This window comes from Mus caroli, unplaced genomic scaffold, assembly GCF_978045245.1.
Source record: "Mus caroli unplaced genomic scaffold, Mus_caroli_1 scaffold_20, whole genome shotgun sequence".
Classification (NCBI taxonomy): Eukaryota; Metazoa; Chordata; class Mammalia; order Rodentia; family Muridae; genus Mus; species Mus caroli.
In genome coordinates this window covers 22,425,665-22,880,000 of record NW_028227275.1, presented here as the reverse complement: position 1 = coordinate 22,880,000, position 454,336 = coordinate 22,425,665, and the positions used below count along the sequence as shown (strand labels likewise).

The following is a 454,336-nucleotide window of genomic DNA, read 5'->3' as shown; positions in this document are numbered from 1 at the left end:
ATATATATATATATATATTTCTTTATTACATTTCAAATGTTATCCCCTGTCCTTGTTTCCCCTCCAAAAATCCCCTCCCCCATCCCCCTTCCCTTGCTCACCAACCCACCCACTCCCTCTTCCTGCCCTGGCATTTCCCTACACTGGGGCATCAAGTCCTCACAATACCAAGGGCCTCTCCTCCCATTGATGACCAGCTAGGCCATCCTCTGCTACATATAGAGCTGGAGCCATGAGTCCCTCCATGTGTACTCTTTGGTTGGTAGTTTAGTTCCAGGGAGCTCCGGGGTACTGGTTGGTTCATATTGTTGTTCCTCCTATGGGGCTGCAAACCCCTTCAGCTCCTTGGGTCCTTTCTCTAGCTCCTTCATTGGGGACCCTGTGCTCAGTCCACAGCTATGAGCATCCACATCTTTATTGGTAAGACTCTGGCAGAGCTTCCCAGGAGACAGCTATATCAGACTCCTGTCAGCAAGCTCTTGTTGGCATTCACAATAGTGTCTGGGTTTTGTGGTTGTTTATGGGATGGATCCCCAGGTGGAGCAGTCTCTGGATGGTCATTCCTTCAGTCTCTGCTCCACACTTTGTCTCTGTAACTCCTTCCATGGGTATTTTGTGGTGAAGGCAAGAGAGATGTTAAAAAATTCTCACAAAACAGACTCACACTCAGGATGTATTTGAATTACTCTTGTTTTGCATTTTTGTTTTTCAAGACAGGGTCACTGTGTGGTCCTGGCCAACCTGGAGCTCACTATGTAGACCAAGCTGGATTCAAACCTACAGAGATCTGCCTGCTTCTGCCTCCCAAGAGCTGGGGTTGTTGGTTTTAACTTGAGTGCTTTGCTCTCTACTGCTCGCTTTGGTCTAACTCTGTGCGTGAAGTTAAACCTAAATACAGGTTGGTCTCACTTCCCAGGCAAGGATCTGTCCCAAGTTATCGTAATTGGAGGGCAGGATTGGAAAGGTCATCTGAGTCCCTTGGGCAACCCAATGTAATGGGAATGTCGGGGCTTGCTTCGCAGAGGTAGGCTCCTGCAGTGTCGCCCACATGAGCCTCAGTAACTGCTGTGAGGTATGAACTGCTCTGCTTAAAAGGTGTCTAATGATTCCCCAGGCACAGGGGAGACACGGCATGATAGTACGTATATGCTGGTCCCAGGGAGTGGCACTATTCGGAGGTGTGGCCTTGTTGAAGTAGGTGTTGTCTTGTTTGATTAGGTGTGTCACTGTGGAAATAGACCTTAATACTCCTAACTGTTTAGAAGCCAGTCTTCTAGTGGCCTTCAGATGACGTAGAACTCTCAGCTCCTTCTGCACCATGCCTACCTTCATGCTGTCATGCTCCCGCCTTGATGATAATGGACTGGTAAGCCAGCCCTACTGAATGTTGTCTTGAGTTGCATTGGTTATGGTGTCTATTCATAGCATTAAAACTCTTAAGACACATGGCCGTGATCAAAGGCCTTTGAATCTGTGTCCCTAAGCACAAGTGAGGGGCACCCACACACAAACTGCCCTTTCCTCACTTTTACTCCCCCTCCCACCCCCGGGTCCTTACCTTCAGTACTGGGCTTGGCTGTCAGATCCACTTCTATAGTGATGATCTAGGATCTTTCAGCAGTCATCATTTTCTATCCCATCTCCGGGGCTTCATTGCTCACTGCTCCCCACCCCTTCTCCAGCCCCCACCCAGGAGTTTATTTCAGTTCTTCTGAAGAGGTGGCTCCATCAGGCCCCCACATGTGTTGAACAGCCCCTCAGCTGCCAAGTTTCCTTTTCATGAGCTTGAAACTAAGAATTCAGAGTTGTTCAGTGAGATCAGATAAAAGCCATATCTGAAAGACACGTTGTTCAGGCAGACTTTGTAATGGGGATGGGGGACAGGTAGGTTAGGGTCTCCATTAGCATTGTCAGGAAAACATATCCGGGTATTAAGAGCTTGCTTAGAGGTTCTACTAGCAGGGCACAGCTATTTGAAGGTTCTTTACAAAACCAGCCTTTTTGTACAAGTGAGCAGCCTTGGGGAAAATGCACACATCAAGGAAGATATACACATCTCCGTGAGAGAGAAGAAGGGGGCACCTCCCTGACTAGATCAGCTGAATGAACCCTGGTGATTACTGGAGTGACAGATGTCAGTCACAGCCACATCATGGCACAGACAATCCATCACGACTTAGAAAAGTAGGTCTTCTACTTACTAGCTGTGTAAACTTGGTCTTGGACAAATTCCCCACCAGAAGTCTCAGACTTTAATTCCATTTTTTAAAAATTCCATTAAAAAAAAGGCTAATGAATCATTGACTCAGGTAGATAATGCACAGACAGGGCTTGGTACATAGTAAATAACAACAATGACCATTACTGGCTGCCATGCTTGCTTCTTTAGCACAGATTTAGTCACCAACATCATAAGAACCTTAAAGTGTCTAAGGCTATCGAACGTTCACCAAGTGGAATGCAAAATAAGTGTGCACTTTATAACACTATTTGAATATTATTGAAAATCACAGTGGGCAAAAATGTGTGGCGGCGTGGCTCATGTGAAAGCTAGCACAGCGATTTTCTGGAAGTTGCTTGTCCAGTGAACATGGCAGGTCACACATAGGCTGACCCAAAACTTCATAGAAACTCAGAACATTCATAGCTTGGGGAATAAATGGAATGTGATGCTGGTTTGGGAGAATCCCTTCCTAGGGGACTCATGAACAAATATCCACCTCCCTTTTTAAGGCTCCAAAGACAAAGCAAACTGTAATCACACCAGAGTCTAAGTTGTGGAGCCTATGAGTTTATTGGACTTTCTGAGGAGCATGGGTAAGGAGAACATGAGTGTGAGTGACTCCAAAGCAGATACCACCAAAGAGTCTCAGCCCAGCATGGAGGATGGCTAGCTCCATAGGTGCTTTCTCTTCAGTTAACTCTTCCCAGTTTATATACTTTAGCAACTCCCAGGGCCCTAATGTCACAAGTAATTGAGGCAGATTTGTATACAGATGGGTGTGGGGTGTGTGTGTAGGAAGCAGCTGCCCACATCTCAGGTGAGGGAGGCTCCAATGACTCCTCTGTCCTTCCTCCTAACTGAGGGGACATCGACAGTCAACAGGCCCATTAGTGGTCTCCTGCATGCAGGCTCAGCAGACCTGATGAAGATGGTAGGTTTGTTGTTGTTTGGTAGACTGTATTCTACTATAGCCAGAAAGATGTGAGAAGGTATACAGAGCTTGAATGGCAGCTTGATCAACAGACTGTGAGCTCTAGAGCTCTATGGCCCTGGCATGACTTCAGGGTCCACTTCATTATAAGAAGGGGGTGGTGCTCAAACATTGCATAGCATTTTATCTCATGATTAAGCAGAAGCAATTACGTTAACCTATCTCCAGCAAGTGGACATTCAGGTATGTTGCAGACTGTCGATTTTGTTTAGGAAATTTCTTTTTTTTTTTTTTAAAAGATTTATTTATTATATGTAAGTACACTGTAGCCGTCTTCAGACACTCCAGAAGAGGACGCCAGATCTCGTTACAGATGGTTGTGAGCCACCATGTGGTTGCTGGGAATTGAACTCTGGACCTTCAGAAGAGCAGTCGGGTGCTCTTACCCACTGAGCCATCTCACCAGCCCTAGGAAATTTCTAAACAAACTGCAAAGAACTCATAGTGTATTTCATTATGCGTATGTGAAATTGCCCTAGAAATTCTAGAAGTCTAAAAGTTCTTCTGGTATATAGACATAGAAATACACCTGATTTTCCGGTGTAAGATTATCTTCAACAAGACCACATATTGCCTAATCGCTCTTTATGTGGTTGTACCAATTGAGACTCATCAACAAGGTATGAACCTTCGTAACGTTTCATCTTGACATTTGCTCTCGCAGTCTTGACATGTTTTCTTCTTATGCTAAGTAGCTTGTATAAAAGGCTACCCTATGTGCCTTGTAGAGAGTGGATCCCATTTATTTGTCTCTAGAATATAAACTAGGAACCAGTATGCTTTTATTCATTCATCCATTCATTCATTTATTCATACAATTTTGCTACCTTCTATTTTTCTGATTCAAAGATGCTCTCTGAAGAATAGTAATGATTTCTTTCTTTCTTTCTTTTTTGTTTTTGTTTTTTGTTTGTTTGTTTGTTTTCGAGACAGGGTTTCTCTGTATAGCCCTGGCTGTCCTGGAACTCACTTTGTAGACCAGGCTGGCCTTGAACTCAGAAATCCGCTTGCCTCTGCCTCCCGAGTGCTGGGATTAAAGGCATGCACAATCACGCCCGGCCTGTCTACAAGTTTTAAGATTTTTTTGTACTGTTACCTGCTTGCTGCAGAAGTCAGCTTGATTCTTGTGTGTGTATATATATATATATATATATACATATATATACATATAAATGTATATATATATGTATATATATATGTATATATATATACATATATATATGTATATATAATATATATATTAGAAGAAACAGGTTTTAAACACTCTTGAAAATGATCATATCATCTAAAAGATGAAAGAAAACAGGCCTCACACCACCCTTAAATACACCCAGAAAAGAAGCCGCCGAATACGGTGAAGATTAAGCAGGTGTGGAAAGATCTCTAGCAAGGGCACCCTGGCCAGCAAATCTCCCTCCCACAAAGGAGGCAGGGTGCCAAGGTAAATGACACACCCAGCAGGGAATGCCAACAGCCCCTGTTGGAATAGCCTCGAGAAGTTTGAAAAGGACTTTGTTGGCCAACGGGAGGGAAAACAAGAACTCACATACATCGCCAGAGGAAATATAAACGGTTACAACCTCTATCACGGTCAATTTGGCATCAGCCTTTAAATTTAAACCGTCTGAAGCCTTTTGACCCTGTAGCACTAGCACTCTCCTCTACAGGAATACTATTCATCTGGAGATGAAATGATATGTGTCCAAGGCTGTTCATCACTTTTAATTTTTTTTTTTTTGTAATAAGAGAAAGGTTGGAAGCAAATTTAATTTCCATTGTCAGAAGACTGGATGGGTAAATGATGGCATAGCCACAGAGTGAAACACAGTACTCTAAATGCAGGCATGGGGACATTCTTCAACATACAATGAGAGATGGAAGGTCAAGGTACATGTAAAGTGTCTGGTGATTAATAGGCTATCAAGTATGATACTCTAAAATACCCTGGGAGATACCCAAGTGGTTATGTCTGAGTTATGAAAGAGGTGGTAAAGGATAGTGGGTAGAAATTTATTTGTTTATTGGTTGAGATCAAATCCATGGCCTTCGATGTACCGGGCAAGCGTTTTTTTATCATAAGCTATATCCCCAGACTATAGTTTTTACATCTTTTGAAAACAAATTCTACGCTTTTCCATTTTTAGATACAAATGAATTCAGATGGATCTACAAGTTCAATGTAATCCCTATCAAAATGCCAGCTACCTTTTTTTTTTTTTTGCACAAGTTAATTTTAAAATTCAGATGTAAGTGCAAGGCACATATGTTATCAAAATAACCTTGAAAAAAGATAAGGGTTGAAGGAATTGTGCTTCCTATTAGTAAGTAGATTTGTTTAAAAAGGCAAAAAACAAAGCCAAATATCAAATTTCCCATTCTATTTCTTTAAAAAAGAAAGAGCCCTATGTCTTGTCTCACCACGGCCAGCTGGAGTCTTCCTCTCTGCTGTAAGTCACTATGGCCACCTTCTTTAGACTAAAGGGGACGAATAGAAACTTTGTAATCAAACTACTTGGCTTTTTTATAGGTATTAATGAACCAGGCAAATAGCTTCATTCTCCTGTGCCCCAATTTCTTCTCACTTAAATAGGAATCGCTGCTTCAGTATTTATTTCATAGGTTTGTTGTGGGAGTCAAATGAGTGACTTCCTGCTGAGTGCTTAGAACTGTAGCTGGCATTAAGTAACCGTCTGATAAATATAGGCAGTATGATTATTCCTTCACTTTGCTTCTGCATATTAAAACTTAGTCTAGGGGCTGGTGAGATGGCTCAGTGGTTAAGAGCACCCGACTGCTCTTTCGAAGGTCCCGAGTTCAAATCCCAGCAACCACATGGTGGCTCACAACCATCGGTAATGAGATCTGACGCCCTCTTCTGGAGTGTCTGAAGACAGCTACAGTGTACTTACATATAATAAATAAATAAATCTTTAAAAAAAAAACCGTAGTCTTACTAATAGTTTGCTTTGAAAAATTCTAGGTTTTGCTTTTTAGTTTTCTACTTAGTTTTAGTTGAAGTTTTTGTATGTCTTATTTCCTCCTTGTTTGTCTTGTTTTGTAGCTAGATTCTCCTACTGAATGCTTAGATAACTCATTGTAAACCTTTATTCTTTTCTGGTAAATACATCTATTAGAAAATTATAGTTTACTGCCAAGATTGCTTTATCTACAGCCAACATTTTTTTTTGTATGTAGTTTGCTGTTATTTCTATTATCTTTCAGTTCTAGTACTTACATTTCTGTTAATATTTTTTTTAACCTATCAGTTATTGGGAAGTTTCGTTTCTCTCTCTTTTTGTGGTTGTTTAAAGAATTATCTTCTATCTCTTTTTAAAGATTTGTTTTCTTCTCATTGTGCTTCTGCATGTGTGTGCTTTGTGCATGTGTGCATGAGCATGCAAATGTGTGTGTGTGTGTAATATGTCACATGTCTGTTAGTGCCTGAAGAGGCCAGAAGAAGATGTCAGACCCCTTGGAACTAGTCACGAGCTGCCTGACTGAATTTGGGTCCTCAGTGAGGACAGTAGGTACTGCCGAGCAATCTCTCCAGTCTGCCCCATCTTTTATAAGAAGTGAGGAGGGAGAAAGGGAAAGGGGGGCAGAATGAGGAAGAGAAAGGGAAATGAATTGTTACTTCTTTTCTAATCCACCGCTCAACTCAGATTTCATGTCTGCAAACAGGGCAAAGGAACATAGTGTATACGAGGTGCATTTGCCACCTTCTGCTTGCTATGCTGCATCTGGACTTACTTAGATCCATTCCTGCCAGAATATCAGTACCCAGAAGGTGGGAGCTTTGCGGACTGGTCTGTGCACTGCCCTCATCCTGGCACCCAGAGCAAACACACCGAAGAGGAAACAGGACTCGCAAAAACTGTTATTTAAATAAACACCAACAACCCAAAGTCTGCACAAAGCTCCATGATTCCCCCATGAGTGAAGACGGACAAGATCGCCACAATGGTGAGCACTGGGTGGCTGCTATTACCTCACAATTACTATCTGGCAGGAGTGTTTGAGAGCAGGCTGGGTTTAAGATGGTAGTTATGAATGACAGGGTTTGGGAATGCTAGCCAAAGTGACATACAGGCATTCGTGAAGGAATTTCTTGTTCATTAATCTAAAAACAACAACAAAACAAAACAAAACTATACACAACAACAGTTTGGGCCTTTTATTTTCTACTTAAAGAATCCTGGCCGGGCGGTGGTGGCGCACGCCTTTAATCCCAGCACTTGGGAGGCAGAGGCAGGCGGATTTCTGAGTTCGAGGCCAGCCTGGTCTACAAAGTGAGTTCCAGGACAGCCAGGGCTATACAGAGAAACCCTGTCTCGAAAAAAAAAAAAAAAAAGAATCCTTTGGTGTGTATTAGTTCCTCTTTAGCGTTGACTGAAACACTATTGATTTGAATTCCTTCATTGAATCAAATGCAGAGCCACTGAAGAACGGAGTTGGTTGTAAATCAGCTCAAAGATTCCAGTTGGAAAAAAAAAATCAGTGAAGAAACTGGGCCTCATCAGACCTCACAGATGAGGCCACTCTAGGATACCTGGCTCAGGCTCTCTTAATGTCTGAACTCTCTAACCTATTTGCAGACTGGGAAGTCTGTCTGCACCATCTATGCAATCAGTGACCCGGAGCGGGAGGAAACGGTGTCTCATAAAGCAAGGTCATACCTTCTTCAGTCCTCTCCCAGCCTCCCAGGGTCTCAGATGTCAGTAGACACATTGCCCCCAGCTGCTTAACATAAATCATTATAGTAGTCTGCACTGACCATGCAACCCTCAGCTTCAGGATTTGTTTAAGAGCAGGTTAGCCAGTGGCTGGCTTGTTGAGTGTGACAAGAGGGCCCATCTTCTTATTGAAGTATGTAGAATAAAGGGTGTAGGGCCTCCTTCTGGGAAATAATTTTTACAACTTAAATTCTTAATCTTAAGGATTCCCACTTAAGTCCATTTCCATTGACTGGTCTTTTTTGGTAACAATTCAAAAAAAAAAAAAGATGGTGCGTTTTCTTCTTCAGTCTCCAACACTGATGCTCTAAATGAAGATACAATTTCAACGGTATCCTTTCTGGAAGCTGTTGTTGTTTACTGAGCAGAATGGTCCTCTGTACTGAGATGCGGACTTGCTTCTCTGAACTGAATTTTCCATGGAAATTGTCCAGCGCTTCTCCGATTCTCAGGCGCTTTATCTGACAGTCTTTTTTTTTCCTGCAGATAATGGCTGGCAGCAACCCACAGCGCAGAGGTTATACGCTATACTTCTGAAAGAGCCCTGAATGGAGCCATTGTGCCCCTGAGATGGTCTGCATGTTTGACTGAACAGAGAGCAGGGTGTAAAAAAAGGCACCTTGTATGCAACTGTTGGCGAGGTTGCGGAGTGAATGAAAAATCTCCAGAAAGTCTGGGCAGTGCCGTTCAGAGGGAGCAGGGAGCTCTCTGGAAGTACTGTTAGCTCAGACATTCCAAAGCGGTGAGGCAGCCTCAGGGACTAGGCTCCCTCCAGTGGCATTGACGGAGGGAGTGAGCAGGGAACATTGATCTGGAGACTCTCTTTGCAAAGATTTTTTTTTTTTTTTTGGTTTTTCAAGACAGGGTTTCTCTGTATAGCCCTGGCTGTCCTGGCACTCACTTTGTAGACCAGGCTGGCCTCGAACTCAGAAATCCGCCTGCCTCTGCCTCCCGAGTGCTGGGATTAAAGGCGTGCGCCACCACGCCCCGGCTCACCTTTGTAGCTGTAGCGGGTGGAGCCTGCAGGTCACCATACTTGGGTGATCAGCTTGCTACTTATGGGACCTACATTTGTCTTGGGTCTCAGTAGTGCATAGGCTCAGCTGGAGGGTTTGATGTTTACTGCCTAGATAGCCACCACTTTGCAGCAATCTGATTCCCACATCAGATTTAAAAGAAAGAACAACCAGCCACAAGTTTGGGGGGGGGTACCAGGTGATGATGATATCTGGATGACTAGATCCATTAAATGAGCTATACAAATCATGGTGTAATACTTACGTTAAATAAAAGCCCGATCAGCTTATCTATTTTTGCTGACCTCGCCACTTACCTGCCCACGTCTATGGTTGGAGTAAATGACCATTTATTTGTTGTTGGTCTGAAACGAAAATCTTGATACTTAACGAACAAAGAATTTCCCCCAAAGTCTTCTGCTAAACCCTTCCTGAACCAGCTTTAGTGGGAAGCAGTAACATTAGTTTTCATTAAAATCCTAGTGGTAAGAAAACAGCAAAACAGTGTAAGGATCGGGCTGGCAGATTTTTCTTATGGGCAGAATTCTTTGGCTGTCTTGTGCATTCTTGCTCCAGCCTCTCCAGTGCTCTGGAGGCTCCAAGGAGGGGAGATCTCATTTAAGAAGGACCTAAACTGAGCAAGAACCTGTGGGAGGCAGCCATGATCCAGTTACAGGTACAGTTGGGGAAGGATGAGGGCTGGATGCATCCTTCTGTGTGTCTCGTTCTGGCTAGGGCATGGTGGCCTCCTCACAAGATGGGGAGTTAGTATAGCAATATTGAAGATCTCTGCATTAATTAAAGTCATGGAAGAGAAAGACAGGCTGTGGTGTGGAGGGTTGATTTGGTCCATAGAAAAGACAGACTTGAGATGTGGGCCCTAAAGAATCGGTCCTAGTTGAATGTGGGAGAGGATGTCAGGCCTGGGGTATCTGCAAAACAGGCAGGCAACAAAGGAGAAGGCACAGGTTTAGGCAAACGGGAGGAGGTTTGGGCTTTCTCCAGGTCTCTGGCTCTCCTAACTGCAGACAGGGCATAAAACTTTTGCCAGTAGCCAAGGACGCTCTATGCAAAGCCGGCAGTTTCTGGCAGCTGTGAAAACCCCCAGATTTGCTTCAAAAAACCAAACAGGCTCAGTTGGTTTTTTTCTTTTTAAGAGGTCACAGGCATGGGTGATCACACACAGCAAGAGGGGTGTCTTGGGGCACAATGATAGATAGCGTTTTACAAGTACTCGCGAAATGAATGGATGAATTAGAGACGAGAGTCTCGCCGCCCACACCTACTAGAGTAACTTTGCTCAAGTCACTTAGTAACCTCGGGCCTCAGTCTCCCGGTCTGTCACCCAGGGATGGTCAGCAGGAGGGGACGCAATGCGAGAGGACCTCTTGCACCCGAGGTGTGCAGAATTCCCGCCCTCCCGGGAGCAAGGTGATCCATCGCAGCTGTAAGCCGGCTCCCTCCTGGATCTGAGACAAGAGAGTGGCTCTTGGACTCCTTGGCCAGGAGGGTCTGGCGGGGGTCGCCCGGATTGCTAGGGTGGGGTGGCAGGGTGGTGGGGGCGGGCCCCATCCAGCCGAGTCGGGGGCGGGCCAGGCACTAGCCGCTCCCCTGGTCGCCCGGCGGCCCGCGGTGGCGCTCGCGGCCTCTCACCCCGCGGGCGAGTTCTGGGAAAGCCCGGCCCAGGGCGGGGGCCCGCGCCGCCCCGCTCCGCTCGGCTCCGGGCAGCGCGCACTGCTGGGGCGAGGGACGCGCGGGCTGCGCCCGGAGCGCGGGCGGGCGGCGGGGGCGGCGGGCTGGAGCGGCGGACGGCGGCTGCGCGCCCCGCTGTGCTCCCGGGCACTTGCCCGGCTCCTGCTCGCTCCTGGGAATCGGCTGTGCGGCTGACACTCGGTAGCCCTGACTCTCCACGACTCTGGAGACGCACGCGAGTGGACCAGGTCCCCAGGGACGCGGCACTCCCGCCCCGCCGCACGACTGGCTGGAGATCTAAGGTGAGCTTGAGACTCTGTCGCTTGGTCCCCGAGGACCGCAGATCCCGAGAGCTGGGCTGGGTGCTCTCCAGGCTGTAGTCGTTCCCGGGCAGCAGCCTAACTTTGCGGCGTACCTGGTGGCCCAGCCAGCGGCTCCCGCCTCCCAAGGGGACAGCCGGGGCAGCCATCCCTTGGGGAATGCGAGGCTGGAGGTCACCCGGTTACCCTGGCCTCGGCTCACCATTTCATGCTGTGTGTGAGTAGTGTGGAAGTGGCCAGCACAAAGCAAAGTAGAAGTCCCTTTCTCAGCAACACATTTCAAGGAAAGTTCTCAGACATTGTTTCCGGAGAGATTTATCTGCGGAATCCTAGGAAATACAGTACAGGACCCGTCTCGCTCTAACTGGTGACTTCGAGAATGGCTATGCTTTTTCTTTAAAGTCCTTCTAAATAACTCAGATACTCAATTCTTTGGCTACGGCTCGTGTTACGTGCTCCCCCCCCCCTTACATGTAAGCCATGGCACACTTGGTTCAATTGACTAAATCAATTTGTATAGGAAATATTGGTCATTAAATGATTTCAGTGCATTAAAAAATAAGCTCTTTGAATAACTAGAGTCGACTTGGCTGAAAACTTTTTTGTACATAGTTCACAATTTGATCAGCGTTAGTGGGGTTTCTCAACTTTTTTTTGTAACAAGACGCCCCCTGTAGGGGCAGGGTGATGCCAAGGTCACAGAATAGGCACAGCTAAAGCTGGGAACATTGGAACCCAGAAAGAATAGTGGAAAGCCAGTCTTGGAACGTGTTTGCAGGTGGTTCCCTCGATGCCAGTACAGTTTCCTAGTTGTCAAAGGAGGGAGAGCCCGCCATCCCTCAATTACTATACACAGTTGTGGTTTTTCTGAAACATGCTTGACAGAATGCTCTGCAACGAAGGTTCTCAACCTGTGGTTCGCGACCCAACCAATCGTTTTATAGGGATGCCGAATGCCACCAGAAAACAGAGATTTACAATTCAATTCATAACAGTAGCAAAATTACAGTCATGAATAAGCAACAAAAATGATTTTACGGTTGGGAGTCACCCCAGCATGAGGTTAAATACCGAATAAAGGGTTGCAGCATTAGGAAGGTTGAAAAACCCGCTGCTGTAGAATATGTTTTCTTCTTTCTCATTGATTTCCCCCAGCCTCCCCAGTGGCGGTTCTAGATGCTAACTAAACAGCAGCGTTCACCCTCCAGTACGTTGGCCCAGCCTGAAACAGCCGGCATCCTCCCTCTGCTTTGATTGCTGAAGCCGCTTACATACCTCCACGGATCTGTGTGCTTTATGCAAATAGCACGTTTTTCTCGCCCACGGTATTTGCTGAGACTTTCCTGGCCTGATCCCCTACACCTTGGAGGCTCTCTAGAAATAATTGTGGGCAGGCATTAAACGTTAAGACTCTGGGTACAAAGTAAAGCTTTATTTTAGAGGAATTATTGTAACCACAAGGATTTAGAGAAGCATTTACCATCCATACATCCTTCACTTACAGCCTCCAGGGGAAATTTACTTTCTACTTAGGAGCGCCTCCTGGTCCTCTTTGGCTCCAGACCAGGTAAAAGGTGAGATTAAGCTGGAGGGACATTCTTCTCCAGTCCTTCTAGTAAGACAAGCTCCTGGATGGGTTCCAGTTTGACCTTTGTCATAAAAATTTTATACTTTAACAGATGGGGCGAAGCTAGCGTCCAATGAAGGTGGTTGGTTTTCTTTTCTTTTTCTCACTCTCAAGTTTCTTTGATCTTTCATCTCATACTGGATAGCTCTTGGATGGTGTGTGCAGTTGGTTACAAACTTTGAAATGGATAAAGAAAAAACTGAAAGGGATTGGGGCACAGTAAGAGGTTTTCTAAGTAGAGGGGACATTTTTGTAAAGTATGGCTGTTTCTCTCTCTCTCTCTCTCTCTCTGTCTCTCTGTGTGTGTGTTTGTGTGTGTGTGTGTTGGCAGTCCCTGCCTTCCACAAGCAGCCTGCACAGGACAACTGTTTCCATCCTGGCTCTTACACTTTCCTTGGGGGCTACCTGATAAGTGATGGAAGATACTGATGGGATGTAGAGAAGTATGTAGCTTCATGAACCTTGGGTGGAGAAGATGGGAGCTGCAGATTGATGAGATGGGGAATGGAAAAAGAGGAAGGATACATCCAAGTGTACCAGCTGTGGGGCCTGGCAAGGAAGTTAAGGCTCTTCCTTATCCCCTTGGCTTCCTGGATGAAGAACTCGGGCTTGTTAATTCAAAGTTAATTCGGTTGAGTTACGGCTTAAGTAGGTTTTCATGGGCCAGATCGGGAGCATAGCTCTCTGTGGCTGTATTGTCAATATGGTAGCCACTAGGCACATATGGTTAAGTTTAAATGAGTTAAAATAAATGAAATTAACCACATCTAAGTGCTTGGATGCTACATGTGGCTGGTAGACAGTGCAAACACGGGGCCCTGCTATCATCTCAGAAATGCCTGCCCTAGAGAATTGTTTCCACAGAGTTAACCTCCAAAGGGAACTGGTTTCCAAATGAAATTTAACTGTAAATTTATAGAGTTTCCCATTTATAGTCCCCTGTCTGTGTTGATGAAACAACACTAGACAGTGTGCCAAGCACTTCATCTGTTAGCTTCTTCCATTTGTATGTCATAGGGCAGAAGTGCTAGCCATCTGATCCCTTGCCTGTATCCTTCCGTGGATTTAGGTTTGGCGACAAAACTTGGTCTAGCCTCATGTGACTTTGCAATAGTCTTTCCTTTCCTTAGCTAGTAACAACTTCTTACATCTTTACTTCAGAAATAGTGGACAGTGGAGTTATGTAATACTGGGTATATGCACTCCTGCGTCAGTGGGTCTCAGCCTGTGGATCACGCTCCTTTGGAAAACCCCTGCCTCCAAAAATATTTACATTCCTTCTTATAACAGTAGCAGATTTATAGTTATGAAGCAACAAAAATAATTTTATGGTTGAGGGGAGTCCGCACAACCTGAGTAACTGAGTGAAAAAGACGCAGCATTAGGGAGGTTGAGAACCACCACCTTATGTGGACGCCATCAAAATGACTTCTACATGGTGGCTAGTTTCTCAGTTTCTACTGAGGAATATAGACTTCCATTATTAAGTCCATTTTGAAGATGAGAAAATATAGGTAACAGAAGATGAATGTGTTTTGAGTCACAGCCTAGACTCAATCAAATCAGGCTGTCTCCAGAACCCATTCCCTCGGCTTCTGTGCGATCCTGCACCTGACTTTGAGCTCATGGTCCATACATGCAACTGGGTCAAACTTAATAGCGTTCACTCAGTTCATTGGGAAGTTTCAGATAAGGCTATATCTAACTTGTTTAGTGGTTGAGGTTTCAAAGCTTTGACTACTCAAGCCACCCCATCAGGCATGCATAACAATTGTGTGGTTTGACCCTTCTCTCCGTTTGCCAGCCATTCTTGAATTGTAGCCATTATGGCTATATGGGAACTGAAAGAAGAGATATCATTGTGGATAGCAGAGACACCACTGGACTGTGTTGAGTCCTGTGGCACATGGGGACTTGCGTATCCATAATTGTTGTGGTGGAGGGGATGGCTTAGCCTTAGTGTAAAGCAAGCTTAGTGATGACAGGACCATTTTGCTGGCCCACCAGGGTCCCCAGGCTTTTCAGACCTTTTCATAGGGTCCAGGTCCACCTGGCTCAATAAGAAGTCTCTCCAGGAATTCACATGAATTCGTTCTTTAAGGTCAGATGGAGCTGTGGGGTTATTCTAGCTAGAGATAGGAATGGACTTCTTATACCTCCTTCCCCTCTGAAATCTCAGGTCTCGGTGGTTTCTTCTTGGCTTTTGGTAAGCATATCCTCTCTTTTGCACACAAGGATATGTTCTCAGTGCTCTGCTCTCTGCGTGTTTCTTTTTCCCAGGACTCTGCAGGACCCATCTCTAGCCAGGGAACACAAGTTCCTCTTGAAGTCCCTTAACGCTCTTTGTGTTTTCTCCCAACCAGTTATCATGGCTGAAAGGATATGTTCAGACACCCCTTTGATCAAAGGCAGAGACTTCAGATGAAACTTACCTGGTTAAATCTTGCCCCCAGCCAGTTCTATAACCCTGAACAAACAATTGTTTTGTAAGGTAATAAAAATAATTTCTCAGGGTTGCACTGAGGGGTAAGTAAGAAGATTCATCTGAAGCACTTTGCAGCTTTGCAGAGGCCCTCGCGTGTACTGACAAGTTCGCTCCTAGCATTATGGTTTCTTGGCTGTGAAAGTCTGTAGTTTGGGGTTTGGGAGGTGTATGTGGGAGGTCAAGGATACTCAAGAGCGAGTCTCTGGAATCTGTGGATATACCACTTTAGATGACCAAGTGGACCCTGCAGATGAGTTTAAAGTAAGACATGATTCTGGATTTCTGTGTGGGTTCAGTCTAATCACACAATCCCTATAAAAGGGAGATGGAGGGCCATTATTTGTAGGGAGAGGTGATGTAAAAAGAGGTCAAGGATGCAGGCAGAGAGCTGGTGAAATATTGTCACAGCCTGTGTGGGTGTTTGAGTTTGGTTCTAGTCTGAAAGGTAGAGAAAAGGCAAGAAAATGAATTCTTCCCTAGAACCAGCCTGGAAGCCCATCAGAGACGTTCGACTTCCAGGGCTCTGCAGTAATACATTTGTAGTATTTAAACCAGTCAACGTGTAGTCATTTATCATAGCAGTTTAGGAATCAGAAGGCAACATGGAAAAGAAAATGAAACAGATGGACATAGGAGGCACTAATTGGTTAGGTATCTTGCCCAGGGTCCCACAGCTATCACAGGCACAGCTGTGTAGTGGGTCCAAGTCTCCTTGCACTCTTCACTGGGAGCCTCAGGGTTCCCAAAGCAGGCACCTCTGCAGAGCCCAGGGCCTTTGCTTTTGAATGTCCTGCCTCTGTGTGTAAGGGAGAGGCAGTGTTTGATTTGGTGAGAAGGGCAATGTAGCTGGTTTGTTTTCCCTTCAGACACTGATTTTTGAAGTCCTGTTAAGTTCTTGTCATTCTTCTGTCACTGTGCTTGACAGCTGCAGCCTGAGGGACAGGCTGGGTGAGTAGAGGCATGCACCCCTTCCCCAACCTCTGTTCCTGCTGAACCTCTCTCCTCACCACAGGCTGCTGGCCCTGGTATGCCCCACCCCCAAGGCTCTACTGGCCCACGGCTGCCTGTTTATTGGATTTGCCTATTCTGAACTCTCCTTCCAGCCCGGAATTCCACCTCCCTTGGCCCCTTTGCTCCTCAGACTGGAGCTGTTTAGTGTCTGGGTGGGGATCGGGGTCTCTTAGGTCTTTCAGTGACCGGCAGTCTTTTCTTTTGATTTTTTTAAAAGATTTATTTATTTATTTTATGTATATGAGTACACTGTAGCTGTAGTTGTGAGCCTTCATGTGGTTATTGGGAATTAAATTCTGGACCTCTGCTTGCTCCAGTCGACCCCACTTGCTCCAGCCCAAAGATTTATTTATTATTATAAATAAGTACACTGTAGCTGTCTTCAGACTCACCAGAAGAGGGCATCAGATCTCATTGCAGGTGGTTGTGAGCCACCATGTGGATGCTGGGATTTGAACTCAGGACCTTTGGAAGAGCAGCCAGTGCTCTTACCTGCTGAGCCATCTCGCCAGTCCCTTCTTTTGATTTTGTTGGTGATGGTGTGCTGCCAGGCTTCTGTTGAGTCTGAAGCATCTTAATTCTGGGAGATAATTATTCAGGCCAGGGTTTTTGTTGTTGTTTGTCTGTTTTTAACAGTGTTCTAGGAGTGTTTGGCACCTTAGCCTGATGAGTGAGGCACCAGCAGTGGAGACCTCAGCCTTTCGTTCTGTGTCTCTTGCGTGGCCCTGTGATTACTTGCTTTCTATATGGGACTCTGCCTTATATTTTACATGAAGGGAGGAATGTGTGTGTGTGTGTGTTTATGTATGTGTGTGTGTGTGTGAGAGAGAGAGAGAGAGAGAGAGAGAGATCTCATCCTAAGATACGCTATGTTTGATCTTTAATCCTCAGATTTAGATGTGAAAGAAATATAATTCTTGATTTTTCCTCATCCCCATTTTATACATTTGGGTTCTAGAGGCAAGTTGCTTAGACTGTTTATATCCTGGCTCCACTGCTAATAACTGGTGTGGCCTCCTTCAAAATATGTGGCTGAAACTCCCCAGTGTACACAGTGGAGGGTAGGAGTTTTACTTATGTAACAGGTTGTGAAATCGAATGGGATAATTCACACAAAGTATTGAGAACACCACCTACTATAAAGTAAGAATTCAACACATATTAGCTAGCATGAGCTTTTGTAGACCCAGCAGTATAGCAGGAAAAGAGTGTAACTTCTCTTCATTGCAATGAAGGTAGCTGAGGTCTCTGAGGTCTCAAGGTCTTCTGCCCAGAAGTACAGTGGCTGCCCCTTGCAGCGGTTACAGACCTTTCTTAGAACCCCACCAGCCAGCCAGTTGGCAGGCCTGTGTATGTAGTATACAACGATGATTTCAGCTTCCCCCTTCCCCAGCTTCTGCTCCAAATTTGGAATATAATATAAAGTCTGCCCTCTAGCTTTAAGGTGCAAAGGTTTACAAATGTCCTCCCCACCCCCCAACCCAGATGGTGGTATCCCTTCAGTGAGGTCGGGAGCACAAGGGTGAGAGCCAAGTACCTGGGGAAACAAAACAGTGTTGCCAATCTTCATAGGACTAATAGATAGGACTGGCCAGTTAGTGCCAGCCAGGTTCATTATCAGTGTGCCTGAGACCTGTTGTATCTCTCTGCTTGGTGGTGAGAGTGCTCTGGCCACAGCCTCCACCACCCACCGCTCACAGTAACCGTGAAAGGTCTCTTTTAAAGGGGGTCTGTGGGTGCACCCTCACCCAGAAGTCAGCTGGCAATTGTGTATTTGTATTTCTTGGTAGGAGCAACTAAGCTACATTGTAGTATTTACACAGTGTGGGTTCTTTATTCAGAATCAAAAGAGGCAGAAGCAAGGAGAGACTCTGTTTTGATGACTTCATTGTAAGTTTAAACTATATAATATTACTGAGTATGGAAAATCCAGGGAGTGGAAAGAAAATCATCTGGGAAAAACACATGTGACCCAGAGCATGCTATACACGTCTGGGATTAAAATATCATGTAGCAGAGCTTTAATTTGAATATCACCGGAGTTGCTTCAAATGCTGTCGTTTCTAAAGAAAGTGCCCATTCATTTGCTATTCTGCAAAACAAGATCAGACTTCGTTGTTGATCATCTTTTCACCAGGGAAACCCTTGCTGGGAAGAACTGCAGGGTTCCCGCCAGCCTCTTTTGTCAATCTCTGGGAGGTGGATAATATTCACGGAAGTTAAAGACTCTTGGCCTGAGATTTTTGTCTCCACTTCTTCACCCACAAAGGCAGAATGAATTCAGAGGTCAGGGCAGAGCCTGAGTTCTTTGTTCGCTGCTCAGCAAGCTGGTTGGTTCTGGACTCTGCCTGGCTTACAGGGTTTGAGGTTTTTCTTTCAGTTGTGGCTTGGGCATGATTTTAAAATTCATAGTGGTAGAGATTAGTAAAACTAGAAGTGCTTGGGACAGAAGTATGTTGCATTATGTTTTGAATCTCAGGGCTAAGGAGACAGCTTAGGGACAGGGTGTTTTGCCTAGCATGCATGAGGCCCTGGGTTAGATTCCTAGTACCATGATAGACAGGGGCTGGTGTTTGAGTCAGTGCGAAGAAGACAAGAACTTCTAGAATCTGCATGGAATGCTGCATCTGTGCCAGGAGCTTTCCAGTGATGCATTTCTGGAGGATCACGCAGCAGCAGCAGTGTGGCACCCTTGTGTGTTGGCCAGTGACGTCTCTTAGATCTATGTTTTCTGACTGCCCAGAGCTGAGAATGGTTGGGGATTCTCCAATGTCGAGTTCACAGGATGGCTAGCGACAGGTGAAGCCTGTTCATATCCCAGACAGGCAAGCCCAGATCAAGTTAGTTACAGGGCATGAGGGAGCGTGCTTATTTCCAGCCGTGCTGCGTGTTTCTAAAGGACGGTCACCATCTCAGCAGCAATCATGCCTTAAAATATCTCACCTGTTTAAGAGGTAAACAATCTTTAATACAAGTACAATTCTATGTATTGTCTTTGTGTGTGTCTGGAGCATGGGGGCATGTTATGTACGCACATGCACGCCTGTGAGTTTGAGGCTACAAGTCCATGCCAGGTGCCCTTTTCAGTCTCTAGCTTCCTTATTTATTTATTATTATTTTTTCGAGTCAGGGTTTCTCTGTGTAGCCCTGGCTGTCCTAGAACTCACTCTGTAGACCAGGCTGGCCTCCAACTCAGAAATCCACCTGCCTCTGCCTAAGTGCTGGGATTAAGGGCGTGTGCCACAGCTGCCAGGTTATCTTCCTTATTTTTGAGATGGGGGTCTTCTAAACCTGGAGTTCACTGAAGCTGACCAGCCAGCTCCAGGGATCTGCTCATCTCTATCTCCCCAGTTCTGGGATTATATGCACATGCCACATTTCTGGTTTTGTTCTCCTCTTCTATCTTTTTCTTCCTCTCTCCTTCCTTCCCTCCCTCCCTCCCTCCCTCCCTCCTTCTGCCCCTCCCTCCCTCCCTCCCTCCCTCCCTCCCTCCCTTCCGTCCTTCCTTCCTTCCTTCCTTCCTTCCTTCCTTCCTTCCTTCCTTCCTTCCTTCCTTCCTTCCTTTTTCCCTCTTTTCCTGGGGATTAAGCCAGGGCCTTGCATATGCTCTGCCATAGATCACAAAAATTCTCCCACAATTTTATTATTATTATTTTTCATTTTAGTACTTATCTTTCCAAGAAGCCCAGGCTGCCCCATACCCTTGGGCTTAAACAATCCTCCTGCCTCAGCCTCACAGACTATAAGGTGCGTACCACCATGCTTAGCTTGTCTCTCTTTAGTGGACAAAGTCCTAGAGGTGAAGTTAATAGTTCAAAAAGCACTTTAAAAAGTGACTCTCCATGGGTGTTGTCGAAAATGCTTCCCCCCCCACCCCCCCCCCACCCCCGAACCGTCAAAACCAAGCCTATCATTCAGCTCTGTTGCTGGGGGGTGCTCCAGAGCTCATGGCAGGAAGGTTGTTTAAACCAGGAGTTTGCAGCTAATCTGGGCAACATGCTGAGACCCCCATGTCAAAAGGAAAAAAAACGGTATCGATTTTTCGATTTGCATCTCTATTCCTAATGTATATCTGTGGCTTTCCCAAGGGATGCTTCAGCAACGGATTCCAGTTTTGTGGGATCTCTCTTATTTTCAACCTTTGTCAAAACTTGGTATTTTATAATTTTGAAAGTGCATTTCTGTAGTAGCAATGAAAGACGTTTTATCTATCCCACCATCAGTTTGCTTTTCTTAATTACTTAATTAATTCACTTCATTACTTAATGATGCTTTCTGCTCTGTGTCTTTGGTCTTCTTTTTCTTTCCCTCCCACAGTATCTCCCCATGTTTTTAGTGGATATTTGCCTGTGTTTCTCGTTTCCAACAAGCATTTTCCTTGAGCTTAGAAGCTGGCTAACTTGGGAAATAGAAGTACAATAAGGAAAGGAGTGAAAAGACACCTATAATTCTACACTAACCTTATGGACATTCAGCGCATGCTTTCTGTAGTGTTTTTTCTAGTTGGGGTGATGATGCCGCATGCCCTTGTGTCTGTCTTTACTGAACACCACTCATCAGTATGAAACAGATTGCATTTATCCCACCCGTGTGGCCCTATGGGTAAACGTTAATGTAAGGATACATATTTCAGGGCTCGAGAGATGACTCAGGGGTTAAGAGCACTGGCTGCTCTTTTAGAGGACCTGGGTTCAATTCCCTGTACTCACTTGGTAGCTCACAATGGTAGTATGTAACTCCCGTTCTGGCAGATCTGATGTGCTCTTCTGCCTTCGTGGGCAGCAGGCATGCATGTGGTGCACAGACATACATGCAGGCAAAACGACCATACACATAAAAATAAATATATATTAACCAATCATGTTTGTAAAGTCTATAACCAATACAGATCTTGTATTTAAAAACAGAATACTGTTTCAAATACTTATGGTGCTTTGTTTTGTTCTTATGGTGATTTAAAATATTTATTATTATCATTTATGTGTGTGTGCGTGCGTGTGTGTGTGTGTGTGTGTGTGTGCATATGTAGGTCAGAGTACAACTTTGTAGAGTCTAGTCTCTCCTTCCGTCTTTTTAGGTTTTGGGGACTGAACTCAGGTCACCAGACTTCTTCAGCAAGGTCTTCTCCTGATGAGCCATTTTTTCAGCCAATGGTATTTTTTAATTTATAGCAAAGTTTACCTTTGTATCGCCCGATAGCTGTTCCTTGGTGATTATTTTCTCATACTCAGCTCTCAGCTCTTAATTAAACTAAAATTGCATTATTTCTCCTCCTCTTCCTCCCTCTTGTCCCTCCCATGCACCCCACTCCAGCTCCCTCGCTCCCTCTCAAGATAGTGGTTTCCTTTCATTTGTTATTGTCATATGTGCGTGTACACACACACACACACACACACACACACACACACAGAGAGAAAAGCTGGGATCAAGTAGGTTGTGCAGTCTCTGATGGCCTCACCAACTAAACAACAGCCAGGCACCTCAGCTGTGTGTTCTGTTCAGCACAGGGGAGGAGGCAGTCTCTGAAGGAGAAAGGAGGTCTCTGTAAGGGAGCGGTAAATACCAGCAAACATGTACACACACACAAACACACACACACATTAAAATAAATACTTAGTTAATAATTTTGCATTACTGCGATGTAACCCTGTGCGATTCCTAATCACACACTGTATATTTTAAAAGTCAGCTCAGGTCTGAGGTGTCTGTCCTTTGATTTTTGGACATATTTTCACTTGGCCTTGTAATATCTCTTTAATATCTCACAGGGAAATTTCTCTTTGCTTGTGCTTAGTCTAACACTCCACATCCCTTCTTGTTTAGTATTACAATGAACTTACATTAACTTTGAGACAGTTGCCAAAATCTTTGAAATTTGTTGAAATTCTTGTTGGGATAATAATAAACATATATTAGTTCAGAATCTCCCATAGTTGGTCTTCTGTCCTGGTGTGTTTCACTTCCTCAAATGTTATGTCTATCTATCTATCTATCTATCTATCTATCTATCTATCTATACCACTTAAAGTTTATAGAATTCTTCATAGTCCCATCTTCCTTACTTATACTTTTGAAATGTGTTAGAATTTTTTTTTTATATTTTTTTTATTACGTATTTTCCTTAATTACATTTCCAATGCTATCCCAAAAGTCCCCCATACCCTCCCCCCAACTCTCCTACCCACCCATTTCCACTTTTTGGCCCTGGCGTTCCCCTGTACTGGGGCATATAAAGTTTGCGGGTCCAATGGGCCTCTCTTTCCAGTGATGGCCAACTAGGCCATCTTTTGATACAAATGCAGCTAGAGTCAAGAGCTCCGGGGTACTGGTTAGTTCATAATGTTGTTCCACCCATAGGGTTGCGGATCCCTTTAGCTCCTTGGATACTTTCTATAGCTCCTCCATTGGGGGCCCTGTGATCCATCCAATAGCTGACTGTGAGCATCTACTTATGTGTTTGCTAGGCCCCGGCCTAGTCTCACAAGAGACAGCTATATCAGGGTCCTTTCAGCAAACACTTGCTAGTGTATGCAATGTGTTAGAATTTTTTAACTCTATTTTTATTTTTCTTTAGTTAAGATTTTCATGAAGGGGATCAATGGAATTTGTATTCTTCATTTTTCCTTTTCTAAGTCCTTCTATATCCCCCAACATGTCCCTCCACACCCCAACATGTCCCTTCTCACCCTAACATGTCCCTCCACACCCCAACATGTCCCTCCATACCCCAACATTCCCCTCCACACCCTACCATGTCCCTCCATACCCCATGTCCCCCCATACCCCAACATGTCCCTCCATACCCACAACATGTCCCTCTCCAAACTTCATGTCTTCTCGAAATATGTTAGTATCCTTTACCTAATCAACTTAATTTTCTTGTAGGTAAAGAATTATGTTATCCCCAAGTTGTTACTTCTTCTTCTTCTTTTTTTTTTTTAATAAAGATTTCATTATATCAGAATCTGAGGGTGAAAACAGTGGTTCTCTTTGTGTTAGTCCTGAGCTAAGGAAAATGTCTTTTGTATTTATTAATCAAAATGACATTGGCTTAAAATAGTTTAAAGCTCTTTGAAAAAATAGTGTCATATTCCAGATTTTTAAATGAAAGATTATTGACTTTAATCAAATGCCTTCAGATGATTTATGCATTTTCACATTTGACCTACTTCTGTGTTATGTCTTGTTAACAAATGCCCTGCTGGTCAACTATGTGGTTAGGGCTGTTTATTATCATTTTGTTGATGCATTATGTCTCTAATGCAGAGATATTAACCTGGAACCCGTTTAGATTTTCCTTTGGAGTTCAACAAAAATAGCTCTAATAGAGCCATGCGCACTATGGGTCAGAATTAAAATTAGCACAGGGCTCCTGAGTGTGCATAGATTGAATTCCAGGAGATCCCTGGTGCTTTTCTCAAAGTGTGGGCAGCTTCAGATGTGGTAGTGAGCTGGGGCCTCTGCCGAGGGAGGCAGGTGGAGCATGAGGCTAAGGCTGAGGCTTGGTTCCCCCGGCTTGTGCTCTCCTTTAGAAGTTTTGGCTAATCAAGGGTAATCTCTAAAGCTGCCTTCCTGTGAGATGAAAATGGAATTTTTCTCCCCCCTCCCCCCGCCCCTTTTGAGAACACCCTTTCTTCGTGTTCCTCACAAGACAGGCAGCATCAGAACTTTCCTGTTAGCTGGTTAGATACCATCCTTGAATCATGGAGAGCTGCTTGAATGTTATATTTGAGAAATGGAGTGTTTGCCTTCTTCTCTGGAGTAAAGGGGCATTAAGAACAGAGCTGCAGGGGTCTGGAGAGATGGCTCAGTAGTTAAGAGCACTGACTGCTCTACCAGAGGTCCTGAGTTCAATTCCCAGCAACCATATGGTGACTCACAACCATCTGTAATGGGATCTGATGTCCTCTTCTGGTGTGTCTGAAGACAGTGAACTCACATTCAATCAATCAATCAATCAAGCAAGCAAGCAAGCAAGCAAGCAAGCAAGCAAGCAAGCAAGCAAGCAAGCAGAGCAGCAAACCCGAGCAACACAATTAGAATCCACTACCAGCCAAATTCAGTATAATTCCAGTTTGGATGAAAGGTGTGTAAAAGTGTGTTACTACGGCATATAGAGAGGGGAAAGCTATGAAATTAAAAACCTGAATGTCAGCGTCTGTAGACCTGAGAAAAGACCCTAGCACTTGGCTGCTCCCTGGGGTCCTTCTAATGAGCTGAGGAGAATGAGCATGACCTGAAGGAGTGGGCTGATCCTCTCGTTGTCCTGCTTGCTACCTTCATTCACAGCTTCACACGCTCTTGGCACTTTTTAAAAATAATGATACCAACCGAGTTCTTCCTCCCCCACTTCTCCCTTTTCCTTCTCCTCCTCCTCCTCCTCCTCCGCCTCCTCCTCCTCCTCCTCTTCTCTTTTTGAGACAGAGTTTCTCAAATGTTCTGAAACTCACTTTGTTGACCAGGCTGGCCTTGATCTCAGAGATCCACTTACCTCTGTCTCCTGAGTGCTGGGATTAAAGGCATGAGCCATCCCTGCATGGCTTCAACTTCTTATTTCTAAAAACCATAATGAGAAAGTATTCTCATCCATATCATACCTGTGTATTGAGTGGTTATTTTGAGTCCCTACTATGTGTCAAGTACTGGATGGGCTACAGGTGAGAAAGACCCTCTGTTGCTCGCCCGAGCTGACCTGAGTGGGTTGAGAATGCCAGAGAGGACATGGTAATTTATTATGAACTAAGATATGAGAGTATCTTTCCCTTTCTCAGTATTTAAGATTATTTTTCTTGCTTATGGCTTATGGAAGGGTAGCATATACAGAGAGCATAACAAGAGAGGAGTCATTTAAACATAAATTCTTTTTAAATCTTTATTTTATGTATGTGAGTAAACTATAGCTGTCTTCAGATACACCAGAAGTGGTCATCAGATCTCATTACAGATGGTTGTGAGCCACCATGTGGTTGCTGGGAATTGATGGACTCAGGACTTCTGGAAGAGCAGTCAGTGCTCTTAACTGCCGAGCCATCTCTCCAGTCCAAGTTGTAAATTTTTGAAAATGTTTTGCCAAGGGGGCTTGACTACATCTCTGTGACTGGACTCATGGGAAAGACCTTTCTGTTAGCACTATTTCCTTTTGTAAAGCATTTACAAGTTTTCCCTTCTGCAGACATTTCTTTTCAGTCTGAAGGATTACGAAAGTAATGGCTGCTGGAACTGAACAGCATCTTCCAATGCATAAAAGTAGACTGTGCTAGGAGAGGGGACTGTTCACCTTGTGACCACAGAGGCTCAAGAGAAAGCTTGGGTGAATGCCCAGGTTTTCAGATGCTATGGTATAAGGAGTAACTAGTCTCATAAATACTTCATTATTGATCTATTGCTTTCTGACTCTTTGCAGTAGAGAACTGTGATGGTTCGAATGGCCCCCATGGGTTCATATATTTGAATGTTTATTCACCAGGGAGTGGAACTATTTGAAAAGATTAGAAGGATTGGGAGGTGTAGCCTTGTTGGTGGGAATATGTCACTGGGAGTAGACTTTGAGGTTTTTAAAGCCCATACCAGGCCTAGGGTCTTTCTCTTTCTGCCTGTAGATCAGAATGTAGCTCTTAGCTATTGCTCCAGTGCCAGGAGCTCTGCCATGCCCCACCAGGATAGAAATGGACTAAGTCTCTGAAACGTAAGCCAGCCGCCAACCAAATGCTTCCTTTTATATGAGTTTCCTTGGTTATGGTGTCTTTTCACAGCCACAGAACAGTGACTAAGACAAGGACTTTGACTGTTTCTGAAATGAGGATTTTTTTGGAATGTCTAATTCTATATCCAGGAGTTGCCCTCAGTTCTCTTACACTTCAGGTAGGGAGTCAGGGTCCAAAACCTGAAAATGCCAATGTATATACCAAAAAAATCTCAGTTTTAGCTTAGTGTTAAATGACCCGAGGATAGAACAGGCTATCTGTCCTGGGGTTTTCTGATGCAGAACATAGAGTAGAGAGGAGGCCATACCTGACTTGATGAAAGGTCATCCTCCTGTGGGGTAGATAAGTGGACCAGTTTTTGGAAGGCCTGGGGGTACTAGTTGGCCAGGTGGGAAGGATAGCTTTTGAGACCTTCTCTTTTCTTTTTCACTCTCTAAAGGTGTCAGGGCTCCTCGCTTTCTTGAGCTGAGTTTTACTTTTCTATGTGATCCCAACGCTGTCTGCAGTGCCTGCCTCATTCCTGGGCTCCAGAGCTGCCAATCAGGCTGCTCTTAAGGCATCTCTCTTGAATCTGAAATTGAACTCAATCTTTCCCAAAGCTGTCTCTCCTGCATGCTCCACTGCAGGAACCTTTACCAAATCCTTTGCTGAAGCTGGACCTTCACTCCCACTAGGACCTTGGATTTTTACCACTGAGAATTTTTCCTCCTGATCTCTCACCATCTTGATGCTTTCTATCTTGACTCTTGTCTTTTTCTCTTTTTTTCTTTTAAAGATTTATTTATTTTATGTCTATGAGCACACCGTTGCTGTCTTCAGACACACCAGTTCCATTACAGATGGTTGTGAGCCACCATGTGGTTGCTGGGCATTGAACTCAGGTCCTCTGGAAGGGCAGTCAGTGCTCTTAACTGCCAGAGCATCTCTCAAGCCCTCAACTCTTGTCATTTTCTATTGACTATGTACCCAGTAAAGATAGGCCTGGTTCTTGTTGAATGATCATCTCTGTTTTCTCCAGCACTCACCCCAGATAGAGCCTGAAACAAGGGTCCTCAATAAATACTCTCTTAATTGTGCACGTGGAGATGCCTGCATATTCTACCTCCTACCTAAATACCTCTTTAATCAGGCAGGCCTAGATCTGATCCAGCTCTGCCGGTTACTGACCCCATGAAGCTATTTTTAAAAGTATTTTGAGATAATCGCCGATTTACAAATCAGGATAGTTTTAATCTCTGTGCATCCATCACTGATTCAGTAGAATGGGTATAATTATAATATCTAGCTCTCAAGGTTTTATTGAGACTGAGTAAAATACAGTATGTGAAATTTGCAGTAGTGTTTAATACAGTGTGGTTCATTGTTATAAGGTAAGACACCCCTTGGGGTGTGGAAGTTCATCAGCACAGCTTTTGGGGTGTGTGCTTTATCTTTGAGAAGATAGGGTTTTGTGAAAGGGTCAGCTATCGGGCATGAAAAACAAAACGAAACAATCCCCCCCCAAACCCAAACAAACCATGGGTTCTGAAGTTGCAAGATGGGCTTAAATGAAAACCCAACCACTTAACAGCTTCAAGACTTTTCAAAATTTGCATAGTTGTTTTCAACCTCAGTCTCAAACTAGCTAAAACTGGGGTAACAGTGCATCTCACTAGGGCTTGTTGTAAGGTAGACAAGGGGATCTGTGTTAGCTCTTTTTCTGCTGCTATGATAGAATCCCCTGACAAAACACAACGTTGGGTAGGAAGGGGTTATTAGCTTACTGTCCCTAAGGGATGCAGTCTGTCATGGTGGGGAAAGAGGGTGACAGCTGGAGCAGGAGCTTGCCTGGTAACCAGGAAGCAGAAGAGAGCTTCATCCAGGTATAGGAGACAGAGGGAGAACAGGAAGTGGGCCAGGCTCTAAAACCACAAAGCCCACCCTCACCGAAGGACTTCCTTCAGCAAGGTTTCCACCCCTGAAAAGTTCAGTGTTTAAATGCCTAGCCTATGGAAGACATTTCTCTTCTCAGCACCACAGCACCGACTCCCATTACTATGCCGATTTATTTATTATTTCTTTTGTCATGTTCTTTGTTCTAGTGATATGCTCCCAGGTTGCCTGTATTTGCAGTCTTGTTCTCGGCCCGCTGTAACATTTTTACCACCTCCTTGGGTGAGGCCTAAGTCTCTATTTCCCAAAAATGTCTTAAGTTATGAGATAGTAAAATAGGTGGTATAATGATCTCAGTGGGCTGGAACATTGGTCCTTTGTCCAGGAACCTTTTTAGTTGGTGTATCAAAGCAGCCAAGAGCGAGGAGAACACCTGAAGGCAGTTCGTCTAGCCCATGGCTTCTTAAACTGTGAGTCATGACCTCATATGGGGTCACATAACTGAGATTAAGAAAAACAAAAAAGGTCACCACAGTAAAAGGTTCCTGAACACTGAACCACAACAATTTAATTCAAAGTCAAATTAATAATCAATCTAAGGTGGTTCTGGCAGCATTCACTATGTTGCATTGCATAACCTCACCATAGTCTTAGGCCAGCACACACAGCACAGGTACCTTACACAGGATATGTCCTCACTCCACACATCACCAGTCAACTGTATCAACTCAGGTAGAACTCAAAATGTCATAGATTGTTATGTTTTTACTGCATATACAAGATTTACTGCTCTGATAGAAATATTGTTTAAAGAAAAGAAAAAATTTCAGTATTTTCCTACTGCCACCCTTCAGTATGCACACATCAAATTAGTTTACCTTTGGCTTGTATTATGATTTTAAATAATGCTGTTTGAATTGCCGACTTGCGGTTCACTAAGAAAAAGTTAAACGAATTTTGGCTTGAGATAAGCATAAAATTTCCTACAATTTCTGAAATGTCTCTAAACAAACTTCTGTGTGTGTGTGTATGTGTGTGTGTATTTGTGTTTGAGTGTGTATGTGTGTGAGTGCGTGCATACATGTGTTAGTGTGTGTGAGCATGTGTGTGAGTATATGTATATATGTATATGCGTGTACACGTGTGCATGTGTGTGTATGTGTGTGAGTATGTGTATATGTGTGAGTACGTGTGTTAATGTGTGTATGTGTTCATGTGTTTATGTGTGTGTGCAGGCATGTGCTCGTGCGTGTGTATGAGTGTATGTATATGTGTGTGTAGCACAATTCTCAGCATTAACAGCTAGAAAAGAAAATATCAGTTAACTCTGAAAAGTGTTAAAGATGCCCTGTGTCCTGCAATATCCAATACTCGGTTAATGTTGAATTCTTTGTGCAAAAAGTAAATATGAGCATCTATTTCATTAGTATGCAAATTTGGTTTAATCTTTACTAAATGGTAAGATTGAGTGTGTACCAGAGATTAGTTTTGCATACTGGTTTGATTAGTATACCTGTTTGATATACATATATACCTTCGATCATGTGAAATTTTCTTAGGTATAGAAAAAATCAGATTGTGACAACTAGGAAAGTATTGGGTGGTGGGGACACAGATAGAGAAGGGCTGTGTGTGAATGTGATGACTGTGGAGTCTTTTCTGGATTCCTGGGGGGAAAGGTGCCAGTTAACTGGGATGAAGAGGTCAGGTAGGGAGAGGAGGGGAGGAGTCTGGCCTTGTGCTGGTGTGCTGGCTCCGCTGGGCAGGAAGTCGGGAAGTCAGGACTGCAGTGCGAGGGAGAGGCTGTTTCTGGAAAGAGGCACTGGGGAGTCATTCGAAGAGGTGATAGCTGAAGCTGTGGGTGGGAGTGGATGGGCTGGGGCAGGAGTGGCTCTGCTATTTGCAATCATTAACATTGTTGGCCTTAACTTGAGATAAAAAGAATAAACACATGCTTGCTGAAGTAGGAAATAGTTCTACTGCCTTCCTGGGTCTATTTAACACATCAAAACCAAGTTCTACAGGAGAAACGGCTCCTACAAGAATTTCAGGCTTAAAAATACAGGTTCCTTGATGTATTTTTAATCACAAAACAGTATGTGGATATACTTTTATTCATAAAGAATATAAATATTGTAGATATCATAACAGTCTCCATTAGTGCTTACCAAATCCTGGTTTCTTTGTCAAATGTGGCTACTGTGTGCCTTTTGGTGGGCATACATCAGGGCTTCTCTATGTATTTATATGGGTTTGCACACATGCACATAAGGATATACTTCTGGCTTTCATGTAATTGTTTTTTCTATTAATGAGCTCATGGTATGTTTTGCTCTCCCGTTTATTTGTATTTTAGAGTGTGATGGTGTATCCTGAGATGTAGCTCAGAGAGCTAGGAGTGCTCGCCCTGTATGCAAGGGAGTGTTTGTTGTTTGTTTGTTTGTTTGGTGGACAGAGACTAGAGTCATTCAAAAGTGAGAAAATACTTTAATATGCTCTAGCTGTAAGGCATTTTCTTGACTAGTGATTGATGGAGGAGGGCCTGACCCTTGTGGGTGGTGCCATCCTAGGCTGGTGCTCCTGGGTGCTATAAGAAAGCAGTCTGAGCAAGCCATGAGGAGTAAACCAGTAAAGAGCACCCCTCCATGGCCTCTGCATCAGCTCCCGCCTCCAGGTTCCTACCTTGACTTTCTGTCTTGATTCCCTTCAATGATGAACCATGATGCAGAAGTGGAAGCCAGATAACCCTGCCCTCCACAAGTAGCCATGGCGTTTTATCACAGCAATAGTAACCCTGACTTGTAACCTAGCACGTGCAGAGCTGTCGATTTGATTTCCCTGAATGGTGAACAAAAAAAAAAAAGCAAATAGATGTATTAAAAACTTAGATGGACTAATATGGTTTAGGAAAATTTTTAGGTGCATTTGTGTAGACTTGATCAAAGAGTAAAACCTGTCACCGTGAGCATGGATGTGCCATGGTAACCACTAACTTCCGTGTGGGTGGAAAATACCTCATTTCCAATGCTTTTACTCATTCCCTCCTACAGATATTCGTTCCCAGCTCACTGTAGAGCAGGCAACTGTTCAGAAGAGGAAGGCAAGCATCTATAAGATACCCAGAGCAGAAAGAGACACACAGGAAGAAAGCAGAGATGAGGGTGCCACTTTTTGAGGTTGCCGAAGTAGCTGAAAGAAAGCTGGGCGCTTTCCAGGATGCAGAAGTAGAAGGGAGGAGCTGAGCCATTTGTTTGGGGTTAGTGTAGAAACATGAATGATTTGGGACGAACTCTAATCATTGCCACTTGGTGTCTTATGCCCGTCACATCCGAGGGGACAAATACTAATATGCCGTTGACCTTTTAAAGCTACTTGCCGTGTTGACCAGACCTTCCCAGAGTCCAGAAGCTGGAAGTATTGGAGGTTTGAGGGAGAAGCAGGGGAGAAGACTGTGTTGATGGTTTGCAGTACCCTATTTCTATCCCCCCTGGTCCACGCCAAAGCTGGAGGAAAGCTGATTCAAAGACTGGGGAGGTCTGAGATACTAGTCTGTCTACAAATGTACAATTTGTTCCATTTTTTTTCTGGAATGCTTGAGATTGAGGCAGCTCCAGCAAAGACTGCAGAGAAAGGAGATGAAGGGCCTGCGCTGGCTTTGTCGCAGTTTGATGATATACTCTAGCTGTCTCTGTTTCTGACTCTGCTTTTCCAGCCTTAAGAATCATAGCACATCTTGAGCAAATTGGGTGCATGTCTGCAAACCACCAAGGCCTCGTTTCCTCCCTTTCCTTTCTGATGACCGACTCCTGGGATTTGGAGATTTCATTAGGTGCTAATCTGCAGGGAGTCCAGCTGGTTTCTTCTTTCTCTTGGTACCCTGCTCTCCCAGGCTAGGGAAGCTGCTTGGTGAATTCTCCTGGGTGATTCGGAATTATCATTGTATTCCTTGTGGATCAAACCTGGCTGGAATTTCTCTCTATCTCTCTGTCTAGTTCCCTGTGCCTGACCAGTCCTGGCCCAAGTCCTCTCTTCTAGCTGTCTAGTGAACTCTGGTTTGCCTTAGCTTCTTTTACTTCTACTGTAGCCAAACTCCACTCACCCTCTGGGCTACTAGACTGATGAATGGGCCCTTTGTCTGCGTAGGCTCCACCGGTGTGTGTGTGTGTGTGTGTGTGTGTGTGTGTATGTGTGTGTGTGTCTGTAGCTGTTTCTCCAGCTGCATATTCCAAACCCTTGCTCTGCCTACTGCGTCTCCTCATGGCACACTGAGTATCCAACAATAGATGCTCAGTGCTTTCAGCGTTTGGCGCACTTCTCCTTACAGTAGGTTGCTCATTGTTCTGCATCCCACTTTTCTCTGTTCTGTAAACCTAGTTTAGACACGGATCATTCTAGAAAGCCTTCCGTGCCTATTCTGGGTCAGATTCCCTGTGTCGAATCAGAGTTTTCTGTTTCAGGCCTGTCTCCCCATTGCGTGATGTCACTTCTCTTTTTGGAGCTGAGCCCAGAACATAGTATAGACTGGGGTCTCAGTTCACACTTACTGAACACCACTGACCCAAGGCAGTGAGCAACTTTGTGGCCTTCTTCTAGGTTTGCCCTCCTGACTTCCAAAGCACAGCTTGCTAATTTGAGAAAGCTCCCTTCCATTGTTCTGTGTCAGTTTAATTCTATTTGGATGGTCTGCAGGTAGATAGTGTTCTCTGTCTAGAAAAAGGAGCAAAATGAGGAGACACAACCAGGGCAAAGTCACAGAAAGAGCCCTCCCCGCCCCCCACCCCACCCCAGCCTGGGGTTTTGCAAATGGCCCTTCTTTCCCATGAAGCACAATGGCCCTCCTGCTGTGTGGCTTCTTCCCTTTCATCAAGGACCTTGGCATACTCCATCTCAGCCAACCTTTCTTATGAATCAAACGAATGAGGCCGATTGGTTGGTTTATCCTATATGCAGTCGTTGAGGGTTTTTGAAGGAAGTTCTGGTTCTAGTCAAGGGAATCCAGGAAGTCACAGGTGTGTAAATAAATAATTTCCAGTGGTGGCAAGCACTAGGGAAACGGGGAGGGGGGGAGGGAGGGAGGAGAGGGATGCTGCCAAAACTCATGGGTTGGTGGGGAGGGGCTGCTTTCCCAGGAGGCAAAGCGCTTCTATGATGGCAGTCAAACAGAGGTCAGAGGGTGAGACGGAGTGCGCCAGCTGATCCCCGAGGGGCTTGCTGAGGTATCAGGATGCAAGCTACAGCTAGAGCCCTGAAGAGAGATCTGTTCCAGCATCCTTTGGTGCTCTCTCTTCATCATCTTCACCGATGAGTTGTGTCAAAGACAAGACTTGGATTTATCTAAGGTCAGCAGGGCCTTGGAAGCATTTACCGACCGCAGACTCTGAATCCGAGGATGTCCAGACAGTCTAGAAAGAGAGATACCCCTGGGGGCCTGAGAGGCCTTGTCTTATATAGTGCTTTCACCTAACGACTCCTTGAGGTTAAATTTTCTCTTTTCCAGGTCATCAGAGACAAGCCAGAGGCACCTTTCCCAGTGTAGTTAATAATATCCTGCCATGTTTTCTAACTGTGGTAAAATAAAATTTCATCTTTTAGCCATGTTAGAATATACAATTTGTTGGCGTAGTCACGTTATTGTGCAGCTAATTCCTTCCTTACCCACTTACTGATCCCACCTTCCCTCTCTCCCTCACTCCTATTCTTCCCTCCTTCACTGTAACCCAGGCTGGCTTGCAACTATCTTTTTAGCCCAAGCTAAATTCAAACTCACAGCATCACAGCAATCCTCCTGCCACAGCCTCCTCAGTACTGGGATTATAGGCATGATCCACTACTTAGAGCCCCCTTACTTTTCCATCATCCAAACTGAAGCTCCCTACCCACTGAACAGCAGCTCCCTGCCATGGTTCAAAACCCACATGAATCACGGATAATGAGGAAACAGATGTCATCTACAAAGCCTCATCCCCGATGGCAGAGCCTCCTAATGCCCAGTGCAGCGTCTTTCGGTGTGGCCTGAGGGACACTGGAGTAAGGACCATCTGGTAGTAATGGTGAGAGGATGGGAGCCTGCTACAAGTGCATGGCTTCCTTCCTCTGCCTCCATCAGTGTCTTGGGTTCCAGCCAAGCCACTCTCCATAACCTGTGTCTGATGGAAAAGCGAGGGTCCCTCGTCTCAGCCTCACGGGAAGAACAGTGGTGAAGATGATTCATCCTGCAGGGAGGCGGTAACTCAGAACAGGCTGCTCTGGAGAGGCAGCTGCATGGATTTGATTCTCCACCTTAGCCTTTGAAGGGTAACTGCGCGTGTCCAGAGTGCTCCATCGAACTGCTCTTCAGTTTCTCTCCAGGAGGAAATTCTGATATTGACGTGCTGCCCATGAAGGATGAACAATCAAATCTCGTCTCAGGAAATATTATTTATTTTTATCATTTTAGTAACGTTTTAGTTAGCGAACACAGTTCATCATAACATTTCCATGCATCCTAGAATTACACTTTGTCTTTTTTTGCATTACCTTCCCATTGTCCTCTTCTGTCTCCCTCTCTCCTTTTTTTAAATTTTTTTTTCGTGTATGTGGGTACACTGTCACTGCCTTCAGACACACCAGAAGAGGGCATCGGATCCCATTACAGATGGTTGTGAGCCACCATGTGGTTGCTGGGAATTGAACTCAGGACCTCTGGAAGAGCAGCCAGTGCTCTTAACCACTGAGCCATCTCTCCAGCCCCTCCCTCTCCACTTTTGCTGATCCCTTTCTTTACCATAAGTTTAGCACCTTTCTGCTTTCATGGTGTATATATTCCTTTTCTCTCTCCTGGTTCCTTCTCCCCCATTCCCTTCAGACTTCTTTTCTTTCATAATCCTCTTTCTAATGTTAGGTTATGTGTATGTACATATGCATTCATGTATGAAGGCACACATGTATGCATGTGTGCACACATGTACACACACATCACACATACACATATGCATGCACACTCACACACGTACATACATGCACATACATGCACAGACACACACACACACACAAATATAGATTCTGCATATGTGAGAAAGCATGACATTTCGTGGTCTTTCTGGGTTTTTTAGTCACTTTTCTCATTGCTGTGATCAAATACCTGACCCAAAACAGTTTAAAGAGGAAAGGGTTATTCCATTTTATAGTCTGAGGGAATCATTCCATCACGGCAAGGATGGTATGATAGGAATAGGAGGCTAGCTGGACACATTGCATCCTCACCCAGAAGCAGGAATTTAACAAGTCTCACTCCTATATTGACGTTCCCCCTTCTACAGGTTCTTCAACCTTCCCAAATAGTGCTACCATCAGGGAATGAAGAGTTCAAATACGCCAGCTGATGGAGTGCATTTCACGTCCAAACTTCAATACCAAATCTGTTTGTTTATTTGTTTTTGAGACAGGGTTTCTCTGTTACCTTGGAACTCTCTTTGTAGACCAGGCTGGCCTCAAACTCATAATGATCTGCCTGCCTCTGCCTCCCGAGTGCTAGGATTAAAGACGAGTACCACCCCGGCCCGGTTTCAGAATTTGTGTTACTTTGGTTACCAAAAAAACTCTTTAGCTCCATTCATTTTCCTGCTGAATAAAATTCCATCATGCATATGTACCATATTTTCTTTGTCTGTTGATGGACACCTGGGCTGTTTGTGCATCTTGGTGGTATGAATAGTGTAGCAGTCATCACAGATATACAGCTGTCTCTGTGTGGACCAACAGAGTCCTTCAAGTACATTCTCAGGAGTGGCATAGTTGGATAATATAGTAGCTCAACGTTTAGGTTTTTACTATTGATCATAGTGGTTACATCAGTTTATGTTCCTACAAGGGGTTTCTTTTCCCTCATATCCTTGTAAACATTTGTTCGTTCTCTCTCTTCTCTTCTTCTTCTTCTTCTTCTTCTTCTTCTTCTTCTTCTTCTTCTTCTTCTTCTTCTTCTTCTTCTTCTTCTCTCTTTCTCTCTCTCTGTCTCTCTCTCTCCCCCATATATGTTGGTTATTTTTCTGTTGCTGTGATAAAATACCATGACCAAAGACAACTGAGGTAGCAAAAAGGTCTTATTTTGGTTTACGGTCCAAGAGGGCTAGCTAGAGTCCATCACAGCAAGGAGAGAAAGATAACAGTCGCTGAATGCAGAGGAAGGGAGAAGCTGGCTGGTTGCCTTTTCATTCACACAGGAAGCAGGGAGAGAAATAGGAAGAAAAGGCAGGCCATGAAACCTCAAAGCCATCCCCCACTGGTGCACCTCCTCCAGTGGTCACAAACAGTGGCCACTAAATGGGGACCAAACATTCAAATATGTGAGCCTATGGGAGGCAGTTCTCATTCAGAACACCACATTTTGTGTGTGTGTGTGTGTGTGTGTGTGTGTGTAGATGTGCATGTAGGTATATTCTCCACGTTCTTTTTTTGAAACACAGTTTCTCACTGAATCTAGAGCTTATCCAATTAGTTAGATTCTCCAGCCAGTTAGCCCTGTGGGTCTTTCTGCGTTCACTTCCCTACTGCTAAAATTAATAGTTGTCTGTGGCCACACAGTGCTCTTTATGTAGGCACATCAGATCTGAATTCAGGTTCTTGTATTCGTCCACAAGTCGTTTGTCCACAAGACCATCTTCCTAGCCCCTGTTGTTGGTTTTCTTAATGATAGCCAGTTTGACTGGAGCAAAGTAGAATCTCAGTGTTGTAGTAAGTTTGCTTTTTTTTTTTTCTGGTAACTAAAGATGTTGAATACATTTTCAAATGTTTATTGGAAAATGTATTTCTTCCTTTGATAACTGTTTATTCATTTCATTAATTTAAGACCATGGAAGGACTTCTGATGAATACAAATTAGCAGAATTAATATTGTAGAAAAGGCCATATTATCAAAAGCAATCTACAGATTCAGTGTGATCCCCATAAAAACTCTCCATGACTTTCTTCACAGAACTTGACATGACAACCCCAAATTTCATGCGGGATCACCAAAGACAGTGACTCGTCAAAGCAATCAATCCTCAGTAGAGAGGTATCAGAGCACCTGATCTTAAATTATACTATGGAGTTATACTAACAAAACCAGCATGGGATGACTGGCACAGAAACCGACACATAGATCAATAGAAGAGAGTTGAGGATTCAGGATAAACTCACCCAGCTATAGCCATCCAGTGCCCGGCAGAGCTGTTAAAAACATTGGGGAAAAGATAGCCTCTTCAATGAATGATGCCACAAAAGCTGTTAGCCATACAAAGAGTCTGAAACTAGATCCAAATCTCTCACTCTGAACAGGACAGCAGATGAGATCATTCATCACTGTAGAAAACATGATACAGTTCAGGGCATAGAGTGCTGTCTGATTTGAAGGATACATTTTTATTCTTTGAGAAATTCATACTTACATATGATGTATTTTGATTGTATTCATTCATCCTTTAGTCACTCCCCCTGGAATCCATCCTCTAACCACTCCCAACTTCATGTCCTGTTTGGTTTTTATTTGTTTATTTTGTTTTTCCTTCACGGTTAAGTTCAACTTATACCCATAGGTGTGTGGGAATACACTGGTGCATGGTCAGCCTAGCATGCACCATACCCTTGAAGACAACTGCTTCCCCTTCTCCCAGAGTGCTCTTCTCTTCTCTTCTCTTCTCTTCTCTTCTCTTCTCTTCTCTTCTCTTCTCTTCTCTTCTCTTCTCTTCTCTTCTCTTCTCTTCTCTTCTCTTCTTTTTTTTTTTTTTTTTTTTTTTTTTTGGTTTTTCAAGACAGGGTTTCTCTGTGTAGCCCTGGCTGTCCTGGAATTCACTCTGTAGACCAGGCTGGCCTCGAACTCAGAAATCCACCTGCCTCAGCCTCCCGAGTGCTGGGATTAAAGGCGTGCGCCAGCACGCCTGGCAAAGAGTGCTTTTCTTAAATGTCTTTCTAGAGGTGGGTTCAGGTGGAGGGGTTCCTGCAAGAAGAACAAAGTGACTACTACTAGTGTGTGTGTTGCCGAGCCGTGGGAAGCGATGAGCTAAATCGGGTGCTGACTCTTTTTTTTTTTAACTAAGTTTTTACTGGGGAATAAGGGCCTTCAGAGTTGTCTGAGAATGTTCTAGATGTTTGGATCCTGTAATAGTTTCAGAGAGATGCTCACATAGACTCTGGCCAGAAACCTTTGTAGAATGTAGCTTGGCAGGAAGGAAAATGGAGGGGCTTCGGAGTGATGTTCAGGACACAGAAGAAGTCACGAGACCGGGCTTGTGGGAATTGGGGCTGGACCACTCCGAGTGAAGGGCGTGTCTATTGGTAGATTGGACAGGCTGATCTTGATCAGATCAGCTTCAAACATGGGTTCACATCCTAATTTAATATGAAATGTCATCTAAACCTGACAAATATGCCTTTGATAAATACCAGTTAAACCATTAGAGTACTTGTGAGTGAGTGTATATATGTGTGTATATATTTACATGTAGGTGTATGCGTGTGTATATGGAGGCCAGAGCTCCACCTCAAGTGTCATTCACAGCCACTGACAAACTCTTTTATTTTTTTTTTTTCCTCAAAGACTGGGTCTATAACTGGGACTTGGGCTTACCAACTAGCCTGGGCTTAGCTGACCAGTGAGTCCCAACCATCTGCCTATCTCTGCCTCCTCAGGATTGGATTGCGAGTGCATGTGCACACCCAGCTTTTTATATGAGTACTGGGCATTCAACTCTTGTCCTCAGCAAGAACGTTACCAACTGAGCCATCATCCCAGGCCTCTTGAGAGCACTTTTATGGAACATTTGTACTCATTTCCTGTTAAATAGTCTGACACATCTTATTTAAAACATATTTATTAGTCAGTCACGTAGCTGGGTACGACTTTAGTCTTAGCTACCTTACATGGAGGCAGGAGGGTCCCTTGAGGGGATTATTTTGGGACCACTTGGGCTATAAGACAAGACTCTGTCTCAAACTTACCCCCCCACACACACAAAGTATATTGTATGAGTGAGTGAATGAATGCATTATAACTGTTGGTTCTTCAGTGTGCTCATAAGAAAGGTGGGAGCCTATTATGACTTCAAAAAGGAAGCAATGTTTACAAACACAAAACGTGTGAGCCTTTGCTTTAGGGAGGCAAGGCAGTGGGATTATTTCATGATATCCTACTTTTCCAAAGGGCACTGATAAATTGGGTAGAGAAATTGTTGCCAAGCAATGCTCACGCATGCCAGCACTCAGGAGGCAGAGGCAGGTGGATCTCTGAGTTCGAGGTCAGCCTGGTCTACAGGATGAGTTCCAGGACAGCCAGGGCTACACAGAGAAACCCTCTCTTAAGACAATAACAACAGCAGCAGCAGCAGCAACAGTGAAGAGTCAACAACAAATTGTTGGTGCTTGTATGGATTTAATTATGCCTCCAAAGTATTCTTTTAAAGAATGGAATGGCATTATTTACTACCATATCTAGGAATAGAATGCTTTTGTTTATGAGGAAAGAATAGAAGGGAGATATAATATAATTAGGATTAATGCTGGCATCTTTTCTTTTACCTATCACAGTTTTTGTTTTGTTGTTTGTTTTCAAATTTTCTGCAATAAATGTGTGCTACTTTTATAACTTGTATAAGTCTCTTTCTTTTCTTTCTTTCTTTTTTTTTGGTTAAGAAGTTAGTGTGAAAAGTGTTATAATAGCTTTTTAAAAGCTTGCCTTTAAAAGAATAAAATTCCTGGCATTGTACAATCACAGTAGCTATTTGAAATAACGGCAAACCACACTCCCCACACTTCCTGTATCAGGAGCCTCGTCTTCCCAGTCACAGCACAGGTAACTTGGAGGGGAGTCAACACACCCAAGCACTGTGATTTGGTAGATCACAACTCCCCCCACCCCAATCCCGTTGGGGCCTTGGGAAGGACCTGAGGGCTGGTGGTACAGGTTGGAGAAGCTAGCTGGCTTCAGACTGTGGACTCTGTCAACAGTTCTCTGTATATTTACCTTGGGATTACACCATCTTGAAAAATATCAGAAGTGCCAACGTATTAGCCTGAAGATGAACAAACAAGGAACCCCAAGCAAAATGATAAAATGTCATTGCCTGCTCTTCTTCCCCGGATAGGTTATAAGTCTGAATAGTGTTGTCTCTCAACTATGAGGTACAGCTCAAATGAACTTTGAGTTTTAACGAGGTGTTCTATTTGCATTTTTAACTCTACTCAAAACAGGCCATGTGAATGACATCAACTGTTTGAGTCAGCTGTTGGCCCGGGCATCCACCCAGCATTTGAGGTCATCGGTGGCATCTGTGAACTGCAGGGGCAAATTTTTTTAGCTTGTTAGCTAGAGGGCCCCTCAGTGCCTTCACTGGTGCTAGTGTTAAGTAGACTATGGGTCTGAAGAAGATACATGGCTAGAAATGACCATGTAGTACATGATATATGTGGGTTAAAATGCCTTGCATCTGCCAGGGCTTTGTAGGAGAACTCCCATGAGACTGGAGAGTTATGTAATCTGGAAAATATCTTGTTCGCTGTGATGATGACTTATAGCCTAGGCATAACCCACAGAAGAGGGTGCAGTAGGCACAACCATGAAGAAGCGTTTGCAGAAGCCAGTTCACACCTTCTTTTGATGACATAGGATCACCTTACTGAGACACTGCAACGTGAGAGTGTGCTAGAGAAGGGCAGTTCTGTTGAGTTTATCTCCTCCAGGCTGTGTTTTCATCACATGTATTTTTAATTCTTTGGAATTACACTCAGAGTAATTGAAGAATGACTCGTAAGAAGGCTGGCTTGAGGAAACATTCAGCCACTGGGCGTGTTGTGTTGTTGCTACCTGTCAATTAATTAATAGCTGCTCACAACAGGAGCCTGTAGTTACGCCAGGAAAGTGGTGCCACTTGGCTGCTGGGGAAATTCATGATTTAGATGCACAGGACATGTCATGCAAGACCCTTAAGGCAGCAGTTTCAGGTTCTTCCTGCTTTTTACTCCCCTTCGTGTCTGGGTTTCCAAAATGTGCTGTCTTACAGAGGAATGAGAACTGCCCAGTGCCTGAGGAGTTCTGCTGGCCCTGCTGAGATCAGGATCTGAAAGGGCATCATGATAAACACAGACTAAAGCCAGCCAAGGACCTTCTATCTCAACTGAAAGAAATGACTGGCACTCCACTATCCTCAACTATTTTCGTCCAGGCCTTCCTCATGAGGGTAGCCACTCTCTGAGAGGGCCTCCCTGTTGGCTTCAGTCCATGTTGATTTCCACCAGTCCTAGTTGTGTTTTTTTTTCTTTGTTTTTAAATCACAAGCTATACACACAAATAGTCACAGACCTTATATGCATTATTGAATGGAATGGCCCCCATACTTAGGCTGTCGAGACTATAATATTTGATATTTTATGGCTCTCATTTTTGTTTATAACTATGTAGTGACTTAAGATTGTCCTGTGCACAGGGATTATGCCCCTTCTTTTCAGCTGGTGTGAGACCTTACAATGTGCTAGTCACTGAGCAAACCCATAGAACTTTCAGAATAATTTGGTTGCCCTACTGTATAGGTTAAGGACAATGATTACATCTTAGCAAATGAATGATCTACATACAGCAGTAAGTGAGCAACTATTTACTGAGCCTTTTAATTATAGTGCTAGAGAATTATTTAAGTAAAATAGACATGACTCCATGTCAGGATGCATGTGATAACTCCAGAAAGTGGTCATCATGATGAGAAGAAGGGGATACTAATTATTTTTTGAGGGTTCCATGAGGAACAATTTTCCCCCTATTTTACAGATGAACACACCAAGGCTTAGGGGAATCTGAGCTGTCCAAGACTTGTCTGTTAAGCAAGTGGTAGAGGCAGGCTCTGAAGCCTGTTGTGTGTGTGAGTCTTTAAAAATTTCAGCAGTATATCATGTAGTTGAACAGGTTGCTTGCTGTTTCTGGTGGTTTGAGTAAGAATGGCCTCCATAGGCTCATGTATTTGAATGCATGGTTCCTAGTTGATGGAACCATTTTGGGAAGGACTAGGGGGTGTGGCCTAGTTAGAGGAGGCGTGTCACTGGGAGTGGGCTTTGAGGTTTCAAATATCCAGGCCAGGCCTAGTCTTTCTCTCTTTCTGTCTTCAACTTGTGGATCAGGATTGTAACTTCTTAGTTCCTGCTCCAGCATCATGCCTGCCTGCTTGCTGCAGCAGTCTTCCATCTGCTATAGTCACCATAGCGCTCCCTGCTACGGTGGTCATGGACTCACCCTTTGACGCTATAAGCAAGCCCCTAATTAATGATTTCTTCTATAAATTGTATAAGTCATGGTGTTTATGCAAGGAGTAAAATAGTAACTGAGACACCATTCAAAGTTCGACTGCTGAGCGAGCAAGCAGAATGGAAATGCAGTTTGTGACCTTCAAAGATGGCAGAGAATTGGGAACTACGCGCGCCTGTGTGGCTTCCGCATTAATCAGAGCGGAGAAAGTTTTAAGCTGAGTGTAGTGACTCATAACTGAATTCTAAGCATCTTGGGAGCCTTGAGGCAAGAGAACTGTTGAAGATGGAGGATTGCTGGAGACGGAGGACCACTGGAGATGGAGGGCCACCTGATATACATAGTGAGACCATATCTCAAACAAAACACAAAACAGTCAAGTAAAGTATTTTCAGTGCTTCTGAGAGAATGCCACTTGGAATCCTTCCACTTTATGTTTCCACTCCCTCAGCCCCTCAGGTAGATTCTATCTCCACAGCTCAACTTTGTGTGTTTGCAACAGCACTGGTCTGTAGAACTTGATACCAGTTTGAATATGTTCTGTGTACCTAAGCTGTCTAGTATAGCGGTCACTAACTCATATAACTCTTGATTACCTGGAAAGGCAGTGGGTGCAACCAAGGAGGCCAGAGAAGGTCCTGCCTTCTCTTGTGCTGGAGTCACAGGCAGATGTGAGATGCCTGGTACGGACACTGGGAACTGATCAGGTCCTCTGGAAGGGCATCAAGCACTCTTGATCACCGAGCCATCTCTTCAGCTCCAAGTTATAGCAGTTCTTAGAAAATTATTTATGCAGTGGTTTGTGGCTGCTGGGGTACAGTGGGAGGGAGTTGTAGGGTGTAGCCCTCTGTAGGTTACACATGCTCTAGTAGGCAGCACCATATACATGCACACACCAGCATCACTCACCAGACTCTGTGGGCTAAAAAAACAAAATGCATGAAGTTGGAAGGAAGATGTGGGGGCTGGTTCTCAGAGGACTCAGAGGGGTGGAAGGCTCCCTTTCTGTGGCTTTTCTTTTTAGTTTTCTGGAAGGTGGGATTTTTAAGTTCTGACTAAGCCCATTTCATCCTTCCCACTTCTTTATGGTTAGTGCTTTTTCTGTCCTGAGACAATGATCGGTGTCTTAACGTCATAAAGAGATTTTTAATTTCCTCCTGGAAGGTTTACCTGTGGACTTTCTGCTTGGGCCTGTAATCTGTTGTGAGTTAACCTTGTGTTTGATGGGGTATAATGGCCTTATTCCAACAGAGTCTCATGAGCAGTGTAGCATCAACATCCTGTCCCTCTTCCTTTGACTTCAATCTGGAGCTGGATGCTCACAGTTCTTATTATTTCTGGAGAGATGACGGTATTACTGTACTTACCAGAATGGCTTCCATTTCTTATGACTTTTACAACCATGACTTAACCTGATAGGGGCAATATTTTTGTGAACCTCCTTACTTTTGTCCATTTTATGAAGGTATAAGATGAAAATTACTTCTGTAGCATTTTCATCTATGTCAGCCAACTCCCCATGCCAAACATGCACGGCATCTAAAGTTGAGGTGTTTAGGTCTTTGGAGTCTTATGCCTGACATTTCAGACTCTGAAAGATTTCTAATGGAGAAAGTTAAAGCTCTGAGGGGTTAAACTTTTGTGGTCTTGAACAAGAACCCAGAGGAGTGCACCAGAGCCTTGGGGGAAATGTTTCAAAGCTTTATTTCCTGTGAGTTATGGAATTTCCATCGTAACAGTTCAGAGAAAGGAGGTCAGGAGAGAGTGGAGCTGAAGACACTTGGAAGAAGCAGCAGAGGGGACCGACTTGTACCATCCAGTGTTTGTGTGTGGGCATGTGCACATTGTACCCATGTGTCTCGTGTCCACGTGACAGGGAGATAGAGAGGGCAGACTCTGAGAGCACAAATTCCTTCTTTAATCTCTTTGCATAGTGGGTCTGGGGGAAGAGAGTGTATAAGTAAACAACCATCCCCTGGTTGGCTGGCTGTCATCCACAGATCCTCGAACAACTCAGTAAAACCCTTTATGCTTAAAGACGCAAGCGAAACTGCTAAATTCTGAGTCCAGCATTCATGGTTGCCTTAGCGCCTCTTTCTCATGATGGTGAAATCTACAAGCAGCTTTCACTGTTATTGGCAGGATAAAATGTTCTCCTGAGAACCTCAGACAAGCTCTCATCTCTGCACTGGGCATTCTCCCCCCCTTATCTGTTGTTAAGTATGCTGTTCCCTCTATTCAAAGTCTCCTTGGCTATAAATAATTGCTGTCTTTCTGTAAAGTCTCAGCTCAAATCCTCCATCTGTCAAATCGTTGCTGGTCTTCCGGTCAAGAACCATCTGAACTATGCACACTGGAACAGGTGCAAAAAACTGTTTTCTGATAACTAAGGCTTATTGATTGATTGATTGATTGGTATATACTAATTGTACATGGTGCTAGCTTTTGTAACGCCATTTTCATACAAGTCTGTAACATTCTTCATGAAATTCTCATGTTCATCTCATCACCTAAGATTGATGTCTCAGATCCAGCCATCATGTCTTTCTTCAGAGTAGCACAGAAGAAGATGTGAGATGCCTGGTACGGACACTGGGAACTGATCAGGTCCTCTGGAAGGGCATCAAGCACTCTTGATCACCGAGCCATCTCTTCAGCTCCAAGTTATAGCAGTTCTTAGAAAATTATTTATGCAGTGGTTTGTGGCTGCTGGGGTACAGTGGGAGGGAGTTGTAGGGTGTAGCCCTCTGTAGGTTACACATGCTCTAGTAGGCAGCACCATATACATGCACACACCAGCATCACTCACCAGACTCTGTGGGGGCAGGGAGTCCCTTGTACCTTCAGGGACACTTATCAGAAGTTGCAAACCACTTTTGCTTATATCTCATTAGCTGTAACATAGCCACATGGCCACACTTAGATACAAGGGGTAGCCATAACCCTGCCCTGAAATTCAGAGTTCATTTTATTGAGAATAATCATAAGCACAGATTTCCAGAGAGGGAGAGGACCATGAGTAGGAGTCTCTGTCACCCAAGTGATACTGTGCTAATGTAACTTTTAAATGAGATAATACATACTACAGTTTGAGCATGTTTTTACACATAGTTCATGTTCTGTTGAGCATTAGCCATCGTTTTTATAATTAAACTTGATAGACAGCCATCCATGGGCTGGGCGTGGTGGCGCACACCTTTAATCCCAGCACTTGGGAGGCAGAGGCAGGCGGATTTCTGAGTTCAAGGCCAGCCTGGTCTACAAAGTGAGAGCCAGGACAGCCAGGGCTACACAGAGAAACCCTGTCTCAAAAAACCAAAAAAAAAAAAAAAAAAAACCAAACAAACAGACAGCCATCCATTCACTCAATCTTTTCAGTATATTTTGGGCTTCCTCAATGCTGACTGTTGCTGCTCTATTGAAATCCTTCAGCAACATATGAAGAAGACCACCACTCAAGATGCTTTCCCCTTTGTTAAACAACTCTGCAAGACAGGGAAATCTTTACAAGGTTGGCTGAAGACTTCCTTCTTTAATTCATATGCTTTGGCCCTTATCCTGCCTCTGGAGACAACATGAAATTAGCCTTTATTCATCTTGAGACTTCAGATAGGCACACACAGCAGTCAGGACTCCCACTTCATTTTCTGGCTCTAAGCATGAAACTCATCATCTCATTATTTATCTGGCACGGGGTGGGCGAACCTCTTTTATAAAGGGCCAGATGGTAAATATTTTTTGGCTTTGTGTGACACGTGGTCTGTGTCACAACTCCCCAATTCTGAAGTTATAACGTAAAAGCAGACATAGATGTGACATAAATGAACAGATGTAACTGCATCGCTGCAATAAAACTTTATTTATAAAGTCTGGTGGCGGGCCAGTTTTGGACCTCAGGCTGGAGTTTTCAACTCCCTGTTTTAGCCCATGAAAAATCATTAACACCATTATTCTTGGCTGATGTGCCCTTATTCTGATGCTAAAAGCTTCCCACATGTCACTCCCCAATTCCTTCTACCTTTTATCTGTTTTTCTTATCTTATTGCTTTGTCTATGACTCCCAACACAGCTTGGATCTCCATGGCTCTGTCTTGTGGTTATTCATTCTCCTAATCATACTGTCTACCCCCAATAATTCTCTAGCTTAGACATACTGCCTTGACATGTTCCCCTGATATTACATATCCTTAGGCCATACATTCTTTGAACTCTTCTGAGGTGGTCCTTTTCTAGTCTCCCTCATAAGCATGTCCATGTAAGAAAAAACAATCAATCCTATTTTACATCCTTTTGGTTATCAAAGCTGTTAGAGTATGGTCCACATTTGGGAGGTTCTAATGTTGTTTAGACAGTATCATAATGCTCGCTTGTAACTTTAATCCTCATGTTATTTGACTACTTCTTTAAAAGTCAATCCAGGGCTGCCCAAGAGCGTCTAGATAGAAATCAATAGTTGTTCGTTGGCTATCCACTTTTGACATATGTAACATATACGTTTCTTCCTAATATTATAAGTGTGGAAAGGATAATTTAAGCATGATAACCAGTTGATGGACATAAAACTGATATTTTAAGGAGTTGGTTCCAGTTATAAAACAGAAAGAAAACCTAGGCAGACCTGGTGAGTTGTTTATTGAGAGTAAAGTCAACACCATGCCACCATCACAGCAGAGTCACTGAGCTCTGACTGTTCTTTCTTGTGCACAGAATAGAATAATAGATGCACCGCCTGGTATCTTTCAAAGCATTTCATTCACAACCTTATTTTTGAAGGTAATTTTACTTCTATTTTGCAGGAGGGAAACTCATGTCCTGACTATACAGTGTCATCCAGAGATTCCACGCCCTGTGTTTGGCTGCTTTCGTGCAGTATTTCCCTTCACAATGCTCTTCTCTGAAGGTGTACTCCACGTCATCACTTTGCTGACTCCTCCCGGTCTTAAATGATGCAGCCCAGTTACCATTGCCAGGAGGCCCACTGTGAAAACTAATCTTGCCTCATGTCCACCATCTGTTTTAGGTGTTTCGGTGTCCTCAGCCCTGTTTGTAACATACCTTGACTGGTCATTTATTAGCTCATAAAGAAATCAAGGGCAAGATGCTTGCCTCATTTAATTTTGCACTCAGTAAACATTTGTTGAAAAAAAAAAAAGGACTATCCTGAGACGGAGCCAAGGCCAGGGAGTCAGTTCCCCCGTGATGCTTCCCATTCCTGACTACAGCTGGAAGCAAAACAAAGATCATTGCTTCAGTGGCCTGTCTGCAATCTCCAGCCTTCTGAAACGAACTCAAATAAAAGATACTCCCAGCAGCCGTGTGTGTCTATAAACAACAGAACCTGAAACCATGAGGTCTCAGACTGGATGTTAGAGAAAACAGCACAGCAATTAAGGAAAACTTCTGGAGTTAGGCTTCTTAGATCTGAATCCTTCACTATTCCTTTATTTAGCTTTTCTAGGCCTTGATGTCCAGTTTCCCAAGTATAGAGAGCAGAGTTTACTTGGATTATCTGTTGCTATACAGCAATATACGACAAAATTTATGGTGAAAGACAACGAGCATATAGTATTCCATATAACTCTGGGTAGGAATTTGGGAGAGGCCTTATATGATTCAGGGTCTATCTCTTTCTCTTCCCTTTCTCCTCTCTTTCTCTTGCTTTTGATTTTTCAAGACAGGGTTTATTCATGTAGCCCTGACTGTCCTAGAATTCACTGTGTAGACCAGGCTAGCCTCAAACCCACAGAGATCTGCCTGCCTCTGCCTCCCTAGTCCTGGGATTAAAGGCATGTGCCACTACTGCTGATGGCCGAGTGTTTCTTTTTTTTTTTTTTTTTTTTTTTCGAGACAGGGTTTCTCTGTGTAGCCCTGGCTGTCCTGGCACTCACTTTGTAGACCAGGCTGGCCTCGAACTCAGAAATCCGCCTGCCTCTGCCTCCCAAGTGCTGGGATTAAAGGCGTGCGCCACCACGCCCGGCGGCCGAGTGTTTCTTATGAGGTTGCAGATGCTGGCTGCCATTGTAATTACTGGAAGCCTTGACTGAGGCCAGAGGAGCCTTTCTCAAGATGATGCACTTGCATGCCATTGGCGGGGGTTGGGGGTGAGTCGGGGAGGGGGGAGGCTCAGCAGCAGCTGAGCCAGAGCCCCATGACCTACTCCCAGAATTCCTCATGTTTCCTCCCTCATCACATGGGAATTTGTTTGATTCTGTTAGGGTTGCATGCAGGTGCTGGCTGTCTACTCTACAGTATAATATGCAGCACTAGGAAAAGGTTCAATGTAGTTAAAGAAAAAGGACGAAGCCATTAAATTAGCTAAGCTATTTAAAATACTACAGCTTCATAAATCAAAGTCTTTTATGTCAACTTATATTCTACTGAACAATTTCTTACTAAAATGAAACCAAAGAGATATTTTCTTTAAGTGTGTACTTTGTGAGGGGGGAGGGGACAGAAATGTTGACTAAAGATGCATTTTGGAATATTTAAATTCACTGTTAATTTCTTTCCTTTTTTTTTTTTTGGTCTCATATCTTCTTTGTTTACCTTTTGGTTTTGTAATTATTAATGATCAGAGTGTACACCTTTAGTCTGCCTTTAAATAACCATGTAATGATTCATATAGAAATAACCTTGTAGGATTACTGTTCCAGGTCCCTCCTCTTGACCTTTGTTCTGCCCAGACAATTCACTTCAATGTTTATAAGAAATCCTACAACACACAGTCACTATTTTTGCTTTAAATGATGAATTATCTTGCTAAGTGATTTAAAAAATGAAAAAAAAACATGCACATATTCAACACGTTTAGCCTTTCTATTCCTTTATAGGTAGACATATCTAGAATTTTTCTTCTGCACAAAGGCCTTCCTTTATTACTTTCTGTAGTTCAACCCTGCTAGAATTATTTTGGCTCTGCATGTCTGAAAAAGGTCTTACTTCATCTTCATTTGTTGAAGACATTTCTTTGCTATAGAATTCTGCTTAATAGTTTTTCTTTTCTTACTCTATTCTTTCCTTGCTTGAATTGTTTCAGATGAGAATATATTGTCTTACTTTTGCAACTCCTGTCTTATGTCCCTGGTGCCTTTGGCCATCCTGAAGTTCTAGCTTTTTCCCTTTTATACACACACACACACACACACACACACACACACACACATACATACACACATACATAACACATACATACACACACACATACACACACCACACACACACACACAAACACACACACACACACACTATTGGGTTCTACTTGGGCCTGAAAACTCTCTAAGCAGTGAGCTCAGGTATTTATTTACACTGTTCTCACTTTATTTTTATTTTGCTTCAGATATCAACATTTTGTTTTTACTGTTTATCGTGTAAAAACTAATATTTTGTCTTTCTGTCCTGCTTGGATTTTATTTGATCCACTAGGATAAATCTGATTTTTGTACTCCGTTTTTGCTGGAAGCAGAAATTCTGTGTTGTCTAGCCAAAATGATACATGCTTAAAATATTCAAGCTAACTTTTGATTGCAAAACTCTCTCCTCAGAATTGACCTATAGTTTTCATTAACTTAAAATTATCAACTCGATGTTGAAAACCGATTTAATGCCATAATGTTTGACATTATCTCTTTTCTTACAGGGCACAGAAAACACTCAAACTGGAATTTTAAATCCCTGCACATTAACAATAAGCCACAAGTCGCAGAATGTGATCCCGAACAAAATCCTTCTAAAAAAATTAGCTTCAGGCAACAGAGAAAAGAAGAAAACGGACCTGTTGTTTTGAAATACTGGTGTTAAACAAACTGTTCTTGTAGGAAATTACAACTGGAAAGTTTTCTTTGGCTCTTAATATACCTGAATGAAAGGAACTGTCAGCTTGCTTCGCACAAAGACTGGAATTATCTGAGATTATCTGTTGTCTGGAAATGACATCCAGGGAAGGCAACACAGAAGAATAGCTGAATGAACGACAGTGGTCAAGATGACGTCCGAAGAAATGGCCGCTTCTGTCCTCATCCCTGTGACTCAAAGGAAAGTGGCTTCTGCCCAGTCGGTGGCAGAAGAGAGGAGTGTAAAGGTCTCAGATGCGGGGATTCCTCGGGCACGTGCTGGCAGGCAGGGTGCACTCATCCCTCCTACCATCTCACAGTGGAACAAACATAAGGAAGAGTCTTCTAGAAGTGATTTGTCCAAGGTCTTCTTAATAGCGAGGGGGGAACTAGCCGGCGATGAGAATCACAACGAAGAGGGCTGGGAGGAAAACGCACCGGACTCTACGGAAAACCACGGGATGAACTGCAACAGCTTCGTGCAAAGCCACCAGCACCAGTTTCCCCAGAGCCAGCTTTGTGAAGCCCGTGACTCTGTCACAGAAGACCCGTGTTTGCAGCCTGGAATTCCTTCTCCACTGGAAAGGAAGGTGCTCCCTGGAATTCAACTGGAGATGGAGGACTCTCCCATGGACGTGAGCCCTGCGGGAAGTCAGCCTGGGATCATGGAGTCCAGCAGACCTCACTCTGACCGCAACACGGAGGTATTTCACTTCCATTATGAAGCTGACAGGACAATGTCGGATGCTTTTCATACCCTGTCAGAAAACCTGATTTTGGATGACTGTGCAAATTGTATTACTCTTCCTGGGGGGCAGCAAAATAAAAATTGCATGGCGTATACTTGCAAACTGGTGGAGTTGACAAGAACCTGTGGAAGTAAGAATGGGCAAGTCCAGTATGAGCACTGTACCTCCATGCGCGATGAATACCTGTGCTTTGAAAGCTCCTGCCCAAAGGCCGATGAGGTCTGCTCAGGTGGTAGCTTTTGCGAGGACAGCTTTGCTCACGGTCCTGCTGCCAAGACTTTTCTGAGCCCTCTGGAGGATTTCTCTGACAATTGTGAAGACGTAGACGATTTTTTTAAAAGCAAAAAGGAGCGGTCCACTTTGTTAGTCCGGAGGTTTTGTAAAAATGACAGGGAAGTTAAGAAGTCTGTGTATACTGGGACCAGAGCCATCATGAGAACTCTGCCTTCTGGCCGTATTGGGCCGGCTGCTTGGAATTACGTTGATCAGAAGAAAGCTGGTCTCCTATGGCCTTGTGGGAATGTAATGGGAACTCTGTCAGCAATGGACATAAGGCAAAGTGGGAGCCAATGTCTGTCTGAAGCCCAGTGGTGCCTGGTAAGAGTTCGGGTCTCCTCCCATCACCTTTTTTGGTCTTATTTTTCCTCCTTTCCTTCACCCTCCTTTAGGAGTTTTGGATAGAGCGGGTCATACGGATATAGGCCTGGAACTTGCTATGTACATGGCCTAGCTTGTCCTTGAACTTGTGATCCTCCTGAATTTTGAGATTACAGGTGTACCTGTTTCCATTAGTTCAGTAAACTTGATTTTTCAATATTTATATTGCTGTAACTAATGGACAAGATAAAGCAAGATCTGTCAAAATATGATTCTTGCAGGAGTCATTTGTAGTTATTGGGATTTAGATATTACAATTCATAGGTCTCAAGTCTCAGTTGACTCTGCAGTAATATAGGCCATGCAATACACAGAGGCCTATATAGGGAATGGAGAAATTGGAGATTTTCTGATGACAGAAAAATGGCTTTGTCTATTAGCTTTGGAGAGGCATTCCCAAGTCTTTTTTGTGTTTTGTGATCCACTGTGGCCTTTTGCTTTACCGTCCTGAAGGAGCTTAAATCCGTCTTTCCTCTCTTCTCCCTTAGACTTATTTATTTGTTTTTTTGGGAGGTGAGTGTGCTGTGTACGTACCTCTTCAATGAAGTCTACGGATGTAACATAACACTTTAAATGCACCAAATGCAATGGCACACATCAGTAAAGGAGAAAATTATGTTGATTTGCATGTATGAGACACAAGATGATTTTGAAACTGTGAGATGGTAATTTAAGTGCATCTGTCTTACCATACTGCTCATTGCTACCTAGGAATGTGATAGCCTCTGGATTTAGGAAATTCCTCTAATCTAGTCAAATTGAGGCAACCATTCACCCTAAGTAGGCATAATATTGTAAAATATCCACCATGACCACGACATGATGTGAAAAATCTGTGTTATTTTTATTGGTGACACAGTTACTTCTGCTTCTATCTAACTTTGTTGTAAACGTTCACAATTAAAGAAATGCTAAATTTCTACCTAAGATGAATGCGAATAGTCTTTTTTTTTTTAATTCCCATCCAAGTTTCCGGGTCCTCTGAATGTTTTACATGTTTGGTTTTCTCTCTTTAACCGTTACACACCCAGGTGACCTTCTCTGGACTGATCTGCACTGCTGGAGACATCACTATATACTTCGCCTTTTCATTGTTTCTTTTTCTTCTTTTCTTTCTTGTGATAGAGTCTCATGTAGCCCAGGCTGGTCCTGAATTTACTACATAGCCTATGCTGGCTTTGAACTCCGGATTCTCTGTTTCTAACAAGTGCTGGGATTACGGGATTGCCACCACCAGCCCTATCACCTATTCTCTTCTATCCTTGCTAAACATTCCTGCTTCCTTCAGCGATTCTCTCTGGGAAGTTGTTTCTAGAACGCTCACATTTCAGTTTTTCACAGTTCTTTATTAACCTAAAGGAAGCTTCCGAAGGAAGTTAGAGTTGGCTGAGAGTTTTAGGCTGATTATCAGGCTGACTATGTTTCCTTCTGGCTCCCCCAACCCCGAGGCTGTGCTGCAGCAGCTTCTAAACACCTGCACTGGTCAGGCCCTGGACTGGTTAATTTACAGTTGAAAGAAACCAAACTGTCTCCTCCCGGCTTTGTCTCTTGAGGCTAGGAGCGGTCCCCACAGCTCTGCTAGAGTGGGGCTCAGGAATGTCTCTTCCCTTTGTGTCTGCTACCCTCCTGGAGGCTGTGAGCATTTTTATTGGCACTTATGGTATAGCTGGGCTGGCTCTTTTTTCTTTCTTTTTTTTTTTTTTTTTTTTTTTGCCACACTGTCTGAAAGTCACGGGTCTTCCCTAAAGTATAGCCTCTTCTTCACATTTGTCCTTTAGAGTCTGGTGGAAATGCTTAGCAAAATTAGCACAGCTGAAATATATTCACTTGCCTTGGGTCTTGTGAATTATGCCTTTCATCTGAGGATGTGGTACCCCAGCGGGATCCCAGTCATACACTCCCATTCTGTTTTTCAATTTTTTTCATGTGTATTCTGCCTGGCTGCTCAGCCAGGTTGTAAGAATCCTGTGCTCTTTTGTCTATATAATGTAAACATAATTCCAAATGCATAGAAAAGAAGGGCTATGACATGGTTGGAAACAGACTCTAGAGATGATCCACATTTAAATCATGGCTTGGAATCCATAAGTGATTGACAGGTCCTAATTACCTTTCAAGGGAACCAGGCATAAAGGTGCCATTGTAGGCCACTCTGCTGTGAGATGCTATCCTCAGCACAGTGCTGAAAGTAGAGAGTGCTTCTGTCCTCCCGACCTTGAGCTTCTTACTTAGTTGTGGACTCATTCTCACCTGGTCCTTCTCTTTGGTGGCCTCTCAGGGAAATTTATAGCAGTATAAATTCTAATGTTCAGATGACTCCATATCTGCAGGCTTTGCGTTCATTGACATCTACGGGATACCAATTGAAAGTATTTGGAAAACCAAATTGCTAGTACTGTAGTGTGGTGATAGAGAGCTTGCCTATTACACATACAGCCCCGAGTTTAAATTCCAGTAACTACAGCCTCCCTCCTACCCACAAATATTTAAACAGGCCTGACACCATAGATCTATAATCTCAATTACTTAGGAGCCTGAGGCAGAACTATTACTGTGAGACCCCATGTCAAAATAAATACAAGAAAAGCCTGAGGATATAGCTTAGTGGTGTGGAGTTTGCCTAGCATGTTAGAGGCCGTAGGTTCAGTTCCAAGTAACAGACACAAGCACACACACCTCTTATTAGCATGTACAGCTGTGTTTTTTGGTCATTATTCCCCACGCAACATAGCACAGCACAGCACAGCACCTATTTACAAAGCATTTACATCATGTTAGTTGCATTTACATCATGTTAGTAACCTAGCGGTGGTTAAACGTGTATGCAGGGGTGAATATGTAGCATGCACATATTAACCGATTTTATATAAACGACTTGAATACCTGAAGTTTTGAGTTTCCGTGGCTGTCCAAAGAACAACGGTATTACCTCGGCCCATACCATATTGCTCAAACAGTCCTTCCTGTGCATTGCTGGCATGTCTTATTCATTTAATTAGTTCTTTGGCATCATAGTTTTTGTTTCTGGGTGTGTTGGTCAGAACAGCCCAGTGAATTTATATTTTCACAGCTGTGTGGAGAGAATGGGTTTGGATGAAGACATTAATGAGGATTCATGCTTGCTGACTAACCAGATTGTTAGCCTACTCCTGCTTGTAAAACATTAAAGCTCCCCTCCCTCATACATACTCCCTCTTGCTCTAAATCTATTGGCTCGACAAAGTAGAGTTAGGCAAGTGGCTAAAGTCTGCAGGTTAACCATTTGACTAAGCGTGTTTATCCTTTTTGTTGTTGTTATTTTTAAATAGTATTTTAAGATTTATTTATTTTATGTATGCATCATCTATTTGCATGTACACCTGCAGGCCAGAAGAGAGCATTTGATCCCATTGTAGATGGTTGTGAGTCACCACATGGTTGCTGGGAATTGAACTCAAGACCTTTGCTGAGCCATCTCTTCAGCCTCTTGGTTTTGGTTTTAGAATTCTCTCCCTGGCTAAACCTTGTGGTGTTCAAAAGCCTCAAGTTATCTTTCAGGTGGATTCAAGCACAGAAAGCGCCAGTTTTTGTTTTGACAAACTTGCCCATGTTAGCCTAGCTCTACTCCGTAGTGGTGGAAAGAGATCTGGGCAGCCAAGACAGAAACATCACCAGCTCTCATGTTAGAACCTCCAGGATTTCCCTTCTTTGATCCATAGAGGGGTCACTCTACATGAATACATACGGCAAACCAGAGAAGATTCATACTGAATTGAATAGGGAATCATTGAAGAAGATTTTATAAAGGAAAACCACCCAAGTTTTAAAATCTGATTAGAAAAACTTTCCTGCCCCATCTCTTCCTAAAATGTTGGTTCTTTACTGCCAAGCACAGAATGCTAAACTTAAGAGGCAACGAGCAATTGAGCAGTAAAACATTTGTTGAGATAATAGTGTTGGAGGAAGAGAGGGAGGGAAGAAGAGAGGGAGAGAGGGAGGGAAGGAGAGAGGGAGGAAGTGAAGGAGGAAGGGTGTGTCTGTATACTGGGAATTGAACTTATGGCCCCTGCTTGCTAGGCAAGCAGTCCACCACTGAGGTATTTTCAAATGGAGCTAAACCAAACCTTAGGAAAAAGCTAACTCCTCTGATGTGTGACTCACTGCTGGTAAACTCATGTTCTAAGCTAAAGATGTAACTCTTATAAAGGACTCGGTCATTTGAACCTCACTGTCCAGCCTTTGAAGTAGCAAAAAGGCCTTATTTTCTGCTTTGAGCATTTGGTTACCCTGGAGATCAGTGACAATTTGATCAATGACATGATTACAATTTCTTCGGGTGCTTAGACCAAGCTGGAAGCTCCCTGGTGGCTTCTTCCTCTACTGAAGCTTCAACAGCATCTATGACATGGGGTTAGGACGAGGTTACCCTTTCCTGCTGATTGTTGCATGTGTGAGAAAGAGCCGGTTCCACTAGCCCCATACATTTATAGTCAGTACATCAGTGCTGGGTTGTCTGAGGCCGGCCAGCCTGGGGAGGATGGACCTGCGCACCTTGATTAGCTGACCGAATGATGCATCCATTTATTTCCTTATCTCTGTAGTTACTCTCTTTGGCTAGGTTTTGATCACCTTGATTAGCTGACCGAATGATGCATCTATTTATTTCCTTATCTCTGTAGTTACTCTCTTTGGCTAGGTTCTGATAAAAGGTGGAGTAAAAACCTTCCACTTGGACTCTGGTATGAGAGAGTCTGGTATGTATTTCTGCTACTCTTATGATGCTGGGACAGGATCAGCCTTAGGACTTCCCCTCCTTTGCTACAGTTGTCCTACGTAAATGGAGATCTCAGCTTCAGAGAGCCATCTCTTGGAATGGCCATTGGTATGTAGCCTGGAAATGATCTGAGCCAGTGGGCAAGGAAGGACAGGCCATCAGGTGATGGCCTGGTCTCATCCTTGCCCTGCACTTTGCTGTCTGGGACCTTGGGATACCATGGATTGATTGCCATAGTCATGAGCAGAGGGAGTTTCCCTCTCGGGGAACATACAGACAGCAGACAGTGGGGCTCAGAGACATCTTAGGGTGGTGGGGAGGCTTCCGTCCTGGTGACCAAATGATTCAGCATTCAGGGACTTGAAGCATCATTGCAGGGCTGGGTGTGACTATCTTCTGCCCTCCATGACACACTGGTGGCTCGTTCCTCCCTGAAAAACTGTTCTCAGAGTCAGAGAGCTGACTCATGCTCCAGCTCTCCAAGGCTTCAAGAAACCCACATGATGCTCTCTTTGGTGGTCTGGATACATGAAGACCTCAAGAAGGCAAAGTCCTAACCCTTATCCTAGGTCCCTGCCTAAACTCTAACCCCTTACCTTGTGAAAAATCTAGCCACTCAAACCCTCAGAAAGCTCAGCAGAAACCCTCCTCAGCCTTCAGCAACACCAAGAGCTGCAGGTCTCTCAGGGGTAGGAAGTGCCCCTTCTCTTCTGAAGCACAAAACCTTATCTCCTTGGTTGGCGCAAGGGTGCTCGATACCTTCTCTTTTTATACAGTTTTGTTGAGATACAGTTTACCCACTTATATTCAAAGATGATTGTACCTTCACCAGTCAGTCTGGAACACTCTCATGCCTAAGAGAAACCCTAAGCCCTTTAGTATCACCACCACCTGCCTTGGCCTCTTCCTTAATCCTATACATCCACCATTCTTCCTGTCTCTATAGAATACGCTATTGTGGATTTTCATACACCTGGACTTGCAGAGTATATGATATTTTGGGGGTGGCTTAATTCAGTTGCCTCAGTATTTTTTGACCAATCGACACTCTAGCACATATTAATACTTCATGATTTTTTTTTGTTACTGTGCCATTGTACTGTATTGTATTTATCTATTTATCCACTCATTAGTTGCTGAACATCGAGCTTTTTCTGCTCTGAGTCTATGACTCTGTGTAATGCTTTTGTGTACTTGTTTCTTCTCTGAAGGGTAAAGGATTGAACTCATGGCTTTTTCCATGCCAGAAAGGTGCTCTAGCACTGAGCTGTAATCTCAGCCCTATGAGCATTCAAACACAGGCTTTTGTGAGAACGTACATTCCCGGTTCTTGTCAATGTATACCTAGGAGTGGTGGCAGGTTCGTATACCTATACGTTTGACCTTTTCAGGGGTCAGCAGACAGTTCCTCCAAGTATCTGCCTCATGCCCACAGTGAGGCATGATGCAATGATGTCTCCATGACCCCAGCAGGCCTTGAGATTGTCTCTGTCTTTGCTTGAAGCCATCCTACTTGGATATGAAGTGATAGTATCCTTATAGTTTTTATTTGTACTTTTGTGATAGTGAATCCTTCCCAGCATTTCCTCATGTGCTTGTTAGCCTTTTGCATTTTTTATGGAGAAATTTCTAGTCAAATCCTGGAACTGAACCCAGGACCCCACACATACCAGACAAGTACTCAACTACTAAACAACCCTGGCCTCTTTTGTCCATTTGAAAATTGAGTTGTCTTTCATTTTGAGTCCCTTTATATATTCTAGACATAAGTCCATGATCAGTGTCTTAGTCAGGGTTTCTATTCCTGCACAAACATCATGACCAAGAAGCAAGTTGGGGAGGAAAGGGTTTATTCAGCTTACACTTCCACATTGCTGTTCATCACCAAAGGAAGTCAGGACTGAAACTCAAGCAGTCAGGAAGCAGGAGCTGATGCAGAGGCCATGGAGAGATGTTACTTACTGGTTTGCTTTCCCTGGCTTGCTCAGCTGTCTTTCTTATAGAACCCAAGACCACCAGCCAAGGGATGGCACCACCCACAAGGAACCTCTTCCCCACCTCCCATCACTAATTGAGAAAATGTCTTACAGCTGGATCTCATGGAGGCATTTCCTCAAGGGAGGCTCCTTTCTCTGTGATAACTCCAGCTTGTATCAAGTTGACATATAAAACCAGCTATATGATAATATATACGTATATATATTCTCAAATATATATTATCACTATATATATATACATATATATATGTATATATATATATATATATATATATATATATATATATATATAGTGAGAACATGGCAAAGATGGTTCATAACTTTAATACCCATGGAACTTGATAAATATTTCCTTTAGACACCAGTTTATTTCTCCTCCTTCTTAATCTTCCTCATGTCGCTCCACAAGCAGCAGTTTTTATTGTTTTTCTCCAGAATCTTACCTGTCCCCTAAACGACCCTCAAGGGCAGTTTGCACCGCTTTGCAGTCTCCTCTCCCCATTCACCCTCCCAAATTTTTATTACACAGATTACTTTTCTCGTTAAACAAATTGTGTTTCCCAGAGGGATGTTTGGGAAGTCATGGTTTGAGTGTGCAAGTGTGCACGCCATCAGAAGGACATAACAGCTTGGGTGGAGGTCATTGCTTCATGATAAAAATACTCTGTCATGCACAGGTGCCACATAACCTAGAACTGTGGTGAATCATGTAAGGTGTCCAGGGTGCAAAACTTAAGGAGGCCTCACATGTGGCAACCTTATACTCTCCAGTGACTGCCTCCTTAAAACTTGAATGCTGGGCAGCTCAAGTGTCTTTTGTTTGTTTGTTTGTTTGTTTGTTTTTTGGTCCCAGCCCTGGCAACAAGGGTTTAAGACAGCCTGTGGTTATCATCATTGTTTGAGAATGGTCTCCACAGGGTCCCATAAACCTTGGCAAGGATAGCCTTAAAACACAAGCCAGAGTGGCTCTTACAGTTTTTAAAGGTTGAAAAAAAAACACTAAAGAATACTATTTTACAGCATGTGAAAATTATATAAAACTCAAGTGTCTGTGCTGGCAAAGATTTTAATAAAGGTTTTTGGAGCGCAGCCACCCTCCTTCCTTTCCACACTGTCGACAGCTGCTTCCACGCCGGAACAGGGGAGCCTGCGTGCTGTCAAGGCAAAACCAGCCTTTGTTCTTTGGCCTTTTACAGTAGAATTTTGACTTTTCAGGTGAAGAGACTGGTCTACACCTGGCCACTCCCTATCTACCCTTTCTTTGGGTCTGAGCTTTCGGTCCCACCTTCTCAGAGGTCTTCTGTGCTAGCCTGACTCCCACCCTGCACCCTGATCTAGAATTCCTCTGACAGTCGGAATTCCTCGGACAGTCAATTCCTCTGACAGTCAATTCCTCTACATAATTCTTGAGTGTCTCCCTGGATTACAAATAGAGGAATACAACTTATACCTGCTCCCATTCTCTCACTCTGCTTCAGTTCTCTGTCTCTCTGTCTTTCTATCTCCCTGTCTCAGTCTCTCTTTCTCCTCATCTTCTCTCTCTCTCTGTTTCTCTCTGTTTCTCTCTGTCTCCCTGTCTCTGTCTCTCTGTCTCTGTCTCTCTGTCTGTCTCTCTCTGTCTCACTCTCTCTCCTTTACAGGCCCACTGCAGGCTTGTTAGCCAGCCTTTTCTTGACAAAGCTACGAAAGGAGCTTATTTTGTGCTCTGCCTATAACAGAATTGGGATTTTTCCACTGAAATTCAAAAGGGATCTTTTTCAGGCCTGTAAACCCAGACAGCATGCTCTCACCTCTTCAGACTTGGCCAGAGAGACAAAGAAGGGTCAGATATGAGTCTCTTTGTCTCTGGCACCTTTTCTCAATTGGCTGTAAAAACTCTGGGAGGCTTTCCAGAGGTGGAGACAGGGAAAAGAATCCTCCTTCTAGAGTTTTGTTCTGCTCTTCAGACAAACAGACAGACATACAGGACCTCCCCCCCACCCCACGTTTTTAACCAGGCAGTCTATGTATGGACCAGGAGGAATCCTGTTTCTGATTTCAGGGCAAAGGACATTGAAGTGTGCTTTACGTTGGAAAGATTGTTCTTGGGGTTTGGAAGGTGTTTGGCCGATTTCCTCAGTTTGTCTGGTACTCTTGACAATAGTCCTGAGACTGGCCTCTTCTGAAAACCAAAGGCCATTAACTGCCATTAGCTGATGAGTGGCCCTAAAGAAATCACTTTAGTTCAGGACTTTGTTCACGTTGAGTATAACACACAAAGGCAGCCGTGGCTTCTTTGTCAGAAACTCTGAATACAATTTGCATGTGTAGTTTAGCCTATTATAAATTACACATGCCCTCCTGATTCTTGAAGCTCATCAGCCTATGACATCTGATTTAAGTTCCTACCCTCAATTTGGGGCTGAGAGAATATTCTACTTCTCCCTGAAGCAGCATCTCGAGCTTTGACTGGAGTTGAACCTTATCTCTCCCTGAGAGCTAGTGAAGTTCCCATGTTCATCATGGGCTAAGTCTCCAAGGGCACACATGCAGTGAGAAGCAAACACTCATTCCAGATGTGGTGGAACAAGCCTGTAATCTCGTAGCTTTTAGGAGAATTGAGAGTCTGAAGCCAGCCCAGGCTACATAGTGAGATGAGACCCTGTCTCAAACACAAAGACAAGCATTTGCTGGATAATGGTGCTTGCTCTGTGCTGGGGGTGAGGTGGGGTCGGGGAGGCTTTTTCATTTGTCATAATGGCTGTCTATAAGGCAGACATAATCACTATTCATACTAAATACTTAGTATTTAAGAAGTGACTCTATCCTGGTCTGGCTGCCTCTGAAGTTTATGTCCTGAGCCTTTTCTCACAAGTTCTAGAAAGTTCTGATGCAACTCACCTCTCTAACTTGGCAGGGGTTCTGCTCTCTTGTTAAATGTGCAAATGCTGAGCTACTCAAGAACCAGGACCTTTCTTTAAATGTGAGCTGGGTGTGACCTTTGGACGAAATGGGAGAATGGGGAACAATACCAGTTCTTATTGTGAGAGGCGTGTTGGTTATTGAAATGGCTGGGATTTCTTTTTATGATTCAGCCAGTGAGGGGGAAAATAACCAAGCCCACAGTCTGATTTTTTTCTGAATTGCTGTCATTTAGAAGTCCATTTACCACATTTTATAAGTAAGTAAGTAAGTAAGCAGGAACAATGTCCAAAGCAAACTCCACACACATCTGAGTCACATTCTATAGCTTCTTCATGGTCTTGCTGGAATACCCACGAGCGCTGGCAATGCAATTTAGAACTTTGTCATTTGAAAGTTTTCCAGGATCCCCTAGAGTTCTGACCAACTGGCCTGGGCACAGGAACATGACTTGGTCGCTTCTCTTTGCAAAGTCATGCCTTTACGACGAGCTTGTTACTGCTTTCATTTACAAGGTCCTGAGGCAGGAAAAAGGTTGGTCCTGCATGTGTTCTCCGGCATCTGGCAAGCACTAGCAAAGTCTCTCTGCAAGGATAACTTTGTTCCTTTCATTTCATGCAGAGTGTGGCACAATGGAAGACAGGAACATAGAACTACCCCAGAGGCATGGAATCGAAGCAGCCACAGGATATGTGTCTTTCATAATGCTGTAAGCCCAGAGTCAACCCTGCCTCCCAAGCCCGATTCTGGGGTTCTCTTTTCATGGTACTGGCATGAATGAATAACTTCAACTTCTGTTTGAGATTAGAGAACCCTTATCATCTATGCTTATTTGGGTCTCGACCCTATACTTCAATAAGGAATCACTTTGCAAGCAGGCCATGCTGAGTAGCTTAGCTTCAGAGAGATTTAGCATCAAATTATAAATGGTGACACTTTAATAGTGAGCTCAATGTGCCTCGAGAGCCAGCATGTAGGAGTCTGGCAGCTGGAAAGCCCCGTGGCTTCAGATTTTCCAGATTGTGAACCCTTCCATCAAGTAGGAACTCTTTCGCTTTGAAATTTTCTCCTCTAGAGCAAGGGGAAAGTTCATCTGAGTTCCAAAGGGTTTCATAGAAAATGCATTATTCTGCTCTTTAGTGAGGCTTAGGTTTTCGGCTCAGGGTGGATCCTTTAGTTCCTTTTTTAATGGCCACAAACCCAACAAGGGCACCATAATGGGAGTGTAGCTGTTTTGTGTGGTGTGTGTGTGTATATGTGTGTGTGTGTGTATGTGTGTGTGTGTGAAGCAAATGTCATTATTAAGGAGACTATATTTTCCATTTTTTTTTAAAAAGGGGATGGGGAGCTTTTTATTTCAGAGGAAAGGAAAAAGAATATTTGAAATTAAGAATGACCTAGGAAATCCAGAATAAGTAATTTCAGAAGCTTATAATCGTGGCACGATGGGTAAAAAGATTTAAGTAAAACCCTGTCTGTTTAATGCACTAGACACATCAGTAGGTGTAGCCTAGCCTGGTGGATCATCCCTGTATTTCCAGTTCTTGGAAGGCTGAGGCAAGAAGATTTCTAATTCTGAGCTAAACCTGGATGACAGAGTGAGATACTGTTTTAAAAAAAGAAGTTAGATACCCTACGCTGAAAAGAGGCGTTGTCACATAGCTGTCCTGTGTGAAGACGTGTCTGCAACAATCTCCGTGAATGGGTTGCTTGCTTGCTTGTTTTTAATCAGTTTTGTGTCCTTGTGGCTTTTCCAACCCCATTTGGCAGCTACAGTATTTAGGAAATGTGAAAATAATGAAATGGATAAAGTCTGTCCGTGAAGGTATGCTCCGCTGTTCTTCAGGGTCACCTTGAAAAGCTCCCTTTGGTTTCTGTTTCAGCTGTTAGTAAGCAAAACATCTTCATGCTCTGAGGTTGGGGTGAGTGTGTAAACAGGCTGTTCCAGCATTTGGGGTGGTGCTGGCTGCGTCAGATCATCACTACAGTGTCTTCAAAGGGTGGGTTGGTTGTGTTGGGGTGTCTTACCAACTGACTGGAGGTACAAGGGGGAACTTTGGAAGTGTTCTGAGCCAAGGTCAAGTGGGAAGCTCTGTACACAGCATGAACTTCAATACAAGCTTGGCCATGGCTTCCCAGTCTTGCCTGTTAATTTTCTTGGATGGACAGTCCAAAGGCAGCTCCAATCCAATAATACAGCTTTGACTTGGACTGGGAACATCTTGGAATTTAGTCCCATTTCCCTGACCTCCTTTGGCTTTGTACTTCTGCACAGGGCACAACACACCTCACCATACATGGTCATGCTGGGTAGCACCGCATGGATCAGAGGTAGAAAAGCCACCAAAGCCAAAGGCTACAGCTGCATTTCTTCTGGTTTCAACTTTTACGTGCTCAGCACAGAGGATTCCATTGAGAGTTAAGAGCCCCAAATAGAAAGATATTCAACTGGCCTTAGCACCTGCTTTCCTAGGTGACTATAAACATGTGTTCAATAACAATGATCTGTGGAATTTGTTCTAGCTGAAGACTATCTTCCATAAACTTAATCAGCCCCTCATTTATTTTCACTTTTTATTAGCATATATTCAATATCCAAAGTGACGTGTCTCGTTATTTTTCTATAACACAAGTATTGTTGTTTAGCTGTATTCAACCCTCCATTGCCCTTCTTTCTCCTCTTTCCCCCTTCTATATCACTAAGTCTCCCATTTACTTTCCTATCCCCTACTCTCCCTAAATTTTATTATTTTAATTTTTCATTAATTTATTTTTTAAATTAATTTCTAAGTTGCTTATGAAATCTCCCCCTGAAATTTATCATGAGAGAAAACATGTGGTATGCATCTATGTCAGACTAGCCTGATTCATTTAACATGATGTTTACAGTTGTTTGCACTGACCTGTAAATGGCACAATTCTGTTTTTTCTTTGAGCTGTTCGTTTTACGGGTGGATAAGGCCCAGGTCAGGTAAAGTTGCATCACCAGTATTGGGAAAACCTAGAATTAAAATTTGAGTCTCAACTCTAGAGTAGGATAAAATTAGAAATTTTTTTTATGTCATCTGCCACGTAGGAGATGCTCTGTTTGTGTGGGCAGATTCTGAACATCATGACTTTAGGACTCCTGGGATACATAGACTCCTATGCACTGCACCAGCCAAGGAAGAGTTCACTGTGGGTTACTGTGATGGTGGTGGTGGTGGTGGCTGTGGCAGTGTGTGTATGTGTGTGTGTGTGCATGTGTGTGTGTGTGTGTCCTTCTTCCATTTCTTCTATTCCTTCCCAGAACGTCAGTAACCTCGGTTGGTACATGGTTTGTCAAGTTTGTCTGCCCTTTTCTGGTTCCTTCTGGCTTTCACAGTATATCCTGCCTTCATCAATTTTTTCCTCAGAGGATGGGGTAGGAGGTTGAGGGGGAACGGGTGAGGGCAGGAGGAGTGGGAGGGGGGAATGGGTGAGGGCAGGAGGAGTGGGAGGGGGGAATGGGTGAGGGCAGGAGGAGTGGGAGGGGGGAATGGGTGAGGGCAGGAGGAGTGGGAGGGGGAATGGGTGAGGGCAGGAGGAGTGGGAGGGGGAATGGGTGAGGGCAGGAGGAGTGGGAGGGGGGAATGGGTGAGGGCAGGAGGAGTGGGAGGGGGAATGGGTGAGGGCAGGAGGAGTGGGAGGGGGAATGGGTGAGGGCAGGAGGAGTGGGAGGGGGGAATGGGTGAGGGCAGGAGGAGTGGGAGGGGGAATGGGTGAGGGCAGGAGGAGTGGGAGGGGGAATGGGTGAGGGCAGGAGGAGTGGGAGGGGGGAATGGGTGAGGGCAGGAGGAGTGGGAGGGGCATGAGGAGGGTTCTTTGCTTCTTCGTTTTGAGTGTTCTTGTAATAGGGTTGTATGTATCGCAGGGTGGCCTAGCATTTGCTTTGTAGATGAGGATGACCTTGGACTTCTGATCCTGCTGCCTCTACTTCCCCAGTGAAGGGATCACAGGCAGAGGCTACCTTGTTTGACGTCTTACTGGGGATCAAACTGGAGGCTTTGTGCATGGTAGGCCCAGCCTCAGCTCCCTGCCCTCTGTGCTTTACACGGCTGGCTCATCTCCTTGCAATAGCATTGTCTGTCCAGTAAGTACTTGGAGATGTCCTTTTAATCTGAGTGGGAGCAAGCCCACGTGACTCCTCTGATTTCAGAGGCCACTTGCCATTTCCTATTAGCCATTTCTGAGTGCAGCCAGGTTTTGTGAGTTCATTTCTCCCCCAGTCCAGTTTCTTTCCAGCTTTCACTTGGCAGTTATTGCTCTCTCCTAAGGACTGCAGTTCTACAAAGCATGTAAAACAGCTGAAGGGATCCCTCCCAGTCTCTCAAGAGGATATTTCCCTTGTTCTTTTTCTCTTATTTATGAGAAGCAGAGCCAAATGTGAGACACAACCCAGCAGGAGGGACTAGAAGAGCTAGTATTGTCTCGGCTGCAAAGAATGGAGCCAGGACTCCAGGCTCATGAGACAGCATTGAGAGGACCACTGAGACCATTGGCTTTAACCCTTCATCTTGTAGAGAGGGAAACCAAGGCTGAAAGCAAGACAAATAGCCTTGTCCAGGTCTGGACAGGCATCATTTTAAGAGCCAGGACTGGTACCCTGTTTGATCTTAAGCCAGCTTCCTGTTCTGTGTGAGAATATCAAACACTATTCTTGACCCATAGTGTGTGGAGTTGAAGTGATGCTATTTAGAGCTTGAAGTTGCATACTGTTTAAGACTAAGATTGGGAGCCAGTATGCCTAGGTTCAAATCTGACCTGACCCTATAGCAGCTCTATGATCTAGTACAAATCCCTTAACTTCTCTGTATCTCTATTTCTCGGGGCGGGGAGGGGGGGGAGGGGTAATCATTTCACTCACTCTTAAGGTTGTTGAAAGGAAACATATTTTCATACGTTAAGTGTTAACATCTGTTTGCAAAGGTGTGTTTTCCCTTTAATTTAAGCATCTAATTGTAATGCCTGGCGTGGCGTGAATGTTTTCCTCTGGTTCTTGAGCTCAGTTTGAACCACAATATTGTATCACCTCTCAGGAAACAGTTTCCTCTAGGGGGTTCCCCGATGGAATAACATAAATTGTGGGAGACGTTCTTTAACCCACTAAGAGCCTTGGGAGACTTGGTATGGTCTGAGGAGGGTTCCGGGAAGATGGGGTACTGGCTCTTGGGTGAAGGCAGAATTGTTTCTCCTTCACCATGAGAAACCACTGCTCCCCCACAAGAAAACCCCTTGGTGGGAGCAAGCCCACATGACTCCTCTGATTTCAGAGGCCACTTGCCATTTCCTATTAGCCATTTCTTTCCCTCCTCCACTTTTTACTACTTCACATAAAATTTAACTGATGCAGTTACTGCCAGGAGAACAGGAATTTTCCTGTTTTGTTTTCAAGCCTATTATAAAAACCCTCCTTTTGCACTTGCAGAAAGCTGTTTACAAGTTCTGTTGATGTGAGACAGAGAGCGGCTCCACTGTTTATGTAGTTGGTGATTTTCAGTAATGACATAAGCAAATGTATATAAGCTCCCAGCCCTAAGCAAAGCTGGACTTCAGCAAGCCCTCGGCCAGCCATATGGGTCTCCTCTCTTGGCCACCCACACATCTGCCTGTCTCTTCCATCCCAGGTACCACAGAGTAAGTCTTCTCTCACTTCTCTGCTGTCCGATACAAGGAGCTTTACCCACAGGTACTCTGGGGAACAATACATTTGTAATGAATGCCACTGATGTATGTATTTCAAAGGGCTTCATTTTTATGTGAACCTCTCCCCTAAAACTACAGGCATTTTATTTCAGTTGCTTTTAACTTTATATAAGGACAGAGTGCATGCTATCTTTTAAGACTTTTTTTTAAAGCCCTTTACATTTCTTTTTGATGTGCATTGTTCTATATTGCTGTAGTTGTTTGTGCGAATACATGGGTTTCCTCATGTATTTTCCAGCCGATGAATATTTAGATATCTTAATAAATATAAGCCCCCTTTCCGTGAACATTTTTTAAATACGTTGCATGTTATGTAGTTTCCAGAATTTCTCTTTCCCAGAGGATTGGAATTGCTGAAACACAGGGTATATGAGGGGTGTAATTTGGGAGATAGCTGTGACCTGTTTTTCAACATTGTATCCCTTAAGCCTCATCCTCTCCAGTGATGTAGGGAAGAACAGGCCAGCAGCCTCTCTGACAGGTGATGCTTTCCTTTAAATAGTACTTCTCTATGGTCGATTTGAAGAGCATTATCACATCTTTCATGGGTTGTGTGTGCTCCTTTTTGTATGAATTGCCTCAGCTGTTTGGTCCATTTTCTGTTCCTGCTGCGTTCCTTGCTGGTTTTTTTTTTTTTTTTTTTGGTTTAAATAATATACATTCCTAGCGTTGTCTATTTTTGTTTGCACATATTATTAATATTTTTCAGTTTTAAGTTGTGTTTTTCTTAATCTTTTTTTGAGAGTTAAATATATATCATTTCCCTCTCCCTTCTCCTCCCTCCAAACTCTCCTTGCTCTCTTTCAAGCTTATGACATCTTTTTTTATTAATATACGTATATACAAATACATATTTCTAAATGTGTAAATGCAACCTTCTCAGTCTGTATGTTATTTGTATGTATGTTTTCAGGGCTGACTGTTTGGTATAGATAACCAATTGGTGTGCTCTTATCCTACACAAAGAACCTCAGGCAACTAAGAAATGCTAAGGGCAGCAGAAAATAGTCTTTCGTAAAATTTAGTTTGCTACTATTCTTATTCTCATTAAAATTCGTTTTATGAGCAAAGGACAAAAACAGAAACCACAACCACAAACAAACAAAAGAAAGGCAAGTATGAACTGCAGCAGACCTGAACTCAGAGAGATGCGCTTGAAAACAAGCAGACGAAGGGGTGATGTGTGTACTGCAGACAGGTGTTTATGTTTGCTCACAGCACAGGCTGCCTCTGAAACACCAGGAACACACATATTCTCCTAATGACAGAATATATGGGCTTATTTACATAGTTTGTTACTAGTTAACAAAATTATTGCCACTCAGAATGGGAATCCCATCTACATATACATCCTATTTTTAAATTAAGACTACTTGAAGAAAGTACCTTTAGAGAACTGATTTGTAGGCACTCATAAATGCTCATTGAGCTCAAGCCACCGCTGATGATCGTCTGAGTGTGAGCATGCTCAGGATGATTTTCACACAGAGTCAACTATAAAAAAACCCACAACAGTATCGGAATGTCTTATTATTCTCCCACACATAAAAATCCCCTTTTGTGTGCCAAAGTATCACCTAATCACTACAGCAGTTCCAAACATAGACTTTGTTCCATCTTATTGTAAAACTGACAGAGGAAACAGGGGAGAGCTGTCTAGTCCCCCACCTCCACCCCCCGACCCCCCACCCCTGTCTCAGAGTCTGAGCGCACAAGTATAGGAAGTCAACGGAAATCCTGAAAATTGGCTACTGCACATGTGTGACTTTGAACCAACAGGAACTAAACTTATTTTCATGCCTTTTCATACTAGATGTAGATGAAAACATAATTCTTAGTCCATCGCTCAGAAGCCCTAATACTAAACATGTCTATTTCTGTGTCTATAATCAAGAAGCTAGCAATAGATCTTTGCTTTTTTTTTTTATTGTTTCATTTATTTACATTCCAAATGTTGTCCCCCTTCCTGGTCCCCCCTCCTCCTCCCTTCCCCCATCCCCACCCCCTCACCAGCCTGCCATTCCTAAGTCACCAACCCCGTACCTCCCACCCCTGTATCTTCCATCAAGTATCTACAGGATTAGGATCCTCTCCCACTGAGACCAGACAAGGCAGTCTTCTGCTACATATGTGCCTGGAACCACGACCAGCCCATGTACGCAAGCGTCTTCAACAAATGGTGCTTGTTGAACTGGTGGTCTGCTCACTGTGGGAGAACGCAAACTGATCCATATTTATCAACTTGTACAAAGCTCAAGTGCAAGTGGATCGGTGCCTCAATGTAAAACCAAATATACTGAATCTATTAGAAGAGAAAGTGGGAAATAGCCTCGAAAGCATTGGCACAGGGAAAAATTACCAATGGCTCAGGCTCTAAGATCAACAATTGACAAATGGGACCTCATGAAACTGAAAAGCTTCTGTAAAGCAAAGGATGATGTCAACAGGACAAAACAGCAACCTACAGATTTGGAAAAGATCTTCACTAATCCTACATCAAATATTAAAAAAATGGAGCACAGAACTAAAAAGAGAATTCTCAACAGAGGAATCGCCAATGGCCAAGAAGCACTTACAGAAATGCTCGACATCCTTAGTCATCAGACAAATGCAAATCAAAATGACCCTACACCAGTCAGAATGGCTAAGATCAAAAACTCAAGTGACAGCAGATGCTGGCAAGGATGTGGAGGAAGAGGAACACTCCTGCATTGCTGGTGGGATTGCAAACTGGTACAACCACTCTGGAAATCAATATGGTGGTTCCTTAGAAAACTGGAAATAGTTCTACCTGAAGACCCAGCTGTATTGCTCCTGGGCATATATCCAAAAGATGCTCCACCATACCACAAGGACACATGCTCCACTATGTTCATAGCAGCCTTATTTGAAATAGCCAGAAGCTCCGAAACAACCCAGATGTCTCTCAACCAAAGAATGGATACAGAAAATGTCGTTGTTCATTTACACAATGGAATACTACTCAGCTATTAAAAACAAGGACATTATAAATTTTGCAGATCTTTGCTTTTGAGCCATGCACTTGTCCATATGCTTCAATAGCCTGGCTGCTATTCAAAGACATGGATAGGCTGTAGGTATTTCTGAGAGCAAGTTCTGAAGCTCAGAGCATGGTAACCAGTGAGAACTTTCTTTAAAGTCATGTTTTCTTTGATACATAGCAATGTAACTTACATATCAAATACCACAATAGTTAAAATGCAGTCTATGATAAACATGTTTTTAGTAAGAAGCTTAACACGTTGCTTTTCGCATGCAATCCTCTAACCTATTGGGATGCTTGATACTGTATGTGATGTAAGGCAGAGGTCCATTTTTGTCTCCTTCCATATTAATATCCGTTTTCGAGCTTTCTTCTGCCATCATGCCACTCCCTGAATTATTCCTGAATCCGTACATGCATGGCTCTTCTCCAAGCTCTCAGCCCTAGTGTGATGGGCTTTTCTCATCACTATGACAGTGTTGGGAGGAAGGCCTAGCATCTTCCTTTCAGAGGCATCATTATTATGAAGTCCTAGCAGCTTCCTTTCAGAGGCATCATTATTATTCTTGAAAACTCTCTCTCTCTCTCAACTATTATTGAAGCCCAATGTACCTACAGAAGAATATATTAACTGTAAAAAGTATAAATGTCAAAGTATTTTACAAATTAAACACAGTAACTTAGTAACTTAATCAGCAGCAAACCCAGCAAATAGAACAGTCACTCCCTAGAGGAGTGGTTCTCAACCTTCGTAATATTGTGACCCTTCAATACACATTTCCTATGTTGTAGTGACCCCAACCATAAAATTATTTTTGTTGCTACTTCATAACTATATGGCTACTGTTATGAATTGTCATGTAAATGTTTTTGTTTTCTGATGGTCTCAGGTGACCCCCGTGAAAGGTTCATGTGACCCCCATGGAGGTCACAACTCGTAGGTTAAGAACCTCTGCCCTAGAGTCTTCCTTGTTCTCTTTCTAGCCTTTCCTTTCCTTTTTCTCTCCTTGCCACAAAGGAACCAGTCCTGCTTTCAAAACTGTAGACTCATTTGAACTTTACGTGAGTAAATCTCCATTTTGTATGTCCTCTGTATTGTATTTGTGAAATTCAGCCATATTGTTGCGTGCATCTTCAGTTTATGTGTTCTCATGGCTACTTCCTATACCAGTTCATGAATATCTGACTTTTTTTTTTTAAATCTATTCCTCTGTTGAGAGTCATTTGGATTGTCCTGGTTTGAGGGTATTTTGAATAGTGCTGGTCTGTTTCTTAGCAGCCCTAAACCTTTACACATGTGAATTTCTTTATATCACACCCTATTCACTCCAGTACTTAAGATCACAGCCATTTAAAGTCTAGGTATGTGTCCCTCCCTTTTGGGAAAAGTTCTTGGAGTGCCAGAATCTACCAAGTTCTCACCGGCTGGACATCTACAAACTTGTATCCTGTGAATTGATCTCTTAAGTGCCATACTTCAAAGGTTTTTTGGAAACAAAAACAAAATAAAAAAGCCCTAAACCAACTGGACAAACAAACAAATACACAGAAAAACTGGAAGACTGGAGAGTTGGCTTAGTGGTTAAGAATATCTGCCTTGCAAATGTAAGGATCTGAATTTACTCCCAGCATCCATGAAAGAAAGCTGGGCTGGTCTTGCCTGCAGTCTAAGTGCTGTGGGGGAAAAGACTGGAGCATCACTTGGGTGTGTTAACTACCAACCTCATTTCAGATTCAACGGGAGACCCCATTTCAATGGAATAAGGTGGAGAGTGATAGAGAAGGATATGTGATATCCTTCTCTGGCACACACACATGTGCATTTGGAACACACATACATACACACAGTGACAATTTTAGCATAATTGTTTTCTAGCAAATATGAGTTAACAGGCTATAGACTGGACTGTCACACCTGTCTGCAGGCAACAGCTCTTGAGATCAGCTAAGACCACATAACAATATTCTTATCTATCTATCTATCTATCTATCTATCTATCTATCCATCCATATGTTTTCTCAAATATTACATCCTGACCACAGTTTCCTCTCCCTTCTCTCCTTCCAGACGACTGCCACTCTACACTTCTCCAGATCCACTCCTCCTCTGTTTCCCTTCAGAAAAGAGCAGGCCTATCTTCCCTGTCTTCCCTAAATTTGTTGGTCTAGTCTCTACCCCTTGAATTCTTTTGCTTTAAGGTTTAATCAGGAGCCATATATTCTTATCTAACAAGGTAACCAGTCTGACCAGAAAAATGCTTTGCACAGAGGTTCCCTGTGCAAGCTCATCTGCTTGACGGTCTCTGTGAGGGTGACTGTGTGTGTTTGTGTAGCTCAGTGTTGTTCAGTCGCTGTAAACACAAAGTACTGATAACACCCAAAGGATGATGGTTGCTAGTCCCTAAATCTTAACCTTTGAAGATGCAATAAGTAGTTAAAATGAGATAATTGTGATTTTTCTTTCCCCAACTCTTCCTTCTTAGAGAGTGAAGGGAAGGCTGGGAAGGCAGATGAGGTACAGTCCACCAATATGTTGGTTTGCATTGCTTGACTATAAAATTGGCTGTGGAGTATTTTTCATTAGTAATTTATTTTACAGATGTTTTTGAAGAAAGTTAAAATGCTGGTAAAATCACATCCAGGCATTACATTGCAATTTAAACACACTGCTATTTTATTTCTTTACGCACAAAGGCAGACAATTTTCCCCCTTTCCTTTCTTCCTTTCTCTTTTTAATTAAAAAAAAAATAAATAAAAGGTAAGAACATCCAAAGCATCTTTTCTTCTTGGGCTGCAGAGTCAATTGTTGCTTTGGGAATAAAGGGAGTGAGCGTATCTCATTTCTAGTTAGCCAGTAGGTGCCCTGAAACACAAAGAGCAGCAACCTTTGAAGACTGAAAATATCTAGCGGTGATGTGTGACTCATAGTATTTCCCCAAGGATTCATTTTCATTTTTATTTTATTATTCTCCGACTCCATGACTAAAGTTTTATTTGGTACTTGCAAATTGAAACAGGCTGGACTAGAAGGAGCCACTTACTGTTGCCCATGGATTGTTCTGGGTAGGTTTGTAAATCTTCCACTGAACTTGAAGTGTACTGTCTCAGGGGACAACTCTAGAGGGAACCATTCTGGAAGGACCTTCAATTCTTGCATATGGTGATGGCGTGAGTCACATGGGCTGTCTAGCAAGCACTTAGGAGTCAGGCACTCACCTCCTGGCTGCCGTGCTAACTATAGCAGCGCTGCCATCGGCAGCAATTTTTCTTGCTCTCATTCTAGTTTTCTCACCTGAAAACAGAGGATGATGAAAACCACGACTCGTTCAGAGAATTGTGAGGATGGGATGGCTGCAAGAACTGTATGCATGGCAGGTAGAAATTGCTCAGCAAATTCAGCCACCACTATTATTGTTATGCTTTCCTCCAGGACTTCTAGTAATAAGGGCTGTGCTGGAGCAGACGGGTGTGTGCACCCTGAGTGAGGGAGTGATCTTTAGCACCTGAGGGATCACTACCCTGCCACATGGTACTTGTTTATGTAGGTCACCTTCCTTACACTGTAAGCCTCTGGCTAGAATAACCAGTTCTTAAACATTAGCTTTTGGATTCCCAGCATGCTGCAGGTACTCAAGAAAGACTAGACAGCAATGGAAATGAAGAGGGGGAAAGTTGGATCCTGGCCTCTCCATGGAGAGGGCTCTGTCTTAGAACTGTGTTCAAAATCACAGACTGAGGAAAGAGGGGAGGGGTGGTGTTTCTGCCAGAAATTAGAGGTGTTTTGGTGCTAGCCACAGAACCAACAGCCACCCTTCTAGTGTCTGAATGAGGGTGAAACTTGGTAAACAGAGGGATTCCACTTTATTAAGTAGCCATTTTATGACTGTGTATTTTATTTTTATTATGCATGTGTGTGTGTGTGTGTAGTGTGTATATATGTTGCGGGATGAGAAGGTGGGAGTCCCTGCACTATAGTATTTGTGTCAAAGGACAACCTTGGGTGTCAGCGCTCACCTTCCACCCTGTTTGAATCAGGGTCTCTTTGCTGTTTGTGCGGCTGGAGATTTTCCAGTTCTGCCACGAATGTTATGATTAGACTTGTGTCCAGGTTTACCTGGGTTCTGGGAATGTAAATTCTTCATAATTGGGGAGCCAAGACCCTATTCAATGATACCTTTCCCAGGTTACCTCTACTGCATCTCCCAAACTCAGGCATCCCTATGCACCTATAGTTATTTCTTCTAAATCACTAAAGGTAGAGTGATTGATCCAAGGGGCATAGGTATATTTTAAGATCCATGATTACCTCTAAGAAGGATTTGTGCAATCCTTATTTTTCTCACCTCTATGATACACTATCTGAAAGGAGCAACTTCTGGGAGGATAGATTTATTTTGGCTCACAGTTTGAGAGGACACAGTCCATCATGGGAAGAAAGGTGTGGCAGCTGAGGTTCTCAGCATGGTGGGAATTTGACGCAGCTGCTTGTTACATAGTACTGACTAGGAAACAGAGAACCTGGGGCAGGAAGCAGAGCTGGGCTATGATCTCCAGTACTTACTCCTGCTTCTGCCCCAGTGACCCACTTCCTTCAGCTGGGCTCCATCTCCTAAGGGTTTTGAACTTATCACCAGCTGCAGAACAAGTGTTTGGAAATAGAAGCCTGTGGGGGATTCACATTCACACAGTAACAATTAGCAACCAGCCTTCTACTAAGTGTTGCTCCTGGCTCTTGGCACATCCTTTCAAAGGAGACCTAAGAAAAAATTGTTAGTTGTCTATTACTATGTAACAAATAACCACAAATGTAGTGACCTTGAAACGGTGTGAATTAACGGTGTCCCTCTGTAGTATATTGATCTTACACATGGATGTATTTTCTGCTCTGGTTTCACCAGGCAAAAGTGGAGGCATCAGCAAAGATTGAACATCTCCCCTGGGCATTGGCGTCCTCTCTCAGACTCACGGATGGTTGGTAGAATGCATCTACTTCCTTCTCCTGCTTTCTACCCACTAACTTAATTTTCTGTAAATTCTGGAAGAACGGACTGTTACTCACTTTCAGTAGCAACAGAGAAATATTTTAAAGTGAAGATTTAACCCTCTTATTGCTCGCTACTGCATGTTAAAATACTTGCAAAAAATTGTCAAGCATCCCACAGACACTAAGTGTTGTAAGTGTATCTTTTTGGGAGATGGGGAGCATGGTCAGGTCCGTCCCTGCTTCTGTAATTGAAATCTTCACCAATGGAGATGTTAGTAACCATAGCAACCTCTCATATCTGTGTTCTGTGGAATTCTAGTCCTGGAAGATATTTTTTGAGCTAAACATTCCATGATAATTAAGTGTGGGAAGCATGGGTGTCATATTCGCTCCACACCTTTCTGGGACATTGTGGGGGTACATAGACGTTGTCAAGTTCTTCCTTGAAGAAAGAGTTTCCATCAGTTGTCTAGATTTTCTTTGTCTGTGGAACAAGAGTCTCTTTCCTCCATTGATTAGGATTCTGAGCGAGTCATCTGAAGGCGTGGCCAGAGAGCCTGAAGGTTTGTGCTCTGGTGATCTAGAACGTACTCTCCAACCTGCCTTTCACGCTAATCCTCTCCTGATAAAATAGGAATGGAGAGTTGATCTTCCTGCAGAGCCTCAGTCCTAATTAATAGACAATTCTGTCATTTTCTATAAAAGGATAAGGGAAAAGTTTCTAATAAACACAACCTTGATGACTAGAAATAACAATAGGAACAAACAAAAAAACAAGTGCCCCCCCCCCCCACCCAACACATAAGTCTCCAAGGTTGGTGACTACTTGCAAGGGAAAGAGGTGAAAGAAGTTTGAATGGACACACAGACATGATGAAGAGAGAAAATTAGACATGAGAAAAAGGAAGAGTAATGAATTGGGTGTAGAATTGCTTCTGAGACTGGGACTGAGGTCCAGACAGCCAGAGGTGGGTACAGATCAACAGTCCCCACCCCGTGGTATCAATAGAAATGTACAGGAAGTGTTATGGTGTCATGTGACTCATGAGGTCTGTTTTTGGAGAGAGAAGGACGAACCTTCAGTATTCCAGGATGGAGATCTCAGAAGAGGTAGATGGTATTGTTTTGGGGTGCAGAGATAAAAATGACATGCCGCAGTCTAGCAAAATAGTGAGAAGTCTGATGGAGCTGGCGGGGAGATCACCATGGGATGTGGAAAATGATATGTTGTTTCGTGTATTAAAACTATTTGCATTGGATGCTAATCTTATAGACTCTGGTGCTGTTGTTCTGGATGGACAAACATCTTTTAACAACAAACATCATTTAGCAACACTTCCATCTTGCTCAAGGGTTAATTTATTATATTGTCAAAATATTTGACTTTATATTGCTTTTCTAGCTCCACTTTATTTATTCAGTGTGTGTGTGTGTGTGTGTGTGTGTGTGTGTGTGTGTGTGTGTGTGTGTGTAATGAGTGGTCCCTGTTTGAAATCAAGCACTTAAGTGCTCACTTTTGCTCCTTGGTGCCTTCTATGTGCCGTCTTTATGGATTTCGATGAAAGTATCTGGGTTTGTTTAAACTATGCCGAATTGTATTGCAAGGGCTATTTGTGCATTTTGCCTGCCTTTTTGAAAAGGCAAGTAAAGTCAGTATCCTTGTGGTCTCTTGCTCCTCTTATTTTCATGCTTTTAATGATTGCAGGAAGTATGTCAGTCAGGCCTTTGATATGTATAAGAGGTGGCATGGCTTTGAAATGGAGGCTCAGTGTGTGTCAGCCTGGGTCAGGTGACATTGCTTGTTTAGCCCTCAGCCTCATGCAGTGGAGGTGACCATGCTCTTTCTTTCCTAATGTGGCTGTAAGTCCTAAGTGGTGGTAGGTATATGACCGGAACACATGTCACCCAGTACACACTCAGTGAAGATGGATTACATCATCATCATCATTTTTGGAAACGCAGCTAGATAAAGTTCTCAACCGATAGGAGTGTTCAAGGTTGTGGCCATTTGGAAAGTAATAAGCACAAAGAATACAGGAGAGCATCAGAAATAAGATTCCCTCGCTTTAAATGTCTGTTTCTTAGTTTTGTGAACTTGGCAAGATTTTCATTTCCTTGTGCCTTGAAGAAATGAGTACTCTGTGGCTTGCCTTACAAGAAAATTACAAGGATTAGTGAATTTATATTGAACTCTTGGACTCTCTGATTGCAAAGCAGGAAATATTTTTTGCAGCTGGGATGCATTACTGCTAGCATGAACCTGGGCACAATTACCAGGTTTCGTCTGTTTTTTTTTTCTTCTGCCCCTTTTCAGCTTTTGTGAACTTCTGTGTTTCTTTGCTGTGTGACCGAAGGGATTGTGGGATATTTGCCTTTGAAGTTTTGGTGGAGAGGAAGCCATGGGTGAAGGTGCTAGATGTTTGGGTGGCATGGGATAAGCAAAACTCATTTTTTTGGTTTTGTTTTGGGGTGAGCAACCTTACCCAGTCTTGTTTCTCTCCGAGACAAACTGGAGAAATCAGCTGTGCAGGAAGATTGTAACAGATTGGGCTCCTCTCCTGGAGATAACACAATTGTGTTTTCTTCTGTCGAGAGAAAGTCATTAGCCAACGATAAGTGAGCTTTTATAGTTACTAACAGAAATGTAGTGCTGGGGTTGGAGATATGAGTTAAAAGCACCACTTCCTCCTGAGAACCCGGGCTCAAGTCCCAGAATCAACATGACAGTCCACAACCATCTCTAGCCCCAGTCCCATGGGATCCAAGGGCACTAAGTATATCTGTGGTACATAGACACACATGCAGACAAAACCCATACATGTAAATTAATACATAAAAAGTAAAGGCGATGATAGTCTTGAGAGCGTTATTGTTTTGCCTGGTTCTGTATATCTATCTGTCTTGTTTGTTTATTTGCTCATTTGTTTTTCTGGTGCTGGCAATGGAGATGAATTGGACTCTAGGATAACTAGGAGGGGTGGCCTAGACATGGAGACCAGGAAGAGGGTGGGGAGGGAGAATACTGTGGAAGAAGTACCAGGGAAATGAAGGGAAGTGAGGACACCAGGGAAGATAGTTATTTAAGAGAAATGGCACAGATCACCCCAGAGCAAAGGAGGCAAGGGCTCCACCCAGTGAGCTACATCTTTAGCCCCTAGAGATATCTAATTTGTCGCACATTAAAAACTAAAGTATGGAGGTTAATTCTGTGGAGGGACATTCATGAGAAAGGGTTGGCACAAGAATTAAGAGTAGAACCATTTTTTTTTCCCTTTGAGACAGGGTTTCTCTGTATAGCCCTGGCTATCCTGGAACTCACTCTGGAAACCAGGCTGGCCTCAAACTCACAGAGATCCAACTGCCTCTGCTTCCCAGTGCTGGGATTAAATGAGTGTACCACAATCACTGGGCTAAGAGCAGACTCTTGAGGCAAGCCATCCAGACTGGAAGTCATTCTCAGCCTCTTCATAGCCATGTGCCTTTGTGCAGATTTCAGGACCTTGGAGGAATAGCTCTCAGAGGTGTAAGGAATAAAATAGTTAACAAATACATAGAATTTGTTATACTACTTAATTCACAGGGTAAGCACTGAGTGCTTGTAGGTTAGCTTTTGTCATTTTGAGCTGTGGGTTCTGAGTGTAAGCCCTGGTTTTAGATGGCTTGAGTTTGGATCCCAACTCAAAAAAAAAAAAAAAAAAGTTCTGCTTGTAAGCTAACCTCAATGAGTATTTTTGTTAATTAGTTACACATCTTGCATCTACTTGGTCAGACTCATGGGAGAATTAAATGAGAATTTTCAGAGCATATCCTAATTTCCAGTGTGCCTGGTAGATATGAAATACTCAATGTATGTTAGCTATTGGTCTCTTGGCTTTTCTTTAGATTTCAGTGACATCTTTCTTAGCCCTTAAGGAGAAAGTTGGAAAATCTGAGTGTCTTGGGCTTCTGGGAGCTGGTATCCACCTTCCACCTCTGGAAGATCCTTCCCAGATTGTGAGCTGGCTGCTGAACAACACAGTCAGTCATTTCTGAATTCACTCTAGAGACCACGGTGTTCTGCAGCAGATCTTGGCAACACATCAGGTTCCAGGAAAGTACATGAATCACCATAGGACTCCCGACGCTGCACTTCTGAACCTCATAAAAACATGCAGTGCTGTTACCAGATAGCCTAATACCCATCTTCCCTGGTGTCCTTGCTTCCTTTCATATCCTATCTCCCTCCTTCTCCCCCCTCTACATTGTTCTCCTTTCTTCCCTGGTCTCTATGTGCAGACCCTTCCTCCTACCACCTTCAGCCCAGACCCTAAACAGTTTCAGTCCCTTCCTACCTGGACACCACTTTCCTCAACCCCCGCCCCACCCCGCTCCCGCCCCTCCCCTTCAAATGCTTGCTCTGCTGGCAGCACTCCCTGCATGTCTGCTTCAGTCATCACTTTCTCCGGCTCTGCTTCTTTCCTGTAAGGCACTGTTGTTTTTAACTATAGACATCTTGGATCCCAATGTCTCTGTGTGTGGAAGTTCTATCTGCTCTGGGAAAGGTGGACATTTGGTTTCCTGGGAGGAGATAACTGAATGGCCATGTCTCTGTGACTGATACAGGATAAAATCGTTGCTGTAGTATTGCCATATCTCATTGCTATCTCATATCTCATTCTAGACTAACACTTAAAATAGAGCTTGACACTTAGGTGGTGCATACATTTAATCCCAGTACTCAGGTTATAGAGACAGACAGATCTCTGTGACTTCAAAGCCAGTTTACTCTATACAGCAAGTTCCAGGCTAGCCAGGGGCCCATAGAGAGATACTACCTCAATAACAAAAAAGAAACAAACCAGCAAAAAAAAAAAAAAACCCAAAACAAAACAAAAACAATAAACAAGCAAATGAAGAAGTAGTGAGGTTTCTATAGTATTAGGAAATTAGCAGCGGCTGTTAAATCAAGGGGGATTAGAAGAGGATGGTGTATTCTAGACAGAGTATCATGTACCAGGGTCCCACGGTGGACAATATGAACTGAATAAAACCCAGAGATATAGGGTTAAGAGTGGGGAGGCAGTTGAGGTAATTCAGGAGTGAACAGCAGAGGTCTCAGCATTGATTTGATTACATCACAGCTATTGACTTGGCCTGTACTTTGTCACCTTGCCCGCTGTATTTCTATATATCACACATTTCTGTCCCTATAAAATGTCTTTGTCTTGTCTCTAACTCAGAATGATGATATTGATGAGACCAGAAGCTAGTTAGTGTGGCAATTAGTTTTCATTGTCAACTCAACTACATAGAATCTCCTGGGAAGACAAGAGTCTCCATGAGGGATTGTCTAGGTCTCATTGGTCTATGGAGAACTATCTTGATCAAGTTATTTGATGTGAGGGGACCCAGCCTGCTGTGGGTTCAGCATCCTTTCTTGTTTTGGGTCTTGAACTATAACAAGTAGAGGTGAGTCGAGGAAGCATGCATGCATCCATCCTCCCTGCCCTTGACATTGGAAACAGTGGCTCTAGTCCTGGCTTCGTCGTCTTCTTGAGGAATAATCTTGGGCAAGTTATTTATTCTCTCTCTGGGCTTCTATCTGAAAAGGAAGCTTCCATTAATGAAAATGGCAACTGTGGTAGAAGTGCTGAGTGCTACCCATGGCTGTGTGACTGGCTTGTGGTATACTCCTGCATCTTGAAAGTGGAGGAGCTTCGAAGACATCACAGTAGGGGTTGAAGAGCTCTTCAGTTGCAATTGGATCTTGATAGAGCCCTGAGCATTGCCTGAGATGAGAGGCCAGTGAGTTTCATGAACTGGTCTGTAATTTCCTTGAAGAATGATCTGAAATTTTTTTCCTTATCCTTGTTCTTTCCTGGGAACACATGGCAGCCATGTCTACAGTCCCCACTCAGCCTTCTTCAGGGGAGCCATTCATCTTTAGGTCTTCTAGTTCATCTCTTAAGGTCATGATTTCATTTGTCACCCTATTTCTCATTCAACCTGGTTTTAGTTGACACAAATTCTGGAACTTTGTCCCCTTTGGTCACTGAACTATGATTTTCCGCATCTCATTATCCACAAATCTAGTTCCAGACCCTTGGGTTGCACTGGCTTGCTGATTCATGTACCCTTTTCTGCCCCTGTGACCTCTTGGAACTGGGATCACTCTTCACTCCTGACACTTGCTGGCTGGGATAAAACAACTTTATTTTCTACTCCCAGATCCACACTCATTCCTGACCTTCTGCATTATAAGTTGGAACTCGTGCTGTTTCTACTTTCATTTCCTTTTGGATAAGAGGCATGGCCCTTGATTTCCCACTTCCAGTTCTAGATTGACATATCAAAACAAAATTCCCCTCCCCATGCCTCACTATATGCTTTGCTGTTGTTGTCTTGAGTCAAGATCTCACACCATAGCACAGGTTGTTTTAGAACTCCCAAAATAGCCCAGGTGAGCCTGGAACTCGTGGCAGCCATCTTGTCACAGCCTCCTGAGTGCCGAGATTGCAAGTGTAAGCCACTACATCAGGTTTTTCTGTGCTCTGGTCAGGCAGCAGGCAGAGAGCTTGCTGCACTGTTTGTATTCACTTTGACACTGTGCATTCTTCAAAGGCTGCAAACCATTCTTAATTATCTCTGTGATTCAGAACTGGGGCAGGACCTTACAAAATAAAAGAAGGCCTTTAATGAATGATTTTTAAAACTAATTAATTTATGATCTTTTGAGAAAAGACCAGCCAGTCTGAACTACAAAGAGAGGGTGTTTGGCTGCTATGGAAACTATGGGCAACTCCTAGAGATGGCTATCTATGGGGAGGCCCCTTCAGCTGTTGAACTCTTTGAAACAACCTTCCTCTCTGCCTGGGGATGACTTTCTAGATAGTATTGTGACATAAAACTAATGTGTTCAGCTTTTCCTCTTCCTTTGACCTATTAAAGAATGTATCTGCACTTCAGTGTCCTGTTTTGTTTTGTTTTGTTTTTCTGGTACTCTGGCTAGCTGAGAGAGAATCCAAGTTCATCTATTGCATAATAACAAACATGTAAAAGAGAAAAAAGGCCAATGCAGATAAAGTGTGAACCTGGAGACAGTCATTATACAAAGATCATGGACAAGGTGAACAGGGGTTGGAGAGGGAAGGGAAGGGGTGGCATATGGGACGCTCTGGTGTTCTATCTGAAAGAAAATAAGGATCTACCTTAGCAATAGATTCTCTCTGTCTTTAAAATAATGTCTTTGTCCTTTGCAATTAGCGCAGTCTTCAGCATGTGGAAGACTTTCAGAGAATACTTACTGATTTTTAATTTTCTAAGAAATAGTTGTGACTGTTGGAATTATATTCTTACAAATACAAATGATTATATGCAGCTTACAAGCCACCTCTTCAGACTATTTTTGGTTTGGGAGCATGATCTCTGAACATCCTCATTCTGGAATGGTGGGAATATTATGGGAAGGCAGGGAAATAACTCCCAACACACTTCCAACTTCACAGTCCAATGGTCATGCTCTTGTGTGCAACTGCCGTTCAGGACCAAGGACAGCATCCTCTCCTCTGGAGTCTCCCCTCTCCTTTCCCAGCTGCTGCTACCATGCTCCTGGGCACACATTCAACATTCTGGGTCCTGTACTTTTCATTGTACCTGTTCTGTAACCTTCCCACAAGGAGTCAATCAAATAATTTCTTTTTCAGTTCTATACTAAGGCTGCAGAGCCCTGCTGGAGACAAATGGCCTTAGATGCCACACAGTTCCAAAGTCTTGCATCAGTTCTGCCAAGAAGACTGAAAATGCCCAGTGCCATCATTCTATACCTTAAGCCCAATGGTGACTACTTTGAACCTGTGTCACTTTAGTCCTGTGTCACCTAGCTTTCTCCTTCAGTTTTAGTATGTGGCTTTGTCTTCTACTTCTAACAGGAAACTGAAGTTTACACAGTCAGAATTCCTTAATTACCCTCTACTCTTATGCTTGGTCCACGTGTGAAGAAAAGTTGTCCTTTTGGTCTTCTTAAAACAGAATTCTCTCTGTGTGTATCTTCTTCCTCTCACATCCTTCAGGTTGCTCACATATGTACTGTATGGGATCCTGGCAAACATTTCGGCCAGCATTCCCAGACAATTGTGAGATTCCGTAGTCCTGATTTAAAAGATGGTATTATTCCAGGCCTACTGAATCAGTCTTTGGCAGTCAGGCTTTGGAATCTATCTATCTATCTATCTATCTATCTATCTATCTATCTATCTATCTATCTATCTCTCTATCGAACAAGACCCCTTGCCATTTGGGAAGTGTTATTTATAAAGGCCTGCCTTTGATTGTTCTTTCCCTCCACTGTCCTCTGATGATGAGTCAGAAAGTGCAGTCCAAAATGTTCCCATAACTTCTATAATTAAATGTTCAAGGTGCGGCACGTATAGAACAGCAAAGTGGATGATTTGAAGAGTATTTAACGGAGGGGGTATTTACAGAGGTGTGGCAGTATGTAGGACACACATGAGCATCAGGGCAGTATCCCAAGGCTGGCACCAGGGGGCTGAAGAAGAGCTAGCTGACTTGTAATTAGGGCCCAGTTCCATTAAAGGTGTTAAACGTTGCCCAAATATACTGGAACTAAAGTTCTGCTTAATTCAGCATTCCATGGGTAATCCTAAAATGACTTGGAAGAAGGAATGTGTTCTTCATCATGTAAGATGTCTTCTTTAAAGTAAGAACTGTGTAAAGCATGCTTACCAGAACAAGCCCGTTCCCTAAGGATGGAGGAACTGTGTAGCTGCAGGCTTCAGCCCCAATCTATCAAATTGTCCTATGACATCAGTTAAAACTGTTAGTGAGCTATGAAACCGAAATATGCATGGTATGATGATAATCTATCTTCTTATCTCACTGAATATTTCTTTTGAGATAAGGTTTTTTTTTCTTTTTTTTTTTTTTTGTCCCAGGATGGCCTCAAAGTCACTATGTAGTAGAAGACAATCTTGAACTTCGGATTTTGCTGTAGTCACCTACCAAATTCTGGGATTACAGACATGCGTGCCAGCTCTATGTGATGCCAGGGATCAAGCACAGGGTGTGTGCATGCTACACAAGTACTCAGTAAACTGAGCCATGTCCTTAAGCCCCTCAGTTTTCAAACAACCAGGATGCCTGGATGAAAAATCCATGACATAAAATCAATCAGAAGTCTTTTATTTTTGAACTGAGTGTGAACACACCTGCAATCCTAGCACTGAGTATGGTAGACACACATATAATCTTAGCACTGAGTGTGGTGGACACACGTGTAATCCCAGCACTGAGTGTGAACACACTTGTAATTCCAGTGCTGAGTGTGGTGGGCACACCTGTAATCCCAGCACTGAGTGTGAACACACTTGTAATCCTAGTGCTGAGTGTGGTGGGCATACCTGTAATCCCAGCACTGAGTGTGAACACACTTGTAATCCCAGTGCTGAGTGTGGTGGGCACACCTGTAATCCCAGCACTGAGTGTGAACACACTTGTAATCCCAGTGCTGAGTATGATAGACACACCTGTAAACCCAGCCCTGGGTGTGGTGGGCACACATATAATTCCAGTGCTGAGTGTAAACACACTTGCAATCCCAGTGTTGAGTGTGGTAGACACACCTGTAATCTCAGCACTGAGTGTGAACATACCTGTAAACCCAGTACTAAGTGTGGTGGGCACACCTGTGATCCCAGCACTGAGTGTGAACACACCTGTAGCCCCAGCATTGAGTGTGGTGGACACACCTGTCATTTCACCATTGAGTGTGGTAGACACACGTTATCCCAGTGTTGAGTGTGAATACACCTGTGATCTCAGCATTGAATATAGTGGACACTGGGTGTGGTGAACACATATGTAATCCCAGTACGGAATGTGGTGGGACACACCTGGAATTCTACCACTTAGAAAGGGGAGAACAGAAGACTGAATTCAAAGCCAGTCTTGCATATATATACAGTTTGAGGCCAGCCTGGGCTACATGACCTTCCCTTCAGAAAAAGGAAGGAAGGAAGTCAGGAAGGGAGGAGGAGTTGCTCTTATTTTTAAACACTAGGTGTGAGGTGCTTATTTTGTTGTTAGTGGAGGGTTTCTGTCTTTGCTCCATCAAATGCTTACTAATAATTATTGCTAATAATACCAGCCAGGTGGTGGCAGCACACGCCTGTAATCCTAGCACTCAGGAGGCAGAGGCAGGTAGATCTCTGGTTCAAGGCCAGCCTGGCCTATTGAGTGAGTTCCAGGACAGCCAGGTCTATACAGAGAAACCCTGTCTCAAAAAAACAAAAACAAAAACAAACAAACAAAAACAAAAAAAAAAAACAAAGAAAGAAAGAAACTAAGAAACAGAGAAAGAATGAAGAATACCAGTGGAGCAAGGCTCTGACTATGTACTCTGATAAGCCAGAGTCCAAAAGACTAGGACAGGAGGACCACAGAGTTGGAGACCACCCTGGGAGGCTTGTTGAGACCCCCATATTCCAACAAAGAAGTGCATTGCAGCTGGCATTTTTCTCTTTTACCCCCTATTGCCCAGGTACTAGGTTGTTAGTGGTGCTTGTTAGTGGTGCTTCCTAAGTGTTCCCAGCAGGTCACACCAGGGCACAGATAAACACTTTTTTTGGGACAAAACTTGTAAGCCTTTCTGCAACCAGAAACATTTCCCCCCACTACTCCTGCTGCTTGCTTTGACTGGGGAGGCTTCTTTCTGGGTCATCAGAGGTGGAGAATCAGGACTCTATATTGCTTCAGTGCCGCTAAGTCCCATCTCCTCATTTCCTGTCCCCTCTCTACCTTCAATTACCTCTCTCTCTCTCTCTCTCTCTCTCTCTCTCTCTCTCCTTCTTTCTTTCTTTTTGGTTTTTTGAGACAGGGTTTCTCTGTATAGCTCTGGCTGTCCTGGAACTCACTTTGTAGACCAGGCTGGCCTAGAATTCAGAAATTCACCTGCCTCTGCCTCCCAAGTGATGAGATTAAAGGCGTGTGCCACCACCACCTGGCATGATTCTGAGCATTTTCTGAAAGGACCTCCCCTTTACTCCCAAGCAGTTCACGATGACAGTTTATCTTTAAATGGACGGCATGCTTCTCTCATAGCATTGCATTTCTCTCTATGCAGTAGCTGAGGATGCCAAACAGTATTTATATTGCATTTTCTCTGAGCGAACACTGTCTTATTTACAAATAACTGCCTTGTGGGTGTGTACGTGCTATGCCCAGGCCGAGCAGAGCTCAGTGAGGATGGGTGCTTATCCTGAGTGGCGTCAAGGAAAGTGGGTCTTGTGTTAGCTCTCAGACGATGGACAGAAGGAGGTCAGAAATGGAGATGTGCCTAGGGGAGGCAGAAATACAGAAAGAGTGGATAGGGGACTGTGAAGAGGACAGAACATGCCAGAAATTTCCACCACTCGATGACGAGGAGCCAGCCAACTGTTTCAGTTCACCGACTCTTTCTGCTCACTTCCTTGAAGGTTTTAAGTCAGGGGTGGCACTACTGGGCATATTTGATGCTGTGGTCTGCCCACCTCACCCACAGCAGATATTACTCTAACAAATCATAATACCATCGTCTTCATCCTACAGCATTTTTACCATGTTAACCTGCCTGCCGGGGCTGACATGCAACCCAAGATCCCTTTGTCTTATGGCCTGGTTTTAGTCAACCTGGTCAGGTTTTACTTTAAGTGAAACCATTTTATGTGTCACTTTGTTGAATGAAAACTTGAAATGAACGTTATAACAGCATAATATAATTGTTTGGCTACAACATAAGAGCATCCTCTTAGCATGTCCGCTTCGCAGTGATCGTCTTTGGGAGATGACATTTGGTCCATTTACCCCAGGCTAATTGCTTCGATTCCTCAGATCACAATTTTGCATCGACCAGCTCTACTTTTTTCAGAACTTAGCATTGATTTTCCTAAAGGATGCTTTTCAAAATACCAAGCGAAGCAATTATATTAACAATTTCTAGTCCTTTCTTATCAAGAAGAAAATGTGTCTTTTGATAACGTGGGGTCTGCTGAACACACTGTTTTCCTTTAGGATAATATGAGTGCTGGCTTTCCTGGCCTCTCTTCTTGTCCCCTGTGAATCTTATTTTTTCCCTTGCCCTTTTCTCCTTTCTCCTCTTGGCCTAAATCTTATCCTTTAATAACTGGGAACAATGGCTCTGGCCACATGTGTGGCAGAGGATGGCCTTGTTGGACAGCAGTGGGAGGAGTGACCCTTGGGTCTGAGGGTATTCGATGCCCCAGTGTATAGGGGAATGCCAGGGCGGGAAAACTAGAGTGTGTGGGTGGGTGGGGGAGGACCCTCATAGAGACGGGGGAGAGATTGGATAGAGGTTTTCTGAAGGGAAGACCTGGAAAAGGGAAAACATTTGAAATATAAATAAAGAAAATATTCAATAAAAAATATATTTGGTTTCGGACTGGGGGTGGGGGGGCGGGGGGGAGGAGAATAACTGGAAACAAGGCTGACAAGATGGCTCAGTGGGTACTAGCAAGTGGCACATGTTCGCCTGAGCCCCCACTTCTCTCTCTCTCTCTCTCTCTCTTACACACACACACACACACACACACACACACACACACACACACACACACACAGTTCCCAAACCCCGTCCTCATTTCTGAAGTCTGCCTTTCCCCAGGATGCTGTATTGTGTGGTTTTGCGCTCACTTTTGCTGGATGCTGATGATGTGGGGACCTGCCATCTTCTCCAGCTCGACTCAGAGACCCTTCAGGGCAGCCTGAGCCTGTTCTATCATTGTCCACCACAGTGTAGGAGACAGCGACATCCTTTCCCAATGGTGGACTAGGTAATGACACACAGCGGCAGCAAATTATCTTTACAGCTCTGGGCTGCTGGCGTTTATCTTCTCTTCCTAGGAATTGCTCTTCATGCTGCTTTCCTTGAGAAAATATAATTGGTGTAAAATTAGATGGCAAATCCATATTGGGTAGCCATTCATGTGGAAAGGTGACAGCTTGTTCTGACTTTAACACTGGCTCTGGCTCTTGCAGTGATAACAGCAATGGTATCCAGCTGTTTCTATCAGAGTCTACCTTCCCTTGAGTAAAGGGAGTGCTTGGGGCCTCTGACTGGAAACATGGCATGTCATGGGACAAATATGCTGGCATTTCTGTTAGGACAGCAGGTGATATCCTCTTCCTGAGGGAAATGGGAGAGAGCAGGCATGTGGAAGGACCTGCATCATGACCTAGGATGAAGGGCCACACTGAGCCTGTATCCTGCTATCAAAAGTTCCTTTCCTCTGAAACATCACGTTTTGCCTCATTCTATAACCGGGTGGAAGCCAGTGCACTTACTGTGTGGCAAGAAGAGTTGGTGTCCATTTCCTGAATCAAGCTAAACTCTCATTTATTTAGATTTTTTTCCCCAGAGGCACTATGAGATAGAGGCATTAGAACCTGGCTCTATGGGAGAGGAAACAGCTGTTCAGGGAGGGTAAATGGGATGCTTGATGTCATTGCCTGGTCAGTGGTAAAGTCTGAGAGCAGAATCCACATCCTTCAGACCCTAGAGCCTATAGTTCTCCACCTACATGCTAAACTGCTACCATTTCTGCCCGGGAGAGTCCCATAAAAAAGGCACCCAGGGGAGCTCTGTATCTGAGGGTCCTGCTGCCTCATCTGCAGTGCAGTGCACTGTTTTCTTTTTTCCTACCAGTAGATGGAAATAGAACTGAATGTTTCAGCGAGTCCTAGAAGGATTGCTGGAGTCTCTCTCTCGGAGCAAAAGGAGGGGGAGGAGAAGCAAAAGAAAACCCTCAGGAAAAGCTACAGTGAGAGGATGGCCGTCAAACCAGAGCAAACACCCCCCAGACACACACACACACACACACACACACACACACACACACACACACACCCCTGGCGTCATGGTCTGATGATGGTTTTAGCCTGTTAGAGGCCAGGGAGCCGGGAGCAGCCTCTGGCAGCTGTGGAATCTTGTGAGCGTGGCTGGACACTGCCAAGTAGGGGCTTTCTTTGTGCTAACCAAGGTCATTTTCTAAAGACTTTGTCCTCCATTGTAAGCTGCTGCTCTGGGAACACAGTCTTACCTCAAGTTTGTATGTCATGTCGCTTCTAGAAAGTGTGGCTTTGAGAAGAAAACAGCTAAAAGAGTATATGAGTGGATAAAGAATAAAGGGACCCCTGGTCTCCTCTTGTCCAGATGTATTCCTGAATAATACTTTACATAGACATTCACACTCTTTCTATGCACATGTGTTTACCATGCACTGATATTTTTAAACCATGTTATAGCTGCCGAGCTGCACATGCTTACTGCATAGGAGCACCCTTGAATATTATTAGTGCTAGCTGGTTCCTTTCAGCTCTGGTGGCTTGACCCTGGGTTGGCACTTGGGCAACATCTGGCGACATGGGCTGGCAGGCACTATGTACTCATCTAGTGAGCAGGGGGAAGTTGCTAATCTTCCTACAATATGTAGGTCAGTTCCCTACAGCTAAGAATTTCCACGCCTTACACTTTTGCGCTTTCTGAGACTTCATTTCTGGAAGATGAAGATGCAAAGACAAAGTGTCTGTGGATAAAGACTTCATTTTAAGTTAGAAAAAAAAAAAGGAATGATTGGGCTATTGAGTGGCTCTGGCGATAGAGACGCTTACTACACAAGCCTGACCTCCCAAGTGTGATCTCCGCAACCCACTCCCAAAAGTTGTCTCCTGACCTCCACATACACTCCGTAGTGTATGTACACATGCACACATGTACACACACAAACATGATAACAGTAATAAAAATTATATTTACATCCCATACTTCACAGATCTCTCAACCAGTTTCCAAAAACAAAAGAACTAGAAGCAGAGGTGTTTAAAGTTCAGAGTAAACAAGGATTGTGGTGGCAGACCTTAATCAGAGTGGATACAAACCTCTTTAGTCTTTATTCCTGTTAGTGTGCAAGCTTACGGGTCTCCTTAAATAACTTAAGGACATTTAAACATAATTTAAAACATTAACAGTTTGTGCCGGGGGTTGTCACCTGTGTCTCTTGAGGGATAACTAGGCAATATACAGGCCCTTGATATATATTTTTTCTTTTAATTGAAAAGCAAATATTATAGATTTTGAAGCTTTTGATAAACGCCATTATGAGATAAGTCAATTTATGTTGAAACATTTTCCCAGGAATTTAGCATAGCACTGCTCTGCAGGATTTAGTCCCTAGAACCCTCACGTGTAGAAACGAGCACACACTAGTGATGTTAGTGACTTTCCTTTCAGCATTTCAAACCCCCTCAGGCTGGGGACCTGGTTCCCTGGTACAGCATCTGCTTAGCCTGTACAAGGCCCTGGATTAGGTCTCCAGCACTCTAATAAACAAAATAGAACAGTCGCCCTTTGGAGATCAGTTTAATCCATTGTTCAGAAGTTGATGGTAAAGTCTCTAGGTCTCCACTCTTGCCACTGTCTTATGGTTTTCCATGCAAATTAACAGCACCCCCCAAGCCCCACAAACGACACCTTGAAGATTGTCTCTGTCTTATTTAAAAGTTGGTAAGGCCTAGGACATATTGAGTTCTTATCATGTTTCATATTTAATACTTTTCCCAAATCTGGTCTTCAAAACTTCCTGACTTCTGTGGAAGGTAGTCTTCTTATTTTTAAGAAAATGAGCTTTTTGGAAACAGACTTACTTGGGTACGTTATCTGTCTGGGACAAGTCAGAACCCCAGTCTGTAGTTCTATGGGCTGTATCACTACATGTGATTTCCAAAACACTCACCCCTGGGCAGACAGTTTCAGTATTTCTGTATTGGTGGCTATTAACTTTATTTTGGGGGGGGGAATAAAAATTATTCCAAGCTGTATTTTCTTTCAAGAGATTGTCCTTGGACTTGAGGGGAGTCATCAAATTTCACTAGAGTGGAGTAGATATTTATATCAGAATACTAAAATAAAGTTACTGGAGCAAATCTGAGGTTACTAAGCTCTGCCACCCCAGACTCCAGTGCTGAGCGTTATTTGAAATGAGAAAGCATCAGTGTCCCCCTGGAGCCTGCATCTGATGTGATATTAAGGAGAGCTCCCAGATATATTTATTTCTCTTGGTTCAATTCCAAGAAGCTGCTGGAACTGTCAGTTTCCATTACGAAAGCAGCAGGTGTAAAAAATATTATCTTCAGTTCTCTACAACAGAGCCAATCCAAGAACTTTCCAGAAAAATGAAAAATTCCTTGCCCAAGTCAAATATAATCTCTGTGAGTCTTCCCCCCTCCAGGTGTGTGTGTGTGTGTATATGTGTGTCTGAGCGTGCACGCACATGTATGTGTGTGCATGTACTTGCGGGTATGCGTGCATGCCTCTGTTTGTCTCTGTGTGTGTGTGCGCGTGCGTGTGCACTCATGTGTCCACATTAGACCTAAACTAAAGTTGTGTTTAAGAAAAATATTCCTACGTTGGTTCTGAGATGCTCACTCGGAGATGTAGCAGCTTTGTGCGTTCTCTTGTCTTCTAGCTTTAGGGGTGTCTCCAGAAGCCATAAGCAAAGGGCATTCCTGTCTTCAGTAGAGTGTTCGGGGGCTCATCCACTATCTCATGAAACTCAGTCTACTGATGTGTTTTCAAACAAGTGCACCATTGATGTTACATCAGTGACCGGGAATACCAGGTATGAAGTGTGTACAGCTAGCTCAGCTCTGTTCTCCCTTTGCTTGGTTAGGGCCCTTCAGCCTTGGGAGTTTTGTTGAGTTCTTTGGTCTTTAAGGAAGACATAAACACACTACCTTTGATCTCTTACCAAGATTCCCTTCCTGGCAACACCCGTTTAAACCCTGTGTTTAATTTTAGTTCATACCCACAAGAGAAGGCTTTAGACCAGCACAGCCCTCCCCTTCACAGTGACTGACTATCAGCTGCAACAATTCCATGAGTCGCTCACACTTGTGGGGTTGGTTGGGCATTCTGTTAAAGTCGGACAAAAAACGATCTGGGTATTCCAAAGTTCCAGTCAGTCTTTGTGTGAGGCATGAACAAGAAAGTGCTGTGTATCTCTGGATTCTCAACTGTCCCTCTACCTCTAGATTTTATTCATAGTAATTTATTTTATTAATATAATATAATGTTTTCTTATATAATGTAATATTTATATTTTACATTATGTTGTATATTATAATTTATTCTAGTATATAATGTATAATGCATTATATTGTGTAATATTACTAATAACATATTAGTAATATAATATTAACAGTAATAACCATAGGTGTCTCTAAAGTGTTTCTTCGCATTATTCTCCAGTCCCGTCTACTGGCCGGCACACACTTCTCCAGGGTAGTCTGCTTCTTCTCATCCTTGCCCTAGCCAGCTTACTCAAAAACAAACAAAGAAACAAACAACAACAAAACAAAACTGACATCCATCGGTGCTTCTCTAGACACAAAGTTGTTATTTTGTTTTTTGTTGTTCTTGTTTACTTATGTTTACTCATTGGGAATTTTTGAGCCTACAGGAAAAACAGAAACTTAGAGCCAACAACTAAGGGCCACTGCTTAGACTTACAAGGGTCAATGTTTCTCATTTGTCAAAAAACAAAACAAAACAAAAAGAGCAAGCACAACTTTTCAGGAAATAATACTGATATAGAGATGTTAGGAGACCCATCCCTTCCCCTTCTCCCTCCCACCTGGGCAAACCCCTATCCAGATAGTTGCTAGGTGGGCATTGGGGAGGCCCCCAGTCAGATTGCAATAGGAAATAACGTTTCATTCTGCTTGCAGGTGGGAAATACAATTTCCTTCTTGTTTTTCCTGTCTACTACTAAGGTTGAACATTTTTCATATTTATTAGCTATATGATCTGCTTCAGCAAATTGTTTCTTTGTCTATTACCTGTTTGATTGATTTTACTATTGGGTTTGTAAAAGTGTCTGAATATTTTGATTATTCCTTTGCCTCCTATATTCAGATAGCTACTTCCAGCCCATAACATGTTTCCTATATTTGTTTATACACACACACACACACACACACACACACACACACACACAGTAGATATTTAAAATTCATTTACTTTTTCTTTATGGCATTTGTCATAAATACGTATATGTGTGTATTTGTGTGTCAAGAATTTCTGCCTTATCCTACAGCAGTAAAGGTATTCTAAAAACATTTTTAAAGAGTTTCTTTTCACACCACAACCTTTCATTTATCTGGAATGTACTTTTATAGTTGGGTAGAAATTTATTTTGATTCCCAAACTGATTGGCTCTATTTCTGCCTTTGCTGTAGTGGAACAACTTGCTTATGTGTGTGTGTGTGTTTTCTTGTCTTATTGCTTTGCCCACTGTCTCCAACACTAATATTACACACACACGTCCTCAGCTCTGGCTAACTCTCACCGAATCAGTCACAGCAATGTGGATGTTATCTCAGCTTTACAGATGATGTGACTGGAACCACACTGCAGAACCACACAGCTAATGGATCAATAACACAGTCTGAATGGAAACCCATCTGAGCCATGTCAGAGTTTAGCTGTTCCTGCCCCTCGGTCACGGCTGACGTAGGAGAAGCTAACCCTTCTCACCTTGCCTGCTTGCGCCCAGATTCTGTTGCTAATAAGGAGGGGGGAAGTGTTATGGAATTGATGCCAGAGAAGCACTTGCAGTTAGTCTGAACAAAACTAATAGACATTGTTTAATTTAGACCTGCCAAAAGTAGATCAGAGAATCTTATTAAGTATGGAGTCGTACTTATTCCAGTTGGTGTAAGCATTCACTCAGGTAATGTTCCACATCTCAGTGGAAACTCAGAAACAATGGATCTTCATAGCGTTAACATTCTGAGAATGAATAGAAATGTCTCCCTCCCTCCCTTTCTCCCTACCTCCATCCCTTCCTTCTACCTTACCTCTGTCCTTCCCAGCCTTCCCAGCCTCTGATCATAAAAATGCAGAAACAGCTTACAAAGGCATGCATAAAACAAGGTAGGCTGCAGATATGCTAAAATCAGGGCAAACGGAGTACACATGTGGCAAATTAATAATTCTTCCTTAGAGTCGTTTCTTAGTTTGACCGCAACCCGGCCTTAAGCTTCCTAGCAACGGAATCGAAGAAAACCTGTCCAGCTGTGCATTTCATAGTGGGCACGAGATGGAAATAGAATAGTCGCTGATTCGGAGACTGGAGAGAAACGTTAGGGCATTGGGCTACAGGTGGGCTGCACTCATTAGGGTCTTCTCAGTGGTGGGAACTGATTTTGCATGATCTGCGTTATTCTATGCAAACTCCACCTCCTTGAGGGAAAGTTTATTCTTTATTGTGAACAGTACCTAAAACAATAGGTGCTCATAATATGTTTCTGGAATGAATGTTATTTATACCCATCTGTAAAAAAAATGTTGGCTGGAGTAACATTTGTAATAATTATAGCTCTAGACATTATCAATGAACTACCTAGAAATGACATTTTAGGAGGTATTTTTTTAGTTCCATGGACAACATCATCAAAAATAACTCAATATTTTAGTAATAAATTTAGCAAAAGCGGTGCACAGCTTACCCACCGGAAACTACAGAGCACCGTGGGAAAGCCAGTGGGGAACCGGGGAACAGATACACAACAGCAATTCTGTGTGAAGCACAAAAGCTGAAACTGTGGCTGGGTGGCTTTTTTTTTGGGGGGTTCTCTGGCTTGATTGAGTGCTGTACTTTAAAGCTATAAGAAGAGGGGATGACAAGGCCAAGAAGTGGGAGTAGGTGGGGAGAGAGTGGGGGGAAGGGCATGGGGGACTTTGGGATAGCATTGGAAATGTAAATGAAGAAAATACCTAATTAAAAAAAAAAGAAGGCGTGAGGACATGGCTCAGCAGTTAAGAACATTGGCTACTTTTAAGGAGGCTGTGAGTTCAAATGCCAACTTATAACTGTCTGTAACTCCAGTTCCAGAGAATTTTATACCCTCTTCTGGCCTTGGTGGGCCCCAGGTATACATGTGGTGTACAAATATGCATATAAGCAAACACTCATATACATAAAATGAAATTTTAAAAGGTTAATATAACACGCACACTCACACACACACACACACACACACACACACACACACACACACACACTGCTTGGCAGCCTTAGGATCAAACTAAGGGCCTCAAGCATACCTGGGACGTACCTGCCCTCCCTTTCCCCCCACCCCCACCCCCAACCCAGCTTCTCTCCCAGCCAAGAAGAGTGTATATTGGATAAAATAGAATCATGCTATATAGAAAACTGCTTCAAATGTTTAACAGTGCCTAATTATATTAAGGACATTCATCATTACTGATAACACACAAATCTGTATTCGGATATCCCATGAATTGGTATTCTCATACATAAAATAGGTATCTGCTATCATTGTTAGCTGATGTTTATTCAGCTTATAGCATGTGCCTGTCACGTTTCTGAACAGCTCTGTAAATATTATCACATTTAATGCCCATGGAGCCAGGGAAGTTAACCCTTTTGCCCAGTGTTACTCTCTAGCAGCGGAAAGACCCAGAGGCAGGAGCCAGGAGCAGGAGCCCAGGGCCTGGGCAGTCCATGTGTTCTCTACTGTCCTCCTCTGATCTTCTTTCTGACTCCATTGTGGTAAACCCTAGTGTCCACTAACTAGCTGGAAGCATTTGACCCATAAATATGGAATGAGAATATATTTTGGGAGTCTCAGGGTACCACAATTAAACAAGTGTCCCCATTTTAAAATAACCTTTCCAGGTGGCAATCTTAGAACGTCACAATAATCACATACAAACTAGATGTGGTAGATCCCACCTATGATGGCAGTGCTTAGGCTATGCCTCCAAAACCAAACAAACAAAAGACAAAACCCAAGCACAGTTTGCAAGGTATTTGCCAAGTGTTGGCTTCAGAAAATGAACTCCTCAGACAGAGCCTAGGCACTAACACGATTGGCTAACAGGCCTTGTTTCTACCTCCCAGACTTTCACTGTGCCCGGGGAACTGAGGGGTTTGTAGTTAGGACCCTGGGCTGTAAGGTCCACGGTAGGGTTCAAATCCTGCCTTTATAACAAAAGGTTAGCATGTTGGAAAGATGAAGAAGACTGTCTGTGAAGATGCTCGGAACTCTGTGGGGTATACAGGATGCTTTTAAGACTAGAAGTAGGTGAAACACACGACCTTGTAAGGCTGGACTTGAGATGAGCAGTGCATTTGCACAAGAAGCCACTGCCATCCATAATGCAGAGCTCTGAGTGGTAGCACATGCCTTTAATCCCAGTACTTCAGAGGCAGAGGCAGGCAGACCTCTTAAATTCAAAATGAGCCTGGTCTACATAGAGTTCTAGGGCAACCTGAGCTATATAGAGAGACTCTGTCTCAAAAGCACTGGACAGCAAGCTGAGTCTCTATGCTCAGACTACTGTCCCCTATGCCCTGTGGGCTATTTATTCTTCTACAAGAGCAGGTGATTGGGGTAACAGTTGCCCTGCGATACACTTTAATACAAGCACCCAATGTATTAGTCTGGACTAAAGGAAAGATGTTTCAGTGTCCTTTACTGAAGATGGGTGTCAGTGTGGGTCAGGCTGTCCATTATGTTCCCTGGTTCTGGAGACTCTCAGTTTATAAACCTAGTGCCAAGAAAACTGTCCACAATTCTGCGTGAATCCTGCTGTTGATTCCAGCTGGACAGTTTCAGCCCTACACCTTGGGTTGTTTAGCTTAGCATTCCATCTGCTGAGCACCTCAGGGCTGAACGCGGTGGTCCCTAATGGCGGGTTTCCTCAAACAACTCAGGCCTCAAAATCTGTCTTAGAAATAGGTATTGTTTGTGTACTTTAATATAGAAGCGCACCAAGCTTTTTTCATATCATAAGTAGGATAAACTATTCCTGCAGAGTGACACTGTAAATCAGTATAGACCTGTAGGAACTCACCTCTTTACTGCACTCTGCACCCACAGTCTGGTGTCTCTTCTCTGTCCAGGAATGCTATAATAACAGCTAGATTGCTAGGGGCCTACCCCGGCACCAGGTGTGGTTCTAAGCTTTTTTTGTGTGTCCGTGTTTACGTATAACAACGTTGTGCCGAGGAATCGTTTAATTGTTTTTGTTTAAAAATGAAGAAAGTATGGCAGCTCACTTAAGGAGCTCAACAAGGATTTGCAGCCAGTGAGATACCATCTCTATTCAGTAGAGGGAGGTAGGAGGGGGGAAGTCAGCTTAGGTAGCCCCAAATTCCCTCATTCTTTGGAATCTTACTAGCAGGAAGATATTGTCCAGCAACCAAGAACAAAGAGAAGAAAGGAACGAGAAACCTATGCCTACAGAGTTCTGGGAGATCACTCTTGACTTGACTGTCCTGAGACCTGCTCTGAACTGATATGGTTCTCCTGGTCTTAGGAGCCTTTGGGATTTCAGAGACATCATCCCACTTTGTAGTATGTGTGTGGTAGGCCTATGCTTGCTGGGATATCCCAAGATCTTGCAGACTTAGGCATGTTAGGAGGTCACATTGACTATAGGATATTCTATATGTTCACTGACATTCCACAGGGGTGCCTGGGTTCCAGGATTGGTAGTAATGGAAGAACCAGTCAGCCCCTTTGATTGCAAGACTTAACCAGATCCTGGGTGGTAGTATGTTAGGTAGGTACCCTGTGCTCATCCTTCTTAGCTCTGAATGCAGAACTGGCCATATGGGTATGTAGGACACTATAGTGGACAGTCATGACACTATAGTGAACTAATCTATGGAATGGCTGAAAATAAGCTGGCATTTATCAAGGTGCACCCTTAATTTGGTCATATTGCTCAACCGGAAAGCTAGTCAGATTCAACATGCAGATGTCTCGGTGTGACTTAAGTAACATGACAATTTAAAAAAAATTAGACTGCTTTTAAAATTATCTCACTCTGTCAACAAATATTTATCGGGAGCTCTCACCACCACTCACATGCCAAGAAGCTGATGAATACTGTGAGTATAGCCTTGAGCAAGTTGATCAGACCTTGGAATAGGACGCTCAGGAGGGAGGGTGATTATGTGGTCCTCTGCTTCCAGTGTGGGCAGCTACTAGGCTAGGGAAACCTGGTCCCACTGGATCTTGCTGGCTGGCTCCACCTTCAGCCTGGAGGTTATGTCCTTGCTCGAATCAGGTTTTTTGGACTCGTCCTTTAGGAATTGCCTTTGCAGCTGCTCTGAGCCACACAGGAAAAACCATCTCACTGTGTTATTTTATAGCCACACCTAGCTTTGTGACCAAAAAAGGTATTGCCAATTTGGTGACCCACTTTGTTCTCCAGAGTTGGCTCTGATTGACTTGCCTATGAGCCAGAACTACATCCACTCTTTGAGGTTGGATATTTACCACTGCTGAGCCAATTATCAGTAATTTGGATCATTTTGAAGTGATTTCTTACTGACTGTCAGGGTGCTTTCTCTCCGTGGTAACACTGTGTCCAATTTCTCTTCTACCTCCTGCCTCTCTCTTTCCTGATAATTTGGAATCCTTGGGAGGGTTCCAGGGCCATACACCTAAAAATGTACACTTACTAAAATTGAACATTTAGTTTCTGAGGAAACTTTCCAAGTTGGTCTCTCAGAATTGCTCTAACAAGAACTTTTTTGGAATAATGGGCAATGTAGTAGGTTTTAGAACCTCCCAGGCCTGGCTTCAGTGTCTCTTTCCCAAATGTTTGATCTATGTAGCCAGTTATTTCCCCTGGCCTTAATTTCCTCATCTGTGTAATGGGACAGTAACATTCCTTGACAGGTGAGAATTTTCCGTCTCCTAATGCAAATCCTAAATGGAATCAGTTATTATTATTGACACATTGGACTGAAACCTCACATAGTGCATGCATTCAATCTTTAAAAAATAAAAATTTATTTAGCAACCACTTCTTTTGAAATCATGTACACGCAAGCTGAAAGACTGAGGGTGTAGCTCGGCAGTGGAGTGTGTGCTCAGATTGTGCAAGGCCCTGGGTTCCATCCGTAGCACCGAAAGAGGAGGGGAAAGATGGGGTGGAGAGGAGGAGATGAGAGCCAGGAGAGGATTATGCTGAAGAAACTCCAGAGTCCATCCCAATGTCACTGAGACCCAGAAAGAATAGTGAATCAACCAGGGTCATGCAGCTGGTTGGCATGTGACAGAAGAGAATCAGTGCAGAGCATTTTATGTGGCTTCTGATTTCTCTACCTTTGGAGCCCTGGCTTCCTTGTTCGCAGGTCAAGAACACTGAGCCAGGAAGCTTCCGAATAATAAGGACTTGAAGTCTGCATTTGGGAAGAAGTTAGCACACACTTCCCACATCTTTGTGAAGTTAACCTGTCACTTTACAGCGTACAAAGCACACCATGGTTGTGTCTCTCACGAAGCTGGCAGGAACAGTACAGGGTGATGGCCAAGACACTGGTCAGACACACTTGGTCCTTCCACCGCACGGCAGCTTGCCGTCCTTAACTTCTCTGAGTTTTGGCTCGTTCATCTGAAGGACATAAATATCAGTATCGACTCTTAGTGTCATTGTGAAGGCTATAGGCAATGCTACTACACAAAAGTGATGTTGTCTGGCATGTGCTGGGCGCTCTCTAAAACTGAGTATTGTGATCAATGACATTTTTTAAAAGTCTCTCTATGGCTTCCCCGTTATCTCAAGCTAATATCTTACTAGCTGTGAGATCTTAGCTGGTCTTCCAAGCAGATGATAGATGATGTGGGCCAGGTCTTTCCTACCCTCTCGAAGCTCTTTCTCAGAAGCATGAGACCCTTCACCTCTGGCGTTCTACCTTTCTCAAGGATGATAACATCCTGAACGGATGGATAGAGGATGGATAGAGGCTGTCCATCAGAAGCAGAGTCACAGCGGGGAGGGAGGTAACTCAGTTGGTGAAGCCCTGAGAAGGCATGGGATCTGAGTTTGAGTCCCAGCATACACATGAAAAAGCAAAGCACAGTACTGTACACTTGTCATCCCAGGGGTGGGGAGGCAGAGACAGGCAGGTCCTTGGGGCTTGAGGCCAGCCAGCCTAGCTTCACTGGCAAGCACCAGGTCCCAGTGAGAGACCCTGTCCCAAGGAACAAGGATCTGCATAGCGCCTGAGGAACACCATCTGAGGCTAACCTCTGGTCTCCATGCTTCTACATACACATTTGTAAATCCCATCACCTCCAATCCCCCGCACCGCCCCGCCCCAAACACACAGAGGATTAGGAATTCTATCCCTGAGTTTCCTCGATTATTAACAGATACAGGAAAGACGGAGAATGTTGACTTTAGCAAACACTGCCATTCCCAGGAGATGGCCGATTTTTTGAAGGCATTACTGTCCTTGGGCTCTGATATTCTGCTCGTATCATCACTACTTGGACACTATGTCCTCTGTACATCAATATACTAGGCTCTGCTTGCTGCTCTTTCCTATTATTGTTTGACTGAGAGTATGAATAGTTGAGTTTCCGAACATTTCTGTTTAGAAACTATGATATACTTGAGACCAGAACAATTCAAATGAACCAAAAAAACGAGAGGCCAAATTAATATAACTCAAGGGTAAGTCCCCCTCACCCCTCACTTCAGTGGAGAAATTGTATTTCCTGGTAGGTCTTGCCTGCTCTGACTCTGGATCTCAGCCCTCCCTCGATTCTGAATCTTACATCACTTCGTTTCAGCGAATGTAAACACTCATCACCCCGCTTGCTGCAGGATTCTTCTCTACCAGCTGAGACTGAGCCTCCTTTGCTCAGTCCTTGTGGTGATGAATGGTTTCAGAGAGAAGTGCGGCAGGAAGAGTCCTTGCACTGATGGAAGAGGTGAGGCGGCTCCACGTGAGATCCTGCAAAAGGATTAAGATTTGGCACCGGGCTGGGTTTCTATGCAGCCTCTTAGGCAGAGAGCCCCAGGAGAGGGAAGCAGAGTGTCAGCTGGGGTTTGCACACTCCCAGCCAGCCTTGAAGGGTGGTTGGCTCTTTCCTTTCTCTCTCTCTGTCTTTTTTTCTCTGGGGTACCCAGACTTGCCTTATTGAAGGATGAATCTGGATGCTGGAGCTTTAAAGGAGACCAGGTAAGTGTTCTCATTATCTGACGTCCCTTAGGATTCTTAATCACTGGAATCAGGCTGCTTGCTCCTTCCCTGGTGCAGTTAGTAGCCAAGTAGAATTCCTCTGAGACATTTTGCTGAGAAAACCAGCAAAGTTTCTTTCAATGTTAAGGAAGTTTCTAGAGTGTTTTAACCCATAAAGCTTCATTGGAGAGGTGCACACTTCTTTCCATGAAATCACAGCCATGAGATTGCCACTCTCTTTTCTTTCTCTCTCTCTCTCTCTCTTTCTTTCTTTCTTTCTTTCTTTCTTTCTTTCTTTCTTTCTTTCTTTCTTTCTTTTCTCTTTTCTTTTTGTCTATAGGATTTTGAAAAAAAAAGATTCTGAGGGCTTGTGAGATGTGTATTTGGAGGGTTTTATTTTGCTTTCATCGATGCCTGCAGTGTGTTCTGTGTCATTTTGTTCAGTGAAAATGTCTAATTCATTATGTGCTCTAGCAAACTAGTTTTTGAATAAGCTGCTGTTTTATGTAGACTTGATTTTGAATTCTCTCATGGGTGTTTGGCAACTATGATATTGGTGAAGCAAAACCTGAAGTCTGAGCAGTTTTAAGAAGAAAGACCCCCCACTGACAAGGTTTTTGCAAACACCTCTGCTGTCTTGCCTCATCAAACTGAGTGACAGGCTTTTGGATGTTCCAAACAGATTATGTTTTTTTTTCCTTCAAATTTTCAGTATAAATATCAATAGTTTGTGGAAAGAATGGTCTGATTGATCTGAGGAGTATAGTTTTTTACCTATATGCATTAAAAGCTTTATAAATTTTCTTGGTGAGATTAGCTCAATAATGGATCTTTACAAGGGTAGTTTTAAACTCAGCCCCAGCTCCATTCCAAATGCTGTTTCTTTTCTGTTTTTTTTTTTTAAATCAGAAGTTAAAAATAACCCTAGTATAAAACTTGAAAACTGTTTTGTTTCTCTCTATTTGGCTAATTTTGTTGCAAAGTGCTGTGTGTAAAGAATTTGAGTTATGAAGACTACTCTTACATTGGCTCACAGGAGTCTATCTGCAAACGCCCATAACGTTCTGTGAGAGCGTATGTTTTATGGTTGTTAGGATTAAAATTATCAGTTAAGCACTCCTTTCTGCAGCCCTAGGAGAAAGGAGACAACCCTAAGGAAATAACTCGAGAAATTGGGCTCATTTTCTGACACAAGCTTGTGTCTAAAGTCTTGTGAAAAGGGGGTATTTGACAGCTTGCCGTCTGTTGAGTGTGCAGGATGACATGATAGGAGCAAATGTCTGTGGTCCAGTGTCAGGCGGAAAGAGGTAGGCACTCTTAACCATGTTAATTTACTGAAAATAAATAGATGTTCTCATTAGATGTAGAGGATCAATTATGGCTCTGGTTGTGGGAGGCTATCTGAACATCCGCTTCTTCTTATTGTTTTTGTTTGATGAGTCTTTTTTAGTTCATGTAATCCTGTTTTTCTCACGAGAACCCAAGAAGCCATGTACTCTCTTGAATTTTACATTACTTAAGCATTTTAACCATTGTGAGTATTTTTATTTAATGGAGAGGCTGCCAGTGATAGTTTCGGGAATTTGGTGGGATGTCTGTAGATTTACATCTTCATCTGAGAAGAAGTGAGGACAGCTTTAATCTTTGGAGGAAAGAAAATTATTCCAAGAATTAAAACATGAAAACGTAATTGTGATGTGTCCAGTCTTCTTTGTTATTTGAGAATCTAGTCTGAAAATGCTTTTCATAGCTAACAGTTATAAAGACATGCTTTGAGCGTGGAAGCGAGTGGTAAATCCTGATGTTGCTTTGTTCACCATCAGACAGATAACATCTTAAGAAATATCTTTAGTTCTCAATTATTTTTAGAAGACAAAAACAAAGCATAAATGATCTGGAGTGTTGCTACATTCTCATTCTATCCTCTCCCTTAGCTCTCCTTTTAGAGGACGGGAAAGTGGCCAGGTAAAAAGACTGAAGAACAATTGCTGGGAACATCCAAGGATGATTGATAGCTCTCAGTTTTCTCCTTTCCTTCTTAATCCTTTCTTGGTAAAGATTCTGTTTATTGTTTTATTTCTATTGAAAGAGTAAGGCAGGCACTGGACTGCAAAATAATACAAGTAGGAAACAGGGAACCATGAAGAGTGTCTTCCATGGGACAGTCTTTGAGAGAGTTTTTGGAAAGACATTAACAGTACTTTTGGAAGGTATTTGTCCTACCTTTAGTTTTTATCAGCAACATGGCAGAGTTGCTTAAAATATCACCTGCCTGGTTCTTGTCTCAAATGGATGGGGAAAAAAAAGATACATAGGTAGGTGATTGATAGATAAATTAGGTAGGTAGGTAGGTAGATAGATAGATAGATAGATAGATAGATAGATAGATAGATAGATAGATAAGGTAGGTATGTAGATAGGTAGGTAGGTAGATAGATAGATGGATAGATAGATAGATAGATAGATAGATAGATAGATAGATAGATAGATAGATAGACAGACAGATAGACTGACCTGTGTTGTCCATAGCCTCCATGAGACTGGTAGAACTTGAGTGTCCTAGTGAGACCCCAAGACAGAAGAACAATGAGAAGTCATTTGAGTTTCTCAGAAATTGAAGACTTTCTTGAGGCAGATGACAAAGAAGCATAAAGAAGACAAGGTCATGAAATAGATACTAGAGCAATGGGTACACAACATTAGACAAATGCTAACAGAAAATATACAAGAGGTAGAAAGAGTCAAAAGTTAATGAAAATATTCCAGTAGGGAAGGGTTACGGGCCACCTGACCAGGATAAAGAGATTGAGCTCAAAACTAGAATCAGGCTGGCTGAGTTAGAAAATTAGGCCAATTAGAAATAATGAGGGTGTTTACTCACTTATAGATTTGCAAAACAGCTCCCCAGGCTGAATTAGGGCGAATGATCATTTCCTGTGCTAATGCTTCTACAGAACAGAAGCAAGAGCAGCGTCATGGAAGGTGCAGGGTGTCTGTGTATGAACCACTGTGGTTTAATGACATGCTGAATGGCGGGTTAACAGCTGAATGTTCAGCAAGAACAGAAAGTCAAAAAAGTGTGTGCATGGTGAAAGAGTAACTACAAAACCATCAGCGGATTTCAGTGATCTAACCCAACTAAGAGGTTGCCTGCCGTACACCTATGGGAAGCAGAGAGTATGATGACATTTGAAAATCTGCGAGGGGTCTCTGATGAAGAACTAGATTCCTTTTTCTACCTTTTGTCCAGTAGGAAAATCAGCTCTTTGCTCAGGATCGTCTTTGTTCCAAGTCTCATGGGAAACCCCTACGTGTCTTACTTTATTGAACCCTTTAAACTCTGGAAGTAGGATTATTAGCTAGAATAATTGTCATTTATAGCTGCAGTTCAACCTGGGAGAGGGTTCACAAGAAAGGGGCATTTTGAAAAGAAATAAACAATTCAGATGATAAACCTGGGAAATCCAAGTAGGAAGTCCCCCACCCCCAAAACTAATTTAAGGAGCATCCCTTGAGACATTGATATTGGAGCAGAACTAACACTTACGAGGTCTTCTAGAGGAACTGACCAGGAGGAACCAGCCCCTATTCTTATGGAATCTTTGTAGATACAGAATACACATTGGCGGATGTAAAAAGGAGCCAGGAGGCACCACAGATCTTTGCCCCTTTTCTGCAGACTCTGTCAAATGAATGCCAATCTCAAATCTTCTTTAGAAGCAGAGATACCAGATCAAGTTGCAGTCGATGTACAGAATGTTCTAGACCTAGCTGACAGACTGGATTTGAATAAATCACAAGGACAGGCTGGCCTTCATCCAAGAGTTATAAAGGAATTCCAGAGTGAATTCATGGGACTGTTGGTAACAAGCAACTGATTTTTACCTTCACAATTCCAGCAACCCCTTCAGCCATAGTTGCTGAGTGGAAAAGTGCCTGGCTCCTTTTCTCTGGACATAAATTAGAGCGTGTGTGTAAAATATACTAGATGGAGTCATATATTTTAGATAGCAGTGGTTTTTAAAGTCCCAAGCCCCATATTTCACCATGTTGGATGACTTTGAGACCATTTCATTCTTGAAATTGCTGAGCGTTACCAGCCCCTTACAATCACGTAGAATAAGCTTATTATAATTCATGTGAACTGAGTAGCAGAAGCACAAAGAAGTGACTGGCCAGTAGTTGGTGCTTTGAGAAGTTATTCATCATTCAGGGCTACAAAGGGGAGAGGACTGCCGTGGTCTCAGAAGTGGATGTTCCCCGTCAAGTAAGTTATGAAACGGCACGTGGAAGAGTTGAAAGATCTCAGCATTTGAGCTCTGTGTACTCAGGCCCACGGCTCCATCAGTCCCTGCTTCCACTTGTCCCCAGACCATCTTCTGGTCATTTCTACTCTAACTTAACTCTGCGGCCCAGGCGCTCTGTGTTCTTTTTTCCTGTATGTGGTTCTGATTCTCTACTGCCTGTGACCTGCTGTATACATAGCAGGAGTCTTTGGGGAGGGGCCTACACGGAGTCAGTAAGTTTAAATGTTGTGCTGGGCAGGACAAAAGGCTCAGTGCAGATGCTGGTTGCAGTCAAAAGCTAAGAACAGTAAACAGGAGCTGTGACCTGCACTCCCAAAGGTCACTCAGTCATTTAACAGATATTTTTTTTTGAGCTGGAAAAAAAGGCATTGGGGTTATAAATATGAATGAGAGAGCCACTCTGAGAATGGGAAATACATAAACAATCACAGTAGAGCAAGATATCTCAACCTCAGCACATGTGATGTTTTGAGCCAAATAATTATGTGTTGAAGGGGCAGTCCATTATAGGATGTATAACAGCATCCCTAGCCTGCACTTACTGCATGAGACCAGTGTCCTCCACCCCCCCATAGGTTTAACAACCAGAAATGTCTCCATTTTCGGGTCCTCTACTGGGAAAACCACCCCTAGCTGAGAACCACTGGAGTACGCCATGTTGGTTGCCCATGTTGAAATGTACAAGCTGTGAGGTGCTTCTAACCCAGCCCAGGCATAGCTTGTCGGAGGAAGTCACGACATGGAGGACACCTGCAGGATGAGAAGCCTTAGGGCCTCTTGGAGGAAAAAGTCAGCTAGGCTTGGAGTCTTAGAGTGAAGGAGGAAGTCCTGGGCCAGCCTGGGGCGTTATTTTTAGGGATGGTGGACTGAGATTTTTGAGCCCAATATTATCTATCCCCAGTTCACACTCAGAGCGTCTTTGGGAGTCACATGGGTGATGTGCTTTATGTCTGCTGTTCACGAGTGGTTTAGCAGGAAAGAAATGACAGTTCAACTCTCTTCTTACTGAAGTTCCAATAATTCTGACTAAATTAACTACAGGTTCTAGCTAAAATGTAGACCCTTAGTTAACTAGATGCAGTTAGACCGAGATTCAAATCCTTGTTACTAGTAACTTGTCTTGGCTTACTACAACTTGAGTCCCATTGCTGATATGCACACATCATTTTGGCAATGGCCAGTCGAAGCACCTTTTCTCTCTCCATTGCTCCCATAACTGGCTCCTTTTAGAGCCGTGGTTCTCAACCTTCCTGATGCTGTGACCCTTTAATTCTTGTTGTGGTGATGCCCTCCCCCAACCATAAAACTATTTTTGTTGTTACCTCATAACTGTAATTTTGCTACTGTTATGAACCGTGGTGTAAATGTCTGATCGGCAGGATGGTCTTAGGCGACCCCTGTAAAAGAGTCACAGCTCACAGGTTGGTAGCCACTGCCTTAGAGGGTGATCCGTTTGGATTTCTGCTGGCAGGGCCTGTGTGCACTTCCGGGTTCCGCCTGGAAGATTATGGAACAGTGACTGTCCCTTCTGGGCAGGTGCATCTTGTGTTTACCCAGCAATCTTCTGTGATCCTCCCTGTGGGCTCCTTGGTTACTTCAGTGACTTTTCAATTCATGGCAAGAAATAGTAAATGGCATTGGGCACTTGTGGTGTTCCAGCAGCGGGGACATATAGAAGAGGGAGAAGCAATAAAAGATGGAGAAAGTTGATCAAGTATCCCTAAGATCATACTAGCTGATAGATATTATAATATTGTAACATACAATATAATATAATGTTGTAGCATATAATATATTGTATATTAGATATTATGGTATATTATACATATTGTATAATATATATTATAATATATTTATGTAAATACTCTCAGAAAACTTCTGATCCAGCAGCGGCTCCTCACTTTACCAGTAATAACCATGTTAGACATCAAGTAACTAAGGTATGGGTGCAGTTGGAAGCCCACCAGTGTGTTGGACTCTGTAGCCTCCTACTTCTTCTACTTACATAGAAGAATCACCCACCAAGATGAATGTGTCTGCTCTGCCATTAGGCCACAGTCACTGGGTATGTTGTCAGTCTAAAAAGCAGGTCTGGACTTGGGAAAATTCCAGGAGAAATGATGAGGAAATCCCCATGTGTTCTGGGGGGCTTCAGGTGATGTGGTACATCTTTTCTGGTGCCATTACATCATGGCCCTCCTTCTTGGCTTGCTGTGAGGACCCTCATTCCCCATGTCCTCAGAGTTCTCCAAGCTGAGGAATCCAGGGCAGAGTTCTAAAGCTCAGGTTTCTGGGTTCCATTGCCTTTCACTAACAGTACAGTTTTGACTGGGTTGCTGATATATTTGCAAAATGCTAAACCACTCATGAACCCTACTTGACCTTCACTGCAGGTTGCACTGGGCATGAAATAGCACATTGGCTAGAAAGGCATGCCATAGAGGTGTGTGATGTACATTTGGAAGGAGGTTCCATCTCATCAACAGGAAAACCCTAGGAAGCATGTGTTTGTTAAAGAGTAACTGACTCTGATGGAATGGATCCAATCTTCTCAACAGGCAAGCTGCTGGAAACTATAGTAAAGGGTGCTCTATGGCCTTTTGAATGCTAGTACTATGGTTGCTATATAAAAGAGCATCTTTTATAAGGCTGTGGGGAGCAGGGCTCAATTATAGAGAACCTACCTATGTGCACAAGGCACATCGATAGGTTTTTTTTCCTAACCACCATAAATCATTAAAGAAACAAAACATAATTGAAAAGTTCTAGCCAATTAACCTTCTTCCTCTGATGATGAAACAGGGGATCAAAGGTATTGATGATTGGTTCTTATGCAAGCAGAGTGAAGCTAAGGGGGTTTGACATGCCAGTGAAGGCTCACTTGCACTGCGTATGTTGGAAAAGAGGCGCTCCAACATACTTTTTCCTTTAGCTCTTCCAGTCACTTTTGATCTAGTCTCCCAGGAAAGCTCATCACATCCTTAGAGGCTGAAAGGGAAATTAAAAAAAAAAACCTGACAGTGTTGTTTCTCAGTCTTAAGTGGTTGGGAGACAGCAGTGGCCAGTTTGAGACAGCAGACAGTGGTCCTGTTTTAATGTAAGGACATAGGTCAGTTTGGAGCAGATGGATTGGCCAGGCATGGCAGAGTCTTAGGAGAGCTGCTGTCCAACAGGTATTTAGTTCTCACCTGGAGACTTAGGAAGAAGGTAATGCTATGCTGCCGGCACATTAAACTTGGTTGAAAGTACATGAGGAGAGTACAGAGCAAAAGAGGAGACTTGCTTGGCAATCACCATGTGTTTTGTTTTGAGCCAAGATCTCATATAGCCCAAGATGACTGCAATCCTCTTCAAACTACGTAGTCAAGTGTGGTTTTGATTCCGTACCCTCAACTTCCCAGGTGCTGGGATTACAGGGCTGTGCTGTCGTGCCTGGCTTTGTTCCTTTTAAATAGAAAGTCATTGTTGTGTAGTCTTTCAAGCATAAAAATACAGAAAAAAAAATGGAGTTCTTGTGCCCTTTACTTAGCTTCAGCATTTACCAGTGTTAGCTTCTTGTTTCATCAGCCCCTCTACTGAGCATGTCATTTCTGCTGGAGCAATTAAAACAAACTTCAGATTTTATATCCTACTTTATATATAAATCCTGGCTTGGAATTCTTAGTACTCCTGCCTCAGTTTTGCGTGTCGGTAGGATTACAGTGTGCACTGCCACACATGATTTGAAATTGCCTTTCTTCTATTTCTTCTGTCTTGGCTTCTCAGTCATCATAGTTGATGCTGCTCAAGGTTCTAAGGAGAAATTTGAGTACTAGGCTACCTAAGAAAAGTATAGAACCTAGTATGGCAGTCTCAGCTATAATTCCAGCATTTGGGAGGTAAAGGCAGAATATCAGGAGTCCAGTGCCAGCTCTGGCTGTGTAACAAGTTGAATTCCACCCTGGACCACATGAGACTTTGCCTCAAACAAACAAACAAACAAACAAACAAACACTCCAATCCTAAAGATAACATTGAGTTTCCTTACCAGCACTGGGGCATGGTACAGCATGTATGATCCCATACCTAGCCATCTGAGAGATGCAGGGGAAGTAGAAATGTCTTTGCTCGTTCCTGGGGAGTTTGTCATGCGGTTGGAAGGAACTAACAGAAAGGAACAGATTCACAGAAGCGGTGCAGGCGGGAAGTCAGGTACAGCTCAAGCCCCACTTGGCTCAAAGCCCAGCTTTGACATTTAACAGCTGCAGGGTCCTGAACAAGCTGCTCTGCACTGCTGAGCCTTGTTCCTAATTTTTAAAAGAGGGAGGAAAACTCTGCTGTCTTCAGGATTCTATGAAGAGCAGGAGTGTGGCCCTGACGTTAGGCACTGGAGCTGACTGGAGCCCCAAGAGAGCTGCTTTCTCCTGACAGTGTGTACCCAAAGTCACCAGCATGACTGAGTGCTAGTTCTGGGCTCATTCCGTTGGATACTTTGGCTCATTTGAGTTGTCTTCTCAGCAACCCTGTTTTATATGTCGACACACTAAGGCTCAGAGGACCAGTTTGTGCATTATGACCTAGGCAGTGAGTTAGGAATCTAGCCTGAGTAGACTGATTCAGAGTTGAATGTTAAACTGTTAGACTGTTTTGTCTCCCAATAGGTTAAAAAGTTTCAACTTCTTTTTTTAGGATATTCTTTGTATCCTTGTAAATTGTTATCTGGTTGGTGGAATCATCAGGAAAATTAATAAAACATTTGCAGATAATAAATGATCAAAAGTACTTGTTTTTATGGTCATCATAAATAATAAATTATAGGAATGATTAGACAGTCTGCATACTTATTAAATTGTGCAGAGCCAAATAAAAATCTGACAAGAATATGGAAAAATAGTGAAATTAGCATACATTCAAGCTTTTATGGTGAGGGAGGGAGGGTAGGACCCAGTGGTTCCCCCATAAAGAGAGCTAAAGTCATTCCCTTGGGAGGTTGGGGAGGGGTTCCACACTAGACCTCCTGATGAGCCACTTAACATGGTGAGTATTTGAGTGGTCACAAAGAAAATGTATATGTCCCCAACCACTCTAAGTAGCCTACGTAAGAAGTGATAAAAATGTTGTCCTGACCCAGGTCCACGCACTCAGGGTAAGTCTCAGCATAGCCTCTGTGTGCTTCTGCGGTCTCAGATGCCACTGGCCTTTGCACCTCATTGTTGATTCCCAGAAAATGGGAGCTCATAAAGGGCATACATTTTAGGTGTGTTTGATCAAGTTCACAAGACAATGTAAGACCCCGAACAGTACCAAGAGACGTCAAATGCTGGAGTGACCAAATCCTGCCTCCCTCTTATGTCTGGCAGGATTACAGCCTTTCCAACCCCTACCTCCTAGAGCAGCCAGGATCCTGGGGGAACCGCTAAGGCAGCAGGGTGGGCATGATTCAAGGGCGCTCCTTCCACAAATTAGGACCCCGAGGAATGAAAGCAAAGAACCAAGAGGAGGGGCGTTGCACGTGCTCATCTGGTCCAGGTAGTTAGGTAGTTACTTCTGCTACCTGGATTTCCTTGAGCAAGAAGCTTGTCTCCAACGTCTTGAACCATTTGGTGCTAGAGCTTCTAACTGCTCTTTGGACTATTTCCCTTCTCTGGGAGTTAGGTGCTTAGCGCTTGGGCTCCTGCAGGCAGGAGAGATGTTCAAGGCCACTAACACCTTGTGGTGTGTTTGTGGTATACGTTCTTTTCTCACACCACATATAGACTCCTGGGAAGATGGGTATGAGTGAAAACGGTCTGGGGCAAGGTAAATGAGTCATTTACCTAGCTAGGGAAGGTGTGAAATGTGTCCCATGAGAGGCTTCTCCTGTGGGATTGGGGGCTCAGAAGAAAGCAACTGGAGATTGTGACTTAACCATAGTGACCAGAAAAAGAAAATAGCATGTGTAAGAATAAGTGATTGGCAAATACTCAGCCCTAAATGGACATTCAAATCACCTGCTCCAAGGCTTGGGGAACCTTGTTAAAGAGAGGGCAGAAACGGCGTTAGAGGAAGAGCAGCGTAGAACACTGTCTTCCAGGCGTGACTTGTTGGCTCTTCCACTCTCAGACTCAGCAGTGGTGACTGATTATCTGCATGGGAGTAAGATCTCTGGGCAGTTAATGTTTGCTGGGGAAGGGAGGAATGTTTTCTCCAGTGTTGTAGCTGCTGGTAACTTGCTGTGCTCCTCTAAATAAACCCTAACTCATACATCTGTAAGCAACTGTAATGAAACTTACTGGGTCACAGAACAACAAAAATCCAACAAGAAAGCAGAAGGGGGAGTGGTTAGGAAGATAAAGTTGATCAATGCAAGTGGAAGGGAGACAAGAGAGGGCAATGAAGGCTAACTATGGATAAATACATTATTATACGTGTATGAAAATGTCATAATGAAATTCAGTATTTGTATAATTAATATGTGTTCATGAAAAGTCAAAACCCCTAGAAGTGAGAGAAAAGAATGAACCCCTGATGTTGGGGCCCCACAGGGAGCTATTTCTGCAATATTGTCAGGCTCTCAGAACTCGCCATAGAGGAGACAGCCTGGGAACATGGCCTTGACCTGGTAATGAAATGGGGTCTGGGACAAATGACACAGAAGAAGCATCGCCAGGACTCTGTTGCCTGCTCACCCACCCTGTGCGAGCAGCTCATGGCTCGCTGGTGTATTTTCTCATGAATGAAACGAGGACTCCACAACAGACTTTTTTGTCCTTTAGTTCTGGGGTATTTTTAAAGTTGAGGTGGTGGTGGGGGGGGGGGGCAGAGAATCAAGTAACTACTGAGACCAGATTTCAGTCCTTATTAGGTTGTAGAATGGGAACAGAGACAGAACCTGGTATTGAGAAAGAATTCGGAGAAATATTTGAGAAGAGACAGCTTTGATATTGAGTAGGAAGACCTACAATTCTAGTCAGTGCCAAGCCCAAGCTACCAACAAACAAGACGTGAATCACAGGAGGATTCTAGGGAAGGGGAGAAAAGTCCTTTCAGGAGCTAAAGGGCATTGAAAACAAGCACCTGAGGCCTCCCCTGGGAGGGGGCAGTTGTTCGGAAGTGTGGGGATGATGAGTCACTGTCACAGGAGAATATTCCAAGGTGATGGTGGTGTCCAAGAGCTGAAACCCGTGAAAACATAGGCCAGGAAGATGAAGCATGGAGGTTGTTGTTACCTGTTCTGGGTGGGGGCACTGGAGGAGGCTGGCTTTCCAGCCCAGAAGGCCAACTGAGAAGGCACTGTGTAACCTTTAGCCACTGGGAAGAAGTGATGTGTGTGCATGTCTATGTGTATGTCTCTGTGTGTACATGTCTTGGTGTCTATCTCTCTGTGTGTGCATGTCTGTGTGTGTTGGTTTATGACAGTTAATGTTTGTATGGGGCACTTGCCTAGAGTTACCTTGGCTAAGAGATAGAATCACTTAGGAGACTGGAAGAGCGAGACGTCAGATGAGTGGTGGTCCCTAAAAACTCCCAGAGTGGAGAACAGAATGGGTCTTCTCTCTTGTGGCATGGAACACGAGCCAGATGCACAGTCAGGCACTGTCTCCCAAGTCACACAGCAGCAATAACAGCATCTGTTGTCTGCCAGACATCAGGCCAGGCCCATTAGCTGCCTGGTCACAGATGTCATAGAAACTCATCAAGACAGAACTATATATTTATCCCCATTTTGCTGTATATTCCAGGGAGCCTGACAGCATTGAGACTCAAAACTAGTAGTTGCAAAGATAAAGATGCCTACCAAGTTTTCCAAGACCTCATTCACATGACACAGTAAGAGTCCTTCCCCAGTCCACAGCAGGTGCTTCCCTTGCCGTACTTACAGTAATTCATTACTGTAATACAGTAATGCAGTAATGTGGAACATAGAAACTCCAAATACTATGGTTTTGAAACATTTACTTTAGTAAAAATAAAAAATGATATTTCTCTTATCTTTAATTTGCCTTTCTGATAACTCATGAAAGTGTCCACTGTGCTTGCTGTTGATCCTCCCAGGGGAATTGTCAAGCCCCGCTGTGTCCCGTGGGAAGACAAGGTGGTCCGACACGCTTAAGTCACCTACCCAAGGTCACACAGCTTGTTAGTTAGCAGAAGGGCCAAGGCCAGAATGGAAGAGCCAGTTTGATCCTCTCAGCTCTCCTGACTGTCCCCACCCTGTCACCCTGAGCCTTTCCATAGTGCAGACATGAGAGCTTCCTTTGTCCCAGGGGCTGTCCAGGAGAAAGAGACCCCTGTTTGAGATGAACAGCAAAGGTATTTTTCTACTCTGCTAATCAAGATTTAAGAAATCGGCGGAGGTGACCTAAAATCAAGTATATTATCTCTTCCAGGGCCATGTCCTCTCCCCCACGTACACACACACACACACACACACACACACACACACACGTGGACACCCACTAAGACACACTATACCTCACACATGCAAAACAGCTAAGAATAAGATGAGTTCAAATAACTCAAGCCAACAGTTGGTTGAAATTACAGACTCCAAGGCTAGTGGGCTCAGTGCCATGGTATTCTGATCCCATCTCTGCCAGCAGACTGGTATCTCCTTTTTAAAAGAGAAGAGGCATTTTGTGTTCAGCAATAGTTACAGCAGGCTTTTCAGTGTGTCGATTCCTTTTGGCCCTCTCTAAGTAAAAGTGAAGAGCTAGCTAATCTTTGCCTTTCTTAATGCATGGCCTTCCTTGATGGGCTGACCATTGTCATTTGAGAGAATTCGTGTATGATTGCTTAGCCGCCTTGTGTTGCCCGTAGCAACTAAGATTTATTTTATAAACACATACACAACAGCCACTCTACAGCAGGCACTGCTGCCCGAAATAATGTGCAAATAGCCTCTAGCCTTCCCCTCCCAACCCTCAGGGGAGATTGAGATGAGGGGTTCTGAATAGCTTACATGAGGCCACCTAGCTGGCCAGTTGAAGCAACAGGCTTAGGATTCAGGTAGCCTGACTCCCGTGTGTTCCTAAAGAGTAGTGGAGAGTTTCAATTTCTTCTACCGTAGAGTTCATTGTCTCTCTGCTGGACTTTTCTCACATAGACACCGAGCCTGCAGTTCATGCATCCTGTGACCTTGGGGATAAGAAAGAACCCAACCAAACCACAGCAAGCTTTGGGAAATGAGTCAGAGCCCATTTCTGTTGATGATTTATTTTGTAAGGGAGATTCATCCAGTGAATGAACACGTGGACCATGGCTGTCTGTGTAGCTCCTGTTGGCCAGCCGGATACCAAGAGCTATTTTGCTTGATACTCTAGGACATTTCCTTTCAATACCCGCAAATTCATATATTAGCATTTATGCCTTCAGCCCACTTCTGCATCTGGGGTTGTGGACTCAACTGCACTTCACCTCTTGTGCATTTGACCCCTTATGCTAAAAATAAGGGTGGGATGAGTGTATGGATTTCGCATAGGACAGATGGAGGTTTTGCTGGAGGAGTGTGGTTTACGCTTTTCAACAGCTGCATGTATGGAGCAAAATCGTTCCAGTGACCTATTTTCAGATCTTGACACATACATTTGGCTAAAAATTCAGCATGCACTTTCTCAAGAAAGAAGTGAATATAAACAACCTCATACATTACCCCGTACATCGGAATCCTGCATTGTTAATGGTTTCTCGTTGCCCTGCCATATAGTATGCTGGCCAGGAGACTGAAAGTCCCTTTCTAGGCTTTGTGGTGATGGGGACTGTCGGAAGCGACAGCCTGTGTTCCTTAGACATCATCCTGCAGACCCTCACATTTTGCCAGAGGCTTTTAAGGGTTCAGTTCCCCAGTGTCTCTCAAGGCAATGGTGCTGAGGATGGGACCTGAAGCGGGTCACCTGATTCAGACCAACTGAGGTGGGTAATGTTTGGTGAACTGTGAGATGCTAGTGTGTGGAGGCTCTCCAGCACTTCTCTTGTCTCCTCCAGCCTCATCTACTGCCCAGACACCAGTGCCCTGCTTTTGATCTCACCCCATAGACCTCTGTTATGAGCTTCAGGCTCGGATTCCCTGTGTATTGGGACCTCACCAGTGTACCTCCGAACAGTGTGGTAACTGCTGGTCTCCAGGTACACCCACAAAACAATTGCTGAACACATTTTCCTAGTGCCGCCCCCCCCCCCCGAAACCACTGTGGTTACCTTAGTTCTTCTCAAAAATGCTGCTGTTATCTCCACTTTGTTCATCGATCGATCCCAGGCACCTAGAATGATCTCTGTTGCTTGGAAGGCACATAGCATCTACTGAGTGAATGAAAGTCTCTCATTTCCTGCTGAATTGATTGGTTCCCTTCCTTAGCCTCATGGTCAAGGCTATTTGTTACTGTGTTCTTTCATAATTTGTGGCAGTTTCCAGTGATTTGTTTTGTTGTTGTTTGCACACACACACACACACACACACACACACACACACTTGTGTTCTTGACTTGTCCTCTCATTTGCAGACTACTTTTCTTTTCCATAACTGCATCAGATCAACAGTGCCCCCCCTTTTCATTTCCTGTCCTTTATTTCTTCTCTCTCCTATCCTCTTTCCCTGCAACCCCCCCTTTTTTGTTTGTTTTTGGTTTTGCTTTTCTTTTTCCTTTTTCTTTTTCTTTTCTTTTCTTTTTTTTTTTCAGGCTGGCCTCGAACTCAGAAATCCGCCTGCCTCTGCCTCCCAAGTGCTGGGATTAAAGGCGTGCACCACCACTGCCTGGCCCCTGCACCCTCCCTTGCTCCCTCTTCCTTTCCCCCTTTTTCCTCCATTCCCTCCTTCCCTCCTTCCCTCCTTCCCTCCTTCCCTCCCTCCCTGCCTGCCTCCCTCCCTCCCTTCCTCTTTCCTTCCTTCCTTAAACAAAACTATAATGTAGAACTAGTATTCATACTGAGAGAACGTGATTCTGCACAGAGGAGCACATGCTATGAGCACTTGGCTGGGGTGGTATTTTACGCAGTACCAGTTCAAGTAGGTGCTTGCAATGCTGATTTTTTTCTGTGTTGGTAAAGATGGCCCCACCTTGCCTCCTTTATTTAGAGCACAAAAATAAGTGGAATTGATAAAGGAACAAAGGATTATGATGACGGGTAAGGTTAAATAGGAACATTCGTTCTCCTTGAACACTTTTGCTGTATAGGCCAGGGTCACTTTAAATTCAGGACCTTCATGCCTGATACAGGCATGTATCCCATGCCCATCTTGAGATGGTAAGAACGCTTGAAGTCTTCATTGTTTGTGTTGATGTCTTGAACCACCCATGCTTTGAGCCCCAGACACCATGAAGATGTTAGGAGGAAGGAGGGGATGTTGCCTGCTGGTCTTTTTCATCTCTTTGAACTGGGCTTTCTCTACTTCTATCCATGTTAAGTGGATTTCATATGACAGCTCCCTTAGGGAGGAAAGTTCTATTTTCTTTTTTAAATCTACAAATTAGCATTAAAAATACAAATACAAAAAAAGTACATTAAAAAGTCTATAAAGCAGCATTAGTCAAAGATGCTGGTTGGTCACTTTCCAGGGTTGTCATTATCTGTGTGTATAATGCTTTCAAGGAGCTGCAAGACATTCGACAGAGTGCTTCAACCTCTGTAGTCGCTGCTGGTAGGACATCCATGCCATGCCTCCCCCTGTTGTCGCTGGTAGTCTGTTCCCAGCTCTTGACTTAGAGTAGATTTTTGACTCCTATCATCATGCCTGCCCTGATCCCCTACTTGGGCATCTGCCTGCTCCTCTTCACTCCCATTACTACCAGATCAGTGATGGTGGATGGTGTGTCTTCCTTGTCTACACCTGAGCTGACATCACGGAGCACAGGGTGCAGTTCCCAGTCACCTATTAGAGGGAACCCCTTGTATGCATTAGCCTTTAGAGAATCAGGTTGCCTTGTTTTGTATTGCCTTATAAAAACAGCTTCATTTGTTGTCTCATTTGATGGTTGCAGTTGAAATATAGAAATATCTGGGACATCCATACCCAATAGGCTCGCAGAGTCACAGGCAAGCAGAACCTGGGTCGCTTGCTCCTTATCTTGCGGTGGTTGCCCTCTGCTTTTGATTTGTGTTTCTTGGTGTGCTGTTTTGCTTTGAATAGGTATAAACTTGTGCCCCCTGAGAATGAGTCAGGAAGAAAAAATAAAAACCTAACGTCTCCTTTGAGATTTGTAACAAGGTGCTGAAACATGACAAAAACTCTCTGGGTGTTGGTGAAAAGAACTTTGGCTTACTCTTGGCTCAAATTTCTGAGTTGATCTCAACAAACAAATGGTATTTGTTAAATTCAATGCATTCCCACAGATCAAAGTAAATGCATATGCTAGGGAGAAAGTGTGATAAAAAAAACAAACAGATAAAATTTGAGAAATTGGCTACTTGAATGAACAGAAAATAGACTGTGTTTAAAAGAAAGACATTTTAAATGAAAGCCTCTGCCTTCGTGACCGGCACACCCTGCCATCTTAAGGACATGCTAGTCTTGTTTCTCTGTGCCAAAAATCACAAGACCTTCCACTCTTGTTCTCATGCTCTATTCAGAAAGTCCTGGGATTTTTTTTTTCCTGGCTCCTTTGATGTCCCTTAGTTTGATACACTGGGCACTGTGGGTGCCATGGGCTTTTACGGTGGAACAGAACTGGAGTCGGGGGACCTTTCACACAGACTTTAGGGTTCTGTAGAATCTGTTGGAAAGTCCTAAGTGCCTTTGAGAATTAAGTCAGGAGAAGATGGCTCAGTGGATGAAAGCTGCTGCTGTGCAAGCTGGAGGATTTCACTTCAAATGTCCTTGAGAATGGTGCATCTCACTGTGACCTGGTCATGGAGAGGAATCTCACAGAGTCAAGTGAAGTTTTGAGAGCTTCTAGGGACATGGAGAAAAGCTGATTAGCACATTGTATGGAAAAAGCAGAACATAAGTTTTATATATCACCACCACCGTGTACAAATGCAGGGTTGGAGATATTAGCTGGTGTCTTTTTAATTTTATTTTATTTTTAATTAATTTTTTACACTCCATATTCCATTCCTTGCCCCCCTCCATTCATCCTCTGTCTGCTCCACATCACACCCCTCCTCCCTACCCCATCCCATCTCCACATGGATGTTTCCCGCCCCCCCCCCCTCACCTGGTCTCTAAAATCCCTGGGGCCTCCAGTCTCTTGAGGGTTAGGTGCATTATCTCTGAATGAACACAGACCCAGAAGTCTTCTACTGTATGTGTGTTGGAGGCCTCATATCAGCTGGTGTATATTAGCTGGTATCTTTTACCCATCTTTATTTTTTAACTTTTCTGTAAGGATCGTGAATTGTGATCATTAGATAAGGGGTGTATTGCAAGCAGAAGTATCATCTTTGCTGGTAATTTTCAGTTCCTTTTTTCATGCTACCTCTGGCCCTTGACACTTCTCTAGCAACAGTGCTTTTCAACCTTGGTTAGCTGAGGGAGCACCTTTATGCACTGCAGGTTGCTTAGCCTCTTATGCAATGTACACACAGCTTAGCCTCTGTGCCATGAGATGCCCATGACTTGTCCTCAATCAAGACAACCCAAAATTCCTCCACACAGCACAAGTGTCCTCTGAGGTGATCCTTTGTTTGGGAACTACTATTCTAGAATCATGTACTGATAAATTTCAAAGTGCTCAACCCTGGGACACCCCTTCCTCAAGGTAGCACGGGCTGTTGTTTGCACAATAATGAAGTCTATGAAAATCTGCATTCATTCACTTGCCCATAGAACACTTCCTCACCAGAGAAGTGTTGGGTCTGAGAAAGACATGGCAGTAGGTAGTGCTAGCCCTTCCCTCTGCAGGGTGGGATGCCCTAGGAGGAATTCAACTGCTTATAAGCCAAAGTCTGAGGCACTAGCAGTTCTGTTCACAAGAAGGAGGTGGATGCTGAATTCCCAGCCTGAGAGGAGAATGAAAGCAGAAGGGCCATTGACTAGACACTGTGGAGCCTGAACCAGAGAACTAAAGCTTCTTACATTCCTGCTGTCGGGGTGCAGGCTTGTCCTCAGAGCTGGGGGCAGCTCTCAGCGTGTGGGTGGAAGAAGCAGGACCTCAGGTGAGGAGATCGGTGAGTGGGTAGCTGGAAAGCACTTGCAATGCCTCATGGGAGCTTGAATTAAGATGGAGACATATATACCTGGCATGGAAGTGAAGACGGAAAGAGAGAGGACGTTCCTCTAGGAGAGATCTGGGGAAGTGAGTGGTACTTTCAAAATGATCAGTGTGGGGAAAGGCTTCAAACACTTGTTAGTTCCTGAATGACGTATTTGTGATCGGCAGTGTTTATAGAGGCTTGTGATTGTCAGTTGCTTTTATGGCATGATTACCGATACTATCTCTGATTTATATGGTTCCTCATCCAGGAACAAGACTCTAATCCTGAGAGAAATTTTTTCTTATGGGAAAATATATCTTGTTTTATTGCAGTGTCCTTTATGATAAACTTTCTAGAAATAATGCGTGGAAAAAGACTCCCTCTGCTATTGGAGTTTGCTTTCTCTACGTATGGGTTTTCAAGCCCTTGTCTTCCTCCATAGCCAATGGCTAATTTATTTTCATCCTCTGCTAGAATAAAAATAAATAAATAGAATAGAATAGAATAAATATATATTAATATATTAATAGAATATAATAAAGCTTGAAATGTTTTTTTCCAAAATAATGTGTAGAGTACAAGAAATATAAATAGAGGATTATCAAGATAATGGTTCATTCATATAATATATAGTTATAAAATAAATTATTACATGTATTTTATGAAATAAATTATTCGGTTAGGTTGAATGATATAAAATTTCCATTTTATATGTCAAACCAGGCAAGTAGCAGCAATTTCACATGGCCCAGCCAAATACTAATGTTGGCTATAAAGAAAATTTTTGTGAAGTGAATATTCTATTTTTTTTTATTGCTTTAATTTTTTTTTCAGAAGTTCCTTTCCCTGAAGACAGAGTCGAAAACTTTGGCTGTGCATCATGTTGGGCATGGCTGGAATTCAACACATTATTTTTGCTTAGAATCTTGTTTCCATTGGAACAAGAGTTCTCAACCCTGGCTGCTCGGAGAATCCCTGGGGAACATTCAGAATACTGATCCTACCCAGGGCTGATAAGTCAGTCCTCTGGGCTTGCTATGTGGTGGGGCAGGACTCAGCCCTGTCCAGCTTTGCTCTTGACGGTGGCACAATGGTGCAGCCAGGCTTGAGAACTGCTGTACCAGGGTCCTGCTTCTACACTACCCCCTGACCTACTTCTTCGTTGTACTTTGATCTTAAAAGACCCAAAGACAAAGTATGTAAAATCAGCTTAACTTGGTCAGCTCCTGTTTTGGTTTTCATTCAACAGAATATTGATTGAGTAGCTATTAGGAGCTTGATCCCATGGCTCGATATTTTTGGAAAATTGTGATAGCCTAGAGAAAAGTTTGGCTCCCTAAAAAGCCAGGCGATTAAGCAAGATATCCAGAGACAAAGCTATAGAGGTGGGAAGCGGATTAGTGGCTGTGTTGGTTGGGCTGGTGTGAGTGGCTGAGGGGTGGGGAAACATGGGCTGATTGCAGTGGTCTGTATTGTGTGGGGATGGTTGCTCAAGTCTTCAAATATATTAAATTCCATTGACTTGTATACTTTAAGGGAGTGGATTGTATGGAATGTTAATTATGTCTTACGAACGCTCCTACATTTTAAAGCCCAAAGCTATCTTTTCTGGGAAGTCTAAGGACCAAATAAGTGATTTAGGAACAGCAGAGGAGATGCTGTGTGTAGTAGTCCATTCCTTTAGAGAATGGCGGAGCTTAGAGCACATCGTCACTAAAGCCAAAAAAAAATACATCCTACTTGGAGACATCTATTACTGCCACCTATATTTCAAATAGATGCTGAGTGTTCCAAGGGATAGGAGGTCCTAGAAGGCATGGAGGTTCGAAGTGAGGCAAGCACAGGAATTTTCTGGGCACTTACTGCCTTAGGCACTTCAGCAATCTCCATTACTCATTGCACAGCCACCTCCATTATACCAAACTGAAGCGAAGGCACCCAGAAGGGACCTGGCTCAGAGTCATGGTATAGGCTAAGTGGTGGCACGTGGAGCACCTAAAGAGGGGGGGAGGACTCTGATGGGAGTGTGAAGATGAGCATGTTGACATGACTGCGGACAAGGAAGTATGGGCGTGCCAGAGGAACAGACAGTACAAAACAGCAGGCTTGGCTCAGTTAATAGTGGAGGATGTGGCCACAGGGTGCATAGAGAAGGCTTCCAAGCTCTCCTGACTAGTCTAAAGATCCCCAGTGCATCACTAAGGACAGCTGGATCAAAGCAGGGCGTCAGCGGGCCATGCACAGTGTTCTTAGTGTGCACACATGTAACCTACCTAAACGAGTGTTTGTCTGGATCTGCTTCAGCATCTCACCTGGTATGGGTATAATCACAGGACCTGCCATCTAGCTCCATGGCATGACCTCCGGGGGACAGCCACCAGACAGGAAGTCCCAGTAGCCTGAGGCTGTTGCAAAGTCTCCTTAGGAGATGCCTTATGACTCTCCATTCCTTGTGGTGGCAAAGCCCTGGCTGAGGGGAACATCTGAAAACCAGGCCAAATGCTCAGAACACTTAACGTCCAGAGAGTCTTGTGGAAGTGGGGAGATGGGAAGAAGAGCCTGTTTCCACCACCCCAAAGAGGAACAAACAGAGTTTCCATTGTTCCCTTCCTTCTATATGGGATACCTACCCTAAAAATGGGATAGGGGCGAGGACAGAGGAGTTTGTGTCCATCTAGAGTCTCAGGCTGATGGCCTGGTTTCTGATCAGCTCCTGAATGTCAGTTGTGGTGGTTTTTAATCCCTGTGAACTGGGTCCCCTCCACTCTCTTAGCTTGCTCTATCACAAGCCAGGTCATTCATGATATTTTTTTCCCCCAGCCTCTCATCCTGTTCTGACTTTCTGTCCTTCTCAGAAGGACAGAAAAAGCCTCAGTTCCTCATTTATAGTGCAGGATTATTGTCTCCACATCACCTCCACTCTTGACTCCACAGAGAATCTATTCTTTACCTATTCATTTTCCTCTCGACCCAACCCTGGTCAATCCCATTATACCCCATCTCACTAGTTTACCCTTTCGGTCGCTGCCCTTCCTCCTAGTGAAGTCAGCTTGTTCTGCTCTTTGACCTGCTCTAAGCCTCTCCCTTCTCACTTATTATCTCCTGTTTGTTCCTCTTACACGCCTGCCTCACCACCTCGGGTCATGAAAGAGGTGTGAAACAAAACAAGTGTGAGTCACAGATTAATCAGCAATGTTTGGATATTTCTTGAGGCAGGGATGAAGGGCGATAATTGGGATGATGTCCAACCTCCCCCCCACACACACATGCCCTCACCCCCAGGGAGAGCAGCAGGTGTCCCCGAAGCACAGCAATCTCCTATGTGCTTGTCCTCTCTTCTTCCTCTACCTCTACTTCCCTCCATCCTGGAAAGTTCCTTTCTCTGAGTCTCTTAGCCTACCCCCACCCACACCCTCTACCGCCATCCCTTAACCACTCACATCCAGGAGCTCATTTAGCCTCTTACTTGCTTGGGTCTTTATATTCTGTTCTGTGTCTGAAGCAGAGATAAGAACTACGATCATTTTCACACAGGGAGGGGGAGCTCCGGTTGATTTTTAATGTGTGAAAAGGACACAGAGCACCAGCAGGTAAAGATTGTCAGCTTGACTCTGGAGTTCCGAGGGATGTGCTCAAGCAGACGTGTAGAACAAGCAATGGTGGAGCTTGTTGGATAAGCTGGTGGAGCTCCTAATTCAGCCAGCTAGAGACAGTTTTTCCTTTTTGCCCAAGTGAGACTGCGTTTGCACGGCTTAAAGTGATGAATTGAAAAAGAACGATTCGGGGAGGTGGATATCAAAAGAAAGAGCCCTTGGGCTCTCCTCAGGCTCTCCTCGTTCTCTCTTACTCTCTCCTTTCTCTCTCTCTCTCTCTCTCTCTCTCTCTCTCTCTCTCTCTCTCTCTCTCTCTCCTCTTACTCTCTAGCCTTTCCTCTTTCTCTCTCTTTCCCCCTTCCCTCCTCTTGGCCATGGCCCGTTTCTCTCTTTTCTTTTACCTTTTCTCTTTCCCCCTGCCTTTCTACAATAAAGCTCTAAAACCATTAAAAAAGAAAGAAAAAGAAAAAAAGAAAAGAAAGAGCCTTTGGTATCACCCCTGCACAGCTCCCCAAAGCTTGTATTCCAGATGTTTGTCTCTATTCCCTATTCTGTAACATGTTACCTTTACTCTTGAGACACAAATCAGACACAAATAAGGGATGGAGATGTGTTTATTCCTGTATTTCCTGTATTCATTCTCTCTGTCTCTGTCTCTCTGTCTCTGTCTCTGTCTCTCTCCCTACACACACACACACACACACACACACACACACACACACCCTCCCAAATGCCAAAATCAAGTTCTTTTGCAAACTACTACATGCCCATGAAGTGAATGGCCAAGCAGGAACCAAGGTTGGAGTTCTTGTAGTGAGCATAGAGAACTTTTAAAGAAGAAAGTGTATAAGGGTTATCCTCCCTGTGAAACAAAAGCTGGTTCTGCCCTTGGGCTTTTAGCGATGGCTAAACCCTCCAGCTGAATTATATTTGCTTCTGAAATACCATCAGTTGTTAACGCAGAGCAGCTTCTGAATTACTGAGATTTAGGCAGGAATGTAACACAATAAAAAGCAGAACAAAACCAAACTACAAAACAGCCTGTATTCCGGGCTCGGCACTGTGTGGTCATTGCTTCTTACCCACTCTTCTCAGTGATCCTGTACGTCACCTGGCTCACCCAGCCCAGGCACTCATACCAAAGGTTGGCTGGCTCTGCACTGACTTTGATTGCTCCCTCCCCGCCTTTGGCATGCTGGCTTCAACCAGTAACCACAGCCAGATGGCACAAGCCAGCTAAAATCCAAGGATTATTTCATGAGTTCCAACTGTATGCAATATAATATGCTGTATCACTAGATTAGCGAGGGCTTACCCATGAGTAGTGATAGCACTGAGTTAGCCATGTTTAAAATTCATCCTATAAAATCCTATAAAAGCACACCCGTATGTTCCCCCCTAGAATCTCTCAGAAAACATGACAACGCATAATTATTTAGGGCTCCCTTGAAGCAAAGAACAATAGTATTTTAATTTGTTGCGAGAAATTCAAAGAATCTGGAGACAAAGAAACTCTTAAGTCCGCTTTGTACACATTCGAGCTTCACAACATTATTTTTTATACCAAACACTGTCGCCTGATTCTTTCAACAAAAGACCTCTTTGTTTTGATAGCTAAGGAAAACCTTAAACTCACTAAGACAACAGAGCAGGCTTTTAAAATTATAAAATGTAAGAGCTAAAATGCTGTATTTGGGGACTGTTAAGTTAGAAAAATATTTAAGTTTTGTTAATTATTAAGTAGTTTGATTTTTTTTTAAAAAAAAAGGTTTCAGTTAATTTTAGGGCTTTTTAGGGCATTTTCTTTGTACATGTTAAGCCTATGGGGGTCTTTGGAGGGTGGCCATATCTTTCTCATCTGACTACCTCGTGAGGACAGATGATTCGAGAGATAATAACTTTCTCATACCCTTACGTCCTCTCAGGGCCAAGTATGTTGCTTTTGACCTTTGGCCCCTCAGTATATCAGTCCTGAGCTCATGTGCTCACATGAACCCTTGAGCTGTGATAGGGTAGAGGCATGCCTCAAAGGCACAGTCAGAGTCCCCAATGCATTCTCACCAACTACAGCATCATCTTATTGTCCCAACCATCACCACCATTATTATTGTTGTTGTTGTTGTTCTCCAATGCTTTCAAACCTCCTTGGAGATTTCTCTTTCCACTGCTATCTTCCAAAGGTAGAAGAGTGCCCATTGCTTTTCCGGTTTATACCTTCAACTAAGGGGAGAGCCCTGAGTCCCTCCTCTCCCTGTGGGGTGTCTCTGGAAGTTTTTAATCACTGTTAGTGCAAATGAGGTCATTTCTAGCTAGAGCCTGATAGGCAATAGGCACACTACATTTTGTACTTTCTTACTGTGTGTGTGCACGTGCATGCACGTGTGTGTGTGGGTGGTGGTGGTGGTGGTGGTAGTGGTGTGTATGTACAAAACATAAAGAAACTGTCAAGTTCCAAGAACTCTTAGCTCCATTCCATTAGTGCCTCAACAGCAGAGCCTGTGTCTTGTGTGAGTTTTTCTGTACCCAGCCCTGTGCTGGAAGGTGACAAGAATCTTCTGGCACAGGAGATAGTTTAGCCTTCATCTTACTCATCTGGGAGTTTGTTTAGATAATATTTGCCAAAACCTGTGCAAGTCCAAAACATACCTAGTTTCTGAAAAGAGGAGAATTGTGCACATATTCTCATTCATTGCCAGAGCTATGAACAATTGTTAGCTGCTGGGAGAGGGAAAGACAGCTTTGGTAAGAGTGTAGCTTGTGGCAAGTCAACTGTCCTCTAGTGAAAGGCCACTCACCCAAGATTATTTGGGCAGCACAAATTGGCCTTGAAGGGTGGAAGGAAGGAAGGAAGGAAGGAAGGAAGGAAGGAAGGAAGGAAGGAAGGAAAGAAGGAAGGAAGGAAGGAAGGAAGGGAGAGAGAGGGGGAAAGAAAGAAAGAGAGAGAGAGAGAGAGAGAAAGGAAGAAAGGAAGGAAGAAAGAAAGGAGGGAGGGAGGAAAGAGAGAGGGAGGTAAGAAAGAGAGAGGGAGGGAGGGATGGAAGGACAGAGGAAGGGAGGAAGGAAGGAAGCAAGCAAGCATATGAGGTCGAATGGTTAGGAAACAGGGCTGGATACGGGAAAAGGTGGGACAGAGATGAGTGGATATGAACAAAACATTTACAAAACTCTCAGAACACCTTTCTCTTAAAATATTAATCTCTTTTGAAATAAAATGCATTTTTTCTGATAAAAAGAAAATATTTATGAGAATCAGTGGTTTTGAGTCAAACTGCGTCCACTTGAAGTGCTCAGAAGGTTTCAACCATATGGAGCTATTTTTTATACACTGTTTTCTCTGGTTAGGACATTTCTGCCTCTCCCGACTTCCCCTGGCTTTGTTATTACCTGCAAATTGTGCTAAGGTGTTCCCTCTTAGAAGCAGTCTTCATGGTTGGCTATGACTCTCCTGCTTCTGAAGCATGGCGTGTGCACACATCGTAGAACATATCATATGTCATACACTTTGTAAGCATCCATAAACTTCCCACCTTCCCTCATGCTAAGTAATGTTCTTGAAGATCAAAAAGAAAGAAAGAAAGAAAAAGAGAAAGAGAGAGAGAGAAGGAAGGAAGGAAGGAAAGAAAGAAAGAAAGAAAGAAAGAAAGAAAGAAAGAAAGAAAGAAAGAAAGAGAAAAGAGAGAGAGAAAGAAAGGAAGAACCTAAATGACCATTTTATCAGGAGCTCCTGGCAAGTTATTGGGTACAAATATGCATCCAGCAAACCATTTTTGAATGAGAGAGTGAACAGAGTCCAGACAGGGAAGGCATTCTTAGCCATAGATTTCTTCTTTATCCATGTCTGCACTGGATATGGTCAGAGATTCTCCAGAAAAATCCTCTAGACAGGAACTCTGGTCTAGCTGTTTGACTGTGGAGTTGTCGCTGTGTAAAAGACCCTAAGATATCCTCTAGGGACAAGTTATGATCACCTTTCTCCCATTAAGCCTTTGAATAAAATGCTCTTCCTCTCCCTCTCCCTCTCCCCTCTCTCTCTCTCTCTCTCTCTCTCTCTCTCTCTCTCTCTCTCTCTCTCACACACACACACACACACACACACACACACACACCATTTAGACATTAATACTGTTATGACTATCAGATACAGATAAAATTGGATACAGAATTTATAGCTAATCAATCTCTTTGAATCTTTACTTAGAATGATCCAATGACCATCTCCATTAACGAGACAACTTACCTGTTTCAACTAGATGGTGGCATTTAAGGGTCCAGTATGGTCAGTGTGATGCAACAGTCACATTCCTACTGTCCATCCTAAAGCCTCCTTTTATTTTGCTAGACATCTTTGCTTGTCAAAACAATATGTTTTAATAGGTTCACCTCAACTACAGGCTGTCTTTAGGCAGAACGGGATTAAAGGCTCTGGAGGGACTAAGACAAAGCAAACCACAGCACTGGCCCACAAAACCTAGAAACAGACCAGCAGACAGGATGAAAATCCCCAAAATCAATCTACAGAGCCAAGCCAGCTGATATTCTTCAAAGTACCCCAGGCATCAATTGTACAAAGGCCAACCTCACCAATGAATGGAGCCAGAGAAATATGATATTGATAAATCTACATGGATAAAAATGGAACTTCCCTCCTTCTTGCCGTATGCAGAAATCAATATATATATATCTGGGACCATGCAATTACTAGAAAAATAAAAGAAGCACTGAGATATCCCTTACGGGCAAGGATTTTTAGATATGGTGTTAAAATAAAGTTGTGGGATAATAAAGGCTGCATGGCAAAGTGAACAATCAGCAGAAATTAGCCAGGGGAATGGATCTCCAATCTAGCAAGGAATTAATATTTGAAATACATAAGAAACCAAAAAGCCAATAACAAAATAATAGTCACCCAATTATGGCAGGCAAATCACTAGAATATACTCTTTTCAAGAATTATTTTATTTATTTATTTTGTGTATAAGAGTGCTCTACCTGCATGCACATCTGCACATTAGAAGAGGGCATCAGATCCCATTACAGATGCTTTTGAGCCACCCTGTGGTTGCTGGGGATTGAACTCAGAAACTTTGGAAGAGTAACCAGTGATCTTAACTGCTGAGCCATATCTCCATCCCCTAAAATAGTCTTTTTTTTTTCATTTAACATTAAATATCTTTTTGTTTGTTTGTTTGTTTTCTTTTCTTTTTTTTTGTACCCTGGAGCCCTTGACTCTAGCTGCATATGTATCAAAAGATGGCCTAGTCGGCCATCACTGGAAAGAGAGGTCCATTGGACTTGCAAACTTTATATGCCCTAGTACAGGGGAACGCCAGGGCCAAAAAGTAGGAGTGGGTGGGTAGGGGAGTGGGTGGGAGGGGATGGGGGACTTTTGGGATAGCATTGGAAATGTAAATGAGGAAAATACCTAATAAAAAGTATAAAAAAAAAGAAAAGAAAACAAATAAAATAGTCTCTTTAGAGAAAGAAAAATATTTATTTTGACTCACAGTTTGAAAATCCAGTGTGTCATGATGGGGAAAGCATGGCATGGTGATGGAGAAGTGGGCTGTGGTGAGAAATACAGCCAGGCAGGAAGGAGCATGGGGCGGCTTGTTCAGGTCTTGGTGAAATAGTCAGAGACAGCACTAGAGGCAAGATCAGGCTATCCATCTCCAAACCCTCCACCCCCCACCCCGCAGAGACCCATTGGCTCCAGGTGACCTCACCCTGCTTCCCAAAGGCTCCACAGCCTCTCAACAGTGCTGCCAGCTGGGGAGCAAGTGCTCCGAAATCATGAGAATGAGCATTGGTGCGGCCATACTGGAAAACAGCATGGAGACTGCTCGGAATAGCTAATCTTTCATCTGATTCAGTTATTCCTACTTTTGGATATACACTGTGATGATTTGTACATGCTTGGCTCAGGGAGAGGCCACACTATTCAACAGTGTGGCCCTGTTGGAGTAGGTGTGTCACTGTGGCTTTCAGACCCTCCTCCTAGCTGCCTGGAAGTTAGTCTTCTACTAGCAGCCTTCAGATGAAGATGTAGAACTCTCAGCTCTGCCTGCATCATGCCTGCCTAGATGCTGCCCTGCTCTTGCCTTGATGATAATGGACTGAACCTCTGAACCTGTAAACCAGCCCCAATTAAATGTTTTCCTTTAAAAGACTTGCCTTGGTCACGGTGTCTGTTCACAGCAGTAAAACCCTAACTAAGACACTCACCCAAAGGAAATTAACAGCATATTAAGGAGAAACCCGCAAAAGTGTGTTTACCAAGGCATTACCTACAAAACATAAGATGACGAGCCCAAGGAAACATCCATTGATGGATGAGTGGATAAAGAAGTTTAATATGCACCATCCAGCCATAACCAAGGATAAGAGCCTGCCATTTGCAGCAAGGTGGGTTGACTAGGAAATAAGCTAGGCGGAGACAGAGAAATGTCACATGTTCAACCTCATTGTAGACATTGAACCAATTGACCTGAAAGGAAAGGAGAGCAAGGAAGGGAAGACCAAAGAAGAAACTCAGCGGAGATGGATAACAGTTTCCAAAACACAGCTTGGAAGAAGGAAGAAGCTCTGTGTGTTGAGGCTGAGTCAAAAGACTTTTTGCAGTAACCTGTTATGTATTTTGAGATGAATTAGGAGAGAGGCACTCCAAGGCCCCAAATGCCAGTGATCAGGAGCAGCCATTCTGGTTACCCTGATTTGATCCTTACGTGCTTTGGACACATTACTGGGGTCACGTTCTGTGGCATCCCACACACATGTAAACTTATTTATTTCGAGAGGAAAAAAATAAAGCATATGTCACAATAAAAAAGAAGTCGAGTAGAGAAATGGGGTGTTGGTCCAAAGGCAGTGATGCAGGCAGAGGGGCCCTCTGGACTGTGAAGACAGAGCCAATGATGGTTCTTCCCAGCTGGCTAGATGGAGGAGGATGTGAAATGGCTCGAGGGCAGCAAGGAGTAACACATGAAAGGAGTAACACACAGAGAGTACATAGCCTAGTCCTAGGATTGGCTTTGATTCCTTCTTTCTGTTCAGAGCCTGCAGCATCCCTGAGCAGTGGGATGTCCGGGACTTTCTGTCCCTCAGAGCATCCCATGTGTACGGACAAGCAAGCATGAAGCTCTAGACTCTGAGCTAGGGAACACGGTTACAGCGTGTTTGTGGAACTTTGTTTTTATCTTGCAGGGGCTTTGTCCTCATGTGTTTCACTAGATGACCCACTGCTCCTCAGAGCTACAAGAAGCCTGGCAGGTCAAGCCTTTAAGTCCCGTCTGTAAGGCCTAATTCACCTCCTGACATCACAAACCTAACAACATAATTCATTTGTCCTAATTTGATTTTTTTCTTGTCCAGAGGCTTCCTTGGCAGCTAGGTCTTCTCATTATGACATGATTCATCCCTGTGGTAATTCCCATTAGAATAAGTATCTCAGGCGTGATTCATCTCTGCAGATATTAAGCTGGAAGTTTCCTTTATAACGGCCCATTACATTCACAGCCATGAGTAACATCGTTCGGCAAGAGATGCCCCACCCTCTAGCTGACACTTGTTAGTTTTGCCCGTGCTGGATTTAAACTCAGAGCTTTGAAGCATGAGCAATGAATAGGATTTAAGCAGCATCCTTTTGCAAGGATTATCTGAGGAGCACAATCAGAGATGAAAGATAACATAAGAGTTTCCTTCAAGTCCATGGTTGTAGATCTGAAATGCTGGTAGGGGTCAGAATTCTGTGGAGAGCTGGTTAAACACAGACTGCTGTATTTTTGTTTCAGAGTTTTGTTTTGTTTTTAAATATGGTATGTTAATTAATTGATTGATAACTTTATTCATGCATTCAATATATTTTGAACATATTCACACACACACACATACTCCTCTTCTTAACTCCTTCCAGATCCACCTCCCATTTGCTCACCTCCTTCCAACTTACATAATTTTTTTTTGTTTATTCGGTTTGTGATATATATGAGTGTGTGGGGCCATTCATCAGAATGTAGTTGGCCTACTGGTAGCCACAACCTTAGAGAAAATGGACTCCTCCAGCTATCAACTATCAACTTCCCAACCAGGAGTGGGGATTCAGAAAAGGGGATTCACCCGTTAGAGGGTTGACTGACTTGATCATGTGCAGGTCTTGTATAGCACAGTGGATGTGAGTTCATGAATCCAGGTCCAGAAGACACTGTTTCCCTTGCATGCTGTCCAATCTTTGTCACTTCTGAGATGATCCCTGAGCATTGCAGGGATGAGGTTACACAGATGTCCCTCCCATTTATGGCTGAGCACTCTGGAGATACTTATTTTCCGCCCCTTTTTGTGAGTTTCTGCATTAACTGCCATCCACTACACTCATGCCTACTGAGATATGAATTTAGAGGGCAGTTTGATACTATGTCTATTTAACAAAAATAGTAGTAGTGGATTCAGCTGTGAGGTCTATGAGGGCCTCCCTTGCAGGTTATTGACCAGATTTTCACTACCAGGCATGTGTTTCCTCCTGTGGAAGGGATCTCAGGTTTTTGATTCAGCACATCTGGGATTGCAGTCCTGACAAGTCCCAGGCAATACTGCCACTGATGGTCTGCTGCCCTTATTTTGTGATCCAAGGCTACATAAAGCTATAATTATTTCTCCATTGTACCCTGTTTCTGCTATTTCCGGTGTGCTCCTGTGCTGGGAGCAAGGGGTTCAATAAGCAATGGTGCCAACAGCTTGGTAAAGGAGCAACCAGTGACTTCTGTGGCTCACTATAAGGTTTTGCTTTGAGTGTGGTTGTAGCACCGGAAAGAAAATGCTTGCCTTGCTGATGACCAGATGAAGGAAGCAGTGTGGACCGGAAGGAATTGTGGGGAAAGGGTATTTGTTGCTGTGAAATTCCCAGATTGTCACCAATGGGACGTCCTCTTATAGTCCCGAGAAGCTTCCCACGGTAAGGAAGCTTCGGTTTGCTTCCTGTAGGAGTCGGTGCAACAACTCCAGCGAACTGGCATGGTGCTTGCAAAGCTTTTATTTTTGGCTCTTTGGAATTGTGTTTGGTCAGTGTCTTGTGCTTGGTTGAAATACTCTCAGGAGAATGGAATTCTCCACACAGACTCTGGAATGGAATGTGGAATCAAGAACAGAGGAAACACAGACTGCTGCCAAAATGTGGCTCCCCCTCCTCTTCGTTAGGTCTGAAGCCACTGCAGTCGCCACCCCTCCTGTTTTTCTTTGCCCCTAGGCAATTTGATAGTCTTTTAAATCATTGCCTTTATGAAAACTCCATGAGAAATTGTCTTCAACCTTTGAGAATTCTCTAGAACCTTCTAGAACACTGCTTTTAGATTCCAGCCATTGAGAGAAGCCAACAAAAGGGAATTCCAAACCAATGCACTATATGCATCTTTTATTATATTCTGGAAGGGATATTCCCCACCTTACTATTTACCTATTAACTTATGATTAACAGAGCTCTTGATTATTTGTTTTTCTAGCCCAGGATACTCTGAAAAGCATTAGTATAGGGGAGGACAGGGTGCTGTTAGAAGTAGATGTACTGTCACTGCTAATGTGATCACCGACGTTGACCATCACTGATAGGAAGGAGGGAGCATAAGAGTCAATCTGAATTAGAGAAGAATGATCATCAAAATAAGCAAAATTGGTCTGAGAGATGGCTCAATGGTTAAGAGTGCTGGCTGCTCTTCCAGGGACCTGGGTTTGATTCCTAGCACTCATATAGTGGATCATTATCATCTGTAACTCCAGTTCCAGGGATTCTAATGCCTCCATGGGCATCTGCAGGTTCTGCATGCATGTGACACACAGGCAAACAAACACGTATACGTGTAAAAATCAATCACTCTTTAAGGCCAATTAATACCCTCCTGCCCAGGCTCAGCTGAGTGTATGGCTGAGAACAGAAACTCTTAAAGGACTTTGGTGACAGTCTAGGCTGCCCATCTTGTGTCAACAGAAAGCATATTGAGCCAGGTATGACCACATAAGCTTTTAATCTCAATAATACTGGGGGTCTCTGTGGGTTCTCGTCTACATAGCAGGTTTCAAGTCAGCCAGGTTTGCCTACTGAGACCCTGTCTTGAGAGTGGAAGAGATAGAGAGTGAATGGTCTCTATGATAATCTTTTTTTTTTTTTGAATAACTAATCTCAGTCATTCATTATAAAGTCTATAAGTCTAACAATGTTTATTGGATTAATTTGATTTAGAAAAGGCAATTCATAAATCCATATGCTGGGTTTAACGAGGCTCTTTGATCCTTCCAAATAATCATTTTATGGATATTTATAATTAAAAATGGATAAGATTAGTATTCTTTACTCTACACCAATCAATCAACATACAGTGAAATAGTACTTAAAACTATTAATGCTTTTCTCAGGACTGGCCACAATTTGTTAGTAACAATGACAGCCTTATTTGGCAATAGCTGTTCTGAATACTTTGTGGGGATCTGATGTAATTTAATGTGATTTTTACATCTAATGTGCATCAAATAGAGTTGATAATGTCATCTGTGGTTCAGATGAATCCAGTGGATCCATGACCCCAAAAGTTGAGAGATTCTCAGGAAGTTTGTGTTGAAGATGTATTAGAGAGACTCATTCATGAATCAGGGGGTGTTTGTTGAGATATTATAACACCAACCACTGCTCTGGACGTATAGTGAGGAAAAACAAAGTCCCCATGAGCTGAGCTTCCAGTAGGAGTAAAGAGAGGGGATCTCTTCGGTGGTTGTTTCTTTCTTTTCCGTCTATAGCAAACTGCCCAGGGATTCAGCTTGGTAATTAGAGCCCTGTGCTAAAGTTATAAGATCCTGACACCAAATCTTAACCATGCGCACCTTATTTCTAAATGGTGGTCATGGCAGGACCTCTTTAATTAGCTCTTCTGGGGCCTACATAGAACTCTGTCTCAGTGCTTGGCTCATTTTGTACACACCAGAAATGTTGATGTAATAGCAAGCGTGGTGCAGTCAATGAACCCCTAAGTAGACTAAGTATACTTAGTATAAGCGTTCTTCCTATTGGAAGATTTCTGAAGGTGTGTTGGCAGGACCTAAAACATCATTTTCTATAACTCTGGTTCCAGAGAAACAGCTCTGGAAACAAAACTGTACAAAGTTGACTCTTTTTGGTCATTTCTTCAAGTGAAGACAAAGTCCCTTCTCTCTGTAGAGAGGAACAAGCTTTCTTCCTGAGTAAGGTCTGCTAATGTGGTATGTGTGGCTGCATTGTGCCTCTTAGGGATCTTCAGTCCTTGGCTGTGTTCCCATCTGCATCATGGTGCCATCTTTGCCTTCACTCTACTTATTTTATTCTGTTTTGGATCTAGACTCCGTGCCTTGGTATTGGTTTCTTCATGGCATCCCCTATGCAAGAATGGCACTAGCAAATGGCTTTAAAATATTAAGGTCATTTTGTTCCAACCAACCCTGGCAGCACTTGTCACAGTGGGATGAGTGTAATTCTGTGGAGAGGTTCATTAAGTGGCTGAAGTGTGCTTATACTTAATACAGCATTGATCTTATTATATAAATCTTAAATCTCTAAAAGTTGACAATGGCTCAATACAGACTCTTAGGTTAGTTTCCCATTTTGTTTTTTTGTTTTTACTTACAGAAATATCAGCAAGACCTAAAAGACATTCAAAACATTTCTTGAGAATATAGAACACTATGCTTTTGTTTTCAGGACTGGAGTTAGAGTACAGGGCCTTTTCATGCTAGGTAGTTGTTCTATCATGAGCTATAGCTCCAACCCAGTCCGCGATTTTAAAAAATATAATTGAGGTGCTGAGCATGGTGGTACACATCTTTAATCTTAGCAGTTGGGAGACAGAGACAGATGACAAATTTTGTGAGTTTGAGGTCAGTCTGGTCTACATAGTGAGTTCAATGTGTGTGTGTTTATATGTGTGCATATGTTCATATTTGTGAGTGCAGGCTCATACATGCAATAGTGTATGAGTGTGGAGGTCAGAGGACAACCTTGGATGGTAGTTCTTTTTTTTCCCAATTATCTAAACTAATTTACTAGCTCTACATCTTTTTTTTCCTTTTTTTAATTAGGTATTTATTTCATTTACATTTCCAATGCTATTCCAAAAGTCCCCCCCACCCTCCCCCACCCATTCCCACTTCTTGGCCCTGGTGTTCCCCTGTACTGAGGCAGTTCTTGTTCTGCACTTTGTTTAATGCCGATGAGGGTCTTTTGTTGTTTGCCACTGTGTACACAAAGTGAGTTGGCCTGTGGGCTTCAAAGACTTTCCCGTGTCTGCCTCGACTCTTACGCTAAGGATTACAGGCATGCATCTGTCTCTGTGTGGGTTCTTTGAATGTGAACTCAGACCATCATCATGCCTGTCAGCTGCCAAGTGTTAATGAATTTATTTGGTTTGCTTGCTTCCTGTCAGCTTCCCTATTGACACGGCACTTCTTCGTGGATTGCCAGTAGTCTGACAAGGCTCGTTACGTGTTCTCAGTAAACACAAATGGATGGTCAAACAACTGAAGGAAGGAGCACATGGCTATTTAGCAAGCTTGGTGGCTATATTGTGACATGTTTATTTTATCTCAAAAATAATATTGACCCATGTAGGGCAGTAGTCTGCCTTCTTTTCAGCACATTCTCTTACCACATTAATCACGCGGGATAAAGTTTATATGCTTTTTCACTTTGTGATTTCAAAACTATAAATCCCCATATAAAGGAAACACTTTTGGTCATCCATTAGTCACAACTTGACTATTTTAAAAGTAATTTAGCATAAGAAGGAAAAGTATGAATAACAACATCAGTGTTAGTATTGCTAAAACCTCTTGCCAAATAACAACAGGATCTTGAATCCCACAACTGAGCTGTGTGACTATCCACAGCAGTCATGTATTTGCTCCATGACTGTGTGAATTATCTGGCTATTTTCCTAGTCTAGATCTACTAGTATCTACGTAGCCATGTAGATAGTCTAGTATCTATGTCTTGAACGTCTATGGCGCAACTGAATTGGAAGTGGAGGACCTGGGAACACGGATGGTTTCTCTGTGAGGCTAGATCTCCGCAGAACATCAGCTGGGATGACAGGAACAAGTGAGCTAGAGTCTCCTTTGCTAGCTGGCTAATGGAGGCTTCTTCACATGGTAGTCGTTGTAAAGCCTGAAGCAACAAGAGAGAGCAAACCCCATTACAAAAACTATTTTTGTAAGGTTCTGCTTGAGTAAGTTCCCATCACTTGCAAAATGGCAAGGCTAGCCAAGGTTAGCAAGGAGAGAATGAACAGCAAGTTTTATAGCTGCCACCACTGTTTTATAGTCAGCAGCCACCACTATCCTGTCACCACTGGCTAAGTGCCAGATGCTCTTTTAATGTGTTATCTTTATCAGAGACTGTAATTCTAGTCTCCGCTTTATGAGGCAGATATTCCCAAGTCCATATATTGCAGAGAAATTAACTGAGCTTCAGAATGCACAGCAGGGATGCATCTGAGGAAAATCACACAGCTGGGAAGCAGGGCAGAGAGCTAGGAGTCAAAGCAACACACCAGAGCCTTAGTAAGTATTGAGTACTGCTCCAGAACTCCTTCCTTTTTATAAGGGAGTGATCTGGTAAGATGTAGTGACTTGGTTTGGCATGATCCCCATGTCTACTACCATACTGTCCATAGCTCGGCATTTTCCTAATAAACATTTTGAATTTGTTGGTTGAATATTGGTATGCCTGAGGCTCATTAACTCAGATCCTCTTTCTGGGCTTTGGTGGTGAGGGTAATAGAGATGGTGGCAGGTTAGATGTTCATTCTTAGAACGCTTCACTTTCTACTTAAGGTGAGTCACAGCCTTCTTATTCCCTTTTATTTTTTTTAACTAAAATATAATTACATCACTTCTCCCCTCCAATCTCTTCCATGTATTGCTTTGCTTCCTCTCAAATTTATGGACTGTTAGTGTGTGTGTGTGTGTGTGTGTGTGTGTGTGTGTGTGTGTGTGAGAGAGAGAGGGGGGGGGGGGAGGGAGAGGGAGAATGTATGTATACATACACATAAAAACATAAATATGTAATCACAACCTGCTGAGTTCATTGTGTCATTTGTATGTATTTGATCTCAGGACTGACTACTTGGTATTGGCGAACTAATTAAGGGTCTCAGCCCTGGGGAAGACTAATCCTGCTCACAGCATTCCCTGATGCCCATAGTTCTTTGTCTAGGGGCTCTGTAAGATTTTCTCCTTGCACTTTAACATGTCCATTGCTGTTGCCCTTGTTCAGGTCCTGTGTAGGTAGACATATTATTGCGATATCATGGGTGAAGCTTCCTTGTTGTTTCTAGGAAACACAATCTCACAGAACCACAGACTCCTGGTTTTCTGACTTAACCATTCCCTTTTCTAAGAGGTTCCCTGAGCCTTTGGTGTAGGACTTGTGCTATAGGTGTATCCATCAGGGCTAAGCACCCCATGATCAACCGTTGCCTACGTTTTGACCAGCTGTGTTTTTCTATAACGAGCTCTTGCAAAGAGAAGCTTCTTCGAGGAGGGATGTGAGCTACACTCACTCGTGGGTCTAATGCTAAGTATTTAGGATACATTTAGGATGCTCAGGTTTAGTAGAGTGGCAACAATTGGTTCTCCTCATAGATCCAAAACTTCAGTAGTCCCATGTGCTCACCTAGGTTTTAGTACCACGCCTTCTTTCCCTCCTGTTGAGGAAGCCTGAAGTCTAATTAGAGAGCTGTTGGTTACTGCTAAGCTATGAGTGCCACTGTTGTACTCTTAGAGATATTTTGTCATGCTAGTCATTGTAAGTTCGTGGACATCACAGCAAGGTTAGACTATTGGTTGCTTTCCTCCCTTGGCAGCTTGTATAGCATGGGGTGAAACCCTTTGGCAGTACAAACTGGCTTTCTCCATATACACTCATTTAACACAGAAAGAGCACAGATCGGACATATTGGAAAGGCTCCATGCATACTTATTGTATAAATCTACACCCTCTCCATAAATCACTGAAAGAAGGAGCCGCACCAATATATGACCAATAATGAGATATTGGACAAATATGATAACTAAAGAGAGGTAGACTGGTGCCGACCAGTAAAACATGTTGCTCCATATGACAGTAGAGAAGTCCTGCCACGTGATAATTTGTGGCAAGCTCAGTGCTATGAGACTATTCAGGTTTGAGGAAATGTTGCAGCTTCACATGTACATATAAACTTCACTGATATTGAAATAGTGTTTGATGAAGCCAATCTGATGCCTGAATCTGACTCGAGGCTGCCACATTACCACCTTCCTATAGTAGGTACTTATTGGCACTTTCCTATTGCATGGTAACTTTCCTGAAGGCATGGTAAAAAGAAAATCAGAGCAGGTGGACATGGAAGTGTGGGATAATGAGAAATGAACTTCAAAAGAGTTGTGGGAGTGGGGAGAGTATGTCAGGGATTCCACCAGGATTGAGGAATTGTGAACCGAAGTCTATTGGCTATGAACAAATTGTATTGTACCAAGCTTCATCTGTAGGTTAAGTGTTCCTTAGAAAACAATTATTGGTCAAATAACATGAGAAACACTCAAACATGCAATTAACCAAAACAAAATAAATGTCTTTACAACATTAGTGGTTGTCTTTAATATTCTGTTGGGCTGATTAAATCCCCAGATGAGGCCTATTTACTGTGACTATGTTTCTGTGACTAAGAAGTCTGTATGTCATGTCATTCCTTCTATTTTCTAAGGGTTTGGGAAAAGCACATTGGAAAAGCCGGAGAAGGACTGAACGGGCCATTAGATATCTATGAAAGTATTATAATAAGTATAGTTCATAAGGCCATGATTGTGGGCACAGTAAGCCTTTGGGGCAGCTTGGCATGAAAAGAAAGTAGGCAACCTATAAGTAACTGGGAACTGTCTGTTCATCTTTTTAAACAAAACTCTTCTTCTGAGAACAAACAAATACCAAGTGTTAAGGGTTGCAACCTCTAACGGGTTGGAACTCTTTGCTATAACAGTTAAGGCACTCTGTGATCAGGCTGTCTGGCCTTCCTCATTGCAAATTATCACCTCCCCCATCTCTGCTCTGCCCACCCTGCTCTGTTCGCTATTGACCGGACAGAGTCTCCATTTTCTAGTCTCATCACGTGGGTTCTCTCCCGAATTACCTCCTCCACTCATTGCAATTTAAGTCACAACTGCTCTCCAAGGCTAAAGTTGAGCCCTGCTTTTCCTATGGAGACTTTCTTAGTTCTCCAAAGGGATTCCTGCCCTTGAACATCTGGACTATCTACTCCTGAACTTGTGAGGGACTGACTGTGGTGTGGATTGTTTGTATGGTTTGGTACATAGGACAGGGTGACAATGGAGATTTCCCTCCTTCTTTAAGGACATCGATGTCTAAGAAAAGACAGACATTGAGAAGAAAGTCATGTCCTAAGTTCTGCATTTCCCAGATAGGGTTAGGATGACATTGTGTAGCCACACATAAAACACAACAATAAATCATGCTGAATAACGTAGACTTGCTCTCTGTTAACAATCTCTCATCATTTCGTGAGGAGTGCATTCTCTCTTAAAGAGTTACCCAACTGTAATGGGTGCTATTTCTTAACACAAAGTCAGGTATGCCAGAGGAGTTTCCTTAGTGGGTCCCACAATATCCCTAAGAACTGAGTATTATTGGCCCCACTTTACAGAGGAGGATCCTGGCTCAAAACCTTCAAGTAACTTACCCTTGTTGTGTTCATGACCAGTTCTCTGACCAGTCAAATCATAACTAGGTATCTATCCCACACATATGACCTCAGAATCTGGACACAATCTCAACACACCATTCACTTGGACACACTGATCTACAGAACTCTAATGACAGAGAGTAAAACTAAGCATTCTTATTCAAACTCCAAGTGACAGGGATGTATCAGCATGCAGAAGAAAGCAGAGTAGAAATCTATGTTTTTCTAGTTTGAATGCTGTGAGGGTTTGGTTTTATCACAGGGTTTCATAAGGACCTAATACTGGGGCCTCTTAAGAGCCACAGTTAAAGGTGAAATTTGGACTGTACAGCACCATGAAGAGACATCCATTGCCACAAGCGCATTGTAGGTCTGTGATCTCTGTAAGATGTTTGATTTCCCCAGACCTGACACAGTAACTGTGAATAAAGCAAAGCAAGCTGTTCAAGGTGTCATGATGAATTCACTGTCAAGTAGCGTCCCTTCCTTCCTTCTTTACAAAGCTACAGATGTCCCTTGGTGTGACATTTTTTCCATGTTGTTCACATACAATCTCAAAGACTCTAAAAAACTCCAGGACATCTCAGACAAACCAACAGTTCCTCCCTGCAATATTGTTGAACTCCACAATAGCCAGGCCTCTTCTTCCAAGCAATGTGGAGATAACTACAGTGCAAGCAGAATGTTGTACCCTTTGTATCTGCCCATATGTTTCTGACACAGCGAATCACACTGAGTCCATGCATGTTGTGTCTGTGTCCATGCATGTTGAAGGACTACATTAGAATAGGCAGAAGACATGGTTGGGAATATGTTCCAATCAGAGCATCCTTGGTGTTCAAGTATAACCGTTCAAGGGAGAAGGATTCAAGAAAATGTCAGAACTGGAATACTGGGCAGGGACTAACTCTTTAAATGTGGAGAAGAGGGAGGAGGAAGAGAATAAAATGGTCAAAGGCTCAGATGCTACCTGATAGACAGGAAGCGGATATCCATAAGGGAAGCCTTCCCCACACCCCTTTCATCTTTGCCTTACTTTGTTCATGGAACAAGAATTCCCTATGGAGGTCACAGATGGAAACAGGCAGACTTGGTCAGTCATGTAGGAGAGCCCAAAAGGATGAGAGAAATGTTTGTCCTTGTGGCTCTACAGGAGAGCAATGTTCTCCTGTGGAGGAGGAGAAATTTGAGCTGAATATATTTTTGGTTGGTGCAACTCTAAGTGTTCTGTTTGATAGCAGAGTTGTTTGAATGGCCTATTTCATAACTACACAGAGCTTCTCCAAATAAATGGTGTCTGTGGAATGTTCAGGTTAATGCATGAGCGCAGAGCTCAAAGGTGTTTGTGCTTAGACCGACTGAGCCTTCTTTCTTAATAAGTCATCTTGGCATCTTGTCAACAAGTTAATTTGCTTTTCTAAGAAACTAGATGAATACTTCCTGTGCTTTGTGCTATTCACAGATCTACAGTGCCGTGAGAAGAGGGGAAGAAATAGAAGATACGGTTGGATCTCTTCTCCATTGCTCCACACAGCTCCCAAACTCTGAGACAGCCCATGGAAGGATTGGAGATGGTCCCTGCTTAAAGCAGTGTGTACGAGACACTGAATGTGAGTTCCGTGCTACCCTCCAAAGGACATCCATAGCTCAGTACATCACCGGTTCTCTCCTAGAGGCAACTACATCTTTAGGAGCAAGAAGTGGCCTTCTCAGCTCCTTCGGAGGATCCACTGGACGAATAATGCTGAAAGGTAATGTCTGGAATTTCATTTTCAACTTTTCATATTTGCCTTTAGAGAATAGTCTATGATCATAAGCCAGTATGCAACTGCTGGTGGAAAATTGTCATAAACTCTAAGAAGATGAAAGAAGATGAAGCAAAAGTAACTGTTTTAAGTCCATAGAATAATTAAGTTCCTTAAAACTTAAACAAATACGTATTAATATTTTAAAGTTCATTTTTTTCCAAAAATAAGTAGATGGCTAAAATTTTACCTTTGATTTGTTTTTTATTTTTATTTTGCATGTGAGGGTGGGTGAATGAGTGCGTGTGTGTTACAATTGTGTGTCTAGAGATCAGAGAACAATCTGTAAGACTTTGATCTATCTTTCCATCACATGGATTCCAGTGATTGGACTCAGGTCTTCAGGCTTTGTGGCATCTTTCCTAAAGAACCATCTCATTCATCTTTAAAACTTAAACACACACACACACACAGAGGGTAGTTTCTTCTTGAAATAATCCATGAGAGATGTCAATTAGTCTGACAAGATGTTATCAAGTAAATATGATCATATGACTGCATTGAAAATCAGCAGCACTTGGCAAGAGAGTGAAACCTAGATATTCCTTACATACAAAACCAATAGGTTTCTGATGACAAGAAAAGAAAAGAACCACTCTTCAATGTGTCCCACTGTAAAAGCCCAGAAAGGCAGGGGTACCTCAGAGAAATGGAGGCCAGTGGAAAAGGGTGCTGAAGCATCCAGACTTCCCTGTGACTTCACATGATACACAGGCAGGCCAGTCAGAAGAGGCAGTGCACTAGAGAGTCTCGGAGACTTGCTCACTACACAGCTGTCACAAACTGCTTGGCAGCCTTCCCTGGCAGGAAGCTCCCAACCAGACAGGGACCATGCAAGGTTGTGTTTCACTGCCTGGGGGCTGCCCGAGAGCTCCATCTGACATCCGGCTGCTCTGTCACAGAGAGTGATGCTGTCCCTCTACCACGAGCCCTCAGACCAGAGCTATCCGCTGGCTAGTGAGTGACCTTGCTCCTTGATCTTCAGCCTGGCATGCCCTACCCTCACGTTCACCCTTGGCAGGTCTAATAGAAATAGTACTTCCTCCTGGTATACCATATTGAGTGCTACGTTGGATGGTTTTCTATCACCTTAACTTGTGGGGGATCGGCTTTAAATGAGGACTACTAGGAAAGCACACTATACAGGAATAGGAATCTGAAACAGTAATATGGAGGAAGTTGGTGCTAGCGATGCATCGCCACCCTCAGGGAACATACACTGTCTACACAGTAACCACCACCACAGGGTTAAAGGTTTCTCTGCTCTGATGGGCCCCCAGACACTAGCAAGTCAACATTTTCCATGGTGCTCTTCTCAAGACATTAAGCCAAGATTAGCATGTGGAATTGGCATGGTTTCAATGTGTTTGACTCCACAGCAGTCAAACATCCTCATGTGAGTTCACCATCCCAAACTTACCACATACTGTACACCCTGTAGACTGAAGGTGTTATGGAAGATCCCCCTGAAGTGTTGCCAGTCATCTTGCTTGCTGTATGTATATTTACAAGGAGGCAAGACTTGTATGCATGAAATAGTTAGAGACTAATACATAATTGTGGCGAGTATTATATAAGGAATGTAAAAGACTCTAAAGTGTTCAAAGGGAGGAGATGGAGTTATGTCAGACAAATGAATCAGCCTGAAATAAAAGAAGTCAGTTAAGCTATTTTCTTTCTTCTTCTAGGGTTCCAACTAGGAGTGCAAACAGTGCCCCTTAGATCTGTGAAAGTAAAAACTGGCCAGCATACCTGCTGCTGTGATAGTAACTTGATCTTGATTGCTGTTGTACTTCCTTGGTCAGAATAGCGTCTCATGAGCTATGCTAGCCCATTAGCTAACGTAAGAGCTTTCAGTTGCTCTCTTAAGCAAGAGGTGGAGTTTAATTTGCTGTTTATAGCTTCTTAATGGTTCCTAATAACTGTCAAACTGCTAAATACTACCGTAAGCTGGTTGACCTTTTTTCCCTCCTCTGGCCTTATTTCTATTGTTTCTAGTTTGCTATCTTATAGGCTGATTTCAGCTTCAAGGCCCTCTTCCATGCAGTTTGCAACGTTTCAAAGTGCCTTTGTTAAATATATGTTTCTTCAATAGGCAGCGGGAAATATACATAAAAACAAGTTAGTTTCTTATCACATACACACACACATATACCAATAAGCCACTCTATGGTGTATGTGTATTTCAAAGCATTACATTGTACAACAGCAAATGCATGTGATTTTCATTAATTTAAATTTCCAAAGGAATGCCAGCTTGGTCTACAAAAAGAGTTCCAGGCCAGTCATGGCTGCGTTGTGAGGACCCTGTCTCACAAACTATATTTAATTTAGTTTAAAAAATAATATTTAAAGAAGAAAGCACAAACACACAAAGCTTCAAAAGCACAAGGTAGGGGCTGGCGAGATGACTCAGTGGTTAAGAGTGTCGAGTGCTCTTCCAAAGGTCCCGAGTTCAAACCCCAGCAACCACATGGTGGCTCACAACCATCTGTAACGAAATCTGATGCCCTCTTCTGGAGTATCTGAGGACAGCTACAGTGTACTTACATATAATAAATAAATAAATAAATAAATCTTTAAAAAAGAAAAAAGGTATTGTCAGACTATGCCGAATCCTGATCTTGCTTAGTAGGTCTGGAACCACGAGTGATTCAGTGAATCTGGAGGCGATGCCTGAGGGCTCTGCTTCAGTTGGCCCCCTCTATTATTGTTCAGTATGTGCCCTGTGGCACGGATTTGGTCAGCAGCTTCCAAGTTTAAAATGCTAATGAAAGATTGATCATAAAGTTCAAGGGATATAGCACTGAGGAGGCTGAGGCACCAAGATATTTAGTTTGAGACCAGCCTCAGCTCCATACCAGACCCTGTGTAAAGAAAACCAGGAAGCAGAAGAAACTGGTAAAGAAGGCATAAGACACATTCAGTCTCCAGCTTTCAAGCAGATTGTGTTCTGTAAGGTCATTTCTCAGGAGTTGTGCAAGCCTTTGGACACTCTCTCAGAGAAGCAGCACTAAGTATGGGTTAGTTCCTAGACTTTAGTTCTCAGAATCCCCTTCAGTCTTTGCACAGCAGAAATCTACACACTCTAACATGGGATGTTGAAAGTTGATCCAGCGGGGTGTTGGGTGGGAAACATCAGAAGTGGGTTAAATGGCATTTCCTGTCAAGAAGAAATTATGGTCACTAAAGATGAGTGAAGAGTTAAGACTTGTACTGGATTTTGGGACTTACTTTCAGCCAGTTCTGAGATTTTACATGGCGGCAGCTCTCGTTCTTGGTTATGGTCAGCTGAACTTCGATGCTCATACCTGGATAGAAGAACTGGAAAATTCCCCAGTTACTTTAATGAATGGAGCAGAGTGAGAGAGATGGAAAAGCACGGGATCTTTTCCCTGGAGAAACAAGGGAAGGAAGAGGGTCAAAGGGTGACCTCTCCCAGGGAGAATTCATGTTTGAAGTCTGTGAAAATGAAGCGGCGGGGAGGTGGAAACAAAGGAGGAGACAGAAAATCCCACTTGTACAAGGCACATGGTCTTGGTGGCAGAGGCAGAAAGTACAATGGCTATTATGGAAGCCGAGACAACGGCAGATGTGGAGTTAGTGGGCAGACTCAGTTTTCCAAGAGGACAGTTCTGGAAATGGGTAGTGAAGTAGCTGTGTGGGATTGTACTTAATGCCTGTGAACACTACTCAAAAATGTTAGGGGAGAATCGCTAATGTTTTTTGATATTTTACCACAATTTAAGAGAGAAAGTGAGGTGTGTACAGGGAAGGCTCATGCTGTGCCGGTCTTTCTTCCCAGGCGTACATGAGCTAATGAAGATCTGTGGAACCCACTTGCTAGAAGTGGCTTGGGTTACAAATGGGGATTGGAGCAACCTGAAGGAAAAAAATTGGGGCAAAGGCTGTCTAGCAGCTCATCATCACCATGCCCACGTCAGGAGGCGCTCACACAGGGCTCTGTAGACTTCCAGCTTTGCCGTAGCTTATGGGATGGTCTGAAGATGGCCAACAACCAGACTATAATCAAAGCTGGCTTTAAAAAGAAAAGGTTCCAAAACTCAGAGATATTAACAATTTATTTGTTCATGCATACACATGTATGTGTATGCATACATACATAGGTATGCTGAAGGAAAGTGTCAGGTCTCCCGTTGCTCTCTGCCTATTTCACTGAGGCAGAGTCTTCCCCTTTCATGTTTTGGGCCAGGCTGGAAGCCAGAAGGTCACAGCAATACTCGTGTCTCCATACTTCAGAGTCTGGGTGATAGGTGTGTTTTTTTGTTTTGTTTTGTTTTGTTTTTTGAGATTTTTATCAATGGTTATTTTTTTTATTAGATATTTTCTTTATTTACATTTCAAATGTTATCCCTTTTCCTGCTTTTCCCTCCAACCTCCCCCCCCATCCCATCCCATCCTCCCTCCTCCTGCTCACCAACCTACCCACTCCCAGTTCCCTGTCCTGGCATTCCCCTACACTGGGGCATAGAGCCTTCACAGGACCATGGGCCTCTCCTCTCACTGAGGTCCAGCAAGGCCATCCTCTGCTGCATATGCATCTGGAGCCATGGGTCCCTCCATGTGTACTCTTTGCTTGGTGGTTTAGTCCCCAGGATACTGCCCCACCTGGGGATCCATCCCATATACAGTTTAAAAATCCAGACACTACTGTGGATGCCAAGAAGTGCTTGCTGACAGAAGCCTGATATAACTGTCTCCTGAGAGGCTATGCCAGTGTCTGACAAATATAGAGGTGGATGCTCTTAGTCAACCATTGGACTGAGCACAGGGTTCCCAATGGAGGAGCTAGAAAAGGACTCAGGGAGCTGAAGGAGTTTTCAGCACCATAGGATGCCAATTTTGCTGCACGGGAGCTGGGATCTGAACTCCAATCCTCGCGATTTTGCAATGTGACAGTTAGTTTTAATGTCAACTTGGTACATGCTTAGAGTCACATGGGAAGAGAAAACCTCAATTGAGGGCATTTTCTTGATTTTTGTTTGATATGGGAGGGCTCAGTCCACTGTGGGTGGTACCACCCCTAGGAATATGGTCCTGGATCGTAGAAGAAGCAGGTTGAGCAAGCCACAGAGAGCAAGCCAGGAAACAACATTGCTCCACGATCTCTGCTTTAGTTTCTGACTCCAGGTTCCTGCCTTGGCTTCCTTCAGTGCTAGAGTGTGATATGGAAGTGTTAAGTAAAATAAACCATTTCCTCCGCGGGTTGCTTGAGAACATGGTGTTTTATCACCGTAACAGAAAGCAAACTAAATTTCAGGGTAATTGCTCTTAATTTGTTGGGCAGTCTCTCCGTGCCCTCAAGAGATGTGTTCTGGCTCTCTGTCTTCTCTGCCCTGGAAGCAGCCCTCCTGCCTCGGCCCCTCACCCCTGAAAAGGTACGCCTGCTCCAAGTTCGTCTCTACCCGCTCCCTGATCAGGAGCACCTCTCTCAGGAGCACCTCTCAACTGCTGAGTCGTCCGTCCGCTGTCTGCAGTGGAGTTGAAGCGACCACAGATGCCAACAGATGAGAGCCTCAGCAGCTTGGCGGTCCGGCAGCCTCTGACTTCACTTATCTATCCCTAGCCGCAGTTTCCAAACCAGCGCCATTTCCAAGGACATCGACACAGCTGCCAAGTTCATTGGAGCTGGGGCTGCGACAGTTGGGGTGGCTGGCTCTGGGGCAGGGACTGGGACTATTTTGGGGAGTCTCATCATTGGCTATGCCAGGAACCCTTCACTGAAGCAACAACTCTTCTACGGGATTCTGGGCTTTGCCCTCTCAGAGGCCATGGAGCTCTTTTGCCTTTCTCATCCTCTTCGCCATGTGAAGCAGCTGTCTCCACTTCCACCTCCCATGGTTCTTTCGTGTCTCGTCTGCCCTGTATGTTCCTTTTCCTGTACTTCCCCAAGAAGTCTGGGGAAAGTGCTTGGCTCAGGGTTTGACAGAGAGAAGACAAATAAATTCTGTATTAATAAGAAAAAAAGTGAGAGAGATGTGTTCTGATACAAAGCATTGATCAGCCAGGATATGGCCTTAATTGCAAGGGTGAGCTATTTATAGATGGACAAGGGCAGCGCCTATGCTTTAGTAGAGCGATTTCTACTACTTTGACCCAGTTAATCTTTCTCCCTTCCTGTCCGTTTGTCACACCCCTCTTCCCGCTCTCCTCATTAGAATCTCTCTCCGGGTTAACATGGTGGAAATGGCAGTCAAAAGAATCTTTAGCTTCAATAAACTCACAAAGTATCTGAGTGCAATGGCATCTGTTGGTACAAACCTGGAACCCCAGCCCTTGAGAGGCCCAGGCAGGAGGATGGCAAGTTGGAAGCTGGCCTGAGCAGTATTAAAAGACCTGTCTCTCCCAAAGCAAAGACAAAATTATCTCCATCAGACAAGATAAAAAAAATGAGGAGAAAGGGGTAAAGTAATCCTTAGGAGTACGCAGTGCTGAAAGAGGAAAGTAAAATAAAGATGTAGTGAAGAGAATTTCTCAAACCACGCAATTGAAGGTTCTCACGGGTGTACATGGCACCCGCTGACAGAATGCACAGTGCCACAAACACAGCTGCCCCTTCTTACATTGTTTGTAAGTGACAAGATTAAATATGACAGCTAACCAGTTCAAAGTGTCGTAACTGACATGTAAAGTATGTATTGGGAAGGAAAAGCTCCACTGTTCATTTTTAATAATTTTGTATGTCTGTCTGTACATCTGTGATTAACTAGTCAAGGTATAGCTAGACTACAGCTAGAACAGTGATATAAAAAACAGAGTGTGATTTACAGAGTGAATCTTACTTGAAAATAGAGGGTATTTTGCTTCTGATGGAAAAGTCTAACACATTTTCAAATTATATATATATATATATATATATATATTTACTGCAATAACTATATCCTATCAGGTTCTTTTTCAAGAGTTAATAGCTCTGAATATTAAAACCAGAAATCATAGTAGGAAAGCATACACATTTGAAGTGCATGACTATAGCTCACAAATAGCTCTGTTTATAACGGCTGTCTCACTTGACTTCCTCCTAATCAAAACAGTTAGCCCTTGCAGGCCTACCAGGCTGAGAAGGTATGCACATAGCTCCAATTCCAGGCTTTTCTGTTTGTTTAAAGAAACGACCTGACTTATTAGTTTTGCTATCTTGAAATTATTTGTTGGATAAAAATATATCTTAATGTGATGCTGAGTATATTTCTGTAGCAGTTAATTAATTAAGAAATATTCGTTAGGGGTCCACTGTGGCCTAGAGTCATGTCAGCTATGGGAAGAATGCTAATACATGAGGAAGTCTGCAGTTTGTGGACCATCGTTTCCCATACCAGAGAAAATGGAATGCTTGGTCTTGGGCCAGCTGAAGGAGCCCTTACCACCCTAAGTGAGAAAGCACTGGGCTGTTGAGCTGAAGTGGGGCCATACGTCATAGCGTCAGGAGTTTGATGGGCACATGACAAAATGCCTCTGCTGTGGGGCCTGGGTAGTCAGGTATCATACAAAGAACAGAATCTACCCCCTGGGAAACCTCAGCATCTGGCCAGCTAGCTGTGATCCAGGAATGAGCGTGCCAGAAGATGGGGCCCCTAGCCTGAGGGGGCAGTCCGCTCTTCTTCATCTTCATTTTACCCCCAGAAATTGCTTTGTGGAAAGAAAACATTCTGTCCTGAATCTCAGTGAGAGTGTTGATGCAGCGGGAGGAAGGATGAAAGGCAGCAGGTCCCATAACAGAAGGTCCTATGAATTCTAAACAGGGAACCCAGAAAGGTGATTGGTGAGAACCATAGTGCCAAAGCAGCGCTAGCAGTTTCAAATTAAAATGCCAACTCATCCACCAGAGTCATCCCAAATGCTACACCAAGATCTAATCGAACAGTGACTGGATGCAAAGGCTCTCCCCCCAAACCTCGCTAAATAGTGAGAGCGGAAACAGTTCTAAAAGACAAATTTTCAGGGTCGCTAATGAAATGTTAAAACAAACAAACAAACAAACGAACAACCAAAAACACTCAGAATAAAGGAGAGGCAAATGTAATCAGAGAAGGAACATCACAGCTGGGTTTCACCGGGCGGATCAAGAATTGCTTCTGAACGACGAGCTAAAGAGAGAGCCTAAGCACTGTGTCTGAAGCTACAAAGACTCAATAGGTAAACGAGGCTGACAACACAACCTAAAACGATCCGGAGTATGGGTCAAATCTCCCATCAAAGCGGTTATGGCCAAGAAAGGCCGTTCATGTGTCATCCACATATTGCACGCACTACACTTGGAACTTTGAAAAGAGGCCAATGTGAAGATGTTGCCGCGTTCAAGCCCCTCATTTCCAGTATGCCCATGGCCAGTAGTTATACTGAAGACCCTTAGGGATTCACAGTCAAATGAAATCAGGAGAGAGGAGACAGAGAGGCTTTGTTGAAATGAGATGATGAAAGATGTTCACGCATGAAGGAGTGTTACTTCGGGCTCACTTGGTCCTGTTGGGAGTACCAGTCTCTCATTTATGCTGTTGTGGAGGTGGCACTGGACTTGAGCCTCACTGTCTGGGGTTTGAGTCTCTACATCCCTGCTCTTACTTAGAGCTCTCCTTTTTCTGAACTTCAGTTTCTGCATCGCTCAAGTGGAAACCAGACCAATAAGCCTAGTTGTTTTCAGGGCTGGGTGTGATGATGCACACAAGGAACTCAGTATCTGCTAAGTTGCCAATCAGTCTTGAGACAGTAACAGTCACTGATGGGGATGGGGATGCTGCTGCCACTCTTTATTAGGGTACCACACTTGCCACCCCTCTACTAAGTCCACTAACTCCTGTGAGCTCAGCCATAGCATGCACAGAGAAGAATAATGCCTCCCGGGTATTCCTGGCTGTGGGCTCTTGAACTAGCAACTTAAAGGGCACTGAAGAGGAGGTTGTCCAGTGGCTTCTGACAGCCACCTGTAACTACATTGGATCGTCCTTCGTTTTCCTGCATTTAGCCATTCATTCATCCGTTTACTTAATGTTTATTGAACAACTTCTCTGTGCCAAAACAACAGCAGTAAGCAAGATGTGGCCTTGACTTTCAAGACAGTGGAGGAGATGAACGAATGAGAACTAAGCCTGCATCTTTAGCATAGTTAGGGGTTGTATCTGAAAGGTGTATAGCACCTAGGATCACGGAGAAAAGTCCAAAAGCTGTGCTGAGTGAAGTGTGGGGATTCTAAAACTACTTGAGAGCCTAAAGCAATAAGAACAGGATTTAACAAGGGGTGGGGGCAACCTCTGGCCTACATTAGGGAAGTCTTTTTGTTTCTACTTAATTCTCTGCTGACTATCTGTTCCCACAACAGTAGAAAATGTACTATACACTCACTGCTGGCATTGGGAACTGTGCTGGCTAGGTCTTATGTCAGCTTGACACAGGTTAGAGTCATCTGGGAAGAAGGAACCTCCATTGTGAAACAGTTTGTCCTGTGCATAATTATGTCTGTGGTGCATTTTCTTGATAGGTGATTGATATGGGGGAATCTATCCCACATTGAGCAGTGCCAACCATGGGTGGATGGTCCTTGATGGTATAAGAAAGCAGGCTGAGCACTTAGGAGGGGAAAGCCAGTAAGCAACATTCTACTAGAGTTTCTGCATCAGTTCCTGCCTCCAGGTTCTGCCTTGAGTTCCTACTCTGACTTCCCTAAGTGATAGAATATGACCTGAGAGTTATAAGGCAGAATAAATCATTTCCTCCCCCAAGATGCTTTGTTATTGTGTTTTAGTACAACAATAGAAACCTTCACTAAGACAGAAGTGGAGCAGAGACTGAAGGAAAGGCCATTCAGAGACTGTTCCACCTGGAGATCCATCCCATATACAGTCACCAAACTCAGACTCTATTGTGGATGCCAACTCGTGCTTGCTGACAAGAGCCTGATATAGCTGTCTCCTGAAAGACTCTGCCAGAGCCTGACAAACACAGAGGCGGATGCTTGCAGCCAACCATTGCACTGAGCACAGGGCAACCCATGGAGGAAGTGGAGAAGGGACTGAGGGAGCTGAGGGGGTTTGCAGCCCCATAAGGGTCAACAGTGTCAACCTGCCAGAACCTCCAGAGCTCCCAGAGACTGAACCACCAACCAAAGAGTACACATGGAGGGACCCATGCATGGCTCCGGACACATATATGGCAGAAGATGGCTTTGTTGGACATCATTGGGAGGAGTGGCCTTTGGGTGTGAGGGTGTTTGATGCCCCAGTGTAGGGGGATTCCAGGACGGGAAGACGGGAGTGGATGGAAAGAGGGAGTGGAGGAGAACCCTCATAGAGGCAGGGCAAGGGGGGAAGGGATGGGGGTTCGGGGGTGGGGGAGATCTAGAGAGGGGATAACATTTGAAATGTAAATAGAGAAAATATCCAATAAAAGAAAAAAAAACGACAGAAGCTGAGTCTAGAATTTGTCATTGGCACAAAATTTAGCCTTAGCATTAAATTTGTGTTGTATATTTTAGTGACAATAACTTACTCATTACAGTAAACATTAAATGAATTGTTTGGCTTTTACTACATGAAATTAATCCTTTTTTTGAGATTTCAGATTGTTTTAAAAGATTAGAGCTCACTTAAATAAGGTATGAAAATTCTTGTCCATGGGAATCCTTATAAAACATAATGGAATATGTTTATAATCTATATGTTTATAATATGTTTTATAATGGGTCAGTAGCAGATAATTGGGGAAGAGAAAGTCCTCAAGATAGCCTGAGTCATGAAGTTTAAACTTCAGTCAAAGCTGAGTCTTGAATAAATAATGAAGAAATCAATAGTACAGTTAAATTGAGAGTGCTTTGTTTTGTTTAACTGAATTCTACTAGAACATAATTAAACTATGTGCATGCAGGAAAGTCTAAAATATTTGCCAACTAAAAATACATACCTACTATTTTAATTTTTTCTTTTTTTTTTGTACAGCAACTCAGTTTATTATATGCAGATTCTTCTGCATCGTTGCTAACAGTTCACTGATCCAAAATTACTAAAATACTTAAAAAACTATACATTATGTAAACAAAACATAAATAAGACAGTATTGTTCTTTGTACATATATTTAGTACAGATTATTAGGGATTTAAGGAATATGTACAATTTTACACCATAAACTGCATTTTCTTAATGCATATATATATATATATATATATATATATATATATATATTCGTTTTACAGAAACAAAAATGTCACTAATGACACAGAATACTACTATACTGTAGATATACCACAACAATCCAAATTCATTTAAGTCTTCTTAACTGTGCATTTTTTTCTGACAATAAATGCTATTTAAAAAATGTTTTCTATGTACTAATCAGCAAGCAATTTCCTGGAAACATAAACAAGTTTACGTTTCAGTATTTCTGAGGCCGTCAGTGTGTATATTGTGAATATTGCCCGAGTTTGCACTCAGTCACACTCTTGATTAATAAATAAACATCTAAATTCCAATTTCAAGCACATGTTCTTGCAGATGATTTGGGATATCAAGAGCAAGGGAGTACAAAAACATTTTAGAGACTTTGGAAACACAAGTTCCAGACTGTTGACTTCTAAGCATATAACACGCATATTCAACTCAGTTTCCCAGCCAGTGTATACAAAGCCAGTATTTGATCCTAAGTCTGGCTGATTCTCAAATCCATGGTCTTTACCTCTAAGATAGGGCTTCTTCAATTTTTCCTTCCATGACCCATTTTTGTCTGAGAAATTTTATAAAACTGTGGATATATACATATACACACATATATTTATATATACCATACATATATGAAATATATATGTGAAATATATGGTGTACTATAGTTTATATATATATATGGTATAATCTTATACAATTACTAATGATAAAGAATTTTTGTTTAGAATAATTATTTTTAAATGGTATGATTATATGTATGCTAAGGTAAAAGCCAATGTGTACACTAATAAAATTGAATTATTTTTAGATAAAGAATTAAATATAGGCTCCATACTTGATACTTCAAACTACAGAGCATCTTCAACAGTATTCATATCTGATTAGTATTTTGATTTTATAACTGTTAATGCTGAAAATAAGGTGTCACATTAAATATATGCTATAAAATAGCAGGATATGTTTAGGACTATCTCAGAAATTGTTGGAAATTCTGTCTTAACTCTCAAAGCTAAATTTTAAATCAATTTTTTTTAATGAAAAGAATAACTGCCTGTGACTCCAACTATGCAGGAACCAATACCTGCTGTGCCCTCCTCAGGCACTACACACATGTACACACATGGGAGAGAGAGAGAGAGAGGGAGGGAGGGAGAGAGGGAGGGAGGGAGGGAGGGAGGGAGGGAGAGAGAGAGAGAGAGAGAGAGAGAGAGAGAGAGAGAGAGAGAGAGAGAGAGAGAGAGAGAGAGAGGCACTTTTAAAACATAGATTACCAGGAGCTGGAAGGATGGCCCAGTGGTTAAGAGCACTCACTCCTCTTCCAGAGGACCCAGGTTTGATTCCCAGCATCCATATGGTGGTATTTTATCACAGCAACAGGAAACTAGACTAAGACAATCTTCCAGCCCACACCCACTGGTGGCTTTGAGTCCATCAGTTTTATTTGGACCAGCCCTAACTGCATCAGGGAAGCAAATTTATTCTTAGTAGGTCAAATCTAGGGCCTGCGTGTTTTGCTTTGACAGCTGCTATATTTTCAAAACTGGAAAACTTTTTATTAACAAGTAGCTTTCTAACCCTTCTGGCAACCCAGTGCCATTATCCCTGCTTGGCCTGGTCAGCAGGTGCTAACTCACGTCCAAAACACATCAGCCTCATTTTCACACCTGCTGCTGCTCAATTTCATACCTGCCTAGCCCTGCAGACACCCACATTTGTCGAGTCTTACATTACGTCGTGGCTGTCTCTTGTGCTGGGGAATGCTTCAGTTCCAGGATTCAGGAAGCTAGACCAGGAGTTGGGGCAAAGAGGAGACAAATCATACACATGGGAAGGTTGTCTTGACACAGGTTTGCACATACAGGCTCCCTGGAGATCCAGGTGAAGAAGTGTGAGATTGTGAGGGGATAATGTGTACAGAGCCTGAGGAAGTGGCCCAGTGTCACAGCGAGAGGGAAGAGCCATTTGGCTGACTGATGAGGCTACACAGCAAAGAGTGAGAAAAAAAAGCTTGGCCCTAATGCCTTAGAGAGCCCGCCCATGCAGCCTTTTGCACATTGGATTTTAGGGAAGTCCTACCAACAGTGAGTAGCCTGTGACCTAGAGCCTGAGAGACAACCCCGGTGAGAAGCGTTGCCATTGCAATCTTGATTATTCCTGCATTAGGATTGGGTGTGCTCTGAAGGAAGATGTAAGAGTCAGTGTGAGCCCTCTTAGTTTGAGTTGGCATGGAGCAGTGGTTGGAAAAAAAAAACTAGTTTAGAAAATTCAGCACCACTGGGGAAAAATGAAATATAATGAAAAATACAGTTGATTTAAGAATGGGGCATTTTTACTACAACATGGCACTCTTGTGAAGAAAAAAAAAATCCGCATCTGTGCCAATAGCATCTACCCTGAGTACAGCTGCGTGCTTCTAGCGTATCTGCCTCAGCAAAGCATCTGGGAGCAAAGTCTCCTTGGGACTGACATAAAGCATAGATCTTGCCCAAATGTGGAAAACCTTTAGGGACGCTAAAACCATTAGGGATCTGTAACCCTGACTTGAACCAAGCAGAATAAACAAACCCCTGCCCAAATTGGAACTCGCTGGATGCCTTGCAGAGCTATCCAAGGGGAAAGGCTGGAGCCTCCAGGGTCTTTGAGTGGGTTAACATCTTGTTTCAGTCTCTCGGCCTGAGTCTTTTGAGAATGTGTGTTTCACTCCGTCCTTTGAAATATTGTAACATCCTCGTTGCCAACCCATGGATACTTGGAACTCTGAACCAATAATATATACTTTTTTCCCCCCTTTGTGAAAGTGGGGTGTTAAAACTAGATTAGACCTAGTGGAATTGTGATACAAATTCCAAGGTTGGAAAGGCTCCAGAGAGCATTCACATTTTCCATGGATGGAGTTTTGCTACAATCCCAACCTCTATTTCTATTGTCAAGACCCTTTGTCACTTTTCCCAGCTTTATAGGTTAGTTTTCTATATGCCCAGCAGAGAGAAACTTTATGTATAGTTTTTTAGAATCTGTTCACCCCATTTTTAAAAAGAGAAGAAGAGAAAACTGGACAGGCAGTTTGGAGAGTTGATTCATCAATAAATAGTCACTTTTGCCTGCTGTGAGCTATAGACTATGTTAAGCACTGTTTGCGGACCTTAGAGGGAGCTGGTAAAAACGAAAATAATGTCCTGATGTTTACGACTTATCAAAAGGTAGAAATGAGACATTTAAATAGGAAACAGGGCACAGAGCAGCTCCAGACTGAGCCCTCAATGGTTACAGACCCAGAGCTCACAGGAACATGGTTTGAATGATTCTAGAGCTGCATTCAGCCCTTATTTAACTCTGATTTACCTGCAGGAGATGGGTGTTACAATTATGGGAAATACCTACATCTATCTGCTCAGACTCCTTTTAGCTAAGGATGAAACAGAAGAGAAAGACACTTCTCAACTCCTGGAACTGGTAATTTAGTTGACAGAAGTGACTATGTGAACAAGTGACTATATTGTTGTGTGATGACACCAAAGCAAAGATCAGTAGTTAAGAATGTAGGATTTAGGGCTGGTGAGATGGCTCAGTGGGTAAGAGCACCCGACTGCTCCTCCAAAGGTCCAGAGTTCAAATCCCAGCAACCACATGGTGGCTCACAACCATCCGCAACGAGACCTGGCGCCCTCTTCTGGAGTGTCTGAAGACAGCTACAGTGTACTTACATATAATAAATAAATAAATCTTTAAAAAAAAAAGAATGTAGGATTTAGGGGGAAAGAAAGAGTAATAAAATACACATGGCATGAATGTAGAGGCGGGACTTTTGGGGGGAGAGGAAGAGGACCAATAAGAGAGAGCAGGGGAAAGGAGTCAGTGGAGGAGCGGAATTAATTAGAACAAAGTAAAATGATATATATACATGATATATATGAGCCATATATGGTATATATCATATAATTATATATATATTAATGTACTTAAGTACAATGTTCATATGTAAATATGTGAAATGTCATAATGAGAGTTTTTACTTTGTGTGCTAACTTTAAAAATAATTTAATTAAAAATCAAAAAAAAATAATTTAAAAATTAAAAACAAATATACTTGTAAGCTTTTTTTTTTTTAAGTGAGATATGATGAGACTTCTAAGTACATTCATAGAGTGATCTGGAAAGATCACTTAAATCCTCTCTTCCTGCATTTAGAAATAGCACAAGGAAAGCTTTAGTGGTAGGATGAGTCTCAGGAATGGGGATAGCAGGGAAGGAACATAGAGGGCCTGGGGGGAGGTCTCTGGATCAGTGGTTGGGCACTAGGCCATGGCAAACCTCAGGACAGGGATTTAAGATAGCCACCCTTCCTGGATCTTACCTTCAGCGTCCATTTCTCCCATCCATAGCAGGACCTTCCACAATTCCAAGGGGTATCAGCCATGGTCAGAACTTTCCCTGCCCTAGGTCTCTCCATCTTCCCAGAGAACTCAGGAGGGCCATGTCTGTGTGATCCTGCTCTGACTCGGCCCTGAGGACGATGGTAATTTTAAGGGAGAAATTCTGTTTCCTATAAAACGAAAGAACACTTGGAAGGCAGGGAGAATGGGAAGACGGGATAGGAGAAGACAAGTGAAAGGGAAGAAGGAAAGGGGAGACCATGACACGTAGATTCACTGAAGCAGACATGTTCCAGAAAGCTCAGATACCAGAGACCACCTTATCAAAACCCGACTCACAGACCCAGCCTTGCGAGTGGAACTCATTTGTCAAACTTCAGCTCTTCTCCTCCCTGCTTCAGACTGTATGTATATAAGCTGTCTGAGAAGAATCTGCCTATGTGACTTCCATGACTGCCATGTCCCTTCTGGAACCTACTAACTTACCCCACAGAGGACTCTGGGTCTTTGATCCCTATGTCTGTGTCTATTCTGCTCTACAATGGGGTCTGATAGTGAGCCCAGAAGGTGACATCATCAGTTTGTTGTGGCGTCTTAACCCACTCAACTCAGCTTTTGAACCTTTTATCTAAGCTAATCAAGAGCACAGACTCTTAAACCCAAATCAAACAATATACCTACCATTTATTGACTGGGGCACCATCTGCCATTCACTGTTCTCAGTGCCTTACAAACACCAACCATCTAGTAACTGGAAATGCAGTCCCAGAGCCAGCAAGTCTTTGACTTCACCTGAGGCATCAAGAGTCAGGAGATGCCTTTTTGATGTTTGCAATAGAATCTCTCGATGATAATATTGACTTGTTTATGCCACTTCATTGCACAACTGTAACCTTCTCTCCCTTGCCTGTGGCACCAACATTCCAAATTCCCTGTGCTGATGAAGCATTTGGAGTTACTCTTCAATGCCCAGGGTTTACAGTCAGCAACTACGAAACACAGTCCAAGTTCTAGTGGATTATTATCCAATAGAGGAAGCAGAGCTGTGGGATGAGCCCCTTCAGGGCAAAAGGTTACAGTAACTACATTGTATTGATCAGCTGTCAGAAAATATATAATCTCCTGGTGACTTTTATGCTTACATCTGTAAGTATATCTTCGAGCCTTGTTACTCAAAGTTATTCTCTTCTTGCTCCAAACTGGATTGTTCCAGCCCACAATCTGAAGTCCTATTAGGCTTAGTAGGTCCCCCTAGACTGTGTGTGATCTCTCTCTCTCTCAAAAGGGAAATCCCCGTGAAAGAAGTATGTGCCCAGTGAGTAACTTACACTTCAGTGGAATGAGGGAGCCACATAACTAGTGTGTATCAATGAGCTGCTTCGTCCTTTTCCGACTCTCATGTGCTTACACAAGTGAATATTAACATGTGCCCAGGGTCTAGGGTCACCTGGCTGGAGTTCACATGGAAGCATGCAACCCTTCCATTATTGGCCTGGTCGCTGTGCTATTTCAGTTATGTTCTGTGTAATTCTCAGAACAACCTAGTGATGTGACTGAAACTAAAACTTTCACACTTTAAGTTGGTGTCCCTAAAACACTATGAAAAGAGCCTGAAAAAAAAAAAGGAAAAAGACCTGATATCTTTGAGCCCTGTTTATCAAAGTTATTCTCTTCTTGCTCCAAACTGGATTGTTCCAATCTACAATCTGAAGGCCTGTAGTTAGGCTTCGTAGGTTCCCCTATTTTAGATGACTGTGTGTGGTATTTCTCACTCTCAATGGCACTAATAGAAGGTGTGGCCCTGTTGGAGTAGGTGTGTCACTGTGGGTGTGGACTATCAGACCCACGTCCTAGGTGCCTGGAAGTCAGTCTTCTCTTAGAGGCCAGCAGGTGAAGATGTAGAACTCTCAGCTTCTGCACCATGCCTGCCTGGATGCTGCCATGTTCCCGCCTTGATGAGACTGGACTGAACTTCTGCACCTGTAAGCCAGCCCCAATTAAATGTTATTCTTATAAGAGTTGCCTTGTTCCTGGTGTCTGTTCATAGCAGCAAAATCCTAACTGAGACATAAGTTGCTACCAGGGACTAGGGTTTTGCTGTGATAGGCCTGACCATGCTTTTGTTGGAAGAGTGTGCATTTTGGGACTTTGGATTTGGAAAGCAGTGGAATTCTTTAAATGAGGCTTAATGGGTTATCCTAGTAAAAATACGGAACACTATTACTGAGAGTGATTTGAATTGTGCAGACCTTGCCAAGAGGTTTCAGTGAAGAAGAATTTCAGTACATGGCCTAGAGACTGTTTTTGTGGTATTTTGGTGAAGAATGTGGCTGCTTTTTGCCCTTATCTGGAGTCTACCTGACGCTAAGGTGAAGAGACTCAGATTAATTGCATTGACAAAGAAGTCTCAAAACTCCCATCATAGACTTTGTTCTCTGGTTAAGTCTCATGAAAGCGTTTTAAGCAAGTGTAGCAAGCTGAGAAAGGAAAAATATAAAATATATGGTTTGAGTATTAAAAGGACATTAGGAAGTAAATTGGAGTGAATCCTGTGTTCTAGGAGATAACAGTTTAAGGGAATGGAACTTTGGGGCAAGATCCTACCCAGCTCAGTTTAGATCCAGGCATGGTGGTACACACCTTTATTCTCAGGAGATAAAGCTAAGCAGATCTCTGAGTTTAAGGCCAGCCTGAGACAGAGATAACTTCTAGGTGAAGAAAAGCTTAAATCCAGGGATAGTGGTACACACCTTTAATCCCAGGAGATAGACATGTAGGTCTCTGAGTTCGAGGTCAATTTTTAGAGCAAGATCCAGGATATCCCAGTTTAGGCAGTGAAGGAATTGGAAAACAGAAAGCTAGTGATAATGTAATAGAACAAGGGGGCCATGTTCCACCTTCTGCAAGCAGCAGAACTCAGCAGCTTTGGCCATGTGGCTCTGGCTTTAGAGTGAAAAATAGAAAAGACTGCTGGGACAATTATACTGATTAACGGGAGCTAAGAAATTAGTGGATAAGAAGAAACCAGCATCACTGAGGTGAAATCTTCTGGGAAGTGTTTTCTGAGAGTATAAAGAAGCTAGTTCCAGAGATAGCCAAAATTGTACCTTATGCTGCAGCTATACTTGGTAATGTGTTAGAGCCACCCAGGTGGTACTGGTTTTGAAGGCATGAAGAAGTCATGAAGAACAGCTGAGGCTTGGCATGGAAGTCCACTGGTGAAGGTGCAGCCTCAGTTGTAGTTGATGGCCCAGGGCTGAAGGAGTCATGCAAAGGAGTTGAGGTTTGGCTCCATGAAGAGAGCCTATGAGAGGCTATTGATGAAGCCTAGTTGTCATGGAAGACCCCATTGTATTTGAGATGCCAGTACCATTGGATGATCAAGAACAGCAGCACCAGTGGATCAACCTGAGCTCAGAGTGCTACAGAAGGCAGAGCTACAGAACTGATATCAACCCTTTGGAGGAGCCCAGAAGATCATTTGTGCATCCCAGACATTGAAACAAAAAGCTATAACACTGAAATTGCCTTGGAGACACCAAGATGTTCAAGATGCCAGAGCTGTGGGCTATCTGCTGAGGAAAGTTGCTAACAGGCAGTGGAACCAGCCCAGGGAAAAGAAGTTTGTTGCATCAACAAAGATGACAAAGGAGTTGGAGATCTGAAAACCACTTTGACATTAGACATTGAGATGCAGAGTTTGGAGTTTGACCAGCTGGTTTCCTGTCTTACTTTGAGGATTACAGTTAAGTGATTGAATGAATCTCAGAAGAAACTTTGAGCTTTGGACTTTTAACATTGTTGAGACTGCTATACACTATGGGGACTTTTAAAGTTGAACAAAATGTATTTTTAATTATGTTATGTTTAGGTATGGTTCCCATAGACTCATATGTTTGAACAAGCCTATGGGGGCCAGGGAGTGGAATGTCATGGTTTGCATATGCTTGGCCCAGGGAGTGGCACTATTTGGAGGTGTGGCCTTGTTGGAGTAGGTGTGTCACTATGGGTGTGTGTGCTTTAAGACCTCATCCTAGCTACCTGGAAGCCAATCTTCTCTTAAAGGCTAGCAGCCTTCAGATGAAGATGTCGACCTCTCCACTCCTCCAGCACCATGCCTACCGGAATGCTGCCATGTTCCCGCCTTGATGATACTGGACTGAACTCTGAACCTGTAAGCCAGCCCCAATTAAATGCTGTTCTTATAAGGATTGCCTTGGTCATGGTGTCTGTTCACAGCAGTAAAACTCTAACTATGACAGCCTTGGAAAGTCTAAGCTGGCTGAGAAGAATCGCTGATATAACTGCCATAACTGTCATGACCCTTCCAGAACCTTTCCATTGAACCCATGGAGGTCTCCAGGTCTTTGAACCCTTGGGCAGTGTGTATTCCACCCTACATACACACACACAAGATACGTTGGTAGATGTGAAGAGCTCAAGAATGTTGACATGTACCATTCTCCTGGTGATGTTTTGCACTCTAAGCTAGGAGCCACAAGAAGTTTCCAGAGATAAACATCTCTTCCGAAAGAGCTTGATGATAGGGCTAAAGAACTCGGAAATGGACAAACAGGATTTGAACTTGGGTCCATCCCGTCTTAGACTCTATACCCATGAGCACTCTTTACTTGACATGGAACCTTAGGAGGATTCTGGTAGAAGGAGGCATCTGTAGCAATCAGAGGTGCCAGGCTCTTGGGCTCAGCCCTGGCTTGCACAGTGAGCAGTGGCTGCTGGCCAGCAGGGACTCACAGACACCAGATGCTGGCAACCCGGACTGTCCACATCCAGCTGGAGGAGCCAACACTGTTCTTGTGTGTTCTGGTTGAGCCCCAAAGAACAAAGCCAACAGCTGTCTTTTCAGGTCCGATGGCTGTTTTATACCAAATCAGAAAAAAAACTGACCCCAGGAAGTAAGTGTGAGGCTTCTCCCAGACTTGTATAAATGGTGTTGTTTTCTTTACACAGTCCACTGGGCTGGTCTCGAGCCTCCTCCTGCCTGGCGTTGCCATCAGGGACATCATCTCACAGGACCAAATGGCCTTTCTGGGCCACTACACTTTGATTTAGTGAATTTATAATATTCCCCTTATTCTTTTGTAGCATAGAACAATCAGCAGCTGATAAAAACACATGCAGGTGGAAGTTAGGGGAAAGCTGAGGCTGCCAAAGGGAAAGGACCAGCCCTTGAGACTAGAGGTTGATGGATAGTCACAAACATGGCCCAGGACCTAGAAGAAGAAATAAGAAATGCGTCTGGGCCTTGGAGTCTGAGAAAATGAAGCTGTTGGATTTATTTTGTAAATGAAATCTAGATGGAATTTGATTGCCTTAACTCTGAGAGGCTGGAATGTCCAGATTTGGTCACAGTAAGAAGTTCAAAATCAGAATTGTATATTCGTAAGCCATTTGCTTAGCTGTGATGGTTACAACTTATGTTGAGCCTTCTTAGGAAAAGACTGTGATAAAGGAAGGACTAAGGACTACAAACTCAGGATGAGGAGCAGCAAGGTGGCCCACAATTTCGTATTATGGCCGTGGAGTAAGTAAGAAGCCACAGTAATATAGTGGTCTGACCTAGAATTCAAGCAAAGCACATGATGTTAAGCATGAAGCTGTAGAGCCCCAAGCTTCCTCCATGAAACAACCATATGATGATCTGAGTGCGTCCAGCCTGAGGTTCTCAAATATATCATCAGCCACTTTTTTTTTCACTTTTTTTTTAATAGCCGTTCTTTTTCTATTTAAGTGGAGTTTAGCTTTGTCAGTAAAAAGCTTTTGCTTAAATAATCAAGCATAATCATGAACACACTGGCTGCATAATTTAAACATAAAATAGTCTCTGCCCACGACTAGCACATTTATATTATCTAGGTTGAGTTCACATAGTATGCCTTCTGGTCACTTTGTTACCATTTCTGTTCAAAAGGAGGAATGAATAATCTTGAGTTTGCAGATAAGTTAAATTCTGGTGCCCAAATCCTGAGAAATGGTTAAGAGCACGGACTTTGGAGCCACCAACATCTAGCTTAGAATTCAGGTTCTTCTCACTCCCTATGGCTATTTGGACAATTAGCTGGTGCTCTCTGACTTTGCTCAGCTATAAGATGGAATGTTACCCTCCCTTGGTAAGATTAAGATGCCTTAATTTTTGCAAATAATAAGTGTAGTGCTTAGCTGAGTGAGAGGCTTTCAAATATCAGCAAGAGCTATGTTATCAGCGCCATTCTTTCAGCCTTCTGGGGGAAAGCAATAATGTCTCTAGGTCCCTATGCATTTTTCTCATTAAGTGACATTGACTTATTTCTGCAGTGGCCTGTTTGTTCTAAGTCAGAAACAACAATCATAGTTTACCTTTATTCTGTAGAGCGAGTTTTAACTGCTATTCACTGTCACAGGCTGAAAATATGAGTATGATCACAATGATGATAAAGAGGGTTTTTTGCATTAATATAAAGATGTGTGTATTCCTTTTTCAAAACTCAAATGTTTTCAAAATCCCAGATTGTTTGTGACTTGAAGACATGGCTACTGTTCCATCTAAATTGGTCCTCTTTTCTTGTCTAACACCAAGGCTAAGTTAGAGCCAAAATTTCAAATAGACAATAAACGTTCTTCTCTGATCAAAATTAAACACATAGTGTTGTCAGATCAAAATAAGTGCATGGGTTGAGCATGAACGTCAACCCATTTAGTATGCTTATCAATAAAATAATAGACAAACCCACATCCTTTCAATAGACACAGAGGAAGCATCTGACAAACTCTAACATACTTTCCTCGTGTGTGTGTGTGTGTGTGTGTGTGTGTGTGTACATATATGTATATACATGGAAACATCTTCAAGCTGGTACATTTATCTATATAAACTGCTCAGCTAAGTCTATGCATAGTGATGGGAAATGCCCAAGCAGATATTCCCACTCTAACGTTGTACTGGAGGTTCCCATACAGGAAAACTATATGAGACTATGAGGTAGAAGGAATCCAGACTGGAAAAGAGAAGTGAATCTACTATGTTCAGAGATGCCATGATTCCATGTTTAGATGGAATCACGCAGTCCACCAAAGCAGTACTAGAACAGGAAGTTCTCAGTCTACGTAGGCATTTTTTTCCTCTTTTACTGTGACATGGAATATAATAAACCCAAGCAGATTGCTTGTTACAGGGTTATGAAAAATATATGTTATCATCTACAAACAGCATGGACTGTTAAAGAGCCTTTTAAAAATAAAGATAAGATTAGATTAAGGGTTAAAGAAATGCATAATGTGTGGGGATTTTTATATTAGAAAAAAACTATGTTTTCATATCCTAATTTTATAGTCTCTCTCTCTGTCTCTCTGTCTCTGTCTCTCTGTCTCTGTCTCTCTCTGTCTCTCTCTCTCTCTCTCTCTCTCTCTGTGTGTGTGTGTGTGTGTGTGTGTGTGTGTGTGTGTAAAAAGCCACAGCAAAAATATTAGGAGAGAGCTGGAAAGATGGCTCAGTGGTTAAGAGCATTGACTAGTCTTCCAGAGGTCCTGAGTTCAATTCCCAGCCACCACATGGTGGCTCACAACCATCTATCTGTAGTGAGATCTGCTGCCCTCTTCTGGTATGTCTGAAGATAGCTACAGTGTACTTATATACATAAAATAAATAAATCTTTAAAAAATATATATTAGTAGAAATTTTAGTGAGTGAAATATTGGTCATTTTAATTCTATTCCTGTTTGTCTTTATCTTTTCTGTAGTCATGCATTATTTCGTCAGAAAGCAGGGTCAACAGAATGTTTCCTAGAATTGAATATTGTCCAGTAGTTTTTTCTGAGGGTTTTCTGTCTAGTAGACAATTTAACTATGTTTTAACTTTCATTCTAGAGATTATTTTATTTATTTATTTATTTATTTATTATCTTTTTCATGTGCGTTGGTATTTTTGCCTACATGTATGTCTATATGAGGATGTCAGATCCCCTGGGGCTGGAGTTACAGATGGTGGGGGGGAACCGAACTTGAGTCTTCTGGAAGAGCTGCCAGTACTCCCAACCACTAAGCTATCTCTGCAGCCCCTAGAGATTATTTTAAGTTATGATTTGGAAGTAATAATGCTTCACTCATTTTATGAATTCATCTTTGTCAGGAGAGGCTGCAAACAAGCCAGACACCTTCTTTGTTAGATCGATTTTGTTACTCTAAAACCAATAACAAGAAGTAATGGGGGAAACTCACACCAATTTACTAACCTTTTCTAAGCTTGTCACTTCCCTACAGAAGCAATTTCTAGCTCTGCCTGAGAGTTGGTATTTTTAAGCCAATTTTAACTTCTTTCTAAAAAGAAATCAATGTCCTTCTCTCTGTGCCTCATTTTATATAATTGGAAGTGCGCCATTAGATACTGCAACCGAGAACCTGAAGTTTAGCTTTTTAAAATAAAGTAACTGTTTATGAAATTCACTCAGTTTTTCAGAGTTAAAAATAGAGTGTATACAAGAAGGTTTGCCTGTTTTCTTCCATAAGTCAACTAACTACTTTTCTTTTTTTTTTTAATTTTTTTTACATTTATTTATTTATTTATTATATGTAAGTACACTGTAGCTGTCTTCAGACACACCAGAAGAGGGTATCAGATCTCATTACGGGTGGATGTGAACCACCATGTGGTTGCTGGGATTTGAACTTCGGACCTTTGGAAGAGCAGTCAGGTGCTCTTATCCACTGAGCCATCTCACCAGCCCACTACTTTTCAAAAGGAAAATTTAGTCAATCATTTAATGTATGAGTGTTTTGCCATCCCATATTCTCTGCACCGTGTGTGCCTAGTGCCCGGGAAGGTCAGAGGAGGGCACTGGATCCCGGGCACTGATGTTACAGACTGTTGCAAGCTGCCATGGTGTGGGGGGAGGGGGCTGGGAACTGAACCTAGGCCCTAAGAAAGAGCAACACATGCTCTTAACTGCTGCACTCTCTCCATCCCCACCAATATGTATTGGAAAAAATATGAACGCCCCAAAAACTGAACCTGTTTTTTGATTGGGAGAATATTGGAGTTTTGTTCTATGGATAAATTTTCCAGAAACATTTTAATTTGTTTTTTAAATACTGTTATTTGTACATTATTTCAAAAAAAACAAAAAACTAAACTAAGCAGAACAGAACTCTGTGTCCTGGACAGATATGAAAACCTAGGCCTACCATTACAAACCTCTCTCTCTACCCCTCAATGACATCGCATGTATTGTTTTATGTTTTCTTTTTTTTTTCATGTAAACTCATGAAAAAACTTTCCATTTCAATACAGATTCATTTACCTCAGTCTATGTTCTTGCAAGAATATTTGTTAGATAAAATACTAGAATTAAAATGGCTAAGGAGACACGCCTACAATCTTGACTCGTCTTGACTTGCCTTCCAAGCCATGCATAGCTCCCAGCTATTGACAGAGTGGGAATGACAGAGTTTCAGAAGCAAAGTCATAAACAGGGTCTCCTGGGGTTTCTTCATATGTCCTTTAAAGTTGGAGTTGGAGATTAGAGAGAGAATGCCTTCTAACTTCAGACTCTATAAGGAGAAATCTAACTCTCCAACTCCACTTCTTACCCAGGAGGGAGGGAGGGAGGGAGGGAGGGAGGGAGGGAGGGAGGGAGGGAGGAAGAGAGAGAGAGAGAGAGAGAGAGAGAGAGAGAGAGAGAGAGAGAGAGAGAGAGAGAGAGATTCACTTCATAGAAAATCAGGAGACTATGTCTCCTCTGCAAAAGATCCCTCAAAATGCTTGGTGTGAAACGGGCATATTTCCAGAGTTAGAACAAGGTTAACATTTTAACCCCATCTCTTTAGAGCACTGTTATCTTTAAGAAAATGGCTTAATATTTCCTGTTCCATAGTCTATGGAATGGAGATTCCCACACACAGTACATGTTTTCTATGAGAATAAAGCCTGTTATGTAATGCTAATAATATTAATATTTGGAAAGGGAGTACTAGGACAAGTAGCTATCATTTGAGGTGCATTCCCTGCAAGCACCGTGACAGGCAGAGAAATGAACCATAAAGAGGTGAAAATGAAAACTTGGTCCAGCTTGACTTTGTCAGGCTGAATTAAATGTTGAGAGTCTGACGTCAGGCAGTTGGTTGCCAGCATATTTAAAAACAGTACAGTGTGGGGGAAAGTGTCCTGGTGTACTACAATCCCTGGTGCACAAAGAGGCATAGTAACATTGAAATGCAACTTAAAATACATGTCACTTCTTCCAAGAGAGGCCTATGGCAGGATCTGGCATGGCTTCAGTCACACAGATAACATAGAGATCATGTAGGCTATTAGCCATCTCTGGTCCTGGCTGTGGGAGCTTGGGGTAGCCTCTGTCTAAACAGATAAAATAAGGATCATTTAGACTATTAGCTACCTCTGGTCCTGCTGGCCCTACAGATAACACAGATCACAAGGCTATAAATCACCTCCAATTCCCAGCTCTCTGGGTGGAAAAACAGGTTTTGCATCCCTTCTTTTGAAAGGGCAATCTGCATGCTTAGCATTCCTGGTTTCCCTGGTGATCTGTGGGTACAAGGACCTCCATGCTCCCAGCATAGCCAAGCCAAGAGTATCCTGAGTGGCTATGCTTTAATCACTATTATAGAAAGGGCTACCATCTTGGTTAGCACACACTCCCTAACACTACACCTTCCCAACCCACGTTTATCTAAATTTTGTTTGAATGACTGTTTTGCTTGCATATATGTGTGTGTACCTTGTGTGTGCTTGGTGCTCAATGAGGTCAGAATGGCACATTAGAACCCACTGGAGTTAGGTTCCATTGTGAGCTGGTGTGTGGGTAGTGGGAACGGAACTTGGATCCTCTGGAAGAGCAACAGGTCCTCTTAACAGCTGAGCCACCTCTCTAGAACCAAGAGGCTCTTTTCTTAACTGCAGGATTTCTCAAACCCTTTAATAATTCCCACAGGGAATATGATGTGCTATCACCAGCAGCCCTCAACCTTGCTGTCTGTCTCCACATCCTTTACAGAGGGATCAGTGTCTCTTCACAGTGTCTCATTACCCTCAGCTGTCTACAATGGGTCAGCCAGGGCCTTCAGATTTTCTGAAGTTTATGGTTCCAAGAACTTCTCCTGGGCTTCTAGGAATCTGTGTGCAGAAGGCAGGGGAGAGCGGCTGTGCCTGCTCAGGAGACAGTAGTTTGTCCCTCATGGCTGAAGCCTATTTTAAGAGATGGGGTATCATTGTAGAAAACAAGGAAGCGCCAGAATCTGGGTGTGCTCAGGAAGAAACGAGTATGTACGCATTTAGATTTCTGGGTCTCATCATCTATCTAAGTAGCTCCTTGCCTTGGGAGATGAGAAGTCCAGGCCAAACCTTTCTTTTGTGAGATGTTACTCCCAAAAGCTTCAGCATCCTCAGAGAGCACTCCGCTCTCTCCTTCCTCTCTGGTGATCACCAAGGAGACTTTGTCTGCTAGGACCATTCCCAGGGGCAATCTACAAGACTCTGAATCAGGCATAAAGACCCAGGGGATGATCTACATTTATGAGTGTTTCCCAGGAGTTACTTTCTGTCTAGTACATTTTGAAAATCTCCAAGCCTATAGGGGTTGCATGAGAGAAAACAGTGACTTGTTTAGCACAAAATCTCGCCCAAGCACCTTAAGCTGAGGTTCAAGAACACCAGCCACTTCCACTTTGCAGAGTGGTTGTTATTTCTTTTTGTTTGTTTGTTTTGTTTTGTTTTTGTTTTTGAGACAGGGTTTCTCGGTAAAGCCCTGGCTGTCCTGGAACTCACTTTGTAGACCAGGCTGGCCTCGAACTCAGAAATCCACCTGCCTCTGCCTCCCGAGTGCTGGGATCAAAGGCGTGCGCCACCATGCCCGGCGGTTGTTATTTCTTAATGAAAGAGAGTGAGTTTGTTTTTTCCTTCTATGCGTCACGTGGCCATCACAGTTCCAGAGTAATGCCATCACACCGGGAGGAAACCATTGCTGGGGGGTGGGGGGGGAGACAGGGAGATACCACAGCTCTTACTCTCTGTAAGGTTGGAGCTATGTGGTTGTTCCAAAGACCCAAGAATCTAGCTTATCAGCAGCCAGCTCTGGAATTAGCAAAAGGGTGAGTTAGAACCTGAAGATTCTGGCTTCTCGCTGAGCACTCTGCCTCCCTACACTAAGGAGCAATCGTGTGCGTGCTCAGTGATTAGAGGCCGGCCTTCAAGTCGAACAGCACCTCTCAATGGATGCAAGAAAAATGATGTCAAAATTTGTCTGTTCATTTACTATGTGCCTACCGTGTTCTAGCACTCTGATGTTAGGATTTAGTAAATAAGAAAAGATCACTGCTCATACAGAACAGCCTTTCTTAGAATCTAAAAAATAGTTTAATATTAAAAAAATTAAAGAAAGTGAGTAAAAATATCTTTACCTTTGTTTGAATCCACTATTTCCTGTAAATTATTAATCTGTTATGCTTTGTATAAATCCTGTATCACATACTTTAGACAGTTCTGATTTAAAACATGGGAAATTCCTATGAATTCACAAAGGACCCACCTGAGTGTCTGCAGGCTACAGCATGACAATTAAAGAGACACTTCAGGCTGAGGGAGAGAAGACGACCTTCTGGGCCACACTCTCACCTTTAACGTTGAAAGAGGTCATTTTATTTGATCCCTCCAAGTAATGTGACAAACAGAATTGCTTCACACTAACCAAAATCTCTTGTAATGTGTAAAACTGGGAAGTCAAGGTGACAGCATGCTGAATAATGAGGACATGGGATTTGAAGGCAAATAGATCCTGTTCAGATGTCAGTTCTGACTTACTGCTTATGTCACCTTATCTGAGCTCTTGGGAGTCAAATCTGGATGATAATATGGAATCTCCTGGGAGACAGTGAGATGGCTCAGCAGGTAAAGGTCCGTGCCATCAAGCCTGGTGACCTGAGTTCAATCCCTGGGACTCACATGGCAGAAGGAGAGAATTGACTCTTGCAAGTTGCCCTCTGACCTCCACGTGTGTGGTATAGAGCACACTCACGCCCACATACATTTAAAATAAATATAAATGAATAAATTTTGAATACTGACTCTCCTGAATTTCCATAGAAAGTATAGGAACCTTTTACTTGAGCAAAGAATCACAATTTGAAGTTACTTTGTCTCCTGGTGTCTGTGTCTGGACTGTGATAGTCTCAATATTCAGCTGTAGAGTGAGCATTACAGAAGACTGTGTGGCTGAGCCTGAAAGTGAGGTAGATAATTTTAGGTTGAGTTTTGGGTTTTGAGCGAAAGACCTGTAGTTCATCTGGCCTTGAACTCGGTACCTTCCTGTTTCCATCTCTCCAGCCCCAACCCAAAACTAGGATTATGAGTAGAGTAGAGTAGAGTAGAGTAGAGTAGAGTAGAGTAGAGTAGAGTAGAGTAGAGTAGAGTAATGAGTTGCCACACATAGGTGGGGAAGATAGTTTTATTCATCAGAAACTTTCTAAGAAGGTTTTTGCAAGAGACAGCTTACACTCCCTGTGGGTGCACAGGTGAGAAAGATTAGAAGTGGTGAGCTCCAGGTCTCTAAGGCAGCATCAGGCTGTGTAGAGGGAGGCTGCGCTGATAGGCTGATGAGGTAGGAGGGGATAGCATGTGAAGAGGAAGGCTGTGAGCAGGAGGGTCCAGCAAGGATGAGAGAAGGAAGAATGTAGTACCTGCTCAAAGCGTGGGAACTGGTGATAGAAAACTGTGTCCCAAGGATACTTGTATGATGTTACCTTGTGATTATATAAACTCCCGGTGTATTCCTGCCTTTAGAAAACTTGTGGGAAAGCCCAAATATGTTTCAAGCCTTGCAGCCTTGATCTGTTTTCTTTGGACATGATGTCACAGGCCATTAGATCTATTGTGATTACTCTGATTATGTTTCTTTCTTTTTTTTTAAAACTATTTTATTCTCATCTCCATCAATCCTACTTATCAACAGATCCATCATTGTGAACAGTGATTTGTATCTCAGGATATACTGTTGTTTCAAATATATCATCTTATTTATGCATTTTGTTTCATCATCTTGTCTATTACATATTACACAAGTTGTTACTACAGAAGATTTACTGTTATTTCCTCTGTAGAATACTTTATTTTGAAACCATGTTTTCAAGTGAGATGCTTCTGAGAAAAAGCATTCTGTATGTGACTCATTCCACTGTACATAAAGTATCGGTACCAAAAAACTGTCCCTGGCATCTAGCTTTAGTGTGATTCAATTTCCAGGAAGCACAGCTATTTTATAAACTATTCAAAGAATTGAACTTTGGGGTCACAGTGGCTAGATTCTGGGATACATGTTAGACTTTTAAAAATATAAGGTTAGAGGAACCAAGTGATAATCCCCAATTTCTGCTACAGTAGGTTTTTGGTGGTTTAGTCCAGGAGACAGATAAGTATAAAGTGAGTCCCTCAGTCACCTATCTGACTTTTAGGATTAAACAGATGTGGTCATGTGGCTATGATAGAATTTATAGGGAAAACAAAACAGAAATTGTTACCAGGAATAAGTTTAGAACCATCTAGCGTTGTATCAGTGGAGGGCAAAGACAGTGGAACCTTAAAGATTTTTCTTTTTTTTTTTTAGTTAAGGTCTCACCACTCACTGTTAAGCCCTGGCTGGCTTGAAATTCACTGTCTCATCTAGACTGGCTTTAAACTCACAATCTCCCTGTCTCACCTTCTCTAGTCCTGAAATTATAGATGCTCTCCACCACACTGAGTGATTCCGTGGTAGAGCCATTTGTGGTGCTACACCCAAAGATCTCAGCAAGAGAGAGTGAAAGAGTTGAAATCGGAAAGCTATGAAATTCCTTCTAGAACTGGTAGCTGCCCAGCACTTCCAGCTTGGCAGAGGTGGGAGTCTAGGAGTGTGGTGTTATCAGGAAGACAGATGGGCCTTATCTTAACAAGGACCACTTAGACCTTTAATAACAGGAGGCAGATATGATTCTGGTTGCATAGCATATGATCTCTACTGTAGCAGTATGAGAATATAAAGATGTCCAGGAGGTCTGCTATGAGAAAAGACATGCACAAGATCGAGATTGTGGGTAGTTTGGATCACATAGTAGTGTTTCCAGAAGAGGTTCCAAGAATGCTAGTTGTACAGAATGATCAACTAGATATTAGATAAAGTGAGTGTGGGTGATGCTGGCCTAAGATAATGCAAATGGGCTCTTTACCGAAAGCCCTTCAGAGTCTGTGGTAATGTACCAGTGTGCCTGAAGTATCTCTAGGAAGAGATTGTGTAACATGAATGTTTAACCTTTCCCAAAGTTGTTTAACCACAAAGCTGGATGTTCTCCCAGGGATGGGGATATAGCTCAGCTGATGGAGTACTTGAGAATACACATGGTCCTGTGTTTGGGTTCCAGTACTACCTAAACACCTGCAATTCTAGTACTCAAAAGAAGCAGAAGTTCGGGGTCATCCGCAGGAAAATAGCAAATGGCTTAGTTAAAAATGGGGAATGAATGAATGAATGAATGAATGAATGAATTTGGGCAGATAGCTAAGCTAAGAACTAGAGTAGAAAGGTAGGAAAGTAAAGAGAAGTGTGTGTCTGTTCTATTAAGGGAACTGTGCGAACCTATACATCCCTGCCTTCGGTTCTTCTCCCTGTTGCACTTACCACTCCTACCTCGTATTCCTCTGCCACATTCTTGTTACCAGGGGTAACATGAAAAATAGCTAGTCCTCGGTGAAATAGAAGCCTTTGCAGGTGTGGGGACGGTAGAATATACCATGATGCTTTGAAACTGTGTTTTAGAGGGTCTATGCATTTTTTAACAAATGTGCACATCCAGGTGCAGTCTTCTGTCCTCAAACTCGTCTAGCTGTGCACACACTCGACCTTATTTATCTTAACTCTGATGACTAACCAAGAAAGATAAAGAAGTGGATGATCTATAAAATTTTATAGTGAGCTTGTTGGATAGTGATGTGTTCAATTAATGATGCTTCTGCCTCCACCTCCCAGGGATGTGGGAGAACAGATGTGAGGAAGGTCTCTATGTGTGCAAGTATGACAGTTTAGGGCTGCTCACTAAGCTTAGACATCTGTAAGGTTTTGGCTGGCTTTCCAGTAAATATCTATTGTCAGGGATCCCAGTCTTGGTATAACCATAATTTTTTTTTTCCAGAACGCCAACCGGGCACCTCTATGGCCAATTCCAATTCTGTTCCTTCAAGTTCAGCTGGAATCAGCAAGGAGCTGATTGATCTCCAGCCCCTCATTCAGTTCCCGGAGGAAGTAGCCAGCATCCTAACAGAACAGGAACAGAACATTTACCGCAGGGTCCTGCCCATGGACTACCTCTGTTTCTTAACCCGGGACTTGAGTTCACCTGAATGCCAGAGATCACTGCCCCGTCTCAAAGCATCCATCTCAGAATCCATCCTCTCGTCTCAAAGTGGAGAACGCAATGCCCTTGAAGACCTTGTGATGAGATTTAACGAGGTAAGGAACTACTTGAATGTTTCTGTATTTGAGCCAACATGTATTATTCTTAAGTGTATTTCTTGTCTGGGTTTGTCTGTCTTTGATATCTCTCCTACCTGTCTTTGTCTCTTCTATGATGGTCAATTTCCTTCCCAGGCCCTGAGATTGCCCACCATACTGCCTTCTTCCTCCTCACTTCACCCTAACTGCCTGCAAGTCTGACAGAATCTACAAGTATTTCAATTCCTAGCCTCCCTATCCACCCATTTCCAACAGTGTTTTTAAGACCTGTGTCTTGGTTGTGAGCTTTGACAGCATAGCACCGGGCCACATCTATCTGCATATCTCCCTTCTGTCCATCAGCACTTCTCAGAAATGTAAAAGGCCAGCCTGCCCGGAGCTGCTCATCTAAGGAAGCATGGAGGTAGTTCCCAGGGAGGGATGAATCACTCCACTCCTCTCTCTGTATCCCTAACATCTTCAAGCCCAGAAAGCCACCTTAAAGCTCTGAGAAATGCCAGAAGCCAGGTCTAAGAGCACAGTGAGCGTAGAGTTTGGAAACACTAAAGGTGGAGCTTCTATATGGCATCCAGGGACGGAGTTGGGGGTGAGAACCCGATGGTTGCTGTCTCTATGGCTGTGGGGCACTGCGCGTGCAGAAATAAAGGGGTGGGAGACCTGCCTCCTGCCAGAGCTTGGGCAGACTGCAGTGGGACCCCATGGAACCACCCTGGACGGGCATCAGGCCTCACAGGCCACACAACCCCTCTCCAGGGGATGGGGAAGGCTCAGTCTCTGATTCTCAGGCACCACAGAACACTGGGGTATCACCAAAGAGCCGGTCTTGGGGTCCCTGGGCCTCATGGTAGCCTGGGACGACTAGTTCTTGCTCTTGGACATCCCAGAGCGCTGTAGGTCATGGAAGAGCTGAGAAAGGACCCTTGGGCTGACTCTGGCCAGGGATCCGAAGGGGGAAGGTAGGGGGAGAGCTCTAGCAGGTTACTGCAGGGAGGGGAGAGAGTCTGCTAGCTAGGCAGCCTCTGTGGCTAGGGCTCAGGAAGGCCTCTCAGTGGGAGGTTAGATGCGTGGCTCAGTTACTACTTTTTAATATAGATATTATAGGTTCTTGGTTGGTTGAATTTTACGAATAGCACAATTTCTGATTTGACTCACTAGTAAGCTCCATCTAATGCTAAGAAGACTCTCATTGTGGGTCATGGCTCTCTCTGGCTGGCAGAGGGTCAATCAGCCTTTGTTACATGTACCCGTACTTACACTTAGCCTCAGTCTGCAGCCTCCATAGCTTTCCAGCAAAGACCCTGGCAATGGTGGTGAATATCATTGACGAGGATGAAGCCCAAGGGATGAAGAAAAGCATTAGAGGCTAAGTCCAACTGACTTCATGTACAGATGTGTCTCCAAACATCATTCCTCAGGAAGAGGCCTGTGTCCACAGGCCTGGCAGGCAAATGATCACCATATTACATGCACCACATGTCTTCACATTAAGGTACCCTGAAGAAGCTTTCCCATCCTCAGTGGGTAAACTAAGGTGCTAGGAGATGGGTGGCTGTTGTGAGATCCAAACCCATATAATCTGGGCTTTCACCTCTCCAGTGTCCTGCATGTCACCTGCATTGAGGGTGATACTAACTACAACTACAGATTTCCATCCCACCCCAAACTAAGACAGAATTACAGGGAATCCACAGGAGCTTGCAAACCACACTGACCCAGAGTTGTTGATTTTTTTTTAAGCAAATCTCCTGGTGGTCTTGATTTCTTACTGATAAAAATGGATGGGAAAATGAAAGTTCCCATAAACAGAGTGATTTTACTGTTTCGTGACTTATTTGAAATTTCCAGCTCTCTTTACTCTCACATCTTTAAGACCCTGTTCTTTAAAAAAAAAAAAATTAGACCTTAACTTACAAGTGAATTGCCAGAAGTTTAAAAAAATCTAATTTTAAACAAAACTTGGACTTTTTCCATCAATCTTGGGAGTTGATGATGAACCAGCGATTCCCTGACGCAGAGCAGAGCTAGAGATGGGGCACCCATAGCCGGGGTGAGGTATGCTTTGGGCTATCTCTGAAAATAGTTTAGCTGCAACTTCAGAATGTAAACAAGATTTCTGGGAAAACACTTAAACTACTTATGAGAAGAGAGTGTTTTCAAGTATTCTCAAGCATCTATTTTCATACAAATCAAGGGCAAAGTGATTAAAACTTCAGTCTGTACCGTCATCAAAGGCAGATTCCAAGGAATTTCCACCAACCAGCTCGTAAATAGCTAATTCTGATCACTTTATACTGAAAGGTGGAAAGGCTGTGTAACATCCAAAGAGAATGATACCAGAATGACTTTGAATTACTTATAGTAGACTGCCTCCAAATTAGTGTGACTTTCTACAAAGAAATGAAAGGATGCTGAGAGGGGTGGGGAGGAGACAGGTGGATTCCGGATTCTTTCAGCCTTGCTGAACTTAAGAGTTCTAGATTCAATGATACACCCTGGCTCAAAAGATAAGGTGGAGAGAAATTGAAGAAGACACTAGACACCGACCTCTCCTCACCCCACCCATGCACACACACACATAATCTGCATATACATATGAATATACACATGACCATGTATACGCACCACACAAAAAGGGAAGGAAACCTCACCTATTTGTGGAAGTATCTTTTATTTGCCTTATGGAATCATCATCTCCCAGACCCACTGCCTCTATCTGCTAACCTAGGCCTAGACCTGGAAGCTTCTAGCCTCTGCACAATCCAATCTAGGCCTAGAATGTTTCTAGTCTTTGAGACTTACTGCTCAATAAGATCAACCTTTATAGTTCTTTCTGAAGTCTGAAGGCTGGTTCAACTCAGCTGCCAGGCTCCAAACTCCTCTCCAAGCTGACTGATTCAAACTGGCTTCTCTCGGCTTCTGACTGAATTGCTCTGCTTGGCCCCATACTAACTTGAGCAATATATTCTAATTCTCTGGTTCCTTAGCATTCTCTGGCTCATTCTGTCTTCTCCTGTGTCTAGCTTGTTCTCTCTAACTGTATAACTGTTCCAGTAAAACTGCCTCCTTCCCATCTCCCTCTGCACCACTCCCTCTTACATTGCCTCGGTTTCCTCTTTCCTCATGAGAGTTGGACATATCTTATTCTGTCAGATCTTTCTCTGATGTGTTGCTTTGTCTCCCTCTCACACATCATTTTCAAACGTGAGTATTTCCTTCTATAAACTAACTTTACCTTCATTGTTGGGGGTTAAAAGAGCATAGTAAGGATGCATCTGTATTCCAGCCAGAGCAGTCATATTGCTAGATTAAAGTACCTCTACACCGATTTTAGTAGATGCTCTGAACCAGATATTTTCCCATTTTTTAACCGTGCTCCTTTTATAGCTGTCCTGAGAAAGAAAGTGAAACTTAGACAGCAAAACAAATAATGATGGTATTCTTATTTATAGAATTGATGTAAGAGTTGGAGGATTGAGGTAACTGGGGAGCCCCATAAGGACACAACAACCATCAACATTGTATGTAGAACCACTGATGCATTCCAAAGTTATTAGGCAAAACGAAATGTGATGAGAGATGGGGTATTTGCATCCCCAAGCAACTTTCTACGAGATCCTGGATAATCACAGAACAGAACAGCGGAGAAACCCAGCCACAGATACCACCTCCAGGTTTCTTGGCCAGTAATGATGCATGTCCTCTTCTACCCTTACTTAATCTGCTTTAAAGAGGTGTGATGTCACCTTTATGTGTTCTTGCTGCAGGAGCGAACCAGAATCTAGGAATGGGAAAATGTCAGACATGCTCGGGTTCATGGTCAGGCAATGCTTTTGAACATGTCGAGGTCATGGAAGTTGAAAATCCAAGCTTTAGTGAATACTGGAGGGGCGGGGGAAGTGATGGGAAAATCCCAATAAGGTATTCAGTTGTATTAGTTATTGTGTTAATGTTTATGTCTTGGTTTTTATACTTCACTATGATTATGAACAGTATTAGCATCCAGGAAGGGTGGAGAGTGTAAGTGGAAACTGCATACTATTTCTACAGCATTTGTGTAAATCTAAAAATTATTTCAAAATAAGTTTTTTTTGTTGTTTTGTTTGTTTGTTTGTTTGTTTGTTTTTTGAGACAGGGTTTCAAGACAGCCCTGGCTGTCCTGGAACTCACTCTGTAGACCAGGCTGACCTCGAACTCAGATATCTGCCTGCCTCTACTGGGATTAAAGGCGTGCGCCACCACACCCGGCATCAAAATAGGTTTTAAAATAACACAATGAGTACAGAAAGATTGAGTCATTTGCCCAAGGTCACACAGTAGCTAAATGGATATCAGACCCTGGGTTTGTCTTCAGTCTGTCTTTCCTCACTGCCTTTCTGCTTTTTAAATTATGAAGTCAACTTTCTGGTCAATCTGGAAGTGCTGGTTCACAATCTAATTAGCCTTGAGCTCGTCCCGTGCTTTTCCCTAAGTCTCTTGTGCCTTCATCCTTTTTTATTATCGCTATTTGTATTTTTTATCTAATTTTCTAATTACTCCTGCCACAACCCTGTATTCTTTCATTCATCTGTACAAGACATCTCTACTGCACGCCTACTGCATGCCTACTGCATGCCTACTGCACGCCTACTGCATGCCTACTGCATGCCTACTGGGCTTTTGCCTCCTTTCCTTTCCTCCCAATGGGAGGCCAATTTTAAAATAAGAAATTAGCAATATTTCACCATGGAACTTAACACCATTAACCAAAATGGTGTTTTGGTCAAAATAAGAAACACTTATCTTCGAGAGAAGGAAACAAATTGCTTAGTGCATCACAGGACCCTAAAGAGACAAAAGAAGAGACCGTCAACCATCGAGAGTACTAGCCCCAGGGAGAGGCAGATGAGTCTATTGGTGCAGTCAGTCATCCCGGGCCATTTATTCAGCACATCTCAGGAGCAAGCTAGTTGGTGGATATGCTCTAAGGAAAGTAAATAAGAGTCTGCAGCTGCCAGACGCTACCACGGGCAGACACAAATAGCTACCAAAAAAGGCAGCGAGTGCATGCAGCGTGGAGTGCCGCAGACAGTGCGGGTGGAGGTGCTGAGGTGGGAGACTGCAGCCCCTTCTGTTGAGCTCTGGAGTCTAGGGCTGGTCCTTGAGTAGTAGACATTACAGGGGAGAAATTGCGGGGCAGGAGGGATACTTGAACAGGAAGACAATCCACTGAGCGCTCTTCCGTCCTGAACAAGACTTCCTGGTGTAGAAAGGTAGCTTGCTTCTAAGTGGCAGCAGAACGTATGCGCTAGATGTTGCCCACATCCTAGCCGCTCTGTACATATGGACTTATCTGTAATGAGGGGGAAGGGGAAGAGAATTCCTGCTGCGACATTGCGTAATGTTTGTTCTGAGGAAAGTATGGCTAAAATGCAGCTCTGAGAACAACCATGAAACAGCTGGAAAGGTTTTGCCACTTGAGAGAGGCCAGGAGATAAATCACTCCAGCATTTCTTCCTGTGCCCTTTTCCCAACTCTGTAAGACTAAGGTGTGCATTAGCCAGACACCTGGCCCTGTTTTCTCCTTGAGAATACCCAGAAGCCCAAGGGGACAGGAAAGTCCTTTACGCAGTCAGGCACCAGATCTATACTGGACTCAGCCCTGCATGCTTGGTCTGAGAGACAGATCTTTCTGGGCCTTCTTAGGTTGGACCTGTTCCTCAGGCCCGAGTCTTGACCTTAAGCTCCCAGGAGCCAATGTTCCCTCTCTCCCTTTGGAAGAGCCTTGCTGCCTGCCCACACACGAAGCCTCTTTCTTGGAGAGTCTCAAGTCATTTTCTTTTCACCCTCTTTTTCTTTCTTCACCCAGCTTCTGCTGCTAGCCCACATTCCCTTTGATCTTCCTTTGTTTTTATTCCCCTAACAATAAATTCCCAAGCCGTTTTCCTTTTCTAGAAGAGACAAAGAGGTACTTCCCCTGTGTCCTCACCACAGAGATCATAAGTAGCTGAGAAGAGTGGAGCGGAGACTGAATCCTGCCTTCTCCACTTTTCCCTTCCCCCTTTCTCAGCACACCCATGCTGTAATACAGGGCAAGGGGGAGCTTTCTAGGGTCACAGCTCCTAGTCTTTACTCCCCAAACCTTATGTCCTGTATAATACAGCCTCCACCCTTGTGTGCTGATCACCTGTGATGACTGGTTTGCAGGACCTGTTCCTAAAGTGACTCCACAGCCTGTCACTGAGCACATATGCCCATACTTTCTTCCATGTCATAGACAGTTGCTCTCTCCTGGGGAGTCACATTCAACTTCAAGAGGCCATTAAGTGGACGGTGTTTGCTTCTTGGGTAGTTCTAGGCAAGGCCACTTGTCTGGGCTCCCCCTTCTATACCACCTGGTGTGAAGGCAGGTACTAGGTCCTTCATTGACACCTGCATTAGTACAGGGACCCCAGACTCCTCTGGATCCCGGCTGGCTGTCTTTACCCACGTGTGGCTAACTGCGTCACTCACCAACCTGCCTCTCTTGGCTCCACAAACCTGGTGGCCCAGAGCAACACTCTGGTCTCGCTTATTCCTTCCACTTGGTAGAACTCATGAGCTACATCAGTCCAGCAATTCAAAAGCCACTTGTTTTTTTAGACAAAAAAAAAAAAAAAGTAGGCACGGCCTTATTCCTAGGAAGAAGATAAACGAGTAAAATAAGCCATATTTCTAGAGAAAAGCAGTTCTAACTGAGACCTGTCCTCCACGCACAGCTCCCTAATCCCTTCTGTACAGTACTTCCCAAGTGACAGCTATCCCTACAGCAGATTCTGACTCCCAGGAGGCTGCCTTGTTGTCACTGAGGACAGACTATTCCTCCAGAGAGGCAGAATACCAACCACAGGGTGGTGGTGAGGTATGGTCCTGCACTGGGAATGTTTTGGGAAAAATAGTTCTGAACTTACCTAGACAATTGTGTTGAGAAGCGTTTCCTACCAGAGTCTTGCCCTGTTTTTGCAAAAGCTGTCAGCTGGGTAATCTGCTGTATAAACTGTCTTCCTCAAATGAATACACATATAGGCTGGTAAAGACATTTGAGGAAATAAATTTCAGCTCACTGGCAAATCTCCCCATGGGGGGAAAAACATGTCTCCCATGGCTACAAGTCTCCCCAGAAGTGTCCTTCTCCCCCCAATACAGTATTGACTGGGTATGGTAGAACACACCTGTAATCTCAGCTGCTCAAGAGGTTGAAACAGAAGAAAACACTTGAGCCCAAGAGTTAGAGGATGGTCTCAGCAACAAACAAGGACGCCATCTAAAAACAAACAAAACACAGCACAGAGGTCCATGGCAGCACAGAGGTCCACCCTGCTGTGCAGCATTATGTAAGCAAGCTTATCTGTTGGTGATTATCTGTCCTGGAGCTGGCTGAGAGCAGATCCCCTCACTCACTGTAGCCTTTAGTAGTGGCCAATGGACTGTCACTTGAGGGCAGCTTTGGAGACTGGCTGCCTGGATTCAATTCACCTTGCCCCGTTATCTTATCTGGAACCAACTACCTAATCCCTCACCAGTCTTAGCAATTAAATTTCAGGCCTTATGCATGCAAGGCAGACACTATGCTAACATGCTAGCTGGCTTTGTGTTGTTGCGGCCAAATACATAAGAAATGTAATTCAAGGCAATAGGTTTGGTTTCAGATGGTAGGGGCCCCAGTCATCTGGTTTTATTTCCAGTCCAGCATAAGATGGCACATGGCAACAGTGGAAACATGTTCACCTCATGGCAGCCAGGAAGCAGGGAATGCCTACATATCTCCTTTTCCCTTTTCCTTTCTGTCTCAGACATCCATAGCAGGCCTTCGTTTCAGGAAACCTCCTCACTGGCACACTTAAAGAGGTAGGGCATACCATAGCGGTCTAGATACATCTCAGTCCAATCAAGATGAAACATCTCAGGTGATAATAGTACCTGGCCCAGAGAGGTGGTGTAGGGAAGGCACTAAGCCGAGAGTGAAGGCACAGTGGGTGTTCAGTGTTAGAACAAAAATTTAAAAAAAAAATAGAAAAACAACAACAACAACAACAAAAACCTAAGATAACTATTTTTTTTTCAAAGTAACTATCAGGGGCTGGAGAGATGGCGCAGTGATTAAGAGTGCCGACTGCTCTCCCAGAGGTCCTGAATTAAATTCCCAGCAACCACATGGTGGCTCACAACCATGGGATCATATGCTCTTTTCTGGTGTGTCTGAAGACAGTGACAGTGTACTTACATAAAACTAAGTAACTATGGTATTGGTATAACGGTTCTTTTTTTTTCTTGTATCTTATTTTATTTATTTTTTAAAAAAATTTTTATTAGGTATTTTCCTCATTTACATTTCCAATGCTATCCCAAAAGTCCCCCATACCCTCCCCCCTATTCCCCCACCCACCCACTTCCACTTCTTGGCCCTGGCGTTCCCCTGTACTGAGGCATATAAAGTTTGCACGACCAATGGGCCTCTCTTTCCACTGATGGCCGACTAGGCCATCTTCTGATACATATGCAGCTAGAGACATGAGCTCCGGGGTACTGGTTAGTTCATATTGTTGTTCCACCTATAGGGTTGCAGATCCCTTTAGCTCTTGGGTAATTTCTCTAGCTCCTCCATTAGGGGCCCTGTGATCCATCCAATAGCTGACTGTGAGCATCCACTTCTGTGTTTGCTAGGCCCGATATAACGGTTCTTAACTGAACACTGAAAAAGTGTTATGTCTGAATTTGGTTATCTTCTGCTAAAGGAAACCATCTTCTTCCCAAGAGGATTCAGAGCATCAACCTGACTTCAACACTCTTTGAGTTCACCAGCCTCCTTTTCTGATCCTGGAAACACAGCACCTCCTTCACACTGGGACTGGAAGACACACAGAAGGGGCCTTCTGGGGGCATGCTTTCTGATGTCTAGCAGGTGCATCCAGAAACACTTCAGTCCTGAGACTGGTTAGAATATGAATGGTATTGGTAGAAATAAAGGTAGGCAAGAACTGTGACATATGCTATAACAATCATCATTATTATCAGAAGTAGTAAAAGTGACTCAGAGAAACTGCAGCAGCCCTTTGGGACCTTGGTCCCCCAGTGAGCAGGTTACCTTGGTGGCCTTGAATATGGTAGGAAAGATCACATAAACTTTAGTCAGAGGCTGAGCGTTTGAGCCTCTCTTTGACTGTATGAGCTGACCCTATTAGGATATTTCATTCAGCTCTTTGAAAACCCACTGTCTCAGAGATCTTTGCTGCTCATATAAGAGCCAAGGAGGAATGTATTTATGCTTTGCCAGGGATCTGCATTTGCCCAAAATATTTAAACAACCATAAATCCAACACTTCTTGTGGGCATTTTTTGTTCAAGTTTATGTCTCAACTGCTGCCTTAGACACTAAGATACATTATAATGCACACAGGCAAACCCTCTGCCCTGGCAGAGCTTATTATGTTCCAATGATGCCTTAAAAGCATCCCAGATGTGCCCACATCAGAACTATTGCCTCCTCCCTCTCGGTTCACATAACACCCCATGTCTTCTCCACATCCCACGACGTAGCCATCTTCCCCCATACCCATCCTAGTCAACAGTATCTCTTTCTTCCCAGGTACTCAGGCCAATCACCTAGGATTTATCCTTCGTTTACTGTTTTCCTGAATCCCCAGTGAGTCCTATTCGTTCTTCCTAAAACATGCTTCCTAAACTAGACAGCTCTTCCCAATCCCTCCACGTTGGAGGCAGCCAGCACTGCATCCTATCCGTCCTGCTTTCATGCTAGCCTGCCCTGGAGCCTACTCTCAACGCTGTAGCAAGCGTGATAAGTTCATAATTGTAAACATCGTGTTCTTTTGCTGAAGGTCTCCCCAACGGCTCAAGATCCTGTTTGAGTTTGCTTCCTCCGACCTTTCCAGTCTTAACTGTATACTACCCCACCCTTCCTCTCTCTGACTCTGATCCACACACACAGAAATCCATTTTCTTTTGAATATGTTGCTCTGGTTTCATCCACATAGCTTCTGAACTTAGTGTTCTGTCTGCCTAGGACCTGTTTCTCTGTGTTATGCCACACCTGTAGACTTCTCAGGATCAAATTTTACTTTAAGGAAACCATTGTCTTGCATTGGCTTTTTTACCCTTCCCCTATCTCTTTAGACTCCATCCCCCTCCCCCAACTTGCTCATGTCTATTCTCTCTTTCTTTACATAGTCCCACATATGTAATACAGGTTCAATAAATAAGTACTGGATAATTTAATAACTAATGATGTCACTTGCTGTTATCAATTATTTATTGAAACAGATGCTGTTAAAATACAGAGAAAAACAAAATATGCCTTTTTTTTTTAACCACCCTTAAGGATTTACAGTCTAGTTTAAGGGTATATAAGGCATAAAATACTGAATAAACATATGCATGGATGAAAAACCAGTGCCAAGCACTAACAATTATGGGAAAGGTGGTAGAAAGCTAGCAGTCTGGGTTAATGGGAAGAGGAGGGCTCTACTGGGACGCCTGGGCTCCAAATCCTTCTCACTGTGGGACTCTGGGCAAGTGTCATAGCTCATCTTCACTGTTATATAGACTGGCTTTGGCATCACCCAGGAGACAAGCCTCTCGGAATGCAGGTGAGGGCCCTTCCAGAGAGGTGTAACCAAGAAGAGAAGACCTACCCTGAATGTGAGTGGCGCTGTCAATGGGTTAGAGTACCAGATTGAGTCAAAAGGGGAAAGGGAAGAATGTGCTCTGGGTATCAGCATCTGTGTCTCTCTGCCTTGTAACCCTGGGAGACTCACGTTCCTGCCTCCATGTCATCCACCTTGATGGACTTTAAACTATGAGCCCAAATACTTATCTTTTATCCGTTATTTGATCACGGCAATAAGAATAATAATTGACTCAGCAAGTAAATTTCAGCTCCTGTTTCTTGCCTCTGAAATGTGATAGTTTTGTTGGTTTTACCATTCACCAAATGTTCTTTCTCACAAACTTTTGAAATCCATGAGCCCACACTCATCAAACGTGTTTCTCTGAGGTAAGATACTCATGGAAAGCCTTCCTCAGTCTAAGCCACATTGATAATGATATACAAAGCAAGTTATCACATCAAAAAGAAAGGGAAGCTGGTTAATTTGACAACTGCTTGAGGATATCTAATTTTTTTTAAACTTTTAAAATGTATTTATTTATGTCATGTATATGAGTACATTGTAACTGTCTTCAGACATACAGAAGAGGGCATCAGATCCCATTACAGATGGTTGTGAGCCACCATGTGGTTCCTGGGAATTGAACTCAGGACCTCTGGAAGAGCAGTCAGTGCTCTTAATTGCTGAGCCATCTCTCCAGCTCTGATGACATCTAAATTTTAATGATATACAAAAATATATTTATTGGTACATAATAATGACTAGAATATTTTAGTGTATGAAAGGGATTACATACTTAGTTTGATCCAAGTTTTTAAAATAAACGGTTTCTGAATGTATAGCTAGATAATGTATTCACATAGTAAAATACTTGCCGACATTTTAGCAATTGCTCTCTTTCTAATGTTTTCCTTTGTATTTTATCTTATGAGTATTAGTGTTTGCCTGCATGTGTGTTTGTATGCCACATGGCCTCTAAAGAGTCCAGAAGATGGTGTTGAATACATGAAGCTGGAGTTACAGACGATTCTGAATCATGGTGTTGGCATTTGGAATCAAGCTCAGGTCCTCTTAACCAATGAATCACATCTCTCCACTCTTCAGCTCCACAGTCTCCCTCCCTCTCCCTCTCCCTCTCCCTCTCCCTCTCCCTCTCCCTCTCCCTCTCCCTCTCCCTCTCCCTCTCCCTCTCCCTCTCCCTCTCCCTCTCCCTCTCCCTCTCCCTCTCCCTCTCCCTCTCCCTCTCCCTCTCCCTCTCCCTCTCCCTCTCCCTCTCCCTCTCCCTCTCCCTCTCCCTCTCCCTCTCCCTCTCCCTCTCCCTCTCCCTCTCCCTCTCCCTCTCCCCCTCTCCTTTTTTCTTTCTTTTGGACTGATAGTGCTACCCATACTATTTACCCCTTTTTTAAATCTTAATTTTTTTCCTTGATGTGGTATTATTATATAAGGATATTTTCATACAAATATATATTGTATGTTGAATATATACCATGTAATCCCCCAGCCTCCCTCTTGTCCCCTTGCTCTTTGTTCCCTCAAACTGTTTGGCCTTCTACTTAACTGTCATATATACATACATTGTTTCATAAAATCTCGGAGCCACAAATGAGAGAAAACAAATATTTGTCTTTCTGAGACCGGTATAATTCACTTAATATGATTATCCTCAGTTGCACTCATTTTCCTGAATAACAATACATGTGTTTTGAGGAGTACTAGAGAACAAAACAGCATCCATGCGAGACAAGAATCACATCATTGGCTTACCACCCAGTCTCTGTCAATTTTCCAGTGATTATGAAGAAAGTTGCACTCTGTGCCTTGTACTGAGTCAACAACAAATAAACACATTATGTTACTTTTAATATATATATACATATATATATATACACATATATACATATATGTGTGTGTGAAAAAAAATATATATCCTCTTCCTCTTTCCCCTTTCAAACACTCCCATATACCCCTCTACACTTATTTCAAATTCATGTTGTTAGAGTTGAGTTTTTGTAATGGATAACCAATTGGTGCGCTCTTCCCTGGGGAAGACCATTTCTCTGGCTCTCAGCATTCTTTAGTGCCCACAGTTCTTGATGTAAGCTTGAGGCTTGAGGCCTCACGAACTTTCCCCATCCACTTTAGCATGTATATTAGTGTTGTCCCTGCTGAATTCATATTTCAGCATCATATTGGTAAGACTTTATGGGTGTAACTTCTGACATTACCAGGACACAATCTCAAGCAAACTCCCTGATCCTCTGACTCTTAAGATTCTTTAGCTCTTAAAAAATCTTTCTCTCCCCTCTTCTGAAATGTTTCCTAAGCCTTAGGTGCAGGAGTTGTTTTGTAAATGTAGCCATGATTGATTGGTGGTGGTTTTCTGTGATGGTCCCTGTTGCAAAAAGATTTTTTGCTATTGCTGTTATATTGGTTTTTGACAAGTGGTGAGAGTTACCCTTACCTGTGTGGTATAAGAAAACTGGAGTCTAGTTAAGGATTATGCTGGCTTGGTAAAGTGGTGATTTGTGGCTTCTCCTCCAAGATTCCTGACTTCAATAACCCTAAATAGTTGTCTTGGTTTCCAGGACCAGGCTTGCTTTCTCCCTTATTGAATAGGTCTCAAGTCCAACTAAAGAGCGGTTGGTTGCCACCAAGGGTATGCATGCCACTTCTGCCTAGTCACTGTTGTGACTCATTGCATCCGAGCAGGAGAGGTCGGTTGGTTGCTCTGGTCAAGCTTCTATGGCACCATCTGATACAGTGAAAACTGGTCCTTGGGAGCAGGTTTTCGGGTCAGTTCTAGCTCAGGGACCTTTGGACCCTGCTGCTGAAGTTATTGTTATGCTGTTGTTATCAATAGAGATTTACCTTCTACCTCTGCGGGGCAACCAAAGGCAATAGCAATAGTCTGTAATGATTTGGGAATCTCTTGGACAACCCTGACTTCAAAAGAGGACTTCTCAGGTCTGGGGTCAAGGTTTTTGTTAGATGATCTTTGGCTCTTGGAGAGAGCATGATCAGCCTAGCTGAGAAAACATTATTTAAACTTTATATGTATATACAGACTTATGAACCCTTCATGGGTTTTTTTTTTTTATCACATTTAGCTTTCACACAACACTGAAGAGAGAGGAATCATTGTATGTTAGTTATTTTTCTATCAATCTGATAGAATGCCTGAGAACAACTTAAGGCCCGATTTATTTTGACCCAATTTTAGGGGCTTAAATACATCTTTGCAGGGAGATAGAACAGACCAGTTCATACCATGGTGGCCAGGAAACAGAGAAAAAGTAAACACAGCCCTCCAAGGACATGTCCTCAGTGATGTTTGCCTCCAGCTACCTCTTGTCATAGGCACTCCTCAATCCATTCAGGCTGACAAACAAGGTTAACCACTGCTTTATTTTGAAAATAAGAACACTGATGTTCAGAAAGGTGACAAAATTTGCCCAATACTACACAGCCACAAAGTGTCTAGGCCAAGAGGAAGCTCAGATATCAAAGCCCAAACACGGGAGCTAGAGAGATGGCTCAGCGGTTAAGAGCACTGACTGCTCTTCCAGAGGTCCTAAATTCTTATCCCAGCAACCACATGGTGGCTCACAACCATCTGTAATGAGATTGGATGCTCTCTTCTGGTGTGTCTGAAGACAGCTACAGTGTACTTAAATATAATAAATAAATAAATAAATAAATAAATAAATAAATAAATAAATAAATCTTAAAAAAAAAACCAAGCACTTGGCATGCATATAATATGGTATCTTACAAAGTAAATGTGTCATGGAAAGCCATGGATATAGAAACTAGGACACAAAATGTTGTTTGTTTGACTATTTTATGAGTGACCCAGTGAGATCAGGATATGGTCTTCCAGCACAAGTCCCATGGGATGTTTGCACGTATTCTGTGGAGAAGCAGTACCTAATGTGGTCTAATGCATAAGCCACACTGGGAGCAATGAGAAGGAAGATGTTGGTTGGGATTTCCCCCATCTCCCATTGTTATATCAATGCACATGAGGACTCTCCCATTTGAGCATTTCACAAAAAGTCCGAGTGTCATAAGGTCAGTGCTTGCTATAGAACCAGCACTGGGAAGCCCTATGGGTAAGAAGGAGATTGGCCTAGGTCTTGAGGCCTTGCTTGTCAAAGCAGCCTGCCTACCAGGCCCTTGAGAAGTAGGGAAGTAACAGGGAGAAGGTGGAGCATTCCATGGGAGGTCAGAGCAGGACAGATGCCAAGGTTAGTGAGATATACATTCCCCTCATCCTAACTCATGGGTCTGCCCATGTGAGTCTACAAAGCGAGATCCTAATCCCATTGTTCAGATTCCATCCGCCTCAGGCAACAACAAGTTTCATGCCTTCCCACCACTCATCACACTTCAAAAGTTATACTGACAGTAAAATTATGTGTACATCATTAGGGTAGGAACAGAAAGCCTGCAGACTGGTCTTAGACTGGATGCAGCCAAGACAGTTTTCAATACATCCAACCTGTATAATTATTCTTCTCCTTCTCAGGAGACCACAGTCGCCATTATGACTCAGGCAACCCAATCCATGGTAAAGATGCATAACAAAAGAGACTTTTTCCCGTTGCTGGGCATATACAGTTCAGGATATCATATATGGTATCCTAGGCAAGCTCTATCAACTGAGTGACATTCAGTCCTATCAAAGATGCTTTCAGTTTATGAGTATTTCACACATGTTAGCCTAGTATGTTATTTCTGGTCTTTCTCTAGCCCTGTAGAACACACATTTCTTTTTTTTTCTTTCATACATAGATCCTAGACTTTATATATGCATGAATATATATGACATACAAGCAAAGGGGGTTATTTGGTGTTTAGGGTTGAGATGGGTTCAAAAGGAAGCAGGGAGAACAAAAGGAATAGTGGGATGATGCAGCTGTTTGAATCCCCCATTGGAATAAGGTTGTACTTAAATGTCTCTCACATCACCAAAGGATTTTACCTCCATAGTAGCTAAGCTAAGAGTTGACAGTTCGGCTATGACAAGGAATGAATTATAGGCATGATTATTTGGATAACAGATGTCCTGCTATGGTCAAAGCTATTTGACTTGAGTGATTGTCATCATTCTCAGCCCTCAGGGAACAGGTTACATTCATCTAAGAAATGGTGTGTGTATTAAGATGGTCTATCCATGAAGTCATTTATCAACTGTTTCAGTGAACAATGGTTCTGCTTGGAGGGTGGCACAGATATTAGGTGAGGATAAGATTCTGGTTCATTGGCTGTGATGATTTTGAAAAGCATTCATCTCAGAAAAAGAGTAACTTATAAGGCCCTCTTCTTCGAAATTGATACAATAGTTATAAATATCAAGCAAAACATTCAGTCTCACTCTTTCTTGTTCTCTTACAAGTCACCTACCAAATTAATTGTCTACATTTCTTTTGGCTGTATAAATAATTTTGAAACATGTAAGCTGTTCTGAAAACCATTGTATAGTGTAAAAACATCAGATAAACAATCATACTAATAAAGAGGCTGAGATAGGAGAAGCATGATTTCAAGACCATTATGTGGTACACAGCAAGACACTGTCACATACAGAGAAGCAGAAACTGTATATGGATTGTACAATATTGGACCTATTTATCAAATTACCAAATTAGAGAAACCACTGGATGACAGCCAACAAATTTCTAATTCCTCATATTTTTCAATTTCAATTGATTAGATATGTTGGTAATATTAATTTTCTTTTTTTTAAATTTTTAATATTAATTTTAATATTAATTTTAATATTTTTTATTTTTATAATTAATAAAAATAAAAATTAATAAAAATAAAAATTAATATTTTATTTTTTAATATTAATTTTAATATTTTTATATTTAATATTTTTATATTTTTAATAATTTTAAATTTTTAATATTTAATTTTTAATATTTTAAAATATTTAATATTTTTATTTACGTATTTTCCTCAATTACATTTCCAATGCTATCCCAAAAGTCCCCCATACCCTACCCCCCCTTCCCTACCCACCCATTCCCATTTTTTTGGCCCTGGCGTTCCCCTGTACTGGGGCATATAAAGTTTGCGTGTACAATGGGCCTCTCTTTCCAGTGATGGCCGACTAGGCCATCTTTTGATACATATGCAGCTAGAGACATGAGCTCCCGGGTACTGGTTAGTTCATAATGTTGTTCCACCTATAGGGTTGCAGATCCCTTTAGCTCCTTAGGTACTTTCTCTAGCTCCTCCATTGGGAGCCCTGTGATCCATCCAATAGCTGACTGTGAACATCCACTTCTGTGTTTGCTAGGCCCCAGCATAGTCTCACAAGAGACAGCTATATCTGGGTCCTTTCAGCAAAATCATGCTAGTGTATGCAATGGTGTCAGTGTTTGGAAGCTGATTATTGGATGGATCCCCAGATATGGCAGTCTCTAGATGGTCCATCCTTTCGTCACAGCTCCAAACTTTGTCTCTGTAACTCCTTCCATGGGTGTTTTGTTCCTAATTCTAAGAAGGGGAAGAAAAAGTGGCTATTACTTGCTGTTATTTTTGTTGTTAGAGGTGGAATTATTGTTGAAAAATTACTTTCTTGCTTTCTCTAGGGTGTAGTTTCTTTCCTTGTGTTGGTGTTTTCCATATATTATCCTTTCTAGGGCTGGATCTGTTAAAAGAAACTGTATAAATTTGGTTTTGTCATGTAATATCTTGTTTTCTCTGTCTATGGTAATTGAGAGTTTTGCTAGGTATAGTAGCCTGGGCTGGCATTTGTGTTCTCTTTGGGTCTTTATAACATCTGCCCAGGATCTTCTAGCTTTCATAGTCTCTGGCAAAAAATCTGGTGTAATTCTGATAGGCCTGCCTTTATATGTTACTTGACCTTTTTCCCTTACTGCTTTTAAAATTCTTTCTTTGTTTAGTTCATTTGGTGTTTTGATTATTATGTGACGGGAGGAATTTCTTTTCTGATCCAGTCAAAACACACATTTCTTAAAACTACCAAAACAACAATGACAACAAAATTAAGCAACAAGAGATGCATGTATAAAATATTCAAAGTGTTCAATGGTTGAAGGACTCATCTCCTTACCCGAGAATGAGGGATCCAGGTTAGAAATGACTGAACAATAACCAGAGGAAGCCCACAAGGAATATAGCAGGGAAGGCATATCAGGTGAAGAATCCAACTCGTTCAAATATGCTAGGCAAGATGTACATTGTAGATTGAAGGAAGAACTGAATGTAGAAAACCCAGCAGAAGAGAGTAACCACAATCTATAGGTTACAAGGGGATGCTGGGATGATAGCAAAGTAAATGGAGGAAATATTCTTAGATGTTTAGAGCAAAGAATTCTAGTGTGCCAGTGGCTGATTGAGTAGCAAGGCTGCATAGCAGGAGACTCAAGATTGACTCAGGCTTTCCACCCAGGACATTTAGAATAAGTGGGATATCTGTGACATCATTCAGATAGTTACAACGATGATCTTGGGGATACACTGTGTTATAGACATTCATGGGTTCAATTTCTGCTCCTCCCTTAATTATTAGCAGGGCCTTTGAACTATTTATCTGAGTTTATTCCATCATCTGTGAAATAGGGCTAAGTAGTCTCCTTATAGCAAGTGATTATTAAAGTTTAGTAAGACAATGAGTCTTTAGTTTAGGATAGGTCCTAAACACATAGAATAAATAGAATATGTTGTTTCTGTTGTCATGAATGTTACTGCCGTCACTATCATCCTTTGAAGGTGGGGCCTACAGGGTTTACAGTGTTTGTAAAGCATCTGCAGGGAATATGAGCCTAGAGATCACATACTAGACTTGGGCAGGTGTGATTGTAGAGTCTGCCCTATAGAAGGGCTGGCTGCATGAGCTGGGGGGAATCAATCTGTTCTTTGAGACATCAAGTATAAGAGAGATCACAGGCTTCAGTGAAAAACTTTAGTTACACCTACTACCATGGTAGATACCAAAAGATGCAGTGAGCAGAGGAGTGTGGGCATCAGAAGAGAGTCAGACTGAGTAATGGAAATGGAGACAGGAAGGAAATTACAAGCTGTGAATCACATACTGAAGCTGAGACCTGGGTGGATGCAGAGTTCAGAATGGCTAGCAGATCAGAGGGTGGCCCAGAATTTTCTCTCTTCACCTTCAGACTGGCCCACCAGAAGTGTATCCTGAGCTGACATTTGCAGGAGGATTTCTACAGATTACACCAGAGAACACACACAAAGACATGCACACACACAAACATAGACAGACAGACAGACACACACACACACACACACACACTGTATACAACAGTTAAAGGAACAGGATACAGGTACTGATTTCTTTCTCTGATTCTAGTACTTTGGAAGCAAGGAGATCAGGGGTCCAAGGCCATCCTCTACTACATATTGAGTTCTAAGACAACCTGGGCTACATGAAATCATGTAATAAAAAGAAAGGAAGGAAGGAAAAACAAAGGGAGAAAAGAAGTAAGGGAGGGGAGAAGAGAAGGAGGAAGAAAGGTAGGGACACTTTTGCTTAGATGTGTGGCCTTTAAGGTGGTAAGGTAGATACATTTCAGCATTTGAAGGTTGAGCATGGAAATGAAGTTGAACCATTTGTGACTTTGAACAAGCAGCCTTTGGAGGTATGAGCTTCCTGAACTAGAGGTTTGTGGAGTCTGCTGTGTGGCCTCAAATCTGGGATTAAACTCATGACTTGGATTAGAAGTTTGTCCTAGATCAAACTCAATCCACCCCACAGCCTGGTTTTGTGCATCCCATGAACCAAAAACAGTTTTCGAGAGGGAATGATGAGGAACAAAGGGATTTGGGGGAAGGGGAAGGCTGGCAATGATGTAAACACAGTATTCCTGTATGAGAGCCTCGAAATTTTCAATAAAAAGTCTGTTTTGAGACAGGTTAAAACTATAGTAATCCAAAATTACATTATCCATAAATAAAATCTTACAGGAATGCAACTGTGCTTACTTGTTCTTGTGTTGTTCATACTACAATGGTAGAAGAGAATACTTGCAAAAAAAAAAAAAATCAAGTAACTTGCAAATCTTAAATGCCTGTTAAGCATTTAAAGAAAAATGTGGGCCAACCCCATACCCAAGCCATCCAGTGGTCCTTTTTACCTGTGTAAGATTCTGTGAGAGAGAAAGATTTTACCTTTTGGATGGATGTTCTCAATTAATTTCTCTTGCTGTGACAGATATCTTAAAGAGAAGCAACATTAGAAGAAAAGATTTACGCAGCTTACAGTTCTAAGTTGCCATCCATCATAACAAAGAAGTCACAGAGGCAAGTCTTTGAGACAACTGATCACACCATAGTCAAGAGCAGAGAAAAACCAATGCATCCATGCTGTCTGCTTGTTTGCTTGTTCAGCAGACTTTCTTCACTTCTATACAGTTCAGGGCTAAGCCTGGGGAATGGTGCTGCCCACAGTTGGCTGGGGAATTAACAATCAAAGGAATCCCCCACAGTCATGCCCTAACAACTCAACCTAATCTAGATAATTACTAACTGTCATAACAAAGATCATTGTCACCATCAAAGCAGACTGCAGTATTAGAAAATAAGCAGGCTGTGAAGTGGAAATAGAGAGCCTGGGGAAGGTGGAGTGAGTGGGTGCCTTTGCTGACCACCAAGGTGTTTGCAGAGTGGGGTAGGAAGATGTAAGTTTATCGGTGGCAGAGAAAACAGAGAAGCCTTTTCTGTTCTTGATGAGCAGCAGATAGTACTCATAATATCTGCTTTATTTTACAGCCTAGTTAAATGTATCTGTTGTCGCATCTCTCAGCAAGAGGGGATTTTCTAAATGTTCTTGTTTACAAATGTGCAGAAGATTTTTGCACATAAAGTCATGCTTTTGTTGGCCAAAGAGAATGAGCACTTGCTGGTTCTCTGGCAATCCTAACAAAAATACTGAAGTGTATTTATACTCGGGGGCCAAGACGCATTTCAAAATGACGCTGCTCAGACACAGGATCAACCTTCCTCTCCTGTCTCCACTGGGCTCAACCACCCTGAATCTACTCCTACAAGTATGTTAGCTGACAAAGCTCACTGCAATCAGTCACATAAACACAAAGAGGCTTCCCTGCTGGGATGCTCTGTGGATTGCTCACCAACCACTGAGGGAGGTAAGCAACCCAAATCTACTGAAAATATTGCTCAAAATTGGCTTTTCAAACACGTTCTTTTTTTTTCTTGTATTTTACAGTGTGGTTTTTATCAACATCACGTAACAGTCACAAAATATTTGTTTCTCACGGTTTTTTTTTTTTGAAGTGTAATGATATTCAGGACTGAATTACAAATCACACACAGGAGCTTAGTCATGGCTCTTTACACAAGGCAAGAGACTCGGGAGGTGGTTAAATGGAGGTAACTTCTGGCTATCTGTGCCAATGGGAGAAGCAGATACTCTACTCATAAAAATCCACCCAGAAACAATAGCATGCGTTGCCTCATAGTTTAGACTATCCTTTTCTGGGGTGATTATTCAAGAGTTGTTAAGAAACAGCTTCATTCATCTCAATTCAGCATTTATTCTTTATCTCCATGGTAACCATCTAAGATAATTCTGTGGTCTTAACTTTTTAGTAGGTACTTACAGGAGGCCCAGTGGCATCCCTGCATGTTACCCACATTTGGCAGTTGTTGCCACGAGATATGTGTCTTGCTGTCTCCCCCTCCAATCTGTTTAAGGCCTTCTCACGCATCAGCCTTGATGCCTCTCTGTCAAATTCTGTGGGACGTGGCAGAGGCTTCACAGTTCCGGAGGGTACTGCACAGAACATCGGCAGTCACAGTCAAGAGTGATGGGTGAGAGATTTGCATTCAAATCCCAGGTTCACCACTGTCCACCAGGAAGTTTCCTACTCAGTGTGTGCATCTGTAAAATGGCCCAAATGATGTCTATCTAGGTACATAGGGATGCCATAAGGACCTCAAAGAGAATTTAAAGAAATGTATTTCGACGTGACTAACCATAGTCGAGCACTCATTAAATGGCTAATAAGGAAAACAAATCTAAAAGGCACTTCGACTCACTTACTTTTAGAACAAGCAAGAAAAAAAATTCCTTGCTTTAAATATTGTCATATTTTAAGAATCTTGATGCCTTTGTCATAGAGAAGCTACCAAGATTTTTATAATTATTTCTTTTATTTTTTAATGTTATTCATGTGTTTATTTTCAGGGTTGACTATTTGGTATTAGATAATCACTAGATAACCAATTGGTGTGCTCTTTCCCTTGGGAAGGCTATTTTTCTTGCTCTCAGCATTTCTTAGTTCCCTGTAGATTTTTTTGTGTAGAGTGGAGGCCTGGTGGACTTTCTTGCATCCACTTTAGCATGCCTACTGGTGTTGTCCTTGTACTGCTGTTCGTGTGTAGCCAGTCATGTTGGTGAGACCTTATGGGTGCAACTTCTGACATTCCTGGTAGACACAATCTCACAGCAAACTCCATGACCCTCTGGCTCTTAGAATCTTTCCTCTCCCTCTTCCCTGAAACTTTGGTGGGTGCAGGAGTTGTTTTCTAAGTGTAGCCATTAGGAATGGACGCTACAGCTTCATATTTTGTTTGGTTGTGGTTTTCTGTAATGGTCTCCATCTGTTGCAAAGAGAAATTTTCTAGGATAAGGGTGAGGACCACACTTATCTGTGGGTAGAAGGACAAATATTTAGAATGTAGTTAGGGATTGTGCCGGTTTAGGAAAGTGGTGGTTGGATGTTTCTCCGCCAATATGAATGACTTCACTAGCCCTGGGTAGTTGGCTAAGTTTCCATAAAAGCTATCAAGATTTGGAGGAAACAAAGACCACATGTTGAGAAAGTGAACACGCTTCTGTGGGCTCTTTGAATGATTGAAAGCATGCTGCAAGTCTCAGCGTCGGTTCTACTGCCTGAAGCTGGATCTGTAGAATATAGAAACTGGACTGAAAGCTTCTTCAACAGTCTTCCTCCATGCCTCCTTTCAAATGTTTAAAAACAAAAACAAGCAAACAAAAACAAAACAAAACCACCAAATAAACAAAAACCTCAGTAGCTTATAACTACATTCACTGTGGGTGTGAGGCTGAAAACATAGTTGATAGCATGAATAAAAACGCCTATTGTAGATATACCAAGAAAGTGATGTGTCATCTCCTTTACCCACTCCACTCTTACTACATGGTCATCCCCTGCTCCAGAGTTGAGAATGTCTAAAGAAGGAACAGACAGCTGATCCAGAGCATATGGCCTCCAACGAGGCCACTCTTGTTCTCACAGGCTTGGTATGATCAATAACAGAAGCTGAAAGCACAATAATACGCCACATGAATTATTTTAGTGAGCCACGGGCTGCAGGTAGAAAGGTGCTCCTGTGAGGTTTACGATGAAGTAGCTGTGAGCTGCCTGCCACGGATGCTGGGAACCAAACTCAGATTCTCTGCAAAATCAACATGTGTTTTCAGCCACTGAAGCCTCTCCTCAGCCTTGTATTTTGAGTTTTGACAAAGGTATATGTTGTGTAACGAGCACCATAATCAAGATGGTGAATGCCCTGCCATTCCAAGCATTCCCTCTGTAGCTCATCCCTCTCCTGATGTCTCCCTTCATCATTTGGCCTTTTCTCAAAGGGCATACAGATATCATCATAGAACTTCTTCTGTGTTATCACATGTATCAATAATTTGATAGTATCTGAGCAGTATTCCATTGTATGGATCTGCCACAGTTTATCCATTTATAAGTGTGGGGGGGACATATGGCTTATTTTTCATGTTTGTATAATTACGCCACCAGAAACATTTTGAAACAGACAAATGCAGCTTTTCATTTCTCTTAGGTATTACGCAGTGTTATGTAAGGTGGCTGTGTCGTTTGACAACACAGCAATAATGAGTGACACGTTTGTTACTGGACATTCCCACAAGCACTTCTGCTGTTACAAACCTCAGATTCTTTTTCTATAAATGGGACAGTTATTAACCTTGGTATTATAAAGACATTAAAAAAAAAACCCAGCATACACAGAAGTGCTTGGTACACTGTAAAGTGCTATTATCAACTGAACACTGTACATGGTAGTGTTCATGTAAAACATGTTTCTCACAAAAGCTAAGTGCTACACTACAATGCCTGCCCTACATATTAGCAAAGTGAGTTATTCCAAATCTAAAGCAGCAAAACATGTTTCTCACAAAAGCTAAGTGCTACACTACAATGCCTGCCCTACATATTAGCAAAGTGAGTTATTCCAAATCTAAAGCAGCAAGTGGGTTTGCCTTAGATGCATTCAGAAGTTTGTGTTGGCTCTTGTTTTTGAACTTTTGTAGAAACATAAGTGACCAAGATATAAATCATCAAGTGCGATCCAATTTCTAAAGAAAAATGAGCCTGGGTGAGGGACATTAGCAGGAATGGCGTCAGCACAATAGACAGCATGACATGTTACAACGACACCAGTGCAGCCCCCACCAGGTTGTCTCCTCGGTGATCGGCATCTAGAATGCTGGTTCAGTGCCAGTAGGAGGCTGTCCAACATGGGCGGCTATAGTGGGTTGGGAGACATTGGGTAAGGAAACAGAGCTAAAGATTCAATTTCAACCCTTTTCAAATTAGAAATTTACTTTTCCCATTATAGAATCATAAACGTGGAATAAGTAAAAAAGCTGAAAGCTATTTCCTTTGCATCTTAAAGAATTCTTTTTTAGTATCTCACAGAGATGGTGACGTATAGAAACACCTGTAGATCTTTTAGTATATGTATGGATCCAAAAAGAGATAGAAACAGCTAACATTTCAGGACAATGGGCATGCCTAGGTAAGTCTTGGTTCTTAATACTATTGTCTAATATAAGGAACCTAAGCTCTTAAAGAAAAGCTGACTTTGGTATGGAGGAGACACATAAGATTTAGAATGAGCCTGGGGCCTCTGGAAGGCGCAGACAGTAAGGAATCGTTCACACTGAAACGCAGTGGTGGGACACTCAAAGAGAGACAGCAGACAGATGTGGCTTTGGCTCCCTGTGTCCAAAGCTGGAGCAATCTCAAGCAAAGCCAGGAATTGAGTATATCCTAGAGTATAAGATAAAGGGAAATAGAAAACCTTTATTTTGAACATTTTGCCCCACTGAAAATCCCCTCTGAGGAATTTCAGTTTAATCTTGAAAGTTTTAACAAGATATGTTTGTCGAAGTCTGTTGGGTTTTGAGCCTAATGAGCCTTACATGAAATATTTACAATGAACATTTTATTGCTTCTCACTAAGACACACAAAGAAAAGATGATTGTAGGTATCAAAGTGTTTGTTTCTAAAACTGAAAGAAATACAGAGGACCTTTTTTTTTTTTTTTTAAGACAGGAGATTACCATTTCAAACGTCAGGCATGAAACCAAAGGTTTGTCCTTCTGCCAAGTTAAAGACAAAATCCAGCTTTAGTGTGTTGTTTCAAATGTTGCTTAGTTTTCCCTTTCACCTTAATGAATTAGAGCAAAGAACATCAACTTGTAAATGTTGTTTAATGTGACTCTTTAATACTTGTTGAATAGAACTGCTGTGTGAGTAGAACTGGTCTACACAATAAACACCTGGACCTTTTACCAACCTCATTTCTGACGGCATGCACTTTGACCCTGCTGGCCAAGATATAAGTGACACCATTACATCCCATGTAGCTAAATACCCATCCTTTGCTTTCTACCGGGCTTCCTGTAAGAAAGATTCTGACAGCATGTGTTACATTCAGATTGAGAAAGGTCTGTGCCAGCCTGAGTTAAGAATTCCACCACCACCATCCTCTAGAAGCTGGGGCTTCCCATAATGCCCTCCACCTCACACCCTCTTGTGTGTCTCCAGAGCTCCCATACAGAGTGGATTATGGCTCTGTCATATATTCTGCCCGCAACTGTGACCCTCTTTTCTACAGTGTGTTATGAGACCCCATACTAAATATTTATCTACGCCACCTTCTCTCCTAGACTCCTTTATCATTTAACATATTTTTCTATACAGCAAAACATAAAAGTACAAATGGGAATATTTACCTCATATTACAGTTCTAAGTAGAAATTGCTATCTTATATGCAATTAATTGTTCATAGGTGATTTGGTAGCCTAACCTACCTTGGTGTGCATGTGTTTGCAGTTCTAGAAGGTTGAACCCAGAGTTTCAAACATGCTAAACACATCTGTAATACTGAGTTACAAGTCCAGACTCTAAATAAGATATGGAGTGCTTCTGGTTGAAATGAACTTTTTTGTCTCTTAGTTTCTGATGAGCCCACACTATACTTCTGGAATAAAATGTAATCGTCCAGAACACCTTGGTTACTAAAAGTGCTTGATCTATAGCATCATAATTATACCTAAAGCCCCACGTGGACTTGCTAAGTTGCTAGATCTGGGTCTTCATAAATATAAATAAATAGATATAAACAGCTTATGGGTGTAGCTCAGTTGGTAGTGCATTTACCTAGCATGCAAGCTCTTGATTTAATCCCCAAAACCTGAATGTGATGTTCCATCCCAGCATACAAGAGGTGGAGGCAGAAGGAAGAACCAAGGTGCAAGGTTTGTCTTGTTGACATAGACATGACATTTCTATTTTAAAATAGGAAACAAAAAACAAAGAACAAACAAAAAGCAACAGAATAAAACAAAGATGTGAGGGTGTGTCTTTCTCCTTCCTGGACTGTCAGTCCTCTGTGCTAATGGTGGTGATGGAGAGAAGAGCACTTGGGCCCATATTTGGCTGCCCTTCCCAGGAACAGAGCAAAGAGCAAAACAAGCTTAGTGACTTGTCACAGCACGTGAAGGCCGAAGACTTATTAGTCCCTAGTTTGAAATAGTTTCACAGAGTGGGAAGGACAAGAAGCCTCAGATCTTTGTCTAAGTCCTTCCACTAAACCAGCTGTTTTTTCTTTTAGCAAAGGCAGCTTTATTGGCCCTTATTTTTCTTTCCAATAAATAATAAAATGGCAGCACCGAACTGTTGCTGTCTTATTTATGTTTCCTTCTACTTGCAGAGGCAGAAAAGGTACTTTAAGGAAGCTTTCAAAAGTCTTAGAGTAAAAAGTACTAGAATCTTGGAAAGGAGAAAATAGATGCCACTGACTACAGAGTTGGTCAGAGCGTCCTGAAAACCTAGGCAAAAAGAAAAGTAAGGTGATATGTAATGATCTCATTGGGAAAAGGAAGGAAAGAAAAGAAAGCAAAGGCAAAAAGGGGGCAAAGAAGCCATATCAGAATCCACGATGCCTCCTATAGCTCCTGGAGATGTGTGCTCTGAGGCTCATCGGAAGGTGTCTTCCAGGCAGAAGGGTTTGCAGCAGGAATGTCCCTTGGACTGTGTCTAATACTGAACCTTAGTAGAGGATGTATCCAAAGCATGACTCCAAGTACTCAGATGCACTCATACAGACCTGCCAAGGTATACTGCTCGCTGACAGTCTTTCTTGGCCAAGGGATGAGGCCTAGAGAATCTAAGGAATGGATGCCTGGCGTGAACCTTGGAGCATCTTCCTGGAATTCCATACGCATTAGCCAGAGTCTCATCAAGTGTGATACGCTACAGAGAGTTTTATATTGATATTCCTGGCAAGCCCCTTTGCATGCTAAAGCAATCCAGACTTGTAAACATCATCCATCCCACCAGCTTTCCAGTTTCCAGGCCACTGTTGTCTCGAGGCCAAGGAGCTGAATTTTTTTGGTAACTCATAGTAAGGTGAGAAGGGAGGAGACTTCATTTCCTACTCTATGAGATGTTATATTGTTGATTTCTTTGTGTGTGTGTAAGTATACATTACTTTCTATGATAAAATTTAAATCCAGGACCCAGTGATGGGACAAGGAAAGAGAATGAGACTAAGGATCGTTGCATGGAAATATATTTGGTAATGTCTACTTAACACATGAAGCATAGACTAGTTTTGTCACATCGATGTTATTCCACAGATGGTTGAACGACTGAAGAAAGGACATAGAAAACGTCTGGTGGTAGATGCTATCTGGCCACCTCATCTAGCAAGCAGACCTTCTTTAAACCTCTTCACTCTGGTTAAGGCAGAGCCCCTACACCCTTTTCAAGATGGAGCAGTCCCAAGTGTATCTTTGGGTCCCTGTCAACTAGAATAACATTTCAGAGGTAGGCTGCTAAATATGGCTCCTCCAATCCAGCCCAATTGGAAACATAAGCCCTGTCTACATTCCTCAGCCAGCCAGCACTTGCAGTAGCTTTTTGAGGGAGTGCCTCCAATACCATCCACTTGTTCATTCAGTCATTCATCCGGAAATGCTGATAGGGTGCTGTGCATTGTTTTAGGCTCTGGGGAATCCTGTAGTAAAAGCCAAACAAAATTCTGACCCTTGTGGAACTCACATTTTAGGTAAGTGAAGACATGATAAGTTGCAAAACCACAGCGATTGATGTGTATTGAGTAAGACCTGATCAGATAATTAAGATTCCTATCTCCAATTGAAAATGGTCTCTGTCACCTGCCCTCTCTGGTGTGTTGTCTGGCGTGATGCAGTAAGCAGAGCCCAGTCTCATCCACCACTTTCCCAACAGCAGGACATCACCTATGTCTGCTCATGAGGAATGTCAGACACAGCAGGCAGAAAACCATCCCACAGAATGAAAAGCCTGGGGGCTGGTGAGATGGCTCAGTGGGTAAGAGCACCCGACTGCTCTTCCAAAGGTCCAGAGTTCAAATCCCAGCAACCACATGGTGGCTAACAACCATCCGTAACGAGATCTGGCGCCCTCTTCTGGAGTGTCTGAAGACAGCTACAGTGTACTTACATATAATAAATAAATAAATCTTAAAAAAAAAAAAAAGAATGAAAAGCCTGTAAGCTTTGGAATGACATGGGGACATGAAACTGAAGGGACGATGGCAACTTTAGGATGAAAGAGACCAAAGAGACCTGAGAACAAAATCCAAATAAGTAGCAGCCGCTACAGCATCTGGGAGCTCACTGCAAATGTGGACTCCTCCTCTGCCCACATCTCACTCTCTGAGGAGTCACGATTCTCAATTGAACAAGACCCTCAATGACTTCATCTAGGTCCAAGGCCCTACAGGCAGATTCCTATATTTATCAGAGTAACTCAGAAAACCTTTATCAGAATAATTTCTACTCTCTTCTCCCAATCTGTTGAACTAGATCACAAAACTACAGACTCCACAGTGTGGAGTGTGAACTTGGACAATTTTTTTAAATATCTTTCCCAAATGGTTCCATTGTGTGCTACATTTAAGAATCCCTGGTCGCTAGATGGTATTGCCATTTATGAAAGTATCCGAAGCCGTTCTACTCAGAGTTCAGAACACAGATTAGCGAGCTGCATATTAATTATGTCACCGTGATTCCTGCTTTGAGCGCCAGTCCGTGACCCCAAGTTAATACGGCAATGCAGTCATGGAATGTAGGTAAATACTGCTGGCTCACATTACAGGAGCTTTCTAGAACATTTACGTGGATTTGAAAAGTACTTCTCAACGGATTGTTTGTTCAAACATCATTCTCTTTCCAATCCATGTTTGGCATAGAGTTTAATCAGATTTACAGCGGTGAGTGTTCGTTGTAAGGTTGCATGTTTCTTTTCTTCCAGGGCATGTAAACCAGGACATCTGGGTTTCATCATTAAAATACTAGACAGGTCCAGTGATTTTAGGAAATTTAGGCCAGATTTTATTCGCCGCAGGTGTTGGATGTATTTAATAGAAGGATGGATCCACTTATTTGTAGTTTAAAGGCTAAAAAAACTACGCATACCAATTTTATCTCTGCAAAGTGATTAACCAAACATTTACACTTTTTTTTTACTACATCACCAAACGCTTAGAAAAATAGGAGGAAAGAGAAAGATGTTTCTTTGTTAGCTTTTTATGAAAATATGCACTATTCAGATAGTTTTCACTTTGTATACCTCTCATCAACCAAGCAAGACTCGATTTTGTTTTCTTCTTTACACCTGTAAATTTGCCTGTGATGTCTCTTGGACCTAAAAGCAGTATCCGTTATTACTAGATTCTTTCCGTGCTTCAGGAAAAAAAATATAAAAATGTAGAATATGAAACCTGGGCTAAGTATAATGTAGGCATATCCTCTGCCTGAGTATAGAAATGATGTTGTCTAGTAGCAAGCTTGGGAGGACACTACCGAGCCAGCAAGGAATACGTAATACGTCGCTTGAAAGATGTCCTTTACAAATGTAAAGACACAGCAGGGCGTGGTGGTGCATGCCTATAATCCCAGCATTGGGGAGGCAGAGGCAGGTGGATTTCTGAGTTTGAGGCCAGCCTGGTCTACAGAGTAAGTTCCAGGACAGCCAGAGCTACACAGAGAAACCCTGTCTCAAAAAACCAAACCAAACCAAACCAAACCAAACAAAAAACAAATGTAAAGACACAGCACATGACATGTAGCCGCCTCACTAATCCAAATGCCACAGTTAGAAATCCAGGGATCCATCCCATAATCAGCCTCCAAACGCTGACACCATTGCATACACCAGCAAGATTTTGCTGAAAGGACCCTGATATAGCTGTCTCTTGTGAGGCTATGCTGGTGCCTGGCAAACACAGAAGTGGATGCTCACTGTCAGCTATTGGATGGATCACAGGGCTCCCAATGGAGAAGCTAGAGAAAGTACCCAAGAGCTGAAGGGATCTGCAACTCTATAGGTGAAACAACAATATGAACTAACCAGTACCCCGGAGCTTGTGTCTCTAGCTGCATATGTATCAAAAGATGGCCTAGTCGGCTATCACTGGAAAGAGAGGCCCATTGGTCGTGCAAACTTTATCTGCCTCAGTACAGGGGAATGCCAGGGCCAAGAAGTGGGAGTGGGTGGGGGAGTGGGTGGAGGAGCGGGTGGGGGACTTTTGGGATAGCATTGGAAATGTAAATGAAATAAATACCTAATAAAAAAAAACAAAATAAAAAAAAAAAGAAATTCTTGACTATGCAGTTGTTATTATTAACAAAATTGGCTAAACTTCTTCCTGGGTTGGTTTTTTTTTTTAAGTATTTATTTATTTTTAATTAGGTATTTTCTTTATTTACATTTCAAATGCTATCCCAAAAGTCCCCCATACCCCCCCACTCCCCTCCCCCACGCCTACTTCTTGGCCCTGGCATTCCCCTGTACTGAGGCATATAAAGTTTGCAAGACCAAGGGGCCTCTCTTCCCAATGATGGCCGACTAGGCCATCTTCCTGGGTTTTTAAGGATAGAAAGTTTCCTTTTATATATTGTTTCCTTTAAATCTGTTACTCATAACCTACCTTTAATCTGAAGACAAGGGAAGGGGACCCCGTGTTTAGTAAACACTAGAGCTGAGCCAGCACCCCTGGAGTCCTCACTGCATCTGGTACAGAACTTCTGCCCAAGTCAGCAAGCCCAAACTGCAATCCTTTGTTGTTTGGGTTTACTCTGAAGGTTTCTTTTTTCTTTTCTCTTCTCTTCTCTTCTCTTCTCTTCTCTTCTCTTCTCTTCTCTTCTCTTCTCTTCTCTTCTCTTCTCTTTTCTTTTCTTTCTTTTGCTTTCCTTTCCTTTCCTTTTCTCTTTTGTAATTGATGTCATCTTATAATGTTTCAATGTTGTGTTTGTCTATCTGTTTCTGTCATGTGAACTCTAGACATTTCCATGAAAATATTTCTTCAAGGTGATTGCCTGAACCAGGTATAAAACCTTTATCCCTGAGGCTAAGGTTTACTAGTCTATAAGGGAAGCTTGGCTGACTCTTCCATACTTTGTTGTAAGGATTTGTAGAACCCTTGCATTGCTGTCACTGTAAACAGCCCTGCCCTGCCCCAGGCCATCTGTCACTTTCACAGGACTTGTCAGCAAGACTCTAACCTTTGATTGATTGCCCTGATGAGAACAAGCAGGCTTCCTCCGATCACTTTTAATCTTAGGGCTGATGGCCGCAGTCTCCAACACAAATCCCCTTCCTCTTTGGATCTGAACATCATGTCAGCCTCCCTAGGATCAAGGCTTTGAATCAAGCTCTTAACCTTGGGTGTGCCGGCGGAGCTCCCTATTCACTGTGGGTGCTGACAGCCGTGCCCTCCCATTTTGAAGCAGATCCTAACCAGAAGGTTCTCAGGGCCTCTTGCTGCTGCCTTCCTCCCCCTGTGGAAGCATGGCGAACCCTTTGGTCTCTTTCATAGGTAATTAGACAAATGGTAGCTTCTTCATTAACTCCTTCCTGTTTTTCATGGAGTTTCCTTTTAGGAAGGTCCTACCTCCCTCCACCCTCCCTGGCCATCTTCCCCTATAGGGCACAGCTGATTTTCCTCTCTGGCTGGAGCTAGAGGCAAAAATTGAAGCCCCAGCATATCTGAAGTTTTGCAGACAGGTCTGTCGTCAAAGCCACCTCTTGGAGGTACACATACTCCAGACAAACACACACACACACACATCACCACCACCACCAGACTGCTGAGAGCTGTGTCCTGGAAGGTCCTGAGCAGGAAACTCTGGTTTGTATTGCCCATTGTCCTAGCATTTGCCCAGGCATTGCCACTAACTTAAGGTGGTTATCTGTAGCGGGTGTAGCCACTCCCAACCCTCATCACCTCTCTCGACATCGGCGCTTCCTGGCATGCCTCACTTCTCCCATTTGAGCCTATATCTGAGGACCCACAGAGGAAGAACAAGTGCATCAGAGCTTCTTCACACAGAAGTTTAGCAGGTTATACCTACAAGATGTTCAGAGATCAGAAGACCTGGAGTCTAGCCCAGCACTGACACTTGCTGCGTGACCTTTGTAAGACATTTAACCTTTTTTTTTTTCTGTTTGTCTATCAACAACAAAAAAGGAAAGAAAAGAAGGAAAAGAAGAAGAAAGGAAGGAAGGAAGAGGGGAGAAGGAAGGAAGGAAGGAAAGAGGAAAGGAAAGAGAGGGGAAAGGAAGGGAGGGAGGGAGGAAGGAAGGAAGGAAGGAAGGAAGGAAGGAAGGAAGGAAGGAAGGAAGGAAGGAAGGAAGGAAGGAGATGTAAGGCCTTTTTAAATTGCAGCATTCTAAAGTCCTTGCTGAGTCGTTGCTATATCATAGACCTTGGTAAGATCTGGTCTGGTTTTTGTGTAATTGCCTCATGGTTGCCTTGACTACAGAATGACAGCAGCCTGTGTGCCTCAGTCTCCTCACTTTGAATTATAAGGAAAATCTTCCTTTGTGTCTTGGATTTAAATTTTTCCCAGTGACACACTGATCCTGAATCTGTAGCACCAATTATAAAAGGCTATGCTGCCCTTCCTGACTTCCCAGCCCTTTACAGCTCTCCTGCCCCAGGCAGTTTTCTAGTGATGAAGAAATGTTTCCAGGAGGCCAGACGCAGCTATCAGAACTTTAAGCCTGCCAGCGGGCAGGAGCCCTGGGATGTGTCCACACCAGGTGAAAGGTGCTCAGAGAGAACCGAGGCCCTCATTTCAAGCTCTTCTAGCTCCTAAAAGGAAGAAAAAAAAATCACGTAGCCACAGGAACAGGGGACACACAACTAAACCCTCCTTCTTCGGCATCTTAAAGGTTCCAAGAAATTCTGCCAGAAAAAAAAAAAAAAGTCTTATTCTAATCCCAGTGTTTCCTGAACTTACACGGCCGCAGACACTTCTCCACAAAATGTGGACCATCTGGTAGAGTATGTTCCCCGGAGCATGGTTTGGGAAACATTACATCAGAATACTGCTGACCTATTTCTGACTGGGGTCTTCAGAGAGGAATGGGATAACAGCTGCTGGGAGAGTCACCAAGCACCTTCTACCTGGAGAACATGGGGGAAATTTAAGTTTATTGTGTGTGAGAGAGACAGGGATGGGGGGTGGGAGAGAAAGAGACCTCAGTCCGAACTGCACCCTGGTATATGGTAGCTGGAAGAAAAAGAGGACGCAGAAGAGATGGAAGAAGAAGAAAAGTGGAGCAGAAGCACATGGCCTGGAGAAACTGCAAGTTCTAAGGGGTCTGATAGATGTGGGAGATGGTAGTGTAGTGGTAGATCTGCCCAACCTAGGCGCACAGCATGTATTCATATTAACTGAGTTGTGTTTTGATTGTTGGGGCTTATTTGGGATGGAGATTTACTGCAGCAGGTAGCCATCAAACAACTTTCAGGAGTGAATCTGAGATGGGGTATTGGGGGGAGAATGTGTAGTGTGTGTGTGTGTGTGTGTGTGTGTGTGTGTGTGTTTGTTCATTCATGGAGGTCAGACTGTCTTTTCTTGACAATTCTTTACCTTTAAAAAATAACCAAGAGAAAACAAAGAAAAAAGAAACCCAAACCCACATTTGTTTGTTTATGTGTGTGTGTGTGTGTGTGTGTGTGTGTGTGTGTGTGTGTGGTATATGTGTGTGTATGTGTGTGTATGTGTGTGTAGTCATGTGCCAAGGTACTTGTATAGAGGTCAGAGGACAACTTGTGAGTGTCAATTCTCTCTTAATGTGGGTCTCAGAGATCAAACTCAAGTTGTCAGGCTTGGCAGCAAATGCCTTTGCCCACTGAGCCATCTGGCTGGCTCTCCAACTTCATTATTTGAGACAGGGTCTCTCACTGAATGTGAAACCCATCAGTTAGGCTAGAATGGCTGGCCAATGAGCTACATGGCTTCAGGGGATCCGAACTCCTCTCCTGAAGCTTGAGTAACAGGCATTTTAACCCCTGAGCCATCTATCTGCCCAGCCCTAACTGGTAGACCCCCCACCCCGCTCTCTTCCTGTCTCCCTTTACTTCCTCTTTATCAGCCTCTTCAAGAGAAAGGAAGAATCATTATCCCGGAGGCTCTTAATCATGGAAGGAGTGAATCTGCAATGGGAAAGAAAGAGAGAAAGAAAGAAAGAAAGAAAGAAAGAAAGAAAGAAAGAAAGAAAGAAAGAAAGAAAGAAAGGGAGAGAGAGAGGAGAGAAAGAGAGAGAGAAAGAAAGAAGGAAGGAAGGAAGAGAGAGAGAGGAGAGAAAGAGAGAAAGAGAGAAAGAAAGAAAGAAAGAAAGAAAGAAAGAAAGAAAGGGAGAGAGAGAGGAGAGAAAGAGAGAGAGAAAGAAAGAAGGAAGGAAGGAAGAGAGAGAGAGGAGAGAAAGAGAGAAAGAGAGAAAGAGAGAAAGAAAGAAAGAAAGAAAGAAAGAAAGAAAGAAAGAAAGGAAGGAAGGAAGGAAGGAAGGAAGAAAGAAAGAAAGAAAGAAAGAAAGAAAGAAAGAAAGAAAGAAAGAAAGAAGAGAGAGGAGAGAAAGAGAGAGAAAGAAAGAAAGAAAGAAAGAAGGAAAGAAAGAAAGAAAGGAAGGAAGGAAGGAAGGAAGGAAGGAAGGAAGGAAGGAAGGAAGGAAGGAAGGAAGAAAAAGTCTGTGTTCCACAAGGTTTACAATGTTAAGAGGGAATCACTTATTATTTTTAGTTATCAGTACTGGTTGGCATTTATTGAGTAGCACTTGGCTCTGTGCACTGCATGTCTTTTCACATACTATCTTTTCATTATTCCCATTAAAATAGAGGGCATCTGATTGTACCTAGTTTATAGGTGAGGAATTTGGATCTCCGGGTAATTAGAAAGCTTACTCCAGGTTCCAAAAAATAATGAGAGGCAGAGCCAAGAAATGAACCTTTCTGGTTTTGGCTCCAAGTCCTGTGTTCTTTGCCACCTGGTACAATGTCCTATCTCCTGCGCAGGTTCTCTGCCCATGGGAAGAGAAGCAAAGAGGGTGGGATTCTCTTTGTCACATTTGTTCTTTCCTGTGAATGCCCAGATCACCCTGTGTACATGTACCGAACGAGCTGGCCGCTCTTCTCAGTGGTCTAGAACATATCCCCATGTCTAGCAGGGACAGGGGGGAATTGATCTCTGGGAAATGTCAGTGTCTTTTGTTTCTTCCCACAGATCTGTCTGACAGGAACATCTGCCAACATGCGCAGGCTGGGTTGTTCCTCTCCCTTCCCCTTCTGACTGATTGTTGGTGTGGGCTGAGACGTAGCCCCAGCTTCCTGCTCAACATGTGCACAGCAGAAGCTGAAAGTGTGTATTTCATACCAAGCTACGTAATGTAATGCCTTTCTGGACTCCCTTTCACATACCTGTGGCCGGTGTTCACCTACACTGGACTCAGCAAGATTCACAACACATCTCCAAAGCCCTTGGTCCCTCTCAGAACTCCTGACAAATTTCACTTATTCCCTTTTCTCAGGAAGTTTGGCCTCTGGGCAAAGTTTCTTCAATCAAGAGACTCAGCCAGGGAACCTTTGAATGAATGGGCCAAACCCATTCCAGAGAGAGAGAGAGAGAGAGAGAGAGAGAGAGAGAGAGAGAGAGGTTTTTCTACTATCTTCATTCTCCAGCACTGAAGTATCTCAGGAAAATAGAATCTCGATGTATTTCCCTAATAGTAGGGAAAGAGCATTGGCAGGCGATTGTAACAGGTCACAGGTGATTGTGATAGGTCTGGGATCAATAGCCTTGCCTCACTTTTTGTACCACAGGCACCAGTGCTGTGCTCAAGTATATGAGTTGTCTTCTGAGAAGGGCATCGCTAACAGAGAGTCAACTGCTGTGCTTCATGCCTAACACAAAATGAGATGCATGTCTGTGAGCACCTCCCACTCATGTCAGACCTGTGCTGGGAGGCAGGAGCAAAGTGATCCTGCTTGAGGAAGCTCCTGCTCCTGTGAGGGGCCCTGACCACTATGCAACCTTATGTTGGTACAGAGGGTCTCTGAATTCTCTGTGAATCTGGGTGGGCTTCCTAGAGGAGATGGTATTGGACTACTGGAAACATATTGGATGGAGGGATGGAGGTGAAAGAGTCAGGGACTGGAGATAGAATGGGTGTGCGGGGGCTTTGAGGCCTTTCAATAGATATGCCCAGCTCACTCTTCTATATTCAGAACTGGAAATGGATGTTTGAGTCTGGCTGCAGAGATGGTAGGCAGGAGCAAAGCTGATGAAGAACGGTATCTGTGGAAAGGATGAAGCAGAGAGATTCAAAAGCAGCACCCATGAAACACTGGAGTTCAAAAACTAACTCAGACAAGCAAAGTCTGGCATGGGGAGTCCTTGGAGCAGGCCTTTCTGGGCTGACCCCACCTCTGACACTTACTGTGGCTCTGTGGCTAAACCTCTCTTGCTTTCCTTTTTTTTTTTTTTTTAAAATAAACCAAGAGAGACAATGACAGAGCCAGCATGAGCTCTTTGAGACATGACTCTGGGAGTAAGTTGCAGACTGCACTCTCTCACATGCTTTCTTCTGCTCATTCTTTCCTCTTCAAGATTCTGGAACTAGGGGAGTCCCTGCCCTGTCTAGGAGGTCAGAGATAGAAGAGTGACTGAATGGAGCATTAATGAGCAACCAGCAGGACCAAAGGTCCCAATCCCTGTACCTTCAGAACACAGGCATTTTGTTTCTGAGTGAGATCTAACCAGTTGCATTTCTCAGAGCTTGTAGCCTCCCCAAAGCGGTTGCTAAGGGGCGTTTTTTTAAGCTATGAGCTCAGAATGGCTTTACAAGGTTCAAAGCTATAAATAATTCACTGTTAATTCCTATAAGAAAGAAGGAAAGTATCAGAAGTATACTGGTAGTTTAAAAACGCATCTTTCATTTTCATTTCCTAGTTCATAAGGCATGCTTGCATAGCCATTCTGAACACTGAGTTCCTCATCTTAAAATGGGAATAGTATTAACATCAGCTTGCAGGGCTGGGGTAATAGAAGAAATGTTATGCTTTTCATTAATACATGTCTAACACATCTAGCCTATTATTCTTATAATTATGATCTTTAAACCCAAAAAGGCACTGGGGATGTAGCTTTGTGATAGAGCACAAACAACATGTATAAGAACCTGGCTTTGATCAATACATACTTCTATAAAATAAGGTATGTATGAGACGAGTCTTATTTTTGAAGTCCATTTCAATGATTAGCTTCCGACTGAATGGCCCATTCAATTTGACTGGCTGTAGTAAGAGGGAAGACATGTGAGAGAGTGCAGCCTGCAACTTACTCCCAGAGTCATGTCTCAAAGAGCTCATGCTGGCTCTGTCATTGTCTCTCTTGGTTTATTTAAAAAAAAAAAAAAAAAAGGAAAGCAAGAGAGGTTTAGCCAGAGAGCCACAGTAAGTGTCAGAGGTGGGGTCAGCCCAGACAGGCCTGCTCCAAGGACTCCCCATGCCAGACTTTGCTTGTCTGAGTTAGTTTTTGAACTCCAGTGTTTCATGGGTGCTGATTTTGAATCTCTCTGCTTCATCCTTTCCACGGATACCGTTCTTCATCAGCTTTGCTCCTGCCTACCATCTCTGCAGCCAGACTGAAACATCCATTTCTAGTTCTGAATATAGAAGAGTGAGCTGGGCAAGAGTAATGCTGCCTCAGAGCTGCTGGGAATTCTTCTAAGCCTGCCTCATTAAAAATGATGCCTGGGTATCCCAGTAAGAATATGTTCAGTAGTTGATATCAAATCACTATGTAACTGTGGATACAGACCTGATTTCTGAGTATTTAAGGAATTTATAGCTGAAGAATTCAGGGATAAACAACTGTGTTTTGCTAACTATGGACAAGAGATCCTTCCAGCAGTAGGAACATGGCCAGAATGTGCTCTTACCCTCTAGGAAGTTAATAGTACAGAGAAAATGGACATGCACACAACTGGACTAGTCCCAGGGAAAAATATGCAGCCTGAGGGTTCTTTTGTTCACTCCAGTCCTTCCAGCCCGAATGCCTTAAACAGTTCCTAGCGAGTGCATAGTCATGCAGAATGTGTGGAAAGAATGATGCTGACAGAGATGTGAACAGCTTTGGGAGGCATCTTAGTTAGGGTCTTATTGCTGTGAAGAGATACCATGACCAAAGCAACTCTTCTAAAGGAAAACATTTAATGGCTTACAGTTCAGAGGTTTTGTCCATTATCATGCTGGGAAGCATGGTGGCACACAGGCAGTCATGGTGCTGGAAAAGAAGCATCAGGCTCAGCAAGCAACAGAACAGAGAGTGAGCCACTGGGCCTGGCTTGAGCTTCTGAAATCTCGAAGTCACCCCCACCTGCTGCACCACACTCCCACTCTGTGACACAGTTCCTCCAACAAGGCCACATCTATTACAACAAGGCCTCAAGTCCTAATCCCTTCAAATAATGCCACTCCTTATGACCCATGGGGCCATTTTCATTCAAACCATCACAGGAAGTCGACTGGGACCCGGCACAGGTAGAAAAACCAGACTTCCAAAGATGTAGCAAATGAAAGTGGAACCTTGTACTAATCCAGTGAAATATTATTTAATTCATTATTTGTGATTTTTCTTCCACAAGTATCCAAGATGTAGTGTTACTGGTCCAGCATGGTGCACATAGCAAGTATTTGTTAAAAGAGGGAGAATTTCCTTAAACCAAAAAAGAAAAAAAATTGTCAAGATTTGTTTCCAGTTGTGTTTTAGCAACAACTCAATTAAAAACTGCTCAACGGCCCCCAAATAGACTTTTTTTCTAACATAAGGAGTAGTTGCAGAGTTTCAGGTATGGCTGGGTCTAGGCACCTGAATGAATGAGATCAGATAACTTATAACTTTAAAATTCCATTCTGTTCTTTTTTTTTTTTTTTTTTTTTTGGTTTTTCGAGACAGGGTTTCTCTGTATAGCCCTGGCTGTCCTGGAACTCACTTTGTAGACCAGGCTGGCCTCGAACTCAGAAATCCGCCTGCCTCTGCCTCCCAAGTGCTGGGATTAAAGGCGTGTGCCACCACCGCCCGGCTCCATTCTGTTCTTATCGAGGAAAGAAAAGGTAACCTGAGAGTTTCCTGTTAGGAAAGAATTGGGGTGCTCATGGATTCTTCTGGTCTGGCCAGAAGGTCTATAGTTAAGATGTGAGACTTAGCAATTCTTTCTTCTGGGTCTCTGAGGTCTATATCTGGAATTCAGCCACTCCATCACTCACATTACAAGGTTAATTGTAGCCATAGCAGCAGCTGCTGCCATGGTCACCCAGAAAACATCCATCCAGCTCCTCTCTACACACAAAAGGCCACTTCACTCTCATAGTAGCTTTATGTGAAGAGCATTGTGCCCATTTTACAGAGGAGGGAACTGGGGCTCAGAGTGGCTAGGCAACTTACCTCTGAGACTAGGAGAAACAGTGGAGCTGAAGGTCAGGTGCAGCTCTCTTCACCTCAGATGTCTGTGAAATCCACTCCTGCTCCTTGCTGTTTCCCTCTGGCTTCTTCTTCCTGTTTCCAAGTAGCCCCAGGTACTTAGGATAATGAGGAGGCCAGAGCATCTGGCACGAAGTACGAGACTATGTCACAGGCACTGTGCTGGACCTCTTCCCAGCACCCCAGGGTACCAACAAAGGACACTGAGTGCCTGTACTCACTCTCAGACTCTAGTGCAGTTAGTGAGTTTATCTAAAGATGCAGATTTTCAGGTCCTTCCCTGACCTTAGAGGGTCTGATTTCTTAAGTCTGGGTGAGGCCTTGGATCCACATTTGAACAGACATTACCAACACCAGTGATCCCCACGTGAGTGCCCCACCTTTGAGAAGCAGTGACATGTGTGGGCTGCCTCGGTCTGTCTAGGGCAGTAATGAGTATACTCTCCATATAACTTAGCTACTGGAAAGCAGCTTTGTCTGACTTCTATATAGTTCACCATTGGAGCCCAGTCTTGGCCATTAGAGTGACCAGATACCCATTGGGAAAGGTCCTTCTGACTACATCTATACTGGCATGTTAAAAAAAAAAAACTCTTGGCAGAAATTAATCTGTCTCCTTTTTCTGGACCTGGGAACAGCAATAGGAAGTGCTTAGGCTTTTCCCAAATATAATTCCTGAGCCCTGAGAATCCTCTCTACCCACGGCCTCCTGGGACTCTGGATGGCCCCTCCATTGGCCAGAAGCACCAAGCATCCCCATCCTGGAAATGTGGGAATGATGGTCTCTGTCCTTGAGAACTCAGGGTCTGCTGAGACAGAGCAGACTCATGTGAAAGTCAGACACACAAACATAACAAAAATAAACTGGATGTACGTGCGTGCAGTGAGAAGCCAGTACAGCACAACTGTGGCCGTAAGGTCCTACACTAAGCCACAGAGAACAGGAAGGAACTGAATGGAAGGTGCCAGGTGACCCAGAGAATGCCTTCCCATAAGAAGTGTGTGTCGTTCATTTGTTCCTCTACTTGCTTCATCTCATTAGACTTATAGATGGTAGATAATAGCCAGTCACTGACATGGCTACTCACAGTAAATACGGCCGGCTTAACATCTGCCTTCACGGGAACCCACCACCAAATGTGTGCTAGGGTCAGGGTGATATAAGGCACTGGCTCCTTTCTAGATCATTCATCCTCTGTAGACCCATGCCTCCACGTTCAATGACCAAATGGTCCCAAGCCCATTTCCAGGTCCATAAATCCCTACACATGGTCCAAAAAGGAAGTCAGTGGTGCCTTAAAAACAGTGATGATTTTGTCAGGTTCCTATAGGCAGTCTCACCCCTTCCTTCTGGGGCCCGAGGCACAAGAACAAAAATGGTCTAAATGATTGGCCTTTTCAATCTTCCCATCTTGATTTATAGCCCATCCAGTAAATAAACATTTCAGATCTCTAGTTCAAGTCTGTCCATACACCACGGTCACCTCATGGCCTCTTAGGGTTTACAGTCAGCCAGAAAAGCTGAGACACATAAAAGGTATTCATGGTGCTGGAAATGGGCTCGGGACCGTCTGGTCATTGAACGTGAGAGATATGGGATCTACGGGGGATGAATGATCTAGAAAGTAGTCTGTGGGCAGTCATGTCCTCTCTACTCACAGACTTCTCACCAGAGGGAGCACAGCTAGACCAGTGTCAGTGAGGGTCCTTCTGGGGTATGCGTCTTAGAGGTAAGATCTTGATGACAGATCTAGGGAAGTTCTTCCTAAAGGATAAGGAGAAATGAGCTAAGTTGGGTAGGAGGGAGCCTTCCATAGGAGGAGTAGCATCCCAAGGTTCCTGAAATGGACAGAAACCTGGTTTAACTCTAAAAGTAAGGGCATGAAAAGTGAGATAAACCTGGAGAATGGACTTGAGTCTGTGGCCAAGAGAAACATCTTACTGTATAGAAGACAAAGTGAACCAAGGAAAGATCACTTTGAATGCTGCAAGAACATTCCTTCCTGGTTGAACTATGAGGCAACGAATGACATGGTACTTGGTGTGGGAAGAGAGAGCAAGATGTTCAGTCTGGCTAGGCCTAGAAGACAAGGATGGGAATAACAAAAGTGAAGTTGCACATGCTTGCATACCACTATAGTTATACCCACGGGGAAGGTTGAGGCGTAAGGACTGTAAGTTCAAGGACAGCTTAAACAACTTACTGAGACACTATCTAGAAATAAAGAACGGGCATGAATGTTAGCTAATGGTAGAGGGCTTATCTAGCATATGCAAAGCTTGGAATTCAATCTTCAGTATTGGAGGAAAAGAAGGTTGAAAGGGAGAAAAGACGGGAGAGAGGGAAGGAGGGAGGGAAGAAGGGGGGAGGGAGGGGGGAGGGAAGGACTTGGAAAGGAGCATTTGTAGAGAAACTTTAGGCTATAGGCATGATCCATGGGTTAGGATCATCTGAGTAAGCACAAGCCTTCAGGGATAAGCTCTTAAACTGGAGGGGCTTAGCCATGGGAAGTGGTTTTTGCATAACCATGCATGAGTCCTGGAGTCCTGGTTAACTTTAGCTCCCAGGATCTATGTTATGCCTACTCTCACACAGAAACTCTTACCGACAGACACATAAATATTCAGTCAACAAATTGTGTGTGTGTGTGTGTGTGTGTGTGTGTGTATGAATTGATCCAAGAATCTGATTCTCTGCTTATTCATACTGACCATTGAAATAAGGCTAAATAATCTACTACATGTAACATTCCTGTTTTCTGGGCATTCCCTATAGTAGAGCAATCGTGCTGTATGTGTTCTCATGTTTTCCTTTGTGACTGATATGGTGAAACGTTTTCTGAGCTGGTAGCACCCTTCATCGCTACTTGGTAAATATAACTTCCATTTATGCTGTGGGCTACACCTGATACCACCGAAAATTTTTGTGGTTTTTTTAATCACTTATTTTGTTTCACTGGTAACATTCTTTTTTTTTTTTTTTTTTTTTTTTTTAAGATTTATTTATTATATGTAAGTACACTGTAGCTGTCTTCAGACACTCCAGAAGAGGGCGCCAGGTCTCATTGCGGATGGTTGTGAGCCACCATGTGGTTGCTGGGATTTGAACTCTGGACCTTTGGAGGAGCAGTCGGGTGCTCTTACCCACTGAGCCATCTCACCAGCCCCACTGGTAACATTCTTACCACTTAGCACCAATAAAATCACAAATATACTATGTCATCATAAGAATTGCCCTCCAAGTTTGTAAGCTATGTGGTGTGTTTAGGCTACGTGCGGTGTGTGTGTGTGTGTGTGTGTGTGTGAGAGAGAGAGAGAGAGAGAGAGAGAGAGAGAGAGAGAGAGAGTTAGTTTATGATAACAGTGCTTATATAATCTCAACAACCAAGGGCCCTGGGGACTCACACTCAGGGATGGAACAGTTGGTTTAAATTATGTTTCCATGTGAAATACAGTATTGCTATTTTTTCCCTAGCATGTGGGAAAGTGTATGGGAAATGATTTGACTGATAGGAAATAAATCTGTGTGCGTGATCAGGATTGAGACACAAAGGAGGGGTGGGTTCTGCTTCTCTGGGAGGAAGGCCGCTCCTGGGTGAAGTTAACCCTTTCCATTCACTGCCTGGTAGGAATAGTCAGAATAATTCAAGTGACTTTCAATACTGGCCGAAAGTCACAGGACTCAGCCAGGCAGTGGTCTCAGGCAGGAGCTGGGTGACTCTGAAGAACCATTTTAAATCTTCAGAATCCCATTTCTACTTGGAAAGAAAAGTTTGACTTGGTTCCCATTCTAGGTTAAGGTCCATCAAACACAAACCAAGCTAAAGGAAGAATTGGCTAGCTGCACCAAACCGAGACCAGTCTTTGTTGGCAAACATTTCTTCTTGGTCCAGCAGAGCCAAGGTTTCATGAACTGACTGTTACATGGTGAGGAAACGGGCTTGGAGAACAAGCAAGGAGTTTTGCTGGCAGCTACAGGGGAGCTCAGATTAAGAACCCCATAGACTTCCTCGGATGATGTAGGAAGGGTTTGTCTTGGTGGCCTGATTCCAGGTCTGTTCGGATTTTGCCTGCAGCTAGCATCCCCCCAGAGCAAGGAGATAACAGAGGGGCATACTCAGGATGTCCTGGATGTTGGAGTGACAGGTTTTACTTCAGCTTATATTGGAAAGGAGTTGGCAGGTTCTGACTCCAGTGCAACAACCACCAGAATGTAGCCATGTTTAATCGGTTCAGCTTATATTGGAAAGGAGTTGGCAGGTTCTGACTCCAGTGCAACAACCACCAGAATGTAGCCATGTTTAATCGGTACCCCGCACCATTGCCACCATTTTCTTTTTTTTTTTTAATTGGCTATTTTATCCATTTACATTTAAAATGTTGTCCCCCTTTCCGATTTCCCCTCCAGGAACAATTCTGGGTTAAAAATGTTAAGGTTGATAGATGGCCCTATCCCTCAACTTGGGGCCGTGCATTTCTACTGGAGGTGGTCTCTACAGGTTCTATCTCCCATTTGTTGGGTGTTTTAGCTAATGTCATCCTTGTTGGGTCCTGGGAGCATCTAGCTTCCCTAGCATCTGGGACTTTCTAGTGGCTACCCCCAGTTCCCCATCCCCCACTGCTACATGTTTCTATTCAATTTCCTGATCCTCTGTACTTCTCTCCTGTCCCTTCCCATACCTGATCCTGCCCCCACCTTTTTTCCCTTTCCCTCCTCTCTCCCTCCCAAGTCCTTCCCTTCCTCTACCTCTTGTGATTATTTTGTTCCCCCTTCTAAGTAGAATTGAAGCACGCATGCCCTGCTCTTCCTTCATCCAAAGCACCATATGGTCTGTGGGCTGTATCATGGGCATTTTGAGCTTTTAGGCTAATATCCACTTCTCAGTGAGTGCATACCATATATGTTCTTTTGTGTCTGGGTTACCTCACTGAGGATATTTTCTACTTCCATCCATTTGCCTGAGAATTTCATGAAGTCATTGTTTTTAACAGTTAAGTAGTACTCCATGTGTAAATGTACCCCACATTTTCTGTATCCATTCTTCTGTTGAGAGACATCTGGATCATTTCCAGCTTCTAGCTATTATAAATAAGGCTGCTATAAATATCGTGGAGCATGAGTTCTTCTTATATGTTAGGGCATCTTTTGGCTGTATTCCCAGTACCAAATCTAAGAACACATCAAATTGATCATTCACCATGATCAAGTAGGCTTCATCCCAGAGATGCAGGAATGGTTCGATATACAGAAATTCATCAACATTATAACCATTTGCATATTTGTTTCTGTGGAGGGACAAAAAGGTGTTGAACATCTATCCTATACATTGTGGTTTGGGATGGGTCTTGTTGATGGTAGTTTTTCTTTAATTATCTTAGGGTTACTTTCTTGATTTCATTCTATCTCTATCTTCAAATGTATAGCTCCAATTTGAGTGCTTAAGACAGTGTTTCTCAACCTTCCTAATGCTTCGACCCTTTAATACAGTTCCTCACATTGTGGTGACTCCCAATCATAAAATCATTTTCGTTGCTATTCATAACTGTAATGTTGCTACTGTTGATGAATTGTAATGTAAATATCTCCATTTGCCAATGATCTTAGGCAACCCTTGTAAAAGGGTAATTCAACCCCCAAAGGGGTCTCAACCCACAAGTTGAGAACCACTGGCTTAAGAGGATCCACCCAGGACCATGTAGAAAAAGAAATGGTCACATTTCATCAGCTGAATAAAAGAATACTAAGCTGAGAGTCCTAGTTTTTAAGTATTATAATCTCATCAGAAAGTTTTTTTGTGAATAAAAACTCTGAAACATAAACTCTTTTTTTGTTAATTTGTTTTATTCTTGTTTTTTTGTTGTTGTTGTTTTGTTTCATTTCTTTTGTTTCCTTTGTGATACTGGCTATCAAACCCAGGGCCTGGCAAGCCAAATATTCTAGATCTGAAAAACTGGCATTGGACATCCCCCTATGGTTGGTGCTGACACTAAACATCATTAATTCTTATTGTTTCCATTTGTGGGCAATGTGCCCTCTACCTTGAACTCCTATGTCCTCAGATGTCTGGGTCACCATGAACTCTGTTCAGGTCACACTCTCTCACAGACTGAAGAAAGAGTTGTTCCTTAGGTTTCAGCTCTGTTGCTAACATGTCTTGCAATTAATATGGTCAACAGCAGACTACTGGTCACCCTCCCATGAGTTAGCCAAGATGGAGCTCAACTTGAAGAGCTGTGGCCAAGCACCAGGATGAACAATAGTGAAATAATTTCAGAGCAGAAAGAGATCATTTAAATACCAAATGTCAGAAATGGGATGTAGATGTGAATTACTAAATTTTATACTCTGGTAGGAAAAAAAAAAAAAACAAGTCACAGTAGAAGAATGTAATCCTGGATTTAGAGCCAGAAAACATTCCTGTGTATTCATTCACACAACCAACAAATGTCAATCCCAAGTCTAAGGCAAGCCTTTGCTACCTATTTTGCCTGAGGATCTTCAGCAGCCTCTTGGGGTACTTGGGGTACTAACCATCCCTGAGTCTGTTATGAGAGGTATATGAGATGTCAGAGTCAAAGTACTTAGGATGGCTCCTGGTACATAATAATTATTAGCTTTTATTCTTCTAGTTGTTTTGTCATTTGAAGAATATAGTAGATTAGTATGTGTAAGAGATTGTTCCAAGTTTGAGGACTCCTATAGAAGCGGGAGAGGAAGGATTGTAGCGCCAGAGTGGTGAAGAACACCATAAGAAAACCCACAGAATCAACTAACCTGGGCCTATAGGGGCTCCCAGAGCCTGAATCAGGGAGCCTGCATAGGATAGACCTAGGTCCTATGCATATATGTTACGGTTGTGTGGCTTGGCCTAACAGGGAATCAGGAGCTATCTTTGGCTCTGTTGCCTGCATTTGGGACCCTTTTCTCCTACTAGGCTGCCTTATTTAGCTTCAATAGGAGAAGAGGCACCTAGTCCTACTGCAACTTGATATGTCAAGGCTGGTTGATACCCGTGAGAGGCCTCTCCTTTTTTCAAGAGAATCAGAGGAGAAATGATGGGGTGAGCTAAGAGGAGGGGAGGGGAAGGGAGGTAGAAGGGAAGAACTGTGTGGAGAAGAGGAAGGGGAAACTATGAAGGGGAGATAAAGTTAATTAATTCATTAATTCATTAATTAATTTAGAAAAAAGTGATTGTTCCAAAATATTTTTGTATTTTTGGTTTAGTATTACATATTTTAATTTTTTAAGATTTATTTATTTATTTATTTATTTATGTGTGTGTGTGTACATGCATGTGCACAGAGACACTTATGAACATGAGCTTATGTCATAGAAGGCATGTGACGATCAGAAGACAATGGTAGAGATTTTATTCTCTCCTTCTACCATTTGGATACTAGGGATCAAAATTAGGTTGTCAAACTTTGATGACAGGGAGGGGCTGCTACTTGCTCAGCCATCTTAACTGCCCTGATATGTCTGATACATTTCTTGCTTGATAAATGTTTTCAATGTATGGGCTAAATGCATTGACTGCCTTTAATCTTCATGTCCACTAGCCATATTTCAAGACTATCGAAGGGACCTATTTTTTTTATATATATAGTCTTAAGGAATCATGTAGATTGAGAGTGATTTTATGGTTGCCTTTTCCAACCTTTTATTTCAGATTGGGGATGAAGATGCAGACCTATTGGTTCTTCAGGAGCCATATCAAAGCAGCAACGGATCTGAGTTTCATAGTAGAGCTCCTTGCTTACTTCTTTTCCTAGTTCTCAAATTGATTTTTTTTTCTTTAAATATATATAGAAGTCAAGTTTCTAGGCTATGTCTTCAGTGAATGTCTGCCATCCATCTTCCAGGTGAGCTCCTGGGTAACATGGCTGATCCTCACGGCAGGCTCCATGGAGGAGAAGCGGGAAGTCTTCTCTTATTTGGTGCACGTGGCCAAATGCTGCTGGAACATGGGCAACTACAACGCTGTCATGGAGTTCCTGGCTGGCCTCAGGTAACAGGTTCCTCTTTCTAGTCAGATAGCTCTGAATCAGTTCTCTGGACAGCCAGCAACACTTACTGGGATAAGCTCCACGCCCTGGTCCCTCAAAGAGAGAGGAGGAGAAAGGAGAGGGAAGGCAGGAGGGGTGTGTGTGTGTGTGTCCAGGAGTTGAAGGAGCAAAAAGTCCTACTTGGCTGGCTGTAGTCATCTCTACTGTCTCAGAGATAGATGCGCACAGTCTGAGAGTTCCTTCCTAGTGACTCCCTGTCTGCTCACCACTTGCTTTTTAAGGGCCTCTCACTGCATAGTTACCTAGTATAAAGAACAACTCTAAGGAGCAGGTGTCTACTTTTGACCCATCTTTCCAAGGTGTCCCACATATGCTCACTTGGCTACTGGTGCCTGGGTAGAACCTGACGGTGTTGGGAGTGTATATTGGAGAGGTTTCTTTCCCTCATTTTGAACCTGGTGGAAGTGGAGAGAGAAACAAAGAAGGGTCAAGGACAAGGTATTATTCCTAAAAGCTTACCTGCCGTAGCCTTCTTCTAGCTAGACCCCCCTCCTCCTAAAATTTCCAAAACCCTCTAAAATAGCACCCCCATCAGGAGGCAAGAATCTCCCCACATGTTTAAATATATCTGTCAAAAGTGTGATTCACCCTCTGAGTGAATTCAATTCACTCAATTTGCAGGTTTTATATCTAGTCCTGGGGTCCTCTCTCTTATGTTCAGGGGTCACCTCATCTAACAGGCAGGCTTTTAATGATAGCCCGAGCTCAATGACCAACTCAGCTACCATTCAGGCCCAGATCCAGGGCATTGAGTCAGCCCACCCCAACACAGACCCCATCTATGAACTACTGGAAGATGTGAAGGGCCCAGGTCCTGCAGATCCAAAGCTTCAGGGTCTCAATGACACAGGGCAACAACAGGGTATCTGAAAGGAGTCCCAGTGAGCAATCAGTATTAATAGTGTAGCCAAAGCCAGAGGCCTTGAACCCGACCAATGACTCATTGCAATGGATTCAAGTAAAGATGGGTGCACTGTGGGACACACGGTGACACACTACAGCTTCCAAGACGAGATGTTTGGTTTGGGGAGAGGGTTTTTTTGTTTGTTTGTTTTTTTATTTTGGAGGGGAGGTTGCAAGGGCAGAGGGTGGATCTAAAGGGAGAAGATGAGTGGGATTGCGGTGTGTTGATGTGAAATTCACAAAGAATCAATAAAACGTTCTTCGAAAAAGCCAAGGATCTAGTCCTGATTTTGTGTAAAATAAAATTGTTTCCTCTCAAAAAGAAAATAAGTAATAAATAGCCCAAGCTCAGTTCCTTCCATAGCTTCTACTGTGGCTGGACTCATGAGAGATACCCTCACTGCCTCGTTAGTTAACCCTGTAAAGGCAGAACCCATCTACAGAGCCAGCTCTCTCTGAGTCTTTGGGCAACTCCATCAAGCTGCCCATATTTAGGTGAGAGTTGCACAGTAGGCCATGATCCACACTGCCCAGGATGAGTGTCCAAGGAGTCCACTTAACACACCCAGCCCCTGAGGCTGAGTTCATGCTTTTCACATAAACCCTCTCACAATACTCTCTATGGGGATGTTTCCAACTGTCTGGGTTCCCCGTGTGGGATAAAGGAGGGCAAGAAAGCGTCGTGGGCAGGGCAGTCCCGACACCCCTTATGATGCCATGAGACTGCTTTTGAGATTGCCAGCTACAGTGTCACCTGTTGATCTCAGCAGCAGCTTCAAACTAGGAAAAAATCCATTTAATATGTTGTTCTGTGAATCATACATCGAAACAAGGTCCCTCGGGTGGTGTGGAGCTAAGGTCAAACTTCATTCTGCGGAAAGTTGTTGCTGCTAGAGTCTAAGCTAGCAGGCTTCGTGTACACCTCTGAGGGACTCAAAGATCGGGAGGGATATGTAGGACAGGCTCTCTGTGGACAAAGCCTGATATATTTGTACAAACCACGTGTTCTGGTTTCTTTTCTGTTGTTGTGATTAAAACAAATAAACAAACAAAAACCTCTGAGCAAAAGCAACTTAAAGAAGGAATGTGCTATCTGGCTTACTCTTCCAAGTCATAAGTCTGTCACAGAGGGAAGTCAGGGCAGGAACACAAACAAGAACTTGGAGCAAAATCTTGGGAGGAATACTCCATGCAGGTTTGATCTTGCAATCATATTTAGCTTTTTTTAAGCAATATTTTATTAATTATTTGAGAATTTAATACATTGTATTTTGAATATATCCATCTTTCCCCCATCTCCTCTTATTGCCATCCTCCTCCGTCTTCCCATCCCTCCTCCCATCCATTCCCATCCAACTTAGATATTTCTTCTTCTTTTCTTTTCTTTTCTTTCTTTTTTTTTTTTCTTACCACATAGAGTCCAGTTGTGTCACCCAACCAAAAGTAGAGCCCGACTTGGAATGTGGTCAGCCTACCAAGGATCACATCATTAAAGAAAACTGGCTTCCCCTCTCCCAGCAGCTACCCAATGCTATTAGCTCCTCGACTAGTAGTGGGAAATTTTTGCCTACTTTCCACCCTCCCCGCTGGGATTTTTTTGTCTGGCCTGAATATGCACAGCTCTCCTGCATGTTGTCACAATTGCTCATGTGTGTGACTGCCCCTTTTTATCTGGAAGACAATTTTCTGACCCTTTTCTCTCCTACAGTGTTTCCACTCACTCTTCCATGAAAACTCCCGAGCGTCGGGAGAGGGCTAGGATATGTCTCTTATTCTCTTATTTTGTCTTTTGATCAATCAAGGGTCTCTGTGCTTATTGTCATCTGCTACAAGAAGTTTCCCTGATGAGGGGTGGGAGATGCTCTGATCTAGGGGCATAGCAACAAATCATTAGGAGTCATTTTATTATGATGTCACAAAACATTACTGATGGGTTCCTTCCAAGGTCTGTGATCTATCCAGTCACAGGATCTTGGCTCCTCTCCCATCTCATGGAGTGGGCCTTAAATCCAATCAGGAAAGGGTTAGTTACTTTTATACCATCTGTGCCACCGTGACACCAAATGAAGATAGAAATCCTAAATAAATAAATAAACAAACAAACAAATAAGAACACAGGGGGAAAACCTATGAAGTGACAATAAACTTTATGGAATGTTGTCTACATAATGTAAACTACACTGTCACCCCTTTAGGCTTTTTAAAAAAATGTCATTTATTTGCAATAGGTCAAGGAAAGTTCTAAAGATGTGGCAGTTCATGGACCAGTCTGACATCGAGACCATGCGGAGCCTGAAGGATGCCATGGCCCAGCATGAGTCTTCCGTGGAGTACAAGAAGGTAGTGACCCGAGCCTTGCACATCCCCGGCTGTAAAGTGGTCCCCTTCTGTGGGGTGTTCCTGAAGGAGCTCTGTGAGGTGCTTGATGGTGCCTCTGGCCTCCTGAAGCTCTGCCCACGGTACAGCTCCCAAGAAGAAGCTCTGGAGGTGAGCCTTTCCGAGCGGGCAGCCCCCGAGAGGCTCACCCAGCCTTCTATGTACTCACTGTACAATGGGAAGTCACTTTCTGAGTCTAGAGCAAGCCTTGGTATTGTTTATGTGTAGAAAGAGGTCCTGGAAAGTTCTGGAGAAAGCAACACCAGCCGTTTGGGAGTTGATATTGTTACACCAGGCTTAATGTGCTATTGTTGAGCACAAGGGGGGATGTGTTGCTGGATTTCTGTTGTTTTAATTGCAAAAGTTGATTAAGTTTTTGCTATTGGGGACAGCTATCTCGATTTAGATGATGACATCAAATGAGACCAGTAACTTACAGATCAGTGGAATAAGTCAGCAGTGCCTTCTCCTCATTCATGTACGTGTGAATGTACGTGCCATCCAGACACTCTGGGCTCTGCCCCTTCTGCCCCCACTCTCAAGAATGGTGTGAGCTTTAAGTCAGGAGATTGCACACTGAGTAAGGGGCACCAAGAGGCTCACAAGATATAAGGAAACCTCCCTCTGGGGTGTTTAAAGGTGAAATAAAAATGTTTGAAATGTGTTAGGGAGATTTTTGAGGCATTATGTATTTGAAAATCTAAAACCCGAATCCAGAGTCCTTCATGTTCTCATCTGTGTAGATGGCCACACTCAATACTGACCCTTACACACACACACACACACATACACACACACTCACATTCAACACACATACACTCACACCCACACATACATAAAGATACACACACTCACACATACATACACATACACACATGCACATGCCATGCACACACACACACTCACATACACCCACACATATATAGACACTCACACATACACACTCACACACATACACACATGTACAAACTCATACACACTCAACACACACATACATACACATGCAACACTTACGGAGACACACACACACACACACACTAGCATCCCTTCTTATTTGAAGTGGGAAGACTCAAAACTTCAGCCTATCTCATGTCACCCGGGAAGAGAAGCATCACATGATCTAGGAAGACTTGAGATCCCCTGATATGGTCTGGTTACAGACACTGGCTGATATTTCCTTGGTCTTAGCAGCTGGTATTAAAAGTCCAGTAAATAAAAGAGGCAGCTTTAGAAGGCCTCCCATCCTCCACTCTCCTCCGCTCCCTGCAGTGGAGGACCACTGCCTCTTGACTGGTTTGCAGCTCTTCCCTCTGATTCTGGAAGCTTCCTGATCACGAGCAAGCCACAATCGTAGCTTTAAAAAACATCAAGAAGCTACTGTCTTCCTGTAGCACACATGCACAAGGCCACCAAAAGACAGCTTTTAAATGTTTTTCTAGAGTCGGGTCACTTCATCTTGTTCCATGTCATGGAGATCTTTACTCATTCTCTTCTCAATTCCCATTACAAGCATAAAATGAGTGCCCTCCTCTGTGAAGTGGCTAACCTTGTCCCTAGGGAGCCATGAAATAATATTGCTTTTTGGGTTATAAATTCACAGTGCAGTTTAGATTCCTAGAGGTGCTGGAGTTGTCACAGCAAGGAAGGAGCAAGTTCTGGGATTTCATGGGGTGAGGTGAAAACAATAGGAAATAAAGCTTTTCTTGGAGTCTCTTGGCTCCATTTCAGTGAAATAGGCTCGGAGGTTGTTATTTACCACTGTTTTGATTTAGGTCTCCTCGATGTAGGTTGTTCAGACATGGTAAGTTGCAACAGTGTATTCTTGAACTCTTTTTCTGTAGTTTGTAGCCGATTACAGTGGACAAGATAACTTCCTACAACGAGTGGGACAGAATGGCTTAAAGAATTCAGAGAAGGAGCTCACGGTCAACAGCATCTTTCAGGTCATCCGGAGCTGCAGCCGAAGTTTGGAGATGGAGGAGGAAGACAGCGCCAGTGAAGGGAGCGGCTCTAGAAAAAACTCCCTGAAGGACAAAGCCCGATGGCAGTAAGTCCCAGCATCGGCGTGTCTGTGGGTGGGTGCCGCACCAGCGTGTCTGTGGGTGGGTGCCGCGTCGGCGTGTATGTTGGGTGGGTGCCTGTCTTCTTTGCTCCTTGACTAGTGTTCTTCCTACTCAGTTCAGTTACACAGAAAAAAAACTGATCAAAATGTGTCACTTTCATGCTTAACCAAGGCTGCTTCAAACTTCACTAATTCTGAGCTCGAATTTACCTTTCCTATGTTGCTCCCTTGTTCTTAAATTACTGCATACATTTAACTTTTTCCATAAGTTGTAGCCTTTTTAAAAGAAAATGATTTCTTTATTTTTTTAAACTGATAGTAAAATTTTAGAACTGTGCGTACTAATGGGGTATATATTATCCCTATAAAAATAGCTAAGGCTGTCCTGCCATTTCGAAAACATCAATAACTGAGTTTCAAGATTGGAATCCCAATCTTTTATTCACTTTATAGTTTTTGTAATAGTGGCTTCTATTAAATTCTGGGTAGGGTGCTGGGGAGGATATTAAAATATTTTAAAATATACCAGGGTCCTAGGTATTGAGTGATACTCAAAATCAGTACTTTCATAGGTCCACCTGAGATCTGCAGTTCTAACATCTCATTTTGAGTAACACTGCAAAAGGGGATATTTTAGTTAGGCCTACACACGTACCAAAAAAAAAAAAAAAAAAAGATGAGGAAATGAGGAAGAGAGGGAGAGGGAGAAGGAGACGAAGAAGAAGACGACGACAATGACAACCAACAACCTGTCCTAGAGGCTGCAATATGTTACACAGTATACCCTTTTGTCCACACATCTTTACTTGCAAATGCTCATTGCAATGAGGCACTGGTCTGTTTCAAGGCCTCTGACTTCTGTTACACTCTCTGCACTGGATTCCCTACACTATCTGTACTGGTTCCTCATTGGATCTCCTATCAGGTATCCTGTTGTTGCCCTGTGTCATGGAGATCCTGCAACTTTGGACCTGCAAGACTGGCCCTTTCATATGCCCCAGAAGATCATAGATGGAATAGACATTAGGATGGGTCAACTCAGAGCCCTGGATCTAGGCCTGGGATGTAGTTGAATTAGTCAACCTGCCACCTTTTCTGGAGCCCCACCACCAGGGTGAGCTCTCCAGCACTGCAATGGCTAAATCACCCAAAGGCTGCAGCCAGCACGGGGGAGGGTCTACTCTCCTGGTGCCTTGTCCTCAAGCCTGCTCACCAGAACCTTTGCCTGTGTTGTGCTGCCCAGGGAGGTGCAAGGCCCACTCTCCTGAGCTGCAACTAGGGGATTGAGTACAGCTCTCCCATTCTCATTACCTCAGCCCAGCTTTCCTGCACTGTGAGGGTCAAGGAGGCGGAAGACACCTCTCTCTTGTTAACAGTACTCCTTGCCAGGTGAGGGCAGGGTTAGGTCTCCTGTGCTCCTGCCCTTGGAGCTGTTTCACCACAGTCCTGACACCAAGCAAGGATGTCGTAAAATAGCTTTAAAATAGTTTGTTTGTCTTTCACTAGAAACTGTAATTTGTAGATCAAAGCGTATTCCTTTGTGTGTTTGTGTTTTGTTTGATAAAGCAACTGTGGATCTTTGTCTTCAGCGTAATAATTTTTGAAAGTTATTGCTTGGTTAACATATAGAAAATGGGTTTCAATGCAACATTTCATAAATATATACCATTATACTTTTTATTATATTCTGTTCTAATTGGCTCCCTCAGTTTTCTCCTCCATCTCTCTCCTTTATAACTGACTATGCTCAAACAGCCCCTCCTCTGAGTTCAAGACACTTTTATTCCATTACTCTATCCTCACCCCCATCTTTTGACATCTTTTTCCATTTTCCTTGGGGCTTTACTATATCTGTTGCAGAGGTCTTTCCTTGGTTAGGATTCTTTTCTTATGTGTTTTGGAGGTTTGGTTTTGTTTTGGGGGGGCAGGGGCATGTCTTTTGTTTGTTTTGAAACAGGATCTCACCATGTAGCTCTTGGTGTCCTAAAATTCACTGTGTAGACCAGATTGGCCTTGAATTCACCAAGATTCCCCTGACTGCCTCTGAAGTGCTAGGATTAAGGGAGTGAACCATCAAACCCCATGCCATAGGTGTTTTTAAGCAGCTCTAAATGAGAGGTTTTTTTCCTGATTTCTTTCTTCATAATTTTACTACTGACATAAAGGAAAGCTACTCACTGACTTTGGTATATTAATGTTGTATCCTGCTACTTTGCAACGTTCATCCTCTTGTAATATTCCCATTGGGAATATTGATCATTTTTACCAGTAAACTTTGAAATGTTAATTCAGCATTTTACCTAGTTCAGTGGTTGAAGGAGCTGAGTGTTGGCTGTGTAATTCTGCTGTAGCCCATACTTCTGATGGCTTAAGTGTCACTTCTGCCTTTGTGTGAGCACCTTCTGACTGGGGATCTCACTTTTGAGAACCGGCACCTCCAGTGTCACCACAAAACTACATCATCCAAGAAAAGGAAACAAGGAAAGCCCAATGGGATTGCCATTCTTGCATATAAATCAGAAAATTGGGAAACCACTATCAGTTTTGCCATTGAGTTACAGTTTATTTAGGGTCAAAGTTGTAAATAAATCCAGTGGAGGAATAGAGGAGCCAGAGGGGCAAATGGGGGAGAAACAAGATTAAATAAACCAAAGAAAGTGTGGGAGTCAAAAGTGTAATGAAGGGCAAGAGGGAAAAGCACGAAATTAGAAAAATAAAATAAAGAAAGGCTCTATGATCATGAGCAGACCCGTGACCAAAGGGATAAGTGAGAAAAATAAATAAATAGGAAAAATTAAAATCTGATAGTTTTTTTTAAGCCTGTGGGTCCAAAACACTACTAAGAGTGCAGTAGAAAGAAAAGCTAAAAGGGAGACCAGAAAAAGAAACTGTCCAGAAAAAACATGGGTGACAAAGTTGGGTAGATGTATAAAGGGGAATAAAAAAATGAATACACAGCAGGGTGTGTTTGCACACGCCTTTAATCCCAGCACTCAGGAGGCAGAGGCAGGCGGATTTCTGAGTTCGAGGCCAGCCTGGTCTACAAAGTGAGTTACAGGACAGCTAGGGCTATACAGAGAAACCTGTCTCAAAAATCAAATCAAAACAAAACAAAACAAAAAGAATACATAAAGATACACAAAGCCTTTTAAAACACAATAAAGTGAAATAGTCATAAAAGCATTTAAAGGGGGATTTGGTGCCCAGTTCTTCTCCTCCATGCTGGGATCTTGTCTGGCTTGTGCTTGAGCTGGTCTTGAGCATGATGTCACAATTGCTGGGAGTTCATGTGTGCCCAGAAAACATTGTTTCCTTGAAGTCACTCACCACTTCTGGCTCCTAGAATCTTTTCTTCTTCGGCAAACATCCCTGAGCCATGAGGGAAGAGATGAAGGATCGACATCCCATTGAGGGCTGAACATTCCTATGTCTCTTATTCTCTCTCATTGGCTAGCTGTGAGTCTCTGTGTCAGGTGGAGTCTACTGCAAGAAGTTTCTCTGATGAGGGATGAGGGATGAGGGATGAGGATCGAGGGATACACTATATGGGTATGGCAGAATAATACTATTGGTTCTCCACTAGGGCCCAGAGGAGATGTTGATGTTTAATTACTGCTGGCAAGGAAAAGGTCAGTTTTGTTCAATGGAGTGACTTTGGTACACTGAGCACACTCCAGGGCAGACACTACACCAGTAGCAGTTAGCTAACACAAACTGTGTCAGGGAGTGGCAAAAATTTGTGTTGGTAGGGGAGGGGCAGGAGAATCTGGGAGGACTTGGGAAAGGGGAATGAACATGATCAGAGTGCATCCTGTCACAGCCTTACAGAGTTAAAGAAAGCATTTAAAAATAGAAAAAAAGGAAAAAAGAAAAACACACAGGAGGAAAAAAAAAGATGAAGAATTAGAGTGAATTCTGGGACATTGCTGGTTATATAGATCGGGGGAAAAGGTAAGTCAGATTTCAGGGTATATGCAACAGGGAGACGGTGGGTCAGACCCGTGGATATTTTACTTTCTTAAGGTTTATGCAACCACTGGTCCTGTTTGGGGCAAGCATCTGATCTTCTCTTTTTTGCACACCAGGGCCCTCTGCTGGCTACACTTGGCTTTGCAGTCTACGGTCTAGGCACTTTTCTCCAGTCCTCCCAAGAGTCCCCATTCACATTCCGTAGGATAGTTAATGTAGCTCAGAGGTTTCTCCCAAGTTCATTGAGAGTAGAAGAAGAAGTCATTCTACTAAGATTTATACAAGTAGATCTATCTTTGTGCTTTCAAAATCCACTCAGCTTTAATTACCTTGCTGGAGGGATTCAGCTTTGGCTATCAAGGGTTCTACTGCAACTCCATGCCAGCGCGGTAGCTCCAGAGGTTGCTCAATTTGCTGACTTTTGGCTCAAGGCTGTTAAGGGCCAGACTGGTTCTCAGTTGATGGGCTCTGCTTCCAGCCATTGAGGGCAGAACCACCTTTTCCTATGCATTTCTCTTCCTGGCCTTCTGTCACGTGCCAGCATCCAGCCTTCACATTCTCTACACTACCCCCCAAATTTGTCTCTTACGCTTGCGGCTAGGGCCAGTTGATTCTGATTCCTCGTCTTGTGAGTCTTCCCTTTTCTTTAGCTGCCAGGGTAGCCCAGTTTTCAATGACAGACTCCCTTGGGATGGGAGAGCCCTTCAGAGCTGGCTGAATTCTCTTCCACTGCTGGCTCTTCCCACAAAAGAAGTCCCCATCTCAGCAAGACCTACAACTGGATTTGAGACTCACGAGAAATGTGGATTTGTCTGTGGTTGGGACTGCCAGTATCTTCCCTCCAGAGCCATCTGACTGTATACCTTCCAGATGACATTTCTGTTTCTGCTTTCCTGTGCCAGGGATCCAGGCCACCAGTGCTGTGCTTAGTGTGTTGGCCTTCTGTTTCTCTGCACCTTTCAGCGATCCTGTTGCCACTTTTATGGATTTCCAAAGCTCTACCTCTCTTTTAGTAATTCTCTCTCTGTCTCTTTGTCTCACTCTCTCTCTGTCTCTCTCTCTTTGTGTGTGTGTGTCTGTCCATCTGTCTGTCTGTCTGTCTGTGTCTGCGTCTCAGGGAGGTAGCTTCTAGTCTGCATCTGACACGGAAGTTACCTCTTATAAGAAATTTATTTCCATTTTTCTATTTATTCCTTTCCTTTTTTCCTCATCACTTAATCACCTATAGCCTAAGAACATTCTTTTTCACTGTCCACTTTCCAGATCCTGTTGTAAGCATCCTGAGAATGGGGGAAGAAAACCGCAAAGATGCAAATATTTATTTCACAAAGCTGGAAAGACATATTGAAATCCTCACTTTCAGACCTTTGTCCTAAGGAGTGGAAGTAATTTCCTGGCTCTTAAGTGACTGCTACTCTAAAAGGAAGCCCTGGATGCATGGCAGAGAGGCAGGATTTCATAGGTTTCCCCGCAGCCATCCCAGTAACCACTGTTTCCTTATTTGCCTCTGTCCAGAGCATCTTGTGAAAATGCCCCGTTCAGAGTGTCTTAGCTCACAGTGTTTTTCAGGTCCTAAAGGACAATGGAACTGGGCTTTATTGAATTTAAAAACAATAGCCTCCAGCTCTTGTTCATAAGTCAATGCCCAACTCAGTGAAAAAAAAAAGATAAGAAATGAAGAAAAAAGGAAAGAGGAAGAGAGGGAGGAGGGAGGGAAGGAGGGAGGGAGGGAGGGAGGGAGGGAGGGAGGGAGGGAGGGAGGGAGGGAGGGAGGGAGGGAGGGAGGGAAGAAACCAAGCAATCTATCTTATGATCCTTCAGTTTACCCAGCATGCAGTGTGTTAGAATTCCTCTCAAAACCTTTAGCTACTCCTGCCAGAAAACTCAATGGGAGTACTCATAGAAACCCCAGAAAAAGCGATCATCAAAAGCTTATATCCAGCTGGGTGGTGGTGGCGCACCACCCAGCACTCAGGAGGCAGAGGCAGGCGGATTTCTGAGTTCGAGGCCAGCCTGGTCTACAGAGTGAGTTCCAGGACAGCCAGGGCTACACAGAGAAACCCTGTCTCAAAAAAAAAGGAAAAAAAAAAAAAAAGCTTATATCCACAGGGCTGGAGAGATGGTTCAGCAGTTAAGAGCATTGGCAGCTCTTCCAAAGGACCCGAGTTCAATTCCCAGCACCCACACAGCAGATCACAACTGTCTATAACTCCAGTTCCAGGGGATCTGACTCCCTCTCTCTCACCCATATATACACCAGACAGACAGGCAAGCAAAACACCAATATCTATATCTATCTCATGGCCTGACACTGGGGAGATGACTAAGTATGTTTGCTATGCTAGCATGAGGATCTGAGTTCAGATCTCCAGCATCCATGTTTAAACAACAACATAATGTGCCCATAATCCTGGCACTGAAGAGTTGGAAGCAGGATTCCTGGGACTTGCAGACTATCCACTTTAGTTGAATGGTGAACTCCAGGTACAGTGGGAGACCATGTCTCAAAAACTAAGGTAGAGATCAATTGAAGAAGACATTACCAACCTTTGGCCTCCACACCCAATCCCCACCCCCTACTCCTACACACACATCCAAGGTCTCAGCAGAAAATGAATAGAATGAAGAGACTACCCGAATGCCATTGACGGCATATGGTGTGCTTATAGGTCCTCTGTACAGATGAGGAAGCACCTAGAAAGCTGAAGACACTGGCTTAAGTGATAAAGAGCACAGCTAGAGCAGGAAGCTGAGCAGAACTTCTGCCCAGCAGTACTGAAGACATCATCTATATCCTAAGAACATTGCTGGAAAGCAGCAATCCTTGGCTTCTCTTCATACTACTTCTTTGGACTTGGAACAGTTCTTGTCTTAGTTAGGGTATTGCTGTAATAAAATACCATAACCAAAAACAACTTGGGGAAGAAAGGGTTCATTTTAGCTGACAGCTTGTAGTCTGTTATCTAGGGGCTTCAAGGAATGTACTCAAGGAAGAAATTGATGCAGAAGCCATGGAGGAAGCCTGCTTACTGGCTTGTTCTTCATAGCTTGCTCAGTCTGCTTTCAGACACACCCAGGGCCATCTTTCCATGGATGGCACCGCCCACACTGAGTTGGACCCTCCCACATCAATCATCAATCAAAGAAAAAAAAAAAGGGCACCACAGGTTGCCCTTAAGACAATCTATTGGGGATATTTTCTCAATTGAGATTCCCTCTTCCCAAATCACTCCAACTTGTGTCAAGTTGACATGAAACAAGCCAACACTGGTCTCTGTTAGAAAATAACTGACTAAATAAATAGCTAGCTATAACTGAGAAAAAGGATAAGTTAATTAAAAGCACAAGTTTTGCAAAAAGGTAAAACTTAAAAACACTGTTTTTTTTTAATCACTTGGAGTAGCTGTAACAAGTCATATGGAAAGTTGATATTCTTCTGTTTTAAAACATAACATTTAGTCTTTATCAGTTGGTGATTCCTGTTCAAATAGTCATTGTAAATTTCTATAAAGTAATAAACAGTTACAAAGAAAATATATAAGCATGTTGACACACAGGCTTTTCATCAGGTATCCCTAGAAAATCGGTCAGATATCAGTTTCTGGTTTCTAATACCGAATACCATAGAAGCTCTTCAAAGGAGGGGTTAAAACCTTCTTTCCGTTTTCATGCCTAAGAATGATGAGGTGGTTTCTCTGCTGGCTGACTACATCTTTGATCTGGTTAACATTGCTTGATTCATACATAAATCTTATTTTTCCATCTTATCCATTTTCATAAACCCACAAAAAAATTGTCTCCCGGGGGACACAGGCTCAGAACTCCATAAAATCCACTCTGTCTTATCAGAGACAAAAGATGCTAGTAGCTTCCTGCTTAAAATGAATTTATTTCATTACAAACAATTGTCAATTTTATTTTGGAAATTAGCCCTTGGATGAATTCTTTTTAATGGAATTATTACCATCTGGCATTAGTTACCTTTGTATTTGAAAATAAATACTGATGCCAAGAAAGACTGCCTCCCTGTACCCCCTACATATGTGCATAGCTTACCTCATCTCTGAGAAGCACAAACAGACTTCAGAATAGCCATGTCTTAGTTAGGGTTTTACTGCTGTGAACAGACACCATGACCTAGGCAAGTCTTATAAGAAACAACATTTAATTGGAGCTAGCTTACAGGCTCAGAGGTTCAGTCCATTATCATCAAGGTGGGAGCATGGCAGCATCTAGGCAGGCATGGCACAGGCAGAGCTGAGAGTTCTACATCTTCATCCAAAGGCTGCTAGTGAAAGACTGACTTCCAGGTAACTGGGGTGAGAGTCTTAAGCCCACACTCACAGTGACACACCTACACCAACCAGGTCACACCTATTTCAACAAAGCCACACCTCCAAATGGTGCCACTCCCTGGTCCAAGAATATACAAACCATCACAAGCCATATCTTTTTTTTTTTTTCTATTTAGATACTGTTTTTTTTTCATAATACCTGTAGTTTTTCACTGGAAACACTTTGTTACATTAAATTAAAATCACAAATTCTGTGTCTAAATTACCAGGTTATGTTTTAATCATTATCAATGCTCACAAACTTTCAACTTTAGTTGGTTGGTTGATTGGTTGGTTGCTAGGTTTCTAATATCATCCTTGAGTAAAAAGAAGCAAGCTCCTTTAGGTAAATGGCTGACTGTGGGATGGAAGCAGGGAGCGAAGCCGGGAGCCTCTTACAGTGCCACAATGTAGCGAGTGCTCCAAAGCAGATCAACTAACCATCCACGCAAACAGATCTGAGTCTGTGAAAGAAGCACAAGCCAAAAGAGCTTCTAGTGGGACCAGATAAATAAAGTAGGATTAAGTTATAACTCACTCAAAGCATTAGCTAAATATCCATAAGTCCCTACAGTAAGTATCTGGTCTGTAAAATTGATAAGGAAGCAAACAAATGGGGGGAAGAGATAAATCCCCTGTGCAGAAGAATTCCAAAAATGTAACATGTAGCCTCTCCATTCCCTAGGAGGTGGAAGTGTAACACCTCTCTCCTTCAGTGTAACCTGGATTTAGTGATTTGCATCTAATTAATGTATATGGAAAGAATCTTTAGAAAATAAACTAATAATAATAATAATAATACATTGGGGTATGAAGAACACTACCTCAGTCATGTTTAAGGTCCGCATCAGTGGGTTGTCATGTTAGAAGTATGTGCAGTTTATAAAGTGTGATAAGGATATTGTTTTATTGCTGTTCCATTCCTCACCCAACCCCATAATCTTGGTCTCATTTTGAGCAAAACACCAGACAGATCCTAACTAAAGCTTCTTCTACAAAATGCCCAGTCGTACTTCTCAAAACCGTCACAGGCACCACAAAGCATGCCCGTGGTCAGGTGCCTTGTAAATATAAATAAGTTACCCAGTGTTGTTTAGCATTTTACATTTCCCATGCTTTCTTGAATTTATAGCAGAATGAGAAATCATCTACTGTGTGTGAAGAACAGGCTCTGTGTTGGTCCCCTTCTGGTTATAAGACTTGTATCTTTTTTTTCCATCAGGTTTATAATTGGAGATTTGCTGGATTCAGAAAATGACATCTTTGAGAAGTCCAAAGAGTGTGACCCCCATGGATCCGAGGAGTCACAGAAAGCCTTTGACCATGGGACAGAGCTTATCCCATGGTATGTGCTGTCCATCCAAGCGGATGTGCACCAGTTCCTATTGCAGGGGGCCACAGTCATCCACTATGACCAGGACACACATCTCTCGGCCCGCTGCTTTCTCCAGTTGCAGCCTGACAATAGCACGTTGACCTGGATGAAACCTCCCACTGCCTCCCCAGCCGGCTCCAGACCCAAGCTCGGTGTGCTTAGTAACATGGCCGAGCCCGGCAAGTTCCCATCCCCAGGCAACGCCGGGGTGAGCGGCCTGGCAGAGGGAATTCTGGATCTGTTCTCAGTGAAGGCTGTGTACATGGGACACCCTGGCATTGATATACACACTGTGTGTGTCCAGAACAAACTTAGTAGCATGCTTCTATCAGAGACGGGGGTCACACTGCTCTATGGGCTTCAGACCACGGACAATAGATTACTGCACTTTGTGGCGCCAAAGCACACCGCTGAGATGCTTTTCAGTGGATTGCTGGAACTCACTACAGCTGTGAGAAAGATAAGGAAGTTCCCTGACCAACGACAGCAGTGGCTTCGGAAACAGTATGTCAGCCTCTATCAGGTAAGGGGCGCATCCAGCCCTCTCCCTCGAGTTGTGCAATCCTCAGGAGCATACACTTGGCATTTAAACTACTAGGCTCCCAGCCCTGTCAGTTACTCCGATGTACCCGTGGGAAGCTTTCCTTAGCCTCCCAGGGCCAGCCGGTTTCCCTGTCTAAAAACTGGAGATGAGCTGAACTTGTGTCTATGAGAGTCGATAGAGCGCACAGTGTGTAAAGACAAAGTGTAAATTGATATGCATGTCTGCTCATGGTGGCGGGTCCTCTTGTTATCCTGTGTGAAAACAGTGACAGATCAGTGCATTTCTCAGATCTGGGAAGGAACCCTTCAGACAGGCGTCTCCCCAACTGAAGGTCTCAGCTGAAAGCATCATTTCAGATAAACTAACTAGACCAACCTTTGTGATATATATATATATATATATATATATATATAAACATTAGAATATTGAGTGGGTGACTTCCACATACATGTTAACACACAACACTCTGCCATGCACTAGTACCAAAAGAAATTACTTAGTTTTATTAGTTACATTTTTTGAATATCTGTGTGATTTTTCTCCAGAATTGTGTTAACAGCCCTGTGAGAGCATTGCTTTATTCCAAGTTTGGAAAAATGTACATAGAAAATAAAAAATATTTTTTCAACTTCAAAATGCACTATAATGAAAACCAGGGAACTATGTAATGATGCTGATGTGGATGGTGGAAGAGATATGGTCCCCATAACTTTGTCAAGGACGTAGTCAAGGGCAAAGCTAGGGCTCACAGTTCTGAGTATTTAAATGGAGTTGTGGGCAGCTGGGAAGATTAAATATAGCAATATCAGATAAGCATCTTGGTTATAAGCAATGGACACAAATTACTCGATATATGCCTTGGGGGGAAAAAGCTTAACCAAAGGGTGTGAATTAGTTTTATGGTCTTCATAGAACAGAGATGTCAGCATGTTAAAGTACATGAATTTTTCTAAAAAGATTTTGTTTTCGTTTTTTGGTTTGTTTTTCCCAGAGACAGGAACTGGCTGTCCTGGAACTCACTCTGTAGACCAGGCTGGCCTCCAACTCAGAGATCCACCTGCCTCTGCCTCCCAAGTGCTTGGATTAAAGGTGTGTGCTACCACTGTTCGAGTTTTGCTTTATTCTTATTTTTTAATTAATTATGTATCACTGTGTGTCTGTATGTGGGTGGTGCATGGGCAGGTAGGGGCCGGTCAAGGCCAAAGGCGTCGAATCCCCTGGACCTGGAGTTATGGGCAGTTTTGAGTCACCGTGTGGGTGCTGGGAAGCAAACTCTTGTCCTATAGAAGAGCAGCCTGTGCTCTTAACCACTCAGCCATCTCCTCCAGCCCACACGAAGAATTTTTTTATTGACTCTCTTTCCTAGCAAAGAATTTTATGATCTGCATATTATTTTCAATGAATCAAAATCTATTTACAAGAGCTAGAGAGATTGCCAGTGGCTAGAGCACTTGTCACTCTTGCAGAGGCCCCAAGTTCAGTTCCTAGAATCTACATTAGGAGGCCCACACCTGCCTGCAACTTCAGCTTCAGGGCACCTGACAACCTCTCCTGTGCTCGGGGGCAATGGCACACATGTGCACTTGTTTATACATGTGTGGACACACACAGACACATATATTCATTTTTAAATTATTTACAAATACCTCCTTGGAAGTATAAAGGAGGGCTACCCTTAAAAATTTAGAGTGCACAAATTAAAAAACAAACAGTAGGTAAGTAGATAGATAGATAGATAGATAGATAGATAGATAGATAGATAGATAGATAGATAGATGGATGGATAGATTGATAGATAGATAGATAGATAGATAGATAGATAGATAGATAGATAGATAGATAGATAGATAGATAGATTTGAGGGGAGTACTGAAGATTGACCCAGAGTCTCATAGTTGCTAGACGATTTCCCCAGAATCATAATTTTCTGTTGCGGCCTGCCCGCAGTCCACAACACGAACGGTTCAACTGAGAATGGCAGTTCGAGCTGAAAAGAGAGGAATCTAGACGGGGCGGAAGAAAGAATGGAGCTAAGACAACATTCTGATCAAAGCTCAATTTTACTATTTCCAGACACTCAGTTATAAAGGAAAGGGGAGGGAACCCAATTTCCCACCAAGTAACTCAGGGTCCAGTAGCAGGACGAACACGTGTGTGCCTCCAGGCAGCAAAGGCAGGGTCCAGCAGTAGGAGTGGCAGGACGAATGAGCAGGTAGCTCCACCCTTGAGCAAGCAGGTTCCAGGCTGGGGGAAGGGAGGCCACAATTTTCAAAGTCTTAAAGATTTCTGAAGTACCTGCTAGGCAAGCACTCTACCAACTGAACTACACCCCAGCCCTTAATATGCAAAGTCTTAATGAATTTTCCCACAATGATAATTTCTGAGTCACCTCTAAGACCAAAATGGGAAGTGTTTTGGGTTTGATTTGGTTTGGTTTGGTTGGTTTACCCCAGCTGATGTTGAAGTACATTGATGACCCAGGGTGTGATCAGGACAACTGGGAACACAATCAGATCCTTAACAGGAAGTTCCTAGAGTCTGAAACAGAACCACATGGGTGGCCAGATCACGCGTCTGGAAGCACTTGAGCTTACCCACATGGGAATTCACTGGGACCATTAATACGTATTCCCTGTTGCTGCTTGCTTGTGTGTTCAGCATACGGTTCTTTTCAGGAGGATGGACGGTATGAAGGCCCAACCTTGGCACATGCTGTGGAGTTGTTTGGTGGTAGGCGGTGGAGCACTAGAAACCCCAGCCCTGGAATGTCAGCAAAGAATGCTGAGAAGCCCAACATGCAGAGAAACAACACCCTGGGCATAAGCACCACCAAGAAAAAGAAGAAAATGCTCATGAGGGTAGAGTAAATTCCTTTATTAAGCATCATGCCCACCCAGTCTTCTACCACGACCGTGTGGCCTACATTGCCATAAGCCACCTTAAGTCATTTGAGTTAGGGACAAGATAAATGATAAAACAGTGGTAGCAAGGGCTTGCCACAAACCTCTCAGGTGCCAGGGTCGGTGTCAGGAATCAAGCAAACACCAAGGAGAAACCAAAGTTCTTTAAAAAGCTGCATTGGGCCGGGCATGGTGGCGCACACCTTTAATCCCAGCACTTGGGAGGCAGAGGCAGACGAATTTCTGAGTTCAAGGCCAGCCTGGTCTACAGAGTGATCCAGGACAGCCAGGGCTACACAGAGAAACCCTGTCTCCAAAACAAAAAAAAAAAAAAAACAAAACAAAAAAAAACCCAACAACAACAAAAAAGCTGCATCGGCTTAAAACATAGTACATGGTAAATATGACTCATTGATAAGTCACCTTCAAAGTGCTATATCAGTAGAGAAAATATGGGGCTGAGAGGCAGGCAGTAAGGGCCTCAGGGCAGCAGACACACTGTGGGTCTTGTAGTGTGTATAGGAGTTTTCCCAACACAACACAAAGCACCTGCCACGGAGGAGAGAGCAGAGAGGTTAAAGGTTTTTCTTATTCCTAACCGTCTATGTGAGAGGCTAAAGTACAAGTCCCATGGCAGGACTGGAAAAAGAAAAACGGTTGTGGCAGGCATGATGGCTCCCTCCTGTAATCCCAGTGTGTCAGAAGCTTAGGCAGGAGCATTACAGTGAGTTCAAAGCCAGCCTGAGCTACGGAGTAAGACATGTCTCAAAATAAAATCAACCGAAAGTAAAATAAAGAGATCACATTTATGAAGGCGATATGAATGATGAGTGCTGTATATGAAACAAATTAAGATAAGCAGCACTGTATATGATTGGTTATATAACATATTTTCATTAGGACGTTTCTCTCATAGCTATCTAAAACAGTCCTACTCCTTTCTCGTGGGAGGTTCGTAGAACTTTATAGCTTCATATTGTGTATGTCCCCACCGACTCCAGGGCTGTGCATCCCCTTCTCAGTCTCCTTTTCTGGGGGGACGGTGCGTGAAAGTGAAGAACACACTGAGTAAAATGACCTGAGCTCACTTGGGCAGCCTTACCGTAGGTTTTTACTGGTCTCACCAGGCAAGACAAGATTGAGGACACAGGTTAGAAAGCAGAAACCTATCTGAGCTAAGCATTCAGGGAGAACAATATAGTCCAGGAGCCATGGAAACATTTCTGTTCCCAGGGAGAGAGTGGAGAAGTGACGGACGATGAGATGGCTACCCGCAAGGCCAAAATGTACAGAGAGTGTCGCAGCCGGAGCGGCTCTGATCCTCAAGACGTTAACGAACAAGAAGAGTCGGGTAATGAATGCAGAGTGCTCACATCTTTTTTTTTTATTATTATTATATGCAAGTACACTGTAGCTGTCTTCAGACACTCCAGAAGAGGGCACCAGATCTCTTTACAGATGGTTGTGAGCCACCATGTGGTTGCTGGGATTTGAACTCTGGACCTTTGGAAGAGCAGTCGGGTGCTCTTACCCACTGAGCCATCTCACCAGCCCGAGTGCTCACATCTAAACTTTTTTGTTTTACTTTTATGTAAAAAGTAAATATTTGGCTTTGTACTTTGATTTTAATTTGATATCATAGGAATAATTTTTATGGCTCTTTTAAAAACATTGATGCATGCACACACACATGCAAGTGCCTTTAAAGGCCAGAAGAGAGCATCGGATCCCCTGGAGGTGGAGCTCCAGGTAGTTGTGAGGTGTCTCATGTGGATACTAGAAATGAGACTAGATTTTCATGTAAGACCCACAAGTGCTCTTACCTTCTGGGCCATCTCTCCAGCCCCTGATGAGAATTCTTAAGATAATTTCTTTATCTTGGGAAGATATGAAACCCAAGAGGTATTTCTACAAGTGCACTCTACTTGAAAGAAAATGGTCACTGGCTTGCCATTCTTGCTAGATAATATTAGCTATACAGAATACAACTGACTGGATGGTAGTGCTTTTAAAAATGTCATGGCCACACCCATGACCAAGACATTTATATATTCTTTGCTGAAGCCTTGGGCATCTGTGTGCTTTTTTAAGCTCCCAGACAATGCTAGCTTATAGCCAGCTGACACCCACCAGACTGGCCCATTCATCTAGGTATTTGTTTCTTACACAAGAATCGTTTGTGTAGATTGTTTTGATGATATTTAAGGGAAAGCAGGAGCGAAGTCATCACTTCTTTTTTTTTCCCTTTGATCCCTGCAGAGGCCAATGTCATCACTAACCCTCCCAACCCCCTCCATTCCAGAAGAGCCTACTCTTTGACCACAGCTGGGTCCCCCAACTTGGCTACCGGCATGTCATCTCCCATCAGGCCAGTCTCTTCCCCTGTGCTGTCTTCTTCAAACAAGAGTCCATCCAGGTGGGGCCTTAACATGATGAAAGAGAGGGAATCTCTACATCACTCCTGCTGTGTGGAAGGGCCTGTGCCGCACTCCCTGTGCAAAGTCTGTCTCTAGTTCTAACTCAACAGTTAAAGTGAAAACCAAAAACCCTAATTGAAAATTATTCTGATTTTCCTGAATCTGTAATCGTAGTCTCTCTTATTGCTGTGATCCCATCTAATTGTTTGAGAGAGTAACCCTTCCAAGGTCAGAGACAGTCGTCGAAAGCTAAGCCATGGTTCTCTAAATCTGTACCGTCTAGCTGACTGGCCACTAACTACTCCTAGGCATTTAATATCAAGCACCAATTATTCTAAATTAAGCTGGAAAGTCAGTTCCTTAGTCACATTTTCATTGCACCACAACTACAGGTGGCTAATGGCTCTGAGCTGAATGCTGCAGATAGAGGACATGTGCGTCCCTGCAGCAGATAGAGGACATGTGTATCCCTGCAGCAGGTAGAGGACATGTATGTCCCTGCAGCAGGTAGAGGGCATGTGTGCCTCTGCAGCAAGTTCCTTCAGGTAGTACCAGGCTAAGGGGAAACAAACTTGAGTGTGAGCTGCCTGACCTTACTGATAGTTGTGAAACGTGTCAGACATGTGTATCTGACACATGAATGGAAGCTGTGCTTGCCTGGCGAAGTAATTGTAAGTATTCCAACAAATCGAATATGTTTATCTCACCCCCAAAGCTGGGATTGTTGCAAATGATGGTGTAAGGACCCTAGACATTAAAAAAGAAGAAGAAAAAGAAACAACCTCTGTCTTTGCTGGTGGTGGCAGCACATACCTTTAATTTCAGCTGTTGGGAGATGGAGGCACTGTGGATTGGAAGCTGGTCTGGCCTACAGAGCTACTTCCAGACTTGCCCACGCTATAGAGTGAGACTGTGTCTCAAAATCAACAACAATAATAACTCAACAGTTCAATGCAGAAGTAATTACAGAATAAAAAGTCACCAAAGGGAGCTGGATGGCCAGAGACATGTGCGAGATCCAGGCAGAGCCCACATAAAGCATATACTGTACACTGTGCCAGAGGAGTGGGTCTCAGCACACAGACGTAGGCTTTGGCAGTGTTCATTCCTCCACACACTGCACACGAGGGCCCAGCTACAGACTCGCTCCACAAAACCAGTCTCCATTGCTTTGCACTTGCTAGTGATTCTGTCTGCATTCAATTATCTCTTAAAGGGAAGTCTCCTCTCCCAATGAGTGACGAAAGCTGGACTTTAGTCTTTGTGCATTCAAAACCACAATTGGTAAAAACGGGCCAAAGTCTAGATGACTCTCCGTTTTACTCTCACAACTTTTCCGTAAATTCAGATTTATAACAAAACTAAAATCTGAAAATAGATGGAATCCTTTATATTTCAGCCCATGCAGAATCCTGGATGTATAAAACAGACATATCAGCTGGATTAAGTCTGTTTTCCTTTTATTTAAGTCACTTGTGAGCAGGAAAAGGCAGAACGGAGTGAAGGAGGGAAGCCTTTGGGACAAGAAACTAACATGCAGGACCCAAAGTCAGATCTCAGCCCCAGGGGGAGAGGGGCCAGTCCCTCCCGACAAGACAAGTTCTAAGACACAAGGAAGACAGAAGTAGCAGCAGCCTGAATTATGTTCAAGGAAAAGTGAGCCTAAGTCCTACGTCTAAAGAGAGAGAGAGACTAGATACAGAATTTTCTAGACAAGAACCAAGGGTGGAATTTAAAAAGAGAAAGACAGGCAACTCACTGGTGTAAACGCAGTGTGTTTCAATGATAACTATTTATGTCTACCTGAACTTGTACGGTAAGCTGCCCACCACCACACACAACTGTAAATCCATATGTTTGTGATGCCCTCCCATCAGAGAAGTGGCTGTCAGATCTTAAGACTAAGTAATTCTCCATGAGCGAACACTGGTAGCAGAATTGAGAGTAGACCAGCTACTCAGTGTCCTTTGTACTCTCTCATAAATTAACACTTGAAATGCACCCCCAGAGAGGGGAATCTAAGCCTTCCTCAAAAAAAGAAAAAAGAAAAGAAAGAGAAATACCCTGTTAATTGATTTGACTGAAAGCCACAGACAAAACATTTCTTCTACTACTTTTTGAGTAATCCACACAGAAAATAAAAAGTGTGGTGAGCCAGCCATCCTGAATATTTGCCTGAGAGCGATGATATTTTTATGGTGACTGGATGAAGCCTTGGCAGGTGCAGATGGGCTCCAGTGAAGGATTGGCTTCCTTCCAGTCTCCGTATTTTTCTGACTCACATTTTCCATTAATAATAAAAGCTCTTCCCTGTTTTCATTGAAGAACTGGTTTAAAAAAGGAAAAAAGAAAAACATTTACGCATTTCAAACCTCCTAGATGCATTTCCATAATTTAGAATACAGAAAAGAACATGAATTGTTTCCCACAGATTATGAAGGAAGAATTTGGATATCTTTTTTTTTAAAACACGACTTTTCTTAAGACACACCAAATTTAAGAGATTCCCCATGACTTATCAATCTGTAATTTTAAAGAACTGTTCCATTAATGAAGGAGTATTAATCCCAGCACTTTGCCCCCAGTTAAGTAAACTGGGAATACTTTTACCAGTCCATATTTATTCCCTCTGAGAGTAAAGGATCTTGGATATAGCATCATCTCCCCATTGCACATAGTGTCATCTGAGACTATTTGTTGAGGCAGAATGGCTTGGGATCTGCACTTGCCAGTGACTGCCATGTTTCTCTGCAGTGCCTGGAGCAGCAGCAGCTGGCATGGGCGAATCCGAGGAGGAATGAAAGGTTTCCAGAGCTTCATGGTCTCCGACAGTAACATGAGTTTCGTTGAATTCATCGAGCTGTTCAAATCATTCAGGTAGGACACGGTCCTTCTTCTTACTCTTCCTCAGACCCACAGTTGGAAGGCAACCCTAAAAGGGAGGTGTTTTCCATTCTCCTCAGCATCAGGAGCCGCAAGGACCTGAAGGACATCTTTGACATCTACTCCGTACCCTGCAATCGGTCTGCCTCGGAGTCAGCCCCACTCTACACCAACCTGACAATCGAAGAAAATACCAGTGATCTTCAGCCTGACCTAGGTTGGTTTCACAATTTACCATTTCCCTTTGAGAGCTTTCTCTCCAAAAACCAAGGTAGGAGATCATCCAGCCATGTACACTTTCAGTGTGTCACTCATGGTGTGCTGCTACCTGGAGCTTGGTGAAACTGAGAATTATTTCCAGTCATTTGATGTTGAAGGGTAGGTAGGTCCTGTGGGAAATCCATCACCACGTGGTCTTTCGGCACTTTGTTAAAATTGGGGTGTTTAACTAAGAATGTTCCAGTCCCTCTGAACACTTAGCACCCTTTTCCAACCATTTCCAAGTGTCCATAAAGAATGGACTGTATCTTAATTGAGAAATAACAGTTTCTCTCTTACCTATAGGTAAGCGCTCGCTCAGGCCTAGGCAGTGATTGTCTGTGCTTTGTCAAGGGGAGTCTTTGGTGACCTCAGCAGAGTTCTCCTGGATGGACATCTAGAATGGCTTTCCTTCTTTGTAAACCAGAATGTCTCCTTCTATCCTACTTATAACATTTTAACTACCCATGAACTTTAAACTTGTTCTTTTTCTTCTAAGTTCTTGATAGAACTATAAACATGAAAGAGCACACACACTCACATGCACACACACATATACACAAATATACACACATGCACACATATACACACATGTGCATGCATACACATATACATTAACCTTTTTCATGCACTTGCTTCATAATTATTTATAACCTTATGTTGTCCTTGTATGAAATATTAACTCTTATGTAGCTCTCAAAACATGAATACCTATAAACTAACCAAGTAATTGTATCTTTTAGATCATTACATTTTATCTTCTAGATTCATTGTAGGTTTCTGGAAAATGAGCAGAAATCAGAGTTCCCATACCTGATTCTGCTACCTTAGAACACTTCAGATTAAAATGTAAAATGACAAAATAAATTAAATCAAAAATAAATGTAAACTGACACTGTGATGGCTTCTTGCTGAACTAAACACACTCTTAACACAGGGTCCAGCAGTTAGTCTCTTTGATTATGTGCCAAAATTGATTTTAAATTGATACTGATGCAAAATATATATACAGATGTTTATAATTACATATTTAAGATACTGAAACCTTTAAGATTACATTTATTCTGCCTCTGCCAATGAAAAAGCTTAGAAGCAGTTATTCTCAAAAGAAAGAAAGGAAAAGGGAAGGAAGGAAAGAAGGAAGGGAGGGAGGGAGGGAGGGAGGGAGGGAGGGAGGGAGGGAGGGAGGGAGGGAGGGAGGGAGGGAGGGAGGAAACCCAGGACTGGAGATGGGTCAGCAGTTGAAAATATTTGCTGCCCTTCCAGAGGACCCGAGTTCAGTATCCAGGACCCACATCAAGAGGTTCACCACCCTCTGTAACTTTAGGTCTAGAGGATCTGACACCCCTGGCCTCCCAGGGCACCTGCACTCATGTGCATACCCACCTCCAACTCCCCTACATACACATAATTTTTTAAAGTATTTCTTTCAAATCTGAATTTGGGAGAGATGTGATGGTACATACCTTAATGCTTGTATTGTACTCAGGAGGCAGAAGCAGGTGGATCTCTCTGAGCATCTTTCCAGTCCCTACATTCATTCATTCATTCATTCATTCATTCCTTTTGCTTTCTCTTTACTGTGGGAAACCAGGGACTCACACCAAGTCTGCACATTATTTGGACAGATTAGAGCTTCATCAGGGCACTGACTTCATAATACTGATGAACTCTGTCAAGGAGGCTTCTGAATGAACTGTGGGTGGCTGTGTTTCAGATTTGCTGACTAGAAACGTCTCCGACCTGGGGCTGTTCATTAAAAGTAAACAGCAGCTTTCTGACAACCAGAGGCAGATATCTGATGCTATCGCTGCTGCAAGCATCGTGACCAATGGTACTGGGATTGAAAGCACGTCCCTGGGCATATTTGGAGTTGGCATACTCCAGCTCAATGACTTCCTGGTAAATTGCCAAGGAGAACACTGCACGTATGATGAAATCCTGAGCATCATCCAGGTATCACATGTATGGCATGTATGATACATAATGTATGGCATGTATGATATCACATGTATGGTATATATGGCTACACGTGTATGGGATGTATGACATATCATGTATGGCATGCATGGTATCATATGTATGGCAATTATGATATCACATGCTGGCATATATGGTAACACATGTATGGAATAGATGATAACATGTGTATTGCATGTATGTTATCACATGTATAGCATGTATGGTAACATGTGTATAGCATGTATGATATCATATGTGCGGCATGCCACTTGCTGGTCTAATACTTTGATGTTAAGAATTTTACCTAGTCTATATTTTTCATATCTGGGGTAGAAATAGAATTTTTTTAATGTCAAGTCCATAGGTATTCTTATAATTATCACACGTTCTAGAGCATCTCTGACTCAATGACAATTACAAGGAAGTTGTGCTCAATTACTTATCACTGTTCTAACACATACAACAGTCCAGAATTTCAATCTGTTACTTATCATGTATTTGTTAGCTCTTACTCTGCAATCCATGTTCCAAGAGCAGGGAATATAGTATTGGATAAAGTCTCATTCTTCTACACAGCTTGCTTTCTGGTGTGCGAGGCAAACACTAAACAAATATACACAATTTCAAGAGTGAGCACGGTCAGAAAAGGGTGATAACAGGAAGGCTGAGCTGGAGAAGGGCATTTGGGCAAAGCTCTGTGTGAGTAAATCATTGGAGGTTCTGAGAGAAGAGAATCCTCAGAGAAACATGAACAGCTCACTCATACCCTGGGGCAAGAGTGAGCTGGGGGTTTATGAGGAGCATCAAAAGCTACCATGATGATCAGAGCCAGGCAGCACAGGCAGATGCAACTTCAGGCAGGAGTCCAAGGACTAGCTAGCTCTTCTAGGACTTTGAGACCGCAGGACGGACAGGGGTTGACATCTGTCCTTGTGAAACAAGAAGCTTTAAGAAGTTTTAAGCAGGAGGGTGCGTGATCTATGCTTCAGAAGGTCTGTGTGAGCCCATGTGGCGAGGAACTGTGCTGACAAAAGATGGAGATGGGTGGAAACTGTCCCAGGAGCCCAGGTGAGGGGTGACAGCTACAGAGAGTGAAACTTTACTGTGGCAGGGTCACAGGTAGCAGAATTAACTTAATCTCCTGATCTGGAATCCGTGTAATCTGTGGAGTAGCTGTGTGACCCTTGGATTTAACCCATATTGATGCTAAAACTGAGGGTTCACTGTGACTCCACTGAGCGTATGTTTGGTGGGGCTGCTCCAAGCGAATCATCGAATCACCGCACCCCACCTCCCACTGCTGGACGGGAGTAGCCTTTATTATCCTCGCCGTCTCCTCAACTAATACACGCGCTGTGTTTTCATATAAATCAGCCTTATTCTTTTCTCTCGCTACCTTTTTTTTTCTCTTAAATAAATATGCTTGGTATAATAAGCTCATGTGTAATAAATATTTTCTTTTGGACTAAAAACCTACATCTTACCACTACATAACTAAAGTCCTTCAAATATTTGGTTGAGACATCTCCTAATGAAAACAGAACGGTTTTATTTTTAATTGTGTGGTGCTATTTTCTCCTTCTTAGTTTCCTTTGCCTAAAAAAAAATCTCTTTTTAAAAATTCCCTTGCAGAAATTTGAGCCTAGCGTCAGCATGTGTCATCAAGGCCTACTGTCATTTGAAGGGTTTGCAAGGTAACTCCTCAGACCTTCTTATCGAATCCCTCAAGAGTGCACGTTGCTCTGACGCAGCCTTTAAGAACATGTGTTTCGTTTAGGTTTCTGATGGATAAAGACAATTTCGCCTCAAAAAATGATGAGTCACGGGAGAACAAGAAAGAACTGCAGCTACCCCTCTCTTACTATTATATAGAATCTTCACACAACACCTACCTCACCGGCCATCAGCTCAAGGGGGAGTCCTCTGTGGAGCTCTATAGCCAGGTACAGAGAGTGTCGCCGCGGTGTGACTTTCATCACTGAACCCCCAGACTCCTGTAAAGTATGGCGTGAACTATGCAGAGCCATCAAGTGTGGGAAAACAGGCTACACACAGTGGTGTTGTCTTTGCTTCTTTCTGCCTCCTTGTTTGTTTGCTTTCCCCTCAATCTATACTTACCCTGCACTGTAGGCAAAGAAAAAAAAAAAAAAGAAAGTGTTTGTTTGAGACTCAGCTTTTAGATCTCAGTCGGATCTACCCCTACTAAAATTAAGACTTCCCCTGGGAAAGCTATCCAATCATTTCACTAAATGCTGAATAAATCAATATATACTGTGGTGGGAAAGCATAGTAGGAAATGCGGCTTTCTTGCAGAGCTAATCCCCCAAAGTTGTTTGTTTTGTTTTGCTTTGCCATTCCTTAGACAAGCCATCCATCCCTATGGCAACCAACTAAAGATAAAGCTGCATGGGCTGGAGGCACTTTCCTCCAGGCTGAAATCCATGGGAATGTTCTGGGAAACAGTGCAGTGGGCTCTCTGGACTGGGAAAAGTACATCCTTTGACCCAACCACCAGCCAGCTCTCATGTCTCTCATGTCTCTCTCTCTCTCTCTCTCTCTCTCTCTCTCTCTCTCTCTCTCTCTCTCTCTCTCTCTCTCTCTCTCTCTCATCCAGGGAATGCAAGTGTGTGGTTTTGTGCTTGTGAGGGAGTACAAGCTAGGAAACAAATTCTATCACAACCATACACCCCCAGCTGTGAAATCCCTTTGTTTTCCATTTTGGTCCAGTACTTATGGTAGACTATGACAAGGTTTTCCCCCAAAGTTTGTTTAGCACAGAATGGGCGTGGTGGTACACACCTCTCTCTAATCCCAGCACTCAGGAGGCAGAGGTACACATATCTTCCTGAGTTCGAAACCAGCCTGGTCTAGAGTGAGTTCCACAACATCCAGGGCTCTGTTACACAGAGAAACCCTGTCTCTAAACAAACAAACAAAATAAAAAGACTAGAATGTACTTTTTTTTAATCTCTGAATTCTGAGGAATTTTTATTAGGAAATGAAAATGTGTCTTCAGAGTAATGGTTTTCAAGCTAGGACTCAGCCAAGGGCCTTCAGCTGCTTGTGCTGAAATGAGTAAGCCACTGCCAAGAAGGGGCTTTACCCAGTTCTGCTACGGGACCACTGACCCATCTTTTATGCACTTCACATATTGGACATTTATTTTCACAAGGAGCTCCAAAGTCAAGAGAAAAAAAAATTTTGTGGAACAAGCGAGATGGTTCAGCGACTTAAGGCACTGACTACCAAACCTGATGACTGAGTTCAATCCCTGGAACCCATGTGGTGTAAGAGAGAACTCCTCCAAGTTGTCCTCTGATCTCCATACATGCTATGGTATTCATATGTGCACGTACACACACATACACACACACACACACACACACACACACACACAATAAATAAGTAAACAAACAAACAAATGTAGATTTTTTTAAAAGTTTAAAATCCATTGTTCTATAGGAAATAAATATATATTATATTTTAATTGCTTTACATAGTTTATATGTACATTCACATGTGCATATTCATAGTTATATCTATACGTATATACATTGTGAGTCCAGTCTTCACAACAAAACAATCAAGGACCATTTCTGATCTTTGATTTCCAACTCATTGTTAGACTTCAAGAATTTTTAAATCCCTTCATATTTTACCCCACGCAGAGATTACCTCAGCTTTTGACTAAGGCACAGAGGCCCTCACACCTCACAGGGACTGCCTGGTGTGATTAGACCGTGGGAGGAACCCCTTTGCTTCATTTCTAATCCTCTTAGACTCTCTCAGTCCTCTCAGTTACTTCCCATATTTTCTCTCCTGGGCAGATGAAAAACAAAAACAAGCCCTGTTCTCCTTACCTGGAATTTCCAGCCCTAGTTTCCCTTTTCTACCCTAATACAGAGACATTAAGTTGTACAGACTTTATCAAAAACCTATAATCTTTTCATGTTGAAACCCCTATTACCAGTGGCTGACCAGTTTGTTCAGCTCATCAGAGAGAGGAAGCAGTCTCACTTGCAGCTAACATACTGATTACATAGCTCTCTTCAGCTATGGAAATATACCATAGACACGGTGGCTACCAACCGAAACTGATGGGCTTGGGATGTGGGGAATAAAGGCCACAAACTATACCACATCCTAGGAAGAACCTGTGGAGAATCTTGCATTAAAAAATCCTGTACATCCTGCTATGTTTAGTTGAAAAAACTCTTAGAGGCCAAGACATTCCAACAATGGATTACTGTTATGTGGAAATAATTGCATGTACTCTCGAGTCACATTATATCAGCTCAATTGCAGATAATCAATTCCTTGTCTTGGGCCACCTTTTCACCATGTGATGATTTTAAAGATAGTCTACAGACAGGTCTAGGGAAGATAAGATTGCTCCAAGCAGATGTTACAAAGCTGCAGTTCACAAAAGTGTGTTGAGAGTCCTCCTGCTTCCAGCCTAAGATCCAGGGTAGTCAACAGATGCCGCCTCATCTGCATCACTGGCAGGTTCTTACAGCAGTCTGCTGAAGAGGCAAAGCTTGGTGGGTGGATGGGTGGGTGGGTAGGACAGTGTGTGAGTGACCACTGGTACCCGCTATGCCTAGGGAAGAGGGGAACCTACAGGCTACTTACTTTCTCTGCTCTGGATGCAGTTCCAGGCTTACATGGCCAGGTGAATCTTTGACAACTCTTTGCTTCTATTCTTACATGCTACATTTTGATAGCAAAGTTGTTTTCTCATTGCAGAATTTGGGTCTTAATGGAAGAGGTTATATCAACATTGGACATTGATTTATATAAATGTTTACTCACCTTATTAGGAGGTCAAGGCTTTAATTCAGCATCTTCACCTCTACTGACAATTCCTTAGACAGAGATTATGCTAATTATATTTTTTACATTTGTCTCTTATTGAAAATAGATTCTTTTCTCATACAATATATTCTGATTATAGCTTCCCCTCACTCAACTCCTCCAAGTTCCACTCCCCTCACCTCCAGATCTACTCCCTTTCTGTGTCTCATTAGAAAAGAATAGGTTTCTAAAAGATAGCAACCAAACATGGAAAAATAAAAATATAGTAAGATGAAGCAAAACCTGTCATATCAAAGTTGGACACGGCAACTGAACTCGGGAGAAGGAGACCTAAGAACAGGTGCAAGAGTCAGAGACCCACTCTTTCTCACAGTCAGGAGACCCATCAAAATATTGAGCTAGTAGCTGTAATGTATACACAGAAGACCTGGCTCAGAGCCTTGCAGGCACTGCTCCTGCTGCCTCGGTCTCTGTAAGGTCATATGTGCTTTGCTTAGTTGATTTGGAGGGCTATGCATCCTCCATCCTCTCTGGATCTTACACTCTTTCTGCCTCCTCTTCCACGGTATTCCCTGAGGGAAAGGATTTGATGGAGACCTGAGATTTAAGACTCTCACTCCACATGATGTCTGGCTGTGAGTCTCTGCATCCGTTCCCCTCTGCTGCCAGAGGAAGCCTCTCTGATGATGACTGGATAAGTCACGGATCTATGAATACAGCAGAATATCATTAGGAAAAAAAATTGTTGACTTTTTTTAAATCAGTAGTGTCTGGACTATCTAGGTCTCTGAACTATGTAGTCTCTAGTTCTTGGCTATCCATGCAATGTCGGGTGTAGGTTCCTTCTCGTGGAGTGGATCTTAGGTCAAATCAGACCCTGGTTGACTACTCTTACAAGTTATGTGTCGTTACCTTAGCATTCTCTACAGGCAGAGCAGATTGTAGGTCAAAGGTTTTCTGACTGGGTTGGTATCCATGTTTCTCTTTCAGTAGCCTAGAGAGTACCTTCCCACACCAAAGAGTCTAGAACATAAGGGTGGGGACTCTACTTAGACACCAGCTCAGCTTTTCTATGTTCAATGAGTTGTATGAGTGTTGTCCACCTCAATGGGACCCCACTGTCAGTTTGCAGAGAGTAACCTTTTGTCTTAGCAATAGCCTGGGTGATTTGGGGATTTCCATAGGACCCTCTTCACTGGGAACTCAGTTGAATACAACCTAGTCCTGCAAATGGAAGCCTTGCCTGGCTACAAGACACAGCCAGGCTCCATATCCCCCATTACTAGACCTTGTTAGGATCACCTTCATCCATTCCATGAAATTTCCACTGCACTAGGTTTCCACACCACTCCTCAAATGCATCCCAATTTCTGACATCTCTCCCCACATTCTCTTTTCCAACTCTGCCTCACCAACGCCTTATCCCCACTCCTGTCCCCACACATCCCCAGTCTGCTCACAAAATCTGTTGGGTATATACCCAACATTTCTGTCTATTATGAATAAAGATACAATGAACATAGTTGAGCAATTGTTTTCACAGTCATTCTTCAGATATATGCCCAAGAGTCTTGATGTAGATTGATTCGAAACTTTCTGAGGAACTTCCATATAGATTTCCACAGTGTCTGTACAAATTTACACTCCCGCCAGCAATGTAGAAGTGTTGTTGGACATTTAATAACTCTATTGGTTCTTATTATGACCTGGCCAGCTCCTAACAATCAGGACAGAGTCGTATTGACTTATTTAATCAGCTTTAGCACAATTACTGGATGATTACCCCTAAATCATTTTTCTACACTAGACTGGCTACTTCCCAGCTATGCTCAGTTACTTCCCAATAGTCATCCTGTCTGTGCAGGACTTGGACCATCAGGCCATTACCTGGTTCTCCATCTTCTTTTCTCTCTCTCCTCCCTCTCCTCTCTGCCTGTGGTTCCTACCTGTGGCCCCCAAGGCAGGGAACTGAAGCCCCATCTATCTCTATTCTCTCCAGTAATTGGCCATTGGCCACTTTTATTTAAACAGTCAGAGAATGTAGGTAAGCGAAGTTTACACAACATCGTTCGGTGTACTTTTTTTTTCTTTTTTTTTTTTTAGTTATTTTTTTTTATTCAGCCACTTTGCTGAAGGTGTTTATCAGCTGTATGAATTCCCTGGCAGAATTTTTGGGGCTAGTTATGTATACTATCATATTGTCTGCAAATAGTGATGCTTTGACTTCTTTCTTTCTAATTTGTATCCCCTTGATTTCCTATTGCTCTAACTAACACTTCAAGTAGAGCATTGAATAGATAGAAAGTAGACAGCCTTGTCTTGGTCCTGGAATTGCTTTAAGTTTCTCTCCACTTAATTTGATGTTAGCTATAGGTTTGCTGTATATTGAGGTATGCACCTTGTATCCTTAATCTTTTCGGGACTTTTATCATGAAGGGTGTTGGATTTTATCAAAGGCCTTTTCTACATCTAATGAAGATGGTCATGTAGGGTTTTTTTTTCTTTCAGTTTGTCCATATGGTGAATTGCATTTACTGATTTTCGTATATTGCATCCCCACATCTCTGAGATGAAACCTACTAGATCATGGTGGTTGATCTTTTTGATGTGTTCTTGGATTTGGCTTGCAAGGGTTTTATTGAGTACTTTTCCCAGCCATGTCCATAAAGGAAACTGGTCTGCAGTTCTCTTTATTTGTTGAGTCTTTATGTGGTTTGGGTATCAAGGTAACTGAGGTACTATAAAACCAATTTCCTCCGGTTTTTATTTTGTGGAATAATCTGAGGAATATTGGCGTTAGCACTTCTCTGAAAGTCTGGTAGGATTCTGCTCTAAAACTGTCTGGCACTGGGGCTTTTTGTTTGTTTGTTTCATTATTTTTGTTTGGTTGGTTGGTTTGGTTGGTTGGGAGACTCTTTTAATGACTGCTTCTATTTCACTGGAGGATTTGGGTCTATTTAAAGTGCTTATCTGATCTAGATTTAGCTTGGTAAGAAGTAGCAATTGAGAAAACTATCTGTTTCTTTTAGATTTTCTAACTTGGTGGAGTACAGGGTTTTCAAGTATATTCTTATGATTCTATGGATTCCCTCAGTGTCTGTTGTTATGTCTCCTTTTTCATTTCTGATTTCGTTAATTTGGATATTTTTATCTGGCTTTTAGTTAGTTTGGATAAGGATTTGTCTATCTTGTTGATTTCCCCAAAGAAACAACTGTTTGTTTCATTGATTCTTTGTATTGTTTTCTTTGTATTTTATTGATTTCAGCTCTCAGTTTGATTATTTCCTGCCATCTACTCCTCTTGGGTATGCTTACTTTTTTTGTTCCAGAGCTTTCAGGTGTGCTGTTAAATTGCTAATATGGGTGAAATTTCTCCATTTTTTTTTAAATGTAGGTACTTAGTGCTATGAACTTTCCTCATTGTACTGCTTTCATTGTTTCCCATAAATTTGGATATGCTGTATAACCATTTTCATTGAATTCTAGGAAGTCTTTAATTTCTTTCTACCTGTCCTTGCCCATTTTTCATTCGGTATAGAGTTGTTTTGTTTCTGTTAACTTTTAAGTTTTCTGTTGTTTCTGCTGTTGTTGATATCCAGCTTTAATCCATGGTGGTCTAATAGAATGTGATCAATTTTCTTATCTATTGAGACTTGCCTTGTGTCCAAGTATGTGGGCAATTTTGAAGAACATCCCATGAGGTACAAAGTAGAAGTTATATTCTTTTGTGTTTGGGTGATGTGTTCTGTAAATCTATGTTAGATCTTTTTGGTTTGTAACACATATTAGCTCCAGTATTTTTCTGTTTAGTTTTATCTGGATTATCTGTCCTTTGGAAGAGGTCTACAGACATCCTACCTGGTTTTCTGGCAGGTGTGGTCTGCTAGAGATGGGGGATAGGATACGCCCAACAGTGAGGGGAAGGTGGTTGGGGGAGGTTGGTGGGATACACAGAAGACTGGGGGTAGGGGGTGGAGTTGCAGTTGGTATTCTGTTGCCGAGCTAGGGAGGAATGAGACTTGGGTATTGTGTCTGGGGAAAACACACAGAGAATGGCTTCTAATTTTTAGACATTTCATATCAAAGAATGAAGGACACTTTTAAAAAGAAAAATGTCATGTTCTTATACTTGCTTTAGCTTCAAAATTTTCACTTCTAGTAAACAGTTTTCTTACTTTGATTTGTTCTTTCTATCCCAAGCCCATATTAATTGTGATCTTTGGTCAAAATGAAAATATCTATGTTTTATTTAATATTTGTAACACAAATGTTGACTGATGTGAACTGTGTGCTTGGTTCAGTTTGAGGCTTTATCTCCCAGTGCTCATCTGAGATGGATTCATTCATTGATCACACAGGTCCTCCTGCAAGGATGTAGAAGCATAGAGCTGGACTGCTGGGACGGAGATGATGGGATGCCCATCATCTATCATGGGCATACACTGACAACCAAGATCCCCTTCAAGGTAATGCTTCCCATCCAATCACAGGACATTCGTTTCATTGAAGTTACCTGCTCTACTAAACTGTATCTTAAGTCGGAGGACCTTGCCCTAGATCTGGAAGACTTTCAGAGTGTTTGCAGTACATAGTGGCGTGAACAGGCTCTTTTTTCTAGGATTTGATCTAGAGCTCTTACTACATCATTATTCAACTAAAATTTAAAAACCGCTACCTCATGTTGGAACATAATGATATTGCTGATATTTATCTTCACATGGTGTAATGATAAATAAAAATGGGGGCTGTTCTCTTCCTAGAGAAATTAAAGTCATCAATCCTGCTGTCTTTACTGACAAAGGGAAATATTAATAATTAAGTAATCACCATTATAAAGTAGAGAGCACTACTTTCACCTGGGAAGATAGATCTCCTGGAAGACTGGCCTTATTAGATAATTTTATAATCTACATAGCTTAGTAGTTTAGCTATGCAGTTACTCCTCACTCAGAGGGTCTAAGCTATGTAACATCATTTTTCTCTGAGCTGTGGCTAGGCTTGGAAGGAATACTATTGTATGAAATTATATGAGATAGTAGCTAAAATGCATTTTTCTTTAACTCATTTTCTATTTGTCATTCATAAAACTCTTGCATTGTATATTAGTAAATGGCTATGTTTATAGATACACATTAAAAGACGTGCACTGTTTTGCTCCAAATATAGTATTAAATGTTTTAATATGTCTTGGGCTTCACTATATCACATACTATTAAAAAAAAAAGTCTTTTACTTTCAGTATTCTTTCTTAACATATACTGATTATTTTTTCCATTTTAAAATAGTAATAGTTGTTCCTTGTAGTATGGGAACAAGACTCAATATGAATAGTTTGATGTCTTTATACAAAATGGCCTAGTTTCTTGCTTAGTTTACAAACATATTTGGCCCTCCTTAGCAATGGGTTCTACATCCATGGATACAACTATACAACTACAGGTCCAAAAGTGGGGTAAAACTGTGTGTATAATGAATTTGAATAGACATTTTTTCTTGTCATTATTTTGAACCAATGTGTTCACGTTGTACTGGGGATTCTAAATATCTGATGATTATTTGAAGTTGGTGTAGAGACAGATGTGTGGAGATGATATGTAAATATTATGCCATTTCTTTTTAATGTAAAATCTAAGCATTGTATAGATTTCAGTATCTTCAGTGGTCCTGGAATTAATTTCCCATGAATCTAAAGAGATGCCTGTACTTTTAAAAAGATAAAAGCCACTTTTATCCAGAATCTGCTGGATGCAGCAGTTAAGACACTCTCTGTGGCTGAGGACCAGCCTTCTGATGATGCCGACAGACGCCTGACTCTAATGAGCTGTTTGGGTCTCACAGGAAGTGGTGGAAGCCATCGATCGCAGTGCCTTCATCACCTCAGACCTGCCAATCATCATATCCATTGAGAACCATTGTTCATTGCCTCAACAACGAAAAATGGCAGAAATTTTCAAGGTTAGCTCCATCTAAGACACTATTATCTCTTAGTTGTTATTGGTACCCACACAGATGTAGACCACAACACAGCTGGACATTAGCCATGAAGCATGCACTGTTAGTGTTCTACAGACCTGAAAAGTGACAACGCTCAGAGAGCTTTGGATTTTATTTAGGACGGTCCCTCCTTTTTGTCTATAAGGATATAGGTATTGTTTTCTGGTCTCCTGGCCCTTTTCAGGAAGCCTTGGAAGGTAAGAATAGAGCAGCTCTCCCATACTCCTGATAATACCAGATGTCACCTGGCAGTTGTACATGAAAAACCCGAAGCTGTTTCAAGGAAAGTCACATTGTTGTGTGTGTGCCCCAAACTATAGATAGGGATTTAGCAAGTTAGACCATTCAGAATATTTTCTCTATTAATAGTAAGATTCCTTATACAAGGGAAAATTAATGCAGTCAGATTAAAGAGCAGATTTCCATAAGACACTTCGCCCTTCTCCAGTGACAGAAGCATTTGTAGAAATACAGTTCTCATGGAAGGAGAGACCACTAACATGGGAATGTACTCCAGTCTGAATACCAAGAAAACTTTGAATTTTCATATTGCCTTAGCCTATACATTGGCTTTTACTTGTTTGTTTGTTTGTTTTGTTCTTATTTATTTAAAAATAACTAGAAATAAAAATTGCCATATTTTCTATCCTTATCTTAAGTAATCATCCTATGTCTACCCCCCCACACACACACCTACGGTCTCCTTAAGAGAGACATTCTGCTTCAGGCACTAGCATTGTGAAAATGCAATCTATTCTTAATCCATGGTTGGAATCAATGCTCCTTCCCTGTTGCCTCTTATCTCTTCTGTCTGTCCCCAGGTTTCTATGCTCTGTGCTTCTGAATTTACTGGAAATTAAGCCATGTTTTACAGAACCGCAGCTGCTCCTCACATCTCGGCTTGCTTTCCTTTTAATACATCTGACTCCAGAATACTTTCCTAAGTCATAACAGCTGGTTCCCTCTCCAGTCTGCCCTAGGTCTTCCCCTTAGCCCTCAACACATCCCTTCCTTCCAGCGGGGAAACTGCCAGGAGAATAAACAACCTCTTCTTCGGTTCCTTTTCCTGGGATTTCTAAAACAATTCAACGAGGCTGGGATATCCAGTGTACTTAAGAACTAGAAATGTACGTGTCAGGTAGAGGTGGAGGGCGTTGACGGTGTGCTTCCTTTTATACCTTGTAGAGTGTGTTTGGAGAAAAGCTGGTGGCTAAGTTCTTATTCGAGACCGATTTCTCAGATGACCCAATGCTTCCCTCACCTGATCAACTTAGAAGGAAAGTACTCCTTAAAAACAAGAAGCTAAAGGCCCATCAGACACCTGTCGACATCCTAAAACAAAAGGTACTCCTCTCTGACGAAGCAGGTTAGGAGTATGCCGTGGGCTCGGGGGCAAGGAAGTTCACGTCGTTTGGACTTTTCAGATGACTTGCTTCATAGCCAGGGTTTGAAGACTGAAATTCCTTAACTGATACACTTGATTGGGGGATTTCTAACTCATAGACCCATAGATTCGCTCCTCCACTAACCTACAGTTTCATTTTGTAAGTTGTACCCATGTGGACTGTACCTCCATGTTTTTAATTTTGTTCTAAGTGGAATAACACATGACTCTTAACTCTGGAGCCAGCCGTCAAGGTTGCTAGTCCCATAATAGGTGACATAGTCCTCTTTATTAGGGAGAGCATGTGGGACCTGGGGTGAACTGAAACAGCCCTAAGATCCCAGTGTATCATAGATGCATGGCAACACAGGGCGTTTTCTCTTCCATCATGGGAGAGTTATGTGCTCAAGCTCTAGCCTATAAAGATAAGTCCAGGATCCTCCAGGAAATGTCTTCAAACTCTTTTTGCTTAAGCATCAAGGATTTTGAAAACCTATATAGCTCTCATATTTTTGTCTCATTTTTTAAAATGATGGTACCTTGTTATAATGACCCAGGCTAGCCCAGAGCTCCAATCCTCTTACCAAAGGTGTGAATCACCATGTCCAGCCTCTCATACATGTTACTATTTTTTAACTATTTTTTTTTGAGACAAATCTTCCTAGATACCCCTGACTGACCTTCAGTTCATAGCAGTCCTCCTGCCGCAACCTCTTGAATATTATACTCCCAAGCCTCACTCTACATTCCTAAGTACATTAAAAATCTTATCACAAGTTGAAACATTTACAGGGTATAATCCTAGTATATCATTTATTTATATCTATATGCCTACAAATATTAGATGCAAAATAGGCCCCATTGCTGAAGCAATCACTCTTTCCTCTAGACTTAATTTCTGTCTGAAAAAATTGATTTTTTTTAAAAAACAAGTTCATTAAAGCATTGCATTCTCACCCCTATGATAACCATCTTGATTTTGAATTTTTACTTCAATATAAACAGAAAGCAGGAAAAAGTTAGGGAAAAGAGGAGTAAGAGACTGTGTCCTCGAAGGTATTTTCTAGGTAGATACAATGGTGTTTCCTTGTCTCCTTTACATCCTCAGGACTTTCTTTCAGACTCTTCACATTCTTAGGTGTCCCTTTCACTGGGCCTCAAGCATCATGCAGAGATGATTAGTGGATGAGAGTTGCATCTCTCTGAATAAAACAGGATAAACACTTTGAGGGAAGTATAGGGAGTGAGGAAGGGTGAGAAGTCAGCTGTCCTCTTATTTTCAGGCAAACCTGATTGTTTAAATGATACAAACGCAGAGGTGCTAAAGGTCCAGAAGTGGATCCTTTTAAAAAGTGCCCAAGGGGATGACAGAGAGATGGCTCAGCAGTTTAGAGCACTGGCTGCTTTTCCAGAGAACTCAGGTTCCATTTGTAGCTCTGACACAGCAGCTCACAACTGGCTATAACTCCAATCCCAGGAGCTCTGATGCCCCGTTCTGGCCTCTGAGGGCACTGCATATACATAATACACAGACAAAAATGCAGTCAAAACCTTGACACAGAAAAATTGTTTTTAATTAAGAAGTGCCTGAACCTACGTATCCCTAGACGGCTCTGTACTCAGGAATACACATTCTGCAACTGAAAAAACCACATAGAACCTCAATCCGAGAGTTGCGTAGTCAATCACCTTCGGAAGCCAAGCAGGAAAGACCAGTGTAAGGAGCCAGTGGTGAGGACCAGAGTGTGCCTATCTCCAGAACTGAACGGGTCTAATCAGATCGTTTTTTTTTTGTTTGTTTGTTTGTTTGTTTGTTTGTTTTTAAGATTTATTTATTATATGTAAGTACACTGTAGCTGTCTTCAGACACTCCAGAAGAGGGCGCCAGATCTCTTTGCGGATGGTTGTGAGCCACCATGTGGTTGCTGGGATTTGAACTCTGGACCTTCGGAAGAGCAGTCGGGTGCTCTTACCCACTGAGCCATCTCACCAGCCCTAATCAGATCGTTTTAAAAGAATTTAAAATATCATCTCCGTGGAGCATCCATAATGTGTCCTTGTAATCCTAGCTACTAACAAAGCTGGGAGAGATGCTTACTTCATCCCAAGAACAGGAGAACTTGGGAAACACCGTGAGAGCCCAATCTCCTTTAAAAAGGCATATGCTAGCCCAGTGGTTCTCAACCTGTGGGTCGCAAGCCCTGTCGGTTAACCTCTATCTCCAAAAAATATTTACATTATTATTCATAACAGTAGCAAAATTACAGTGATGAAGTAGCAATGCGAATAATGTTATGACTGGGGAATCACCACGGCATGAGGAACAGTGTTAGGAGGCTTGAGAACCACTGCACTAGCCAAATAAATCTGTTTCAGAGACGGAAACTCCTCCCCCAAGGCCCAAAAGTTTCAAATCTTCACCATGAGCACCATGGTCCTGACCTCACTTTTGCTTCAGTTTCTGAAAACCATAGAACTGTCTGTGGACTTTGTAGTGAAACTCTTTAACTAAGATGCTAGAGCCTGTGTGTATGTAAACTCTAGCTGGTCTTCCTTAGAGGTAGGGACTGCCCATCCAGCGGGGAATGCTGTTTTCTTCTAGAACATTGTTTTCTCAGGCTATCTTCTCCTCTTTCTCCTCCTCATCCTCATCCTCTTTCTCTTCCTCCTCCTCTTCCTCTCTCTCCCTCCTCTTCTTCCTCTTCCTCCTCCTCCTCCTCTGCCTCTTCTTCCTCTGCCTCTTCCTCCTCCTCTTCATCCTTCTCCTCCTTTTCTTCTTCCTCTTCTTATTTGCTTATTTTTTTAGATATTATACTTTCTTTTTTTTTTTCAAGACAGGGTTTCTCTGTGTAGCCCTGGCTGTCCTGGAACTCACTTTGTAGACCAGGCTGGCCTCGAACTCAGAAATCCGCCTACTTCTGCCTCCCAAGTGCTAGGATTAAAGGCATGCACCATAGATATTATACTCTTATTGTAAGCAATTTTTATGTACAATAAATATTGTATACAATTTTTTATTGTAAAAATAAGGAGCATAGGAGAAAGTTAGAATAAGCAGTTAATACAGACTGCATTACCAAGTACCGTGTAGCAGATCATCACAGATGATATGTAAATAAAGGGAAATCTGGAAGAATGCTGAGTGTTTCACAGACTGAAAAGCAAGGCCTCTAAATCAAGATGGCTATGTGAAGTGCAATTACAATGCTAGGTGCAGAAACAAACTTACAAAGTTATAATTACATCCAAGACAGCAGAAGTCATAACTTTTATCAGCACCCCAAGTAAAAACACAATTACTTGTTACACATGAACATTTTCTGTCACTCTGAGGCCAGTTGAAGTTTTATTAGCATATACTCATGATACAGCATGATGGACTTCATGATTATAGTTTTGTTCACATGTACCATGTGCTTTGACTATTTTCACACTTCCTTACTCTCTTGAGTCTAACCTTCTACTATCCTCTTCCTCTTCCCAAATAAAACTGCTCTGTGTTCATATTCTATATGTGTGTGCATGCACATTTGAATACACATGTGTACAAGTAGATACGTGTTTCTGAGTGGATATATGTGAATATATGTGTGTGTACATGTGTGCATTATGTGAGTATATGCTTGTGTATGTGTGTATGTGCATGTGTCTGTGTAGATGTGTGTGAGTATGTGTGTGATTATGAGCACGTGCTTGTGTATGTGTGTGAGTGTGCATTGTGTATGTGCATGTGCCTGCATATGTGTGTAAGTGTGTTTATGAGTGTCTATGTGAGTGTGTCTGTGTGTGAGAATATGCATTGCGTGAATATGTGCATGTGCCTGTGTGTATGTGTGTGTGAGTATGAGTGAGTGTGTGCATTGTATGAGAGTTGCCTGTATATATGTGTGTATATATGTGTGAGTGTGTGTGTGTGTGTGTGTGTGTGTGTGTGTGTGTGTGTGTGACTTCAGGGTTTCAGCACACCACTGTGTGACTGTGTGGCACTGCTGCCAGTAGGCCTTCTGCATTGCCTCCCGTCTGCACGTGTGACACTCCTTCACTTCCCACAGGGTTCTGCTAGATGGTTTGCCTCTTGACTCCTGCTCCTTGACCTTAGCTTGACTGCTCATTTCTCTACAGTGATACACATCCTTGCTTTTGGGGTTCACTTGTACCTGGAACAGCGTTTGGTTTTTTTCTCTAAAATTAAAAAAACAACTCACATTCTCTCCCCTCTCCTAACACCTCCTAAATCATCTATCCATTCAATTTCACGTTCCTTCTCACTCTTTAAAAAAAAAAATACTGATACCAGTCACACACACACACATCAATTGCCAACTTCTAAGCATATAGACTGCCCTGAAGTTGTTGATAAACCCAGTACCACTCTATTGAAAAGAAAATAATTTTCCCTCTCCTTGCAAATATCAGTTACAAATAGCTTCTTGGTTATGGGTAGGACTTGGTGCCTCCTTCTCCTTCTCTGAGCTGGGATTTTGTCTGACTTAAACTTGTATGGCTTGTGTGTGCTATCAGTCTCTGGGATGGAACAGATCTAATATTAATTTAGAGAAGTGGGAAAGAAAGAGCTTTGTGTAGAACAGAGGACCTATTGGGGGAGTCTGTTTTTTCCTTCACCATGTAGAGTCCTCAGATTAAACTCAAGTTGCCAGGCTTTGCAGCAAGTGCCCCTGCCCGATGGGCCATTTCACCTGCTCTAGAGTAGACTTTTTAGAAGTTCTATTGGGCATTATTCTTAAGAAATTTTCTAATGAAAGGGAGAAAGGGAAGAGGGAGGGAAAGAAGAGAAGAAGGAGAGAGGGAAGGAAGAAGAGAGGAAGGAAGAAGGGGAAGAGGAAAAGAAGAAAGGGAGGGAGGGAGGGAGGTTGGTTCTAGATACAGTCAGAAATCCTGCACTGAAGACATGACCCCCTTACCGTTTAATGAAGGTTGTGTGGAGCTGTGCTCTGGGCTGATAGGCTGCTGTTCCCAGGCTGGCCTTGTATTTTGTGGCTGAGTCTTCAGTTTAACATGCTAGCCATTAACACCCACAAAGCTTTCTAAACCTCTGAGCGTAGCCAGTGAGCACTGAACATTCTAAGTGGTCAGCACTGTAGAAATATTTTATCTGGGTGTATGGACACAGCCCTGGCTGCATCTCCTCTATGTGTACATCTTATTGCAAAAATAATATAACCACATTTTTAAAAAATTAGAGAATATAGATTGGTAAAATGACCCAGCTAGTAAAGAGTACATACTATCAAGCTTGATAGCAGAATTCAGTTCTCGTTCTCAGGACCCATATAGTGGAAGGAGAGAACCAACTCTCTGGAGTTACCCTTTGAATTACACACACAGTGTGACACACACAGAGAGAGAGAGAGAGAGAGAGAGACTCATAAAGACACACACAATATGCACAATAAGTAAATAAATAAAATTTCTAATTTTTACTAAATGTTTAAAAATTAAAACTAGGGACCGCACACGGTGATGCACGCCTTTAATCCCAGCCCTAGGGAGGCAGAGGCAGAGGCAGGTGGATCTCTGAGTTCCAGGAAAGCCAGGACTATACTGAGAAACTGTCTCAAAAAAACAAACATAAATTCATAACTTGAGTAATGTCCACAGCTACAAATCATGGAGTCAGTCTTAGTTAGGTTTCTATTGTTGTGGTAAAACATTATAACCAAAAGCAGTTTTTGGAGAACAGGGTTTAGTCAAGCTTACAACACTCAGGTCACAGCCCATCTTCAAAGGAAGTCAGGGCAGGAACCTGGAGGAAGGAACTGATGCAGAAGCCATAGAAGGGTCCTGCTTACTGGCTTGCTCCTCTTGGCTTGCCCAACCTGATTTTTTAAAATACCCAGGATTGGGCTGGAGAGATGACTCAGCAGTTTAGAGCACTGACTGCTCTTCCAGAGGTCCTGAGTTCAAATCCCAGCAACCACATGGTGGCTCACAACCATCTGTAATGAGATCTGACACCCTCTTCTGGAGTGTCTGAAGACAGCTACAGTGTACTTACATATAATAAGTAAATAAATCTTAAAAAAAAAAAAAAAAAAAACCACCCAGGATCACCAACCACGGATGGTACCATCCATAGTGAACTAGGCCCTTCCACATCCATCATTAGTCAAGAACACTGCCTTGCTCACGAGCTCCACAGGCCAATCTGCTGGGGACATTTTCTCAACTGAGGTTCCCTCTTCTCTAAGAACTCCATGTCAAGTTGGTATAAAACTGACAGCAGAGTCCAAGAAAGTAAATGAAAACAATTTTATGCAAATTGTGCCTTTACTTTCTTTTAATTATTTATCTGTGTGCACGTGTGTGTGTTTGCGTGTGTGTGTGTGTGTGTATGTGTGTGTGTGTAAGAGAGAGAGAGAGAGAGATCACATGTTGTGGTGGTCAAATACCAACCTTCATGAGTTAGTTTTCTCTTCCTTCCTTTCTTCTTGGGTTCTGAGGACAAATTCAGGTTGACAGGTTTGTGTTCCAAGTGTGTTTACCTTCAGAGCCATCTTGTAAGCTCATATCTTTACTTTTGCTCACCTCCCACTGGAATTTAGCAATTCCTCTGATTATAAATACAGAAGGAAGAAAGCAGTAGTTTAGGCAATACCTGTGTATTTGTTTAAACAGGAGAAATGACAGTTTTCTTGTTGTCTCACAGATGTTAGTAATATCTGCAAGAAGTATTTCTATTCATCCTATTGACAAAACTATCACTGGGCCCACTATCATATGTTTTTAACGCATTTCCTCAAATTTTTGTTTTAATGATTTATCATTATTATCTTTAGTGGGAGGGGGCGTGGTGTGTGTGTGCACATGATTATAGGCAAAGTTACCTGTAGAGGTCAGAAGTATCAAAGCTCCCTTGACGTTGAACTTACTTTTCAAAAACTAATTTAATATTTACTTATTTTCTCTATGAGTGTTTTTCTTGCGTGTATGTCTATGCCTGGAGCATCAGATCCCCTGGAACTGGAGCTATGAATGAGTTGTTGTGATGCATCGTGTGGGTGCCAGAAATCAAAACAAGTGCTTTTAACTGCTGAGAAGTATCCCTAGCCCTTTTACATAGGCACTCTTAACAATTGAGCCATCTGTCCAGCCCCAGGTTCCCTAAAATTTCTAAGCCTGTTTTGTTATTTTGATTTATAGTTCTGATAACGATAGCATCCGTTGAAAAGTCCTCTCTAAACTACAACTGTTCTGGTCTGCTTGTCCATAGGGATTCTAGAATTGTTCTCAAGGTCAGAGGACTTTCAATATTATTTTAACACAGGAAAATAATTAATGTCTTAGCAGAGACTTCCTGCTGTAAAGCTGATGGGCTGTTTCACTCTGTCCCTCGGGACCAATGCTAGTTTTCCAAGCATCAGAGTTTTCTCTTGCAGGACTTTCTCAAGGGCTTAGGAATCCAGATACCACACACAGGTTCCTTGTAATTATTTCTAAAAGTTCTTCCCAAGTTCTTCCTTTAAAGGTGCCGATACACACACGCACACACAAGCATGCATGCGCACACACACAGCTGTATCCAGAATTTTGGGGGTCAAAAACCTGGGCTACAGCAGCCATAATAAACTAAGCTCAACCACTGGCCCTTATGTGCCAATTAGAAACATGTGTAATGGTGGAAAGCAATGAGAAGAGATTCCTCCCCCACCCGCCTGGGAGAAAGACCAGGTGGAGGAACTCCTTGACATCACCCCCATCTTCAGGACACAGGCAGGACATTAGCTTTAAGTGGAAGGCAAGAGGTGTGCACAGGTCTCTGTCCTGGACCTGCCAGGTGATCCAAAGAAGTCCTTATCCCTGAAGGAATGAGATTCTTATATATATTTTTTTAACTATAAATATTTTTATTTCACTTTATTTAACAGTCAAATAATAGTGCATTATATAAATGTGTCACACTTTCTTTTTTTTCATTTTTTAAATTTTTTTTTAATTTTTAATATTTTTATTACATATTTTCCTCAATTACATTTCCAATGCTATCCCAAAAGTCCCCCATAGCGCCCCCCACTTCCCTAAGGAATGAGATTCTTAGGCAAGTACTGCTGATTCAGGGAGCAGCCTCCCCGTTGTGGATAACTACCCTCATTTTGGAGTGCAGGTGGGAGAGTCTGTTCAATGAGGTACTCTTGTTCTTGGACTCTAAGGTGACTTAAAAGGAAAGGCTAAGGACAATGACTGATCTCCGTTCCTTCAGACTTGACAGGTTAGGATAGGCAACAGGTTAGACAGACACTGCTTGAGTGATTGTCATGCCTGTATGCCAAGGAACTCAGAGTAACTCATGTAAAGTGGGGTAACCCCAAGTAAAGAAGCCAGACACAAAATAAATCCAAGATGCTACGCTGGCTCTAGCTATCTGTGGGCCCCAGTGAGGAGCCAAAGCCGCTAGCTGGTGCCTGTCTTACACTAAATCCAGATACTTTCTTCTCTCCCAAATGAACCCGGAAAGGGCAATTTGATTTTACAGCTGTGGTAACCACTGTAGTTTTGAAGGTTTAGGTGGAAGCTCACTAAGTTGCATGTGCAGTCTTTAATTATTCCTATCTTTCAGGCTCATCAGTTAGCATCCATGCAAGCACAGGCTTTCACTGGTGGGAATGCCAACCCGCCACCTGCCAGTAATGAGGAAGAGGAAGATGAGGAGGATGAATACGATTATGATTACGAGTCCCTTTCCGATGGTAAGAGACACAGAACCTACTGCTGTGAATGGGGAAGGGCTCACGTGATTGGTTTGGTTTCTTTTTTTTTTTTCTTCCCAAATAAGTCTGGAACTCCATAGATAAGCAATACAGATGATTTTAACAATGTCTAGGAGTTTGAGAATCCAGACGCATAGTGAGGACAGAGGAAGAACAGGGTTCTATTAAGTATCACAGCTACACTCTAGGAAGACAAGAAGCACTCAGAAAGCAAGGGGAGGGGGTGGGGTGTAGGTGTCACTCCAGAAATGGGTTTGTAGAGGAAGCGGCGGGGTGGGGGGTGAGGGGGGCGGATCAGAACAGAAAAGCACACCTTCAGCTTTTGAGTTTCTGAAGTGGTAAAAGCTCTTGGCAGATGGTTCAGACTCTCTCTCTCTCTCTCTCTCTCTCTCTCGCTCTCTCTCTCTCTCTCTCTCTCTCTCTCATGCCACCTGCAGGGGACAGTGTCATTACTGTTCTGCTGTCTCTCTAGGGATCTGGCACCAAAAAGAGGAGGCTCATTCTCCTTCCTCCCTGTTCTCGGATTACTAACCCAACAAGTCATTTCCTTCTGGCCCCACAAGAGAGAAAAACATGAATGATGTCTAAAGGTTGCTAGTGAAGGATTCTTCTCAAGTCAGAACTGGGGTCTGTGTGTGCTTCACTTCCTGTAATTGGTATCATTAGCCGGAGATTACACAGTGTTTTCTCCTGCAATCTTGCTGATCGTTGGCTTTTACTTTGGTGCCCTCTAAAAGGTATCAGTGTTCCCATGAGAAAACACCAAGGTTTCTAATTGTACAAACTTTTTTTTTTTTTTTAATGAGACAAAGTCTCTTTGTTTAGTCCTGGCTGGCCTGGAACTCTTGGTCTTCCTGATTCCATCTCCTATGTAGCATTCTATAGTGGGCTGAGGGTTTGGCTCAGTGGTAGAGCATTTATTTGCCTTGTATCAACAAAGGCCCTGTGATCCTTGGCGCACACATGCTGCTCCCACACTAGTAAACATTTGCTATTGATGTAAAGACCACTAAGCTTCTCGTGTCCGTATTTGCTTCTCATGTTCGAGTTTGTTTCCAGTCATGTTTCAGTTCAGAGCCCTCATTACTGGTAATGGTCTAGTTGTGTTCTGACCTAAACTATAATGCTAAGCAGTGACCATTTACTATTTAGTCTTCGTAATAGCTGACTATCTCATGTCATCAATTAAAGGCACACTTATTTGACTGGAAATGCCACGAGGCAATAATTTGAATGGAGTCAAGACAAGTTATTAGCATCCTAGACCTAAACTTGTCACAAGAATGTGGAAAGTTTCATATTAACGTGTCCACCGCCATGAAAATGCCCCCATAGCAAAATAAATGGACCCAGAGAATAAATGAAAAATTACACTGATGAAATCAGCCAGTCCAGATGTTATTTGCTCCTGTAATAATATAAATTCTTTCCCATCATAAATTACCTTGGGGCTTTTTTTGTACTGTTGAAAGCAGGAAAGGGAGCTTTTAAAATTAACATTTCCGTATTTTTTACTTGCAAATAGTGAAATTAAACAGAGGAAAGAAAGAACGTTCTGATTTAGTTTTGTGTAGGGAAGTAAAATTTAACTCTACTCTCCCATGGAATTTATAAATTAGTCCTATGCATGTTCAAGGTTTGGGTGGAGTATTCATTGAAAGCTGAGGCCTAAGCAAACTCTACTCCCATGGTGTATGAGGCTTTGGATAATGACGTTTCACCACTAGGAACCAGAAGTTTCTCTGTTTATGTCATGAAAAAGTTCTGTCGAATGTTTGATGATGCCCCCACATACAGACATTCTCTCTCTCTCTCTCTCTCTCTCTCTCTCTCTCTCACACACACACACACACACACACACCCCTCTGTGATCTATGACAGCTGAAGTCCACTGTCATAGCTATTTCTCATTTCATTTGAAAGATCCTCTGGCTGGTTGTCTTCCAAATAGGCCTTGAGGTCATGGCATGCCTTGTAAAGTTTGTCCTATGACAGCTTATATAGGCAACCATTAAATGCCTTAGCAATGGTCTGTTTTCAATGGTGGTTGCAATGCATCTCTCACGTCTGAGTTTAATTAAATCTATATCAGGAATAATACAATCCCAACTAGTAATATGAATGAGCAAATTTTAGCATGATTCGAATTAACAATGCCTGCTTTGGAGGTTTTTTTTGTTTTGTTTTGATACCAGGTCTCACACAGTCTAGGCCAACCTTGAATGCTCTAAGTATCTGAATATGACCTTGAACTCCTGATCCTTTTGCTACCCAAAGACCAGGATTGGCTGCATTTCCTTTATTGCTAGTCCTTGAATCTGTGACAGTCGAAATATTAGTTCTCTAAGACACCTCCTGATTCATTCCCTTGTGATTTAAGCTGTTGTAACCTGTGTTTTGCTCCATGCCTTAGTTTGATGTATCTGGCTCTGACTTAATTCTCCTTACCTGTATTTTCTTTCTGCTTCTCTTTCTCTGTAGCAGATATCCTTACTGCTTCCCCTGTTCCTAACAGTCAGGAAGGTAAATGTCATTTGAACCCAGTATTTTAACTGCATGGATGTCTGCATTATGCCTCCACTGTTTTGAGTCTGATTAGCATGAAGTTGTGGCACCTCTGTGCATAGAAATGCAGTGAAATTATTGATCTCTTGGTAAGCTGCATGCCCCTGATTTGGTATAAGGATATTTTGGTCTAAGCATTTGTGGTCCAGAAAGGTAGTGAATCTAGAATGAGATATTAGTTCTCTTGCTTTTCACTTTAAAAGAATACAATCATGACATACTTCTCAGACTTTTACACTTGTTCTGAATAGAGCTGTCAAACATGGCAAAAAAATCCAAGATTATCTAGCATACTTAGAAATATTTACATTAAGATTATAACTTAAAAACAATAGTCATGAAATTTTTACTTTTCAATGAATTTAAATGGAAGAAACTTTGCATTGTGCATAACAATAAGCCTCCTCCCATGAATTTTGGCTTTGATGTTTCTGGGGTCAAAAGAAGCAAATAACTTCATTTCAAAGGAAGCCTGATTAACTCACAAATGTACCACATAGAAATGCTTGAACCACTTGATCCTTCCCAGACCTGTGCGCCATCAGCCTTTTGACATAGGATACGTCTATCTGTGCAAAGTGGGCCTTTTCATTTAGAGTTTATCTGTATGGTACTAAAACTACTGCTAAATGAGTCTGCGAAGCTAAATATATAACCCAGGTTTTAAAGTTGTGCTTCAAGTCATCATTTTGGCAACATGCAGCCAGCGTCTCAGTCTTCTGGATGCACATGAGTAGTTGGATCTCCTCACACAAAGCCCTGAAGGGAAGCATTTGGTTCTTTTTCACTGATGCCTGGTAATTCATTTTCAGACAATATTCTGGAAGACAGACCTGAGAACAAATCATGCGCTGACAAGCTTCAGTTTGAGTACAATGAAGAGGTCCCCAAGAGGATAAAGAAAGCAGACAACTCCTCTGGCAATAAGGGAAAGGTAGGCGATCGCTTTTCTTTCTTTTAAAGATTTTATTTATTTAATGTATGTGAGTATACCATCGCTGCCCTCAGACACACCAGAAGAGGGCATCAGATCCCATTACAGATGGTTGTGAGTCGCCATGTGGATGCTAGGAATTGAACTCAGGACCTCTGGAAGAGCAGTCAGTGCTCTTAACCACTGAGCCATCTCTCCAGAGATGGCTTTTCTTTACATGATTCTTGAACTTTTGGAGTTTTGTCACTTTCGGCTGGGACTCCCCTCCCCTTCTTTTTTTCTTACTCAGTCTCCCTCAGATGCCCAAGTCCAAGTGGAGATGCTATAGGACTACAGCCTGCCATTTGCCATAATTTCACCCAACCAGTACCTATTGGGGGTATATGTTGGCAGGCACTGGAATGGTACTGGGGATTGGTGGGTTAGTGGTTGAAACAGACCTGTAAGCCATGTTAGTTGATAAGTAACAAGCATAGTGATCTCACTGTATTGCCAGAGAATCAAGAACAGGGTCTCACGGAAGATACTCTTTGAAAGCAAAGATTTGCCCAAGTGTACAGAAACAGGCCACTCTAGCAAGAGGACAACATTAAAGTCATTCACACCAAGAACATGAAAGGAAGCCAGGTTATGAAGAATTAGCAAAACCACCGAGATCTGAAAGACACATAAGATACCCAAGTCTCACCCCGAGGTGCCTCACAGCCTAAAGACACTGAGGAAATCTGTTCAGACAGTGGCAATGTCAAATTTTTGAAGCAAAGCATATAGATCATCAACCCTCTATTAATTCAACAAATGTGTATAGACTACTCCATGTGAAAGATAATGCATTCTGTCCTAAGAGACATGAAGGATGAATTAGACACAGTGCCTTTCCCTCACAAAGGCACTGAGAGGTGAATGTGAAGAAATACTTAGTAAGGAGAAGCATTCTGACCATGTGGGAGAGAGATAGAGAAAGTGCTCTGGGGATTCAGAGTGAGGGGACTCCACCTTCTGGTAAAACGGTCTCATTTTCCTTGAAAGGTGTATGACATGGAACTGGGAGAGGAGTTTTACCTTCCTCAGAACAAGAAGGAAAGCAGGCAGATTGCACCGGAGCTTTCTGACCTCGTCATTTATTGCCAGGCAGTAAAATTCCCAGGTAAGAGTAGTCAATAGTGTATGATTTAAAGTTGCCAAAGGATAAAAGTGTGCTATCTGTCTAATGAGGTGTTTTGAATACTCCAAAATAGCTTGATTGTGTGATTGAAATAAACAATTTCCATAGATCATCTCTGACTTTTCATAATAATTCTCCAAGGTTAGCGGATTTCCACTTGTATTTTTTTAAACATTTGTTTCTTTCTTTGTTTTTTTATTGCATGGGTGTTTTGTCTGTGTAGATATATGTGCATCATGTGTGTGTCTGGTACCTTCAGACTCCTTGGAACTGGGCTTATGGACAGCTGTGAGCCACCATGTAGGTGTTGGGAAATGAACTCAGGTCTTCTGCAAGAAAAGCAAGTCCTCTTTACTGGTGAGCCGTCTTCCCAGCTCCCTTCCACCCATTCTTAAATAAAACAAATTCTGAAGCACATAATTTCCCCCCAAGATTTCAGAGTATACATGTAGAACTATAGAAATTGACTTGAGCAAAGACAGATATTTGGTTGCTGATGTACTTAAAAAAGGAAGAAGAAGAAGAAGAAGAAGAAGAAGAAGAAGAAGAAGAAGAAGAAGAAGAAGAAGAAGAAGAAGAAGAAGAAAGAAGAAGACGACGACGACTCCAGTGCAGTTCAGCTCAGGCACATGCCTTCCCTCTCTCAGTCATTCTCTTGCCCCAGCCATTGTGTTGGGAGGCAGCTATAGCAAGCCACCATCAGAGGCTTCCAGACTCGGGTTCAACCTGCGATTTCTTCAAAACCTCCAGCAGAAGTGATACTGCTTCTCACTGACTTATTTTCCCAAACCTTAATCAACCCCTGTAACTGGAGGGCTACGGTATTCTGAATGTCTGATGCTGGGAGGATGTCAACTTGACACACAAACACATCACTAGTAAGCCTCAACCCTTACATTCTTATTCATCCCCAAGATCTAAATAACTTTAAAAGTCCCACAGTCTTTACATATTCTTAAAATTTCAATCTCTTTAAAATATCCATCTCTTTTAAAATCCAAAGTCTTTTTACAATTAAAAGTCTCTTAACTGTGGGCTCCACTAAAACAGTTTCTTCCTTCAAGAGGGAAAATATCAGGGCACAGTCACAATCAAAGCAAAAATCAATCTCCAACCGTCCAACGTCTGGGATCCAACTCACGATCTTCTGGGCTCCTCCAAGGGCTTGGGTCACTTCTCCAGCCATGCCCTTTGTAGCACACACGTCGTCCTCTGGGCTCCAGATGCCTGTACTCCACTGCTGCTGCTCTTGGTGGTCATCTCATGGTACTGGCATCTCCAAAACACTGCATGACCCCTTCAGTCCTGGGCCATTAATTGCAACTGAGGCTGCACCTTCACCAATGGCCTTCCATGGCCTCACAGTGCCGAGCCTCAGCTGCTCTGCATGACCCCTTCATGCCTTCAAAACCAGTACCACCTGGGTGACCCTTACACATTACCAAGTCCCACTGCAGAAGGAGTACAATCTTGCCTATCTCTGGAACACAGCCTCTTTGTGCTTTCAGAAAACACTTCCCAGAAGATGTCACCTCAACGATGCTGGTCTCTTCTTAATCACCGCTAATTTCTTAGCTCCAGCTAACCAGCATCAATAGTCCCAGTAATGCAAAGTTTTTGCTTTAGTAGTTCTGGTATCTTGTTAATCACAGCTGATTCTTCAGCCCCAGCTAACCAGAACTACAAAATCTTCACAATAAAAACAGCAATGCCCCTGAAGAGAGTCTTTAATTTTCCCTCTGAAATTTCACAAACCAGACCTCCATCTTCTGCACTGTTCTCAGCATTATCTTCCAAGCTCCTACACAACATCTGACAGAGCTCTTAACAACGAATGGATCTTCAAGCCCAAAGTTCCAAAGTCCTTCCACAGTCCTCCCCAAAACATGGTCAGGTTGTCACAGGAATACCCCACTCTGCTGGTACCAATTTGTCTTAGTCAGGGTTTCTATTCCTGCACAAACATCATGACCAAGAAGCAAGTTGGGGAGGAAAGGGTTTATTCGGCTTACACTTCCATGCTGCTGTTCATCACCAAAGGAAGTCAGGACTGGAACTCAAGCAGGTCAGAAAGCAGGAGCTGATGCAGAAGCCATGGAGGGATGTTCTTTACTGGCTTGCTTCCCCTGGCTTGCTCAGCCTACTCTCTTATAGAACCCAAGACTACCAGCCCAGGGATGGTCCCACCCACAAGGGGCCTTTCCCCCTTGATCACTAATTGAGAAAATGCCTTACAGTTGGATCTCATGGAGGCATTTCCTCAACTGAAGCTCCTTTCTCTGTGATAACTCCAGCTGTGTCAAGTTGACACACAAAACCAGCCAGTACAGAGGATCTCTACAAGACAGCCTGGACTACATAGTCTCATCTCTGAGCTGTGGGTTTGAGGCTCTGCCTAAACCATAAGGAAAGGAGTTGTAGGAAGAGAGGAAGTTTTCCCACTTGGCCATTGCTGGAAACACAGTGGACTTTATGTGGTGAACCACTTCAAAAAAAAATTAGTTCACTAAGTAAATGTTAGATCTATGAATCTGAAGCCTGTCTTGTCTCCAAAGTCCCTCCTTGAACTGCATCTACTCTGCCTTTCTTATCAGGATGAGTTCAGCTCAATTGTGTACCCCATAAATGTGGACCAAGAGAGGAAACAAGAATAAATAAAGAGCTAGAAGTCAGAAAGATTAGTCTTCTCATACAAATAATCCTCCAATCCGAGCTCTTTCCCCACCTCAGCAATCTTGGGCACAAGAGGTCTTTGTGTTTCGTTTTCTTCCAGAAACTATAAAGCTTTTGGCAGCTGCTACTGCTCTTCTGCTAGTAAATCCTGTTGCAGACGATATGAATGCATATGCAGCAAATATTTCAAAAACATACAGGAAGGTAGAGCACTTAAATTTAGTGGTTAGAGACAGCTTGGCCATTAAGAGCACTTGCTGCTCTTTCACAGGACCCAGGTTTGGTTCCCAGAACCCACAACCACCTCTAACTTCAATTCTAGGAGATCCAATGCCCTCTGATTGCCTCTTTGAGGACCAGGCATTCACATATTGCACATATACACAAGTAGGCATGCATACATAATTGTTCATTTTTAAGCTTTTTAGTTTCACGGGACATGACTTATGCCGCATAAGTTTGCCATGGTCATATTTAAGTAATACCTGGTGATGCTTATTTCATTGTAAAGAGGAAAGGTAACCTACTGGCATCAGATCATATTGTTCAAGAATAACACAAGCCTATAATCCCAGCACTCAGATGGCATAGCCAAGAGATTTGCCACTAGTTTGAAGCCAATGCTGTCTAATATAATGAAGTCCAAGTCAACCTAAACTATAGAGTAAGACCCTATCTCAAAAAAAGAAAATCATTGTTGCTTCATGTTTCATTCTTTATAAACACAGGTAACACTACAAAAACAAAAACCACTCAACTGGTTTTGTCTTTTCTCAAGGATTAAATAAACTGGAAGCACAAATTCCCACAGATACTTCAGTTCGGTGGGAAAGATAAAGTTATACCAAATAGAGAATTGTGATACGGTCAGTGGCCATTTGTCCCAACTCCAAACTTAAAGTTCAGAATGCATATGTAGTTGTTCTGTTTTCTGTTTTGTTTTTGAGTCTTTTGATTAGTTGTGTAGCCTTAGATGTCCTAGAACTATGTAGACCAGGCTGGCCTCAAATGCACAGAGATCCACCTGCCTCTGATGTGTCCACCAAACATACACACCTGGCTATTATTTCTGGTATATTTAAAAGATTTACAAAATATTTTAAAAGAGTATCTATCTATCTATCTATCTATCTATCTGGTTTTTCAAGGCAAGAGTCTCTTTGTGTAGCCTTGGCTGTCTTGCAACAGCCAACTCTTGAGTGCTGGGATTAAAGACAAGCACCACCACTCCCTGGCTTTCTAAATTTTATTTTTATCTAGGGCTGTGTGTGCATGCATGTGAGTGTCTGTGTGTATGTGTGTAAGTGACTCATGTTCCAGGAGATGAGAAGAGGGCATCAGATCGCTCAGAGCTATAAGCTATTGTGAGCCACCTGATATGGGTATTGGGAACTGAACTCAGGTCCTCCACAAGAGCAGGAAGTGTCCTTAACCACTGAGCCATCCCTCTGACCCAACACAGCACATACACTTTATGTGTTGTTCGTTAGCAATTGAAGTTTCTCTACTTTGTCTATAATTTAATGTTCTTTCTCAGAATAACTAAAAGTATTTCCTTGGAGTCACTCTTATAATACCTTCTAAAATTAACTATTATAATTTTTTGGTGTACATGAGGAAAATACAAGATGTTGTTACCTTTTGGTTTTGTGTTTGATAGATCAATAAGTTACATTATCAGTTTCGGTGAATCTCACCTTTCCTCATTATCCAGTCCAGTCTCAGAAGCACAGGCCTAGAGGCCAGCTGCTTCAGAGGCTGAGACAGGATGTGATTTTGAAGGTTGTCTACAGAATAATTGGAAGGCCATCCTGGGCAGTTTAACACGACTTTTTCTCAAACTTAAAAAAGAAAAAAGTGATGTTATTAGCTCAGAAAACTTTGTTAGCACTTGTAAATACTCAGGGTTCAATTCCCTATTAAAAAAAAAAAATCAAAACACACACACACACCTAACAAACAAAGAACAACAACAAACCAGAAGAATGTAGATGATGGCCCAAGGTCCCTAGGAGTAAAGTACCCTCTGCCCAGTTGTGAATCTGTCCAGTGGCCCATGGCTCAGTTCCCAGGACTGAAGTTTCTCTACATTGTCTATAATTTAATGTTCTTAGACTATTCTGAGAAGAATAACTAAAAGTATTTCCTTTCTTAGGATCATGGATATAATGCAGGCTCTTCCTGTTTCCATCTGCTGTAGGATGTGCATCTCAGTTACATTTAGCCCTTACATCTCCATGCCTTTTCCTCCTCCTTCTAATGGGGAAAGGGCATTAGTACTCTCTCATGTTACCCAGCTTAGTGTTTGGATACTTCCTAGCAAGCACCCTTGTCTACCCAGTTCTCATCAGGCGTACACTGTGGCCTTTAGCACTGTCTGTCCTTTGTGGCCTTTAGCACTGCCTGTCCTTTGCTCAGACAGAATATACTCAGACTGAGGATGCAGCTCAGTGGTTGGGTATTTGACAGAATGCACAAAACCCTGGACCACCCCCCAGTGCTATGAGGAATAGGTAAGAATAGTCTAAGCTTGACCCATTCCCTCTAATCCCCTTTACTAACTCCCAAACTCCAAGGCCATGAGTCTCTATAAAGAATCTGAGAGGGGACTGGAGAGATGGCTCAGCGGTTAAGAGCACTGACTGCTCTTCTGAAGGTCCTAAGTTCAAATCCCAGCAACCACATGGTGGCTCACAAAAACCTGTAATGAGATCTGGCGCCCTCTTCTGGTATGTTTGAAGACAGCTAGAGTGTATTTATTTATAATAATAAATAAATCTTTGGGCTGGAGCAAACAGGGTTGACCAGAGCAAGCAGAGGTCCTAAATTCAATTCCCAACAACCACATGAAGGCTCACAACCATCTGTACAGCTACAGTGTACTCATATACATAAAATAAATAAATAAATCTTTAAAAAAAAAAAAAGAATCTGAGAGTTTCCGTTCCTCCGTGGTATCTTCTTTCGCAGGCCTCTGTGCATATAGGCATGTGTTTATATTCCTTTTTCTAAAGACAATTATCCCCTGTAGTTACCAAATGTGTGTGTGTGTGTGTGTGTGAACCCTTCTTGGGATGTGCAGTTCCTTCCATTTAAAAAAATATTTAATTTATGCATATGGGTGTTTTGCCTGCATGCATGTCTGTGTACCATGAGCAGGCAGTCCCCTTGGAGACCAGAAGTGGGGCATGGTATTCTTCTGGCCCTCCTCTGGCCTCCAATGGCACAGCCTGCACATTGTATGCAGATAAACACGCAGGCAAAAATACCCTTAAATTTGTTTTCTATGGAAGGTACTCCACATGCCAAGAAGGGATATATATGGAAAATATTGGGTAGGTAGCAAAGTCATTGGGCAAGCTTTTTCATGCATGGCTCTCATCTGTGACTTTAGCCAACACCAATCCACCCTCTGAGCCTCCCCTCCTTATTGAAAATAGATTGTGTTCTCATATTGTATATCCTGGTTACTATATCCCTTCCCTCTACTCCTCCCAGCTCCTCCCAACATCTCTTCCCATCTGCATCTACTCCCTTTCTGTCTCTCATTAGAAAAGATCAGGCTTCTAAGAGATGGCAACAGAACATAACACAATAAAATATAGTATGGTAAAACAAAAAAGTCACATCAAAGTTGAACAAGGCAAACCAAAAGAATGAAAAGAGCCCAAGAGAAGGTACAGAATCCCACTTGTTCACATACTCAAGAGTCCCTTAAAAACACTAAACTGGAAGCCATAATATATACACAGAGGACCTGGTACGGACCTGTACAAGCCCAGTACTTGGTGCTTTAGTATCTGTGAGTTCAGATGGCCTTGTTCTCCTGGTGTCTTCCATCCACTCTTGCTTGTACACTCCTCCTGCCTCCTCTCCCACAGGTTTCTCTGAGCTCCGTTCCAAAGTCTCTGTGTGTGTAATGTCTGGCTGTGGGTCTGTATTTGTTCCCATCTGCTACAGAAGGAAGCCTCTCTGATGATGGCTGAATTAGACACCACAGCAGAGCATCATGTATGAGGAGTCCTTTCATCAATACTCTCATATACATATATATATATGTATATGAGAGTATACATATATATGTATATATATATGTATATGATATATATATCATATATATATCATATATATGTATATATATGTATATGAGAGTATACATATACATACATATACACATATATGTATATGAGAGTATACATATACATACATATACATATATATGTATATGAGAGTATACATATACATATATATACATATATATCTCATATATATATATATATATATATATATATATATATATATATATATATATATATATACACATATGTATGTATAAGACCAAGAGTATTTGGCTTGTCCTCATCCCTGGGCTAACTAGTCTCTGGTTCTTGGACACCCCAGCAGTGTCAGATATGCTCGTTTGTGCTTTTAAACACACCTCTGTCTTTTCTCTACCCATGTCCTTACAAGGGTTACCGTTTTCTGTGGAAGACCTCCCAAACTGCTGCAGCCTAAAGAGTTACTCTCCTTTTGTGATGTTTTGTTTTGCGACTTGTATCTTGAGTATTCCGAGCTTCTGGGCTAATATCTACTTATGATATGCACTCACTGATAAGTGGATATTAGCCCAGAAGCTAGGAATACCCAAGATACAATTTGCAAAACACATAAAACTCAAGAATAAGGAAGACCAAAGTGTGGACACTTCAGTCCTTCTTAGAAAAAAGAACAAAATACCCATGGAAGGAATACAGAGACAAAATATGGAGCAGAGACTGAAGGAATGATCATCCAGAGACTGCCCCACCTGGAGATCCATCCCATAAACAACCACCAAAACCAGACACTGTTGTAGATGCCGACAAGAGCTTGCTGACAGGAGCCTGATATAGCTGTCTCCTGAGAGGCTGTGCCAGTGCCTGACAAATACAGAAGTGGATACTCACAGCCAACCATTGGATGGAGCACAGGGTCCCCAATGTAGGAACTAGAGAAAGTACCCAAGGAGCTGAAGGGGTTTGCAGCCCCATAGGAGGAACAACAAAATGAACTAACCAGTATCCCCAGAGCTCCCTGGGACTAAACCACCAAGCAAAGAAAACACATGATGGGACTCATGGTTCTATCTGCATATGTAGCAGAAGATGGCCTAGTCACTCATCAATGGGAGAAGAGGCCCTTGGTCCTGTGAAGGTTCTATGCCCCAGTATAGGGGACTGCCAGGGCCAGGAAGCAGGAGTGGGTAGGTTAGTGAGCAGGGGGAGGAGGGGAAGGGATAGGGGGTTTTTGAAGGGGAAACCAGGAAAGGGGATAACATTTGAACATAAATAAAGAAAATATCTTTTAAAAAAAAAAGGAAAAAAAAAAAAAGAGTTACTCTCCAATGGAACAGCTATAGACAATAGTGATGATGGCTTCCCAGGAGCCTTTAAGTCACTCTTCTTAAACTAGAGCTGGGTCTGTGTGGTTGGTGTGCATTCTTTCTCTCACTCAGCAAATATGTACTACATTCCTGCTATGCACCGGGCACCATTCCTGGCATAAAGGATCCAGGGACTGAATGGCCCAGGAGTGAGAAGGAAAAGTCACAAAAGCATCATCATCATTATATCTTTTCCACTGAGTCTTCAGACTAATCCTAGAGTAAATTCCTTGAATCACACCTACTTTTTTAGATAAGAAAAAAGCAGAAGTTTTGGTCAAAGATCATGTCAGAAGAATTTTTTTTAATCATTTCTTTAATTTTTTGAGATTACAATTGTATCATTTCAAAAAAAAAAAAACCCAATTATATCATTTCCTTCTTCCCTTGTTTCCCTCCAATCCTCCCCATATACCCCTTCTTTCTCTCTTTCAAACTCATTTTTTTCATTAAGTGTTGATATATATTTTTCATATATATGTATAAATTAATGTTTAGTAATTGTTAATATATATATTTCACATATATAACAATTTTCATTAATTGTATGAATATATATATATTGTATGAATACACACACATATATATATAGTATGAATACACACACACATATGCATATACACACACACATATATGTGTGTGTATGTATATATATATATATTCCTTAATGCATAGTACAGCCTGCTGAGTCATTATCTTGCTACTTGTATACAATATGCGTTATATATGAGAACTGCCGTTGTATATGAGAACTGCCCATTTGGCATTAGACAACCAATTGGTGTGCCCTTTCCTGAGGGTGACTGTCTCGCCCTCTCTCAGCATTCCTTACTTTACCATTACAGAAAACCACAGCCAATCAGAATGCAGAGTTGTGGTGCGCAGTCCCAAAGGATACATCAACAAAACTACTCCTGCACCTAAGGCTCAGGGAACATTGGGGAGGAGCAGTAGAAAGATTGTAACAGCCAGAGGATTAGGGAGTTTGCTGTGAGATTGTTTCCTAGGAATGTCAGACGCTATGCCCATAAACACGAGATGAATAACAACAATAATAGGCATGCGAATGTGGATAGTGAAAGCCCACGAGGCTTCAACAAGGAATGCCAGAAGACTTATAGTATGGACTAATACTATGCCCAGGCTCATAATTATTCTTTCATCTCTCCAAATTGGTCATTAGGTTCTAGGAAATAAATATTAACTGCAGCATATTCCGTATGTGCAGTTTTAAAACTCAGGCACACAGTTCACTAGAAGTGTGTGTGTGTGTGTGTGTGTGTGTGTGTGTTTGTGTGTGTGTTGCTCTGTAATTTGGGGATTATTCCTTAATAGCTATGCAATGTTTGTTGCATTTGTTTAGAGATTAAATAAACTTGGCTATGATTGCCTACAATACTATCATCAGCCATGCTAAAGAGTAATGGATCCTCTGTGCTGTGTAACAAGGAAATGGTAGGACTGCAATCTAAACACTAATGAGGATGGAAAATGTTGAGCCCTCTTGCCTGTAGCTTTTGGCTTATTTATTTTCATTTTATGAGAACAGGCCTGTCAACTCTAAATTCATCTGGCTCTAGCAGAGGGAAAGAAAGGAAAAGCAGGAAGTCCATTTTTGGCAACAATCCTGGCAGAATGAGCCCCGGGGAGACAGCGCCATTTAACAGAACATCTGGAAGAGGTAGCATTTCCTGCTCTTAGCGTCTTTGCTTGGTCCTGCTTGCCACATGACTCACATATTTTGCTGTCTAGCCACTTCCTTTGAATTTTGAAATCCACCGTTATTTTCATAGATGTTTACACTACCCAAGTGCAACATAAATATTTTTCAATTGTTAATTTATTCTTTGAACTCACTGCAAATGGCATTTTTACTGACGATGTTCTCACATTGTTTGCCTCAAAAGTAAAATTGGAAGCACCTTCGACTGTTCTAGCAGTTTCTGGAACAGCGTCCCGGATCCACAGGATACATTCTTTTACTTCTAATTACTTCTCATTGTAAAAGTAATAAATTCTCCCAGCTAAAAGTCCAGCTGATGCACAAGAGGAACAGAATTCCTTTCCATACTCAGTGCTGTGATGTTGTTTCTCAGAGTGGACCCACTGGGGAATTAATTCACTGTAATGTGTTCAAGGGGAAAAAAAATATTTTAAAGAAAATCCAAATGGGATGTAATCAAACAGGAGCTCTCAGTTGCCACACACCTGACTGTACATTTGTCGGCCTTATCCTCTTGCATGCCTGTATGATATTCCTTTGTATGGATTTTTGTTTCTTGTTCTGGGTTGTATACACTTGCATACAGACTTTGTATTTGTAAAGATTGCCCACAGAACAATGAAGTCCTGAGGCAAACAGACTTATAGAAGTCCAATTTAAATTGGTGTTACTATCCTCACATTATTACTTAGTTTAGGTTTTGATACTGGTGGTTGAATCCAAAATCTTGTGCCTGGTGATGTGTACCCTACCACTGAGCCGCACCCTGACTCGCTACCCCCATTTTAAAACTCAATAGCTGCCATGTTTCAAGGTAGCAAACTAACTGACAAGTCACATTCAGGGTATATTTGGCTTTGTTTTCCTTGTTGCAACTGTGTATCTGATGTGCAGCTGAGAGTGATCTTTCAAGACATTTGAAGTTTTGGCATTAATCAGGGGCTGCTGTTTTGCCGGGTTTAGGTTCCTGTGAAGGGATGCGACAAACCTGGGAGGAATCTTCTCCACTCAGCCCAAGCACATCCCTCAGCGCTATCATTAGGACTCCTAAATGCTATCACATCTCCTCACTGAACGAGAACGCCGCCAAACGTCTGTGCCGAAGGTGTTCTCAGAAACTGATCCAGCACACCGCTTATCAGCTGCTGAGGACCTACCCGGCAGCGACCAGAATCGACTCCTCCAATCCCAACCCCATCATGTTCTGGCTCCATGGGATACAGCTTGTAGCTCTAAACTACCAGACCGATGGTAAGGAGCCTGCGTCCTCACCTCTCTCTGTATCTTATCATGTGCAGTAAATGCAGTTCTGTGTACACTTGTTTTCTGGAGATAGAGAGGGGTTGGGGGAGAGTCCAGACAGGGGCACAGGTATGTGGGGGGGGGGGGGGGGGAGAACATAGGACGGAAAAGAAGGAAGGTCAAAGGAACTGTTTTCCTGATGTTTTGGAGTGATAGAAAACTCTATCCAGCTGGATTTTAAAGCTCTTTAGAGGCAGGGATTTCCAAGCTTCACTTATTAACTGCTTCTTCTTACAAGTCAGAAAGTAGCAGCCGGTGACTAGGGCATCACTGTGCCTCCCTTGAATTCCAGAGATGGAGGAAAGAGACTGCCAAGTCCAATGCTGACTCAGGCTACATAGAGAGCTTGTCTCAAAGTGGGAAAGTAGCAGTGTTACTTCAAACACCACTCAGACACACCCATTTGCCCAAGGCTGCAGTGTCTGACAGTGATAAGTTCAGGTTCTCTGGAAGTTTGGGCAAAAAGGCATTTGTTTCCACATACCTTAGAAAATGAGGGATGTTTCCTAGAACCTTACACAAAGTCTTGCCTTTCCTTTGAACAGCAGAGGTGCCAGTAGCCCCTGCCATTTATCTCACACGCTCTGTATCCGAACATGTGCTAAATGGTAAACCATCTCGTGCCCTGGCTCCAGCTGAGATCAGGCCGCAGCTCTTAACTCTGGGTCCTCGAGGTGCCTGGCACTGGTGTCAGCGGCGGCTGACACTAAACACCTCTGCTTGGCGCTGTCTTCCGTGCTTTGTTTTGCCTTTATCGTATTTACTGGTTTTAGTTGAGATTGCCTAAGAATAGTATGGCTGGAAAAGCAGCTTGCAAAGCTCCCATCCCAGGAAGAAAGCACTGCACACAAGCTAACTCTCCTTAAGGGTGTTCGATAAGCTGTTCAGAACAGTATAATTTGGACTCACACGTGGAAATCATGGCAAACTACTCTCTGGGCTGTAAAAGTTTTCTTTTCCATTTCTTTCCAATCTTTCACAAGTGCCCTGTGACTTCACCTCCCTGGCTCTGTCTGCAGCCCTGAGTCCAAGGCTTCCTGGACTCTTATGCTGCTGAGGTCTCTTAAGCACGCCATAATAACTAGCACAGTGATTTCCTCAAGGAAATGTCAGGATGCTTGGCTTGGGATGCACCCTGTTCCTGAAGTGCCAGGGCTGGTGCAGACACGCTGGCTCCACTGATGGCAAATGGTACCCTAGCTAAGGGGAATAGAAGAAGTTACCACTCCTGAACCTACTCCATAGTCTACAACACAAACTGAGCCTCAGAGTGCCTTCCACTCACCCTTGCAGTCTTCAGTCCCCCCTGATCAAGCTGGGAGCACCTGTTGGAGCTACCCAACTCAAGGGAGGCAGATGGTTCATCAGCAAGGTTCTCTGCAGAGCCTTGCAACCCAGAAAGAGCATTATCATCTAACCTCTCTCAGCTCTATTCAGTGAGCCTTATACATCCCTCCTTGCTGCACAAGGCACAAGCTCCATGCAGAGCCAGTATGTCCATCTATAAGACTGGCCTTCGTTTATGCAATTATGACCTGAAGCCTCCCTCAAGACTTTGCCCCACAGTAGATAATCAATAAGTACGTGTTGCCTTGAGCTGAAGCAGGCTGTCCTGATCAATCTCACTGAAATGTGGACCTGTGCTTCTTGATTTCATCTTTGGGCCAGATCTGTTACTTTCACACTGACACATTAGTGAGAGGATATAGTTTATCAAAGCATGTAAGGCATGGCAGGAGTCACAGGAAGATAGGTCAGGTCGTCACAGTGCATCCACCGTCAGGAACCAGAGAAGGGACACGGAATGGACCTAGGCTATAAGACCTGAAGGCCCATCCCAATGACCCACTTCTTCCAGCAAAGCTCTACCTCCTAAAGTTTCCACAGCCTTCCCAAATGGTGGCCAAAGACTGAGGAACAAGTGTTTAGACATATGAACCTCTGGGGAACAATTCACACTCAAACCTTAAGACGACATCTTCTGGGTGCTTCTCTGCGACTTGAGAGTCCAGACAGATAAGCAAACAATATCAAAATAAACACTTTTCAGTTGTTCAAAGCAATTCCTAGGTTAAGTAGTACTTGATTTTCCAAGACCTTTCCTAGGTCGGGCCAGCATCCTTATCTCATGGGATTCATCTGCCTTGCCATTTTGTAGATGTCAGGGGACCTTGGTGCCTCCCAGGGGTGTCCGTGGAACTAGGACCATCTGTAGTCTATTTTCAAGCTTCCAGCTGATTTGTAAACTCCAAGAAGTGATCAGCAGGCCCATGCTCAATAACAGTGACCAGTGAGCCTGTGAACCTGAAGCCGATACACAAAGCTGGAGTTACCACTGGCAACGGCCCATCTGAGTTCTTTCTGTTAGGTCAGAATGAGTCTTGCTCTGTGTACATCACAGCCCCAGTCAGAAAGAAAAGGCTGCTTTCTAAAAAGCGTGTATCACGCTTTATTGTTTATTGCGTGTTTATTGTTTATTGCGTGTATCACGCTTTATTGGATTGAAGTTGCAGTTTTCAGAGTGATATTTTTTTCCCTTCAAGATCCTAAATACAAGGGTAACTATTAAAGAGTGTGGTATCTGCATACCACAGTGTTTTTAAGTGATTAGGAGACCATGCAGGTGATGGGGTGTCTGATCTGCCCCAATATACACTGTCAGAGAGGCCAATCAGGATGCACTGGTTTATATACTTCTTTTTATTTGGTTACAAATGAGTTTCCAAACTGTAGCTGTAGCTGCAGGTGACCACTAGAACTCCCCCTTGAAGACAGTAGAGGACTACATTTGAGCCTCTCTTTATTTTAAACTGAACAGCTTCGCAGGGATCTGTTTTACATATTGGTGTACCAAATGGGATCTTGGCTAAGAAAAGGTGGTTTAGAGATTTTAATTTTAATACCACACTTGGAAACAGAGACAGGCAGACATCCCCCCTACCCCTGAGTTGTGAGGCAGAAGCAGGCCAGTCTCTGTGAGTTTAAGGCCAGAATGGTCTACATAGCAAGTTCCAGACCCCCAAGATACACAGTGGAACCCAGTCTTAAAAACAACAAAGTCTTTAAAAGCAATTAGGTTAGACCCAGTGCAAAGAATGTCTGACCCCAAACTTGAGTGAAGTTGGCATCTTTAAATGTAAGCCGCTGTTGTTGTAAGATGTTGGTTGATCATCCTTTATCTAAAATGTTTAGGACTGGAAGTGTTTGTGGATATGAAGTTTAGTTGTTTGTTTGGTTGGTTTGGTTTGGTTTTTTTTTTTTTACAGATTTCAAATTTTCGGAATGTTTGTAGAACTATATGTGTAGACTCTTTTCGATCACAACCAGTCGTGAGGTCAGACAGGGATTTTTGCGTTGTGGTGTCATATCAATGCTCACAAAGTATTGGCTTTTGGATTGTCGAGACCAGGAATGCTGTTTTCAAATTGGGGGTAAAACCTATTTGATGCTTAACCACCTCAATCGAGCTCGATGGGTTCACTCTTTCAAGTCATCCTAGCTGTGTCTATGTCGTGTCACAGAGTGGCCAGGGAAGGGGCAGCACATGCTCTGTAAGCCAGTCACATCAGAACTGGAAAGAACCTGACAGGTGGATGTTATGCACTGATTCAACAGAGGAAACCAAGGCCAAGAAGCTTGATGTGCCTAATATGTCTTCAGGAATCCTTGCACATACACTTGGCCAACCTCAGACATGCGGAAAATTTTTATACACAAGATACAAGAGTGGGGGCCAAGTCTTTGTTGTTCAAAGGCACTTAGCACTCTTTTCCTTGATGTTGGTTCATGTAGCAAAGGTCATTCAGCACATGGAAGGAATCTACAAGAGGGAACATTAGTCAGGTGTGTCTCAGAAACCTTTTGCTCTTTTGGGCAACATTTATACAGATTGAGCCATCAGATGACCGCGTGAGTATGGAAGAGTCCAGAAACTGCACAGTCATTCATCAAAAATTGTGCCAAATAAAATTTGGCGACAAAACACTCAAAGCCTTTGTGAGGGTTCCTAAAGTTTATGACTGAGGAGCCTGTTGAACATGGTGCGAATCATATGTGGTGACTTTTTTCATATTCAGCTATAACAAAAGAATAGGTTAAAAAAATAATTATGGGTCAAAATGAAGATTTCAAGGAAATGCCGTTTTTCTTCCTTGCATCGTTAAGATTTTTATCTTACCTTTGAAATAGCAAGAATTGGCTATAAAATGGTGTGCACAGTTTGGTATTTGTAGATGAAAAAAATGGAATGAGTCTTTCCCAAGATAATGATTTTGTTCCAAACGTCAGGAAAAAATGAGGTATTGTAAGCCAAGGTATTGTAGCTTAGAGTTGGAAAATGGGGCATGTTCATTGATGTGAGCAAAGTGGATTTTGGTGGTGGTGGTGGTGGCGGTGGCGGCCGTGGCAGCCGTGGCAGCAACGGCGACGGTGGTGGTGGTGGTGTTGGTGGTGACAGTGGTGGGCAGTTTGTTTGCTTTGTTCTGTTTTTGTTTTATCTGTTACCTGCTCTCTCTCTCTCTCTCTCTCTCTCTCTCTCTCTCTCTCTCTCTCTCTCAATACAACCTGGCACATGGTTCTCATTCATCAGTCTATGGAGCGTGGTTCACTTAGGGTTTCTATTGCTTGCTAAAATACCATGACCAAAAGCAGATAGCAGAGGAAAGGGATGACATCAGCATACAACTCTCGGGCCATACTCCTTCACTGAGGGAAGGCAGGGCAAGAACTCAAGTCAAGAACGAAGCAGAGGCAATAGAGGAACACTACTTACTGGTGTGTGTGCTTTCCCAGGCTTGCTCAGTCAGCTTTCTTACACAGCTTAGAACCACCTGCTCAGAAGTGGCATGACCCACACAGGCCTGGGTCCACTCCCATCAATCATTTATCAAGAAAATGCCCTGCAAAGTGGCCTCTGGGCAATCTGAGTGAGACATTTTCTCAACTGAGGTTCCTCAGAGTGAAAGGCTGCTTGTTTGTCTCTTCGTGAAATAATGTGTAATCTTGGCTTTGTTTGTTCTGCAGACCTTCCTTTACATTTAAACGCCGCCATGTTTGAGGCAAATGGTGGGTGTGGTTATGTTTTGAAGCCCCCTGTCCTGTGGGATAAAAGCTGTCCCATGTACCAGAAGTTTTCTCCACTGGAAAGAGACCTAGACACCCTGGATCCTGCTATCTATTCTTTAACTGTGAGTACGCCCTTGTGGTCTAAGCAATGCAGCATTTAAGCCTCCAGGGATAAGTATGAACCCAGTCTGGAACTCAGGGCATCGCAAAGTTATGGTGTTTCAGGTCGTGCAGGTTTAGTTCCCACAATAATTTCCTATTTCCAAGAAAGCAGTGGCTGAGGTCAGGCATGCTGTCATAGATTCTGTGTTTCTGAGCCAGGCAGGTGGAGTTGTGAGATTCTTGCTTTATCTCATAAACTAATAATGATCATTTTTGTCTTCTAGGGTACCCAAAATCACAATGGTGTCCCCATAAATGTTGAGCTCAGTCAGACAGACTGGCATCAGTGTAAACACACAGTGAGGCACACTTCCTGCTTCCTGTCTAACCTTGTGTTTCCTATTACTTAGGTCTTTGCTGAGTTATTGGCAAAACTCTACAGATTGCCACCTTAAAGTAGAGAACTTCAGGTTGTTAGTCACCTCTGCTTCCTCCTTCGTTTGCTCCCCTTAGCTAACAGGAAAAAAATATCAGGGCAGGAGATAGGAGAGAACAATGAACAAGGGTCGCTGTTTCTTTCTTTCTTTCTTTTTTTTTTTTTTTTTTTTCGGCTTTAAATCTCGTTTTTCTCTTCCTAAAGGAAGCATCCTCCTGGTGATCCAAATACCTGGAGTAACTGTTCAAACATTCTCCCACCACCCAAATTGCTTCCTCTTTCACTCTAAACTGGAAGAGCAGTTGCCTCTTTTATATCAGAGCATTTTAGCAAGAGTAGACTTGTTTTATCTGTTTACAGAAGGCTACTGTTAAGTCTCAAGGAAACCCGGAAACCAGCTAACTGGGGTGCCTGTTAATATGTCAAAATGGACTCTGTCTGCCAGCCTCTCTCAACTGCCCAGTACCTGTTACAAGTTATCCTGGCTGCCATATCCTACCCCAAGCTGTCCAGCCCAGAGCTGGACTTCCTTCCCTCCAGCTTCTCTGATTCTTATATTACCCAGCCATTTTGTCTGCAAGGTCCTTTTGCCCTATTTTGCCTCTTGGCTGCAGCTCTCAGTTCCAGTTCTCATGATCTCTTGGCTTCTGGCTCTCCCCTTTGCCCTACCTGGTTCAGTCTGCCAGCCATGTTCAGTCTGGCCCATTCCAGATGCCTCTGGCTGTACCTTCCCTCGTGCCTACAATAAACGTTCTCCTCAACCCATACCTAGGAGTGTCATATCCTCATTTCATGTATGTTTTTCCTCGAGCTATGAATTAATTTCTTTTAACAGTGTTCCATGGCTTCCTCCAAAACAAGTGAAGGAGATTTTGTAGTTGTAAAATATAATCCTGTGGCACTTAGAATAGATTGTAAATAGCAAACTCATGTTGATGCTGAGTAGGATCTCTTGTGATCTGTAAGAATTGCAGTTTTGTTCTAGTGCTTCTTTTTATAATATTTCAAATTTTGACCATTGAGAGGTTCAGTTCAAGTGAATGCTATAAGCAAAATAGGGTTTTCAAGTGGTTCTAGCTACGTGATTATCTGAGTACAACCCCTTGGGTTTGCGTAAGGATTTTATTAACCACCCACCTCATCCATTGTAGCATTCTCTGTGGACAGAAGCTAAGAGAACCAGTTTCTTTGCTTCTCTTTCATCTTCTGTGACCTTGATCATTTGTCTTCCCCTTCAGATCATCTCTGGCCAGAATGTGTGCCCTAGTAACAGCACCGGAAGTCCATGCATTGAAGTTGACGTCTTGGGCATGCCCCTGGACAGCTGCCATTTCCGCACAAAACCCATCCATCGAAACACTCTGAACCCCATGTGGAATGAGCAGTTTCTCTTCCGGGTTCACTTTGAAGATCTTGTATTTCTTCGTTTTGCAGTTGTGGAAAACAACAGTTCGGCGATAACGGCTCAGAGAATCATTCCACTCAGAGCTTTAAAACGAGGTAGAATAAAAGTCCCAACGGTGTCTGCAGTGCCAGGGCGGGGCGTTTTAAAGCAGAAAATGAAGTAAGGAGATAGAAAACGAAGGGAAGGAGAGCTGGGGTGCAGTAGTAGGCAAGTGAGCCATAGCCGAATGGGAAGCCTAACAGTATTGGGAAGGTGTGTGTTAGGTGAAAGGCAAAGGCAGGCATCCCTGGCTTGTGGGTTGACTTGGCTGTGGTCCGCAGGAATTTCAGTTCCTTGTGTTGCCTCACAAATTGTGATGTGCTCTTGGTAATAATGTATAGACTCTTGGTAATAATGTATAGCCTCTGCTTCAGTAGGTCTCGGGTACAGTCTAAGAGTCTGCCTTTGAAGTCCTTCTGGGGATGCTGACTGCTGTTCTACTCTGATATCAAGTTACACATATGTGCTCCCCACATCCATACTCATGCTGGCATCCTCTGGGTTCTGCAAACATGTTATACTTTCCCACTTTTCTTTCACTGCCTGTCTCTTTTTCCTGTGCAAGCAGCCTCTGGTCACTATCTGTGTTTGGTAGAGTGTTCAGAATAATATGCGACAACCAAATCCATTTCCTCACAGTCTTGAAGGCTAGAAAGCCCAAACCAAGATGTCAGAAGGTTTCATCTCCTCTAAGACCTCTCTCCTTGATTTGGCTTTCTAAAGTATAGTCACATAATCCTCATTTGTGTATGCATGTCTAATGCTTCTATCTTTGAAAATGGTTGTACTTATTTATTCCATGTGCATATGTGGATGGACACCTGTGAAGGTCAGAGGTTGAGCTTGAAGGAGTTAATTCTCTCCTTCTATCACGTGGGCCCTGGGGATCAAACTCGGGTTGTCAGATATGCCTACCCACTGAGATATCCCTTAATTTCCTCTTCTTCTGGGGTCATTGGTAGAAGCACTTTAGCCTCATTAGACATTAAAGGCACCACCTCTGTGGTCACACTCTCAGGTACTAGGGGGCTTGGATCTTTACGTATCAATAAGAGGGGTCATAATTCAGGTCATAGTTACTAGAGAAGTGTGAGAAAGGACAAAGAATAAATCGGTTGCTTCAAGAGTATCCTGCCATTCCCCACTCTATCCACTTTAGACACACATCTGTTCCAGGCTTTATTTCTCTGCCCATGTATATATATAACAATGAGATACATACCCAACAAGACTTCTTCCTAATCCTAATGTTTTATGACTTCCTGGTTTTCCATTTCTAATGTGTATCGTGAGCAACTTCCTATATTAATGACCATACAGCACTTCCAGAGTCTGCATAGTATTGCATTTTATATTGATATAAAATATCTTGCTATTAAAAATAGTTAATGAAGTAATTTTTAAAGTGGAAAAAAAGGCCTTCCTGCACATGTATAGCAGATGTGCAGCTTGATCTTCATGTAGGCCCCAAACACCCGGAGCGGGGACTATCCCAAAAGCTGTTGCCTGTACGCGGGATATGTTCTTCTAGCTGGGCTGCCTTGTCTGGCCTCAGTGGGAGAGAATGTGCCCAGCCCCACAGAGACTTGATGCACCAGGGTTAGAGGATACCCAGGGGGGCCCCCACCCTCTCAGACGAGAAGGGGAGGGGGAATGGTGGAAGGATTGTGGGAGGGTGTTACCAGATGGTGGGCAGTAAGCAGGATGTAAAGTGAATATGTAATAAAAAAATGAAAAAAAGTATTTAATGATGAATGTTTTTTTAAAACCAATATTGACCTTTGGTAAAACAGAGATAGTAGCTGCCTTGGTAGCTAAATCACCAGGTTTCTCTATTTGTTGCTGTTGTTTTTTTAATTTAATGATTATTCCTTTGAATCTAAGTTAGAAAGAGTATTGGACATTAGTCATGGACAGTCCAGTCTTGAAGGACAGCTCTCTTACAGTGAGAGGTTCCTACTGGCGTGCCTGCTGCTATCCACTGCTCCTTTGGGGGTGTACTGACCACCGTGGAGATCTTTGCAGCACTCAGTCATGCATTGTTAACAGGCTTTCCTCGATTCTGCATCCTTCCAGGATATCGACATCTTCAGCTGCGGAACCTCCACAATGAAATCTTGGAAATCTCTAGCTTATTCATAAACAGCAGAAGGATGGAAGAAAACCCCTCTGGCAGTTCCATGCCAGCCTCGTTGGTAATTAAGTTCTTATTTCAGTCAGCATACCTGCAGGACTGCTACATCAAAGGTGGCCTCTCCTGGGGTACATAAGAGTGGCCAGTGAGCCACTGATTAGGTAGCTATGGAAATGGCAACAACAAAAATGGCTGACTCTTTGGCATTTAGCTATGCAGTAACTTACTGGTTAAGACCCCACAGCCAGTGATTTTTGATAATGACTGGACCAGGGCTCACCCATCTAAACAAGGATCGCTGCTCCTATTTGCTGGTTAATTATATTATTCTTCCTCTATAAATTAAAAACATATGTGACAGTGTGTCCAGATTCCCTCTGGACAGGCATTTTCTATGACCACTTTTATCACCACCTCAAATAGCCCTGCCTTCTTCCCTGGCCTCCCTCCCCTCACCTCTGCTGATCTCATGCTGTGTGCCCTCAGCCCTTATTTTCTTGGGTCTCTTTCTTCCTCCCTCCCTTTCCCTGTATCATTCTATAGAATCCTTGGCTTCACATCTATGTCACCTGAGGAGCTTTTAAAAGTGAAAGCTGACACACATTTCATAATTTCAGTAAGTTGACACTCTGGTGGCAGAATTTCCTCTTGACTGTGGAGGAAGATATAGCATTGACTTTTCCATCACATCAGCTTGGCATCAAGTTACAAGTGGGTCCTAGAGATTTTGTGTTGAATGGAGCCTAAAACTACTGTGTTATATGGAATTCATGCGAAGCCGTGTGGTCTTCATTGACAGATGTTTAATACTGAAGAGAGGAAATGTTCTCAGACTCACAAAGTCACAGTGCATGGTGTCCCAGGTCCAGAGCCCTTTGCTGTTTTCACTATAAATGAAGGCACCAAGGCAAAGCAGCTTCTCCAACAGGCAAGTCCACTGAATCCATGGTTAAAGAAAGTCAGCCTCCAAAATGTATGGATGTACATGTGTGTATAAATATGTGTGTTTGTATACACATTCACATAAATCCATAAAGGTCCACGTGGATGATTCATCTTTTATTCACTTATCTATAGTTTGTTTATCTTTACATGTTAGGGCTTGAACATATAGCTTTGTGCATGCTAGGCAAGTGCTCTACCACTTAATCACAACCACAAATCTTTTATTTTTATTATGAGACAAAATTCTCCCAAGATGACCTTAAATTTCTAATTCTCCTGTCTTTTGATAGGTCTTTTGATTGTTTGAAATCCTAAGAATAGTGTAAGTGTTCTTGGTTCCACTAGACAAGCTAGCTTACCCCTAGAGAAGAATTTCTATTGATTCACTGGCCTAACATCTGCACACACTGGTTCATCCTTAACCCATTTTAGAACTACTTCTCTTCTAAAGTAGATCAAGAGGTATGCCCTGGATCTTCCTCCGGAGTTAGTGCATATGATGAAAGGTAGCAAGAACGATATGATGCATGGCAGAATTAAAAACCAATCCAGCAGCCATGCATAACCATTGATCTTGTTATATTAATAACATTAACAGTAGTTACTTCTCTCATTTAAGGTCACATCTCTATGAATAGTGCAATGTTTGTGCAACATTTTATAACTGACTTAAGTAGCATCATAGGAAACTGCTTAAAGTCCGAATCATATATATATATATATATATAATCAAACAAAAGGTATTGCTTAAAGTTTGGGGTGGTTTTCTATTCCTTGATTGCTTTTAGTCAATCAGTCCAGAAACTTTAGTGTGGAATCACTATTACGATTTTATAAAATCAGGGAAACTTCCCATAGCCACCAATGAAAGCAACACCATATTGTCTCCCCATACTAATAAACAAGTGAGCCCTCAGTGCTGAGAAAAAGTAATGTTGAGTCTCTTGAAAAGATAACAGTACCAACAGAACCCCTGAAAACTTCTCATTTTGAATAATTCTTATAGTAGCAAGTCTGAACGGTTTGCCTTAGACCCTATGGAATTACTAGAGTTCCTAGTAGTAATTGCTGTCTACTTTAGACCAAGGGCTCAGGTAGAGGGACCAGAGTTGTGAGAACTTTTCTGCTCCTACCATCCTTACCACCTTAAATTCTGCTTCCCCTCCAAGTGAGAAATGTTAACCATGGCCATTGCATCTTTGTCAGGACCATGGGAGATGGGTGTTTGCTAATCCAAGCTAGGTGGTAGCAGTTGGGTCCCATCACACAACCACCTCTCAGGAGAAGGAAATAAAGAAGATGTCCTTGGGCTGGAGAGATGGCTCAGTGGTTAAGAGCACCGACTGCTCTTCCAGAGGTCCTGAGTTCAATTCTCAGCAACCACATGGTGGCTCACAACTATCTCTAATGGGGTCTGATGCCCTCTACTAGTATGTCTGAAGAGAGCAATGGTATACTCATATACATAAATATATCTTAAAAAAAAAAACAAGAACAAAAAATGATGTCTTCACTATCACTGACACTGCAACAGAAATCTATATGATGGGACTAAAAAAGAAAACATCAGTAAGACTCTAAAAATGGCTAGTATTCACTGAGTGTTCACGATGTTCATACTGTGCGTAATGCCTCTATTCTAAACCAAAACCATTAGATTATTCCTATGAGCGTTCCCACTTTATAGATGGAAACACCAATTCTTCTTCCAATGTTCCAAAGGCAGTAAGTCTTTACAGCCTCATGCATGCTAAGCAAGTGTTCTACCACTGATATATCCTTAACTCAAAACAAATAAGTCATGAAAGGAATCTCAGACTTAGGTCTAACTGACTCCAAAGCTCCGTCTTAACCACTCCATTTGATCGTGCAGAGTCCAGAGTCAACAAAGAAAAAAACTCTTTAGGCACAGTGTCAGGAATCTACTGAAAGGAGAATTCCCAGACGAGAACTTAGCCCTGTGAGCCTTCCATGAGAAGATAGTTATTTCCCCGGTCAGAAACAGAGATGGTATTTGCAAACTGCGCTGGGTCCTTTGCCTCAGTCCTTCCTTGCAAGATTTCAAAGAACCAAATCCATGGAGTGAGAAGCCTAAAATTTTAATTCAATAGTATCTCTCATTCCAGCAGTGGGAAAAATAGTTATGCTGTCTGGGGATTATGAATAAATTGCGTCATTGCCCAGAGTGAACATAAACAATCTTTTTTTGGGCATATAAGAATTATTACAGCTCTAGAAAGAATTATGCAACACTCCTGTGTAGTAGTCAATTTATAATTTTCACTTGTAAATTACACAGCAAGTCCATCAGAATGTCATGAAAGCAGACTAGTGTTCAGCTTGTGCCACGCTTCAGGGATGTGCCTCATGCTCTCTTTGCTCTTTTCTTTAGGTTTTGGCGGTTGACCAAGACACCAAACGTACTGCCACAGACTATTTTCTGATGGAAGAGAAACATTTTATATCTAAGGAAAAGAATGAATGCAGGAAACAACCATTCCAGAGAGCTGTGGGTCCAGAAGAAGATGTTGTGCAGATTTTAAACAGCTGGTTCCCAGAAGAAGGCTACGTAGGCAGGATTGTCTTAAAGCCCCAAGAGGAAGTAAGTATATCCTGGACCGAGCCTGGTTGGTGGCTGCTCAGTATGTCATCAGCCACCTCACCACTGAACACCTTCTTTGGGTCCTGAATTGTTATTGCAACATGGTTTAGATGATTCTTCTCAAAGTGAATATGGAGAAATGGTTTAATTTTCCTGCATGTGTTCAGATGGTTAACTAAAGAAACTCTGCCTAAAAAAACCATCCTGGTAAAAAACAAAGGAAGCAGGAAATTAAAGGATTCCTGTGTGCCTCAGCTGTAGGTCCAGTGCTGTATTTGTATGTGTGAAGCTGTTTCTGTAAGAGTCACCTTAGACTAGCAGCCCTATGGGAATGGCCTAGGCTGACCTTCCCAGTAGATGCCTGAAACCTCATATAGAAACAATCGCTGGTATCCAGGCATTCTGATCTCATGGCAGTTGACTTGATCACTGAGACAGCAAAGACTGATGGGTATATAGTCTGATAGAGATATGCTGGACAAAGGATGATTTATGACCACATCTACCCTCCCCCCCCACACACACACTGCCCCAGAATAGAACAGAATAGCAAGAAATATTATTATTCTACTCATAGAATTTAAAACTTATGAATTATTTATTTGTGGCATTTTCCACTTAATATTTTCAAACCAAAACAAAGGCTCAGATGAGGGAGCTGCCACCCTGCCTAACACTGAACCTGTTGACTCTCTTCTGAGTGTCTCATAAAGTTTTGGCTTAGCTGGAGCTATCCAGCTTTTACAGTCTATGTAGAGATTCCCAAATCCAAAAGTCAGAAAAATCTGAAGCACGTCGGGTCCGAGGCATTTCAGATAGGGGATAATCAACATCTAAAAGGTTCTGAGTTTATACATTAGCAACAGTATGTCTTTGAAAATATTCTACAGTTTCACACAAACTAAAGATAATCTCAGATTTAATAAGAATTATTAAACATTTATGTATGTTGATACTGCATGGTTGTCCCCTTGAAAGGAAAATAAGAAACAACTCAATATCCATTGGCTTTTGTTTTGAATTTGTCTGTGGAGTAGTTTGCTTTGCAGAACAATCTAGCAAGGGCCCACTCCTTTACTGTCCCTTTGTAATGTGGGATATAAAGCCATTGCTCCAACATATATCATCAGGACGCGTGACAAATCAAGTGATTAACAGTTGAATCAATTCATCCATTTAATCCAACACATATTTATTAAGCATCCAATATGCCCTGGGCCCCTGGTCGAGTCTCCTTACTATGTAGTAGAGGTGTAGTTAGTCAGATGTCCATTAGTAGTGCATTCGTCCTGGGAAGGTGAGCTAGTTTTTCTTACCAGGCCTTCCTTTGTCTATTCTAGTTAGTCACTGTAAGCATAGCCTACAAGCCAGACAGAACACCAGCCTCTCTTCCAGGATCCAGGGTTGCCCCTTCCTTCCCCACTCTTGCCTCAGACCATAAAAGGCCATACTTTGAGCAAAGAAACATTGTCACTGTTCTTGCCTTTTCTTTCAGGTGTGTGGGGGTAAAGAATAAGCTCACAATGCCTTATGGGAAAACATCAGGAGTTCGGGTAGACGTTTGAAGCCATCTTTAATAGCTCCCTAAGTTTTTCCTGTGTATAGATGTCTTGCTTCATTACTTAGCTATCTGCCAAAAAGAGTAGCTCCTAAGTGACCGTCCTCTCAGTAAACAAGTAAACACTTCAAAATCACAGAGAGCTGAACTGGCTCAGACACCCATGATTTTCAATATCCTCGTGATGTAACAGAAATTTTTTTATGCATTAGAAAACTAAGTTTCAGAGGCATGAAAATAAATGTTGGGGTCAGAATAGAAAGAACAATCCTGTGGCTCTGATTTGATGTCTTTCGCTAACCTCTGCGGCCACGGTAGACATCCTGTTACTAGCCACTGAGGATTATCCACACCCAAGGTTGCACTGTAGACGGCATCAGGGGGCAGTCAGCATCTCACTCTGTAGCCCTTATTAGCTATGTAGACCAGGCTCGACTTGAACTCACAGAGATCTACTTGCCTCTGCCTCCCTAGTGCTGGGATTAAATGTGTGCACTACCATATGTATGTAGCAAAATATGTATTCTTGCTGATTTTTTGAAACAACATAGAATTTTCTCTCTTTGTGTGTGTGTGTGTGTGTGTGTGTTCACACGTACTTGTATACATGTGTGCCTGTGCATGTGGAAGCCAGAGAACCACCACAAGTTCTGTACAGGAGACATCTACCCTGATTTCTTTGAGACAGGGTGTCTCACTAGACTTAGATCTCACTAGGTAGGCTATACTGACAGCACAGCAAACCCAAGGGTCAGCCTGCCTCTGCCTCCTGGTGCTGCGATTACAAGCAGGTGATCCCACACCTGGCTGGCTTCTTCTCTACCTTCGTCCTCATGCTCTTCAGCAAGCACTCTGCTGTCCCCTCAGCCACACGTACCTCTCTTCCTGCTCTGAAGAATGCTAGGTCATAAGTTCTGTCATGTGAACTACACCCGACACCACTTTTGGATTGTTGGAATATGTAACGATGAATGTTACACATGTAACATTATGGAACTAGAACTGTAAGAGGGGAGAAAAACAAGTTGTAGAATGGCGGGAAACAATCACGTTTTACGTAATAGAAGTAGATAAACAATACCTCCACTCCTACTCCTCCATCGTTTGAGTAAAGTTGGATATGCCAGTCACTGTAAACACCAGTAAACTGTAGGGTTGTGACTCCCTGATTTTTGAAAAGGCCGGGGCCGATCCTTTCCAGTCTTGGTTACAATATGGCACCACTTGGTGGCAGTTTCCAGTGCTGACTTAAGCATCAATGGGAACAACCCTAGGTGGTGGGACCTGTTGATACGTCCAGGCCATTGATCACAAACCCTGAATTCTTCTGGTTACTTAGCATTGTTTCAATAGCCTGTGTGTGGAGATCAGGTTAAAAGAATGCCAGGAATAGAATATTCCATGTGAAGTCTTGACATCTGATAGGGTCACCTACCACTTCCTTCATCTCTTTTCCCATGTCACTCTCTTGTAGAAGATAATGTTAAGCTACTGTCATTTGAAAACAGGGCTCAGTAAGTGGACAGAAGCCAGGTAAAAAAACAATTACAACCATATTCACACAGAGCCAAGATTTTGTGTATATCTGTTCACATACTGGGAAATACACTAGTGTATCATTGGCAGAAGTACACAAAGGCAGATCACCTAAGAACGGTGGGATTTTGTTTACAGACCTGTTTGCTCGTTTGTTTGTTTATGAGAATAAGGTGCTATAGAAGGGAAAGGTGAGAATAGGAAATGGATCTTATCATTTTCTTGACTAGGGGAAAAACTTTATTCTGTATGCATATGGTTGTTTTGCCTATATGTGTCTGTATACCAAACACATGCCTGGTGCCTATGAAAGCCAGGAGACATCATCATATCTCCTAGAAATGGAGATATAGTAGCTGCGAGCTATCATGTGGGTGCTGGGAATCAAACCCGGGTCCTCTAGAAGAGTAGCCCGTACCCTTTAGCTGCTATCTTTCCAGCCCATTTGAAGTTTTTAATAAAATAAAAATGAAGGCTGGAGAGATGACTCCGCAGTTAAACGCCTACACTGTTCTTGAAGAAGATGCAAGCTCAGTTCCCTTGACATACACAGTGGTTTATAACCACCTGTAACTCCAGTGCCAGGGGATCTAACATCCTCTTCTGACCTCCAAAGGTTGCTGCACACACATATATACATAAAGAAACAAAACTTCTAAAAAGATGTTACATATAAGAGAGAGGGAAATTAGATTTCACTAGCGTTTACTCAAATCCAATTAGTCAGATACTAATTCCCACATTATTGCGAAGTCTATCAATGTTCACTGCAGCTACTGATTTAGCCTTTTCCCTGTGGGCTTTTCTCATTCCACCTGGATGAGTACTCCATGTTCATATGCCTAAAATTTCTCTTTTGTAACTTTAAAGTGTGTGTGTGTGTGTGTGTGTGTGTGTGTGTGAGAGAGAGAGAGAGAGAGAGAGAGAGAGAGAGGGGGAGAGGGAGAGGGAGAGAGAGAGGGAGAGGGAGAGAGAGGGTAGAGGGAGAAAGGGAGAGAGGGAGAGAAGGAGGGGGAGAGAGGTAAGAGGAGGGGAAGGGAGGGAGAGGGAGGGGGAGGGAGAGGGAGGGAGGGAGAGAGGGAAGAGGGAAGAAGAGCAAAGAGGGAAGAAGAGCAAAGAGGGAAGAAGAGGGGAGGGGGGAGGGAGGAGGAGGGACGTGTGTACCACAGCGTATGGGTAGAGGTCAGAGGACTACTCTGCCATGGGCTCTCTCCTTCCACATTTGCACGCAGCCTAAGGATTGAACACATCATCAGGCTTGCAGGTCAAGCACTTTATCCACTAAGCCATCTCATCAGCTTCAATGTCTAATATTCCTTAAATATTAACGGTATTGGGGAATGAACTTCTCGTCCATATAGCTGTGTTTGTACTGTATTTTCAATAACAAGCAAAACAGTATATTTTCTTTCTAAAAGTTTGTAGCTGGTTTCTTCTCTCAAAATCCATAACTAGTAGGCACCTATAAATTGGTTTATTCTAAGACCTGCGTGTGAGTCAACGTCACTGGGAATGGAGCCTTTCTTCCCCTCAGAAGCAGGTTCATCTTTTCAGCAGGGTGCATGCGAAAGATTAATGTATTAACTATAAATTAAGGTGATGTTTCCCATATTGCCAAAATACAACTCAAATTTTTACTAGAATTTTTTTTCTGTTTTCTGAATTGTCTCAGCATTTCCTCACGTTCATATTTTCACTTTAAAAATGCAGACCCTAGAAGAGAAAAGCATTGTCTTCGACGACAAAGAGGTGATCTTGAGCTCGGAGGAGGAGAGTTTCTTTGTGCAAGTGCATGATGTCTCTCCAGAGCAACCTCGAACTGTCATCAAAGCCCCACGGGTCAGCACTGCACAGGATGTAATTCAGCAGGTAAATGCTACCTTGCGGGTCCCTGCCTGCCAAGCAGGCACAGGGCTCTGAGCTTGACCCCAGCACCAGGAGAATCTTCCCTTTCCTCACCCCATGACTCCTTGATATAAATGATTGGGACAAGTCAGATATATGTGCATTGACAGCTCATTAATTAATGACGTTCTAGAATGAGGTTGGAGGCAGGGGTAATACATCTCTTGGTTGGTTGGTTGGTTGGTTGATTTTTTTAAGACAGGGTTCCTCTGTGTAGCCCTGGATGTTCTGGAACTCACTTTGTAGGCCAGGCTGTCCTTGAACTCAGAAATCCGCCTGCCTCTGCCTCCCAAGGGCTGGGATTAAAGGCGTGCACCACCACTGCCCAGCGGAATACATCTCTTAAGGATAGGAAATATTTTTTCACTCCTGCAACAGATCCTTAGCTATCATCTATGATGAGTTTAGATCTTTGCTAATGATGTGTTTAAGGAGGTGGCACTGCAGAAATTGTCCCCAAAACACCTGAGTCAATACTGGATGACCATCTCTGAAGGATGCCACAGAACACAAGCAGAAGCCAACTCTGACTGTTGGTCCTTTCAACTATGTCAAACTGCTGATTTTTGTTTTGTTTTGTTTTTGTTTTTAACTTGATTTCAAAGAACGGTTACACATGGTATGTGCAGTCATTGAACTCCTTCTTGAGAAGTGATGTAGCACAGTAAACAACACACAAACCCCTGATCACATGGCTGAGGGTTCAAACCCAGCTCTATCCCTCGCTTAGTGATCTCCACCAAGATCCCTCAGTCTCACTGAGATCTGTGTCTGATTTATACTGGGTGTTGACTAACTTCTTTCGTAGGGAGCAAGGGGCTCTGATTCATTTCTGTTGGATAAATCCTCTTCCCTTGTCTGACTTCCCCATCCCATTCCATTTGGCTCTGGCACCACTCACTGTGTGGCAAGTTTCCAGTTGGTTTAATAACGTGGAGATAGTACAATGGTACCTCCCACACACAGCTGTTGCAACAAAGGCAGTAGTAACACATGTGGGGTGCTTCATACAGTGCTTGGCACGTATTTGAGTGTGATTTCTTATTCCTGTTGAATGATAACCTGGCTAGTTATTTGCAGTCTCCTTAATTACCTTTGAATTTCAGATTCTCCTTTCTTTTGCTCAGCTTTGTCTCCCCAGAGTACAGCATAGTACTGGATATAACAGGTCATGACTAAACATACAATGAATAAATGAACATAAGAAAGATGATCTTCTAGTAATTGTAAGAGAAACATGTGACTTCTAAAGTCCTTCAGCACCCAAAGGTGTGATAGAGGCAGCCTGGTGGAACAGAGAGAGCCTAGGGCAAGATTTCATTTCTTATTGGCTGCCTAACCTTCATGTCTCCATGCTGTGGTTGGTGGTAGGGGATCTGTGTTTAGCCTTCTTAGGTATGTTATTAGCAGGACTTGCTCTGGATTCTGCTTGACCACTGCTGAGTTTAAGCCTCCTCTTCTGGAATCTGCTTTGATTTTTACAAGCGTAAGCTTCTGCACCAAAGCCAGGCCAATTGGAAGCTAAGAGGTAACTTGAGAATGTGTGTTATAAACTACAGCTACTCAAAAGAAAATGAGGCAGGGTGACCTGGTTTGGAAGATCCTCTCCACCTCTGAAAGTCAGAGCCATTTCTCCACCTTAAATCTTCATTCGTGATGGATGCAAAGGTGGCAGACATTTGATTCAGCTGACCCTAACTTATCTTTCAGACCTTATGCAAAGCCAAATATTCCTACAGCATTCTGAACAACCCCAACCCATGTGACTATGTGCTTTTGGAAGAGGTGATGAAAGATGCTCCTAATAAGAAGTCTTCTACCCCAAAGTCCTCACAGAGGATCCTCTTGGACCAAGAATGTGTGTTTCAAGCCCAAAGCAAGTGGAAGGGTGCAGGGAAATTCATCCTTAAGCTAAAGGAGCAGGTACAGGTAACGTGGATCTCACATTGCTGTCTTTATAAATCCTTGATAGTCAGTCACGTCATAATTAATTTGGGAGCTAGAAAATTCCTAGTCAGCAGTTCTTGGAAAGCAGTTATTTTGTTTTCAGTGTTCTGGGGGGAAGGAGGTGGGGAGACAAAACGACATGCTCTCCTGTGTGGTTAAAAGATCCTGGATAGCCTGGTGGTGGGGGTGGGTGGGGGGTGGGAGTGGTGGTGGCGCACGCCTTTTATCCTAGTACTGGGGAGGCAGAGGAAGATGGATCTCTGAGTTTGAGGCCAGCCTGGTTTACAGAGTAAGGTCCAGGACAGTTAGGGCTACACAGAGGGAGAGGGGGAGGGGGAGAGAGGGAGAGGGGGAGGGGAGGGGGGGAGAGGGGGGAGAGGGAGAGGGAGAGATCCTGGGATAGAGGCCTTGGCTCATCTACTCAAAACTTACTTACCAAAGAGAAATACAAAGGAGTGCATACTACCTCTAAGTATGACATGGGAAAGTCAGAAACCTGGATTTACCAGTCCATCAAAGAAGGATCTTTTTTCCTACACAGGCATCCCGAGAAGACAAAAGGAGGGGTATCTCCTTTGCAAGTGAACTCAAGAAACTCACTAAGTCCACTAAGCAGTCTCGAGGGCTCACATCACCTCCTCAGCTTGTGGCCTCAGAAAGTGTTCAAAGCAAGGAGGAGAAACCCGTGGGTGCCTTGGCCTCTAGTGACACAGTGGGTTACCAGCAGCAGTGAGCAAGTGCGGCATATTTGTTCCAGGGATATGAAGGTACTGTAGCATTCTAAAATAGTCTTCACCTGAAAAGTGCTTTGTAACACAGGGTGGTGCCTTGTGCCCTTTCAAGAGGCTTGTCCTCTGAAGACAGGTGGGAATGGGACCTCAAAACCGCACCAGGGTGCTGAAGTCGCTTTTATGTAAGCTTTTAAGATTTTACACTTCCTGAGCTAGAGAGGTGGCTCGGGGGTTAAAGACGTTTGCTGCAAGCCTAATGACCTGAATTGAATCTGTAGGGTTCACTTGGTAGAAGCAGAGAAATGATTCCCACAAATTGTCCTTTGACCTCCACATGCATACTTTGGCATTTACACACCCTTGTATTTGGATGTGCTAGCACACACACACACACACACACACACACACACACAATTTATACTTTCTTATTTTGTAGATAACCAAGGGCCCCAAAGTGTCACACAGACTTAAATTATCACACATAGGACTGCCTTAATTAATAACATAAATGAACATTCTTCAAAGGCTGTACACATTGTTCAGTGTTTATTCATTTGGATTGCTAGTAGTTTAGTCAAAACTGTTTCATTTAGACCCAACAACCTCGTCTCTTCTTACCTCTTAAAAGATTAAAGTATGCCAGGCATGGTGGTGCATGCCTTGTAATCTCAGCATTTGGAAGCTGAGGCAGGAGGATCACAAATTCAAGGTCAGTCTGGGTTACATAATAAGTTCCAGACCAATTTAGGGAACATGGTGAGACCCCCACATCCAGATGGATACTCGATACAAAGACAGTCTTGGCAGATGGGTGATCTACAATATGAAAAGAGCGCAGGGGAATCAAAGCTAAGAGCCTCCTTTTCACGGGTTCTTTGGTTAGTTTCTGATACTGTGCTGGTGGTTTAAATGTGAGTGGCCTCCAGTGGCTCATGTATTTGTTGGTGGTGAAGGATTGGGAGGTGTGGCCTTGTTGGGGGACAGTGATTTAGATGCTTGCCTTTGGATCCCATTTTCTTCTTCTTCTTTTTTTAAAGATTTATTTATTTAGTATATGTAAGTACACTGTAGCTGTCTTCAGACACTCCAGAAGAGGGTGTCAGATCACTTTACAGATGGTTGTGAGCCACCATGTGGTTGCTGGGATTTGAACTCAGGACCTTTGGAAGGGCAGTCAGTGCTCTTAACCACTGATCCGTCTCTCCAGCCCTGGATCCCATTTTCTTTGGCAAGTAATCTTTATAAGGACTGAGCTGACTTCAGAGCTTTGCTAAACATTCGTGCTTCTCTTTAAAAAGAGCCATAGGCACAACTAGGTCCACTTATGACCTCCTGTATCACGGTAGTTCCAAGAATGAATACATTTTTTTAAACTAATTCTCTCTGTATGTTCTCATAAGTAAACAAGTACAATGTTTCAGCCTTTCTGACTGCTATAGTATTTGTTCTAAAAACGGTAACAACTAGTTTCAATAACCACAACCTAAGAATTTCTAAAGAAGCAAAAGTTCACCTCAGTCCCACCTGAAGTGGTAACAGTTGGTAACAGTTCTCCTTTTTCTAAAAGTTGAGGAACATTTACTTGATGTAATAAGAAGGGTGCTTGCGATTTCTCCTAAAGAATTTGCCGTTCCCAGGACAGAAAGAAGTGTTCTACCTCCCGAGGGCGTCACTGTACTAGGAAGTAACTCCTTGCCACCAGAGCTCTGGGGTTCTGGGGTTGAACAACTTGTAACTGGCGAGGCTGCACATACTTCTGCTTCTTCATGTTCAATACACTAATTAGCCTATGTGGATGACGTTACAGGGGGAGGTCCTTGATGAGGCGCTATCAAGAACGAACGTGGGGGGAAGAAAGATACTTTACCTCCATCACATTTAAACTGGAAATGGATGATTTCTCAACTGCAACCCTCTTCACACCCGATGGGAGGTTCATGCCGAGGACAAGCAAAAAAAAAAAAAAAAAAAAAAAAAAAAGGCACAGGTCTGCCAACCAACGTCCCGAGGGGTGAAGCAGGGACACCCAGGCCATTGCCCAGAGCATTACAGGTGGAGAGGCCACCCCCAGGCTTAAGGCAATGAGCTTCGCCTGTAAAGGGCCAGATGGTAAACATTTTAGGGTTGGGGCCCCATGGCCTCTGTGGCACTGAGTTACCTCAGCTGCTGAGTGCAAATGCAGCTGCTGACAACAGGTACAAGAATGAACATGACTGAACAATAAAGCTTTATTTATGGACACTTACATTGGAACCTCAGAGAGTTTTCACAGGTCACACATCCTTCAAGTGTTTCAATCACTTAAAATTGTAAAAAAATTTTCTTAGTTCAAGGGTCACACAAAAACACATGAATTTGGCTCAAGGACCAGCTTGCTGACCCCAACTTGGGAGAACTGGGAACCAAAGGTATATAGAGGTTAGGAAACCACAAAAATTGGCCATGGCTTTAATGAGAAGTGGAAGTCTGGGGGCATTGGAAATGTAAATATGTCCTGTAAGTTTTGTTGACAATTATTCAAATTATGTACCAAGGTGCGCTCTTTGGGCTGGCTTTCCTCAAACAGAATTTTTTTTTTTGAAAGCTCCTGTTTCTATGTCCACAGACTGTTCTGTTTTTAGTTCTCACGAAGTGAATCTAGAATGATGTACAATTCAGTGTCTATGGAGTTGTGATGTCTTCATAAGAAGCCTAAGTCATTTCTAAAAAGCAAAAGTAGACTAGGTTGATGTTTAAGGTAGATTTATTTATTTTACAATGTTTATACTGACACTTGTGTATTTATTAGATATATCTTTCTTGATGTTGCTATGGGTGACAAGCATTAGTGGTTCAATCTATTTCAAGACATCCTAAAAAATAAATCATATGAGCATGTGACTCGAGTAGAGATGCAGAGCCATAGTGTGATCTTCATTTCGGATTCTCTGAGGAGCCGTGGCTCCGAGTCTCACTGGCCATGTGATCTAAGTCATGTTAAAACCTACTTCACAAAACAATCAGCAGAGTGCAATGGATTCTTCTCACCCTTGGGGTGAGGCAAATGGCGACTCATCATGGACTCTTCTCGTCCTCGGGATGAGGCAAATGGTGACTCATCAGACTGAAGTACGTGTTCATCCAGAGTCAAGCCTATATTTCATCTTTCAGTTGTCCCTGTTCCGCTTGAAGATATTCTTCTTCAAGTTAGAAAACCCACTAAAAATCCTGACTTTTGCTTTTGAGACTTTCCTTTACCAATTACAGAAGGAATAAAACAACCCCTTCTTTGCACATTCTAAAAGGAGACATGTCAAAAATACACCACACAGCTTTCCTGTCACTGGAAGACTCTGGCTGCACTGTCTTTCTCTTGCCAAGAGAACTCAGACTATTCTCATTTGGCAGTTACACAGCACTAACAGGTTCCCTTTATATTAAATACTAGGGCTGTAACAAGCGCACAGCGCTGCTTCGGTTTTAAAACACATTCTGGAACCATTTTATCAATTTTCTGTAAATTAAAGAGGCCAAATGCTTTGGGTTACCTTGGGTTGAAAATTAAATTACTGGTCTAACCAGCCAGAGCCAAACAAAACCTGCAGGTAATAAGATACGGAGCCAGACTGGTTTACCCCACCCTTGTGGTCCTTATAATAGATGGAGATTTGATACAGATCTGAAACTGACCCCATATTCAAATACTGGTGTGCATCCTAGTTTAGGTTAAAGGACATACTCCATTAAAATTGAGTCTCCAAGACTTTAAGCAGAAGAGATTACTAAACATATGCAAAGAGGGCCATCGAGATGGCCCAGAGGAGGCCCTTGCCACCCAAGCTCTGATGACCTCAGTTTGATACCGGAACCAATGGAAAAGTAAAAGGAGAAAACTGATTCCATAAAATTATCTATCCTCTGTCTCCACATGTGCCCCCATGTCATATAACATACACATACAAAAATAATAATAAATAAAATAAAAATTTAAAGTATTAACAGCTTGTCACAGGAATGTGTTACTTAATGAGGACGTATTTTAAGAAATGCACTGGTAGGGAACTTCATTGTTGTATGAATGTCATAATATACCTACACAAGCTAAGATGGCTACTGTGTCACTGAACAAGGAGCTTTTTGGCTTTATTATACATTATGGGGTCACGGTTCTGTTCCATAGCACCCCACACAGCAGTTTATCCATGATCAGAGCACCACTGTAAGGTACATGACTGAATTACAACTCCTTAGCATAATATGATGATGTTTTGACTGAAGGCTTATCTGAATTATGGGACGTAACTGGTTTATCAAATGAAAGAAATAACCCTATTCATAATAAATTAGCATGGCCACTAGAATTGTGCCCACCACCATTTTATACTTTTTAGAATACAAGAAATCTGGATAACAAAAATCTTAAAACAAAAAACAAAAAAAAACTTAATCAGTAAAATTGGTATAAAAAAGAACTTAAATATGCAAGCTGGTTTTATTGTATTGTTTTTATAGAGGTATGAACGTGAGGGTCCCTGAAAAGGCTTATGGCCTGCAGAGAAACGATCCCCGTGAGGCAAGAAGATAATCTGGCTCAACACAACTTAATTAGCTGGGCTTGTTCAAACTTCCATTCATTTTAGCCACATTTAAGCACAACACAATTTGGGGGGTGGGGGGAGGTTTCTGGATGATAACTAATTCAATCCTGTGTATACAACATTTAAGACATGTTTACATTGAAACTCTTTACAAAGTACATATGGCTCCTTCCGTAAAGACTTAGAAACAATGCTTCTAGATAAAAGTCTAGGGAGAATGACTGAGATAAACGTAATAGCCTATGGGAGTCAAGATAGGCTTGGCCCTATTTCGCTACTTCGGCTGTTGTAAAATACAAGTGACACCTCTCATGAGGATGGGTTTTATTGACTGAGAAACAATGTTCAAGTTCTAGGGTGGGAGAGTCTGGGATTAACAAACATAATAGTCTCAAGGAGCCTGGCCCGAGAGATAGCAAAAGGTTTCCAGGTTTAGCAGGGCAGTGATGGAGCATGCCTTTAATCCCAGCACTTGGGAGGCAGAAGCAGGTGAGTTCAAGGCCAGCCTGGTCTCTATGACAGCCAGAGCTACACAGAGAAACCCTGTCTCAAAAAAAAAAAAAAAAAAACCCAGAAACTAAAACAAAATATTACCAGGTTGTAAATAACACCCATTCCCAGAATTCTGGGTAGAACACAGGTACACTTCTCCTTTCCTTTGAAGAGACAAGCCTGCATGTTTAACTTTCTTGGTTTCCCTGCGTGCACAAGGAAGGACCTTGCACCTTCTACATGTGAACCCATGTCAAAGTTGGCAGGTTGTAAATAACACCCATTCCCAGAATTCTGGGTAGAACACAGGTACACTTCTCCTTTCCTTTGAAGAGACAAGCCTGCATGTTTAACTTTCTTGGTTTCCCTGCGTGCACAAGGACCTTGCACCTTCTACATGTGAACCCATGTCAAAGTTGGCAGCTCAACTTGTAAACAAAAATTACCTGGCAATAAAGGATTAAAGAAGCCAGCATGATACTCAGGAGGAAAGTGAAGACACTCTCTTCTTCTCAGTCACCTGTCCACTTACAACTCATTAATTGACTAGCATACTAAGGAGTGTCTGGGAATGGGGGTGCTGGGAATAAATCTGGGGGCAGTAAGGATGCTATCGGATGGTAATTCCCTCCTAAGACCTTCGCATGTCATCCACAGCACAAGCATGAGTTAAGAGTGTCTGGGTGATCAAAATGGAGTCTGGACTCAAAACCTGTTTTCATAATGGCTTCCCATCTCAATGGTTTTGGAGGTACTGATGGTTCATGCCAAGTTTCTCTTTATATCTTCCTCTCTCTCTCTCTGTTCCCTCCCAGTATATCTGCAGATGCCCAAGACTGGGTTCTGAAAGGAGTAAGGGTTAGCTTTGTTGCAGTAAAATAGAATTAACTCTAAACCACATTTAAAGCTTCCCTGCCAATAAAGAACAAGGTTTTGGAGATTTTTTTTTTTAATCTTATATTTGTAAGACACAGCCCCTGGGTAAAAGATCACAGATGCACTTTTAACCCCTTTACAGATGCTTCTCTCACAAAAGGCCAGAAAAGGCGAATGCACAGGTCCCAAGTGATCAGACAGCAACGTCTTAGACAAAGTCTGGACCTTTCTTATCCCTCCCATGTTCTCTGGGATCTCTTCCTAAAAGTAACCACAAACTAGAGACTTCTGACAGGAGAGTGTTAAAACAAATGGCTTTTAAACACATTCTGAACCTCCATTACCAAGATACTTGATACCTCTTTGACTGAACACGTTCTGTGCTTATTTTGGATGACAGCCTCTGATCTTGGAAATAATTCATTCTGACACTGAACTGGGTAATGCCTCATTTTCAAGTAGCGTGAATTACCTGACTTAGCATCAAAGACCATGAAGCACCAAGGCTGTTTTACTCCTACTATCAAACTTCACTTTTAAGTGCGTCGTGTACTGCTGACCACATAATAGGTACACAAGATCTGTCTTTAAAAAATTAAGGCTGTAGCTTAATATAACCCTCAAGGTGTGTGCATGTATGTATACATATGCTTTTGATTATTAATGACTATAATACTTGCTCCACAAAGAAAACATTAATATAAGGCTATATAAAAAAATAATGTTCATCATATTCACATACATTATTGAAATACTAACTGTATAGATTTATGGTCCAAATGTGACAAAGTTTAGTACAGTAATGAAATATCCTGTCAATTGCTATTTTAAAACTGACTTTTCACTTATATACAATTGATGCTGATGAAGTAAAATATGAATGCATCGGTGTTAGAAAATAATTGATTTCTGACATTTGGACAGATCTCTTGGTTGTATATGCAAATATTTCTAACATTCTTAGAATTTCTTATTCAAATAGTAGGGTTAAAGAAAGTATGTATATGCTGAACCATATGTTTTCTCATCACCAATAATCAAACCTTAACTGGGTGTAGGAGGAGGCAGTCAAGAGCCTCCCTGTGAGTTCAAGGCCAGTCTGGTCTACATAGGGAGTTCCAGGACTGCTAGGATTATAGGGAGACCCTGTTTCAAAACAAAAAACAATAAAGCCTTAAAAATAGGCCTTCAGGGGGCTGGTGAGATGGCTCAGTGGGTAAGAGCACCCGACTGCTCTTCCGAAGGTCAGGAGTTCAAATCCCAGCAACCACATGGTGGCTCACAACCATCTGTAACGAGATCTGGCGCCCTCTTCTGGAGTGTCTGAAGACAGCTACAGTGTACTTACATATAATAAATAAATAAATCTTAAAAAAAAAAAAAAATAGGCCTTCAGAAATATTTTTAGGCTGGGCATGGCTTTAATCCCTGGTAGGCAGATCTCTGTCTCAGAAAGAAAAAAAGGAAAGAAAAGACTTACTTCCAGAATTCACACATAAGAATCCACTCAAATTCAAATCCAGCTGGTAACTGTTCCCCCACTGCTCTCTCCTCCAGTAACTGTGCGACAGCTCTTCTCTGCCCACATACCACGTGCCCAACTTAATTAGGAAAAAAAAAGTCAAGGCTGGCTGGTAACTGGTCACTATCCCTGACGCTTCTGGGTGAAGGGATTTTCTGCTTTCACATTTTTATGAGGCAAGAACTCTGAGTCCCAGAATGACTGGCTTCTATGGCACTGAACTAAGTCTCTAGCTGAACTGCTTTTCACTAAAATAAAAAACAAACAAAACCTCGTAAGACTAGGAAGTAAAAATCGAAGCTACTTTATTCAGTTAATAGCAGAAAATATTTACATACACATTTGTAAGTCATTTCTACAATGATAATAGCTATTATATAAAATAGTTCTTTATAACTCTATTTATAAACATATACAGTTTTTATCTGTAAGAATTTAAGCCGGGCGGTAGTGGCGCACGTCTTTAATCCCAGCACTCGGGAGGCAGAGGCAGGCGGATTTCCGAGTTCGAGGCCAGCCTGGTCTACAGAATGAGTTCCAGGACAGCCAGGGCTATACAGAGAAACCCTGTCTCAGGAAAAAGAAAACAAAACAACAACAACAACAACAACAAAGACTTTAAGAGAAAAACACTTTCCTGGTTGGACAGGAACCGATATTCCTATGGCACAATGGAAATCTTGGACCTTTCATCTTACTGAGCGATTCCCCTATCACTCTCAGGTACTAAGTTAACCGAACTTCAAAGACTCAAGATTCTGACTCACACTCTCTCTCACACTAGCAATGAGAGCACTCGTTCCTCCTAAAAGGTCACATTCGGTCATTCCTTGTGTCACTCAACAAGAGACAATGAACAAGAGTATAACTTTAACTTATTTATCAAAAAAATTCACAAAATTGGGGGCTCCCAGAGACTGAACCAAAGAGCACAGAAGGGCTGAACCTAGCCCTCCCCCCATCTGTAGCAGATGTACAGACTGGTCTTCATTCGGATCCCCCAACAACTGGAGCTGGTCTTACCCTGACTCTGTTGCCTGCCTGTGGACCCTGTTCTCCTAACTGGGCTGTCTTGTCTGAACCCACTAAAAGAGGATGTACCTAGTCCTGTAGTGACTTCAGGTGCCAGGGTGGGTTGATACCCCGGGGGGACCTTCATTCCTTTAGAAATGACGGGGAGGGGGTAGGAGGGAGGAGTCATGGGGGGAGGGGGACTGGAAGGAAAGGGATCTGTGATGGGGATGTAAAGTGAATAAGTAAATAAATTCATAAAAAATTAAAATCAAATTAAATCAAATAAAAAAAAATGAAGGTTAAAAAACCCCACAAAATATTTTATTTGCTTTCAACTATGGTGCTGCAATAACAATATTTTTTTAGTTATAAAAATTTAATAGCTGTCTTGTTTAGGTTTTGTCTACTTAACATACACTGGAGTCACCTGAGCAGAGGAAATCTCAACTGAAGAACTGCCTCCACAGACTAGACTATGGCATGTCTGCAGGGCAGTTGTAGATTTCATGACTGATGGGCAGTGCCATTCCTGGACAAGTTGGTGTGGACTGTATAAAAAGGCAGGCCAAGCAAGGCATGGAAAGCAAGCCAATGAGCAGGGTCTTCTGTGGCCCTGCTCCAGTTCTCAAATAATCATTCTTAGGAAGTCTTCCTTGTACAACCAGAAACAGGCCCTGACATATCTGTGTGTCTCTGCCATGCACATACAGATATCTGAGACAGTCCATTCACCCTCTACTGCCATGATGAGCTTTCCAAACACTTGGCGAAATCCAGCGGTGTCTCAGGAGCAGCTTCATTACAGTATCTTTTGATTAGTTGATTTAAATCTTCATTCAAAAATGAGTCTCCTGGTAAAAATTTATCCTGAAAAAAAGTTAAAATTAATAGTTAAAGCCACACACATTGTAAGTAATAACCAATCTGAGCAAAGTCAAAACCACTGCCAGGGAACACCAACCACGGGAACAGAGTCTATGGGGCTGCATGCAGTGACAATACAGAAGGTACAGATGGGTACATCCTGTGAGTTCAAGGCCAGCCTGGCCTACACAGTGAGTTCTAGTACAGCTAGAGCTCATAGTGAAACTGTCTCAAAACAAACAAACAAACAACAACAAGAAAGGAAAGAAGTAAAGAGAGCTCCTTGGTCAGGTCTTTGATCGACACTAGGCTGAGTAAGTCTTATCAACCATCTCCTTAGAAGTCTGGCACCATGAATCTACCCCAATCTCAACTCCTAGAGCCTAGCCTTTGTGGTCAACACCTATAGGCCTAACTAATAGGAAGCTAAGGCAAGTCAGTAAGTTCAAGGTTAGCCTGGACTACAAAGCAATGCCCTGTCCCAAAAAAGAAAACAAAACTGGCAAAGTAGAGTTGAATCGCTAACTGACACATTGGTTTAATGTTTACTCTCTCTTTGTAAAAAAAAAAAAAAAATATCACATACCTTCCTTTTGGAGTATGAAGATTCAACAGGCGGGTTGAATGTCATTGCTGCCATGCTGTAAGTCTCAAAAAGTTCAACTGCAGATCTATAATAAAAATATAAGATATGCAGAAATACTATCATCATCTGTGTGACTTTAAGAACATTCAATCAACTCATTCATTAAAGATACAAACTAGAACCAGGCAGTGGTGGTGCACGCCTTTGATCCAGCACTAGGGAGGCAGAGGCAGACAATCAAGTTAGAGGCCAGCCTGGTCTACAGAGTAAGTTCCAGAAAAGCCAGGGCTACACAGAGAAACCCTGTTTGGAAAAACAAAACACAACAACACAACACAAGTCAGCTGGGGCTGAGACTTGATGAATGGTACTTGCCCAGCCCACAAGACGGGAGGGAGACACAGGTAACTGTTAAAAAAGAAAAAGCAGCAGCTATATTTAGTATGGGCAAACATCATCTCTATCTACCACAAAGGGTTTATAGCAAATGGCAGAGTTGAGTCTTATTTGGAGGGACTTACTATACTGGCAATTTAAAAATACAAAATCGGGTTGAAGAGCTGGCTCAGTGGTTAAGAGCACTTGTTGCTCTTGCAGAGGACCCAGGTTCAATTTCTAGCACCCACAAGGTGACGTGCAAACATTCACAACTCCAGTTTCAGGGGGTCATGAGCACGCAGCATGCACATGGTGCACAAACATAGATGTATACCAAACACACACATAATTAAATCTAAACAAAAGTCTTCCATATGAAATAACTAAATGTAGTATTTCAAGACAAGCAGGAAGTCAATTTTAAGTGAAGTTTTCCAATCTTAAAAGGAAACAACTAGCCAGGCATAGTGGGGCACACCTGTAATCCCAGTGCTTGGGAGTAGAGGGAAAAGGATCAAGACTGTAAGATCATCACATATAAATTCTTATGTGGTTAAGTTTGTGCCCATCATAGACTACATGAGTATGAGGCCAGGGAGCTATGGGATCAGGGGAAGCAGGCCTGCAGCAAGATTAGAGTCAAGACATGTCCAAACCCTGGAAACTGGCAGTAGTAGGATCGCTTGGCCCCTGTCCCAGGCCAATGTGTCCCTGTGCATGTAGCCCTGTACCCCCACAACACACACACATACACACACCTTTGCCCCACTGGAGGAGGTTACATAGCCCAGTAGCCAGGTTAAAACTTCCTTTCCCCTTATAAGGTCATGTCCAGCAGCACCTGGAATTCCTCCTTACACCAATGAGGCATCCCCAGCACCCTGGCCCTGGCCAATGATGTACACTCACCCTAAAGCCCCTACTTGCACCCCCAATTAAATGAAACTGAAGCATGTCTCCCAAGAGTCTGCACTTGTGAACCACACACACACACACACTGTTCAGTCCTGCACCCCCACTCAAGATCCAGTGGCTGTGATGGAGGGCTGACCACTCTGCTATGGATGGCAATGCAGAACCTGAATGATACATGGGACCCTGTCTAAAACAATCAAACAAAAATATAAATTTCTTCCATTTTTGCTCATACTCTAAAGACAGTATGAAGTCAGTCTAGCCTACAATTCATCTATAGTATCTAAATTAAAGAAATCTATGAGCTTACAAGAAGAAAAAAGAAAAGAAAAGAAAAAAGAAAAGCCTGGGGCTAGGCAAATAACTAATTTGCTAAAGTGCTTATCATGCAAGCTTGAGGACCTGAGTTCAAGCCTAGCCACCGATGTTTAAAAAAAAAAAAAAAAAAGCCAGGCACAGGTATTTGTAGTCACAAAGTGGAAAGACTGAGAAACAAGATCACTGAGGTTCAGTCTAGATCCTGAAACAAAAAGTAAAGTGGATGACTTCTGAAGAACAACACACAATCTGACCTCTAGTCTCCACAAGCTCACACACACACACACACACACACACACACACACACACACACACAAATAAAAGGATAAGGGCCAGGTCAGAGTCTTTCAGTCTTAGACTAAGTTGGTGTTTTGGGTTTGATCCCAAGCACAAAAAAATAAACCCTAAACAGGCCAGGTGACACACATCATTAGTAACAGTGCTCAGGAGGCAGAATCAACAGGACTTCTGAGTTCCAGGGCAGCCTAGTCTATACAGGGAGTTCCAGGGCAGCCTGGTCTACACAGTGAGTTCCAGGGCAGCCTGGGCTACACAGTGAGTTCCAGGGCAGCCTGGGCTACACAGCGAGTCTCAAGGCAGGCACATAAAGCAATGCAGTGGCAAACGCTACCTTCGGCTCAGCTCGGGCTTGAGGGCCTCAGAGCCTTCGGATGGTGCCCCAGCAAGCAGATGTGCTGCAAACTTTCGCACAATGGGATGGTAATGTCTCTGAAGAGGAAAAGAAACAGTATTCACTATTTCACAAACATTATTCATTATTTAAAAACACAAGCCACAGCTTTTTTTTTTTAAATCCAATGTAAAAAAAAAAAAATAACAAACAAAAACATGAATACAGATCATTTCAAACTTTTGACCCAGAAAATGTGTTGTGAGAGTGTGTCTCCCTGAAATGATAGGAAAGCTTTCACCCACGCTACCTCAGCAACATGGCTGCCTAAACATGATCTGAACAAGCCCAGCATCCCACGTGTGTGAGACATGCTACTGTGAAAGAAGAACTCTGACAAGGGCCCTACTCCTAAGCAAAGCACTAAACAAAGGTAAAAAAAACTAAGGACTGCAGATATACAGTGGGAAGTTAGTCTTTCCCAGGGTTGAGCCCCTAGCCAACAGCGAGAAGTCAGCCTGAAGTCATATACATACGAGCAACAATAGACAGACTCTGAAAGTTGTGTTTATGTATTTATGCATATGTATGTGTTGATATGCTTATAATCTGTATATATACATATATGTTAGCAAATAAAGAAAAAAAGGCCATGAACTTGAGAGGGAGCTGGGGCAAATGGACATGAGAGGAGATGGACATGAGGGGGAAGGGAGAAAATAATATAATTTTATTTTAATTTTTAGTAAAACTTTCAAATTTTTAAAAGAACATATTACAAGCCAGGTGTGGTGGAGCATGTCCTTAATACCAGGTCTCCACAGATCTCTGAGTTCCAGGATAGCCAGCGCTACATAGAGAGACTCTATCTCAAAACATAAACCCTTTGTTCTCAGGATTAAAATATACACCTGTTAAATTACCAAGTTAAAAGGAAATAATAAAAGGCAGTTTCTATTTCATAGTGAGAAGTAAGTTACCACTGTTTCTAGGCTCACTCTAACGCTGGACTCACTATCGGATCTTGGCACTGTAGGTAAACTACTTCGTAATGGAGTCTACCACAGTCTCCTTGGATAGGACCCAATACATGGTCCTATAAATGTGCCTGAGGACAAATCCTCTTTTCTGAGCAGTGTTGGGGAAAGACTTCATTAAATCTCCATATGCTCATTACAAAACTCCATCACGCTCTGCTTTTGTAGAAATGTACACAGCAGCCTCAGGAGGACAGTATTTAAGTAACGCTCCCACAGAAGGCATTCCAGAAAACACACATGTGCATTCTGGCAATAGCTACTTGAGGAAAAGGTGAAAACATTTTGTTCACTCATAAACCAGGTGGGCGGGGGAGGAAGTGAGGAGAGAAGAAAGGACGGCCCCTTACCCGAAGTGTGTGTAGCTCCCACAGTGCGGTGTTCTGTGCATTACAGTACTCTGGCTCCTCCAGCTCAGGTAGAAACACCCCGCTGCCCTGAGACTCATTATCAAGCAAGAGATCTGTTCTGGGAAAAGTCTGCAAAAACATCACATAAAAAAGAATTAACTAAGGTATCTTAAAGAATGTGACTGTCCTATAGTTGTATTTAAATTTGCAGTTACAGTAAGAGCTACAATTTTAACATCTTTAAACCTAGCTTTCCCAAGAAACAGTTTACATGTGTATCATGAAAGAATGTCTTGGTTTATAGAGATTTACTCAATCTGCAAAGGTGGCATATTTTTCACATCTTCCAATCTCACTTTAAGGGACCTCTCTTACAGATAAACACTGAATGTAGCAACATTGGTTAGAACATCATTTATAACAGCAATGTCTATGTCAAGCTGTGTGAGTGCAAATCCTAGTGCTACCCATTTCTTAAATCCACAGTAGTTTAAAGAGCACCCTGCATAAGGGCAGCAGGCAGGGCAGTAACGAGAGCACACCTGCTGCTCCGTTTTTTACAGTCCACCAGCAGTGTCTTTTGAGTCAGGGTGTCACTGTGTCGCACTGGCTGGCCAGGAATGAACTACACAGACCAGCCTGGTCTCAAACCCACATGTATCTGCTGCTCAGGGTGGCCTGAGACTTGTGGGCTTGGGCAGTCTTTCAGCATCAGTACCCTATGTAACTACAGGCATGATCCACTGCATCTGGCTAGGAATTACTTTATAATAAAAAGGAAACATTCAAGGGAAAGAGATACGTACAAACAAGCACAGTACCAGGACACTGTGAGACCTAAGCTCTGCCTCTTTATGCTCTTACTTACATGCATCAATATCCTGGTAGTTGCTAAAAGGCCAATGCTTGAATTTGGAAGAACCTGCAGAGCAAGTGTACAAAGGCGTTTGATGAAGGCAAGAGCTCGCTGATGAGAAACCTGCTTTCTGCGCTTGCTTAGCATGACATCGAGGCAGTGGAGCACAATCTCAATGCCGTCGTTGGTGGCACCTAAAACAGACGTCCTTCAGGGTCACTTTCGTTATGCTTTCATTATGCCACTTCCTGAACTCAGGGACCCCATGATGAACTGTCATGCCCGCTGCAAGCCATCCTCCTAGCCCAGAGAGCCTTAGAGATGCGCTGGGCCGCTCTTACTGCATTTCCAGTCAGTCAGTGCCAGAAGTCACCCAAATCTTGTGCAGCATTAACTACAGGTGCACAGCAAGGACAAGCCAGCCTTGTGCAGCAGATCCTGTTTCTCATCGGCTACAATTATGATCAAACACGCTCTCAGACTACACATATGTACCAAGCAAGCATCTTCAGAAAACATACCTGCATGTAATGTGAACAGTGTCTTGTAAAGATGTGTATAGAATTTCATCGGGTCAATATTTAAAACATCACCTGTGAGATGACAACAAACTCAAGTTAGGTTAAGTTAGTCTTCAGGGACAAAGGAAATGAAGCCTAAAGTACTGACTCACCTTGTCCAGAAAGAATATGAAAAGCAGTTTGAACACAGTGGAGACTTTCTTGATAACTTAGATCCTTTACAGAAACAAAATGAAACAGAAACAAAACAAATGAGAGTGATTTCTGCCACTTATATCTTTAAAATGTAATCACTGATAGAAGTTACTTACCCCAGACTCAATGAGGGTATGAAGAACCACTAATAAGTCATCAAAAAACTCCACATTTATAAGATGTGCAAACCTAGAATCAAATAAAACTTAATTACTAAATAGTCCAAAAGCAGAAATAAAGCAAGCAAGAAAAAAAAAATAGTAAAAATAGATGTAGTGAGAATTTGGGTTTCTTAAAAATAAAGAGTTATATTATGTGACTCCATTGTTGTTAATCCCAGGTGTGGGCTATGGGACTGCTTCAGGTTGTCCCAGCAGCTAAGCACAGTTTGCCTGGTGCTCTGGCAGGGGTGTGGTTTTGCCAGCTGCAGATAGCTTACATTTGAAGTCCTGGGGACTCTTGAGAGGATATAAAAGTGCCAGAGCCCCACAAGGCTGCAGAGGCTGCTGCTCGTTGCTGCTGTTGCAGTCTGTCAAGTGGTCGTGTGAGCAAAGAGAAAAGAAAACACTGGATATCCTGCTGAGGAAGACTGGACTTGCCCCCAAGAAACTCGAGGCCCCTAATCAGACAGGGGGTTGGGAGAGACTGGGGTGGAAAAGGGTGACAGGTAAAAGAACCCAATAAAATAGCCAAAAATATGGTACAGCTTGACTTTAAAATAACACTGTAAATATTACTTATTTCTAATTGTTAGTTGAAATGGAAGTAAGAGATCACTGATAGCTTTCACTTAATTCAAACTGACTTTTTACACAATTCTCGCACTACTGGGCAGTATACTTGGTAGGAATATGAGGCACCAGACAAAAATACTCTGTCCTGACAAACAAGTGAACATGTGCCCTGACTAAATGCACTGGGCTCCGACAATTCATAAAGAAGGCAACAGAAGCAAGAGCAAGCTTCCCAGCAGACAGGAGCAGTAAATGGAAAGGACGCTGCCATTCGTAAGAACATGGGGTTGGGGGAGGCTGGAGAGATGGCTCAGTGGCTGCTGGCTCAGATGGCTGCTCTTCTAGAGGTCCTGAACTCAATTCCCAGCAACCACATGGTGGCTCACAACCATCTGGAATGGGATCTGATGCCCTCTTTGGAGGGATATATACAAATAGAGCACTCATATAAATCAATCAACCAACCAAACAACCAACCAATCTCTTATAAGAGCCTGGACTTTGGGAGTTAAAGGAGCTGCTGCCAGGTGGAACACATAGAAACTCTCAATCCTTGGCACTTAACCTAGGAATATGGACACTCTGATATGCTTGAAAATAAAATTTATAATTATTGGATGGGTGACTGAAGTTCTGCTCCTAATGACTTATGTGATACTACATTGAATCACTTGACTGCCCGAGGCCTCTATTTCTTGAAACGAATGAGACAGCAGAGTTCAGGAATCTTAAGCTATTAGATGTGAGAATATTCTGTACACTACAAAACAAGTCCAAGCATCTGTTAGACCTCTGAACAAAGTGAGAGATGCCACATGCTCTCCTACCAATTTCGTGGGAAGTAATGTGGCATTATTGGGGGTGGGGGCAGGGGCAGTTTCAAGACAGGGTTCTCTGTGTAGCCCTGGCTATCCTAGAGCTCACCTTGTAGAGCAGGTTGGCCTAGAACTCAAAAGAGATCTGCCTGCCTCTGCCTCCTGGAATTAAAGGCATGAGCCACCACGCTCTATACAATGTGGCATTATTAACCAGAATTTAAAATGCAAATGGCCTTTCTTTCACCTGAGAACACATGTGCTCACGTTCATGAAGATATAAGTAAGAGGTGCGTGCCTATAATCCCAACACCTGGGGAGGGGAGAACAATCAGAAATTTGTCATCCCTGGCTATACAAGTTTGAAGCTAGTGTGGGCTGCATAAGACCTTTCTTCAAAAATCTCTAAAAATAAAAATAAAATATTAAAAAGAAGAAGAAGAAGAAAGAAATGCTCTCTATGTGCTACCATAGGAAGATCCTTGAGTAACTTAAGGGGACTTAAAAGATACTACACACATATTCTTCCATTTATGTGTCAGAAAAGGACAAGCAGACACACATCTCTTATTCTCTGGACTTATAAAATGAGCATATATTACTTGAAAAAAAAAAAAGAAAAAAAAGGAGCCTATTTTTTTATATAGCGAGTTAACCATAAAACAAAGATAAATAAAAGATGTCGGGAACTAGAAATGCTGATTCACACCTGGAAGCCACAAATTAAAGGCCAGTCTGAACTACACAGTGACTTCTAGGCTACCCTGGAGTACAGAGAAGACCCCATGTCAAAACAAAGCAAAACAAAACCAAAATAGCAGGTTTCATAATCCTTCCTTCGCTCTGACTTTTCTGGAGGTTTCTAATGACGAGGATATAATCTTTCATAAAGAGGCACAGCCCTGTGAGCTCCAGTCACCAGTGAGACTCTGAAAGAACAGAACTCCTATCTTCCAGCCAGAGCTGCATTTGCAAGTCTGTTTCTAAATCTCTGCTACCTAATGAGGCTAGCAGAAAGTTTCCAACTGCATCAGTGGTGTGCATTATATCGTATAGGATAGCAAAGAGTACAAGGTACCACCTCAGAGTTAATAACTATTACTTTGAGCTAACATTCCCTAAGATCATCAGTGCTGACAGCACACACAGGATCTATTTTAGCAGGAACAGATGTAGTGAACTAGAGGCAGGATCTGCAAGCTGGGTTAATAAAACAGACTGAAGAATCATGTGTGTCTGACGCCCACAAACGGCTGGCAGAACACCAACAGCATAGTACAAAAAGGAGTCAAGAATTTGGGCTGGAAAGATGGCCCTATGGTTAAGGGCATGTGTTCCTCCAGAGGAAGGTGACATCAGCATCCACACAGCAGCTTACAACAATCTGTTAACTCCAATCCCAGGAATCCAATGCCCATTTCTACCCTCTGAGGGCACCATGCACACACATGGTGTACAGACATACACAAAGGTAAAACACCCATACACACAAAACAGAACAGAATCAAGAACTGAGTGGTGATTCTTAGGGATACCAGAAACATTAAGCAGAAGAAAAAAGAATTAATTTTAAAAGATTTAAAATGAGAAAAGCCAAAGGCGTAGCACAAGAAGTATAGCATTAGGACAGCATAGGGGACACTCTGAGAGCCTCAGTTGTGATGCCCATCAGTATTTACAGCCCACACAACCCTTACTTGGCAAGGCCTTCTAGAACCGCTGGCAGAAGAGGTGACTTCTGGGCCTTCTTCAGTATTCTGAAGTAGGTCACAAACACAATATTCAGAGTCTCGGTGTGCTGGCAGAGAAAGCAGACGAGAGCGCCTTAGAGCTAGCTGGCTGGTCTCCACGAGTTAGACTAATCACAACTCGCAAAGCCGAAGCTGCTTTTCCCTTTCCCATCCCCTGAGAATGCAGATTTTGGAACAAAATAGAATGAAGGCCTGGTAATTTCATAAACTGGCATGCATTACCTCATACTTCCTTATATGTAAAAAAAAAAAAAAAATCTACCTAAAACCCATCAAATAAATCAAAATGATATACCTTTAAGTCAAAACAATGTATAATTAAAATCATTTAAGAAAACCTGACAGAGTGGAGCTGCCCACCAGTTTCAGCTTTTTCTCAGTGCTCTCCGAAGCTTCGGCCTCCCGGAGTTCCCGCTCTAGTTTCTCTTCTGCCTTCTTCCACTGAAAAGAGAAAAAAGGAAAAACATTATTCATATGCGTATGTATATATGTATATACATATGTGTACACATATACAAGTATGAGGACGCATATACACACACAGACACACATGCACAATAGAGGCAGTGTGAATACTATAAAACACGGTAAGGCCATATACTGCCTATGAATGTGACACAAGCAAAGGGAGAAAAGCACGGGTGAGACCTGCAAGCTGACTGACTCAGTCACACTGGTCGTCCCTTGGAAAAAGGTGGAAGAATGGAAACTTACGTAACGGCGCTAACATAACAATTACTATTTATGCACATGCGTCATCTCATCTAAACTGTAAAATGACCCTTAAGGGTAGATACTGTGTCCTTCTAAATTAACCTTCATAAAATGCCAGTAAATGAAAAGTGACTGATTTCAACCCAGATCTAAGAGATAAGAACTTTAACCAATAAACTAGACAACTAAACAATAAAAACTCAAATGAGTTTTCTTGACCCTTACTGTCAAGAAAAGGAAATCTGCATTTCATGACTCAAACAACTTTTCGCAGACACGTGCAGAAAAATAACTAAATGTAGTTATTCAAGCTGGAAGGGGGTGGCTGTGGGGACAGCCTTCCTGCCAAGCCTGCTGACTTGAGAGCATCCCTAGAACCCACACGGTAGGACAGAGCTTCAGCACTGTCTCTTGACCCCCAAACACACACAACAGTCACATGTGCACAAATGTACACATATATGAAAAGTAATTAAAAAACTTTAAAAAAGCTCTAACCAACCTAAGGGTAAGTCTGCATAGTGGGGAAAAAAGAAAAGAAAATTCACCTATTGCTCTCTTCTAACAGTTGTCAGTCCAAGTTGACTTAAGAAAGGTGGTTTTTTTTTATAAAAAGTGGGAAAAACAAAATTCTCTAAATAGTTTAGATTTTAAACTTGCTTAATTTATTTCCTTTTTTAAGCAAAAAAAAATCTTGTTACTTTCCAGATCCTAATCACAAATTGGACTCAAGCAATCATCCCACCTCAACCTCCTAAATAGCTAGAAAATATATAAATAAAACATACACACACCCCAGATTGCAACTTTTTTTTTTTTTTTTTGGTTTTTCGAGACACGGTTTCTCTGTATAGCCCTGGCTGTCCTGGAACTCACTCTGTAGACCAGGCTGGCCTCAAACTCAGAAATCTGCCTGCCTCCCGAGTGCTGGGATTAAAGGCGTGCGCCACCACACCCGGCAGATTTCAGTATTTTTATGATTTAACTCTAATGTAAAACTGGGCATGGTGAAACAGGCCTACAACCCCAGCATTTAGGAGCTAAGGGCAGAAAACTCCAAGGCTAGGCTAGGTTACATAGTGGGACCTTTCTTGACAGCATCATCGGCAAATGCTGGGAAATTCAGATGGGATGTAAACAGGGAGAAGGAAATAGACCCCCATCTCTTGCCCTGCATAAAAATTAACTCCAAATGGATCAAAGATCACTGTGAAACCTGAACCCTGCAACTATTAGAAGAGAAGGTAGAGAGACCTCTATAGCACAGACACTGGCTAAGATGTTATAAACAGAACTTTGGTTGCTCAAGAAATAACGCCAACAACTAGCCAATGGGACCTTGTGAAACGAAAAAACTCTGTACAGACAAGCAAAGTCATGTGAAGCTCACAGAATGGGAGGAATCTTTGCCAGGTACGGCAGAGAACTGTTATCTAGAACACATAAAGAATTAATATTCAAAACATTAAGAACACAGCTACTTTAGCAAGGTGGTGATGGCACATCCTATAGTCAAAAGAGGCAGAGGGAGGAAGGGAACTAGGTGGGAAGGGAATGGGGAGAGCAGTCAGGATCAGGTGTGGGGAGAGACAGGAGAGAGCCAGAGGGACAGGAGGATAAATGGAAATCTGCAGCTGCCAGGGGTGGAAAGGCGTAGGGGAATCTCTAGGAAGTTCCAGAGACCTGGGATGGGAGAGGCTCCCAGGAGTTAATGAAGGTGACCTTAGCCAAGAAGTCTAACAATGGGGGCATGAAGCCAGGCAGGAACCCCAGTGGATTAGGACACCAACCCATCCACAAAACTTGACCAAAAACTTGCCCTATCTAAAAACAATGCAGGGACAAAAATGGAGCAGAGACAGGGAATGGCCAACCAATAACCGGCCCATGGGCAAGCACCTATCCCTGACTATTAATGATACTCCATTATGCTTGCAGACAGGAGCCCAGCATAACTGTCCTAGGAGAGGCTCTTCCCAGCAGCTGACTGAAGCAGATGCAGATACCCACAGCCAAACATTGGATGGAGCTTGGAAACTCTTATGGAAAAGTTGGGGGAAGGATTGAAGGCCCTGAAGGGGATAAGGACTCCACAGGAAGACCAACAGAGTCAACTAACCTGGACCCTTGGCATCTCCTAGACACTAAGCAATCAACCAAAGAACACACACAGGCTGAACTGGTCCCCAACACATAGGACTGCCTTGTCTGGCAGCAGCGGGAGAGGATGCGCCTAACCCGGCCGAGATTTGATGTACCAGGACTAGAGGATACCCAGGGGGCCCCACCCTCTCAGAGGAGAAGGGAAGGGAGGTGGGGGGAGGGACTCTGTGGAGGAACTGGGGGGAACAGCGTTATGGATACAAATTAATTAAGTAAAAAATTAAAAAAAATTAATTTCAAAACATCAAGAATATAACAACCTCAGTCAGGTGGTAATGGCACATGCAGGACTCAGGAGGCAGAGGCAGATGGATCTGAGTTTGAGGGCCAGCCCTGTCTACAGAGTTCCAGGACACCCAGGACTACACAGAGAAACCCTGCCTTGAAAATAACAACAACAACACCCAAAACAAAAATCATTAACAAACAGTGAAGAGGAAGAGAGTCAAGAACAACTCTTGCTCATTCTTGATGGGAGTGTAAAGTGATAGAGACACTATGAAAATCAGTGTGGAGATTAAGAAAGCCAGAGGCTGAACTGCCATGTGACCCAGGTATTCTACTCCTGGACATAGATTCTACTATAGAGACACTTGCTCATCCAAGCTCACTGCTGCTCTATTCCCAACAGCTAGGAATTGAAACAGCCTAGACGTCCATCAACTAATGAATGGATAGTAGAAATGTAGAACATATACACAATGCAACTTTATTTTGTTCTAAGGAAAATTAAATCACAAAATGAGTAGGCAACTGGATGGAAGTACAGAGAAGTATACTGAATAAGGTAATGGAACTAGGCACAGAAAAATGTCACATGTTCACCCTCATAAGAAGATTCTAGCTTCCAAACTCAAAGTCTGTGCCTTCAAGGGTGCCTGTAAGGCCAGAGGTGGTGGCCCACCCCTTTAATCCCAGCACACAGGAGGCAGAGGCAGAGGCAGAGGCAGGAGGATCTGAGTTTGAGGCCAGCCTGGTCTACATGGTGAGTTCCAGAACAGCCAGGGCTAGGAAAGCTCAAGGTGTTGGGAGGAAGATGCCTGACAGGAGGGGGTATCAGACTGTATAATACAAAAGTAGAGAGGGGGAATGCTGGGGCTTTAAAGATGTAAGCAGGGGAAACATGGTGGGAAGGGAGAACTAACCACACCTGAGGCTATGAAAAAGCCTATCTTGTAACAAAATTTTAAAATGAATTTTTTTTAAAAAGGAAAAGTTTGAAGGGAGATCAACCTACAAGACTGATTCCAGAAGCTGCCAGTTTTTAAACAAAGCCCCAGTGCTGAGAGTAGACAGTTCCTCGTGAACTATGTGGGGTCAAAGAGGCCCCAGAAGTCCCCTAAACCAATATAGGTTCTTGCCATTCTTCTTGGCAGCCCACTAGAGCTAAACAATAAGACCCTATTACTGAAGAAACCACATATCTGCATTCACGATATAAAGAAATCAAGCTGGAATTTATCTGAAACAGTCCTCCCTGCTAGCTAACTTTCACAGTCTCTAAAGGTGCTATACAGCTGCTGGGGCAGAAAAAGCAGCAATGGTCTTATCTAGTTGTGAACGCTATGATCTTGACAGACCAGCCAAGCAAGATGCCCCCACTTGTGCAACAGAAGCCTACTTTTATGGGGTAGCTAACTGCTCTCTGCTGAATTTAAGACTTGTCTCACAGGACAGAATATAAGCCTGGTATTGTAAATATAGTCAAAAAACCGTGAAGGAGAGATCACAATTGAATACCATTAATTAGCTAATTGACATAGCTTTAAGCTGCCTTCTAAGTATTTATGCTTATATACACAGATATATGCTACTTTCAGTCTTAATCATACAAGCCTCTTTCCTGTGAACAGTAGTGAATCCAGAGACTCACAACGTCATGCCATGATGTAAGAATAAATGATAGATAGCAGAGGATGGCCTAGTTGGTCATCAATGGGAGGAGAGCCCTTGGTCCTGTGAAGGCTCTAGACCCCAGTATGGGGGAATGCCAGGACCAGGAATGGGAGTGGGTGGGCTGGGGAACGGGGGGGGGGGGGGATTTTGAGGGGGAAACTAGGAAAGGGGATAACATTTGAAATGTAAATAAAGAAAATATCTAATAATGAAAAAAAAAGAATAAATGATAGTGGGTGCTCAGCCTGAACAAACCATTTCATCATCCTATCCAAGGCTCAGGGAACACTGCAAGAAAGGGGAGAAGGACTGTAAGTGGGAAAATAGGGAGAAGTCTAGGAAATGTCATCTTCTGAGAAGATACAACTACTGCAATCACGAATTCATCACAGCTATGGATGCCTGTACTAGGTCAAGAATCGACCTGTCAACAACAGCCAGGCACTGTGGCAGGAAGAGCTAAGGCAGGCCTAGCGCTAACAGCCAAACATTTTGCTACTGAGGGATTACGAGAGGGGAAATGACCTTCCATTTTTGTAGCCACAGTTAACCCCACCAGGCTCCAACTGATACTTCAAATAGTCACAGGTAGCCTTGCTTAAACTGCAGTGGGCTGATGTGTGTATCTTTGGGAGTGGAGGGACTGACAGAGATGGCAGGGAGATTTGAGAGAACAGTGGGAGAGGGTAATCAGAATACATTAAATACATATACAACTTATCTATTTATACTTTGATTATAATGCAAGATCCATCAAAGCAGAATATATAATAAAATGAAAAAGAAAATAAACCAAACCTTTCTTTGCATTCTTGATAGAGTTTTTCTCTTCTCCTTGAAAGTCATGAATCTTTTGGGCTTGTTAATGTCCTCTGTATCTTTTTTCACTTCTACCTCCTTGATCCGCAGGCATAAAAATGTTTTTAACATCTAACAGTGAAAAAAAAGAAAAAAAAAAAAAAAAAACCACACAGCTTACTCCACCCAAAGACTCTGTAGAGAAGAACTTATTCTGAGTGTGTAGAATGTCTTACCACATTAGTACAGAGTTTTACCCTCGTCTGATAATGGGAGACAAGATGGCACAGAGCAAATGGCCAGAAAGAGATTTGGAATGGAAAAAGACCAATCCAGACTAAACTATCTGTACTCTACCCAGTTTTGCAATTAACAGTGCCAGCACTCATGGTCCTCACAATACAAAGACTGAGCCCCTGCACTGCTCTTGAAGACACTCCTCACTGAACTCTCAGTCACAGCAGCTTACATTGGGTAAACTCTCGACAACCATAGGTTCTGACTCTTTCAGTGTCCCAACATGCACAGCTAGAAGGGAAGGTGAATATTTCAGGTAACAGGACTAAAAGCATGGGAGAAAAATGATCAACAAACGGCATAAAGTGAAATAAATCTAAGGTCATTCTCAGTATTAGAAAGATAAATTCCAAATATTTTGTAAGCATTCTGTGTGCTCATAAAATATTACTAGCCAATGAAAAAACCACCCCAAATTATTAAAGGGTATAGTTTGTAGGGGGCTGGGGAATGTAGCTTTTATTCTAGCATCACTAACGTTAAAAGCATCTCTCTTTAGCTGAGTTATGAAACTATATTAAATGATTAAATGATTATCTTTTCTCTTAAGAAGACTGTTATTGCTGGCAGTGGTGGCCCACACTTTAATCCCAGCGCTCGAAAGACAGAGGCAGGTACATATCTGAGTTTGAGGCCAACCTGGTCAACAGAGTGAGATCCAGGACAGCCAGGGCTATACAGAGAAACCCTGTCTTGAAAAACAAAAAAACAAAAACAAAAAAACAACAAAAAAAAAAGCATACAGAGAGGCAAATTTTTATTAATAAATATGTGGACATGATGTAAAAAATGGCTCACTCAGTAAAGTGCCTGAGTTCAGATCCCCAGTACCGATATAGAAAGTTGGGTGTGGCACTGTGCCTGGGGGAGAGGACGGGGTGGATCTCAAAGTTCAATGGCCAGCCAAATCATGAGCTTCAGGTTCAGTGAGAGGCTGTCTCAATAAAATAAAATAAAAGTGGACAGCAACCAAGGAATATACTCAGTCTACTGTACCATCCACATTCACATATGTACACCTGAGCACAAGCACACGCAGACCCAAGTTCACAAGTCCAATACCACACACAAAATTTAAAAAAAAAAAAAAAAAGGATGTGCAAATGGGCAGCTTTCCACCTCAAAAACCAACAAGAGATTAAACAGCAGCGATGAGGACTGGGCCAACTTGGGAAATGACTCAGGTCAGTAATGACAGCCTAAGTGACAGAATATTGTTAGAAGACCATTTTTAAATAATTACTACTGAATCCACTAACTCTACTCAAAAAAATCATAATACTCATAATACCAAGAAATCTAATTCATAAATACTCACAATATAAAATAAAGAATAGAGACAGTAACCTCTCTCTCCCACACTGACCGCATCAGAAAAGCTCTTGAGACAACTCACTATTCACCAACAGGGCTGCATGTGCTGGGTGGGATGCTCAGGGTTACCACACATCCTGTCACACTCCTGTAGACAAGGATTCCTACTAGAAGCCTATTTTTTACGTTTTGAAACAAGAATGCATATACTTCTGTAAAAGTCCTCCTAGAGGGCTATACAAACTGTAGCAGACTGTCAGCAACACGCAGTCAGTGAATGGGTACATTTAACTTATATAAATACATCTGCAGAGACATTTCTTGAAACAATAAAAATCACTTTGTAATTAAAAAAAAAATCAAAGTAAAAAAAGAAAGGCTTACCTCTGGCCTAACTTCGTAATTTCTGCCCTTTACAAAACCAGAGATGACTTTAATGACACCCAGAGAAGCTTGGCCTAATTTATCTTGTTTAAAGAGTTTCTTTACTGCTTCGCAACACATTTCAGATACCTGGAGGAGAAAGCGTTACAATAAAGCAGTGCTGACACTGGATCGGCAACCCTGCTGCTGGGGGTGCTGTCCTCTGCAGCCTAAGCTGTTACAGCCTCCATGGAGAAGCAAGCACTCACTAAGCTAATGCTCGATACTAAGTTACCACTAACAGCTTATAAAGAACTTAGGGGTAAGGTGAAATACAGTGTGTAATCTTTCCATAAAGACCAGAGCAATAAACCAGTTCTTATAAGCCAGTTCTTAGAGCAACTCACCGGCTTTGACCCATCATTCATCAGAGGGACAATCAGTACAATGATGTTATTGTGAAAGTTAAAATGGGGCAGGGCCACCAACAGCTCACACAGGCTCTTCACTGCCACTTCAGCCAGCCCTTTGTAGGCCTTTAAGGACACCACGTTGCTCTTCTTCAGCTTCCTTTGCTTCCAGTCTAATTAAAACACAAATGCAGTTACTTTAATCACTGGAGTTTCATCCTGGGTCCAGAGAAGAGAGAAAAGCATAAATCATCTTATTAATCTTTCAAAGTAGTCACATGGCCAGATGGTAACGTGGGCAGTAGACTGGCTTAGTGAGTAAGGGACCCGCTGAGTTCAACGCCTGGAATCCACAGGATGGGAGGAGAGAACTGACTCCTATGAACTGCCCACCAGACACTTACATTCCCTTATGCCACATGTGCACCCACATGCATACCCACAAATTTCACATATGTGTGTATATATTATATATATATGTATGTAGTAATGTGCATATATATAACTTGGTATTAAGCTTAATTTCATTCTTAGTATAGTTACACTATATTCTTTTATATGTGTGCACTGTGTATAATTCTGTGCCCACTTCCATATCCATGCCAAAGCCAGGGATCAAAACCAGATGTCTCTTTTTGTGTCACCTTTCAACTAATTTTTTAAATGTGTGTATGTGTCCATGGGAACATGTGACTGCAGATATCCACACAGTCCAGAAAGGCATTGGAGTCACTGGAGCTGGCTTTATAGGCAGTTGTATGTTGGGAGCAACCCTGTTTGAATGTTAACTGCCTTGTCAGCCATAAGTGCTTACTTACAAAGTCTTGGCCTTATGGAAAAGTCCTAGCTTAGTTGAGATTTCTGTGGGAAAAAGTTGAGACCTCTATGGGAAAGTATTACCCCCAGTTAAGAACAAAGAGCTATAGATCTTGTGGACAGGTACCTAGCAACCCATTCTGTTCTGTTCCTCCTGCTGAACTTTTTACCTGGCCAATATCCTGCTTTTGGGAATAGGTGTGTTCTCCCAGAAACAAAGGGATTCTGCGTCATCCCCCTCCCCATACCCTGCTTGTGGGCATAAAACCTGCCTGGGAATAATAAAAATTTGACAGCTTGATCAATCACATTTGCTGTCTGTCATGTTTCTCGCCCTTCATTCTCTCCACAGGTGATTCCTCAGACCCTGTTCGACTATCCCGCGGGCCAGGACAGTTGTAAACAGCCTGACTTGAGTCCTGGGAACCAAACTTAGGTCTTCTGCACTGTCTCTCAGGCTCTGCACATTATTTGTTGAGACAAGGTCTCTACTGACTGATCCTGTCCTGGGGCTTGACAATGGCCAGGCGAGATGAAATCCAAATGTTTCAGCATCCCGCCTCTAGTGTATCCCACTCTACCACTTCCCTGTCCTACTTGGGCCAGCAGCAGACGCAGCAGCACTGCTTCAGCCGGTAGTTACCAGCTGTCCTTGGTCCTAGCACTCAGGAAAGGAGTCCAGTGAGATGAACGCATCTTACCTAGGCATCGTCTCCATTCACCAAATTTTCACCACACTCCCATTTTCTCAAAATGTATGGAAAGAGTTTATCATCTTACCTAAGTTTTTAAGTTTATTTTAAAGGTTTGAACATCTATTTCAAAGTACAACCTTTTTTCTAGAGTTTTAAAATTTAAAAAAAGAAAAAAGAGATCTCAACTGTTCATAGATTCAGCATATGGATGGCTACCTATAAAGGACTGCAGTGTGCTGGGTACATAGCTCAGTTGCTGTGTGCTTGCCTAGTGTGCATGTGGTCCTGAAGTCAATCCCCAGCACCACAAAAGGAAACCCAAGAACTACAGAAACAAGGAGGCTAATATTTACAGTCAATAAAATATCTAAACACTGCATGTCCATACATCCAATTGCTTCTCATAAATCATACAATTTAAATGATATTACTACAATTTACTGATAGAAATGAGGTACATAATTTATTATGTAAATGGTGGAGAAAGGCTGAACTCTGGAAATCTTTCTGTACTTTGAGACAGGGTCCCCTCTCTGGCATACAGTGGACTTGAACTCCCTGTGTAGCTGAGACTGGCCCTGAACTTCTTTTTTTTTTTTTTTTTTTTTTTAAAGATTTATTTATTTATTATATGTAAGTACACTGTAGCTGTCTTCAAACACTCCAGAAGAGGGAATCAAATCTCCTTACGGATGGTTATGAGCCACCATGTGGTTGCTGGGATTTGAACTCCGGACCTTCGGAAGAGCAGTCGGGTGCTCTTACCCACTGAGCCATCTCACCAGCCCGGCCCTGAACTTCTGATATTGCTGTTTCCACCTCCTCTGCGCTGAGATTACAGGTGTGCACCACCACATACACCTGGTTTCTGCAGCACCAGAGACAGGAAGCACCATGAATGCCTGGTAAGAACTCTTCCAAATGAACTGCAGCCCAGTCCCCAGGAAGTCTGATTTTAGACTGCCTCTCACAGAAAGCAGAAGGTTGGGTATGTATATACTTTTAAGATACGCTTAATTGTTGAGCATGGTGGTACAAGGTTTAACCCCAGCCCCCAGAAGGCAGAGGCAGGCAGATCTCTGTGAGCTTGAGGCCAGCCTGGTCTAGGTACTGAGTTTCAACACAGCTAGGGTTACATTAAAAAAAAAAAAAAGTTTAATATACCTTTAACTATTTGCTCCAGATTTTCCAAATAAAATTTGTATTGGCTAACCAGGCCTTCTTCAAATTCTCTTAACTTCTGGGTTTCTTTACGAATCTGGAAAGATCAAAATAATTTTATGTTTAAGTATCCGAGCATTAAATTCAAAAACTGAAATAAAACAAGTGCCTCACACTTGGGGAAAGGTGGGGCAGGAGCACAGATCAAACAGCAATGACCCCTGCTTTCCCACCTCCAAAATTCTTGGCTTATTTTATGCAGTAATTTTCTCTAGCATCACCTTGGTAGATTTTTCTGCTTCGGTTAGAGGCCGGATTTTATACGAGGGAGTGATGTCCTTAAACAGCTCCATCAGTGAGATGATGACCAACTTCCGGACAGTGACAGCCACATCAGGGTCCTGCTCCATCAGCATGGAACGCAACTCTTTCAGTTTTTTAATCTGTTAAGGCGATCATTTGTAAGATTACACAAATCGTGGCAAAGCATTTCAGAGCAAAAGACAGCAGCCTAACTCACCTACGGACTCAGACCCAGGTCGCATTCAACTCCAATAGACACATCACAAGAGTTAGATGGAAACCATATGTTTGTTACGTGGGCAAGTACAAACTTTATTAAAAGTAGGTTAGAAGGTGGGCATGGTGGTGCACACATCCAACCTCAGCACTCACTCGGGAGGCAGAGGCAGGTGGATCTCTGTGAATTTGAGACCAGCCTGGTCTACAAAGAAAGTTCCAGAACAACCAGGGCTATACAGAAAAACCCTGTTTCTAAAAACAAAAAAAGAAAAAAAAGAAATAAACCATCCCTACCCCCAGGTACATCTGGGCGGCACTAATTCACTAAATGGACTTGGTGGGTTATCAAAACAAACAACAAAAACAGCCAGGGCGTGGGGTGTGTGGGGTTATGATTATATTTCACTATATACACTTAGGAAATTCTCAAAAGAAAATATTTTTAAAAATTAATATGATACCTCTATGGTTCTATGGTAATTAACTAACTTCCCCACTCTGATTCTGACTCATGTAACAAGTGCTACTTAAAGTTTGGCTCACATGAGCAGGACTGAAAAGCTGAGTTTAATTCCTGAAACCCATGTAAAGGCGAAACAAGAGAACCCACTCCACAGAGTTGTTCTCACATTCCTGTGACACATCCCTTCCCCCACAATAATAAATAATGTTTAATGTAAATCTAATTTATCATTCAATAAATAAATACCTGTCATACTCAGATGCTTGAAAAGTCAGCAACAGGAATGACATCATTTAGTATAGTATTATATTTATCCTCATCTAATCCTCACAACCAAGTGTTTAACATGTTTCTTTTTTTAAAGAATAAAGTGACCCTTGGATAAAATGGCTCACCCCATCTCAAACAGCAGTTGGTGAAGCCAAGTCTGAAGCTGAGGTTTCCTGAGTTTCCGTTCACCACTATCCCCGAGCCCCAACGGCAGTCTTCTGCAGCTCTCACTCTACTTCACTCCTGCATTTCCTGCCTTCCTTCTTCTTCTCTTTTCCTCCATCCTCCCGTATTCCCTCCTGATTCCTTCTCTCCCTCCTCCTCTGTTTCTCTGGTTTTGGAGAAAAGATCTTACTTTCAGGCTGAGTTTGAACTACTGGCAATCCTCCTGCCTCAGCTTCTCAAGTGCTAAGGCTTGTATAGTACTTCCTACTTACACACATTCCTGAACTAATTCCACTGACTTTTATATAGAAAATTCCTCATTAAAACCTACACAGATAGGCATGATGATGCACACAAAATATCCCAAAACCCAGGGTAGTTTGAGGCCAGTCTAGAAAGACCCTGACTGACAGACAGACAGCTATAGGGCTGGGAAAGTAGCTGAGTGATATGGCAAATTTCCTAGCATGCTTGAGGCCCTGGGGTTCATCGTCATATGCAACACCACTCACAGGAGAATGGCACAGCGCACACATACATATACGTATTTACAGACAGACAGACAGACAGACAGACAGACAGACAGACCGGCGCAGGCAATCTGTAGCAAGATTCTTCTTCCCTCCCTCACACAGTAATGTCTTAGACACTTACTGCCTTCAGAGTTACTAAGATAAACCCTGTGTCTTTGCTTACGAATGAAGAAAATAAACCTCAGCATCTAAATGGCAGCTCTAAGCTCATGAAAGAAACTAGGCTGAGCCGCGGGGTGAAACTAAGATTTCATCTGTTCTTCACTCAACTCAAGCCTATGTTGAGTTCATTCTTTCCAGCTGTGTGTGCATATAGGAAGCCAGAGCTCCTTAACACACTGGTTTACACGTAATTAAAACCACTCACATGACTTTCTGGATCTGACAGAATAGCAGATGCTAAGGCTGCAATTTGTATTTTCTTGTCCTGAAGTTTCTTCTTTCTCTCGATCACATGCTCTTCTATGGTCAGCTCCGGCCTGGGGTCTTCAATGACCTCTGAAAGAAATGGGGCTTTCCTCCTTAAATATTCCTTTATTCACAGAGAGCTAATAAATACATACTAAACTCATAATTAACATTAATGAAGATAATGGAGAAGCTGTGTTTATTGCGGTGTCTCAGCCTCTCAACCATCATGTAGGGCAGGTACCACCATTCTTACTAGTACACACATGTCATTTCATGGATAAGAAAACAAAGGAGCTTGACTAACTTCAGTTTCAAAATCTGACAGAAACGGACCCAAAGCCTAAGCTCAAGCTCCTAACTACTATGCTAACAAGCCCACAATTTCAATAGCTAAAGACACTTTGTCTGTGTAGCTGTGGCTGTCCTGGAACTCACTCTGTTCACTGTGCTGGCCTCGAACTGAGATCCGCCTGCCTCTGCGCCGCTACAGCCCCTACAGCCCAGCTCTGACTCAGTATTTCCTTAAAGTACAAAACACTTTTCTTTTGTTTTCAAGTCTGTAGTGCTTTGACTGATACCTTAAGAATGAAACTAGGTAATAAACATATAATCTGTATGATTGAAACCAGTTTAATACAACAGCTGATCTGTAATTTCATATGCCTTTTTAGTGAGGTCTGCCAAGTTAAAAGTAAAATTTTACCAGCTTGCTGTCATACATTCTAAACTAACGGTTTCAAGTAAACTGTACTTTCAGGTTCATTTTGATTAGTTAAAACTATTCTACTGGACATGGTGGCTCACACCTGTAATCCCAGCATTCGGTAGGCTGACTCAGGACTGCCATGAGTTTGAGGCCATCTTGGTTTATGGAGTAAGTTCCAGGTGAACCTAGCTACAGTATGAGAGCTAGTCTGAAGGAAAAAAGGTGAACCTGGGTGACAGTGAGATAGCTCAGCGAGCAGGAGGAGCCCACTGCTAGGACTCTGACCTCACAACCACATGCACAATAAATAAAGATATCATTTAAAAGACTTAAATAAGCAACAAAAAGTTTTAAATATTAAAAACCCACATTTCAGTATCTGAGAAAGACATATACTAGCACAATTGTACTTAAAAAGAAATTTCGCATCAAAAAATTCAATTTTTCTATCTTAAAAAGAAATAGTTTAGAGCCGGGCTTGGTGACGCACGCCTTTAGTCCCAGCACTTGGGAGGCAAAGGCAGGCAAATTTCTGAGTTCAAGGCCAGCCTGGTCTACAGAGTGAGTTCCAGGGCAGCCAGGGCTACACAGAGAAACCCTGTCTTGAAAAACCAAAGAAAAAGAAATAGTTTAAGTCCTTCTCTTATAATTAAAAGGATTCAAACAGTAACAATTACAAGTCTTCACGTTTGCCTTACCACTGAAAAAACTGTTCAAATTTTTCCACAATAAAAAGTATATCAATGTGAAGCAAATTAATTAATTCATTAATTTAAAAAAAGCCTATCATATTCCACAAGATGAGCCTTTCAAACACAGGAAACACAGGCTGTGGGGCAGTGCTCTACGGTGCCCACTCTCGGTACACTGCCTGCCTAACATTACCTCCACTCATCATGCCCGAGAGAATCCGAGCTAACCATTTGTCAGACACTGAGGCGAATCTCATTACCTTCCTCATCTTCCAGCTCTTCCTCAGCCTCCTCTTCTTGTGGCACGTCAGCAACTATGGGACAGATTTACATAGTAAAGCCTTGACAACATTATGTGGGAAAACAAAAACAGAGACATGAGCTGAGCCGTGGTTACCACAGATCTCAGGATGCCCTACCAGTGAGTGACCGAGGGAGGAAGCACCAACAAAGCTGCTCCCAGGAGGCTGGCGGATTTTAGGTTTTGCCTTGATGGGAGTTTCATGAGTACCTGCTTTGCTATAAATCCCTAAAACTTTGTCTTTGATTTTTGCCTTTTTCTGTTCTGTTTCACAAAAACATTCTCTCCTTCTTTCTCAACCTCTGTCCCATCCCCTCCCCTCTTTGAAGAGATTACCACCCAAACCTTGGAGCTCTAGCTGCAGTCCTAATGCAACAGGTATCTGAAGGAGCTATGTGACCCCGCCAGCATCGCTGAGGCTGCTACATACTAATGGCAGCTACTCTTATTCTGTAAGTATGACTAACCGCTAAAATATAATTAAACTTTGAATAAAACAATAAATAAAAGTAACTGTGCTCTATTAGTGAAAACTCGGTGTAACTAGTAAGCCAGGCATGTGCCTCACCCGGCTTCTCCCGAGCCTGAGGGATGATGCCACTCTTGTCCTTGATAGGAAGCAGGTGAATCAACTCCTTCTCTGGGGCAGTTTGCAGAGTTCTTGGCACTTTTTCATATTTCTCTATCACACTCTCGTGCTTTCGTTTCTTGATATGAACTGGTTCACTGCAGAAAAAAGCCCAGTTTCAGTCTTAAAGGGTACTGTCCTAGCTGGGTCTCTACTGCGGTAATAAGCATCAGAAACCGAGGGTTTATTTCATCTTATAATTGTCCATCATGAAGGGCAGGAACTCAAGGAAGGAACTGAAGCAGAAGCTATGGCGGAGCAGTGCTTACTAGCTTGCTCAGTTTTTCTTACAATGCCCAGGATCACGGGCCAAGGGATGGCACTGCCTACCATGGGCTGGGCTCTTCCACATCAAACTTCAATCAAGAAAATGTCCCACAGGCTTGCCTGTAAGGAGTGGTTCTCAACCCTCTTGACAAACCTCAATCTCCAAAAGTATTGACATTATGATTTACATTATGATTTATACAGTAGCAAAGTTAGTTGTGAAGTAACAACAAAAGTGATTTTATGGTTGGGGGGGCACCACAGCACGAGGAACTGTTACAGGGCCGCGTGAGGACGGCTAAGAATCACTGCTGTAAGTCAATCTGATGAAACATTTTCTCCTCTCTCCTTTCAGATTACTTTAACTATCATTTAGAAAGTCTGCTGTAAACCAGGCAAGACGACACATGCCTATAATCCCAGCACGCTGAAGGCTGAGGCAGGAGAGAAGGACCATCAGCCATAGCACACCAGGCTACATAGTGAAAACATGAGTCTCGTACGTACTGGGCCCTGGGTCTCATGTTCAGAAACCACTAGGAAACAAAACAGAACCACACTTGCAACACTGTAATTCAGTCATAATTCAGATGAACTTTTACCTAGAAGAAAGATCTCGTGTGAGAAAAGATGCCTTTTGTCCTAAATCCTTCATCAGCTGTAGGTCATCTTCATCCATCATATCCAAAGGAAGGGCTTCTTCCTCCTCTTCCTCCTCCCTCTCCATCCTTTTAACTGCTCCACCAAAAAGAAAAACACAAGTATTAGAACTGTGCATTTTCTTACTCTATTACCTGCCCTCCCCCCAGTACTCCCAATGAAGGCTGGGTGACAAGGACCTAGCATCTTCGTATCTCTGATTCCTGAAATCTAAAAGTAAATGTTTCCATGTATTCTGAACTGTCTCTGGGCATCTGAGAGCCAATGGCTGAGTCCACTGGCACCTTCTCACCTCCAATGACGTTAGCTCCATTTCATCTGCCATCTCCAAAGGCCAGGTCCCAAGCCTGGATGCTCACTCTTTGACCGCAAGCATCTGTCCTTCCAGTGCCATTCGGTTAATTCCAGTGCACTGTCTTACTGACTACAGATATAGAGCTTGATTCCTTCAACCACTTGCTGTCCTATATACCAGTGCTCTCCTTTTACTCCCTCGCTTAGACTGCACAGTAACACCTCACCCACCGTCCTGCCAACAAACTTACACTGCATGGTAACACCTCGCCCAGCCTCCTGCTAACACACTCAGACTGCACAGTAACACATCACCCAGCCTCCTGCTAACACACTCAGACTGCATGGTGACACCTCACCCAGCCTCCTGCTAACACACTCAGACTGCATGGTGACACCTCACCCAGCCTCCCATTAACACACTCAGACTGCATGGTAACACCTCACCCAGCCTCCTGCTAACACACTCAGCAACTTTTCCTTCTACATTTAAGGCACTCATGTCTATCAAAACCCCAGCCTCACTCACATCATTCGAACTCTATCCGCTCATTGTCCCTGTTCCTCTTTACTCGACTCTTTATTTTTACATAAATACACATAATTATATATATATTAAAAAACAGTAACAACTAAGTGTCCCAAACCCTTTTGGGTAGAGAAGAGCCAACTGTGAACAAAACAACCTTACTGTCGTAACAAAGCTCCACCTTCCTCATAGCACTAAGACTGATAGACACTGCATAGAAGAAAACTCCTCTCTAATCTAAACTAATAGTCCATTCCTCAAACCAGAAATTTGGTGCGTTTGTTGATCAGCTTTTCTTCTTCCATTGAATCCCTTTTTCTCTGTCATCACACTTCTAACTCCCTCACCTGCCTCGTTTCTCCGTCATCCAAGGACCTGGCCTCCTACTTTAGTAGAAAAAAGTCCTTCAATGTTTTCATATCAAATTCAACAGTGTTTGCACCTGCCTTTTTCTTATATTCCTCCCTCTCTGGCAACTTCATTTAGATACTAAGTTGCAAAAATAAAGAAATCTTTTGCTTTTCTTTTATTAAGGAGCTATTAGCATATTACACTTTTCAGATTGTAAAACTCAGAAGAGATCTCTGAAAGTATCTAACCATCTAACTCATTGTCCCTTGACTGGAGATTGAGTGACCAACCAAGACTACATGGCTAGCAACAAAAAAAATCAAGAGAAGATTTTTATTCCTGATTCCCAATCAAATGATCACTACCCATCACAATGATGTTGCATCTTGGTCAGACTGCACCGAGGTTAAGAGAAGGAGATGGCTATAGAACAACGAATAGTTACATCAGCTTGAGAACCGTCCTGACTTTAAAATGGTCATAGTTTTCTGTTTTGAGGAGCTGGGATCCTTAGATAGTTCTACAAAACAACCGAGACTATTATAGCTGAATTTCACCCCAAGTGTACAAGGAGAAAGAAAACCACAAGTTTAGAAAAGGAAATACCCATTGGTAGCATGGTGAAGAATGGAGCAAAACCAAGCAGGCTAACCACGGCTAACTCTCAGTGGATGGGAAGCCCTGCTAACCTCGACTAACTCTCAGTGGATGGGAAGCCGGCAGCCCTGATGTGTGTCCCGGAATTTACACAGCTGCTCTGAGCACCTCCCAAGTACATTTTCAGATCTGCTGTCTATACCACCGAATAGGAGAAGCTAGTTTTCTCACAGGGCATATGGTCTTGTATTGTTTTCTCATACTTACTGTGGTGAAGCATAAAAGACCTTACCTAGACCTACAAGGATCTGAACACAGGACAAGTGGACACTGAAAACAAGTCACTTCCATGGAGAACATTTCAGAATAACTACTGAGAACCAGGGCAAGTGAATGCTTTCGTTACCTGGCCGTTTGCTCTTTGGGTCCTCCAGTGGAATGGGTTTTTTAGACACAGCATCTTTTACAGCTTGCCTTAATTTCCTCTGCTCTTTTCGGTACTTCTTGATGGTACTTTGTTGTTTAAATTGCTTATTTTTCAGTTTGTTTTCAAGTTTCACTTTACTAGTTTTTATCAACTTGCGAAAGCTTGGGACCTGCTTTTTATTTCTTCTCTAGAAAACAACAACAGAAGAGACACTACAACTAAGAAATTCCGATTGTTTTTAAAATCAGGTGAAGAAAAACACTTTATAGATTAAATAAGGCAAATTTCAAAACTGTCTCACAACCACGGGTCCTGTGTAAGAACTAAAAACCAATGTACGGCAGTAAGCAATCCTACAGAATAGCACTAGAGCATCAGTTACTCCATACGGGATTTCCCTGTGATCTGAATCTTGTCTCTCACCTGTGCAATCTGAAAAGAAAAACATTATAAATCTCTTCTCTTGTGGCAAACGGTCATTCAAGGCTAGTCTAACACTTGTACTGTAACACATTCAGAACAAAATAATGGATGCCTTTAACAACTGACATTCGTTTGTCGGTTTATTATTTACAAAGCACTCACACTTCCCAACACCCTAAATAATGATCCTCACGTAACACATAAAGAAGCGAAGGTTACAGAAGTTATTCCAGCGCTCTCGCTGATAAGTGCTTTGTAATCCAAATCCCAAGGCTACTTCTAAATTCCCTCTCCATCTGGGGAAATCACCAGCCTTCCTATCTCCTTAAACTTTAAGTAGGAAACAGGCTCTCTTCTAAATTCCCTCTCCATCTGGGGAAATCACCAGCCTTCCTATCTCCTTAAACTTTAAGTAGGAAACAGGCTCTCTTCGGGTTCAGTGTCTCACAAAACAGGTTCAAGAAACTTTAGACTTGCTCCTCGTGTGTATAAGATTCGAGAGACAGTCTGGAAAACCCTTCAGTCTGACACCATTCGGTGGCAGGGCCCGGTGCTGGCCTCGCATCTGCAGCCTGAGGTCGTGCTTGGGCGTAGTGGGCGAGGAAGCAAAAGCCGCAGTAATGACCCAAAGTGGATGGAGCATAGATCCTCCAGGGAGCACCAACATAGGCCACCGCCCCCTATACCAGACAGATAAGCCAGGCAGAGGGAGACCCTGTCAACCCAAGCAACCACAACTCCCGGGGGCCGGGGTTCCGACAGCACTTACCGCCTTCATCCTTAGGCCTGCGAGGAGTACCACAGACAAGATCACTCGGACAGAGGGACACGCAGGAGCCGGGTGGAAAAGACACACGTGCACTAAGCGAAACCTTTCCCAAACCGGAAGATGCTTTCAGCCTCTCCCCCTTTCTGCCGCCGGAAACGGGAGGCGGGACTTCCTCTTCGGGCGGCGGCGCGTGCGCCCCCTGGTGGCTCTGGTCCCCGGCTCAGTCGCTCACGGACTGACCCTTGTGAGAATCGCTGAGGCTGGAGACGAGCGAGTGGGCGACCCAGCTGAAGGATTCAAGCAGGGTCCCGCCCGGATTCCTTTTCAGTCCCGGAGAAGACAAAAGGCGAGGGCTTGGCGTCTTGTGGCTCCGCCTGTTGCGGGTACTTCGTCTTCTGGGTCTTCTAGAGGGCGACCGCAGTTTCTTTATTGGAAGCCATCCCTCCACAGGCACTGGGGCTTTGAACCAAATGATGAAAGATCTCTCACCACCTTCCACCAACCGAAAGTCCACACTTAAGTTTAGGCGTGGTGGAGCACGTCTTTAATCCCAGCACTGGGAGGTAGAGGCAGGTGGATCACTCTGAGTTCGAGGCCCGGTCTACAGAGCCTAGTCTACCCAGTGTAGTCCCTGTCTAGAAAAAAAAGTCTAAGGTTTTACTGTGGAATCTTTTTTTTTTTTTTGGAGGGGGGGTTAACCATTATATGATAAAGTACTATATTGGTGAGACTTGCAGAATTAGGATTCTGTTACCTTTTTGGTAAAGATACTATCTGACTGAATCGTTAACTCTTCCAGGAAGATTTAAGCATCGCAAGAATGTGTATTTTAAGTACTTGTCCCCCAAAGACCTTTTCCTACATTAAAAAACAATAAAACACTGGGCAGGAGAAGTGGTTCAGTGTTTAAGAGTGCTTGCTGCTCCTCCAGAAAGTCCCGGATTCTACTCCCAGCACATCCATCTCTGACGACCTCTTCTGACCTCCTCAGGCTGGCACTCACCCACACATGTATACAAACAAAAAAAAAATTATTAAAAAAAAAAAAGTTCATCACAAAGATGAACTTGAGGCTATTAAAGGTTTAAAAAAGAAAGAAAGAAAGAAAGAAAAAGAAAGAAAAAAAGACGCCGTTGTTATTTGACTGACCCTCAACTCAATATGCTCCTGTCTCAGTTTCCCAAGTACTAATTTTAGAGTCACCATGCCCAGGGTTAAATATATCGTTCTTGAGCACAACCCTGACATTGTTGGCCTCACAGTTCTGAGCTGGTGAGATAAGCCAGAAGAAACCCAGGGGACACTGAGATCATGAACAGTGGTAATCTTACAAAGACTAGTCCTTTCTGCTTTTCACCTCAGAGAAAAATGTCTTCTATCTGGCATCATCTTTCCACCTCCCTTCTAATTTTCTCCCTGTTCTCTCTCCTTCCACACCCAGTCTTGGAAACAGCAGAGCCTGTCTCACTGTTAGATTACTTCATCACACTAATTGAAAACATCAGCCTGTGCTCTTTTTTACCAAGCCTGTGGCTGAATTCCTTCTCAAACATATCAACAGTTACTCCCACTTCTTCAGTTTGCATATGGTTGTTCCAAGGATGAGGTATCCCCATTTCTATTCAAAACTAACCCCATGTTTCTTGCTCTTTGGTCAATCATCTTGCCCTCTGCCTTTCCCTAACATTTCCTTCCCAGTTAGCCTATCCCCATAGAGCTTTTCACTATTTTTTTCTAATGATGTTGTCTCCTTTTATTTCTTGTTCTGACTTTCTCTTTCCAAGGAAAAAATCATCATTGTGTTTCCACTTCCTCTTCTCTGTTATAACCAACTCTGTGCTAGCCTTTTATGTATGAGTGTTTGCCTACATGTATGCATGTGTACCACATTTGCCTGGTACAGGTCAAGAGAGGGTGTCAAATCCCTTAAAACTGGAGTTAGAGATGGTTGTGAGCAACCAAATGGCTTCTGGGAATTGAACCCTACTTCTCTGCAAAACAACAGGTACTCTAGACCACTGAGCTATTTCTGCAGCCCCCTATGCTAGTTTTTTGTTGTTTTTTTAAAAAGGAACTTCATCTTACTCTTTGCCCGTTTTATATTTAAGTTTATAATCAAGTAAAATCTTTGGGTCATTTTAAAACAGCTTGTTGCCATACACAGTCTCCTGTCTTGAAATCCAACAGCTTTTTGTTTGAAAGCAAATTTGAAAGTGGAAGCTTTCACGATCCCTGCTGACTTAATGTAATTGGCTTCTTGATCCTGTGCACTCCAGTTTATCACCAATTTAGCTAACCAACTGTTAAGCCTAATTTATGCTTGCTTGTCTTCTTGGCTTACTCTAAACTTTTCTGAATACAGGTTCGCAGGGTTCAATGGGCTATGCCAAACAGTACTGAAAGAGTTGTACTGAGAGATTCCTGTGAGTCCTTTGGGGAGATAGGTTCACCCATCTGAATCTTCCTGTGATAGTCCACTGAAGCTGGTCATAGGAAGATAACCAAATTGTAGTTTTCTCCTAAGTGTATACAGTGTTTCCCATCTTTAGCCTCTCTGTGTTACTTGGCTACATTTGATGCTGCTTTTTCTTCTGTCTTCTTTCTCCCCTCCCCCCACATCCCCTCTGCATTAGAATGTGGATGCCCTTGGCTCTCCCAGCCATTTCTTCCTCAGGATCTTCTATTCTCTCTCAAGCTTCTTCAATGTAGGAGGTGTTCTTTGCAGCACTATTCATAATGGCCAAATTATGAAATCAGCCCAGCTAATCATTGAATGAATGGATAAAGAAGATGTAACAGACTAGTGGCACAGATCTATTAACCCACCTACTCAAGAAAATCAGGCAAGATTGTCACAAGTTCAAGGACAGCCTTGGCAACTTAATGAAAGTTCTCCAAAATTTTTATTTAAGGTTTGTTTATTAAATGTATGTACATATGTGTATATGCCTCATGTCTGTTGGTGACCCTGGGGTCCAGAAGAGGGAGTCAGATTTCCCTGGAGATGGAGTTACAGCTGATTTTGAGTCACCAGACATGAGTACTGAGAACTGAATTCTGCCCCTATGGAAGAGCAACAAGCACTCTTACCCCTAAGCCATCCTCCAGTCTCGTGTCTCAAAAAAATCTTAAAGTAAAAAGAGTATTGGATATATAACTTAGCGGAACAGTGCTTGCCTAGCACATGTAAGATGTAAGACCCTAGGCTTAATACTCAATATCACACATACATACACATACACACACACACACACACACCACAGAAAGAAAGAGAGAGAGAGAGAGAGAGAGAGAGAGAGAGAGAAAGGAAGGAAGGAAGGAAGGAAGGAAGGAAGGAAGGAAGGAAGGAAGGAAGGAAGGAAGGAAGGAAAAAAGGAAGGAAGAAAGGAAGGAAGAAAGAGAAAAGGAAAAAATAAAATGTATATGGAACAGTGTTCAGGTATGAGGAATGAAATTATGGGACTGAAGAGATGACTCAATAGCTTAGAGCCCAGACTGTTCTTCCAGAGAACCTGAGTTCAATTTTCAGCACCTACATGGGAGCTCCCGTCTGTCTCTAACTCGTGTTTTAGGGGATCTAAGACACATACACTTAAATAAAAAGAAATATCTAAAAATTGAAGGAATGAAATTATATTACTTGCAGTAAAATGGTTGGAACTGGAGATCATCATATTAAAATTAGGTGTGCTCAGAAAAATATCATTTTTTCACATATTTGGAATCTTGAGCTTTAAGGCATTAAAGTAGAATTAAGGTTAGTTGGGAGGGATGGAAAGGCTAAAGGAGTAAGTAGTACTAAAATGTGCTGTATCCATGTGTGAAATGTCAGAATGAAGCTGATCGTTATGTACAAATCATGTACCTTAGTAAAAATAAGGTAGAGATTCCAGCATCCACCAAGGGGGTCAGAAATCAGAAACCAAAACTCCCCTCAGTGATGCTGGTTACAAAGTTCTGGTCTCTGAAACTATGAGAGAATTACTTTCTATTGCTTTAAGTCACCAAGTTTGAGGTAATTTGTTAGAGCAGCCAAGGAAGACTAATAACGCTAATATTTCTGCCAATGTCCTTGGAGATAGGACAATACTTCATCGCACGAAGGTTCATGAAACGATTGAGCTCAATCTACAAACAGCCCACTCACAATCACGCTCTCAGGGTCCCTCTCTTTCTGGTCTCACTTTTATATCCTGTAATAATTAGTGGCTCCTGGACTTACCTTCAAAAAATTATTTACACTCAAATGCTGTATTCTGTCAGCATTACTCAGGTTACAAGTCTAAAATCAAGGCATTGACATAGTCGGTTCCTTCTTAAGGACCTCTGTACTCATTTCTGACACTTCGGACATTCTGTAACAATTAGCAACCCTTGACAGCTTCTGGCTTGTGGATACTCCAGGCTCTGCCTCCATCTTTATTTAACATTTTCCCTTTGTCTCTGTGCCTTCAGATGGCTGTCTTCTCTTATAACACTTAATTGGATTAAGGGCACAACCTAATGACCTGAAATTAAATAGGTTATCTCTGCAAAAGCCCTCTTTCTAAGAAAGGTTACATTCTTAGCTACATCCATTTGGAATTGTTAACATCTAGTGTTATTCTCTCCTTATCTGCAGAGGATGTATTTCAAAACCAGAAATCAAAGATATTATTGAGCCCTAAGTAGGTTTTCCCTATGAAGACATAAGGATTATTAGTTGAGCACACAAGGAAACTAACAGAATAACTAATAATATATTAGAACAAGTATAACAATATGCTGTCATAAAAATTATATGAGTATCATCTCTGAAGTGGGAGGAAAAAACTACAGATGACGGTAAACTGCTGTGTCCTCTCTGCGAGAGGGAGGACATTTCATGCTATAACTAAAACCATTTTTATGATTTCTCATATATCTGCCTTGCATACTGACCTTCCCACCATCCCTGAACCCTCCACTTTCCCCACAGATCTGTCTCACACATTCATGTCTGTTCCTTTTGTGATCTACCAAGATTAACCTGGGCCATCTGTGTGCTCAAGAGTTTGTAGCTTGCCGGGCAGTAGTGGCACACGCCTTTAATCCCAGCACTCGGGAGGCAGAGGCAGGCGGATTTCTGAGTTCGAGGCCAGCCTGGACTACAAAGTGAGTGCCAGGACAACCAGGGCTACACAGAGAAACCCTGTCTCAAGAAAAAAAAAAAGTTTGTAGCTCTCTGCTGGAACCTGGTGGGCTCAGCAAAGGGTAGCCAACGAAAGACAATGATCTAACCTCTTCCAGAATCTTTGAGAGCCATGTGCTCTGAAGTAGAAGTAAAAGGTAGGGCCCTGTGAGCCCGCTCCTTTCCTTGATAGGGCTGGTCATGGGGTAGGTACCTACAACTAATGGGAGTTACTGAATATCAAGCTGTGAGATTTGAATTCAGAGTCAAACCTAAGACAGCTTGCATACTTCCACTTAAATATTTAAGCACTTAATGTTTCCAAACTAACTGTAACTTATTTTCTCTTATTGTCAATAATCTTATGAAATAAACATTAGTTCCACTGAATTGATATCTTTCTATGTACTCCCTGGTTAGCCTTGAATCTGTGACAATTTTCCTTCCTTAGTCTCTTGAGTGCTGGAATTCTAGGTAGGAGTCACCATAGCACACTAATTAATTTTTAGTTAAGATTTGGAACATTAGACATTATTCTGAATTACAGATTCACTGGGAAATGTGCCAGTCACATTAGAGAGAGTAGTTTTTTCAGCAAAAGGGGATCAGATACCTTTCCCAATCTGCAGTAATGTAGGCAAGGGAAAAATTAAGTTGAGATTCTCCTAGGGTCATGATATTTGTTTTTTCTCATTTAAGATTTGTGTTGATAAACAAAACCTCGACTTTCCTCATCACATACTTGCATGGGCAGTTCAGAGCCCCTCTCTCTTCATTGGTTTTCAAACTCCCTAGGGAAGAGAAGGTTGTTCCATGCACAAAGTCATGAGCAGTTTCTGAACAACCCTGGGGCAACACAACGTCACAACTTCTTTACCCTCCCCTTTGCACCAGACTCTAGTAATTACTGTCTGTGAAAGAATGTCTTTCAAACAAGGATGTATTGTCAGCAAGTCTTCATTCTCATGTTGCTGGTAAGTATAGTTGATCCAGGAAGACACTATAGAGTAAAACTAAGGTCTAAGGTGTCAGCATCTTTCTCACAAATCCCACAGTCCACCCCTGCTTCTTCTAATGCACTCTTTCCTATACCTATCATGAAAGAGAAGTCCTTGCCCTGGTTACAAGTTAGGAAACTGGTCTGCTCACATGCTTAGCAGAGGGTATTCTGAAGATCAGCTTTGCTGGAATTCACAGTTTTAATGTTTTCCTTCATTTTCTAAGCTTATGCTATTAGTTGCATTTAAAATTCACTCTAGCAAATAAATAGATACATAAATAAAACAGACATCTCTATAATATGTCAAACAGAAAGAGAAGATACAGCTGGAGAGTTCCTTTAACCCATAGAAGAAGAGGAAGAGGTGTGTGTGTGTGTGTGTGTGTGTGTGTGTGTTTGTGTGTGTTACCTGTGTGTAGAGGAGTTCATACAACAACTTGTGGTCATCAGTCTTCTACCATGAGGTTCCCAGAGATTTGAACTCAAGTTGTTGGACTTGTAAGCAAACACATTTTTCCCACTGAGCCATCTTGAACCTATTTAAGACTTCATAACTACTGAAATAAAAGGGATTTGGCAGTCTTGAGAAGAGGCAAAATATGAGAGGTGGGAGGCTGGAGAGATGATTCAATGGTTAAGAGCACTTGTTACTCTCCAGGGGACCCAGGTTCAGTTTCCAGCACCCACAAACAGCCAACTCCTGTTCCAGGGGATCTGTTTTCCATGGGCACTAGGCATGCATGTGGCACACATACATACATGCAGGCAAAACATGCACACAAACATAAACTATAAATAAAGCTTTAGGATTTATCTATGAAGTGGAGGAAGGGAAAGAGACAAATAAGGGCCCACAAAACAGTTACATCTTAAAATTCACATAATGATTTAGTGTGTCAGTTCTGGTAAGTAAATTATGTATTAAAATCATCACTTTAAAATACTAACAGATGTTTGTATTTCACACTGTTTCTGTGGGTTCCAACTTTAAGAGAGTGGCTTAGCAGGCTTGTTCTGGTTACAGAGATTGCAATCTAGATCCCTCTCAAAGCTGTGGTCCACTTGAAGACTTTAGTGAGCGGGGCACAAAGATCAGCTACCATTCTGACTTTTATGGCTGTAGTGAAAGCTTCAGCTTCCCTTTTGAATGTCTTCATGACAGGGCAGCTGACTTCTCCTGCTGTCTTTGTCCAGGAGAGGTGGAGGAAGAAGAGGAGGAGGAGGAGGAGGAGGAGGAGGAAGAGGAGGAGGAAGAGGAGGAAAAAGAGGAGGAGGGGGGGAGGAAGAGGAGGAGGAAGAGGAGGAAGAAGAGGAGGAGGAGGAGGAAGAGGAGAGGAGGAGGAAGAGGAAGAGGAGGAGGAGGGAGGAGGGAGGAGGGAGGAGGGAGGAGGGAGGAGGGAGGAGGAGGCATTCAAGTTTTTAGACCCTGCTGTGGGTGTCATTGTTTTGCCATTCTCAGTGTCAGAAGTGAGTCCCTTACTGCAGACTACACTGTGGGGCGATGGGGAGGATTTGAGCTTACGTTACTCCTACCTCAGAATTCCTGGTGAGCGCCACCACACCCCACTTGAGAAACAGAGGTTTTGTGTAAGAAGATGAGTGGATTTAATTTTTAAATTGGAAAAAAACATCACTTTTTAAATTTAAAATTTTTTTTTTAGCACATGGAGGTGGTCAGATACCAGCTTGGGAGAGTTTGGTTTTCTCTTTCTGCCATGTGGGCTCCTGGGATCAAACACATCAGGCTTGGCAGCAGTGCTGATCCATCTAGCTGCCTTTTGTTGTTGTTGTTGTTTGTGCATTTAAAATGGTTTCTTGTTACGTAGTATACCTTGCTTTGTAGACCAGGCTGGCTTAAACTTGCGATGATCCTTCCTGCCTTCCTGGCTTCTCGCTCCAGTGTTAGAATAAAGATATTATAGGGCTATCGTAGTTTTAAAAATAAAAGGACAAGAGGCTGGAATTTAAATCATGGGCTGAGTTAGAAAGTGGTTCTCAGCCCAGCAGGAAAAACAAGTTATTTTGTACCGCAATGTGACTGTGCACTCATAAGGTTTAATAGGACCTGTATACAGATAGTAACTTATTATCCCCAACAATAGGTCAGTCTTTAGTACCTAGAAAGAATTAATAAATGTTTCTTGTCGGTTTCAAGTACTATGGCTGCTCCGAGTAGTTTAGTTTTGCCCCTCTCCTTTTGCCCCTCCCCTTTTGGGGCTGGATGTCTTTGCAGCCTGCTCTCCTAGTGCTCAGATGTACATCAGGCTGGCCACACACTCACAGAGATCCTCATGTGGAGGGCTGGGATTGAAGGCCTACGCTGCCATGCCCTGCTAGGTGTCCCCCCAACTTTTTATTTTTTACATGATCAGCTCTTTCCCCTAGAATTTAAAGGACTCAGGGATACAGACTGGGGGACCATGGGTCAAACTATGCCAGCAGAATTTTTTTTTTTATGTCTGTGACATTTGATTGAAGCTGATTTTTAATGCTTTTTTTTTTTTTTTCAAGACAGAGTTTCTCTGTGTAGCCCTGACTGTCCTGGAACTCACTCTGTAGACCAGGCTGACCTTGAACTCAGAAATCTGCCTGCCTCTGCCTCTCGAGTGCTGGGATTAAAGGCATGTACCACCGCGCCCGGCTGATTTTTAATGCTTTTAATTGGGTTATATAGTATACTCTATACTTCCTAATGAGCCGTGCTATTTCCTGTTGTCTAAGATCCACCAAGTTTATCATCTTTTTTTTCCACAGTTGAATGATAGTTTATTTTATACACAGACACAAACAAACACACAAAATAACACATATGTATCTATACAACACTTAATCTCTTTGATCAATTTATGCTATGTAAATGTACCAAATTTCACTTTATAGATTTGAATAATTAAAATAGTAAGAATAGAAACAAACTAACTTAACTATTTTAGACATATATACTTCAATATTCATTTTGAAATGTTTTTATAAAAAATCCATGAAGAGTTTAGATGAACTTCATTTACAATTTTCTCCTTGTACATACCTATGTGAAGAAGTCACATCTCCATGACACTGGGCTTTCTCACTTGAATATGACTCTGTATTTGTTCAGGTTCTTCTGTCTTAGAATATGATTCCATGGCTCAGTGGTTAATACTCCTCCAGAGATCCTGAGTTCAATTCCCAGCAACCACATGGTGGTTCACAACCATCTGTAATGGGACCCAGTGCCCTCTTCTGCTATGTCTGAAGACAGTGATAGTGTACTCATATACATAAAATAAGTAAATAATTAGAAAATACTTCTTTCCAGAAACATCTCAGCTTTATCATCTTTAATGACGTTTGAGTGTGAGGTTTTGAACCTCAAAATTACACTACTGAATATTAGTCTAGCCCACTTTCATCCCAAGGAGAGCTATTTCCTACAGATGTACTTTGTGTTTTATGTTCAAAGTACTATTTAATATTCTTTTTCAGTTTAGCCACTGTCCTCTGGCCTGCTACCCTCTTTTTTTCCTCAGTCCCTACATTCTCCATTGTTTATGAAGCAAACAAAAAACAAAACAGAGCCACCAGTGTAAGAGGCTCAGTAGATCAAACCCCTGAAGGAATTGATACTATAAAATTATATTTTAAAGATAATCACCATTTTATAGTGGAGGTTTGGGTAGTCTTCCCCTAAACATTTAAAACACTACATACAAGATGCTAGCTAGTTCTGTGTCAACTTAACATAGGCTGGAGTCATCTGGAAACAAGAAACCTCAGTTAAGAAAATGCCTCCACTAGACTGGCTTTGGACAAGCCTGTAGAATATGTTCTTGATAGTGGATGTGGGAGGACCCTGCCTCACTGAGGGCAGTGCTTTGGTCTCAGCTTCAGTTCCTGCTTCCCGGTCCCTGCCATGACTTCCCTCAGTGGTAGACTGTGGTTTGAGTTATAAGATGAAATAAGCCCAAGGTGATTTTATCACAGCAACAGCAACCCTAACAAAGATTTCTTTTTAGTACACACTTTGTATGCTTTCTCAATCTCCCCATTTAACCTATACATTTCCAAATACTTCATAGCGTGATCTGTCACTATGAGAGACTAGAAGTTGATTGAACCCAGGGCCTTGTAATTGCTAAGCATATGCTGTACCAATGAGCTATAATTTCATCTTAATAATTAATATTAACTGACTATTTTTGAGTAATGGACTATAGTTATATTTGTGTTTTGAGGCTTGGTGGGTTGTTTAGCATTCTATTCTATTAAAAATCTGTTTTATTTATTTATTTTTACTTTAAGTAATTAATATTTTTAATTTAATTTTATTTGTAATTCATTTTTTACATTCCATATTCCATTCCCCGTCCCTCCCCATCCACCCTCTGATTGTTCCACATCCCACACCTCCACACACACACACACACACACACACACCCGCGACCTCTAAACTCCCTGGGGCCTCCAGCGTCTTGAGGGTTAGGTGCATCATCTCTGAATGAACACAGACCCGACAGTCCTCTACTGTATGTGTGTTGGGGGCCTCATATCAGCTGGTGTATGCTGTCTTTTTGGTGGTCCAGTGTTTGAAAGATCTCCGGGGTCCAGATTAATTAAAACTGCTGGTCCTCTTACAGACTCTTCTCCCTTCTCCTCAGCTTCTTTCAGCCTTCCCTAATTTAACAGCAGGGGTCAGCTGCTTCTGTCCATTGGTTGGGTGCAAATAACTGCATCTGACTCTTTCAGCTGCTTGTAGGGTCTTTCAGAGGGCAGTCATGATAGATCCCTTTTTGTGAGCATTCCATAGCCTCAGTAATAGGGTCAGGCCTTGGGACCTCCTCTAGAGCTGGATCCCACTTTGTGCCTGTCACTGGACCTTCTTTTCCTCAGGCTCCTCTCTATTTCCATCCCTGTAATTTTTTTCAGATAGAAACAATTATGGGTCAGGGGTGTGACTGTGGGATGGCAACTCTATCCCTCACTTGATGTCCTGTCTTCCTGCTGGAGGTAGGCTCTATAAGTTCCCTCTCCCTACTGTTGGGCATTTCATCAAAGGTCCCTCCCTCCCTATGAGTCCTGGGAGTCTCTCACTTCCCAGGTCTCTGGTGCATTCTGGGGGGGGGGGGTCTCTCAACCTCCTATTTCCTGAGGTTGCCTGTTTACATTCTTTCTGCTGGCCCTCAGGGCTTCAGTCCTTTTCCCTCACCCCATATATCAGGTTCCCCTCTACCTCCCACTGCACTCCCACCCCATCCACATTCCCTCCCAAGTCCCTCCCTCCTTTCCTCCCTCCCTCCCCACTTTTGACTGCTTTCTTCTCTCTCTCAAGTGGGACTGAGGCATCCTCACTTGGGCACTTCAGCTTGTTGAGTCTTTTGAATTTTGTAGGCTGTATCTTGGGTATTCTGTATGGGTTTTTTTCCCTTTCCTTTCCTTTCCTTTCCTTTCCTTTCCTTTCCTTTCCTTTCCTTTCCTTTCCTTTCCTTTTCTTTTTTTTCCTTTTGGCTAATATCCACTTATTAGTGAGTACATACCGTGCATGTTCTTTTGGGTCTGAGTTACCTCACTCAGGATGATATTTTCTAGTTCCATCCATTTACCTGCAAAAGTGGGAAAGAGCCTTGAACTCATTGGCACAGGAGAGAAATTTCCGAAACAGAACTCCAATGGCTTTTGCTCTAAGATCAAGAATTGATACATGGGACCTGATAAAATGGAAAGCTTCTGCAAGGCAAAGGACATAGTTGCTAAGACAACTCAGCAACCTACTGATTGGGAAAGAATCTTCAGTAACCCCACATCCGATAGAGGGCTGACACCCAAAATCTATAAAGAACTCAAGACGTTAATCACCAAAAAACCAAACAACTCAATCAAAACATGGAGTATAGAACTAAACTGAGAATTCACAACTGAGGAATCTTGAATGGCTGAAAAACACCTAAAGAAATATTCAAAGTTCTTAGTGATCAGAGAAATACAAGTCAAAACGACCCTGAGATTCCACCTTACACCAGTCAGAATGGCTAAGATCAAAACCTTAGGTGACAACACATGTTGGAGAGGATGTTGAGAAAGAGGAACACTCCTCCATTGCTGATGGGATTGCAAACTTGTACAACCACTCTGGAAATCAATCTGGAGGTCCCTCAGAAAATTGGAAATAGATCTACCTGAAGACCCAGATTTACCACTCTTGGAAATATACCCAAAAGATGCCCCACCATGCCACAGAGGGACCTGTTCCACTATGTTCATAGTGGCCTTATTTGTTATAGACAGAAGCTCAAAATAACCTAGATGTCCCACGACAGAAGAATGGATACAGAAAATGTGGTTCATTTACATAATGGAATACAACTCAGCTATTAAGAATGAGGACATCCTGACTTTTGCAGTAATTAATATTTTTTAAAAGAGTCTGGAACTTGCTGTGTTGCCATATTTCTGGCCTGGAACTCAAAAGAGATCTGCCTACTTATGCTTCCAGAGTTCAAGGAGTAAGACATGGCCACCTCGCCTGGCTTTAAACTGTAGATTTAAAAAGGTGTCATTGAAAAAAAAATGACTGAAATCTGGAACTGGCTCCAGCTGTTACTGAAAATAAAAACACTACACCAGTTTTCTTACACTTTTATGTAAAAAATTCCATTGGATAGTGGCAACTATCTCCTACTTTCATCTATTTTATTTTATTTTATTTTATTTTATTTTATTTTATTTTATTTTTGCTTATTTGGGAGAAAGTCTCATGTAGCCCAGGCTAGCCATAAGTCTCATGTAGCCTAGGCTAGCCATGAGCTTGCTAGTAGATGATGGTAGGTAACCCTGAACTTTGCATCACCTCCTGTACCTTTGGGTTACCCGCTTGTACCACCATGCTTAGTTTATATGGTGCTGGGAACCAAACCTAGGACTTTGTATAAGCCAGCCTAGCACTCTATAATCTGAGTTACAAACCCAGCCCCTATCATTGTTTTTAGAAACTTAAAAAAAAATTTATGACAGGGTTTTTACCTTGTAGAAACAGGCTGGCCTCAAATTCAGAGAGTAACTTGAAAATTACATTTACTTATGTGTGTACCTGTATATGAAGGTCAGAGAACAATTTGCAGGAGTTGGTACCCTCCTTCCACCATGTGTGTCTTAGGGATAAAGCTCTGATTGTTAGTTAGGGTTGACCTAACAATCAGCCCTTTACCAGCTGAGCCATTGTGCTAGCCCTCTATAGCTTTTAAACATAGCCTTATAGTTGCTTTTCTTTTCAAATGCAGCTTAATGTCCTGTTGCAACCCTGTTGCAACACAAAATTTATTTGAATTACTTTACAATCTGTAGCTATAACATACATTTAGAAACATACTTCAGGGTTAAAGAGTTAACATTTAATCAATGTAAAATTATATAGGGGCTGGAAAGATAGCTCAGTGGTTAGGAGCATTTACTGGTTTTATAGAGGATCCAGGTTTGGTTCCCAACATTTAAATGTCAGCTCACAACCATCTGTAACTCCAGTTCTTGGAAACTGAGCCTCTTCTGACCACAGAGGGATCTTGAAAGCAGATAGTGTTTATATATACACACAGGCATACATATATATGAAATAAAATACACTTTAAAAATGTTATGAAAAAAGTATAAGCTGGGCATAGAGGTGCATACCTAGAATCTATAATCTCAACCCTTGGAAGATGAAGACAAGAGACCACCCTCAGCTATATTGAGTTTGAAGCCAGCCAGGGCTGCAGGAGACTCTGTCTCAAAAAACAAACAAAAGCCCAAATAAGGTAACAAAAAGTATAAAATCAGTTTCCACCCTTTCTCTTTTCATGGAAAACCTTCTTGATCTTTATAGGTATATAATTTTACACATCATTGTAATTGTGGCATTTGATTATACATCTTTATTATTATTATCTTTCTAAATCAGGGTTTCTCTGTCTAGTGCTAGCTGTCCTGGAACTTGCTTTGTACACCAGGTATGCCTCAAACCTGGGAGCAGAGGTGGGTGAGATCTACCCACCTCTGCTCCCAGTTTCTGGGACTAAAGGTGTGCACCACTATGCTTGGCACACATCCTTATTTTTATTTAGCATATGTTTGTTAGATTTCTCTGCATTTTTGCATTTCTGCCACTTGTCTTTGATATAACTAGCTTTGCCTGCACTTCCCATATTTCTCTTACGTAAATTAGAATTTTTGGCTGTAAAGCATTTAGCTGTAAACATCTCTGCACAGCTGTTATCTTTTCTTTGGAATGGTTTCCTTATGACAGATTCCCCCAAGGGTAGGATTACAATACTTCCTAATATGTGGCATGCACTGCTCCATCAAAGGATCATTGTGTATTTTTAAAGCATTTCCTTTATCTCTTGGTTTGTGGTTTGTCCCATTGTGGCTTACCAAATGGCAGCTGTTTCTATGATCTTTATACTATTTATTTCCCACTCATATCTCACCCTGCTGAGTCAATTTGCTATATACATCTTTGAAATAGTTATTGTTTTAATTCACAGCCTTGATCCCAGTCACCCTTTATACCAGATTGGGTTTTACCAGGAATGTATGGAATTTAAATTATTTGCAGAAGTTGAAGATGATTTTAGTAGCAAGCCCAATTGCATAGCTTTGCAAGATCATACATTTCTACATTACAGAGCTTTCTTTTAAATTTTGATATTAAATTTATTGTTCATGCTAGCAGTCAGTTTCCAAAGAGACATGTTGACACGTTTTATTCATCATCCAAGATAGTTGCATAGTTAGTTGATCTGACCTGTCACCAGTCTCTCTCTCTCTCTCTCTCTCTCTCTCTCTCTCTCTCTCTCTCTCTCTCTCTCTCTCTCTCTCTCTGTGTGTGTGTGTGTGTGTAATCCTAAATGTTTAAGAAACATTGCTCTAAGGGCCTGTAGATGCTCATAGTTAAGATGCTCTTTTGAAATCCAGTATAGCTCCAGAACTATCAGGAAAATGTATGAAGAGTCCATAAAGTGGTCCAGAAGGTAAAAGAAAGCACCACCTGCTCAAGCTTCATTACAGACATCAAAACAATAGTAATTAGCAACACTACCAAGAACATACATTGCAAAGAAGGGTGTAAAGATTTTGAGGCCTTTATACTCTTCTTGACTGCAGGCACGGCAAAATAATCAAGAGGGAGCACACAAAGGCACAAAGGATATAATATATCTTATAAGGAGACATTTCTTTGTTAAACTGGGTAAAATGTTACTTACCAGATAAGGCAGAAAGTTTTTTTTTTTTTTAAAGTTTAGTTATTTTGAGTCAGAGTTTTGCTGTGTAGCCCAGAGCAGTCTGGAATTCTGATTCTCTTGCAGAAGCCTCCAGAGTGCTGGAATTGTAGGTGACACATTTGTCACCCCCCTTCCTATCCCCCTCCCTTACTTTCTCTTTTTTTTTATTAGTAAGTGAAAAGAGCTATCTCATAGTTTTGATTTGCTACTCCTAAATAACTTATATGCTTACTGATATTCCATTTAGCATATCATCTCGAGAAAAACACATATATTGAAATTTTTACACTCCCCTTCCCTGTTTTTTGAGCAGAATGACTCATTGGAAGTCACTATGTGTTAAAACCAAGCCTCCTATCTTGGCCTCCCAGATGCTCTGATTATAGATGTGAGATCATTTTAAAATTGGGTTGTCTTTTGATTGATTGATTGATTGATTGATAACTGATGTTTTTAGTTTTTTGAGACAGGGTCTCTCTGTGTAGCCCTGGCTGTCCTGGAACTCATTGTGTAAATGACGCTGGCCTTGAAATCAGAAACCTGCCTATACCACCTGAGTGCTGACATTAAAGTCGTGCACTACCACCACCTAGTCAAGTTGTCTTTTAAAATATTGAATTATGTTTTTTTTTCTTGAGATTAAAGTTTGCTGTGTAGCTCATGCTATCCTCAAATTTGCTATGTAGCCCAGGCTGGTCTTGAACTTGAGATTCTCTTTTGCTTCACCCTAGAGAGTTCTGTAATTACAGATGCTTTCTACCACATTGGCTTATTTCTGTATGTATTCTGGGTACTGTCCCTGTAACTAATATAGGATCTATCTAATCTGTCTATATCTATCTATCTATCTATCTATCTATCTATCTATCTATCTATCTATGGTTCATACACATTCTTTGGTTTTTCCTTTTGAAAGATTTTTTGTGTATGAATGTTCAGGTGTGTGTGTTCCTATGTATGAGGTAAGTATACACTCATATTTAGGGAGGAGAGAGTTCAACTCAGCTGTTACTCCTTTGGGACTGCCCATCTTATTGTCTGAGACATGACCTCTTAATAAGATCTAAGGCCAGCTGTCTTAGCCAGGCCGGTTACCAGAGCATCCCAGGGATTGCCTCTCCAATGTACAAGGGTATTCTACACAGTGGTTTTTTATGTGAGTGCTGCGATACAGGAAAGGTCCTCATGCTTGCATGACAACGTGACCAACTGAGCTTTTTTCCACCTTTCAAAATATCTTGATAATAAACGCTTTTACTGCTTTGGCCTACAGAAAAGCTCATTGCAAAAGACACTTGATAGTTCTTAATCTGAATGGATGGTACATAGGTTCATATTTTATCACTAGACAAATAGTTTATATTTACTCAAATCTATTCATGTATATATTTCATGTATATATCTGACAGTACTGTTTTGCTAAGTATTCCATTCTATTTTTATACTTGCTTTCAGAGGCATTTGTAGAATGAATGGTCTCTAATTACTGCTTTATCCTACTACAACAATGTCTATTTGGGCCTTTTACTACAACTTCATCTCTTCTGAAATACCAACACTATTGGGTCTCTGCCCTATGCTCATTCTTCAATGGAGGTAGGGTCACTTGATATCTCCCCACCCCCTTTGTGGCTTACATAAATGGCCCCTCCACCAAACCAGAACTTTAACCCACATTTATAACTCTCACTATGTTAGTTAATTCCAATGTCTTTCCCCAATCCAGTTTCCTGTTTCTTCACACCACAGCAATCTCATAGCCTTGTTATTCCTGGCTGCTCTCCTATCACTCCTGTGGCTAGTTATGTCTTGCGATTCACACATTAAATACATTTTATTTCCACTAAACGGTCATCATTATGTCTTAATCCATTACCACAGGGTGCTGCAGTTATTAATAGTCCTTCTCGCCCTGACTCCATTTCATTTCCGTACCCAGGTGACACGACAACCAACAACCAACGTGTTAAAAAGTGTTAGGAGATCAGACTTTGGTAAACATGGAAGACTAAGTGGAAAAGATAGGTAAGGGGCTGCCATGTGGACAACGAAGCCCTTAACGGTTCCAGGAGTTCTTCACTGCTGTTAGAGAAGGTAAAAACTGTCAAGACAGGAGCACTTAAACTAACTTCCTTAGTTTCCTCTCACAAACAAATCGCCGTCAAATGATATGGTTTTCGCGAAGTGAGCCTTGCCCTCCCTTAGGCTAAGCACTGTCACCCGGGTGGAGGATCTCAGATTGTCCTCCCGGGTCGCTCTAGCTGTCGTCTCTATGGTTCGGGGACGCGCCGGGTCGCGGGCAGGCCCGGCCCCGCTGGTGCGCGTGCGCGATCCCAGCGCGTGCCCGGCCTCCGGCAACTGCTCCGGCCGCCGGGTGGGAGGGGTGGGTCCGGGGACGTCGCGGCGGCCGTGGCCGCGAACCCTGCACGCAGGGCAGTCCTCCTCCGCCGCCTCAGATGATGGGTCCCGAGGATGCCGGAGCCTGCTCGGGAAGGAACGCCGAGCTGCTCCCAGTCCCGGGGCCCATGGGTCAGGACGGGAAGACCGTCCCGGCCACCAGCGGCTTTAGCGGAGGCGCTGTCGCCGCGGAGCCGCCGGAGGAGGCTGGAGAGGAGGAGGCGCCGCCGCCGCGGCAGCTCCTGCAGCGGTACCTCGCGGCGGCCGCGGGCCCACTGAAGCCCGGGCTCGGCGGGGCGGAGGCGGAGGCGGCGGCGGCAGCAGTCCCCGCAGCGCGCGGCTCAGGCATGACCAACGGAGACTCGGGCTTTTTGCTGCGCCAGGACCGTCGCGGCCCAGAGGAGTCACGTCGCCGCCGAACCTGCGGCCGTCCCTGCCTGCTGGAGCCCGCGGACGAGGGCGTGGACGGTGCGGGTGGCCTGGACGACTGGGCCGCGCCGCTCGAGGACCCGCTGCGGAGCTGCTGCCTGGCGGCCGGGGACACGGACGACCCGGACCCCGCAGCCGCCACCCCTGCCGGGAGGGCCGTCGGGAGCGCGGAGCCCAGCCTCGGCCTCCCCGACGCCCGCTTCGGCTCTCGGAACACGTTCGAGGTGAGCCGCCGTCAGAGCGCCGGCGACCTCCTGCCCTCGGCGGGGACGTCCGCACCCTTGCCAGCGGCAGAGCAGGGTCCCGGGGGCACCACGGCTCGGGCTCGACGGAGCGGTGGCTTCGCGGATTTCTTCGCCAGGTACCGCACTGGCCGCGCGAGGGGCTTGGGCGGGGCCGGGAACGGGCTGCCTCCCAGCGTACGGAACGGGAACGTCGGGACTCAGCTTTGATCTGTCGCTAGGGTAGGGGGACCGGATGGCTTTGTGAGCTCCGGGCCTGGAGCCAGGATTGGTGTTACTCCGTCCCCAGGAAGCGTTGTGCTTCCAGGTCTGACCAGCCTCCCAATACTACACATTCAGTTTCTTCATCTGGAACATCAGATAACCACTGCCCTATTATTTTTTTGTAATTGTATTACTAGGATTTGGACTGGGTGTGTGGTGTAGAAGTCTGTGAAGTTTATTTGCTTGGAGTCTAAGCCCGTTCCATTAGTTTGGGGATTCGAGACTTTTTTTAAAAAATAATTTAACTCCACACTTATTTTGTGTTAATGTGTTGGCGCACATGTATCCTTGCGTGGAGATCAAACAATCTTTGGGCTCTTCCTCTCCCATTCTCTGGATAGGGGGGATTCAACTCAAGTCTAGGGGAAAATGTTTTTGCTATTTTGCGGGCTTAGTTTGGGGATTCTTAAATTCAGAAATGATTTTTTTTTCTTTTTTGATTTTTGTGGGCTGATCTCGAACTCACAGCCTTGTTTCTGTTTCCCAAGTGCTGACATTAAAGGCATATGCCGCCATGCTGGGCTCAGAAATGGTATTTTTTTCATAGTATTTGTTTCAGTTGCTTTTACTAAAGCTCATTCCTTGTCGGGAGTACACACTTTTAATGCCAGTACTCCTATAGAAGGATGAGGCAGGAAGATTGCCATGAGTTCAGGGGCAGCCTGGACTACATAGCTATTAGTAGATCTACTAGTAGATCAGCCAGGGTTACATAGCACAATCTTGTTTCTAAACAAAGCAAAAAAAAAAAAAAAAAAAAAAAAAAAAAAACCAAAAAAACCAAAAAACCCCGAAACTGGCAGTTTAGTGCTTAGAATTAGATCCCAGCCTTTTAGCTCAGATTACTATAGCACTCTAGGAAATTAGGAAATCCTCTTCTACTTATCTCAGATAGGCTTTATCACTCTTCATGAACTTCCCAACCCCCATTGTTAATTGAACTCAGGGACACAAGGCAAGTAGCCTACCTATGGAGTTACATCATGTGGACTCTCTCTCTCTCTCTCTCTCTCTCTCTCTCTCTCTCTCTCTCTCTCTCACTGTATGTGTGTTGGGGGTGAGATTTGACTCACTTTTATGTGAGTTTTTATGTTTGGGAGCATGTATTTTATGGGTATGGATTGCTGGAACACTGTAATTATCTGGAGAGACTTCATTCTCCCTCATATCCCATCAAGAAGGGCCTGCTATGTGTAGTTGAGGCTGGCCTTCAACCCCCTCCTACCCTACCTCAGTTGGGATTTTCCTCAGCCCCTCTACATTGCTGGGGTAACTTTAATTTTTAGTGATGTTTTATCTGTGATTTAACATTCTTGAAAGTTAAATTATGATGCTGGACTTTGCAGATTCCAGATGGAGGCTCCTCTGGCCTAATAGGGATAGGGAAGTCGTGGCAGAACACTGCACATTCCTGAAAAGCAAGTGTCTTGTCAGGTAGATTTTGACTCTGGGTTGTTGTTGTTGGTGGTGGTGGTTTATTGCGTGGCAAATCAAATATCTCCAACTTGTAAAATCTTATCTTTCAGAGTTTTTCCTGTTTTCATTCATTGCAGAGATTTTAAACTATAACCTGAAGTAATAGAAACACTTTCTTCTAATACAGCATCCTTGTAGCTGGGGTGTGCCTTGACTTGCCCAAGTCGCTGATCAAGATGGACCTTGACCTTTCTACTACTACCCTCTAGGATTGGAAGCTTTGACAAAACAAGTTGGTGTTGACAAACAAGTCGCATGCACACCAGGCTGAGCCACACACAGTCCTAGCTCCAGTTGTCCCCAGCATTTCTGGTTTAGAAAGTTACACAGTTGTGTGCCTATTTGTACACAATGAGGTACATTTTATATTGTAGTAGGTCTTTCTTTTTTTTTTTAAGATTTATTTATTTATTATATGTAAATACACTGAAGCTGTTTTCAGACACTCCAATAGAGGTGTCAGATCTTGTTATGGATGGTTGTGAGCCACCATGTGGTTACTGGGATTTGAACTCAGGACCTCTGGAAGAGCAGTCAGTGCTCTTAACTACTGAGCCATCTCTCCAGCCTGTAATAGGTCTTTCTTATTTGTCTTTCTATTTTAGTATTTCCTACTTGTATAAATTTATAGTTTCTTAAATCAAGAACAGAAAAATCCTAATTTTATATTAGATTATGGGGTTAAGTAAATAGAAATGAGATCTATATTTGTGTCTGTATTCGCAAATATATATTTTGTTATATTGATGTTGTTCTTTTACTTTAGTTTAGTTGCTATTTTTCTGAGATGGTTATCAGGATAGCCCAGGCTGGCCTGGAACTCACTATGTGGCTCAGGCAGGTCTCAAACTTTTGATTTTCCTGTCTTGGTCTCTTAAATACTAGATTACAGGAATGAACTACTTACAAAAATATTTTTAAATCTTTCAGTGATAGTATTATACAAGGCTTCAGAGTGACTTAAAGTATATGTGTTTTGACACCTTGTAGCATTTTGTCGAACTATATCTTGGTCAGGTGTCAGTTGGCTTTAGACCTGAAAGGGCTTTGGAGATCACCAATCCAACCAGTGTACCCTGAGTGCTTGCTTGGTGCCAAGCATTGAGAATAGACAAGGTTGAGACTTTATTGTCTCTTATTTGTCTAGTAGAGGAAAACAGACACATAGATCTATAGTGCAATTTGTGAACAAATCTGTATTAGGAGCTTTCGTCCTATTAGCTACAGGCAGAAGTTTTCACCAAATTTTGAACTTTCTTTAACCTTTCATATAGCTAGATTTTGCTCCTATGGCTACCTTATTCATATATCAGAGAACTGGGTTTTTCTTTTCAGCTGTGTATGTATGTGTGTGGTATGCATGTTTGTGCCTTTGTATGTTGACATGTGTGTGGATTGTCTTCCTTCATCCCTCTTTACCTTAATATATTGAGGCAAGGTCTCTTAGTTGAGCCCAGAGTTCACTCACATGGCTAGTCTGACTACCTAGCCTGACCTGGGGGTTCCCTATCTCAGCTTCCCAACTGTGGGGATTACAGGCAGGCTACCACACCTATCCAGCCTTTATGTGTATTCCTGGGATATGAACGCAAGTCCTTATACTTATGGGAAGTACTTTCCTGGCTGAGCCATATTCCTGTCCCAAATAACTGGGTTTAAATATTAACAAACTAGTCCCCAAAATGTAGGTACTTGAGAGCTAATTTCTGTTTTTAAGTTTCCGAAGTTTTTACATGAATGAATTGAATGAGTGAGGGCACATGGGGTGCATAGCTGTCAAGATGCGTATGGGGTTCTAGACGCCGGGGCTTCCTTTGTCTTGGGTAGAGCAGAACGAGGAACATTTTTCCCTTGGCTTTTAGCCAAAACCTTAGCTGCATTTTGGCCATCTTAAAGGCAGGCACTGTGACATGCATCTCTGAGTGTGCAGCATCTAACACTGGCATGAATAACCCATTCAAATTGGGTTACATTGGCCACTTCCATGTCTCTTCTTTACTGTTTTCTGAAGTGTGTGATTGTGACCAAATTTCCAATCCTTAAAATAATCAGTAAGTACCCATAGTCCTAGCAACTCAAAAATTATATATTGTTATTATTGTTGTTGTTATTTTTTTAATTATTTGATTATAGAAGGAGCAGAGTAACTGCCTCCCCCCCTTTTTTAAAGATTTATTCATTTATTACATGTATGTACACTGTAGCTGTCTTCAGACACACCAGAAGAGGGCATCAGATCTCATTACAGATGGTTGTGAGCCACCATGTGGTTGCTGGGATTTGAACTCCAGACCTTCAGAAGAGCAGTCGGGTGCTCTTTCCCACTGAGCCATCTCACCAGCCCCTATTGTCATTATTGTTGTCTGTGTACAGTCATCAACTGTAGTTCCTACTGAGGGTTCCCTTTGGAATCATCTTGTTTTTACATGGATTCTTATTCTTTGGAATACCTTGCTCCTACTTCGTTCTCTAGATGAAGAAGCTCAGTATTTCAAAGAAGGCTGCTCAGCTAGCTAGTGGTAACTAGGGTTAGAGATCTAGATTCCTGACTGCCAGTCTCTCTTTGCATTGAGTTGCTACTTGTTTGATACTGTTCTGTCCTACCTATTCATGGTGGTTTGAATATACTTGGCCCAGGGAGTGGCACTGTCAGGAGAAAGTGTGTCACTGGTCACTGGAAGGGTCAGCTTTGAGGCCCTCCTCCTAGCTGCCTAATGTCAGTCTCTTCCTGACTGCCTTGGAACAAGATGTAGAACTCTCAGCTCCTCCAGCATCATGTCTGCCTGGATGGTGTTGTGCTTCCTGCCTTGCTGATAATGGACTGAACCTCTGAATCTGTAAGCCAGCCCCAATTTATCCGCGCTGCCTTGGTCACGGTGTCTCAACCCCTAAGACACTCCTCATCCTCTTTGTTTCTCTTTTTTACCCTTTACTACTTCTTCCCCTTAACTAGACAAAAGTCTATAACAAATGTTTCAAAAGTAGCTTCATGGTTGGCACGCCAGTTTTCCCAGTACTGGGGAAACTGAGGCAGGAGGATTGCTGTGAATTAGAGGCCAACTTGATACAGACAGAGGCCTTGACTCAAAAAAACAAAACAAACCAAAAAAGCTTTATTCTTGTTTTTATTCAATGGTGGGAAGAATTTTATGGCAATTTGTATATTAGTTGGTACTACTCTGTGTATACCAGCTCAGCAGGGAGAAGAAAAAATATTTAAAACATTTTTTCATTTTTAAAATAATTAATTTTGCTGGGCGTGGTGGCGCATGCCTTTAATCCCAGCGCTTGGGAGGCAGAGGCAGAGAGGCAGAGAGGCAGAGAGGCAGAGGAGAGGCAGAGGAGAGGCAGAGGAGAGGCAGAGGAGAGGCAGAGGAGAGGCAGAGGAGAGGCAGAGGAGAGGCAGAGAGGCAGAGGAGAGGCAGAGAGGCAGAGGAGAGGCAGAGAGGCAGAGGAGAGGCAGAGAGGCAGAGAGGCAGAGAGAGGCAGAGGCAGAGGCAGAGGCAGAGGCAGAGGCAGAGGCAGAGGCAGAGGCAGGCGGATTTCCGAGGCCAGCCTGGTTTACAAAGTGAGTTCCAGGACAGCCAGGGCTATACAGAGAAACCCTGTCTCGAAAAACCAAAAAAAAAAAAAAAAAAAAAAATAATAATAATAATAATAATTTTGATATAGGGTCTTAGACTGCCTTGGAAATTGCTGTGTAAATGAGGATGGCCTCAAATAATTTTAATTCTGTAAAGTGAATTATTTATTCTAGCTAGCCTGTATGAGAGACACAGATCTTGGTATTTTATTTTCAAGCCATAAGCCTAGAGTGGTCAGGTTTTACGCTATTCTAATTTACATCCAGGCATGTGTCCCTTGATACTTGCTGCTGGAGTCTCATCTGGGCGCATTCTGTTCTCTCAGCTTGTCCTTAGGATGCGCTTTACCTGGCCATGGCCATGTACATGGTCCATCTCCTCTCATCCTGGCCTCTTCTCTGTCTCCTTTCTTCTCCCCCTGGTCTCTCCTGAGAGTCCTCACTTGTTCCTCAGGTTCTGCCTTTCTCTTTCTACTGCCCAATCACAGGCTCTAACCTTTTATTAACCAGTTAACCTTGAATTAGGGAGCAAGGTTTACACAACAAAGGCCAGTGTACATGAGAATTCTCTTGTCTGTGGGCAACCAGATTTTGGGGTTCAGAATTTAACTTTTGTATACATAGCATCAGACCAACCTCCAATACCTGGTCCCCTTAATTCTACTTCCTACGTGGCTATACCACCAGATTCAGTGTTTGTCTGTTATTGTCTAACTACCTACCCCCCCCCCCAAATCCATGCATCCATCCATCTGTCAATTGCAGGGTCTCACTCTGTAGTTCATAGTGTACTAGCACTCAGTATGTAGCCAAGGCTGGCCTTGAGCTCATAGGTGATCCTCCTGTTCCAGCCTCCCAAGTTACTGATATTATAGACATGAGCCACAGTGACAATCTTAAAGGAATGAAAACCTTGTTTAGTGTCAGCTGGGCTTTGTTCTTCAAAGATTTCAACAATCTGTGCCCCCAACCACCCTTCTTCACTTTTCTCTTTCCTTTTTAATGTTTTAAAAAAGGTTTATTTACTTTGTTTTATGTGTATGACTGTTTTGCCTGCGTAGAAGTGTGTGTGCCACCTGGGTGCCTTGTGCCTGTTGAAGTCAGAAGACAGTGAATGGCTGACCCTGTGGAATTAGAGTCATAGTTAGTTAGTTGTGAAGCCATCATGTGGGTTCTGGGAACTGAACCTGAGTCTACTGTAAGAATTCTTGGGGCTAGAGAAATGGTCCAGTGGTTCACAGGCTGACCTTCTAGAGGATCCAGGTTCATCCACAATTCCTAGCACCCACATGGTGGCTCACAATGATGTCCAATTTCAGGGGATCCAAAAGTCTCCTCTCTGGCCTCTGCAAGCACCACGCATAACTATGGTTCATGGTGCACATCTATACATGTAGGCGTAACACTTGTCCATAAACAACAACAACAACAACAACAACAAACCAGAAACAAACCCATCAGGTGCTCTAACTGCTCTCTTTGGCGCCCATTTTCTGTTTCTTAAAAATCAAATAACTTTAAGCTATTTTTTTTTTGGGTCTTTCAAACAAACACTTTCTTACTTTCAAACACAAATGGCTTTATTTTGCACATACAGTAATAGACCTCAAATATCTACTAAATATTACAGATGTGAACTGAGTTAAAAAAGGATCTGAAAAATGCTGTTTTTGTTCTGTTTTTTTTCTAGACAGGGTTTCTCTCTGTAGCCCTGGCTGTTCTGGAACTTAGTCTGTAGACCAAGCTGGCTTTGAACTCACAGAGATCCACTTGCCTCTGCCCTTGAGTGCTGGCAATAAAGTCATGCTTGGTTTTGTTTTGTCCATCTTTAAAATAAGAAGGTTGCCACAGAAATGCCAAGAACCACTCCCTTCGGCTGTAAAATCTCTGATGAAGATGTGAGATTTTTTTTTGTTTTGTAATGCCTACCTTAGCATAATCATGTTAAACGCCAGCTATCTCTTGTTCTGTTTCTTAGATGTAGACAGTATAAACCAGCATCTACTTGTGTAGCCTAAGTTGGCCTCAAACTGCAGATCTACTCCAGCGCTGGGATTATAGACATTTGCTGCCTTCTCGCTTTAGATCTGCCTTTTTCTACTGTAATTTCTTCGGAGGATGTGTATGTTATAGAGAAATAGTATCTCTGAAACCTAACCAACTTAATGGAAAAGACTGGGGTGGTGTTTGTGTATCGCCGGGGAAGCATTACCGTCGGTGTGAATGCACTTACGTGTGTGATTAGATGGATGTTGAACTGGACTCTTAAACGGTGAAATGAAGGGTAGATTAAAAACACTGAAGAAGGAATAAAAAGGAATGTTGAGAAAGATTAAAGTATTTTTATCTTTTTTTAGGGAACATACTAATATAGATAGGTAAAGCCAAATTTTTAGCTTAATTATAAAATTAAGCTAAAAATTTAACTTGGCTTACTTACACTCTTGGTACTGTGTTGTCATGGGAGGTTTTTAGAAAGAGCAGAAACATTTGGAAACTTTGAGGCAGTGCATCTGTTTCCATCTCTAATGTATTCAGAAAAGCAAAGAGAAGTCTTTCCCGAGGCTGCCGTTCCTCCCAGGTCCTCCGCAGCTCTGTCAGCTCCATGAAAGAAAAGCCATCCCAGGTGCTGCTATCGGAGAGTTGCTTGGGGCTTACTGCTGAGATTCCTTCATTCTCTCTCTCTCTCTCTCTCTCTCTCTGTGTGTGTGTGTGTGTGAGTGAATCCATTTGCTAATGCTCTTGCTTGTGGTGGCCAGGCGATTGGTATCAGATGTCTTCTTCTATCATTCTCCACATCATCACCAGCATTGTTTTGTTTGTTTGTGTAAGACAGGGTCTCTGAGGGTCACTCTTGGGTAGGCTGGATGGACAGAGAGTCATAGTCTATCTCTGCTCACCTAGGCTCATCACTGGGGTTGGATATCTGAACTCAGGTTCTATGTTTGGGCATAGTTCATTGACTGTCACCACTGACTGACTTTAAAAAAACAAAACCAAGCTATTTATTTTGTGTATGTGTTTATGTAAATGCCGTGGAACGAGTGTGGAGGTCAAAGGATAGCTTTTGAGACTGAGTCACCTCAGCTTTGCAGTGGTTCTTTTTTTTTTTTTTTTCTTTTTTCTTTTTGGTTTTTCGAGACAGGGTTTCTCTGTGTAGCCCTGGCTGTCCTGGAACTCACTCTGTAGACCAGGCTGGCCTCGAACTCAGAAATCCGCTGCCTCTGCCTCCTGAGTGCTGGGATTGAAGGTGTGTGCCACCACGCCCAGCTTGCAGTGGTTCTTAAACTTGACAATTACTTGGAGGGAGAGTTATCAAGAGTGAATTGTTTTGTTTCTAAGTGAAGATTTCTGGATTCAGTAGAGTGTAGACAGAATCTCCCGAGACTCTGAAGCTGGTAACCGCAGCCCCCACCATTCTGATGATGGTTCTTGGACAGTAATCACTGGAAAGCAGTGCTTCACCTAGCTGACTGACGGACTGGTCTCCCTGGGTGGTAACTGAATGAAAACACAGCACACAGATACAGCTCATGGTACTTCTTTGATTAAAGTGTGGTCAGATCTGCTTATTGTCAGAAACAGAGAGCAATAGAGAACAGACGGAGAAATCCAAAATATAGCATTTTACAAGCTTGAAAATTCCTGTCTGCATACTTAATCTCAGCTTTCTTTTAATTAATGGGAAGAGTCTGTTATTTATGCTGTTTAGACTGTGTTTGTCTGCTTTAAGGAAAGCTTTTAGCTTGTAAGATCTTCCTGGGTTCCCTGCTGCAGCAGCATTTTGTACTGTTTTACAGAGTATCAACAAGCATGTTAATTTCCCTCCCTTCTGAAGTTCTGCACAGACCATGGCTCATATCCCACGGAAATTTGCTGCTTCAGCCTTTCTTGAACTCATTTTTGTGGCTAAGAGGGGGAAACCCATGTGACTGTCTGGTTTTTCAGCAAACTCTTTCCTGCAATTAAGAGAAGTTTACCTTAGGAAACCAAGCTGGCTACTTTAGGGTGAACTTGATAATCATGTGTTTAGTTAGCCCTGAATTTGGCTTTTCAATTCCTTTTTTATTTGAATTTCATGTTGTGTATTTTTTATGTTAGAATATATTTCTGTCTTTCCATAACCCCACATAGATTAAAACATTTGGAACTGAGCATGATAGTTTTAAAAATTAATCTATGTATTCACTTTACATCATAATATCAGCTCCCCCTCTCCTCCCAGTCTCCCTCTCTTGCAGCTCCTTTCCCCATTCCCCCTCCCCTCCTCATCTGAGGAGGAGCCCCTTGTATCACCCCCACCCCCATTCCTCTCCCAGCACCCCCCACAGTCAGTCTCTGCAGGACTAGGAACATCCTCTCTCACTGAGGCCAGACCAGGCAGCCCAGTTGGGGGAACAGGATCCACAGGCAGGCAACAAAGTCAGGGACAGCCCCCACTCCAGTTGTTGAGGGACCTGAATGAACATGATAGTTTTTAAATCAAATTATTTCCCTCCCTTCCTCCCCCTCCCTTCCTTTCTTTCTCCATCCCCTACCCCAATCCCAACCCCATCCCAAGATGGGATTTTCTTGTGTAACCCTGTCTATCCTGGAACTTGCTTTGTAGACCAGGCTGGCCAGGAACTCAGAGATCCTCCTGCCTCTGCCTCCAGAGTGCTGGGATTAAAGGCGTGCCCACTACCATTTGGCTACTATTTTCTTATATTTCCTCAAATACTGTGATACATGAGTGCCCTATCCATCAGACTTCCAAATTTGGTTTTCATCCACACTTCAGTTAACTAGAAGCAATTTTTTTTTTTTTTTTTTTTTTTTTTTTTACTGAAAAAACATGTTCAAGAACTGTAACAGCTTTTAGGGGTGGGGGTGGGTTGGGAGGAGGAGATTTAGATTATGAAATAAAACAAAGCTAATTGCTTTGTCCACACTGTTGTTACTCAGGTAATGAGGAAGATGGAGCCTGGGAGGCATGGAACCGTGATCACAAACGTGAGCTGCTGCTAGAGAATGAATGTGAGGAGGTTTAGAGAGAAAGACTTGCTGGGAAGAGTGAATGATAGGTAGGTTGAAATTAGCCCTTGATAATAATTTAGCTAGTACCTTGACCTGCGGCATTCAGGGTGCATCTATGGACTATGTCTTTCAACTTGTTCTATTCTTTAGGTAGCTTCTTTTAATGTCTTCATTCTTTCAAAATTAACTTAAAAAAATTAAATGTTGAGTCTTACTGTACAGCTTGGCTGGCCTGGAACTCACGGTATAGACCAAGATTGCCTCACATTCACAGTGAGCCACCTGCCTGCCTCTGCCTCCTGAGTGCTGGGGCCAACAGTGTGCAGCACTGTAATTTTGGTTTAGGCTCTACAGGCTGATTTGGGTAAATCTGGGGATCAAAATGTACCTGTATGAGGGGTTAGAGAGATGGCTTACCAGGTAAGAGCTATTTGCTGTTTCTGCAAAGGACTTGGATTTGGTTCCCAGTACCCACATGGTGGCTCACAACCGTCTGTAGGGGCAATTAAGCACACACATGTTGCACATATATACATGCAGGCAAAACACTCATACACGTAAAGTAAAAATAAATCTTTTTTTAAGACGTGCATATTTGAGGGCTCATGAGATGGCTCAGAGGTTAAAAACACTGCTCAGGTCTAAGTTCAATTCCCAGAAACCAAATGGTAATGACCATCTATAAAGGGATCTGATGCCATCTTCTGGCATGTAGGTGTACATGCAGACAGAGCACTCCTACATTTAAAATAGATTATAAATAAATACATAAATAAAGGTTTAAATTAAAAAGTACGTATTTGAAAAATTAATAGAAAAAGTAAGACAACCAGTTGTGACACACACTTTTGTAGTCCCTGCACTTAGAGAGGGATGGAAGCAGGAGGACCAATAGTTCAAGGTTAGCTTTAGCTACATAGCAAGTTCAAAGCCAGCTAGTGATACAGGGGACCCTGTCTCCAAAGCAAACAAACAAAAGTAAGATAAATGTAATAGAGTTTTATACAACATATTCTTACTTGAGTTCCAGAGCTAAAAAGGGAATATTTCTCTTACTAACTTTAACTCTATCAAATGATATTTAAACCTCTCTTACTCATGAGTAAAAAATTCATTGTTTATGATCAAAAACATGCTGTGGAGAAATTTAATTCTAAAGTAGTTATAAAACTTTCAAATATGCCAGGCAGTGGTGGTGCACACCTTTAATCCCAGCACTCGGGAGGCAGAGGCAGGCAGATTTCTGAGTTCGAGGCTAGCCTGGTCTACTGAGTGAGTTCCAGGACAGCCAGGGCTACACAGAGAAACCCTGTCTTGAAAAACAAACAAACAAACAAAACTTTCAAATATGTAAGGTGCCCATCTTAACAGTTTCTATATTCTGTTTTTCACTGTAGTGACCTTTTAAAGTAGTATCAATAGAGAGTTCCCCTGAAGAATTAAATTTCAGTTGCTTTTTTTACTTTCGTGGTTCACCGACTTCCTACTTCTATTTGACTGTTAAAACTTTGTGCTTGTGTGGATGAACTCTAGGATAGGCCATAAAGCATATGTGGAGGTCGGAGGACACCTGGGCAAGTCTTGCTCCATCGTCTGCACCTGGAGATCAAGCTAAAGTCATCAGGCTTGGTAGTAAGCACTCTTACCTCACTAAGTGACTTGTGTGTTTTGTTTTGTTTTGTTTTGTTTTTAGACACGTTCTCTAACTCACAGATCCATTTGCCTCTGCCTGCCAGTGTTAGGTTTAAGGGCCTGCACCAGCACACCTGACCCCAATTGACTTTTTACTCTATTAGTATTACTGAGAATTAAAGAGACAGCTAATGTTGAAAAATAAGGGATTTGTTATTCGGAACTGGGTATTTATTCCAAAGATTTTCTTTCTTTCTCCTTTTTTTTCTTTTAGTGGATATTTTCTTTACTTACATTTCAAATGTTATCCCCTTTCCCTGTTTCCCCTCTGCAAACCCCCTATCTCATTCCCCGCCCTGTTTCTATGAAGGTGCTCCCCAACTTACCCACCCACTTCTGCCTCCCCAACCTGGCATTCCCCTACACTGGGGCATCAAGCTTTCACAGGACCAAGGACCTCTCCTCCCATTGATGCCCAACAAGGCCATCCTCTGCTACATATGTGGCTGGAGTGATGGGTCATTTCATGTGTACTCTTTGGTTGGTGGTTTAGTCCCTGGGAGCTCTGGGGTGTCTGGTTGGTTGATGCTGTTGTTTTCCTATGGGGTTTCTATCTAAAGATGAATGATATTTTTGTCATTATTGTACAAGATAATCAGCATGATAATTAAACACACACTTGGAGGATGGTGCCTGTCTTTGTAATGTAATTCCCAAAGCACAAAGATAGGGTCAGGAATACTAGATAGGGATTGGTTTTCAAAACTGGCACGTCAGAGTGTGGTAGTGGCACCTTTAGTGCCATCTATTTGGAAGGCTGAGGCAGGAAGATCTCTAAATTGGCCCAAAGGGCACAGTAAGCGCTCATCTCAAACAGAATAACACCAAAAACAAAAAGTAAAGCCAGTACTGCCTTGTAGCTCCAGTAACTCAGAACTGTCCTGAGTGAAGGGTAGCCATTATACCATGCTTAGGGTGAAATGATAGCCAGTCACTTACTTCAGCAAGGAGCTAAGACTCTTTTGTTCTTATTAAGATCATTAAAACACTGTCTGGCAATTTAGTTGTTCATTTTGTAGAAGCACAACACCATATAGGAAATTCAAGATATCTTTGGTTACAGTTGGAATTTCACACATTAGCAAAATATCAATGAAACCCAGCATTACCAAGGAGAGCAGAGCCTGGGGGTGGATTTTGAGGGTTTACTGAATGGTTACTTACTCTGTTTGAATTGTTTCAACCTGAGTTCACTTTCTCAAGGCAGCCAGCTAAAGGTATCATCAGTACAGTGTTCTTCATGTTGAAGCACACATCATAGTTTTGATATGCCTTCTAGAACCACAGAGATAAGTCAGTTCTTCGTAGGACTTGGGATGAAATGGGATCTAGGCAAATGGTGCAGACTAGCTTAGAACTTCCACCACGTGAGTACTGAGATTGTAGATAGGCCCTACCATGCCTAACCCACACACACAGTTCTTACTAGCTAGTGTGCGATTCTTATTTGTTCAACAATTTTATTGGGGTCTATTATGTACACTGTGCATTAGGAAAATAGATAAGACATTTTATTTAACAACTTAAGGGCAGGGCCATGGTGATAAATACTTTTTTTTAGTCTCATCACTAGGAAGCAGAGGCAGGCAGAGCTCTGTGAGTTCAAGGGTAGCCTGGTCTACAAGGCAAGTTCCAGGACAGCCAGAGCTACACAAACCTGGTCTCAAAAAACAACGAACAAATACTTAAGGGTAGGGCTGGGAGATGGTTCAGTTGGTAAAGTGCGTGCTACTCAATATGCTGAGTTCTGATAGCCAGCACCAATACAAAATCTCAGTACTGTGGGAGGCAGACATGGATAGATCCCTGGAATTCTCTGGTTAGTGAGCCTAGTGGAATTGGTGAGCTCCAAGTGCAACCTCTAAGAGACCCCATCTCAAAAATAATGTGGAGAGTGACTGAGGAAGAAATCCATCATCATAACACACACCACAACAACAAGATATCGATATCCTATAAAATCAGTGTTTAAAATAGTCCCCATTTAGTGTTATAAAAGAGGCTATAGCAGCTTCAAAGCAAGAGATGAACTTTGGAGTATAAAATGAGGAAATTCTTCACTAAAAGCAAGCTTGACTTCTTACTAGAGGATGAGGACTGGGCTTTTGTTTTGTACAGCACAATACTTGTCAGTATGATTGGCCATGAGGTACATGAAGTAACGGGCAAACCAGAACCACGCAGGTAGGAACTAAATTTACATGACCAAGTTAGTTGAGTCTGTCCCATGAGGATGACTGTAGTACACTGATCAGCTTTTCCTCAGCCTTGGGGATTGGTTCAGACTCTCATACATGCTAGGCAAGGTTCTCACAACTAAAATGCATTTCTAACCTTCATTTATTATAAGGTAGGTTCTCAGTAATTTGTCCAGACTAGCTCTGAACCCATCAGTCCTCCTCCTTACCTCCTGAGTTTCTGTAATTACAGGCCTGGACTACTACTAGGTTGTGCCTCTACTCTCCAGTGAACAAAGGAACTTTTATTAGTGGTTAATAATTTTGAGTTGGGAAGAAGGAGTCTCATATAGCTCAGCTGACATCATCTTGGAGCTGAGGACATCTTGATCTTTTGTGGCCTCTTCCTCAGACCCAAGAATGCAGATGTGTACTGCCATGTTGGTTTAATGTGTTTCTGAGCTTCATGCAAGCATTCTACCATCTGAGCCAGAGGCTTAGGAGCCTCCTCTTCAAAAACAACAGCAAAACAAACAAAAGCTAAACATGCTTTGGACTGTGTTTCAGAATAGTGACTTGTAGCAGTGTGGCAGATGGTTTCGAACTTGAGACACCAAGGACTAGAGTCAGCTAGAGTAGGGGAGGTGCGTGTTGGTGTTACTAAAGTGTAGTGTAGGTTAATGTAAGAAGTACTAAGTAAGACTCTTAGCTTTTGTTAGATGAGATAGCCAGTAAAGTGGGTCATACGTTTATGTCATTGGACTTTAATGAAACGTTGTAAAGGTAAACTTTGAAACCCGACTTTCCTTTTGAGGAAAGTGAAATGACATAAAACTACTTGTGTGGATGGAAAGTTAGGCCTTTACTGTATTTTGTAAGGAATTCCTTGGGTTAAGGAAGAGTCAGAGAAGCCGTTAGGTGTGTTGCTGTGGATGGAAGGAAACAAAAAAGGATGCGAAATGCCAAGGGTGCAGAGTTGTCTGTCCATCTGTGCGTCCCTCTGTATGCTGCTCATAGCTAGATTGTGGCAGTAACAACAGTTAACCAAGTTTGAGAATTGATGAGCTAAAGTCAGTGTTGAAATTTACAAACACAATTGCTTGTATATATGTCTCTGTTAAGTTCTAAACTGCCTGAAATTAAGAACTGTATCTTTTAAATTTTTTTCTCTAGACATAGACTATTGAGTTAACAACTTGTAAGCTGTGGGGATCAGAAGAGGTCGCTCAACAGTTAAGTGCGCTTGCGCTTGCACTGCTCTTGTAGGGACCCAGCTTGAGGTCTGTTCTCAGCTCACACAGGCATCTATCTCACAAGCATCTGTAACTCTAGTTCCAGACGATCTAATGCCTTCTTCTGGCCTTTGTGAGCACCAGACACTCAGCATGGTGCACAGACATACATGCAGGCAAAACATCCATACACATCAAATAAATCAGTCTCCCTTGGTCTCCGTGTCTGTCTCTCTGTGTCTTTGTTTCTCTGTCTCTGTACTGGCTAGGTTTATGCCATCTTGACACAGCAAGAGACATTTGAAAGATGGGAACCTCAGTTGAGAAAATCTTAGGCTCCCTAAGATTGGGCTGCAGGCATGTCTATAGGGCATTTTATTAATTAGTGATTATGTTGGCAGACTAAGACCCTTGTGGGTGGGACTATCCTGGGCTGGTGGTCCTAGGTTCTATAAGAAAGCAGGCTGAACAAGCCATGGAGAGTAAGGCCCAGAGAAAGCACAACATGGAGCCAGTAAGCAGCACTCTTCTGTACCCTCTGCATCAGCTGTGCCTCCAGGTTCTCGCTCTGTTTGAGGTCTGACCCTGACTTCATTTGATGATGCATAGAGATGTGGAAGTGTAAGACAGATAAACCCTCCTTGCCTATATTGCTTGTGGCGTTTCATTGCAGCAATGATAACCCTAACAGTGTCAATGTGTGTCTGTCTGTCCCCTACCCCACCCTAGAGAGATGGCCAACAATTAAAAGCATTGGCTGTTCTTCTCGGGAACTAAGATTCTATTCCTAGTATCCACTTAGCCCCTCACAACTATAGCTCCAGTCCCAGGAGAGCTGATGTACTCTTCTGGCCTTGCTGGGTTCCAGGTACAAATATGGTACACAGTCACAATGTAGACAAAACACCTAGACACATTACAAAAAAAATTTTTAAGAGAAAGAACATAGCTGGGCATGGTGGCATACGCCTTTAATCCCAGCACTCGGGAGGCAGAGGCAGGCGGATTTCTGAGTTCGAGGCCAGCCTGGTCTACAAAGTGAGTTCCAGGACGGCCAGGGCAGAGAAACCCTGTCTCCCTGTCTCGAAAAATAAAAAAAAAAAAAAAAAAAAGAGAGAGAACATATGTTAAAGGTGACTTCCTAATGTGAGTACAACTGAGCTTTATCCTAGAAAGGGAAGAAAATCACTTTTCCTTTGAACTGTTTGTTTTGCTTTTGCTTTCCCAGACAGGGTTACTCTGTATAACCCCGTCTGTCCTGAAACTTGCTCTGGAGACCAGGCTGGCTTTGAGATCCACCTGCCTCTACTTCCCAAGTGCTAGGATAAAGGTGTTTGCCACCACCACCCTGACTCTTTTGGAATGTTTAAAGAGGGCATTTTAGCAATGTGTAAGATGGAAAAAATGGGGAATGAAGTGAGTGTCTAGCCTCTTGATAGCTGGATGGAGCACAGGAACAAGATTAGTGTAATTTGAAATCAACTTTCACAAATGCTTATTAGGTGTGATCATGGCAGGTGACAGTATCGGAGTCATCAGTGTCTCTGGAAAGTGGTGAGGTCATTGAGTATGAGACTTACAGGAAACTGCAGTTAGCTGCCTGAGAAAGATGCTTACAAGTGCACCATTGCCTCAAAGTGTGCATTTCACTTGAGAAGGCTTGTGGCCGGCCACATTCGTGTAAGAACACTGACCATGGAAGTATCTTAGCTGTGTGTATTCACTGTACACAGTGGTGGGTTTCATAAAGACACTGTAGTGTATTTTATCCTCTCCTCTGCATCCTTTCCCTTCACTCAGGCTTGAGGAAGAACTTTCTGTGCATTTGTGTGTCTTTGTATACTGGAGAAGACCAGAACAGCTACAGTGGAGTTGGAGTTAGAGGCCGTTGTGAGCTGCCAATGTGAGCTGGGGTTGAGTCTCCTGGAAGAGCAGGAAGCACTGTCAAACCCTGAGTCGTCTTTCCAGTCCCATTATGAGTAACCTTTGATTTGGTTACAGTATTAGGTCTCTGCAGCGCTTACTGGTTTTGTTTTTTCAAGACAAAGTCTTGGAATTTTGTAGACCTGGCTGGTCTTGAACTCAGAGATTTATCTGTCTGCCTCCTGAGTGGTAGGATTAAAGGCGTGCACTGCCATGTCCAGCTAAAATTCTTAAAACAGAACAAAACAGCTAGAACCTGACTTTGTAACCTAGACTGTCCTGAAGCTCATTGTTTAGCCGAGGAGCTTCAGACTCATAAGGATCGATCGCCCTTATCAGCTTCCCAAGTGATCAGGCCACAAGCAGGAGCCCTCACACCAGCTTTCAAAGTCCAGGAAAGTGACAGGTTTCACTGTCAGTGTTGCCGTCGGCCGTGGTTGGTTGGTTCTGTCTTGACACAGGTTCTCAAGTGTTTCACTTAGCCAGGTTAGCCTCACATTGCCTCTGTGGAAGGGGGTGATCTTAAAATTGGCATCCTCCTGCCTCCATTTCCCTCATGCTTGGATTATAGGTGTGTGCTGTCAAGTCTGACTGTAATTTCTGTTCTTTGACAAAGAATAAGGGATGACTTTTTCTACTTTTTTAATGTTTCTGAGCTCTGAACATACTTTGTGTGGTTAAGAACTGTGTGTTAAAAAATTCTTTATTCTTTTTTATTTTTTAAAATTTGTAATAGTGTCAAAGATCTAGAAACAGCCTGAAAAAGAAAACACATAAGAATTAATTTTTTTTAAACTTTCTTGCAGAAAAGTTCTTTGTGTGTGTGTGTGTGTGTAGTCCACTGAAAGTCTTTTTCAAATGAAAAATAATTGAGCCTTGGAAAGAATGTAAGCAATCTTTGTGCCAGATTTTTAATCCAAAATACTGCAGGATAGCCAGTGTACTGGACTTTAAAGAGACAGTACCTCAGGCTTCTGGGAATCAGTTATGTAGTTTCTCTAACACATTCGTTTGGGTCTTCTAGTCTTCAGGGAAATTTAGGAACAAAGTTAAGGAAGTTGATGTATTCTTAGCAGATCAGCTTCTTCTGGAACAAACTTGAAGATGAAGTCATGATTTTTGATTTTTGTTGTTGTTTGAGGTAGGGTCTCTCTGTCTGGCTTGGGACTCACTGTGTTAGACCAGGCAGGCCTCTGCCTCCAGCATCTTTTAAACCTGTGTTCCCCCGACCCCTGAACAAGTGAGTACCTGAATGTGATGTGTGAGATAAATGTTGATATATATGCAAAATAACCCTAAGAGGGGTATATAAAATCATGAGGTGTTTATCAATCTTGGCTCAGATATTTATGCCTAAATTAGGAAGCAGAAAAAGAGTGGCCCATGTGGTATAGTGCCAATGGCTGGCTTTGGCTTCCATGTGCTGGATAGACTGAGACAGGCAGTTGTTGGGGGTCAGTGCTTAGAGCTGCTGATGGGGGAGGGGGAGGGATCCAGATACCTACAGTGCCTTTTGTCAATGGCAGCCAGCGATTAGAGAAGTTACTTATCAAACAAAGCTTAATTTACTGGGGCTGGAACTCCCTGTGGCCAGCAGAAAAACTATGACCTCTTTTAATACTTGGGGCCGGCAAGAAAGAGAAGGAAAGAGAAAATTCACACACACATGCACACGAGTGTATGAAACAAAAGGCAGAGTCCTGTAACTTCATATACACAAATATATACGCACATACATGCATACATATATACATAGATACACAATACATACATACATAACTACAGACAGACATACACATTCGCACATAGAATGTTTAGAGCAAAGCTCCAACAAGCAAGCTCCAAATGTTTTATACATACACATACACACACCTATCCACACAATTGGTGATGGAGCAAGCTCCAGCACACACCCAGACAAGCTTTACAACTATATATACATACACACACACACACACACACATATGTATATATAGTTGATTGATGGGTGGAGGGAACAGTGTACCAACCCCCCCTCACTAATCTTATGCATACACATACATATGCATTGTTGATGGATGGAAGGAACAATGTTCCAGCCCCCGTTTATGCAAACTTTACACATATACATGCACATAAGTAACTACGTTTTTTAAACCATTTAATAGGTAATATATGAATTATCACTATATACATTATGCACAGATGAACCCTTTGTCCAGCCTCAGAAATCTCTTGTGCCCACTCAGTTGAAACACAGCCATGGACTAGCCAACATTTGTGTTTACCTCTGAACAGCAGTTGCTGTTCTGACTTGTCTTCCTTGGTTTCACTGTTTGCCCACTAGGCTGCCCACCCTAACTCACTGTATGTCGTCTAGACTTGCTACAAGCTTGTGATCTTTCTGCTGTAGGATCTATAGAGCTTTTACATGCCAAACTGTCTCCCTGGCCCTCTTTCTAGATCCTTAATGTTTTTCAGTATGGCCATTTAATTTTCTCCATTAAGATATGTTTGTTTGCTTTTTGAGGTAGGGTCTCTCTACCTAGCCCTGGATGGCATGGAACTCACTGTTCATAAGGCTGGCCTTGTCTGCTTCTGCTTCATGAGTGCCTGCACCACTACACCTGATGCAAATAAGTTTTATAAAATTTTGTTAGATTCATTCCAAGTTAACTTACTTGTATTTTTTTCTTTGTTGTTGTACTTTGCTAAATTTTACATTTCCAGCTGCTGTTGATGGATCAAAAGCTGATTTTGTTTTATTTGTAATTATGACTTTTGCTTCTTCCTTTCCAATCTTTCTATCATTTATTTCTTTTTCTTGTCTGATTTTGCTAAATAAGAACCTTCAATATAATGGATAGAAGTAGATATGGTAGCATCCTTGTCTTGTTTCTGATTTCAAAACAGTTTGGTTTGACATTTTATCAAGAGTAATCTATAATAAGGACTGGAGAGATGGCTCAGCAGTTGAGAGCATTGACTCTTCTTCCAGATAGCCCAGGTTTGAGTCCCAGCACCCACATGGCAGCTTCCAGCTTCTGTAACTCCAGGCCCAGAGATTCAAGTCTAGGCTCTGTGGGCACTGTTCACGTGTGGTGCATACACATGCATGCTACATGTAGAAACTTGAGTTTGGTTCTAGCTCCCAAGTAGGGCAGCTCACAACCTCCTGTAATGTGACTTCAAGCTCAAGTGGATACAGTGCCCTCTTCTGGCTTCCATGGAGACTACATACACAGATACCCTTGCCCAGGCTCTTGTGCACACATGTAATTAAAAATAAAAGAAAGCCGAGTGTGGTGGCTCACGCCTTTAATCCCAGCACTCGGGAGGCAGAGGCAGGTGGATTTCTGAATTTGAGGCCAGTCTGGTCTACAAAGTGGGTTCCAGGACAGCCAGGGCTACATAGAGAAACCCTGTCTCGAAAAACCACCAAATAATAATAATAATAATAATAATAATAATAATTTGGTACAAATAATCTATGTTTTGAGAATTTGGTAGAAATATCATATAACCCCTTTTGCCTGAGTTTTTTCAAGAGATAATTTTAACTTTTTATTAAAGTGAGACCACTGAAAGTTATTTCTTATCTTTTGGTGTTCTATATTTTGCCAATGCTGTAAATTATTAGCAAATATTTCTTTTAATATTATTTTGAAACTTTTTGTTTTATCTTTCCTGGCTTTTATTCCTTTATCTCTGCCTTTTTGTTTCTGATAAATTACATTGGAAGTTGTATCTTCTTTTACCTTGTCAGAAGACCAGTGTGTATTCGTCTTGTGAGGCTAAGTGTCTGGTACTGTGTTAATATAATGTGTATACTACCTGTAGGCTCTACCCATTTTAACATGGGATTCAGTGGTTATTAGTACATTTATAGTTGTGCAGCCATCACAGTGTCTGAGTGTTTTTATCACACTGTTCACGTTTCTTCAGTCCTGACGGAAGCTAAGGCAGCTCCTGACCTGCATCTCGCGCTGCAGATTAACTTCTCCTGGATAATTTACATAAGTTGATTTACAATATGTGCTCTTAAGTATTTGGCTTCTTTGATCTAGATTTTTTTTGGTTGTGTTTTTAGTTTATCCTATAACAGTCATTTTCTTGATGTATATTAAATTATTCCTTTATATATATCTACCATATCACATTCTGTTTATGTATTTAATTATTGATGACATTTGGGTACTGGGAACTGAATCCTGGTCCTCTAGAAAAGCAGTAAGTGCTTTTACCAGCCAGCCATCCATGCCTGTATGCCTGTATGTTGAATCTCCTGGAGCTGGGGTGAACAGACAGTCTGAGCTGCCTTGTGGGTGCTGTGTTGAACCTGGATCCTCTGGAAGAGCAGCCAGTGCTCAACTTCTGAACCACCTCTCCAGCCCCAGCTCACAGTTTTCTATAACTCAAAGTTCTAGGGAATCTTATGCCCCTTTTTGTCTTCTGTGAACATCTCTGTGTACTGAGGTGCACTGATTTACATGCAGGCAAAACACACATACACATAAAATAAAAATTACAATTGCTGGGATCTTGCCCTAGCACCAATTCTCTCTGGAAAGCATCAAGGGGGATGTATTGGGGAGAACCCTCGAGGGGGCAAAGTTGGTTTTGCGAAAGTAAAACTTGCTTACTATTAATATCATTCACCTTTCTTGACTAAGTTATTCTGAGGCTGGAAGCCCCAGGCCTCTAGCAGTTAGTAGCCAATTGTTAAGTCCCAGGCCCTTCTCAGCCCCACCTGAGGCTGAGCGTTCTCTAGCACCTTGTCAGGTAGAGAAAGCAACACTCCGCAGAAAGAATCACTCACTTTGAAAACAGACTCTAATATTTATTTCTAGGAGAAAGGAAAAGGGGAACCACGTTCTAATGCCATTGAGAAAAACCTGACTATCATTGTTCTCTGTCACACTTTCTCAGGATACTTGGTCACATGGTATTCCAAGCATCTGTTTTCAAAAGTTCACAAGTTCAAATAAAAATTCAAATCATAAATTGAATAAGAACTTACAACAGAGACGTTTACATATATTTCCATTAAGAGTAGTTATCTAATTAAACATTCATTATCTACCACTAGCCCCACAGGTCATTAAGAGCTTAAAACAATCATTCTTTTTATTTTTATTAGATATTTTCTTCATTTACATTTCAAATGCTATCCCGAACATCCCCTATCCCCCCACCCCCAGCCCTGCTCCCCAACGCACCCACTCCTGCTTCCTGGCCCTGGCATTCCCCTGTACTGGGGCATATAATCTTCTCAAGATCAAGGGCCTCTCCTCCCACTGATGGCCGACTAGGCCCTCCTCTGCTACATATGCAGCTAGAGACACGAGCTCTGGGGTACTGGTTAGTTCATGTTGTTGTTCTTCCTATAGGTAAAACAATCATTCTTATGTCTTAAGTTTGCATGGTTTTGTCAAGAGGCAAATCACCTGCCTCGTGTCTCATTAGTTTTGAAGTTTTGTATAGATAAACCAGACAATATTTTATTCTTTGTCCTTGTACCTACAGTAAGCTGTCCATTTCCAGTTTAGGACCTTAGTTATCAGATAATGGTTTCTCAACTGCCTAGGAGGAATGTTGTCCCTGGTTGTAAATGTGTTTCAAGCCTGCTTTCTATGCTAGAGCAATCAGCTAGTGACAGCTAAAGGTTCACAGAGCCCTAATTGCAGCCCTTCTATAGAGGGCTCAAAAATCACTTGTACAAATTTTAGGAATTCTATAGAATCATTACTAGGAATTAAAAAATCATCTATTTGTCTACCTAACCTTACTACAAGAGAGCACATCTTCATTGATCTGCAGAAAGTCTGTCCAATAGAGTGGATCATTATGCTATTTAACAATAACAGGAAAGACACAGTAACAAGAATCAGTTCTGAGGTCATCTCTCTACGAGCCTTGCAATTGTAGAGTTGATCCATCACAGCCATGCAAAATGATGGGCCATCTTTCGAAAATCATGTTAACTTTTCTTCTCTCTTAAATGGTTTCTGACAAATAATTAAAATGAATTTAAATCCTACAATGAAACATCACATCCTTGATAAGAACTGTAATTCTCACAATGATAAGTGTGAGAAAAATAAAAGCCCTTATACATTGCTAATGGAAATCTTAAAGGATACAACCTTTTGGAAGTGTTTGCAGGCAAACCACCAATGTACATAAAATAAAAATAAATAATAAATCATTGAAAGAAAGAAAGAAAGAGAGAAAGAAAGAAAGAAAGAAAGTTATGAGCTGTCATGTGAGTGATGGAAACTGAAACTGAGTCCTCTGGAAAGGCAGACAATGTTTTTAACCATCTCACTAGCCACTCACTGTAGTTCTAATTTACATTTTCCTATTCCTTTATGGTATCAATCATCTTTACATGTAGCTTAATAGTCTTCTTTTCTTCTTGAGACAGGGTTTTATTGTATAGCCTTGGCTGTCTTAACTAGCTCTGTAGACCAGGTTGGTTTGTAATTGTCTCTGTCTTCCCAAGTGCTGGGATTAAAGGCGTGAGCCATTACTACCTGGATACTTAATAGTTTTAGTCTAATTTGGGTAAAATGTGTAGTCAAATTTTGACCATGCATGTGTGTGTGTGTGTATGCTCATGTGTGCAGATGCCAGTAGTCAATGCCTCTTGCGCGCACCCAAGAACGACGCTGCAACAGGATCCTTCCGCACAGGTTTATTGGGAGAGCTTGAATGTAGAGGCGAAGAGACCCCAAGCCCAGAACTGGTGCTGCTTATATAGGCCTAGGAGAGGTGTGTCTCACACCCGGATTGGTTGTGCTTGGGTTATGCTTACCACCTCATTTGCATGCCTACATCTGAAGTTGGTTAACTTCTCTCTCATCTGATTGGTTAACTTCTCTCTCATCTGATTGGTTAACTTGTCTCTCATCTGATTGGTTAATTTTGGTTAATTCTCAAAACCTCATCTTGGCAATAGAACCTTTACTGCCTATGTATGTGTGGTGGCCAGCAGTAGCCAACTGCCACTCTGCAACGGCACATGTGGCTTCCCACAAATGTCAGGTATATTCTTCCTTTATTCTGTCTTCTGGGGAGTGGGGTATGGATAAAGTAGAAATGTCTTTACTTTTATTTTGTGCATGAGAATTTTGCCTACATGCATGACTATGTACCACACATGTGCCTGATGCCAACAAAGGCCAGAAGAGGTGATAACTCCACTGGAACTGGAGTTATGGATGGTTGTAAGCTATCATGTGGGAGGCTGGGAATCAAACCCAGGTCCTCTGCAGGAGTAGCAAGTGCTCTTAACCACTGAACCAATTCTCAAATTCCCAAAATAAAATTCTTTTTTTTTGTTGTTTTTTTTTTTGTTTTTTTTTTTTTGTTTTTCGAGACAGGGTTTCTCTGTATAGCCCTGGCTGTCCTGGAACTCACTTTGTAGACCAGGCTGGCCTCGAACTCAGAAATCCGCCTGCCTCTGCCTCCCGAGTGCTGGGATTAAAGGCGTGTGCCACCACGCCCGGCTAAAATTCTTTTTTAAAGAATTCTACATAGTGAATTCCAGGAGAGGCAGAGAGAACCTGTCTCAAATAAATAAATAAATAAATAAATAAATAAATAAAAGTAAATCTCACAAACTAAAAAACCATTTTGTGCACATGAGTACAGTGTTAGAGGACGCCAAAGGAGGGTGTTGGATTCCCTGGAGCTGGAGTTACAGGCAGTTGTTAACTGGCCTCTGTGGGTGCTGGGAATTGAACTCAGGTCCTCTGGAAGACTGGTATGCGCTTCTTCAACTACTAAACCATCTCTCCAGCTCTTCTTTCTAAACTCTTGAAAGTGTCCTTGATGCAGGCAGGAAACATTCTGTTCATCCACGTGTTAATATTTTCACTTAGCTCCTGCATTTCCCTGATAACCTGTAGCTCTCAGTGGCTTCCTGTATTTTTTAGAGTGGTTAGATTGATATAACATTATGCATTAATAATCTTATTGTTTAGGCTTTTTCATAGGTGGTTTCTGGAATGTTTCTCTAGATGTTTTCATAATTTGTTGTTGTTGAGAATTATAGGCATTCTAGAGACTATGTTACGCTTGCCTTTCCACTTCTTAGCACTTGCTGGGTTTTGTTTGATGAAAGCTAGCATTTATTTTTACAAGCTATTTTTTGCAAAGTGTATTTTTAATATGGCTACATGTTTCTATTCTGTGGTCTGCTAGTAACACAATGTTTTTTCTTACACTGCTGGCTTCAAAAGTGGGATTGCAAAGATTCCTTCCTCATTTAGTGCTTTGACAGCCACACAAACTGCTGCTGGGGCAAAAGTGAAACCGATGCTCATGTCTGTGCCAGTGCCCAGGTTGCTCCCAGACCAACACTGTGCACAGTGTCGTGATTTGAAGGCTGTGATCCACTCTTTTTCTAGTACTGGTCAACCACTCCACTGTCACAAGGAGTAGAAGGGGCTGCTCTAGTGATGGGGTGTGGTAAATGGTTTGTGTATATTTCTCGTGTTTAAAAACATCAGTCGTCTTCTCTATCTGGTTATTAAAAATATCTGATAAAGCTCTGAAGTTCTAAGGTTATTTCATGTTTAGTTCTACTTGGTGGAAGAGATGATCTAAATTTCATATGCTGTCCACTTTGTGGTAGTGATGTGTTTTGAAGTACAGATATTTAAATTTGATAAGGTTCAGCTCAGAATCATTTTTATTTTACGAATTTTCCTCTTGGTGTCACTTCCAACAGTTCTTTACATAAACTATGACAACAGAGGTTTCCTTCTGTTGATTAATGTGGACAGAAGGAGGACTTTTGGAATGAAAGGAACATAATAGGGAAGAGAGCCCCGCAGAGTTGCCTGGGGCCAAGGCACAGGTGACTTTGTGGCAACTGGATTGAGAACTGGTGAGCTGGTGTTGATAGGTCTTTGGTGCCGTCAGTTTCCAGGTGCAGAGAGATGCAGGGATGCCGTCTCCAGGCTGAGCCTGTCAGTTCTGTGAGAGACTACGAATTCTGGGCATATGCCCCCTGGATGTACCATGGCCATATCATTGCCCATTGTGCAACAGCTAGACACCACAGGGAGGCCCTTCGTCAGCCACCACCCTCCCCCAGGTGCCCTCTACTGAGAAAGCTGAACAGAAGTTCATTTTAAAAAAAGAAATACTGAAAGATTTCTATTACTACAGAACATATTTTGGAAGATGAATGTGAGCCGTGAGGCATAGTTGATAAAGTGTGTCCATATATCAAACATTTAAACTAGTCAATCACTGGGCAAGTGAGATGCCCTAGTAGGAAAGCACTTGCCGTCAAGCCTGACAACCTGAATTCCACCCTCAGAACCCACAGGATGAAGAGAGAAGCAACTTCCACAGACTCATACACACAGTGCCACAAGCATGTATACATGCATACACACAATAAAAAGCAATCAATAGCCGGGCAGTGGTGGCGCATGCCTTTAGTCCCAGCACTTGGGAGGCAGAGGCAGGCGGATTTCTGAGTTTGAGGCCAGCCTGGTCTACAAAGTGAGTTCCAGGACAGCCAGGGCTACACAGAGAAACCCTGTCTTGAAAAAACCAGAAAAAAAGAGAGAAAGAAAGAAAGAAAGAAAGAAAGAAAGAAAGAAAGAAAGAAAATGTTGCATTACCTGAGACTGGAGAGATGACTAAGTAATGAAGAGCTCTTATTCTGGCAGAGGACTTGGGTTCGATTCCCACCACCTGTGTGGTGGTTCACAACCATCTATAGCTATAATTCAGGAGGTCCAATGCACTTTGACCTTCAGAGGTTCGTGCATGTTCATGGTGCACATGATACATTCAGGCACGTAACATATCCACAGAAAATAGAACAAGTATTTTTTAAAAGTATTATATTATCTAAGCTCTTGAACTCTCAGATTCTTGGCCTTTGTAATCAAGTTTCTGAATAATGGGCTTAAACTAAATATATTTAATTTATGGCTCTCACTTTTTTCTTATTGTTAACCTTGTCAGTATTTTTGTTGATGGCTGGGCATGGTGGCATGTATCTGTAATCCCAGTTCTTGGGAGGTAGAGGCAGGAGGATCAGGAGCTCACTGTCATCATAGGCTATGTAGGTAGTTGGAAGTCCGCCTGAGGATCAGATATTCTGCTTGAAAAAAATAAATCTATATGGATGTTTCTACTAAAACATTTGCATAAGTCAGATAGTCTTAACTGACTTATTCCAAGCAATTTTAGTATAAGTATTAGGGATAATTTTTATCTAAAATATTTTAAATTTGCTTTGGAAATAAATATGCTTTGTAAATTATTAACTAATAGTTCCCTAGTTATGGAAAACAATTCATGTAAATTTTCTGTGTTTCAGAAACCTTTTCCCAAAAAGGACAAAGGAACTCAAATCAGTTGTCCATAGTGCTCCTGGCTGGAAATTATTTGGTAAAGTCCCTCCCAGAGAAAATCTTCAGAAAACCTCCAAAATTATTCAGCAGGTAAGTACTAAAATGACTGTGAAGTTTCCCAGGGCTCTTACAAGCATTGCTCATTTGCCAGGTGAGACCATGAGAGTCTCAGGTGGCAGGGTCACCCCAAATTTGTACATAGTGAAAACAAGCCAACATGGGCTACATAATGGGGCCTGTCACAAATAGAGCATTGTTTTCTTTCTTAAAAGTTTTTTAAAAACTATGTTTTAAAGGCTTATTTTTATCACATGTATGGATATTTTGCCTGTATGTATGTAAGTGCAGCTTTGTGTGTGGCTGCCACCAGCAGAGGTTAAAAAGAAAAAGAAAAGCATCAACCCCTGAACCCGGAGTTAAGATGATTGTGAGCGGTGGGCTGGGAAGCTGGGCGCTCGTGCTCTGCAGCTCAGTGCGCTCTCTCAAACACCAACAGCCCTCAGCATCATTTTCTTGAAAATTAACTACTTCATTTTTATTTTTCTAGATACAAACTTTGGAATTATAGGTACTTACTGTAGCTGTCTTAATATTTTTTTAGAAGACAGGCTGCAATGTTTTTCTACTATATACTAAGGTTGTGGAAATTCTTTCAAGTAGCTAACAGGTGGGATGCAAGGCTTAGGTGAACACACTCACTGTGCACAGCGCAGGTTAGTGGACTGCAAAGCAGTGAAGCTGGGTCAGCCTGAACTGTTCTAAAACTCAGCTGTTGTTTGAAAGGAGCTTTCCAGCCTGGCATGGTGCTGCAGCCTTTAATCTCAACATTCACACTTGGCAGGTAGAATTTAGTGGATTTCTGCAATTTCAGAGCCAGCCTGATCTACATAGCAAGTCTCAGGCTAGCCAGGGCTACATAGTGATACTTCATCTCTAAATAAATACTAAACAAACAAATTCTGTGTTTTCCTGCCCAAATGGAGTTTACCGTATTTTATATAGCCAACATCTATAAAAAATGTTAAAAGTTTTTATCTTTATTTATATTAAAAAACTTTATTCAAGGAGTTAATAATGTTTCTTTCATTTCTCGAGTAATAATTTTTTTTATTTTATCTTGTTAATGCTTTTTAGATCTTTAAGAACACTTGGCTAGGAATGGAGTGGAATAGACTTATAAATCTCAGCTCTTTGGAGCCAAGGGAGGAGGGAGAACTGCAGAGAATCCAGGACAATCCTAAACATAGCAAGATCATATCAGCAGTACTGCATGTCATAAACCAAAATAAAAGTTAAAGCACTGTTATGTTGGGGATGCAGCTCAGCTGGTAGCGAGCTTGCTGGCATGCGTGTACAAAGCCCTGGCCCGTTTGATCCCTCAGCACTGCGTAAGCTGGGTACAGGGGCACCATGCCTTTAAGTCTGCTTTATAGGGAGCTTGAGGCCAGCCTGGGCTACAAGACCTGTCTCAAAAAGTAAAGACATTTAATTAGTTTCATTAAAGCAGTAAGTAGTTTGTGTAGGTGCAGGGGCTTCAGAGTTCTGTAATCCCCAAACTTTAGCCTGCTTACTTGGTGTGCAGAGGAGACATGTGGGTTATTTATATTTTTGATGCAAACTCAGTAGAATTCTACATTTGTCAGGCAGGGTCTAAGCTGTTAGGAAGGATGTTGTTTTTTAACATTGTGGTACTACATACTTTTCAATGGCCTTATCATTGTTAATGGATTTTCTCAGATTAATGTGAGAAAAATCTGGGTACAATATTAGAAATAGAATTGGATTTAAAATGGGGATGATACTGTCTAATCCTAAAACAAGATTTGAGAAGTTTGTATAGTATGCAATAGACATTTGTCCAATTGTGGTATATTATATAAAAATATCTGGAGGCTGGAAAAATGGCTGCACAGTTAAAAAGTGTGTACTGTTTTTGCAGAGTACCTGAGTTCATTTCTCAGCACTCACGTCAGATTCATAACTACCTGTAACTCCAGTTCCAGGGATGTTAACACTTTCTTCTAGACTTTGTGGACACCTGTACTTGTAGTCACATCACACACACACACACACACACACACACACACACACACCTAATTAAATATGAAAAGCAGTGGGGGCTGACATGATGGCTTAGTAGTTAAGAGAGATCTTAATGTTTGATTCCCAGCACACGCATCAGGGCTCACAACTGCTTGTGACTTCAGCTCCAGGGAATCTTAACAGTTCTTGTCTCTGAGGGCACCCCTACAAGTGACATACATAGATACACATGGAGACACACAATTAAAATCAAAATAAGCTGAAATAAAATCTGAACATAATAGTACGTGCTATAATTCTAGTTTTGGACTTTAGGCTGTCTTACAGGAAAATACTGAGTTTCAAGTTTCAGGCCAGCTGAGGCTATCTTAAAAAACAAACAAACAAACAAACAAAAACAAAATCGGAAATCAATGTATGTGTGACTGTAGTCTGGAACTTACTCTTTAGATGAGGCTGGACTCAAACTTACAAAGATCTGCTTGCCTTTGTGTTTTGGGTGCTAGGATTAAAGGCATGCACCACCACATCTGGCTATACGTATATTATTTTTTAATGCTTATTTAGTATTAAGATATTATTTTAAAGTTATTTACTTTGTATATATGGGTGCTTTGTCTGCATGTATGTCTATGCACCTGTGTGTATAGCTGGTGCCCACAGAGGTCAAAAGAGAGTGTTAGATCCCCTGGGGTGTGAACTGCTCTGTGGGTCTTCTGAAAGAACAGCAAGTGTTCTTAAACCACTGAGCCATCTGTTGAGCCTCTGTTAAGATATTCTTTAACTCTTCTATTGTTTTGAGGTCTCATGAAGCCCAGGTGGACCAGGAGCTGGCTGAGATGCAGTATGACCTTGATCTCTGTTTCACCTGGTTCTGTCTCCATACTGGCTGAGATTAGACACCTTTAAGCCTCTGCCCTGGTTTAGGCAGGACAGAGGCCCTAGGGCCTCTGATACCCTAGGTAGGCACCCTCCTGATTGAGCTACATTGCCAGTACTCTACTAAGGTAGTCTTACTGAATTCTTCAAACATGGCTATTTGTTAATAGGACTACTTCTTATTTCATTTGGTTTAGAGTATGAAAATTATTACTAAGACAGCAATAACTTCGTTAACCTAAAAAAGCTCAGAACTTCTGTCATAAAGTTGTGTGTGTATGTGTGTGTGTATGTATGTATGTATGTATGTATGTGTGTGTGTGTTCATATATATATATATATATATATACACATACATACTGTGAGATTAACTTTTGTCTAGCTGAGTGTGGTTTTACACTAAGGAGCCCAAGGCAAATAGATTGCTGTTAGTTTTGCCATTAGTTGGAGGCTGGCCTAGGCTACTTAGGTGGGAGGGCTTCCTAGGTGAGACTGTTGGAAAAAAACCTCCCAGCCAATCAAAACTTTTGTCTGTAGTTTTTCTAGATCAAATTCTCCCTCAAGAGGCCAAACAGTTGTCTTGCTATAGAAGGCTTGTTAAAGTATTTTTTCTTTTTTCCATTTCTCATGTGTGTGCATATGCATGCACTTGAATACCATGTATGTGTGGAGCCCCAAAACTTTGGGAAGTCCATTTTCTCTTTTCATGTGAGTCCTGGAGACTGCACTCACACTCTAACTGTGTCAGGAAGCACCCTTACTTCCCATGGCCTTTCTCCTGTGTATCCCTGACTCTTTGTTTAAATCATCCTGCTGACCTCTTTCCTGAGACTGTCCTTTTTCAAGGTGGGTGTGGCTTTTTCTTATACAAATAGATGTTTACAACCTTATGTGTCTATGCCCTCCTCCTTCTTTTTCTGAGACAGGCTTTCTCTGTGTAGCCCTGGCTACACACACACACACACACACACACACACACACACACACGTATACTTACACATAAAAAATAAATGAGCTAGCACTTGGGAGGCAGAGGCAGGAGGATTTCTGAGTTCAAGGCCAGCCTGGTCTACAGAGTGAGTTCCAGGACAGCCAGGGCTACACAGAGAAACCCTATCTCGAAAAACGAGAGAGAGAGAGAGAGAGAGAGAGAGAGAGAGAGAGAGAGAGAGAGAGAGAGAGAGAGGAGAGAGGAGAGAGGAGAGAGGAGAGAGGAGAGAGAGACAGACAGAGAGAGAGAGAACAGAGAGAGAGAGAACACAGAGAGAGAGAGACAGACAGACAGAGAGAGAGAGAGAACAGAGAGAACAGAGAGAGAGAGAGAAAGAGAGAGAGAGAGAACAGAGAGAGAGAGAGAAAACAGAGAGAACAGAGAGAGAGAGGGAGAGAGAGAAAACAGAGAGAAAGGGTTGTGAGATGAAAGGCTAGAGATTTTTCAGAAAGAGGATAGCTGCTCACCTCACAGCAGCCTCTGGGGTGAAGATCCCCAACCTTTGCTCCTTTGCTCTTTGCATGGCCCCAGTGAGCTAACAGATACCTACTAGCCCCACCTCTTACAGGCTGCACCAACTTACACTGTAGAGCAGTCTGAGACTAAGTCTTTATGTGTGAGTCTGTAGGGGACATTTAAAATCCAAACAGTTGTCATATCAGGGATGTAGAGTAGATGGTAAAGAGTCCTTAGGTATAAGGTTAAAGAATTAGATTTTATCCAGAATTTCTTTATAAAAGGCACTGAAACATCAAATAATTTTGGAAGTAGCATAGAAACTGAAACAATAGATGTGTACATATGGACATGAAGTTATATTTTGACAGTCTGTTATTCTGCTTCTCACACACAGTGTCTTAGTAGTATTTTTTTTAAGATTTATTAGAGCCGGGTGTGGTGGCGCACGCCTTTAATCCCAGCACTCGGGAGGCAGAGGCAGGGGGATTTCCGAGTTCGAGGCCAGCCTGGTCTACAAAGTGAGTTCCAGGACAGCCAGGGCTACACAGAGAAACCCTGTCTCGAAAAACCAAAAAAAAAAAAAAAAAAAAAAAAAGATTTATTAGATGTTTTCTTCACTTACATTTCAAATGCTATCCCCTTTCCTAGTTTCCTCTCCAAAAATTCCCTACACCCTCCCCCCTCCCCTGCTCCCCAACCCACCCACTCCTGCTTCCTGGCCCTGGCATTCCCCTGGGGCATATGACCTTCGAAAGACCAAGGGCCTCTCCTCCCTTTGATGGCCAGCTAGGCCATCCTCTGCTACATATGCAGCTAGAGACATGAGCTCTGGGGATACTGGTTAGTTTATATTGTTGTTCCTCCTATAGGGCTGCAGACCCCTTCAGCTCCTTGGGTACTTTCTTTAGTTCCTCCATTGGGGGCCCTGTATTCTATCCAATAGATGACTGTGAGCATCCACTTCTGTATTTGACAGGCACTGGCATAGCCTCACAGGAGACAGCTATATCAGCGTCCTGTCAGCAAAATCTTGTTGGTATATGCAATAGTGTCTGGGTTAGGTGGTTGTTTATGGGATGGATACCCAGGAGGGGCAGTCTTTGTATGGTCCTTCCTTCAGTCTCAGCTCCAAACTTTGTCTCAGTAACTCCTTCAATGGGTGTTTTGTTCCCCATTCTAAGAAGGAACGAAGTATTCACACTTTGGTCTTCCTTCTTATTGAGTTTCATGAGTTTTGCAAATTGTATCTTGGGTATTCTAAGTTTCTGGGCTAATATCCACTTACCAATGAGTGCATATCATGTGAGTTCTTTTGTGACTGGGTTACCTCACTCAGGATGATCTTCTCCAGGTCCATCCATTTGCCTAAGAATTTCATAAATCCATTGTTTTTAATAGCTGAGTAGTACTCCATTGTATAAATGTACCACATTTTCTGTATCTATTCTTCTGTTGAGGGACATCTGGGTTCTTTTCAGCTTCTGGGTATTATAAATAAGGCTGCTATGAACATAGTGGAGCATGTGTCCTTCTTACAAGCTGGAACATCTTCTGGGTATATGTCCAGGAGAGGTATTGCTGGATCTTCCAGTAGTACTATGTCCAACTGAGGAATCGCCAAACTGATTTCCAGAGTGGTTGTACCAGCTTACAATCCCATCAGCAATGGAGATATGATAGTATATATAAGTGACCCTAAAAATTCCACCAGAGAACTCCTAAACTTGATAAACAGCTTCAGTGAAGTAGCTGGATATAAATGAACTCAAACAAGTCAGTGGTTTTAGTAGTATTACCCAGAGCCTGTATAGTATATTAAGAATCCAGATCTTGGGCCTGTCGACATAGCTCATAGTTAAGAACTTGTGTGTGTGTGTGTGTGTGTGTGTGTGTGTGTGTGTAAGGGGGGGAAGAGAGAGAGAGAAAGAGAGGGAGGGAAGACAAAAGGGTGGAGAGGAGAAAGAAAATGAGAGGAAAGGGAATAAATGTCTTTTAGCAGCACCATATATTAAATAATTATTTTATTTCATTTTATGTATTTATTTATGTATTTATTTATTTATTTTTTTATTTATTTATTTTGTGAGTCAGGATCTTATTCTGATTTGCCTGGGCTTCACAGAAATCCACCTTTACCTCCTAAGGACTGGGACTACAAGCGTGCACCACCATGCCTAGCTGCTATATCATTTTTAAAACGTACATTGTGTGTGTGTATGTACGTGTGCGTGCATGCACGTGCCTGTGTTTAGATCTGTGGGTCCTGTATGTATGTGTATGCACAAATGTTCATAGCATACATGTTGAGGTCCCAAGACAACTTGATGAGTCTGTTCCCTGCTTCTCCATCGCTCTAGTCTTGCTATAGCATTTTTACAGTTTGCAGTTCTCTTTGGAAAGTTCAAGGTGATCATTATCTCCATAAATACAGTAAGTCCATATTTTGAATTATCATGATTCAATAGAGAAAAGTGCTTTGAGTTGGAAAATATGTAATAAGCATGTAAAAAGATTATAGGCTACAGTAGCTAAACACCAGTGAATGAAACCTCTGACCAACATACATACATTTAATTTTCTTCATAGAAATTAATGTCTTTTGTAATTGCTAGGTGACTTTCAAAAGTTGTTTGTGTGTGTTTCTGCACATGAGAATGTGCATGTACATGCAGGTGCCTGTAGAGCTTGTCAGAGGCCAGTGGAGCTAGAGTTGTAGGTGGTTGTGAGCTATTCACCATGGGCGCTAGGTCTGAGCTCTTACATTCTGCAAGAGCAGCAAGTGCTTTTAACTGCTTAGCAATATCTTCAGGCTTTTTTTTAACAAAGGGGAAAAACATAAGAATCATAGATATTATAACTGAATAAACTTATTACTGATTTTTTGCCAATTTCTAGGAATGGATTTTATAAAATTATAAATATTTCTTTAAAATGCTCAAATGGAGAAATTTAAATGATTCTACAAAGAATATATTAACATTGTATCTCTCTTTCTTTCTTTTCTTTTTTTTTTTTTTTTTTTTTTTGGTTTTTTCGAGACAGGGTTTTTCTGTGTAGCCCTGGCTGTCCTGGCACTCATTTTGTAGACCAGGCTGGCCTCGAACTCAGAAATACGCTTGCCTCTGCCTCCCGAGTGCTGGGATCAAAGGCATGCGCCACCACGCCCGGCTAAGATTTATTTGTTTATTATATATAAATACACTGTAGCTGTCTTCAGACACACCAGAAGAGGGCATCAGATCCCATTACAGATACTTGTTGAGCCACCATGTGGCTGCTGGGATTTGAACTCAGGACCTCTGGAAGAGCAGTCAGTGCTCTTAACCGCTGAGCCATCTCTCCAGCTCTTTTCTTTTCTTTTCTTTTTTTTTTTTTTTTTTTGGTTTTTCGAGACAGGGTTTCTCTGTGTAGCCCTGGCTGTCCTGGAACTCACTCAGTAGACCAGGCTTTGAACTCAGAAATCTGCCTGCCTCTGCCTCCCAAGTGCTGGGATTAAAGGCACCGCCAACACTGCTCGGCTACATTGTGTCTCTTAATAGATTATCATATTTAATGAATTAAAGTAACATTATTAAAAAGGTTTTTAGTTTAGTAAAGTGTATTGTGTTTTACTCTATAATTTTGTATATCATGTATTGATAAATTGTTTAAAATTAGATTAAAGAAGTCTACTTATAAGGCCAGACTTCCTCCTCTTGAGGGGTATGTATCTGTAGCAGTTAGATTCACAAAAGCCTGAACTCTAAAGCCTGCATTATATTAGACTCTCACTGCCCTCTTCAGAGAGCTCTTTTGAAGCAGGACACTTGGTTCCCTGTATCCTGGCTCATCATTTCCACCACTCAGCTAAGGAATAAAACGTAAGCTTGTCTGCTTGTAGGTTATTCAGAGCATAGGTAGATGATCCTACTGAGGGCAGTGAGACACAGGGCCCGAAGACCCTTCCCAGTTCATCTACAGAGTAGCTCTCTCCTCCTTTCTCCTGACACATTTTGGTACTTTTTATATAATATTAATTCATAATTTAAGCTCTCCTAGGAAATAAAAAGGATTTTATTTGTTTTCTTCATATTTTAGACCCATAATAATACCCTTAATAACACAGGTTTAATAATACATAATGAAAATTAGGAAAATCTCCACCTAAATTGTATCCTTATTTGCCCTAGGAGTACGAAGCTCGAACAGGGAGGACCTGTAAAGCACCCCCTCAGTCTTCAAGACGTAAGAGTTTTGCGTTGGAGCCACTTTCTACCACTGCCCTGATTCTTGAGGACCGACCACCGTAAGTGTTTAGTGAGCTCTAGGTACATCGTTTTACTCAAGCCTAGGTTGAATTGTTTTTACTGTCTCATTTTAAACAGAGCTTAAATCCAGAATGACATTTCTTTGTTTTGTTTGAGATAGAACCTCATTTAACCCAGGCTGGCTTCAAACCCAGTATCTTCATGCTGTTCCACCCAGTGGTGGGATGATTGGCGTGCTTTGCCATGTATCCAAAAACAAACAAGGAAAAACATATTGATGTTCAGGCTTTATCTGGTCAGTCTCACTATGTAGCTATGGTTGTCCTAGAACTCAGTATGTAGACCACGTTGGTCTCAAAGTCATAGAAATCTGCCTCCTTGTACCTCCTGAGTGCTGGAATTAAAGGTATGCACCTCCACAGCCAGCCACTATAAAATAAAACCTGTGTTCTTTCCAGGAATGATGGTGTATACCTGTATCCCTCTTATCCAGGGGCCGAGGTAGGAGCATCAATTGAAAACACAAGTGTGTGGTCAGACTGGAAGATACATACATGCATACATACACAGATACACACACAGACATGCCGCAGATCCTCTGGGTCCCTGTGTCTGCGTAAAACTGGTCTCTAGAGTAGGTGGGCAAAGCTTAGGATTAATTTGACAAACAGACACACACACAGGAGAGGTGTTGAATCTGAATGTAATGTTCTGGTCGAGCCTCAGACTTTTTATATTGCAGCGAATATCAAAAATTGTAAATTATAACAGGCAAGGTACATTGAAGTTTTCCAGGTGCAAGAGGAGTGACTTCAAAAGGAACCAGATAAATGTTTACACTAGAGATTAGCACAGATGCAAGAGTTTCACACTTTAGTGTTAATAGCACCAGGGGGTTGTTAACTCTTGGCAGACTTCAAGAGTAATGTAGTGTCACTGACCCCGAAATTCTCTAGGCCTTGTTAAATCTTATCTTGTCTGGAGAATCCTCATTATCAGGATAGTATATTAACTCGCTCTTGGTATGGAATGCAGCCTGTAGTAAAGATTTCTATCTCAGTGAGATTTTCAGTCTCTTACTGCAGACAACTGAGTTAATGGCTCTGATTTATTGTAGTGCTTAATTAGTTACTGAATAGGTTAAGCTCCTTGCTGCTATCTGGGATCTTGGAACACTGGGAGAGGCTTTAGCTAATTCAGAATACAATCTTAAAAGGCATTTACAATAAGGTAATACTAAATAGAGAGCAGTGGATCCATACACTAGACTAACGCGGGAGCGGAAAATTAATTATATGGTTTATATAGATTAGGGAGAGAGTGCCAGACTCCAGGAAGAGAGTTTCCTTGAAACTCTTTGCTTCATGAGCCAGCTTCCCAGCTTTCACTTTGTCAAACTGACTCAACCAAAGTATGTGGCACAGACACACACACACACAGACACAGACACAGACACACACACACACACACACACACACACACACAGACGGATTTTTATCTTAGAACTGTACCATCACCACTAAAACCAGCATGTTTTTTGTTTCTATTTCAACACAGTGTTCTTTATTTTATGGCAAGTATTGTTTAGGAGAATTATTTTGGTTTTGATGTTTAATATATATTTAAGATATACATGCCTTTGCCTTTTATATCATATAACTACTGAATTTCAACCAGCTAGAGAGATGGCTTAGTGGTTAAGAGCACTAGCTGCTATTTGAGAGGACCCAGGTTGACTCAGTGCCCACTTAGGAGCTCAGAACCATCTGTAACCAGTTCCAGGCCTTCTTCTGGCCTCCGTGGGTACCAGGCATGTGCACAGGCACACATGCACTTAAAATACCCATGCAAAAAATAATAATAATATAATTTTTAAAAATTAGGGGTTGGACCACATTTAGCAATAAAATTCTTACTTAGAATGTGCAAGGCCCTGGGTTCAATCCCCAGGAAGAATCTATGGTTTAATGACGGAAAATCATTTTTTGCTTTTGTTTGTCTTTGGCTTTGTTTTGTAGTGTCCACAGTGTTGCTATAATTCAGAATAATGTTTATATTTTTCCAGAAAAAAGCAATACTTACTAGAGCAATACTATTTGTTTCTTAATCTCTTTTCCTCTCTCTGAGTCTCCTGGGTATGTTTTGTTGTTGATAATTTTGTTTTTCTTTCATTTTTCTGGTCTGCATCTGTTACCTTGTTGAACATAAATAGAGTATCTGATGTTAAGCAAAAGTGGAATGTTTTGTAGATGCTTTCAAAGAAGAAGAAGGGCTGGACTTCAAGAACATTTAGGACTAAAAAGTTGTGGCCCTCATACAACTTTTTTCCTTAGTTAAGGTTTTATTGCTGTGAAGAAACACCATAACCATGGTAACCCCTGCAAAGAAAACCTTTTAATTGGGATTGTCTTACACTTAAGAGGTTTAATCTTTATCATCATGGCTAGAAGCATGGCAGCGTGCAGGCAGACATGGTGCTGGGGAGCTGAGAGTTCTTTTTTTTTTTTTTTTTTTTCGAGACAGGGTTTCTCTGTGTAGTCCTGGCTGTCCTGGAACTCACTTTGTAGACCAGGCTGGCCTCGAACTCAGAAATCCGCCTGCCTCTGCCTCCCGAGTGCTGGGATTAAAGGCGTGCGCCACCACGCCCGGCTCTGGAGCTGAGAGTTCTATACCTGGATCCACAGGCAGCAGGAAGAGAACCCTCAAACAACTCTCTTCGTTATTTTTTAAAAGAGTTATTTATTTATTTTATGTATATGAGTACACTGTGCTCTCTTCAGAAACACCAGAAGAGGGCATTAAATCCCATTACAGATAGCTATGAGCTATCATGTGGTTGCTGGGAATTGAACTCAGGACCCCTGGAAGAGCAGTCAGTGTTCTTATTCACTGAGCCATCTCACCAGCCCTCAAACAACTTTCTAATTGGATAGATTTGGGTTGCAGAATGACCTGTACGTGACATATTATTACTCATTGATCTCCATAGTTAATTGGACTGATTGACCTATTTGTCTGGGTGGAGGTCTTTCACTCCTTCACATGTATTAAAGGGTTCCTGAAGGAATTGCCACTGGCAAGAAAGCAGACTGTAGAGGGAGAGAGAAGAATGAAAACTCAGGCCAGTGCCATTTTTGTGGGCACTAGGCCAAGACCTCCAGAGACTGACCCTCTGGTTTATTTTCCTTATACATTTAACTACGGAATTTGTTGTGGCCTTTACATGAAGAATGAATTCTATTGGCTGATAAACAGAGCTCAGGTCTAGGACCTAGAGACAGATCTGTGATAAGCATACGGACAGATCCTATCGGAGGATGCAAAGCACATGGGGCCTCTTCCGTAGGGATATGCTCTCTTCACTTGAGAGCTGAAGCTCAGGACTAGGACAGTGCATATTGGGAGGTTCCAGAGGGCTGGCTCATAGAAGAACAGAGAGATCATCAGATTTTCACTCTGGCATTCCAGGTGACTAGGTGTTATTCATTTCCTGCCTCTGAAGAAAACAGGCCCACATGATTAACAGTCCTGGTTTCTGCAGTGTTATTCTAAGCTGTGCTTTCTACACATGTCCTTCTTAAGGCAGTGTGCTTGGTTGAAGAGGATGGCCTGCCTGATGGAGAAGGACAAGTGTGTAAGCAGTCACACTCCCCTGCTAGATACCTCTAAGTAAGTTCTCAGTGTAGGAAGTTTATTCTCAATACTTTTTCTATTGATGTTTTTTTTTTTTTTTAATCATTTTAGGAACCTGGTAATGGATGCTGAGAGCACTGACTCAAAGCTGTTATTCCAGCACTTGGATAGCTGAGGCAAAAGCATTGCCGGAAGTTAGACACTAACCTATGCTCTGTAGTGATGTTTGGGCCAACCTTGGGGTATGCAGTGAAATCCCGGTATCATCCTCCCTTCCCCGCAAGCTCCTATAGTTAATAATGAGACCATGTAGAACTTTCATTTCAGACTTCCAGGTATAAAAACAAATGAGGCCAAATTCAAGATTCCTTTTCTAGAACAGTCATTTGCAGGAAAGCATGAATGCTTACTTAAGCAAGGAAAGAACATTTGGTTGAGGGTCTTTAGATAGACTCCTGGCGTGGTAGGTAACTTGAGTTTCCATCCTAAACTTCTAAAATTCATTTTAAACAACAGATACTTTACAAGAATATAAATGCTTTCTCACAAGAAGTTTCTACAGTATTTGAACCCTTCACACCTTGGTTTTTTACGTTGTGCACCCTTTCCATCGTCTTTATTACCTCTGTTCATGGTAGTGTCTTCACCGGACTGCAGCCTCCTTATCCGTACTTCCTCTCATGTTTCTATTCTTTTTTTTTTCCCCCTGAGACAGGGTTGCTCTGTGTAGCCCTGGCTGTCCTGGAACTCACTTTGTAGACCAGGCTGGCCTCAAACTCAGAAATTCGCCTGCCTCTACCTCCCAAGTGCTGAGATTAAAGGGGTGTGCCACCACTGCCCAGCTGTTTCTATTCTTTTAAGTGCTAGGATATATCTTTTTTTAAAAAAGATTTTTTTTTTTTATGTATATGAGTACCCTGTAGCTGTCTTCAGACACACCAGAAGAAGGCATCAGATTCTATTACAGATGGTTGTGAGCCACCATGTGGTTGCTGGGAATTGAACTCAGGACCTCTAGAAGAGCAGTCAGTGCTCTTAACTACTGAGTCATCTCTTCGGCCCCAACCCTGTCTTTATTTTTTAATTAATTAATTAATTTTTAAAAATTTATTTACATTTCAAGTGCTATCCCCTTACCCGGTTCCCTCCCCACCCCCGAAACTCCCTATCCCATCCCCCATCCTCCTGCTTCTATGAGGATGTTCCTTCACCCATCCACTCACTCTCACCTCCCCACCCTCGATTCCCCTACACTGGGGCATCTATCAAGCCTTCTTAAGACCAAAAACCTCTCCTCCCATTGATTCCGGACAAGGCCATACTCTGCTACATATGCAGCTGGAGCCATGTGTACTCCTTGGTTGGTGAGCTCTGGGAGGTCTGGTTGGTTGATATTGTTGTTCTTCCTATGGGGTTTCAAACCCTTTCAGCTCCTTCAGTCCTTTCTCTAGCTTCTCCATTGGGGACCCCACACTTAGTGCATTGGTTGGTTGTGAGCATCTGACTCTGTTTATAAAACTCTAGCAGGGCCTCTCAGGAGACAGCTCTATCAGGCTCCTTTCAGCAAGCATTTCTTAGCATCCACAATAGTATCAGAGTTTGGTGACTGTATCTGGGATTGTCTCTGGATGGCCTTTCCTTCAGTTTCTGCTCTGCACTTTGTCTCCATATTTGCTCCTGGGAGTATTTTGTTCCCCTTTCTAAGAAGGATCGAAACACCCACGCTTTGGTCTTCCTTCTTCTTGAGCTTCATGTGTGAACTGTATTTTGGATATTCAGAGCTTTTGGGCTAATATCCACTTATCAGTGAGTGCATACCATGTGTGATCTTTTGTGATTGGGTTACCTCACTCGGGATGATATTTTCTAGTTCTGTCCATTTGCCTAAGAATTTCACAAATTCAATTGAATAGTACTCCATCATGTAAATGTACCACATTTTCTATATCCATTCTCTGTTGAAGGACATCTGGGTTATTTCCAGCTTTTGGCTATTATAAATAAGGCTGCTATGAACATAGTGGAACATGTGTCCTTTGTTATATGTTGGAGCATCTTCTGGGTATATGCCCAGGAGTGGTATAGCTGGGTCCTCAGGTAATACTATGTTCAATTTTCTGAGGAACTGCCAGACTTTCCAGAGTTGTTGTACCAGAGGATATATCTTTACATATATTTTTATATGTTGACATCTTCACTCTTCCAGTGATATCTACTTCTTTTTAAAAAATTTTCCTCTTACTTATTTAGTTTACTTTATGTGTATGAGTGTTTTGCCTGCATATGTGTCTGGTGCCTGCTGAGGTCAGAAGAAGGGATTGAATCCCCTGGAAATGGAGTTACAGTTATGAGCCTCTGTGTGGGTGCTGGGAACCAGTCCAGTTCTCTTAACCTCTGAGCCATCTCTCCAGCCCCTATATCTACTTTTTAAATCCTTTATGACAGCCTGCATAAACTTCTTGAAATAATATGAATTGAAATTGGCTTGAAATAATAGTCTATACATTGTATTTGTGTATGAGCTCAGCCTACTGAAATTGTATAAGCACCTGAAAAAGGACTTGTCTTGTTTTTATTTTATTAGTCTAAAATTAATAATTTATTAAAACAAGTATTGGAGCTTTTTCACTCCATGCATCTGGTCATCTGTAACCTAGAGATTAAGTGTGATTTCTGTTCCGTTCATCTCTGAGTTGCTATAATGAATTGTCCTTAAATTTGAATGAGGCTGTTTTAGAAGGGAACTGATTTATGTGTCTTATATTAGTGTCACTTAAACCAATTGTATCTTGAAACAGTGCTGGAATGTGGGAATGCTTAATCACTCCTTGCTTATTTCTACATAAATGAGTTGAAAATAGGTGTAGAAAACTGAGGTAAATGAAAGTTTAGTGTTATGAAGGATAAAATCAGATGGTAACACCTGGGTGCAGCCTGAGTACCAACTAGAACGCCTAACCTTTCTCCCAAAGAGTGACTTCTGATGGATTTAGGTCAGATACCAGCTAGCCAGCCAGAGGCTGAGAAGTTGGAGCAGAGACCTTAGTAATTTTGTAGTTTATTTTTTTCTGTTTGTGGATGCAGACAGGTTCAAGTTAGCATGTTTTTATTTTGAAACCAGGTCTTACTATATAACACAGGCTGAAGAGCCAGTGCTCTTAACCACTAAACCACCTCTTCAGCCACCCCCACACCCGCTTTATTTCTTCACACAGGTTGTAAAAATGATTGAATTTTTAGAAAAAGTAAATACCTTAATTTTCTGTGTATGCACTGTTTCTTTTTTTGTTTACTGCACAGCATATCGATACCCACCAGTCACGGGATGGAAGCTCTCTCCTCTCCTTCAGATGTTAGACATTGCTGAACATGGTGACACTCAAGCCAAGATGGCTGATCTCTCTCAGTTCAAGGCCAGCCTGGTCTATATAGAGAAATTCCATTGAAGCCTTATCTCAAAATAAAATAACAACACAGATTGATAGAATATTTACTATGTGGTTGATTCAACTTTGTATTTTAATAGCTGAATACCTATTATACATTTTGTGTATGATTAACTGGAGAAGTCAGCACTGGAACTTAGAGTTAGGGAGTAAGCCAATTATTTACACAGATTTTAAAAGTTTATATCTAATACTTATTTTGAACATTCATTTTTAAAGCACTAAAACTGCAATGAAGATATATAGTGTAAAATTGTCTGCTAACATGAGTTTTCTGTGTGTGAGTGGCAGGTTGAAAGTATTAGAATATTTTTCCAGTCTCTACTCCCAGGTCACAGCATGGACTATTATGCTCTCTTGCCGACTTCTCTGTGTTATCATTTTCCTTCTGCTGGAAGACCCTTTAATGCTTCTTTCAGTGTTGGTGTGTTGGCAGTAACTAATTTTCTGAGTATTTTAGTATTTTTCATTTCTGCTTTCCTCAGATTATGGTATGCTTCGGTATGTTTGTCTCCCTTTTGAGTTTGTCTTTGTATGTGTAGTCTTCTAATTACTAAACTTTTAGACTCTGTTTCTTTTCTTTTTGTTGTTTGTTGTTTTTTTGCTGGTTTTTTGGTTGTTTGTTTGTTTGTTTAAGACAAGGTTTCACTGTGGAGTCCTGGCTGTCATGGAACTGGCTTTGTAGACCAGGCTGGCCTTGAACTTACAGAGATCTGCCCACCTCTGCCTCCTGAGTGCTGGCATTAAAGATGTACACCACCACTGCCCAGCTATTTTTAATGATTTCAGATTTATTTTATGTGTTTGAATATTTTGCCTCTGTGTATATGTGTGTAGCACAACAAGTGCTTTTCAGTGCTGAGCCACAGCTCTACCTCCCGTGGTTTTTATTATAGGTTTAATTTAATGTCACCAATATTTTTCTTCAATATGTAATCTGGAAATTTTACTTGAGGTGTTTCTAAAGTTAGACATTATATTTTTCATCTATGATTGCCTTATTTGGGTGCTAGAGGCGAGCCTCAGAGGTCAGCATCTGCTATCAATGAGGCTCTAGGTTCTCTCTGCAATAGAAAGGAAAAAGGGAAGTTTCCTTTGGTTCTTGAGTTTCTTAGCATGTGTGTGATTTTGTGTGTGTGTGTGTGTGTGTCTATATGTTATATTTATAAAAGCATTTTAAGTCAGGTGTAATGGCACATACCTTTAAGCCCAGTAGTTGGGAGGCAGAGGCAAGTTGATCTCTGAGTGTTTGAGGCCAGCCAGAGCTACATAGTAGAGACTCCGTCTCTAAAACAGAGCAAAGCATACCTACCATATCTGGGGATCCATCCCATAATCAGCCGACAAACGCAGACACCATTGCATACACTAGCAAGATTTTGCTGAAAGGACCCTGATATAGCTGTCTCTTGTGAGACTATACCTAACAAACACAGAAGTGGATGTTCACAGTCAGCTATTGGATGGATCACAGGGCCCCCAATGGAGGAGCTAGAGAAAGTACCCAAGGAGCTAAAGGGATCTGCAGCCCTATATGTGGAACAACAATATGAACTAACCAGTACCCCCGGAGCTCTTGTCTCTAGCTGTATATGTATCAGTAGATGGCCTAGCCAGCCATCAGTGGAAAGAGAGACCCATTGGTCTTGCAAACTTTATATGCCTCAGTACAGGGGAATGCCAGGGCCAAGAAGTGGGAGTGGGTGGGTAGGGAGGTGTGTGTGGGGGGGAGAGTATGAGGGACTTTTGGGATAGCAATGGAAATGTAAATGAGGAAAATACCTAATTTAAAAACAAAACAAAAAAAAAAAAAACAGAGCAAAGCAAAGCCAAACAAAACAAAGCAAAGCAAAAAACAAAGCAAAACAAAAAACCCTAAAGCCCCAGAAGACAAAAGCAAACAAGCAAACAGGAAAAGCTATTTATTATCATTTTGTTATACAATTTTGTTACAGTGGCATTTTTGTGGGTAGACTTTTCTTGTTAAGTTCTGTGCTTTGCTTCTCTTTTGTGTAATGTAAAAGACACTGTACTTTGCATAATTGTATAGTTGACCTTTTGTATTCTTTTAATGATTTTTTTAGTCTGATATCAATTATTTAGAATTGGCTCGATCCTCTTTTTGTTACAAGAAGTCTTTAATTTTTAATTGTTTGTATACATGTGTGTCTGTATTGGTATGAGGGCAGGTGCCCCGAGACTCCAGAAGGTGTCCTATTCCCAGGGCTGAAGTCACAGACATGGATGCTAGGACCTGAACTTGAACAGGAAGTATCTTAACCAGAAACCATCTTTCTAGCCTTGGCTTGTGCTTTTTCATCTTCTGTTTGTTAGAGCAACTCCAGAGTAGCTTTCAGTCTTGGGCTAACTGTTTTTCATGCTGAGGTCGTGCCTGTATAAGAACTTGGTACTTTGAAAGTGTGCTGGATGCTCTTTTCTGCTGGCTCTTTCCTTGGCCACGAGTTAATTACTTACCCCAGATATGTGAGGGAAATCTCTGTAGGAGCCTTCTCTTTGTTCTAGCTATCTTAGATCCCCCAACTCCTGTCTGCTCAACTCAGAAAGACTGGATGATTGGTGGCATCATTTTATGCATTCCCTTTGCTGCTGAGACCTGGAAACTCCAGATGGTAACACCAGAAGTTTCCTCATAAAGATCAATGTCCTTTACTACTGGTCATGCATTGCCTGAGAACTGCTAGTTAGTGTATCTTCTAGTTGTATAAGACAAGAGGGTAAACTTTTCCTTTATGGCCTAAACAGAACTCTTAGACTTAATTCCTCCTTGCTATAACATACTGGAATAATCTGGTTAACTTGAAAAGAGAACAGGAGCTGGAGCATGGAATTTGAATATTTATAGTCACACCTTATTTACTATTGTTGTATGTGCACATGCATATACTCTTGTGCAGGTATATATGTGCCATGGCATATGTGTGGAGCTCACAGGCCGATTCTCAGGACTCAGTTCTTTCCTTCCATTGTGTGTTCTGGGGATTGGACTCAAGTTGCCTGGCTGAAGTGGTGAGCATTTTACTCACTGAGCCATCTCACCGACCCTACAAATTTATTTCTTTTTGAATTTTTATATATCTAATTACAAACTCTGTAAAGCCATTGACCCATATATATATGGGATTAACTGTCAAAACTTGTAGGGAGAATGTTATTTTTAAATTCTAATAAGAGGAAACCAGTTAGATAGTTTGTTACAAAGTACACCTGTATTTATCATGGACGTAAAAAATTGTACTTCTCAGTATTTACTTAAGGGAAGTGAAAATAGATGCTTGAAAGAATTAACATTAGTTCTTTATGCTAACTTTATTCATAAAAGTTCCATATTGGAAACAACCACCCAAATGTCCATCAATATGGATAAATAGATGGAATACTTTTCACAAGTTAAAAAGAAAACTTTATATACATCACACAGTTTAAACCTAGATTGAACAAAAGAAGAATTAGATATAAAGTCAAGCATGGTGACACATGCTTGTTCACCTGAACAGTTCAATCCTACTACTGTTCAGGAGGTTAAGCCAAGAGGATTGAGAGTGTGAGGCAGACCCGTGCAAAACGGAGCTTGACATGAGAAAATGTTATGGTTAGCTGGGTGGATCTCTGTGAGCTCGAGGCCAGCCTGGTCTATAGAGAGTGAGTTCCAGGACAGCCAGGGCTGCACAGAGAAACCCTGTCATGAAAAAATAAAACAAAAAAAAAGAAATTGTAAGGACCATGAACTAGTATGCAGTGATTGAAATCAAAGGTGGGATTTTATGAGATGTGGATTCAATATTGGGTATATAAAAGTTCTGAGGAAGCCGGGTGTGGTGGCGCACGCCTTTAATCCCAGCACTCGGGAGGCAGAGGCAGGCAGATTTCTGAGTTTGAGGCCAGCCTGGTCTACAGTGAGTTCCAGGACAGCCAGAGCTACACAGAGAAACCTTGTCTTAGAAAAAAAAAAAGTTCTGAGGAAATTGTGTATATATCTTTCTTAGTACGTTATTTGTATGGATTATATATTTGTCAAAAATCAAACCATTCTATTCTTTTTTTAAGACTTAAGAGAAAGATTTATGAGCCGGGCGTGGTGATGCACGCCTTTAATCCCAGCACTCAGGAGGCAGAGGCAGGTGGATTTCTGAGTTCGAGGCCAGCCTGGTCTACAAAGTGAGTTCCAGGACAGCCAGGGCTACACAGAGAAACACTGTCTCAAAAAAAAAAAAAAAAGAGAAAGATTTATTTGTGTGAATGTTTACCTGTGTGTTTACATGGTCACTAAGTGTGTGCAGGTACCCATGAAAGCTAGAAGGTGGCATTGGATCCCCAGGAACTGTAATTATAGACAAGCAACTACACGGGTGTTGGAAACTGAGTCCCAGTCTTCTGTAAGAGCAGCCACTGTTCCAAACTGCTGAGCCTTTTCTCCAGTCTCTTGTGTATTTGTTTGTTTATGTTTTGTTTCATTTTGTTTTGCTTCCTTCAGTGTGTAGCTCTGGGTGTCCTGGAACTCACTGTGTAGACTATTTGCAGAGATTTATAGGCCTGCTTCTACCTCCCCAGTGCTGGGATTTAGGGCATGCACCACTGTGTCTGGCTCCCATGCTATTATTTGAAAAACAATTTTTAATTTTTCTTTTAGAGACAGGGACTCTTGCTATAATCCAGGCTGGTCAGGAGCTTAGTGTGTAGCCCAGACTAGCCTCAAATTTACAACAACCTGCTTGAGCTTCCCAAGTGCTAGGAATATAAGTGAGTGTGCATCACTGCAGTCTGTATATGTTTTCAGTTGTATGTCAAAAGAGTTTAGGCTCAGTGGATGCAACCATTAAGTTGGAGAACCTGAACTCTGTCTCTGGGACCAGATAGTAGAAGTCAAGAAGCAGCTCCTGCAAGTCGCCCTTAGACCACCATGTGCAGGCCTCTCCCCGGACCCCTTCACTCACACACACACGCACACGCACGTGCACACACACATACACACAAACACACAAACACACACGCAATACAAACCTTTTAAAAATAAATATGGCCGGGTGTGGTGGCGCACGCCTTTGATCCCAGCACTCGGGAGGCAGAGGCAGGTGGATTTCTGAGTTCGAGGCCAGCCTGGTCTACAGAGTGAGTTCCAGGACAGCCAGGGCTACACAGAGAAACCCTGTCTCAAAAAAACCCAAAAAATAAATAAATAAATAAATAAATAAATATGGGGCTGAGAGATCAGTGAGCAAGTACTGTTCTTTCAGAGGACCTAGGCTCACTTCCTAGCACCCACATAGGCAGCTTATCTCCATCCTTAACTCCATCCTCAGGAGATCCAGCGCCTTCTGGCTCTGCAAGCACCTTCACACACTGGACGTCAATACTAAACTCATAAGGCTCGAGAGATGGCTCAGCAGTTAAAAGCACTGACTGCTCTTCCAGAGGTCCTGAGTTCAATTCCCAGAAACCACATGGTGGCTCACAACCATCTGTAATGGGATCTGATGCCCTCTTCTGGTGCGTCTGAAGTGTACTCACACACACACACACATATACACACACACACATACACACACACATACATAAAATCTTTTAAAAATACATAAACTCAACCTCAGGCATACATACTTACATACAATATATGCTTAAATATATAAACGTAAACTATATACACACACAATAAATACAAGGAATCTGAATTCTGAGTTTGTTTTGAAATACAGAGTTGCTTTTAAGCTTTCATTTACCTTTCTTTGTTGCTAGAGAGGAGAGACCAGGCTGACCTCAGCCTGAGTGCTGGGGTTCAAGGTCTGAGCCACCGTGTAGGCTCATTCACAAGGTCTGAGCCACCCTGTAGGCTCATTCACAAGGTCTGAGCCACCGTGTAGGCTCATTCACATTTTTTCTGAAAGTAAATTTAGTTTAGCCACATTTTTTGTAACTGGTTCTAAAAAGGTTGCAAATTTAAGAGTTTTTTAACATTTTTAATTGTTTTTTCTACAAAAGGAATCTTCCTGCGAAATCTGTGGAAGAAGCGCTGCGTCACCGGCAGGAGTATGATGAGATGGTGGCCGAAGCTAAAAAACGAGGTACATTTGAATTACAGTGGGATGCTAATTTGTAGATTTTAACTATTTCATTTTATTAAAATAATTCTTATTTTTCTCTAGCATTTTTTTTTTATAATTTAGGTTTATTTTAGGGTTTGTTGTTTGTTTTTAATTTTTTGAGACCGAGTCTCACTATGAAGCCATCTTGAGCTCATCATAAATTTCAGGACTCACCCTCTGTAGTTCTGGGATGGTAGGCGTGAGCCGCCATGCCCAGACATGGTTTTTCTTTTCGTTTCCTTTCTATTAAAGAGGACGATAAAGATGTTAGTCGTGAGCCTTATTCCTAGCACTTCATTTTTAGAGTGTTTAGACTTTAGGTCTTTTACATTTAATAATTTTTATGCAATAGCAGTCAGTCTTCTGGTGTTAGTTATAGTTTTCTAATTTACTGTCAAAATATAGTTTGAAGCTAAATTTTGCTTTTATAATTAGTAAAGTCTATCTAAAATCTCAGGGCTGTCACTGAGTTAGGTTTATGAATACTCTCTCTTTTTTTTTTTTTTCGTTTTTTTTTTTGGTTTTTCGAGACAGGGTTTCTCTGTGTAGCCCTGGCTGTCCTGGAACTCACTTTGTAGACCAGGCTGGCCTCGAACTCAGAAATCCGCCTGCCTCTGCCTCCCGAGTGCTGGGATTAAAGGCGTGCGCCACCACGCCCAGCTTATAAATACTCTCATTAGCACAAATCATAGTTTTATTCATTCTCTTTTCCTCCTGTCCTCCCGCCAAATACATATAAGTTTACTTTAACACTATACAGAATATGTACTGACCATCATTAGTTTAGGATACTCATTTTTATAAATATGTATTTCTAATATATTTTTGAAATATTTATTTTGTATATATTTTAAGATGAAATTTATTAACTGATTTTTTTCTTTGACTTGAGCAAGTGGACTATGTTTTAGTAGCATACAGCTCTGCTTTGTGCTGCTATTTCCTGAGTAACGTTGTGTCTTTAATGTTACAGTAAACATGAGGTATATAAAAGCCCAGTTACAGCCTTCTAAAATTCCTAATTATTTGAACACTGGCTGAGTTTATTTTAGTGCATAGAATTAAAAATACTTCTTGAGTTCAAGGCCAGCATGGTCTACAGAGTAAGTTCTAGGATAGCCAGGGCTACACAGGTTTTGAAAAAAACAAACAAAAAACCCAACCAAACCTGTTTTGAAAAAAAAAAAAAAGGAAAAAAAAATATTTTTTAGCATAGCCAGAAAGCTTTTATTTACTATTTTATTATTTGGCTAATATTTATTGAGAAGTAGATGGCACATGGTATAATAGAAATAAGAAGAAATAGTAAGATGTTGGGCATCCCAATGTTTTAGGCTTAATCCAATGATGTGTGGTTTCTGACTGTGGTACTCCGAGTATGCCCATTGTGCATCCTTTTCTGTAAACTGGAAGTAGGTGACTAGGTTAGGCTTTTAACCTCTTGTTTAATGCTTCTGTCTTAAAGACATTTACATATATAATCTGGATACATAAAACAGCGGTGTACAGCACGTGCTTGGCTTCTTGTTGGCCCTTTGAGTCACATTCAGAGACACACAGGAAACACAAAGTTCGGCTAGCTAATCTACAAGTTCTTACTGGTTCTAGCATTTTTTTTTTTTAAATAACTTTTTGGTTGGTTGGTTGGTTTGGTTTGATTTGGTTTGCTTTTTTTTTTTTTTTTTTTTGAAACAGGGTTTCTTTCTCTGTGTAGCCCTAGCTATTCTGGAACTCACTCTGTAGTCTATGCTGGCCTTGAACTCACAGAGATCAACCTGCCTCTGCCTCCTGAGTGCTGCGATTAAAGATGTGTGTTACCATCACCTGGTTTTATAACTTTTGATAAAGATCCCACTTTTCTTTATGTTTGAGGCAGCTTTTGTTCCAAAATTGTGACCTCTAAATTCAGAGGTATGTCATTTTTGTTTGTTGAGAACATTTTATTTTGACCTAATTAGTAAAATAAAATACCATGCTAAAAGGTGTTTATATAATAATAGTGTCATTGGCAACATCATTTAAAATATATTGTTTATGTTGAGATTAATAATCCATTGTATGAAAAGTGGCCCTTGGTTAGTTGCCTGCAGTTTTTATTGTAATTATTTCATCAACAGATTTTATTTTATAGATGAAGTAAACAACTGTGTAATATAAGCAGCCAGGCATGGTGGTGCACACCCGCACTCCCAGCCCTAGGAGGCAGTGGTAGGAGGATGAGGAAGTATGTGTGAGGACAACCTGGTGTACAGATTGAATTCCAGGCTATCCTAGAAGAGACCCTGCCATACCTTACAGCCTGGAGAGAGTGCCTGCCTAGTGTAGGCCAAGTCCTGGCTTAGAGCCTCAGTATTGCATAAGCCAGTGGTGGTGGCACACACCTTTATCCCCACATTGGGAGGTAGAAGCTGGGCTATCAGGAGTTCAGGGTTATTCTAGCTTCATAACAAGGCCAGCCTGGCCTACTTGAGACTACCTGAAAAAATAAAGGATATAAAAGAGAAAAGAAGGAGAAGAAAGATGTATAGAACAGCCAGTTAGCATAGGACCTTGTCTCGATTAAACCAAAGCGAAAAACAAAGCAGCAACAACAACAGCCAGAAAGAAAGAAGCAACATAGCAATTCACTGGCCATTGTTTAAAATTGATTTTTGCCCTTTATCCCATTACTTTTATAAGATAGAAGATACTTTAAAATGATGTTAGACAGGGCTTTGTGTTTCTTCTTTTTCTCCCCCTTTCTTTCTTTTCTTTTCTTTTTTTTTAACTATGAGAAGGTCCTTCTTGAATCCTTATAGACTTAAGGTACAAAAGGAAGGGATTTTGGTCTAGCTCATTTATATTGAAATAATTCTTACTTGTTCAAAACAGAAATTAAAGAAGCACATAAAAGAAAAAGAATAATGAAAGAACGATTTAAGCAGGAAGAAAGCATTGCAAGTGCAATGGTAATTTGGATCAATGAAATACTGCCCAATTGGGAAGTGATGTAAGTAAGCAGATTTCTCCAGAGTCTAGTGTGTCTCCAACACTTCATCCTTTCCAAGTCTGTACTATCACTTCTCAGCATGGAGCTTATGCTGTAGCTAAATTATGCTATTAACCATTGCCCGAAACGCATGTCTTTCTCTACACTCTCATGAGCTCCTGTCTCTAACGCATACTTTTCTTCCTGACCATCCTCTGTGCTGTCAACATCTTACCTGCTCTCTGAAACCCATGGAATGACTCAGGAAACCTTTATTCTTCTAAATTACCATTTTTCCTAATTCTAATACAACACTAATTATAAAACATTCATTACTGGAAGAACTCATTACATAGAGAAATATAAGGTACATTTATCAGATGATGAAAAGTGTTTCTAAAGTTGAATATGGTTGCGTGCCTGTAATCCCAGAAGTCTGGAAGCTGAGACGGGAGGAATTCAATACCGGCCTGGATAATAATGAGTTCCAGATCAGCCAAAACTACATAGAGAGACAGTGTCTACAAACAAATAGATATATGGAAAGAAAGAAAGAATGTAAAAAACAATAAAACGTTTTTAAAATGCTGTTCTTTTAACTAAGAAACCATGGGAACTATGGTCTTTGCCCTGTAAAAGTCGTATGGCGCCTTGAGGCTAGTATTCTTGCTTTTCCCGCCCCTGTGTTGGTCTCTTCTTTTTTTTTTTTTTTTTTTCTTTTGGTTTTTTGAGACAGGGTTTCTCTGTGTAGCCCTGGCTCTCCTGGAACTCACTTTGTAGACCAGGCTGGCCTCGAACTCAGAAATCCGCCTGCCTCTGCCTCCCGAGTGCTGGGATTAAAGGCGTTCGCCACTACGCCTGGCTTGGTCTCTTCTTTCTTGACAATATTTCTACATAGGTTTTATCTTCCTTGTGGGCAAAAGGGTTGAAGTACATTCTACAATGTATGTAGGGCATACATTGACAATGTTTTAATTGTTAGCAATGTGACAGACACACAGTCCTTCTTATCCAGGCTCACTGTGTGAAGATTCAGTTGCCTGTAGTCTAAAAATGGAAAATTAGCTAATTACATATAAATAAAAACTTCTAGAAATTCAAAGTTTTAAATTGTGTGTTCTTCTGAGAAGCCCAGTGAAGTCTGTGCTGCACCTGTCTCCTGGCCATAAGTCCTCCTCTGTCCTACCTTGCCACGTGGTGCCGTCACTCACTCAGTGGCACTTGAGTTACCAGAGCTGCTGTTATCTGTTGCAGAGCTTCTGTTAAGTAGCTCTTCCTTTACCTAGGAAACACTAGCTGGGTCAGCTTTGTCAAAGGCAGCTGTAAAGTACGTCCTTTACGCCGAAAACTAGAAGTGTCCTATCATGCGTGAGTGAGTGAATGAGAGGGAGTATATTTACATAGCACACAGAGTCTATCCTTTTAATTCTATTCTTATTGTTAGCTTTTGTTCATCTCTTATGTCCAAGTTACAAATTCATTTTTAGCATAGATATATTTGTGTAAGGAAATTGGTAGCTTGGTATTATTTGTGGCTTTAGAGTTTAGAATATATTCCCTGTATAAGAAACTATGAGTGCTGGAGCACTGGCTGCTCTTCCAGAGGTCCTGGGTTCAATTCCCAGCAACCACATGGTGGCTCACAACCATCTGTAATGGGATCTGGTGCCCTCTTCTGGAGTGTCTGAAGACAGCAACAGTGTATTCACATATATGAAATAAATAAATAAATAAATAAATAAATAAATAAATAGTTTTTTAAAAATAGAAACTATGATGTTACATTGTCTATATTAAGTAATTTATATTTGGGTCTTAGTACTTTTATAAGGCATTTATATTTTTACTCACATTTATCTTACTCAAGGTTATTCAGTGCAATATTAGAGACGCTAAGAGATTTGCTCAAGGTTATACAATGTGTGCTTGAACTAGATTTGAATCTAGGTCTGATTCTAAAGCCTATACTCCTTTTTAGTGACCTACTGTTCCATAAAGCCTAGAGCCTTACCCAGGCCTTACTCATAGTAGGTTCTTTGTGATTTTAGTTTTGTTATTGAATTGGCAGAACATTTATGTCCTTTTAATTTTTAATAATTGTCCATATGGTTCTGATTTTCTGATGATATCTTTAGTATAAGTAACATCTGTCAGAGGCTATTCTCCTTAATTACCCTTAGCCCATCTTTAACGTCTTTCATGGCCCATAGGCATGAACTCAAAGGAAAGAATGCATTACATACTTAACACTTTAAATCCTTAAAAATCATCTGATCACTTGGCCATAGGTAAGCCATCACGCAACTAGTGTTTTTGGTACAAAAAGTAACATTTTCCTTTTTTCTCCTCCTTTAATTCTAGGCGTAGTACCAGAAGAGTTCGAGAATTGTGGTGGCAGGGATTGCCCCCTAGTGTCCGTGGGAAAGTTTGGAGTCTAGCTGTAGGAAATGAACTAAATATCACTCCTGGTTTGTATTCTATGTTCAGTTATTCCCCCACACAAATATCATCTCCAGAGTTTTATTAATCATATTAGTAGAGTTGCCATTTTAAAAACACTACCATATCTTTCACTTTCAGAGCATGCCTCATGCCCTCCCAGACTTTGTAATAGCTAATGTCTTTAATAAATCATATATATATATATTTATTTATATATGAGATTTGTGGGCTTTTTTCTTCTAGTTTACAGCTATCAACAGTCTCCAAATCCCGCAAGTATAGATAATTTAAAGCTAGTGAGCGTCTGTGCAGCGAGCAGTGAGTGCACAGAGGAGAGGTGACTCTAGTGCCTGGAGGGACGGCTTCTCTGTGCTCAAACAATGAACAGTGTCCTGAGGGAACTTGATTTTTTTTTTTTTTTCCTGCTGAATGTTTAACTAGTTCTTTGAGAGTTTGGATTTTTTCCTTATTTTTTTAAGTTAATACAGTAAATGGGTTTGTTTCCCTGAGCAGCTTTGTTGTGTATGTATGTTGTTTAGATTTTACTTTTCCAGACGTGATGTTTAGCCAGACGTGATAGCTCAGTGTATACTCACAGAGCTTGGCAAGCTCGGCAGCTCTGCAGCAGTTTGGAGTCCAGCCAGGCTGCATAGCACATTGGAGGCTGGACTAGGCTATGGTGGCTATAGAAACTGTGTCAGAAAACCCAACAGTGATGCTAGTGATAATAATGAGAAAGTTTAGAAAGGAATGATAAAGTTTTAAAGGAATTATCATATTTTCTTAAGTTTATTTGATGAATTAAAGAAAAAGTTTAAATAAAATAATAGAAATAAAATAATTAAAAAATTGGACATGACACATGACTGTAATCTTTTTCTACACACATTTCTATTTTATTATGGCAAAGGTGAATAGGATCTAAAAACTCATGTAAAGTTTTTTTTTCCTTTTTTTTTTAAATTCTGAAACATGACTATAATCTTATGGCTGTAATCGCAGCACACAAGACTTTGAAACAGGAAGAAACATCAGGAGTTCAAGGCTATTCTATACTACATAGTTGGAAGGCTACATAAAATTGTCTCAGAATTGTTTTTTCTCAAAATAAGTACCAATCAGCCTGAGTGATAGTGTTAAAGCAGACAGTTAATTTAACACCACAGGTTACTTTGATCTATAGTAGCAGAAGGAATATATTGTCTGGCTAGGGGTTTAACACTGTTTGTAAGTATTTACCTAGCACAAATGTGGCTCTGGGCTTGGTCCCCAGCATTACATAAACCAGGAGGTGGAGACAGTAGGCCCACAAGTTCAAGGTCATCCTTAGCTATTTAAACAATTAAAGATTAGAGATCAGTTTGGGCTACATAAAGCATTTTCTCAAGAAAAAAGAAGAAAGAAAAGAAAAGAAAAGAAAAGAAAAGAAAAGAAAAGAAAAGAAGCCAGGCAGTGGTGGCACATGCCTTTAGTCCCAGCACTTGGGAGGCAGAAGTAGGCGGATTTCTGAGTTTGAGGCCAGCCTGGTCTACAGAGTGAGTTCCAGGACAGCCAGGGCTACACAGAGAAACCCTGTCTCGAAAAAAACAAACAAACAAAAAAAACAAAAAAAAAAAAAAAGAAAAGAAAAGAAAAGAGAAAAGAAGGAAGAAAGGAAGGAAGGAAGAGAAAAAGAGAAGTCAAGAATATAGTTACTGTTTTTTTTTAAAGATTTATTTATTTTATGTATATGAGCACACTGTTGCTGTCTTCAGACACACCAGAAGAGGCCATCAGATCCCATTACAGATGATTGTGAGCCACCATGTGGTTACAGGGAATTGAATTCAGGACCTCTAGAAGAGCAGTCAGTTCACTTAACTGCTATTTCTTCAGCTCAGTTACTGGTGTATTTTTAAATTACATATCTAATATTTACTGAAAAATACAAGTAATAATATAAACTTTAACTATCCTAGATCTTCCTGTCAGTAGAGTTTGTCAGTGGTATAACATGGAATGATTTGTCTATGCTGGCCAAGTCAATATACATGCTAGAACAGTATTAAAGCACATGTTTTTATTCTCAGAGTCTAAGACATTAAAGTGAAATGAAATAGTTACAGGGTATGATTGAAAATAATTTAGAAATATTTCTAAAATCTCTGAAAACTAAAACCTTTTAGGGCCAGTGAGGTAGCTTTTCAAGTCAGAGGAGCAGTGCACTAAAGATGGATGGATGTGGTTGATGGATGTGGAGTCGCGGGACGCAGCAGGGGGCTCAGGCCACTGTCCCATAACAACAAATACATCTTCATTTAAAAAGAAATCACTAATCTGTTTATTTCAATTCTAAGTATTCAGTGGAAGAAATCTACTAGAAGAATCTATAAAGGATTGGGTTTAAAAACTTTTACAAAGATCTTCATTGCTGTAGTCAACATTAATATGAAATTGGATAAAATATTAAAAATCCACATGTCTATTTTTAATCACTAAAGTGATATCAAGTGTGGACATTTCAGTTGTTTATGATTTTTAAAAGTTGATTTTTCACCAGAGGCAGAAGCTGGACGATCTCTGGGATGGAAGTGAGCTTGCTCTACATATAAGTTCCATGCTAGGAAGGGGCTACATAGTAAGATAATGTCATTTAAAATTTTTTTTTAATTTTCAAAAGTATCATATGCTGGACAGTGTTGGTGCACACCTTTAATCCCAGCACTGGAGAGGCACGAAATTATTATTAAGATGGAAATTATTATTAAGATGGAAGTGAGCTTGCTCTACATAGTAAGTTCCATGCTAGGAAGGGGCTACATAGTAAGATAATGTCATTTAAAATTTTTTTTTAATTTTCAAAAGTATCATATGCTGGACAGTGTTGGTGCACACCTTTAATCCCAGCACTGGAGAGGCAGAGGCAGGAGGATCTCTACAAGTTCCAGGTCAGCTTGGTCTACAGATCCTGTCTCAAAAAACCAAACCAAATAAAACAAAATAAAAAGTATCATGTAATGAACATTTTAAAAGTAGAATTGATGTTATTAAGACATTTTCATGTATATTTTAAACAGTAGGATTAAGGGATAGGTGCTCAGGAAGAACCTAACACACATGCCAGAACGGGGGTGTGAGCTTCTCATGGGAGCCGTGCAAGCATGGTCGCTTCACTTTTAAAAACAGAAAGCTTGGGGCTGGAGAGAGATGCATTAGTGATAAAGAACCAGTTCCAGAGCATCTGATGTTCTCTTCTGTCCTCTATAAGCACTACACACGCAAGGTGTACATACACATGGACAGGCAGAGCACCCAGGACCCATACACATTAAAAAACAGACAGCTTTTAGAGGGCTGGCGAGATGGCTTATCCAGGAAAAGGTGCTTTCTATGAAGCGTGATAATTTCCATACCTAGGGTCCACAGGGAGAGAACCTGGTCCCACAAGTTTTCCTCTGACCTGCACACACACACCCTTGTTCCATCCAAATAATGGAATAATTTTTAAAAACTTCAAGAAATAGATTTTAATGTCCTTAGCATAGTGGCATAGGCCTATAATTCAAGCCATGGAGGTTGAGGCAGAAAAATTGCAAATTGAAGACCTGTAGAGGTTACAGAGTTAGTTTGAGGCCAGCCTGGGAAACTAAGATAAATCCTGTAGATAAGTAGAAACTGGACATGTGGTGTAAGCCTTTAATCTTAGCATTCAGGAGGCAGAGACAGGCAGAGCTTTACGTGTTCCAGGTCAGCCTGGACTACAAAGTGAGAACCTGTCTGAAACAACAGTAACATCAAAAAACCAAAACAACAGCAACAAAATAAAACACAAAACTCCAAGCAGACCAGGCTCTGTGGAAGAGGGCTTACCTACCAAAGCCTATCAAAGCTGGAAGTTCATTTCCTACTGTACTGAAAGAAAGAAAAACAGAAAAGGCTGGTGGCATATTGTATAGTTTAGTGATAGGGCACTTGCTTGGCATATTCACCTTAAGGTATATTAGACTTTCTGTGACTTAATATCTTTAAATAAGACACAGGTTTCTAATGATTTCAGTGGAACAGGTTAAAGGAAAATGGTTTTCTTGTAGATTTAAAAAGCACTGACTGGTGGTTATTTGAAATTTTGTTTTATTTTTAAATGATCTTGTTATTGCTGATAAAGTTGGCTTTAGAATGGGGTGGTAGCTCACTTGGTAACTTAGAACGTGAGGTTGTATGACAGTGAAACAAATGTCACAGTGCCGACATGTTGAGATTTGCAGTATGACAAGTCACTCACTTCAGTGTAGTTTTAGGGTCTCTGTAGTAAACACTTATGTGTTGAAAATGAAATAGGAAACTTGGCCAGGCGTGGTGGTGCACGCCTTTGATCCCAGCACTGGCAGAGGCAGAGGCAGGCGGACTTGTGAATTCGAGGCCAGCCTGGTCTACAAAGTGAGTTCCAGGACAGCCAGGGCTACACAGAGAAACCCTGTCTGAAAAAAAAAAAAATAGGAAACTCATTCTCTTTTCTTTTCGTGGAAAGCTCACTCTTATAACTTAGTAACTTTACATCCTAATAATTGATCCCTTATTTGAAAATTTTTAATCATACAATTTATAACAATAAAAAATATTAGCTAGGAGTACAGGCTGTAAAGTTAGTCAGATAGGGTCACATCTGATTCTACCATGTATTAGATTATGACCTTGGGCAAACTGCTTACTGTCTGTAAGTGCTTACTCTACAAGATATCTAGATATCTTTTTTATTTGTAAAATGGAAATAAGATCATTAGCCATACCAAAAATTTGTTTTGGTTATTTAAAATATGAGTATTTCTTGTGAAAGTGCTCTTTGTTGAATGTCTCAATAATTTTCCCAAAATCTGAGACTAAAATCCTGAAACCAGAGTATTCTCCATTCAAGTATAAGACCCTGTGCTTGTCCTGTCTTTAGGCCTGATTCCACCTCTCCCTTTTTAGATTCTAGGTGAAATTAACTGAGACAAAGGCCTTCTCTCTGAGGATATTATTTATGTCTTATAATTTCTCAAAAGGGAAGTTACTCTTTTGATTTTTTTTTTTAAATGTGTTACCATATTTTTCTTAGTAGATCAGTTTTGTGGTTTCTCATGTGATAGATTTGTCAGCTGGAGCCTTCTCTTCTTTCAAGGCAATTTAAAACTTGGTTAAAGAGGGAAACTAACATGGAAACAACTTGACATTTAGAAAAGTATATGCAGTTGATAATTGACAACCCCAAGCAATTATATACATACATTTTTAAATTGCAGTTGCCTCCTCTACCAAATCATTCAGGGATTTATACATAAGTAGTTTTAACTTTTTATTTCTTTTAAATTTTTATTTTCAAGTCATTTGTAGTAATAAGTAAGTAAAAAGGGAAATAGAATTGTAATGTTTGAGATATGTGTAGCCAAAGTCTTAACTATGTAAGAATACTTGTTATAGTATAGTTGTTATATACATTGGAATATTGTGTTGAAAAGAAACAAACAAAAAGGATTGGGGATTTAATTCAGTGGTAGAGTCCTGGCCTTAGGTTCAATCCCCAGCACTGGGAAAAATTAAACAAGAATTGTGTCTACTAATGCATAATGTCTAATGGAGCAAAGTAAAATGAGTCAATGTATGTAGTATATCATCACTTTGGTGTTTTAAAGATTTATTGTTATTGTGTTTAATTATGTGTATATGCCTGTGTGAGGGTATGTGTATGTGAGTGCAGGCGCCCATGGCGGCCAGAGGGGTAGGATCCTCTGGGGCTGTAGTTGCAGGTGATTGTGAGTTGCCTGATGGGGGTACTGGGAAGTAAACTTGGGAATCACTGCAAGAGTGGTAAGTGCTCTTGTCTTTCCAACCCCTGAGGTTTTAAAGATATATAAATCAGTTGGGCACATCTTTACGTTTAGAAGCATTCATAAGAGCCCTGCTAACTATAGTAGATACGTCTTAGAGAAGGGAACTTAGTTTTTTCCCATGCTGTTTTCTAAGTTTGTATTTTCAGAAACCATGTTTGTATTTTACATATAAAAATAAAGTTTTTAGTGTATGTCTTTAATCCCTGCATGTGGGTGTCAGCATGCTAATCTACAAAGCAAGTCCTAGGACAGTTAGGGTTACCTAGTGAGAACCTGTCTCAAAAGAAAAAGAAGATGCCAGGCATGGTGGCACACATCTTTAATCCCAGCTTTTTTTTTTTTTTAAGATTTTATTTATTATTATACATAAGTACACTGTAGCTGTTGTCAGGTGTACCAGAAGAGGGTGTCAGTTCTCATTATGGGTGGTTGTGAACCACCATGTGGTTGCTGGGATTTGAACTCAGGACCTTCGGAAGAGCAGTCAGTGCTCTTTCCCGCTGAGCCATCTCGCCAGCCCCCTAATCCCAGCTTTTGAGGCAGAGGTAGGTGGATGTCTGAGTTTGAGACCAGCCTGGTCTACAGAGTGAGTTCCAGGACAGCCAGGGTACACAGAGAAACCCTGTCTTAGAAAACAAAACAAAACAAAAAGGAAAAAAGAAAGAAAATGAAAAGATACCAGAACCTGGGCTGCAGAGATGGCTCAGTGGCTAAGAGCACTGATTGCTCTTCCAAAGGTCCTGAGTTCAAATCCTAGCAGCCACATGGTGACTCACAACCATCTGTAATGGGATCAGATGCCCTCTTCTGGTGTGTCTGAAGACAGCTATGATGTACTAATAGAAATAAATATTAAAAAAAAAAAAAAGATACCAGAACCTACAGAATCAGTACTAATCCATAAATGGGAATGACTTATTCCCGTTTACAGATGAAAAGATCAAGTCCAGAGCAGTGAGGTGAGGTTCTTGAGGCCCCAGAGGTAGTAATTGGCAGAGTGGAATGCAGTGTAGTCTGACGCCCCAGCTTTTGGCTGCTCTTGGCCAGTGTGGCTGTTGAGCAGAAGCCCCACCTTCCCATGCTCTGGACTAGCTCCCCACAATGACCTGCTCCTGGGTCTTTTGCTGTCTTTCTAGACATGTAATGAAGAGTTCCAAAAAAACTAGTTTGCTTCAGCTTGCCACAATTTTGTTTGATACCTGCTTATACCAGATAGAGCCGATCCATATAAGTAAAGACTGACAGTTATCAGCCAGGTTGTGGTGGTACTCGCCTTTAGTCCCAGGGCTTGGCGGCAGAGGCAGGCAGGCCTGGTCTACAGAGTGAGTTCCAGGACAGCCAGGGCTTCAAAAAAAGAAACTCTGTTACATGTGTGTGTTGGGGGAAGGGCTCCTCAAAACAAACAAAAAAGTGAAAATTAAAGTGTGAATTTATTTGTATTATTTATGAATTTTTGGTTTTTTTCCCCAGAACTTTATGAAATCTTTCTTTCAAGAGCAAAAGAACGGTGGAAAAGCTTCAGTGAATCAAGCTCTGAGAACGACACGGAAGGTATGGGGGTCTCCAAGTGAGAACCTCAAAACCCAGATACTGAATAGACAGGCGGGCGGGATGTTTCTGCCATGTACCAGAAGCTGTGCTAGCTGCCGTAAGTGCAGTGCCTGTTTAGTACATGAAAGCACTCTGAGCTGTGGGAGGGGAGGAGGCTTAGAGTAGGTAGAAGCAAGAGGCTGGGCTGGAAGTCTGCTCTGTTTATCCCAAGTCCCAGGATTCAAATCATAGTGGTGAAGCTGATGGGCTGAGTGCAGTGTTATCAGACCAAGCTGTTACTTCAGGCTGACGTTATTCACTCCTTCTGAACTCCTCCTTGGTACCTAGTAAACGGCACACAGTTCAGTTCTCCTGTGCTCTGCCCTGCTCCTTGTTCATTTATTTCACCCATTACTCCCATCCTTACCTCTGCCTGGCCAGTTAGTTTTCTTAGTCACTTTGAAGATTTTTTTTTCTTGTATCAGATTATTAAATTTGTATTTTGATAATGGGGAATCATTTTCCTAATCATATCACTTTTTGTTTTATTTGCATGCTTTCTTTCTTAAGTAGGTTCTCATTTGATTTAGGCCGGTCTTGAATTCACTATGTAGCTGAGGACGATATTGAACTTCTGATGTCCTGCCTCTATCTCTACGTTCTGGGATTGCAGCTATGAGCTACTGTTTCCTGTTTATGTGCTGCTAGGGATTGAACCCAGGTCTGAGCAAGCACTCACCAACTAAGCTGTAGTCCTAGCCTCTTTTCCTTTGTTTTATAAAGCAAGCTCACTGGGCATGGTGTCACACACCTTTAATCCCAGCACTTGGGAAGCAGAGCCAGGAGGAGCTTTTCGAGCTCAAGGTCAGCCTGGTGGTCTTTAGAGTGAGTTCCAGGGTAACCAGGCTGTTACTCTGTTACTCTGTTTTGAAAAACTCATAATAATAATAATAATAATAATAGAGATAGTAATAATAGTAATAGAAATGTCTTCTCTTGCCTATAAGTAAAACTTTAAAATGTATCTGTGAATAAATAAATAGAACTTATCTCATAGTGGTTGTTTGTGAGAAACCACTTTTTAAATTTCTTTTTTCCATTTTATGAAAGCCATTAGGAAAGGGAAATCTTACTGAGTAGTCAAGGAGAGGACTTGGTTTTGAGGACCATGGAAGAGTCATCTTGAAATTGGTTGGCTGTGCCCGGCGTGGTGGTGCACGCCTTTTACCCCAGCACTCAGGAGGCAGAGGCAGGCAGATTTCTGAGTTCGAGGCCAGCCTGGTCTATAAAGTGAGTTCCAGGACAGCCAGAGCTACACAGAGAAACCCTGTCTCGAAAAACAAACAAACAAACAAACAAACAAACAACCCCAAAAAAGAAATAGGTTGGCTGTTTTAGTGATTTTTGTGAAGAACTGAAAGTGCAAAGTAAGTGAACATGCATGGAATTATGACCCACGAGGCCTCTGCTCTGCTCTGCTCTGTCCTTCTTCCTTCCTTCCTTCCTTCCTTCCTTCCTTCCTTCCTTCCTTCCTTCCTTCCTTCCTTCCTTCCTTTTTTCCTTCCTTATTTATAGATGCAGTCGTATCATATGTAGCTCAGACTAGCGTTGAGCTGTGAATTTGCTGCCTCCACCTCTGCCTCCAGGGTTTGCAGGTTATATTCCCATGCCTGGCTCAGTTTTCTATTAAAACAAGTTTTATGAAGTACAAAAATTATACAAATTAAGACTAGAAATATAACTCAGTGCTATAACAATTGCTCAGAGCCACAAACAAAACAAAACAAAAAAATTAAATGAGCTAAAATGGCGAGTGTCTGAGAGTAGGCTGGGTCACTCACACCTGTAGTCTCCATACTTTAGAGGTGGAGGCAGGAGAATCGCGGTTCAGAGTCATTTTTAACTGTGTAGCAAGTCAGAGTACAGCGTGAACCACATGAGAACCTGTCTCATGAACAAGCACAAACAAAACTTTTTCTTATGGGTAAATAATGAAAATTATACTTTAGGATGAAGTAATTGAGTGTAATAGATATGCCAGGGATGGTAAAATGGCTTGGTGGGGAAAGGTTTGCACTGTTAAGTTTGAGAGTGACTATACTCACAGTTAGCTATTGGATGGATCCCAGGGCCCCCAATGGAGGAGCTAGAGAAAGTACCCAAGGAGCTGAAGGGGTCTGCAACCCTATAGGTGCAACAACATTATGAACTAACCAGTACCCTGGAGCTCCTGTCTCTAGCTGCATATGTATCAAAAGATGGCCTAGTCGGTCATCAATGGAAAGAGAGGCCCATTGGACTTGCAAACTTTATATGCCTCAGTACAGGGGAACGCCAGGGCCAAGAAGGGGGAGTAGGTGGGTAGGGGAGTGGGGTGGGAGGGTATGGGGGACTTTTGGGATAGCACTGGAAATGTAAATGAAGAAAATACCTAATAAAAAAAATAAAGTGAAAAAAAAGTTTGAGGATGACTGTGATAGTAGGTCCTGTATGGTAGAAGGAGAGAACCACCTCCCACAAGGTGTCACATGTGCACATACTTGCACACACTACCTAGTTACTACCGTGGGAGTATTAGTCCATCTTTATATTCAATAAGAATTAGAACAATTTTTTCACCATATATTTTTCTGATGAATGCATTTATGTTTCCTCAATAAAAGAGACTACATTTAAAGCTTGGTATGGGAGCATATGCCTATGATTTCAGTAGTCAGGGGGTGAAAGCCAAATCAAAGAGAGCTCTGTGTTAGCCTTGGTTACAGAGTAAATTCAAGGCCAACCTAGATTACATGTGAAAGTGTTGCCTTGTGCATTCACAGACACACACACACACACACACACACACACACACACACACGGAGAGAGGGAGAGGAGATGGGGAGACAAAGAGGGGGAGAGAGAGAGAGAGAGTATGCAGTGGGAAGGAGAGAGGAAAGTGAGAACAACACTGTTTTGCTGTCCGTGATTGCTTGTCTGTAATCCCAGAACTCGTAAGACCAAGGCAAGAAGATTGATGGGAGTTTGTGGTTAGCCTGGGTTAGAGGACTAAAGACATAGCTCAGAGTGCTTGCCTAGCGTGCACAAGGTCCTGATGTCAATCCCTAGTACCACATAACTTAGGTATGCTGGCACAGGCGCTGAGATAGTACTATCTCAGGAGGGTACAGGCAAGAAGATGGGAAGTCCAAAGCTACACAGGGAATTGAAGTTTGAAGCTAACCTAAGCTACATGAAAAAGCTAAGTCCTAAATTCTAGGGATGGGACATTCTTGATTATTCAGCTTTTCTACTTACTTTAATGTATAGGCAGTGTGCTCAGCCTGTTTAAATTTTATCTGTTTGGTAATGCAGGTCTATCTGTTGCTGACCGAGAGGCTAGTCTGGAATTAATTAAGTTGGACATATCCCGTACATTTCCATCTCTCTACATCTTTCAGAAGGTGAGGTTTTCTAATCAGTCTTTAACTACTGTTTATTCTTTCAACACTCAGTGGTACAAATTCTATAAATCTATAGACACTATTTTTATTTTATTTTATATTTAATTTTTTGGGACAGAGTCTCACAATTTAACCCTGGCTGGCTTGGAATTCCCTAATAGATCAGGCTGCTGTAGGAAACACAGAGATCCATCTGCCTCTGCCTTCCAAGTGCTGGGATTAAAGAAGTGAGTTACCATACCCAGCCAGGTATTACTATTTTATAATATTTATTTTTATTTTATGTGCATTGGTGTTTTGCCTTTATGTATGTCTGTGTGAGGATGTTGGATCCCCTGGTACTGATGTTATAGACACTTGTGAGCTGGGAATTGAACTCGGGACCTCTGGAAGAGCAGCTTGTGCTCTTAATCACTGAGCCGTCTCTCCAGCCCCGTGGATTATTTTTTAAAAGAAAAAATATTTTAAAAATTTGAGAAGAGGCCAGGCATTGTGGTACATGGCTTTAATCTCAGCCTTGTCCACATAGAGTTCCAGCGCTCACAGCTATATAGTGACACTCTGCCTTAAAATACAAAAGAAACTTCTAGGGCTAGAGGAGTGGCTCAGTGATTAAGAGCATTACAACCATCCCTGACTCCAGTGCCAGGGCATCTGACTCCCTCTTTTGACCTCGATGGGCATCAGGCACATGCATGTAGATAAAACACTCATATACATAAAGTAAAAGGAATAAAAAATTAAAAATTAAAAATAATTTGAGCTTTTATATAAAAATGCAAAACTAAAAATTAAGGAACTTGTTTTCTGTGGAATAAAATTTATTGTCATAACATATAATGTTATGACAATAAATTGTTATGTAGTAGGCACTTACATTTTTATTATAGTGAATTTCTGTATTTGAATTATTAATGAATTTGCCTTACAAACTGTTAAAATATGAATACATTAGTTCTAAATTGTTTAGAATTACCACTGAATTAGCAAGAAATACTTTACTTTTATATTTATTTTTTTACAGGAATAACTGGCTATCTTTAATTTTTATATATTAAGATGCTAATAAATAATTTATCTATAATAAAGGCCACGTGATTAATAGAAAGTTTTGCTATTGGGACCAGTGAGATAGTTCAGCAGGTCAAGGTGCTTGCTGCCAAAGTCTGACAACTTGAGGTTGAGGCTGAGGAACCAAAGTAGTGGAAGGAGAGACCCAGTCCCTGAATGCTGTCCTCTGACATTCACGTGCACACTGTGGCATGTGTGTGCCTATATACATGCACAATAAGTAAATACATGGGGAAAAACCCACTGGAGCTAGAGGGATGGCTCAGCTCTTAAGAGCAATTGGTTGCTCTCTAGAGTACCTGGGTTCAGTTTCTGGCACTCTTGTGGCGGATCACAGCCATCCATTAATTGTAGTTCCAGGGGATATAACACCACCATCTTCTGGCCTCCATCAACATCACTCACGCACGCACGCACGCTGTACACAGATATATATTCAGGCAGAACACCCATATACATACATTTTTAAATTACTATTGATATTCAAATTATCTAACATAACTCAGGCTAAATAGTTGGCACTTTTATTAAAGACAGGGTCTTAGTATACAGCATCAGCTATCTGGGGAATCACTGTGTTGATCATGTTGATCTCCAACTTGGTGATGCATCTGCTTTGCTGAGATTAAAGCCATGTGTGTCATGTCTGGCCTATGTTATTTTAATTTACTTTTCTGAAATTATATGAAGTGAAATGGGCTTAGTATAATGACATGTGCAAGGCCCCAGTTTCAATACTCATGTGTATATAGCAAAAGGATTAAATGGTAAATTTTTATATTTATTATACCCTAGAAGTATTTAAAATAGTTTGTAAATTATATAAGTTGTGTTCAAGTGAGTAAATATATTTGACTTATTATTCAAGATCAAACTTTTATTACTTCTGAAAACATCTTGATAGAATACATTTAGAATATCTTTATAATGATTAAATGTGCTAAAACTGGTCATTTAGAGAATGCTACAGTTTTATAGTTTTTAATATTTTATGAGCATTAACCTAAAGATCCTTACTTAAAGTTTCAATTTTTATTCTTTTTTTTTTCCTAAGGGTGGCCCATATCACGATGTTTTGCATAGTATCTTAGGGGCATATACATGTTACAGACCTGATGTTGGTTATGTAAGTATTTGTTTCCATCTGATTTTTACACATAAACATTGTATCTGTGCTCATCAGGACAGCTCTTTACAGCCACAGGTCAGTCTCTGCGGCCCTGACCTTTGAGCTGATGGGTTTACCTGATGAGGAAGCTCCAGGTCTTTTGCCCCTGCTTAGGACGCCCGGCTGTCACGCTGCTCCGTGTGCTGGGTGCTGCACGATTCTTCTGTTCCTTCCACTCAGGCTTTGCTCAAGCCTCTTTTCATTTTGGATTCCCCCCTCATGTCTTTCTTGTGATTCCCCACAAATTCAGGCTCTTTTAAGCACAGCAACTTCTTTTTTTGAGTTTTAATATTCTATCTTAGAGACCTCCTTGACTCTTCGTTCTTCATATGTTATAATGTGAAAACAACCACTTAAGACATGAAAGCTAGTTGATACACTGAGATGGGCTCTTAGACCAAATAAAAGCTGATTTATTTTTTTTCTGATTTATAAAACCCTATCAAATGAACAAATATAAACTTAGGGAAATTTACAGCCATTACAAGTTCATAGTAGTTGCTTTTACTGAGAAGAAAAAAAAAGGTAAATTCTTCTTACTATCAGTATGTAAATTTTGAGGGGGGTAGCTAGCACGTAGACTGATTTTAACCATTTTTACTTTTCCTTCCCTTTGAAGGTCCAGGGGATGTCCTTCATCGCAGCCGTTCTCATCCTCAATCTGGAGGAAGCAGACGCCTTCATTGCGTTTGCAAATCTCCTAAACAAGCCGTGCCAGCTGGCCTTTTTCCGCGTGGATCACAGCATGGTATGAACATTTGGGATAGACTGTGTTTTCCTCATAAGTTTCTGTATTCTGAATGCCTGCTTAGAATAAAAAACATGAAGAGACTGAAGTAATCTAAGCAAATAGACAAAATTTTCATTGAATAACAATTTTAGAAAACTTGAAGCAACTCAAAAGAGTTGTTAATAAAATTTTCTATTAATATTAACACTTTCTCTTTCTGCCATAGATTATTTTGTAATTTTATTTATCTTTTTCTATGTATAGATGTTGAAGTATTTTGCAACATTTGAAGTATTCTTTGAGGAAAACCTATCCAAACTATTTCTTCATTTCAAGTCGTATAATCTGACACCAGATATATATTTGATAGATTGGTAAGTCACTGAGAGACATTAAATAAAATAAAAAGGAAATAGTGAATAACTTTCTCTGTTTTTTAGGAAATATAGTAAATATGCTAGGTGAGATTGACATATAAAAGACACTTTTCCTTACGAATGAAAAAGTCCAAGGATGTATCTAAAAACATAGACTGAAGCCAGGCTTGGCGGTGCAAGCCTTCATTCCCAGTGCTTAGGAGGCAGACACAGGAGGATCTCTAAGTTCAAGGCCAGCCAGGTCTGAAAAGTGAGTTCCATGGCCAGAAGGAGAAATCCTGCCTTGAAAAAACGAAACAAACAACATAGACTGGCTTGAAATTAGTTTCTTTTCTTTTCTTTTCTTTTCTTTTCTTTAAGGGAACAGGGAAGAACCCGTAGACATTGCTCAGCTATTAAAAGGGCAAGCTACTCTTACCAAGAGCCTGAGTTCACCTCCCAGTACCTGGCTTGAGCAGCTTCACCATAGCCTGTGACTCCAGCTTCAGAGGATCAGAGACCTTCTGCCCTGTAGTCACATCACATACACACACACACACACACACACACACACACACACACACACACACGTCTTTTTTAAAATGAGAGGATAGGGAACTGGGCAGAGGGTCAGCATGGGAAAGCACATGTCACACAAACCTGACATGACAGCCTGAGTTTGATCCCCAAACCTGTGTAAAATCCAGATGCGCCGGGCGTGGTGGCGCACGCCTTTAATCCCAGCACTCGGGAGGCAGAGGCAGGCGGATTTCTGAGTTCGAGGCCAGCCTGGTCTACAAAGTGAGTGCCAGGACAGCCAGGGCTACACAGAGAAACCCTGTCTCGAAAAACCAAAAAAAAAAAAAAAAAAAAAAAAAAATCCAGATGCAAGGCACATATCACAGCCTTTCAGTGGCCGTCTGGGAGGCAGAGACGGAGAATCATGAGGAGGGAAGCTAGGCTGGAGTAATAAAGCATCAAAAGCAAGAGAGACTCAGCTTCCCCAAGGTGCAAAGCAAGAGCCAACTCCCAGGAGTTGTTCTCTGACATCCATATGCATTATGGCAAGTATATGCCAGCATGTACACACTCACACTCATGCACACACCCATGCAGGCATGCACACAAAGAAATACATACTCTTTTTTTTTTTTTAAATAAAGAGTATAGAAATATCTTGAACTGTAGTGAGTTGTAGTAATGGATGAACGTATTTAATGCCTAGCATATACTAATATCTTAGAAAAAAGTAGTTTCCATTTATTCATAACACAGCAAAGCTATATTATATGGTAGTATTTCTTTAATAAGAGATGTTTTTCAAAGCTTTATCAAAAGTTCTCAATTAGAAATGATTCCCTATTTAGATGCTAATACATATTTTCTTATTTCCAATATGTTCTGTTCTAATTCTGAGGATTTGTGTAGTAAGCAACAGCCAGTTGACTTTAGTATCATTGGTGAATTTTGATAAGAAGTGGAGCATTTGGGGCTGGAGAGATAGCTCAGTTGTTAACAGCACTGGCTGAAGCTGGGTTCAAGTTCCAGCACCCTCAAAGTGGCTCTCTCACAACTCCAATCCCAGGGAATTATTGGATGCCCTCTTCTGGTCTCCTCAGGTACTACATGCACAGACACATCCAGGCAGACACATGATATTTCAAAAACAAAAATTTTTTAGTAGTTGTGAAATTTTAATAAATTTTGAGTTAGGGCTTCTAGTTCATCCTGACCTTAAACTTCGTGTGTAGCTGAGGATAGCGACACAATTCTGATCTTCACAGTCTGTCTCCCAAGCACTAGAGTCTCAGGCACGTGCTACCATATGCAGGTATACCCAGGTATCTTGCATGATGGGCAGTGCTCTCCCTCTGAACTCAGACTGGCTGTATGTTTTGATGGAAAAAATGGATAAGCAAATAATGACCCTGAACAAATATGATATCTTCCTAGTCATTTGGGCCTTTTCCTTTACCTTCCCTTCAGCAAGAGTAAATATTGGGCTCAGTCTCACATTAGGAAATTAAAAATTCAGACTCAAGCATTCTGATTTGGAGCCCCATGGCTCTAACCATTACACTATTTTACCCCCTCATTCCCACACCCCAGTTTATTCCAGACTATCTCCATGTAAGGTTGTAATTTTACTTAATGTCATTACTTACTGCTTAATTTATCACTATTCAAGTTTTGGGAAAAATGTCTTAATGTATTTGTCCTTTTATCCCTGTATATTTCTTTTTCCCTCCTGATGCTTAAAGGAGTCAGTCCATGCTGAGTAACTGTTTCTTCCTTAACTCTAGGATCTTCACATTGTACAGCAAATCACTGCCACTTGATCTGGCTTGTCGAGTCTGGGATGTGTTTTGTAGAGATGGGGAGGAATTTTTATTTAGGACTGGATTAGGGATCCTCCGGCTATATGAAGATATACTCCTACAGATGGACTTTATTCATATAGCACAATTTCTTACCAAATTGCCAGAAGATATAACATCAGAAAAGCTTTTCAGCTGCATTGCAGCCATTCAGATGCAGAATAGCACCAGGAAATGGACTCAGGTAGAGTGACTTTATTTATTTTTAACTCTTAATTATCTGTGTTAAAATTATCTGTGGACTTTTGTAGCGCAGTTATCTGTATCACAAATGTTAGTAAAACTAAAAATAAATTTGGTTTTGAAATGGGATAATTTAAAATGGATTTCTGTCTTCTATGTACCTAAACTTACAGCTTTACTTTACAAAGTCCTGCAGGATTGTAGTGAATTGACACTACAGTAGTCAGCCTTCACCCGAGCAGACATGGGTCATTTTGAGATTTCAAGCAGGCACATGTTATAGTGTACATGTTATAGTGAACACCTGCTGTGAGATGGCGAGGTGGGTCAAGGGCAAAGGTGCCTGCTGCCATGGGTGACAACAAGGATGAGATTATTCTCTGGGTGCCACACAACGGAAGGAGAGCACTGACCTCACACATGCACCATGCACAGACATGCTGACACACTCACACATACCCAGGCAAGCAAGCACACAAACGTTAAAAACAAGAGACCAACACCAAAAAGCCCTAGCTGCTGTGTACTAAAAGCTTATAATGTATGATCCTGGCCTCTTGTTGTTTTGAGTCAGGGTCTCCTTTAACCGAGGCTTGACTTGATCTTATTGTGTAGCTGTAAGTAAGGATGACCTTTGTCTTAGTCAGTGCACTGTGCTGTGAGAGACACCATGGCCACAGCACTTCATTGTGTCCTTGCTTACTTTGGTCCGTGATGTTGACGGTGGGGAGCATGGCAGCATTCAGTCAAAATAAAAAACCAGGTGATCTGGAGCCTGGGATTGGGGGCATGTGCCTGTAATCTCAGCAGTGAGGTGGCAGCAAACTCAGCCGTTCAGTCGTCCTCTGCTAAGCAACAAGTTCAGTGCCAGTGTGGGCCATGTGAGACCCTGTCCAGAGACCTTTTAAAAAGGTGGTATGAGGACTTGAGAGTGCTAATATTTCAGAAAAGCTTTCTGTGTTTATGCCTGTGGTTATTTAAATCTCTTTGTTTCGTGCTATTTGCAGGTCTTTGCATCTGTAGCAAAGGACATTAAAGAAGGGGAGAAGAACACCAGCCCTGCTCTGAAGAGCTAACCTTTGACTTAGTGACAAACTGAAATGCAAAAGGTAGTTTTCCGGGAAAGTTTTCTCTTTCCTATGTAGATACCGTGGAAGAAATGTTGGAGAGAAGAATCAGGAGCTGGAAAAACTTCTGGGTTTAAATTCCATGGCTGAAGTAAATGAAATGCATAATTTATTGACAGTATTAATAAAAAAGTACCTGTGGAGAGCCATTTTTCAGAGGAAAAAGGCTTAGTTGGCTATTACATACTCCATAATTTGGAGTGAATACTTTAATGCAATAATTTTTTTAAAAAAAATAGCTTCACAGAAACTTCAATTTTTATGTCGTTTCTTTTTTAACAATTAACTACAAATGCACTTCTGGAGTCAGAATAGGATTGCTAAATCCTACTTTAGTCTCCAAAAATGATAGAACACATGTATTATCTCCAGTTCTGAGCTTGGGAAGATATTCTAGACCAGTAGTAAACAACTGAGTCGTAAGTTCCGTCCGCCACTGGAGCTCTTGCCTGCCTTGCTCGCAGGCCAGGGAAGTCCACATCCTCAAGAACTGGAATACTGGTGGACATTATTGCCTGTTTTGCTTATGGAGTTTCCCACAGTGTTGTGTCCCCTTGGTTTTTGAAAAGAAATCTTTCTCTAAGTAATTTCTATCACAAAAGAATTCTCGCCTTATTGTTTCTTGTCTGCAAATTGTTATGTAGTAACTTAACATTAAAAAAACTAGGTAACTGGTAGAATGGAAGATCTTTTTGCACTTTAGAGGACTGAAGACTTGACTTTGAGAATAAGAATAAGAAAGCAATGAATTCTAAGAGTTCGAGATAACACACTACTTACAAGACTTGAATTTTTTAGTTAAAATCCATGTTCTATCTATAGAAACAAATTTTATTAATTTCAGTTTGAAATTTAAAACTTTATATAGCTAAGTCTAAGACTTGTGAAACTCTATGCATATTTTTTTCTAATTGATGGGAATAATAGTAAAAGTAATTTTACCTTTTTTCTTAGTCTAATGGCATCTCAGATAAACTATTAATCATTGGTGAATTGACATTAAATTTATTACTCTTAATTTCTTAACCTAACCTAAATCATTTGAGTATTATGGTTAATATCAGTATAAAATACTATTTGGTTATTGATTAGGTTTATACTGTTCTGATGTTGCAATTTGGTTTGAAACAACATAGAAGCACACATTTCTGTTAGTAGTGGATATTACATATATATAGTCTTTAGACTAACAAGCCAGAGATTCTTCCTTATTGGATAATAAACTGCCTTAGGAGTATGGGACCAGAGGAAGTGCGTATATTTTTACCCTATGGGTTGATCATTCTAGCCTCAGGAACCCTGTAGAATTCACTCCTGTCATAGGGGCCAGCTCAGTGAAACTGGCAGTATAATAAAACAGTGAGGGAGTTTCTAGACTCTTAGTAGGTTCTAGCATGAGGACTACCCCTTGATATTGGTGTCTCTCATAAAAGGCACATAACCTCTGGGAGTAATCTCATTGAATTTCTATTACTTGGCCTAGATTTAATCTTATTTTCATGTATTAGTTTGCTAAGGTGGTCCTACACTCTGCATTTCTTTCCCTTATGTTTTTTTTATTGTACAGTTTCTTTACCTACCAAGTATAAATGTGTATATAAAATGTAAATACAAGAAATTCACTAAAATCCACTAGTAACAATTACTATGAAAAATAAAACTTGTACACAGAATTATGAGGAAATGAGTCTTCATTACTTTGGTGCCTTCAGGTTTAGTCAACATCTAGAAAAAAGGAATAACTTTTTTGTGGGGGTGCTCAGATTTCTCCTCTAAGGAATCTATGAGATAGTCAGTGCTTTGAGCCTTTCAGAGCAGCTGACATACTATACTGTTGTATATGAACATTCCCTTTGGGTCACGTAAATAGGCAATAATGTGATTACTCATGTGACCCCACACAGCATCCATCCATCCATCCATCCATCCAACCATCCATCCATTTATCCATCCATCGATCTGCGACAAGGTCTCTCTATGTATCCCTGGCTGGGCTGACCTAGAACTCACTATGTATACCACTCTGGCCCCCAACTTAAAGAGATTAAGGATGTGTGCCACATCTAGCTGACAGAAATATATTGGAGGTGGCACTGGTGCTCTTAACCATCTCTCTAGCCTCTATGTGTGTTTTCTTATGTTGATCTTTTTTGTTGCAGCTACAACTTGAATTAAGAATGGAGATAAAGGGCACCCTTACCTCATTCCTGGTGTTAGAGGAAATTCTGTCATGCTTTCCTCTATATATCAGTATTATCAGTCATCAGGATCTGGCTTTGAGTTCGTTTTTCTCTCTGTACCTGAAATAGAATTTGCATGGGCATATTGTAGTGATGCTCTACCCAAGGTTAGAGTCATGAAGACAATAGTCTACCCAAGGTTAGAGTCATGAAGACAATAGTCTACCCAAGGTTAGAGTCATGAAGACAATAGTCTACCCAAGGTTAGAGTCATGAAGACAATAGTCTACCCAAGGTTAGAGTCATGAAGACAATAGTCTACCCAAGGCTAGAGTCATGAAGACAATAGTCTGGCCTAAAGAAGTGAAAATAACATTTGGGGAAGGTGGCCTTTTGAACCAGCCAGACACCTCGTATATGTCGCCATACTCTTTAATTAGACAAACACCATTTCTGTCTACACGCATGTATTTGAAGAATTTTTTTTGTGTGTACATGTATGTTATTATGTATACAAGTTCACTGCAAATTCAAGGCCAACCTGGTCTATATGATGTCTTCCAGGCCAGCCAGGATTATATATTAAACTATGTTTCAACAAACAAGTATTACAAAAATACTTTTCTATTGCTGTAACAAAACACCACAATCAAAGCAAATGATAAAAGAATGCATTTAATTTGGGACTTATTGTTGAGAGAGTGAGTCCATGAACATGACAGGGAGCTTGGCAGTAGGCAGGCCAGCATGATGCTGGAGAAGTATATTAGTCAGGATTCTCTAGAGTCACAGAGCTATGGAATGTCTCTGTATATTTAAAGGAATTTATTGGAATGACTTATAGTCTACAGTCCAACTAATCCAACAGTGGGCAGCTGTGAGTGGGAAGTCCAACAGTCTAGTAGTTGCTCAGTCCCATGAGGCTAGGTGTTTCAGCTGGTCTTCTGTAGAGGCTGGAATCCTGAAGAAGGTTCCAGCAGATGTGCTGGCAAGTAAGTGCAAGCAGGCAAAGAAGAATGAAACCTTCCTCTTTCCAATGTCCTTATGTAGGCCTCCAGCAGAAGATATGGCCCAGACTACAAGTGTGTACTACCATGCCTGGGTTTGGAACTTTCTTTGCCCCAGGCTGGCTTTGAATTCAGAGATCTGCTTGCCTCTGTCTCCTAGGATTAAAGGCATATACTACCATTCCTGGTCCTAAGCTTTTCATGGCCACCATGCCTCAAGATCTGGATCAAAAGCATGTGTCATCTCATGTCAAGGTCTGAGTCAAAAGCCTGTGTCTTGAGACTGGAAGCAGCCTCAAGATCTAGATCTCAGATTTGCTCTCCATTTCTGGATTGTAGTTCATTACAGATATAGTCAAGTTGACAACCAGAAATAGCCACCACAAGCAGTACATTAGAGCTTACTTACATCTTGTCTCCAACCATGAGACAGAGGGCTGGGGAGGAAGTAAGGGATCAAGAGAAAGGAATGGATGGATAGATAGATAGATAGATAGATAGATAGATAGATAGATAGATAGATAATAGATGATAGAGCAAGCTAGGTAGCTAACAGCTAACTGGGAATAGCATGCATAGGGTTTTGAAGCTTCAAAGACTACTTGACACGCCTCCTTTAACAAAATCACACCTCCTGATCCTTCCCAAACAGTCCAAATATGGGGACCAAGTATGCAAATATAAGGGCCTATGGGGCAGTTTTCATTCAGTCTGTCTTCAGATAACAATACAGCTCATGGGGCTGGTGAGATGGCTCAGTGGGTAAGAGCACCCGACTGCTCTTCCAAAGGTCAGGAGTTCAAATCCCAGCAACCACATGGTGGCTCACAACCATCCGTAACAACATCTGACTCCCTCTTCTGGTGTGTCTGAAGACAGCTACAGTGTACTTACATATAATAAATAAATAAATCTTTAAAAAAAAAAAAACAACAAAAAAAACAATACAGCTCATTTTGATTCCTTTTTCCAACACAATTGTCATTTCTTCATTTTTTTTTTTTTTTTTTTGAAACTAGTGTCAGGGGTAGAGACAAGCAACCATCCTTGAGAAATCACGATTCCACAGTGTACTGGTTAGATTAAACTGCCAACACAACCTAGAATCACCCGGAAAAAACTTCAGTTCAGAATTGTCTAGGTCAGATTGGCCAGTGGGCATGTTTGTAGGGGATTCTCTTGTTTATTAATGTAGAAAGACCCAGCCTATTTATTATGAGTGGTATTGTTCCCTAGGCAGAAGCTTGTACCTATATAAAACAGGAGAAAGCTAGATGAGAACCAGCAAGCAAATGAAGATGGATGGATGGATGGATGGATGGGTGGATGGATGGATGGATGGATGGGTGGATGGATGGATGGATGGATGGATGGATGGGTGGATGGATGGATGGGTGGATGGATGGATGGGTGGATGGATGGATGGGTGGGTAGGTATATGATTTTTTTTTCTGTCTCTTTGCTCTGATGTGCGCATATGTGACTAGGATAGATACTTTAGTCCCTGACCAAGCCAGCTCAGTCAGTCAACAGGGTCATGAGGGAGGGAGGATTAAAGAAAAACAAACAACATTATGACATGACTTTACCCAGTGCTAAAGTGGGCTTATTTTTTTCCAGTCTGCTTTTATACCATTCTAGGTACATAAAAAATTGGGTCAGTTGTAGGTCAAAGACAAAGTAGTGAAGGAACAAGCAAGGCACAAACAAAGTCCAGTGATCACTGTGTCTAGGGGTTTATCAGGATGCCCAAGACACAAGCAATACAATGCATTCTTCAGCTGCAGTCATCCTGAGCCTCGTCTTAGCCCAATGTCAAACTCTTTTCTGAGCCTACTCCTTCGTCCTAGTTCAATGTAAATATTCTTGCCAATCGCCTTGAAGCAGCATCAAAGGCTCTCCACAAGTCCCTGCCTTGGCTTCCCCCAAAATAAGGGGCTATAACCTAGATTTGTAACCCAAATAAACCCTCTTCTCTCCTAAGTTGCTTTTGGTCTGGGTTATTTTTCATAGCAACAAACGAACTAGGACACAATTTGGTTCTGAGAGTGGTGTCACTTGATGGACCTGGCCATGTGAATTTTATGCCTTTTTTTTGGAGATGGAATATAAAAGCAATTGGAGCTTTGGACTAGAGAAACTGTTGAGTGCTGGAGGAAGACTCTGATTCGCTATTCTTTTTTTTTTTTTTTCGCTATTCTTGTGAGAGTTTGAAAGATATTAATGCCAGAAGAAATGTGGATTATGGGCTGGTGAGAAGGCTCAGTGGGTAAGAGCACCCGACTGCTCTTCCGAAGGTCCAGAGTTCAAATCCCAGCAACCACATGGTGGCTCACAACCATCCGTAATGAGATCTGACTCCCTCTTCTGGAGTGTCTGAAGACAGCTACAGTGTACTTACATATAATAAATAAATAAATCTTTAAAAAAAAAAAAAAAAAAAGAAATGTGGATTATAGCAGCCTGGGCTCATGAGGTTTCAGTAGGGAGCAAGAACTTTATCAGGAATTGGGCCAGGGGCCAGTCATGTGATATTTTGCTCTATTTAATTATTGATTATTTGATCCTGCTAGGGCTGTGGTTATAAGAGACCAGCACCACTGTAGTATAACCTTCTGTGCTTCATTGGGACAGTAGGATTGTATTTCTTCAGGGTCAGGAGATGTAATCCAAGGGAGACAGGCTGCAGAGATAGATGTATCTTTGCAGAACTTGGCAATGCAAGAGTTGAAGACATGAAAAGGTCATGGTAGGCAACTAAGGCTTGGCACCTTGTGGCCAGAGTCTTTACAAAGAGAGTCTGAGAGAGGCCACGGGTAAAAGTGAAGCCTCAGTTGCACTAGAGGACCCTGGATATTGGAGATGCCAGGACTGTGGGACGTCTGCCAGGGAAAGCTATAGAGAGAGAAGGGAGCCAGCTTAAGCTTAAGAGAGAAGCTAATTTGAGAACCATTCTTTATGTTTTTGCTGCCCTATACACGTTTGTGTGACTCATCTGCATTATGTGTGCTTGATGACAGAGGGAGGTACAAGGGCAGGGAATGTGATAGGATGAATGCTTGTCCCTGATTGGACCTGACTGGACCTGGCGGGAAATGCAGTGAGCTGAGGGTTTTGACTTTTTAAGCCCCTGAAAAACAAAAACAAAAACTCGAATTGTGGCCATTTTGGGGGGGGGGAGGCAAAGAAAGACACGGGCAGAGTCCATCAGCCTGGCTAGTATTTAAAGTTTGCTTCAATTCTGGCCCAAAGATGGTGGTGGTGGTCTTACTCTCAACCAGTGGGATTAACACTTGGTGTGCTGTGATGGCAGAGCTGGAGAGGTAGGTCTGCCTAAGCCCTTGGAAACTTAGCATGTACCTGGAGTAAGCCCCAGATGTTGGACATTGGCCTATAGGATTTGGTGTTTACATTGCTGGGGTTGGGTTTTTGTTTTTCTTTTTTTCTTTTTTTTTTTTTTTTTAATATTTTATTTATTATATGTAAGTACACTGTAGCTGTCTTCAGACACACCAGAAGAGGGAGTCAGATCTCATTACAGATGGTTGCGAGCCACCATGTGGTTGCTGGGATTTGAACTCTGGACCTTCGGAAGAGCAGTCGGGTGCTCTTACCCACTGAGCCATCTCACCAGCCCTGTTTTTGTTTTTCAAGACAGGGTTTCTCTGTATAGCTCTGGCTGTCCTGGAACTCACTTTGTAGACCAGGTTGGCCTCGAACTCAGAAATCCGCCCGCCTCTGCCTCCCAAGTGCTGGGATTAAAGGCGTGCGCCACCACTGCCCGGCGACTATGGGACTTTTTTTTTTTAAAGAGTTATTTATTTATTATATGTAAGTACACTGTAGCTGTCCTCAGATACTCCAGAAGAGGGCATCAGATTTCGTTACGGATGGTTGTGAGCCACCATGTGGTTGCTGGGATTTGAACTCGGGACCTTCAGAAAAGCAGTCGGCACTCTTAACCACTGAGTCATCTCGCCAGCCCGACTATGGGACTTTTAATGTTGGATTATGTTTTATTTTATATTAATCTCAGGCTTTGGGAGCAAAGATGAGGGTTATGAATTAGAGTGATGTATTTCAGTCATCTATTGGATGGAACACAGGGCCCCCAATGGAGGAGCTAGAGAAAGTACCGAAGGAGCTGAAGGGGTCTTCAACCCTATAGGAGGAACAACAATATGAACTAACCAGTACCCCCTGAGCTTGTGTCTCTAGCTGCATATGTAGCAGAAGATGGCCTGGTTGGCCATCATTAGGAAGAGAGGCCCTTTGGTCTTGCAAACTTTATAAGCCCCAGGGGATCTACAGGGCCAAGAAGTGGGAGTGGGTGGGTAGGGGAGCAGGGCGGGGAAGGGTATAGGGGACTTTCGGGATAGCATTTGAAATGTAAATGAAGAAAATATCTAATAAAACATTCAAAAAAAATAAAGTGATGTGTTTTAGATCAGATGTAGGTTGTGGTTTTGGGAGTAGCTCACTCAAGTCTTATCACAAAGTCAGTTTTTCCCATTATGTCTCCGGTTTATCCTGCATATTTATCGAAAGGTAAGGGGCTTCAGAACACTGAATGGAGCTGGGCATGATGGCGCATGCTTTTAATCACAGCACTTGGGAGGCAGAGGCAGAGGGAGGCAGGAGGAGGCAGGAGGAGGCAGGAGAGGCTGGTGAATTTCTGAGTTCAAGGCTAGCCTGGTCTACAGAGTGAGTTCCAGGACAGCCAGGGCTACACAGAGAAACCCTGTCTTGAAAGAACACTGGATGGTCATTCCTTATCTTTGTGTTCTCTTATGAGCTAGTAGCATTCCTTCCAATCCAGGAATGAGATGTGTTTTTTTTTTTTTTTATTTTTATTTTTATTACATATTTTCCTCAATTACATTTCCAATACTATCCCAAAAGTCCCCCATAGCGCCCCCCACTTCCCTACCCACCCATTCCCATTCTTTTGGCCCTGGCATTCCCCTATATTGGGGCATATAAAGTTTGCAAGTCCAATGGGCCTCTCTTTCCATTGATGGTCGACTAGGCCATCTTTCGATACATATGCAGCTAGAGACAAGAGCTCCAGGGTTCTGGTTAGTACATCATGTTGTTCCAACAATAGGGTTGCAGATCCCTTTAGCTCCTTGGGTACTTTCTCTAGCTTCTACATTGGGAGCCCTGTGATACATCCAATAGCTGACTGTGAACATCCATTCCTGTGTTTGCTAGGCCCCGGCATCGTCTCACAAGAGACAGCTATATTTGGGTCCTTTCAGCAAAATCTTGCTAGTGTATGCAATGGTGTCAGCGTTTAGAAGCTGATTATGGGACGGATCCCTGGATACAGCAGTCTCTAAATGGTCCATCCTTTCAACACAGCTACGAACTTTGTCTCTGTAACTCCTTCCCTGGGTGTTTTGTTCCCAATTCTAAGAAGGTGCACATTGTCCACACTTTGGTCTTCATTCTTCTTGAGTTTCATGCGTTTATCAAATTGTATCTTATATCTTGGGTATCCTAAGTTTTGGGCTAATATCCACTTATCAGTGAATACATATTGTGTGAGTTCTTTTGTGATTGTGTTACTTCACTCAAGATGATGCCCTCCAGGTCCATCCATTTGGCTAGGAATTTCATAAATTCATTCTTTTTAATAGCTGAGTAGTACTCCATTGTGTAAATGTACCATAATTTCTGTATCCATTCCTCTGTTGAGGGACATCTGGGTTCTTTCCAGCTTCTGGCTATTATAAATAGGGCTGCTATGAACATAGTGGAGCATGTGTCCTTTTTACCGGTTGGGACATCTTCTGGATATATGCCCAGGAGAGGTATTGCTGGATCCTCCGGTAGTACTATGTCCAATTTTCTGAGGAACCGCCAGACTGATTTCCAGAGTGGTTGTACAAGCTTGCAATCCCACCAACAATGGAGGAGTGTTCCTCTTTCTCCACATCCTCGCCAGCATCTGCTGTCACCTGAATTTTTGATCTTAGCCATTCTGACTGGTGTGAGGTGGAATCTCAGGGTTGTTTTGATTTGCATTTCCCTGATGATTAAGGATGTTGAACATTTTTTCAGGTGCTTCTCTGCCATTCGGTATTCCTCAGGTGAGAATTCTTTGTTCAGTTCTGAGCCCCATTTTCTAATGGGGTTATTTGACCTTCTGGAGTCCACCTTCTTGAGTTCTTTATATATATTGGATATTAGTCCCTTATCTGATTTAGGATAGGTGAAGATCCTTTCCCAATCTGTTGGTGGTTTTTTTGTCTTATTGATGGTGTCTTTAGCCTTGCAGAAGCTTTGTAGTTTCATGAGGTCCCACTTGTCAATTCTCGATCTTACAGCACAAGCCATTACTGTTCTATTCAGGAATTTTTCCCCTGTGCCCATATCTTCAAGGCTTTTCCCCACTTTCTCCTCTATAAGTTTCAGTGTCTCTGGTTTTATGTAAAGTTCCTTGATCCACTTAGACTTGACCTTAGTACAAGGAGATAGGAATGGATCGATTCGCATTCTTCTACATGTTAACAACCAGTTGTGCCAGCACCATTTGTTGAAAATGCTGTCTTTCTTCCACTGGATGTTTTTAGCTCCCTTGTCGAAGATCAAGTGACCATAGGTGTGTGGGTTCATTTCTGGGTCTTCAATTCTATTCCATTGGTCTATTTGTCTGTCACTATACCAGTACCATGCAGTTTTTATCACAATTGCTCTGTAGTAGAGCTTTAGGTCCGGCATGGTGATTCCATCAGAGGTTCTTTTATCCTTGAGAAGAGTTTTTGCTATCCTAGGTTTTTTGTTATTCCAGATGAATTTGCAGATTGCACTTTCTAATTCGTTGAAGAATTGATTTGGAATTTTGATGGGGATTGCATTGAATCTGTAGATTGCTTTTGGCAAGATAGCCATTTTTACAATGTTGATCCTGCCAATCCATGAGCATGGGAGATCTTTCCATCTTCTGAGATCTTCTATAATTTCTTTCTTCAGAGACTTGAAGTTTTTATTATACAGATCTTTCACTTCCTTAGTTAGAGTCACGCCAAGATATTTTATATTATTTGTGACTATTGAGAAGGGTGTTGTTTCCCTAATTTCTTTCTCAGCCTGTTTATTCTTTGTGTAGAGAAGGGCCATTGATTTGTTTGAGTTAATTTTATATCCAGCTACTTCACCGAAGCTGTTTATCAGGCTTAGGAGTTCTCTGGTGGAATTTTTAGGGTCACTTATATATACTATCATATCATCTGCAAAAAGTGATATTTTGACTTCATCTTTTCCAATTTGTATCCCTTTGATCTCCTTTTGTTGTCGAATTGCTCTGGCTAGGACTTCAAGTACAATGTTGAATAGGTATGGAGAAAGTGGACAGCCTTGTCTAGTCCCTGATTTTAGAGGGATTGCTTCAAGCTTCTCACCATTTACTTTGATGTTGGCTACTGGTTTGCTGTAGATTGCTTTTATCATGTTTAGGTATGGGCCTTGAATTCCTGATCTTTCCAAGACTTTTATCATGAATGGGTGTTGGATCTTGTCAAATGCTTTTTCCGCATCTAAGGAGATGACCATGTGGTTTTTGTCTTTGAGTTTGTTTATATACTGGATTACGTTGATGGATTTCCGTATATTGAACCATCCCTGCATCCCTGGGATGAAACCTACTTGGTCAGGATGGATGATTGTTTTGATGTGTTCTTGGATTCGGTTAGCAAGAACTTTATTGAGGATTTTTGCATCAATATTCATAAGGGATATTGGTCTGAAGTTTTCTATCTTTGTTGGGTCTTTTTGTGGTTTAGGTATCAGAGTAATTGTGGCTTCATAGAATGAGTTGGGTAGAGTACCTTCTGTTTCTATTTTGTGGAATAGTTTGTGAAGAACTGGGATTAGATCTTCTTTGAAGGTCTGATAGAACTCTGCACTAAACCCATCTGGTCCTGGGCTTTTTTTAGTTGGGAGACTATTAATGACTGCTTCTATTTCTTTGGGGGATATAGGGCTGTTTAGATCATTAACCTGATCTTGATTCAACTTTGGTACCTGGTATCTGTCTAGGAACTTCTCCATTTCATCCAGGTTCTCCAGTTTTGTTGAGTATAGCCTTTGGTAGAAGGATCTGATGGTGTTTTGGATGTCTTCAGGATCTGTTGTTATGTCTCCTTTTTCATTTCTGATTTTGTTAATTAGGATGCTTTCCCTGTGCCCTCTAGTGAGTCTGGCTAAGGGTTTATCTATCTTGTTGATTTTCTCAAAGAACCAGCTCCTTGATTGGTTGATTCTTTGAATAGTTTTTCTTGTTTCCACTTGGTTGATTTCACCCCTGAGTTTGATTATTTCCTGCCGTCTACTCCTCTTGGGTGAATTTGCTTCCTTTTGTTCTAGTGCTTTTAGGTGTGTTGTCAAGCTGCTAATGTGTGCTCTCTCTAGTTTCCTTTTGGAGGCACTCAGAGCTATGAGTTTTCCTCTTAGAAATGCTTTCATTGCGTCCCATAAGTTTGGGTATGTTGTGGCATCATTTTCATTGAACTCTAAAAAGTCCTTAATTTCTTTCTTTATTCCTTCCTTGACCAAGGTATCATTGAGAAGAGTGTTGTTCAGTTTCCACGTGAAGGTTGGCTTTCTATTATTTATTTTGTTATTGAAGATCAGCCTTAGGCCATGGTGATCTGATAGGATGCATGGGACAATTTCAATATTTTTATATCTGTTGAGGCCTGCTTTGTGACCAATTATGTGGTCAATTTTGGAGAAGGTACCATGAGGTGCTGAGAAGAAGGTATATCCTTTTGTTTTAGGATAGAATGTTCTGTAGATATCTGCCAGATCCATTTGATTCATAATTTCTCTTAGTTTCACTGTGTCCCTGTTTAGTTTCTGTTTCCATGATCTGTCCATTGGTGAAAGTGGTGTGTTGAAGTCTCCCACTATTATTGTATGAGGTGCAATGTGTGCTTTGAGCTTTACTAAAGTTTCTTTAATGAATGTGGCTGCCTTTGTATTTGGAGCATAGATATTCAGGATTGATAGTTCCTCTTGGAGGATTTTACCTTTGATGAGTATGAAGTGTCCCTCCCTGTCTTTTTTAATGACTTTGGGTTGGAAGTCAATCTTATCAGATATTAAAATGGCTACTCCAGCTTGTTTCTTCATGCCATTTGCTTGGAAAATTGTTTTCCAGCCTTTCATTCTGAGGTAGTGTCTATCCTTTTCTCTGAGATGAGTTTCCTGTAAGCAGCAAAATGTTGGGTCTTGTTTGTGTAGCCAGTTTGTTAGTCTATGTCTTTTTATCGGGGAGTTGAGTCCATTGATATTAAGAGATATTAAGGAAAAGTAATTGTTGTTTCCTGTTATTTTTGTTGTTAAAGTTGGCATTTTGTTCTTGTGGCTGTCTTCTTTTAGGTTTGTTGAGGGATTACCTTCTTGTTGTTTCTAGGGCGTGGTTCCTGTCCTTGTATTGGTTTTTTTCTGTTATTATCCTTTGAAGGGCTGGATTCGTGGAAAGATAATGTGTGAATTTGGTTTTGTCGTGGAATACTTTGGTTTCTCCATCTATGTTAATTGAGAGTTTGGCTGGGTATAGTAGCCTGGGCTGGAATTTGTGTTCTTTTAGTGTCTGTATAACATCCGTCCAGGATCTTCTGGCTTTCATAGTCTCTGGTGAAAAATCTGGTGTAATTCTGATAGGCTTGCCTTTATATGTTACTTGGCCTTTTTCTCTTACTGCTTTTAGTATTCTATCTTTATTTAGAGCATTTGTTGCTCTGATTATTATGTGTCGGGAGGTATTTCTTTTCTGGTCCAGTCTATTTGGAGTTCTGTAGGCTTCTTGTATGTTCATGGGCATCTCTTTCTTTAGATTTGGGAAGTTTTCTTCTATAATTTTGTTGAAGATGTTTGCTGGTCCTTTGAGTTGAAAATCTTCATTCTCATCCACTCCTATTATCCGTAGGTTTGGTCTTCTCATTGCGTCCTGTATTTCTTGGATGTTTTGAGTTAGGATCTTTTTGCATTTTACATTTTCCTTGATTGTTATGCCGATGTTCTCTATGGAATCTTCTGCACCTGAGATTCTCTCTTCCATCTCTTGTATTCTGTTGCTGATGCTCGTATCTATGGTTCCAGATTTCTTTCCTAGGGTTTCTATCTCTAGTGTTGCCTCATTTTGGGTTTTCTTTATTGTGTCTACTTCCCTTTTTAGGTCTAGTATGGTTTTGTTCATTTCCATCATCTGTTTGGATGTGTTTTCCTGTTTTTCTGTAAGGACTTCTACCTGTTTGATTATGTTATCCTGTTTTTCTTTAAGGATTTGTAACTCTTTAGCAGTGTTCTCCTGCAATTCTTTAAGGGATTTTTGTGCTTTCTCTTTATTGTCTTCTGCCTGTTTAGCAGTGTTCTCCTGCATTTCTTTAAGTGTGTTATTAAAGTCCTTCTTGAAGTTCTCTATCATCATCAGGAGATATGCTTTTAAATCTGTGTCTAGCTTTTCCGGTGTGTTGGGGTGCCCTGGACTGGGCGAAGTGGGGGTGCTGGGTTCTGATGATGGTGAGTGGTCTTGGTTTCTGTTAGTAAGATTATTACGTTTACCTTTCGCCATCTGGTAATCTCTGGGGTTAGTTGTTATCGTTGTCACTGTTTAAAGATTGGAGCAGAAGCTGTGTTCCACTCACCAGCAGTCTCTAAATCCTGCGGCGGGGGTCGTGGGTAGCTGATGGTACCCCGGTGCTGGTCCAGCCGGAAGAGGCCTGTGGTCCTACACAGGCCGTTTTTCTGCTTCCCTAACTAATGCAGTCTCTGGTCCCGCCTGCAATTGGATTGGAGCAGAAGCTGTGTTCCACTCTCCAGAAGTCTTAAGATCCTGTGGTGGGTGTTGTGGGTAGCTGGTGAGTGTCAGCCGACCCTGCGCCCCAGCTGCCCCGGTGCTTTTCTGACCGGAAGAGGGTTGTGGCCCTATGTAGGCCGGATTTCTCTCTCCCCAACCAGAGCAGTCTCAGGTCCCGCGTGATTGGATTGGAGCAGAAGCTGTGTTCCACTCACCAGCAGTCCCAAAATCCTGCGGCGGGGGTCGTGGGTAGCTGGCGGGTGTCAGGCAACCCTGCGCTCCCGCTACCCCGGCGCTGATCTGGCCGGATGAGGCCTGTGGCCCTACTCAGGCCGGTTTCTGCTTCCCTAACTAATGCAGTCTCAGGTCCCGCGCAATTGGATTGGAGCAGAAGCTGTGTTCCACTCACCAGCAGTCCCAAAATCCTGCGGCGGGGGTCGTGGGTAGCTGGCGGGTGTCAGGCAACCCTGCGCTCCCGCTACCCCGGCGCTGATCCAGCCGGATGAGGCCTGTGGTCCTACTCAGGCCGGTTTCTGCTTCCCTAACTAATGCAGTCTCAGGTCCCGCGCAATTGGATTGGAGCAGAAGCTGTGCTCCACTCACCGGAAGTCTTAAGATCCTGTGGAGGGTGTTGTGGGCAGTTGGCGAGTGTCAGCAGACCCTGTGCCCCAGCTGCTCAGGTGCTTTTCTGACCGGAAGAGGGTTGTGGCCCTATGTAGGCCGGATTTCTCTCTCCCCAACCAGAGCAGTCTCAGGTCCCGCGTGATTGGATTGGAGCAGAAGCTGTGTTCCACTCACCAGCAGTCCCAAAATCCTGCGGAGGGGGTCGTGGGTAGCTGGCGGGTGTCAGGCAGCCCTGCGCTCCCGCTACCCCAGCGCTGATCTGGCCGGATGAGGCCTGTGGCCCTACTCAGGCCGGTTTCTGCTTCCCTAACTAATGCAGTCTCAGGTCCCGCGCAATTGGATTGGAACAGAAGCTGTGTTCCACTCACCAGCAGTCCCAAAATCCTGCGGCGGGGGTCGTGGGTAGCTGGCGGGTGTCAGGCAACCCTGCGCTCCCGCTACCCCGGCGCTGATCCAGCCGGATGAGGCCTGTGGTCCTACTCAGGCCGGTTTCTGCTTCCCTAACTAATGCAGTCTCAGGTCCCGCGCAATTGGATTGGAGCAGAAGCTGTGCTCCACTCACCGGAAGTCTTAAGATCCTGTGGAGGGTGTTGTGGGCAGTTGGCGAGTGTCAGCAGACCCTGTGCCCCAGCTGCTCAGGTGCTTTTCTGACCGGAAGAGGGTTGTGGCCCTATGTAGGCCGGATTTCTCTCTCCCCAACCAGAGCAGTCTCAGGTCCCGCGTGATTGGATTGGAGCAGAAGCTGTGTTCCACTCACCAGCAGTCCCAAAATCCTGCGGAGGGGGTCGTGGGTAGCTGGCGGGTGTCAGGCAGCCCTGCGCTCCCGCTACCCCAGCGCTGATCTGGCCGGATGAGGCCTGTGGCCCTACTCAGGCCGGTTTCTGCTTCCCTAACTAATGCAGTCTCAGGTCCCGCGCAATTGGATTGGAACAGAAGCTGTGTTCCACACACCAGCAGTCCCAAAATCCTGCGGCGGGGGTCGTGGGTAGCTGGCGGGTGTCAGGCAACCCTGCGCTCCCGCTACCCCGGCGCTGATCTGGCCGGATGAGGCCTGTGGCCCTACTCAGGCCGGTTTCTGCTTCCCTAACTAATGCAGTCTCAGGTCCCGCGCAATTGGATTGGAGCAGAAGCTGTGTTCCACTCACCAGCAGTCCCAAAATCCTGCGGCGGGGGTCGTGGGTAGCTGGCGGGTGTCAGGCAACCCTGCGCTCCCGCTACCCCGGCGCTGATCCAGCCGGATGAGGCCTGTGGTCCTACTCAGGCCGGTTTCTGCTTCCCTAACTAATGCAGTCTCCGAGATGTGTTGTTTTTGTCTTTCCTCGGTCAACGTTTGTACATTGTGGGAGTTTATGTGACATCTCTACCCTGTTGATTTGTACAGAACAAGTGCCTCTTCTCTTCCCCTCCTCCCCTCCCCTCCCCTCCCCTTCTTCCTCTCTCTCTCTCTCTCTTTCTCTCCAGGGTCTCATGTAGTTGAGGCCTAAGTACTTGAACATCTTGAACCTTGTGACCCACCTAACTCTGCCTTCCAGGTGCTGGAATTACAGGTATGTGGTAATTCACTTTGGTTTTAGATGCTCCCATAATTTCCACAGTAAAAGGGCAAGAGCTGCAGGAGTGAGCATACAGAAAAAACACGAGTTTAGCCATCAGTGGAATGGCAGGAGAAAAGCATAATGGTAACAGAGGCTCTCAAATGCTTCCATACAAATGCTTCAATTCATATTTGAAGCAAGTAAGAGGGCCTCCAGCGCCAGCCAAGACCATCAGCCATAGCAAAGGGGAAGTTTGGGCAGCAGGAATAACTCATTAGCACTATACAAGGAGGCAACGTGGACAGTTAGGCACAAAGGGCCCCCACTGGTGTCTGGTGCATTGCCTTTGGGATTCCACGGTAGATCACTACACTGACATAAAACACAGCTTTCACCTCAAGGCTTAAAAAAAAAAGGTTTATTCTGAATCTTACATGAGTGACTATGGCCCAGGAACAGATTCAAGTTCCCCATGAAAGTTAGGTACATAAGCATTCTGAAGAAAGGAGAGTCATAAATCAAGGCATTTGCCAAAGATTAGTGAGAATGGCCGGCAAGTAGATTACAGCAAAATAGGGAATGTTGTGGCAATCATGATAGCCCATGGCATGAGAGAATAAAGGACAGACAGTGTGAACAGCAGCAGAACATGAAGGAATGGGGTCCTTTTTTTTTTTTTAAAGATTTATTTATTATATGTAAGTACACTGTAGCTGTCTTCAGACACTCCAGAAGAGGGCGCCAGATCTCGTTACGGATGGTTGTGAGCCACCATGTGGTTGCTGGGATTTGAACTCTGGACCTTCAGAAGAGCAGTCGGGTGCTCTTACCCACTGAGCCATCTCACCAGCCCTGGAATGGGGTCCTTTGGAGCAGTTTAGAGAAGTTACCTGGGCCGGGGTTGGAGGTGCATGCTCTAACCCCAGTGCCTGGGGCAAGTGGCATGCATATCTCATGAGTTGGTGGCAGCCTGGTCTCTACAGCAAATCCCAGACCAGCCAGGGATACACAATAAGAAGGGTATGCGTGTCTGGCCGTGCTGCCTGCGCCATTTGACAGTTAGTGGGGTCTTATTTGAATAGATTTTAGTGAGCAAATCTTAAAATTCCATTTGTCCTTTCTGAGACTGGCAACTTGGTGCTGTGTCATCAGGAGTTAGTCTTTAACTGAATAAGGCCTCACAATTCTGGGTCAGGTTACAGTGTCCCTGCTAGAAAGTGGGAATTTTGCTTATGTTTGACCTTTTTTCCCCCTCTTTCTCTTTTTGTATCTCTAATAGAGAAATCTTTCCTAAAAGTTTTAAAAGATTTTTTAAAAAAGTTTTTATTTTTAAAGGTAAGAATTCTACATTGTAGCTCAGACTGCTTTCAAACTCTTATCTTCCTTGCCTCCAGCTGTAGAGTGCTGGCTAGGCATGCATCACCACACCCGTCTGTCTTTTTATCTTTTATGACAGGGGTCTCACCTAGGTCAGGCTGCTCTCAGATTATCTGTGTAGACTGTTTCTATGTGGTTGATGAGGCTGGCTGTGAATGCCATTTCTCTCTCTGTATGTCTGCACTTCATTGCTATGGATCACCACACTAGGAGACCTGGTGTAGATTTTGATGCAAGCAGAGGACATTCTTTGCTTTTAGGTTGGGGGAAGTTTGATCTGCTTGGAACACATCCCAAAGGTTTTACCTGATAGAAGCTTAGATGGAGATGGTACGATTGGCTGTCAAGGAGACTAAAGACAGACGGTAATTCTGGCTCTTGGTCTGCATCTTTCTTTCCATTTCACTGTTTGTTTGTATTTCCATTTGTTCTTGCCAGTGGGGTGTGTGTGTGTGTGTGTGTGTGTGTGTGTGTGTGTGTATGGTTATAACTTGTCTGGTTAGGCAGATCGCCCCAGGATCCAGTTTCCACCTTCTGTGGTTGGAATTAATTGCACATGGGCCACTCTCCTCATGTAACATTTTTACATGGGTTTCTGGGGATCTGAGTTTCTGTGTTGATGCTCGCTTAGCAAGCACCTTAACCACTGATCCATCTCCCTGGATCCTTTTGTTTTTTTTTTTTTTAAAGATTTTATTTATTTATTACATGTAAGTACACTGTAGCTGTCTTCAGACACCCCAGAAGAGGGCGCCAGATCTCGTTACGGATGGTTATGAGCCACCATGTGGTTGCTGGGATTAGAACTCTGGACCTTCGGAAGAGCAGTCGGGTGCTCTTACCCACTGAGCCATCTCTCCAGCCCCCCTGGATCCTTTTGTATAGTTAATACATTAGCTAATCAGCCTCTTAGAATCTTCCCACAGGTGAGTGGGCTTTTTTTCCCAGGAACTTCAGTTCCCTTGTGCAGCGAGATCACTGAGATATAGCAGTAAGTTTTGCAACACAGAGGGAGGTGGGCAACTCATTATATTAGTAAGTACTTTAGTGTGTATTGAGTGTGACAACTAGATTGCTGAAGAATCAGTAGGAGATACCAGTTTTGTTTTGTTTTGTTTTTAAACAGATTTTAAACATTTTATTTATGAGTACACGTTAGCTGTCTTCAGACACACCAAAAGAGGGCATTGGATCCCATTACAGATGGTTGTGAGCCACCATGTGGTTGCTGGGAATTGAACTCAGGACCTCTGGAAGAGCAGTGAGTGCTGTTAACCACTGAGCCATCTCTCCAGCCCAGAGATACCAGTTTTGAAATGCTAGTGTAGATACTTGTTTCTATGTGTGGTAGGTTTTGTTTTATACAAGGGGTCACTCTAGCCAGCAAGCATAGGAGATAGTTTAGCACCTTGAGATTTTTATTTGGTTTGAGCTATAAACTCATGCTCCTTTTCTAATAATGCATTTGACAGCTTGAGACCCTGACCTAGACATATTATACACATATACATACACCTTTCTGAAAAATGCATCTAGGAACCTGTTAGCAACATAGGGGACCTGCTCCATGTGCACACACCCCACTTCAAACAAGAAAAGTGGTTTCTTCTTCCACTAATGACTATCTATTTGAACATGTTCCCAGTGTATCTAGATAGTAAGGAAGGAGAACTTATTTGTCTAGTTGATTTTGGGGGGATCAGTAATAAGGCAACCTGTGTCCTCAAACTTTAAAAGAAGATCCTATCATCGTATGTCTGTACACAATTGGGCGTGCCTATAATTAAAGTCAGATGCACTAGGCGTAGGACATGCTCAGTAAGAAAGGGTGTTAATCAAAGGAGAGAAACCACCCAAACTGCATCCCTTAGCAACCAAACTCCTCAAACCCCATAGAAGGAAGCAATGATCAGGATGCTTGGGTACCCTCCCTCATGTGGCCCACTGCCTATCTTGGTAATTCTTTCTTTCTGTTCTATACTATACTTTGAGTTAAAGTCTCCTTGCCACATTACAAGGTTTATTTCAGTTCTGTGAGTAAAAGGTCAAAACGCTGGCAGCAGCTAGGCCAGACTCTAACTGCCAGTAACAATTACTGAGCCTTTTCTGGCCCCGAATTCCTTAATGTTAACCAGGCTGGCCTCAAGGTTTATAGCGGTCCTCCTGTCTCTGGCTCCAGGAAGTTGGGGTTGTAGGTGTGAACCACTTTGTACCTTAGACGGATTTGAAAAAATGCTTTGTGGCCCAGGCTAACCTCAAATGTGTAGCAGTGCTCTTACCTCAGGTTCCTCTGAGTGCTGTAACTACTGGTCTGTACCACCCAGCCTAGGTAAGTGTAAATATTTCCTTTTACTGTTGTTCTGCTTCTTAGAGACAGTTTCACTAAGTATTCCTGGGTGTCCTGGAACTAGTAGACCAGGTCGGCTTCGAACACTCACGGAGATCCACTTGCCTTAGCCTCTAGAGCACCAGAATCAAAGGTGCGCGCCACAAAGCCTGGCTAAGTGTAAGTCATTCTAAAATGAGATACAGAGGGGAGTGCCAGGCGTGGGAGGCAGAGGCAGGTGGATTTCTGAGTTCGAGGCCAGCCTTGTCTACCAAGTGAGTTCCAGGGCAGCCAGGGCTATACAGAGAAACCCTGTCTCGGGAAAAAAAAAAAGAAATAAAGAGGAGAACTGATGTTGCCCAAAAGTTAATTGTTCCACTTCCTCCCCCAACTACTGCGGTTCTCCACTTCCAGTAGAGATTTAAATATTTAAATAATAATGAAAGACTTCAGTGGACATTTAGGAACCCTGGAGAACGGAATGTTAATCTTAGATTCCTGGAGGTAGGCTTCCGGGATTTCTATCCGGAAGAGAAAATAAGGCAGTGAAAATGGTAATTCAGATACTAGATTTGAATTTTTTTTTTTTTTTTTTTTTTGGTTTTTTAGAGACAGGGTTTTAGAGACATGTGTGGGTAGGCTTACAAATGCCATAGAGATTAAAGGACAATTTGCAGGACTTTTCTTCACCGTGCGTAAGGCATTGCAGAAAAGGAATTGAAACCTAAGCAAAACGGCCACGAGAAAAACCCTTCAGCACCTACTCTTATTAGCGGTCTATTTGTTTTCTTATTTTTTTTTTTTTTAAGATTCATGTACTCCAGGGCTCCAGGGTGTCTCTAAGCCAAGGATCACTGACCTTCCAAAAGTCCTAATCCTGTGCCTGGACCTCCACTGCGCGAGATGACAGGGGAGCCTTTCCCAATGGGCAGGCATTACACCAACTCCGCTACACCTACAGACCTTGTTTCTGAGTCTCCTCCGTTCCTCTCAGTTTATCACTCGCTATTTTATCCTAAATACTTTTTTTTCCCTGAACTAGCTATAATCTTAATTTCTCATCTTTCTTCTTACTCACAAACCACTCCTCAGAGTTATTTGGAAAGGAATTTTACGAAAGAACGCGAACTACAACTGGTCAG

At 42.4% G+C, this 454,336-nt stretch overlaps 3 protein-coding genes and 1 pseudogene across 12 annotated transcripts; 3 read left to right on the top strand and 1 right to left on the bottom strand.

The window, feature by feature from the left end:
* Positions 1–10,735: 10,735 nt before the first annotated feature.
* Plce1 (phospholipase C epsilon 1) lies at positions 10,736–325,484 on the top strand. 8 transcript variants are annotated; one of them, XM_029472801.2, is made up of 34 exons: positions 10,736–10,958; positions 49,554–51,092; positions 140,769–141,057; positions 172,819–173,135; positions 220,763–220,908; positions 224,098–224,356; positions 226,087–226,292; positions 235,833–236,508; positions 239,205–239,387; positions 240,663–240,780; positions 241,689–241,845; positions 244,601–244,723; positions 244,810–244,946; positions 246,705–246,943; positions 248,582–248,643; positions 248,727–248,892; positions 256,123–256,230; positions 257,603–257,719; positions 258,944–259,102; positions 267,718–267,847; positions 270,350–270,391; positions 271,246–271,367; positions 272,397–272,514; positions 282,177–282,308; positions 283,314–283,601; positions 288,675–288,838; positions 290,493–290,754; positions 292,775–292,893; positions 293,632–293,760; positions 296,170–296,379; positions 301,184–301,342; positions 303,089–303,307; positions 303,867–304,092; positions 325,141–325,484. In XM_029472801.2, exons 2-33 carry the CDS (start codon positions 49,899–49,901, stop codon positions 304,056–304,058), a joined length of 6,942 nt encoding a protein of 2,313 aa, XP_029328661.1. In that variant the 5' UTR covers positions 10,736–10,958; positions 49,554–49,898; the 3' UTR covers positions 304,059–304,092; positions 325,141–325,484. The 8 variants fall into 8 exon arrangements, with proteins under 8 accessions (XP_029328661.1, XP_029328663.1, XP_021007453.1 ...); XM_029472803.2 differs by lacking the exon at positions 325,141–325,484 and adding an exon at positions 305,864–308,365 and having other exon boundaries at positions 303,089–303,301; XM_021151794.3 differs by lacking the exon at positions 325,141–325,484 and adding an exon at positions 305,864–308,365 and having other exon boundaries at positions 10,737–10,958; positions 241,689–241,797.
* On the top strand, positions 146,507–147,099 carry LOC110285950 (ATP synthase F(0) complex subunit C2, mitochondrial pseudogene; annotated as a pseudogene).
* Noc3l (NOC3 like DNA replication regulator) lies at positions 311,759–342,261 on the bottom strand. Of its 2 annotated transcripts, XM_021151814.3 has the most exons (21): positions 342,124–342,261; positions 340,911–341,118; positions 338,676–338,808; positions 337,747–337,904; positions 337,138–337,191; positions 335,436–335,566; positions 333,397–333,558; positions 333,119–333,212; positions 330,441–330,616; positions 330,055–330,183; positions 328,060–328,191; positions 322,849–322,929; positions 322,435–322,535; positions 319,305–319,377; positions 319,146–319,209; positions 318,994–319,065; positions 318,485–318,666; positions 317,617–317,745; positions 316,230–316,327; positions 313,988–314,072; positions 311,759–313,404 (listed from the first exon to the last, which is right to left on the bottom strand). In XM_021151814.3, the coding sequence occupies exons 1-21, from the start codon at positions 342,130–342,132 to the stop codon at positions 313,273–313,275; spliced, it is 2,403 nt and encodes an 800-aa protein (XP_021007473.1). In that variant the 5' UTR covers positions 342,133–342,261; the 3' UTR covers positions 311,759–313,272. The 2 variants fall into 2 exon arrangements, 1 of the variants encoding a protein (XP_021007473.1); XR_015046184.1 differs by lacking the exon at positions 311,759–313,404 and having other exon boundaries at positions 314,021–314,072; positions 318,485–318,538.
* Positions 342,262–359,878: 17,617 nt separating this feature from the next.
* Tbc1d12 (TBC1 domain family member 12) lies at positions 359,879–435,005 on the top strand. Of its 2 annotated transcripts, XM_021151623.2 has the most exons (13): positions 359,879–360,692; positions 388,267–388,390; positions 396,842–396,957; positions 409,993–410,075; positions 412,968–413,085; positions 415,426–415,532; positions 422,823–422,903; positions 426,237–426,325; positions 428,451–428,522; positions 429,184–429,312; positions 429,559–429,668; positions 431,954–432,212; positions 433,219–435,005. In XM_021151623.2, exons 1-13 carry the CDS (start codon positions 359,962–359,964, stop codon positions 433,285–433,287), a joined length of 2,088 nt encoding a protein of 695 aa, XP_021007282.1. In that variant the 5' UTR covers positions 359,879–359,961; the 3' UTR covers positions 433,288–435,005. The 2 variants fall into 2 exon arrangements, with proteins under 2 accessions (XP_021007282.1, XP_021007283.1); XM_021151624.3 differs by lacking the exons at positions 412,968–413,085; positions 415,426–415,532.
* The last annotated feature ends 19,331 nt before the right edge of the window (positions 435,006–454,336 follow it).

Coding starts and splice junctions, on each gene's coding strand:
- Plce1 (XM_029472801.2), top strand. CDS start 49,899: ATGACGTCCGAAGAAATGGCCGCTTCTGTCCTCATCCCTGTGACTCAA. Junction 282,309..283,313: donor TAACAGAACATCTGGAAGAG/GTAGCATTTCCT, acceptor TGCCGGGTTTAG/GTTCCTGTGAAGGGATGCGA. Junction 303,308..303,866: donor AGCTAAAGGAGCAGGTACAG/GTAACGTGGATC, acceptor TTTCCTACACAG/GCATCCCGAGAAGACAAAAG.
- Noc3l (XM_021151814.3), bottom strand. Junction 338,809..340,910: donor CCCAAAGAGCAAACGGCCAG/GTAACGAAAGCA, acceptor TTGGTGGAGCAG/TTAAAAGGATGGAGAGGGAG. Junction 328,192..330,054: donor ATTACGAAGTTAGGCCAGAG/GTAAGCCTTTCT, acceptor TTTCACTGTTAG/ATGTTAAAAACATTTTTATG.
- Tbc1d12 (XM_021151623.2), top strand. CDS start 359,962: ATGATGGGTCCCGAGGATGCCGGAGCCTGCTCGGGAAGGAACGCCGAG. Junction 415,533..422,822: donor TGAACTAAATATCACTCCTG/GTTTGTATTCTA, acceptor TTTTTTCCCCAG/AACTTTATGAAATCTTTCTT. Junction 432,213..433,218: donor GCACCAGGAAATGGACTCAG/GTAGAGTGACTT, acceptor TGCTATTTGCAG/GTCTTTGCATCTGTAGCAAA.